Source organism: Pectinophora gossypiella, chromosome 5, assembly GCF_024362695.1.
Source record: "Pectinophora gossypiella chromosome 5, ilPecGoss1.1, whole genome shotgun sequence".
NCBI classification, from domain to species: Eukaryota; Metazoa; Arthropoda; class Insecta; order Lepidoptera; family Gelechiidae; genus Pectinophora; species Pectinophora gossypiella.
The window spans coordinates 13431512-14005590 of NC_065408.1; the positions used below are offsets into that span (position 1 = coordinate 13431512).

Genomic DNA, 574079 nt, shown 5'->3' on the forward strand with positions numbered 1-574079 from the left:
TTAGTGTCAGGGTCACGACTGATAAGTACTCAAAACTAGTGATGGTAAAAGATCGCGAGCATACCCGTACGGTCACGAGCATTAATATGTATACACTTTGGTACCATGTCACATTAACTTTTTTGACAAATTGAGCTGTAAGTCTCACTAAATGTCAAATATGTTAGTGCGACAGAGTCCTAAAGTGGGTACATTATATTGCTCATGCGCAATATAGGTACAGTCATGACTGTACCTATATCTGAGGCATGTTCCCTAAGATGTAGTCGGGGTTGGAATGTCAGACAGCAGTCTATTTTGTAAAAAATGTTGACAGGAAATCTCGAAAAATCGGCATACAGGTACATTACGTGATTTTTCGGGCACGATGCGTCGGGTGGTGTACAGGGACGATGTCGCCATATTATATTTATGACGCTACCGTAGAACAACACGGCCCTCCGTTGGACGCCAAGAGCAACACGGACCCCCGTTGGACGTTGGAAATGTTCCCATTGTAAATAAATATATATACTTACATTAACTCACGCCTATTTCCATTTGCATCGATCCTGACTATTCCTGACACACTTCTCTTGCTTCCTCCACATTTATCAATCGATTCATACACGCACGCCGCCAGCGTAAATCGACTCTACCTTTTCTAAGGACATCTACTATTTGTAAACCTCTTTAACAGAGAGGATACTACTGGCCGCTTTATTTTTCATATTGATCTTTCTTGTACTCTGATCCTATCTGCCTAAAGCCTAAGTAACAAAACTTCTTTTTACATAACTTTTTCGCCTTTTTACTGTAGGAGCCCGAAGGACGTAATATGCGTTCCCGACGACCCGATTACTCTAGCCATAGAGGCCAATCAGCTCGCGACATCAAACACTTCAGGACCCCGATACCGACCCCGCCGGCGCGCGGCGCTTGTGTTTTGTTTTCAAAGTTTCTTTCAAAGGATCACATTTCACATAAGAGATTTGGGAGGATGGTATACCCACCATCCTCCCAAAACATTAAATGAATCCATGAATGTGGGTTACCACCCACATTCCCGAGAAATGCATTTTCGAAAGCGGGTGACCTAACCTTTACTGGGCTGGTTTTCCCTTCGCGGGTTAGAGGGCTAGACAGGCAGTCTGTAAAAAACCGGACCTGTCAAATCTTCAGTAAGCGGACCCTGTGAAAAACGGGATAATGCTAGGAAGATGATGACGAGGATGGTAGGTAGGGTACTCTTAGAAATATAAATATTTTTAATTAGTTTCAAGCTGAAGTGGCAGTGGGCAGGACACATAGCGAGGAGAACCGATGGCCGATGGGGCGGAAAGGTTCTAGAATGGCGACCACGTGTCGGACGACGCTCAGTGGGTAGGCCCGCTACAAGGTGGACCGACGATCTGGTGAAGGTCGCGGGAAGCCGCTGGATGCGGGCAGCGCAGGACCGATCGTCGTGGAGATCCTTGGGGGAGGCCTATGCCCAGCAGTGGGCGTCGTACGGCTGATGATGATTATAATTAAAGCACATAATAACGGGTTCTTACAATGATGATGATTAGTTCCACCACAGTAAGTTGTAGGCTTCTAGTACGGTTTTTATATAATATGTAGGTATTCGAATTGCATCGGGTTACCTCTGGACTCAAGTAATACATTGGGTACCAAATAAAACGAAAATAACAGTTTGTACTTGTATTTATTTTTGTTCTTTGACGTGTAAGACTATTCTATCACAAATGCTTTCATTTATTCTTACTTAAACATTTATATAAATACTTAAACTAAACTATACATTAACAGTGGTACGACCAGTGGTGTGATATGTACCAAAATGCATAATATCATAATTTATTTATTAATAATCTCTGCTGCTTATCATTTATTCATATTATGCAATGCTGACTATGCTGTATATTGATTTAATTACATATTTGTATTTTTATAGATAATTTAAAAGTTTTAACTTGAATGACTTTTGGGCGTGGTCATTTTGAACCTATATACGTACAGGGTGTTAGTGTCATCGTAACGAATACTGAGGGGGATGTTGAAGACCATGGTTCTGAATTGACATCAAGTGGAATATCCTGTCGGAAAATTCATGAAAATTGTATACACTCGTATATAAATTCTGTATACATTTTTTGATGTGTTTAATTGTACATTTATCGCAAATGACACCCAGTAAAAAATTTAAGGCAAGCTTAAGAGTGCTCAGTTGGGTGCGAACCTCAGCGTCTGTCGTCTCAGAAGATTACCTTTATTTGAAAGAATTAATCGACCCTAGTGGGCTAGCGATAAGCGCTGAATAATATCGTCGACCACGTCGGTGGGTCGGTGTTGCGAGTCCTGAAGTGTTTGTCGAGCTGATTGGTCGCCTCTATGGCTAGAGTAATCGGCTCATGGGGATCTTATGTTACGTATTTCGGGCGTCGATACTTCAGTACCGTCTTTAAGTAAGTACCTATTTATTACGCGCACTGCTAAGGACTGAAATTCTCTGACGTCTTCTGTATTTCCGAATGCATATAACCCGGGTGATTTCAAGACTAAAGTTACAAGCATCTTCTGGGCGAGCTCGTTCCATCTTAGGCCTCGTCAATGCCTTCGGGCAAGTCTGGGGCCAAGAGCAAACCCATCAAAGGTAAAAAAAAATGTATTTAGAAGCAACTGCCAAGGTTGACAAGACTGGTGCGGAGCAGAATCGAATTTGGATCTATATATAAAATATATCTAAGTTTCATAAGGATATGAAAAATACTTCCATGAAATATGACAACAGTCATTCTACTTGTCCAGCAACAAATATGAAGGCACTTACTTTAATAAATTCTACTTACAAATTGCACCAAGTGAACTTACATAGACTCCATTTGCCTAAAGGCAGCTAACATTGAAAATATGTCTCTAAAAATATATTATTTCTCATAATCATTAAAATATACGAGTTAGTTCAACATAATACTTCATCAAAATATACAGTTTTACTTTTATCTTAACTCTTAAGGCACAAACATTCAGACTTTGAAAAATATTCAACTGGGTTCGAAAATTGTACATTTTAACCATAGATATAGAGTATTTTTCGCGCTTACGCGTTCTAAAAATACATCCTCACTTAAATTATTACGTTAATATAACACCAAATTTTTGTGTTTATTTTATTTCTATAGTCTGGTCTAGCCAAAATGATCTTGTCTATCATACCGGATCAAATATTCGTCATTCCATTCTTTCGTTTAGTTTAAGTAATGTTTCAGTAAATAGTAAAACAATTCAATTTATTTTTAATAATGAGCCAGAACTCTTGTGATCTTTGATCCTCATTCTCGTAATATCGGCCTCGGATAACTAACTTAGTTGGCTATCGACCATTACAGACGGCGATATAGCTTATCACCACTACAACCCGGACTCTTCATATAAAGCACCTCGTTTTGTACAGACACTACTCATTGACGATATCGTACACGCGCATCTGTGTGTGATGTCTGACGCCCATACGATTGAAGACTAAAGTAACACCGAGAGGGGATGAGGTAAACCTAGCTCAGCCGCTGGTGGGGAGCGGAGAGTTGCCGTTCTATACGTAGTATTATTCCTTATTCCATGCCACCACGTTGGTCTAATAAGGTCGGTAACGCGGGTACATAGTTCATCATACAGCTGTACCTCTAACTACCTCGTGATCGTAATCGTACACTAAATTAAGTTTTCTTCCTCAAGGAATTTATCACGCATTATCAAGTGAGCTGTTCTTCTTCAGAGTTTTGGTTCTCCCACAGAAGTAATCCTCGATTTCTTGCAAGGTCCTACCTTTTGTCTCAGGCAGGAAAAAGTAGAAGAAGGCGATACCTGGAAGGTTAGAAAATATTTCATCAACTAGAAAAAAAAACAGCCTTACAACAGAGATTAACTGGATTAGGCACACCTGCCCTGTGAATGAGACCTCATAGCGGCCACATAAAACTCATACATTTAATGGAAGGCCGTAAAAGATATTTTGAAAAGATTTAATTAGATATATTTCAATGACCGTTAACTAATCGGAAAAAGCTGTATTTTGAGACACCCACTGTCCTGCGCCACCTAAATATTTTGCTAGGGCCGCCACTGATTGAGGGCCTTTTAAGCTACAACCTTCACTTATTTTCACTACCCTAACAGATTCATGACTATTGAGGCATTGCGTGAGGCATATAACATAATTATTGCAACATGGTAGAACGATTGCTCGGAGATTGTTTAGGTACTTGCTGGGTACTAATTTTTAGAGGTAAAGAAGGAGGCAATGAAGCGATTGCTATATAATAGACAATGCCAGAACTTATAACTAACAAAAGAAACTCACCACATATAGACATAGAGCCGTAAAGAGCGAAGACACCGTAGTCGTTGAGAGCGTGCTTCAAGAAGGGGAAGGTCTTGACTACGGAGAACACGGAGAGGTGAGCAGCCATGGTTGTTAGACCACCGATCACTCCTCGTACCTGTAACAGATAACATGTGGCTATAAAAAAAATCTAAACGCCTTGTACTTTCTGAATAGCAATGTCGCAGAAAGTAGTTTTGTAAATAAAAAAGACTAAGGCGTACCATAAATATGATGTTTATAAATGCATAAAAATAAGTACCTACAGACAATTAACGATCACGCAAGTATGCGTAAAACTTATGCCAAAAAAAGTATTGAATGTTTTATAGCAGATGAGTGCACTACTACCACAAAAATTAACAAACAATCTCTGTTAAGTTGGCAACTAACCTGCGTAGGATACACTTCACCAATCATGACCCAGGGTATAATAAGATACCCGAGGGTACAGCAGATCATGAAGATGAAGATACTGGCCACTGGGATCCAGGAGTACATGGGCGGCTGGTTGTTGGCCTTCCAGTAGCTCACGAAATACATATAGATGGCCAGAGAGATCATAGTCGAACCGCAGCCGATGGCTGGAAACATGGAGAAAATATCGTTAACTATTGCCTGTGTCAGCTACTAGAAAAGCGTGTTGATAGGCGTTTCTGTTCAGTTACTGCAATTATAAACCTCACCAGATCAGGCAAGATGATATAAAAACAGATTCAGCTATTAGCCAAAAACTACATGAGAATGACTGACACGTAATAAATACCAATATACGCATGAAAGTGAAATACCATTTACTTCTTCTATCGTGCGGGTTGTGAGGTGCATTACCAACCCCATCAACTCTGGTGTCAGGTCATTCATGTAACGACTACTTACTGATATCACTATGTAGTAACCGGGACCAACGGCTTGACGTGCTTTCCGAAGCACAGATCATCTTACTTTCGGACAATCAGGTGGTCAACCAGTAATGTCCTAACCAAACTTACAAAGTTATTATCAATAACGTGATCACAAAGTTATTTTTGTGATATTTCCCCACCGGAATTCAAACCCGGGACCTCCGGATCGTGAGTCTAACGCTCAACCACTGGACCACGGAGGCCGTGTTGATTAATACTGATTAATAACGAAATCTCAGAAACTTTAACATCTACAAACTTGTGGCAGATAGGTTCATTATTGGGTGTAGACATCCGCTAAGAATGGAATTTATGAAACTCCACTCCTTAGGGGATAAAACGTCGCGAGCGGCCGCTAGTAGTCTATAATTTACCAGAAACAAAAGTAAGGGGTCTCCTTCCGAATCTCCTGCACATGATGCAGCCAACGACAGTGAAGATGACGCGAAGAATGCCCATAGATATGGTCAGCCAATACTTGTCCAAAGTCGCCCCGGATGCCTACAAATATAAGAGAACTGTGTCAAAAATGTTAACACGTAGATACGATGAGAGTTATTTGTAGAATATATGGAGCACGGCCCAAAAGGGCTGACGCTAGTTATTTTTACGCCATGTACTGTCGTAATATCCGTGATAACGCTGTTCAGAGCACGAGTGACTTTCATTATATTGGCACGGATTTGATTTGAATCAAAGATTTCACGAGAAAAGAATTGTTATCACGTGGTTTTCAGGAGTTTATCTTGTTTACAAGAGTTGTCAATTTCAACCAATCAAATTCAAAGGAATTTTGAAAGTGATTGAAATTGAAGTTGGCTGATCGCTACGCTGGTCGCCCGCGAATCAGTTTGTAATCATAGATTTTCGGACTTTTTTTAAGTTATAGCTCGTATATTCCGTGTTATGTATAAGCTATATTTTTGTGAAGTTTCAACATAGTATGTTATTTTTTTAGTATGTTTTCATTGTTTGAGTCAACAAAAACAAACATCGTTTGTATTTGTTATATTCTTTTCTATTGCATGCGGTGCTCATCTTTAATTAGTTACGCAATTAGTTTTTAAGTCTTTTGAAATGTAATTTATACATGAATTATTGTAGTAACTGTTGGTGTGCCAAATAAAATAAAAAAATAAAATAATGGCATTGGGCGAGGTTTGAGTGTATACAGGTTGTTAGTGACATCGTAACGAATACTGAGGGGGATGACTCAGACTATGATTCTGACTTAATATCAAGTGGAATTTTCCGTCGCAAAATTCATGATTTTTTTGTATTTTTTATTATTATTTTATTTTGTATTATTTTCAATTGTATACTTTTGCGATGGAAAAATCCATTTGATATTAACTCAGGATATTGAGCTGAATGATCCCCGTCATTATTCATTACGATGTCACTTACACGCCGTACAAATACGTACAGGTAGCTATTACAAGTACGTAACGAGTATTGAAGGGGATGAATCGGACCATGATTCTGAGTTGATGACAGGAAATGCCACTTTCCTGTCGAAAAATTCATGAAAATTTAAGTGTTTTCTTTAATTATTTTCAGTTCCATACTTTCCGACAGAAAATTTCGCTTCATACTCATTATTTCAGTTTTCGTTACATTGTCACTAACACCCTGTATACTATACATCTGCCTGGATATAAACGTGATGCTGTTATGTCGATTTGGCAGCTGTGAATTTTAAAATATTTTCCTTCCAAATACATTTTAAGTAGTTATCTAGGTATTCTACAGTTTCTTACCCCAAACACTTCAACCGCGTAGAAGGTGATGGTGTTGACTCCACACCACTGGTAGATGAAGAAGTAGATCGCGAGGATACAGAACGGCTTCATAGCAGATGGTGCGAGAACCGCCTTTATAATTTCTTTAGGTCCTTTTAGTCTGGAAAAGTTCAGAATATTTTATAAAAAGAAGTCTCTAACTAACAATCGTTTAAGAATGTTTTCTTGCTTCTGATGTACTCAAAAAAAGTAAAAACTCAGAAACTCAGGCCTCAGACCTCAAAGTTCTGACATAGTCCTTGGAGCATGGTCCTACATTGTAGTGTTGTGGGATTACATATTTTTTTGTCAGTAGATTACTTGACTACTTATTTAAATGAGATAGTTTTCAGGAAACGTATTAGTACTTAAAAGAAAATGTTCGGGATGGAATGTGCCCAATTATGTAAAGAAAGAAAGAAAGAAAGAAAGAAAATTTTTATTTCCATATTGGACGCCACATTTACAAACTTACATTACAGAAATAAAAAAAAAAATAGAAAAAAAAACAAAGACAAAAAGACAAATAATACAGACATTAAATACACAATGGAGGCGCCCAAAATAAAAAAAGGATCTCCCTCAGCATAATGCCGTGACACGTGCTTAGCGCGGGCCGCGGCGCTGGTATTATGGGAGACCTATCGAATGTCGTTGTCATTATCAATGAACGTGGTCAAAAGTTATTGAAAATAAGTCAAAAAGTGAAAATTAGATTAATTTATAGAGCATTTTAGTTTAGCTTCATTTTCTAGATTAGCATAGTTTAACATTTAACAATTTATCTTTGCTCAAGTCAAATGCCCTATTTTCACTTTAATTAGGTTAAATTTTGGTTCAAAAATCTTTCCAGTAAGCAAATTTATTTCGTATGCTCACGTAGTGTTTCCCTCTAATACGTAATATAAAAAATCCGTTGAATTCGCTCAATACTTACGGCTCTACGTGATTCTTCTCCTTAAACGCGATCATCCTTGCTATCTCCCCATCAACATCACATGTCGACCCTCTCAGCTTGAGGAGGGATTTCTCTGCCCTCTCCCTCTTGTCCTGAGTCAGGAGGTAGTTCGGGGACTCTGGTATGAGCAGCATTCCTAACAGCGACGCTATAGGGACGATGGCCGATATCCCAGCTAGAATGTTCCATGATGTCGCACTGCCGATTACGTACTGAAACGAATGGAAACGATTTTTTTATGTTAAATAAATGATATTACTTTATATGTAATAGTGTCTTGGCCTCCCCTACTTCGGACGACGCTAAGGCACTTTATAAGTTATTTAAGGTGGCAGAGAAACGTAGGTTAAACCTATAATATTGTAAGAACTATGAGGGTGGCATATTCTGTATAGAAAAAAACCCTATATAAAATAAAATAAAAAAAAATGATATTACTTAAGTATTGATTGAAGTCGATGAGGTGTCGATGAGGGTACTTTGGTCATCTTGCCTCTGACCTAATGGGATATAATCATGACCATCATAAGAGAATGGACCATAATGAGTTGTCAGTTGTAACGAATATTCTTTTAGTCTAGTGCGTACATACCTACCTGACTAGGTAGGTATAATTTTACATAGCTACGCTGAATTATTTTCACTATAAAATAAAATTGGGTTCATTCACGATTTCACTGCTATTATGTTGAAAGTGATAGGCTATTTACAGGTAACCCTCGTGATAAATAGGGTTCCAATACCTACTTACTTGAAACTTAAAAAGGCATAATGTATTTTGAATAAAACAAAAGTTTTAGTAACTTATACTTATTGCAACTGGCAGATTAAAATATGTTCTATAACAGAAAAGATATTAAAGTAGGTACACCGAAGATTTTTCTACATCATGTACCTACTTAACTGGTCGAGTTAAAAATAACATCAGCACGAAACAGACAGAATCCACACGTATAAATAGTTCCTGGACATTCTTATTAACAGTTACGTAAGATATCGTAATCGTAACACGTGTATGAAAAACATCGCGCAGTACTGAAAGATGGCAAACGGAACAGCTGTTTGTCCAAATATATCTAATGTATATTTACACTAGGATGTTAAATGTGGTTACATGAACTAACACCAGTCACTATATGAACATTACGGAGGGCATACACGTACATTTAACGACCTTCGTGGTCCAGTGGTTGAGCGTTGGACTCACGATCCGGAGGTCCCGGGTTCGAATCACAGTGGGGACGTAACACACAAATAAGGTACTTTGTGATCAATCCGTTAGTCCCAGGCTGCTAGCACAATCACCTCCACCAACCCGCAGTGGAGCAGCGTGGTGGAGTATGCTCCATACCCTCTTCGGTTGATTTGTGGGAGGCTTGTGCCCAGCAGTGGGACGTATATAGGCTGTTTATATATATATATATACACCTACATTAGTAACACTGTATTCAATGACTCTCCTTCCACTTTCGTTTTCTTGAGAGTTGCACGGCCTCCGTGGTTGAGAGGCTGTTAACAATAGGGTAGTATCCAAATAGTAAAATCAGTTACGTTTAATAAACGTCAAAACACGAAGTTACTATGGAATTTGTATGAAAAAAGCAACCTGTGACGTCATAGAAAAACGTGTCAAAATATCGCACTTATTATTACATTTTTCTTTATTAAAATTCATAAATATGTTAAATAGAATAAAGAAAATGTTTCTTGTCACCTTTAGGTCTGCCTTTATTTAGTAATCAGAATTTCATAAATTATATTAAATGAAACGAGTAGTAGACGAGTGTTAGTTTTATTATGTGTCCTCTAACATGATGGACTAATGTTATGGGCGATAGGCTGATCCCTTATCACCATAAGGTTCATCATATCCAGCTTACGACACCGTATCAACAGTGGCTGCAAGTTGTCTTTGATTACTTGTGGCTCTGCCCACCCCATTAGGGATTACGGGCGTGAGTTTATGTATGTATGTGTATTAAATGAAATAGCCGTTCATTACAAAATCTAGGTACTTATTTCTAAACAATATTAAATATTTATCGCAAACATTTTTGCATCAGTCACACGCCCCGGTTGTGATAGCGATAATCGAGCGTTGTTGAACCAAGTAAAATTAGATCTGTCACAGGACCAAACAACGCGACATTGTTAGATAATGGCATACGTCAAACATGCAAATGTTGCGTGATGTTAACATAAGTTTTGATGGAAGTCAGGTGATACATGTTACTGCTTACTGTATACAGGGTATTAGTGACATCGTAAAAACTTTGAGGGAAGATTCAGGCCATGATTCTGAGTTGATATCAAGTGGAATTTTCCGAAAGGAAATCATGGTCTGCATCATCCCCCTCAGTATTCGTTACGGTGTCACTAACACCGTTATCTACTTGTATGGCTATCGTATGTACCTCTACGGGGTGTAAGTGACGTCGTAAATACAGATGGGGACGATTCAGCTGATTTGTTATATTAATTAATTAAATTTTTAAATTAAATTAAATTAATTAATTAATTAATTTCAATTAATTAGGTTAAATTTAATTAATTAATTAAATTTATATAATTATTAGTTTAGTTTAATATAGTCAATCACAGACGATGAATACCTTTCTTATTATGCCAGTTGACAAGTATTTTGAGAACAATAATATGATTATTCTGTGTTAATGTCAAGTGGAATTTTCCATCGCCAAAGAATAGAATTGAAAATAATTTTAAAAAACTAAAAAAGACATGAATTTTGCAACGCAAAAATAATAATAAAAATAATAATATTTTCTTAATATTAACTCAGAATCATGGTCTGAATCATCGAATATTCGTTACGATGTCACTAACAGCCTGTAAGTATATTAAAAGTAGGTACAAGGATAAGATTCTAAATCTGAAATTATACATATAAGTAATCTCAGGATTATGTAGAATGCATTGATGTATAATATGTTATTACTAGCTTTTGCCCGCGGCTTCGCTCTCGTTTTAACCTCGTAAGCCCTGGGGTCCTCTGAGAAGGACCAAATAATTGTAGTCATAAAAGCCGAAGGTTTTGAAATAGTTTGTTCTAATAATCAACGAAGGTACTTTTAAAAGTACCAAAACTTTGCCTGTCAATTTAATTCAAACCTTTGCGCCGATTGAGAAAAAAAGTATTTTGTCTATGAACTAGTTCATTCAATTTCGTGAATAGGTGGCTTTAATAAAAAAGAAATATGTATCACTTGTCGTAATTTGTCATTTTATTGGTAAAGATGGTGCGCACACGGCGACGAGGTAAAAAAAAAATCAAGTCAATAATCGAATTTCGTAGTTTTTCATACACATTATTTTCAGAAATCGCAGGTAATATAATAATCAACAACATGGCATAGTTATTTTATCAATTTCGTATCGATATCGTTAGCAATATGAAAGCAAACTTTTTTAGTCCTTTGCAAGGGACTTTAGGTGTCATGTCCGGATATTTTTCAAATACTTTTTTAAATTGTTATATGTGATTAAATCATACCGGTATAGACTGACTTACTTACGTGATCTTATTATTAAAAAAAACTACCGTCTTCATTTTATTTCCTTTTTCCTTCTAATGATGATCTAGACTGACACCATGAATTAATTTCTTTCCTAATAATAAAAACCTAATGTACTTCCAGAGGGACTAATCACAAACTACATCATAAAAACTAAAACTCGTTACTTATTTTATATTTAAATATGTAAGTATATACACATATTTATGACGTACAAATAGGTATGTATGTTAATGAAAAAATACATAACCCTTTATAATAATAATATTTTTCAGATTTTACTAAAAGTAGTGACTTAAACCGGGAGTCCTTCAGGAAGAACTAAAAAAAAAACGTATTTTTTTCAAAAATGTCTTCTGTTCATCCTTACATAGGTCTCCACTTAATTTGAACCCGATCGGATAACTCTAACACTTTAAAATTTGTACTTGAAGTGCTCGGCCTTTACGACTACAAAAATTTGGTCCTTTTCAAGGTACCACCGTCGTTTATTACTTCGAAATCGTAAATTCGTACGGTTCCCCTCTCCTAATATACCAATTTTTTGCTTCCTACCTTGAAAACTGCGAAAAGTTCCATATAATTTCACCCCCTCTTGGAAAGGGCTGGAGGAAGATTTCCAACACAAAAAATGATGCACGATTGTTTTGTTAGTCACAAATAGACCGCATACCAATTTTTATCTTTCTACATTGAAAATTGCGGAATTCTCTATTTAAAGTTCCACCCCCCATGTTAAGGAAGTGGGGGGTTGGAAAGAGACAGAAAGTAGCCATGTCACTATCCATCTGTTCACCTATTTCGTCGCTCCGTTTTGCCATGAAAGACGGACAGACAAATAGACAGGCACACACATACACTTTCCCACTTATAATCTTAGTATGGGGTATTTGTAGAATAGCTTCCAGACATTCTAGAAATAAATTCCTATAACAAACAACATATTGAGCGACTAAATTCCTTTTTAATAGCGTTATATCATTTCAGATCAAAAACAAAAGATATATGTATCCAGTGTGACAACTACAAAAGAATGACTATATTTTATTTATTGCTCGCAGAAGCTCGTCCTACCTAATGAAGCAAAATCTCACTCTATGCAATAAAGTAGTTTCGAACTAGTCAAATCAGTTACTTTTTACTGAACGTCAAAACACGATATTACTATGGAATTTGTATAAAAAACAACCTGACGTGAAGTCATAAAAAATCGTGACAAAACGTCGTACTTATTATTACATTTTTCTTTCTTAAAATTCATAAATAAGGTACTTAAATGGAAAAAAGAACACGTTTTTGTCACCTATCCTCTTTATTTAGTAGGTAAGTAATAAAAAAATCATAATTTGTCTTTGACCTAGGAAACTACCCAATTCATACGACTTTCGTTTAATGACTTCGCACATACCTTTATATGCGCAAATGTCAAATTGCCATATTGCTTTTTTAAATGAATTGTTTCGATGTGGCATTTTTAACCCTTTGTGATCAGGGGATTATAATGTACGATGAATGAAAATACTCGTCAGGACAAGATGGAAAAACTGTAATAAAAAGTACAACATAAACGGAAAGAAATAAATAAATCTACAAAGAGTTAGACAGGATCGTGCAGAATGACATAAGTACTTACAAAGTATTCTTTTATTTATTTTTGAGCGATGTCAGAGCCCTTTGGCGGCTCAATAACCCTGACACCATGGTTGCTGAGGTTGGTAATCCACCTCACAACCCACACGATAAAAAAGAGGAATATATTTTCTTATTATAAAAGTTATTCTACCATACGTATACGATAAATGGTCCATATTAGGACTCAGCGCTATTATCTCAATGGATTTTATACTTCAGAACGAATTGTTTGTGTGAGTTTTACGACTATACTCTGCTATGGAAGTCAGTGGCCGCTAATTAATATAATTGCTGCTTATATTGGTGTTGTCTTTGCCATATCTTTCTTCCAACACGTTGAAGAAGTTCATGCATTGTATTTTAGTTAGTTAGTTGTTGAAATTTATTTATTTATTACATCTTAGTAATAAATATGCAATTTAGCAACATGCAAAACTGGAACGTGGAATACCAGCCTCATCAACCCTGGTGTCAGGGTTATGATTGAGCCGCCAAAGGCCCCTGACATGGCTCATATAACGATTACTCACTTACATCAGTATAAATATAGTACCCGGGACCAACGGCTTAACGTGCCTTCCGAAGCACGGATCATCTTACTTTCGGACAATCAGGTGATCAGCCTGTAATGTCCTAACCAAACTAGGGATCACAAAGTGATTTTTGTGATATGTCCCCACCGGGATTCGAACCCGGGGCCTCCGGATCGTGAGTCCAACGCTCGACCACTGGACCACAGAGGCCGTAACTTACCCCAGCAATGAGAAAATAGGTACAGTCATGAGAAATATAATGTACCCACTTTAGGACTCTGTCGCACTAACATATTAGACATTTAGTGAGACTTACAGTTCAATTTATCAAACATGGTAATGTGACATGGTACCAAAGTGTATAAGTACATATTAATGCTCGTGACCGTACTTAATTATCACGTTAAAAGTGAACAACGCCATCTATCGTGCGTTTGGGGAACGTCGATTGGAAAGTCCCCCATCGGTGCGGGACGGAGAGTTGCCGTTCTACACCTACGTAATAATATTCTTTATTCTATGAAAATGACCCTGGTAGAAACTCACCTGTATCAAAACACCAGTGGAGACCCCCACAGACGCCAGGGCTCCCAACATGCCTCGGAGATGTGGCTGTGACACTTCGCAGGTGTATACTCTGGCTGGTGCTCCTACCATGCCGGATCCTAGGCCTATGAGCAGCCGACCTGTAAAGATAAAATAACTTTCATTAGTTTCCTGTCTTGAAAAACCCAGACTGTTTTTTTAAGGATGCAAGAAATGACTGACAAACGCAATCACGACACGATTGGCGCAACGGCTCACATTTACGAACACATCGATGCATCATCATTGGGATCATCTTCTAGGTTGTCCCGGTTTCACAGGGTCCGCTCACCTAACCTGAAGATTTGATAAGTCTTGAGGCCACATTCTATAATAATGCCACGTTGTTGACATTGCCACTAACGTACATCATCTCCCTAGCACTATCTCCTTTTTCACAGAGTCCATTACCTAACCTGAAGATTTGAAAGGTCCGGTTTTTACAGAAGCGACTACCTGTCTGACCTTCCAACCCGCGAAGGGAAAACCAGCCCAATACAGGTTAGGTCACATACCTCCGAAAATGCATTTCTCGGGAATGAGGGTTTCCTCACGATGTTTTCCTTCACCGCTGAGGACGTGATAATCATTTATTTATTGCCATTCAAACAGAGCCACAAACCATGGAACATTACATGGAAGTTCCAAGATGGACAGAGCCAACATTTCGCTAACCCGTCATCCATAATAAATAATTCCCCATATCGCAGAAGACCAAAGCTCGGCTTTAAATACATGGGATGATATGCAGCTGAAAGCCATTGTAGCTCTGTACTTACCGATATATATCATAGGCACATTCTGCGCGAAGGCAACGAGCAACCAGCCGAGGATGAGAGGAATTTCTGTGATGATAAGGGTCGGCCGCCTACCAATGTTGTCCATCAGGTAGCCGCTTAAAACGCAGCCGATTGGCGTCCCGGCTGCGCTTAAACTAGCTGGAATGATGAATTATGTTATTAAGAGACGTACAACTTATATAATCAGAGTGGCATTCTAGTCCAAAGATCGTTGACATTCCAATATTTTTTATTTGGTTCCTTTGGTTTATTTGGTGACGTGACTGATCGTAGATTTGCCGCATTATGGCTTTAACTACTTAGCCGGACCAGTGGAGAGCGCTGAGGGCTCTCACTCGGTAAGTACTTTAAGACAACATGCCTGAAGGTGTCTGGTTTGGCACAAACCGCGACTCAGGGCGTCGTCGTCTGAGAGGATTGTATTTGAAAAAAATAATCGATCCTGGTGGCTGAAAGAGGGAAAATGACGGACAAGTGGGTTTACTACTTACAAAAAAAAAAAATAGTTGGAAAAATGTAACCATACCTATCCAACTCGCCTCGTCTTCAGTGATGTGTATGGAGGAGTCTTCTTTCTTCATCTGTGGCAGGGCGGTGGCTGAGAACCCGAAGGCCATGCCAGTGTTGATGGTGCCCAGGTTAGCCACGAAAGACGCCAGGATCTGCTTGAGAGCCTTCCCCCGGTCGGCCTTACTGGATTTAACCGGCTTCTCTGGTAGAGGCGTCTTTGAGATGAGAGGTAAGCCTTTCCCATTCTTGATGATTGGGGTTGAGTCCGCTCTGGAAAAAAGTACGAGGAAGTTAGTATTTGGAGATTCATTCTAATCTAGCATAGGTTCAAACCGTGAACCGTGACACTACGGTTTGAGTCACGCGTTTTCCGAACAAGATTATCACGGATTTTATAAGTCAATGTGGGGAAGACCGGCATACTGTTCTAAAATTTGAGTTTGATTGAGTTTATTGAAGAAGATATTATTTGTAGACCAAGTCAAATGATCGGGTATGATAGATAATTTACTTGGCTATGTTTATAAGTCTAAATATAAGAGAAAACGCCGTAATCTTTTGATATACAATCGTTTTTTTAAAACATGTCAAAGTAGACGGTCTTTCAATGCAGTGTGAGGCAAGTCCGTCCACAAAAGGAAAAACGCATTATTAGTAAGAAATCGTAGGCCTGGAGGTATAAAAATACTTTCAGGCGGTGAACCAACAATGTCATTCTGATACGTACTTTACCGATTTATGAATAAGGCTTTCATTACATAGATAAATGATTATTTTTATGAAACAAGGCAAGACCGGCATATCTTTGGTGACAGTGGTTGTAAACATTTCTTCATATTGTTTCCCCGACTGCGGTGAAACAAAAGGAGGGTTATGCGCTATGTGTCTATGTATGTGTGTATACACGTTTGTTCCCTCCTAACCCCTAAAACACTTATCAGAGTTAAACAAATGAGGTGTCACTAAATTAAGCGTCTTGATTGTCTGGTGGTAGACTATGTGACGTACACATATTACTTAATATTAGTCATAAGTCAATAAGATTTATAATATGAACACACACAAACACAAAATATTAACAGAATGGGACACAAAATACTATCTCACTAGTCTTGCATAAAATACGCTCTGCTGTAATAGTTGTCAATATCTGGATTGAGGCAAGATCGGCATATGACGGACTTCCCTCTCTTAATGTAGACGGTCTTTCCAACTATTATATTTTCTAATTTAAAATTTCACACTGGTATAAATTCTAACTAAAACCTATATTCCTGCAATATATTTAACGAATACATTAATGGATCAATAAATAACCTAAGTGATCAGAAAAACTTCTGAGAATTCTCCGATTTGCCACTTTTTTTGATCAAAAATCCGCCACTGGCCACTGCATTCTAGAGCGCGAAATGGTAAAAAAAATTGCAGGACCGATATTGTCCAAACTAATCATACTAGCCCCATCTACGGTTTTTAGTTCGGACTGGCTCTTTAGGGACTATTTTATCGACAAAGACGTAAGGCGCTAGTTATTCAAATTTAGAAGTTATTGGCAATAGACGGTATTTTAGCCCAGACGGTCTTCACCACATTGACTTACAGATTTTTTTATTATTATTGTTTACAGTTAAAAGACCCTATAAGTAGTAGGTATTCACTCCCAGTTCATGCCTATAGAGCAACAACGATTTAGTAATCTGTGCTATTTGAGATAATGTTATTACGATTACGCTATTTATACATAAACATTACATAATAATGATTGCCGTCGTTAAGAAATATAATAATATGTAATATAATCACCAATGTCTATATATGATTAATACTTTTCATGCTTTTGAAAAACCTACTTACTTTGTATTCTATATACAGGGTGTTAGTGACATCGTAAATACTGAGGGGGATGATTCGGACCATGATTCTGAGTTAATATCAAGTGGAATTTTCCGTCGCAAATGTATGGAACTGAAAATAATTAAAAAAGACACAAAAATATTCATGAATTTTTAGACTGTAAATTCCAGTAGATATCAACTCAGAATCATGGTCTGAATCATCGCCCTGAGCGCTGAAGGCTCTAACCCGGTACAACGTTTAAGACAACAGGCCTGAGGGTGCCCAGTTGGGCGCGAACCTCGGCTCAGGGCGTCGTCTTAGAGGAAATTTATTTGAAAGAATTAATCGACCCTAGTGGGTCGATAGCGATAAGCGCTGAATGAGGGAAATCGTCGACCACGCCGGCGGGGTCGGGATCGGGGTGAAGATACAAGAATTGTGCGTTATTTGTACAATTAATAACAAAAGTCACAAGCTAAAATTCGAAAGAACACTTTCGACCTAACTTTACCTTAATATTTTAAAACGTAATTAATTAAGAGGGAGTTCATTACGCGCATATTACGATTACTTCCTGTACTATCGGAGAGATAAGAACAATTTTATGAATGGCTAACTGAAATACAAAGGTTGTATTGTATTAACTATCTCCTTAGGTTATCAATAAGTAGATAAACAAGATCTTGAAGACCTCGGTATAATATACAGTTAATTCTTTAAATTACGCAAGCGCAGCCAAATACCTATACTAAATTGTATAACAATATTTTTTATCTTTAAAAAAAAACTACTGCTCTATGCCGAGGCTTTTCTTGCAGCTTCTTTTCCCCAGTTATACATGTTGTGAGAAGCTGCAGTAGTTTTAGGCGGATAAGACGTTCGTTTAAAAAAACGCGTAAAAAGGACGATTGAAAGTGTAACTATGCTACCTACTGAATAAAGATATTTTAGAAATTGAATTAATTTAATTAGGTACCATAATAAATTAATTGCTCCATACCCTCTCCGGTTGATTATGGGAGACCTTTTCCTAACTGTGGGACGTATACAGGATGATAGTGACATCGTAACGGAAACTTGTTGATTTCAAGTGGAATTTTCTGTCGCAAAAGCATGGAACTGAAAATAATTTAAACGAAAACACAAGATATTCATGAATTTTCCGACAGGAAATTCCACTGATATCGACTCAGAATCATGGTCTGAATCATCCCCCTCAGTATTCGTTACGATACCACTAACATCTTGTACATACCTAAGTAATTGATTAATGTTGTGATCCAAACATGTATTCTTTGAACTTCTTTCCTCGAATAAGGAATAAATATACTTAACAGTCTATTTTTAAGAAAAAAACTTAAAAGACAAATACTTACAACTTATTATGTTATCTTGTGTTTATATTGAGAAAATGACAACACAAACATTTGATAACCTTTGATAACCTATACCTACCTTAAAGACAATTATCAGAAGCATTAAATACGTCAAATTAACGGAATAATCTAGAAGTATACCTTCCTAACTTTCATGTGTGCTGTTTTGCGATGCCAAATTCCACTTCATATTAACTCAGAATAATGAGCTGAATCATCTCCTTCCTTAGTATTCGTTACGATGTCACTAACAGATGTGCAGGTAGCCATACAAGTACGTATGGGTGTTAGTGACCATAATTCTGAGTTGATATCAAGTGGAAGTCTTTTTTAATTATTGCAGTTCCATATCTTTGCGACGGAAAAGTCCCACTTGATATCAACTCAGAATCATCAATAAAAAAAATATATTTATTTATAGCATTAGAAATACAATTTGTCACTTATAAATCAATAAAAATATCTCAAAAATAATAACAAAAAAATAAATAATAATAATAAAAAATAATCAAAAATAATATCTGGTGGTCTGAATCATTCCCTCAGTTTTCGTTACGATGTCACTTACATATGCTCGATATAGTAAACACAGCGATTATGTATCTCCTTATCAACACGTGTTCTTATAAGCTGTTTAATTTTCATTTATAATAGTGTATATTTTTACAGTTCGGTAAAGACGAGTACTATACGTACCTACTTAAATACTTATCTATAGAAAATACAATAGTATGTATTATGTGCCTGTATTATATCCCTCATTTTAACGCGGTAAGAACCCAGTTTTATGAGTTTTATGATAATAACCGCGAACACTATGATTAGTACCTACTATGATATTTTTGCTTTAAATTTATGGTTAGGTACATAAAAGGTTAGTTTCCAATTAGGTAGTCAAATCAGTTACTTCAGTTAATTTCCTGTCGGAATATTCATGAAAATTTTTGTGTTTTTTTAAATTATTTTCTGTTCCGTACATTTGCGACGGAAAATTCCACTTGATATCAACTCAGAATCATGGTCTGAATCATCCCTCAAAGTTTTCGTTACGATGTCACTAACACCCTGTATAGTTAGTTGTTATTGCCACTTAAAGCAAACCTACAATATAAGTTTCATACGTAAAAATATACACTACAGTTGTTTCAAGGGCGTTCCAAGAGTCATATTTTTGGAAGAGTAATAAAAGTGCCATAAACCTACCAAATGCAGGAGTGCCGATATTAGTATTGTCATGTCATTCATTGACCACCTACTGTGCAATGGTTATCTCACAGTCATGACGTACAAAGCAATATTTAAGATATGTATGACTGTCGATAGTAAACTATTTTTTACTTTTAAAAGTTCTTACTAAAATAAAAGAGTACCTATAATAAATGTTGTATAAAAGTGATAACTACCTACTCGTTTAAACGGTGATAAGTAATAATTAATAATACTAAGATATCGCCACGGTTACTTGGTAAGTAGAGCTATAGTAACATAATAGTATACATCAATGAAGCAAAGTATTCAGAGCAGAGGCATTTGATAAAATTTGATTTTTATAATAGTATCTAGGACTTACGTACCGTCATGCGCTGAAAGGGATCTTCCGAATTATTAGTTTTATTATGCAATTATTATTAAAGAACTAATAACGTCGATTTTTGTTCAGTAAATTTGAAAAGAAATTCCATTTTTAAAATTTAAAACTCTGACAGCTCGTTCGGTACGGATGAGTTCGTCTGCATTCGGTTTTCAAATCTCATATTTTATACACTTATAAATACATTTTAAATAGCATAACATTTAAGCTTCCCTTGCCAGACTTCAGATAACTCAGAGCGACGCTTGTGAGTGTGGTACAGGTGTAGGTGACACTAATCACCTATTTCTTTCGTATCCTCAAAGACCTCCTAAAGGAAAATGGTCTTTGCGTTTCTCCATTCCTTAAAAGTTTCTCTTCCTACTTCCTTCCCTATTCTGTTGCACAGTATGATTCCAGATATATCCCGTTTTTCATAGGGTCCGCTAACCTAACCTGAAGATTGGACAGGTCCGGACAAATCCAGATCAGATAAGATCTGTATTTAGATCTTTATAACCTTAATTTATAAATCTCTACATCACTAAGAAAAAAAAAAATTAGCTCCCGAGTATATGCCGTCTATACTGTTTCAATGTAGGTAAGTATATGAATATTTTAAAGTAAATAGCACTTAATTATCGAAGAAGAATGATAGGACCATCATAAACCACGTGTTTATTTATCGTAATTATCTACATATACCAGGTAATGCATTTGCAAAATGAACGTAGCATAGAGACTAATAAGGTATTCAATTTACTTACTTACTTAAATTAGCGAATACAGTTTGCATTGCAAATACGTACAAATTCGTCCCTTCACCAGTTTATTAGACTGCTTTATCATAAATATAGTTAACATACTTACCACTATATCGTGGCTGTCTTTGCAAACTGACGTATCTGTAATTTTTTGCTAAAATATTTTTTGTCTATACATTGTTTTAGGTTTACGCGGTTATTATCATAATAAAACATATAATAACGGGTTCTTACCGCGTTTAAATCAGGGATATGATACTCAAATCTCATATCCCTGATTTAAACGCGCTAAGAACCCGTTATTATGTGTTTTATTTTGTATCTTATTGACAGTAGCAAAAGGTGCCGAATCAGATTCGCCAAAACATTCAGATACGTCAGTTAGCGACATCAGCGTCGATATTAGCCAATAACAGCGGATAAAATACAAATGTTGGGAGGCTTATTATGCATAAATACTTAACCTTTAAGTATGGACGTGGTGTCTCACAGGCTAATCGATGTTTTTCGTTTTCTTAGTTTCACCTAGTTACCTCGACTCCCCGCGATTGAGCGGTTCAGTAGCTTCCGTTTTAGTCGTAAAAATATCAACGAGATAGGAGTTTTCGTCATCACGTAAGTAATGACCATCAAAATATTGACCGGAGCTGATAGGCTACACGTCCACTGTATTTTTTTTAAATTTGTTAGAGGTGCACCTCAACCTCTAGTACCTACATTTCATAATAGTTTCACAAATTTAATTTCTTATGGCCAAGCATTTTATTGACTGAATTGTTTGATAGTAGTAGGTAGATGATTGCTGTCTCTAAATTAAAATGTTATCGACCGGCAATTTAAAAGTTCAATCGACAACCTATAAATTCATATATGAAGAGACCAATAAATCAATGATTGACAACCTACTATTTACATATGAAAATTCTAGATTGACTATCAGACAAAAAAGTGTTTAAGAATAATATGAAAACTAGGACTTAACCTCATTGAACACAGCAATAGTTATGGGTTCGTGTACGGAATTGTCTACTTACTTTGCACCCTAGTCAAAATGAGTTTACTTTATACGAAACGTCAAAACGCACTTTTTCTTATAGCTCCTCTGCTGAACTGGGATTAAAGAAAAACATAGAATGTGTTCTGCTGCCTCTCCTCCCGGGCATGTCGTAAAACCCGACAAAGGGAAAGCGTCCTACCAAAAATGATGAATCTATATGAGCGATAGGCTGATCCCCTATCACCATACGGTTCATCATTATCCATCTTAGGACTATGTATCAGAAGTGGCTACAAATATTCTTCTGATTATTTGTGGCTCTGCCCACCCTTTCGGGGAACATGGGCGTGAGGTTATTTGAATTTGTATGGCAGTATTTCCTAGTCGTCATCATCAAAAAAAGCGGTCAACTATAGAACTTATAGTGACTTAATTCGAAATTAGAATTCTAAAATAAACCCAAATAAGTCATGTCGTTCTGTCAAATCAAAATAAGAACAAAATCACGTGGCACGCATGTTAGGGAAAAAAACAAACTTATCGATTTCGGCAAAATTTATTGAATCGATCGATAATTTCATCACGTAGCGCTTGTTAGCCCTGCCCTGCTGAAAACTTAAGGCTCTGCCAACCTCGGCAGGAAAAAGCGTGATTTGTGCAAGTGCAAGTAAAAATATTTCCCAATGCTTAATTTACCTGCAGAATTTCAATACAGCCTTAGTAAGTTCGAAGGTATTTAAGAATCGCTAAGGTTTTGACCTTCAATAAATTTCTAGGTTTATGTTAATTAATTCTGACACTTGAATATCAAGTGCTTACTTAGTATTCGTTTGAAGCCTTCCTGATACACTGATTTGATTGCGTAATATGTTTTGTCAAGTTCAGATCGACATCACGCGCAATCTTTACGAATCAGAAAACTTTTCATTTCAACCTAATTGAGTAGTTTCCTAGTTTAAAGATAAATTATGAAATTCTGATTACTAAATTAAGACAGATCGGGGGCTAAAAAGGCCACATCAAAGCATTTCATCTAAGAAAGCAATATTGCTATTTGAGACAAATGTGTCTGCATTTGGAATGAAGAAGAAATAAAAATATTTTAAAATTGGAATAGAATTTTCAATTAAACTAAAGAGTACTTCTCATAATAATCATAAACAGCAACCAAAAGTATGTATGGATCATCAAAGGACGGAAGCGACCGAAATTCCACCGTTGCGTTGCTCCCAATTGCTCCAATTTTACCTAACTAGACAATCGAAATTGACGATCAGTGAACTTAGACCACACTGCTACAGATCTACACACATACCATACACAAAGTCACGGTTCTAATCCCTAATGGGGTAGACAGAGCCGTAAATAATCAAAATACATATTGATTATGAAGCTCTAAGATGGATATGTTGAACCGTAATTATGTTTCATACGCTGAAAGCTCTCATCTGGTACTAAAAAGAAAACACCACCAAGGGAAAACATAAGAAAAAGACAAAATCCTTAAAGGAAACTTAAAAATCCAAGGCAAAATTGCAAACGATTATAAAGAGACAGTATTTTTACATGATTTATTGTAGATTTGCCGCAATATTTAACAGTGACAGCGATAAAAATGTATGGGATTGACATAAAGTACATTCCTGTCGTTTGTCATAAATGGGTAGTTTCTTAGGTCAAAGATAAATTATGAAATTCTGATTACTAAATATATTACTAAGTAAAGACAGATTAAAAGGTGACAAAAAACGTTTGCTTTTTAACTTAATTTATGAATTTGAATAAAGAAAATGTAAAAATAAGTGCGTCATTTTATCACGTTTTTCTATGACGTCTCAGGTTGCTTTGACGTTTAGTAAAAAGTAACTAATTTGACTACCTAGTTACAAACTAGCCTATTGTTTGCAACTTGCCTAAGGCTCCTGAGCCGCATGCTACAATCACATAAAAAACCTACTTAAAATCAAATCGGGAAAGATAGATTAAGAGCACTTACATAGCACCATACTTCGAGGCCGGAGAACCAGAGACCAGGGAAGTGGAAGGCAGACACTCCATCTTTCCATCCCCACCTGATGCACAGTTTTGCAGTAGACAAGAGATTTCTTATCGCCCTTGTTAATGTTTACCAAACTGGACAATATAAATACATATTAACCCAGCATTCACCACGACACATGAGATTAAATGCCATAAAGCTACATGATATCACAACGTCGTGACGAGTTGATACGGATGAATATAATGGGATGAATTTTTAGTCCACCGTGAAGATATTAATCACATTTAACAGAAATCTTTAGTAAAAACTCCATAGTACATAAACTCACGCCTATTCCCAACACACGCCGGTTCAGAGTAGATCGTACTGAATCTTTTCTAAGGACATCTCTAATTTGGTCAATGTACTTCCTTCTAGGTCTTCCTCTGCCAGCCCTACCACTAACCTTCGCTGTATATACTGCTTTCGTAATCCTATTATCCTTCATCCGTTCTACGTGTCCAAACCAACTTAACATTCCCTTCTCAATCTTAGTCACTATATCGTCTTTTACACCACATCTCTTTTTTTTCACACTGTAAAAACCTCTAGTTACTAAGAAAGATCGAGTTTTTCAAAATTCAAAGTAATATGTATTTAAAGCTTCTTCCCGTTTTTTATCACTATAGGACACGGAAAATTACAAAATTAAGTTAAAAAGTAAACTACAATAAAAAAACATTAATAATGTTGGGTAGTTCTTCGAACACTGGAAGTTCATTGCCGTGAAAGTAAAAATATCACAGATCACAATCACAGAATCTTTTGGTTACTAGAATACTAAGTAGGTAGTATAAACATTCCGTAATTATAACTATTCCTAACAAAATGACAAACATACTATCTACTTAAACTAGGTATTTGACGAATCCATAACTATCCCTATGACAAATCCATAACATGAAAACAAACATATTCGTGAAGGCACTGACACTGAAGACACAGACATAAGACTTTATTACTAATCCCATTAAGTGATTCTTACACTGCCCATGGTGCAGCGTAGCGCGTGGATGCATTTTCTCTGTTTTAGACTGTGCGTGTTTTCTATACAAACGGAGATACTTACAAGCAACAGAAGAACACGCGTCCACGCGCTACGCTGCATCATGTGAGGCAGTGTGAGCATCGCCTTACACTTGAAATCCACTGGCAACACACTATAAATACACTACTAGACAACAAAATTATAATCACAATATGACAGAACTAATGTAAATGCCACTGACTTCAATAATATATTCCTAGTCTGAGGATCACGTGCTAAGCTAAAAACCTGACTGTATTATGACAAACATTATCATAGCAACGAAACTAGTATTTGCTTATTCAAAAAATCAAACCGGAATTATGATAAACTTATAAGTCTAAAATAACATTAGATATTAATATAATTCTGATCTTTAAAAAGACTCATGTTACTCAACAAATTAAAACTAAACCTTTTTGGTAGAAATATAAAATACTACTGGGTCGCTATAGAAGTTGTATTTATAACTTCTATCCAAGTTATATCTCTTTCACTCTTTAAAAATTAGAAAGGGATAAGAAATTAGAACCAATCCTCTGATATTCAAAGTAAACATTGATAAGGTCCATTGGCACACGAATGACATCGCAACGCATAGTAAGAGGAAGTCCCTACATATACGTACTTACTACTGATAAAGATAATTGATACTGTGTCCAGGTTAGACAAGTAGTTCGCTAGCAAGTAATGTCAAAAAGACCTTATTTCCAAGACAATAACCACATTATTACAATACGAAGACTAAAATTATACCTACTAGGAGTCAAATAATAATCCGCGCCACGAAAGAAGTCGACGGATTTTAATGAAACTAATCGACAAGTCATAATAATTCTATGCAGAATCTACGACAGTAGCACCGCATCCGCGGGACTTTATTATAAAGTTTTGGGCCGGGTTTCCACTAACGCGGAGATGGGCGGAGAAGAGCGGAGATGTGCGGATTTGACCAATCACAGCGTTCGAGACAGCGAAAAACAAAGACGCTCTGTCACTCTCTCCCTCACGGTGATTGGTCGATTCCTTCACATCTCCGCGTCAATGTAAACGCAATCTTAAACCTAGTACGTCTTTTAGTTTCCGTTACGTCAAAAATACACTTCTCATCAAAAAAATCGAAACACCTTGCAAGTTTACGTTTTGTCAGGATTATCAGAAAAATGTGTACATTTAGGAATAAATGTTAAATGTCGTTTAATAGTGAGTAATATGAGCTTATCAAATCTTAATGTTGATGTTCTAAATTTAAATGAATTTTTCATAGGTTTCGTATTTTGTTAAATGAGTCATTTTTATTCCGTATGGAGTATAAAGGAAATGGATAAAACAACACACGTAAATGAAAAAAAAAGCTAAAAAACGTTTATTTAATAACTTGTATTCCCTCCCCGAGCTCTAATTACTGCTTCCATACGGTTCTTCATCGATTGGATGAGAGTCACGATCACATGCTGTGGTATATTGTCCCATTCCTCTTGGATTGCATCTTGCAGCTGGCTAAGTGTTTCTGGGGCAGGATCTCTTGCTCGAATTCGTCTCTTTAATTCATCCCTCAGATGTTCAATGGGATTCATGTCCGGGCTTCTCGCTGGCCATTCCATAATAGAGATATCGACTTCGTTAAGATAATCTCGTACGACGCCCGCGGTGTGAGCCCTAGCATTGTCGTGCATGAATATGAAGCCGTTGCCAATAAAATGTGCATAGGGCATCACATGAGGCTCGAGACACTCTTCGACGTACCGATGACAGTTTAGTGCAGGCAGACGTGGCCCAGACACGAAAGCAAGCTCTGTCTTACCGTCGGCGCTGATTCCTCCCCAAACCGTCCACGAACCGCCACCATAGCTGACCTTTTCTTCAATGCAGCATTGTGCATAGCGTTCTCCGTCTCTTCTGTAGACCTTGTTCCTTCCGTCGTTACCATACAGCATAATTTTACACTCATCAGAAAAGAGAACTTTGCTCCACTGTAGGTATGACCAATTTAGGTGCTCACGTGCAAAGTTAAGGCGCGCTCTTCGATGGTCTGCAGTTAATTTCGGCCCATTTGCTGGCTTATGCGGTACCAGTCCACGATCCTTCAACCTTCTTCTAATTGTAGAGTCACTTACAGCCACCCTTCGTACAACACGAAGCCGCTGCTGCAGTTGAAAAGCGTTAAGGCGTCGATTTCTTAAAGAAGTTGTTACAATAAATCGATCATCTCGCTCAGAAGTGACCCGATTCCTGCCAGATCCTGAACGGCGCGTGAACAAACCAGTCTCCCGATAACGTTTATAGACTCTATGAACAGATGACAGGCTTAGATGCAGTCTTGCAGCCACAACACGCTGACTAAGGCCAGAATCCAGCAATGCCACAACTTGGGCGGCTTCTGTGGGCGAAGTATCCATACGTTTTAGAAAAAAAACCTTTTTTCAGACGTCCCAAAGTCACAGTATTGAAATAAAAAACAAAAAGTTTAAGGATAGGCGCCAATTTTTAGTTTTTAAACGCTAAATGTACTCCAACCCTAAACACACATTTGTCTCAAAACAGTGATTCATTTCGTTTATAAGATAAACAAATGAAATTCTAATTTTTAATTTAGAATTTTCGCTTATTACTGTAATGGCCAAACTGCCAGCTATACATTTATGTATTTTTTTTCATCATATGAATTCTTTTTTGTGTTAAATTCGGACAGAAACAATGAAAACGGAAGTGTTTCGATTTTTTTGATGAGAAGTGTATATCTTTTAATATTATTTTTTTTAATCTTCGTTTTGTAACAACAACCATGTTGAAATTCATCTAATAACTAAAGTAAACTCACTGTTCAAGGTACCTACTATATATTTAATTTCGATTTGATACGTTGGTTAGTAGCGTGTATGTACGTCTTCTGTATTGTAATTGAGAGAAACCAGAGCAAAGTCTGATTTGTTTTCTTATGTCATCTCATAGGCTTGACTAGTTCATGGTCAACTGGTTTTATCTGGCCTTGTAGTGAATACTATCCAAGCAAATCTATAACATGTAAAATAAAAAAAGAGAAAAGGTTTATACAAATAGTCTACGTATAAAAATGTTTTTTTTATTTTTGACCCCCATTCCTACAGACACCTCCTAATTTTATTTTAAGTTATAAGTACCCGTCATTTTCTTATTCGCCGAAATGAAAAGTGACAGATGATTGACAACTGTTAATTTTAAAATAAATGAATAACCCGGGTGAATAAAATAGGGATCTCGCTCAAATGCAATCCGTTTGACGTGTGCTTAAGTGTTAACTTAATTCTGTCGGGTTATTGGCCTATATGACATTTTGGAAGGGATTTTTAAACTTCTAAAATTGACGTGTGTTCCTTAAATTTTATGCCTGTCGATTACCCATCCTTTTCCTTTTCGGCGGATAAGAAAATGACAGGTATGACTTAAAATAAACTTAGATGGTGTGTATTGGAATCAGCACCATTGTTTTGCCAAAGGATAAGTACTAACACACTCACGAATTCGGCTGTAAGTAGTCATAAATATTCTATTCAATTAGAATCTATAAGCACATCATTGCAATAGGTCACATGATTTTTATTTATAGTGCTCAAGTGATTAAAAACTCAAAACTGCAATAAACAATCTACACACATAGACTTAGACCCGATTTTAATTTTGTATATTTTTATTGTATTTTCGTAACTAATCTCGACAGATTCGTTGCAAACCCAAAACCTACAAAAGGAAAGAAATAAAAACCTTAAAAATAAACGTGAATTTTATTTTCACAATTCTGAAAAAAAAAAATTTAAAACAAAAAGAACACTTATTCAAATAACGATTTAATTTAAAATAATTGTAATGAGTATAATAATTATAGTTACTGTCCTCTACACAGCGTGTCTGTCCGACAAAATTGCGACGAACAAAAGATTTGCAAAGTTTTTCATTTCATTGTTTTATTATCACGAACCGTGAAAATCATCCGATATCGTTATTTCAATGTAATAAAGTCTAAATTGGATAAAATGTGGCAATTTTATAACATAGATTTTTCACAGTAAGTACCTAGTAGCGTATCCTGTGACTTTAAACAATATTGAGCACAAACAAAAAGCTTCTAATTTCAATGTCAACCTCTTTTTGCCTTTGAAACTTGAGTGAAGAAACGTTAAATCTGATTATTAATAACTGTGGTGTTAAAAAGTCCGCAATTCATCTACAAAAACAAAAAATGCTATTTGTCATTTAATTGCATCGTCCACTTTCTTTTATATGCGCAGATGTCAAATTGCAAACAAAACAAAACAACATCAAAGCTTACACACATACTCGTACATGAATTAAAAAAGAAATAATGATAAAAAAACGTACCGTAACGTAAAAGTATTAAAAACAAACGGTTTTAATTACTTAATTAAATCACTTAAATGTTTTTTAAGTTATTTTTATCTCATCGTGCTTGTCGTTTATGACATTGGTTCTGACTGGAGTAATATATTATCTCCTTATCACTGATAATGGTATTCTTTACAATCGTAATGTCATATAGATAGCTTATCGATTTATAGTAAGTATTACAATAGTTTACAATATCATGTTCATACTAAGACTGCGTGGGGCCGAATGACTAATGAGAATGACACTCGTGTCCAAATGCATTAGAACTAATTTGGGGCCTTCTATGCTGGTTCGGGAGCGAATATAAACATACAACATACGCATACAACACATTGAGTGTTCTTTGTAACATATTGAACCGGGTGGAAAACGTGCTTGGGTGTAATAAAAAGGGTCATAATTTATACTTAAAAACAAAGATAAAAGATGCATAATTATGTCTGTTATCTATGAAATTAGAAGGTTAAACAAAGACAAGTCTGCACTGTGCCATCTGTACAGGGTGTTAGTGACATCGTAACGAAAACATTGAGGAATAATAATTCAGACCATGATTCTGAGTTGAGTATGGAACAGAAAGTAATTAAAAAAAACACTAAAATTTTCATGAATTTTCCGACAGGAAAATCCCCTTGATATTAACTCAGAATCATGGTCTGAGTCATCCCGTCTCTATGCGTTACGATGTTACTTACACTCCGTACAAGTACGTATGGGTGTTAGTGACACCGTAACAAACCGTACACCGTACTGAGGGAGATGATTCAGCTCATTATTCTGAGTTAATATCAAGAGGGATTTTCCATAGCAAAAGTGTAAAATTGAAAATAATTAAAAAAATTGCGATTGAAAATTCCACTTGATATTAACTCAGAATCATAGTCTGAATCATCTCCCTGAGTATTCGTTACGATGTCGCTAACACTCTGTATTCGTTTTGGGGGACGTTGTCTGGAAAGTCCCTCATTGGAAATTATCTTAAGAACTATCTGATACATGTTCATCTATAGTGACATTTATTTACCTTTTTATTTATTGCTGCCCTACCTCTAATGTCACAGTGACCGATAAGGCAGAATTATGATAACATTATTGTCTATTTCCCGCCGCTATCTGTTTATATAAATACTCATGTGCTTAACGGAACTTGCAAATATATTCGGATTTATGAAATAAAGATACGATATGTACGGTCACGAGCATTAAGTATACATAATACACTTTGGTACCATGTCACATTAACTTTTTTGACAAATTGAACTGTAAGTCTCACTAAATGTCAAATATGTTAGTGCGACAGAGTCCTAAAGTGGGTACATTATATTGCTCAGGACTGTACGATAAGGTGCAAAATTCCAATCAGTTTCTTGCAAAGTAATAAATTAACTGGTTGCACTTAAGACCTCCTTGGTTACATGTCGTTTCTGTAATAGACCAAAAACACCTACAAAAACATTATGATTATGACAACCTAATGGTTCATAATTTCAAAACTGTTTACAAATAATTTCGCTGGGCTCAGTGACTGCACTATTGCTGTTTGATTGTACCTTTCATACAATCAGACCGACAACTTCAGTATAATTAGTGATTATATTTCTATAAAGATAATATTTAACAATAGCTTCAACATGCGGTAAGAATTAGATCTGTCAAAGTACGTAAGCCAATGTCGTTACGTTCACTACCAAAGTGATGTATCAGTCGAGATTAGGCTGATCGATTCTTTTCTATCTAACAATAGGTAATTCAAAATTGCAAGAAAATGTCAAAGTTGTTGTGATATCCAACAGTAACAAGTCATGGGACAAGTCCGGTCTTTTACAGAAGCGACTGTCTATCTGACCACAACCAGCCCAATATAGATTAGACCTATGTGTCCACATACCTCCGAAAATGCATTTCTCGGGAATGTGGGTTTCCTCACGATGTTTTCCTTCACCGCTGAGCACGTGGTAATCATTTATGATTCAAACATGAATTCGGAAACAAATTCAAAGTGAGAGGCAAGCGTTCAACCAACTCGGCTACCACGCCCACGGCTCTTCCAACAACCAACCAACAAGTCAAAATCAATAATAACATAACAAATGCTCACCCCACCACCTCATCTCCTTATTATTATTTTTTTACATTTTTCCTCACCTTATGGTTGTCTGGAAGAAATCGCTTTAAGCGATAAGGCCGCCATCTGCCATGTACTTAGTTAAGATACTTTTTGTAATTATTTCTTTTTATTTTGGTGCAATAAAGTGTAATTGTATTGTATTGTCATCTCCCCTCTCTGTCTACCCCTTCGGGGATGCAGGCGTGATGCCATGTTGTTGTTATGTGTTCATAATCATAAGCTCACGACTGGGTTAGTCAGAGTTACATTCATCGCAAAATAAACTGAGTTGACGTACATCCATCGTAACATGAACTAAGTACAGTCATGAGCAATATAATGTACCCACTTTAGGACTCTGTCGCACTAACATATTTGACATTTAGTGAGACTTACAGTTCAATTTGTCAAAAAAGTTAATGTGACATGGTACCAAACTGTACACATATTAATGCTCGTGACCGAACCAACTGAGCTTTCTATTAGACCAACAGACCAACAACAAAATATTGTGATAAAGTGTGAAGTGCTCTTGACTAAAGCTCATGACGTGATTGCATGGATTATCACAAAGGCCTTTGAAATAATCACAATCAATACGCAACGGCTTAATTTTACTTATTAGACACTCAATTCTCTCACGCCTAACCTTTACCAGGGTGGACAGTTAAGTTCGTTAAAATAACTTGTAGTCGCACTTTCTTTTGACATGACTTATTGTATTTCACTTAGCTGAACAAATGGAGAGAGCTGAACTGTCACTCGAGTACAGTTACAGTTATAAATATCAAAATTCTAAGGCGCATAATTATTATTTTTATGACATGTAACTGTCCCGTACATACGTAACTACAGCGGGTTTTAAATAAGTAATCCAGTTTAGCAATGATTTGAGCATCTATCTGCATAAAAGCCTATTTTATTTCAGTCTTAGATATATTTATTCCCGTACATTTGGCAAAACAAGCAAACCTATTTACGGATGCAAATTCACACGAAATGTTTTGAGGGATATTGCACTAAAGTCCTCGGCGAATCAGTCCAATATACGTTTATAAGCCCATTAGTATATCTGTGCCAACAACTCTTAATATAAGTAGGCTAAAGTATGTATATTTTACAGCTGCAATTATTTACGGTAGGCGTGTTGTTTTGTTCATCAAACGGTTCATGCGGTGTAACTTTTGCGTTGCGAATAGTTGCGATGTTGCACCGTGTGTTGCCACCCTTATTACAAACCTATATTTTTGCTCTACAGTACAACTAGTGCAACATTAAAACACCTTTTAAAAAGGTTTACAATGTTTTTATTTTTTAATACCTACCTATTTAAAACTTTTTTTAACTATTTTTTAAAAGATGTTGCACCTAATAATTGATAAAATATTTATAAAAACTTAGTAATAGTACCAGGAGTTAAACAATGGGGAAGAATCACCATGCCTACTAATACAATACGTACGTATGTAATTACTTGATATTCCCTTTAAAAAATTGATTTTTGATTTGATTGATTGAATTTGATTTGATTGTACTCTATGCAGGCAAGCATTGCAGGAAGTCTTTGGTTAGAGTGGAAAGAGCGAAAATGACTTTATCTGCCTACCCCAACGGGAAATGTGCTTAATCTTATGTATGTCGATGTTTTATAGGGAGTACGTAAAAAGTACATACATACATAAACTCACGCCTATTTCCCACCGGGGTAAGCAGAGACTATAGAATTCCATTTACGTAAAAAGTCACTTTTATAATTACCAAAGGTCGAATGTGTAAAATGATGCGGAGTAAAATTAAAATGTATATTATTATATTTATTTGATCTACCAGCAGTCCATCTCGTGATTTTCACGTGAGACGCTCATGTCGTGGAAAATTGCTGAAAAGCTTCCAAAAGTCCACCGGTTGTTGGCAACCACTGAACATTTTAACAGTGACTCGTGTTTCCCAGTGTTTTCTCACCGGTAGTAATCTACTTTTAAATAATATTAATATTATTGCAAAATCCGAAATAAGTAGGTATATTACCAAGAGTCATTTCAAACTTTTTGAAAAATAATGGTAATCAAAAATATAGTTTTAATTTCCTCTTTGTTTTAACTGCACTAAGTACAGTACACAATTAATTAAATACTTAAAAAAGGCCCCTACGACACAAACAATAGAAATTTTATTTATAAAATGACCTAATGATAAATTAACAGAGGTGGTTGACCTGAGTTCGTACCTACTAAAGTGCACGTATGATGGAAACCAGCCAAGTCGCCTTCACCTTGCATGGAGGTTGGATATTGGCAACCCTGTAATATGTATTCGAAGTCCATTTAGGTGTCACTGTCACTGAATAAAAATATCGTGCGGAAAGTCTGAAGGTTGCAGGAGCTCTAAGGGAAAGTATTTTGAGGTTTTATCAACCTTGTGACTTTTTATGCCGAATATTTTGTATTCGTCTTACATTTGTGTCTGATTTACATAAATAAATATATGCAATTGCCTTGTTTCGACCAATTTTATGTACCTATAGGGATTACTATGAAGTTACTTACTTAGTCGAAAATTTAGTCTTGAGAAAGGACTTTTAATGTGGCTTCAATCTTTTTTCGACAGCGTTAGAAATTATAGACACAAGGTACATAAATATTATAGTACGCTTAAACATGCTTACGCAGTTTACTTACACGAAATATCGGAAATATATTTAGCTTTTGTTTCCAGCATAACCCGCGTTTAGCCGGTTTATTTTTGTTGAACAAGTGTTTTTGTCACGGCCAGAGCCGTTTGTCAAATATTATTTATGCAAATCTTATGAACAAATACAAAAAGAACGAAACTTTTCCACAAAAGATTCGTAATGAAACATTCTTCACAACAAAGAAAACACAATAATTTTAAGAAGCAAATATTAGTGCATATTAGTTGATGTTCTGAGTTTGAGTTGTAAGTAGTAGGTATCTACTTATAATAATGGTTTAAAAAAATGATTAATTTAGGTTTTAAAAGACGTCAAAATCGCCTCATCGAGGCAACTGGTGAGGGCAGGCAGTTTCTCGCCCAACGCATAAGATAGGGTAAGCAATGTACCCGCTATAGAATAAGGAATCATACTACGTTAGTATTATATGATCTGTGATACTACTTATAGAACGGCAACTCTCCGCTCTCCACAAGGCTGAGCTAGGTTTACCTCACCCCGTCGATCTCACTTTAGTCTTCAATCGTATGGGCGCTCGACGTTACACACACACAGATGCGCGTGTACGATAACGTTAATGTGTAGTGTCTATGTAAAACGAGGAGTTTTGTATGAAAAAATGTCTTTCGTTAGTTTTAGATCTGTCTTTATTTAGTAATTAGAAATTCACAATTTATCTCAAACCTAGTACACGACCCAATTACTAAAATGCTGCACTTAATATGTAACCTACTTAGTATTTACTATCAAACAAGCCATTATGATATTTAGTTCAATGAGTGCGGTATTAAGGAGTTTGTTTAAATATGGCGTTATCAGTGTAGGTAATTAATTTTAGATAAGTAATGAGTTAAATAGACACCTACACAAACTGACGTCTGTGGTAATGTCACAAACCGGAAACTCCATACAAAGATCTGTGCCGCTGTAGCTCGAAGTGCGAGTGAGACCGACCGCGCGCGTTCACCCTCACCCCTAAAAATCTAACCCCCTCTGGGTCCCACTTTAGTCTAAATTGCCGTAGGAGTACGGCAAATTGAAACTAAAGTGAGACCCAGAGGGGGTGAGGTATTTTTTCCTCCTACCCCTGCCACACATGAATGACAGGGACAGCTGTAGGAAAGTGAGAATACTATGGAAGGATAATAAATGGGAATTTGATTGTTTATGGTATGAAAGGAGGATGGTTAATGAATGGGACGTAAGGCAGGTTTAAAAAGTAAGAAAGGCGAGTCGATGGTGCGATGTCGGTCAGGTTAGAGGATTTTATTAAAATATAAGGAGTATTTAAAGATATTTAAAATATCCCGTGTTATTTCTATATCCCATAATTTTGATCTACACGCAGATCTGACTTCTGTTTCAATAATATATTATATAATATTAAATATATAAAAATATATAATATTAGTGAGTAATAAATTATTGTTAGTAACATCCTGGTTTCAAGTTACCCGTAATAAAATTTATTTATTTGGGCCCTATACTGCGAACACATTCATTCCAGTTCTCTAGTACCTCTAGGGGTGAGGTTGGCTCCCGATACGAATTGGTGAGGAGGGGGGGGGGGAATTACTGCTCGGTAAGTAGTATTATTATTGGAGCTCGGTGGCGCAGCTCGGTCTCGGTCTGCTATTGTTGAAGTTAAGCAACTTTCGCAAAGGCCGGTCATAGGATGGGTGACCACAAAAAAAAGTTTTCATCTCGAGCTCCTCCGTGCTTCGGAAGGCACGTTAAGCCGTTGGTCCCGGCGGCATTAGCAGTCGTTAATAACCATCAATCCGCACTGGGCCCGCGTGGTGGTTTAAGGCCCGATCTCCCTATCCATCCATAGGGAAGGCCCATGCCCCAGCAGTGAGGACGTTAATGGGCTGGGGATGATGAAGTAGTATTATTATTATTGTTAATTTTATGCTAATGGTGTGGGCTAAGCAAATAAAAGTTCCTCTATCGTTTGCTAAGATAATCCTTCAAGTTTCTATTCACTCTCAGTCCAGCGCGTTTGGAAGCAGACAGTAATGTTAGCAAATGCGTTAGTTTTACCTGACGACGCCCTGAGCCAAAGTTCGCGGCCAACTGGGCAGCCCCAGGCCTGTTGTCTTAAATCTTAGAGGTACCTGGTGAAAGCCCCAGCGCTTGCTATTTGTCTGGTGAAGTAGTTACGCGGCAAATTTACAATAATTCACGTCAAAAAAAAGTATTTATTTACGTTGCCATATCAAATGCTGTGAATACCCATAGTAACATTTGAAACATTGTGGTAATGAAGTGACCTTTTCACAAGAAGTAGGTATACTTACTAACCTAACCTAACATTTTATGATTTTCAAAGTATATCTGCCTACCTATAAAATATTTGCGAATCGTACCTATCTATGCCTAAAGTACCAAAAACATATAATTTAATATGATTTTAATGAACGTAAACATTAAACTAATGTACCTCTACTAACACAAAACTGTCAAAACTCGAATGAAAATTAATTTTAAATTTGATGTTGGAACATTAACATTAAGAATTGAAAATCTTAAAGTAATCAACATCATCATCTCCCTAGCATTATCCCGTTTTTCACAGGATCCGCTTACCTACCTAACTTGAAGATTTGACAGGTCCGGTTTTTTACAGAAGCGACTGCCTGAGTGACCTTAACCTGACTTTATATATAATATTTTTATGATTTGTTTGATAACAAAGTATAGTTTTATAGGTAAGTAATTCATGTTACAAGAGGAAGAGATCGCAAGGCATGTTTCAGCCACCCATTGACAGTTCACAAGACGATGCCTGTGTCCATCACGTACAGAGTACATTTGCAGCTCAGAACTTTGCACTATTGCAACACCCTATTTCATGGTTCGAAAGTTATCTCTATGAAGGCAGCTCTCTCCCCCTTTGTAACTACCTAATAAGTAAAAAAGGGGGGCTGATGATGATGATGATGAAGTAAAAAAAGAGAAAAGAAAACAAAAATAAATCTGACTCCAACGGGACTTGACCCTGCAGCTCTTGTTAAGCTGAAACGAGCGTGACGATGCATAGATCGAAGAATTTCGCATGGACAGGAGGAGGACCCGGTGGTGTAATGGTTAACTCGTCCCGGCTTGACAAAATCTGCGGGTTCAAGTCTCGTCCGAGACAGGATTTTTTCGATAAAATTTTCTCTTTGTAAGTTCCCGAAGCATGGGTGAGTGCTATAAAATAAAAAAAAAAACTAATAAGTAAGTAGTTACCAAAAAAGTCCTAAAAAAGATTTAAAAATCGGAACTAAGAGAGTGAAAGCTCTCTAATTCTGTGGCTACCCCCGAAAGATGCAATTTGAAGATATTGATATCGTTTAAAAGTTGGCCAAAGTCTCGATATAAGTAGGCAGCAATGCAGAATAAATGTAAATTAAATTAGTTCGATATGTCGAAATACGTTCCGGCTATCGAAGTTGACTGCCGGTAACCTAAATATCTACTTTGTTTACAGAACGTTCAAACTGACAAAAACAGGCTAAACATAGTTTTATTTATAGAAAAAATGTATAATACATATGCGAGCCCTTTTATATGGGACTTCTGGCGAGAAGTGGATATACGTTACAAGTTTGCCTACCCCTTTGGGGATATAGCCGTGAGGCTTGTTATGATATTTAAAACAATACTTATTTGGCTTGGAGGATTAATTGTTAAGTAATTTAGTAATTAGTAGTCAAGTGTCATTATCATTTTAGTCTAAATAATATCTAAACAATGATAAACAAATAATAAATTTGCTAGCCAGTTTTTCTTCTTCGTTGTGTAATTAATTAAAAATATATCAAATAATACTTCGCTTTTTTTTTACTAAAAGTTGACAAAACAAAATCGTCAGAACGGTACTTACTTTTCGTCACTCATTTTGAAAACAACACTAAAATTGCACTAATAAAGTTTAATAAAAAAAGTTTATCTACACAATATCACAGTTGGTAGCCTTATAAATTATTATCACATATTATTTTATTGTTATAGAATTATAATCACTTTAAATTATAAGTAAATATATATTTCGCGAGTACATTATAGTTCGTGTCACGAGCGCGTGTGTTCCCACCGTTCGTCAATTATATACTGAGGCGAGGAAGAGTTTTTTTGCATATATGGATAGAGTACTAACAATCTCTATAAGTAAATGAAACATACTTATCAGGAAAAGTCTTGAATTTATACGTGACTGTAAGCTGAAATGTTGGAAGAGACTTCCCCAATCTATAAACTTCTTATCAACAGTAAATGTTACTGAATACTTTTGGCTCTACTGAAGTACCTATTATGGATTATTAGCGTTGGTTTATCTAAAAATTACTAATTAGATTTATTTAATTTGTTTATGTATTTTTTATTTGTATTTAACGAAGCAAATGGAATTCCATAGTCTCTGCTTACCCCGGTGGGAAATAGGCGTGACTTTATGTACGCATGTTTATGTTATAAATAGTTTAGCAATACAATTTGTTTGTTACGTTACGTGGGTAGGTACCAATCCACGGAGGTCCGTGTTACTCTATGGTAGGTACCTATTTTTTCTTTAGGTTTGAGTCGATGGACATGATCGTATATATTACATATTCATGTGGACACGTTTTGTAAATAGGTATCAGTTACCTACCTATACACGTGCAACACATTGAATATATTATACTAAAGTACCCGAAGTATTTAATTGTCCGAAAAAGTGAGATGTTTTCATCTTTCAGAAGGCACGTTAAACCGTTGGTGTAGTACCTACTAGTGCTGGCAATTGCAACATAAAAACCTTTAAAAAAAAGTTATAAAAATATTAATTCTTCACTTTTTAATTCATTTTTTGTTCATTGATCTATGATCTCTTAATGTCGGACGTGTTTGTAACCTTTGTAACTACTTAAAGTGTATTAAATGCGAAGTAGCAAGACAATCAGCGTTTTTTGGTCAGTCAATCAGCGTTGAAAGTAATCAATCCACACTCAACCACAATCAACCAGCCCAAAAGCCTCCACCATCCCGCAGTGGAGAAGCGTGGTGGAGTATGATCTATACCAGCTCCTTTTTATTGAAGGGAGGCCAGTATCAAACAGTAGGACGAAATAGGCTGTGTAAAGCAACCCATTTTTGTGACGAAACGAGAAACTCAAAAAGTCTACTGACATTGTATAAGTGACTTAAGAATGATGCGTATAAAGCAGGGATCACCAACCCAAAATAAACAATAACAACACTATATCATGAAAGTTCTTGATCTGTACTTTGGCATAAGTAGTTATCGAAAATTATTTCAAGTCGGTAGGTATTCCAATACATTTCAGACACATTTCAGTAGCTGTTTGTACCAAATAAATAGGTACGAAGTTCAATTCAATATTGTCTTGAAAAAAAAATGTTGTTGAGTCAGTAGGTATTCCAATACAATTCAGACATATTTCAGTAGGTAGCTGTTTGTACCAAATAAATAGGTGCGAAGTTCAATTCAATTTTGTCTCGATAAAAATATTTTGAGTCATTAGGCATTCCAACACAGTTCAGTTATATTTCAGTAGGTAGGTAGCTGTTTGTATCAAATAAATAGATGCGAAGTTCAATTCAATTTTTTCTTGAAAAAATTGTTGTTGAATATGTTTTTTCGGGTTACTTAGCAGATGAAAAAGTTTCTTGCTAAACGTGTTAGGTTTTGCTAGCCACATTAGAGCCTATCATAACAACGACCTGGGATAGACATTTAGGAGTCGCCATCGCCGAACACGGCTTGGACGCGATGATGATGAGTATATAAATTGTGTCTACTTTTATTTTTATCTATACAATAATACGACTCCTTGGGGGAGGCCTATGCCCAGCAGTAGGCGTCGTACGGCTGATAATGATGATACAATAATAATGGGTAAGTATTGATGTTTTCTATGTGACTTTGATATTGTGATTTGTTGGAGATTTGTGTATCTATATTATAGTCCACCTTACTCCTGGATAATGTGTTACGATGTGATTATGTTGAGTTGTGAAATATATGTGTCTCTGTGTGTGTGTGTGTGTGTGTAGTGGACTGCGACCAACTTGGTCCATATATATAGTATTCTTAAGAGACACACATCACACTTTCTGGCATAAAAAATAACGTTACATCCGATTAGCGGCTTATAATAGTGATTCGTTGTTAATTCGGGCGAAGTTCATTGTATCCCAAAACCAGATTTTAATATTATGCAGAGCTAATATTATGTTCTTTTGCAAAGCTCCTCTTGAAATTTATACCATATTTTAGTCAAAATAACAGATTTATTCTATTATTCGCTAAGCTCGATGACCCAAACTTCATATTATATAAGTACTTACATAGATGCAGATATTTGATATCTGTGTTGGGAAGTGATTGAGAGGGAACTAAGTGCATATAAACTTTCAACATTTAGGGTGGTATAAATAAACTAATCTCACTTGAGACTGACCTCAAGATCATGATCAAGTCCCTGTTTTTATATAAGAACTGTCACATCGACATGATCTTGAGGACGGTCTCAAAACTGAGATTAATTGATTAAATTCACCCTTAGAAAACAATGAAAATACTCCGCTGTGTCTTGGCTTCTTATTCTGTCGTGTGGGTTATGAGATCGACGATAGACCTCATCAACCCTAGAGTCAGGTTAGTATTGATAGAGTCGACCCCGGATACTATTTACTTAAGTAAGTATGTAATCGTCGCATGGGCCATATCAGAAAGCTCTTTGGCTAAATCAAATTATAATTCAAAAGTTTGTTCCATGTTTAAAATAACATTCTTCATGACTCTTTCAAGGATCAGAGTTTTATTAAATTAATTTTATTTACTTATTTATTTCGATCTCCGATGTCCGGATTCGGAACTCGATGGGGACATTGTCGAAATCACATTGTGAGACTGTCCTCTGTTTGGTAAGGACATTGCAGGCTTGAATCACCCGATTGTCCAAAAAAGTAAAATGATTCCTTGCTTCGGAGGGCACCTTAAGCCGTTGGTTCCAGCTATTAGCCGTAAAACATCTCCACTACATTGCTCCAATGCGGGTTATTGGAGCAATGTGGTGAAGTACGGTCCATACCCCCCTCCGGTTGATTGAAGGGAGGCTTGTGCCCAGCAGCGGTATGGTATTTATTTATAGTTTATTATGCACAGAACATGCATGAATTTCGTGTGCGACAGGGAGGGACAGCCACTGGGTATATATGTTAAGTATTCTTGACTCACACAAAAGGGGTGTGTCGTAGGTAAGTTATTGCGTAGCACAACGTCACCACTCATTAAACAAGGTGATGTAAGCAAACCAATTACCAACGGGAATTGACGCTTCACGACCAATAGTTTACTTAGTTAATACGGGTTTCCCTGAAAGGAACATAAACATGTACAGTTCGTGAAATAGCAACCTTTTTTTTCCACGTGACTTATTGTAGATCATTAACTACTTGGCCGGACAAATGGGGAGCGCTGAAGGCTCTCACCCGGTACAACGTTTAAGACAACAAGCCTGAGGGTGCCCAGTTTTGAAGGTCCAAGAAGGCAAACACTATGACAGAGGGGTCTTCTTTCCTTACATTAACTTACCTTTCGTGCATTCTTCAAATCAATACAAATATACTTTATTATTCTTCTTTTTCTTTATTCTTCTTGTCTCATCGCAACCATCACGTGATTCACTCTATTTATACTTACACTTTTACACCATTACGTGAGGAAATTAGGGCTACGTGTAAAAAAATGTGTAAGCAGAGGCAAAGCCATGTCTTATTAAGTACAACATGCGTCAAATTCATATAATATTCGTGAGTGTTTGTAATATTGGGTTGATGATAGAAGAATTTATCAGAAAACAATGTAATATACGAGTAGGTACTTTAAAAACGATATAATTTGTGCAGATAACGTGGTAAAAAGTATTCGCGTGGGATATTGCGGCAAATTCCAGATTGCGCAGGAAATAATGGAGGATAGTTTATCATTATCATTCATTTCACCAACCTGCAGTGGAGAAGCATGGTGGAGATTTCAATTCATCTAAAAAAGCAATATTGCAATAAAAGTAAGTAAGTGCGAATTGCAAGCAAATGTCAAATAGCATTATTGATTTTCTACATGAATTGCTTCGATGTGACCTGTTTAACCCACTGGGTATTTTTCTTGAGACCTCTGGTTCTATATAACCACCAAGTAAACTAACCAAAGGGTGTCCTCTTCATTTTCTGTTCTTTGAGACGTCTAGGCAGCGGCAAATGCAAAATTTTGGTTTGAGAGCTTGGTTTGAACTTGTGTTTTTTTTTTTATAATGACAGATTTAGTTAAGTACGTGAAATTCCCAAGAAACGCGTTTCCCTAACCTAACCTAACCAGTATGGGCTTGTTTTCCCTTCGCAGGTTGGTCATACAGGCAGTCGCTTCTGTAAAAAACCGGACCTGTCAAATTTCCCGTGAAAATACTGGAAGATGGTTAAGTCAGACTCTAAGGGAGCTCTCCTCTCCTCGAACTGCTTATAGATGAACTAAAAATTCGAAGCAAATGGAATTCCACAGTCTCTGCTTACCCCGGTGGGAAATAGGCGTGAGTTTATGTATGTAAACTTAAACTTGCACGTATAGCTCAACTAGTTGGTACTACACAGTCGTCATCACACTCATTGTATTATCGTAATATACTTACGTAGTAACTATGTGTAGTAATCACGAGTCATGTCATGGGCCTTTGGCGGCTCAATAGCAACCCTGACATTTTAGTTGATGAGGGTGGTATTCCACCTCACAACCCACATGATAAGAAGAAGACTATTAAGCAATGGTTTTTAAAAGATGTGTTTCTCCTTAGCCATAACACCTAGCGAAATGACGTAAATTCAAAAATGTTACACTGACCTTCAACAAGTTTATCCATGATAATTACGTTGAATAAATGATTATGATTTCTGATTTCAATCTGTGCCCTTACAATCAGTCATTTTACCATGATTTGGGATGGGGTTACTTCACCTTTTACCAAAGCCGAATGTACAGATACCACAACAATGAACAATACTATTAAATAGTACCCAATACAAAAATAGCTACCAGTCGTGATATTGCTGAATACAAGCCTGTTGATGCGTACGCGCAAATTAACTTAGCGAATTATCGACTTTACGACAACACTCGACTGTCATAAATTAATTTGAAATTGACAGATCATGATCTAGTGGATCATGTGATAAAAAAAAATGACAATCGAGTGACGACACGGTTTATACTGTTATAATAGGCCTATTCAAATAGGTCAAACATAAATACACTTCTCATCAAAAAAATCGAAACACTTCCGTTTTCATTGTTTCTGTCCGAATTTAACACAAAAAAGAATTCATACGATGAAAAAAAATACATAAATGTATAGCTGGCAGTTTGGCCATTACAGTAATAAGCGAAAATTCTAAATTCAAAATTAGAATTTCATTTGTTTATCTTATAAACGAAATGAATCACTGTTTTGAGACAAATGTGTGTTTAGGGTTGGAGTACATTTAGCGTTTAAAAACTAAAAATTGGCGCCTATCCTTAAACTTTTTGTTTTTTATTTCAATACTGTGACTTTGGGACGTCTGAAAAAAGGTTTTTTTTTCTAAAACGTATGGATACTTCGCCCATAGAAGCCGCCCAAGTTGTGGCATTGCTGGATTCTGGCCTTAGTCAGCGTGTTGTGGCTGCAAGACTGCATCTAAGCCTGTCATCTGTTCATAGAGTCTATAAACGTTATCGGGAGACTGGTTTGTTCACGCGCCGTTCAGGATCTGGCAGGAATCGGGTCACTTCTGAGCGAGATGATCGATTTATTGTAACAACTTCTTTAAGAAATCGACGCCTTAACGCTTTTCAACTGCAGCAGCGGCTTCGTGTTGTACGAAGGGTGGCTGTAAGTGACTCTACAATTAGAAGAAGGTTGAAGGATCGTGGACTGGTACCGCATAAGCCAGCAAATGGGCCGAAATTAACTGCAGACCATCGAAGAGCGCGCCTTAACTTTGCACGTGAGCACCTAAATTGGTCATACCTACAGTGGAGCAAAGTTCTCTTTTCTGATGAGTGTAAAATTATGCTGTATGGTAACGACGGAAGGAACAAGGTCTACAGAAGAGACGGAGAACGCTATGCACAATGCTGCATTGAAGAAAAGGTCAGCTATGGTGGCGGTTCGTGGACGGTTTGGGGAGGAATCAGCGCCGACGGTAAGACAGAGCTTGCTTTCGTGTCTGGGCCACGTCTGCCTGCACTAAACTGTCATCGGTACGTCGAAGAGTGTCTCGAGCCTCATGTGATGCCCTATGCACATTTTATTGGCAACGGCTTCATATTCATGCACGACAAAGCTAGGGCTCACACCGCGGGCGTCGTACGAGATTATCTTAACGAAGTCGATATCTCTATTATGGAATGGCCAGCAAGAAGCCCGGACATGAATCCCATTGAACATCTGTGGGATGAATTAAAGAGACGAATTCGAGCAAGAGATCCTGCCCCAGAAACACTTAGCCAGCTGCAAGATGCAATCCAAGAGGAATGGGACAATATACCACAGCATGTGATCGTGACTCTCATCCGATCGATGAAGAACCGTATGGAAGCAGTAATTAGAGCTCGAGGAGGGAATACAAGTTATTAAATAAACGTTTTTTAGCTTTTTTTTTCATTTACGTGTGTTGTTTTATCCATTTCCTTTATACTCCATACGGAATAAAAATGACTCATTTAACAAAATACGAAACCTATGAAAAATTCATTTAAATTTAGAACATTAACATTAAGATTTGATAAGCTCATATTACTACTCACTATTAAACGACATTTAACATTTATTCCTAAATGTACACATTTTTCTGATAATCCTGACAAAACGTAAACTTGCAAGGTGTTTCGATTTTTTTGATGAGAAGTGTAATTAATGGGGTAGGTACATCCTTAATCAGCCCAGACAAGACCTAGACCCCTATTTTATCAAGGCGGCAGTAAAATAGTAGGTAAGCACTAAGAATTTTCCGAAGGTCCCAATTTTATTGCTTTAGTCAGACCTACTAATGTTACACCTACTTATTAAAATGTCTACAATTATCATTTTCCTGATATAAAATATTATACTTTGAATAGGTAATGTAATTATGGAAAATTTTCTTAATTAAATGACATGAAAAACAGAAATTGTCAGGTATGAACCACAAATATTGAAATCGTTAGATAGGGTTATCGCCAATATTAATAGAGGTGAAATTAAAATTCAAATTAAATGATTAGTTGTTTAATGAAACGTCAAAACTGAAATATAAAGTTATATTTTTCTTTTTTTATTTTAATTTTTATTTTATTTGTATTAATTAATAAGCAATCAAATTTCATACTCACTGTTACTTTAATTCATAAGTCATCATTATCTCCCTAGCATTATCCCTTTTATCACAAGGTCCGCTTACCTAACCTTAAGATTTGACAGGTCCGGTTTTTTACAGAAGCAACTGCCTGTCTGAACTTCCAGCCCGCGAAGGGAAAACTAGCCCAATACAGGTTAGGTCACATACCTCAGATAGTGCGTTTCTCGGGAATGTGGGTTTCCTCACGCTGTTTTCCTTCACCTCTGAGCACGTAATAATCATTTATGATCCAAACATGAATTCGAAAACAAATTCGACAATCATTGGTTTAGGTTTGTGCTGGAATCGAACCTGCGACCTCAAAGTGACAGGCAAACGTTCTGCCAACTGGGCTACCACGGCTTCTTAGTAAATAAGCGACATCTTAACAATTAAATTTGTATTTGTGGGAGACACGGCTTCCGTGCCTCACTTAGCAGGGTCCACGGAATACCAGGGTCGTGCCTCACGCCGCGGCTTATGCTGAGTGAGGCCCTTTTATAAAGGCCATCACCACCGTCGTTGACCAGTCCATACATTCAATTATTTGTATTTCTCGTGTAAGTTGTTTTTATTATGTGTTTTGATTGTAAGTTATGTGTTACTCCGTGTTTTATATTATATATTTGTTATTTGTTTTTTTATTTGTTACTGTGGTGTCCCTTTATAATAAACGTTTCTTTCTTTCTTTCTTTAAATCCTAAGTAATTGTAACTCTAATAAATATTTATGTAATTTACCTAAGTACTTATTTATTTTCAGAACCCGTGGAAAATTTGATAGTATCCGCGTCTTTGCGTGTCACGAGTGTCAACAGAGATGAGTGATGGTGTTTGTCGATCACGGGGCCTTGGTTCGACTCCCGGGGTACTCGTTCAATGTCAATGTCTGGGTTAATACGTCGACAATGACTGAATACGTTTTGTTGTTGTCTTTTGACCAGCACCGTTGTAATTTGCCAGGGACAGGTCCGATTTTGATGATTTTTTCTTTTGTAGTGGTAGATTTTTTATATCACTTATAATCAGAAACATCTTGAGCGGGGCAAATAAATATTTTGATTATTATATAAAAAAATGTACTTTTCGGGTTCTGTACAGAGACGGTTTTCACCATTTCTCCATTAGTAATACCCCTAAACCGTTTTTGTGTCTGTCGGTTTGTCTGTCAGAGGGTCTCAAAGTTCAACATTTAAAAGGCTTTATCTTTTAAACCATAATTATTTAATACATACTTAGTTGAAATTTGCACAGAATATTAGGCACTAAGTTTGACGCTAATATGTATTTATCATATCACTAAAAAGTAAGAAAAAAAGATATAAAAAATCTAACATTTTTTTATATGTTCGAAAGTTTTTATTTGCCCCACTCAGAATGTTTCTGATTTTAAATGATTTAAAAAAAAAACTACCCCTACAAAAGAAAAAACGTCAAAACCAGACCTGTCCCTCCTAAATTAGAAGTTAGTTAGCTCCAACTTTATTGACTCCACTAATATTCAAAGCTCCACAAAACTTACTACTGTCTCAACATAACATAAACGGCCTATACACGTCCCACTGCTGGGCACAGGCCTCCCCTCAATCAACCAGAGGTGGTATGGAGCATACGCCACCACGCTGCTTTACTGCGGGTTGGTGGAACCAATAACCGGGACCAACAGTGCCCTCTGAAGTACGGAATCATCTTACTGTTTCGGACAATTAGATGATTCAAGCCTGCAATGTCCTTACCATACAAGAGACTATCTCACAAAGTGATTTCGTCTACTGACTCAGTTACTAAAAATTTTAAATAGAATTTACTTGCAAAAACTGTCGAATGATACTTTGGACTCGCTGTGTGCAGTTTCCAAAGATCGGAACCACCATGGACCACTGCCAACAGAGAACTGCTAATAGTCTGTATTGGACTATCCACGAGGTCATTGCGCTGTTTCTTGTGTTTACAAAAATACTACGGACAAAGTCCATAATTAAAATTTAATGCTGTTTCATATTTAAGTAAACAAAGGGATACTGTGAAGGTTTGTGTAAGTGTGAAAAAACGGGAATAACCATTACGATGCCATTTTTAGAATGTACCATTTTGTAGAAAAAACACGCGTTAGGCGCTCGGGAAGTGTAGCTGTTATTTATCCGAATTGGTTTATTGTTGCCTGATAGATAGATAATTCATTAAAGATTTAAATCGGTATAATTCTCCAATTATCGCAACTCCGATTCCGATTTCTCGGTCTAAGTACTTTCATTCACGTGAATTCTCGAGGCCAAATTCTCTAGTCTCGAGGCTTGAAAACCTTGAAATATGTACTTAATGTTTAAAAGGGAGATGATTCCCTCTACCAACAGATTTCAAACATATCTCATTTGAAGCGTCCTAAGCAGTTGATATTATTTAGTTTAATGGTGCCTGATGAAATACGCGGGGTTTAGCCGAAAAGTATAATTTTACGTAATAATATAACATAACATAAACAGCCTATATACGTCCCACTGCTGGGCACAAACCTCCTGCTTACATTACTATTATTTTATATCATAGTCTCCATCGGCATCTTAAGTCGTTTAACGTCTGTCGGAAACAGCTGAAATAAGCCATGGTACGTACTCAGTGGTAACGTATTATACGCGCACGCGCTACGTGAATGCGTAGGTATCACAAAAAGGCAATAAAGTAATATATTCGCGATAAAATGACGTAAACTCGATGTTTCCAAGCACAAATACATTTTTTAACATTGTTTTTCTGCATCATTTCCACCTCACAGTTGAAAGTCCATGTTTATTTATACTATCTGTATCTGTTGTGTACACCACGCCAAACGGAGAGAGATCCTTTTATCATGAGTGGTTTGGATGAGGTGAACGTAGATATAGTACGGTAACGGATAGTGGAGAATAAAGGTGAACACGCACGACGCGCTGCAAGAGACGCGCGCGCCGAAATCGTTGCGTTATACAGGGTGTTAGTGACATCGTAACGAATACTTTGAGGAATGATTCATACCATGATTCTGAGTTGATATCAAGTGGAGTTTTCCGTCGCAAAAGTATGGAACGAAAAATAATTAACAAACACTATGACTGGCCTTTGCGAAAGTTGCTTAACTTCAACAATCGCAGACCGAGCGCGTTTACCGCTGCCACCGAGCTCCTCAACTACTAGTCGTAAAACACCTCCACCAACCCGCAGTGTATGAGTGTAGTATGTTTAACACCCCTTCCGGTTGATTAAGAGGAGGCCTGTGCCCAGCAGTGCGACGCTGTTTATGTGTATCTAGTAGTTTCTTTTCTAAGTGAAGGTACATCTTCATGAATTTTCCTACAGGAAAATCTACTTGATATCAACTCAGAATCATGGTCTGAATTACCCCCTTCAGTATTCGTTACGATGTTACTAATACTCTGTATAAATCTTTCTGAGAAATCGAATGCAACGTCGCGCACCTATCCGCGCCGCACACACCATTTTGCAAAATGCAATGACAGTGGACATGGACGCAACGGAAAGACAATCCGAAATCACTTTGTGACTTTGTCACTTTGTTTAGTAAGGGCATTGCCACATCATTGGGCCATGATCACCTGATTGTCCGAAAAAGTAAAATAATTCGGAGGACACGATAAACCGTTGGTCTCGACTCATCATCATCATCATCAGCCCATAACACGTCCCCACTGCTGTGGCACGGGCCTTCCCTATGGATGGATAGGGAGATCGGGCCTTAAACCATCACGCGGGCCCAATGCGGATTGGTGGTTATTAACGACTGCTAATGCAGCCGGGACCAACGGCTTAACGTGCCTTCCGAAGTACGGAGGAGCTCGAGATGAAAACTTTTTTTGTGGTCACCCATCCTATGACTGACCTTTGCGAAAGTTGCTTAACTTCAACAATAGCAGACCGAGCGCGTTTACCGCTGCCACCGAGCTCCTCAACTACTAGTCGTAAAACACCTCCACCAACCCGCAGTGTATGAGTGTAGTATGTTTAACACCCCTTCCGGTTGATTGAGAGGAGGCCTGTGCCCAGCAGTGCGACGCTGTTTATGTGTATCTAGTAGTTTCTTTTCTAAGTGAAGGTACAACCAGCATTTAATCAGTCCGTGTATCACTCTGCCAACTCATGAGAAATGCTCGTGAAATCTGATAACATTCGTTATCTGAATTGTTCTATAATATCATCTCTAATTTAAGAGCCGGTGCCGGGCTCTTGTCGGTGTAGCATTCTCCATTCTTGTCTATCAAAGACCAATTCCTTCACGACGTTCGCCGACGTTTTTTTATAATATACCTACCCTGAAAACGTAGTACGTATACATAGGTCAATGTTTCTTATAGGTACTGTGATAAGCAAACCGTAGAAAAATAAGTGATAACAGTTTGATAGCTTGTAAATTGATGTGTAAATCTAAAAATCTCAGCGCTCTAACCTATATATGTATAACAACCTACTCTACCTGTGTTTCACAAATAAATCAATTTGTATTTGTATATCTACAATTTTGTTACTATTATTTAATCTATAATTTTGTTGACCACACATCAATTTTAGGCAGGAATTTGAGATATTTACAGTTTGCGCCGGGAACTGGTTTTAGCATTATCCTTTAAAAAACCTTCCCAAAATTTAATTTTGGCCAATAAGCTGACAGAATTAAGTTGACAGCACACGTGAAACGGGTTGCATACCAGCGAGTTGCCTAGATAATTCGCCCGGGATAAGAAAATGACGGGTATAACTTAAAATTAGGAGGTGTCTGCAGGAATCGGGGCCAATGTCAAACAGCAATGTTGATGTCGCCGTGGCCAGATCTTAGAATTTCATGAAATGGTCGTATTTCATGAAATAGCCAGAGCATTTTCAGAATAATAATGGGTGGAAGATATTATGTTGTGCCTGAGTGTAATAATAAGGGTCATCATTATACCCAAAAACAAAGATAAAAGATGCATAAGTACGTATTATCCGTGTAGTTAGAAGGTTTTTTAAACGAAGGCAACTCTGTACAGCGCCAGCTATATTTTTTTAGGGGAACTTAGCCTGGAAAATCTCTCATTGCAGTAATGTACTTTTTAACCCCCTGTTATAAAATAATACTTAATAATAATAATACAGGCTAAACTAAGTATTGTAGGTCCTATTCTCAATGTTATTGACATCGGATAGTGACGAAAACTGCGACGGAAAATTCCACTTGATATCAACTCAGAATCATGGTTTGAATCATCCCCCTCAGAATTCGATACGGTGTCACTAACACCCATACGTACTTGTACAGGGTGTAAGAAATTTAAAAAGTCATCAAAAATATCATGAATTTTGCGACAATTCCACTTGATATCAACTCAGAATCATGATCTGAATCATTCCCCTCAGTATTCGTTACGAAGTCACTAACATCCTGTATAGTATTTACTACTTAGTCCCGTCATGACGTGGTCACTCGTTCAAGAAGTGCATTTATTTTCAAGTGCTTATTTAAATACCCTTTATCGCCATTCGTGACGACTGGCTTAGTGCTATCTTTATATTTCCATATTAAAATGACGATAGTTAAAAAGCATGAGATGTAAATGTAATGATTAAATATGTTGTTGTCAAGAAGAGATAGCCGTTACGATAAGATTACAATCTGAATCAAATGAGATCAACTATAGTAACATATTATTATACATTAATGAATGAGATGCTTACTTACTTTTCACGAAACGTCAAAACTATAGATTTCTATGCAATTTGTTTAGAAATGTCGCACGTATGATGTCATCGAAAGACGGTCAAACGCTGTACTTACTCTTTGTTATGTAATTCTTAATTTAAATTCGCAAATCAGTCGAAAAGAAAAATCGATAAATATTTCTAGATAAGCATTTTATAATTATTCATTTATCTTAGACCCCAGTCATATAGCCTGTTGTGTATGTTTCTTCTTCTTCGTCGTTCCCTCACTGCTGAGGATCGCGACCACAGGTTATGGTTTTCCACTCGGTACGGCTATATACTGCGTGGACCGCTCTCTGTATGCTGCCGCCCACCGTCTTCTTCAGGATGTCAGACCACCTCGTTGTGTATTAGGTATGTTTAAGTACATCTAAAAGCTGCTATTTTTAATGAGAAGTCCTAAGATAGGGTTGTTGATGATGACATTCTGTCGGTTTTCAACCCCCGGTGACCCCCACCCCCAGAATAAACAGCTGACTGAATTATATTCTCTCTATTCGCTTCGAGTCCAGCACAACATAACATAAACTAAGACTATATCCCAATTGGACTTATCAGAGGTATATCTATCGCAAGATGAACTAAGTACCCACTCCTCACCGAGCAGGATTTGTTTTCGAATTTATGTTTGGGTCATAAATAATGTTTTACAATAAGATTCCCATTGACATTCAGAATTTGCCTTTCAACTGTTTTAAGACAGTAGTTAAACAAAAACTTTACAAAAAAGGTTATTATAAAGTTAGTGATTATTTAGAAGATATGAATGCATGGGATTAACTGTCTGAGAGCTGATATTAGGCAGTTAAATTACTCAATTGTATACCAATATTTTATGTTTATTTTTATTTTTTTAAAGTACGTCTAGGGTTCTGTGCCGAGGTTTTTCTTGCAGCTTCTTTTCCTCGGCTATACAGGTTGTGAGAAGCTGCAGTAGTTTTAGGCGGATGAGACGTTCGTTATGTAAAAATTGACGATTCAAAGTGTAACTATGTTACCTACTGAATAAAGATATTTTTGAATTTGAATTTGTCACGTGCTCAGCGGTAAAGGAAAACATTGAGGAATCCCACATTCCCGAGGAATACAATTCGGAGGTATGTGACCTAACCTATATTGGGCTCGTTTTCCCGTTGCGGGTTGGAAGGTCAGACAGACAGTCGCTTCTGTAAAAAACCGGACCCCGTGATAAACGGAATAACGCTATGGATGATGGATGATGATAATGATTGGTGCAAGTCCGATATCGGGGTTTGAACCGGCGGCGCTCCCCGTTTAAGAATCAAGCCGGTAAACCACAGGACCACGGTGAATATAAATTAATTAGAATTAATTATAGGTAATTCCAATTAATTCTGCAAACGCCCCTTTTTCAAATACTTAATTAATACATAAATTGTCTTGTGATTGTGATTCCATATGTAATAATAACAATTACATACATCATATCGGCCAATTTACGTGCTAAAATGGCAGTCATGTGATCAGCTTAAATGAGTCATTGTTATCATTACTGTTGCTCGTCGTTTGCACAGCTGTTGGCTGGTGATATCCTGAATCTGCTGTCATAGTTCTCGTTTGGGCACGTGACTACCTAGAGCAGTGGTGTGCCTATCACGGGAATGTTCCCATTGTAAAAACTGTTTAATAGTAAAGACACTGGTGCTGATTCTAGTACATACATAACATAAATAGCCCATATACGTCCCACTGCTGGGCACAGGCCTCCTCTCAATCAACCGGAGAAGGTATGGAGCATACTCCACCACGCTGCTCCACTGCGGGTTGGTGGAGGTGTTGTTACGGCTAATAGCCGGGACCAACGGCTTAACGTGCCCTCCGAAGCACGGAATCAACTTACTTTTTCGGACAATCAGGTGATTCAAGCCTGAAAAGTCCTTACCAAACAAAGGACAGTCTCACAAAGTGATTTCGACAATGTCCCCATCGGGAATCGAACCCGGACCTCCAGATCGTGAGCCTAACGTTCTTACCACTAGACCACGGAGGCTGTTAATTCTAGTACACACCATCTAATTTTATTTTAAGTTATACCTGTCATTTTCTTATCCGCTGAAAAGGAAAGGGACGTATAATCGACAGACACAGAATGGAGCACACGTCAATTTTAAGCAGAAATCTAAAACAACCGTCTAAAAATTGAACATTGACCAATAACCCGACAGAGTTAAGTAGACAGCACGTCAAACGGATTGCATACTAGCGAGATTCCTATTTAATTCGCCCGGGTTATTCATTCGTTTTAAAATTAAATTGTTGACAATCATCCGTCCCTTTCCTTTTCGGCGAATAAGAAAATGACAGATATAACTTAAAATAAAATTTGATGGTGTTTACAGGAATTAGCACCACCGGCTGCTTTTCTTTTTACAGTTTGTTGTACACAGAACAGGATATAAAACAATTAGACAAGACAGACAAACGGTTCTGCTTATTTCTAGTAGGAATCTCTTCCAGTAGACCGAGTAAGAGATAAACTTAAAAACTAAGAGAGAGCAGACAGGCGTTAGGTACTGTTCTTTCTTGTACTCTGGTCTTAGATAAAGTAAATTGAATTCATCTTTTTTGGGATTATGTATACGTTTTTACAATAAAATACCAGATAATATTTTAAATTTGTCAGAAAATAAATTTAAAGCTCATGTGAAGCTTACTTTATGTAAAAAAGCTTATTATAAGATTAATGCCTACCTAAATGATAAAAATGTCCGGTATTGAATGTGTTCCTCTAGTTATTAAATAACTTGTAATGTATGTCCTCATTGGTTTTTAAAAGATGTGTTGCTGTTGCAGTTTCTTGTCATTTCTTCTCCTCAGCCATAACACCTTGCGAAATGACGTAAATTAAAAAAATGTTACATTGACCTTCAACAAGTTTATCCATGATAATTACGGTGAATACAATGATTCTGATTCTGAACAGCCTAAAGGTTAATAATAAAGCTCTTTTTACATAAGTTTTGCGGCTCTTTAGTGTCGGGATCGCCAGACCCAGAGTGGTTCCACAAGATGAAAAATAATACCTACTACCTTATTATAGAACCGGACATTCTGCCGACAACAAGGGCGGGCATTAGTGGCATGACCATGCCTACTAATTATCAGAAAACCACTTAATAAACTACTTACTTTCACGGGATCCCGGGCTTAAATAATACTCTACACCAATGCACTCTTTTTTCTCCAACTTTCAGTACAGAGCCCTGTACCGCGGTTCGCGCGCACCTTCAGGGACATTTTTTAACCGGGTGAGAGCCTTCAGCGCCCTGACCAGTCAAGCAGTGACTGCTGGAGCAAATCACAAACCGACGTAAGCCTGGTTCGCCAATACGGTTCATTCATCACTTTTTACCAAATATGGCAGCATGTTGTTTACCGATAACGGACTTAAATTGCTTTGTAACATTGTCTCTATTTTTTATCTTTTATTAGCTTGGAATTTTTACTACTCGTATGTTCGCAATGCGGTAATAAAGGTAAGGATTTAAAAAATGTACAAGTCACATGAAAGAATGTTTTCCTTAACTTTTACAAAATCATGTGCTAATTATGTAAATAGAAGTATTTACTTTTTGATCACGTTTAAAAACTACGTCAGCTACAATCATCTAGTAAAAACTTGAAGGTATTTTTTATTAGTGTATGTATATTATGCTTGTACACGCTGTCTGCCTTCTCCTCGTTAATCTTTCACTGGAAGGCCCACTGGAACAAATTGGGTCGTGTACTAGGTTCAAGATATATTATTAAGGTACTCGCACCGATTAAGGGCCGGCTCCTAATAAGGACCATGAGCAAAAACTCACATTTCTCATTTTCAAAACTGCGTCAAATTTCCCTCGCAACATCCTAAACCACCGAAGGCCAAAATGCAGTAGCGGTATTTTGGTTGAGCACCGCCAATTTGACAATAGCTTCGGGTTTGTGTCAAGCAGCTGATTGAAAGACCGTTTTAGAAAATTGACGCGCCTTCTTTTGTTTATTTTGGTGAAAATACCTGCGTTTTGTAGATAGGTTTATGTTCTAAAACAGTTCTGCCAGGGAATTACTTTGTTTTAGTAACAATTTTTGCTACAAAATGTAATTTTCTGCCCAAAAGTCGAAATTCTAATAAGGACCACTGTTTGGGTTCGTATTAAGATCCGGACCTTATTAGGAAACCTACGCTTATTAAATAAAGACATCTAAACTAACCAAAAACATTTTCTTTTTTCTATTTAACTTATTTACGCATTTTAATCAAGAAATACGTAACAATAAGTCCGACATTTTGTCACGTTTTTCTATGACGTCACAGTGTACATTTTCAGACAAATTGAAATTCAAAAAATTTTGACGTTTATTAAAAAGTAACTGATTTGTCTAGTTGGAAACAAGCCGATTTCTGTTAGAAATAAATTGTGCCTTTTGTCCCTCTTCATTTTGTCATAATTGTATTTCTGTGTCATCCTGTGTATACATAAACAGCCTATGCTGGCACAGGCCTCCCTTCAATCAACCAGAGGGGATATGGAGCATACTCCACCACGCTGCTCCACTGCGGGTTGGTGAAGGTGTTTTTACGGCTAATAGCCGCGACCAACAGCTTCACGTGCCCTCCGAAGCATGGAATCATCTTACTTTTTCCGACAATCAGGTGTTTCAAGCCTGAAAAGTCCTTACCAAACAAAGGACAGTCTCACAAAGTGATTTCGACCATGTCCCCATCAGGAATCGAACCCGGACCTCCAGATCACTAGACCACGGAGGCTGTTATCCTGTACAATAAATTAAAATAAATAAGAAAAAAATGTCTTTTTTAAGATGCTTTATCACTACGACTACCTATCCCAGCAGTTTTATAACCCTACCCCTACTTATGTAGGTAATGTAGGTTACGAATAGAAAATAAAAACATTATATTTAAGTACTCATTTATTATTTATTGCTTATTTCAATTTTTTGTAGATAGGTATGCAGATTATATAATTAGATTTCAAGTAGAGCTTAAAACTAGATAATTATAAAAGTACAAATAATGTATTTTCATTTGGAGGAAAGCGAAAACCAATCCTTTGATATTTTTATTTGGTTCTTATACAAACACTTTATTTCATAGACGTTCCTCTCAGATATTTATTTACTACCAATTTTCTAGTGAATGAAGGAGGATGAATACCAGTACATACTTGACGCAATTGGATACTTGACAATTTTCCGATAAATATTTTAAAAATTACAAACGCTTTTTTATACATCTTAGTACTTATATTTTATTTTCTAATACATTTTTGTTCGATAATTTCAAATTCCGCGCGAAAACGGTTGTTCACGTGACATTTTGCCCAGTGACGTCACATTTCAATAAACAAACTGTCAAACAGTATAACTTGAAACCTGACAGATAGTTTTTGTTTATTTGGTGATATGTGACGTCACACGAAGCTCAATGACGGCTGTCCGTGTTTAGTCTTGTAATACATAGATAAAAATCGCATTCTTTATTGTAAAAATAAAATATTGAGATCTTTTTTTAATGATCCTAATAAAAAAAACTATTGGTTACATACATACATAAACTCACGCCCGTAATCCCTAATAGGGTAGGCAGAGCCACAAGTAATCAAAGACAACTTGCAGCCACTGTTGATACGATGTCGTAAGCTGGATATGATATACCTTATGGTGATAAGGGATCAGCCTATCGCCCATAACATTAGTCTATCATGTTAGAGGACACGACCCTCTGCCGGTTTTTACGACATGCCCGGGAAGACAAGCAGCTGAACGTGTTCTATGTTTTTTTTTTTTGGCTCCCAGAACAGCATAGAAGCAACTGACTATTGGTTAATTATCGTTAAATGATAAACTACCATATCCGACATATTTCATGTTTTATTGTTACAACTGTCAAGTAGACAATTCGGTTTGGTTTAACTTTAACAGATACCTATTTGGATTTATAGACTGGTTTCCCCGAAGTATACACAGAATACATTAAAAAAAATACATGATAGTGTGTGTGAATAAGTGAGGAATAGCTAGAAATTAAATCTATTTAAAAAAGTGAGATTGCTAGAAACTAATTATGTGTTTTGAGAATGACAGGCCGATCAATATTGGTGACGATAAGTTCTACTGTGGCTTATTATTTATTCATATTATTTAATAATAATACAGAAAATGCTATACCTTATCATTGTATTCAGTATTGGAATGTTTTTGAATATTTTTTTGTTTTTATAGCACTCGGCCGTGCTTAGGGACACTCACAAAGAGAAAATTAGAGTCAGGAGAAGGACCCGGTGGTGTAATGGTTAACACGCTCGTCCCAGCTTGACAAGAACTGCGGGTACAAGTTGATCCTAATAAAAAAAAAGTCCCGTCCGAGTCAATTCTTTTTCGATAAGTTTCTCTTTGGAATGTTTTTATCTTAATATTAACTTACAGATTAAAAATACATGAGTAACTTTGAATAGTACGTGGTTATTTTTCATAGATAACATTGTAATTATTTAATACGAGTAAACATATTTTGTGGCATTGCTCTTATAATTTACGTGATTAGTAGTTCATTTAACTAAGTATTATTATTTATTTTATTGTCTTTCGTATCACTGTTATTTCACTAAGCACTTCCAATGTCAACTGTCAATGTCACCTAACGTTTTCCATTGTGACAAAATATTTCATTGTCCTTTTATCACAATCGTTACTAAATACACATTTTAACTTTACCATCAATATATTGCACCATATTTCTTCACATTCTTCGCGACACAAAGTAAAATTAAGTATTTGCACCGCGCCGCCATTTTCTTTTCCCGCCATCTCATCGATAGAGTTTGCTGATTATGCTTTGCGATTGTATTCTTTGAATTTCGAACAATTTCGCGTCAAACGATATTCAAAAACATCCACTAATCCTATGTTAAGCTTTTCGAAGTTATCATCATCATAATGGAAAAGTAGTTATAATCTTTATTTCCAATTTAGTATCGTTGAACTCCTTTCTGGACGAATATTTGAAGCTCTCGTGCGTCGTATTACCTTCGCCCTCAGAATTAGAAAAAACACGACATAACATCACGCCAGTATTTCCGAAGGAGGTATAATATAGTATACTCACCACTCCTCGCCAGCTGTGCTATGCAGAATTAAAGAATCACAAGTTATTACGATGTCACGTAAATTGTCTCGTGTCCATCAATCTGCTTGCGGTGTGTACGGCTCTAGCACCAAGCCATGATTACTCCATGTGGTCATTAATCAAACTACCGGCATAGAATAAGGAATAGTACTACGTATAGAACGGCAACTCTCCGCTCCCCACCAGCGCTTGAGCTAGGTTTACCTCAATCCCCCTCCTTCGAACATAGTTTAGACTTGAATCGTATGGTATCGTGTGTTATTTGTATATGAAGTCTCCGGGGTGTGCTACCAGTAAAAGATAAACCTAAAATTATTAAGGACAATATTACAAGACCTCTTCTTTTTTGACGTGACGTGATGTACATTTTCCTCCCGACCCAAGGTTGTGAATCCTGCCAAGTATAAGACCTCCGTAATCAGCAGGTGCGAACCACGTGCATTGCAAGCAAAATGCAACCTTCTTTGCTCTTCAACGGGTTCACCCGTTAGACTATGGAGAGTTGCAGCACACGTTTTCATCCTGTTTATTAACTTAGCGGGGTAATTATGTCTGCAATCACAGAGTTCTTATATAGAGGTATTAAAGTTTTCCACATCATTCATCGCTAGATTGGTATTGCGCATCCACAACTATCGCTTGTGTTGTGGTACTACTCATTAAGCGGCGGGTAAATCGATGTAGCGATCCATAGCCATTTCGTTTTGTTTTGGTTTTCCCCGAAGGGCAAGGCAAAGGGAACTATACCCATACAGCCATGTCTTATGTATTATTTTCTTGATGATGATTAATGAAGTTATGAAAGGTGATGACGATGAATGATGATACCTAAGCCCCTACCCTCGGAGCAGACTCCTACTCCGAACTCCAAAATCCGCATAATCTTTTGAGTTGTGAAGCGGCTTCTTGGCACGAAGCGAAAATAGATAGGTAGGTACGCTTTGTTTGTTGAATATTCCGATATAAGAACACTTTCGCGAATGTCTTTAAGCGATCATTAACCACAAAACATCACTGAATCACCACCAATGAAGAAAGCAACCGTGTCGTTCACGTTCCCGCCAAAAAGCCCGATCCATAGCCAGAAATGTCTTGGTGCGGCTTCACACGCCGACGTGAGTTAACAGGCGACATGCGGACTCATTTAATTTTATGTTGAAGGCATATCTCACTTGTTTCTATGATCTGTGTCAGTCATACTGTGAGGGTGTATTCTATGTCGGAGCTCCTTGGTAGGGCGCCTCGGAAGGAGTTTGGTCATTGTATCCCTCGTCCTGCTCGATGTCTTCTGAAACTGTTGTTCCTGGCAGCAGGATGTAGCGAGCGTGTCTGTGGAAAATAATGGAGATTAGTGTTTCATACTGTAAATTAAACATAACCATAACATAACGTTAGACAAGTTATGCGCATCCATCTTTTATGTGGGGGTGGGGGGGCTATCTCTGTAGAGAATTAGATAAAATTGCAGTGGCCGCCCATGACCCAACCTGTCATCCAGGGGTCACGACTCCCATGAAACAAATATACCATAAACATATATACCTATATTTTTTATTCTTCTGGGTTTCTTGTTGAGTTGCCTTAGAAGAAGAAAAGAGAGTGTTGCAAAGAGAAGTGTGTCAGGATCGAAGCAAATGGAATTACATAGTATCTGCTTACTCCAGTGGGAAATAGGTGTGAGTTTATGTATGTATGTATGTTACGAGTACCCTAGCACAGCACGTAAATTCCATTCTAGGTAGGCACTGCAACGTCTGTACCACGTTCTTAATATAACATGTGTTCGTATATGTGCATAATTATATCTGAATAAAGGCCCCGATTCCTGCAGACACCGCCTAATTTTATTTTAAGTTATATCCGTCATTTTCATATCCGTCGAAAAGGAAAGGGACGGATGATTCACAGCTCTTAATTTTAGGAAGAATGAGTAAATGAATGAATAACCCGGGCGAATCAAAAGGTACGTCGCTGGTATGCAATCCGTTTGACGTGCTGTCTACTTAACTGTGTCGGGTTATTGACGGATGTAAAATTTTTAGACGGTTGGTTTAGATTTGTGCTTAAAATTGACGTGTGTTCCATAAATTTTATGCTTGCCGATTACCCGTCCCTTTCCTTTTCGGCGGATAAGAAAATGACAGATATAACTTAAAATAAAATTAGATGGTATTTACAGGAACTAGCACCAATATATATGTAAAAAAAATTGTACGAAATCATTTTTTTTGCTTTTTTACGTACGTGCGGGCTTGCGTGCGGGTGTCTGTGTACGTCTAAAGTATACTAAGTAGCCCAGCTTAGACCGTAGTAGTAATAGACAACAATACTACGTCTTTACGTTAATAACAAACAAGTGAAAACAAACGTAATTATCATTTATTTAAGAGCCACACTCATCTTAGTGTAGCATTCTTCATGCTACTTTTTTAGGGAAAGAGTTTATTTATTTCACAGCCACATTCTTCTCGGTGTAGCATTCTCCATGCTACTTTTTTAGAGAAAAAGTTTATTTATTTAAGAGCCACACTCTTCTTGGTGTAGCATTCTGCATGCTACTTTTTTAGGGAAAAAGTTTATTTATTTAAGAGCCACACTCTTGTTGGTGTAGCATTCTCCATGCTACTTTTTTAGGGAAAATGTTTATTTATTTAAGAGCCTAGCTCGTCTCGGTGTAGCATTCTCCATGCTACTTTTTTAGAGAAAAATAGGGCAGTGATTTCTCTCTTGCCTTCCGTCCCGCAGAGAGAGGGAGTACAATACTTACTCGTGTTTACTATGGAATTGAAACCATGATAAAAGAGAATGTTACTCTTTGTATATGCTCTTGAATGAATGGTGCACTGTAGCGGCTTCCAATGAGGGACTTTCCAGGCTACGTTCATCAAAACCAATATAAATGGCGTTGTGCAGCTTTAAAGTGATAATTACTTATTGTCTCCTACATTATTATTCCAAAATACAATGTAATGGCAGTAACATATACATATATAAAAAAAATTGCCGCTTGATATTTGGATCACATGTATAGAATTATGTCGCTACCTATATTGCTTCTGTTTATTTTAATCAGAATAATAATGTGTGGAAGATGTAATTTTGTAAATATCAAAATGTGCCAAGATCTGTGGTGCACTGTCATATATTTTTTTCGTGAAAAATTGGGTTCCGACGAAGAGGATCCTTTTGGATCCTTTTTCATGTCGGAACCCAATATTTCACGAAAAAAATATATGAAATTTCGCCACCAAACTTGAAATTTTGATATTCACCCAATTATGCCTGGGTGTAATAAAAAAGGGTCATCATTCATACACAAAAACAAAGATAAAAGATGCATAAGTATTTATACTTGTTATCCATGAAATTAGAAGATTAAACGAAGGAAAAATTGTACAGCCTCATCTATATTGTTTTTTGAGGAACTTAACCTGGAAAGTCCTTCATTGATAATCGCGCGTTGCGTTGATGGCCTTCGGTGGCCGATTATGACCATGCGAGGTCCGTTGATGGGTATGTGCCCCGATAGTGGTGATGAGACGTAGGCGTCCTGAGTGATCCACTATGGCTCTAATAGGCTGCATGGCTTCACGTTGCGGTATAATTCAGATTAGATTCACGCCCTATTCTACTTCCCTCAGTAGAAACGGACTCCCCTAATATATTTATCCACTGGTGGAGTTGTGCTGGAGCCAGTTATGTAGGGATCTATGTCGCATAGGCTATTACCTCAAACAACAGTTTGTCGACATATTTTTTATAGCTCTACAATACTACACATACTGGTTTATACCGGTATTTATTGTAGCAGACATCGTTAGTGTTTGCTGAAAGTAACTGCTAGTAATACTTAGTAATAAATATAAGCTCACGACCATATACCAATTGGGGTAGTCAGAGGTACATCGGTACATCCATCGCAAGATGAACTAAGTACCCACACTTTTCTGTTAGAAGCTGCAGGTGGGGAGCGGAGAGTTGCCGTTCTATATGTTGTATTATTCCTTATCCTATGCTTGTGGCTCTGCGCAACCCGACAGGGATTTAAGGCGTGAGTTGTGTTTCTTTATATAAACGTTATTAAAATTCATATCCCCGTGTTAATTTTGTAAAACTAAGATAAATGGGAATTAAAGAAAACACAGCAAAACCAGAATTCATTTATTATAAACAAAAATAAATCTTTACAATAAAATTACTGCTTATAGGATATAGTTTGTTCATCACAGTCCCAGAAGGAATGATGTACAGGTGTTATAGTCGGTATTATGACAATGACAAACAAACCACAACCCTAAGAAAAATAAACAATATTAAAAATAAACAATAAACTAAAATGTTCTTTTCGTAATAAATTGCATTTAGTACTTAACATAATATTTACGTTTATTTTTTCGATAACTTAAAAAAAATGATTGTTTATTAAAATTATATTAGAAAAAAAGGACGGGACAAGGATTTGTATAAAATTATTTTTCAAAATTGGGTGGAAATCAAAACTTCAGTGATTTTATACACATTTTAATATAAAATGTGTGGAATCATCACAGATCAATTAAATAAGGCACAAACAGCCCAAATGCAAAAATATTACTTATTATAAATAAGTATTCATTATTAATAAATAAACTTAAAATTTTGCCTTTTTGAATTTTAACATAATTTTAGTAAGTATTTATCGATTTGTACTACTATTTACGAATTTATTCAAAATGTTTATTTAATAAATAATAAATATTTTTGCACCGGGCCCAAAAATACACAGACTTGCTAAAATAGTCTTGAATCAGAAATAACAACTAACATTATAAAATATACCTAAATTTTGAATTTAGTTTAACAGAAAATAACATTAAATAATATTTTCGTTCAAAACATAACATATTTCTAAAGTTGTTTTTGAGATGGTAAATAATGGAAATATAAAATTTTGCATAGAAGATGGATTTTTCATATTTTATTCAAATATTTGGGTCCCTTGTTAATTTAATACTTAAATGAGAATCATGAAAGTAACGAACAATATTTTTTCTATTATTTTTTACTTCCAGCTTTAGTTATTGTTTTTTTTTTTACCGTAAAGTGGACACGGTATTATTCATAATATAACACCCGTATTAGATAAATTTTCACCAGATATTTGGATGGAATTATTCGACGCAAAACACATTTATATTACATTGCTACAGGGTATATGTAACGTACTTTTTACTAAAATATTACATATACATATTCGATTTAGGCCTGTGTGTTATGTAGGTACATTAAAGTCCCGTCATGTCTACATAATTTGACTTTTAGTGAGAGTTTGCATTCGATTTTTGAAAAAAGTTAATGCGACATCATAGCACTCAAGTATATTGTTACTGTATATTATAATCATAATTCAGAATGTAACTCTTCGTGGCACAGTTTTAAAGACCACGTCAACATTTTCTCGAGAAAGATCCGAATGGTTAATTCTGTAAACATAAACAATAAATGAACTATTTTTTTTTTCCAGTCGACTTACCAGGAACCAACCATTATAATAGTCAGTGTGTAATTCTATAGAAGCTAAATGCTGATGTTAGATATAAGATTAACTATTTGACGGTGTTACTTATGATCCTAAGGCCTATTGCAGACTAGGCTAGCTGCGGCAGCCAAAGCGAGGCTAGACGAAAGTATTTGACTACCTACGGTCATCACGCACTAAGCATAGATGTAAAATTCCTTGTCAAAAATCCAGGAAATAGTCTAAATGACAACCCGGTCAAATTAAATGATTTTCAAAGCATCAAAACGCGAAGAGTATGGGTTTTTTAAACGATGACGTCATCAATAAAAACGGTTAACTTCCAACTTATTGTTACGTTCTTAATTCAATCTGTGACGTCATCAATAAAAATGGTCAGCTTCCAACATATTGTTACGTTCTTAATTCAAACTCGAAAATAAGTTTTTTGATCTATGGTCTTTCTTCTATAAGCTGTTTTTGGCCGAGTCATTTACCCCATGCTATGTTATGCTTGGTTTTGCTAGCCTAGTGGGCGAGGCCTTGTAATTTTCTACTCTGCCCGTCTCTCCTTGCAGCCATCACGCCTTGCCATTCAGGTCATACTTATTCTTTTCGTCCGCGTGCCTAAAACATTAAACATAATTAGAACATGCATACTCGTATAAAATAAAATATGACGCTAACTAATTTATTTGCAATATCAAGAATAAATGAAGATGTTTAAATAATATACTAAGGGTGTACGGTCTTTAGTACCATGTCACATGATGTTTTTTGACAAAATTGCACTGTAATTCTTACTAAATGTCAAATAAGTCAGTGCGACAGAGTCCTAAAGTGGGTACAATCATTGCTCATGACTGTACAGAAAGTTACTAAAATCAATGTAAAATAATAGTTATAATACATATATAAATTATTTACAGGGTCTACAATTACATAAATTCATAAACTACCATAACCCACTGTACAAAATAAAAAGGAATCGTTTGAAAAGCGAGTGTAAAATCCAAATCTATTCAACGATAATTTTACTATATTTCAAAAATATTTGCAAAAAGGCACCATTGAAGCAATTCATCCAAAAAAGCAATATTGCTATTTGACGTATGCGCATATAAAAGTAAGTGCGCAATGCACACAAACGTCAAATAGCAAATTGTAATTAATTTGATCTGTTGCCTTTTAACACGACTTTACACTCGCAAAATAATCGAGAAAAAAAACGTAAAAGTAGGTAAGTCAAATGAAAAAGGAAACTCACACCAACCTGTCCAATAAAACTAGTTAAATATCTTTCTTTTGGCAAAGGCCTTGTACGTACCAGTGTTCGACGACTAAATAGTAATCCCGTCCTTCGACACTACGCGTGTTGCCCAACATACTTAGCTCCTCGTCGCTACTGTCAACCTCTATCTGTTTCCCTCGTCTGAAAACAACACAAGTTGGTTCCCTTCATCGTGTACAGAAAACATCCCCCATGGTTCCGTTGCGTGCGTGCGATCCAAAGCAAAGCCTCGACGAATGATGATTGGTCCCGTTTCAAGAAATATTATTTGTAATTTCTTTTGGTTCAGTGAAGTCTTAAATTGTAGGTCATTTCTACACAATAGAGACAATTGGTTACTTGACAGTTTTCGGTTATATCTCTTAAAATATGTTATGATCTCGAAAAAGCTTTACATAATAGAAAAAAAACTTATTTTTCTTCATTCATTTCAAATTTCGCGCTTAAACGGGTGGTCGCGTGAAATTTTGCCCAGTGACGTTACATTTCAAGAAACATAAAACTGTCAAACAGTATAACTTCAAACCTGTAGGCTCTGCACGTTAACCGCGTCGAGCGCGGCGCGAATTATATCGACGCCTTCGACCATTAGCCGATTGACGTCCATCTACGTAGATAGCATTCGTATCATTTATTGGTCGCGCGCTGCGCGGTTGTCATGCAGACCCGGCTTTATTTATTTATTTTATTTTGTGACATGTGACGTCACACGAAACTCATTAACGGCCGCCCGTGTTCTTATTTTGTAAAAATATTTAAAAATGATCTTAATTAAAAAGAAAAACTATTGGATAATTATCATTAAACGATAAACCACCATATCCGACATATTTCGTATTTTATTGTTACAGCTGTCAAGTAGCCAATTCTGGCGTAACCAAATTATAGTTTGACTGCTCTTTCACTAGCTCCATCCTTCACTTACAAGAAGTGCAAGAAAGGGATAGAGCTAGTTTTAGCCCGATCAAATTGAGTTGGTGGTTGCCTGAATCGGCATCATTATAAGATGATATTTATTGAATATATTCCTGTAGTATTAAATGTAGAAATATTACTTAGTTTTTGTTAAGTGCATTTAAGATTTCACTTAAGTAAACAAAAATACAAATAATATTCTTATTGTATGTCTTATGCTGTGTAAGTCTGGAATTGTAGTGTCTTGTGTATCTTTTCATTTGAATATCGTGTTCGTCTGTCATCCATTCCACGATGAATCTTTCCTCAATGACATGCAGAGTGGTAGAGTGCCCATAAGTGCCTTCGCTTAATGAAAAGAGGTATTTCTATACCCGTAATAGAGCCTCTTATACTGTTTAATGTATGAATGATGGACGTAACAGCTGCTAATATCTTCATATTTAATGTATTCGAATTTATGTCACTCTTTGTCTTCCAAAAGTTCGGAATGGTAACTTGAACTTTGACTTCACTGATGTTCGTTCGTCATAACTTGAATCGCCAGTGTAAAATCTTTGATCGGATTGTAATCAAAGTATGACTGCACCTATGTCCTTTACGAAATTGTTGACGTATTTATTTGGTCGATGGGCTGGTGACTCTCTGGTAACTTGTACAGAAATGTACGTCTATGGCTCGCATGCGTTCCGGGTTCAGCTTAACCACTTGTCAAAGTGACACGGCGATACGAAATTGTCAAAAGTTTGAGGTTTGGTGGCGTTCCAGTCGACATTTTATTACTAGAATCGGGGCCTCGATAACCTGCCACCCACCATCTGCTTCATCAAACCTTTACAATGAATGTTCGGAATGGCTGCAGCTTCTCTCTTTGGTGACTTGTAGCTCTGCCCGCCCCGTTAGGGATTACAGGCGTGACTTTATGTATGTACTTCATGTCCGTGTAAATTTGACCCAACATGTCTTTCATGATTCGCTCATCCTTTGTGCATTTCATGTTATTGTGCAATTCATACCCAAGTCGTGATGATCTCAAAATTCCCAAAATCGATGACGATTCCAGCTTGCTCGATGAAGTGATTCAAGACAGAATAGTAGAAGGTTAGTAGAGTGGAGTAGAAAATGTTAGAGTGAAAAATGTTAGAGTAGAATAGAGTAGTGTTAGTGTAGGCCTACGGTAGGTCTATGTTAATGCGCCCTCCGCTCCCAAATGGGACTTAGAACTTTGTAGTAAGTATTACCACCTAAATCCCATGTTTTATAAGCTTGCACAAATTGTAGGAGTTGTCATGTATTTTGAAGATTACGTAAATGTAATGTGCTTGATGATTTTTACAAAAATAACTTGTATTGGAGAGATAAGTTAACGAGTTTTAATTAAAAAGTAATCAACATGATAAGTTATTAAAGTGAACACATAAAGCAGAAAAAGATAAATAATAAAAAAGTAATGTCAAAAAAGAACTCTCCGGCGGGGAATCGAACCCCGGTCTCCCGCGTGACAGGCGGGGATACTGACCACTATACTACCGAAGACTTGAATGGTAGGGCGAAATTGTAGGTCACTAGACAGGTTGTTGAAACAATTTTAAATAATAAAGCTATTCTATTTTCGAACAAACTTAAAGTAATTCACAACCCAGTCAAATGAGATGCTTTTTACGAAACGTCAAAACGTAAGTTTTCTTTGGAGTTTTTATGGAAATACTGGTCAGTATTTCATCGTGTGACATCATCAATAAAAGCGGTCAAACGTCGTACTCATTGTTACTTAATTAATAAATAAAATTCGAAAAAAAGTCGAAAAGAAAAATGTGATTGATTTTTGATTATCTAAGACTGGCTTCTATTTCTGGGTTAGCTTTTTATAATTTACCATTGACCCAATCAAATACCCTATTTAAAATTCAGTCATTAAAGAGTGGCGAGTTCCTTGACACTAAACTATTTAAAAAAAAAGTAAAGTTCGAAAATGGAAAGGTATGTAAAAAAAAGTATACGGGACCCGGAATTTTCAAAAACAGAACACAGACAAACGCCACAGATGAAAAATCTCCTCAACATGACAACTCCTTTCGCCCATCTCATCGAAACATACCTGTAGAAGACGTAGTGCTGTAGGATGAAGAAGATATCAAATATCAGACTGAAGAGACCAAGGCCAAACTTGGTGGCGTCTCCGAAGAAGGAGATCCAGTCGTTGTAGTTGTACGCGTTCAGCATCATCTGCAGGATGGACAGGAAACCGCCCACGAAGTCGAGGAAGATGTTACCGATGCTCCAACCAACGGTTGATTTCCGCTTGTAATTCATGTATGCCTGAAATATTTAGGAGGTTTAAGTAATATTATTTTTTTTATTTATTATTATTTATTTAGAGTTAAATCCATCATCCCCTTTTCATCTTCGGGTTAATAGAAGTGCGCTGGGATCCCACCCCTATGTCGTTAATATCCCACCAGCTCGCACGAAGTCGTTTCGCTTCCTCGTTTATAATACGAACGGCTAAGGTCTGGGATTCTCTGCTGGCGAATCTGTTCCCCGTTAAGTACAATCTGGGATTCGGCTTCAAGGCAAAAGTGAATAGGCACTTTCTAAGTAAGCATGTCCCACCTTCGACCACATCATCACTAGCCATCAGATGAGATTATGGTCAAACGCTTAGAGCCAGAGGAGTATAGTATCTACTCCTCGGCAGCTGTGGTAATTTCCATGTAAAAGGGGGTGACCCTATTGCTGACCGGACATAAATCCTGGACACTACGTGATATTCATTATCTATGATTTAAGTCACGCGTTCTTGGGGCTATCACGGACTTTTTTTGGAAGATTTATTAATAAGAACGATCTACGGGTCATCGACCTTTCATTCTTGACAATATCATGATAGATGGGATCTTGGGATCAAAACATCGGCTACAGATGAACCTATTCTAGATTTCACTCTTACTAATTGTGATTCTCTACACACAAAATCCTTAAAATAACAATGAACCGAAGCGATCGTATATCTGCCTCGCTCGCACTCACCTGCGGGACATATTTGATGAGCGTGATGCACAGCTTGATGTAGCTGCAGTAGTAGAGGAAGTCCAGCCACTCGATCTTGCTGGCGCCGCCCAGACTGGCCGTTACTATGACAACGAGGGTGAATACCCCTATGATACCACGCCCAGTGTTCGACACGCGTTGTTCGTCGCGCTGGAAAGGTGGATTAGAAAAAAAATTATACGTTTTCTTTATAATACCGTACAATGATTTATTGCACAGAAGGGACATACAACACAGAAAAAAAAAAACAAACGTACAAAAAGCCAAAATAATGATAAGTATTCGCTTCTATTCGTTGTGTACTCGCTAAATAACGACTTCAATAGCTATAGATAGTTACTGAAGCTCTTGAGAACTATGTAAACCAACCATTTATAAAATACTCTACGGTACGATACACGACGGCCAATAGTCTACTCGACAACCCAGTCAAATGAGGTACTTTTCCCGAAACGTCGAAACGAAAGTTTCCTTTGGAGTTCGTATGGAAATAGTGTCCTGTGACGTCATCAATAAAAGCGGTCAAACGTCGGACTCATTGTTACTTAATTCATAAAAAGAATTCGGAAATAAGTCAAAAAGAAAAGTGAGATTGATTTTTGATCATCTTACACTGGCTTCTATTTTTTGATTAGCATTTTATAATTTATCTTTGACACAGTCAAGTACCCTATAGCACAGAACCTCGCTTCTTCCTGCCTATTCATTCATACGGCTAATGTGAATAAACATGTAATACCTACACAAAAAATTATGAATTTTCCAGCAGGAAATTCCACTTGATATCAACTCAGAATCATGGTCTCAATCATTCCCCTCAGTATTCGTTACGGTGTCACTAACACCCATACCAATTTGTATGGCTACCTGTACGTACTTGTACGGGGTGTAAGTGACATCGTAATGAATACTGGGAGGGATGATTCAGGTCATTATTTTGACAGTTTAGAATTAAAAATAATAAAGAAAAACAAAATAAAAACATGAATTTTGCGACGGAAAATTCCACTTGATATTAACTCAGAATCGTAGTCTGAATCATCCCCCTTAATATTCGTTACGATGTCACTAACACCCTGTAATAACGCTACCATGTTAACTTACGCGTTATTATTACTAATTCGGATCTCTTCAGGCTATTGCGCATTTGTCTTCGCATAACAATCATAACTGAAACCCCTTACCTCAAACACGAAGCACTGTATGATGGTGATGATGGTGGCGAAAGCAGCATGGAGTGAGAAGAACACGTCGTTCAGCTGTACCGGGTTGACACTGCGTGGGTGGCGGTGGAAGTATTCCGCCTGAAATAGTACCAATTGTTCCATCAGGAATGCAATAAATAGAAAGAAACTACCTACCGCTAGCCACGTGCTAATAATAGGGAATGCAATCCCGACTCAAGATCGCAAATTCGAGACCCCGCGAAATTTTCGGGATCTCGTCCTGTTCCTAAAAAATGTAAAGTAAGGATGGCTGAAAATGACAAAAATTGCTTGTTTGTGATAGTGAGGTTAATTAAAACAAAAATTATCTTTAGAAAAAAATCAAAAGCCTTTATTCTTTAATCATCCACATCAGCCGTACGACGCCCACTCAATATTGCCAACTAAATAATTAAGTTTTCTTTGGAAGTCAGTCTAATCAAAACAAAACTATAATATATTATAACTCAAGGAGATTCGCCTAATCCCGTCAATCTCGAATGGGATCTCGTCATGTTATGCTTCGGGATTGATCGGATATTTTGTAGTAGTTTTTTGACATCTCTTGTTATTGATTTGCTTTAGATGGCATTAATTTCTTGGCTGGAAATCCACACGACTCTTGCGCGGTATTATTATGTAGAACTTCCACGCCCTATTTTAGGAATTGGGGGTTAGAAAGAGACAAAAAGTAGCCTATGTCACTATCCCTTCAACTATCTCCGTAAAAAAATCACGTCAATTTGTCGCCATGTTCCGCCGTGAAAGACAGGCAAACAAACACACACACAGACGTACACTTTCCCATTTATAATATTAGTATCGATAACCATACCTGAATTTCCTTAGAGAAGTAAAGCCCGCAGTTGAACAGCGCGTACATGGTGAATCCAAAGAGGTTTAGAGCCAGGAAATCGAAGTTAAGGCCGACTACGCTGCGCCTCTTGAAGTTTATGTATATTTGCGGGTAGAAGGAGACGGACCACGCCGCGAAGTAGATCCACCCCATGATGTAGGAGATTACGTTGATTGCGTGGGAGTGCATTACTGTTATCCGGACGAACACAGTGTCCATGCTGGAATTTAAAAAGTGTAGCTGTATCAAATTCAAGGAAACATAGTTACATTGTTTTAAGTTTACGCGGTTATTATCATAACTAAAACACATAATAACGGGTTCTTTCCGCCTTTAAAATAGGAATATGAGACTCCCGATATTTCGCCACTGTTGCAAGTGCCATGATCACGGGATGAATGATGATTCGTCATGTCTCAATGTCCGTCCGTCTGTCCGTCCGTATGTCACAGTCACTTTTTTTCCGAAACTATACTATAGTGTTGAAACTTTGTAAGTAAAGTGAGGCCAACCAGACGAGATAAAAAACGTAAACAAGCGGACTGTTACTGAGTTACATTGCGATAGCCAGGGATAACAGGGCAACTAATACAGGGCAACCCCTGTATTGCCCATACTTAGAACTGAAACTATTTTTTTTTTCTCTTCTAAACTAATCAAGCTGTTTCTAACGGGGTACAAACACCAGGTAGATAATGTCAATATACTCACTTGACAAACCCAGCAGGCGTCACATTGAAAGTCACCTCCGAGTGTCCAGGGCTTTTGCCATACGCGCAGATGTCGTGAGTGAGCTCTACCGTCGTATTGGGGTTCTCAGAGCCCGGGATCTCTATGGTGGGTGGCACGAACTGCACTATGTCCGGGTGCTGGATGTGGCTGGTCACTTGGATCGTTGTGTTGTATTCGCCACTGGAAAGAGACAAAAAAAATACAGAAACATACCCACACAGCATGCATTCTGATCGCGTCGGTCTCCCGGGAAACAGGAATGCAAAACGCTAAAGTACCTACTTCATGTTTAATAGGACCCTAACTTATGTTTGACTCGTCACTTTGAGTCCTCTCGATTAAACCTAAGTCCGAAAGTACCTGGGGTTGAGAACCTCCTATTTTAATAAACCTCCCCCTTTTCGAACTCCGTTAATATTCAGTTTCCTTTGTGTTTCCAGTCCAAACACCACCCTGAATTAGAGCAGCGTCGTGAAGTATGCTCCATACTCCCTCCGGTTGAGGAACAAGTTACCTCGTAGTTAGAGCTATCCTTTTTCATGTCGGAACCCAGTTTTTCACGAAAACATAATATGAAAGTTCGCCACCAAACTTGGCACATTTTGATATTCACCCAAGTCATTCAGTACAATGACTCTGATAATATAGCCCAGTATTCAAAAGATACATATTTGCGGTCGATAATCTTTAAGAAGAATAATAGTTCAATTCATACCGAATGGGTTATGTATGAAGACTTTATTCTGTATGAAGATACTACTTCATGATACGTTAATTACGTTAGTGTGGTCAACAAGTTTCATTGAACAAATAGCAACGCATAATTAATACAGGGAAATAATTAAATACCGCATGGAGCCGTAGTAGCTCAGTTGGTAGAACGCTTGCCTCTCACTTTGAGGTCGCAGGTTCAAATCCAGCACAGGCCTAAACCAATGATTGTCGAATTTGATTTCGAGTTCATGTTTGGGTCATAAATGATTATCACGTGCTCAGCGGTAAAGGAAAACATCGTGAGGAAAGCCACTTTCCCGAGAAATGCATTTTCGGAGGTATTTATTTATTCATTTATTACATTTGCAACATAACAGAAATCCATATCGTTACAAACAAGTTTTCACATAATATATAAAACACATAAAATAAAACATACATAAACGCACGCCTATTTCCCAGCGGGGTCAGCAGACTGTGGAATCCCATTTACTTTCATCCTGACACGTTTCTCATGCTTCCTCCACATTCGTCAATCGTTTCATACACGCACGCCGGTTCAGAGTAGATGGTAAAACCTTTTCAAAAGACATCCTCAAATTGGTCAATGTACGTCCTTCTAGATCTTCCTCTGCCAGCCCTATCAAAAACCTTCGCCTTATATACCCCTTTCGTGAAATAATAAACAGTTATTAATAAGCCAAAACATTATATACATACTTCTTAACCTAAAGATAGTCAACCAGTCCATGTACGGTCAGGAGCGAAATTTGAAGTTCGAATTAAAAATGCTGCAAACCAATTTTTAAGCGATCATAAAACCAAAGAGGTTATCAATTTAAACCACAAAAAAAAAAGAGTAAAAGAGAAAAGAGGTATTTAAAAGAGTAAGAATATATTTTACATTAGTTACCTACAATATACATGTAAAAGAAGTGGATTTTAATCAGTAACATTAAGAAAACCTTGAATACTATTGACGCGTGAAAAGAGGCCTTACTTCTGACATAATAACAATGACACTTTTGTAATAAAGATATTATTATTTTCCTTGACGACAGCCTCCGTGGTCAAGTGGTCTTGCGACGGTAGGTACCTCTGATAATCCCAATTGGGAGATAGTCATAAGTTTGTGTTAGTCATGGTATGTTACGATTATGTTTCCGCTTGCGTTTCATATACTGCTTAGGTACCTCTTTTTTGGCATTTTGATTTAATTTAAAAAAAGGTTTTCATTGGTGCTAATTCCTGTAAATACCATCTAATTTTATTTTAAGTTATATCTGTCATTTTCTTATCCGCCGAAAAGGAAAGGGACGGGTAATCGACAAGCATAAAATTTATGGAACACACGTCAATTTTAAGCACAAATCTAAACCAACCGTCTAAAAATTTTACATCCATCAATAACCCGACACAGTTAAGTAAACATCACGTCAAACGGATTACATACCAGCGACGTACCTTTTGATTCGCCCGGGTTATTCATTCATTTACTCATTCTTCCTAAAATTAAGAGCTGTGAATCATCCGTCCCTTTCCTTTTCGACGGATATGAAAATGACGGATATAACTTAAAATAAAATTAGGCGGTGTCTGCAGGAATCGGGGCCATTATTACTTATTCAGCATAAATCAGCCAATGGTGCTAATTCCTGCAGACGCCATCTAATTTTATTTTAAGTTATACCTGTCATTTTCTTATCCGCCGAAAAGGAAAGGGACGGATGATTGACAGCTCTTAATAATAATTTTAGGAAGAATGAGTAAATGAATGAATAACCCGGGTCAATCAAAAAGGTATCTCGCTGGTATGCAAACCGTTTGACGTGTGCTGTCAACATAATTCGGTCGGGTTATTGGCCAATGTATTAGATTTTAGACGGTTGTTTTAGATTTGAGCTTAAAATTGAATTGTTCGATACATTTTATGCTTGTCGATTACCCGTCCCTTTCCATTTCGGCGGATAAGAAAATGACAGGTATAACTTAAAGTAAAATTAGGAGGTGTCTGCAGGAATCGGGGCTAATGCTCATTTAAAATTAGACTTTTTAGGCCGAATAATTATGTATTAATTACATGAAAAAATTTAATATTTGAACTTACTTATAAATGATACTTACATTTGTACGAGTTTGAAGAGATGTGTCTCATCCACGAGTAGATTTAGATCCCTGATGTCTACATAAAGCTTGTCTAACTGGGAATGTGCACTCGGTAGACCTGAAAACATTAAAATATATTTATTTTATTACAGAGTAATAAGGGACTTTCCAGGCTTCGTTCGCCAATAACAGCATAGATGGCGTTGTACAGCTTTAACGTGATAATTACCTATTTTCTCATTACACGGGTACATAATTATTCCAAAATACATTGTAATGGCAGAAGCATATATAAAAATAATTGTAGCTTGATATTTGGATCACATTATCTATAGAATTATGTTGCTACCTATATTGCTTCTCTTTATTTTGATCAGAATTGGTGGTGGAAGATGAAATTGTGTCTGGGTGTAATAAAAAGAGTCATTATTTATGTCTAAAAACAAAGATAAAAGATGCATATGTCTGTTATCTATGTTAAGGTTAAACGAAGAAAAATCTGTACAGCGCCATCTATAATGTTTTTTAAGTAACGTAGCCTGCTGGAAAGTCCGTCATAAAAAATAAAAAATAAAAATTAGTTTATTTATATAAATCAGTTACAATTTGCGAACAGGGGGGATAAAAAAGCCACATTGAAACAATTCATCTAAAAAACAATATGGCAATTTGACATTTGCGCATATAAAAGTAAATGCTCAATGTCAACAAATGTGAAATAGGATTATCGCTTTCTTAGATGAATTGCTTCGATGTGGCCTTTTTAACTTGGCAGCTCTTCCCGGTAAGTCATCAGATACTTGTATTGGAAATGACCTGCGACTTCTCTTAAAGCTACAATTTCCACAGATAATTTAAATACTACGCGTAACCCTAAAAATAATATAATTACCTAAGATCCTACTTATGGTAAAAGTAAATAAGATCTAAGTTGGACCACTCTATATGTAAATAATACGTGCCTAATTGCTTATTACCTACGGTATAAGTGTTATAACCCTTAAAAGTATTCATCATCATCATTAATTTAAGAGCCACACTCTAGTCGGTGTAGCATTCTCCATGCTACTTTTTTAGGGAAAAATAGGGCACTGGTTTCCCTCTTGCCTTCCGCCCCGCAGTACTCTGTCTGACGCGAGTGGGATGGCGTTCAGAGTAGTCTATTTCAAAGCCGTTCTAAGACTCCAGTCCTGCACCTCTGAATAGTACTGACAGTTACTGCTGCCCCCTGTCAGTTTCCAGGTTACAGTCCCTGTGACTTGTCCCTTCCTGCCTTGCCGTACCGATGGCACTTATAACTATTACGTCTGTATCATTTCGTGATTTACGAAAATAGAGTTATAAAATTAATATAATTAATACCTTTTTAATATAGTGTACGTAAAGATGTAGACAATTTATTATGGTTATATAAGTTTATATAAGTTTTTTGAAGGCTGCATAAACTGAAAACGTTTTATTTTGATGTTTAGTTTTTCGCATACCAAAATTATTATTATCAATAAAGACCTTATGAAAACAACGTAAAAGTTGTTTGTATTTCTTTTAGGTTTATGTACATACGTACAACACGTTCAATACTTACCAACCTTAATGGGATATTAATAAAACAGTGTATTCAGTTTTAATGAGTCATGTAATTAGGGTAATAAGAATTTAATTGGTATGCAATAATAACTAAATATATTTTTGTGAAATTGTGCGTAAGTAACATTGTATTCTACCTAAGATCCTACTTATGGTAAAAGTAAATAAGATCTAAGTTGGACCACTCTATATGTAAATAATACCACCAACCCGCATCATCAATTTAAGAGCCACGCTCTTGTCGGTGCAGCATTTTCCTTTCCAGTCTATCAAAGGCCAATTCCTTCCACGAGCAGCGTGGTGGAGTATGCTCCATACCCCCTCCGGTTGATTGAGGGGAGGCCTGTGCCCAGCAGTGGGACGTATATAGGCTGTTTATATAACATTGTATTGTCACGGGTTCGAATCGCGGCTCGGACTTTAAACGACTATATTCGACGATATACAGTTATATAAGAAACAGTCAGTCAGTCAGTTATCCCGTCAAGGAATTGGCCTTTGATAGACTGGAAAGGAAAATGCTGCACCGACAAGAGCGTGGCTCTTAAATTGATGATGATGATACAGTTATATATCACGTGGTTTTCAGGACATGTACCCGGTTATTGGCAATAGGCTCGCCCTCTATAACATAAGACTTTAAGACTAAACCTTACTGACGAGCAGTGGGTATATACCTACTGTACAGCTCTACCCTTTCGGGGATACAGGCGTGATACTATAGTATATTAGAAATGTAAATGTGCTTGGTCATGAGATGGAATTAAAAAGCACCCAAAGACTTGTTAAGCCAAACAAATATCAAACTTGATTTTTTGCAACTACCAACCTACTCGTATACTCACACACGCATACACACATTCACCACACCACACGCACATAAACCACATACACTTTTACACTTTACCCTCTTTTTTTTACTTTGATACCGTAATGTTACCAATGTCTAATCTTTTTCTGTCGTGTAGGTTGTGAGTAGGATTACCAACCTCATCAACCCTGGTGTCAGGGTTACTATTGAGCCGCCAAAGGCCTCTGACATGACTCATGACTAACTAATTAGTCTATAAGTACATAGATTGTTTGGGAGACAGGGTTTCAAGGCATAATTGAAAAACTTATTTCAATAAACGTTATTATTATTATTATTTTGTGACGTAATTTCTCCTGTACATAGTAATAAAAATTGTAATTGCCTTAATCACACTCTTTGTAAGACGTGTTTGATGCGATAACAATATAATAAAACCGATGGATTGGCCACGATTGCCTGCAAAAGCACTAACAGTGGCCAAAGCAAGAAATCGATTTAAACAGCCACACTAAAATCAAAACACTGATGAAATATTTTTATAGGTAGATATCAGGAATTACGTAGGTTAAACTCACGTATTAGACGTATACAGGGCGTTAGTGACATCGTAACGAATACTGAGGGGGATGATTCAGATCATGATTCTGAGTTAATATCAAGTGGACTTTTGAAATTGTGGAACTTTCCATCGCAAAGTTCATGATTTTTTTTATTTTCAGTTCTGTATTTTTGCGATGTGAAATTCTTCTTGATATTAACTCAGGATCCTGTATCAGAATAGTACAGAATAATTTGAAATTTTCCACGCAAGTTAACAAATCCCTTCTCCTCCTTTTCTCTTCTTTTCCTTATTCTTTTTCCTTTTTTTAGGTACTTACTTAATTCCTTAATGTTTAATACAGACATTATCTATAATATTGTACGTCCGACATGGACATGCTGTTGAGACAAATTTTATAATGTTTGACACCTGCATGTATGTACCTACACAGCTTCACAATAAATGTTTCTTATTCTTAAGTTTCTTATTCTTACCAAGATGGCAAGGCAAACTAAGAATATGACATGCCATGCAACATGAAGGAGATAAATGCATGCATGCATCCTTGCCGTCTTCGATAACGGCGACTGTTACTGCATTTCATTAAGTAGTTTTAGCTAACTCTAACATGACTAATATGACCTATATATAGTCATGTTAGAGTTATATGTTAGCTCTATTTGTATAGAGTTACCTACAGCAACGTTTTACCGTCGCCGCGTCGTATGACTAAATTAAGTCATTATTTAAAGTCATCGGTGTAATGTGAATAAATAATCATTTGTTATGATTATAACTAAATATAAATTGAAGCATACTTGTATTTACGCTATAGACACAAAGGAGACAGGTAATTTACCCTACCTACTGATTGCATATAGGGTAGGTTATGTATATTTTAATCATGTTTTACTCGTAACAATAGAGTTGTAGTAACGTTATATATATTATAATGGTGCTGATTCCTGTAGACACCTACAAATTTACACTGCTTCCTAAGATGCAGGTAAACCTAGTTTAGGAGGCAGAGTATATCTTTTGTAATGTCAAAACGGCTAGTAAGTATGTAAGAAATTCTGTAACTTGTAATTTTTGGTCAAATAAACATTTTATTATTATTATTAATTTCACTTACATTATAAACTCACGCCTATTTCCCACCGGGGTAAGCAGCTAAGGAATTCCATTTGCTTCGATCCTGACACACTTCTCTTGTTTCCTCGACATTCATCAATCGTTTCATACACGCACGCCTATTCAGAGTAGATCGTGCTGAACCTAAACTAATACTAATTAACTAATTTAACTTCTCTCTTTATTTAAGAGCTGCGCTCTTGTCAGTGGAGCAATCGCAATTCCTCCCTTCTTCCCGCCAAATCCTTCACGTCCTGATACGACACGACCTGCACCTTCTCTTTTATTTGTTTCATAAATGTTCTCCTAGGTCTACCCCTTTCCCTCTTCCCTTCAATTTTTCCTTCTATGATGTTTGTTATAAATGAATTTAACTTAATAAAGTAATTTTAAGTCCGTCTCTTTTCTTTTTGGGTGGATATCGTCGCTGATATTGTAAACTGATATATCTGCAAGTTTTGGCGAAACTGATTTGCACCTTTTGCAATTGTCTATAAAACACAAATCACTTTAGCAAAAAAATACAGATACGTCAGTTAGCAAAGTCAGCCACGAAGTAGGTATATGTAAATCCGTGTTGCAGATCTTTAGGCCACGATATGATAGTTGAGGAAAAAGCTATAGTATCGCTAGTGTCGATAATATCGATCGATATGATGTTATATAGTGATATCGTATAGATAGTTTTAAAACGATCGAACACCAATACTGTCGATAATACTGTATTGCTGTGGTAGTATTTAACAAAATGAGCTATCGACTTTGATAATCTTTAAGGTCAACTATATAGTTTGAATATCGGTAACAATATTATGTAGATATATCATTATCAATCACGATATCTCAGAAACTACAACTACTAGGAGTCTCCAATTTATCATGGGGGTTCCTTTAAAGATGTAGATGCTTACCAAAACGAGATTTTGCGAAATTCATCCCCCAAGTGGTTAAGAAAGGGGTTGAAAGTTTGTATGAAACTTTGTCGCAGGCGGACATTTAGTATATAAACATAAATCTTACCTAATAACAAGACGGTAGCGATGATATACATAAAACTGCTGCTTATTCTATGACTAGATGCGCCCGCGCACGGGAAGAATACTGCTCCACGCGCCATCTTGCGAATTTTACTATCTGTGGACAAAGAAAAATCAAATCAAAACGATGGAAAAAATATAATATCTATTTATTAGTTAACTTATTCATTAATACCTCTGTAAAGTATAGGAATCTAAAACAATAAATACACAATTATACTCGCTCCTTGTTCGAGAGGTTTTTAACAGTGTAGTCTACGTCTTATGCTCCAGCATCGTCACAATTTTCAAAGCTCATATCCAAAGCTAAAAAAAAAAAAGTTAGTTTCCCGCTTCCTGAACGCAGCTGTCAACTAATGGCATTACGGTTTTTGTGCACCGGCGCGTCACTTCGCCTCCGTAAATAAACTAATTGAAAACCAATATTTAATACAAAAACATGATTGATATAGTGCGAAAAATCTGTTACTTACATAATCAAGTACTTTTTTCTCTAAAAAAGCTAGAAACAGTACCAAAGAAAAAATGTGGACGACGACGAGCGTAAGTTCTTTTTGATAAAACAAAATGTGGATTAAACTGGTAAGTCTTAACATTATCCATCAACTAAAACAAGAGAAGATATAATTATGATCAATTCAATTTAATTCCTTTTATTGTCGAAAACAAATTACTTTTTTTGAGGTTATAATTTTATAATCCTAACATTCGAAGAAGTAACTTAAGTTGGTACTTATTACTAATAAAAGTAACTAGTTTTATTAACAGAAATAATAATAATATTAAAATTGTATCGTGTTCGTGTTATAACAGTGATTTAAAAGTTATACTTTATTCCGATGTTGATGTTGTTTAAATTCGCCTTATATAAGGCAGGCAAAGATCTGAGGACTATACAGTCTGGACTTTAGTAATTTAATATTCGAAAATCACGATCAAAATAGGCCTAAGCCTTGTCTTCAGTCCCTGATTGCCGCGTTTTTATTTTCATCTGTCAAAAAAAAAAAAATTTTTTTTGTTTCTTTTTGTAATTCGTGTTCTTGGCTTATGTTGCGGTTCATAACTTACTATCAGCGAATGAAATGAGAAGTTTTATTATAAAACAAAGAGAACCAGTGAAATATAACCGCAGAATGGCATAGAAAAGTAAATAATTAACTCGGAAATAATTTGACAAGTTCAGATAATTAGATGACAGAAGCACTTCATGTTTACCCTGTTCATCAAGAAGTACCCATGACACAGTAGTACTCGATATCACAGAGGTCATCTACACCATTGGTAGACAAGATACATAACTTATTCAAGATAACACTTAAAACATTTAGAGAATTATAATAGGTTTACTACAGGATAACCATACTTAAAAATGACATTATATATGTATATTATAACAGTACATAATCCCTTCTCACAGTCTCTGTTAAGTGGTGTTAATAATGTTATCTTCTCCGAATGATACTTACAATATAAGATGATGATAATATACCCTAACAATAAAAACAGAAAGAGTGTTAAGAGAGTACAGGCAAAAGATAGCCTTATTATAGTAAGCAATTTCTTCCAAATTACTCTAATCTTATTATAATTCAAGCTTCCAACGTATGGGTGATGATTATTGGTACCAACCTAACCAACAAGAGAACACCACTTGGAGAGTCACCTAGTTAAGCACTAGTAGTGAACTGTCTGACTAGAGAATAGACAGACTATTTGTTTCCTTTTAGAGCTATCACAATAGAGGATAGACAATGGACTTGATGTATCAACCCTATTAACATAAAAATCAACCACTAAGACTGTTGCAAAGCGCAAATATACCTATGCCTTATTTTAATACCTAGAGCTATCATTTAGCGGATGGACAGTGGACTTGATGGTACCAACTTAATGTAGATAAGAGCTATCACTAGGAAGTTTGCCATTGCTAAGCGCTAATATACCTATTTTACATTTCCATACCTAGAGCTATCACTTAGAGGAAAGACAATGGACTTAAAGGCACAATGCACATAAGAGCTACCATTAGGAAGGTTGCCATTGATAAGCGCTAATATACCTATTTGTCATTTCCATACCTAGAGCTATCACTTAGAGGATAGACAATATACTTGAAGGTATCAATGTAATGAACATAAGAGCTATCACTAGGAAGTTTGCCATTGCTAAGCGCTAATATACCTATTTTACATTTCCATACCTAGAGCTATCACTTAGAGGATAGACAATGGACTTAAAGGCACAATGCACATAAGAGCTACCATTAGGAAGGTCGCCACTGACAAGCGCTAACATACCTATTTCTCATTTCCATACTTAGAGCTATCACTTAGAGGATAGACAATGGACTTGATGGTATCAACCTAATTAACAAAAGATCTACCACCAGGAAGGTCGCCATTGCCAAGCGCTAATATACCTATTTATCATTTCCATACCTAGAGCTATCACTTAGAGGATAGACAATGGACTTGAAGGTATCAACACAATGAATGTAAGAGCTACCACTAAGAAAGTCGCCATTGACAAGCGCTAATATACCTATTTCTCATTTCCATACTTAGAGCTATCACTTAGAGGATAGACAATGGACTTGATGGTATGAACCCTATTAACATAAGAGCTACCACGATTATGGTCGGCATTGGCAAGCGCTATATACCTATTTCTCATTTCCATACTTAGAGCTATCACTTAGAGGATAGACAATGGACTTTATGGTATGAACCCTATTAATATAAGAGCTACCACGATTATGGTCGGCATTATCAAGCGCTATATACCTATTTCTCATTTCCATACCTAGAGCTATCACTTAGAGGATAGACAATGGACTTGATGGTATCAACTCAAATAACATAAAGCTACCACTACAAGTATCGCCTTTTGCTAAACGCTAGTAGATAGCTAGAACATAGACCAACTATTTTTTATACTTTTATTTCCATGTTTGGTTTGTCACTTGAGGAATCGAAGATAAACCATTGAATTGTCGGGGCTTACCTACCCATGTTGAAACTCAAGATTAGACTAATGCTGAGAAACAATAGACTATTATGTCAAATTGATTATTATAAAATAATGAGAGTACAAATTCTGAAGAAATAACCGACAATTCAAAACCTAAAAGCCTCTGTTCTATTAATCAACCTCATCATCACAGGCCTTTACATCTTTATCAGATGATTCAACTGTGCTAGAAATCAAAGTATTAATAGTATGTAATGTCAGAGATTACTTTCAAAAGAGATAACTGTACACAAGACATGGTTAGAGAATACTGCTATTAAATTCTTTCAACCAACATCATAAAATTCAAATAGCACATAAATAATAATGAATAACATTGCCCGAAGAGTGAGTAAACGAGATAGCAACAGGATCTGTGGAACAGAGACAACAGTATCAGCAGGCAGCCCCACAGCCAACAGCATGAACAGAAAGCCCACAAGGAACAGTATCAGCAGGCCGCCCCACAGCCAGCAATAAAAGCAGTGATGCAACCAGTCATGATCAGCAGTGCCATAACCAGCAGTACCAGCAGCCCTACAGCCAGCAGTAGTAGCAGAGCTACAACCAGATGTATTAGCAGTCTCACAGCCATTAGTATCAACAGTGGCCCAGGCAGCAAGGCCGTTTAAGAATAGTACCTCATGAGGAGGAAGAATTCCCTATAAAGTTAGGTTAGGTTAGGAAAGTTTATATTAGGAAAATTTGCACAAGCAAATATACCTACCTTTATGATATTAACTTTTTCAAAATTCTGGTAAAATTAATTCCGAATGTCTATCACTAAAAGTTAGCATTATCATTAAGACATGGGTTTCAAATCCTGTCTTTGTTAATCAGGAATAACAATACTAATCTCAGTATAAATTGAGGTACCTACCTGATAATATTATAACTTCAATGAAAATTTCCTTCAAGTATTACATTCGAAATTGTAAAATATTGATACCTAGTTCGGTTAGATAGAATAGTTGCCCTTTTTATTATTAACTCATAGGTGAAAAGGAAGGAAAAATAGTTCATTATTAACATATAACTTACATCACCATTAGCGTTTTCTCTAAATTATGTTGTTGTAGATTTATTATGTTGTTGCTGATCAGCCCAAAACACAGCTTACAATTAATATAAAAATTACAACAATAATGTCCCTCCACTTAATCAATCGGAACCAAACTGCAGTGGAGAAGTAACAATAATATTTTCATGATAAATATATGTTTATCCTATTTTTCCAGTAGGTAAATAATAGGACGTTAGTATTACTGTCCTAAAAACAAATTCAATAATTATTACACTAAAGAGATAGCTGCGTAAACAATGTTACGTGTGTTAATGTGTTGTGTGTACGTTGTTCTATCATCTGATTGGTGGGTGAAAGGTTGTATAGAGGAATAGGAAAAATCCACAACAAGTTTTATTTATTATTACCACATAAAAAATTATACTAAATGTTATTACCAAGCCCATATGGTCGATATTAGGTAATACACAATAACGTGGGCTCAGGTAATCTATTTTAATAAAAACAAAATCTTAATTATTCCGAAGATAATTATCACACAAGTACATAATGTAAATGCACTTCCCCTCTTTATACTTTCAGCCTCATTTAACAATATCTTATAATAAAGAGGAAAGTTTAGTTCAGTGGTTCTGAATATTTTAATGAAAAAGGTCATTTGAATAAATGTATCGAAATTCTTACTTGCACTTATATTTGTATTTTCTCTAATCAATTTGACATGTTGTCTTGGGATTCATTTAACTACTCAATGTCGACAACAATTGCCAACTTAGCACAGGATGTTACAATCAATCTTGTGTCTGGGTGCCCTCGTCATTACCCGTTCTTCTTTATGTATTTCTTCTTCTTTTATGTATGTAAACAAATAATGTGTAACTTTGATAACTATTGTAGCCCTTGGTGTGCCAATGAAAAATGAGTGTTATACTATATGATGAAGTCTCACAGTCCTTTCGACTATAACTATCGTTGTTGTTCAAGAGCTTCGGAAATGTGCTCTATGGTGAGGTCCCTGTGAGGCTCTTATAGCCAATCTTGATGTTGAGCTCCATCAGAAATTTGTTCTTGTGTAGTTCTTTTGTTGTGAAATTGATAGTAATGTGAAATAGGTATTTAATGTACTTGCTCAACTTCAACTTTATTATTTAGAACTATGTATCTATTCTAGTACAGTATAGTATAACCATATATAACATACATAATATCGATTCCATTCTTGAGAACTGGTGAAACTTGTTTAGCGAACAGTTATTATTCTTATTGTTTTTTACATGATAATATCAAAACGTTTGGTGGAACGCCGCGCTGAGTTTATCAGGAGACGGCTGTGCCTCTGACTGCCTTTATTGGGATTAAAGTCATGGGCAGCTTAATTAGCTTTTGTGATAACAATGTATGTACTTTATTCATTAATGAATAATCATATTATTGGTACTCGTTTCAATTTAAATGTTTCATTCCCAACTAAACTTTGAACATCTACACTGTTAAAAACCTCTCGAACAAGGAGCGAGTATAATTATGAGATTAAACGAACTTACCTGTAAGTGAAGTTCTATCTCAATTATACGAAGCTCCTTGTTCGAGAGGACTCCCTCCCTTCAATTTTAATATCCCGCCCTAAAGCTTCCACAGGTGATGGAGTTGTCCATGAAACATGCTTTAAACATAATGCCATTAGTTGACAGCTGCGTTCAGGAAGCGGGAAACTAACTTTTTTTTTTTAGCTTTGGATATGAGCTTTGAAAATTGTGACGATGCTGGAGCATAAGACGTAGACTACACTGTTAAAAACCTCTCGAACAAGGAGCTTCGTATAATTGAGATAGAACTTCACTTACAGGTAAGTTCGTTTAATCTCATAATTTTACCGTTTAAAGTTCATAAACAACTATTCCTGACCCTTCACGTTCCTGACTATTGGAAACAATTTGACAAACATTGTTGTTACAGTACGTACCACATAACTAAAATATTACAACTATTACATAACAACAAAAAAATAACAAGTAAAAAAGGGTAGTAACTAAAACTAGTAGATGCAATTTAGTATTAGTAAAAACCTCTTTGGTAAATCGAATATTTAAAAAAACGGACAGGGGCTTAAAAAGGCCACATCAAAGCAATTCATCTAAAAAGCAATATTGCTATTAGAAATTTGTGTGTATTGCGCACTTTCTTTTATAAACGCAAATGTCAAATTGCAATATTGCTTTTCTAGATGAATTGCAACAATGTGGCTATTTTAGACCTCTATATAGTCAGATTAAACTCACTGTAGACAAAACCACAAGACATCAATAAACCACTCGTCTATTTAATTCGACTGCTTTCTCGCATCTCAAACGAGCAGAGACTATGAAGTCAAGTCCAAAAATATTATAAGTACTGTCTTATATGTATTGTGCATGTGTACAACAAAATCTTAATGCGGAAAAGTTAATAACAATGGCTTGTGATAGATACCTACTGGTAATATGATTGAATGACAATGTACAGTAAACGAGTTATCCATTGACGCATTAAATGACAACTATGTAAAATATTTAACATTATTACGTCGATAAATTGCCTGTAACTACACATTGTATAAACTGCAGCATTGTTTTATACTGAAACATAATAATATTGTTTATAACTCTATTCATATTGTATTACCATATTGTTATGACACTTACATAAAGTAATTAAAAAATATATGATTACTCAATTATTTTACTTTATTGAATGATGGAGAAAGTCACGTAGAAGAAAGATGTTGGAAGGGCCAAGTCAGCGCGGAACTCGCGCCATACAAGTATGAGCAAATAGTTCATTTGCACTCCACTCGTCCGCAAACTACACGACACACGGAGCTCCGCGATAATATATTAAAAGGTTGTGCATTATAACCTGCAGGGCAAAAAATCAATTATCGACTATCATGCAAGAAGATCCCTTCTTACCACAGGAAAGAAAAAAACCTTAGTATGATCGGCTAATTATAAAAAAAAAACTTGTATGCAGTATTATACGAAAAGTAATGATAAAATTGCAACCTATCATAAAATAGGTATACATTACCGGTAAAGTGGCTATGGAATTTGAGACTCAGTAAAGCTAGCGTAGTTATCTGTTTGCAGGAGTAGTAGTAAATACAAGACAGTGGGGTTTAACCGGCGAGCGGTTCTCATACAAAAGGCGCGTCAGGGCTTTTCCATCCCCCTTCTTCTATTCCGTGAAGAAAATAATTATATTTTATTTTTCTTTGTTATGTAAAAATAATTTAGTAACACTTACAATAATTGATAGTAATCAAAACACCAATAACAATACGCTTGTAAAAAGCATGTAGAAAGAATTACATAACCTTAGCAATATGGCTGCCTTTGCTAACACCAAACTGATTATATTTGTTTGTTTGTAATTCTCCATCACCCCGCTGCTCCACTGCGGTTTGGTGGAGAATTACATATTACGTACCTATTAATAATACGCTAGTTTCCAACTAGTCAAATCAGTTACTTTTTACTAAACGTCAAAACACGAAAATACTATGGAATTTGTAAAACCACATTGTGACGTCATAGAAAACGTGTTGAAATGTCGGAGTTATTATTACGTTTTCCTGATTAAAATTCATAAATAAGTTAAATAGAAAAAAGAAAACGTTGTTCTCTGTTTTAGATCTGTCTTTATTTAAAATCAGAATTTCATAATTTATCTTGACCCTAGTGCACGACCGAATTACGTTAGAAAACCTACGTACACATGAATGAATTCAGTTCGAAACTAAAAAGAGTCAGTTTTTTTATCTAGTCAAGATAACTAAAAGGTCATAATAAAAAACAAACAACAAGATTATGAATAAATGCACCGCTTTTATCGCATTTAAGGAAAACAGCAAATAATTTATTAGTACCAGATACATTGTACTCACGGCACAAAAAAATAAACCTTTAACAACGTACACTTCTCATCAAAAAAATCGAAACACTTCCGTTTTCATTGTTTCTGTCCGAATTTAACACAAAAAAGAATTCATACGATGAAAAAAAATACATAAATGTATAGCTGGCAGTTTGGCCATTACAGTAATAAGCGAAAATTCTAAATTCAAAATTAGAATTTCATTTGTTTATCTTATAAACGAAATGAATCACTGTTTTGAGACAAATGTGTGTTTAGGGTTGGAGTACATTTAGCGTTTAAAAACTAAAAATTGGCGCCTATCCTTAAACTTTTTGTTTTTTATTTCAATACTGTGACTTTGGGACGTCTGAAAAAAGGTTTTTTTTCTAAAACGTATGGATACTTCGCCCACAGAAGCCGCCCAAGTTGTGGCATTGCTGGATTCTGGCCTTAGTCAGCGTGTTGTGGCTGCAAGACTGCATCTAAGCCTGTCATCTGTTCATAGAGTCTATAAACGTTATCGGGAGACTGGTTTGTTTACGCGCCGTTCAGGATCTGGCAGGAATCGGGTCACTTCTGAGCGAGATGATCGATTTATTGTAACAACTTCTTTAAGAAATCGACGCCTTAACGCTTTTCAACTGCAGCAGCGGCTTCGTGTTGTACGAAGGGTGGCTGTAAGTGACTCTACAATTAGAAGAAGGTTGAAGGATCGTGGACTGGTACCGCATAAGCCAGCAAATGGGCCGAAATTAACTGCAGACCATCGAAGAGCGCGCCTTAACTTTGCACGTGAGCACCTAAATTGGTCATACCTACAGTGGAGCAAAGTTCTCTTTTCTGATGAGTGTAAAATTATGCTGTATGGTAACGACGGAAGGAACAAGGTCTACAGAAGAGACGGAGAACGCTATGCACAATGCTGCATTGAAGAAAAGGTCAGCTATGGTGGCGGTTCGTGGACGGTTTGGGGAGGAATCAGCGCCGACGGTAAGACAGAGCTTGCTTTCGTGTCTGGGCCACGTCTGCCTGCACTAAACTGTCATCGGTACGTCGAAGAGTGTCTCGAGCCTCATGTGATGCCCTATGCACATTTTATTGGCAACGGCTTCATATTCATGCACGACAATGCTAGGGCTCACACCGCGGGCGTCGTACGAGATTATCTTAACGAAGTCGATATCTCTATTATGGAATGGCCAGCAAGAAGCCCGGACATGAATCCCATTGAACATCTGTGGGATGAATTAAAGAGACGAATTCGAGCAAGAGATCCTGCCCCAGAAACACTTAGCCAGCTGCAAGATGCAATCCAAGAGGAATGGGACAATATAACACAGCATGTGATCGTGACTCTCATCCGATCGATGAAGAACCGTATGGAAGCAGTAATTAGAGCTCGGGGAGGGAATACAAGTTATTAAATAAACGTTTTTTAGCTTTTTTTTTTCATTTACGTGTGTTGTTTTATCCATTTCCTTTATACTCCATACGGAATAAAAATGACTCATTTAACAAAATACGAAACCTATGAAAAATTCATTTAAATTTAGAACATTAACATTAAGATTTGATAAGCTCATATTACTCACTATTAAACGACATTTAACATTTATTCCTAAATGTACACATTTTTCTGATAATCCTGACAAAACGTAAACTTGCAAGGTGTTTCGATTTTTTTGATGAGAAGTGTATTTGTACCAACTCTACGACAGACGACAACCATAACAAGGGGGAAAATCTTACTTTCCTGTCTTTGGTTTTTTCCTCATCAAACGGAGAGTTGTACGAACGTGGACTTAAGGAGTACCACGGTTATCCACGGCTATTTAGTGGAGATGTCAGGGTTCGTATTAAAGACATTTGTCAGAAATTTCATTCTAACCGAAAGCCTTTAACCACGTAAGTTTTTTTTCCCCTTAGATAATAAGCACTTTTTGTGGTGTTTAGGTATCATTTTAGGAAGGTATGCCAGCGAAGCCTTAGTTGGCTAGATCCTGCGGCAGCCTCCTTCTTAGTCTTAGTTGTGTGTGCTCATCCATGTGCGGCCTAGCCAAAATATTAGGATGGGCTGTTTTTGTAGGAGCAGTAAGTAAGTAAAAGTAAAAAACCTAGAAGATCAGGCGTAGTCGTGGCGCAGGGTGGTGGAGTATACCCCCTCTAGTTGACTGCGGGGGGGCCTGTGCCCAGCAGTGGGACATTATATAGGTTATTTATGATTTGTCATTTACTGAACGTAGCAAAACAAAGTTGATTTTCTTAGACTGTTTCCAACGAATCAACTCCGCAACCGGCGGCGCCTCAATAAAGATAATAAGAATTCATGTATTTCAGGCAACCAAGCCCATAGATTTACATAACTTTCGAATAATATATCATTTAAGAACTGCACATGATATTATTTCATATTTATTATGTTGGCACTTTTCGTGCCGCTTCAATGGCGCACGATGTTACAGACACGAATATAAAAAATAACAAGTGACTAAATGATAATAATGAGATATTATTATGAATAGGACAATACCTGGTCGTGGCGTGACACCTGCGTAAATGAACCAACAGATGTTTAACAGAAATTCGATACGTAATATTTTCAATTCGAGTTATATCATGCGAAATTTATGGACTCGTAAAAAATAACAACTGTTGTACCTAACCACATTTATGGCGTTTCTAGTTTCTACTATCGATAAAATTGGAGTGGAATTCTAGAAAACTTTTAACAATTACAGATTAGTATGTAACCTTGGCTTTGGTTATCGTTCTGGGCGCGATTAAGGACAAAAGATGCAATCGTGCCTTACAGGCGATTTGATAGCCACACTACCATACTAACATATATTTTTTATAGATATGAAGAAAGTTACCTTCTGATACAGGTGTTTCTAACTTAACAGAGCGTCACAATTACAACTACTGGATATTGCAACAATGTACTAAGATTATAAACATAAACCGCGTATCCATCTTAGATTTTTTATCAAAAGTAGCTGCAAATTGTCTTCCGATCACTTGTGGTATTGCCCATTAGGTACGGACTCAAGTGTATGTATTACCTACTTATGTATGTGAATTTAAATACTGGGTATTCCACTCATCACACATCACTAATTTAAGAGCCACGCTCTTGTCGGTGTAGCATTCTTGTCTAAAATACTCTTCATGCTACTTTTCTTAGCGAAAAATAAGAGTCTTTCGCCCCGCAGTACTCTGTCAGACGCGAGTGGGATGGCGCCCAGAGTAGTCTGTTTCAAAGCCGTATTAAACTTTCTGTCCTCCGCCTCTGAATAGTACTGCTGCCCTCTGTCAGGTTCCAGGTTACAGTCCCTGTGACTTGCCCCTTCCGTTCTGCATTGCCGTACCGATGGCTCCCATCTCCGCCTCTGCAACCGTTGAGGTCTTCACCCGTATCCCTGGGCAAGGGTTCTACGTTATACCCCATGGGCCTGGATCCCTATCCGAACACGGTTATCATCTCACTCTGGTCTACTGAAGTAAAAGTCGCTCTCCTCCGCTGCAAGGACGCGCCGAACAGGATTTGTGCCAGGGTTGGGTTTTCCACTAAAGAGGACAAATATCTTAAGCCGAATATTTGTATATGTTCCATTAGAAAAAAAAATAAAAAAATAATAATAAAAAAGTTTATTTAGGTAAAATCTACGACACACATATACATTGGTGCCGATTCCGGCAGGCAAACTTAAATTTAAATTAGCTAAGATTACGGTTTAAATGTCAAAAACTGGATTTGTATTCTGGCGGCACATTTTAGTTGACGCCTAATCTTAAATTTAGGAATGACGTTTCTAAATTACTCAATTTAGGTTTAGGCGACAAAAAGCTATTCTAGCAAACATTTCATTTGACGTTAAACTCTTATTCTAAATTAATTTTATACGGTTTTTTAAACTTGCCGGATAAAATTAAACATCTTAAAATTAAGTACATGAATCAGTTTTTCGGCACTTTTTGGGCGCTTTTTGTGAATTCCGGCCACTGATTTCACCTGCAGATCATTAGGAAGACCTTGCCGCTCTCAAAATAGCTTAAATAGCGATAAAGAATCTTCTAAATATACGAACAGAAGGATGAACGAGAAATATTTGTTTTACGTCGTTTACCGCCCAAGACCAGTAAAAGAAAGAAGACGGCGAGGAGGCCCCATCGAAACAAAAGACTCTTAGCTGGTATGATGATGTCACTGGCATGATTATCATCTTCAAAGTTAATCCAAACATTTATCTAAGAGGACAATCTAATTGTGTCAATCTTAAACACTACTTTCAACTGGACCGTGTGGTGGATGCTTGAAACAATGCAGTTCCAGTGATATTAACGATTAACGTGTAACATCAACACATACCTAGCTCTGTGTGAGTCAAAACTGTAATGACTCCTACCAGGCGCGCAGTGCAGGCTGCACTGCCTGCTTCTTCTTATCCTTTTGACCTGAAGGACTTAAAATTACTACAAAAGTAATGTACCTATCTATGGAATGGAACTACTGAAGTACACTGAAGGAAGGCCTCCACAGCACGGTAATTGTTATCAGGTATAAATAACATGGCAGCAACCAAACAGTTTATTGCCCAAGTCAAATTACTAACACACTTGATCCCGCTCTGGGTAGATACCTTACTTGTTGGTTTATTCCTTTAGATTATTTCAAAATACTTTATGATGTGAACCAAACAAAATCACCAGTTAGCAGTAACAAAAGGTGGGCTAAAAAACTTCTTTTACAAGCTCTTTTCTGCTTTATCTCAGTTTCCACGAATATCATGGCATGCTAAATGTACTGGGAATGCGACGGAACCCACATTTTTTGTTTACATCCTTCTGATCATTATATTTGTTTCTGTCCAACCCGTTAGGAAATGTAAGCATGAATTGATGTATGTATGTATTCTAAATAATCCTTTTTTATTTCAGGTGATAAATCTTTGACTTTGACATTTGCAAGTAGTCCTAATAGCCACTGCATCCTGAATTGTAATTATGAGCCACCAATAACAAAAAAGACGTCTGTGACATGGATCCCTAATGTTCTCTCAGGTATGTAAGTACATTAAATATGAATGCAAATCTGTCTACCTATGAGTTATATATATAACAGCCTCCTTGGTCTAATGGTACTCTAACCATAGCTCACAATCTGGAGATCCGGGTCTGACACCCGATGGGGACATAGTCAAAATCACTTTGAGGCTGTCAAGGTCCTTTGTATGGATAGGAAATTGCAGGCTTGAATCATCCAATTGTCTAAAGAAGTCAGATGATTCTGTGCTTCAGAAGGCACGTCAAGCAGTTATTCCCAGGCTATTTAGCCCAAACACCGTCACTAATCTGCAGTCGAGCAGCATATAGTATGCTTCATACCCCCTCCAGTTGATTTAAGAGATGCCTATGCCCAGCAGTGGGACATAATAAATAGGCTATTTATGTTTGTTTCTTATTAGAATAATTATCTAAGCATTATACTTGTTTTAGATGGTGACGAATAAAGAAAGAACCCAGGAGTATAAAAAAATACTTACATACATACCTACCATTGTGGTGCTGTATATAAATACATAGTCACACCACCATACCAGGATGGACTGAGCCGAGCACTACCAAGAAGACCAACTGCAGCCTCTTGTGATGGACATAATGACCAGAGTGGTGACAGATAAGCAACCCATCACAAATATAAATATTTCTTTTTTCTGTGCAAGTTTTGATGTTATAAATAAAATACAATCAAAAAGTATTTGTAACAAGTATGTTTTATTACTAGTTTAGTAGGGAACAGAATTAAAATAAATAAACAAATTTATTTTGTCTTTCTTCTACATCTGTGACGTTTATTTGGGAACATTCACCAGTTTTTTCAGTTAAGGCCCTTGTTATTCTCCCATTGTTATGTAATCTGCTCGTTGTCACTCACAACTCCCAAATCTGAAGAGAAAACAAATATTATTAATGCTGTATACACTTCCATCTCTCTAAACTTTCAAGAAAATCAAGACAACATGCAGTCAGTTTTTTAAGATAGATAACCAGTCCGTTACCTACATACATACATAAACAGCCTATATACATCCCACTGCTGGGCACAGGCCTCCCCTCAATTAACCAGAGGGGGTATGGAGCATACTCCACCATGCTGCTCCAAAAAAAAACCCTAAAAAACACCTCCACCAACCCGCATTGGAGTCCGTTACCTAGCCCATTATAATACGGAAGAAGATCCCTTCCTTAGTTACTATTCTTCTTCTATCGTGTGGGTTCTGAGGTGAATTACCAACCTCATCAACCCTGGTGTCTGGGTTATTATTGAGCCGCCAAGGGCCCCTGACATGACTCATGTAACAACTACATACACTAGTAAGTAGTAACCCAGACCAACAGCTTAACATGCCTTCTGAAGCACTGATCATCTTACGTTTGGACAATCAGGTGTTCAGCCTGTAATGTCAAAACAAGGAATACAAAGTGATATCTGTGATTTTTCTCCACCGGGATTCGAACCCGGGACCTCTGGATTGTGAGCACAGCGTTCAACTACTGGACCATGGAGGCCGTTATGTGTTTAGTTACTATGACTGGCATGATAAATGGTTTCATACACAAGAGGCAAATTCACAAAGAGAGAGTCTTGACTCCGTTACTAATTACTTAAGTACCTACATAGTCATTTCATTACATAAGTAAGCTACGTCAAGGGCCTTTAGTCCGGGATATCCGAATAGTCACAGCAGCAGGTTGATGAGGTAGGTTATTGGTCTTACAAACCACATTAGAGAAAAAAACAGGATTAGCCGTTCCTCATATCTGGCCGTCCTAGGCTTGAGGCTAATCAGCCTTAAAGGAAATCCACTTACAACGAGCAACACTCACTTAAATATATTTTTAACTAGGAATATGCTTACATGTTGCCATTGCTCCAAGATGCACAAAAATTCTTCCATACTAATGTTTTATAAACATTACGAGTTCATCCTCTTATTGATTTTCTTTATAATTATGTCATCCCACTTAAGGTTTCTGTCAAGTATTGCCTGAAAATTAGTAAAAAATCTGATTAATACAAGTAACTCAGATTAATATGATGTTTACAAGTTCTTCTATGACATATTTTTTCGATCACTCACCTCTTCATCACTTAATTTGTAGTGCAACTGCTCAGGAGGAAATCTAATACAATCACTCCTGTCTTCAAAACTTCGTGCTCACCTCATGCTGGACTTTCTCTACTTGATAATTTAAGCCTATTTACGTGTACGAATGAGTCTCCCCAATATGCCGGAATCGTGCCCTAAGCTTCTTCGGACATATTATGCGGTCTCCGAAGCACAGTCTGGAGAAGCAGATCATCGTTGGGCAAATGGATGGCAAACGTGCGCGAGGAAGGGCGCCTACGAGGTGGTCTGACATCGTGAAGAAGACGGTGGGCGGCAGCATTCAGAGGGCGGTGCACGCAGCATATAGCCGTACCAAGTGGAAAACCATAACCTGTGGTTGCGATTCTCAGCAGTGAGGGAACGACGAAGAAGATAGGAGTCTTGTTGGTTGAGGACTTTTAATATGCATTCACAGCGAGTTCCGTCGTTCTGATATAACACAACTTCCACTTTTACTAGTTCCGCCTTGGTCTTCCTCTTCATCGACGTCCTTTTATTTAGTCATTTTTGTGTTTTATTAAGTATTTTTGATTTGAAAACCTAACGATACCTAATCTCAACACTTTTTTTTTTAAGTATGATCTTGACGCTTTGTTTTTTATGGTTTAGAATAATGCCAGATGTTTTAAAATTCATAGAAAAATGTTTTATTGCATTTATTTATTGTATTTGCTCCTAAAACACACATAAATTATGATTTTGTATTCCTTCGTACGAAATTATAAGAAAAACATGTATTTTTTTTGTTCGAATGACGATTTCATTCACTCACCTTCATTCATTCTTCTTTACCAATTCTTTACGAAAAAAACGGCACCAGCTGGTTGACCATAGACCTCGTAGCCGTTCTATTAAATTTAAGCGTGTCAAAAATCCTGTTAAAATATTTTAAATTTAGACGACCGGAAAGCCAGAATTGCACTTTTTGCTAAACTAAAATAAAATTAGGTTTTCTAAGATAAATTTAGATTTAAGTTGGTGTTTGCAGGAATCGGCACCATTTACAACATTAAAATATACACACATAACATTAATATGATATTATTAGGTATATTTATAAATACCTACACGAAGTAAAGGTCTTTCCAAGGCCTTCAACTTGGCCCAACAACTGAGATCTTTCATAAGTCACGTCTAAAAAAGGTCGTTTACCTTCTAACGCTTGACACTGAGGGATCGGGGCCGGTTTTAGGTAAAAAATATCATAATTGGTTGCTGGCAATACAAGTTTAAAAATAATATATTATTTAGAATATTTTTATATGGCAATATCAAACAAAATTGAATGGCCGACGCCTCCCGCGAAAGTGCAATTGTATAAAATATAAAAATAAATAGTGACAAGGAACAAACTGGTGTTTACACTTGGAAGTAAGAACCCACGACCTCTCACCATACCTTATCTACAATACCTTACTTCACAGAAGATCCAAACAATAATTGGGTAATTTCCTAGGTCAAATATAAATTATGAAATTCTGATTACTTAATAAAGACAGATCTTCTTCTTATCGTGTGGGTTGTGAGGTGGAATACTAGCCTCATCAACCCTGGTGTCAGGGTTACTATTGAGCCGCCAAAGGCCCCTGACATGGCTCATATAACGACTACTTACTTACATCAGTAAGTAATAACCGGGACCAACGGCTTAAAGCACGGATCATCTTACTTTTGGACAATCAGGTGATCAGCCTGTAATGTCCTAACCAAACTAGGGATCACAAAGTGATTTTTGCGATGTCCCCACCGGGATTCGAACCCGGGACCTCCGGATCGTGAGCCCAACGCTCAACCACTGGACCACGGAGGCCGTTCCGTAACGTAATGGGAAATAGGCGTGATATTTGTATGTATGTGACTCTACCATTTCGAACGAAAATGGAACTATTGGAGCAAGTCATACATTATTAGTCCAATAGTCCATGATAAGTTGACAAATTATATCGTTTAACTAAACAGGTTCAGGAGCCTCGTTTGCACGGTATATTCGCACGGTCAGTGAAATATAGGACAAAAACTGGTCAGTCTAGCGTACTGGATTGGAATGCGCGTTGGCAAGTACGACGCTGTCAGTTGTCATTAATACGGTGATCAAATTAATTATGCAAGTGAAGTTAACATTATGTTATGTAGATGACTGGTTACTTGAAGAGAGTACTGTGGGTAGCCCTATAGGTATGCTCAATCCTCTGAAAAACCACCATTGCTAGCCGTCTGATGACGTAAATGTTACCACTGTGTTACCCTTAAATTAGTATCCAAGGACGTTAGGTGAATTACTTACTAATGTATTTAATTACTATTACTTGTCACATATATAAAAAAGCATTAAAATTGGAAGTAATTTTTTTACTGAACGTTCAATATTATATTAATTTATTTTCTACAAAATGGCAACGCAGGGTGGGATGTTGTCAGCTGGGCTAACCTCGAAATGTTAGCTGTCACTTTTTAGCATAGGTACCTGGTTTTGTTATACCATGACAATATCGTCGGACTGTAGTAGTATCGATACTATCGAAGCTCACAAAAATAACACTATTGATTGTGTTGGACTATCGACAGTTTGAGATTATAGTATTGCATAATATCATAGTTTTATTTGAAGTGAGCTCATAGTATCGTCACTATTGATGTTCTTCTATCGTGTGGGTTATGAGGAGGACTACCAACGTCATCAACCCTGGTCTCATGGTTATTACAGAGCCGCCAAAGGCCCCTGACCTGGCTTATGTAACGATTACTTACTTACATCAAGTAGTAACCGGGACCAACGACTTAACGTGCGTTTCGATGCACGACTTATCTTACTTTGGCATAATCAGGTGATCAGCCTGTAATCACAGAGTATTTTTTGTGGTTTGTCCCCACCGGGATTCGAACTAGGGATCTCCGGATAATGAGCCCAACGCTCAACCACTGGACAATGACAGCTATCAAAAATATCGATAGACTATCGATCAGGCATCGCTAGTATGCTCTCCGCCTTACCCAATAAGGTCATTTGCTCCTTAAGTACATGACGAAATTTCCTATTGAATATTCTCAAAGTATTCGGCTTCACCTTTGACAACAATATATTATACTTATTTTATTCAATAATACAGTGACTTTTACATTAGTAGGTTATAGTAAATAGTAGTTCCAAAATAATGGGCTATTTAAATACGTCCCACTGCTGAGCACAGGCCTCACCTGAATCAACCGGAGGGGGTATGGACCATACTCCACCACGCTACTCCACTGCAGGTTAGTGGAGGTATTTGGGCTAGTAGCCCGAGACCAACGATTTTTCGGACGATCAGGTGATTCAAGCCTGCAATGTCCTTACCAAACAAAGGACAGTCTCACAAAATGATACACATAAAGTGGCACGCACGCGCAACAGTGTAAGGACCTACCCAAATCAAATCAATTTATTTGCGAGAACACATAAAAATAAAAAAAGGTGGTAAAATAATTTACATAACAGTGCATGCAAGCGTACAAATATTAAAAAAAATCATCATCATCAATTTAAGAGCCACGCTCTTGTCGGTGCAGCATTTCCATGCTACTTTTTTAGGGGAAAATAGGGCAGTGGTTTCCCTCTTGCCTTCCGCCCCGCAGTACTCTGTCTGACGCAAGTGGGATGGCGCCCAGAGTAGGCTATTACAAAGCCATACTAGGACTGCTGTCCTCCGCATCTGAATAGTACTGACAGTTACTGCTGCCCTCTGTCAGGTAATAAAAAAATAAATTTAAAAAATATATCAGAAGTATAAACAAAGTTTAGCAGGCGTTTGAGCACCAGAGTCTGATCATCACTTATTATCTTGATTAATCATCATAATTACCTGAGAGCGAATAAAAAACATAGAACACGTTCAGGTGCTTCTCTTCCCCGAGCATGTCGTAAAATCCGACAGAGGGATTGTGTCCTTTCCAACATGATGGACGACTGTAATGGGCAATAGGCCGATTCCTTGTCACCATAAGACTCACCGTATTCATTTTAACAATTCGTAGCAACAGTCGCTGCAAGTTGTCTTTGATTACTTGTGGCTCTGTCCACCCCATTAGAAGTTACGGGCGTGAGGTTATGAATAACACTGGTTTACCATCTGCTACTAAGTCCATTTTTATTCTAGATACTTATTGTAAAGTAATATGAACCTAACTTTATCCGAACAAAGCGTTAATTTGAGTATTCAGATAGGTATAAAGAAAATCTCAGTATGTATAATTCTTATGGCTTATAAAATATAAGGAAAGGATTTAATAACACTCATTTAAATGACATACCGAGATATCATTATTATCCTTATCTTTATACAACTACTTTAAGTACTCTTTTCCAAAGACTGTTGAATTCATGATTGTTTAAAACAAATAATGTATTTTAAGTGACTAAAACAAGACACAAACTACAAACCCCTTTTTACCCGTGGTAAAGTCAATTATATTAATGAACCAAAGCAAAAAGTCGTTTTAAATACAGTGAAGACTTCATTAACAAGATTGTAACCGAGAATCAAAACCAACCTGCTTATAATGAATAGATTTTGTACTACTAGTTACTAGCACTTCCGTGTATCTGTTTAAATTACAATCAATGCATGAACGTATTTGTACGACACAGAAAAAAATGAAAACAGTAGGCAGCTTATCAGGCTATCGGCGGCGTATTGTTTTACATTCGGTCCACACACGCGGAACCGCTTGCCTTGGTAAATTTGATTGGATAGCATGTATAAGTTGAAATAACGGGTAAAACACAACTGTTTTAGTTACCCATTCGCAAAGCAGGTAGATAAGATTCTTTATTTGCCATAAATGCAGTGTGATAGATGTTACAAAAAAATATAGTTTACCGTGCATTTAAATTACGTAAATCATGCAAAATTTATAAAATTTAAAATATAAAAGTGTCAATACAAAGGTCCTATTATGAAATTAATTGTTGTACAGATTTAAATAAATGTCATTAAATTAATTCATATAAACCAAATTCAAATTAATAAAAGTCAATAAAAATTATAGAAAACTAATAAAATAAAAATAGAAGTATAACAAATATAATAACAAAAAGTAAAGAAGGCCTTGGAATTAAAATTTTAAATTTAGAAGGTCTCAAGGTTCCATTTATTTTCTTTTAATCCTTTGATGTACAGTCATGAGCAATATAATGTACCCACTTTAGGATACTGTCGCACTGACATATTTGACATTTAGTGAGACTTACAGTTCAATTTGTCAAAAAAGTTAATATGACATGGTATCAAAGTGTATACATATTAATGCTCGTGACCGTACTATGTAGCCGTGGTAGCTACGTGACTCTACGCGTGACGCTCACTGTAAGGTCGCCGGTTCGAAACCAGCACGGCACCTATGATTTCCGAATTCATGTTTGGATCATAAAGAATTATCACGTGCTCAGCGGTGAAGGGAAACATTGTGAGGAAACCCTATCTGGATCTAACCTGTATTGGGCTGGTTTTCCTTCGCGGGTTGGAAAGTCAGACAGGCAGTCGCTTCTAAAAAAACCATAACTTATCTTTGACCTAGGAAACTACCCAATTGTATGATAATTGCAATTGAATTTTAATGTAGAACTTATTAAGTATGTTTTCTAATTTGTGCCTACATTAATATTTAATTTCTTGCCTCCTGACAATTGTGAAGTGTGAGATCTTGTTAAATTTTATTTAAAACCTTTAAATACGTCAAGTTGATGGAAATATTTTGATTTGATTTAATTTGTTTTGATTAAATATACAGCAATAAATTATATACAGACATATATAAATTAAGTGCCTAGTGCTAAGAGAGTCGTATAACGGTATTAGATGAACTGATATGCCTTTAACGGACTCCGTGGTCCAGTAGTTGAGTGTACAGCTCACGATCCAGAGGTCCCGGGTTTGAATCCCAGTGGAGACATATCACAAAAATCACTTTGTGACGCCTACTTTGGTTAGGATATTGCAAATCACCTGTTTTTGCGAAAGTAAGATCACCAGTGCTTAAGATGGCACGTTAAGCTGTCGGTCTCGGCTGCTATTTACATAACTTTTTTTTGACGTGACTTATTGTACATTTGCCCCAGATGGCATTAACTACTTGGCCGGCCAAGTAGGGAGCGAGGGCTCTCACCCGATATTTACTTAAGTATGTAGTCGTTGTATGAGGCATGTCAGTGGCCTTTGGCTCTTCAATAGTAACCTTGACACCAGGGATGATGAGGTTGGTAATTGACCTCACCTACTCGAAAGACTACTCGAAAAAAACTGTGATGTACCAACTGAAATTACTAGCCGGCATAGTGCAATGTTCCTGCGTAAAAGCATTAATTTCCATTGTAACGAATGCATGCGAACATCTATTATACATAGATTACGCACGTGCTATTGATTATATTACACGCAAACTTTTTCAATGTCACATAATGACCGTAGGTAACAGAGTTTCGATTTGCAAAGCAGATTTAGAGTGGATTGGTTCGTGTACGAACCGCAAAACAAATGCACAGAAACGTTTCCCTTATATATGTATAGATAGGTAGTGGTGCTCATTCCTGAATGGTTAAAATACTATTTGACAGTTGTTATCATTGCGCACTTACTTTTATATGCGCAAATGTCAAATTTCAATATTGCTTTCTTAAATGAATTGCTTCGTTGTGGCCATTTAATTTAAACCACACACACACCATTTAATTTAAAGTTATACTGTCATTGTCTTATCAACTGAATTAGAAAGGGACAGGGGGAAGGGAAGGGGGAAGAGAAGGGAAGGGGAAGGGACAAAATTGACGAGTATTGCATAAAATTTATGCAATACTCGTCAATTATTATATATTACGCAGAAATTTTAAAACAACCCTTTCAAAATTGATATTGGCCAATAACCCGACAGAATTAAGTTGACAGCACACGACAAACGGGTTGCATGTGAGCGAGATGCCTATTTTATTCGGCCGAGCAATTCATTCATTTTAAAATTTAACAGTTGTCAATCATCCGTCCCTTTCCTATTCGGCGGATAAGAAAATGACAGGTATAGCTTAAAATAAAATAAGGATGTGTGTGCAGGTATCGGGGCCAATGGCCAAATGTGATTTATTTATTTGTACACAATAAAACAGAGAAAGAACACAGAAAAGAGACAGTACAGTCATGAGCAATATAATGTACCCACTTTAGGACTCTGTCGCACTAACATATTTGACATTTAGTGAGACTTACAGTTCAATTTGTCAAAAAAGTTAATGGGACATGGTACCACAGTGTATAACATATTAATACATATTGCTCGTGGCCGTACAGGTAAGCTGTGATTATGTTTGAACTTTCAATTAGGTTGTATTTGGCGAGGCTGATATTCATATACCTAACTTCACTTTTCACTTATAAAAGATTTTTCGAAGAAAATTATACTTGAGAATATTTTTATCGAAGGTATTTTGAATTTACCTATAATTGGCTTAGTTTTCCTTTCAGAATGTAAGGTCAGACGCCAATCGTTTTTTTTATGCTACGGCATAAAAAGGTTATCCAACTTCAGATTAGGTAGGCGAACCCCGGCATAAACGAAGGTTGAATGACAATTTTTCTTCAATCCTTATTTAATTTCCATATTCAAAACTCACCAAGAGAAAATTTTAATCAAAAAAAATCTGACTCGGACGGTACGTGAACCCGCAGTTTTTGTCAAGGCGGGACGAGCGTGTTAACCATTACACCACCGGGTCCTCTTCCTGTTCATGCAAAATTCTTTCCATCTATGACATCGTCATAAAGCTGACGCCTAAAGAAATATAAGTACTCAATATTCTAGATAGATGGCACCAGTGGGACCTCCGGATCGAGAGCCTAGTGCCATAGAATAAGGAATAATACTACGTATAGAATGGCAACTCCCCACCAGCGGATGAGCTAGGTTTTCCTCACCCCCCGGTCTTACTTTAGTTTTCAATCGCATGGGCGTCAGACGGCACACACACAGACGCGCGTGAACGATAACGTCAATGTGTAGTGTCTGTGTAAAACGAGGTGTTTTGTATGAAGCGTCCGGGGTGTGACATGGTATAGGGTTTATCTTATAGTACGTAACGTAGTGGAAGTTGTTAGTAAATTCGGAATCCGAAAGAAAGTTGCTGTTTCTTGTTTGTCAACTTTTACTACGTCACAACTACGTAATTTTCCTTTCTTTTGACATTTGCGTGATGAATTAATAATGAAAGATTACAATGTAATCACAGAATTACACGTAATAGCCGATATGATTTTATATCGCCAGTTCACATGATACTTTATCGTAATCCTCATATGTGACATTCACTTTAATGATTAATTGTTTTAGTGAAACGTTTGTAAATAAGGAAGGCAAAGTCGGCCGTAGATAATAAGTAAAACAATTTTGTAAACGACGCAACTAATAAGGAACCGCAACGCGAAGGAAAAACGACGAAAACTAATACGGATACATGCCTTATTAGTTTTCGTATAATGTTAAAGTAAAATATGGATTTTATAAAGGGACCTTGTGAAAAATGGGATAATGCTAGGTAGAAGATAATGGATTCATTAAAGGGAAAACAAAACATCATATTCTTAACCGCAAAGCTAAGTGAACATCTCATTAAAAACGTCAATAAACCTATGTAAACAAAATATCAAGCAAGGTGTTAATGAACTTGATTTTGTCAAGTGGCATTATGTAACCGATGCCAATAACCCGTCAGTGGAACGTTCGAGAAGACAGCTGTCGCGAAAGCCCAGCTTTCCTTCATGACCGAGTCACTCACTTCTAGTACTTAACACGTTAAACGAAGTACTACTTAGAACATGCGAAAACCGGTTACGGTGCTGTCTTTTTTATTATTTTCGTGAATAAATCTCACGACTTCGAATGATGTTCACGTGACCTTGACGTGACGGCTAGCACAGGGTTAAAAGGCCACATTGAAGCAATTATTCACTTAAAAAAGTAATATTTACTTTTATATGCGCAAATGTCAAATTGGACTATTGCTTTTCAGATGAATTGTTTTGATGTAACCATTTTAAACACCGTAATAATGGAAGAACATTTTCTTATGCCTTGCCTGATGTAAGATTTTCGGTCAATATCGACGGTAATCAGCATTGTAACACTTGTGTTGAATTTTTTTTTATTTCTTTTCTTCTTATGCCATTTCTTGTAGGTACATCTCCCAACTTTAGTGCTACGTGAGGTCCGCGACAAGTCCAAATATACGCAACCCTAATGCCGACACCAGAGACGACACTTATATCGTTTTCGACAGCCTTTAAAAAAGAAAAGATTTCTTTCTAATTTGCTGCATACATAACATAAACAGCCTATATACGTCCCACTGCTGGGCACAGGCCACCATAAAGAGTAAGAAGCATTCTGGCTGCTCCACTGCAGGATGGAGGTGCTTTTACGGCTAATAGCCGGGACCAACGCTTAACGCGCCCCGAAGCACGGATTTGTTGCTTGTAGAACCCTTTATTCGACGGGGATTTACTAAACATTATCAAGTTTTGTACGACAGTATGTTGCTAGCTAGTATACGAGTTTGCCGTGATCCATGGCGTCAAGGTAATCGCGTCGTGCATTGGAATCAAAAACAAGCTTATCTAATTTAATCTAGCGTGCAAGATCCCACTGCTGAGCAAGGGCCTCCCCTTCCTCTTTCCATCTATCTCTTTCTTGTTTTGCTTCTCCAATAAAACTCTTATATCTTAATTCAATTGGTAACATGAAGCGTCGATTTTATAAGTATATCTAAATATATTTTTGTCGAACGTCTCATCTGGCTAAAACTACTACAGTCTAAACCTGTAAGGCCGAAGCAGCTGCATGAAAAACCGCGGCATAGGGCCCTAGACGTACTTAAAAAATATTGAAATACAATTTCAATAATTAGTAATTTATACTGTCTACTTCTGTCTTCTGTTGTGTCTTCTGTCTTCTGTGTTCTGTGTTCTTCTGTCTTCTGTTGTGTCTGCGGGCAGCGCAGGACCGATCGTCGTGGAGATCCTTGGGGGAGGCCTATGCCCAGCAGTGGGCGTCATACGGCTGATGATGATGATGACTGTCTACTTTGCTAGAAAAGGTTTAAGAAGGACCCGCGTTCACAACATGGGTAATCTATACGTATACAGCAGAATTACTAGGTATATAATGCTATAATTATCTTACAGCCCATTGTAATAATAATTTCAAAGCCATTATCTATTGTTGTCATTATAAACCCTGGCCGTTATTGTCTGTGGAAAATGGAAATTAGGGCAAACTCAAATTAATTATGGCATTTACAAGCAATTGAGAATCATTATCTAGACACCTATTGTGCAGTGATAGTAGTAAGATACTTAATTTAGGGATACTTTTTCAGTTTAATACCCATACTATAAAAAAGAAAACAAAAATAATTGGCCTTTGATAGACAAGAATGGAGAATGCTACACCGACAAGAGCGTGGCTCTTAAATTAATGATGAACCCATAACATAACGTGATCAAATCCAGGATATTTTAAAGGACTTTTGTACAATTAGATTTAGGCTAGTTTATCTTTGCTGTAAGTCCATTGCATACCGTTGTCACCTATAATTTGGGTAACAATTACTATGTCATTTCATGAAGATCTTTACTGTAAGAGACTTGTTGTTAACTCTTTTGGTGACCTTTAATATATAAATAAATAAAGGAAAGTCAGGTCAAGAGTACTGTAAACCGTTGAGCATGCAAGAAGACCAATGAGAGTGGAAGTCGTGTGTCAGAATCGTAGTAAGTGGAATTCCGTCGTCACTGCCTACCCCAACGGGAAATAGGTGTGTAATTACGTATGTATGTATGTAATAGAGTATTGTAGTGGATTATGGTGTTCTTTATAAGCTAAAAAACAAACAAAACAAACGTGTTCAATCATCATCGCACATGGATATTTGCAACACCATTTGCTACAGCAACGAATATCCAACGAAATAAATAAAGGGCTTCGACCAATAAGCGCAGCGAATATTATCTACGTGGATAAACGTCGTACGCCTATTGGTCGAACCCTCGGTAGAATTCGCGTCGCGCGCGGCGCTGTTCCCGTGCAAAGCCTGCTGGGATGCGATAGCGCTACCCTATAGAAAACTACCACATAATATGTAGAAATGATTTGGAAATGTATTATCTCTTATAAAACAACCGTTATTATTTATTTATAACATGATAATTAGTTTTTTATCGCCATAATATACAGAAGAAAGTTGTTGACTTAGTGTCGTGTCTAGTGTAATTTACTGCATAATTTATTAGAAAACAATTCGCTTTTATCATCAAAACAGCCATGTAACTAACGTGTGATTGGAAGTTAGTATAGAAAGAGTAAAAGCTTAAAAAAGCCATTTACTTTAACATTTTAAAAAACATATTTAACATTTAAAAAAAACAACAGAGTAGTCAGTGCAGTTATGGACCTTCGGATATCGACCTTATTCAATCAGGTGGCTTATTTTGTTAGTAAACACCTCAATGTCAATAACAAGAACCGAATTGATAAGAATAACTATGCCGATTACGAAAGCTGTAAATAAAGAAAAATATTTTACTTGTTTATCTCAAAAAATATACGGAAAATTACTTATAGACTAGATTCAATTGGAATAAATACCACCTTACCAATAAAAAGTAAATAATCGGGAAACTTACGTACTAATACTTCAAGGAAATGTCAAAAACGGGGTTTCCGATTAGATATTTAATAATTAGTAGATAATGCACAACTTCTTATAATGGACCAATAATAATTATATCTTGATGATTGATGTGTTACTGGAAAATCTCCGTGGTGACGCTATACTGTTTATCGATGCGCATTGTAATAATTCATATTCGTCAACTTTTTCGTTTAAAATTCGACTTTTCAATGTCGTCGTAGTTCGTAGAAAGGGTGTATTACTTGCTATATTAGACGCGCTTTAAACCGTCATAAGTTAAGTACTTAGTTGCGATGGATGAATCAGAATCATCAGAATCATTTATTCAACGTAATCGCCATGTTATTATGTTTCTGACTAACCCAAATGGGTATAATGGCTGTTTGCGAAGCTTGGTGCCTAATGTCTTTCTAGAAGCGCATGTGCATGACAATTTCTTTTTCTTTTTATATCATCGACTATTTTAAATATAAAGAACATCTAATTTTGGATCTTTTAAAAATAACACTGATTTTAATAACAATATGTCACTGAAATATATTTCAATCGTATCGACATAAGTATCGATAGCATCGACCAATATCGGCACGAGCACATATAAATACATATCTTAAATAACAGGGTGACCTTGGGGGTTAAAAAGGTCACATCTTAGAAACTACAATTGCTAGGAACCTCAAATTTTGCATGGATGCTCTTTTTAGGCCGTAGATTCTAAGATAGCGCACTAAGGCAGGATTTTGCGAAATTCAACTCTTTAGGGAGTATCAAAGATAATTTTAATAGTAGGTTTTCACACGAACGAAGTCGCGGCTAACAGCTAGTTCTCAATAAAGTTACCTTACCAATGAAAAATAAACAAGCGAAGCGATGTACGTATGTGTGCATTTGACAGCCAAGCAAAATTAAATCCCATTACCAAATAAATCGATTGAACTTTGCGTGGCTGTCGAATACTGTACCTATACATACGAGTAAATACACTCGAGATTACAATTTAACAAAAACATACAGAAAAAACAGCGCGACGAGAAATGAACTTACAAAATTGAAACAAAAAAGAATCAACATACCTATACAAAAAATAAAATATATCAAAATACATACAATCGAAAATAAAACCTTTTTGAAATCGAAAAAAAATAATATAACAAGTTTGAATTTTAAAGTTATGACCACAACAATATGAAACACAATTCTTTCTTTTTTTTTAATTATGGTGTGTTTACTCTTGACTTCGTTCTTCCACGAGGAGAAGAAGAGATCGAAGGTGGAACGACACAATTCAATACAGTAATTCATAATAATCTGTTGCGTCTGTGTGTTATGTCTGTGTCTTGTTTATCTGTTATTCGAGCCATCCCAACAGGAGATCAAGGGATTAGAAGAAAAAGAAACCATAATAATCATTTACTACGTATATTTAGACATAATATAAGCTCACGACAATATTCCCATTTGGGATAGTCAGAGGTGAACGGTTTGCCCACGCTTCGGCACGGTTTTTTAGACCAACGTGCAGGGGTGGTAAACTCCATATAAAGTTATGATGTTTCACAAAGTCCATTACGAAATTCTAAGACAATATTCCCGAAAGTGGGAACATTCCCAGCAGTAAAAATACTTTTTTAACAGAGTTAGAACAACGATAGGTGATGAGCCGTTTCGCCTCCCAATTGTGCTTAAGATCATCATCATCATCTCTCTACCGTTATCCCGTTTCTCACGGGGTCCGCTTTCCTAACCTAAAGAATTGACAAGTCCGGTTTTTTACAGAAGCGAATTTCCAACCCGAAAGGAAAACCAGCCCAATACAGGTTAGGTTATTGTGCTTAAGATAAATTATTAAATAACTCATTGGTGGAAGTTTTGAGAAGCAATCCGGTAACACAGGACTACAGACTGAGACTTACCGGATGAGAGCCTCCAGCGCTCCCCATTTGTCCGGCCAAGTAGTTAATGCCATCTGCGGCAAATCTACAATAAGTCACGTCAAAAAAAAGGACAACAGACTTTTATATAACTGAGTACGTATATTTAGGTAGTACTTATGACGTCACTTGGTTTATAAATTGGCAATTGGCATACATTTACCTTTGTAAAATGGTGGCCAGTCCACCATTATTATGCATCATAATCGTCATCGGAAAACCGTTACAACTTGGGATGCAATTTTTTTAAGAAAGCTAAGGGACTGTCGATGACTAAAGCGTATTCAAACGAATAAATTGCATTTTTATTTTATTTGAAATTATAAATACAAACTCATGCACAGGAGTGCAACATCGTGGGTGCGTCGGATACGAGTTCGTCTATATTCGTATCTAATAAATAGTTCTATATTAATAGATAAATATATTAAATAAAAAACGAGATGGACAACAAAAATCGACTAAGTTTTTACAGTAACTCTACCAAAAAGTTATCGATATCACGGGACATAATCTGTAATTCTCTTCTTTCTTATTTATTTATTTGCACACAATAAAACAGACACAAGGAACATACAAAGAAAACAGATAGTACAGGTAAGCTTATCTCTAAACAAACTTTCTTTCACTCTTCTTCTGTCTTCTTTTTCTCTTTCTCTCTTGTTCTTCTTCCTTTTTCAATAGGTAATATAACTTCTAGGACTTTTTCGGATGTGTGCAGCTTTAGGGGTATTTACTTTACCTAACTATTGGAACTACAAAAAACTAATTATTAATTAGGTACAAAAAGCTAATCAAAACAAACAGGTGCATTCTTTATAAACGTAGTCATTTAAAAACGGAATGTATTTCTAAATTCAAGTATTTAACACTACGTAACCAAGATAAAATGTCACGTTAAGGCTAGCACGTGTCATACTGTGTACAATGCTATCTATAAATGAACAGAAATAAGTGATCCGTTTGCATAATGCAGTATTCCTTACATAACATACGAGGGGAGGTCAAAAAGTTCGCGGAATGAGGGGGAAGGGGGTCGAAATTAAACACGAAACTATTTTTCCTTTTCAATATATTCTCCCTTAACCTTAACACATTTTCCGGATTTATCAAATAATTTGTTTATTCCATCATAAAAAAAAGATTTCTCTTTGCTGTCAAAATAGGCCGAAATTGCAGACTTGACTTCTTCATCATCGCCAAATTTTCGTCCACGCAGTTCCTTTTTCATTTTTGGGAACAAATTATAATCGCTGGGGGCCAAGTCTGGACTGTAAGGCGGGTGGTTTAATTTTTCGAACCCGCATCGGTGAATGGCAGCCGTCGCAACATGGCACGTGTGGACGGGTGCGTTGTCGTGCAAAAGGAGCACCCCTCTTGACAGCTTTCCTCTTCTTTTTTCCTTGATAGCCTCTTTCAATCTATCCAGTAAAGAAGCGTAGTAATGTCCCGTTATAGTCACACCACGATCTTTATAATCAATCAGCAAAATACCTTCTGTATCCCAAAAAATAGTGGCCATGATCTTTCCGGCCGATTGTGACACCTTAAACTTCTTTGGAGGAGGTGTGCCTTTTTTATGCCACTGCATCGACTCTTGCTTCGACTCAGGTTCATAGTGGTGAACCCAGGTTTCATCTCCAGTAACAATCCGGGCCATATCTTCTTCCTTATTCTCTCCACAGAGCTCTAAAAACTGGCGAGAACACTCGACACGCTCGCTTTTTTGAAGTGGCGTGAGCATTCTTGGAACCCATCTTGCGCTGACCTTAGTCATCCCAAGATGTTGATGTAGGATATTTAAAATACTTGTTTCGGATACACCGACCATTGCTGCAAGCTGCTTCTTCTTCAAGCGGGTATCTTCTAATACAAGTTTCTCTACTTTTTCGATGATTTCCGGTGTGGTGGCCTCAATGGGCCGTCCGGAGCGGGGGTCATCTTCAATCGACTCTCTTCCTTGCTTGAAAAGACTATGCCACTTGTAAACCATGGTTTTACCAGGGGCAGAGTCCGCGTAAACTGCTAACAGCTCTTGAAAAATCGTCTGAGCGGATTTTCCTTGCTTGGTGAGGAACTTAATGACGGCGCGGTGTTCAATTTTCTCCATATTCGCTAAGTTCTTCCCGATTCACTTGTTTGCTGGTCGATAGTTCAAACGTTAATGACCCGATTTGCTTCAAACTTGGTACATATACTGTTAATGAGGTGTGCAACTAGCGGCTACCTGTACGAGCAAACCAACCCCCTCCAACCCCTCCATTCCGCGAACTTTTTGACCTCCCCTCGTATATAGGAACAGATTTTTTGATACTGAAATTAGGCACGAGTACTTAGAGATAAATCCAACCAAACCAAACCAAAGTTACCGACAGAGCTGAGAGGTTTACCAAACTGAAGTTTGAACGTACTTTTTTTGACGCAACTTATTGTAGATTTGTCGCAAATGGCATTAACTGCTTGGCTGGACAAACGGGGAGCGTGAGGGACTGTAACATAAAGGAACTTCTAAAACTATATTGGCAAAATCAATACTGAAAACCTTGTCTGTGTAAACCCAATATAACATAATATACAGGGTGGCCCAGAAGTTCAGGATCAAAATAAAAAATTAGATAGAGGGGCTCATTAGCTACCAGAAATACCCCCATGTATGTTCAGCAATTATTTACGGTTTAGGAGATATGCCCCATTTTGTACCTTTTTCTAGATTTTCTACCTTACTTCAGAAATAATCATTTTGTCGCTATCCCTTTCATAATAATTATTTTATTTTACTTCACAACTATGCCTAAGGCTGTGTACCGCTCAATCAAAGATAAATCAAAGTCAAATCAAGTATAAAAAAAAAGTTATCGGAAGTCAAAGTGAGAATTTGACCAAAATTGTTACAGTTGTTAATACTTCGCCGAAGAATAATAAACACATTGAGATTGTCATGGACCATGAAAGTATTTCTAAAAACTGCTCCATTTAATAGGCTTTTAGAAACATCCAAAAAAAGTACCCTTAATACGGGCAAAACACTAAGTAATTAGCCCTCAAAGGTTGCAAGACAGACAGATTTGAAGGAAAATTTGACATTCTCATACAATGTAGCTGCTTCTTTCTAACGTTGTTAAAGGTGCTCAAAGACACAATCCAATTAAAAAGTCAATTAAAAGTAAATAAAAATCACGCTTATAATCGCTAACAGGGTAGACATAGCAAAAATCCGAAGACAAAACTTGCAGTCACTTTTGGTATTCGTATTTTAATGAAGGTACATAGATTTCAAGGAAAAAGTTATCCCCAAACACTGTTGGTGATTCATACTATTAGATACTAAAATAAAATGTGTCTTTGAGCACCTTTAACAACGTTAGAAAGTAGCAGCTACATTGTATGAGAATGTCAAATTTTCCTTCAAATCTGTCTGTCTTGCAACCTTTGAGGGCTAATTACTTAGTTTTTTGCCCATATTAAGGGTACTTTTTTTGGATGTTTCTAAAAGCCTATTAAATGGAGCAGTTTTTAGAAATACTTTTAGGGTCCATGACAATCTCATGTGTTTATTATTCTTCGGCGAAGTATTAACAACTGTAACAATTTTGGTCGAATTCTCACTTTGACTTCCGATAACTTTTTTTTTATACTTAATTTGACTTTGATTTATCTTTGATTGAGCGGTACATAGCCTTAGGCATAGTTGTGAAGTAAAATAAAATAATTATTAAGAAAGGGATAGCGACAAAATGATTATTTCTGAAGTAAGGTAGAAAATCTAGAAAAAGGTACAAAATGGGTCATATCTCCTAAACCGTAAATAATTGCTGAACATACATGGGGGTGTTTCTGGTAGCTAATGAGCCCCTCTATCTAATTTTTCATTTTGATCCTGAACTTCTGGGCCACCCTGTATATCTATCAAAACACATACAACCGAAAATAAAACCTCCGTTTTGAAATCGGCAAAGAATAAATAAACGCGTTTGAATCTTAAAGTTATGACCACGACAATATGACACACAATTTCATACACTAATTAATAATAATCATTAACATAACATAAGTTCTCGACTATATTCCCAAATGGGGTAGCCAGAGGTACATCCATCCAATGAACTGAGTGCCCACGCTTCGGCGCGCTTTTTTAGACCAACGTGATGGGTGTAAACTCAATATAAAGTTATGATATTTCACAAAGTCCATTACGACTACAGCATCAGTGATGTGTTGGCAAAATTGGGAGACATACCCGTCAGTGAAAAGGCGTAAAGGTTATGTAAAAAGAGTTTTGTTGCCTAGCCATTAGGTAGATAAAACCAGAGTAGGTACAAGATAGAACAATTTGAAAAACAAAAGCAGCTAGTATCCTAACTATTAAAGGGTTTTTACAACAGGAAGATTTGGTATATCCCGGGAACGGTAGGTACATCACTGTACAGTACCCACGATGATCGTGTGTATCCATCATGATAAGTTACACTGGAAGAATAAGAAGAAGTGAATAGAGTGTGTAGTGATACTAGTGATAGTGAAGTGATAGAGGAAGAAGTTACACTTAGGCAGAAATTTACATAAAACAGAAGATATTTTATTACAGAGTACATCTAAAAATATCTTATAAAATACCTACATATTTTATATCAAGTGCCTAGGGAACTTTAGGAACCTTTGAAATATATACGTTAAAAAGTCGAGGAGTTCGGTGGCGCAGCGGTTAACGCGCTCGATCTGCGATTGTTGAAGTTAAGCAACTGTGGCAAAGGCCGGTCATAGGATGGGTGACCACAAAAAAAAAATGTTTTCATCTCGAGCTCCTCCGTGCTTCGGAAGGCACGTTAAGCCGTTGGTCCCGGCTGCATTAGCAGTCGTTAATAACCATCAATCCGCACTGGGCCCGCGTGGTGGTTTAAGGCCCGATCTCCCTATCCATCCATAGGGAAGGCCCGTGCCCCAGCAGTGGTGACGTTACTGGGCTGGTGATGATGATACGTTAAATATTTAAGTACATACCTATGTAATGTTGCACGCCCGATTGGGTTAAATTGTACCTAAGAACTGTTTATTTTTATATTTTTATAATGTAACTATGACATCTTTTTTTGGACTGTACAATTGCAATAAAACACTTTTGATTTTGATTTTAAAAAGAAAATATGACGCCTGAGTTTAACAACATTATAAACTTAATCATAAGCACCATAACTTCCATATTCCTAATGAGGGACTTTTCAGGCTACATTCCTCAAGACCAATACCTATAGATGGCACTGTATAGATTTTCCTTCGTTTGACAGTCTAACTTCATGGATAACAGACATTATGCATCATTTATCTTTGTTTTTGGATATATGCTAAACCTCTTTATTACAATTTACGTGCTTCTAGAAATTCCTGTGCCAGCCCTACCAACAACCTTCGCTTTGTATACTGCTTCCAAACAAACAAACGCAATACTTTTCCAATAAAAACAACTGACAACTTTTAATAAGTATGATCAAAAGACTTTATATATACATTCAATTAACCTGAATATTATGCCGGGTATAATATAATAAGCTTCCGCATTTTCCACATGTGTCATCCTTTTCGGTACGCAAACCACGTTCAGCTATTTGATTTGACGTCATTGGACTTTTTTCCTCGTCTGTACCCGTCAAACAGGACAGCTTTCGAGATTTCCACGTAAACCGGCGAAGTCAAGCGATTCAGAGTAGCCCTTAATATGTAGACACTACTTTTTATCATTACTGTCTCCCTTATACGACTCTGTGCTTTGAACTTAATTGATCCGAGTTTTTTATTTTTATTTTTAGAGAGTTTTAAAAAGGGAGCAGTGGTAGCCAAAGTTCAAATCCAGCACAGACCTAAACCTATGATTTTCAAAATCGTATTACGTGTAGTATAATGTACTAGAGATATATATACGTCTGCCCTCCCCCACGTGGATACAGGCGTGATGCTAGTTATCTTATTATTAACAGTACAAATAGGCTAATTAGGAAAGATATATCACAGGGAATAGTTCTGATATTTGTCTCTGTTGAAAATCCCTCCGATCTTGCGTTCAGGTTCAGACTATTTTGAACATATCTATCATGGATGAATCAACAAAATCGTAGAAATTGTTTACCTACCGAAATATTGCCTACTAGGACAATGGAATTTACCAAGTAGGTTTTAGAGAATAAAATTGAACTTTAAAGAATTCACCACGTCAAGCCTGATTTGTGAAACAGGAATTTACTAAGCAGTAAGCAGTACAAGTACCCAAGGTGTATGTTTTCAAATAAAGCCCGCAACGGCATACACATATTCAGCCATACAACCACCTTCATGTAAACATACTCATGCATTTTGCTGTTTTCAAAACTAATTTTCGTAAATATTGAACTCTAGGCACCAGTAACAAGACTCACGACGCATGGAAACCGGATTTTCTCAGGGATATTTTGAATGGAAATTGTTGCAAACTCAAATTCTGCATTTCGACTTAGTCTCCGATACAATAGAGTTATGTTAATGAACTAATTAACTGGTAAATACAACCTGAACGCTGTTTCTCGATACATAAAATTTATTCCGAAACGGATTAGCATTAAAACGAGAAGTAAAATACCTACCTATTCCAATATTTATAAAACTTGTAACTATATATTTTATTTTCCAACTAAAGTACTTATTCTTAAGTTTTTCCTTTGAATCGAAAAAAAAAAAAAACAATTTGTCAAATAATCAGAAACATACGTAACTTTGTCACATCCAACTTTACGCTTAAGTTTACTTATTTATATTTATTTTAAACTCTAAAACATGCGTTCCAAATATAAAATAACCCAAACATTCCTGCAGATATATCGCAAAAAAAAACCAGTTGTTCAACAAAACATTATAGTTTGTAAAAATAAGACAGAAATAAAAGTCAACATTTGCAAGGTCCAAACAGGTTGGAGTTTTGCGACCAGAAAATTCCTTTACTTTTGTGAAAGTGGACGAAACACTGTGAAAGAGTTAATCAAACAATACTTTCTTCTGTATACTGCTGGTAATAAACACGTTATGTGAGGCTTGTAGAGCGCAGAGCTCTACGTAGTATGTAGCCTAATGGCTTAGAATAAAGAACATAATACTAGGTATAGAACGGTAACTCTCCGCACCAAGTCGGCGCCGACCTCACCCCCTCTGGGTTTTACTTTAGTCTTATCTTCATCATCAATTTAAGAGCCACGCTCTTGTCGGTGCAGCATTTTCCATTCCATTCTATCAAAGGCCAATTTCTTGACTTCCCTATAAGACACGACGTTAACCTTTTCTTTCAATCTGTTCCATGTAAGCTCTTCTTGGTCTTCCCCTTCCTAGCCTTCCTTCTATGATGTTTTTAATAAATTCGTCGTGTCTTATTGGGTATCCAATCATCTTGCCTCTTCTGTCCTCAATAATTCTAAGTATTTGTCTCTTTTCCCTTACTCTTACTAGCACTTCCTCATTTGTAACCCTTTCTGTCCAACTTATTCTTTCCATCCTCCTCCAACACCACATTTCAAAGGCCTCGAGTCTCTCTCTGTCCTTCTGTGTCAGTGTCTAAGTTTCACATCCATAGAGGGCTATACTCCATACTTTGTTTTGACACATCTTTTTTTGATTGCTTCGGCAATCTTAGCCTTGAATATGCACCCCTTGTTATGGAAAGCTTGTTTTGCCATTGCTATAATTATAGTCTTATCTTAAACGGCCGTATCCGCTAAGGAGTAACAGGGCGAGGGCGCGGACTGTATCTCGCTCACACTTATGCGTTAGGTAGCACGCGGTAAGAATGAGATTTTTGTGTGGAGTGTTCGGAGTGTACCAAAGGTACTTGTTAACTGTCTCTGTCTATTTTTTTCCATAATGTCTCCATGTAAAGAAGCGAGCTAACTAAATCAACAATTGGGTATTCTTACAGCATACCTCTGAACTGAACCACTTTCTCCCATATTGGTGCAAACGAAGGAACGTCGACGACCGCGTTTTTACAATTAGCAGGTTTTTTAAAAACTGAGCTACGACGCCGAATTTTCACTCTAGTGTTGCAATAGAGAGCAGTTTAAAAAACTGGGTCACTGAGCTGAAATAGTATTGAATATTACGAGTTTTTACAGTTCCACGATATGTACACGCCTTAAAAACTTGATAAAAATCTCAGATGATAAAATAAATAAACAAACGACAATCAAAGACAGACAGAGTCATTCAATGAGTTAGTCGTAAAGACTATCTGCTATGCGGCAAAAGCAGAGCGATACATCTCTCTCCTTTCTGTCGTTAGGTAAATACTTTTTAGTCCCTTCTATCAGAGATTTACATAATACTGTAGAGTAAAGAATAATACTACGTATAGAACGGCAACTCTCCGCTCCCCACCAGCGTAAATCAACAACAGCAACAGCTGTCTTTAATATGTCCAGCGTCCCAGCGGAATGACCCTAAAAGTCACAAAATCCGTTGCTAACTTAGGTATTTACGATTGTTTACAAAATCACAATTGCACATGAGTTTCAAAACAATATATTTTAGACATGGATTTATGGTTTCCTAATACAATTTTACAAAATATTCATGACCTAGCCAATATAATCTGGATTGTGCAATAGTGCATTAAAATATAAAGTATGTAATAAAGTACTGACTGACCTTGGTACAAACACTAAACAGCAACCTCGACAAATAGACTAAAATTAGAGGAAGTATTTACTGGACGTAACACATGTAACGATCTATTGTTAAATAAATTATGATAAATAGTTAGTTCTATTTTCACGGATGGGATATTTTGTCTAACTGTTGCCCGCGATTGCGTGCGCGATGAATCTCTTCTATCCCCTTTTGGGGTTGAATTACACAAGCACACACAAGACACAAAATCCCAGAGCAACTGCTAGTTGTTCTCACAGTTTTTCTACATCTTGACTGTGGCTATCCCCGATAGAAAGCCATAAACTAAATCAGTAAAAAAATTGACAACACATGACCATCGATTTAAACACAGACAACTGGAAACCAGTTTTCCAATGAATCGAAAATACATTTTTGTGTAAGTGGACTAACAATTTTGATCGAACGAAAATTACCGGTTTTTAGAATGTATAAGTTTGCCTTGAGATACTTAAGATGTCATTTCTGACAAGTAATTTATGATCCTGTATTCGCTAGGAATACATTATTGCACACCTAGTGCTTCGGCAAATTACACAGCTACACTTACACCTGATAACTACCAAATATCCTATGTATCATAGATCACACTTAATAGGCATGTTATCTTAAATTTTGTTCAGGGTGTTTTGGTCAGGGTGGACCATTTGTCCAGCAAACTAATTAATACCATTTATGGGAAATTCACAATGAGACACGTAATAAACAAGCTATAAGTATAACGTTTAATTTTCTTTTTATCATTCATAAAGTCTGAAAAGCAATGAACAACAGTATATGACGCGATTGTTCAACTGGGAAACCATCTACGGCCGCGGGTGTTTTTGCGACGCATATACGGCTCACCAGTTGAGATAATGGCTCACAGTTCGTAATAGTAGTCGGTAGCAGATTGGCCGACAAAATCTATCAAACGTGTCATAACAAATAAAAGTATGGCATTGTAGAAACAAACATAGCGATATCGTTACCTTGTAGCGAAAACCAGGTAAGCGCCTTTTTGAAAATTTACATCCGGATGCGATTTTTGTTAACAAAACCTCGCAATAACACGTCATTACTTTTTAACCAGTTTGTAACTAACTATAGTCAACACTGTTCTTAAGACCATACTTAGTAGTATGGTCTTGAGACTGAAATAAATGTTTGAAACAAAAGACCATTTTATTACCTATAGGTATACTACGCCAGAAAAGTGCTTGTCTACCACCAAAATTACATAGTGCTCTAAAATTTTCTTCGATCTTTTAAGGCTCATTAATCTAGGGTCCAAAGGGTCTAGGGTGTGAAGAGCACCCCACACACCCCATTGTACTACATGGAATGCAATAAATAATTGAGAATTGAGCTTACATGGAACAGATTAAATAAAAGGTTAACTCTCATAGGGAAGTCAAGGAATTGGCCTTTGATAGACTGGAATGGAAAATGCTACACGGACAAGAGCGTGGCTCTTAAATTGATGATGATAAATCTAGGGTCCCTAGCCCAGGGATACGGGTGAAGAACTCAACGAGTGCAGAGGCGGAGGTGGAAGTCATCGTTACGGCAATGCAGGCCGGAAGGGTCAAGTCACAGGGACTGTGACCTGGAACCTGATAGAGGGCAGCAATAACTGTCAGTACTATTCAGAGGCGCAGGACAGGAGACCTAGTACGGCTTTGAAACAGTTACTCTGGGCGCCATCCCACTCGCGTCAGACAGACTACTGCGGGGCGGAATGCAAGAGGGAAACCACTGCCCTATTTTTCCCTAAAAAAGTAGCACGAAAAAAGCTACACCGACAACAGCATCGCTCTTAAATTAATGATGATGAATCTAGGGTTCATTGGAAAAATAAAAGCCATCTATAGAGCTTGATAGGATTTTATTTATTCAATCAAATTTGATAAATATACTGGACTCAAACATGAACATAAAAACATATTTATCTACAACTGACGTTTTGTGATCATATTGATATAACGTATGAATCGTCATTCATACGACATACGATAACAATAATAAAGAAACAATGTACCGACTAATTCCTGCACACGCAATAAAAATACAATATTAAGGAAACAATTTAAAAGAAATCCTAACTACGCGATTACTAATTGTTGTATTGTCGTAAAAAATAATAAAATAAATAGTGATGAAATTGAATTTAAACAAAGAAAGATAAGTCTTGTTTTTTTTTCATAAACTAGCTAATGTCAGCGACTACACTCACTTTCGAAAAAGGAAAAGACTACGAAAAATATTTATGATACTTGTGATAGAGTTGGACTTCCTCTTCCAACTCTATCACAAGTATCATAAAGGTAATACGGAAATTTTACAACATTGAGTGATCACCTCATTACAATCTAAGAGAGCAGGTTCACTTCCTGCTTTGAACCTATACCTATGCATTTTTTTTTTCGATTCATGTATCACGGAAAACATTGCTGCATCGTGACACCCATTTGCTGTCCAAAATATTTTTGGACGCATATTGCCTAACCGTAATTGGCCTAGTTTTCCCATCGAGTTGGAAAGTTATACGTACATGTCGCGTTCAGACCCAGGCTGTTTTAAAGAAAGGCGAGCATGAAGTCTTTGATGAGAGTGGAAGAAGCGAAAGTGGTGTGTCAGGATCGTAGTAGGCGGAATTCCATGGTCTCTGCCTACCCAACGGGAAATAGGTGTGATCTTACGTATGTATCTAGATTCACTTTCACGGTGGGTAGGTTATTGCCCTGCCTGACCATACAGGTATATTTCATGCAAAGTCCGACTCGGGCAAATCGAATAGTTAGATATTTCTTCTATGTTGTTTACAATACAATACAATACAAATACACTTTATTGCACCAAAATAAAAAGAAATAATTACAAAAAGTCTCAACTAAGTACATGGCAAATGGCGGCCTTATCGCTTAAAGCGATTTCTTCCAGACAACCATTTGTTGTTTATTATTCCGGCCATGTCACAGAGTCCAATTGACAATTGACAGCCTTTAAAAAAGAAAAGATTTCTTTCTTTGCCGTAATTTGCCGCATACATAACATAAACAGCCTATATCCGTCCCACTGCTGGGCACAGGCCTCCCTTCAGTCAACCGGGACGCCCCCTTTTACATGGGACTTGAACATAGCTGGCGAAGAGTGGGTGTATATACCTACAGCATTTTAGTGACATGGTACCGAATACTGAGGGGAATGATTCACACTACGATTCTGAGTTAATATCGAGAGGAATTTTACTTCAAAAAATTCAATTGTTTTCAATTCTATACTTTTGCGACGGAAAATTCCACTTGATACTAACTCAGAATAATGAGCTGAATCATCCCCCTCAATACTCACCCCTTACAAGTATGTACAAGTAACCAGATAAGTACATATGGGTGCTAATGACATCGTAACGGATACTGAGTGGGATGATAACGATCATGATTTTGGGTTGATAACAAGTGGAATTTCCTCTCCGAAAATACATGAAAATTTGAAAATGAAAATTCCACTTGATATCAACTTAGAATCATGGTCTGAATCATCCCTCAGATTTCGTTACGATGTCACTAACTGAAAAAAAATTGAAACCTAAACCTACTCAAATGTCGATTTCACCATCCAGGTAGAATTTATACCAATAGTTACATAGCATACTTTAACATTATCGGGTAACAGAGTGACATTACATACTGAAAGTAATTGATATCTCGCGGTTTCTCCATACAAGTATTTGTAAGTACTATTAAGTTAGTATCTATAGGTATACCTAATTTGATTTCAGTTTTGTAACTGTCACAGACTATGTCGTACTATTTGTATCAATGTGTTACGGTAATGTCAATGATGTTACAATATTTGTTGCGTGTTACAAACACATTTTAGTTACGGAAATATGGTTGCTGTAATAATAATAATATAAACACTTTATTGCACAGAAGGAACATAATGTTAATACGAGTACAACACAAACAATATAATGTACAGTCATGAGCAATATCATGTACCCACTTTAGAACCCTGTCGCACTATCATATTTGACATTTAATAAGACTTCGGTTTAATTTGTCAAAAAAGTTAATGTGACATGGTTTCAAAGTGTATACATATTAGTACTCGTGACCGTACTATTCAAAAGAAAGTTACAAGTTCTTCTTATCGTGCGGGTTGTGAGGTGGAATACTAACCTCATCATCATCAACCCTGGTGTCAGGGTTATTACTGAGCCGCCAAAGACCCCCGACTCATGGCTGGCTTATGTAACGACTACATACTTACATCGGTAAGTAGTAACCGGGACCAACGGCTTAACGTGCCTTCCGAAGCACGGATCACATTACTTTCGAACCATCAGGTGATCAGCCTGTAATGTCCTGACCAAACTAGGGATCACAAAGTGATTTTTGTGATATGTCCCCACCGGGATTCGAACCCGGAGCCTCGGGATCGTGAGCTCAACGCTCAACCACTGGGCCACGGAGGCCGTTACAAGTTTTGTTACAAGTAAATACCTAAGTATGAGCCTGTGCAAAAGAAAGAAGAAGAGTATGGAGTTCCTTACACCCGTTGCTCCTACTATTATACTCGCATACACTAAACTCGCATACTCACACATTCATATTCCTACTTAACACACTCACCCTTCGCTCTAATACTTAGATGTAAGTTTAATTTTAAGTTTCCCTTGGCAAACTATGCGCCAACATCACATGTACCCATTTTTTTTACGGTTTCCCAAGATACAGGCTCCGCCTAGTTTGGGAACCTCTGTTCATTTGGATATATTTTTAATATAAGAACCCATCCTACTTTATGTGCCTGATTGTATTGTCATTTTCATTTTTCATTGCACGGTGCTGCTTAATATCTGAAGGCAACATCATCAGAACATACGTCATTAACTCATCACGCTATTACTTAAATAACAATAAGTGATGTGATATCACGTGTACTACGTGTAGTTATTTTAATGAACTACTTTTACGCACAGACTCGATAATTATGACATGCGCATTTTTATCTCATAAACATTAAAAAAAGATGATAAACTAAACAGGATTTATTAAATCAGATTTTACTATCAATGTCTGTATTAAAGAATGAGTGTGACTAATGTCTGCATTTTGTCCATTTAGTATTTACTAAATGTAACATTCCTAAGTCCATCTCAGAATAAGAAATTAAAAGTGGTCGCGAAAAAAATTATGATTGCTTGTGATGGGACCTATCGGTACGGCAATGCAGGACGGAAGGGCCAAGTCACAGGGACTGTAACGTGGAACCTGACAGAGGGCAGCAGTAACTGTCAGTACCATTCAGAGGCGGAGGACAGGAGTCCTAGTACGGCTTTGAAATAGACTACTCTAGGCGGCATCGTACTCGCGTCAGAGTAATAAGGGGTGGAAGGCAAGAGGGAAAACACTGACCTATTTTACCCTAAAAAAATATCATGGAGAATGCTACACCGACAAGAGCGTGGCTCTTAAATTAGTAATGCTGTGACTCTCCCCTTTAGGTATTACGGGAGTGATTTTTTCGTAAATATCTTATCAATAATCATCTGTTTCTAATTTCAAAATCAACTGAGTAGGTAGGTACAATTAATTTAATTTAATTTATCCATTAAAATTAAAATTGAATATTTATGAAATTAGAATTTTCTTTAAATTATATAAAAATGTTTCACTAAAGCAGTTGCATAAATTACTAATTGAAATTTAAATTAATATAAAACTATTTACATATTACTTTCATACCTTTCAACGTGCTCTTGATGTTGGCATCAAATCAAATTAAATGTTGTGTCAGTATCGTTGAACGATTAGATTAGGTTTGTACATTTACAATCACAATGTTCTTTCGTTTATTTATTTTGATAAATATAAATCTAGTCAAGTAGTATTTATAATATCTCAGGAATTAACACAATTACTAAGATACATTAATTTATTACTACTTAATGAATGCCTTAAAATAATAGGTACTTAAATTAGGTAAGTACCTACATTTATTCTAGAATATATCCATATGTAATTATACTATATATATTATCATATATATATATACGATTACGCGAAACTAAAAATAAACATACATAATTAAAATCACGAGCCGGTAGAGGTCCAAAAAGCTAGTCATAACCGTAATCATAAATATTAATAAATTTTCTATGGACTGAATAATACAATTTTAGCGCAAAAACATGATTTACAAGTAAAAAAAAGAAAAAAAAATACTTACGTCAGAATAAGAAAAGAGAAGAGTAAATGCTCAGAATCCCACACAAGTGCACTACACAGTTCTTCGTTTACAAATCGAATCTATATTATTCTCTTTTTAAATAGATTTTTTTTAAATCGTTATTTGTATTTTCGCGACGCGTGCGATCGTCCCGGCGTGTCGTCGCGGAATGATAACAAGTGAATGAGACCCGCACATTAGTTTCAAGTGCTCAGGTGTCTACACCATAATGTGATAAAACAGGGCCGCTTTGTGGACCCGTCTCTTTGAGGCCCCGCTTCAGATGGGTCCACATACAGAGTGTCAGTGACCGAACACTGAGGGGGATAATTTAGCACATTATCCTGAGTGAATATCAAGTTTACCGTCGCAAAATTCATCTTCTACTATCGTGTGGGTTGTGAGGTGGATTAGCAACCCCATCAACCCTGTTGTCAGGGTTAGTATTGAGCCGCCAAAGACCCCTAACATGGCTCATATAACGACTACTAACTTACATCAGTAAGTAGTAACCGGGACCAACGGCTTAACGTGCGTTCCAAAAATTCCTGACTATTGTATTTTTAAATTTTCAGTTCTAAACTTTTGCGACGGAAAATTCTACCCGATATTAACTCAAGATCATGTGCTGAATCATTCCCTTCAGTATTCGGTACGGTGTTACTAACACCCTGAGTATTGCTCCACTTATCCCCGTATCGTATTGGGAGCGTATAAAGACCTAGTATCATGAACGTGTCCACACTGGCGATCACAATACGCGTCGATGGTACAGGATTGGACCCTATTTTACATACAAAGATGCAATAGCCATAATCCTTATTGGGGTATCTAAGGTTACAAGTGGTCACAAGACAAACTATACTAACTAATATAGGCTCGCATTTGACCACAATCTCATCTGATGGTAAGTGACGATGTAGTCTAAGGTGGACCACGCTTACCTAGCTAATGCCTATTCACTCTAACCTTGAATGCTCTCAGATTTTAACGAGTTGGAAAAGCAAACGACAGAGAGTTCCGGTCCTTTGCTGTTCGCATCAAAAAGAAAGAGGCAAAACGTTTAGTGCGGATTGGTCTCATTCACAACATAAGGATGAAATGCCTGCCGACGTCTAGTTGTATGTAGATGGAATGGAGCGGGTGGAATTAACTCGTGAAGTTCCTGCGCACACTCACCGAAAAACCTATCTATAAATGGTGTACTCACATGCCCGCAATGTGCGAGGATCTTTTCCAATAAGATTGGCTATGTGAGAACACATGAACGTCGGAGTTGAAGCAGTCGCCGTAGCCGAAACCGGATGGATCACATCATCATCATCATCAAAACCTACCGTCATCCCACCAAGAAAATATTAAAATAGTTTTTATTTGCAAGTCACATCACACCTGATGCAAAGATTACCACGTCTATTATATCTATTGGGAACTACTTCAGATATTTTGTCCTATGATAAATGCGATGAATTTCATAGCGACAACAAGATACGATGCCATCGCATAGCTTATGTTTCACAGTCGAAGTAATCGCTTAGTCGATATCGATAAAAATAAAATTTAGAATAATAACAAAAAGTACTTTCTAAATATATACCTAATAAAGGAGAAATTGGCTCAATCGCGCACAGTTTAAACTGCTACTAAAGTATTTTTGTGCACAAGACATATTTTCTTAATGTAGGCAAACATTAATTAGGGGTTTTTGGAAAGGGCCAGGTGAAAAGATGGTATGCGACAGTTATTCTAACTTGATGAACAGGTGACAGCCCTAAATCAAGTGGCGGAATGTAGGCTGAAACTATTTATAGGTAAAGTATACCTTTATCAAACCATCAGTTATGTGACACCAGTAATTCCAAATAATTTAACTCAGAGGAAAATAGGGATGCAAATTCTGGTCGACAACTCTAAAAATAGTACCGTCCTTCAGTTACGACGAATGAAAGATAGAGATAAAGCCAGTTTTAGAATTGGGATACTAATTTAAAATCAAGTTGGTGTCTGCAGGAACCACCACGACCATTTACCTACACCAATCCGCCACCATCACCACCATTCTACACCACCGCCACTACCACACCATCACCATTACCACCACACCATCACCACCACACCATCACCACACACCATCACCACCAACACCACCATTCTGCACCATTTTATACCAATTCATGACACGCAGCATTCCTATCTTCTTATCGTGTGGGTTGTGAGGTATTCAACAATCCTGGTGTCAGGGTTATTATTAACCGTCAAAGGCCCCTGACATGACTCGTGTAACGACTAGAAATACTTGCATCAGTTAGTAGTAACCGGGACCAACGGCTTAACGTGCCTTCCGAAGCACGGATCATCTTACTTTCGGACAATCAGGCGATCAGCCTGAAATGTCCTAACCAAACTAGGGATCACAGAGTGATTTTTGTGACATGCCCCCACTGGGATACGAACCCGGGGCCTCCGGATCATGAGCCCAACGCTCAACCACAGGACCTCGGAGGCCGTTAGCATTCCTATAACTATAATCAATGACGTCATCGGTTTCAGTTATTCAGTTAGAGAACTGCCGATGTATGAATGACAAGGCAGTTCTTATATTGCCTACAATGGTGCAACAATTATATGCATTTTCTAGTACCTCGCCTAGATTAAATGAGGAAAAAATTGCCATAGAAAATTACATGTGACAAGCATTTCAAATATGTAAAGGTTTGTTTTTAAATAAAATTTATTTATTTATTTAATAAAATAGGTTCGCGTTTGACCACAATCTCACCTGATGGTAAGTGACGATATGGTCCAGTGTGGATCACGCTTACCTATCAAATGCCTATTCATTCTAGCCTTGAATACTCCCAGATTATAACGACTTGGAAAAACAGACGACGGCAGACGGTTCCAGTCCTTTACTTACTTTACAGTTCCGATAGTTTTTGTGTAAATGTTTTATGTACCTTTTGAACAGATAATAACGAAATATTGAGGTGATCTTAGTCTAGATAGCAATATGACATAATATATATAACATAGGAGCTCGGTGGCGCAGCGGTAAACGCGCTCGGTCTGCGATTGTTGAAGTTAAGCAATTTTAAGGCCGATCATAGGATGGGTGACCACAAAAAAAAAAGAAAAAAATTTTCATCTCGAGCTCCTCCGTGCTTCGGAAGGCACGTTAAGCCGTTGGTCCCGGCTGCATTAGCAGTCGTTAATAACCATCAATCCGCACTGGGCCCGCGTGATGGTTTAAGGCCTGACCTCCCTATCCATCCATAGGGAAGGCCCGTGCCCCAGCAGTGGCGACGTTAATGGGCTGATGATGATGATATAACATACATAAACTCACGACTATATCCCAATTGGGGTAGTTAGAGGAAGAAATACATCCATCGAAAGATGAACTAAGTAGACCAACGTGATAGATGATGAGCCGTATTGCAGCTGTGACTGTGTTAGCAATATGACTAACCACATTCAATACTATATCGCAAAACGACTAGATATCATTTTACAAGGTACAATTCTTTATTGCACAGAAGGAACATATAACACAGGAATACCTACAAATTAAACAAACGAACAAAAGGCGACCTTATACCATTTCACACAAAATTCCACTTGATATTAACTCAGAATACCTAATAAGCTGAACCATCCCTCTCAGTATTCGTTACGATGTCACTTACACCCCGTTCGAGTACATACGGGTAGCCATACAAGTAGGTATGGGTGTTAGTGACACCGTAACGAATACTGAGGGGGATGATTCAGACTATGATTCTGAGTTGATATCAAGTGGACTTTCCTGTCGGAAAATTCATAAATTTTAGTGTTTTTTTTTAATTTATCAAAGTTCAAAGTGCTTCATTTGTAAGAATATAGGTAAGTACAAAATGATCTTATAGCTAGGATGTCTGCCATATTCAGTTCCATAGTTTTGCGACGGTAAATTCCACTTAATATTAACTCAGAATCATGGTCTGAATTATCCCTTAAAGATTTCGTTACGATATCGCTAGCACCCATTATATCTAGAATACGTAGAACTCAGAAGATAAGTTACATAATTAAATGGTTATAAATGGAAACCTAAGCCCAAGTCTAACTGAATCATCGATCCGTTATAAATGAACCGTATTGTGACGACACCAGCGCATAAGCAAAAACGAGTAGAAACATCTTAAGCCGTGTTCACATTTATATGCGGAAGTAGACATTAGGCGGAAGACACACCGACGAAGATGAGTGATAAGAGGACATTATAGAAAGAAAAATACTCTGTAGGTATAGACTTCAGTTTTTTTTTATTGTGTCACTGTGAAATCATGAACTAAATGCCAAGCATTAGAATTAATAGGCTTTTTCTCTTAGAGAGTACATTTTTTCGCACTGCTTCTATCTTTGCTTGTACATCAGTCGTCACAAATCAATTTCGCATCAAAATATTACAATTATTTTGTTATTATTTACAATACCCTGGAAAACTGTTTAAACAATTTGTCTGCAGGAATAAGTCTCTAATAGAAAGTCACGTTTTTTTTAAGTTACGATAACAAAGATCCTATAATGTACCTATAAGGAAAAAAAAAGCCACGCTCTCGTTGGTGTAGGATTCTCCATTCTTGTCTATCAAAAGCCAATTCCTTAACTTCCTTATAAGACACGACGTTCGCCTTCTCTTTAATCTGTTCCATGTAAGCTCTTCTTGGTCTTCCCCTTCGTCTCACTTGATATTATATCTTTATATTTTTGTTGGTTTAACTTCATGTGCACAATAAAGAACTTGAAAACTCGCTGTGTTCCGCCCAGTGTGTCTCTTCATTAAGTTGCATCACACACAGAGTATAATTACTTGGTTAACAAGCATTGTTCTTATAGTAACTGTTTAATAATGTACCTGCTTCCGTCACTAGTGATATTTACATACATACATAGGGTTAGGAGGGGGTTAAGGGGGGGGGGGTTAAGGGGGGGGTTAAGAGGGGGGGTTTAGGGGGGGTAGGGTTGTGGTGGGGTTCTTTTTATTTTGTTGTAATAAAGTATATTTCTATTTGTGGTATTAATAAAGTAATCTCAGCTTCGAGACTACCCTAACGATCATGTCAATATGACAGTTCTTATACAGGCTGTTAGTTGATATATGTACGTAGTCGTTACATGAGCCAAGTCACGGGCCTTTGGCGGCTCAATAATAACCCTGATCGTAGTTTTTGAAGAATATCCAGTAGGTAATCCACGTTACAACCCACACGGTAGAAGAGACGCCCGGGGTCAATTGGGGTAGAATTTTGAGGAATTTAATAAGTGTTTTTGATAGTACTACATTATTTCGTCAATACCACCATTCGGGGTTCACACACAAGCGAGAGTAAAAAGTTTTTAATAATATGTTTTTTAAATGAATAAAGTATTTTTGGTGTGTTTCTATTGGGTAGCTAGGCTGATTAACCGAAATATAAAATATAGAAAATATCAAAAACCACTTATTAAAGGCCTCAAAATTGTACCTAACCAACCCAACCAAAGAAAGTGAAAAATAACTCTGGAATAATTTGTATTTGCGTAAGCATAAAATTATTGGCTCACCCCACAAAGCCCCAAATTTCGTAATATTACACAATATTTCATAGAAGGAATTTGCTAATGTTACTTATGGACGCTAATGAATGAAAGAATAGACCAGGTTATCGCACGGACCTCCGCTAAAAGAACATCGCTCCTACGGTCAAGGTCGTACTGATATAAATATGACGAGTCATGATAGCTTGGTATACCTAAGTCCAGTGTTACACTAAAAATATATTGTAAGATAATATACAAATATGTAGATTGCTAATAAGTGCCTGATAGCGTATCCAGAAATGTATCTACGCTAGTGGAAATGGAAAAAATAATTCCATAGTGGCCCCGATTCCTGCAGACACATCCTAATTTTATTTTAAGTTATACCTGTCATTTTCTTACGGATGATTGACAACTGTAAATTTTAAAATGAATGAATAACCCGGGCGAATAAAATTGGCGTCTCGCTAGTGTGCAACCCGTTGGACGTGTGCTGTCAACTCAATTCTGGGTTTTAAAAATTCCTGTCTAAAATTGACGTGTGTTCCATAAATTTTATGTCTGATCAGAAAATGACGTATATAGCTTAAAATAAAATTAGATGGTGTGTACAGGAATCAGCACCAATATCTGCTTAGGTGGTCGGAAATAGGCGTCAGTTTATGCTAAGCTTCAAAAGTCCAGACAGTCTTGCAAACTACTAGTAAATGACTGGTTGCACTTGAGACCTTCTTGTAACGTGTCGTTTCATTATTAACCACACACACACACACACACATCCAAAAATATTTTGATACTTATAAATGACGATTATGGCTAACGCTAACCAGGGATTGATTAAGGTTTGCTTATGACAATCTCATACATAAAAAAAGCTTTTTTTTTTCTTTTTGAAGCCGTGGTAGCGCAATTAGTTGAACGCTCGCCTCTCAGTTTGAGGTTGCAAGTTCGAATCCAGCACAGGCCTAAACCAACGATCGTCGAATTTGTTTTCGAATTCATGTTTGGATCATAAATGATTACCACGTGCTCAGCAGTGAAGGAAAAATCGTGAGGAAACCCACATTCCCGAGAAATGCATCTTTCGGAGGTATGTGACCTAAACTGTATTGGGCTGGTTTTCCCTTTGCGGGTTGGAAGGTCAGACAGTCGCTCCTGTAAAAAACCGGACCTGTCAAATCTTCAGGTTAGGTAAGCGGACCCTCCTATGAAAAACTGGATAATGCTAGAAGGAGATGATGATGATCTTCTTATCTTTTCTTAATTATATCATTTATGATATCATTCTTCTAAGCCCTCAGATGTAAAGGTATATATAAACATATTAAACAATTTGGCACTTTGAAATAGATTACCAGCTAATTCTGAAGCAATTAATTCAACAGTTATATTTAAACTGCCCATTGTTCTGACGCCTTACTCGTGTAATCAATTGGGTATTTGATTGGGCCAAAGATAGATTATAAAATGCTAAGTAAAAGCAGAAAGTAGTAGTAGTGTGTGTGTGTGGTGGTATTTGTTAAATGTTATGTTATAGGTCATGTCAGGGCCCGGCGGATCAATAATAACCCTGACACCAGGTTTGATGACGTTGGTAATTCACCTGACATCTAGTGATGCACCGGATCCTACTTTTGCCGGTACCCGGCCACCGGGTACAGTCATGAGCAATATTATGTACCCACTTTAGGACTCTGTCGCACTAACATATTTGACATTTAGTGAGACTTACAGTTCAATTTTTCAAAAAAGTTAATGTGACATGGTACCAAATTGTATACATATTAATGCTCGTGACCGTACCATCCGGAGCCATCTCTACCACAACCCACACGATAGAAGAAGAAACGCTAACGTTTAAATATAAGGTAGTCTAAGATGACCAAAAATCAATCCTATTTTCTCTTCGAATTATATTTACGAATTAAATAATTCTTCATTAAATTGATGACGTCACAGCACAGCATTTTCATACAAACTAGTGATGTTCCGAATATCCGTATCCGTATCCGCGGATATCCGAGATAAAAGAAAAATCCGTATCCGTGTCCGTTACTTTCACGCGGATCTTTTACGGATCTTTTTCAGGTGATTAAGTAGAATTATTAAATAAAAAACTATAAAATTCCATTCGGATTGTTTTTATTTCTTAAAATCAAATATTTGGCACCTTTATATTGCAAACATTTAGATAGATAGATCTTTATAATGAAAGCAAGATAAAATATCACTGTTATAACAATGAAATAACTAAAACTTTAATCTTTTTTTTTAAGAAAATAAAGGTCCGTATCCGTATCAGCGGATCTTTACACTAAATATCCGTATTCGGATCCGTATCCGCGGATATACATTTTTAACGATCGAGCACATCACTAAATACAAACTGCAAAGAGAAATTTCATTTTGACGTTTCGTAAAAGTATCTCATTTGACTAGGTTGTCAAGTAGCCTATTGAGTGTCGTGTGCCACCATCATTTGAGTAGCACATGTGATGTTGATAGTAAGACAATTGATAAAAGCAATAATAATAATATGGGTCAAATGATAACATTAGTGAAATCCAATAATAAGCAAACTATTATCTGTAAATGCGTTATCTGTTACGTGATGACTGTGACGAACATGTAACCAGAATTATATGGCCTTTTGAACTACATGAACTTCTATGATGAACTGGGAGTGCGCTGGCATGTCGTAAAAACTGAGCGATTGCGGGCATTAGAACTATAATGATGAGGCTAATCAACCGTCACCATTTTTTGATGCTGGCGGCTTTGAAGGCCTTGTTTCGTTCACTATATCACTGCGACGAGGAACATCTATTGTAATCGCCACCTCATGCTACATTTCTATCTTTAAACCCCACGCTATATATCTAGTGAAATCAGAAATCAGAATGATTTATTCAACGTAATTACCATGGATAAACTTGTCGAAGGTCAATGTGACATAAAAATATAATCTTCTGGGTTTCGATACATCTGTGTGCAAATTTTAATCCAAGTCGGTCCAACGGTTTAGACACAGAAAATCGAAACAAAAGTGACTTTCGCATCCAGCCGGGTCTGCATGACAACCGCGCCGCGCGCGACGCGAAATATATTGAAAGCTTCGACCAATAGCCGTTTGACGTCCATCTACGTAGATAGCATTCGTATCGTTTATTGGTCCAAGCGCTCGATATAATTCGCGCCGTGCGGGTTGTCATGCAGACCCGGCTGTAGACTTAAATATATCGACCCGCAGCAATTTAAACCACCTTAGGTATTAGAGTCGAAGCATTCTTTACTTAATTCATTTCGATTAAGAGCCAAGAGTCCAGAGCCAGCATCCATTAGGCAATGAACTTCTTACACTTATTGCATTCGATATGCGATGCTAGGACTAGCATACATACATACAGATAGCTAACTAGAGAGATGACGAATTTGATTCCTTTTCTGTTAGTCTCTCACCTATTAGACTTTCTAGACAGTATTTACTAATGAGAATGAAGCCTTTCCACTGCCCTCACACGTGAAAAAATGCATAGCCATTTAGCCATTTTAAACCCGATAATTTTCACTGCCTACTTCCTACTGAACATAAACGTCTCCTGACTTGCTTATTCAACTTTTTTTATGGTACCCTTCTGCGTTTTGCCCCATCGAGGCTACAAGCATTATTGTAACGACTAATAGAAGCATGAACTTACCTATTCTAATCACCCATTGCAGGCTTCAAAATGCGTTGTTCTAGAATGTTCTGTTCTCCACTCCATATCGCCACTCTGTAACAAGCAAAATGTTTAATTAATGAACTACAGATCAAACCTTTGATTAAACATTGTCAGGTGATGGTAATTTTCAGGCGGAGTTTAAATCCACTCTATATTCGCAGACTAGATAATGAAGCGGAACTGCAAATATGATTTACGTATGTGTGACTCAATGTGGAGGCATATTATAGCTTTCTTTCTGTATGGGAATGAAGATTTACCAACTGGTATGTCAGCTCTACGTTAAACAAGCCAATGAGGGACTTTCCACAAAAATCACCTGATTGTCCAAAAAAGTAAGATGATCCGTACTTTGGAAGGCACGTTAAGCTGTGGGTCCTGGTTACTACTTACTAATGTAAGTAAGTAGTCGTTACATGAGCAATGTCAGGGGCCTTTGGCGGCTCAATAATAACCCCAGGGTTGATGAGGTTGGTAATTCACCTCACAACCCACACGATAGAAGAAGAAGGGACTTTCCAGGCTACGTTAACACTATACTATGTTAAAACTATATAGATAGACGACACGTCCGATAGAGCGAAGTGGAAGAGAAATACGAAGAAGGCAGACCCCACCATCAGATGGGAATAATTAAATGCCAAAGAGAGAGAGAGGGTAGCCTAGAAAGTCCCTCATTGAACAAAAAACTAGGCCAAATTCAGTAACGAAAACACAATGACCCGTGATTTTTCAGAGCTTATTTCCTGATGACTAATCGAACATCGTGTAAACACAGCACGAGACTGCATCCAGAACAAAAACAATGCTATCTAGCCCAGTCACTGACCAGAGTCAAGCAGGAAGTAATTTGCGGATCAAGCTGTTATCCTATTACCGATGGATTAGAGAGTTCGGGCCGTGGCAATTGGACAATTGTACGCCATTAGCATTCGACACCGATGCGCGGGTCAGACGGCTGACACGTGACCCCAGGGTACGGGAGCCACGTGCTGGAGCGCTGACTGGGTGGACCCGGCCTCTAGGATGCGGAATGCTCCAAAATCTAGACTAGACGCGTTAAGTAGGGGGTCTAAAAGGCCACATCAAAGCAATTGCTACAATCTGGCCTTTTTAAGCCCCAGGTCGCACTTTCGACACGTCTGTGTACGAATTCGATCCATGCGTACACGTAGAATACGCCAGGACCCCCTCCCTTCCTTCCCCTTTCTTCTCTTCCTTTCAAGTACTAGAGCGAACAGTGAGTGCGAGTTGCTTCCCTTAGACTTAGACCAGTTCGTCTGTACAGACGCACGAATCGAATTTGTATAAAACCGCATTCATAGTGCCACCATTCTCAGTCTAAAGCGTTATACATGTCGTACTAATAAATAATAAAAATAATATAAAAATAAAAAATAAAAAATGTTTATTTACTTTAAAAGTAGATTTTTACAATACAAGGGCTCGGGGTCTCCTTTTAAGCAAGAAGTTGCTTGTAGTAGGAGGCTCCGCTCTTCCATAACTATTTTATACATATGTAAACTAATAATTATATGTACGTGTGTATGTGAGGGTGTGAGTATGTGTAGTGTATGTGCGCTTATGCAGTGTATATGTACGTTATACAATTATGTTATTCTATATATTCGTTAACAAGATACATTCTACTTCTGCGTAGGTTTTTTGATTTAACCAAGCTGTAACAGATTTTTTACAGTTATAATGTGACATAGGATATATATTTAGTTTTTTATTTAGTAAATTATATATATAAGATGACTGTTTATTGTATTGCCTCATTGCAAATGAAGTTTTAACTCTTACTATCGGAGCAACATCATGTTTTCTTCTCTTATTATTAAATAAATTTGGATCAAAAGGGAGTGCAAGATGTTTTTTAAGAATAAGATGTAGAATGTACAGTTTTCTTATCGTAAGAATAACTAAGGACACACAGAGGCAATATGAGGAATGATCCGGGGTTGGATTTTTTGGTACCTTACACACACAAACTTAAATGTACTTAACATTTAAGTTTGTGTGCACCATACACGCAATACTAGGACAACACAGGTCGGTTCCATATATTAACTCCACTCTCCGTCTCAAAACGCTCCATCTATCGCCTCTATGTGACTTACAGCGTTATTTGAAAGTATTTGAGGTAAAGAACATTTTGTTGGTAAAAATTAAATAAGCCAGCCCTACGCTTCTGCAAATTGAACTCAATTTGTAGATACCTACGCTCAACGCTCCTGTCATAGTAATTTATTGTGAACGAAATCTAGTACCTAATTTAACGACCTGTAACTTTAGAATGATAGACTATACTGGTTTATATCGTAGAGTTCAAGATGTACGGTCACGAGTACTAATATACACTTTGAAACCATGTCACATTAACTTTTTTGACAAATTAAACCGTAAGTCTCATTAAATGTCGAACATGATAGTGCGACAGGATTCTAAAGTGGGTACATGATGCTCATGACTGCTACCTACTATTATTATCATCTCCGCATTGTCGCTTTATAGGGAAGACCACGTAAGCGCGTTTCTGAAAATCATAGGCGATAGGTTTATAGGTTATACGCGAGACCTATGACTTTTTGACCAAGACATAGAATAAGGATTAATACTACGTATAGAACGGCAACTCTCCGCTCCCCACCAGCGCAGCGGCTGAGCTAGGTTTATCTCAGCCCCTCGGTCATAGTTTAGACTTGGATGGTATCAGACGTCACACAACAGATGCGCGTGTACGATAATGTCAATGGGTAGTGTCTGTGTAAAACGAGGTTGTCTGTATGAAGTGTCCGGGGTGGGACCAAGATCTCCTTAGTTCTTCAACATATTTGCACTTTTCTCGTAGATAAATGCGATTACGGGGTAAAGTATCTAAACCTGACAAACTCTTTGAAGTCGAGACTTTGCTAGCCACCAGATAGATAGATTTTTCGAAAACTATTTAAATTCACGTCGAGTTTTAAAAACATCAGTTAATCGTTTGGAAGCGGATAGAGAAAGAAGATCATTAGTAGACACGTTTCATCACTAGATGTAATTTTGTAACAACAACTTGAACGCGACATAAGCTCACGACTATATCCCGATTGGGTTAGTCAGAAGCAGAATACATCCATCGCAAGATGAACTAAATACCTAGACCTCACCGAGGTTTCTGTTAGGTAGACCAACGTGACAGGCGGTCACAGATTTATCTATCAGTTAATTATTGTTTTTATAAACTTTCCAGTAACAAATAGGTACATTAATATACCTAGATATGCAAAGAGCACTTATTATTTCTCATACGTGTTATGTAGCTAATCTAAGACCTTACAAACAGTTTAATCAAGGTTCATATTACACTATTCAATAACAAATAGAGCTGAAAACACGTTTAACCTAAGCAGGCAAAATATTTACTTCACAAGTTTACTGACTTCACTGATAAAGTTCAATAGTACCTATAAGTAAACCTATAAATAACATGATATTGGCCACAATTCCTGCAGACACATCCTAATTCTATTTTAAGTTATACCCGGGATTCTCTTATTCGCCGATAAGGAAAGGGGCGGTAGATTGACAACTGTTAATTTTAAAATGAAAGATTAACCCGGTTCCTCAAAAACAATATAGATAAAGCTGTACAGATTTTTCTTCGCTTAACCTTCTAATTTCATGGATAACAGGCATATGCATCCTTTATCCTTGTTTTTGGGTATAAATGATAACCCTATTTATTACACCCAGGCAGAATTACATCTTCCACTTTATTATTCTGATCAAAATAAAGAAAAGCAGTATAGGTAACAAAGTAATTCTATACATAATGTGATCCGAATACTAAGCAACAATTATTTTTATAATTGCTTCTGCGATTATATTGTATTTTGGAACAATTATATACCCGAGTAATGAGAAAATAGATAATTATCACGTTAAAGCTGTACAACGGCATTTTTATTGTTTTTGTTGAACGTAGTCTGGAAAGTCCCTCGTCATCTTATAAATCCCGGTTGTTCGAAAGTAAGACGATCTGTGCTTCGGAAGGCACGTTAAGCCATTGGTCCCTGTTACTACTTACTGACCCGTACGTAAGTACGTAGTCGTTACAAGAGTCATGTCAGGGGCCTTTGGCGGCTCAATAGTAACCCTGTCACCACGCTTGATGAGGTTGGTAATCCACCTCACAACCCACACGATAGAAGATCTTATAAAACAAACAAGTAGATTACTTACCTACCGAAAATGATTTAAAATTGTCTTTGCGGTGAATTTTTACCCCAATAAAATATATTTATATATCCTAAGTATATATAGGATATATTGGTACGTTATGAATTAGCAATGATTCTCGTTTGTTTAAAAATTGTCGCGGTTGTTGAACTTCAAAACAGTTCATTAAACCCGTAGGGGAACATCCTCGACGTTCAGATATATATCTGCTGTAATGACTAGTTCCCAGTGATTAGATATCTAGATATTCTAGATATTCTAGATAGGTCTAGATAGGGTCCTGGTCAGTGACCCAAAGGGGGTCATTTACATGCACAGAAATTGCTTTAGCAGTGTAAAGTATGGCTGTTTAAGCAGTGTCATCCCATCTGTCATTTTCACGCATTGTAGTCAGCTGGTCTTTAGTAATATGATGGTGCTAATTCCTGGAAACACCATCTAATTTTATTTTAAGTTATATCTGTCATTTTCTTATCCGCCGAAAAAGAAACGACAAGCATAAAAATTTATGGAACACACGTAAATTTTAAGCACCAATCTAAAACAACCCTATAAAAATTTACATTGGCTAATAACCCGACAGAATTAAGTTGACAGCACACGTCAAACAGTTTGCATACCAGCGAGATATCTTTTTGATTTGCCCGGGTTATTCATTAATTTACTCATTGTTCCTAAAATTAAGAGCTGTCAATCATCCATCCCTTTCCTTTTCGGCGGATAAGAAAATGACAGGTATAACTTAAAGTAAAATTAGGAGGTGTCTGCCGAAATCGGGGCCGATAAATACTTAAATTGATAATTAATATACGCCCTAATGTATGTCTTATGTTATAGTTATAACTGTTTAATTGCTATATTATTATTGACTATTTATCAGAGATTGTTAAAGATTCTCAAGTATAACTTATAGAACATTAGTATTATAAACCTAATAATCATTTGGTATTTATTATACCCTTAATAGTTGATAGTTTTGAACATGTATTAAACTAATGTTCTTATTTTTTTTTTAAGAAAACGAGATGTAAAGTATAGCTGTATAAGCAGTGTCATCCCATCTGTCATTTGCAAGCATTGTAGTCAGCTGTAGGCTCTACACCATTTATTTCAGGCTACAAAGGCTCATACAATAAACTAAAAATACCTACACATAGAAAATAATAACATAAACATAGCATACCAAATACTTCATTGCACACTAAGAAAATACAAAAATACGAAAGACTATCAATATTTAAAAAAGTTGCCTAACTTAAAAATCGAATCGGAGAAGGTTGATGTGTAATAATAAAATTTTATCTATCTGTGTAGAAAGAAAGTATTGTGACACATTACCATAAGTAACCAGTTCATTAACATATTTTAACAGAAAGGCGCAGTATTCTAACCTAAAATGAGAACAATGGATGGGTCACATGGTAATTTGACAAAATTAATTTGCAATTTTATTTCCTATAACAATACTATTTCAACCCAAGTCAATTGATTTAAATAAGTTCAACACGTCATTGCAATGTGTACCGTTTTATAGTTTATAGTTACTTCACATATACTTGAAATTGGTTCAGTTGTCGCAATAATTAATTATTTATCCAATTTGTATTACATTGTAATTGTTGTATGTAGCTATTGAAAAGAATAAAGTAGGTAATACATAGATATGAAATAGCCTACAATAATATAGAATCTATTTGTTTAATTATAGTTCTTCTCTCATTTGGGTTGTGAGGTGGATTACTTACGTCATCGACCCTGGTGTCACAAAGTATTTTTAGTAATATTTCCCCACCGGGATCCGAACCCGAGACCTCCAGATCGTGAGCCTAATGCTCAACCACTGGACCAGGGATGCCGTATAATTTATAATTGGTTTATTAACTCGACGATTATAGACGTCGATATCGCTCATCACCTATCTCATAGGTCTAACCTAACAGAAAGCTTGGTGAGGTGTGGGTAGGTATTTAGTTCATCTTGCGATAGATTATACCTCTTGACTACTGCAATTGGGATATAGTTGTGAGCTTATGGATTGTGATGTTAATACATAACTAAACCTAATAATTGAGTAAATAGTAAATCATTGTAGCTCTATAGGTATACCCTGAAAACAGAAACGGCACAATTTATTTCTGTATAGCGATAAGATGGTCAGTACTTCTTGTTTTCCAATAATACACTTTTCTAGTATTCAACAGAAGTTAATAGTCACAGTTAATAGTCAGACTTCTTCGTCTACAAAGGGGTTCAATCTCACTTTCTCGCCATTGAAAGCTGCCTGGATTCTTCATCAGACCATGTACCACAAATCGCAACCTTGAGTTTTACCTTGATACATCGAACAATTCCTGCTTACTTATACAATAAGCACACAGACTGGGGTGCGTTCTACCAACACCTAAATGAAAACCTAGATCTCAGACTAAGTATGAAAACGAATGAAGACATCGATAGTGCTGCCGAGTACATAACAAAGAACATTCAGGAAGCTGCATGGCTGTGTACTCCAATACCCCGAGTAACATCAAAGGCACCGTTCAACCAATACATACCAAATGTCGTCAGGGAGAAAATCTTGGAAAAACGGCGCTTACGGAGAGTTTGGCATTGCAGTCGACACCCAGCTGATAAAAAGGACTTTAATAGAGCTGCGGCAGAGCTTAAAAAACTTTTGATTGATACCGAGAATGAAACGCTGGAAGTACATTTGCAAAACCTAACACCCGCTGCTCCCACCAAAAACGAATATTCGCTATGGAAAACCGTAAAATGTCGTGAAAAACCTCAATCAGCTCAGCATCCACTCAGAAATGTAAATGGCACGTGGGCAAAAACAGACCAAGAAAGGGCGGAAGCGTTTGGATTGTTTTTAAGTGGTGTTTTTACGACCAACGAAGATCTTGGTGATAGAGATACGGATCGAGAGGTGACATCATTTCTAAAAAGCGATCTCCAGCTTAGTACGATGCTGTACGCCTGCAGAGCTCCGTCGGACAATACATGACCTTGAACTCAAAAAAGCCCCCGGGTTTGACCTAATAACAGCGGAAGTGCTAAGAAACTTACCAAGAAAGGCGCTGGTCTTGATCGTTTCTCTGTTTAACGCCATATTAAGGTCTGCGTATTATCCAAGTATTTGGAAAGTCTCGCAGATAACAATGATTCCAAAACCTGGAAAGCCGCCACATCTGACGTCCTCATATCGACCCATAAGTCTTCTTCCGGTTCTGTCGAAGGTGTTTGAGAGAATCTTGGCAACACGACTGAATGAATGTCTCATGGAAGGGTCGCTCATTCCAGAACATCAATTCGGGTTTCGGAGGCATCACTCAACTATTGAGCAGGTGCATAGAGTGTGTGAGCACGTTAGAAAATCCCTCGAACACAAGAAATACTGTTCAGGAGTGTTCGACGTGCAACAGGCCTTTGACAAGGTCTGGCACGATGGCCTAAAGTACAAGCTCAAAAAAACGCTACCACATAATATGTACCTTCTCTTAGAATCCTACCTAGAGAGCCGCATTTTCTATGTTAAAATCAACGACGCAGTTTCAGACTTCTATGACATCAAGGCTGGAGTCCCCCAGGGATCAGTGCTCGGACCATTGTTATACCTCGTATTCACGGCTGACGTACCTGAGTCAGACAGTGTGATGACGGCTACATTCGCGGATGATACTGCTATCCTGTCATCGGACATTAATGCTGCGATTGCTTCAAGTAATCTGCAGATACATCTAGACAAGGTCCACACCTGGATGAAAGCCTGGCGTATCAAGGCTAGCGCAACAAAGTCCAACCACATAACTTTTACCTTGAGGAAAGAAGACTGCCCACCCGTGAAACTTGGCCAAGAGACCATGCCACACAATACAACAGTAAAATATCTCGGCTTTCATCTAGACCGGAAGCAAACTTGGAAAACACATATCCAAAAGAAACGTGATGAATGTAACCACCGATTTAGGACATTGAAGTGGCTCCTGGGCAGAAGATCACGGCTCTCCGTCGAAAATAAAATACTGGTGTACAAAGCGGTACTGAAACCAGTATGGACTTACGGCATTCAGTTGTGGGGTGCTGCAAAAACATCAAATATGGAAATACTACAACGCTTCCAAAACGGAGTGCTCAAATCAATAGCGCAAGCACCTTGGTTCACTCGCATGGACGAACTACACGAGTACCTTGGAATGAGGACAGTTAAGCAAGAAATTGCCACAACTACAAGGCTATACAGAGATCGAATTACTCATCACCAAAACAAACTGGCCCGGAGTTTAAGTGACAACCACTATATGAGACGCCTCAAAAGGACGCACATATGGGATAACATACAGTAGCACCTTAATGAAGGCAGCCTTCTAATGAGGGGGCCTGTCCTGCATGTTAATAAAACCAAACCATCAAAACTGCTTATGGTCAGTCGACCGATCGCATGTTTGGGCACAAAAATGAAAAAAAAAAAAAAAATAGTCACAGTTCACAAGAAAATAAACAATATATTCGTTATAGTATACGATATAAAAGGGGCGTCGACGAAATATAATTGCACACATACACTTGTGAGTACACACACAAATACGACTAGATATTTCATAAAAGATAAAAAGATTAAAGAATTAAACAACAATCTATACACATTGTTTCTTTTTAAGCAGAAATAGAAAACACTAACTTTTTTACCCATACTGTCTTAAAGCAGTTTCTATACTATTATTTCGCTTACCATCTTCCAACTTAGTTCCAGTTTACACCATTGTTGTTAAAATCATAACTGATTCAAACCTATCACAATAATCTTGGTATCTACACAGCATTTTCAATTATTTAACCGAATCAACATCAAAAATTCACTACACATTTCTGACAGTTCACAGCTGATCGATTTGACATTGATTTGACATAATCTATACTTTATTTTTTTTACTACATACGACTAAAGAAATTAAACCTATACAGCCAAGTGAGTAACGTAAGTATAAATATAAAAAACTATTGTACTGAAATGGATATCTCATTTATGAAGATGAAAATAATTACCACCACACGTATAAGTTAAATTAATCAACATTTATTCTCAAAATATCAAAAACTTCCACACACTATACTTAAAAATATTATGACCTAGGCCTTTTGATGGCTTTCTTTTCCTTGTTAGCTCTGTAAGCTGCTGCCATTTTCTGCATGTTCTCCTTGTGTATCTTGTCATGATCTACAATTCTCTTTGGATAACCTTCGCCAACAATACACCCAGCACTTACTTGCACTGATTTTGGGGCCTTCCATGGTTCATAAATAAAAGCAGTAGGATATTTTTTAAGTTCAGGTACATACTTTCTGATAAACAATCCTTCTTTATCAGTCTTCTTTCCAAATGCAACAGGACTGTACACTCTAAAATATTTATAGAAGAAGGCTGAAGCAGAGAGCCACATCCAATTACCAGCATTCAAGGACCAATCATAATCAAGGAGGTAATCTTCAAAAACTTTAGCACCCTCTTCCCAAGATATCCACAAGTCTCCTCTGGTTAAGAAGCAGGCTACCATGTGACGAGCTAGGTGATGGATCCAGCCTTCTTGCTTTAGTTGTCTCATGATTGCATCTACAAAGGGATATCCAGTCCTGCCTTCAGCCCATGCTTTCAAATGCTCGTCATTTTTGCCCCAAGGTATTTGGGTGCAGACTGGGTTCCCCACCATTTTATCAAAGTTCTTTGCCCCAGCTCCAGCTGTGTAATAAAATTCCCTCCACATGAGCTGCCCCATTAGGGAAACTGGTGGCTGTGAGTGCTTTGAGCCACTTTCTGCTTCTTTCAATTTGTGATAGAAAAGTTTGACTGATAGACAACCATGGCTTATGTATGGGCTTAATACTGTAGTACTGGGTTCTATACTGTTTGGAGATGTATTGGGCTTTTCAAATTGGCACACCCATTGTTTCTTTGCCATATACATGTGAAGTCTCTTTAAAGCTTCAGTTTCTCCCCCTGGATATTTGCAAGGTTCAAGAGCAGATTCATCTAAAAATTCATCAAGTTTAGGTACTTCATAGCCTTTTAAATCTTTTTCTGGAGCTTTACAATGGTCAGATAACTTTTTAGTAATCTCAATACACTCCTTCACCTGGATATCAGTTACAAGGGACAAAAACTTCTGGTATGTCAATGGGATGGCTCCATTATTTTTCTTTAAAACACTGTGTACATCAAAGACCGTATGCTGAACCCTTTTAACAATGAAAATATCTTTCTCTTCAGCAACTTTTTCAATGATTACATCTTGATTCACATATTCAGGGTCAATATCTACTTGTGTTGTTAAGAATTTGACTTGCCATTTATCAAATAGTTTCGGCAATTCCTCTGTTGCTTTCCCTCGGATGACATACAGACATGAGTTAAGTTTTCTGAGATTCTCATCCAAATTTTGAAGACTCTGTAGCAAAAACTTTAGTCTGTTAACTCCAACTTTAGTTTTGATAATATCAGGATCTATTACGTAGACGGCACGTAGTAAGTGTTTCCTGTTCTCAGCCTGAAAAAATATATAATAATATAGTCAGCTTTGTAGCAATATTTAAAATTCTAGATCCAAATTGTAACATAAGTACCTCGTTTATTGCGTTACGAAGGGCAAGGTTATCGTGTATTCTTAAATCTAAACGAAACCAATGAATAACTGATGGTACTTTTGTCATTTTCACAAAACTATTCGTTTTATTTACAGCAAATTCACTTATTGACTCAAAAAACGAAATAAACTAAGGAATAAACAACAACAAACAAACAAACGACGCAACAACACAGTTATTTAATTGGGCTATGTTTATTTTTTATTTTTATTTTAGTTTTAATTAAATTATAAACTACCTATTGACCATTTAATAATGATAAATATCTTCATCAAATAATTAAAAACATTTTAGGGCATAGTACCCCAAAAAATTCTAATGAAAGTATTTTTAAATAAAAAATATTCTATGATATTGTATGATATATATAGTATCAATGGTCTTTGTATAGTATCTATACATTTTTCCAACAATAATACGACCATGCCGTTTTTTGATATTGACATTTTAATGTACGTTCAGAAAGAAATAGCAACGAATTATGACTAAAATTATAAATCTGTAAATAAATATTATTTATACATACACACAATAAGTTAATTATAATTTTAATGAAGTTACATTAAATATAGGAAATAGGCAAATAGGTAAGCGATAAACTTGTCCACTCGTATCTTTTAATAATTTATGCATATATATTTTTAAGGTTTTTATTCTCATTTTCTGAACGTCTGTGTGCAACTGTTGACTGTTGTCATAGCAACGATTATTTTCTTTGCCAGAATTAATGTAATCGTACTTAGTTTCTCAACCGCTATTCGTCGATAAATGTTTTTAAGTTAAAAATAGCCAATAGCAAAGCAATAAAAATTGACATATTTCTACATAGAACGTTTGAAGCATTTCTATGAAAATATAGTCGAAACGTCACCAAAAAAATTAGAAATTGCTTTGAAAATTCTTTTGAATGGAAATCAGCTTCGAAAAATCATGTTAATTTATTTTCAATATTGTTACGTGGATATGGGTAGTTTGTAGTCCGTATATTCTGAGTAGTTCAATAGGTATGTGACCGTACAATGCCGAAAATCATCGAGCTTACATTTGAACTAAATATTGACCGCGTAAGTTTAGTGATAAGTTTATTTCCTTAAGAAAAGTATATTTTATTTATTTGTAGATTGGTTATCCACACAGACCACTATACCGATGGTCAGATGACTTTGTGAGGTACGTCGGAAAGCAGGCGGAAGGGATGGCGTGAAAGAAAGGAGGCCTATACCCAGCATTGGGTGGATATAGGATGAGTACCTAGAAATAAAATAAAATAGGTACTACAAATATACCTCCATCAGACATCAGAAGTCAACTTGGTATTGAAGGCCTAAAAATATATCATGAAACAATTTATTACCGACTTCTTTTTAAAAAATTTACATTATTAATATTTGTTTTGTATATATAATTTTTTTTTTCCCTCTTCTCCTATTCTTTCCGATAAGCTTCCTGTACTGTCTGTTTTCTATACTGTTTGTCTATGCCTTGGGCTTATGCCTGTATGGTAACTTATAATTATTAGATAAATATTTATTTTCCAGGTTTCATGTCCAGGGGTGTGGTTATGTCAGGACGGCCGTGTCTCACTGACGGTGTTTGCTCTGGGCACCAGCTACCAAACCTGTCTACTGCCCCCCATCTTCCCACTCAACTACAAAGATGTCTTCTACTTCCGCAAACGTTTCCAGGAGTCATGTACCCTTAGCAATATCTGTTGTTTGTTGAGTGAGTTTTTCATTTATTTATTTTGCAAGTGACATGGTATTACAGTTTATAATATAAGTACGTACTTGTATGTGACACTTGGTAAGGGCACCGCAATAAAAGAAAATGTAAGTTTCATCTAATGCAAAACAATATTTATATAAAGTAATATTAAAAAAGTAATTCAAAATCAACAATGAACGAAAATAAAATTAAACAAATTATTTACAATTGACCAACCTTAGTTGAGAAGCTCGTGAAAATCATACCAGTAGGGTTAACATGCACAAAATGATAAAATTTTGTCACAGTTATTTTATCGGTTCTGACAATATAGTTATGTCATTTTGTCGATTGGTGCTAATATGTGAACTGAAATAAGTCATGTCGTTCTGTCAAAATAGGAACAAAATCACTTGCCACGCATGTTAGGGAAAAAATCATGACTGAAAATTTATCAAGTTCATCGATAATTTTATCACATTGCACATGTTAGCCCTGCTGGAGATATTTCACATAATCTTGGTGACATTTCCCATTTTGCAGAGGAAGAAACAATCTACTGTGAGCTGGTGCAGTGGTGCGAGGACTGCTGTTCAGATGACTGCACAGTATTGGCTCAATACCTGGGTGCTCTCAACGATGTGTTGTTCCCTCCTAATGTGTGCTCAAGTGATGGTGTAGATCTTCTCATGAGGCGCTCTAAGGATTTCCCTGTGAGTTTATTTGACACTTAACACACCCACCATTGATATAAAAGTAACGTAGATTGAACATGAATGCTCAAACGGTGGTGCGAAAACTTATAAATTGTGATGACATTCCGTAGTACGCCAGTAGGGCGACGAACTGGCAACTTGTGGATTTGTATAACCCGACAGCGTTACGAATCACCAAGCGCTATAGATGCTACGACGACAACCGCAGCTACGTAGTTTTTGTCGATTTTATTGAATATCATTGTCTGAATCGTCCCCCAAAGTTTTCGTTACGATGTCTCTAACTCCCGGTATATACCGATGCGTATGAATGTATAGCTTAGTTTTCATCTTATTTTTATATGACGCGTTTTATCTCCGATACTTACATATCAATGCTACCCACCCTCAGTGAGAGGGCGAGGGTGCATCATAATCAAACTTTTTTTTTTTTTGAGTTATATCTGCAATCAGTAAGCGTCCGTTTGTGTTACTATGAGCAGATGAGCTGAAGCGGAACTTGACTTTATGACAGACATATCCACTGACACATCCTCAGCAATTAGCAGGGGACCTGCTTCAATAATGAGGTGATTCAGAAACTTTAATCCATTTCTGTCTCCATGATAGGCCGTCTTTTAAGGCGACAGATTGTGGATAATCAAACTTATCTAAGTTAGTTTACCGCCATCGCCGCGTTTCGGTGCGAACCGTATAGGTCTTTAGACGTATTCGCATCTGCTTAAGCTATTATTTCCCCTTGCTATATGAATCTCCACCATACTCCGCAGGGTATCCTGTCCCCGAAGATCGAGATATCGACGAAGGTGCGTATCGACGAGGTGTGGAACCAGCCGTGCGAGCTGCCGCCTCGCCCTCCCAAGATCAAGGCGTGCAGCTGCCCGCGCGCGGCCGACAGCGACCTCGCGAGGCAGAAGCAAGTCTGCCACACGCCTATGTATCACAGGTGGGGATATTAAGCTGGATGGATCTAATGTGCACGAATTAAGAGATTCTTCCTCTCCCATGTGAGTTGTATGATCAATATCCGGCCACATGAACCCTGGTGTCAGACATACATACTCTGGCGTGAGTTTATGTATGTAAATTTTCAAATTAATCGTTTTTTTTATTGCGTGTGAGCGTACGTGCGTGCGTGTGTGCGTGCGTGCGTGTGTGTGTGTATTCAATCACTTATATTATGTTTTCCACTACCCAGGGTCCGCTGCACGACGCGGCCGCGGTCGCACTCGGGAGACTCGAGGTCTTGCTGCAGCCTCGTCACCAGGGAGCCAGACTTCAACTGCGTGCCCAAGTAAGTGCTTATAACCAAAATTACAATAAACAGCACTGCATTGGCGAATCCTGGCCGGCGAAATTTAATTGACTGACTGACCTCTATTTCACAATTTGTCTCATGTTAAATTAAATAAAGCATAATAGGTGTGTTAGACGAATGTAAGTGAAAAACCGACATCCTGGAAAGATTTCATAATTATATAATTAATGCAATTGCATTTATGACATATTTATGATAAGAAGAATCGTATCTACATTATATAACTGCCTGGCAAATGTTCATATTTGACCTCTTCGATAACGTTTGATTAACAATTCTCTTTGATTTATATAGCAAAAAGTTCATTGATTGTTGTCTTTCAAGCTTAGCCACCTCGATCATCTATAAATAATTTCACAATTAATTATGAGAAGCTCTTTTTCGAAATTACCTGTTTACTATAAGTACTATAAACGACTAAATGGAGTGGGTAAAATGTGACAAATTAACAGAGAATGTTCGACCCAAAAAATGCGTGTTAAAGCGTAAATCAACTACGGTAGTTGTGACGAAAAACTCACGTAGGAAATCATCAAAGCGTGTTTCTCCTCGTAGCGTGTGCTCGAGGTCGCGGACCTCTCTCCTGTCGGCCAAACACCGGCAGCGATGCAGACAGTATCACCAGTACCACGTGTTCAATGTGGATACTCCGTCGGCCAACAGCGCGTGGAACGCCGCGGCCAACTGTAACAACTGGTCTGATCAAAGCGAATACGAGTACGAACTGAGGTGACTGAAGTCACAACATAGATTTGTAGTTCGAGGAATAGTTGACATGTAGTTTTGTAGTCGGGTTTTTATTTCTCTTATTTGCGCAGACACACAGTCCGCGCTCTGCCCCTCACCACACCCCCGACACTTCATACAAACAACCTCGTTTTACACAGACACTACACATTGACATTATGATACACGCGCATCTGTGTGTGTGACGTCTGACACCATACGATTCAAGTCTAAACAGTGTTCGAGCATACCCCGGACACTTCATACAAACAACCTTGTTTTACACAGACACTACACCTTTACGTTATTGTACAGTCATGATCAATATCATGTACCCACCTTAGAACCCTGTCGCACTATCATATTTGACATTTAATGAGACTTACGGCGTAATAATTATGTCAAAAACCGGTTAATGTGACATGGTTTCAAAGTGTATACATATTAATATTCGTGACCGTACACGCGCATCTGTGTGTGTGACGTCTGACGCCATACGATTCAAGTCTAAACTAAGTTCGAGGAGGGGTGAAATAAACCTAGCTCAGACGCTGGTGGGGAGCGGAGAGATGCCGTTCTATGCGTAGTATTATTTCTTATTCTATGCCCTCACTTAGCAGCTTACAGCCATTTAAGACTAAAGTAAGCCCAGAGTGGTTAGGTCGGCGCCCGATACACATTGGTGCGGGGCGGAGAATTACCATTCTATGCGTTGTATTTTTATTTACTCTATGCACTGGGGTTAATATTGACTACGCGCTTTGTTGACTGTAGGCTACAGTATATGCTATTGTAGTTTTGTGTAGTTTTCTTAGCTATTGTTTTGCGACTTACATATAGATTACAATTAAGTACTAGGATTGGAGGTAGTTATGTTAATAGAAATACTTATTGTAGTTGGGAGTCGGTAAAGAGACCGGTAAACGCGCTCGGTCTGCGATTGTTGAAGTTAAGCAACTTTCGCAGAGGCCGGTCATAGGATGGGTGACAACAAAAAAAAGTTTTCATCTCGAGTTCCTCCGTGCTTCGGATGGCACGTTAAGCCGTTGGTCCCGGCTGCAGTAGCAGTCGTTAATAACCACCAATCCGCACTGGGCCCGCGTGGTGGTTTAAAGCCCGATGTACCTATCCATCCATAGGGAAGGCCCGTGCCCCAGCAGTGGGACGTTAATGGTCTGGTGATGATGATGAGTTGGGAGTCGATTAAAAATCAGTCGGCTCTACTCGTAGTATCTTTGTAGAATTGTTAAGTTAGCTTAGTAGGTAATGGCGCTGATTCCAGTACACACCGTCTTTTGTTTTAAGATATACCTGTCGTTTTGTTATTTTATTATTCTGATCAAAATATAGAGATATGTACCAACATAATTCTATACGTATCTGATCCAAATACCCTGCCATTACATTATATTTTGAATAATTATATACCCCAACATACATACATACATACATAAAACTCACGCCCCGCAGCCCCTAATGGGGCGGGCAGAGCCACAAGGATGTATCCCAAGCAATGAGAAAATAGATAATTATCACGATAAATCAGACCAGCGGCATCTATATTTTTTAGAGAACGTAGACCGGAAAGTCCCTCGTTAGGCACAAGAGTATACAACCTACAACGCAACGTATCTCAAATCTTATATAACGTCCGTTGTTTTATAACGAGAAGATAAGATATATGAAACAAAGAACTGTTTTATCATTATCCATTAAAACAATAAGTGTTATCGGTTAGTTGTCAGTTCATGCAAAAAATTACCTAATATCAAAATCAGTAAGTACTCGTAATTCGTGTATATGCACAAAACAAATACTTATCCAAGTATTCAATGTTTTGACATCAGATAAGGTGATATCGGATAAATAGGTAGGCGGTGAGCCGTATCGCCGTCTATAATGTTCGAGCCAACTGATTGAGTGAAAATCGCACTTAAGCTAAATTAATAACTCATTGATGCACCGGGGTTCGAACCGGCACTCCCCGTCTGAGAAGCAAGCCGATGAACCACAGGACCACAGTAATTTCCTCACTGCAATGGAGCCACGATACCTACACGACACGTGCTTCGTAAATAGAATCGTAATCATATAATTGGCAAATTGACCTTGGCGCACAATCCGCATTTGTCATACTCGCCACGCACGACATGTCACACTGTAGAATTTCAACTCACACACTAAAATAAATAAGAGCATTAAATGTGGGATCGTTGGGCGAGAATTAAACACGATAGCCTTTAACACTTTTTATTAACTTCTTTTTTTAACAAGCACGCAGACATCACACTTTTTTAAATTAAAATATTATTAACGTAGATAAAAAAAAAACACCCTTCCACCTCGACTCTCACCCAACGTCTCCTTCTTTTTTCAAAATCCCTCATCTCAATCCGTTCACACCGTTCATTTCACTCCGTTCATTTGAAGTCACTCATCCATCTTTTCTTTATTCGTCTTCGTTCAGAAATCAACATTCAGCCTCTTACTTATCCCACATAAATAAAAAATATGTTATCAAAGAGGGACTTCCAAAGCTTCGTTCCCCAAAAACAATATAGATGGCGCTATTCAGATTTAACGTGATATTGGTGCTAATTCTTGTAAACACCATCTAATTTTATTTTAAGTTATATCTGTCATTTTCTTATCCGTATAAAAGGAAAGGGACGGGTAATCAACAAGCATAACATTTATGAAACACGTCAATTTTAAGCACAAATCTAAAACAACCGTCTAAAAATTTGCATTGGCCAATAACCCGACAGAATTATTTTGACAGCACACGTCAAACGGTTTGCATACCAGCGAGATACCTTTTGATTCGTCCGGGTTATTCATTCATTTACTCATTCGTCCTAAAATTAAGAGCTGTCAATCATCCGTCCCTTTCCTTTTCGGCGGATAAGAAAATGACAGGTATAACTTAAAGTAAAATTAGGAGGTGCTGCAGGAATCGGGGCCATTATTTTGTGTGTTTTATTTTCTCATTATTATTACTCAGGCGGTTAGGTACTTAAACGTCCTGAACGAGTTTTAAAGTACTTAAACTGCGCGTCACGCATATCAAATGAAGACATGATAACTAGCGGGCTGGACGCTATTAATCATATCGTTGACTTTGCCCTTGACATTTATAATGCTGACAATAATCTTGTCAAATTATACAACTAACGATATGCTGCACACTGTCAATTGCAGGGTTTATATTCAACTTTCAAACATCGATTCGGACTAAAGATAGTCCTTTGTCCGGTAGATCAGAATCCACTCATTGAAGAAAAAAAAAGAACGAAACATACGCAAAATAATATTAATTTACATTAAACAAGAGTTTCTTATCCACTTAATTTATAAACAGTAGTATTTATTTTAATATATTCATTTACGCTATAGTACTTAACACAACTATCTACAATAAAAACAATCAAATATTGGAGATCCAATAAATTAGTAAATTTTTCAGATATTTTATTTTAATTCGTAATTAATATATTTTATATTCCGGTCATAAGATGGGTGACCACATAAAAAAAAAGGTTTCATCTCGAGCTCCTCCGTGCTTCGGAGGGCACGTTAAGCCGTTGGTACCGGCTGCATTAGCAGTCGTTAATAACCATCAATTCGCACTGGGCCCGCGTGATGGTTTAAGGCTCGATCTCCCTATCCATCCATAGGGAAGGCCCGTGCCCCAGCAGTGGGGACGTTAATGGGCTGATGATGATGATATTTTATATTCAAATTAACCTAAGAAGTAAGTAAACGCCTACAGATAAAGCGGAAAGCATTCCTTGTAACACTAAAACGTCGTTAAAAAATATCTTACTGGATATTACACATTTAAAGACTTCCATTACATACAGTCTTATTTCTCTCTCGGAATATGAGAGGTAGGCCTCCGCTGATGCTCTGTACTATGCTGGATTTCGGGTCTATCTTAGGGTGTCTGAGAGTCTCTGGAGCTGGTTCCACGGAGTACTTAGACAGAACTGCTGCTAATCCAGCCAAGGACTGCATGTGGCCTAGACGCTCACCTGCGAAAAAAGACGACAAAACAATATCAATTACGTTACACTTTTTTCTAGGTCTTCTAACGACACTAGTTTATACATCCACGAATACTTCCATCACTATTCAGCATGGTCATATACCAACCAACGCAGCTCAAAATATTTGATTATGAATTCTAAACGAAGTTGTAAACACACTATTTCATTTTAAAGATGCTTATTAGATGCCGAATGAATAACTGCACAAAAAATAATACTGGTTTGTACGAATTGCAACTCATTTGTTTAAATTACATATAAAAGGAATACCATGAATTTTAGACTCACCAATACAGGCACGTGGTCCTTCTCCAAAAGGCAAATAGACGGACTTGCTAAGCTCTTTGTCGAACTCATCGGGATGGAATCTCTGTGGTCGAAACTCCTCCGGATTTGCGAAATATTGTGGATCATTGTGAAGAGCTTGCAACGGGATAAATATTCCTACTCCAGGATCTATAGTCACGTCCAACTCTGGAATAGTATATGTCCTAGCACACTCGCGGATCAAGTAACCGAGAGATGGAAACATTCTCATGCCTTCTTTGAAGGCCCAGTCCAAATATGTCATATCCTTTATTGCGTTGTAGCAAAGTTTGTTGTCATATTTAGCCAGGACTCGGTCAATTTCATCCTGTACTTTCTTTTGGACCTCTTGGTGATATGCCAACTGATGCAATGTGAAGCTGGTAGCCGATGAAGACGTCTCGAATCCCGCGGCGAAGAACACAAACATTTGAGCTGCAAACAGTTCATCATCCAATTCTATATTTATTATTTCAGGCGTCCCGTCTGCCTTTCTTTTCTCAATGGACTCGCCCACCATCGCTCCTTTCTTTCGGCACTCAAGCAGTAAATCTATGAAATCGTTCCGGCCTGACGGCTCGTAGTTCCTCTGCTTGAGGATTTGTTTTACCAAAGTAATCATATTCTTTTCGACTAAAATTGTGTACTTCAAATGCTTGCATAACTCGGGGAAGATTTCCTTTATCACTCCGATGATGAATACGGGGAGGTTTACTCGGAAAATATCTTTACCCAGCTTTCGAAACTCGGAGTCCTCTTCATTTAGGGAATTAGCATCAAGGCCAAATCCAACAGAGCCAATGAAATCAGTGGTGTACCTCGCCATGACATCCCGAGCATCGAGGGTTGTCGGTTTCTCAGCTGTGGCAGATGCCAGCATACCTTTGAGTCGTTCAGCACGGTCGCAGATCAGAGGGAACATAGCCTTCAATTTGCCAGTTGTGAAAGCAGGCGTCATACGCTGCCTTAACAACTTCCATATATCGCCATCAGCGAAGAACAAATTCCTCATTAGAGGTTCGATCACTTCCTTATGCGGGTACAGTCCTCGGGGATAGAAATGGTAAAAGTCCGTTGTGAGTATCCTCCTGATGATATCCCGATCTCTAATGACGAGTTCTGGCCGTCTGTTGCGGAAGAAACCTACCACTTTCTCGTTGGGGTACTTGAAGTACATTTCAGTTGCTATTTCAGATATACTTTTCTGCATCGCGTAGTTGGGTAGGTTGTTTCCGACGAGAGGAAGCGGCTTGTCATGTTTGATGCCTCGTTTCTGCCAGTAGTCGAATGTCCAAGTACTGTATAAGTAGAATGTAACTAGCGCGATCACGAAAAGCGCTAAAAAGATAATTTTCTTTGCGCGAGCGCTTTTTGCTTCAGCTGTATTGCTACTGATTTAGAAAGTGTACTTACACGACAATACTACATCTTTTACAATAGTTTCTGATTTATTTATACAGTATCCTTATCATGTTTGCCCACAAATATAGCGTTTTATCGTGTGATAATTAACGTCGATTGTGATTGCAAGTGAGTTCGTAGTTATACATAATAACGTGTTATCTATTCTCGCATGGCATCTGGTCAAAGGTATAAATTTATTGAGATTTAACCTCATCTTGACTGTCAAGTCATCAGTGAAGGCATCGTAAACAATCGTTCGTATGTCTCTAGTCAAAGAGGTTCAAAATGTGCAGAATTTTCATTTAAATGTCAAAAGTAGCGTACTTCTTCTTCTTCTTATCGTGTGGGTTTTGAGGTGAAATACCAGCCTCATCAACCCTGGCGTCAGGGTTATGATTGAGCCGCCTAAGGCCCCTGACATGGCTCAAGTAAGGATTACTCACATCAGTAAATAGTAACCGGGACCAACGGCTTAACGTGCCTTCCGAAGCACGGATCATCTTACTTTCGGACAATCAGGTGATCAGCCTGTAAAGTCCTAACCAAACTAGGGATCACAAAATGATTTTTATGATATATCCCCACCGGGATTCGAACCCGGGGCCTCCGGATCGTGAGTCCAACGCTCAACTACTGGACCACAGAGACCGTAGCGTACTTACTTTTAGTAGATACCTACAAACGCCTTGGACTTGACTGTCTTCAGCTACACGAAAGCTCTGCTGCACGATTTGTTGTAGATTTAACAGAACAACGGACTGTTGAATGTTGTGTTTCGGTATTGGTGTTCGTCGTCGTCTTCAACTTTGAGGTCGCAGGTTCTAATCCAGCGCAGGCCTAAACCAATGATAGAATTTGTTTTCGAATTCATATTGCTGCACGTGAGGAAACCCGCATTCCCGTATATGAACTAACCTCTATTTCCCTTGCGGGTTGGAAAGTCAGACAAGTAGTCGCTCCTGTAAAAAATCGGACCTGTCAAATTTTCATCACTTACCTAAGTGAACCCTGTAAGAAACAGGCTAATGCTAGGGGGATGATGATGTTCGTCGTCGTCTCTTCTTCTAATCGTGTGGGTTGTGAGGTGGATTACCATATTCAAAAACTCTTGTGTCAGGGTTATTATTGAGCCGCCAAAGGCCCCTGACATGACTCATGTAACGACTACATACTTACATAAGTAAGTAGTAATCGGGACCAACGGCTTAACGTGCCTTCCGAAGCACGGACCATTTTACTTTCGCACAATCAAGTGATCAGCCTGTAATGTCCAAACCAAACTAGATATCACAAAGTGATTTTTGTGATATGTCCCCACCGGGATTCGAACCCGGGACCTCGGGATCGTGAGCCTAACGCTCAACCACTGGACCAAGGAGGCCGTTGATGAGGCCGATGAAAGATAAATTATAAAATGCTAAGTAAAAGCAGAAAGTAGTAGTAGTAGTAGTGTGTGTGTGGTGGTATTTGTTAAATGTTATGTTATGAGTCATGTCAGGGGCCTTTGGCGGCTCAATAATAACCCTAACACCAGGTTTGATGACGTTGGTAATTCACCTGTTGTTTTATTTCCCAAAAACTATACTTTTGGAATTATCAAGACGTAGGCGTTCATCAAGGGAGTATTAGCGTATACTTTGCTCATTCAAATTATATTACTATAGACAATTACATATGTTACATAATGAATTACAGATTACGGACGATCAATTTTGGACTTTGCTACTATGAAAATAGCATTTTGACTGGCCCAAAGTTTATGCAAATCATGTAATCGCGTTGATAATCTGTTTTAAAGTCTAAATACAAATACAAAGCGTTGATAACGTGGGTAATTAAGATAATAAAAACACACACTGCAAATGTTTTAAAGAACGTCTAGGGCCCTGTGCCGAGGTTTGTCTTGCAGCTTGCTTGGTTTTTTTCCCGGCTATACAGGTTGTGAGAAGCTGCAGTAGTTTTAGGCGGATGAGACGTTCGTTATGTTAAAAATGACGATTCAAAGTGTAACTATGTTACCTACTGAATAAAGATATTTTTGAATTTGAATTTGTTGTGTAGGTGCATACATTGGCTTGTGTAATAATCTAATTCCTGATGTAACTTTTATTTTATGTTCTATTATATACTAGCGACCCGCCCCGGCTTCGCTCGGGTGCAATGCTGAGGAAAAAATAAAATAATTTAAGACATCACATTAAAAACCTCAAAAATGACAGTATTTCTCCACTATTTAATGGATGTTATTGTTATTATACATATAAACATTCCTCTTGAATCACTCTATTAAAAAAACCCGTATCAAAATCCGTTGCGTAGTTTTAAAGATTTAAGCGTATATAGGGATATAGGGACAGAAAAAGCGACCTTGTTTTATACTATATAGTGAAGTTTTTTTATAAATAAATAAATATTAGTAGATATTCCAGGTCTGGATTGTTCAGTGCTGATCCAGCGAGGTAATAAGATACATAGCCGCCCTGAACCAGTTTAAAAGCCGGTTTATAAATTGTACTTGGATGACAACTACGCGTTACGCATATCTAATGTAGACTTGATAACTTGTAGGCAGAAGGTGATCCAGGTTTTCTGTCGTGGGGGGGAGTCACCAGGTCGGTGACAACCTATCTCCGTAGAGAATTAGATATAATTGCAATGGCCACCCATAAACTAACCACCCGTCAAACGGAGACACGGCCTCCCTTGCTTGTGTGTAGTAACTATTACCTAATCTGTGCAGCTTGTATAAGCGCATATTGTGCTATGCGATTTATACAAAAAAAAAGGATACGTATTCATGTGAGACAGAAAAAAAAGAAAACTATATATTGTGCACACACACTACGGTTTGACGAATGGTGCGTGCAACATTGTACGTACCTGGACAAATCTATAGAGAAATGATATATAAAAAAAGCCTTCTATATCAATGTTAAACTGAAAAACATCTGTGACCTACATATCACAGGAAAACCAGTAAAACATAAAAAAAATCTGTGCAGCTATCCTAGCTGGAATCCTTTAATAATATCGTTGACTTTTCCCTTGACATTTATAGTGCTAGCTAAAATCTTGTCACATTATATGATTGAAGATATGACCGTAAATTGCATGATGTTACTCTATAGGGAAAGAGCAATTGAAAGCCTGGAGTCCGAATCAATACTGATTTATTAATGAATAACCAAGAGTATATATGGAACAATAAGATACACAATAACATATAAGTAGTAGGTACACTATATCAACGGGGAAAGGGAGAAAATAAAATGAATTAAATTAATAATTCATTTTATTTTAAAAATTAACGAGAATGGTATAATTTAGTTCTGTTTTTATGAACAATATCCTCTTTCCCGTTCTTTAAAATAATAACATTTGGATCCTTATCTTCTAATACAGGATAAGGACCTAAATAGATACTTTCTCTCTTATCACTAGATGGGTTTCTTATCAATATTAAATTACCTTTATCATAATATACAGGGTAAATAGTTTTATCATATTTTTGTTTACGAATCACTTTACTTTTCAATAAATTGTCCCTTGCGTCTTTCTGTGACATCTGCAAGCGATACTTAAATTCTAAAGGGTAATTATCGATGTTATACAGTGGATCAACTTCTTCTTTAGTGAAATTACTTGGAACGTTACATGTTTTTCCGAAAACCAATTCATGAGGGGTATACTTTGTTTCAGTATGAACTGTATTATTGTAGGAAAAACACCAGTACGGCAACCAGCTGCTCCACGACGTTTGATGGTTGTTAGTAACTATTCTTAAATACGCACCCAGAGCCTTATGTGAGTTCTCGAGCGCACCGATGCTCTCATGATGGTAGGCGGTGGAGGATATCTGAGTAATGTTCAAAAGCTTACATACCTCAGACATGGTGCTGCTTATAAACTCACTTCCGCGATCTGTCGCTATCTCCTTCGGTATCCCGTATCTAAGAATAAAATTATCAACAAAACATCTTGCCACCGATACTGTGTCCTTCGTTTGCAATGGATAGGCTTCTGTAAATTTTGTCAACTCGCACTGTAATGTTAAAATGTAATTGTAATTACTATAATCTTTAGCTATTGGGCCTACAATGTCCAAGTATGTTTTCTCAAACGACGAAGTGGCTGTTGAAGTAATTACCATTGGTTGTTTAGTTTTTACCATATGCTTTTGCGTTTGACACTTGTCACAGCTTTTGACAAAATTTTCGACATCCTTATGCATGGATGGCCAAAAGTAATATCTTTTTATATTGTTCAACATTCGTCTAATACCCGCGTGGCCACTCGTGGGTAATAGATGAAAGTCGTTCAAAATTACTCGAATATCGTCTACACTTTCAACCTTTTGCACTCCTCTAACAATACATAACCGGGGCCCCTTCCAGTTAGGAGTGTTCCTAATTTCTTGAGTTAACTCTTCTATAAATTTATAATTATTTTTATCTTTACTAATGTAGACTTCTGCGATACCAATTTGGGTACAAATGTAACTCAACTCCCTCACTAGCTCGGCTCGCGTGACTAATGCTCGAGACGTTGGGTTCACATAAAGTACTGACCTACTAGGCACGTATGACAATGATTTTGTTTCTATCTGCATTTTCCCACTTTTTCTTAATTTTTCTAATTCCACTTTTGATTCTACAGTTAACTCCACACAGTTATTTGGTTTTTTAAGCATATCGACGATTTTTGGGTGATCAGTCCAATCATCGGTCAATTGCTTATCATCCAAAAAACTGGTGTCCCTTCGCTCTCTCTCTTTCTTCCTCAGACTTCGAGTCATCACACATGCTATATGTCTATTCATATCTTTCAAATCCTCTGACGTCAATACGATGCGAGATAATGCGTCTGCAGCCACATTACTCGCCCCTTTCACATATTCTATACTGTAATCGTATTCTTCTAAACTCAAACGAAATTTCATTAGTCGGCTGGACGGATTTGCCATATTAAACAAATAAACTAGTGGCCGATGATCCGTCTTTATTCTGAATTTCCGACCATATAAATATGGCCTGAAATACTTTATTGACCATACGATAGCCAGAAGCTCTTTTTCGATGGTGGGGTAATTTAATTCTGCCTTATTTAGAGCTCGGCTTGCGTATGCGATAGGCATGTCATCACTGTTACACAACATGGAACCGATCGCTACCCCAGAGGCGTCAGTGTGTAAAATAAAAGTATTATCAGAGTCCAAATTAGGGTATTGCAATATTGGTGGTTTAACTAACATCTCTTTCAGTTTTTCAAAAGCTCGCTCACATTCTTCCGTCCATTCGAATAAAGTTCCTTTACGCAATAATTTGTTTAATGGTATACAAATTTCCGCAAATTTAGGCATAAATTTTCTATAATAGTTCGCAAACGCTACAAAGCGACGAACTTCATCCGAATTTGTAGGTTTAGGATAATTTGTCAAGGCTTTTATCTTGTTCGGGTCCGGCAAAACTCCTTTTTCAGATATTACGTGTCCCAAATACAGCAGCTCTTTTTTTAGAAACTGACATTTGGCCGGGTTTAATTTTAAATTGACTTTTCGCAATCTATTTAAAATATCAATTAAGTTTTTGTTATGTTGATCTAAATTTCGACCGAAGCAAATCAAATCATCAAGATAAACAAAACACTTCTCATAATTCAATCCAGATAAGGCAACGGTCATGATTCTACTAAACGCATTTGGACTAATTTTTAAACCCATTGGTAATCTTTTTAATTGGTATTGTTTGTTGGTAGTAAAAGCTGTGTATTTTCTGCTTTCGGGATCTAATTGAACTTGATAATAGCCTTGATTCATATCTAAATGCGTAAAATACATCGAACCAGATAATGAATCCAAAATTTCCGTAATATTGGGTAAAGGAAATTTATCATCTTTTATTCGTTCATTCGCCTTCCTATAATCAATCACCACGCGCCATTTCTTTGTTTCCTCATCATCCGACTTTTTAGGCACTAGCAGAAGTGGACTATTCCATTCACTCTCCGCTTCTTCTATTATATCGTCTTCCAGCATCTTTTTTATCTGTCTGTCTATTTCAGCTTTTTGCGAGTGTGGTAACCTATATGGTTTGGAATAAACAGGAGTTGCATTTTCTTTCAGATGTATTTTTTGTACACCTACATTAGTAAAGCCTAACTTATCGCCCGGAATATAAAATACATCTGGAAATTTTGCGCAAATTTTCTCAATTTCGCTTCTTTCATAATCCTGCAAATGACCTAGTTCCAGTAACGAAAACAACTTTTTCACTCTTTCCGCATTCACGGTATCTTTTTCAAAAGTACACAACTCATACTTACCCAAACATTCCAAATCAATATTAAAATAACTTAATTTCACTTCTTCTTCCCGTGTGTTTAGAATTTTAATAGGTATCAATCCATCTCGCACTGATACTACCATTCCAGCTAGAAACACACCCTCACATAACTCTCTGCTTTCCATCACACAATCTCCCTCTTCTAAAGTTTTTACGTAATATATCTTTTCGCATCTTGGCGGTACTGACAAATAATTATTATAACCAACTCGACCCATTCGCAAAGGTATTACTATTGGCTGTCCATGATTCAAAGTTAGTGTATTTAATTCAAAATCTAATAAGCATTTATATTTGCTCAAAAAATCCTGACCTATAATACCGTTTCCGTTACAACTCAAATTTTTGAACACATAAAATTTGTGCCAAAATTCTCTGCCATTGTAATTTAGTTTTAAATAAACGTAGCCTTCCGATGTCAAGTTGCCACCTATTCCTTTTATGTCTATACGCTCTTCGTAATACGATTGACTCATTTGTTGCAATGTTTCATACTTAACAACTGAGAGCGTTGCACCCGTGTCAATTAGCCAATTAAATGTAACATTAGATATGCTGAACTGAACTGAGTTGATGTTGTTGCAATAACATAATTGGTCATGCTCGAAAAAACTGATTCAGGTTTCTATCTTCGACGTCTACTGTGAATGATTCACGTTGCTCATCTATGACGTTGACCTGATTTGACCTGCGATTCATATAAGGCTGTCCTCTGCCACGAGCACGGCTTCCACGAAACGAATTCCCTCGGGACGAATTATAATTATTACATAAACTGCCTATATACGTCCCACTGCTGGGCACAGGCCTCCCCTCAATCAACCGGAGGGGGTATGGAGCATACTCCACCACGCTGCTCCAATGCGGGTTGATTATAATTATTATGATGTTGAAAATTACCTGGTTTATGTTGGTAACCACGTCCACGTTGGTAAATCCCACGGCTGGGTCGCGCGCCGCGGCCTCGTCCTTGTGACCTACCTCTCCGGTAGTGCATCACGGCTGGCGGCGGAGAAGACATCTCCTCGTCCTGCGCCGTGCTGATGGCATCCTTCAAGGACGTGAAGTTGCGGGCCGCTATAATGGTGCTTAACCTTTGATCGCGTAGCCCGTCTGAAAACCTTTTTATAGCATTCCTCTCATTAATTGGTTTTAGGACTTTGTAGTTCTCCGAGTTGCCATCTGCCTGAGAAATCGTTAAATCGGCGAATAATCGCTCTACCTCCGCTCCGAAATCGGTAATTGAGCGATTATTCTGCCTGACACTTTGAAGACGTGTTTGCAAAGCTATATCGGACTTTTTAGTCAAAAGATGTCTCCGCATGTCACACAGTAACGATTCTACAGATGTGTAACTTCCATTTAATCTCAACTTAGCACCATAAGATAACCTTGTTTTTAATACAAAATTGATTAAATGGGCTTTATCCTCGTTCTTTAACATAGTATCATATAATTCAATGGCATCTAATAATTGTAATGTGACGAGTTCGTCATCATTCATTACTGGCAGCAAGTTTGCCGCAGTTTTTAAATCAAATGACGCCATATTTGCAGTTCCCTCACTTCCTGACTCGTTATCCGAAGTATCACTAGTGCTAGGTTTCACACACAAATTCCTTATTTCATTATATAACGCATTTATCTTATCTATAAGAGCCTGACCCTTAGATATATCTTCGTTACTTAATTTACCTTCAGTTATAAAACTAGAGAATATTTCCACTGATTTACTTAATTTTTCTATAATTAAATTTGCTTCATTTAACTTAGCCTCAGCTTTTCCTTTAATGTATCTACGTTTTCCTTCTTTTATTAAATATTCTCTAATTCCTTTTAACTCCTTATATATTGTACGCAATTCTAGCGCCATTAATAACTAAGATGCATATTAATAATAACGGTATGATATATAGATAGTTATCTTCTTACTTATTTTGATATAAACTATATATAGGCATTAACTTTGTTTATTTTCTCCTAGCACTGGTTATACTTTTAAGCTGTAATTTTATCATGATCTTAATATACCTCTAATATCCGCTCATCGTTTTAACGCATCGATGTCCCCGCGCAACGTGTCCAACTCTGCTCAATGGATACGGCACTTCACTTTTATAATTTACGCGCACTTGTCCTTTATTATTTTTAAATACCACACTTATATTTCGCACATTTATAGTTCCGCATAATGTCTCTCCTTGTGGACATCGACACCTCCTGGACTCCAACTGGACTCTCCCCTGCTGTTGTAACATCCAACTCCGCTTACACGTTTTCTGCCTCGATGTTCCTCCGCCTGAAAGTGATTGCTTGCGCTCTCTGCTCTATACGCTTATTCAGACAAGCGTTGAGGTACCGGATGAAGACGAGTAGAAGTGCTATTCCAATGATTGTTACGAAGATCATGACAGAGATGTTGATTTGGCCGAGATGTCCCAAGACTAAAGTGCTGTTGACCTCCATCTTGTTCTCGTAGCCCACCTGGGTCGCGAACGTGTTGCTCCTGCCATCAGAATTGCTCTGCACCGGTTTTGACTGTTCTTTTCCCATTATGATGTTATATCCTTGATCCACAGCAGGTAAAAGTTCTAAAATATTATTGCGCTATATTTCAATAAACGATTCTATCCGTCGCGAGTTCGCGTAACATGACACTCCCCGCAACGGCGAGGCAGGGTCGCCATATAGGGAAAGAGCAATTGAAAGCCTGGAGTCCGAATCAATACTGATTTATTAATGAATAACCAAGAGTATATATGGAACAATAAGATACACAATAACATATAAGTAGTAGGTACACTATAACTCAACTTTAAAAATTAATTCTTTAGTCCTCTGTCTTGTAGGTAACAATCCAGTCATAGAAAAGGAAACAGTGAAACACACGTAATATAAAATGTACCTATTTACATTTAAAACAAAGTATCTTAGCCATTTATTTTTTAGGGTTTTGAACCTCAATAGGTAAAACGGAACCCTTATAGTGATCCTATAAGGGTTCCGTTTTACCTATTGAGGTTCACAACTTTTTTATCCTTCCGTCTGTCCGACAAGACGTTTTTTTTAATTCATTTATTAGTAGTCGCATTTACGCGAACTGGACAAAATTATGTAATAATCAATAAAAAAAACAGAGATCCAATACATTAATAAAAAAAAGGAAATATCAACTTAAGAAATATGTAACGCTTACAGACAAATAAACCGTTGGCATTAAAACTAGAGATCCGTAAGTAAATTCTAACTAGATATTTTAGCGGTATATTTTCCCTTTCGGCTTCTTCCGAAACTATAGGTTTCAAAGATTTCCATTCTTATTCCTCGCTCGGAATATGAGAGGCAGTCCGCCGCTGATGCTCTGTACTATGCTGGACTTTGGATCCACTTTGGGATGTCTAATCGTCTTTGGAGCAGGTTCCACCGAGAATTTCGATAAAATAGCTGCTAGACCAGCTAAGGACTGCATGTGGCCTAGACGCTCACCTGTAAACAAGGAAAATATAATTCATATTCATATATTTCTAGGTTGAATCAGAAATTCGAATCATTTATTCAACGTAATTATCATGGATAAACTTGTTCAAGGTCAATTTAACATTTTTGAATCTACGTCATTTCGCAAGGTGTTATGGCTGAGGAGAAGAAATGACAAGAAACTGCAACAGCAACACATCTTTTAAATCAATATAGGTATATCATCAGCCGTAAGACGCCCTCGCTCGCCTATAGGTATATATTACAAGTTATTTAACAATAAGAGGATCACATTTAATACGAGGCATTTGTCGGAATCTGTCCTACAAATGCTATTACACGTTAACTCACTTACTAAGTACAAAGGAATTGAAAAATGATGTCTCACGGGATTGGAATTGAAAAAAGAAAAGCGAATCTAAAAACAAAAAGTGTTTTTACAAAATATGATATATGTAGCCAAACGCGATTCCATTGCAATAATTATAATAAATAAACAAAAACAATGTGCTGTATAGATTTGCGTCTTATTTTCGAAAAATGAAAACATATTTATAAAATACCATAAAAACAGAGCCGCTTAACCATCGTCTTGTGATTGCGAGACTATTAATAATAGTTGACCTTGACCCTATGAAGCAGATTTACCTACACGAATCCATTAATCTCCTAAAAAATTGTGTGCCTAAAGAAATTGTTTGTGTAATAAATACAAAATATTTGTTTACAACACGCAGTTAATTCATGTAGATGTACTTTCAAAAAGCATTCAATACCTACCAATGCATGCTCGTGGTCCTTCACCAAAAGGCAAATAGACGGACTTGCTAAGCTCCTTGTCGAACTCATCGGGATGGAATCTCTCTGGTCGGAACTCCTCCGGGTTTGCGAAGTATTGTGGATCGTTATGAAGAGCTTGCAATGGAATAAATATTCCTACTCCAGGGTCTATAGTCACATCCAACTCCGGAATAGTATACGTCCTAGCACACTCGCGGATCAAGAAACCAAGCGATGGAAACATTCTCATGCCTTCTTTGAAGGCCCAGTCCAAATATGTCATATCCTTTATTGCGTCGTAGCAAAGTTTGTTGTCATATTTAGCCAGGACTCGGTCAATGTCATCCTGCACTTTCTTTTGGACCTCTGGGTGATATGCCAACTGATGCAATGTGAAGCTGGTAGCCGACGATGATGTTTCGAAGCCCGCAGCGAAGAACACATACATTTGAGCTGCAAACAGTTCATCGTCCAATTCTACTTTCACTATTTCAGGCGTCCCGTCTGCCTTTCTTTTCTCAATGGACTCGCCTTCCATCGCACCCTTCTTTCGGCACTCGAGCAACAAATCTATGAAATCGTTCCGGCCTGATGGCTCGTAGTTCCTCTGCTTCAAGATTTGTTTTACCAGAGTGATCATGTTCTTTTCGACTAAAATTGTGTACCTCAATCGCTTGCATAACTCGGGGAAGATTTCCTTTAATACTGCAATAATGAACACTGGAAGAGTTATTCGGAAAATATCTTTACCCAGTTTTCGAAACTCGGAATCTTCTTCATTTAGGGAATTAGCATCAAGGCCAAATCCAACAGAGCCAATGAAATCAGTGGTGTACCTCGCCATAACATCCCGAGCATCGAGGGTTGTCGGTTTCTCAGCTGTGGCAGATGCCAGCATACCTTTTAGTCGTTCAGCACGGTCGCAGATCAGAGGGAACATAGCCTTCAATTTGCCAGTTGTAAAAGCAGGCGTCATACGCTGCCGTAACAACTTCCATATATCGCCATCAGCGAAGAACAAATTCCTCATTAGAGGTTCGATCACTTCCTTATGTGGGTACAGTCCTCGGGGATAGAAGTGGTAAAAGTCCGTCGTGAGTATCCTCTTGATGATATCTCGGTCTCTGATGATGAGTTCCGGTCGCCTGGTGCGAAAGAACCCTACCACTTTTTCGTTAGGGTACTTGAAGTACATTTCTGTTGCAAGTTCTGTGACACTCTTCTGCATAATGTAATTGCGTAAGTTATTTCCGGCGAGAAGGATTGGCTTGTCATGTTTGATGCCTCTTTTCTGCCAGTAATCGAATGTCCAGGTAAAATAAAGGTAGAATGTAACTAGCGCGATCACGGAAAGCGCTATAAATATCATGTTGTTGTCGCGCGCGCGCTCGGCTGTACACTTGAAACGATACTGAATGATAAACGGCGAGTTAAAGTTGTTATGCTGACCAGTTTATAAAGGATCCGCCACAATTATCTCTTGGTATTTATTTATAGAGATAACAGACTCGATATGATACTGTATCGTCCATAGATTCTGTCCATTGTTTACAAATGTATGTGACGTTAAATTTTGTCTTTGCTTATGTACCTACAAATTCATGTCCTGCAAAAAACTGTATATTATTTTATTGATACTAAAATACAAATGTGGATTATTTCGATTTAGATATATTTTTTTCTGATATGATAGTATTCTTAGTTAAATTTTCCTATATTACACCATGGTGTCGTCAGATACGGTCGGATACGGCAGAGTTCCGCCACGCAATTTATAAACGACATTATTATTATTAGCCTATATGATCCCACTGCTGAGCAAAGGCCTCCCCCATATCTTTCCAAGTATCCCGGTTCTGTGCGAGCTCTATCCAGTCTTTTCGATAACCGTCGAGATCATCGCGCCATCGTTTCCGGGGTCTACCATGTCTACGGTGTCCGTTCTGTGGTACCCAGTGTGTGATTCGATGATCTTTGCCCATCGTTCCGGATGCATGCGGCACACGTGTCCAGCCCAGTCCCACTTTAGCCTGGCGGTCTTCCTGCCAACATCAGCTATACCGACATGTAAAATTTTAAAAACATCATACTCGTACTTGTATAGACTTAGCATTGTAAAAAAAAATAATTGCAAAATAAGGATAAGAAATGCAAAAATGCGAAGGTTGTCGACTTCCTTACCCTTCATTTGCCAATCTGCAATATAAACTATACGCCATTTTGGTTACGAATTATAAGTACCTAGGTCAAACACCCGGTTTGCAAATAAACTTGTATTACTTTTTAAATTGTCATTGAGATATTGGGATCTAGTTCAAGTTCAAGGTAGCGATATTGTCTTGTCATTCGAATTCAAAATTCAAATTCCTGCATACCTTACGCGTTTTCTTGTAGGACTGACTCACCCATGTTGGAACATTTTATGCAATCCTTGGTGAGACAGTCCTAAATACTGCAGTGTGTGTGTTTTTTTGGGACTAACATAAGTACTTTTAAGTGATTGTAACTAAAAAGTGAGCCTTAGTTGCCGAAATAAATACATATCTAACTTCGCTTTTGTCCAGGTAATTCTGGGTTCCGATTGCATAAATAAATAAAAAAATTGATCTTCTATTAGATGTCCGTCTAAATCACAAAATAATTCAAATTTTCTCTTTAGATATGAACTTTTTGACTAATTTTGTTAACATACGTATATACTCACGTCTATTTCCAACCGGAGTGAGCACAGAGTATGTTTTTTTTATTCATTTGAATCAACCCCCAAACATACTTTATTGCTTCCTCCACATCAATCAATCAATCGTTTGATATAACGACACACATACCGATTCAGAGTAAAGGACATCCTCAATTTGGTCAAAGCACGTCCTTCTAATTTCGTAAAATTCTTGTGATACGCAAGAAAGAATTAATATTAATATTCAATTTAATTTTCATGCCACTCACTGCACCTTCACACCCTACAGGTCAAGAGAAGTAGATGAACCTGCAGAAGACCCAACCCAGAAGCCAATCCTGGAGAGCCGGTACATCGACCAGTCTCCCTGCTACCACGAGAATCTTCGACCAAGAAGGAGGCGCAACAGAGTCCGCATATCTCCTTGCGTCTGCGAAATCTGCAAGAGGTACCACGAACTATTTCATTCGCGACAGTCTTTTGTATGATATTTATAAAAAATAGACGTATCGTATAAACTAACAAGATATCCTTACATTCGAAATATTCTAAATAATACATTGTATTAAGTTTACGCGGTTATTATCATAATTAAAACACATAATAACGGGTTCTTACCGCGTTTAAATGGGGATATGAGACTCCCGATATTTCGACACTGTTGCAAGTGCCATGATCACGGGATCAAAAAACATCAGAAAACATAAAAATTTCAACAGGGAAGATGGGTTCAAATTATCGACCATGTGGAACCAGTAGTAGGTGTTGTAAAAAGCTTGAAACGGCCTAATGTGGTGAAAAAACGTGACGACACAGTGAGTGCGGTTTGTCGTAGTGAGTTTGGTGCGAGTTCAGATGGTTCCGAACATTCCGATATCAAAAACATAAACAAGCGGCAAAGAAAGAGGGTAGACAGATATGTCTGCCCGTAGAAAATTATGGATCTACCTACTCCACTCCAATCTCATCAGTCATCCTGTGATCATGGCACTTGCAACAGTGTCGTAATATCGGGAGTCTCATATCCCCATTTAAACGCGGTAAGAACCCGTTATTATGTGTTTTAATTATTCTAAATAATTTCGGAAAAAACTGTAATTCGGAATTCGCACAAGTTTTTCTTTGCACACCATTAAGCAGATAGATAGGTGAAAAAAAAAAACCAAGGTGTTGGTAAATACACAGACGAAAAATAAAGGAAGATTAATTAAATTTAAGCCTCCGTACCTGGATATTTATTGCAATATGATATTTGTTTATTCAAATTAATATTATTGACGTTAAGGCAAGGATTTATATTTTAACTATATTTTCTGTGGGTAATCTATTCTATCTATGCAGCATGCCCCAAATTACAATTATAAAGGATTTTTACAGAATTTTAAGTCTTAATAAGAATAAAAAATATAAATAGCGCTTTGACAATATTAAAACCCAGCTAAAGAAAGTTAAGTATCAAATATGTAATGTATTTTGCACAAATTATATAATTATACAGAATAAATGTACAGATATATTTTTGATTATTTTTAAAAGCAATGAAGTATTAACTTATTTTAGGTTTCTAAGCAGACGATGCAATTATTGTGTTCATTTTTAAAAGACTTTTTTATGTAAATCGTTGTTGTTATTTAATTATCGTATAATTATGTTGAATAACTGATCAAATAAAACTAACATAATCAAGAATTACCCTTTTATTTCGTAATCCAAACTAAGGTAACTTAACAATTATAATATATTTTACTTTAAATAATTAAGTGATATGGCTCCGCTTTTATAATTCTCCTACAATTGATTATTAATTTATTATTAATAGAACATAATAGAAAAATATTATTTTAAGAATTATAATTATAATAATAAAATTGAACAAAATTTCGTCCTAATTTACTCAATAGACAATCAAATTTTAACCCAAATTATGAGCATTATACAAAGGCAGTGTTAAAAAATACTTCTAATAATAATATGATAAAATGTTTACTTAAATATGTACACAATATTAGTAGATAATGAAAAGTGCTTTAGTTACTTCTCTACGTCGATAAGCAGAGAAAAGAAAGCTAGTGGATACATACGAAGAATTCGATATACATCACATTTAATACAAAAATGTGATGAAGAATGAAATCAAGCTTTATCTGAATTTATTTAAACTTAATATTAATAAACTTTGACTAAGTATTATTAGACACCACTCGCACATATTCTCTAACTATACTAAACTTAAAATAACACTAAAACTTCGTAAATTCATAATGCAATCATAGATTAATTGTTGTATGGACGGAAGACATTACATAGTCAGCCTTTTATATTATTAAAATTACTTCAATTATTATGACCATAATTACTTTTGTACATTGATTCACATACAAAATTCTTAATAATATCTATTTTTATTACTAGGACTAAATTATTATTGAGATTTGCTCAAAATATATCAAATTGATGACCTTGACAGCTAGACAGTTTAATTTTATCGCTCAGATAAGTAAAACCAGAAATAACTGGTTTTTATATTTGACTTATGTATTATACAGTGATACCGTGTTCAAATTATATTGTTACCAAAATATTATTCATTTCTTGTAACACTTTCGCAAGGATGTTATTATACTTAGGTGTAGTATTGTAATGAAATCAAGATACATGTTCAAGGATTTTTCTGCTAGTTCAAAGCCAGTTGAAACTAAGAACTATCAAAAACTAAGAACTATGAAATACGTGTTTTCACACAAAACAGTGTAGGTATTCCATAAACTAACGAGTTTTGGGACAATTATTATAAGCACTGTGTCCCAAACATACGAACGGTACTATTCTCGTATTTATTCTTGATATATGCATGATGTTATTAGCGAGAAATGTTAATGCCTATTTTTTCACTGCCCTCTTCTTTTCCTGGCATTGATAAATAATACATTGTTAATCGATCGCATTTTGAGTTATTACATTGATTCTTTGACTATCGTTTCATTCCTTTTTTTTAACACATTTGATGTTAGAAGAATTTGTTTACAACAACGGGGGCTATTGTCAAACTTCAACATCTATCGTAATCACAACCCTAGCGATTGCTATTTGCGAAAAAATCGACAGGAATTTACAATTACTTACAGCGAATCACACTCGCCGTTCGCGGAGTTAGAAAATAAGACCCCAATATTAGAACGCATTTGTTTAAAATCACCAGTAATTGACCATTTCAAGGAGTGTTAATGGTAACCTTATGTCCCTTCATTAAGGATCGTTCCTTTCTTTTCACATACTTGCTACAGTCGGCAACGAAGGCTAGGATAGCGACTAGAGCGAATACAGCGTAGAACACAGCCAGAGCTATAAGGAAGGTTTCCTCAGTCCACTCCCAGAGGTGCTCTGCTCGAAGGTACTCGAAGTTTGAGAGGACTTGGGTTCCGTTCGGTGGCGGACACTGCGATTGTACTATTATGTCTGGATATGGACGCTGTAAAAGGAAAATGCTACTTAGTTAATGTTCACAAAATGCAGGTTGTTAGTGACATCGTGAACTTTTGAGGGATGATTCAGGCCATAATTCTGAATTGATATCAAGTGGAATTGTCCGTCGCTAAGTATGGAATTGAAAATAATTTTAAATAAACACAAAAATTTTCAAGACTTTTCCGACAGGAAATTCCACTTGATAACAACATAGAATACCCCCTCCGTATTCGTTACAGTGTCACTAACACCCTTACGTACTTGTACATGGTGTAAGTAAAATCGTAACGAATACTGAGAGGGATGATTCAGCTCCTTCACAAATGTATAGAATTGATAATAAAAAAAACTAAAAAATAATCATGAATTTTGCGACGAAAAATTCCAGTATTATGGTCTGAATCATCCCCCTTAGTATCCGTTACGATGTCACTAACAGCCTGTATACATAATTAGGGAGTTTAAATTTTTACTATATTATTATTTATTTTTTTCCTATATTATTATAACAAATAAATACATTCCAACAACTAACTTGTTTAGTAGGACATCTCATGTCCTTGCTAATGCTCGTTCTTAGCGCCGTTTCACTGAGCTCCTTCTGCAAGACTTCAGGCATCACCCATCTGCTGGGTGACACAAACTCCAACCATCTGACGTAATTTGGCAAGTCTTGTTGGTGGAGCATCACGCCGTTGACTAACGTGCTGAGCAGAATGCAGAAGCCTGATAGGACGGCAGCGGTGCGCTCCATTGGTACTAGGAAGATGGCCGCCCGACATAACATTTGTACGCAGATTAGGTAGAGAAGCATGTAGCCTGCAATAAAATTGTTAGGTTTTGTTAATTTGATGTTTTTACGTGCTTTAACACACGCCTTGTAACCATATTAGGGTAGGTGGATCATTGAAGGACAACTCGCAACCAAAGTTGCGTCATATTGGCGCAAGGCCACGATCATTATTTAAAAATGATGTCTAAAACTTGTTTACAAGAATCTTGGTTATTTTAAATTATTTTTTTTATTTATTCAAAGTAATAATAAACATTTTACAATCAAAAACGGTGTCTCATAAACCTATCGACAGGTTTTTCTGTACACCGCAACTCATCGTCTGTTTTTGCATTTTGTAGGTAGATACAATAAAGATGTACTAAATGGATAGATGAGTACACACGGTAGTGAAGAAGTAGGTAGTTCGCTCGTTACCGCTTGCTAAACAAGTTGAACTTCACACGATTATACTCGCGTATTGAGGGACTGACAGTAGGTATCTGCCTTGGGTTTCAACTGTTTCTACAGAGTGTTCATTAAAAGAGGTAAATTAAAGTAATTACCTCAAGCAATAAGACCACGAGTTGCCATTTAAGGTTAGGTATATTTTCTTGTTTTATTATCGATAAAGGTGTTAGTGATAGTAACGAATACTGAAGGGGATGATTTAGACCACGATTTTCAGTTGATATCAAGTGGAATTTCCTCTCGGAAAATTCTTGAAACTGTTTGAGTTTTTAAATTATTTTCAGTTCCATGCTTTTGTGACGCCTTCAAACCCCTTTTTGATCACGTTCGAAATTTACGTTACGATGTCACTAACACCCTGTATGTGACTTAAACATAGCAGGCAAGGTGTAGGTGTTTATACTATATATCTCTGTCTACCCTTTCGGAGATGCAGGTGTGATGTTATGTTATGTTATATTTTTTGTTTCCTTCTGATGGTACAATCTATTTTGAGCGTGGACCATCTTTTGTAAACAAGTTACTGAGTTCGTGGAAGTTAGCAGCAGCAGCTAAGGTGCAAAGTACAGTTGCAATTTGCGATTTTGCTCGTCATAATGACAGCCTTTAGAGTTGTTATTTATTTTGCCTACTTCCACAGTCTAATGTCGTACGGCATCTTGCTGTGGGGTCATGCTGCAGATGTGAACAGCATTTTTGTTCTGCAAAAGCGGGCCATTCGGGCGATTTACAAATTGGGACCCAAGATGTCACTTAGAAATAAATTTAAAGAAATTAATATTTTAACTTTGGCATCACAATATATCTTTGAAAACTTAATATATGTAAAAAAACATATAGGATTATTTGCAAAAAATAGCGATCGGCACATTGTTAATACCCGGAATAAAAATAAACTTGCTTTACAAGTCAGTCGATTACATAAGATTACTAAATCTTTTAAGGGGCAATGTATACGTTTTTACAATAAGATTCCCATTGACATTCAGAATTTGCCTTTCAACTGCTTTAAGACAGTAGTTAAACAAAAACTTTACAAAAAAGGTTATTATAAAGTTAGTGATTATTTAGAAGATATGAATGCATGGGATTAACTGTCTGAGAACTGATATTAGGCAGCTAAATTACTCAATTGTATATCAATATTTTATGTTTATTTTTATTTTTTTTAAAAGAACGTCTAGGGCCCTGTGCCGAGGTTTTTCTTGCAGCTTCTTTTCCCCGGCTATACAGGTTGTGAGAAGCTGCAGTAGTTTTAGGCGGATGAGACGTTCGTTATGTAAAAATTGACGATTCAAAGTGTAACTATGTTACCTACTGAATAAAGATATTTTTGAATTTGAATTTGAATTTGTTGCTGTGTCATTATCATGACATTCATTCAAGTGATTAATCGTTTTATCCGCGTCCTTTAAGCGGACTTTGTTGAAGATCTATTATTGTATAAACAACACCAATGTGTTACTAATTCAATAATTAGTAAGCCTTGTGCAATATTCGTGTTACACACTAAATAAGTGAACAATTATGCGTAAAAAGAGATACATATTTTTACAATACAAAGAGGGACAAACAGACAGCTATGAGTCATCAGAAGAGAAACTGCACTTCGTGACTATCGACACTCTAAGATGGATATGAATACACATTTGGTGACATAGTCACTCCGGAGTCCGGGCACTATGACCGGATCTACCTATGGGCTGATTGGGCTGCAGCCCAGGGCCCCGGGATTACAAGGGGCCCCCAGATCCCGCTAAAAAGACCATAATTTGAAAAAAAATGTCTGTTAAAATATTTTTTGCTATTAGTTGAGTATTAAGATAGGCCCCCAAGTAGTTTCAGCCCAGGGCCCCACAAATTCACGATCCGGCCATGCCGAGCACTCTATACACCTTATTCTTACCATGGTATAAGAAGACCAGGTATGCTCAATCATAATGACATCCCGCCATTGCTAGACCATTGATGACGTAAGCGTTACCATTCAATTGGTATCTCCAACATTTCAAGGAGGAAATATTTATTATTGAAAATTAAAGAATTACTGACTAATGTATTTAATTACTATTATTTGTCACATATACTTATAAAAAATATTACAATTCTAAATTAATCTTTTACTAAAAGTAAAAAAAAATCCTTGCACATTAAATTAAAAACATTAGACGTGGGTAATTTTTTTTTACGAAATGGCAATGCAGGGTCGGATGACGTCAGCTGGGCTAACCTTGAAATGCTAGCTGTCACTTTTGAGCATACCAGGGGCCTGTTTTATAAAACTTACAATTGTAAATTACAACGACAATTTGATGTTCATTACGTAACTAATATGAAACTGTAAAATATTCGTGATCACACACTCCGCAATGTACATCAAATTGTCATTGTAATTTATAATTGTAAGTTTTATTAAACAGGCCCCTGATCTTCTTATACCATGATTCTTACTGTATGCCGTCTTACTGCGAGCAAGACAAACACTGCGCGCGCTCACTTTAATCCTTAGCTGTTTACAGCCATTTAGACTAAAGTAAGACCCAGAGGGGGTGAGGTACTATTATGTCAGCGCTCGATACGAATTGGCGCGGGGCGGAGAGAACAAACTTACATACACAGTATTATTCGAAATTCTATGGTGACAAATCATCAATCAACTATCAGTTGGAATACAGTCTACAAAGAAAAGGATCGCAATTTAGAAAAGGAAATTACAAACTCACCAAGATAAAGGTAGAATCCATCGAAAGAGCCGGGGGATTGCGCGTATAACCCGGTCATCGCGTAACTGGGTACTAAGTACGCCAACCAGGTGAGAGCAGCTGACCACAGCTCCAGGAATTGCTGGAAATTACAACCAAACTGTAATTTGATCTGCTTTTATCGTGTGGGTTGTGAGGTGGATTACCAACCCCATTAACAATGGTGTCAGGGTTACTATTGAGCCGCCAAAGGCCTCTAACATGGCTCATGTAACGAGTACTAACTCACATTAGTAAGTAGTAAACAGGACCAACGGCTTAACGTGCCTTCCGAAGCACGGATCATCTTTCTTTCGGACAATCAGGTGATCAGCCTGTAATGTCCTATAACCAAACTAGGGATCACAAAGTGATTTTCGTGATGTGTCCCCACCGGGATTCGGACCCGGGACCTTCGGAGTAATTTAGTGTTAGGATAGAATCTTTAAACATATTTGGCACACACAAGCATAAGTGTGCAGGAAAGAAGTGTTCTTCAGTGACGTTCTACGTACTATGTCCCCTGCTCATCTATTCGATTTAAATTCCAAAGAAATTATATGCAATCAATACAATGAAGAAGATGCTTACCTAGATTTGTATTAAAGTTAAGAGTTTCCTAAATCTAACGACTCTAAGCAAACAAACATAGTGAATAGGTCACACCTTAACGTTGGTGAAAACGAACTCTTTCATTAAGAGGCAAAATGATTAGCCATTTAGTTAAGACATGACGAATTGTCAAATCATTATGGAAGGTAAGGTACTTAGAAGGAAAGAGAGGGGGGGGAGGAAGATTAAGAAAAATGTACATAAAATAAAACAAGTTAAAGAGGAGTTACGCCAACTAGAGCGTGGCTCTTTTCCCAATAGTGATGTTCAGCTATATAGCCAAGAAGAAGCAGAAGGCAAGAGGAAAACCACTGCCTTATTTTTAAAAAAGTAACATGGCGAGGAACGCTACACCGACAAGAGCGTGGCTCTTAAATAAGTGGTTAGTGATGAGAATATAGTCGTGGTCGTATGTCATGGTAAGCAAACTCTTTGGATAGATTGGCATGCGACCACAGCTATCTCCCAAATATCACTACTCGGAAGAATTTCAGAGAAATATGTTATACTTTTTATAGTGCGATTGTTCCTCAGTCGGGTTTTAGTTGATGAAAATGGACATTATATCCTCGATGAAGTACTCACATCAAATATAATGAAGACGATCCTGGAGTAGAGGCCCACAGCGATATCTCTCTCGACATGATGCCTCATGGAGCTGGCTTCTCTCGCTGTCAACCACAGTAGAATGGGCCATAATGTCACACACATCACCGTGTAGTGGAAACCTATCCTGTCGTTCTGCGTTAGCTGCAAGACAACGAGAAAAGGTCAACTTTGGTAGCGCTAAAAAGAGAGATAAGCTGTTATTAAGTTGGTGGGGTACTTCGTCATTGATTGACTTTACAGAAGCGTCTGAGCTAAATTGTACCCCAGTTTAGTTTAGGGTCTTTAGGAAACAACTCGCAGGCTCTCACGATTTTGGCGTTCTAAATTCCTAACTTTGGCAAATCATACGTTTCCAAGAAACAATTTAAAATTGTATCAGAGTCTACCTTCGCATCAGTCATAGGCAGGTCCCAAAAGATGGTCCCGGTAATAAGCGACATGATGGCAGCGATCAGCACGCGAGTGATCACGTTGGACAGTGTCGTCATCTGTGTGAACACCAAGCTTTTCCTGTGAACAATCACGGACAAACATTATGATCGGTTTCAATAAGACTGTCGCCAGGTTTTCTGTTCATAAGAAATTTGTGGACGCTCAGTGGACAGGTGAAACGGGCTCACAATCTGGAGACCCTGGAGTCCGCTTCCTGATAGGTTTGATGTCAGTTTTGAATCTCACGAGATTTAGAACTTGCCTCCCAGGTTGTTACATAGACGATGTGGCAGATCTTCTATACAACTCTCAAAAGTCTAAGCTCGAAGACATTTTTATCAGTTGTAGCCGAATCCTTTAAGATATTTAGCTTTATGGAGCTATCAACATAACTGACAATAGCTTTCAACTACAATACTCACTCCACAAGCGCAAATATTTGGACAAAAGCGTTAGGCCTGGTGACGGGGGCTGGCAAAGGTACGGGTGGTGGGGGCTCCGGTGGAGACTGCGCCCCTGCAAATACGCCTGCCAGTGCCTCGATACGACCTGATGATTCCAACATCGCCGCCGCAGACAGATCGTCCAAAGTTACCAAGTCCACTGGAATTGAGGATATAATTTGATTAGGTTTTCTTAAGCGATTTTTACAGCATTGTTGTTGAGGTCGACCTCAAATAGCGTATTCTACGTTCTTACTACTTCATTAAAAAAATAGGGAGAATTTACACAGTAACTGAGTGTTTCTAGGTGTTCTTGCCATTGGTTTGGATCGCGCCAATAAGTAGACCCCCGGAAGAAAATCGGCAATCCTTCCGGATGAGTTCATATTGGCGTCCTTTCGTTGGATGTTCATTGGTATTTGTAAGTTATTTTACGGTTACTGTTGGGATGTACAGTCATGACCAATATCACGTACCCACTTTAGAACCCTGTCGCACTATCATATTTGACACTTAATTAAACTTACGGTTTAATTTCTAAAAAAAGTACACGTATTGGTAACCGTGACCGTACTTTATGTAACGTTAACTTACAATAATAATCGGAAGGATTCTTGAAAGCGGGACAGGGGTAGTCTATAGAGGCGAAATATGGCAACATGTCTCTTCTGTACCCGCTGAACATGGTCCGTCCAGCCGATATTAGCACCACCTGAAACAGTATTAGAATTAACATCTCAGTAAAGAGAAAAGAACGACAAATTTTGGACTCGGACGGATTTTGAACCTTTGACTCTTGTGAAGCCAGGGCGATTGTGCTATTGCCGGCTCCTCATACTATTTAAAAGAGTTGATTAATCGCATTCGAATTGGCCGTTACGAGTGACATTATTATACTAAACAAACGAGGTTAAAGGAAACAATTTCATGATAAAAGATACAGTTTTAAAGAATACCCTAATAATATCTAACAGCAACAATTACCTTGGTAAGCATCGCGAAGATCTCATAAGTGGGCGGATGCAGCGACATTATGACGACTCGTCCAGTGCTGGCCCAGTTCCTCAGATACTCCACCAAGAAGAATGTGTCAAAGATATCCATCTCCTTCGTGGGCTGGTCGAGGATCAACACCGCCATGTCGAGGAGCAGCTGACACGCCACGTTGAGTCTCCGGATCTCGGAACGCGTTAGACGGCCCACATTTGTGTCCCGTACTTGTTCTAGACCTAACTCTTCTATTAGAAGGTTTATCTGGAAAATGGTGACAGTTTCAATTGGAGTATCCAGTGAGGTGGTTTAGAATTGGTTACTTCAGGGTGGCTTTTTCGTCATAGTTTACCAATGAATTGTAAAAGTGACTGCAAGTTGGCGTATTGACGACTTGAAGCTTTGACTACCCTGTTCGAGATTGCGGTCGTAACTTTACAAAACCTTAATGGGTAAGTACTTGACTTTTCAGTCAAAATCGCATTTTTATCTTGTAAAAATAAAATACTTATTTAAAAATGATCTTAATATAAAAAACTATCGTTAATAAACTACTTTATAAACTATTTTATTGTTACAACTGTCAAGTGGCCAAATTAATGATAGCGTAAAAAAAATAATAAAGAGCCTATCAGATCAACGATCAAGTAAATCTGCCTATGCTCTATATGAACTAGGTAAAATAGTTTCTAGAGACACGACTTTAACAGCATATCATGGCCTAGCTATGTCGCAGTTAAGATACGGAATTATATTCTGGGGAAATTGTTGTGAAAAAGAAACCATATGTAAAGCTCAAAAACGTTGTATACGTTCAATGTGTGGACTTAAAAGGACAGACAGCTGTGTACCAAATTTTAAGTCCATGAAAATATTGACTCTGCCCTCTCTTTATATTTACGAGATGTCAATCTTTGTTAAGACCAACACGACTCTATTTGTTAAGGTATCAGAAAAGCATAATATAAACTTACGGAATAAAGAACGATTTTGTTTACGTAGCGCCAGAACATCTTTTATGTATAACAGTGTAATCTGTATGGCACCGAAAATTTATAATCATTTACCTAACAGCATAAAAATATGTGATAGTGTACCGGAATTTAAAAAGTTGTTATATAATTTTTTGGTAGAAAAATGCTATTATAAAATTAATGATTACCTCTCCGACTGTACCACAATTTAAATTGAATATATAATATACCTGCTGTATTGGTCTAACTGAAAATGTAATTGTTTTGATTGTATAATTATAGTTTTAAGTCTAAATATTTGTACGCCAACATGGCAAGATGTGGAGATACTTTATTAACTGTACCTACTCTTACCAACTTAATGTACCCATATCTACAAATAAATGTCTGATTCTGATTCTGATTCTGATCAACGGTACACTTACCCTGTCTCTATCATTCATTTTGACCTGACTATGGTTGTGTCGCGGGCGCCTGAGTGACGCGTGGAAGCGCAGCGTGTGTTCGACTGTCATGGAGGGGCACAATGACGTGTCTTTGCGCACGTACGCCGCAACTTTTCGGAGGGTAGACGACGCTACTGGTTGACCATTTAGCACTATATCCCCGGTCAATTTCTGAAATTAATTTACAGAAAGTTTAATTGCCGATTTTTTTTAAATCAGCTGTAAAGAGACGAACAAAAAAAAATCTCGTTGTAAGTTTTATCATTTTGATTTGGTACCCTAAATAATGAATTTGTACCTCCAATTGTACCGGAATTCTCCTGACACACCACTTTCGGTTCTTCCACTCTCATCAAAGACTTCATGCATGCTGGTTTAGACTACTCTTGAGCTGACCTTTCTTTAAAATATCCTGGATCTGATCGCGGTATGTACTAGGCCTTGCTCTTCCAACCCTACCCATAAAGCAACACGGACCTTTGCTCTTTGACCCAAACAAAAGTGTTATAATATTAAAATATTGCAAACTGACCTTCCTGACTCCAGCAAGGACATCCAACAGGCCGGTAGCCTCATGCTGTGAGGTGGCCAACACAGCCAGGATCTCGCCAGATTTCACTTCGAAGCTAAGCCCGGATACCAGCAACGTCGACTTGTTCTCTGGCGATGTGATCTCTAAGCTGTTCACCTGTAGAGTTTGAGAAGTTATGACGCACACGTGACACTTCATACAAAAAATCTCGTTTTACACAAACACTACGCATTGACGTTATCGTACACGCGCATCTGTGTGTGACGTCTGACGCCCATATGATTGAAGACTAAAGGAAGACCGAGGGGGGTGAGGTAAACCTAGCTCAGCCGCTCGTGGGGAGCGGAGAGTTGCCATTCTATACGTAGTACTTTTTTTGATGAGTCATTTTGTCTCATCTGTTTTGGGAAGAAAAGGGATGCAAGAAAGGAGACTCTCTTGAAGTGACGTAAGTAATCAAACATAAAATCGACAATCGATAAAATTTTCAATGGAAAAATCATGCGATCACGAATGCCAATCTGTCCAAAGAGTTTGCTTACCGCGGCATACGACCACGGCTATCTCCTAAACATTCACTATTCGGAAGAATTTTGGAGGAATATAGGTAGGTACCTATTTTCTCGTTTCATACTTTTTAGAGCGTGATTTTCTCGCAATCGAGTAATCAGAATGTTCATAATTCACAGTTTCATTTTAGAAAACAACCATTAAGAATGAAATCAGTTATGTGTCAGTAAACTTAACGCTTGATTACTATTCTAATTTATTTTGTTGCCGCTATGTAACGAGATGTCAAGCGAAACTTACTTAATAGTTTGGCCGGCCCTTTTGCAACCTTAACCCCGTTATTTGATTCTTTTGAACGGCCTCCGTGGTCTAGTGGTTTGAGCGTTGGATTCACGATCCGGAGGTCCCGGGTTCAAATCCCGGTTGGGACACATCACGAAAATCACTTTGTGATCCCTAGTTTGGTTATAGGACATTACAGGCTGATCACCTGATTGTCCCGGTTAATACTTACTGATATAAGTTAGTAGTCGTTACATGAGCCATGTCAGGGGCTTTTGGCAGCTCAATAGTAACCCTGACTCCAGGGTTGATGGGGTTGGTAATCCACCTCACAACACACGTGATAGAAGAAGTTTTTTTTTTTATTTTTATAGTAAACATTCAACTTACTGTATAATATGTTATAACAGTTATGAGGAATATCACATTTAGTGAGGCTTACAGTTCAATTTCTCAATAAAGTTAATGGGACATGGTACCGAAATGTACACTTATTTATAGTGCTCGTGACCGGGACCGTACGTGAGTTGATTTACTCATTGTCAAGAATGTCAAGGTCCTAGTGGTTTGGACAAAAATCCTTTGGTAAAAACATATTACAATATTTATATTTTCATATTAATCGTCGTCAAATTCACTTATAAGACTTCCCATTGTGGATTTGCCAATTACGTATAGACCTGTGTGCGCATGCGTCTGACGTAACGTAGGAAGGCTTTCTTCTTCAAGGTTGTTACCCTGAAGACCCTGACACCAATGTTAACGATGTCGGCTATTTTCTCCCAACCATGTGAGTTGTATGTGTGTTCCGAAGAAGATAATTACATAAACATAAATAGCCTAATACGTTCCACTATTGGCCACAGGTTTCCCCTCATTCAACCGGAGGGTTGGTGGATGAGGGCTGGGTTACTAGCCAACAGCCTAACGGGTCCGAAGCACGGAATTATCTTACTTTTTCAGACAATCAGGTGATTCAGGCTGTAATGTCGTGACCAAACAAGGACAATTTCAAAAAGTGATTTACGTCAAAGTCTTTATCGGGCATCGAACCCAGGCTTCCAGATCGTGAGCCCAATGCTCTAACCACTAGACCATGGAGACTGTTGAAGAAGATAGTTAAAAAACAAGAACTCACGTAGTAATTAGGATAAATGTAAGCGGAATGCGTGTAGCCATCGAGATGGTCTCCAGGCCGCAGGGTGGAGTGTTTCCTGGACTGAGCCAGCGACATGTGGCTGCCAGCCTTGGACATGCGCCCTCCCAGGTGCGATGGTACCAGGTAGCTGGAAAAGAAGGTGCAAAATATAGTCCCACTGAATTTCGAACTAAGTATGAAGACCATTTTGAAACTGTTATTGAGCTTGAAAAGCATATACCTATATTAAATGGAATTAAACTGACAGCAGACTGAGCTGACGGTAGACTCTTCTTTCTCAAGTAAACATAAACAAACATATCCTCAATCAACCCGATCTTGCTCCACAAACAGCAACAATTGCTCCACGATCAGCACAGACATTGTTCAAAAATCGGCCATTTTGAAGTATTTTTACAGATATGATTTTTCCATAAAATCAAAAAAGTTTCTACTCTCCTGAATTGAATTCTGAATTACGTAGGTACCTTTGATGATCGTTATCCGGTATGAAATCAGCGACACTGTTTCTCCTGTTGGCGTAGGACGGTCGTTGTTGGGGTCTGGCATCGATTCCCAGCAGGTTGGCTTCACTGACGGACTTGTGGCGCGAGTTGGTCCAGTGGGGCTCGCCTCTGATGCCGGCCTGTTGCATTGCTACGAGAGGGACGCCTGTACTGTGCTGGAATAGAAGCACAACGATCGGGTTGAGGATTGAATGATTGCTTATGGCGGCTGTTGGATACGAAACTTGTGCCTGCTTGGTCTTAAGACAATACTTATATATGACTGTGGTTAAGTGAGAGTGACATGCCTACGAAAATAATATCGGCCATATTTTAGTAAACTAAGACAGAAACAATTCGTGGATCCAAGATTTCCTGTAGGTAAGAATAAGAGGCAGATTAAGCTATGGATCTTAAAGGTACGGTAAAACATTTCGACTGATCTGTACAAAAATTAACAACATTAGGGCAGAAGATCTAATTTCTGTAATATGAAATATATCTACATGCCAGCAAAAATCTTTATTAGACGTCTTATTACCTGATAAGTCTGGTGTGCGTTCTGCATCCTGAAGTCAGGATCTGATCGGTATTTCCGACTGTACTTGTAGTTGGTGGACGTCTCGTTGTCAGAGCTGTCGTAGCCTGAAGACGTTTCGCGGATGCCTCGACTTTGTCTGTGTATCCTGCGGAAGACATACATCTTTAGAGTTTTAGGGTCAGAAATGTGATACATGTTGGGAATAACATAGAAGGTGATTATGTTAGACTCACGTGGCTGTCACAAAGTCATCAAAAGAATGTCTATATCCACATGCGTTATCATTACACATTTACGATCTTCCCCCATTTCGATGGCACACGTTGGATCAGTCCAGCATATTGCCACCAGCACAGCATTTTCGGCAGTATTTTAAGCGGGATAAGTTTGCCAGTAACAATTAATTCTTCGCGTTCTAATTCTTAGTTTCCTTCTTTGTCTAATCATACATCTTGATCAAAGGCTTGAAGGAATAAATTACCTGGGAGCTGGTTTCATGCCACTTCCGATGGATGTCTTCGGTTTGGGCGTTCCGGAGCGCTGAGACCCGTTGTGGTTCGGTGGAAATACGCGAGGTAGGCCGAACTTCAAGTAGGTATACATGTTCGACCCCAAGGCTGATCTGGAAGATAGGTTTTAATTGTAAAGGTTTTTATTTGTATAAAATGATTTTTTATATACATATATTTTTATGCAAACAGACGGATCGCCTGATGAACCAGAGGGGTCACAACAATAAAGCCGTGTAAGTCCAATGGGGCAACGTGTACTCGTGCGCTTTGTATAAATATGTAGAAGGAATGGCGAACGAATTTGTCATCGTATTGATGTGTAGCATAAATTGGTATCATAGGTTTTGGGTGACATGATCCTCAGGATACATCATAAGAAAATAGCAAAATAAATTGAGCTTTCTTTTGCTTTTTCTGCGCTTCCTAAGAGAATGACAGACATGATAACTTACTTCGGTCCATATCTGGGATGGGACAGGATGGACTGCACAGTGGTGTCTCTCAGCTGGAAATTGCCGTACGGCAGTGGACTCTTGTCAGTGCTGCCAAGTGCACTGTCCGTGAAATCTGAGTTCAGGTTTTGTCTGGAAAATAAAATGGGGAATATAGAACTTTACCCCTGGAAGCACAGACCAGAGACTCGGTAACGGGCTAAGTCTCGTATAGTTAGTAGAGTAAAACAAAGGTAGGTACAAGACTCGACATACCATGAATTGAATTCTAAAACTACAGACAAGTCTATTACCTACAATACACCTAATCTAAAGCTTTGTCTAACACAGACACTGCATACAAGTTAACATGCATCCTACACAAAGTACCTACATCTGTTTCAGACAATTCATGACTATCATTGTTGCAGGGTCATGCACTTTGTTTCATGGCTGTGCAAGCCAATTCTGGGGCGGCAAATTCTGCAGGAGAAGCCTTTGGCAGTTGCAGTGTTCATTCTACTCGTCAGAGACTGGAACCAGGTGTTGTCGAGAGCTTGACACCCATCGAGCACACACTCAATAATTCAAATCAAACCAATTACTATCAGCATTATCAAATGACACGTCACTCTCAAGCATGTTTTCTTCACACCCACTATATAACTACACCCAACCTTATTAACAATCATACAATACATATGTATATACTTCATATAAGTAGGTACATCGCCCATACCCAAAATATACATATACCTTTCAATCTTCCATGAGTTTCAAGGCTTCAATTGCGTTGGTGTTCCCAACAATAGGTAAACAATGTTACTATTGTTTAGAATAAATGCACTAAATATTCGTAATTCTGTTAAATAAAACAGTTCGTGTATCCGACACACTTTGTCAATGGTTACAGACTAACTGAGATGACATCAGAGGCTACTGAATGTTTACTCTACATTTTCGCATGTTGTTCTCGTGCATGTAGTTAGTAAGTTACTTTTAGGTATGTGTAAGTATTGTTCTAAATAAAGTAATGATTTGCTACGATTTAGATGAATTGCTACGATGTGGCCTTTTTAACCCCTCCGAGGGTCTTTATGGGGTCATATGTAGTTTGGTAGAGAAACACCTAGACCGATGACAGAAAGAGAATAGTTATGACGTCGTCAAACAAATCCCTAGCCTAAAATCGGACATCGCGGCTTGAGAAAAATCCCTTACGGACTTGGCTAGTCTCGGTTGGTCTGTGCTTTTGTTTTTTTAAGGGGAAATGCCTGTCGCATCTTCCCGCCGCGGGATCAGCGAGAGGGTTACGTCGGGCTCACACCAACTAGAACCCCCCGGTGCCCGTATCACCAAATTTTTAAATTATGCCAAAGCTACGGGCTTTCGCATTCTTCCGCGGAGAGCCAGTCGCCATAAAGAGACTCGCCGTTTGGGCGTCGCTGTCAACGCCATAAGTCGTCTATGCCGGTAAGCGTAGCAATACCAACCTGTATATGGACCAGGCGTGCAGGTCCTCGGAGTGCATGCCGCGTGGGTCGTGCATCATGGGGTTGGAGGGCACGGAGTAGCGCCGCTCACCGCCCAGGCCCAGCGCCGACTGAGACATTGCGGCTCTACCGGGGAAACCTGTAGGAAAACACGCGTTAACGCTATACAATACATAACATACATAAACGGCCTAAATACGTCCCACTGCTGGGCACAGGTCTCCCTTCAATGAACCCGAGGGGGCATTGTACATGCTCCACCACGCTGCTCTCAATACAATACACAATAATTTAATCTACTACTGTCCTGTATTGGGCTGGTTTTCTGTAAAAAACTGGTCGCTTCTGTAAAAAAACCAAACCTGTCAAATCTTCCACTTAGGTAAGCGGAACCTCTGAAAAACGATATAACGCTAGCTGGAAGATGATGATGATGACTATCCTGTGGGTACCTCACAACCCACAGGATAGTCATCATTACCAACTTTAGCAACCCTCGTGTCAAGGTTTTTAGACCCGCCAAAGGCCCCGTGGCTCGGAAGGCACTTTAAGACCAACGACCTAAAGTGCCTTCCGAGGCTCAGATCATCTTAATCATGTTATGTTAATTAGATTATTGATTTAAATCTACAACGATGGATGACGTAGGTCTAAAGAACTAATACGTAGGTATACCAGCCTGTGTCATCCAAGAATATCCTGTGAATCCGCCGTCTTCTTTAGTCTGCACATGATTCTTCAGTTTTCTCTACGCATCGTTATCTGAAACAAGCAAAATAACAATTTGAACCTTTTTGACCTATCATTGGCCCCGATTCCTGCAGACACCTCCTAATTTTATTTTAAGTTATACCCGTCATTTTCTTATCCGCCGAAAAGGAAAGGGACGGATGATTATCGACAACTTAATTTTAAAACGAATGTATTCATTCGTTATTCGCCCGGGCTATATATAATCCGTTTGACGTGCTGTCTACTTAACTCTGTCGGGTTATTGGCCGATGTAAAATTTTTAGACGGTTTTTTAGATTTCTGCTTAAAATTGACGTGTATTCCATAAATGTTATGCCTGTTGATTACCCGTTCCTTTCTTTTTCAACGGATAAGAAAATGACAGGTACAACTTAAAATTAGGTGGCATCTGCAGGAATTAGCACCATTACCTACTATACTGCAATAGAGTATTAGATAATACACAACCTGGAAGATATACAATCTACATGACTATAAGTGCAATTAAATCGATTAGTTTCTGTGACTAAGCTCAAGGTACCCAGAAGGTAGGAACTGTTGGTTGTGGACATTGCAAGTGCGGTATATTTTAAGGTTATGTTGTTCCCAGTTTACACATATTATAAATTCTACTGCGGTAAGATGATCCGTGCTTCGGAAAGCACGTTAAGCCGATGGTAGTCATTACATGAGCTATGTCGGGGGCCTTTGGCGGTTCAATAGTAACCCTGACACCAAGGTTGATGGAGTTGGTAATCCACCTCACAACCCACACGATAGAAGAAGAATTCCCGCTTCCCGCCCGGATTGAGGATCATCATCATCATCAATTTAAGAGCCACGCTCTTATCGGTGCAGCATTTTCCATGCTACTTTTCTAGGGAAAAATAGGGCAGTGGTTTCATTCTTGCGTTCCACCCCGCAGTACTCTGTCTGACGCAAGTGGGATGGCGCCCAGATTAGTCTAGTACAAAGCCATACTAGGACAAGCGATACTAGGATTGAGGATAAAATAAAAAAATTAATAAAGACTTCCGATTTCCAAAAGCCGGCATCCCAGATCGCCCAACGACATTGGCTATGTCCTGACTTGGCCTGGCATAAAGGCCGGCTGTTGCGTCACCGGACGCAGCCGCGACCATGTCCGCTGTCCATCTCATTCATTGGTGACTGGTGATATTACGCAAAACTAATGTGATGACAGACTATACCAGATTATTTGATAATTCAATTTCGTATTGTAGCTGAATCAGGTGAGATTGTGCTAGATTTACACCCGCGACTCCGCGACGTTCAATTAAATGTCGAATATGATAGTGCGACAGGGTTCTGAAGTGGGTCCATGATATTGCTCATGACTGTACATCCCAACAGTAACCGCAAAATAACTTACAAATACCAATCTTCTATCGTGTGGGTTGTGAGGTGAATTACCAACCTCATCAACCCTGGTGTCAGGGTTATTATTGAGCCGCCCAAGGCCCCTGACATGACTCATGTAACCATTACTCACATAAGTAAGTAGTAACCGGGACCAACAGCTTAGAGTGCCTTCGGAAGCACGGATCATCTTACTTTCGGATAATCAGGTGATCAGCCTGTAATGTCCTAACCAAACTAGGGATCACAAGGTGATTTTTGTGATATTGCCCCACCGGGATTCGAACCCGGAACCTTCAGATCGTGAGCCACTGTGGACCACAGAGGCCGTTTCGGTTACCGCACGCAACACATAATTTCCATCCCCTCTTCATCTGCTTAGGGGGTGATTTTCGGGATAAAAGCTATTCTATGTTCTGCCCTAAGCCTCAAACAATCTCCATGTCAAATTTCATCTAATTCAGTTCAGCGGTTTATGCATGAAAAGGATATTAGTGTGGTTGTATGCTATAATAATCGTGCGTTGAACGATAAAGCCTTGAACTAGACCTGGGTTCATAAAAGACACACTCGTGGGATTAAAATCTATTGTTCTCAAAGACTTCCAGTGTGTCAGCATAGAAAAGTTCAATTTTCACACGGTAATTAGTAAATAGACTCGTTCTATAGCAACACCATTTGTGCTTTAACGGATTTGTAGGAAATGAACGACTGTATTGGATGAGGTTTATTATCTGAATTAATTTGTGTTTTTTACACCGTAATGAATCTATGAGTTTTTTTAAAAAAGCTTGATAAAGAATGTAATGTTATAAAGTTGTAAGAACATTTAATTTGTTGATAAACATCGTATTAATTTTCAATGGAACTTTTTGTAAGAATTTTTCTTTATGAGGAAAGTGTTTGTCTATCAACTCTATTAACTATTATATTACTATATTTAATATACTTTATTGCACTTAACAATTAGTTAAATCACAAACAAAAAATGGACGTTTACAAGGGTGGACTTATCTCTAAGAGAGATCTTTTCCAGCCAACCCAGAGGTAGTATTAGAGTAACTGCGGAAGAATAAAAAGAGTATGTGAAAGGGTATGTGTTTGTTTTATTTTTTTTATCTACAATTTAAGATTAAATTACAATTATTTATATGTACAGAAATCAATAAAATCAAGATTTTAGTTCTATGCCATAGAATAAACTAGTACCTACCTATGTTACAATTATTAAAACTGTATTATATTTTTCAGCAGGGCTTACAAGCACACGTCATAAAATTATCGATCGGTTAGATAAGTTTTGTCGAAATCGATATGATTATTTTCTTCACCGTGGCACGCCACGTGATTTTGTTCGTATTTTGACAGAACGACATTACTTATTTGGGTTCAAATATCAGCACCAATCGACAAAACGACATAATTATATCGTCAGAATCGATAAAATGACCGAGACAAAATTTTATCTCGTTGCGCATGTCAGCCCTACTGGAGGGTTAAACAGGCCACATTGTTGCAATTCATCAAAAAAGCAATAATACAATTTAACATTTGCGCATATGAAAGAAAGTGCGCAAAGCAAACGAATGTCAAATAGCAATATTGCTTTCTTAGATGAATTGCAACTATGTGGCCTTTAAGACCCGCAGGTCATATCACTCTAATTTTATCTCTCTCTTTAGTCCCTATTTGGATAACGTAATAAATAACAAAATAAAAATTGTTTATTTTCAGACAACTTAAGTCCATAGAGTGTTAGTAACAATGCCCTTAAAACTATGTTAGTAATTATTATTAAACTAGGTAGGTAAAAAAAAATTGCCGCCTTGACGGGGACCTGTGGACGGTGGTCGGGGGACCGCCGTCCACAATATAGGTCCCGTGCTGTAGGGCTCCCCAAGTGTTCCGGGCAGCCCTCGGCGGAGGGGGAGGCGCTTGACGTGCTCCCATGGGCGCTGGGCCCCAAAGGGCATCCGCCGGCGGGGACGCGGTTGTGTGCAATTGCGTTCCCGTATCCCCGCCACACGGCGGCAAGGAGGAACACCGTTGGGTTTTAGTGGGTATACCGGGTGGCGACACCCGGGGAGTCCCACATAACCACGTCGCCCCCCCCCGGGCGGCGTGGTATGCGTAATGCATTTCCCGACGTTAAAAAAAAAGGTAAAAAAAATTGACTAAAAAAGTAATTGAATAACATTTTCTCTAAACACCATAGATTCGCATTGCATCTGTCCAGTTTTTTTACGAAGCGTTTTGAGGTCAAGTATTTAAAAAAGTTTCTAACTTGTAACCCTGACTTAATTTCTACATGTCGGATTAAACAATACACATAGCTGTCTACTAGATATAGAACGAGATCTTACCAATGTAGCTTTTGTAATAGGTAGGTTATAGGTATGCCTTAGAACCGGTACGCAGCAATTATCGAAACCTCTTTGCGTTAGTTTATTGTCTTGAAGCCACTGGTAGGCCGTCACCCACATCGATAACTCGATAATTATTCAACAGCACTACTGGTTGCAAATACTATTGCACCATAAAACAACCAGGTATTAAAGTTTGTAACTCAAAGTTCCTATCAACAAGATGAATATGGCAGTTGCCAGATCTTCTATCGTGTGGGTTGTGAGGTGGATTACCAACCCCATCAACCCTGGGGTATTACTAAGCCGCCGAAGGCCGCTGACATGACTCATGTAACGACTACGTACTTACATCAGTAAGTAGTAACCGGGACCAACGGCTTAACATGCCTTCCGAAGCACGGATCATCTTACTTTTGGACAATCAGATGGTCAGCCTGTAATGTCCTAACCAAACTAGGGATCATAAAGTGATTTTTGTGATTTGTCCCCACCGGTATTCGAACCCGGGATCTCCGGATCGAGAGCACAATGCTCAACCACTGGACCACGGAGGCCGTGGGTTGGAGATGGTTTGATAAGATGGATATTGTTTCTCAATAAAATGACACAAAACTGCTAACATACGGGTGCCCCAGATTATTAATGATACAAAATATTGCTCATAAAAGTTTGGCGCATAACTTTAGAACCCTGTCGCATTTACATTTTGCCATTTAGTAAGACTTACGTACTTACAGTTCAATTTGAAAAAACTTAATGTGATATGGTGCTAAAGTTAACGTAACGGTAGTACGTATCCGTATTTAAAAAAAAACAGCTGTTTCTTTCTCATCTTTCAGTATAGGGATTTAACCTAATAAGACACAGATAATATAATTATGAAATGGTGTGGTGAGCTGAAAGACATATTTTACTTATATTTTCTTTTCTTTTATATTTTACGACTAAGTATGTGTTTGATGAATGTGGAGGAAGCAAGAGAAGTGTGTCAGGATCGAAGCAAATGGAATTCTATAGTCTCTGCTTACCCCGGTGGGAAATAGGCGTGAGTTTATGTATGTGTGTTTACAAAATTGAATCCTCATAGAACATAGCACGCTACAACGTATATCAAACTGACTGAACCACTTCTCCATACACGTGTCTACATAGACGGTGATGAAGCCACATTAAGGCTTCATAGGTGGGCCGCAACAGCTTTTGTATGCTAATTATGCCTAATTTGGTATTGCCTACGAAGGTCTGTAGTGCCGACGAGGAAGTTTGCTGAATGTCACACCATCATAAAGGTTACAAAATACATAAGCACGTTATTAAGATACTTACATACATAAACTCACGCCTATTTCCCACCGGGGTAAGCAGAGACTATAACTTATGGGATGAAAAAGATCATTGTCTGTAAAAGATCTTTAAAATTGGATAATTTACCGGCAGCATTAATTGGTTAGGACATTACAGGCTGATCACCTGATTGTCCGAAAGTAAGACGATCGTACTTACTAATGTCAGTACGTAGTCGTTACATGAGTCATGTCAGAGACCTTTGGCGGCTCAATAGTAACCCTGACACCAGGGTTGATGAGGTTGGTAATCCACCTCACAACCCACACATTTCTGTATTTTTAAGCATAACAGATTAGAAATTTTCAATGACTACTAAGTAAGTGCATTTCATACAATATACACTTCTCATCAAAAAAATCGAAACACTTCCGTTTTCATTGTTTCTGTCCGAATTTAACACAAAAAAGAATTCATACGATGAAAAATATACATAAATGTATAGCTGGCAGTTTGGCCATTACAGTAATAAGCGAAAATTCTAAATTCAAAATTAGAATTTCATTTGTTTATCTTATAAACGAAATGAATCACTGTTTTGAGACAAATGTGTGTTTAGGGTTGGAGTACATTTAGCGTTTAAAAACTAAAAATTGGCGCCTATCCTTAAACTTTTTGTTTTTTATTTCAATACTGTGACTTTGGGACGTCTGAAAAAAGGTTTTTTTTCTAAAACGTATGGATACTTCGCCCACAGAAGCCGCCCAAGTTGTGGCATTGCTGGATTCTGGCCTTAGTCAGCGTGTTGTGGCTGCAAGACTGCATCTAAGCCTGTCATCTGTTCATAGAGTCTATAAACGTTATCGGGAGACTGGTTTGTTCACGCGCCGTTCAGGATCTGGCAGGAATCGGGTCACTTCTGAGCGAGATGATCGATTTATTGTACCAACTTCTTTAAGAAATCGACGCCTTAACGCTTTTCAACTGCAGCAGCGGCTTCGTGTTGTACGAAGGGTGGCTGTAAGTGACTCTACAATTAGAAGAAGGTTGAAGGATCGTGGACTGGTACCGCATAAGCCAGCAAATGGGCCGAAATTAACTGAAGACCATCGAAGAGCGCGCCTTAACTTTGCACGTGAGCACCTAAATTGGTCATACCTACAGTGGAGCAAAGTTCTCTTTTCTGATGAGTGTAAAATTATGCTGTATGGTAACGACGGAAGGAACAAGGTCTACAGAAGAGACGGAGAACACTATGCACAATGCTGCATTGAAGAAAAGGTCAGCTATGGTGGCGGTTCGTGGACGGTTTGGGGAGGAATCAGCGCCGACGGTAAGACAGAGCTTGCTTTCGTGTCTGGGCCACGTCTGCCTGCACTAAACTGTCATCGGTACGTCGAAGAGTGTCTCGAGCCTCATGTGATGCCCTATGCACATTTTATTGGCAACGGCTTCATATTCATGCACGACAATGCTAGGGCTCACACCGCGGGCGTCGTACGAGATTATCTTAACGAAGTCGATATCTCTATTATGGAATGGCCAGCAAGAAGCCCGGACATGAATCCCATTGAACATACAATACAATATAAACATCTGTGGGATGAATTAAAGAGACGAATTCGAGCAAGAGATCCTGCCCCAGAAACACTTAGCCAGCTGCAAGATGCAATCCAAGAGGAATGGGACAATATACCACGGCATGTGATCGTGACTCTCATCCGATCGATGAAGAACCGTATGGAAGCAGTAATTAGAGCTCGGGGAGGGAATACAAGTTATTAAATAAACGTTTTTTAGCTTTTTTTTTTCATTTACGTGTGTTGTTTTATCCATTTCCTTTATACTCCATACGGAATAAAAATGACTCATTTAACAAAATACGAAACCTATGAAAAATTCATTTAAATTTAGAACATTAACATTAAGATTTGATAAGCTCATATTACTCGCTATTAAACGACATTTAACATTTATTCCTAAATGTACTCATTTTTCTGATAATCCTGACAAAACGTAAACTTGCAAGGTGTTTCGATTTTTTTGATGAGAAGTGTATATCAAAATGACGTCGTAAAAATCATGTTAACCGCATTTTTGTTATAGGTACTCTATCGATTTAACTTTCACCAAAACAAAATTACTGTCTGTGACTGAGCCAATAATATGTAAACTATTAATCATTCGGGCAATAAAAGTTTTATTTATTAGTTACGTTTTCATTGTCACTTATCGATTTCTTTTTGTAAGGAATCAGTAATTCGATTGCTAAGTATTGTTAATACAAGAAAGATTTAAATTTTATACACTACATAAACTCACGTCTATTGGGCAATAAGGAAGCAAAAAGAAACAAAAATGTAGGAAAAGCAGAAAATTATCAAAAACAACAAAAGACCGAAAATTTATCATCACTAATTTAGCATCCTTCATGCTACTTTTTAGGGAAAAATACAGCAGTGGTTTCCCTCTTGCCGTCTGCCCAAACAAAATCCAAAATTTTATACTACTTTTAAAATTAATTTCCTATCGAAACTCGCGTACTGTGATTATTCCATCTCTCCTGAAAATATGTTGTACGTTTTCATCAAGCATAGTGCTGATATAAGCTATACTTATAACTATAGTCGTTTTCTTCCAAGCCAAATGACAAAGCATGCTCTAACCAATTCGTGACACCATAATGTTTATCTAGTGAGGTGCTAAGTTCATGGAATTTAGAGGACAACTCGCAGTTGCATAACCAAGGTGTGCCGTAGACATTACAAGTATGTTATGTATGACAATATGTGTTTAGAACCTACATTATTATGTTTGTGACGAATTTTATGTTGAACAGGGGGGTTAACTAAGCCACATTGAAACCATGGTATAAGAAAACCAGGTATGCTCAAAAGTGACAGCTAACATTTCAAGGTTAGCCCAGCATAATAAATTACCCACGACCAATGTTTTTATATTTACTTCGCAAGGAAATTTTTAACTTTTAGTAAAAGAGTTAGTTTTAATGATTTTTATATATGTGACAAGTAATAATAATTTAATACATTAGTCAGTAATTTACTTAATTCTCAATAATAAAATTTACGTCCTTGGAATGTTGGAGATACCAATTTCATAGTATCACAGGGCTAGCAATAGTGGCTTGTCTAGATTTAAAAAACGAGATTTATAAAAAATAGAATAAGGCCGGGTTTACACTGTTAGGACACCGACCATGAATCCCTTCCAAAAACTCCTTTGGTTCGCGCCAAAAACTCCCGCCACCCCAAGCCAGGAAAAAAGAAAAATAAAGTGGACTCGACTACCGCCGTCGCGCGTTTCTATACAAGAAATTTCTAAAATAACATAAAAGTGTATTAATTCAAGTTGTGCTGTTTAAAATTAATCTGAAAGTGCACTAGCAGTCTCCAGAGCACCCCGGGGTCAGAAGAAACCAAATTCAACAATCCTGTAAGTACCTTTCCTTTGGTCGGTGTTTTTGTATGGGCAAGTCTACTTTTCAGATTCAAAAATATCACTAATCTCAGTTATCCAACATTTATGGTCCTTCGAGCCGGATTCAGTATATCAAAATAGGTATTAACAGACTATTTCATATATAATTTATGTTATTTTATTCAAAATATTAAAGTTACAACATCACATTTCATTGTGCAAGTATTTGTTCAATAGTTCTATTTGTCACAGTGTAATATCATATTTAATATATTTTTTATACGTAGTCAAATACTTAGAATCTATTTCTACAGTGTAAATTACTTTTTGTTCGGTTTTACATAAACAGGCAGTTGTAGGGACGCGTTGTTCTCGAAGTTTCTAGTACATTTTTCTTCAGTTCAAAATGGCGAAAGAAACACCTACAACTCCATTTTTGACCGATCTTGATATCAAAATAAATACGTTAATAAATAGAAAAGAACGTTATTTTAGGCGTGTTCAACAGATGTACGATTTATCTAAAATTGTCGAAAGTGATTCCACGTTAGTTAACAAATTGTTGGTGCGGGTCAGTGAACTCGAATCTTCTCGCGAATCATTCGAACGAATTGTTGATGATATTTCTGCGCTGGAACTAAAGCGTAACCCGGCGTATATAATTAACGACCAGGAAATAAAGGCTTTCGATGACTTGTATTACGAAGTTAAACGTATTTTTCATCAATACGAAACTGTTTCGAATACGTCAAAAAGTGGCGGTGAATTCAAATATGAGCGAAGCGGCGGCTCTCAGCCTCGCTTACCTAAAATTGAACTTGTTCATTTTGACGGAAGGTTAGAGAATTGGATTACATTTCGCGATACATTTATGAGTTTGATTCATACAAATAATTCGATAGGTAATGTCGAGAAGTTCCATTATTTACTTTCCGTAGTAACCGGGCCAGCACTTCAAATAGTGAAAAGTTTGCCAGTATCGAGTGACAATTATAATATTGTCTGGTCATCCCTGTCGGACAGGTATGAGAATAAGCGTGCTATAGCTACCCGCTATTTGGATAAATTGTTTGCGTTCAAACCGTTGCCGAACGAATCTGTTAGCGGATTGAATTCCTTTTTAGAGACATTTCAAGAATGCGTTCAAGCGTTAGAATTATTAAAAATCGATGATTTAGCGGGATTTATTCTTTGTTATATCGGTTTACGTAACCTGGACCCGGTTTCTAGACGAGAATTTGAACAAAAAATCGGTATAAAGGAAATACCTATTTTTAAAACATTAAGCGAATTTGTATCGAATCAGGCGCGTATGTTGGAAATGTCTAATCCTCCTGTTTCAAAGCCCGTTTCAAATAAACCCATTCTAAATGCGGTTCAAAACAAAACTAATAATAATAGTAAACCTATTACAAAAAATGTCAATTCAAAAACCTGTTTGGCGAGCAATGCGGGCCCTGATAATTCTAAGAAGGCATGTTTGTATTGCAATAAGCCATTTCATTCGATTTATAAATGTTACGAATACATTGCGCTGTCTCCTAAGCAGCGAATTGAAAAAATAAAAGATTTGCGTTTATGCGAAAATTGTTTGCGTCAAGGTCACACATCTAATGAGTGCCCATCGAAGATAACATGTACGGTGTGCAAAAACAAACATCATCACACGTTGCATTTAGATTCCAATGTAACTTTGATAAGCACGGGCTCTGATGACAGTTGTGATAACGACTTTAATAACGATCAACAGAATCGGGTCTCCTTGGCATCGTCATGCTCGTCTGGGTCGACAGTTATGCTGGGTACTGCGGTTGTACACGTTACGGATGTTTCAGGCAAATATCAACCCGTGCGCGTAGTGATCGACAGTGGTTCTCAAACCAGTTTTATCACAAATGATTGTGCACAGCGATTAGGGCTTCCACGTCAGAAGTGTAACACTCAATTGTCGGGCCTAGGCGGAACAGTAGTTCGCGATCACGGTATGGTGTCCTGCACTTTAAAGCCGACCATGTCTAATGACCCTGTTTTTAATATAAAAGCTGTGATCATTCCGAAAATATCTGGCGATATGCCATCTGTCACTTTGTCACAGGATTTAATCAACGAATATAAACATTTGGTGTTGGCTGACCCTACTTTCTATCGCTCGAGTCGCATTGACATGTTGCTTGCCAGTGACGTGTTTCCATTCATTTATGATGGTGGCAAGTATCATCCGTCACGTCAAGGGATACCGCTCGCGTTAAGTAGCATTTTCGGGTATGTCATTACAGGCCAGCTGTCAGTGAATACCGGTGCTGACGGTGTGTCGACTTGTATGTTCACTAGTAGCACAGTTAAGGTGGACGATTTAATTAAATCTTTCTGGGAAACCGAAAGTTTATCCTGTGACGTACCTAAAAATCCAGATGACGTCATCGCTGAACAGATGTTTGTCAGTGACCATAAGCGTGATAATACCGGTCGATACATTGTGAGCTACCCATTCAAACCTGACGCGAAACTGGGCGATTCTAAACAAATTGCATTAAAACGATATCAAAATTTGGAACGCAAATTATCTCGTTTACCCGATCTAAGGGGCGAATATAAAACGTTCATGGACGACTACGCGTCGCTCGGTCATATGATCTGTGTCGGTGACGTATCGGAAGTGGAATCGGCGTACGTCATTCCTCACCACTGCGTTCATAAGCCTGATAGTAGTACGACAAAACTTCGCGTAGTTTTCGATGCTTCGTGTCAAACTACAAATAATCAATCTTTAAATTCCGTTTTATATACGGGGCCCAAACTGCAAGCTGATCTTGTGGAATTATTAATACGTTTCCGTTTACGTAACGTTTGTTTATGCGGTGACATATCAAAAATGTATCGTAATATATTAATTGACAAATCACAACGTCAATTTCAACACATATTGTGGCGAGATTCGCCCAACGAGCCTATAAAGATGTACGAGTTGTGCACAGTCACTTACGGGGTAGTCAGCAGCCCGTTTTTAGCCATTCGCACGTTACAGCAGTTAGCCGCGGATGAAGGCGATCGTTTCCCTGATGCCGCCCGTGCTCTGCGTGAAGGTTTTTACGTTGATGACTTGCTTTGGTCAGTGGATAGTGTAGACGACGCGCTGACACTTCAACATCAGTTGGTAGAATTGCTAAAGCTTGGCGGTTTCGAATTGCGCAAGTGGTCGAGTAATAGTGCTCAAGTTTTAAATAAATTGCCTAGTGATCAACTCGAACCACCTGTTCAGTTCGATGACGGCAAAACTATGGCTATCAAGATTCTCGGCCTGCACTGGCTACCTGAAGAAGACGCTTTCTCCTTCCGTACCACACAGATGGAAAGTAACGTGACGAAGCGCTCCGTGTTGTCGGAAATAGCTAAGTTATTTGACCCTTTGGGGTTCGTTGCGCCTTGTACTTTTCTCGCTAAAACTTTTATGCAAAAGTTATGGTGCGCCAATTTAGGTTGGGATGACGCGTTGCCTAATGCGCTTCTCAATGAATGGCGTTTGTTTTCATTTCAAATACCTTTATTATCGAAACTAAAACATGACCGACATGTTTTTGTGAAAAATCACATTACAGCTCAAATTGTGGGTTTTTGTGACGCGTCGACGAATGGTTTCGCTGCCGTCGTGTATATTCGCAGTCAGGACGGGCATGGCAATGTCAAGGTTAGCCTACTGTTATCAAAATCTAAGGTTGCGCCCTTAAAAACAGTATCGATTCCGCGTCTTGAATTAATGGCCGCTCATTTGTTATCGAAAACCCTACAATATGTCGTATCGATATTAGCCAAGGAAGTACTGATCAGCGAAGTACTGGCTTTCACCGACAGCTCAGTGGCGTTGACGTGGATCAATACACCTGCATTCAAATTAAAAACTTTTGTTGCGAATCGTGTGGCTAAGATTACTGAATGTTCAGCCGGTGTTCAATGGTATCACGTCAACGGCACTGACAATCCTGCCGATGTATGTTCGCGCGGCGCCACGCCGGCCCAGTTGCTGCACATCGCTGATCAGTGGTTCCGCGGCCCACAGTGGTTGTACGATCCACAACATATGTGGCCAGTGAGGTCTCTAACTGAGTTCAAAGGAGAACCCCTGGAACTAAAACCTGTAAAGGAAAGTACGTCATTACTCACTGAAGGTGTCTCTCTAAAAAATAACTTTGATAATATAATAAATAAATATTCGAATTTTAACAAACTGCATCGCATAGTCGCCTGGTGTTTCAGATTCTTACACAATTCCAGGGTTTCTCGGCCTGATAGAATCAGGGGCGCATTGCTCACCGCAGAGTTAAATAAAGCTCACGATAAACTTATTCAAATAGTTCAATCCGAACATTTTGGTGATGACATTGAGTCATTAAAACGAGGTAATCGATGCTCTCAAAGCCTACGTAAACTCGACCCGTTCATTGATAGCCGTGGTCTTCTCATGGTGGGGGGTAGGCTTTCACACGCAAACTTACCATTTACTCAACGTCACCCTTTAATTTTACCGAAAAAATGTCATTTTACGAACATTTTAATTGATTATTATCATAAAGTTTATTTACATGTCGGACCTAGGACTTTACAAAACATATTAGTTCAAAAATATTGGATTATAGCCGCTCGCTGTGTTATACGGTCTCGCCTTTCCAAATGCGTTACATGTTTCAGAAATAGGCCCACTGTAAATCAACCTAAAATGGGCTCTTTGCCTAAGTGCCGCTTACAGGACGTTTACCCGTTTCACACGGTCGGTGTCGATATTGGAGGTCCATTTTATACAAAAGAAACAAATAGACGCAATGCCAGAATCTCAAAGTCTTACTTATGTCTATTTGTTTGTTATTCGACTCGTGCGGTTCACCTTGAGGTCCTTTCGGCGTTGACTACTGAATGCTTCCTAGCTTCATTCGATCGGTTTACGGCTAGGCGTGGTCTTCCACACACCATGTATTCGGATAACGGTAAAAACTTTGTCGCGGCCGGTAAACACTTAAACGAAGTCGTTCAATTTTATAATGCAAGTCAACGGCAGCTTATTGACGGTTTTACAGTCAGAAAAGTGACATGGAAATATAACCCCCCGACAGGTAGTCATTTTGGGGGCATTTTTGAAGCCGGAATAAAATCGGCAAAGTACCACTTGAAGCGCGTAGTAGGTACTCGTGCCTTATCTTTCGAAGAGTTGGGTACTCTTTTTGCTAACATAGAAGCGATTTTAAATTCGCGCCCTTTGTGTAGTTTGTCTAATGACCCGAGTGAATTCGACGTCCTTACGCCAGGACACTTTTTAGTCGGTCGTCAATTGGTATCGGCTCCCAATTACGATCTTTCAGATATACCGTTGAATCGTTTAACACGATGGCAATGCATTACGCAGGCCGCTCTGCACTTCTGGCGCCGGTGGAAGTCGGAATACTTGCACACATTGCAACAAAGGCAGAAGTGGTTTGTTGATACACCTAACTTAAACGTAAACGATTTGGTCTTAATTCATAACGATAACGTACCGTGTCAACAATGGAGTTTGGGTCGTGTAGAACAGATTCACCCTGGACGTGATGGTAGAGTTCGCGTTGTTACATTACGTACACAAAATTCACGGTTACAACGGCCTGTTTCCAAATTGAGTCCTCTCCCAAAAGAGCAGGACCAATAACTTTGTTATTTATTTCTATCATAATAATATCATTCATACACTTAATTATTTATTATACAGTCCATTAGCTTATCTTATTATAAAAATATATAACTTAGTTTTCTTTGTCAACAATAAAGTACATTATAAGTAGTATATTTAATAATTCTACTCTTGTGATGTTATTACCTATTTTGAAATCACTGTTGATTTCGGTGGGGGGTAAATGTTAGGACACCGACCATGAATCCCTTCCAAAAACTCCTTTGGTTCGCGCCAAAAACTCCCGCCACCCCAAGCCAGGAAAAAAGAAAAATAAAGTGGACTCGACTACCGCCGTCGCGCGTTTCTATACAAGAAATTTCTAAAATAACATAAAAGTGTATTAATTCAAGTTGTGCTGTTTAAAATTAATCTGAAAGTGCACTAGCAGTCTCCAGAGCACCCCGGGGTCAGAAGAAACCAAATTCAACAATCCTGTAAGTACCTTTCCTTTGGTCGGTGTTTTTGTATGGGCAAGTCTACTTTTCAGATTCAAAAATATCACTAATCTCAGTTATCCAACATACACTGACGCGGATATGGACGGAGATGTGCGGATTTGACCAATCACAGCGTTCGAGAGAGCAAAAAACGAAGACGCTTTGTCACTCTCTCCCTCGCGGTGATTGGTCGATTACTGCACATCTCCACACAGCTCCGCGTCAATGGAAACGCAGCCTACGACATATTTATTATAAAGGACGCCACACAGGAGACGACAATAACATCATTTTTTTTACAAAATTACAATGAAAAATACAAAAAGAGATGTTCGTTGATCATACATAAGATGGTGGTGAACATACTGAATAAATGGACCTCATTTAGCACAAGCCGCGGCGTGGTCCACGACTGGTAAACTGTAGACCCCTGCTGAAGGAATCTAATCACCATGCCCATGAAAATTCAGATTAAGTATTTACAGCCAACTCTTGCGCATTTATGGATGGCACTAAAGAGAAGTGAGTAACGACAAAGATTGCAGAAGCTATTGGAATTCTTATGAACTCATGCATTTTCCATTAGCGATAAGCCGATAACGATGAAGACTTGGTACCAACAGGCATAATTAATGGATTAGCACGCAACACAGGATTCACGGCTAATCATACCTAGTCTCAAGACTTAAGTAAGTTGACTAAAGTGAAAGAGCTCCTGTGGTCTAGTGGTTAGAGCGTTGAACTCACAACTGGAGGTACGGGTTCGATTCCCAATGGGGACAATGTCGAAATCACTTTGTTAGACTGTTCTTTATTTGGTAAGGACATTGCAGGCTTGACTCACCTGCTTCTAATGGTACGTTAAGCTATTGGTCCCGGGCTACTAGCCCAAACAGCAGCCCGCAGTGGAGCAGCGTGGTGGGGTATGCTCCATACCCCCTCCGGTTGAGGGGAAGCCTATGCCCAGCAGTGGGACGTATATAGGCTGTTTATGCGTAAGACTAAAGTGAGACCCAGCGAGGGGGTGAGGTAAATCTAACTCCACTTTGGTGCAGTGCGGAGTGTCCGTTATATACGTAGTATTATTCCTTATTCTATGCTAATAGCAAGATTAAGATGATGGTAATGTCCGTGTTAGCAGTCAGCACGCATAAACTGCACGCAAGTCGGGATCGAGGCGAATCAGGCGCAGGCTTCGGCGGGACTATTTATACCTTCGACGGGTTAGGGCTATCACTTCCTGCTTAATTTTGGCAGGTGTTTTTAAAAGTAATAATCGTATGCTTATACTTGTCACTGTCACAATTGGGTAGTTTCCTAGGTCAAAGATAAATTATGAAATTCTGATTACTAAATAAAGACATATCTAAAACTAACAAAAAAACATTTTGTTTTTTTTCTATTTAACTTAAGTATTTATGAATTTTCATGAAGGATAACGCAATAATAAGTCCGAATCTTTATCACGTTTTTCTATGACGTCACAGTGTGCTTTTTCATACAAATTCCCTACGAATCAAATTCCATAGTAATTTGGTGTTTTGACGTTTAGTATAAAGAAACTGATTTGACTAGTTGGAAATTGGCATATGCCATTCACGATCCTGGTACGATAAGCTGCAAAAGTCAAATCTGTTTCTTGCAAAAAGTTGCACTTAATACCTCCTGGTTACATGTCGTTTCTGTAGCTGACCAAAAACACCTACAAAAACATAAATTTTATAATTATGACAACTAATGTTTCATAATTTCACCACTGTTTACAAATAATTCGCTGGGCTCAATGCAGTGAACTTTTGCTTTTTGATTGTACATTATTATTTAGTTTTATTAATACATACATTTTTTTTCTTTATTTTTAAGGAGGTTTATTTTTAACCCTCATAATGAGGCACCAATAAAATTAAGTAAGAAAATCTTGAACAAGTTTAACACTTTTCGGCTCTTAACGCCAAAATGCACTAAATTAAATAGAACTTTAGCATCTGCCGATTCTGGAGACGCCAAAATACTATTTACAATACCGACATTGTAATTCCTAGACATACACCTTCTTCGTAACGATTCATTCCACCGTGTATTAACGTTGTATTTTATTGTGACATACAACGAAAGGGCCCGTGTCAGTGAATTTCTTGATCACAAAATGTGATAATTAATTTTATATAAAACTCTATGGCTCTTTTCTTTATTACAATACAAATACACTTTATTGCACCAAAATAAAAAAGAAACAATTACAAAAAGTATCTTAACTAAGTACATGGCAAATGGCGGCCTTATCGCTTAAAGCGATTTCTTCCAGACAACCATAAGGTGAGGAAAAATGTAAAAAATGAATGTGTTATTTATTAATGTGTTTGTGTGTTCTTTATTAATGTGTTATTTAAATTGTATAATAATTTGTATTATGTATTTATATTGTTTTGTGTTATGATGTAAATGTTGATTGTAATTGTATGTTGCACGACCTCTCTGTATACCAATATTGTTTTGGTTAAATGTGTGAAACTTTAAATTAGTCATATAATTATAACAACCAATGCACCACATTTACTGCAAATATATGATTTGATTTGATTTGATATAGACCGCCTGGTTTACGTTACACTCGCATTTTACACTCCTATTTATCTCACCGAGAAGAATTTAGTTCCTGATGATTCAGCCCTGCCCAAGCCCTAGAGGCGTGCGGGGTCGTCGACCCGGCCAATGTCCGACCCTTCTATTGTATTGTAGGACTTCTCGGAACGCATTCAGCGCGCATCTAAACGTCAGTCGCGAGACAATACTTTCCTCTTGCTTTTTCCTTTAAATGGCAATAAGGAGTTCCAATAAGTTTTATTTTTCAAAAGCAGAATGTTTGTTTAAGTACTTTAATCACGCCTGTATCCCCAAAAGGTTAGGCAGAGATGTATAGTATATGCATGCACTCACCGAACTTTCTGTTGTATAAAGTATGGACATCATGAAGAGTAGTAGGTGAATAACATTTTCTAAATCACTGCGCAGAGCAAAAAAAGGTCTTTTTAATTCACAAAAAAGTCAATCTTAGGTTTTATGATTTTCCGTACTGAAAGAGCAAAATATCATGAGTAAAGATGATGAATAACATTTTCCGAATCACTGCGTGAAGGAGATTGTCTTTTTAGTTCACAAAAATACAATAAAAATGTAGAAGTATAAAATTTCTTCGGCACTTCTAAAACTTATCTGTATCTACATACGACACGACACATCACTTCCCTGAGCCACAATTAATAGAGCATTAAGTTAATTAATTCGAGAACTAAAACATCTCACTTCTCTCGATTTATTTACCTTTTAAATAATTGATATTTTTCTGCAAATATACATAACATACATAATCAATTGTCTATCTAACGTATAATACCACAAAATTCCTTCAATTACGATCTACGGAACAAGATTACACAACTGAGAGGAGTGGAATTATTCGGAATAACACGAGATTACGGAGCTTGCGTGTGCGCAGCGGACAGTGCAGCTCTGAAAGTGGCCGTGTTAGACAGCTCGTTAATATTGAACAGTTCCGCATATTTGAAACAACTACGTACATCTTAGAAATGAGATTGAAGGAAAAGTGTTTAAACACATTACACAGGCTTGAAAACTATGGATATTTAGTACTTATCTAAAGTAACGCGTAGGTAATACCGCAAACCTCATAGAATAAAAGAAAAAAGTTGGAAGGGCGAAGTGAGCGCGAAACGCACGCCATGCAAGTATGAGCAAATAGCTCATACTACAACTTACCACTCCACTCGTCCGCAAACTTAACGACTCACGGAGCTCCGCGATAGTACATTAAAACATCGTTTTATGCATTATAACCTGGACGACAAAAAAACAAATATCGACTATCTTGCAAGGGAATCCCTCCTTGTCACAGGAAAGCTAAAAAAACCTTAGTATTATCGGCTATTTAACAAAAAAATGCTTTTGTATGCAGTATCTTACGAAAAGTAATGATAAAATTGCAGCCTATCACATAAAATATACATTGCCGGTAAAGTGGCTGTGGAGTTTGAAAAGCAGTAAAGCTATCGTAGTTGTCTGTTTGCAGGAGTAGTAAGTAGTAAGTAAAAGAGTGGGGTTGAACCGGCGTAACAGCGGTTCCCACACAAAATGCGCGTTAGGGCCTTTCCATCACTTACTTCTTTTTTATGACGTGTCTACAATAGATTTGCCGCAGATGGCATCTACTTGGCCGGACAAATGGGGAGCGGTGAGGACTCTTACCCGGTACAAAATTTAAGACAACAGGCCTGAAGGTACCAAATTGGGCGCGAACCTCAGCTCAAGGCGTCGTCTGAGAAGAAGAATATTTGAAAGAATTAATCGACCCTGGCGGATCGATAGCGATAAGCGCTGAATAAGGGACATGGTCGACCACGCGGGTCCGTATCGTGCCACTTTCTTCTATTCCGTGGCAAATCTAAGCATAATGCGTGATTTTTCATATCACTTGACGCCTTATCACGGACCGTGGAGCGTGGCTCGCACGTAACACCAATAGGCAAAGGTTGTGGGAACCGTCACGGTTATTTCATCGGATCGCCTTAGAAATGCTCCGTTATCGTTTGCTGAGATTGCTTGATACGCAAATCCAACTAGCTACCGGTAGCTTTGTTTTTATTGACTTTTTTATGGTTTGAAAAAGAAGGAAAATCTTATTAACAACTTAACCTATTGAAAGGTCGTTTGATGAGTAGCGTCAAAATGTCTAGACCAATTGCTTATTGTTGAAATTGCATATTGTTATACATACTACCTATCTACTACTATACTTAAACCTAAACTAGAAAATCAAGTATCTTTCTCATTCAAATGATATACACGTTAAACTCTGGTTAAAGGTTAAACACCGCCATTTTGGCGATAATGTTTGATGATCCTTCTTCACTGTTAGTAAGTACTATACAGGGGGGTTAAGTGGTCACGTCAAAGCAATTCATCTAAGAAAGCAATGTTGCAATTTCACATTTGCGCATATAAAAGTTAGTGCGCAATGCAAACAAATGTCAAATAGCAATATTGCCTTCTTAGATGAATTGCTTCGATATGGCCATTTTATCCCCCCAGAAGTTTCATTTTGACGTTTATTGTTTTATTTTCGCGTGGAAAACCTACAATTCATTTTAATCGAATTTTTATGTCTCCTGTGGATTCAGAACGCGACGTTTTGAAGCCAGAAGTCTATGTAATATATACATATGTAATACTAGAATAAAGTCCAACATCTAGTATCCATACCTGCAAGATAGCACATCTATAAAATTATCTTGAAACGCGGTCATAATAATGTGACAATCATTTTCAAGGAAAAACTAATCCGTTCATTCTAACCAACAACATTACATCATGAGTAAAGTGCAAATGCGAATATGATGCGTGTTAGCAAACTAAAAGAATACAGCAACTAGTCTGACAGTTTTCGCTTCTCTCGACAATCATCGTCTTCACTCGTTTTTTCTTCGTAGTCCCAGACGGAACACCCGCCAAAACGTTTTTCTCTTAAAAAGTGATGTGACGTTCCTTTTTTGAAATTGCCAACATGCGTATGTTAGATAGGAACAATAATAAAACAAACTTTATGTTCTAAAAAAGTTCTACCAAGAAATTAGTTTTAGTAACAAGTTTTTTTAAATTGTAATTTTGTAATTTTCTGCCCAAAAGTCTAAAATGTAATTTTCTGCCCAAAAGTCTAAATTCTAATTAGGACCGGGTTCGGGTTTTGGGTTCGTCTTAAGATTCGGCCCTTATTAAGAAATATACGCTTATAGCGCAAATCAGCGCAATTTACCAACAGTGAGAGATTTTACATACTTTACAAAATTTAACTAATTCTTATGTTTTTAAAATATCTATGTGGTAGTTTTGTATATACGTAACACTAGAATAAAGTCCAACATCTAGTATCCATACCTGATAGATAGCACATCTATAAAATTATCTTGAAACACGCGGTCATATAATGTGACCATCATTTTCAAGGAAAAGCTAATCCGTTCATTCTAACCAACAACATTACTTTACATCATGAGTAGTACTATTACTTATTCTATGTCATGAGTAAAGCGCAAATGCGAATATGATGCGTATGTTAGATAGGAACAACATACAATTCTATTGAAAACAACATAGCATGTCATTTGAGGCGAGTTTAAGGCTAGTAAGTGCTTCCTACGCCAAATTGTGGGGAAGTGGACACTTATCTTCCTTAATATTCTATTGTCACGGGTATGTAGGAAATGGAATGGGTGGTTAGGGGTATTAACCTCGAAGATGGTGGAATTACTCGCAATGATATGGTGGTTTTGTTGTTTTATGATTTTAGATAATACTGGAGTTGGTACATAGGTACTATAGTGTAATCACATCTTTCTAGTTAAGTAGGTAAGTAGTTATCATCACTAATTTAAAAGCCACGCTTGTCGGTGTAGCATTCTCCATGCTATTATTTTAGGGAAAAATTGAGCAGTGGTTTCCCTCTTGCCTTCTGCCCTAAGGTAAGTAGTAAGCAACTGTAAATGAAATAGACTCCAATGTAATGTTAACCTGATTGTCTGAAAGTAAGATGATAAGTGCTTCGGAAGACACGTTAAGCCGTTGGTTCCGGTTACTATTTACTGATGTAAGTAATCGTTACATGAGTCATGTCAGGGGCCTTTGGTGGATCAATAATAAAGTTGACACCAGGGTTGATGAGATTGGTTATACACCTCACAACCCACACGATAGAAGAAGAATGTAATGTTGACGGCTTTTAGCTCTGTACGGTATGTACTTATTCTCACTATGCGTTAGTGTGTGTTGTTTGCACGCAGTGTGCTTACACTACACTAAACAATTTTCAAAGCACTATCTATTTTAACAAAACAAACACGCTATGGCAATTAAAAACTAATGGAATACACAGATACCAGTGCAGTCAATCATACAAACAGCCAATTTGCAACACATCAGCCTTCGAGCATTACGACATTGACACGAGATGACTGATGATTATGTTTCTAACATACACCCACTCGTTCGTTTTTGTCAAGTTCGTTCGCTTATCTGTGAATGTGTATCTTATATGGTTGGTTTTATGACAGTAATTGGTGTTTACATAAGACCGTTTAGTCAGTAGAGGCAATACCTCGTGCTCACCCCGGACTATTCATTCAAAACACCTCGTTTTACACAGACACCACGTATTGACGTTATCGTACACGCGCATCTGTGTGTGTGACGTCTGACGCCCATACGATTGAAGACTGAATATTCATTCTATGCCCCGGGTTCTGCAAATGTCCATAGGCGGCGGTGATTCGTGGCCAGTAACTGACCACTTACCATCAGGTGGCCCTCCTGCCTATTTGCCATTCAAGTCAGATAAAAAATAGTAAGAGAAACTGATAACCTTTAACTCTTGGATTTAGCCATAGCAGCGCATGATCACATTTTTTCCTTCTCCTGTAAAGTTAGATATGTGTAAGATAGGAGTATTGGCTTCTTCCCCGTAGAACGATAACTATCAGTCCCGGACCAATTCGTATCGCCGACGATAACTATCAGTCCCGGACCAATTCGTATCGCCGACCTCATGGCTCTGGGTCTTACTTGAGTCTTAAAGGGCCATAAACCGCTAAGGAGTGAAGGGGAGAGCGCGCAGAGTGTGTCTCGGTCGCACTTACGCGTCAGGCGGCACACGGTAAGAGTGAGATAGTTTTATAGAGTGTCCAAGGTGTGCTCATACTTCTACCGGAATATAAGATTTACATAACTTGTATTCTTTTAGTATAGCGCTATCTGCAGCGCTCATCAGATCTTCCTACGTGCAGGTGTTCGGGCACGCAGGACACGATGTAAGATGTTCCATTGTTTGAGGAACAGTGCCGCATTTGCACTTTAAGTCCAAGCCATCCGAGAAACCCCACCTGAACAAATTGTCCTTACTTCGGCCCACCTGAGTCCGAAGTCTATTTAGAGACTTCCAGTCTCTCGGACGGCTATATAACTTGTATTGTAAATGTACGAAGAAAACCTATTTTGCTCCCTATACTCAAACACAAATATTAACTTAGTACTCAAAGCGTAGTAAAATATCTAATAATAAAACACTTTCTCATTAGCACAATAATTACTTAAACACGTAGTAAATCCCAATGGGCGTGCGTAGAAGTTTTACTATCGATTGTTTTAGAATTTACAATTATCAGCATGTTTCTAATATGGTATTACTAAGACGCACGAGTCTGTTTTCACTTTCTAACTACTATTGTACACCACATTAATATTAATAAGATGGATTACAGTTCTACCACTCTGGCTATACATGCGTTACTTAGTCTGTGGTCCAAGTATGTAAGAAATGGAAAACGCATATTTGATTTTTAACTTGTTTATATTAGACTCACTCGAGGAGAGGAGCTCGGTGGCGCAGCGGTTAACGCACTCGGTCTGCGATGGTTGAAGTAAAGCAACTTTCGTAAAGGCCGGTCATAGGATGGGTGACCACAAAAAAAAAGTTTTCATCTCGAGCTCCTCCGTGCTTCGGAAGGCACGTTAAGCCGTTGGTCCCGGCTGCATTAGCAGTCGTTAATAACCATGAATCCGCACTGGGCCCGCGTGATGGTTTAAGGCCCGATCTCCCTATCCATCCATGGGGAAGGCCCGTGCCCCAGCAGTGGGGACGTTAATGGGCTGATGATGACTCTTTCGCTCGGTTGGTTGACCGAGAGTTGAAAACTCTCGGCATGTCATGGGAGCGAGCTAGAGAGGCTGCAAAAGACCGCGAGGAGTGGAAATCTGTTATTCGACCCCTACATCCCAACGGATTAGAAGAAGAAGACTCATGTACAAATATCTGTTTATTTTTGACATAATTTATTGTAGTTGCCGTGTATAGCATTCACTAATTGTTCGGAGAAATGGGCAGATGATGCCTTAGAGAATTCTGGAAGCATAGCATTTGGCGTTTCAATCGCTCTGCTGAAAAGAGATAGCAAATACTCTCTTGTTCACGTTGCGTTGAGATTTTACGTTGATCGGAAATAACAGTTCTTGGTAGGTTTCTTGAGTTCCTAATGATATCATTTACAATTCGGGGATTTTCAAAGCAAGAGTAATTAGACACTATTTGCAGGCAGGGCCCGCAGAATACCAGGGTCGGGCTCACGCCGCGACTTATGCTGAGCGAGGTCCTTTTATTCTGGATGCCACCGCAGATGATCGGGCCGTGTCAGTGCGTTGCATTTAGGATGCTTACTTTTATTATTGTTTTTATGATTTTGGTTTGTTTTTCTTTTTGTTTTAGATTTTATTTTATTCTGTGTACTTATTGATTTCCGTGTGGTTTCTATCCTGTGTTGAATGTAATGTACCTGTCTGTCTGTGTTTGTGGTGTCCGGAAGTAATAAATGTTTCTTTCTTTCTATTTGAGTTTGCGTGCTCCACCTTATACCACATCGCTGCTTAAGACCAGGCTGGATCGTGTTCAAACGCACTCAAATCTTTTAATGAGGGATTTTCCAAGGTACGTTCCTCAAAATCAATATAGATGGCGCTGTACAGTATTTTCTTCGTTTACGTTTAATTCTATCCATAATCTGATCCAAATATCAAGCACATGGTACCAAAGTGTATACATATTAATGCTAGTGACCGTACTTACCTGTATGAACAGCTACCTATCTAAATTTACATAAAACTTCACGCAAACTACCATTCTCCTTCCCACATCAGCATCAAGAAACCATTGCCTTTGAATTGCAATCAAGCGATATGACTCCCATCATCTCATGACTTAGAGACCATAACGGTAAGTAAGCGTTAGTTGCGTCACTGGTAAATATTATTCACGTGTTTGGAATGCCTACAGCTGCGCAACCGGATGACAGGATATAGCCGTGTCATACATAATAGGTATAACGGTCCAGTCCGTGGCTAGAAGTAAACGTTGGTTAAATTCAAATTCAAATTCAAAAATATCTTTATTCAGTAGGTAACATAGTTGCACTTTGAATCGTAAATTTTTACATAACGAACGTCTCATCCGCCTAAAACTACTGCAGCTTCCCACAACCTGTATAGCCGGGGAAAAGAAGCTGCAAGAAAAACCTCGGCACAGGGTCCTAGACGTTCTTTAAAAAAATAAATATACATAAAATATTGTTATACAATTCAGTAATTTAACTGCCTAATATCAGTTCTCAGACAGTTAATCCCATGCATTCATATCTTCTAAATAATCACTTACTTATAATAACCTTTTTTGTAAAGTTTCTGTTTAACTACTGTCTTAAAACAGTTGAAAGGCAAATTTTGAAAGTCAATGGGAATCTTATTGTAAAAACGTAAACATTGCCCTATAAAAGACTTAGTGATCTTATGTAATCGACTGACTTGTAAAGCAAGGTTATTTTTATTCCGGGTATTAACAATGTGCCTATAGCTATTTTATGCAAATAATCCTATATGTTATACGTATATAATCTCACGATACAGCCTTGTCCAGGTCCTCACCCCGGCTCGGGTTCTGTTTAAGGTTCCGTACCCAAAGGTTAAAAACGCGACTCCAACAAAATAATAACTACAAATAATTACAAAATAAATAAGTCGTTTTAAACTTTCGCGGCTACTGTCTGGACTCATTTGTGTATGTATTTGGAAGAGCATACCAAAATGTTTTCCTTAGTTAAACAACTACTTATTATGGTTTATTTTAGTATGGCTCTAGCCTAACCCTAGACGACAAAAGGCGTGGCTTAACCGTAGCTAATGACACAGATGTGGTCAGACACACATTCCACATAATATAATTATTATATATAATATAATATATGGTCACCGCTTGTTTAGTTTTTTTTTTCTTATTAAGTAGTATATCAATAGTAAGGCGGTAAATATGTAATTCGTTGTCTGCGGGAGTGTGCTTACCTAATCCGAAATTACTGATAGGCTAAGCATCTATTTACCTGTTTATATATTCTCTACACGTCTATACAGTTACTAGGCCATATCTGTCTCTGTGTTTTATACTTACTTAAGAACTTTCTACGTTTTCCTTTTTGCCCGTGATCATGCATTGAATGTTCGTTTAAAATACATTTCTTACTGTTTAGATATATTTGGAAGTATGATATTTTGCAAGTAAGAATAAAGAATGTGTGAACATAGCCGAGGTAATACGATAGGCAATCAAAAATTGCAAATACGGACGTGTTACGGAGACGGTCGAATTACGTTATATTGGCAAACTGTGTTAATATTGGCGAATTTTACGATGACTCAAGAATCAGTATAAAAATTAAGTAATATAATAAATAAATAATACTATATAAGTGAGAGCCGTGGCAGCCTAGCCCAATTGGTAGAATGCTTGCCTCTCATTTTGAGGTCGCAGGTTCGAATCCAACACAGGCCTAAACCAATGATTGTCGAATTTGTTTTCGAATTCATGTTTGGATCATAAATGATTATCACGTGCTCAGCGGTGTGAAGGAAAACATCGTGAGGAAACGCAGATTCCCGAGAAATGCATCTTTCGGGAGTATGTGACCTTATCTGTATTGGGCTGCAGTCGCAGTCGCTTCTGTAAAAAACCGGACCTGTCTTCAGGTCAGAGAAATCTTCAGGTTAGGTAAGTGGACCCTGTGAAAACGGGATAATGCTAGGGAAATGATGACGATGAATATTTGACTAGGTCAATGAAATCTTGAAATAGAAGCCAATCTAAGATGATCAAAAATCAATCTCATTTTACTTTTCGACTTATTTTTGAATTTTAATTAAGTATGAATTAAGTAATAAGTTGCTAGTTGCAAATACAAGTCGACTTTCGCGTTCGCGGGTGATTGAAAATAATAATTATTTATTTTTAAATTACTACCTACGATAAGAAGCCACCTACAGCTACATTCAGAACATAAATACGACCTGTTAGTCCTTTCATTCATTCCCATCACAAGTGTCATCCGACTACCTTTAGGGAAGCCCCTGTAACTTGTTTGTAATAGATTTACTTACAGAAATAAAACTGATGATGATGAATCTTAATTCGTTCACAATATCTTCACCTTATAGCTAAACCGCAAAGTGCCTTTTTGAAAAATCACATTAGGATCGGATATTTGTTAATAAGTCCGCAACAGACACGGTAGTTTCAAACGAGGTAAAAAAACGTGATCTTAATTTTTACTCTCATTGAAATTAATTGAAAGTCAAAAGTTTTGTTGAAGAAGATCACGTTAGAATGTGATTTTTTTTTGTTATTTTGTGAATAATATAATATATGTTTTAAATATATATATATATATAATATGTCAACCCATTCCCATATAATATGTCGAATTGAGAACCTCCTCCTTTTTCAAAGTAGGTAAAAAGGCGCTTACGTGCGGTTTTCACTATAAAGACATGATATCGAAAATTCTATTTGTCATAATATCTACCTGTACTTAATGGAAATACTTTATATGCAGTATTCGTATGCCCTTAGCAGGTACAAGACTGTCGATCGTCCGTGCGAGTGGGTCAGCCAGTTTTTGTGGAAAACGGCACGCGGCTGCGCGGGCGCACAACGTGACAACATCGGGGACTTTCGGTTTATTGCGTCTGATTTGAGATGCTAACGTTAAGTTGAAAGGAGGAATTGAATGTAGAGGAAAGTTTTACTTAAGTTGTACTATAGGCAGGTAGGTAGGTATTGTAGCGTGTGTGGTAGCGTAAATCCGATGTGTGAGTACTCCAGCTCGTGTGAGTTGTGAGGTGAATTAGCAATCTCATAAACCCTGGTGTCAGGGTTTTTGAGCCCCTAAAGGCTCATGTAACGACTACTTATTTAAGTACATCAGTAAGTAGTAACCAAGACCAAAGGCTTTACCTACATGCCTTCCGAAGCACGGATCATCTTACTTTTTGGAAAATCAGGTGATCAGCCTGCAATGTCCTAACCAAACTAGGGATCACAAAGTGATTTTTGAACCCGGGACCTCCGGATCGTGAGCCTAACGCTCAACCACTGGACTACGGAGGCCCTTATATACATATATTCAAATAATACAACATAAATCAAACAGCCAATAACCTATATACCTATCATAGAACCTATATTCCTTCAAAGCAGCCTAGGCATTCCGCAAAAATGCACAAAATGTCATAGATACGACGAAAAGACTTCGGCTACGCCCATGTCCAATGTTTTGAGTTGTTTTGTAACAGCACACACAAGAATGTCACATTTTGCAAGCCATAGCTAATCTTAACACGGATCTTTTAACTTACATCAGAAACACGATTCATCCAAAAACCTGAAACAAAAAGACGAAATTAGTCAACTCGGGGTCATGGAGAAAGCAAACGCATTCGTCATAATCTCAGCTGTTAGACTGTTACGATCGTGGCATTGCCATGCATATCATGAGATCGCGACCAATTTACTGTACAAGTGTACAATTCAGAAAAATATAGTAAATCTTTAAAAATAAGTCTACAAGAATCAAACTTCTCGAATAAAGGATGGAACAACCGCAAGATAAAAACGACTTCCACGCTTTGTCGCAAACCATGAGACATCGGATAGGTTAAACAGGTGAAAATTCAAAACGTGACTCGTTGCGTGACGAAATGTATACGAGAAAGCTTTTTCTTAACATTTTATATGTTGATGAGGTAAGTAATGAAGAATTATCGTGAAGAAATCTGCACGTGTCACCGGTATAATGTTTTGCTGCGGCTTGTAAGAGTTTTCTGAGATTGTGGTCATTTTAGTTGGGAAAACGTCGTCTAAGTACGGTCACGAGCATTAATATGTATACACTTTGGTACCGTGTCACATTAACTTTTTTGACAAATTGAACTGTAAGTCTCACTAAATGTCAAATATGTTAGTGCGACAGAGTCCTAAAGTAGGTACATTACATTGCTCATGACTGTACGTCATGATGATCAAGTCAAGTAATGTGGGGGGAAGGTAAAAACGCCACATTCAAGCATTTCATCTAAAAAAGCAATATTGCTATTTGACATAATATGTTGACATTGCGCACTTACTTTTATACGCGTAAATGTCTAATAGCAATATTGCTTTTTAGATGAACTGCTTCGATGCGGCGTTTTAACACGTCTGTGTAGGTAGACACCTTCTGAGACAATAAAAAATTGGGTACGTAAGAAAATTATTTATTCTCATATCCGCAACTGGATCCTTTCAGATTTTATATATCTCATACCTAAATACTCCACACCGCGCTAGGAAGACGAAACTACAAAACAAATTCGGATTACTAAAAAAAATAAAGTATATTTGTAAGTCTATTAAAAAAAGAACTATCATCGAACCTACTGTCCCTTAGACTCGTCATAAAACCAAACCAACTACTTTTCATTGTACTTACTTTAAATAATTGCGTAGTAAAAATCCGTACGAACTGGCGAGTGCAGTGAAAGGCAAATTATATAAAGCTGTACCTTGGTAAGGGCTCCTTTTCCGAGTCACGATGAAAACATTCGCGGCAGTTCATGGTCTTAACGAGATAGACTAAGTCAGTAACGCTGCGCTGGTTAAATTGACCATAGACCGGACTGTACAGTCGGCTGCGAATAAGCTAGCTTCCAATAAGTCAAATCAGTTACTTTTAACAAAACATCAAAACACGATTTTTTTGACGTGACTTATTATTTATGCCGCAAAAGGCATTAACTACTTGGCCGGACAAATAGGGAGCGCTGAAGGCTCTCACCCAGTACAACGTTTGTCAAAACACGAATTACTATGGAATTGTATAAAAAAGCACACTATGACGTCATAGAAAAACGTGATAAAATTTAATGTCGGACGTATTGTTACGTTTTTCTTGATTAAAATACTTACATAAATAGGAAAAAATCATGTTTTCGTCAGTTTTAGATCTGTCTTTATTTAGTACTTAATCAGAATTTCATAATTTATCTTTGACCTAGGTAACTATCCAATTTATTTGATTTTACTGGCTTGCGCAGTCACTGGACGACAATGATAGTCATAAATCGTCTGAAACAGACTTATTGAGCATAAGCTCACGACTATATCCCAAATGGGATGGTCAGAAGTACATTCATCGTAACATGAACTAAGTACCCACACCTCACCGAGCTTTCTGTTAAACCAACGTGATAGGTGGTGAGTCGTATCGCCGTCTATAATGGTCGAGCCGACTGTGTTAGAGAAAACTGCACTTAAGATAAATTAATAACTCATTGTTGCAAGTCCGTTACCGGGGTTCGAACCGACACTCCTCTCGTTTGAGAATCAAGCCCATCTTGACTTACTGAGACCTTATGATCATTGGCAAAAACAAGACTTTTAAATAAGTTAGTTTTTAATTATATTTTTTATATAAGTACTTATTTTAAGGTTCGGGTCATTATCATCAGCCCATTAAGGTCCCCACTGCTGGGGCACGGGCCTTCCCTATGGATGGATCTCCCGATCGGGCCTTAAACCATCACGCGGGCCCAGTGCGGATTGATGGTTATTAACGACTGCTAATGCAACCGGGACCAACGGCTTAACGTGCCTTCCGAAGCACGGAGGAGTTCGAGATGAAAACTTTTTTTTGTCACCCATCCTATGACCGGCCTTTGCGAAAGTTGCTTAACTTCAAAGTTGCCACCGAGCTCCTCGGTTTCGTTCGGCTATTTAAAGTTATTTATTTGTAGTCACAGTCCAGAAAACGACCTAATAGTTAGGTTTAGGAGTTCCCGATCTATAGTCTGTAGAGTTATCATTGTGCACGGTTAAAAATACAAGACAAACGTCGTTTTTTAAAAATTACCACTTTAGGTATTTGTTTCTACTGTAAGTACTTTTCTGTGAAAGTTCAGAATAAACAGTAAAATAAATAAACAACTGTGTCTACAGGTAACTGTACCGTTCCTAGTGATTTGTGATTTGTAATGGCGTGTTACTCGGTTCGGTATCTGACCCGGTTGTGATAGATTATAAGCTCAGATACAATCGCAAATCAGGCCCATATTATTTGAACCATTATATAGAGTTGGTGGAAGTTGCTAGCGGCTGTTCCACTCTCTGGACAGACTAATTCGCCACGACCTTCCTCAAGAAAATGATTTGTATAACGACATGGTTTCTGTCTAAACGATAGAACGTTGAAAGAGCACTTGACACTCACCGCCAACCAACGATTTTCGAATTTATTTTCGTATTCATGTTTGGATCCATAAATGATTATCACGCTCAGCGGTGAAGGAAAACGTCGTGGCCTAACCTATATTACACTTGTTTTCCGTTCGGGTTGGGGTCGATTAACACTTTCAAATATATTTCCTCTCAAGCGAGCCGAGGTTTGCGCCCAACTGGGCACCCTCAGGCCTTTTGTCTTAAACGTTGTACCGGGCGAGAGCCTTCAGCGCTCCCCATTTGTCCGGTCAAGTAGTTAATGCCACCTGCGCCAAATCTACAATAAGTCACGTTAAAAAAAAACGTTCGGGTTGGACGGTCAAACAGGGAGTTGCTTCTGTAAATCATCCAGACCTGAGAAATCTTCAGGGTAGTTAAACGGACCCCGTGAAAACGAGATAACGCTCGGGAGATTGAGCCTATCTGTGTACGGTTATGAGCACTAATATATACGTATATACACTTTGCTTCCATATCACATTAACTTTTTTGACAAATTGAACTGTAAGTGTCTTTGCGTGTCAAATATGTTAGTGCGATAGGATTCCTAAATGGACGCAAGACTGTATCGCAAACTTTTCCACCAAAAGGTTCACCTATAACTAACAGTATACTTACAAATAATAACGGGTTCTTACCGCGTTTAAATCAAGGAATTATGAGACTCCCGATATTTCGACACTGTTGCAAGTGCCATGATCACGGGATGACGCGCGCGATTTAAACGCGGTAAGAACCCGTTATTATGTGTTTTAATTATGATAAAAACAGCGTAAACTTAAAACAAAATATATTATATACCAATCGTAAAGATATATTACTGGATATAACAACAGAAGATAGAATAACAACGATGACCACATCCATTGCACAGATCCATTGACATCGTCCATCACGCAATTAGGAAACTATTCTACTGTCCAAGAGATCTACACACTCATTTGTAAACCCACTGTTTCGTCATACTGATGATATCAACGCAGTCACATGCTGTGTTGGTATGCGCAATTCACAGTTATAAGTCTTATTGATTCTCTATTCGAACTTGGACATTGATCATAATGAAATTGAATGTAAGTATAGAAAATCAACATTTCATGTGTGGCTAAGGAAGAATTGAGTATAAGTATGTTGAATATGAAGACCTGAACGGTTGTAGAGGCGGACATGGGAGCCATTGGTAATGCAGGACAGAAGGGGCAAACCACAGGAACTGTAACCTGAAACCTGACAAAAGGCAGCAGTAACTGTCAGTACCTACTATTCAGAGGCGGAGGACAGAAATCCTAGTGCGGCTTTGAATGTACTACTCCGGGCGCCATCCCACTCGCGTCAGACAGAGTACTGCGGGGCGGAAGGCAAGAGGGAAACCACTGTCCTATTTTCCCTAAAAAAGTAGCATGGAGAATGCTACACCGAAAAGGGTGGCTCTCAAATTAGTGATGATGATGAATATGAGTTCGGTATCTTCGACCCTAACGATAGGTCTCCCATAAAACCAGCAGCCTGGAATTATATGTATGTAGGTACTTTGTCCCGTACTTTACCAATATTTTTGTTTTACTTTATAGTCCTAATAGACACTCGCAAATACCCTAACATAAAAATAAGTACTACATAATTTTCTTACTATTCCCATCGTTAGATAATACATATATATCTAATTGTGAATTTTAAAACTTTACCTTCATATTTTACGGTAAATTGATTTTATGGTTAGCGACAAACTTGGGCTGTGCCGCCATTTTGGTTTTTCTACGAAAAGGCATTGTTTGTTTTGTAAGAAGTCAAACAAAACAGTAGCGGCTATAAATGGTAGCGATAGATTACTCAGAAACTAACTTGAAATGTGCGCTTAGTTTGTATTTTAAATGTACAAATAAATATTATTAACGTAAGGTCAATGTGGGGAAGTCTTATGGCAATAACTTATCGTATATTAAAAAGATTGATTGATTATTGCGCTTTCTTAGCTAGTTAACTGTAAGTATCTTAAACATAATAACATTAAGCGAACACCACTCCCACAGACAAACCGAGGAATTGGTTTTGTGGGGTTTTTATTGTAAGTACCAATATTTTCTGTATTTCTTGTGAAAAATAAACATTTTACTTACTTACTTACTTATAACCAAGTAAATTATCTATCCTATCCGATCGCATGACTTGCTCTACATATGATGTCGTTTTCAATAAATCGCCGATACGGGCTTGGAGCGAGCTGGATTTGAGGAGATACCTCACCCCTTCGGTGAGGCCATTATTAAGCCATAAACAAGTAAAATTGCAAGTTGGAATTTTATACTTTTGATTAGCAAGTGATCAGTCGAGAATCGGCCGGTCGGTTTTGTTTTATTTATGTACTAGTACCAGAGTTAAAGTTCAGTCACTGAGCCCAGCGAATTATTTGTAAACAGTGGTGAAATCTGATTGTCATAATTATAAAATTTATGTTTTTGTACTTATGTGTTTTTGGTCTATTACAGAAACGACATGTAACCAGGAGGTCTTAAGTGCAACCAGTTAATTTATTACTTTGCAAGAACTGATTGGACTTTTGGACCTTATCGTACCTACCTACATAAATATACTTAAACTCCTGTTGGTGGAAAGTACATTCACAAGGCATCAAGTCATGATTAAGCAATATTATTTCAACGACATTCTTTAAATATGTTCACATATCAGATCTGTGTTGATTATCTAGTATCTTGATAATCCACACACCCAACTGCAAGCCCTATCAAGGCAAACTAGGTTTGGGTAATAGCTTAATCACAAACAACCTTTTACTTACTGACATTATAGGAATTCTATAATAACTAGAATTAGGTAGGTACTTAAGTCTGTGCTAAGGTGTTGGAAATTTTATCCTACAAAATATTAATATTATTTTTTATTTATTGGTGTTTATTGGCGCTTTTTAATTAAGTATCATTAACTCCTAAGTACAGTTTTGTGACATACTTACCGACATTTAAAAAATACAACTATGTAAGTTAAGTACCTATCATGTACAATTTCATGTGTACGTCATCAACTCCCTAGCGTTATCCCGTTTTTCAGTGTCCGTTTACCTAACCTGAAGATCTAACAAGTCCGGTTTTTTACAGAAGCGACTGCCTGTCTGATCTTTCAACCCGCGAAGGGAAAACCAGGCCAATTCAGGTTAGATCGCGTACCTCCAAAACGCATTTTACGGGAATGTGGGATTCTTTACGTTTTTCTTCACCGCTGAGCACGGGATAATCATTTTATGTTCCAAAGATGAATTCCAAATTCTTGTAGGTAAGTACCTAAAAGGTACTAGGTAGGTAGGTAGTAGTATCTGTTATTCGAGCTCTACATCCCAACAGGGGATAAAGGGATTAGAAGAAGAAGAAGAGAGTACCTAAAAACTTTAAATGAAAACTTCATGAAAACGATTTCTCGTGAATAGCAAATAATAGCTAAATACGTATACTACAGCTACTTATGGCTAATATACCTACTCATATTGAGACTATAGGTACCTATTTTAAGAATTGCCTTCAACTCGGTGAGTACGTAATACACATGTTTCATGTTTAAATATAAAATCATCGTCTGTGGGTAAGTAAAGAAGGTATACAATAATAATTAAAAGCAAGTATTTGATATCTGGGTCAAGAGTACGGAGATTCTGCAATGCGCAGTGCGCATGCAACTGAGGTATGATTGCTTATTTTGATATACAATGCCTATTTGAATAATACTTTTATAAAATGTTTAATTTTTTAGTTTGACTAATTAGTAACATACATAAACTCACGTATATTTCCCACCGGGGTAAGCAGAGACTATAGAATTTCATTTGCTTCGATCCTGACACACTTCTCTTGCTTCCTCCACATTCATCAATCCGGTGGGAAATAGGCGTGAGTTTATGTATGTATGTACTAATTAGTACCTATATTATACTATTATTAGGTAATCACTAATCATTGTATATCAGAATCAAAAACGGACTAAATGGGAAATTGATATAAATAACAAATCGCATCCCAAATGCCACATTATTATGATAATAAGACAATATATTTAATTTCATTATTTGTAAGTATGCTCCATACCCCCTCCGGTTGTTGAGGGGAGTCCTGTGCCCAGCTCCAGCAGTGGGACATGTTTATGTTTTTATGTTATGTAAGTGTAGATACTTTGTAGTGTTTGGTTGCATAATTATTCTGATTTTCTTCAAAAACATGTTAAACTTAATACTTATTATGAACTATTTCTTAAACAGGAAGTAACAAACGTTCAGCATCTACTAAATAAGTATCCCTTTTTTATTGCCTAACTTTAAAAAAATATTAATAATATATGAGAACGACAATTCAGTTAATTTTAAAATACACAATCTCATGTTTCTATTTAACAATAATGAAATACGACACAAATCAGAGACGATATATATGCGGATATTAACTTCTTATATGCAAATTATACCGTTTTAATTAGTAGTGTGGTTAAGAAATGGAAATTAATCACAGTAATTATTACTTGTAAGTGCACGTTTCTATTTGTAGGTTTGTAATTCACTTCTTTGAATATTTTTTATCGATAATGTTAGTGTTTAAACATAAGCATTGTGATTAATACCGAGTAAGTTCAGTAATAGATGATTATAAAGCGTATCTACTGATTTGACGGAGTGAAATAGAGAAATACGTATAGAGCAAAAATCTGAAATAAAATAGAGTTTGGTTATGGTTTATTTACTCAATGCCTCAAAAGAAGATTGTAAGTATAAAGATCAAAGAAAAAAAGAAAAAAATAAACGTTTATTATAAAGGGACACCACAGTAACAAATATAAAACTATAAATATATAACTTGCAGTCAAAACATAACAAAAACAACTTACACGAGAAATACAAATAATTGAGTGTATGGACTGCCCCCTCAACGATGGTGGTGGATCACGCCTATTACTCATTGGAGTATGTATTTACCACGGCATTTCAGTTACTACGTAGTCCTGATACACACACCACTTTCGCTTCTCCTCAAAGACTTATTTTTTATTTTCATTTTATTTATTACGGACAACTTACAAGCTACACTCGGCACATGCAAAGTTACAAACAATAAAAAAAATATTAAGAGCTAGCTCAATTACAAGTCACAGTTTGCACAATCAAATGAACAAAAAAATAAAAAAAAACTATATCAGAAAAATATTATTTATTAATTAATTAAGTTCCAGATACCAGTTACCAGGCAATCAGAAAGCAGACGAATCTAATATTCGCGACGATGGATCGACTAGCTTCTATATCTATATATCTCATAAATAAATAACTAAGAGCTACCAGGAGCTCAGAAGGAATAAAGAATCCACTCCAAGCTTCAAGGGTTACTAACGGTCAAGGTATCTATATCACTACTATCATTTCGGTACTTCTTCCAGCATGTTAATTAGATAGATGGGAAAATTGCACGTCTTAATAAGACGCAAGTATTGTTATGTTAATTATAGACGTTTTAGTTTCATTGTGAGACCGCTTATATGTAATAATCTGGGTGTTTTGTAAGTCAGAACGTACATTTATCATTGTAATAGTATAATAAAATGGTTTGCTTCAGTTAAATAGCTAGTGAGGTAAATTAAGAAGTTAGGTAAAGAATTTACTTAGTGTGGTAATAGTGGACTTAGGCTAGGTCACACCCCAGACACTTCGTAATAACGACCACGTTTTATACAGGCACTACACATTGACATTATCGTACACGCGCATCTGCGTGTGTGACGTCTGACACCATTCGGTTCAAGACTAGACTATGTTTTGTTTAAACCTAGGTCAGACACTGGAGGGAGCGAAAGTTACCGCTCTATATGTAGCATTATTCTTTATTCTTTGGCTTGGCGCAAAAGCACAACAAATTGTATCATAGCTTCTGTTGTCAGTTTGTACGTCTTTGTGTCTCTCTGTGTTGTGTTCTGTCTATCTGTCTGTTCAGAGAGGCTCTACAGGCGTGAGTTGTGATTTTGAGGACCTATTCATTGATAATAGAGCCAGTATCACAGTGTTGACATACAAACCTTGACCGTGAGTAACCTCACAGACACAACATAGACAGCAGTGGCATCAAATGGCAATGCCACAGAATGATAAAATCTTTCACACGAAGCAGACAGACGACTAATGACGCTGCTACCGCTAAATTAGATTACTCTATGTGCGATGCTTAGGGTTGGTGAAAAACCGATATACTTTCGAACATTTCGAATAAAAAACGAGATTAATTAAATTTGAATTTGGAACATAGCGATGACATGTCAAATAATTATGGTAAAAAAATAAACAAACTGCAAAATCTGTGCCCAAAAAGTGTGTGTGACCAGTGTTTAACGTGTATATCTTTTGAATGAGATAGGTGCTAGATTTTTAAGTTTAGGTATCAAATAGTAGTGGATGTGTAGTATATCTTACAATAAGCAATTTCCGCCATTTTGACGCTAATCACAAAAAATGTGAAATAATATTTTGTTGAATACAATGTTGGAATCTATTCTGAATTCAACGCAACCTGCAACCTTCGTTACCTGGAAAACCTGCAAATGCACCGTGGTTACTTTACTTATCACGAGTGTAACATGCAGTTCCACCTCTCGACAGTCTTTCTATTTGCGCCGACTTCAAAATATAGATTAAAAAAATATATATTCCCGATTTAAAATACTTTAACACCAAGAGTTGCATCTAAGTTTGTCTATTTTCTTTCCTTTTTACAAAATGGCAACCCTACGAATGGTATTGCTACTGAACGTGTGAGGAAGTTAATATAGAAGTTATTTATTGATTGAACTTTATTGCGTGGAACGAGACGATTAGATGCAATGATTACTATTGCACTATTTCTAGGTTCTACGTCTATGTAGAGCGGATCGATTAGACATGCTCGATTGTAAAATATTATTATTATACATCACTATTTTGTATTAGGTATACTTACATAACATACATAATCAGCCTATTAGATACATCCCACTACTGGCAGGACAATACAATCGAATCGATTCAAAATCGATTGTATTGGATACAGACCTCCTTCAACTGGATAGGGTATTTCGGGTTGTTGGAGGTGTTTTACGGCTAACAGCCGGGAACAACGGCATAAAAGAAATTGTAAATAAAACACCTATTAAATAAGTATAATTCAAGTCTTTCTTTGATTTGTAATATTTTGCTATTCTAACAGACATTCTGTTTCCTTGTGTTGGTGTTTATCTTTGTCGGTTTTTAAGACATGGTTGAGAAGACAAGCACCTAAGCACAGAAGCAGCGTACATTAAACAATTCAGTACCTTACCTAAATTACCTAAAGGAATAAATATTTGCGGAATGCATTAGCGATACATTTCAGAACATTGTTTTAATTAGAGCTGAGAATTGGATAAATGTGTACCGTTGTAGTGTGGTAATGAACCATTCTAATGTCAACAACAAGGGGACAAGACAATGTAATTATTGGGATTCGATTGTATTGGAGTAGAAACAATGTGTTCATTATTCGCATTTTGTGCCTATCTCTATTTATTTACCCTGTTGTTATAAGGTCGGGACAAAAAATTTAAAAATGTGAGATTCCGCATTCCAAATTCCAAATATTAAGGGTTTTTATTTTCGTTTTTTCATACGTAATTATTTGGACGAAAGGAATATATTATTTTCAAATTATGTCGTTGACAGCGAGTCCCCGACTGTCGATGCCCGCTACGGCTGTTGGCAACCCCAACATAAAATTATTATTTTTATTGGAATGACAACATTTGTCGCGTCACTTCCGTTTTTCTTGTGCTCTATTGAACTACTGTTTGTAAACGTGAAACGAATTTAAATTAAATTCAGTGATTTTTACGGCATTCTGGACTACTGATAATCCTCAGGTAACCAGAAGTACCAGTGGCTTAAAGTCGCATTTCTCTCCTATCCACAGCGATTGTAGAACAAACGAGACCTATTCTCAAAACACTATTACCTCATTTCGCTACGCTAGTTTTGCAAACACAAAATATTACTTACCGTTTTATCAGCATTTCCAACGTTTGACTCACGATTCGGCAACTACTCTGCATACTTCTAACTTCCAATGGAACAAATAAAAAACGTAATCAACACTTTATTGACTTTGCATCCGGTAACGAAGCAAAAACAGTGGCGTAATTTGCTTGGTCGCAAAAAGTGACACTGATGTCTCCGCCGACGTAACCTGACCCCTAATTTTCCCATTTAAGTAATGCAATTATTAATGGTCCAGGTGTCTTTGTACGCTGGTGGTATTGTAAAATTCTCCGGTGTAAGAAGACCTCTGGTTTCAAGGCTAAGACGAGAGTATTAGAAAGGGCTGGTAGGTCCTAGTAAAGTGGTCGATTGTAGTCATCGTGGGAAATTGCATAAATCGAATGGAATAGCGTGTTAATTTAACGCATTGCGGCGAAGTCAAGACTCAGCGAGAACTGTTATTAGAGGGTTATTATCGAAGAAATTGCATTGAAAAATCTCCGTATTGTAAATTATGCAGATGGTGTACGTACGTTACGAATAATATTTATTTATTTACGGTTTATGAAATATGTTGTATGTGTGTGCTAATCCGCAGAAAGTTATTAGAAAATAGCCCGTTGCTGTACGTTTACAAACTTTTTAAATATGCGAGTCATTATTTAGAGCAGTGAGTTCGTATTTTTGTGAAATAAGGGAAATAAGTAAGTATTGTTATTAATAATTGAGTGTTCTTTTTAATCTTGTTTATCCCCTTGGGGAAAGGCAAAGCCATGCAGCCATCGTCTTAATGCTATTTTTTGTCTTGTCCAAATATTTATAAGGCCGAAGCCACGTATTGAGTGAATTATCAATGTTCTTTATTTCAAGTCCTTTATAAAAGCGTCTTATCCGAAATATTCAAGGCCGAAACCACGTCTTCTTCATGTTAATATCTTTGTTATGTTCAATCCATGGATTCCGTTATTCCGTGCTATTAATCCATAGACTGAACATACAGGACAGGGGTTGAACAAATAACACAGATGAAACATGTTTATAGGTTCAATCAATGTCTTCAATTCGTCGTCGTCACGACAAAAACGTCGTATCCAAAAATGTCTTATTATCAAGGAAATTATTTTACAAATCCCCTATAAGTCCATTTCAGATATTATAAAAGCATACAAGTCCCTGTATGTTGCAATATTTGCCAAAACGTCTTGAATGCCGCACGGGATGCTTTCCGATGTTCCATATATACGCATTTCGAACCGAAATCACTCTACGAATCTCAAACGCAGACAGTCTTTATTCGAAAGCAAACATTACAATAACTTTTTTAATCAGTTATAGCTATCGGAAATTATTTCTAATAAACACGTCAATTACATTTACTTCGTGCCCTACGCCATCGCTCTAGTTTGAATCATAAAAAACCCAAAACCGTCACGTTGGTAATATGGAGAGGTTAAGTTTTCCGTTACTTACGGTAACGTTATAACTGCGGCTTATTATTCGTTGTAACGTTGTCTGTCCACGAGGTTCTTTAGCCCAGTTTCTGAGACAGTTAGAATTAGTATTATATTCGGCGTTTTAATTGCTAAACTAGGATTCCATGTCAGGAAAAAAGACTAATGAGAAAGAACTAACTGAGTGGTCTATTTTGTAGTTCGGGTTTTTAATTACTTGGACTTACTTTGTGGTCAAGGTATGTAGCCATAAGCAAAGAATAAACAATAATAAGAAGAATGCACAGGTTCATTGATATCACGTGGTTTCCACGATCTGTGCCCGGCCAATGACAAAGGTTCGCCCCCTATAACATTGGGTCTTAAACATAGTTGAGGAGTGGATGTAAATAGCTCTTCGGGAATACAAGCGTGATGGTTTATGGTTCCTGGCGATTTACAAAACTTCTTTAAATTGCCTAGAGTCTGGATGTTATGCTCTATAACCCTTTACATGGGTACACTCGAAGGAAGGCTGGGGTTCAGCAACGAGACGTTATACTAATATAAGTTTTATTTGCTTTTCTACTTCGTTTTATCCTAATTATACGATATCTACTTTTCTGTAAGTACGTGGTAGAGGTCATGGTCAACTAAATTAGGGAAGTACTCACTTAAAATAAGGTCAAGTGCGGTTAGCCACTTACCACATACGCGTATTAAACTATTAAATTGAAGGTGCAAAAGCTACTTACGTACGGAAACCCGAAATATTTCAAAGAATCGTTATTTTTTCACAGAAAACTACTGCAGTTTCTCACAACCTATACCTATATAAATGAAGCTGCAAAGCCTCGGCACATGGCCCTAGACGTTCTTAAAAATACCATAAAATATTGTAATACACTTTAACAAAAAATACGATAGTATTTAAATATTAAATTATACATCCACGTGTAGTTTTGCATATGAAAGTAATTGTAGTTAGTAGGTAGGAATGGATTATTTTTCCTTTTCTAAACATTTTTAGGTTAGGTTACCACCGTGGGTTGTCGTTGCCACATGTCTCTAAAGACGATAAAATTATAAATTCCTAATTACACGGTATTAAACAATTCCCAGCAATCACATTCATCCGTGTATAATTTTCTCTTGACTTCACTTAACTTGACTCTTACTATAATTAGTCACAGTAAAAGCAATTCAAGCTTATCATAACAGAGCAGTTGACATTCAAAAGGAGTTATAAAATAGTTGGAGCATTGATAATTTGCCCGCCATATGGAGTCGAGTGTACTAGGTACCTAGTGCGGTAGAAATACAAACCGTTCCCGTAATAGAGTAACTGTTCCGGCGATCGGTACCGGTTGTAACGTTCGGTAACAGCTATTACCGATAAACTGCAATTTATTCGTCACTGAATACTAGGTGTTTTATGGTAAACGATAGATAGCTGTCTTGTTTCATGCTAAACATGGGTGGGAAAACAATTTACACATACACATAAACAGCATATATACGTCCCACTACTAGGCACAGATCTCCCCTCAGTAAACCGGAGGGGGTATGGGGCATACTCCACCACGCTGCTCTAATGCGGGTTGAAAACAATTTATTTAAGTAATTAGAATTTCTATGTACAGCCCATTATTATGTTAAATCTTTACAAGATAAATTATATTCAACTAATAATCTGCTTCGGGTCATCATTCTGTTTAAAATGTATTCGAAAGTTCAACAACATTATGTTTATTCAGTTTCTCTCAATTAGATTCGTTGAACTACGTATAAAAACATAACACCTATAATATAATAATAACTATAAGTACTTAGGTAACATAATCAGTGCAATACTCATTACGTTTCTCACGTCACTGGTTTTATAACTAAATAATGATGAGTAAATTGTTCTGTTTCCCGCCATTTACATAAAAAGTCTTATAATTCATTTGCTAGGCTTAATGGCTAAAAGCCCAGCAAAGGTGAATAGCCTTTAATACCTATTAGTTATTAAAAAATAATGCGCGATATTTAAACTTGTTTTAAGGTTAAGTCTTTTTATTTTTAGATAATAATATTATTCAGAAAACATCGCCACGTTCGAAAGTCGAAAGGAGGACGCAACGCGCTTCATCTGGTGAGGCACAGGCTCGGTTGCAGACAGCCACACAGGTGAGAGCAAAATAACCTTGATACGACAGAAGAAAGCGGCCGGAACGACAGGCGCCTTATTAAACAGAATACTAATAGGTAAAGGAGTAACCAAGCACCCTACAACTGTCTACTGCTCAAGAAAGACAATTTTGAGTAAATATAGAGACCCAACGATTAAAAATCAAACTTATTTGTAAAAGTATTTTCTGCTCTCTGGTTCCAATTCCAAATTAGGAAAAAGTAATTGTCAATTATTAATTTAAAAACTGTTTTTAGCATTTAAAATTAGAAAAAAAGTTCTTTTCCGTACTAACTTTACAATTAAAGGTCACTGACTGACTCATTAAAACAATATTAAATATTTAATTTTAATATTTATCGTTTTCTTTTGATAATAATGTATACAGCCGTGACTCATGGAGTAATTACAGCAGCGCTTATGTAATAAAACTACGTATTTACATTGTTGAGTTTATTTTGGATTACTCACGCGAGATCCTTGACATTTTCTTTAATAGTAACTATACTTCCTACATATTTTTCATTAAATTGTCATCTAATTCGACCTTTTGATATAAAAAATGCACGTGTTGACTACAAAAGTAGGTAATACGATATAAAATATTTGTAATAAATATAATGTATAGTTCGTTATTGCGTTCCGTTTCAAATACTCTGTTGTAGGTAACACCCGCATTGTAATAATATTACGTAAGTAAACAAATGAAATGTAGAGCTGCAAGCCAGTATCATTAACACTTAATTTAATTGATTCAATTATAGTCGCTCATAAAAGTACCCGGAAACACTTACTGGACGCAGCGGGTTTAAATTTGACTCTACATTTTGCCTATAAAGAGCGTATCGCTTTTGGGTTTAAGAGTGACAATACAAGTCAGAATTTTTAATCCATTCTATTTTTAGAGTTTTTGGCCTTATTCCAAAGCCATATCTTCATTTTGGTGCTGATTTCAGCAGACAGAGTTATAAACTTACATCTTGCGAAAGGTCTTTTTAATATAGATATTAAAAGGTAGAAAACACTTCAATTTTTTAATGAATCTTCAAGGCAGCGGGGGATATTTGGTAATATTTCACGTCACTCTCATCCAATTCCCTGTTCAGGGAAGCTGATTCTGCTATCGAAATTCGTTCATGTGTTCGAATAAATATTGGTATTAAACGTCTTTCAGAAGCAGAATTAACCTCTAGAAAACCAGACGTAACCATGGTACAGTCATGAGCACTAGAACCCTGTCGCACTAATAATATTTGACATTTAGTGAGATTTAATATACCAATATGTCCAAAAAGTAAATGTGACCCGGTACTAAAGGGTATATGGCATTATTAATGCTTATGTCATGACCGTACATAAAGGAAGGAACGGCCGCATCAAACCAAATGCAGGTTCAGTCCGTTCTATTATGCGTGGCGTGTGAGTTTGTAATGTATGAAATAGTATGTTAAACGTCACAATGCACGCACTATAATCACTGGATTTACTGTGACGTATCACGTAAAGTACGGTCTCAAGCATTAATATTTATTACTACCATATCACATTACGTTTTTGGCAAATTGAACACTAAGTCTTACCAAATGTCAAATATGTTAGTGCGATATGGTTCTAAAGTACACATGTTATTGCTCTTGCATGACTGTGCTAACACACGGTGAGTATCAATATGCACGCGGACCTCTCCTAGCGTTTTAGATAAAAATTAACAGTCATACATAATGTAAGGTTCAGTTCTATAGTAGATAATATTCGCCGTTCCGTGTGAACAGACTCTTAATCCTCAATGAAGCGAGACCACACAACATAATGCACACAAAGTAAGTAGATAATTTTGATTTTGCTCTCGATTCCACGACCACTGAATCGTTTACACGCAACATCGAGTTTCGTTTTGTTTTTGCATTTCTCGCTGACGTTTTGCGTTTTGTTTTTGCCTCGTTCGCAGCACTAATGGACATTTTTTTAACGCCGGAGTCTATTTGAATGGGAGCAACAATTATCGTAGCGGTTAAGCTAATTTGACTCGTTTACTTTCTCTGCATCAAAACGCATTGCGTGATACTATTCTGTCAGTTAATTTAGAGTAAGCGATACTATGAATATGTCAATAAAAAGAAAAAACATACTGTTGAGGTGGAAAATTACGAATACAAGCGAATTAATGTCACTTGTCACTTGTTTTATCTAATAAATGGATTTAGAAGTGAAATTCTTTCTAGGAATGCTATAAATTGTTTGTCACGGAGTTGATTATGTCGCAGTCAGTTAAATATTATTTTATAACATTTTCGTAGTATTCATTTCGGACTTTTTCGTGCTTCATAAAGTCAAGTACTAAGTAATATGATTGTCGCGTACGGTGCATCGGTACTATAATACGATGTAGCTACTTAGTTTTTCTTCTTAACGTTAGAAGACTGACGCTCAGTAGTGAAAAATATGCCCTATTTTAACCTTATGTATGATAATTAATTTATGTAATACTTACAAAATATTTTTGAACATATTCTCATATAAATCGAGCACGCATGGTCTAATATAACTCATTGTCAATGGCTACAGGTGGCCATCAATCGCTTATTTGTATTCGCGGCACATAACTAATGCACAATGTCAACATTTATTATTATTTACCGAGGTCGTTTCTGTCACAGAAATCGAGAGTGCGTCAAAATTATATTTTACAAAACAATGTTACGATTTGGAGATTTTTCAACAAATAATTCTTCGTAAGAACTTTTTGAATTATAAAAAATAATACAGGCCACATTAAATTTCTGAAAAAAAACAATACCTTCTTGCACGATTATGAATAAAACTGTTTTTTTATTATTATTTACGTATATGGCGTTTGTTTTATACTTACTGCTCTTTCTACAATTTCGGCCAGTTCATTAATAGGTAAATATTTTATGAGGACACTTTTTCACACTAGCACTTTGTACATTACTTAAATAAAAAAATGTATTTTTTAAATACAATAAACAATAATAGTTAACTAAAAACGCTTTTTCGTAATTTAATCTAAAACACGTACGATACTATTAAATCTTTTAAAAGATAAGAAAACTTTTCTTATCTGTCGGATATTTCCTCACCGAATTATCTGTAAACTAGATCAAGATATGTAACGGTTTATGTGCATTCCTATAACGGATATTGCTTTAGGCCTTGCTTTTGATGGACCGATACACAAAGTCCATTTTACTTCGTGAGTTTGCAGTTTATTCGCACCTGTTACTTACAATAAATTTATTGTGTAACAGGTACTTTATAATAGGCTAGTGTCCAACTAGTCAAATCAGTTACTTTTTACTAAACGTCAAACCACGCAATTAATGTGGGATTTATATGAAAAAGCACGTCGTAGAACAACTTGACAAAGTGTCGTACTTATTATTATATTTTTCTTTATTAAAATTCATAAATAAGTTAAAAAGAATGGAAAACGTTTTTTTTCTATTTATTAATCAGAATTGCATAATTTATCCTTGACTTAGGAAACTACCCAATTATAATAATTAGGTGTCTACTAAATAAACTTTTTGAAAAAATACAAGTACTTATTTAAAAAACCGGCGTTTCAAAATGTATTTTTTTTGACGTGACTTATTGTAGATTTGCCGCAGATGGCATTAACTACTTGGCCGGACAAATGGGGAGCGCTGAAGGCTCTCACCCGATACAACGTTTAAGACAACAGGCCTGAGGGTGCCCAGTTGGGCGCGAACCTCGGCTCAGGGCGTTCAAAATGTGGCTTATTTTAAGTTATATGTAGATTTCATGGAAATAGATCCCGTCCAAGTTTGACTTTTTCGATTAAATTTTCTCTACGTGACATTCGTTAGACACGGGCAACGCCTATAAAAACAAAAAACGGAGAAATAGATTTACTAGCTGATTGTCCGGAACAGTAGATGATTTCATGCTTCGGAACGCACGGCTAGCTTGTTGGTCCCGGGCTAGTACCAAACACCTTTACGAACCCGCAGTGCAGCAGAGGGGTGGAGTATTACCCCTATGCCCCTTCCGAATGATCAAGGGAAGGCTTGTGCCCAGCAGTTGGACGTATAGACTAATTAAGTTGTTTCTTTTTTACTGTAACTGTTGACAATAAATGTTTTTTTTTTCTTATTTTAATTTGTTACACAATCAAACAGAAAATCCCAAAATACATATTTTTTTTCTAAACACAGTTCGGGATCTATAAATAGTTAGCAAAGTTATAGCTGACATTCCCATATCTGATTATGTTAATTAATTTGACATCTTATTTACCAGATAACCGCGTTAACTGCTTGAAGCAATAGATCTCGCTTCAGTCGAATACCGTTCAGTAACCACAGTTATTTTAACTGCGAATTAAGTCTGGGAGGAAAAGCTGCTTGATATACTTTGTGTTTGTTTTATCAATAAAATCAGAATAGAATTGTAGTGTTAATGAAAATTTATTATACTTGTTGGTGGAAGATACTTTATAAAGAAATAATCTGCGAAGGTGCTTAGACGGAGAAAGCACACAAATAAAATGTAAACATGTTAAGTAGGTTTAAAAGTTAATAAATCCTTGTCTATCCTAACACGGGTGGCTGTTATAAACAAGGATTATTAACATTTATGGCAGATGGGCTCGATAAGCTACCAAAACACAAATTTAGACAAAGTACTTATAATTTTTAATACAAATACCTATTTTTATATCTACGCGAAAAACAGGCAGATTATTTTATTGAGATTTCTTAAATCATGTATATATTTATATCTTCTTAAGCAGTGTTACATAGAACAGAATCGATCGGCCTAATCTCGATTGATACGAGTACATCACTATGCTATAATGAACGTCACAACATGGCTAACAACGTGGCTTCTTTACTTTGACAGATAACATGTACCGCGCACTGAAACAATGTAAAAGTTAATCCTGGCTGTATGGGCTATGTTCCCTTTGCGGTGTCCTACGGGCAAAATAACCAGAAAAAGTAAAAATAAGTATTACAAATTACAGTCAGATGATTCGTATTCGAACGAAGTAACGTTAGTTAAGTCTCGGAAACCGTCGGCGTAGACAGAATACATGATGACGCTGCGATACGATATGAAGTCTATTGTATACTTATTTTATTTTCTATGTGGGTAACCTTCAAACCCAAATAGTGGTACATGAATCGGACATAAAAGCGAAAGCCCGTCCTAATTCTGTTTAGAATCGCTAATCTGTGCGGATCTGCCCGATAGCTGATAACACGTAAAACAATGGCGGCGTTCCGATCCGATGCACTCTTGCGCAGCCATCGCTAGGAAACTATCCTGTATTGCGGCTATAAAATATAATTCACAACATGTTATTATAACATTTTTGTAATGTTAATAGCTGGTAACGGATAAATCTAGACGATTAGACTGCATTGGGGCTAATTAGTGTACAATAATGTAGTATGCATAAATTACTTTACATACGGTAATTAAAAGCAGCAAAAAATATTTAAAAATAGACAACGTCAATGACTTTTGATCAAAGGACTTTGTGACTTATATAAATATAAGGCGATTTTTACACGGGTTTTGTAGGAATGCACCGCGCGGCGACGCATTCGTCTGTTAGGCATCAGCGGTGTACGGCCCGGACTGTAAATGGATGTGTCTCCCGTCATGGCGTGGTGGTGGCGATGGTGTAAAACTTAAACACTTCTTTGGTGAACACTGTCAGTGTTACTACAAAACACAAACTAAAAATAAACTAGGTTTAAAATAGTATTTCGCGCCACCAAAGAAGTCGGCGGATTTTAATCTCTGCGACAGTAGCGCCGCGGCCTTCGGGACTTCTTTCGTAGACGGATTATATTTTAAACATAGTTTATATTTTAGTCTTTGTTTTGTAGTAACACTGTATTTGTTTAATAAATTATTACAGTACAATTTACAAATATTACAACAATTATGCGTGCCTCGTCAAACGCCGGCAGGGCAGTATTGCCATTAAAAAAATATGTGTTACCACTTATTTATTAACTAGCTTTTGCCCGCGACTTCGTCCGCGTGGCGTGTTATAAAAGAGAGATCTTTGTGTGTGTGGAAGTGCATATCAAATTTCAAGCGTCTAACTTAAGCGGTTTAGATTTTTCATACAAAAGGATTTTCCCGCTAATTCCCGTTCCCGTGGAAATTCCGGGAATTCCTTCCTTAGTGCACCTCTACGGTACCTATGCTACGTCCCTTCCAAATTTCAAGTGCCTACGTTTAGCCGTTTAGGCTGTGCGTTGATATGTCAGTCAGTCAGTTTCGCCTTTTATATATTTAGATAAGAATCTAATATCTTAATGTGTCCAACAAACGTATTGCTTACAACTTTGGCTGTATGGGCTATGTCCCTTTGCCTGGCCTACGGACAAAATAGCCAAATGAAAAAAATATACAAATCAATGCAATGTTGTCGACCGCTTCACCGCCAACCGCGTTAGTGTGCGGTGTCGTGTGAGAATCGCTTAAAGCGTTTATTACATGCCAATCTATCCTGCTCGATGCGTAAGGGCACGAGCTCAGCGATCTGGAACATTGACGCCATTATCGTGGATCGTGGTTACCATTGTTACGCCCACCAATTTGCTATATTACACTACAGGATCCCGACGGCCCGAAAGTTGACGCACCGGGAAGGATGGATTGACAATTGTAATAACCGCTTAAAGATGTTCATAACAATCATACATAACATAAACAGCCTATATACGTCCCACTGCTTAATCAACCGGAAGGAGTATGGAGCATACTCCAACACGCTGCTGGCGGTGTTTTTTAAGGTTAATAGCCGAGAGCAACGGCTTAACTTTCCGTCCGAAGCCCGGAATCATCTTACTTTTTCCGACAATCACGTGAAGCCTCAAATGTCATTACCAAACAAAGGACAGTCTCGCAAAGTGATTTCGACAATGTCCCCATCGGGAATCGAACCAGGATCTCCAGATCGTGAGCCTAACGCTTTAATCACTAGACCACGGAGGCTGTAAAAGTCAAAGGTGTTTTCTAATCAATGTCACTGAACCCATAACAGACATTATAAACTTACGTTCGCAATGTCTCTCATAGTTTATAAAACATAAGTCCAACAATGTTATATGCAAGTACAGTCGGACTACAGTTTATAAATGATATCGAATTACTTAACCAACTTTATAGTCCATTGTTTAAAGGTTGTGAGACGTATGAATGAAGATAGAATGCTCCTATTAGTACATCTGGGGTAAAATGGCCATATCGAAGCAATTCATCTAAGAAAGCAATATTGCTATTTGACGTTTCTTTGCATTGCGCATTTACTTTTATATGCGCAAATGTCAAATTGCAATATTGCTTTCTTAGATGAATTGCTTCGATGTGGCTATTTTAACCACCCCGGACTTTAAATGGTGAGGCTTGCCGTTAGCAGCCGCACGCGTAACTGTAGTCTAATTAGGGTCATTGCTTTAATGTCTTTTGAAAAAGAAATTTCGCCAAAAATGCTTTTGATAACACAAAGTGAATGTGAGTTTAAGATAACACTATTTGGTGGTAAAAAGTCTGCGAACACGTAGGTAAGTATCGTATTTTTTTAGCGCCCGTGTTTAACTCATCTTCTGTGGACTATATGGTGTTAGGTCGAGGGTTCTTCTTCTAATTGTAATCACCAGTTTGTTCCTGGTCACAATTGTTACTCAGGTTACAATTTCGCGGGAGGCTTTGGCCATTCAATTTGGTGTATTATTGCTACATAAAAATATATTTTTTTGAACTTTTGTTGCCAGCAACACTCTAATCGACGTCATTCACGGATCAGAACGTTGCCAGAATTAAGTATTTCAGAAGATCATCATCTCCCTAGCATTATTCCGTATTTCACAGGGTCCGCTTACCTAACCTGAAGATTTGACAGGTCCGGTTATCACAGAAGCGACTGCGTGTCTGACCTTCCAACCCGCGAAGGGAAATCCAGCCCAAAACACGTTAAGTTATCTCGAGAATGTGGGTTTCCTCGCGATGTTTTCCTTCACCGCTGAGCACGTGATAAACATTTATGATCCAAACATGAATTCGAAAACAAATTCGACAATCATTGGTTTAGGCCTATGCTGGATTCGAACCTGCAACCTAAAGTGAGAGACACGCGTTCTACCAACTGGGCTACCACGGGTCGAAAGTATTTCAGAAGATATTATAGGTATTTTCGATACGCTTTTTTCTTTTAAGCAGATCTAAGTAAGATGCTGTAAATTCTTGGTAGTTAAACTCAAAGGTTGAAAGGTTCTTGATTAACCAAAGCAAATTGGAGATAGAATCGTCACAAGTCTGATCAACCTTTCTAATAAGTACAGTCAAATTCAAGTCAAAGTCTATAAGGAATATACTCGATACAAGAAATAAAAAAGAAGATGTTTACATCGTAAGTAGTCGATACATGAGCCATGTCAGGGGCGACCTTTGGCGACTCAATAGTAATCCTGACACCATTGTTGATGAGGTTGGTACTCCGCCTCACAACCCACACGATAGAAGAGGTAAGTACTCTAAGTACCGTCAAAATGGTAGATATAATATATTATGAATTTGATTACAGAAAGATGAGTGATTATCTAGAAGATAATTCATATCTTCTAGATAATCACAATTCGCATGGGATTAGCTGTCTGGGAACTGATATTAGGCAGCCAAATTACTAAATTGTATTTTAAAAAAAACAACGTCTCTTTGTCAACGGCCCTTTGCCGAGGTTTTTCTTACAGCTCCTTTTCCCCGGCCATACAGGTTTTGAGAAGCTGCAGTAGTTTTAAGCGGATGGAGATGTTCGTTATTCAAAAAATGACGATTCAAAAGCTGTAGTAGTCTTCAGTGGATGAGACGTTCGTAATGTAAAAAAATGACGATTCAAAGTGTAACTATGTTACCTACCCAATAACGATATTTTTGGTTTTGAATTTGAAATCAATGTTCGAAATTAAAAACCCAATAACGAAAGGCCAAACGCCACATTGATATGTAAATATGAACTTGTTGGCTCAACATTCCGGATACTAACATTAATATGCAGCTTTCGACTGCTTTATCATTGGCCAATCGACCATGAAACTTGTTCCGTTTTACAATTAGTCAATTCTAATATTTCGGATGTTTTTTGAATCTATAGGGCGGTCAAACTTTTTAAAATCTAATCTATAAATAGTTACTTAGTAAGTAGTTGCCGAACTGTAAGTGTATAAGTTACCTATTTATTTGTCTAGTCTATAGCTTCATACCTATATTCGTACTTATTAGGTTCTCAGACGACGCCATTTACAATCAAATTGTTGTAAAAACTCTTTTATTAATAAGGATACTGGCTGTTTTTTGATATGACGTTTATCTACTTACTTGTTTTTTTTTTTAATTGTTCCATTTTTCACTCTTATACTATCTCCCTAAAGGCTAGGTAATAAAGCTCTCTTTATCATAAAGTTTGCGTTTACTGCGGGCTTTTGCTTTCTCGCTAGCTTGTGAGGGACTTTCCAGCTTACGTTCTTTAAAATCCCATAGATGGCGTTGATCAGTTTAGAGTTGTATTGTTATAAACCATAGTCTTTTTTTGTTATTGTACCCGTCCGATAGGCAAAGGGAACACGGTCCATGCAGCAAGTAAACGATATAGTTTGTATCAGCCAGATCTTTAAGAGCGGTAAACAGAGTTCAAAACTTCAAAGTCCATTAAAAACAAACACTTTATGACCAAAGAGATTGTTGTTTTTGGTTTTCCCCAAAGGGCAAGACAAAGGTAACTATGCCCATACAGCCAAGTCTTATGTTTTTTTTTCTCTTAATGATGATTAATGTAATGATGAATGATGAAACCTAACCCCCACCCTCGGAGCAGACTCCTACTCCGAACCGCAAACGAATTACGTACTGGTAGCATTCTAAACTCAACAACGCCATCTACGTGATTTTGAAAGAACTTCTGGAAAGTCCCTCATTTAAAATATCAACCTGTAGTCTGTCCCTTCAAATCCATCGCGTATGGAATACCCTTTTCATTATTGTACACCCAATGAACATTCCTGGGCCAATGACCATTGGAACCCACAATTTTACGCTCAAAATATTACAAAATTACTACTCGGGCCAAATTGAACAAATTGCTTTTGAATAAAATACATGGAATCATCTGAGATGGAATAACGGTGAATGACATCATAGATACGTCATCGCTCGTGGCTTGCCTGCCGGAATATAATAAAATTTAAAAAATAATGTGTGGTTTCTATTCTAGTAATTAGATGAACTATGGCATTACTCAGAATGAGCGGTTAGATGATGTAAAGTCTGAAATATTTTATGCGAATAATAACAATATTAATAATCTTCTTATCGTGTGGGTTGTGAGGTGGAATACCAACCTCATCAACCCTAGTGTCAGGGTTATTACTGAGCCGCCAAAGGCCGCTGACATGTCTCATGTAACGACTACGTACTTACATCAGTAAATAGTAACCGGGACCAACGGCTTAACGTGCCTTCCGAAGCACGGATCATCTTACTTCTGGACAATCAGGACCCCTGAAAGGACCGGATGTACCCCTGACTATAATCGTGAATATAGTCGTGAGCTGAATAAATATGTTAAGTTATAATGACGTAAATTGTGCTAAAATAAAATGGCTGTTTAGAACATTACTTCCCCCATTTTATGTTCTTAGCTTGTAAGTATAACACTACAAAATAAAAAATTGGCAACTATGAACTTGTGCCACTTATGCATCCGGCCTTTATCACCTAATGAAAAATGGCTGTACGCTTCACACCGACCTCGGCGCGAAAATAATAAATTCTGTTTGGAACAATGTATTGCGCAAGTGTACTGCGCATCATTGGACACTGTATTGCCTACACTGTCGCCTTGTTGCCTTCACGGTTATTCGCAATTTGTTCCGAAGGGAGGTCACAGTGTAATGAGAAATATCGATTCCTAAGGTTTATCTAAAGCCTGTCTGCCAATTTCTTTACAAAAATTTTCGAAAAATCTCGAATATTATTTATATACATGAGACTTGAGAATTATTTATGTCATTTGGGTATTAGGATATACTGGTAACGACTTTGTTTAGAAATAATTCACAAACAATAAACGCACTATAAGTACTTAAGTAGTATCAAAATGAAATCGCCTTCCGCGTCACGACTCATCGTTTAATAAGAAACTACAACTTAAAAACTGGATTCCGTGATAGTGAATTTAGTAATAAAGTACTTACTACAAAATGTTGACCTCCAAATGCTTATAAAAGTTCGAATTAATATTATTGGATTAAATATAAATAATATTGGATTTTAAAACCTATATGGAAGGGACCAGACGTGGTATTACTTAATAAGAATTCAAGGAAACGCTTCGTAGCCATGCAACCTTGCAAAAACGACAATGGAGCAATTACTCGCGAGTCGATGATCCCATAGAGCACTGTACATTGCCGTGTCATGGGAATATGTAGAAGAAAGTCTGCCCGCACTCACATGACTTACCTACTTTCCGGAAGTCTTTGCTTAACCGTCTATTTGTACGCTATAATATACCTGTATACTTAATATGGTGACTATTATCATAGAATAAGGAATAATATCTGTTACTGACCGTAGCGTATAGGATTATTTTTAGGGCTCCGAATCTTAAAAAGAAAAACGGAACCCACATATAAGAACACTGTTGTCCGTCGGTCTGTCTGTTCGTCTAGTCCACTTTTTTATAGAAGGTAAGTGTTTTAAGTTTTAAGTCATAGCTACTTAGCTGTCATTTTCTTATCCATTAAAAAAGAAAGAGACAGGTAATCGATAAGCTTAACTTTATGGAACACGTAAATTTTACTTACACGAACGTTTGCGTATAACCCTACAGAATTAGGTTGACAGCACGCATCAAACGGATTCCGTAAGTTATTATAAGTTTTTTTAGTAAAAAAGTAAGTTCCTCAGTCTTCCTAATCAGGCCAATGACTTCAACCCATGGTTGCATGTCATGGAATTAGTCAGCGTGACAGTAATCTGCGGGACACGACGGTAAGTCACGACATTCCATGTTGTATGACACCAATACATCACTTGTTACTTCACCTCCCTTCATTAGGAGTGACTAAATGGAAGAAGAAAAAGAATGGTGTCTTTAATATGTGTAACCTGTGGTAAACTACAAAGTAAAGAAAAAAATCTTAATTCAATTCAAATTCCTTTATTCCGTAAATAATATACATTGTGTTGGAAGTCTTACAAAATAAATTACAATTTAGGAATCACAACTGTAGGGATATAAATGTCAACTTAAAAATATCATAGTAATGCGAGATTATTACAGAAATCAGAAATCATTTATTCGCTTAAGGGGTAAAAGAGATTTTATGTGAACGAAGTTGCAAGCAAAAGTTGGTATTTAATAAATCTTTATCTATAACACATAACATAAGCTCAAAACTATATCCCAATAGGGTAGTCAGACGTCCATTCATTGCAAGATGAACTAAGTACCCACACCTCACAGAGCTTTCTGTCCGTTTCTGTCCTTCTTTTCATTATTTATTGACAAAAAAGGTTTGGTGAGTCATTGCCTACTCCAGCTGTAGGTAACAATGGCCGTTTCAACACAAAAAAAACTAAGCAATACTTAAATATTTTTAACAAAATAACACACGTAGGCTGTATGCGTTTTTCAATACATAAATCACATAAATTATGCATTAGCCGTAAGTTGCGTAGACGCATGGCAAATTGCAAACCGCAGGCTATGCCGCGAGTTTTACTTTAAGTCATGACGTCATAATGACGTAACGACGTGCTTAAGTCATGGTAATTTTGTAACGAATAAAAGAAAAGCTAAGATCCTGAGAATGTAGCAGCGGACCGTAATAATTGATGTATAATATAATATGATTTATCGTATGGGTTGTGAGGTGAATTATCAACCTCATCAACTCTCGAGGGTTAAGAAGCAATTTATCTAAAAAAGCAATATTGCAATTTTACATTTGCGCATATAAAAGTAAGTGTGCAATCCAAACAAATATCAAATGGCACGCTTTTTTAGATGAATTGCTTTGATTTGATCTTTCAACCCTCTGGTCTTCGCAGTACGTCACAATGTTATCGACATACTTAATCATGTCGCGGACTGCATTAAAAAACTAATCGCGTTAAATATAACCGGCTAACTATGAAATTATACTAAGTAAGTACCTGCTTATTTGAATCCTAATGTTAAGTAAATAGTAAAGAGGATTATATAATAGCGTTGTGACTAGACGATTGGAAGTAGGCAAAAGCACCATGATCCTCACCATAGTATAAAAATATTAACTTGTTAAGACGCTTCGAGTAATATATGTCTAAAATCTGTTTAAAAAGAATTTGTCAATCTGGAAGTTTTAATTCATTAATCGTCCTTTGATAAGTACCTTTGTTTGTGCAAGGTACCTGCGAATGGGTATTTTTTATCTACTTTTTTATCAACTAAAGTAATCGTTGTCTTGTCATGTGCGATAGCCGGAAGTCTAAAAGACAATGCCAAAACGTAGAGTTCATCGCACTGCGATTAACGCGGTACAGTTATTACGACCGAACCCAATTCTAAAGTGTGAAATATTCTTACAACTTCGCCGTATTATGTATATTTTTAGATATTTTTTTTTATTTGCCTCCGTGGTCTAGTGGTTCGAGCGTCAGACTTACGATCTGAAGGTCCGGGTTCGATTCCCGATGGGGAAATTGACGATATCACTTTGTGAGATTGTCCTTTTCAGGCTTTTCAGGTTTGAATGATTATCTGAAAAAAGTAAGATGATTCCGTGCTTCGGAGGGCACGTTAAGCCGTTGGTCCGGTACTATTATCCGTAAAAACACCTGCACCAACCCGCAGTGGAGTAGCGTGGTGTAGTATGCTCAATACCTTCTCCCGTTGATTGAGGGGAGGCCTGTGCCCAGCAGTGGGGCGTATATAGGCTGTTTATGTTATGTTGCCTCTAACGGAATTTATTCTTTAGCTGGGGCAATGGGAAAAGCGCCTTCTATTATATTGTTTTTGAGGAACATAGCCAGAAAAGTCTCTCATTAAAACTCAGTCAGCTTGGATAAAAGGTCATTTAAAGGTTAGGAAAATCCTACATACTCTGCGGAAACATCAGGTGGGTTAAAAAGGCCACATTGAAGCAATGCTATTTAATATTTGTTTGCATTGCGCATTTACTTTTATGCATAATAATATAAAAGTGCGATTGATTGCTCTGATGTGGCCTTTTAAACCCCCCTAATGTTTTCGCAGAGTATGTAGGATTTTCCTAATAAAAATTTCAGCCATTGGGCAGTGGTGAGGAAACCTAGATCTCCCGTGGGTTTTGTATCACCTGTAGGCGATGGGTTGAAGAGGAACTCGCCAAAGCACTTCACCATCCACAAGACAGAAAAATAGGAATAGGTAGCTTAAACATTTCTTTTGAACCTAAGTACAAGACGTATTTTCTACGAAACAATTCGCAGTTTTTACTACACAATGCACATATTACGTAACCTGCGTTTATTGCGTCTTTTATGGTCGGCATGGCTTTTTTACTATAAATAACACACACAAAGTCTGTTTCTTATTCAGGTATTTCACTGGTTCAAAGATAAATTATAAAATGCCAATTTAGAAATAGAAGAGAAACCAGTGCAAGATGTTCAAAAATCAGTGTACTTAATTTTTCTTTTTAAAATTGTTTTCGAATTTTAAAAACGAATTAAGTATGTAACAACGATGATTGGCTAAATGCGAAGGCGAAGCCATTCAAGAAAAAAAAACAACGACTACAACTTCGACAGCTTTTGTTGATGACGTCACGTTACAGTATTGCCAACACAAAATATTCATTTTGACTAGTTGTCAAATAGGCTATTCAACTAATAAAGTAATATTGCAATTTGATATTTGATGATTTGACATAAATTGCTTCATGGGCCTTTTTAGACCCCCGAAGGTATTCTATGATTTTTTGACTCCCAGTCTAACAAAAAGTTGTAATTTGTATAGGTATAAACTAACAGACTGGCAAATAAACAGGGAGATATGTATGTATGCATAAAAAAGAATGAAAACTACACTATAATCGCATGATTTCTATAGAAAAAAACAGTTACCAAGCGTAATCGAGTAAGCTTTTTAATTTATCGCCACGTAAGTCTGACGGATTGGTCACTGAACAGACATAGGCTCAACCAAGTGGAACGTTCAGCGAATCCATAGCTAAGTAGAGCTGTGTTCAATGGCGAAACATTAATTAGAAAATTGTTAAACAGGCCAGTAGGAATGTGTACTTTGATGAGGTTGTGTGATGCTCAAAGCAACTTCATCGCTCTCCGTTCGTCGATGAACCGTCCACGACGAACTCTTCTCTATGTTTTTAGACGACCTCCGTGGTCCAGTGGTTGAGCATTGGGCTCACAATCCGGAGGTCCTGGGTTCGATTCCCGGTGGGGACATATCGCAAAAACTACTTTGTGGTCCCTACTTTGGTTAGGACATTACAGGCTCATCACCTGATTGTTCGAAAGTAAGATGATCCGTGCTTCGGAAGGCACGTTAAGCCGTTGGTCCCGGTTACTATTTACTGATGTAAGTAAGCAAGTAGTCGTTACATGAGCCATGTCAAGGGCCTTTGGCGGCTCAATAGTAACCCTGACACCAGGGTTGATAAGGTTGATGTGAAGTACCAACCCACACGATAGAAGAAGATATTTTTTTTTTAATTAAACTATACGAAACAAAGGCCTAAGTAATAGGCCTTTTAGAGAAGATGCTGCTTAAACCGCCGCCGAGTGAATGAATGAATATTCCTGGCGAATCTAATAGGTATCTCGTTGACATGCAATTCGTTCGAAATGCGCTCTCAACTTAATACTGTCGGGTTATTGGTCAATGTATATTTTGAGAGGGTTGTTTAAACTTTTGCCTAAGATTTATATAATAAACTAGCGACCCGCCTTGGTTTCGCTCGTGTGCAATGCTGAGGAAAAAATGAAATTATTTATGACATCACATTAAAAACCTCAAAAATAACAGTATTTCTCCACTATTTAATGGATGTTATTATACATATAAACCTTCCTCTTGAATCACTCTATCTATTAAAAAACCGCATCAAAATTCGTTGTGTAGTTTAAAGATTTAAGCGTACATAGGGATATAGGGACAGAAAAAGCGACTTTGTTTTATACTTTGTAGTGATACGGAATCGGCATCATACTTAGCCTAAAATAAATTTAGGATGTACGTATTGTACGTACCTGATGTAGTCAATGTCTTTAAATAAGTGTAGTGTGGCTCATGTTTACCCAATGTAGTCATCCTGTTGTTTAAGACTGTGTAACTGTCCTCAATTGCACTATGATAATCTGCAGTAAATATTACATTTAAGCTAATAATCTTGACAAACATTACCATATACCTATCGTGAAATATAAGCAACACGTCATGTGCCTAATGGGGGACTTTCCAGTTCCCAAAAACAATAATAGATGGCGTTGTACAGATTTAACGTGATATCTAATTATCTATTTTGTCATTAATAAAGTTATAATAATAATAATAAAGTTATTTATTTAGGTAAAAACCCATCAACCACGTTAAATAAAATAAAATAAAATAAAAAAATACAATACAAATAATAAAAATAAAACGTCATTATAGAATTGGTCATTGCTCGGGTACATAATTATTTAAAAATATTATATAAAAATAATAGTCGATTGATATTTAGATCAGATAATTATTTTCTACTACTCAGTCCGTGTGTATTTTGACTTTTTAGAAATTTGTTTTTTATTTATTAGATAAATATTAAGTATAAAAAGATAATACTATTTTAAATATGACCTGTGCCCATACTCTAAGAAAGAGAGAATATATACGGTATTAAACGAACTAAGGTGAGTTTTATGATACTATCAAGTTAGAAATGACACAATCCCTATGTCGGTTTTTACGACATGCTCGGCTAGACAAACAATTGAACGCGTTCTATATTTTTTATTCGCTGGGAGCACAGAATAAAAGCAACGGCAAATGTGATTTTAGTTTTAGGTATTTTATTGTATACAATACGTTTAGTTTATTCTTCACGCTCCGAAGGTGAAGCAGCTAGATTAAAAGGTTCTTTTTTTAAATAAATTCTCGGGCAAACAGACCGTAAGTTTTGGCCCAAAAGTGTCGGAATTATAAATTGTAAAGAGCATTCTTCCAAGGTCACTCACTCTTTATACTTTCTTAATTATTTCTATGGAATGGTCCTTTTCCTAGTTAGAAATCCTCTAACAACGACGCTCACCACACGAGTAGGTATTTTGAAAGAAAGATATGTTTTTTCAAGGTGTCTACAAGAAAAGCAATGTTCTTTATAGAATTAAATATTATCAGCAGTATTTGAATATTCTCCTTACCTACCTCGTAATTATCATCACCTCCCTAGCGAGGTATCCCATTTTTCACACTAACCTAACCTGAAGACACTTTGTATTTAAGTGTATGCTGTTGAATTATTCCGGCCTGGTGTTTTCGTATCAGTAAGTAAGTAAGTACTACAGAATTCATAATTATAGTACCTATCTACGTATTACTGTAAACTTGGGGTTTTTTTCTCCAAACTTAGAATAGGTTAAGACTCAAACTCACAGGAGGCCGTGGAACTTATAAGAGAGGATGATCCGCTCTCGGTTCCGATCCGCCGGAGAAGTACTGGGCGAAGTCGGGCGTATTCTCACCTACTTCAATCCTAGGACAGGCCATCGTATGGAGAATCGGGAGTTTCGTCGTTCGAACAAGAGCCTCCCTGAAAGAAGCGGCGATTGTGTTCCTCGCAAACCACTTAAGGACTGAAATGTGATCAGGCACTTATAATATCAGGGCAGAGTCCAGAAACGGACGACCACCGACAGGCACTCGGAGGATTTCTTACGCGTTCCCGTGTCCCGCCAATAAGTTAGTTTCCAACTAGTCAAATCAATTACTTTTTACTAAACGCCAAAACACGAAATTACTATGGAATTTGTATGAAAAAGCACTCTGTGACGTCATAGAAAAAGTGATAAAATAACGAACTGTAGCGTGTGACCTCCATGTATATAATGAGCTCCCTCTAAGGAGTAACCGCGGCAACCCGCCTAGGCGTTTCTCGCCATAAATTTGTAAATGCGATAGATGGCGCACGTCGGGCGAGCGGGGGTTGGCTCACTAGGTACGCGTATTGTTATTACAAGTTACGCCTCCCTCGCGCCCCGCATGCGCCCTTCTACGTCCCGCCAGTGGGCTCGGGACCTTTGACCATATAGGATGTGTTAATGTGTACTGTGCGTTTTAAGTCGAACTGTGTGTTACATTGTAGTTTTTTCTGTGCCGTTAATTAATATTAAAAGTAGTTCAAGAAGGAACAAGGCCTTTTACTGCTCACGCCCGCTACAGAACGATTTTCTTGATTAAAATTCATAAATAAGTTAGATAGAAAAAAGAAAACGTTTTTCGTTAGTTTTAGATCTGTCTTTATTTAATAATCAGAATTTCATAATTTATCTTGAAACCTAGTACACGACCCAATTGGTGCAGGCAGGAACACCGTTGGGTTTCACTGGGTATACCGGGTGTTACCGCGCGGGGAGGCACATAACCACATCGTCTCCCCGGGAGGCATGGTATGCGTAACGCATTACCCAAATTTAAAAAAAAGTTAATATTCAAACTAAGAAAAATGCCTTTTTGATAATGAGGTAAAATAAGTCAAAACAGTTTCTTCCAAACAATCAAATGGCTCGAACAAATTGGCCTTTCTGGATACTTTAATACCTATCAGCGGGTTTCGTGTCGTAACTCGTAACATAATTCATGTCCATGATGGTCGTTATTAGGTATTATAATTTAGCGTGTTTTAGTAACATTGATAAATGTTTCGTTTATGCCTTCATGCACATTCCGCTGAACATCCGACTTGTGTATGGTTTATCTACCGCCTGCTATCTACCTAGAAGGAAGTTTGTAATGCTTTGTATACAAAACATTTATGTTCTTCAAGTTAGAATGCCCAGTGTTTTTAGAAATTGCCGTGGTGTTCTTTACTGAGAGTAGTAAATTCAGATTGCGCTTTCCATTGGAAGAAATAATAGTATATTTACAAATAAAATAAAAGTATATTATCCTGGAGCATAATTTTCTTTCAATTTATTTCCATTTTATTTTTAGCCTGAGTCTTCATTATTTTATTTTTATCTACTTACTTATATCTAACGTAATTTATGACGAAAATAAACATCTAATTTTGTTCTTCAGTTAAGTGGCTATGTAAATTACCGGCTGGCTATCTGACCTAAAGTTTTTTGTAGCGTTTTTCAAGTAGAGCCTTTAACGAGTTAAAACAAAGTGAGTGAACTGGTGAGTCATGCAAACCCGGTCGCACTCCAAACGGCGCCTGTCCGCCAACGAAAAGAAACCACTCGATCGCAAAATGTTATAAGCACCACGGGGTATTTTATTTTAAGTAGCACTTTGCAAGCACTAGTATTTTATTTTAAGTATTTTAAAGCCTAACTTGTTGATAGGACATTCCTGTCTACTTTGTAGACTTTACTTTGACTACATATACGAGTAGAATTTACCCTATGTAAGTATCCATATGTATGAGTATATTAGGGCAGAAGGCCTTTGGAGTCACGTCAGGGGCCTTTGGTGGGTCAATCATAACCCGAACACCAGGGTTGATGAGGCTGGTATTCCAGCTTACAACCCACACGATAAGAAGAAGGGCAGAAGGCAACAGGGAAACCACTGACTTATTTTCCCTAAAAACCATGGAGAGGAATGCTACACCGACAAGAGCGTGGCTCTTAAATTAGTGATGATGATGGGTATGTATATACATACATACATAAACTCACGCCTATTTCCCACCGGGGTAAGCAGAGACTATGGAATTCCATTTGCTTCGATTCTGACACACTTCTCTTGCTTCCACCACATTCATCAATCGCTTCATACACGCAAGCCGGTTCAGAGTAGATCGTATTAAACCTTTTATGGGTATGTATCTCCGTTAATTAGTTTTCTTCATCAGCTGTTTTAGTTTCGTACACAAGTATTAAGTTTATTCGTTTCAGACTTTCTGGTCAAGGAAGGACAGAAAGCATCCTGTATTCAAATATGTTGATCGTCGACCTTTCCGTTAACGGACAGAAGGTGAGTGAGGCATAGCATATGATTATAATATGAGTAGGTAGGTAGGTATATGTGAGAAACCTGCATAGTGACTCATTGTGAGGAATGCAGGGAAGATGAGGAAAATCTGCGTATTATTATACATCTATAATGAAAGATTCTAGATGCATCTTATTGTACCTACAAACACGGAATCAGACGGAAAAAATATCTTACATACATAAACTGTAAATGTCATGTTTTGTAAATTTGTGTGCAATAAAGTGTTTTATTATTATTATTATAAACTCACGCCCATAATCCCTAACAGGGTGGGGAGAGCCACAAGTAATCACGCCGCGGCATAAGCTGAGTGAGGACCTTTTATACGGGACACCATCCACTACACATGGGTAAGCCGACATGACGTCACATTTTAATTTAGGCATAAGTTTCTATGTTCGTTCTCCATGTTCTATATAAGCTGCGTTGTCGGGACTCTTTGAGGGAGCTGTTTAAAGAAATAAATATACTGACGGTCGCAAGTCAATATATATATGAAAACATTGGTGCTAATTCCTGTAAATACCATCTAATTTTATTTTAAGTTATATCTGTCATTTTCTTATCCGCCGAAAAGGAAAGGGACGGGTAATCGACAAGCATAAAATTTATGGAACACACGTCAATTTTAAGCACAAATCTAAACCAACCGTCTAAAAATTTTACATCAGTCAATAACCTGACACGTTCATTTACTCATTCTTCCTAAAATTAAGAGCTGTGAATCATCCGTCCCTTTCCTTTTCGACGGATATGAAAATGACGGATATAACTTAAAATAAAATTAGGCGGTGTCTGCAGGAATCGGGGCCATTATGTATGTACGTAAAAACTTATCTCTCCTTCCGAGAAACTGTGAAAGGCATACTTACAATACAAGAAATAAACATAAAATTGCTATTCAAAATTCTAGATTAAGTAAATTAAATTCATCTTTTTTGGGGTTATGTATACGTTTTTACAATAAAATACCAGATAATATTTTAAATTTGTCAGAAAATAAATTTAAAGCTCACGTGAAGCTTACTTTATGTAAAAAAGCTTATTATAAGATTAATGATTACCTAAATGATAAAAATGTCTGGTATTGAATGTGTTCCTCTAGTTATTAAATAACTTGTAATGTATATCCTCATTGGTTTTTAAAAGATGTGTTGCTGTTGCAGTTTCTTGTCATTTCTTCTCCTCAGCCATAACACCTTGCGAAATGACGTAAATTCAAAAATGTTACATTGACCTTCAACAAGTTTATCCATGATAATTACGTTGAATAAATGATTCTGATTTCTGATTTCTGAAAATATTTCACGTGTGCGTATTTATCTTTTGATGCGATGTCATTGTAATGTATCTATGTAATCCGTGTCTGTGGTGTCCAAAATAATAAATGTTTCTTTCTTTCTAATCAAAGACAACTTGCAACCACTTTTGATACGATGTCGTAAGCTGGATATGATGAACCTTATGGTGATAAGGGATCAGCCTATCGCACATAACATTTAGTCCATCATGTTAGAGGACACAATCCCTGTCGGAGTATGCGACATGCTCGGGAGACAAGCAGCTGAACGTGTTCTATGTTTTTTATTTGCAAAATTATATTAAATCAGTGGATTTGAATCATTAAGTAGCTGTGGCTGAATCCATTTGAATCTATTGAATTGTTTTATTCTATCCTAATATAATTCTATCGTTTTCTTTCCTTAAATAATATTTACTATGCAATTGGCGCATAACGAATTTTAATTCGGAGAAATACAATTTTGCACGCTTATGCCTTTTAACCTAATACGGCACGCTGATTTTAACTTTTTTAAACATTTTTCCTGTGAATCATTACAGCGCATAATTTTCAATACATAGATAGTTAACAATGTATTTTTTCATTTAGTAAACTGGGCCTCAAAAGACAAAGCGCCCGTATGTTTTCATCGTAGGTAACCTACCTATAATTTTTATAACTGTTTTATGGATACCCTACCCTCTCATTTTCTTTTATTTTATTTATTGGCTTACTTACAGTCATCTTACACAGTATTTTCTTAGGGTAACATCAACTGTCATCATCATCATCAGCCCATTAACGTCCCCACTGCTGGGGCACGGGCCTTCCCTATGGATGGGTAGGGAGATCGGGCCTTAAACCATCACGCGGGCCCAGTGCGGATTGATAGTTATTAACGACTGCTAATGCAGCCGGGACCAACGGCTTAACGTGCCTTCCGAAGCACGGAGGAGCTCGAGATGAAAACTTTTTTTTTGTGGTCACCCATCCAATGACCGGCCATCAACTGTATATAAAGCTAATTGTAGAGACAAATTACAATTAACACAGCATGCAAAATAATTAATAAGTAGGTATGTAGGTACAAAGTACATAACCGAATATAATATAAAGACACAGATAGGTTTTCTCTTAAACTAAAACTTAAACATTACAAAATATATTTCTAAATCTACGAATACTGTCGACATGTACAGTCATGAGCAATATCATGTACTCATTTTAGAACCCTGTCGCACTAACAAATGAGACTTACGGTTTAATTTGGAGTGCCTTACGCCAGCCAGATTTTGTCGAAAGTCACCGTTTTTTTAAAAGTAGATATTAGAAGTCCAGCTTCTTCAATTGTTGTGCTGATTTTTAAATTTGTATTGCTTATGGTTTTTTAGTTATTTGATAAAAACAGATCTGGCTGGCGTAACGTTACCGCAGCCAGATGTTTTGTTAATTAAAGGGTTTATTGAAATAAATTTTAGGTAGATAATTAGTATTCTGAACGAGGAAAATGTTGCCACAAAATTTTAATTTGTATCGTGTATGGTTTCGGAGATATTCAAACTGTTAAAAAAGTTAATGTGACATGGTTTCAAAGGGTATACATAAAGCTAAAGTGCTAAAGTGTTAATACTCGTAATGAATACTCGTACATTGACTACATCGCTGTGATTATTTTACCCACATTACATTTCATCAGGCTGGGTAGGTGAAACAAGGATTCCCGAAACTTCAAATTTAAGTTTCAGACGTTTCGATGTTTGACGTCAATTGGGATTTTTCAGGATTATAACGTAGATGAGCATACTGTTTGAGCATATAAAGGCTTTTTAACGATAATATTTTCTTTTGCCAAAAAGCATAGAGAAAAACGCATAGAGGACCTCCGCGAGCCAAAAAGCTTTTTATAAATGTCAGTTAGGTAGGGTAACCTATACCCACAACTAAGTTAAACCTAGTATGTTAGTCAATGGTTGATTTAACCGGCATTTAATTTGACCTTTGTTTAACGATGACCGTTCCGGTCAAGCGGTTGCACCTTAAACAATTCGCTGTTTAAGTTTTTTTTTGTTCTGGTTTGACTTACGTAGGCAGGTAGGTATTATTATAGTAACTAGGTACATATTGGTTTCGGCAGACAGCATGCACTACCTACTTGGATGGACAAATGATGAGCGCTGAAAGCTTCCAGTATATTTCAATTACAAATCAAGATATATTCCTGCTAATGTTATTAGATAAGTAGGTACCTATAACATAACATAGCAACACGCTTGAACCCCCCAAGGAGTAGGCATAGGCGAATTGTATGTTTAATATTATTACTTTTCTATAAAATTATGGTAACATATATAAGCAATACTTTTTATATCGCTAAGTAGCCCTGATACTGTATGGTATAGTTTTTAAACAAATGTTACCTAAATCTTTAGGCCAATTGAAACAGGCATACAATCCTATAAAAGTTGCCTAATACAAGCCTCTAACACCTACACAAACAAGTCGTTCCAGTGTCAACTTACTTGATAAAACACCGGCCAACGGGACTCCAATGAACACAGAACCAACACTATAAAACACCTCACACGAAATCGGGAATAAAACGTGCACTTAAAAACACCTAATCATTAATTCCATTGATTGTTTATTTTTAAATTTCGATTATTTTCGTTCGATTCGTTTATTTCGATTTGTAATTGGAATGTTTGTTTCGCGGCACTAGCGGACTTTACTGCGGCCGTGCAACGCTGAACTGATCAGTCAGTGACACTGCGCATGTCACATCTCCCTCTCTAACATCCTACAATCGTATTTGAGAGAGTGAGACAATATAATCGATGGAATGCCCGCGCGTAAAATTAGAGGGAGTTTGCAACTGTCTCGTGTTTAAGCCGGTACAAATAGTGTGTGAGATAAGGATGTAAAATAAAGGTAGCCTTTGGAGGTTCACGGTGAATATGTGTGGCAACGTCGCGTAGAAAATATGTGGAAAAATGAGGCTTTCGGCGATAAGGAGAAGTTTTTTGCGCTACATCGTTGTTACCAAAATATTTTTGTTGAGGTTTTGATTAAGAAAAATATAACAAAAATAAATTTATATTTAATTAAATACATTTTCTCTCTATCTCTCCCTATTCCTCTATTTCTCCCTATCCATCCATAGGGAAGGCCCGTGCCCCAGCAGTGGGGCCGTTAATAATGGGCTGATGATGATGATGGTGAAATTCATTTTCTAGATGCCAAAATTACTTATTAACTGTTTCCCTGTGATGTTTAAATAAATAAATCTATATTTATTGTTGTTCATACAAACTTACATTAAATTATGAATACAAATTTACGTCACTCGTTTATGTCTTTTGTTCCACGATTTTAATTTTTTTTTTGGTTAATTTTTCGATCTTTCAGGTTTAACATGATTAAGAAAAATAATTAAATATACCTACCTAATATACCTTCCTAGGTGCCAAATATATTTGTTTTTAATTTAATGGGATACCTTTAAGATTCCTGAGAATCTGAGGTATATTCATGTCACAATGTCCGGGACTGTAGGTATAGTCCAATTATAGATTTAAGAATACATAAATTATTAGAAGTATATACTTAAAAATAGTATATTGATATAGTGGTTAAAAGTACATCTCCTTAATATTCATCTCATCACTCTTCAAAGCAAAACAAACCATACTACACATACAATACCGCTTAACCAACATCAACAGACCAGTGTTCTCAAACTGAAGAACAGTTATTGCAGTGAAGTTAGACACAAGAGTGTGGCAACGTTGCGAAGGCTGTTGTTTGACTTGAAGTTATCAACAAATCGTTAGTTTGCTGCAAAGTTGGCAAGGGGAGGTTGTGTCGTTTAAAAATGCAAATAATTTAGTTATTATCAAGAATTTCATTGTTTTTTTGGTTATTTTATGAAAATATTGAGCCAAGATGATTGGGAGCGACTATACTCTGGAGTTGTGTAATGTTTTCCATTCTGGACAGGTGAGTGCGTGACAGTTTCACAGTTATTTGTGTTGTAAATAAAGTATTCAGTTGGAGCAACATTTCTCATTGTATATCAAACTATAGATGTATTTTTGTAAATATATTTTATTTTATTGTATTTAAATAATAGTTAAGTTATGAAACAATTACAAATGGAATGTGCTATTTAGCATCATTTCAACATGTTTGGCGTACAAATAATAATAATTAAGAAAAATGTGACTAATTTTATTCGAAAATGATAAAAAAAATGCACAGTATAATACCTATTACATAAATACTGTTACTCTTCCTGTAACTCGTTGATGTCTTTTGTTCGGGAGAACGTTATCTTTAACCTACTGTTATATGTTTTGTTTATATTTATATTAAGTGTTATTTGTATTTCAGGATAATTCTTTAAAAGAGTAAAAAGTTTTTAAATAATGTACCTACATACTGGACACTTTTTTATTAATTCATTTCTTGCTTTGCTTTACACGCACGGAGCAGGGTTTACCTATTTGTAAAGGATTAACGAGAGACTTTCCAAGCTACGTTCTCCAAAAACAATATAAGTAGATGGCGTTGTACATTTTTAACGTGATAATAATAATAATAATAAATGTTTATAATTACCTATTTTCTCTTTCCTTGGGTACATAATTATTCCAAAATACAATATAATGGCATATAAGAAGCATAAATAAAAATAATTGTTGCTTGATATGTATTTGGATCACAATATGTATAGAATTGGGTCGTGTACCAGGTTCAAGATAAATTATGAAATTCTGATTACTAAATAAACACAAATGTGAAACTAACGAAAAGCATTTTCTTTATTTTATTTAACTTAGTTATGAATTTTAATCAAGAAAAACGTAATAATAAGTTCGACATTTTATTACGTTTTTCTATGACGTCACAGTGTGCGTTTTCATACAAATTCCATAGTAATTTCGTGTTTTGACGTTTAGTAAAAAGTAACTGATTTGACTAGTTGGAAACTAGCCTATTGAGGAGCTCGGTGGCGCAGCGGTAAACGCGCTCGGTCTGCGATTGTTGAAGTTAAGCAACTTTCGCAAAGGCCGGTCATAGGATGGGTGACCACAAAAAAAGTTTTCATCTCGAGCTCCTCCGTGATCCGGAAGGCACGTTAAGCCGTTGGTCCCGGCTGAATTAGCAGTCGTTAATAACCACCAATCCGCACTGGGCCCGCGTGGTGGTTTAAGGCCCGATCTTCCTATCCATCCATAGAGAAGGCCCGTGCCCCAGCAGTGGGGACGTTAATGGGCTGGTGATGATGATGTATAGAATTATTTGGCTACCTAGTATAGGTTGCTTCTCTTTATTTTGAACAGAATAATAATGGGTGGTAGAAGTAATTGTACCTGGGCGTAATAAAAAGGGTCATGTTTTGTACCCAAAAACAAAGATAAAAGATGCATTTGTCGGTTATCCATGAAATTAAAAATCTGTACAGCACCACCTATATTGTTTTTGAGGAACGTAGCCTAGAAAGTCGCTTATTATTATCTGTAAGAGAGAATTTGAATAGCCGAACTCGCGGGCTTGGCGTTGGAATGGATATTGTTGGAAACCAAATGTTTATTCTTTTGTTAAAAAAAAAATCTGCAATAAGGGGAGACCTGGGATTCAATAGCTATTTATAAAAGAGCTATTAATTACACTGCGTCTATACACGATTTCGCCATACATTTTTTACCTACACCCGATGCATCGGCCTGGGCAGTGTAATAAGTTAATAAGCCCTTAACGGGCGTAAAATGACATACTTAATACGTAATACCTAATACCAGTATGTACCTACATGTTACCATTTTTTTTTTGTGAAGGTGGAGCCAGGCAGCTTCATCCAGCGCGTGACCGGTGGCGTGAAAACGGGCGTGATCCTCAAGGATGTCTCCTTCACCACGCACAGCGGGGAGGTCACCGCGATTCTCGGATCTAAAGGTACAGTGTACAGTCATGAGCAATATCATAATATACCCACTTTAGAACCCTGTCGCACTAACATATTTGACATTTAATGTGACTTACGGGTCAATTTGTCAAAAAAGTTAATGTGACATGGTATCAAAATGTATACCTACATACTCATGACCGTACAAAGGATCGAAATCAAGGCGGTTAGAAAGGCCACATTGAATCAATTCATCCAGAAAAGCAATATTGCAATTTGACATTTGCGCATATAAAAGTAAGTGCGAATTGTAAACAAGTGACAAACAGCAATATTGCTTTTTTAGATGAATAGATGAAAGCTGGCAAGCTAAAAGCATTTTTTTTTCTTATTTTTGTGTACGATCCATAATACGGCGTTGAGTGTAAGTCCTTAAATAGTGTAATGGTCAATAACATTTTTGTCATGTAAAACCAAGCTATTCGATATTCTTCTTATCGTGTGAATTGTGATGTGGAATACCACCCTGGTGTCAGGGTTATAATTGAGCCGCCAAATGCCGCTGACCTGGCTCATGTAACGATTGCTCACTTACACAGTAAATAGTAACCGGGACCAATGGCTTAACGACAAACGCAAATGCTGCTGGCGGCTTGAAGATAGGTACTTACGTCATTAAATTGTATTCCAATGAATTATTATACTTAATGATATGAAACCCTCCTTAGGTAGCGGCAAGCGAGCCCTCCTCGACGTGATAGCGCGACGTGTGCCCTCCAAAGGTCATATCTTGTTAGAAGGAGTGCCTTTAGAAGAACAGCAGTTCAACAACTCGTGCGCACTGGTGCGACACTCCACCAGGCTGCTGCCTGGACTCAGTGTGCAGCAGACATTGGCACTGTCACTTACTAAGGTGAGACAACACTAAGACATAAACAGCCTTTTTACGTCCCACTGCTGGGCATAGTCTACCTTTCTATCAACCGGAGGGGGTATGCAGCATACTTCACCACGCAATCACCATTGCAAGTTGGTGGAGGTGTTTTTTTACCGCTAATAGCCAGGACCAGCTTAACTCGAAGAACGGAATCCTACCTCATTTGGACAATCAGGTGATTCAAGCCTACAATGTCCTTACCGAATAAAGCTCCAGATCGTGAGCCCAACGATTATGATCAGGAAGAAAAATGCTTCCTTAATGTCCAGGTTGCGGTCCAGTTCCAATGGCATTCTGGAGACGTTGGCCTGTAAATTGGAGCTTCCAATATGGAAGCAGTTTGTGGGGGTTGTTAATCGCTTCCCATTAAAATGTTTTTGTGTTTATCTAAGAATTATATTGTTCTTCGTTAAGTTTTACTAACCATAGTATTTAAGTGTTTTTTGTATTACTAACAATTGGGCCGAGATGCCATTAAAAATAACCACTAGACCACGGAGGTTATTTAATTATATTATCAAACATGCAAATACAACTGAGGGCAAAATTTTTAGTTTCTAAAGTACTTACTACTACTTCCGGATACACAAACACCTATAAGAGGATTTCATTATTTCGTTGTTTCAGCTTTCCGGATACCTGAAGTCCTCAAAGGTCAAGCAAGTGATGGCTGATTTAGCTTTATCGCAGGTTTGTATAACAAATAGGTTACTTGGCAATCTAGTCAAATGAGATACTCCTAAACGTCAAAACGAAAGTTTCCCTTGGAGTTTGTATGGAAATACTGTCCTGAAACGTCATCAATAAAAGCGGTCAAAAGTCGTACTCATTGTTACAAAATTTGAAAATAGGATTGATTTTTGATCATCTTAAACTGCCATGTTTAACTTTCACCCTGTCAAATACTATATTATAATTACAATAGTAACAATAATTAGTTAATAATTTGTAAGTACTTATATATCTATGGAAAATCTGTCTATTTCTTTTTATTTTCATTTTACTTTTTTGCGCTCTACGCTGCAGTTGTATTGATCGTATCCTCTGCCGCTCTTAGCTCTGTAGCTCTTAGCGATTAGGCTCTTTGCCCACCTTAGAATAAGTTTATTCCATAAATGTCTTTTTAAAAATAGTGCTGTCCTTTACTTACGATAAGTGCAAGAAAAAGATGGATCTAGTTTTAAACCTGGAAAACTAACTTAAAATTAAATGTGTGTCTGCTAGAACCGTTTTAAATTTCCTACATTGAATATAGTTTTAAATATACTTACAACGATTGTTTCCGTCAGGTCGCTCACAAATGCGTCACAAACTTGACGAAAAGCGAATATCGAAGACTGATCATAGGCGTGCAGCTGATTCGAGATCCGAGTAAGTCTCACACATCATGAATACATACATACATACATATACATACATAAACTCACGCCTATTTCCCACCAGGGTAAGCAGAGACACAACACACACACACATCAATTCATCATTAATAATTTTCTATTTACCCACCCGAAACCTCCGAAGACCTTTTAAAAACTAAATATTTCGCAAATGTTAGATATAATTTCAATTTCGCATTTAAAAGCTCGACCCAGTATCACGCATAAAGTGGAGTAGGTAACCAAGGCTTATCATACAGCTACTCTTCTTCAGCTACACAACCTGTATAGAGAAGCTGCAGTAGATTTGAACGGATGAAACGTTCTCCAAAAAATATACATATACATAAACTCACGCGGTAACCAGAGACACACTTCTCTTACTTCCTCTACATTTATCAATCGTTTCATACACGCACGCCGGTTTAGAGTAGATCGCACTAAACCTTTTCTAAGGACATCTCCAATTTGTGAGCCCATCGGGAATTGAAACCGGACCTCCAACGAGCCTAACACTCTAACCACTAGACCACGTAGGCTGTTAACTGGCCGGTAACCTAAACAATTTACTTACTTATTGAAAAAAAAAAACATGATGTCAACAAATTCTTTTTTCAGTTATCCTTCTGCTGGATGAACCGACATGGGATCTAGATCCCTTGAACACATACTTGGTCATCTCCATACTGTCCAACGCAGCCAAGAAGTACGGAACAGCCATTATTCTCACGATGGAGAAACCACGATCAGGTAAGATCGGTAATTTAGCAAGTTCTTTCCAAAACTATGTCCCTTAAGCTCGTAAGTTTCGGAGGGGGTTTCGATTTTAAATGGAATTTTGCGGCGGAAAATTCTACTTAATATTAACTCAGAATAATGAGCTGCATCATCCCCCTCAGTATTTGTTACGATGTCACTTACACCCTGTACAAGTACATACAAGTAGATGGGGCGTTAGTAACATCGTAACAAATACTGAGGGGGATGATTCAGACCATGATTCTGAGTTGATATCAAATGGATTTTCCTGTCGGAAAATTCATGAAAATTTTAGTATTTTTTCAAATTATTTTGCGCCCGACAATTTCACTTGATATCAACTCAGAATCATGATCTGAATCATCCCCCTCAGTATTTGTTACGATGTCACTAACGCCCCATCTACTTGTATGTACTTGTACAGGGTGTAAGTGACATCGTAACAAATACTGAGGGGGATGATTCAGCTCATTATTCTGAGTTAATATTAATTTTCCGCCGCAAAATTCTATTTTAAATCCAATCCCCGTTGTTTACCTACATATTGTTTTCTTTTGTCACTAACAACGTGTATAGCCACACTGACTGGAAAACCATAACCTCTGGGGGGTTAAAATGGCCACATCGAAGTAATTCATCTAAGAAACCAATATTGCAATTTGACTTTTGCGCATATAAAAGTAAGTGCGCAATGCAAGCAACTGTCACATAGCAATATATTGCTTTCTTAGATGAGTTGTTTCGATGTGGCCATTTTAACAGCTCCCAATGTGGTCGCGAACTTCAGCATTGAGGGAACAAAGAAGAAGACCACTAACCATAGATTTTACTTTTACAGACGTGTTCCCGTTCCTGGACCGCGTGGTGTACCTATGCCTGGGTGACGTGGTGTACGCCGGCCCCACGAGGAACCTTCTCGACTACTTCGGTAGTATCGGCTTCCCATGCCCACAGCTTGAGAACCCTCTCATGTATTACTGTGAGTAAACATTATTGTGGCGTGATTACTTATATCACTTAATTCATTCTTGAAAGATGTATTCCTCGTAGCGCACCCAGCCGTTGCGCCCCCGTGCATTGCGCACCCAGCCTATTTATTCCTCGTAGCGCACCCAGACATTGCACCCCCGCGCATTGCGCACCCAGCCTATTCCTCGTAGCGCACCCAGACATTGCACCCCCGCGCATTGCGCACCCAGCCTATTCCTCGTAACGCACCCAGACATTGCACCCCCGCGCATTGCGCACCAAGCCTATTCCTCGTAGCGCACCCAGACATTGCACCCCCGCGCATTGCGCACCCAGCCTATTCCTCGTAGCGCACCTAGCAAATTTTAATAACATTTTTAGCAGGTGCGCTACGAGGAACGAATTTTATTTTATATTTTATTACTAGTTAAGCACCTATGACGTAGTAGCCTAGTGCAGTGTATTTTATAGAAAGATATTAAAAAATAATTCGTCAAAAAAAGAGATTAAAAAATTTACAGTGCAGCGCGCTTTTTGTTTATGATTGAACCCCAAGATGCTCTAAGGCCACCATAACACATGCACTTGCCGAAAAAATAAATTAAAAAATCGTGTTTTTTTTTTTGACATGACGCTAATCGTTTTATTTATTTATTTGGTACTTACATCAACTGGTATGGTACTTTTATTCTACATTTAACCCTGAACTTCCTCCTCGCAGTGTGCCTATCAACAGTGGACCGTCGTTCCCGCGAACGTTTCATAGAGTCCAACCACCAGATAGCGGCGCTGGTGGAGAAGTTCAAGCTGGAAGGCCAAGGTCTGATGCAGGGCAACCTGAACGACCACAGCCGCATCATCAACCCGAATAAGATACAGCTCAATTACGGCAAGCCTGGGGGAGTAAGAGTTATATGGTTGCTGTATTTGTAAGTATAATTGATATACAGGGTGTGTGACACCGTAACGAATACTGAGGGGATGATTCAGGCCATGATTCTGAGTTGATATCAAGTGTAATTTTCTGTCACATAATTCATGTTTTTTTGTGATTTTGAGTTGATATCAAGTGGAATTTCCTGTCGGAAAATTCATGAAAATAATTATCTACGGTACTTACTTATTGAAATCAATGATAATACTTTGTTAACCAACGCTTATCTGATTTGTGCCGGGGATAATGGGCTGAAAACCTATGTCGTCATAATTATGCAGTTTATCGTAACTGTAAGTCGTATCCGTCAGGAGTAGCGGGCGTGATTTTATTGCAAGTTTATCTTCAAAACAAACAAACGCCACAAACCTAATGACACTTCATAGCGAAATGTGATTCTAAGAATAGGTACTACGTTGAATTGTTGCCAATTTCGCTTGGAAAACGTTTACTGAACATTCGTGTTGTCCCAAACATTAGTCAATAACATTTTTCTATTTAGGAGAAACTATTAAACTTGCAACTTGATATAACTACTTGATACAACTCGTAAAATATATAAAGTATTTACTCCAAAAAACTCCAAGTACGCGGTCCCAAAAATAGTAAAAAATCGCCAATCATAAAAAGCTATTGTGAGAAAATAATTTCCTGTGACAAAAGTGACGACCACAACCAACCACTTTCCTAGCAATATAACATTTTATTGGGACATAGTTTCGTCGGGACAGTCGTGTGGGTTGTGAGCCCTGTCAGGGACACAGTCATATCGTCAATATAGAACATAGATAAATGGAGCGCAGTGCCAGATTCAGTTATAGTAACCCAAAAACCCGCGCATGGACTGGAGTCACAGTGTTCTCAGCATATTTGGTGCTACTTATGGTGGAAATATACATTGAAATCTTTGAGAACAACACGCATTTACGCGTTTACAACAACCTGCATCAGTTGCTCGAGCAATTGCGACTGATCACGTGAGACTGGTAAAGATTTAAGTCTTCTTGTGATGCATACATACAAACATAAGCTCACGACTATATCCCAATAAGGGTAATCAGAGGTACATCCATCGTAAGATAAACTAAGTAAGTGACACACCTCACCGAGCTTTCTGTTAGACCAACGCGATAGGTGGTGAGCCGTGGTTCTAGTGGTGCTTATGTCTTGATTTGACCTTATAGAGCCTATATCATACCTATCCAGAGAAATAGAGACCTAAATACTCGGAAAATATTGAAAATGGATTTTTTATAGGAAGATTGATTAATATAGGTACAGGATTATGTATTTATTTTCTTATTTTTCTTTTTTTATAATTTTTTTTATTGATTATTACTGTATTGCATCGTCCCGTACTTCAGTGTAAGTATATCAATTCTTTACGCCCTAAGGTAGCCTGGAAGAAATTGTTGCTTAGTTTGTAATTGTCCGTTATATTGTGTTTATGTTTAGTGTTTTGAATTGAAAGGAAGGTTAGAAAAGTTTTCTTTCAAACTAACCACACTCCAGAGTACTTATATGTGTTTTGTTTATCTGAGAGAAAACCCGCATAAAAGGTGGTGTGAAGTCCTGAATTGTCCGCCAACGCGAAGTCGAAAGGATTGGACCAATCAAGGGGAAGCCTTTGCCCTGCAGTGGGATAGAATAAACGATAAAATCTGAGCAACCCATAAGACTCGCGTCAAAGAAACAAAAAAGCACTATAATTCTTCTTAATTTAGTATTTCATTTCAGGAGAATGCTGGCGTCGATTTTCAACGTAAAGAAGCATGGCTTAAAGCAGATGTTTATGCGACTTTTCACCTTGCCAATATACTTCTTCATTCTATGGGTGTTTTACAATGAAGCTAAGGTTAGTTTCGAAATCGGCAAATTGAGAAAAAACTTAAACTAATCACGTGACATTCTCTTAGCTATTCTTTCTAATTATTATATAGTATCTAATCCCTGCGATTACGATATGCTGAAAACGTCATCACCTATTAGATTATTGATTAGGATAGATTCAATCACAAAGATTTTTAAGCAGTCTAACCTAACCCTCAAATCTCTCTTGAAGTAGGTTAAGCTTCGAGCCGGATACATTTTCTGATATACCCTCATTTTTTACAGGATTACCAAAGGGCTTTCATCACAAAAAGCGGGCTCATATTCAATGCTATGGTCGGAACGTATTTCATCAGTATTATGAACACGATTTGCCTTTGTAAGTAGCTAATTAACTACACACAGTAAACTTAACAATAGGGTCGTGTACTAGGTTCAAGATAAATTATGAAATTCTGATTACTAAATAAAGACACATCTAAAACTAACGAAAAACATTTTCTTTTTTCTATTAAACTTATTTATGAATTTTAATCAAGAAAAACGTAATAATAAGTCCGACATTTTGTCACGTTTTTCTATGACGTCACAGAGTGCTTTTTCATACAAATTCCATAGTAATTTCGTGTTTTGATGTTTAGTAAAAAGTAACTGATTTGACTAGTTGGAAACTAGCCTATTATTAGTGTAACTTAACTGTTATACGTGCAAATTTTCTGGAGGTGAGATCTGGATCAAAGTAAGTACCACGTAGATCCATCGAAACAATCATCCCGAATATAATGAGATAGATGTATATACAGGGTGTTAGGGACACTAGCGTATACTGAGGGGGTGATTCAGTTCATGATTCTGAGTTAATATCAAGTAGAATTTTCTTTTGGTTTTTTGAAATTATTTTCATTTCTATGCATTACTCAGAATCATGAGTTGAATCACCCTCGTTTTCGTTACGATGTCACTAACACCCTGTATGTCAGCAAGTTATCTTCTATTGAGTGGTGGTTTATAAGTACCTACAGTTATGGCTTTTTGTCTACACCTATTTTATATGTTTCAGTCGGTCCATACAGAACGCGCTATTACCAAGAGTCACAGGAGGGGCTATACAGTGGCGCAAGTCTACTTCTCTCGTGGAATCTCGTCTCTATTCCGTTCTCCTTTATCACTACTTTCGCCTCTGCTGCCATTATTTATCCGTAAGTTCTTAAGTTCTATATTCAAATTGATTCCTCGGTATCGAACTTGCACCAATGAGTTATTTCTCGGCTTGACCGTTATAGACGGCGATAGATACATTACGCACACTATCGTACCATTGAATGATACCTATCCTAGCATTCTTTTGTCGAACGATAATTACGATGAACATAGCAACTTATTATTCTTTATGTGAGGTTAGTTTGATTGCTTTTGATAATAAAACTTACTGCTGTTTGTAAGACGAACGAACTGAGGAGACTGGTACCGAGACCGTATTGTGATTTAACGGTATCAGTGGTTTACCTAACAATGTAATACTTTAATTATATAAATAAATTTAAAAAAAAAAAGATACGGATATCACGTCGTCCTTATAGAAAGCTTGTTGAGGCGCGGATACACTTAAGTTAGTCCATGTGACGAATGACTTCTTATTACCCCAATTAATATGGCCGTGAGTTACGTATGTATGAATTCCAACTACGATTGTTCTTAAATCTCTTTTCTGTCAACAGGATCCTCTCAGACATATCGGAGACCATGGACTACCTCTACTTCTCGCTAGTCCTGTGGTCCTGCTACATCTACGCGGAGCAGCAGTCTATCGCGATCATGATGTTCGTCAAGAACGGCCTGATCGCAGCCATGGTCAACATCTACTTGACCTGCATCTACGTCATGTTGGCCAGTGGAGTGTTGAGGTGAGATTATGTCTACTTTGCAAAGCCGTTGAATCAGTTCTTTGTTGAGTTCAGTCTTCTTCTATCGTGTGGGTTGTGAGGCGGAGTATCAACCTCATCAACCCTAGTGTCAGGGTAACTATTGAGCCGCCAAAGGCCCCTGACATAGCTCATGTATCGACTACTTACTTACATCAGTAAGTAGTAACCGGGACCAACGGCTTAACGTGCCTTCCGAAGCACGGATCATCTTACTTTCGGACAATCAGGTGATCAGCCTGTAATGTCCTAACCAAACTAGGAACCACAAAGTAATTTTTGTGATATGTCCCCGGGAATCGAACCCAGGACCTCCAGAACGACATTTGATAATAGTTGGAAAACAAAGACTTGGCTTAAATGTCCTGAAATAAAGCCATAAAATTCTAAAAAAAACATTGGCCTTGACACCCATCGTCGATCGGAACGTTTGTTCTTTGTTCCTTTTCTAAGTTTAAAATCTCAGGCTATTTTCAAAAACGAAATATCCTTTTCCAGATCCTACAAGGGCTACGAAGAATGGCTGTACTACATCACATACATCACGCATACGCGGTATGCCTCCATCTTCCTTCACAGAAACATCTTCAAACAGCCAACATTCAACATACTACCCTACAGCGACACTGAGAACTGCACTTCCATCACCAACTTAATACAGACTTCATCAAACTTAAATACAAATTCGAACTCTAACTGTCGATACGCAAGTGGCAAAGCTTTCCTTACCGAGCGATTCACAGCTAAGAGCTTCGCAGGCGATATCTACTTATCGGGAGACTTCAATCTGGACTTCAATTTGGGCGTCTCATTCGCTTTCTCATTAGGAATCATGGTGTTGAATAAGTTTCTTTACTTAATGCCTTTGCCCGGTTATATCACTGATAAGTTTAGAGAGTAATTTGAGTATCTTCAAAAATTTACATAGATATTTTCCAAAATGTAAACAATAAGTACCCTCGAAACTGGTTTTTAAGCGCGCAATTTTGTTAACATTTTAAGATTGTTTTAATGAAATTAATTTTAAGAGAATTTTAATGTAAGAAGATAAGTATAGTGGTAGAATCCGTCCATTTAATTTAATGAATTATTATAATTAGGGAAATACTAACAGTTATATTGTAATTTGTAAGGAAATATAATATGATTTATTATTTGAATTTTATGTTTTATTTGAATGCATACATTAGCCATGACTTACTACATTTTTTAAAGGCTTAGTCTCTAGCAGGGATGATTCTTTCTAAACTATAAATTGAAAAATAAATACTGTATTGGGTTGGAAAATATAGATTTATTTCTAATAAAAACTTACAATAACTTCCCTTAAACAATTTCCACTTCATATGACGACATTAGTATTTGATGAAACTTATGTTGTCAGCTTGTAAAGGGCTGTGCCAAAAAAAAACTATTTAGAATATGAAATCTGGAAGTATAATATTCTAGCAGATCTACTCATTCAATTAAACAACACACATTATGGAAGATGCAACCCACAGTTTTGGTTTTGGAACAGTAGCATTTTATTAATAAAGTTTTTGTTTTAAAAACACGAGTAATTTGTATGTCACAGTTGGATGGTATAATCTGCCTTTATAAATTTTAAGACTGAGAATTGCTTACTTTGTACTGATTTCTACTGAAAATAAAATCCACAATTTTTTTTTTATATACCCCATACTGTGTACCTCTGTGTTGCCATCCCATTATTTTGTATATTTTTCTTATTGGTTCAGCATTATGATCTTTGCATAATTTGCGTTTCTATATTATAATAAATTCTAGCATTCTACTTCCATTATAAATTAACTGCCAAATGTTGTCTAGCGATAACAAAAAATCAAATATCCATACTACAAGGGTTCATGACCGACTTTTATGTATACAGAATTATGCTACAGCTTTTTAAAGTTGCAGCAATTTTTTATTTGCAAGAAGTTTAATAAATAAACGAAAGAAATATTTTATTCTATTAATTTTACTTTGTTTTTAAAATATACAATAAAGTTTATTGTTTTTAGTATCTGATTATTCTATTATTACATACAATACCAATTTGTATTAGTCAATGGCTACGTGAGCTACGTCGGTCATGCACACCTCTCTGTACTTACAGTATATAAACTTCTCACATACAATATCCATTTCACTAATCACGGGATGTCTCAAACATTACCATATTTTGTTTAATGAATCCATCACTTAGCCTCCGTGGTTCATCCATCAACACCAGCAATCCTCACTCAACTAATGGTAAAATCTCCAATTACTTTAGGATAGGCGTATATCACTGCTGAGTCAGATTGGTTTTCATTTTCGTTGTCATTCGAGACAATCGCTGTACTATCCTCTGTGGAAAAAATCACATTTAATATATACAAGATGATATTAGAACTTATTTACATAGAATGAAGTTACATAGACAACAAGTGTTCAGAGACTTACCTCCATAAAAGACAATAGTTTTGTTTAACTTGTTGATTGTAACCTGAAAAAAGAAAAAAAAAGCGATATGACATTAATGTGCAAACTTGTAGCACATGTTTTATAATAAAACAAAATAAACAAAAAAATAACTCACCGGTGATAATACAATTTCTCTATATTTCTTAAGGTATAACTTGAGTGGCTCAACATAATTGTCAAAGCCGAGTGTGTTCAACGCAAAGAGAACATCTTCTCCGTTGATGGTCTTCCGTTTCTCCACCTGACAGCGGTCACTTGCTTCACTTGTTACGAATGAAATAAACTCTGATATGCATTCCTGGACACATTCTCTTGCATCTTTTGCTATCTGAAAATAATAAAATAAAGCATAATAATAAATTATTGAACTGCTAATTGGTTTAATGCGATACTTTTTACAAACATAGATATAGCCTTGTAAGGCTAGGAACTTCAGATACAATATGGGCAAGTATGGACTCTGAATGGTATATGGGCCTTTTAATTAAAGAGAATAGACATTAATGTATTTGATTAGCTTTCAGGAAAAGTGATTCCCATGAACTTTCTCACAGGTATTTAAAAAAATATATTTAAAAATATTACCTTTCCATTTTCAGGAATAGCCCGTTTCATGATTTTGGCAATATTAGCAATAGGTAAGAATCTGTCCTGCTCGCGCAAAGGCGCGTTTTTCCCTCCATTGGAATCAGAGTTGTTTTCTTCTTGTTCTAGAACATGCAACAATTACGATACGAAATTACTTAAAAACTCCTATTACGACGCAGTGAGGAGGTACACAAAGCGATTGAATATTATTAATCTTACCAAGGACATCATCGTTAACAACGTAGGTCTCTTCATCGACGAGGTAACCATTGTCTAACCTCACCAGCTCGTTCCCCAACTCATCATTATCCATGATTTCCAGTGATTTGGTTCACAAAGCCACAAATTACAATTTATGTTGCAGACTAACAAATTGTTATTAGGGTTGATTTTAAGTTGCTTATTTTATAATCCGAAATTCTCCCGGTTGAGGCGAATATAATAAGCTTGAGTAGGTACTAAACGTTTTTAATATTATTTTGAAACGAATTTAGGAAATATCACAAGAAAAAATACTCCCATCCATTCTTCAATACAAAATATTTTTTAATCTGTGGTTAATAATTTACCATTGACAAAATTTGCGAACAGTTTACTCAGAGAGATGGCTAACCAAAGACCTTGTATAGAATAGACGGATAATATTTTAGAGTGACGATCAAACTATCACAGCTCTCTTTCTTCCCTATGGCAACAATCTCTGTGGAAAAAAGAAACAAACATAGACAAACACCGCTGTCTAGAACGTCAGTGTTGACCGTTTTGAGATGTTGTGGTAACCAGCTGGATACCAAACCTGCCGTTAGTTTTTTGGTGTTTTGGGACGTTATTTTAACTTTTTATATAAAAAAATCTGTGAAATAGTTATTCATTATGAACCATGGCTTCCGAAGCTATTGGTTGTGAGAGTAGAATGGGTGTTATAATGGAGAACGATCAAATAATGACTCACCATGGGTAAGTTATCGACCACATAATACATGTTTGTGTGCAAGAAATACATTACCTGGTCTGGTTTTTGTAAAGTTTATTGAGCCCTAAACACGATGCAGACGCATATTTTCAGCAAAGCCGTCACATTTGTACAAATAATTGATTTCACATTTTACGTTAATCAGCTTTGACAGATCATGTACCCAAAGTATTATAAGTAGTGTTGTCCTTTGATGTCGATAACATAATATTATGTTTGAATGTAACATCTACATGTTGCGTTATTCTATTCACGTTTAATTTATTTTTCGACCAGTTTCCGATTTGGATGAAGATTACATAAAGATATTGTATTTTCCAGATTTCCTAAATATCCTAATTTACGAAACAAGAAATTAAGAAACAATTAGATTCAGACCATGAAACGAGATGATTCTCTCTTCTGAAGGACGCCTTCTCCTTATTTAAGCCTGTGCTAATTACATTTCGATGTATCTTGCTTTCTATCGAGCAGGATACCAAACAAAAATATTACATAGAGATGCAGTACCAACAATATTCACTCACATATCTCACATAAGGTGAGTTTAAGTTTAGTTATAAGTTTATAGATAAATTTGCAGCTATTTCGTTTTTGTATTCTACATTAGCATGGAAAAAATATTTCAATACAATACAAATATTCTCTATTGCACAAAATAATTAGTATGAATAACTATTTTGGTAATTACCTGTGATTATTCCTTCTATAAATAATTAGTATGAATAACAATTTTTGTAATTACCTGTGATTATTCCTTCTATGTGCAATGTGTAAACATGCAATGCTTGTGTATTTGTGTGCTCCACGTTAATATGTGCCATTCTTGCAGGTAAAGTTATAACGACCAGAGCCGACACTATACACTTCTAAAGAAAGTGAACAAGAGGAAATATTTTTTTTTATCACCAAAAGTCGGAATTGTTCAGTGCTTCGTAGTCATTGTATTCTAACTATATTGAATAAAAATCTTATAAAGAAGTATTTGCTTATATTCTTTAATCGCATTGAGATAATCCCCGAAATATACTAGAAGGTCGTCTACTTCTTGTATCGAGAGCCGATTCGATTTCCGGTCAAGTCAATGAAAAACGTGTATTTAATTTTTATAAAAGGGTAGGTATGTGATTTATAGCAACCAAAGGGTGGCCGCAATGTCGTATTAAAATGATACTATAGTATATGTGGACTAGATGGACCGTCCTCGACCTCCTCGGCCATAACACCTTGCGAAATGACATAGATTCAAAAATGATAAATTGACCTTTAACAAGTTTGTCCATGATAATTACGTTGAATAAGTGGTTCTGAATCTGTCACCGCAACGTACGGTTCTTCTTAGGTATCTTTCTATCAGGGTACAAATAGGTATCGTTTTAACTAATTTACTTGTGGTTCTACCCACCCAGGTATGGATACTAGGTCGTTATTTCTGTATTTAATTAATCATTCAATTTGTAATGTATATTTTTTTAGATCTTGGACTAACATGAAATATTTAGCCGATAATAATGTCGATAAAGACATGGAACGGCACTAGTGGTTCTGATACAAAAACATATACTATAGGTACGTTTCTATAACAAACCCGCTACGCGAGTACAAAAGACGTTACGACGATAGTATATTTATCTCTTTTTAACTTATGACGGCTCACATGAGTGCGAAAGACAAAACCTATGTTTTTCTTTCGTCTTAAATATGCTCCGTCTATTCTATACAAGGTCTTTGTGGCTAACTTATTTTGAAAAGGAAAATTTTCAATGTGCTGCCATCTGTGGATCTTCATATTAAGCGTATTTATCGTTTTTAACAAAAAATATTTAACTCTTTGAAATGAAATGAAAATTTATTGCAATAAATGTGGTAAATATATCGATGGAAGTAAAGCTTATAGCGCTCAGCACATTTAGTCATGTTGTGACATACAATAATAACTAAGTACTTACATAAAGTACTGAAAAATATTACAAAAACACTTATCTATATAAAAAAAGAAAAAAACCTTTGAAAAAGGAGCTTATTCGTTACAAAACATGTTATCTTTTTGTAAGTTTTCCACATAAACAACAAGATGGTGCTAGAGTCAATGGTAGTGATGGGCAGGGAAAGAAAAAATTGGGTGGGAAAGAAAAAATATCGGGAAAATATGGGAAAATAAAATAAACACCCGAAAAATTCCCGAATTATGGGAAAATATTTTTTATGTAATTATTTTTAATCTTATTATTATTTGTATGTCGTTTCCATGTCTCGGGTCGGGTCTGTCATGGAGTCCCGGACTTTTGGAAGGCGTGCGTGGGGCCGAAGCCAAAACGTAGAGGCCCCTTAAGACAATTTAATCTAAATGTGGTGTGACACCAACCGGCGATTATCCCTGTATGAACAATGGGAGTGCACCCAAAGACAATCCCTGATTTGTGTAGGACCATTGCAGATTATGGGAACAAAAGGAACTGGGTTGGGGGTTAGTGAACCGGGATACTGGGGCTATGGGGGACTATGGCGCCTGCTCGACCAATGTTAATAACAGAGATACATTGGGCAGGCGGTGACTCGTCACTCACTGGTTGGGCCACCTATCTAGCCGACGCGACTGGACGGCAAGACAGCAACATGGTTGTGAGCATCTCAGGGTGTCAAGAGGTGTACACCGCTTTCTGCGAGGCGGTTTACCCGCCTTACCAACTCGCGACTTATGCATCTTTCACTTCCACCCTGCGAGCGTATAGCTCTAACGCCCCACTCTGTCTGGCCAATGAAGGCAAGCCAGAGGTGAGAGTCCTGCGGCCCCCGCTAAGGTCCACTCCGGCCAGCCAGTACTGTCACCATCTTTGTTGCTCTTCTTTGGACTCTCTCTAGTAGTGCAATGTCCTTCCGATAGTAAAGTCTCCATATTTGAAACCCATGTTCTAACAGCGGTCTGACGTAAGTAAGTTTTGTAAAGCCTAAGAAACAATTCCGTATCTATATGATAAAAAGCTTTTCTAATTATGTATAAAAGGGAGTTATCCTTCTTAGTGATTCCAATAATGTGTTCGTCCCACTTTAGATTATGTGTTATCGTTATGCCAAGGTCCTTTTGTTTTTTAACACACTCGAGAGGTTTTGAGTCAATCGTGTAACTCAACGTGGGGTGGTTACTGCCAACATGCAACACAGTGCATTTGTCTACGTTTAATGTGATTAGCCAATCTCGGGTCCAAGCAATTACTCTATCAAGATCGTCTTGGATTATATTATGGCTAATAAGTGGATTCCCCGTTATTTTCGTGTCATCTGCAAAGAGTGATATATCAAACATGATACCATGATTAAGATCTGTAAGGTAGATACTGAATAAAATAGGTCCTAACACCGATCCCTGCGGCACACCGCTGAGGACTTTTCTGGGAACAGAGTATGCTTCTCCGATGCGCACAGAGAATGTGCGATTTGACAGGAAGTCTTCAATCCACTTCACGACATTGCCTCTGATTCCAAAGGGCTCTAATTTAGCAATCAATCGTGTGACAGGAACTCGATCAAAAGCTTTTTCATAGTCCAAGTAAATAATATCTGTAGGTATTCGTGCCTCCCAATTGCTTGCACAAAACCATGTTGCTCCTCGATGATGACATTCTCTCGTGCCAAAAGCATCCTATATATCCTATAATATGTAGATATCTTTGCATGGAATTATTAAAATCGAACATTCCATTCAAAATATATTACAAAGGAGATCATCGGCTTTTGAAAGTGCCGGTCAGGGAAAAAAAATGTGTCAAACCTTTCGAGTAGATTGTTCTGAACATTTTTTACTATGACACCAGACGTGTATGACCATTAATTTGGCTTTAATTGTATTTTAGAAATCTCGATTTTTCATACATTTTGTAAAAAATAATATTATGTCCGTTGGGAAAAAGAGGTATACAGGCGTATTACAAAGGACCGTTAGAACATTTATTAGTATAGCGCCAAATTTCTATGACCATTATTTTGACTTTTATTGGACTTTCAGTTTTGGTTAATACATATGTTAAAATGCCGGCCATCGAAAAAATACGTCGAATCTGTCTAATAGTTGCTTCTCAATATTTTTTAATAACACCAAACATCTATGACCATTATTTTGACTTTTATTGGAATTTACGTTTTAGTTCAAATGTGAAAAATGCCGACCAGCAAAAATATCATGTTGAGAGTATCGAATAGATGCCTGTTAACATTTTTTTCTATAGCGCCGAACTTGTATGACCATTAGTTTGGCTTTTAGTGTATTTTAAAAATCTTGATTTCTTATTTATTTTGTATGAAAATAAAGTGCTTTGGGTAAAAAATGCGGTACGGCGGATTACAAAGGACCTTTAGAACATTTAATAATCTGGCGCAAAACATTTTTGACCGTTATCTTGACTTTTTATTCGTCTCTCTTTCCGTTTTGGTTCAAATGGGAAAATGTCAGCCAGCGAAACAAAATAAGTCAAATCTTTTGGTAAACGACTTGAAACTTATTTTTACTATACTACCAAATGTCGACTTTGGCTTTTATTGGACTTTTTAAAAAAACTTTTTTTTATACATTTTAACAATGACAACAAGCAGAGCTTTCCCAATGACTAGTTATTAGTCAGATAAATACTTTGTGTTTTTGTTTTGTGTGTTGTTAGGTGAACTTCTATATTAATACTATCTGATTTTAGATATGACGTTGGCTGTAGTTTTTGCATTCGACTCAACGTTACGGCCTAAGTTTAGGTTGAATTATGGTATTGATTCACCTTGACCGTAAATGGTTACCACCCACCAAAGATAAGCTTGCCATCTAGTGACGAAACTCGTATTTTGGCATGACGTCTGAAGTATCTGTTAGGGAAAACAGGAGTCGGGTAGTCTTCTTCTATCGTGTGGGTTTTGAGGCGAATTACTAACCTCATCAACCCTGGTGTCAGGGTTACTATTGAGCCGCCAAAGGCCGCCAAAGGCTGTGTAAGTACGTAGTCGTTATAAATGAGTCATGTCAGTCGGGTAGTTGTACTTTGCAAGTATGCCTATCACAATGTCCTGGTGCTACTCGGCCGATAATACCTCTACTACCCCACTATTTATTCCTTGTATACACTTTTCTTTAAAAAAGTAGCTCCTTAAGCGTGTATCACCATCAGGTAAGGTAGTGGTCAAACGCAAACCTATTTTTCAAAAGACGACCACCATATTACGCCTTTAGCAAGATAGTTCCATTATCACTAGATAAAACTTTTTTTTGATTTTTGAAAAATCGAATTAAGTTCAAAATATTGGTCATAGTCGTTTAATGCCATAGTAATAAACATTCTGACGATCCTTTAAATAACGCGCCTGTTATATTTTATTTTTATAAAAAATGAATCAAAAATCAAGTTTTGTTTTTTAAATCCAACAAAAGCCAAACTAATTAATGGTCATACACGTTTTTGTCATAGTGAATAATGTTTACAGGTATCTTCTCGATAGCTTTGACATGTGTTTTTTGCTGACCGGCACTTTTCACACAGAAACTATAACGTAAAGTCCAACAAAAGTCAAAATAATGGTCATAGACGTTTGGTGCCCTAATAATAAATGGTCAAATGGATAAGTTCTAACGGGATGTACAAATATTGTTTCATGGCCGGCACTTCACATTTTCACCAAAAATGTTTGGAAATTCAGTTTTTTTAATTCGAATAAAACCGAAAATATTGACCCTACAGCTTTGGTGCCATAGTAATAAATGCTCAGACGGATAAGTTCTAAGGATAATATCATTATTGTTACTTGGCCGGCACTTTACATTTTCACCAAAAATGTATGAAAAATAGTTTTTAAAATCGAATAAAACCGAAGATATTGACCCTACAGCTTTGGTGCCATAGTAATAAATGCTCATACGGATAAGATCTAACGGAATATAGCAAAAATATTTTTTGGCCGGCACTTTGACTTCTGGGCCGAAATCAGATGATCTCCTTTAAGTTTTTTAAGAGTTCATACGACACTACGACAGAAAATAAATTGGACATAAGTAGGCATACATTATATTTAAATGGTCTTTGTTGGAAATTCTTACTTTTAATACAAATATATGCGATAAAAAATATTTTCCCTGGAAATGGGAATTTTTCGGGTTTTTTCCCTCAGAATTGGGAAAATTTCCAAAACGCGGGAATTTTCCGGGTAAGAACCCAACACTAGTCAATGGTAATAAATATTTGATTGAGCTACCAATTCTCAGGTGCCACCATGTGTGTAGTCTGTGGATCCAAAGATGGTACCATAAACATTTTTTTTTTGTTTTGGTTTTCCCCGAAGGGTAAGGCAAAGGGAACTATGCCCATACAGCCATGTCTGACGTATTTTTTTTCTTGATGATTAATGAAATGATGAAAGGTGATGATGATGAAACCTAAGCCCCCACCCTCGGAGTAGACTCCTACTCCGAACCCCAAACGAATTAACTCAAAAGTCCGCATAAACTTTTGAGCTATGAAGCGGCTTCCCGGCACGAAGCGAAAATAGGCAGATACACTTTGTTTATTGAATACTCCAATATAATAACACTCGCTAATGTCTTTCGACTAACTTAATGCGATCATTAACCACAAAACACCACTTTGTATTAATTATTTAGATTACTCAATGAAGAAAGCAACTGTCCCGTTCCCGTTTCCCGCCGAAAAGCCGGTACCATAAACAAGGATATTTTTTTTGGCCTGATACAAACAAGGAAGCTTGTCAACCAGAAAAGTGTTGTGCTAACTGTATTGAAGTGGCTATCAATCAATGCAAATCGATTCATCTAAAATTATAATGGCAACCACATTCTTTTCTAAGAAAGTTTTCTATGGTGTTTGCATGGAAATACTGTCCTGTGACGTCATCAATAAAAGCGGTCAAACGTCGTACTCGTTGTTACATACTCGTAAAGGGCAGACTATGTGTTATGTAACAATGGTGATCAACTCATCATTTGTACCCAAAAACAAAGATAAAAAATGCATATGTTATCCATGAAATGTCCATGAAGGACAAACGAAAGCAAATCTGTACAGCATCATTTGTATTCTTTTGAGTAACATCGCCTGGATTGTTCCCCATTAATATATATTAATCGATTGCATAATCGTCAGCCAACCATTGTATTGAATTGAATGTATCAATCAATCAATCAAACAACAATAGCACATCCCTAAACCGTACCGTTCACAACGATGTGGAAAAATTACTGTTTTTCAAAATATTTTCCATAATTTTCCATTTGAAAGCGCTGAAGGAGGGGGCCCTCGGAATATGTACATTTAAGTTAAATATCTGAGCGTGTGACTTGCTGTGTTAAGGTTATTTTTGATCGGGGTCACTGACAACAAACAGCCGGACTCCATTTTTTGCCAATAATTCGTGAAAAAGTCATTCGCCATGGGTGTTCCAAAGTTCTTCAGGTACACTAGCGAGAGGTACCCCTGCCTCAACGAGTTGGTGAAGCAGTACCAGGTAAGAACCAAGAAAACCCGACACAAATATTTCAGTGGGTTTGTTCAATAAGCAGGCTAAGGATATGGTTGTCTCTCTCTAACCTTTTGATTTTCTTAGCGTTTCGATAAGGACAAAACATCGTGTTATGTTTACTGTATGATAAGTTATTAATTTATCCACTATTGCTAATCATTATGAAAGTGCCAACTCCTGAAAATTATGGATGTGATAACTGAACTTACCTTTGTTTTGCATTGCATAACAATTTGTATAATAGCCAATCACAATTATATTGTACTATAGTTTCACGAATTGTATAGTTTAATTTTGAGGGTAGGGCAGGTGATAATACTAATAAGAAATAGTTATTCTTTAAAACCACATTAAATAGACAAAAAATAGTTTTATTTAATTCATAAATCATTTACCATCATAAACATCCAACTCTTCCAATAAACACACTTTTTGCTACCTCCAGATCCCTGACTTCGACAACATGTATCTGGACATGAATGGCATCATCCATAACTGCTCGCACCCAGACGACAACAACCCGCACTTCCGCATCACCGAAGAGAAGATCTTCCAAGACATCTTCCATTACCTCAGCATACTGTTCCAAATCATCAAGCCCAAGAAACTGTTCTTCATGGCTATTGACGGAGTAGCGCCCCGCGCTAAGATGAACCAGCAGAGGGGAAGGAGGTTTGTAACCACACCTCATTATTTCACTATTTACAATTTATGGCTGCATTAAGAAACAATGATTCTGTTGCCAATGTCAAAGTACTGAAGAAAAAACTGAGTACAAGAAATTTAGTGTCAGAAGATAGATAGATTTAAACTGTTCGTTAGAAAGTCCAGTGATATAGTACAGAAGTTCCGTAGAAATAAAGACATCACATTTGTTAATTACCTTGACAGGCCTGTAGGTTCAAAACACACATAGAATAAACCCAATCTTTACAAGTTTCATTAAAAAAAAAATAGTACTAAATTATACATACTTTTAAACACCTCATTTAATATAGATAGGCTAGAATGACAGCTGTTAGAACTATATATTTTCCTGATATGTCTCTTTTGCACTAAGCATAATACTGCTGTGTACTATATCAGTATCCAGCTGGCATTCCAATCCAGTTATATTTTATGAGGTATATAATGATATTTTTTAAGCTGGGGAGCAGGCCTTGTTACAAGCATCACTGTGACCTAGGAAAAGGACCCAGTGTGAATGTCACCTTATGCTACAGTTGACTTCTATTCTAAGCCCCGGCCCGGTAGTGTAGTATTTGCTTAGGGTTGAGAAGTTTGAGCACCTCTGGAGTCTTTAGGTATCCTCCAAACATGACCATAATGATAGATAGATAAAATACAGTATTGAGAACATGGGAAACAAGATACAGAAATAAGGACAACAGATACACAAAGGCAAAACAAACGGCCTTATTGCTCATGTAGCAATTGCAATGCTTGCTCATCAGGGGCTCACACTCCCCTAGTATACAGGCTGTTAGTGACATCGTAACGGAAACTTTGAGGAATGATTCAGACCATGATTCTGAGTTAATATCAAACGGATTTTTCCGTCGCAATAGTATAGAACAGAAACAAATTTAAAAAAACACAAAAATTTCATAAATTTTCCGACAGGAAATTCTACTAGATATCAACTCAGAACCATGGTCTGAATCATCCCCTCAGTATTCGTTACGATGTCACTAACACCCTGTATTACACTTCTCATCAAAAAAATCGAAACACTTCCGTTTTCATTGTTTCTGTCCGAATTTAACACAAAAAAGAATTCATACGATGAAAAAAAATACATAAATGTATAGCTGGCAGTTTGGCCATTACAGTAATAAGCGAAAATTCTAAATTCAAAATTAGAATTTCATTTGTTTATCTTATAAACGAAATGAATCACTGTTTTGAGACAAATGTGTATTTAGGGTTGGAGTACATTTAGCGTTTAAAAACTAAAAATTGGCGCCTATCCTTAAACTTTTTGTTTTTTATTTCAATACTGTGACTTTGGGACGTCTGAAAAAAGGTTTTTTTTCTAAAACGTATGGATACTCGCCCACAGAAGCCGCCCAAGTTGTGGCATTGCTGGATTCTGGCCTTAGTCAGCGTGTTGTGGCTGCAAGACTGCATCTAAGCCTGTCATCTGTTCATAGAGTCTATAAACGTTATCGGGAGACTGGTTTGTTCACGCGCCGTTCAGGAACTGGCAGGAATCGGGTCACTTCTGAGCGAGATGATCGATTTATTGTAACAACTTCTTTAAGAAATCGACGCCTTAACGCTTTTCAACTGTAGCAGCGGCTTCGTGTTGTACGAAGGGTGGCTGTAAGTGACTCTACAATTAGAAGAAGGTTGAAGGATCGTGGACTGGTACCGCATAAGCCAGCAAATGGGCCGAAATTAACTGCAGACCATCGAAGAGCGCGCCTTAACTTTGCACGTGAGCACCTAAATTGGTCATACCTACAGTGGAGCAAAGTTCTCTTTTCTAAAAAAATGAGTGTAAAATTATGCTGTATGGTAACGACGGAAGGAACAAGGTCTACAGAAGAGACGGAGAACGCTATGCACAATGCTGCATTGAAGAAAAGGTAAGCTATGGTGGCGGTTCGTGGACGGTTTGGGGAGGAATCAGCGCCGACGGTAAGACAGAGCTTGCTTTCGTGTCTGGGCCACGTCTGCCTGCACTAAACTGTCATCGGTACGTCGAAGAGTGTCTCGAGCCTCATGTGATGCCCTATGCACATTTTATTGGCAACGGCTTCATATTCATGCACGACAATGCTAGGGCTCACACCGCGGGCGTCGTACGAGATTATCTTAACGAAGTCGATATCTCTATTATGGAATGGCCAGCAAGAAGCCCGGACATGAATCCCATTGAACATCTGTGGGATGAATTAAAGAGACAAATTCGAGCAAGAGATCCTGCCCCAGAAACACTTAGCCAGCTGCAAGATGCAATCCAAGAGGAATGGGACAATATACCACAGCATGTGATCGTGACTCTCATCCGATCGATGAAGAACCGTATGGAAGCAGTAATTAGAGCTCGGGGAGGGAATACAAGTTATTAAATAAACGTTTTTTAGCTTTTTTTTTCATTTACGTGTGTTGTTTTATCCATTTCCTTTATACTCCATACGGAATAAAAATGACTCATTTAACAAAATACGAAACCTATGAAAAATTCATTTAAATTTAGAACATTAACATTAAGATTTGATAAGCTCATATTACTCACTATTAAACGACATTTAACATTTATTCCTAAATGTACACATTTTTCTGATAATCCTGACAAAACGTAAACTTGCAAGGTGTTTCGATTTTTTTGATGAGAAGTGTATATAATAGGCTAGTTTCCAACTAGTCAAATCAGTTACTTTTTACTAAACGTCAAAACACGAAATTACTATGGAATTTGTATGAAAAAGCACTCTGTGACGTCATAGAAAAACGTGACAAAATGTCGGACTTATTATTACGTTTTTCTTGATTAAAATTCATAAATAAGTTTAATAGAAAAAAGAAAATGTTTTTCGTTAGTTTTAGATGTGTCTTTATTTAGTAATCAGAATTTCATAATTTATCTTGAACCTAGTACACGACCCTATTACTTTTATTATAATTGATAAAGATGACAGACTACTATTATAATTTTTTATTTGATCTAAGTTGTGGCTGTCTGTAACAAAGGTCTTATAAAGATATCACATTTCAAATAAAATAGGTATTAACATTACAAAGCGGAATGTAATATTATTTACATTCTTAATATTCTTAGGTATAATGTTTTGAGGGAAATTACCTAACAATAAAAAGTGCTGCTGCTGTAATGTTTCTGCTATCAACAATTTCACCTTACCTAGCATTGCATGCACCTGAGAATAAAGACATAGGTACCTATTAATGTTAATAAAAAAAAAATCTAAGAATAGTAATCTCTTTTTTATTCACAAACACTGGTGTTATAGAGAGTGTTATAGAAATCATTCATATCTTGTGTTCCACAGATTCAGGTCTGCCAGGGAAGCAGAAAAGTTAGAAGAAGATGCCAGGGCTAAAGGTAATATGAATGTTTAAACACCACCATTTTTGAAGCTGGGAGCTATGCAGCTTGGCTATGCCACCTGGGAACCGGTGTAGGGGCACTCATTCACTATGTGAGATTGGGTTTGATCTGGGTGACTGCATTCACAGTATGGCGTCTCCTTTAAGCCCCATTAATGTAAGTGATGGTTAGACTTCCCGTGGTTAGTTCTACACCGGTTCAGTCGGATCAGGATTTTTCGCTTGATGTCAAAGCTAGGAATATGTTAAAAGAATGATTTCGTTTACCAGGCGAGACCCTCCCGACGGAGAAGCGCTTCGACAGCAACTGTATCACCCCAGGAACGGTCTTCATGGCGCGCCTGCACGAGCAGCTGCGATACTTCGTCAAGCAGAAGATGTCCACCGACCCGCTGTGGTCCAAGGTCAAGGTCATACTGTCTGGACACGAGGTAATTGATTTACTATATTTTGTCGGTATTTAGGAGTTTGAAGCTTATTTTTTTCACAGGGTTGCATACAGATATAATGCTATTTATTTGTGTGGTGTCTCAAACTGCACTAGTGAATTATTAATTTATACTAAGTTGCAATTTTTACTAACACTACGAGTATTATATTGGGACTTGAGCATAGCTGGCGAAAAGTGGGTGTAATTGTACTACATATTGGTGCCTAACCCTTCGGAAACGGGCGTGATGTTAAACCATTGTTTCATCAGAGCCCATATTTCCATGTCAGTATCGAAGCAAATGGAATTCCATAGCCTCTGCTTATCCTTCTTCTTATACAGGCATGATGCTATATTATGTTGGTATTGCATCCAGACTCCCGGCGAAGGTGAACACAAGATCATGGACTACATCAGGTGGTCGCGCTCGCAGCCGGGCTACGACCCCAACACGCGGCACTGCCTCTACGGGCTGGACGCCGACCTCATCATGCTTGGCATGTGCACCCACGAGCCACACTTCGCACTACTCAGGGAGGAGGTAACGGAAATCCTATCCTGTGATTGGCTGAAACTTCAACCAATTGACAGGAGTTTTTGAACATATTATTTGAACCAATCGTAGGAACCTTAAGTGTAGGTGGCATAATATGTAGAGTATAGAAAAAAATATTAATTTGGCCACGGAAAATATTAACTCAATAACAAGTGGCCTACAAGTGGCAAGATATTAATAAATAAGGCCGCCGATTCTACTGCTCTTGTCACATTTGTAATTGTTTTTAGTGTTGTGTTTATATGTATGATAAAGCGTTTTTGTATTGTATTGTAACTGAGATTCATGAGCTGAATGAATCATCCCCCTCAGTATTCGTTACGATGTCACTAACACCGAGCATGCCGCGTAACAGTACGAGATATCTTAAGAAGATATTAGACAGAAAAGTAACTTGTATTCTCTTTTATAAAAAAAAATCGCGACCGGTTTTGATATTGTTTTGTGTTTATTGGCACTGTGATCAGGCAGAATCTCTTCTGCCAATAGGCTTTGTCCTTGCCATAAATCAGATCGACTTAAAAGCAGAGTGTGAAAAGGTTAAGATTTCGCTGCCGATAACATATTGGGCTGTTCTGCGCGTCATCCCACTCGCGTCAGAGTACTGCGGGGCGGAAGGCAAGAGGGAAATCACTGCCCTATTTTTCCCTAAAAAGTAGCATGGAGAATGCTACACCGATAAGAGCGTGACTCTTAAATTATTGAAAACGATGAACATATCGGTTCGAAATTACGATACCGATTCCCGATTGGTCCGTAAAATCGGTATTTTTTGAAGCCCAGTTCTTAAATCGACCCATTGGCAGAAGAGATCGCGTCTAACATTTTCAAGTCGTGTTTAAAAGAGAGATGCCTTATTAGTTTTTCTTGACGTGACTTAGCAGCACCAAGGACTCTTTGAGGGTTGTCACCTAAAAGTACAGTACAAACAGCTCATTTTTCAATGAACTACTATCTCATCCAAACTTTATTTGCAGGTGAAATTCGGCAAAACTACCCAGCGCGCGACCAGTCCAGAAGAAACAAATTTCTACCTTCTCCACTTGTCTCTACTCCGAGAATACCTCGAACAGGAGTTCATATCTATCAAGGATAATCTCCCTTTTAAATACGACATAGAGAAAGTTGTGGACGACTGGGTTCTTATGGGGTTCCTTGTGGGCAATGACTTCATACCCAATCTGCCGAACATGCATATCAATAACGACGCTCTACCGCTGCTCTATAAGACGTATATGACTGTGCTGCCGACTTTGGATGGTAAGTGGTTTTTTTCTATCTCTATGTACGTACTTTAATTAAAGCCGTGGTAGCCCAGTTGGTAGAACGCTTGCCTCTCACTTTGAGGACGAAGGTATGAATCCAGCACAGGCACCAATGATTGACGAATTTGTTTTCGAATACATGTTTGGATCATAAATGATTATGACGTGGTCAGCAGTGAAGGAAAACAAACCCACATTCCTGAGAAGTGCATTTTCGGAGGTATGTGACCTAACCTGTATTGAGCTGGTTTTCCCTTCACGGGTTGGAAGGTCAGACAGGCAGTCGCTTCTGTAAAAAACCGGACTTGTCAAATCTTTAGGTTAGGTCAGCGGACACCTTGCCCATTTCAATATATTCCCTCTGATCTGCTTTTTATCATCACTTGATTGATCATAGGGTACATAAACGAAGCCGGGGACTTGAACCTGGGCCGTTTCGAGGTGTTCATGCAGGAGCTGGCCAAGATCGACAAGGAGAAGTTCCAAGACACGTACGCTGACCTGAAGTACTTTGAGGGCAAGACCGGGCGGAGGCCCAACGCCAACGAGAGGAGAGAGGTATGGTAGACGAAAATATGACCATCAGAGACTATTGTCTATAATTTAATTTTGTTTTGTTATGCAAGTATAAAATGGGAGTTGAAAAAGTACTGTTGAGAAAAGTAAAGTCTTCAGCAAAAATTTTGCAACGTTTCTTATACAGAGACAGTGACATCGTAACGAATACTGAGGGGGATGATTCAGACCATGATTCTGAGTTAATATCAAATCAAGTGGAGTTTTCCGTCGTGGAATCATCCCCCAAAGTTTTTGTTACGATGTCACTAACACCCTGTATAACCTCTGGCGGCCGAGATGGCCAGGCACCATAGTTAAACAATAGGGTTTAGATTTTAAAAAGACATTCGGTCTTACGACTTTTTGATATTTGGATCAGATCAGACACGTATAGAATTATGTTGCTACCTATATTGCTGCACTTTATCGAAACAAATGCATTTTATTTTTTAGTTATTTTCAATCGCGGTTCGGCGCGGATTGCAATCCTGCGTGATCGCTACCGCCGTGAATTTCGTGGATCTTCAAAACCTTTTATTATTCGTGTATTCCCCAATGTGATCGGCTAATCGTCTACAACCATCTTGTATATTTCCAGTACAAACCCAACAATGACGAGACGTTCAACATCAACATCGACGACATCAAGGCCAACAAGCCTGACGACGAGCTGCAAGCTCTCATCAACGCAACGCACGATATGGTATGATTATCGGATATAAAAAGCTTTTATGCTGAGCTCGTCATCTCCCTAGCATTATCCGGGTCCACTTACCTAACCTGAAGATTTGCCAGGTCCGGTCTTTTTACAGAAGCAACTATGTCTGACCTTCTAACCCGCGAAGGGAAAACCAGCCCAATACAGGTTAAGTCACATACCTCCGAAAATGTATTTCTCGGGAATATGGGTTTCCTCCCAAAGTTTTCACCGTTGATAACGTGATAATCATTTATGATCCTGTGTAAATCATGGTTTAGGCCTGTGCTGGATTCGAACCTGCGACCTCAAAGTAAGAGGCAAGCGTTCTACCAACAAGGCAACCATGGTGTAAGCTTTAATGCTGGACTGGGAGCGAATAAAAAACATAGAACACGTTCAGCTGCTTGTCTTCCCGGGCATGTCGTAAAATCCGACAGAGGGATTGTGTCATTTGTAACGTAACTTGGTTCACCGATCCAAGCGCGATGAATTGAAAGCCCGCGACAGACAATTATACACATTGAAATAGTGTGTCTCTGTCAGTGTGTGACTCACATGCCCGCAATGTGCGAGGATCTTTCCCAACAAGATTGGCTTTATAATTTGTGTCTTTTGTAGTAAAATAAAATTATGACATTATAAACTCAATACTTTCTTTCTTTATTTTAGTTTTTGGATGATGGATTGGAGGACAACGACGATTATGAGGAGACTAGTGACGGTAAGTATGATATATTTCGCACTTTACAAAAAGTGTTGAAAAACCTCTTACTCACCACTACTAATTTAAGAGCTTGTCGGTTTAGCATTCTCCATTCTTATCTATCAAAGGCCAATTCTTTCACTTCCTTATAAGACACGACGTTCGCCTTCTCTTTAATCTGTTCCATGTAAGCTCTTCTTGGTCTTCCCCTTCCTGTCTTTCCTTGTAGCTTCCCTTCTATGATGTTTTTAATAAATTCATCGTGTCTTATTAAGTGTCCATTCATCAACTCCAAACCTCTACTTTATGTAAAAAATATTATCGTTTTTCAAACGAAATACACTTTAGTTTTTTAAACGGAGAACGCCGGTTCGATCCCTGATACCGGATATGCATCAATAAGTTTTAATCCATCTTAAGTTAATTTTCACTAACACAGTTGGCTCGACCATTATAGACGGTGATACGGCTCACATCACATTGGTCTAACAGAGAGCTCGGCGAGGCGTGGGTACTTAGTTCGTAATTAAAACACATTATAACGGGTTCTTACCGCGAAATAGGGACATGAGACTCCCGATATTTCGACACTGTTGCAAGTGCCATGATCACGGGATGACTGATGAGATTGGAGTGGAGTAGGTAGATCCACAACCGGTACTTAGTTCATATTGCGATGGGTGTACCTCTGACTAGCCCATTTTAGATATAATCGTAAGCTTATATGTTATGCTTTTTTTTGCAGAGGAAGCCAACTTCGAAATGGAGTTTATAATGCACAAGAAAGATTATTATATGAACAAGTTGGATTACTCCAAAGTTACTGAGTAAGTTATCATTAGTTGTGACATTCATGTTTATTAAGTACAGTGCTTTGGGGCTGAACCTCATATGTCAGAACCTTTTCGCACTTCCTATGATTCTATCCTTTTCTGTTACTCAGTAACGTCATTTGCTAGAGCGAGAGAGAACGACCGCACGCGGTAGAATCGACGGGGCGATAGCCTGCGTAAGTGTTCATTCGTTCTGCGATATATATATATATATATATATATATATATATATATATATATATATATATATATATATATATATATATATATATATTTCTGTAGCCTAATCAATGTCCCACTGCTGGGCAAAGGCCTCCCCCTTCTCTTTCCAACCCTCCCTGTCTTGGGCATCGTTCCGCCAGGTGTGCCGGAAGGCGTCCAGCTCGTCCCTCCACCGTCGTCATGGTCTACCTCGACGTCGACGACCCTGTGGGGACCAATCAGTTGTAATTTTGGCCCACTTTTCCGGATGCATACGGCAGACATGTCCCGCCCATTCCCACTTCAGTTTAGCGGATTTTTCTCCGGCATCTGCCACTTGAGTTCTGGAGCGCAGTGTCGTGTTTCTAACGCGATCGATCAGTTTAACACCTAATATACTGCGCTCCATAGCTCGCTGGCAAACCTTGAGTTGACTAAACCTTGACTTTTGATGTTTGGTCAGGGACCATGTTTGCGCACCATAGGTGAGGATAGGCAGTATGCACATGTCAATGAGTTTCCGCTTGAAACATATCGGGAGGTCACCTTTCATTAGCTCCTTCATGGACCAGAAACTCTTCCAGGCATTTTGAATGCGTCTTTCCACTTATTTGTCTTGCCTGTTTTCGAAGGACATTATTCATGTGATGATTCTTTGTGTGATTGTATGCTATCGCCTCGTGGATTCAGCTGCGTGCGGTCACTCTCTCCCGCTCTAGCAAATGACGTTACTGAGTAACAGAAAAGGGTAGAATCATAGGAAGTGCGAACAGGTTCTGACATATGTGGTCCAACCCCAAAGCTGTGTGTAAACTAAACTTTTGTAGTATCCTCTATATAGTATTGATTGCAGCTGCTTTATCTGTTTGAAATCATAAAATAGTAGTTCGTTTCATCACCAGCCCATTAACGTCCCCCAGCGCTGGGTTGAATTCCACAACAATTTCCTGTTTTAAATTATACATTAATCCTACATATAGAACGACCTCTGTGGTCCAGTGGTTGAGCGTTGGGCTCACGATCCGGAGGTCCTGGGTTCGATTCCCAGTGGGAATATACAACAAAACACAAAAATTACTTTGTGGTCCCTAGTTTGGTTAGGACATTACAGGCTGATCACTTGATTGTCCGAAAGTGAGATGATCCGTGCTTCGGAAGGTGATCCAATCAGGCATCCAAAAGTGCTAACTTACTACTGAATAAAGTTCTTTCAGCGAAGTGCTGGCGGACCAGGCGGAGTGCTATGTGCGTGCTATACAGTGGAACCTGCACTACTATTACAAGGGTTGTCCTTCCTGGTGCTGGTACTACCCGCACCACTACGCGCCATACATATCAGACATTAAAGGCTTCAAGGATCTCAAGATCGAGTTCGAGCTGGGAGAGCCTTTCAAGCCTTTTGAACAGGTACGAACAGCGGCGTTAAAAAAGCCACATCGAAGCAATTCATCTAAAAACACACTTGATATTTGCGCATATAAAAGTAAGTGCGCAATGCAAACAAACGTCAAATAGCTTTTTAGATGAATTGCTTTGATGTGGCCTTTTAACCCCCCTGTTCAAATATTCGATTTTCTTTTACTTGGAGTAATCCAGCTTGTTGCTTTTTGATATTTGTTAACGGCCTCCGTGGTCCAGTAGTTTGAGCGTTAGGCTCACGATCCGAAGGTCCCGGGTTCAAATCCCGGTGGGGACAAAAATCACTTTGCGATCCCTAGTTTGGTAAGGACATTACAGGCTGGTCACCTGATTTTTCAAAAAGTAATATGATCCGTGCTTCGGAAGGCACGTTAAGCCGTTGGTCCCGGTTACTACTTACTGATGTAAGTAAGTACTCGTTACATGAGCCATGTCAGGAGCCTTTGGCGGCTCAATGGTAACCCTGAAACCAGGGTTGATGGGCTTGGTAATCCACCTCACAACCCACACGATAGAAGAAGAAGAAGATATTTGTTTGCATTGCGCACTTACTTTTATATGCGCAAATATCAAATTGCAATATTCCTTGTGTGTGGCCCTCCACTCCTGTTAACCTCCCAGAGTTGATGTGTCCATGTGTTATTGTTGCAGCTGTTGGCGGTGCTCCCTGCCGCCAGCAAGCACCTGCTGCCGGCGCCGTTCCACGACCTGATGACGGACGAGGAGTCCCCCATAGTCCACTACTACCCCGTCAACTTCGAGACCGACCTGAACGGCAAGCGGAACGACTGGGAAGCGGTCGTGCTCATACCCTTCATTGATGAGGTTCGTAAACACAGTTAAAACACAAATATACGATTCCGACGACCCGGTTGCTCTAGCCATAGTGGCCAATCAGCTCGCGACACCAAATACTTCAGGACCCCGATACCCTGTCGACGATTTCCCTCAATCAGCGCTTATCGCTATCGACCCACTAGGGTCGATTAATTCTTTCAAATATTTTTCCCCTCAGACGACGCCCTGACCCGAGGTTCACGAACAACTGGGCACCCTCAGACCTGTTGTCTTAAACATTGTACCGGGTGAGAGCCTTCAGCTCTCCATTTGTCCGGCCAAGTATGCCATCTGCGGCAAATCTACAATAAGTCACGTCAAAAAAAAATGATTTGACTAGTTGGAGACTAGCCTAATGCCCATTTAAAACCGGCATCTTTTCCCCACAGACGAACCTACTATCGGCGATGGGGCCGTGCTACCAAAGACTAACAGAAGAAGAGCACAAGCGCAACTCGCACGGACCTATGCTTGTTTACAACTGGACTGCCAACCCCCAAGGTATGTGACACACATATATCGTCTTACCGGTAAAAAAAATACGGTGAAAGTGTGTTTAAGTTGCGACAGCCACGCAAGTATTTTTTTTTATTTTTAAGTTAAGTTTCTACCGATGTTGTCAAAAAATTAAAAAGTAAAATGTACAAATTTAAATTCAGAAAACGAGCGGGAATGGATTTTCATACACTTTTCATACATTATTTAAATGAAAGTAATGCCGTACTTTCTGCCACGTTTTCAAAAAAAGGAAGAAGCCACTTTCCTATTGGCTGTAGTATAAATAAGACTAAAAATAAGCTACATGAGACAGGCCCGAGTCACCGAAGCCGCGGGCATCTATGTAAGTGCGTGCAATCGCACCCAGCGGTTATTATCCGTATCCGAAATTTCATATACCTAACATGCCTGATGATATATAATGATATATATATACAATGATATGTAATTCTGTTCTTGTCCTCCAACCAGGTCCAGTAGTAGCGCCAGCCTACTTCCCCACCATCAAAGAGGGCCACGCCACCGAGCAGCAGATCTGGCGCCGCGAGTTGGACGTGCCCGAGGACCAGCTCAAGCGAGGCATGCTGCCCAACGCGCGCAGAGACATGTTGTTCCCAGGCTTCCCTACTATGAGACACCTGCCTTATACTGTAAGACATCCATACATACATACATACCTACATACATTACATACACACAGTCACACCAGCTCCAGCTGTTGTATGAAACAATAACCCCGACAAATTAAACATTTCGCTGGTGTGCAACCCGTTTGACATGTGCTGCAAGCTTAATTCAATCGGCTTATGACGTCTTGTTTAAGATTTTTGCCTAATTTACGTGTGTACCACGTCCCGTCTTTACCTTTGTTCGTTACGTGCTTCGGAAGGCGCGTTAAGCCGTTGGTCCCGGTTAATACTTACTGATGTAAGCAAGTAGTCGTTACATGAGCCATGTCAGGGACCTTTGGCGGTTCAATAATAACCCTGACACCAGGGTTGATGAGGTTGGGAATTCATCTCACAACCCACACGATAGAAGAAGAAGCATTTCATAATTAATCCTTGACCCTGTCAAATACCCTATTGTTTCAGACAACTCTAAAGAAAGCCAAGGTGCGTGTGTTCGACCGTCAGTCGCTGAACGAGAACATGATAGTGCGGCTGGTGTATGAGCCCAGTCCCGAGCCGGCGCTGGAGGCGGTGGCCGCCGAGCTGCTCGGCCGCGTTATCTGGGTGGGCTGGCCTCATCTCACCAGGGCCAAGTACGTATCTATCCATCTACTCAGCGTACGTCATCTGTTCCGGTCCTGTACAAGTCTCATCCAGCGGTTTCCGGCATACCTCACAATGTCATCCAATCATGGCGCTGATGGTCTGCCTCGATATCGTATGTCATCTTATAGAACGGACTCTCCGCCCTGTCAATGGGAATCGGCTTCAGACGCCGAACTTATATTTCTTAGCCGGTACCGATGAAGTGTCAGAAGCACGAATCGGAGATCGTCATCTTGGCTACTTACGCAGTACGACAGACTCAAATCGATGTTCGATTTGCTCCAATCTGAATCGGCTTCGTCTCCTCCCATCCCTCCCTTCTGTAAAAAACCGGACCTGTCAAATCTTCAGGTTCTTCTTCTTCTATCGTGTGGGTTATGAGGTGAATTACCAACCTCATCAACCCTGGTGTCAGGGTTACTATTGAACGGCCAAAGGCCCCTGACATGGCTCATGTAACGACTACTTACTTACATCAGTAAGTAGTAACCGGGACCAACGGCTTAACGTGCCTTCCGAAGCACGGATCATCTTACTTTCGGACAATCTGGTGATCAGCCAGTGATGTCCTAACCAAACTAGGGACCACAAAGTAATTTTTGTGATGTGTCTCCACCGGGAATCGAACCCAGGACCCCCGGATCGTGAGCCCAACGCTCAACCACTGGACCACGGAGGTCGTTAGGTAAGCGGACCCTGTGAAAAACGGGTTAATGCTAGGGGGCTGAACGCATTGGTGCAAGTCCGGCACTTGAGCTGGCCTGTGAGACAGGACTTCAGTGGAAATAACAAATACTTACTGTTCATTACCAAAAATAATTGTTCCAGAGTGATATCAGTGTCAAACGAAAAGATGCGGCTGCACCACGTGGATGCCCAGAACAACAACGTGGGGGGCGGCAGCTACACCAGCGAGCCCAACAGTGGGAACCTGCACAAGCAGTGGCTGTCCGAGCGAGCCACCGTCATTGAACAGTGAGTGGTTTGTTCATTGTCATGTAAAGCAAAGGAGAGGGAGGTTTTCTGGCCTCGTCTTTCCCTCGGCGTTACAGATTCCGATGTGGTAGTAGTTTTACAGCTAGTTACATAATATGTCATTTAGTTTTTGACGTTCAAAAAGCGCTAACTTTGTAAGCCAATTTTGAAAAATATTTTTGAATTTGTAAGTAGCCTCAGCAGTGGGGACGTTAATGGGCTGATGATGATGACGAAGTAGCCTCAGTGATGATAATTAAAAACGAGTCGGTGAACTATAATAAAGAGTGGAAAGGAGTGGAATTCTCTGCCGTCTTCTGTATTTCCGAATGCATATAACCCGGGTGCTTTCAAGGCCAGAGTGAACAGGCATCTTCTGGGCGAGCTCGCTCCATTTTAGGCCTCGTCAATGCCTTCGGGCAAGTCTGGGGCCAAGAGCAAACCCATCAAAGGTAAAAAAAATAAGGAAAGAGAGGAAGGGGTAAACCTAGGAGAACATTTATGAAACAAATAAAAGAAAAGGTGCAGGTCGTGTCGGAGGTGGAGGATTTAAATTCACTCTGAACGCAGATGAATACGTCAGTTCTATCCCCTATGTGGTTAAGATAGCTCGGTTAGGTGTGTGTACTTAATTCATCTTGCGATGGATGTACTGACTACCCCAATTGGGATACAGTCGTGACATTATGTTATCATCATCAGGAGTCGTCTGCGCCTGAGTGTATTATAGTGAACAAGTAGTTGCGCTGGTACAAGTCCACTCTCTCGTCCTCAACCTCCCAGTGCCGATGGACCGGCATTATGCTACACGAGGGTGTTAACCATTACTCCACCTGGTCCTCTTGTCCATGCGAAATTCTTTCGATCATATTTAAGCCGACCGGCGTGCGTGTATGAAGCGATTGATGAATGTGGAGGAAGCAAGAGAAGTGTGTCAGGATCGAAGCAAATGGAATTCTATAGTCTCTGCTTACCCCGATGGGAAATAGGCGTGAGTTTATGTATGTATGTATCATTAACCGGCGCCATCTATTTAAAATATTGAGTACTAATGTTACATAGACAGACTTACTTTTTCTCTTTGTGAGTTTCCCTAAACACGGGTAAGTGCTATAAAAAACAAAAAAGTAGATATTTTTCTTTCTTTGGTGAGGGTGTAAGGTCGTTGACTGGCCAGACCAACCCCAGTGTCAGGGTTGTCACTGAACCTAACGCTAATGTGTTTCTTGCAGCAATCATAATCGTCTTGGAATTGAAGTCGGTACTGTGAAAATAATAGTCCACGCAGTCAATCTGAAAGGTGAGTCTTCTTCCATAGTGTGGGTTGCGAGCCAACCTCATCATCCTTGGTGCCAGGGTTATTATTAAGCCGCCAAAAGCCCTTGACATGGCTCATGTAACAACTACTTACATTAGTAAATAGTACAGAGGTGGATTATTTGAACATGACGCATGTGCATATAGACTTTAATTCATTAATTTTGGATTAATTTAAAAATGATTTTTGTAAATATAACTTACTGTAAATATTCAATATTCTTTATTTGCATACTATGATGGTATACAAGTTTGTAAAAAATCAATATATTGAATATTGAACATTAGAGAAGAACTAAATATCTGCATGTTCAATCCAAAAACTACCTTCAATTTCAGGCTACAAATACACAATCCAGGACAATACACAAATGGTTCAGGACCCAGAATGGTGCAGTGTTCCTTGCGGCTACGCGCTGCAAGCTGTTGTGAAGGATGTGTCCGCGCATATAGTCCAAGAAGCAGGTATATTCGTTATATTTTCAACAGAATTTGACTCGTATATACTATGTAATATTGCTGGAATTGCACAATATTCGACACATACACGTTATACATGTTAGTTAGTATATGTGTGGGCTTCTACTTCTAAACACCACCGCCTGTATGTTTGTCCACGCATTTCTCCGAAACTACAAATTTTATTGCAATAATTCTTTTTTTTTATGGGACTAAGTATCGTCGAACTTAGGGAGGAGTGCAATTTTCGTCAAAATCTGTTTAGAATTGTTCAAGTTGTGGTCAGAAAACAGTTAAAAAATATAGACCTATTCTGGGTGTTAGTGGCATCGTAACGAAAACTTTGAGGGATGATTCAGGCCATGATTCCGAGTTGTAATCAAGTGGAATTTTCCGTCCCTTAGTATTCGTTACGCAACACACCCTGTATTTCTTTGTTTTCCTGTGTATGCAATTCACGAGTTAATTCCACCTACTCCATTCTATCTACGAACACAGAAAGGACGTTCACAGTATTGTATAACCTTGATTTTTAAAGATAATACAGATTATTTTTCTCAGGTAAATATTCGACGCCTCTGGAGGCGTACCCGCCCGGAGACCACGTGTTTTTACTCACTCAGGGGCAGTACTACGGCTGCCTCGCTACTGTGAGTATTCAATTTGTTAAAGGCCTGCACTGACGACGTGGCGGAGTGGCGTTTTACCCGCCATACGCGTGAGCAGTATAGAATTCCCTTTGTTCTATCGTTTGCTGCGAAATTGTCCATTGCGCCCCACAACGTTGTCTGCTCAGGCCCTAATATTTTTTATACTACATCTGTCCGAAAACTACCATCTTCTTTTTCAGATATACGACATTACTATCATAAAAATGTGCGGGTTGAAATTCAAATCACAGTCTCGTTGGTAATCGATCATATTCTCAAAGTTCGTCTTTCAAATCCGCTCGCAATAAATCCTTGTTCGAGTTTCTGGGGTCTTATTTTTGAATCGCTGGCTTTCAATTCGCGTGCGAAAATATAATAGATGTTACTAAACCAAATCAATATCATCAAAAGGTCACAGGTACATGCATTTGCAGCATCATACCGAAAACTTCAGACCATGATTCAGAGTTGATATCAAGTGGAATTTCCTGTCGAAAAATTCATGCCATCATCAACTCCCTAGCGATATCCGGGTTTTTTCATGGGGTCCGCTTACCTATCCTGAAGATTTGACAGGTCCGGTTTTACACAAGCGACTGCCTGTCTGACCTACCAGCCCGCGAAGAGAAAAGCAGCCCAATATAGGTTAGGTCACATACCTCCGAAATGCATTTCTCGGGAATGTGGGTTTTCTCACGATGTTTTCTTTTACCGCTGAGCACGTGATAATCATTTATGATCGAAACATGAATTAGAAAACAATTTCGAAAATCATTGGTTTAGGTTTATGCTGGGATTCAAACTGTGAGGCAAGCGTTCTACCAACTGGTAACCACGGATGTTAAAAATCGATCGAAAAATTTATTACTTTTTTTTTATTATATACCCTCTTGGGTATACAGGCTGTTAGTGAGCCTGTATACCCAAGAGGGTATACAGGCTGTTATTTATAAGAATAAATAACCGTTCAAGATGTGAATGTTGTACTCACGTGTCGGGTGAGTGCAGGTGGTGGACTCGGAGTCGATCCGAAGCGGGCGCATCAAGGTGTGCGTGCGCGAGACTGCGGAACCCGTGCCCACGAGGCACGCCGCTGCCTGCCCCTACAGAAGCGCCAACCACGCCGCCGCCGCTTGCGGTAACTATCATTTTACCTTTTTAAAGATTATACATTTTTTCAGAAATCAAGAAATGAGAATCATTTATTCAACGTAATTATCTTGGATAAACTTGTTGAAGGTCAATGTAACTTTTTTGAATTTACGTCATTTGCTGAGGAGTAGAAATAACAAGAAACTGCAACAGCAACACATCTTTAAAATCAATTACACTCGGGCACAACAAATCTTCCACCCATTATTATTCTGATCAAAATAAAGAGAAGAAATATAGGTAGCAACATAATTCTATACGTATCTGATCCAAATATCAAGCAACAATTATTTTTATAATGCCTCTGCCATTACACTATTTTTTATATAATTATGTACCCTGGGGAATGAGAAAACAGGTAATGATCACGTTATATCTGAACAGCGCCATCCATATTGTTTTTGGGGAACGTAGCCTTTAAAACTCCCTCATCGAAACTTAGTAGAACCTGTGCCGCGATTCGAACCCCTTCTTCTTATCGTGTGGGGTGTGAGGTGGAATCCCAAACTCATCAACCTGGTGTCAGGGTTATTACCAAGCCGCCAAAAGCCCCTGACATGGCTCATATTACGACTACATACTTACATCAGTAAATAGTAACAGGGACCAACAGCTTAACGTGCCTTCCGAAGCACGGGTCATCTTACTTTCGGACAATTAGGTGATCAGCCTGTAATGTCCTGACCAAACTAGAGATCACAAAGTGATTTTTGTGATATTTCCCCACCGGGATTCGAACCCGGGGCCTCCGGATCGTGAGTCCAACGCTCAACCACTGGATCACGGAGGTACGTCACACGTTCGAGGAACAGGGTTATAATGGATGATATTTCTGCGCTTATAAAAAATCTTGTTTACCTGACAGAGGGCAGCAGTAACTGTCAGTACTATTCAGAAGCGGAGGACAGGAGTCCTAGTATGGCTTTGTAATAGACTACTCTGGGCGCCATCCCACTTGCGTCAGACAGAGTACTGCGGAGCGGAAGGCAAGAGGGAAACCACTGCCCTATTTTTCCCTAAAAAAGTAGCATGGAAAATGCTGCACCGACAAGAGCGTGGCTCTTAAATTGATGATGATGAAAAAAATGTGTTTAACAGGAATATCAGCTCAAATGTTGTCAAGAATCACGGGCACTGTGTTCGTGGTGTGCGGCGAGAGGAACGACCTGCCTACTGAGGGCCAGCAGAAACTCAACGTGGGGCTCAACTTGAAGTTTAATAAGAAGGTAACATACTACTTCTTGTAATATTTATGAGAAGTTAATCTCAACAGACTAGCTGTTGTTTTTTTTTTTGATGAATGTTGTGTTCACTTGTAATTGGCTTACACGTTAGTACTGTTTTACTTTGTTTAATTGTTTTAACTAAATGTTATAATGTGCATAGCTGTAAATGATACATTAAATAAATATATAAATTCATATCCTCATATCACACCACTCCATACAAAGGGGGGTGAAAGATAAATTATGAAATTCTGATTACTAAATAAAGACAGATCTAAAGGTGACAAAAAACGTTTTCCTTTTTCCATTTAACGTATTTATGAATTTTAATAAAGAGAAATGTAATAATAAGTGTGACAGTTTCATGTTTTTCTACGACGTCACAGGTTGCTTTTTCATACAAATTCCATACTTAGTAATTTTGTGTTTTGACGTTTAGTAAAAAGTAACAGGGGGTTTAAAATGGCCACATCGAAGCAATTCATCTTTGTTTGCATTGCGCACTTACTTTTATATGCGCAAATGTCAAATTGCAACTTTGCTTTCTTAGATGAATTGCTTCGATGTGGCCATTTAACCCCTGATTTGGGTAGTTAGAAACTAACCCAATTGGTACGTTTATCCGCGTCTAAAATTTCCAAATCACCCTAAATTCTCGACCTTACTTCCTAGAACCAAGAAGTGTCTGGTTACACGCGTCGCTGTAAGGTGAGCAACTCGTGGTTGTACTCGGAGCGCTGCATCAACGTGGTGCGGGAGTACGCGGGCAAGTTCCCGGAGCTGTTCGACAAGCTGGTGCGGCAAGCGGGGAACGACGTGTTCTTTGAGGGGGACCTCTGGCCGGGGGAGATCGGGTGAGTGCTTTATGTAGAAGAACTTCATCATCATCAGCCCATTAACGTCCCCACTGCTGGGGCACGGGCCTTCCCTATGGATGGATATAGATCGAGCCTTAAACCATCACGCGGGCCCAGTGCGGATTGATGGTTATTAACGACTGCTAATGCAGCCGGAACCAACGGCTTAACGTGCCTTCCGAAGCACGGAGGAGCTCGAGATGAAAACTTTTTTTTGTCACCCATCCTATGACCGGCCCTTGCGGAATATGCTTAACGTCAACAATCGCAGACCGAGCGCGTTTACCGCTGCGCCACCGAGCTCCTCACCCGACCGAAGTAGAAGAACTTATTATGAGATTAACCTTTGATCTGTGTTTAATAAGGATCCTGACTACCCCTCTCGTATGTTTGTGATAAGGATCCTGACCCATAGGACTGGTACCTATTTTTACGTAATTATCCACTCTAATTCTATCGCAAAAAGTTTAATAATTACCTAAATGATACTAGTACTGTCACCTGAAAGAAGCTAAACGAACTATGACTGCGGTATACCGCAACTGGTGTTCGTTTTACAATAAAATACCAGATAATATTTTAAATTTGGCAGAAAATAAATTTAAAGCTCACGTGAAACTTACTTTATGTAAAAAAGCTTAAAAAATTAATGATTACCTAAATGATAAAAAATGCCTGGTAGTAAACGTGTTCCTGTAGTTATTAAATAACTTGTAATACCTACATCGATTAAAAAGATATGTTGCTGTTGCAATTTGTCATTTCTTCTCCTCAGCCATAACACCTTGCGAAATGGAATTTTCCGTCGCAAAAGTATGAAACTGAAAAAAAAAAACACGAATTTTTTATGAATTTTCCGACAGAAAATTCCACTTGCTAACTCAGAATCATGGTGTGAGTCATTTGATTCAGCGCTTTTCGCTATCGGCCTACTAGAGTCGATTAATTAGTTGAAATATAATCCCTTTACACGACGCCCTGACCCAAAGTTTGCGGCCATCTGGGGTCTTAAATTAGCCCTCTGCGAACCCCATTTGTTCGGCTATGTTACTGCCATATCTACAATAAGTGAGTATACCTCTGACTACCCCAATTGAGATATAGTCGTAAGCTATTGTTATTTTGTTATGTTATGTAAAAAAATGAGACCAAAAAATATTATCATGTCAACAGCAAAAACAAGCCTCAAGATGTGATAGCCTGGTTAAAGACACAGCCTCACTACTCGGCGCCGCGCCGTGAGTGTGGCTCGGACGCGCTGGAGCCCGAGGAGATGAAGGCGTTAGCAACCTCGCTTGATAAGCAGCTGCAGAGCCTCAAAGACCACGAGAAGAAGGTCACGTTGCATGTCAAGTGGAGCTTGCTGTATAAGGTCAGTATACACAGGGTGTTAGTGACACCATAACGAAAACTATCTGTGTGTATAATAGGTAAAAGACTACCTAAATGATGAAGTGATTTAGTGGACATCTTGCAAAATCGCGGTAGTTGCGTGTACCAAGGACCTTAATTCTATTTAGAAGAGAATTGAATGAGTTGTTAACTAAAAGATGTTATACTAAGTGAGTATTTGAAAGATAAATTGTAATGCAACTGATGTTCCAAATAGTTCCAATTTGTCATTTAAAAATTGATTAATTTTATTCTGCAATTAATGCTCATAACTGTTTCCATATACCTATTGTCGTATTTTTCATGATGCATGTATTTAAATAGACAATATACTAGGTACTTAAAATTTTGTGCGCCGCAAGGCAAACATGAACATATAATGTGAACATTGTCATCTGTATTTATATTACTCATGTTTAAGCAAATATATTATCTTTTATCTTTACCTTATTATAATTCTAGTCGTGTCGCGTCGAGCTTTCGTAGCGTGCTACGCCTGCAGAACGAAAGGTCACTGACAGGTGGTCAGTGTCATTCAAAGTGTTAACTGGGCCTTTTCTTCCAGCCGGAACTCCACGAGGGCAACATCTCTCCGGACCCAAAAGCAGACTTCAAGATCTACGACCGAGTAGTGTGCGTCGCTAAGCACATGACTGTGCCTCTAGGAGCCAAGGGCACCATCACCGCGGTGTACCAGCCAGCTGACTCCAACACTGTCAGGCTGTCTGACAAGTTGAACGTGGAGCCCAGTTACCAAGTTATGTTTGATGAACCTTTCGAAGGAGGCATGCTCGAGGATCTCTTTGAGGAAACTAGGTTTTATAGGTGAGTGATAATTGTGAGACTAAGAATAATGTTATTATATTAGCCACAGAATACTGGTACTATCACCTTAAAGAAGCTAAACGAACTATCTCAGCAGTATACCAGCAATTGGTGTTGGTTTTTACCATATTAACCGAGTTTATGTTGAATAATATACAGGATATTAGTGACAACGTAACGAAAATGAAATGATTCTGAGTATATTAAGTGATAGTAATCTTGAATTTTCCGACATGAAAATCCACTTGATATCCACTCGGAATCATGGTCTGAACGACCCTCTCAGTACTCGTTACGATGTGACTAACACCCTGTATGTGCCGTGGCTATACACCTCTGCCTACCCTTTCGGGGATACAGGCGTGCTATGTGCCCGCTAAGCCAGCCATGTCCCCGCAGGATGCAGCCAAGCACCATGGTGAACATCTCGTACGGGCGCAAGCTGCGCGCGGCGGTGGCGCCGGCGCCGGACCCGACGCACGTGTTCGGCGTGGCCAGCCCGCCCGCGCTGCTGCGGCGCCATGATGGACACCACTCCGCCTTCGCCAGCTACAGGTGACACCGTTATACCCGACTTCATAAGGCGCCCCATACACCTACAATAATATTGTACAATCCTTTAATTGTGCAATAATATTGAATAACCCCTTTGATTCCAAACGTTCAATAAATTCTCTCAATAAAATTGACAAACCAGTTTGAACAATATTTTCGTGCGAGCAACATGTCTGACTACGAAGTTTTGGCAGCAGCCGCGCTGGTAATTTTGTTGAATAGAAAAAAAAACGTATATGGGTTAAAGAATGGTTGAAAAGAAGGCCAGTTTACACTCATGAAAGGCTTTAAACGACTTAGCCTTAAATGAGAAGAAGAGAAATATAAAAAAATAATACCGTGACTGACCGATCGCGATCGCTCCGAAAACTAAAATGAAAAATATTGCGCAATGTTAAGCCTACACAGTGCAAGAAAATAATATTGCCCAATAAAAATTAAGCTCGCTCAATCTTTTGTTCAATCATTGTGCAATGTTTCAATACTATCCCTAAACGTTCAATAATATTGTGCATGCAGATATATTGTGCAATATTATAACACATCACTAATTTAAGAGCCACGCTCTTGTCGGTGTAGCATTCTCCATGCTACTTTTTTAGGGAAAAATGGGGCATGGTTTCCCTCTTGCTTTCCTCCCCCAACACAAATAAGCACACTTAATAGTCTATATACGTCCCACTGGTGGGCAACAGGCCTCCCCACAATCAACCGGAGCGGGTATGGAGCATACTCCACCACGCTGCTCCACTGCGGATTGGTGGATGCGTTTCAGCTAATAACCCGGGACCAACGGTTTAAAGTACCTTCCGAAGCACGGAATCATCTTTCTCTTTCAAACAACCAGGCGATTCAGCCTGCAGTATCCTAGCCAAATAAAATACATGTTGTGCCAACCACACCTAGAGTGGGATAAGGGCGTCAGGATGATGATTGAGGTGAATACATTACACATATATGTAGGGTGGTGGAAGTAAAATTGAAACAACTCCAATACTTTTTGGTTTCTTATATTTTCACTCACTTTTCAATTTTTCTCTAACACAACCACGCTTTCCAAAATCTCTCTCCGTCGCCATCTTCCTTCCCCCTTCCTCTCTCCCCTCTCACTCCCCCTCAGGACACGTTCATAAACTTCACCTCACACACATCACGTTCATAATAAACTTTCATTCCCACATATATTATATTTGGATTTACCCTTATATTCGGATCGATGTAAGGATCCGTTGGTAAAATACCACTTATTAGTATCCTCTCTTCCATCAACCACAACCACTACTACTCTGAACCGGCGTGCGTGTATGAAGCGATTGATGAATGTGGAGGAAGCAAGAGAAATGTGTCAGGATCGAAGCAAATGGAATTCTATAGTCTCTGCTTACCCCGGTGGGAAATAGGCGTGAGTTTATGTATGTATGTCTCTTCCATCAACTAATGAACATATTTTATTACGAGAAACCTTTTGAAATAATGAGGGAAAAGTTTTGAACTAAGTCAAATAACAAAAGTTTGCAGTCAAGACATCTTTCTACAAGCTTAACACAACAACTGATGTGCCTTTCCCGGGAAAATTCCCGGCAGTAAAAAGACGGAAAACTTATATAAATAGAGCTTTATTAACTTACCTTTAGGCAGACAAGACCAGAGTTGACATTCAGAATTTGCCTTTCAACTGTTTTAAGACAGTAGTTAAACAAAAACTTTACAAAAAAGGTTATTATAAAGTTAGTTATTATTTAGAAGATATGAATGCATGGGATTAACTGTCTGAGAACTTAATTACTCAATTGTATACCAATATTTTATGTTTATTTTTATTTTTTTAAAGAACGTCTAGGGCCCTGTGCCGAGGTTTTTCTTGCAGCTTCTTTTCCCCGGCTATACAGGTTGTGAGAAGCTGCAGTAGTTTTAGGCGGATGAGACGTTCGTTATGTAAAATTGACGATTCAAAGTGTAACTATGTTACCTATTGAATAAAGATATTTTTGAATTTGAATTTGAGTATAAAAAAGAACAATTTGAAAAAGAAAAGCAGCCAGTGCTCTTAGTATTAAAGAGTTTTTACAACGGGAATATTCCAAGTTTGGGAATATTCCCGGGAACGCCACATCGCTCACACGTGTCATAGCATCGCAGGCTTTTTGGCGGGAAACGGGAACGGGACAGTTGCTTTCTTCATTGAATAATCTAAATAATTAATACGAAGTGGTGTTTTGTGGTTAATGATCGCATTAAGTTAGTCGGAAGACATTCGCGAGTGTTATATAGTAGATTATATCGGAGTATTCAATAAACAAAGTGTATCTGCCTATTTTCGCTTCGTGCCAAGAAGCCGCTTCATAACTCGAAAGTTTATGCGGACTTTTGAGTTAATTCGTTTGGGGTTCGGAGTAGGAGTCTACTCCGAGGGTGGGGGCTTAGGTTTCATCATCATCATCTTTCATCATTTCATCAATCATCAAGAAAAAAAATACGTAAGACATGGCTGTATGGGCATAGTTCCCTTTGCCTTACCCTTCGGGGAAAACCAAAACAAAAAAAAATCATAACATCGCAGCAAAGGTCACATCAAACACAAACAAAACAAATCGAGTCGCCGGGTAACCATGGCAACGGGCAATCCTTGTTTGCATTCAGCTCTAGGGTTTATTCTTGGAATAGCCTAGCCTAGGTCGTCTAGGTAATCGATACTCGAGCGCATGCGTTCACCTGTGGAGCTATTGTTTTGATACTCGTGTGAAAGTGTTATTGCGCTTCGGTATTTATTGTTGTTAACGTTTAACGCTGTTATTACAATACGGTTTAATTTTTTTTAAACTTTAACAGGTTGTTTTGTGCCATACATTGCGTTCGTGTGTTACTTGTGTCGGTAAAACGTGTACTTATTTAGTTTGAAAAACAAAAAAGTTGAATTTTGTTAATTACACTTAACAAATACAATTATTTTTTTCATTTACGCGTCTTTTGAAAATATGCCAGTTATTTTATTTGACAAATTAGTCAGAATTTTTTTATACGAAAAATATTATCCACTGTTTGTTCTCGTATATATTACGATGTAAACTCTTTATTACTGTCTTTTCCTAAACATTTTCGCGCTAATGAGGAACTTCCGGTCTGCCGGTCGCCCGTGTTACTACATGTGAGAAACAAAAGTTTTCCGAATATACACTTCTCATCAAAAAAGAAGAAACACTTCCGAGTTTCGGTTCATCAGAACACGAGTTTGACTAAATTTTAAATTTTAATTTGGAACACGTTAATGTTGAGAATTAAAAACTTATAAAACTGCTGTAAAATGACATTTTGTTTTTTATTCTTAATACTCGTATTTTAAGTTCCACTTTTCGGCCAATGGTGTAGTAACCAGAGCCGCAATAAATTAAAAAAAAATACTCGTATTTAAAACTAAAATTTTCGAGATGTTTCTATTTTTTTGATTTGTTTTAGTAATGTGAAATGTTGTGAAAGAGAACTTCGACAGTTTACTACCGTAAACGTCTTGCACACAGTTCTTCAAGTTAAAGAAATCTTTATTCTCAAAAGAAATTTACATTTCACTTCATGAGTACTTATAAACTAACTTAATGTAAACCAAATATAAACGGTGAGCGTGCATGAGTTGTAATAGGCTACTTGATACTCAGTGAAACGATAAAAACACCTTGCGTAGTTCTTCCTATAGACTATCCCTAAACATTTTTTCGGTAATGCTGAAGTAAAATGTAGACTAAAGTTACCCCGGCTACTCCATACAAAAATATCGTGTGCCGCCTTACCAAGTTAGAGTGAGACAGACAATCCGCGTGCGATCTCCCTTACTCCTTAACGGCTTACGTTATTTACCCTTTCCTCAGCCCGTCGGGAGAGGTCAAGACGCCTGTTGACAACCCGCACAACACACCCAGTGTTCCGGCCAACATCAGCCCCACTCAGGTAATGCATATACTCATCATTATTAATTTAAGAGCCACGCCCTTCTTGGTGTAGCTCCATGCAACTTTTTTAGAGAAAAATAGGGCAGTCGTATCCCTCTTGCCTTGCGCCCCGCAGTACTCTGTCTGACGCGAGTGGGATGGCGCCCAGAGTAGTCTATTTCAAAGCCGTACCAGGACTCCTGTTCTTAGTTCCTACCTATTAGTACTCGTGACCGTACATATTATACACCCATGATCTACCCGTGATACAGGTGTGATTTTTATGTTTCTAACTCAATTCATTGCTGTACAGAATGCACAACAGCAAGACAACGCGACCCACCTCCTGCGCAGCCTGTTGAAGATCAGCGAGAACGAGACGGACAGTGCCAAGCGGAATAAGGTAACTTTTTTTTACTGTTTATTGTTGATTGCTGCTGGGTACCACATGACGGACACCGTAGACGTAGACCCCGGAAACGATGGCGCGATGATCTCGACGGTTATCGAAAAGACTGGATAGAGCTCGCACAGAACCGGGATACTTGGAAAGATATGGGGGAGGCCTTTGCTCAGCAGTGGGATCATATAGGCTAATAATAATAATAATAATTGTTGATTTGCCGCAGGTGGCATTAACTACTTGGCCGGACAAATTGAGAGGTTACAAAAAATACAAAATTTAAAATTGCAGGCCTGAGGGTGAGGGTGGGTGCCCAGTTGGATAAGGTCACTGACACTGATTACTTAATTCACAATAGACTATTTGGCAACTTAGTCAAATGAAACATTTTTTACGAAACATCAAAACGAAAATTTTCTATGAAATTTGTATGGAAATACTGGCCTATGACGTCATCAGTAAAAGTGGACAAAAGTCGTAGTTATTGTTACTTAATTGATAATAAAATTTCGAATCTCTCTGTCTTAAAAAAAAGAGAAATGTAACTTGAAAAAAAAACAGGGTGTTAGTTACATCGTAACAAAAGCTTTGAGGGGTGATTGAGGCCATGATTCTGAGTTGATATCACGTGGAATAGTTGATAGTAGTGGTTGGTTGTTCAATCAAATAACATTCAAAATGTATGTTCAGAATTCAGTGGAGCAACAAAACTGGCGGATCAAGAACGAAACGAACAACACGCCCGCCCCGCCACCGCCACAAAGGTAATAGATTATTACATTTTACTTTTAATATGTGGAACTAAAGTGTATTATTTTGAGAAATAATTCAGCAATTTCAGTTTATGCATGAATTTCCAATCTTAAATAATATGTACAGTCATGAGCAATATAATGTTCCCACTTTAGGACTCTGTCGCACTAACATATTTGACATTTAGTGAGACTTACAGTTCAATTTGTCAAAAATGTTAATGTGACATGGTACCAAAGTGCATACATATTAATGCTCGTGACCGTACATACACATACATACATAAACTCACGCCTATTTCCCACCGGGGTAAGCAGAGACTATAGAATTGCATTTGCTTCGATCCTGACACACTTCTCTTGCTTACTCCACATTCATCAATCGCTACATAATATGATATAATATGTCAGAAGGAAAAAAGACAGATCGAAAAAATAATATCGTATAAAAAAGTAAAAATATTGTAAATAAAAAGATTTTATACAAAAAGGTTGTAAAAAGATTTGATATCAAAAGTAACCTGCAAATACTAATGTATTGTATTTGCACTGTCTAATGACAGAAACTAACCAGCGTTGTGGAACACTAAAAGGCGCAAAACTTTTGTAAAAAGTGCTTTATTACCTAATCTTTAGGTAGATAAGACATTTGCACGTCTTGAAAGAACAATTTTAAAAAGAAAAGCAGCAGTGACATTATCATCAAAAAGTTTTTACAACTAGTCAAATCAGTTACTTTTTAGTAATTTTTTTATCTACTTGGCTGGAATTAAGTACTTAGTCAAAACACGAAGTTATTATAGAATTTGTATGAAAAAGCACACTATTACATCATAGAAAAATGGGAAAAAATGTCTGACTTATTATTACGTTTTTCTTGATTAACATTCATATATAAGTTGAATAGAAAATATAAACTGTTTTTCGCAAGTTTTAGATCTGTCTTTATTTAGTAATTAGAATTTCACATCTATCTTAGCTGCAATGTTTCGTAATATAATTGGTAGGTCAAAGATAAATTATGAAATTCTGATTACTAACTAAATAAAGACTGACGAAAACGTTTTCTTTTTTCTATGTAAAGTATTTATGAATTTTAATCAAGAAAAACTTAATAATAAGTCCGACATTTTATCACGTTTTTTATGACGGCACAGTGTGCTTCTTCATACCAATTCCGTAGCAATTTCGTGTTTTGACGTTTAGTAAAAAGTAACTGATTTGACTAGTTGGAACCTTTTTTATTATTCCATCATTTGAATCGTGACATATACACGCCGCCATTCCGAATCGAATAAGTAATTTAATTTATTACGTTTTTAAATATAGAATGTTAAAAAATATTAAATTGTACTTGAATGTTCGACTGTTTGTGTTTTGTTTATGAAATTGTTATACCACTTGTTACATGCAGCCAAAATGAAGTACATCCATTTTGGAGTTTATTTGCTGGGTAAGATGGACATCCGTATTGTTTAATTATATTTCTATAAACTGTATACAGGGTGTTAGTGACATCGTAATGATAACTTTCAGGATGAATGATTTACGCCATGATTCTGAGTTTATTTATTCATATTATGGACAAATTACAAGCTACACTCTGCACATGCAAAGTGTAAAAGTAACGATTGCAACCAACTAACTAACTGTACCCAGCTCGTAATAAACTATTGGAATTCGGCGAAGGAAAACATCGCGATGAAACTCACATGCTGGAGAAACTTATGTCTGATATATCTTCGTTATATTTTCACAGGGTCCAGCAACCGAACTGGCGTAAAGAGAACGCGTCTTCGTTCCCCAACCCGAGACCACAGCAGCCTTATCCCAACGAGTGGACCAACGCTAACTTTAAGGTACTTTTCAGTTGCGATAATAAACGTCAAAACGGTAACGAGATAGGCAACACTTATCGTTTCGCGATTTTCTAACTTTTGCTTCGATTTTATGTAATCTACGCTAACATAGACGCGAACTAACTACTTTTTCTTCTAATCCTTTTGGAATGTACGGCTCGAATAACAGATTTCCACTCCTCGCGATCTATTGCTGCCTCTGTAGCTTGCTCCCATGACACGCCGACAGTAGTTTTTAACTCTCGGTCAACCGAGCGTCGCCAGGTCTCTTTAGGCCGTCCCCTTTTTCGTTTTCTACGCACACACCTGACAGAGGGCAGCAGTAACTGTCAGTACTATTCAGAGGCGGAGGACAGGAGTCCTAGTACGGCTTTGTAATAGACTACTCTGGGCGCCATCCCACTTGCGTCAGACAGAGTACTGCGGGGCGGAAGGCAAGAGGGAAACCGCCGCCCTATTTTTCCCAAAAAAGTAGTATGGAAATTACTGCACCGACAAGAGCGTGGCTCTTAAATTGATGATGATGACGCGCACACCAGGAAACAAGCAACGCGAACAAACTACACATTCAATAAATAAAATGTGACGTTGATTTCAGGGCCAACCACCGCACCCGCCATTCCCAACCTTCGGCCAACCAGTGCCCAACCAGATCCCATACCCGCAGTTCCAAAACCCCCACTTCCAACAACGCAACCACCCCTCTTATCCCGGGAACCAACCTCCTTACCACAACCGGCTGCCGCACCCCGGCAGCCAGCCGCCGCACCCCCCGGGCCAGCCCGCTCACTCCGGGTTCCCGAAACACCTACCCAGTGTCAGCGGCAATGTGACCCTAGCACCTAGTTGGAATAAGGACCACAGTCAGTTCCAACACGACGTTGATAAAGTGAGTATTGAAAGTGGGTGTTGGGACCCTCGCTCAGCAACAATAGATGGCGTAAGTGGAACAGTGATCGATATCATTATTTTTGTCATAGATAAACTAAACAAAATGAGCTCTACACCTTTTTGCCACTACTTGAAGGTCTCGAGACCCTACAAACAATAAAAAATAGAAATGTTTTATTGCGACCATGTGTTCGTACAAATTGTGGTGTTATAAAAATACAGAAGTAAGTATTATAGTATCAACATGGACCCGGTAAGGGCACTGCAACTGGTAGAGAGGACAACATACTTAATTATTAGTCAGCGATACAACTTGTATTTATCATACTTACTATATTTTAACAATATTATTGCACTTATATTTTAAGTATTGTTTTATATGTTTATTATGATTTAATTTATAAAATATTATTAAAAATTATTCATTTTAGTTTATCATTTATATATTCATTGACTGTGTAATAGCTTTTAGTGATAAGTAGTAGCTTTAGTTGTTTTATAAAAGAAAATATTATAAATCCTTCCTATTTTCTTCAAGTTTACTCTGAGTCTGAAGTTACGTCCTCTTTTTGTAACAAATAAACCTTTACAAAACTTTTTTTATATGTAGTTTCTAATAATAAGTAATAAAAATAACATTTAAGTAGGAAGTTGACAATAATTTCAGACCCAGAGTAAACCTGAAGAAAATTGAAAGGATTTATAATATTTTTTATTGTTTGTAGGTTCTCTAGACCTTCAAGTAGTGGCAAAAAGGTGTAGAGCTCATTTTGTTTAGTTTATCTATGACAAAAATAATAATTTCCATCACCGAATGTCATGGCTACACTTACGCCATCTAATGTCGCCGAGCTAGGTTTCCAACACCCTTAAAAACATTTATTTTATACGGTTGTAAATGAAGATTATTTGTTGGCACGTTTTGACATATTGGTGTGTAAAAGTTTGCCATCTCTGGTCTAGTGGTTACAGCGTTTGGCTCATGATCTGGAGTTCCCGGATTCGATTCCCAGTGGGGAGGGACCGGTCTTCTTTCGTGCAATGCCGGTTTTAACTCTACCAGCGCCCTAGACGAGACTTCTACGGCGCCCTCCAACTGCAATTCAAACCCATACGAAAAAAGGAAAAGAATATTATAATGAGATAACCATTTATTAAAATACAAAATTATTTATTATAAAAACCCGCCCCTTTTATCTGGCGGCGCCCTGGTCGATCGCCCAACCGCGCCCTACCCTAACACGGCTACTGCTTTCGTGTGGGTTGTGAAGTCGAAGGCTCTGGTGTCAGTGATCTTGTACTATACGAGATAGTCATGTTGATGACGAATGTTTGTTTTAGGACGGGAAGCGCACGAACAATCCACAAACAGCGGGCAGCAAGCAGGACAAGATAAACAATCCCTTCGTGCCGCTGCAGGTGCAGACCAGCCAACGGTGAGTCTATACAGGGTCTTTGTGACACCGTACCGAATGCTGAGACGATGATTCAGTACGGAAATGAAAATAATTTAAAAATACAGAAAATTCCACTGGATATTAACTCAGAATCTCGGACCTCTCAGTTTACAGCACGGTGTAAACTAACACCTTAGTAAAGCCAAAAATTCGGGGAAACTTAGATGTATCATAGAAACCAGTCTAACATACCTACTTCTCTATTTCGAAAATCGAATCATTACCGAATTATTGTTCAACAAAACAAGAGCGTAATTCAATTTTAAATTCGAATTTGGAACATAAATAATAAGAATGAATAATTTTATAATTCCTGCTGTAAAATTACATTTATTTATTTATTTCTAATACTTGTATTTAGTTTTTCAAACAATCGATTTCATTTTTCCAAGTTTGAATCCAAGGGGTGTTTCGATTTTTTTTTTGATGAGTTGACTTTTTTACTTATTTACGAATTTCAATTATGCATGAATTGGCTACTTGACAACTTAGTCAAATGAGATACTTTTTACGAAATGTCAAATCGAAAATTTTCTTTGAAGTTCGTATGGAAATACTGTCCTGTGACGTCATCAATAAAAGCGGTCAACGTCGCACTCATTGTTACTTAATTCATAAATAAAATTCGAAAATAAGTCGAAAAATAAAATGATATTGATTTATGATCATCTTAGAATGGCTTCTATTTGTAGGTTAGCATTTTATAGTTTATCTTTGACCCAGTCAATTACCATATTACGTAACAAAAAAGAACTTGATTTTCCGATTTTTACTACCTTAATTTCCTGAACTCGCTTCTTACGTTGCGCCTGCGACTATTATTTATTTTATGTCCAATATAACGGCACTCAACACAGCCACCACCAGTGGTCTAGTGGTTAGAGCGTCAGACTCACAATCTGGAGGTCCGGGTTCGATTCCCGATGGGGACATTGTCCTTTGTAAGGACTTTTCAGGCTTGAATCACATGATTGTCTGAAAAAATAAGATGATTCCGTGCTTCGGAGGGCACGTTAAGCTGTTGGTCCCGGCTATATTAGCCGTAAAACACCTCCACCAACCCGCAGCGGCGCAGCGTGGTGGAGCATGCTCCATACCTCCTCCGGCCATACCCCCTCCGGTTGATTGAGGGGAGGCCTATGCCCAGCATTGGGACGTATATAGACTGTTTATGTTATGTATGTATATCGGCACTCATTGCGATTTTACATCATTTATTTGTGCAGAATAATGTGTTTGATATGGAAATTTTACACGGAACTCGGTTGCACAACCTTACCGGCGCCTGGTATCACGTTTCTCTCGAGTATGTTGTTACAGTTGCGTCATCACTCATAACCACTCTACTGAATTGTTGGTAAACACTCCAGTTGCTGACACTACCCTACCTACAGATCGTGTAGATCGCGTGATTGATTTGACCTTGTTTTCATATGGGATTTCACTGGGACCAAGACAAAAACTAAATAAAGATAGATCTAAAACTGACAGAAATCATTTTCTTTTTCACTTTTTTATGAATTTTAATCAAGTAAAACGTCCAACATTCTATCACGTTTTCTATGACGTCACAGTGTGCTTTTTCAAATAAATCATGTAAATTCCATAGTAATTTCGTGTTTTGACGTTTAGTAAAAAGTAATTGATTTGACTAGTTGGAAACGAGCCTAGTATACCTAAATGTCAGATCACAATATTGATTCTTAGATATAAGTTTTATCAAGACTATAAATTCTTAAATATCTCGCACTGAAGTTAGAGAGGTCCGTTTTCTCTGCACTTGAAGCGTCTAAATAAATTCGTGGGTTATTTTACCACATGAATCGTAAAATTACTTTTCAATGAGTTGTTGCTTTTTGCCTGTATCCGTGAGAAAGGCACCTTCGTTTTTTCGCGTCCTACTTTTTCTTTATTCGCTTACATACCATCATAGCTCAGCTGTAAACTCTCATCAGAATTTCCCAATTAACTTCTCTCTTTCTCTCTCTCTCTATTTGAGAGCTGCGCTCTTGTCGGTGGAGTAATAGCCATTCCTCTCTTCTTCCCGCCAATACCTTCACCTCCCGATACGACACGACCTGCACCTTCTCTTTTATGAAACAAACAACATTTAACATAGCATTAGCATTTTTTTTTTTTAACATTTATGAAACAAATTAGCTTCCAAGTTGCACATTTATTTGCAGACGAGTACAAAACACGAGCGGACAATCAGGCCGGAGAAACATGCAGGGCATGCAGCCACCACAGTCTGTGGTGCCGCAGCCACAACCATTCAACCAGCCGGTGAGTAACCTATATCCCAATTGGGGTAGACAGAGTACAGTCATGAGCAATATAATGTACCCACTTAAGGACTCTGTCGCACTAACATATTTGACATTTAGTGAGACTTACAGTTCAATTTGTCAAAAAAGTTAATGTGACGTGGTACCAAAGTGTATACATATTAATACTCGTGTCCGTACATCCATCGCAAAATGAAATCAGAAATCAGGATCATTTATTCAACGTAATTATCATGGATAAACTTGTTGAAGGTCAATGTAACATTTTTGAATTTACGTCATTTCGCAAGGTGTTATGGCTGAGGAGAAGAAATGACAAGAAACTGCAACAGCAACACATCTTTTAAATCAATGAGGGTACATTACAACTTATTTAATAACTAGAGGAACATATTCAATACCAGACATTTTTATCATTTAGGTAGTCATTAATCTTATAAGCTTTTTTACACAAAGTAAGCTTCACATGAGCTTTAAATAACTAGAATAAATAACTTACATCACCGAGCTTTCTGTTAGACCAAGGTGATAGGTGAGCAGTATTGCCGTCTATAATGGTCGAGCCAACTGTGTTAGTGGAAACAGGGCGGTTAAAATGGCCACATCGAAGCAATTCATCTAAGAAAGCAATATTGCTATTTGACAGTTGCTTGCATTGCGCATTTACTTTTATATGCGCAAATGTCAAATTGCAATATTGCTTTTTTAGATGAATTGCTTCGATGTGGCCATTTTAACCGCCCTACTCGTAACTGATTGGTGCAAGTCTGATACCGGGAGTCAAACCGGCGCTCCTCGAGAAGCAAGCCGGTGACCCACAGGACCACAAGCGATTAACCATAAACACATACAGTAAGAGGAGCTCGGTGGCGCAGCGGTAAACGCGCTCGGTCTGCGATTGTTGAAGTTAAGCAACTTTCGCAAAGGCCGGTCATAGGATGGGTGACCAAAACTTCTCGAGCTCCTCCGTGCTTCGGAAGGCACGTTAAGCCGTTGGTCCCGGCTGCATTAGCAGTCGTTAATAACCATCAATCCGCACTGGGCCCGCTTGATGGTTTAAGGCCCGATCTCCCTATCCATCCATAGGGAAGGCCCGTGCCCCAGCAGTGGGGACGTTAATAGGCTGATGATGATGACATACAGTGTTACTACAAAACAAAGACTAAAAGATAAACTATGTTTAAAATATAATCCGTATACGAAAGAAATCCCGAACGCGGTTCTACTGTCGCAGGCCCTGCATAGAATTATTATGACTTGTCAAGTTAGTTTCATTAAAATACCCGAAATACTATTTCAAATCTAGTTTATTTTTAGTTTGTGTTTTGTAGTAACACTGATACACGATAGCAACAGAAACTGTTTATAATTACAAAAAAACATAATGTACCCACAGATGCCTCAACAACAGAACTCGTCGCGTCCGCAGCGGAAACGGAAGCCGAGGATAGCCGCCAACCTGCCCTTCCAGACGGACTAACCTCCTCCAGCACTTACAACCAAGTAGACCGCAGCCGTTCAGAAATCAGGCAAACACTTCAAATTTCTATATGCTTTGGTGTTTGAAAGAAACAAACTGACGTAGGGTGGTATTAATAAACTAATCTCAGGTTAGAGACTGCCCTCAAGATCATGTCAATGTGACAGTTCCCATAAAAAAACAGAAACTTGAGCATGATCTTAAGGTCAGTCTCAGCTGAGATTAGTTCATTAATACTACATAGATCGCAAAAAAAAATATTGTGCGCCGCAAGGCAAACATGAAGAACCTGTATTTATATTACTCATGTTTAAGCAAATAAATTATCTTTATCTTTTAATACCAACCGTAGATATAAATAAAAAAGTGATTGTTCAAGATCTCGATAGGGAGGTTTTTTTATCATACAAAGTTTTACTGCCTTGGAAAATCACCAAACAAAGCATGATACATAGTGATACTTGATGATATTGCGACTGTATCTTACATACATACATAAGATCGCGCCTACTTCCCGTCGGGGTAGGCAGAGTCCACGGAATTCCATTTACTAACATCCTAACACCACTTTCACTTTTGAGGGCGGTAACTTAGATAAAGTCATCCGGCATCGAAGATTCGAGTAGCGCTGTATATGAGAGACCTTCAGTTTAATCAGACCTCTTCCTTCATCAACTAGAGGGGGGTATGGAGCAAACTCCACTAGACTGTTCCATTGCAGGTTTATGATGGAAGGAGCCGAAATTCAAAACTATAAGCAATCATTTCTGAAGTACGTAAAGTATTAACAAAACTCTAGACCGCCCGCCACTTCGGTTACCAAGTAGCCTATAGTACTCAGGACTAACGTAGCTTTCTATAGGTGAAAAGTTTTCACAATAGATTTGGTAGGTATGCGAACAGGAATACAAGTTAAACGACGGACAGTTCGATTCGCACTGGTTTATTGTCAAACTGACAGGCGGTGGACGCAGCCACACAACTTATTATTGTACAAGTACCGACCTACATACATAACACTCCTACCCCTAATCGAACAATATTCTAAAAGTACTTCCTAAAGTCTAGCAACGAGGGACGCTTTCGGAGGATCCTTCTAGGCACTTCTTCGGGTTCGCTCTCTGAGTCGCTTTGCGACTTTGCCTCGAGGAATTCGTCTTCAACCGGTATGTGTACCGGTTGAGTCACATCAGGTTCTGCTGCTCCCTTGCTGGCCTCCCTCTCTGGGTTGTCTTCATCAGTCATCGTCTCTGGTGTTTCTGACGATGACGTCAATGGTGAAGTCGGCGGTGGTAGCGCCTGTGGCGGTAATGGTGACCGCGACGACGGTAACGGCAGAGCTGGCAGCGATGGCGACGATAGCGGCGGCAGTGACGACGGTGTATACGGAGGTGGCGGCTGTGACAGTGACGGCGACGGAGGTGGCGGTGGCGTAGTACATCCTGGTAGGATTTTTACGTTGCCGTCTGGTATTTCCCGGCCTAGGTCTTTTCCTGTCCCTTTATATTGAACTATTTGATTAACATGTTTTTTAATTAACAAGGTAGTTTCCAAATCTTTTACTAAATAAATCACTTTACCTATTCTTCTTTCAACAATTCCCTTACCCCATTTATAAACACTCTTAGAAGTATATTTTTTATATAATACAATATCTCCTTTCTTGAAACATAAATTCCTTCGTGGTTTATTCATTTGCGTACACTGTTTAGTAGGAATCACATTTTTATTGGAGTCCGGTATCGAAGGCGATGACAACTTTGGGTTAATTAAATCCAACCGTGTTTTGAGTTTTCGACCAAATACAAGCTGAGAAGGTGAGTTACCAGTGATAGAATGTATTGAGTTGCGGTAGTCCATCAAGTATTTAAGTAATTTAATTTTACTTTCCCTCACGCTATTACTTCCTAATAGACTCGACTTTATACCCTTTTTTACAATTTTTACGAAGGATTCCGCTTGCCCGTTGCTGGCGGGGTGATACGCAGGTGACGTCACGTGTGATGTACCATTTAACGAACAAAAATGCCTAAACTCTTTGGAACAAAAAGCCGTGCCATTGTCACTAACGATGGTATTGGGTAACCCAAATCGGGAAAAACAGTCACACATTTTCTCGATTACAGCTGATGTTGTAGTATTTGTAACCATGTCGTATACCTCCACCCACTTGGTACTTGCGTCGACTATAACTAAATAGGTGCGACCATTAATTGGACCTAAAAAATCAATGTGCAATCTTTGGAACGGTTGTGGAGGACGGGCCCACGGTGAAATAGGAGCGCGTGCTGGTGAAGGACGCAGCTGTATGCACACATTGCACGTACCTATCATGTTTTCTATTGCGTCATCGATCCCAGGAAACCAGAATCGCGCGCGCGCCTCCGCTTTTGTTTTGACTACACCTAAATGTGACGCATGCAGGTCCGACAAAACTTTATTTCGTAATGTCTCCGGTATGACAACTTTATGGCCTCTCATAATACAGCCATTTTCATAGGATAACTGTGTCTTACACAATGAATAAGGCTTCAACTGTACATTAAAAATCCTATCTGGCCACCCGTTCATAACACATTTTTTTACCTGACTTAATATAACATCTTTGTTTGTTTCATTGCGAATATCACTTACCGTCACCGGCATACTCCCCTCCACAACAAAACAAACGTACGCCGCGCGGTCACATACAGTATCATCATCTTGATGCGCCCGCGCCGCCCGCGCCCCCGCCGCTGTCCCAGTCATGGCGGGGGGTGTGGCGCTCGATGACCCAGGCTCCGGCAGGCTGGCGCGCGATAAGAAATCTGCACTATTGTCCGCGCTGCGTATGTATTCGATTACATAATTATAGCCTCCCAAAAATATTGCGTATCGTTGTAAACGATTTGCGGATACTTCTGGGATACCTTTGTATGGACCAAATATGGATATTAATGGCTTGTGGTCAGTACGTAGAGTAAACGGGATCGATCGGCCATATAAATATTGATGAAATCTGCGCACACCGAATATTATTGCAGTTGCTTCCTTTTGTATCTGCGAATAATGTTTTTCTGCGGTATTTAGGGTTCGCGACGCGAATGAGATTGGCCTTTCGATACCGTCGTCATCCACCTGTGACAAAATCGCTCCTAACCCCGTTGGAGAAGCATCTACAGTTAAGATTAACTTCGCATCCTGGTTATAATGAGTCAATACCTGTTCGGAAGCTAGAAGTTTTTTAATTGTTTTAAATGCGTCCATGTGTACTTGGTCCCACGTCCATTTAGTTCTTTTTTTCAATAAATCGTAAAGTGGACTCAAGATAGAAGATGCGTTTGCCACAAAGTTTCTATAATAGTTGACAAGCCCTAGAAAAGACTGCAGTTGATTTACACTTTGTGGCTCCGGTGCTTTTAAAATAGCTTGGACCTTCTCTGGTGATTTTTTTAACCCCTTACTATTAATAATGTAACCCAGATAGTGTACTTCATTTTTAAAAAAATCGCACTTCTCCTTTTGCAATGTTAGTCCTGCACTTTCTAACCTCTGAAGTACGGCATGCAACCTTTCCATATGTTCATCTTTATTTTTCCCTGTGATTAGAATGTCATCCAAAAGACACGTGACTCCTTCCATGCCAGCCAGCACGCACTCCATTGCGCGCTGGAATATCGCCGGAGCACTTGCTAATCCAAATACTAAACGTGTGTACTTAAAAAGCCCTTTATGTGTATTAATGCAGGTTATTGACTGTGATTCGTCATCTAATAAGAACTGGTTATATGCCATAGACAGATCTAATTTCGTAAATTGCTGTCCGCCATACAATTTTGAAAACAGCTCTTTGATTGTAGGAAGCGGGTATTGTTCTATTATTAGCTGCTTATTAATTGACACCGAATAATCTGCACACAATCGTACCGAACCGTTACGTTTTAGTACTGGTACCACTGGTGATGCGTACTCTGCGTGTTCGACCGGCTTCAAAACTCCTATCTCGACTAATCTGTCGATCTCGGCACCTACTTTATCGCGCAGCGAGAATGCTATAGGACGCGCTTTAAAAAAAACTGGTCTTACCCCTTCTTTAAGTGGTAGATTTATCTTATATTTATTAAAGGCCCCTAACTTGTCTGAAAACAATTTTGGGTACCGTTTTTGCAACTCTTCGATCGGAACGTCACTTTGTACACAATAATTTACCGGTAACAGTTGTAAATTAAATAAGGAGATAAAATCCCTACCCAATAACGGAGGCCCACCGTTTTCCACTACATACGCATCAAGAAAATGTTCTTTGTCCGCGTATGCTACCTGTAAACGAACAAATCCGCTGCATTCTATTTTATTTCCTGTATAGGTACTCAATCGTTTGCTCGTTTTAGACAATGGCACGTCCTTGAAATATTGTAGGTACATTTGTTTCGATATCACAGTAACGGCCGACCCGCTATCTACTTCAAACTTAAAACTTGTTCCATTAATCTTTATACTTTCTATCAATGGTTCTCCCCTTTGTGAGCGAATATTAAATAACTTACCATCATCGTAGTCGTCATCGCTTCCGGCACCGGTGCCCAAATTAACGTAGTTCACTTTATTCCGACACATTCTACGCAAGTGACCCTTTACATTGCACTTTTTGCACACATAATTTGCGTAACGACACTCCGAACTTTTATGATTGTTATATCCGCACACCGAACACTTTACTTTTTCCTTATTTACCGCGATATTTCCCTGTCGACCGGGCGCAATCTTGAACAGCTGTTCATCGGGAGACACGGCGGCGTCGGCGGGCCCGCGGGCCGTGGCCCCGGCACCGGTATGTGCCGTTCGGTGATTTTCCGCTAACTCCACCGCTTTAGCCAAGGTCACATCAGCCATATCCTGTGCATATAACTTTTGCTTTTCTATTCCTGGTACCATGCCCAAGATGAATCTATCTCGGAGCGCTTCTTCCACATTGGCGAATCGACAGTGAGCCGTTACGCCGCGCAGTCTACCCGCCCACTGTTTGTGAGATTCGTCGGCTCGTTGCGTGGCCGCATAGAAATTATGACGCTCGCTGAATCCTACCCGCTTTGTAGTGAAATGATTATCTAGAAGATTCAAAATATCTTGATATGGTACACTCTCAAGCTCCTTTGGCAGCGCTAAGTCAGAAGCGAGCTTGTATGTGTTTTCTGTGAGTGCGCTCAACAAAATAGCACGTCGTTTTTCTCCTGTACTGTCACTGGTTTCGTTAATGTCGTTAGCTATGAACCATTGTGTAATTCGCCCCTTGTACGTTTTCCAAGTATGCACATTATGGTCATAACTAGTTAATATACCGAAATTGGCACTTAAACTTCGAGACATTTTTACTAAAATGTTAATGGGTACAAAAACGACACGTCGCCACTGGTAGGTATGCGAACAGGAATACAAGTTAAACGACGGACAGTTCGATTCGCACTGGTTTATTGTCAAACTGACAGGCGGTGGACGCAGCCACACAACTTATTATTGTACAAGTACCGACCTACATACATAACAAGATTCAGAAGTTACCCCCAAAAAAACAATCATACAAACTTTCACTTTTTATTATACATAATTTTTCTTTCTTCATCACAGACACCATACTTGTTTATTTACTTAATATAAAACTGCAATAAAATACGCAATATTTATTTTCATTATGTGTATTTTTTTAAATAAAGAAGTACAAAGTGATCGGTACAAACATTGTAAAGTAGATACCTACTTACGAAAAAATAAAACGTACATAAAAAAAAATCGATATTTAAATTTCGTACGTTAATTACTTTAATTTGCCTGATTTCTGAAAAGCGTCTCTTTAGTCTAACAGACACCTTTTCCATACAAAAATAATTTAACAAAAAGAAATCGTAATTGTCTGTCGTTCTAAGAAATGTAAATACATTTTGTAAATAAAATATAAAGTAATACGAATCTATATTTTGACGAGAGTGTGTGATTAATTTTTACAAATCTGTGTGAAACTTCCTCAGAATGACGTTTATTTTTTTATATTTTTTTGTGGACTGAAGCAACTACATAATAATACCTTTTAAATCTGATAGTTTATAGATGACTGTGCATCGAATTCGTTTAGCCTGTAGCTATATCACATTTTCGGTGCGGTATGTACGTACGTACGTACTTTACTCTTTTTGTGGGAAAAACGGCCACAAATGTCATATCAATACTGGCTTTAGTTTTTACACGATTTGGATGTCACAGCTCATCCACCATACCTATTACCAGCTCGAATTTGTGTATAGCCGCAAAAGTTTTTTTATACTTACATATCCAAATGCATAATTGTTTATTTTGGATAGAATCTTAATTGCATTAAATGAATTAAACAAATCAGTTGCAAAATACTCGCGAAATTACTATTCATTTGTGTTTTGGTCGTTAGATAAAATTGTGGTTTATGTCATTGGATTAAGGTGTCATTTTCATGACGATGTTATCCCCCACGCAAATAGTAAATTTATTGAGTTACTTCGTATTTTCAAATCAAAAGCAATTTTTATCTATTGTTTGTAAACAGCCATTTTGAGAGCGTACAAAATGAAGCAATAATGTGCAGTTCGCGCCATGAAATATTCTGCTGTTGATTGCCGTGCTGATTCTGGTACACACCATCTAATTTTATTTTAAGTTATACCTGTCATTTTCTTATCCGCTGAAAAGGGAAGGGACGGGTAATCGACAGACTTTTAATGGAACACATGTCAATTTTAGGCAGAAATTTAAATAACCCTAATTAAAACACATAATAACGTGTGCGTCAAGCTAGCGGCCTCAAAAAAAAAATGGGCACGAAAAAATAATTTGACCATACCAAAAAATAGTACTCTTATTGAAAAAAATAGTACCTGTTGTAAAAAAATTAGTACCATCACGGTTCTGGATTTATAGCCATGTTTTATTGCACTTGCTAGCTTGACGGTGAGCGAAATTTGGCGAGAGTTAACGACAAGGTCTTTCGCTTTGATTTAAACGCCAAAAAATAGTACCGAAATAGTACTCACCCCCTGCAAAATACCGAAAGTAGTACTTCAACGGTTCCAAAGTTATAAAGGCAGTTCTTTGATCCCGCTAGCTTGACGTTTTGAAAATACCTATTATCTGGGGAACGCTTGCATACTTCAGTATGTAACTAATGTCAATAAACTCGTATGAAATAGTACTCCCTACCATCATAATTTTGATCCGATTCTCTTTGTAGAAATGTTAAAAAATCATCATAACCCAAGAGGCAAGAGGGAAACCACTGCCCTATTTTTCCCTAAAAAGTAGCATGGAGAGTATTCGGAAAATGCTACACCGACAAGAGCGTGGCTCTTAAATTGATGATGATGAGTACTATTTCGATACTATTTTTTGGCGTTTAAATCAAAGCGAAAGACCTTGTCGTTAACTCTCGCCAAATTTCGCTCACCGTCAAGCTAGCAAGTGCAATAAAACATGGCTATAAATCCAGAACCGTGATGGTACTAATTTTTTTACAACAGGTACTATTTTTTTCAATAAGAGTACTATTTTTTGGTATGGTCAAATTATTTTTTCGTGCCCATTTTTTTTTTGAGGCCGCTAGCTTGACGCACACATAATAACGGGTTCTTACCGCGTTTGAAATAGGGAATATGAGACTCCCGAATATATATATTCCCTATTTCAAACGCGGTTAGAACCCGTTATTATGTGTTTTAATTATGATAATAACCGCGTAAACTTTAAACAATGTTTAAATAAACCTTCCAAAAACCTGACAGAATTAAGTTGACAGCACACGTACCGATTGCATACGAGCGAGATGCCTATTTTATGTGCCCGGGTTATTCTCTCATTTTAAAATTAACATTTGTCAATTATCCGTCCCTTTCCCTTTATTCGAATGAGAAAATGACGGGTATAACTTAAAATAAAATTAGGACAATGGCCCCGATTCCTGCAGACCTCCTAAGAACCTTTACTTTAAGTTATACCTGTAATTTTCTTATCCACCGAAAAGAAAAGGGACGGATGATTGAAATGAATAATCCGGGCGAATCAAAAAGGTATCTCGCTCGCATGCAATCCGTTTGATGTGTGCTGTCAACTTAATTCTGCCGGTTTATTAGCCAATGTTAAATTTTATAGGGTTGTTTTAGATTTGTGCTTAAATTGATGTGTGTTCCATAAATTTTATGCTTGTCGATTACCTGTCCCTTTCCTTTTGACATATATAACTTGTGTCTACAGGAATTGGCATCAATATCTCAAAATTGCATAGAATTCTTATGACTTGTCAATTAATTCCATTAAAATCCGCGTAACGTGTTTCGTGGCGCGTACTTTAAAAATGTTATAACCCACGGAGGCCTTATTACTAAATAGCCTTCTCTTACAAGCAACCTTCAGATGAATAATATAAATTATAAATGTAATTATTAAATAAATTAAGTAGTGTTGCGTGAACTAAGCATAAGATGTACTGTACAATTTCTACTGAACGTTTAGAAGTACAAATCTACTTACGTACTTTAGTTACTGTGCATAAAATATATATTTGAATGTTTAAATGTGAATCATAGGTTAATTATGTCTAGACGACACGGTTGCCAATTGTTGTTTACTTACAATATTCCATTTGTAAAAAAAAAAAAACACGGAAGAAATAGAAATCTACCTAACTCTTGTCGACAAACCAGAAATGACAAATAAATTGAACTGAAACAACTTTAACTTTGTTTTATATTTCTATCATTATTATTACACCAAAGTTATACTGCATGTCTTCTTCTATTGAGAAGACAAAGGCTCTTGACATGGCTCATGTCATGACTGCTAACTTCTTAATTCAAATCTGTAAGTAGTAACCGGGACCGACGGCTTAACGTGCCTTCCGAAGCATGGAATGTCTTACTTTTAGTCAATTAGGTGATCAGCCTGTAATGTTCTAATCAAACTAGGGATCGCTATACGTCTCCACCGGGATTTGAACCCGGCACCTCAAGACTGTCAGCTCGACGCTCCAACCGCTGGACCACGGAGACCGTTACTATATTGCGTAGAAAAAACAGTGATCGTATATTCCAGCTTTTCCAGCGCTTATTTATTAAAAGTTCGCTGCTGGTTGAATATTATGGATAGCGCTTTGTATTGAAAAAAAAATCAGATTTGTTATAAAAAATCCTATTAACTTTGAAACCATCGTAACGTTTTCATCCTGGGATTTTTACAAAATAAATGGTTTGAAAATTCCGCTTCCATACTTAAACAGCTTCTAGGTAAGGTAAAGTCTTTTTTACAACACACTTACACTACCTCCACAACTCAATTTTGCATCCAAGTGATTTCGAATCAGCGAACTGTATTCCCGATTTGAAGACGCCTGCGAGAACCTGCTGCTCAATCACACCCCAAACACTCCATATAAAATCTAATTCATTCATCATCAGCCCATTAACGTCCCCACTGCTGGGGCACGGGCCTTCCCTATGGATGGATAGGGAGACCGGGCCTTAAACTACCACGCGGGCACAGTGCGGATTGGTGGTTATTAACGACTGCTAATGCAGCCGGGACCAACGGCTTAACGTGCCTTCCAAAGCACGGAGGAGCTCGAGATGAAAACTTTTTTTTTGTGGTCACCCATCCTATGACCGGTCTTTGCGAAAGTTGCTTAACTTCAACAATCGCAGACCGAGCGCGTTTACCGCTGCGCCACCGAGCTCCTCAATAAGAGCTAATTCATTACCTACATACATAATTGCTCTTTAGTTTACGGCCATTTAAGACCAAAGTAAGACCTAGGCGTCCGTTATGAATTGCGGGGCCCTAACATGCGTGTCACGTGATTTTGTTCGTATATTGACAGAACGTCATGACTTATTTGGGTTCACAATCGATAAAACAACAATTATATGGTCAGAATCGATAAAATGACCGTGATAATTTTATGACGCCCTACTGAACGCTCTCGGCTTCTCGCATCTTTGTAGATATTTCGCGCGGTTTTTGCGAACTTCCACAGATTATACATAATGACAGTTTTATTTTTTACACATGGCCAATTGCTCCAATTGAATTAATCGATTGTAATCGATGTAAATTAAGTTCTGTCTCTTTAGATAATGGTATAATGGGGGCCATCTACTAGCGCACAATTGAAGTGTTGATTATCTAACACTTGACAGTGCTATTAAAGGGACGTGTTTGACGAAATAGTCATTGTTTGTGCCTGGACGCCGGTGAGGTAGGTCTTACATTCCCAACGCTCTTGTTTCGATCATAAATCTCGTATTTACTAGTTATATTTTTTTAAAACTCAGATATGACTTCATACTCCTTACTCTTTTAGATGTAAGTAATTAGGTAGTCAGTAAAGTCTTTTTTTATACATAACACAATCATAATTATATTAAGTATGTGCATTTATCTAATAATAACGTTTGTTCACCTTTACATGACATTGATCTACTATTATAGAGAAGATTGTTTATTTACAATTTGATTAAGTATTTTTTTTATTATCTGCTATAAACATATTTTGAAAAACCCTAAACTAAGCTCGTGGTACGCTAGTAGGTACCTACCTAGTAAGTATTGTATAGAGCAAGCTCCTAAAAAAGTTATAGGTACCTACTTATACCTACACACATCTATTCTTTTATGCTCGACTCTCCTAGTATTACTATGTTACATCATTGAGCCGTGGAAGTTACTAATAATAATAATCTTTATTGCACAAAACTTACAACAACACAATGACAATATATAGTTAAACAATAAAAACAAGTGCAATTACAAAAATACAGATTATAACATTGGTTAATTAAACAGGGGTCCTCAAACTAGGCTAAGCCTGTGTCTTGGGGAACCAATTAAATAGGAAATTACAATTTATCCTTAAATTAGGCATCCTTTTTAATAAGACTTATTATTATTAATACAGTGGGTAAGTATAAGAAAAATATTTAGAAAAAGATGTACTTAAAGGAGAAACATAAAAATAAGTATTCTATTTTAAAAGCTCTTCTGTTGATTCGTAATCTAAGGAAAGTAAAGATTTTATTAATAACTTTTTTGTTTCTATGGTGGTACAATGTTTAAAGCAACATAGAGTTAATGCTGCATTATATGTGTGTGCTATCATAAAATCACCAAACCTCCTTGCGAAAGAGGTATTGACAGTAGGCAGTGGAATACTAAAAACTCGTTTGTCTAACATTTTATCGTATTCCTCGGAGTTGATGATAAGTTTATGAGTGGTGGTACATACTTTAAGGATGAATAACTGGCGTATAGAGAGTACATTCGCTTCTTTATAAAGCTCGCGTGTGGGATATCTAAAAGGTTTTTTTAACATGACTTTCAATACAGATCTTTGTGCTCTTTCAGCGTCTAAGAGAATAGATTTTCCTGCACTACCCCATACTGAGATGCAATAACTTGCAACTGATTGACATATAGCCGAGTAAACAATTTTTAATAAAGCTGTGTCCGCTATTTCTCTCAGTTTTTTAACTACGCCTATAGTCTTTCTAATTCTCTTAGCTAGACATTGTATGTGTGCTTTGAAGTTTAGGTTGTCATCTATTAGTACACCGAGATATTTAATTACGTTAGTACGTTGGATACAGTCGCAGTGGCAGGGGGAAGGATCACAAGTGTGTATTTTAATATCTTTTAATTCGATAGGTTCGGATGCGGCTGTTTTATGAAAGCAAATGAATTTAGTTTTTTTTATTATTTAATGTTAGCAGATTATTTTGCAGCCAATTATTAATAATACACAATCCATTTTCCGCAGATTGGTGTGTCTCCTTCCAGGTTTTTCCGTCAAAGATTATAACTGTGTCATCTGCGTAACATATTATATCGGCATTTTTAAGTTTAGCATTGTGAATGTCATTCATGTACATTATAAATAGTGTAGGACCCAAGATGCTCCCCTGGGGAACACCAAAGTGAACAGGGAGGGGGTCACTGCTGTAAGATCCGACTGTGACTAATTGTTTCCGGTTCGAGAGATAACTGTTAAACCAATTAAGAGCAAGACCTCTGATTCCAGAACGCTCTATTTTACTTAAAAGAATTTTGGGAGAAACGGTGTCAAATGCTTTAGCTAGGTCTAAGAAAACTCCAATACAGTTGCGACCTTTATCAAGTTTGTTAGAGATTTGACTGGTTAATAGCTTGACCGCGTCTTCCGTCGATTTGCCATGCCGAAAGCCGAATTGTCTGGGAGATAATAAGTTATGTGTCTCTATAAATTTTATCAAGCGCTTATTTACAAGTTTTTCGAGTAACTTAGAAAATATACTAAGTAGAGATATCGGTCTATAATTTCCCGGTGATATTTTAGGTCCTTCTTTGTAAATAGGTGTAATCGACGCTACTTTCCATAGTTCAGGGAAACAACCCGAGCTTAAACTTAGATTAAATATATATGTTAGAGGTAGGAGTATTTTATGTTGGATGTGTTTAATAAGGCTAGTGTTGACATTGTCAAGACCTGGAGCACTATCTAGCTTTAACTGATTTACTAAGCTTTGAACTTCTAGCTGATCGGTGGGCTCCAAAAAAAAGTTACTATAAAAAAACAGTTACTATACTTACCTACTAAAGTACAGTCATGAGCAATATAATGCACCCACTTTAGGACTCTGTCGCACAAACATATTTGACATTTAGTGAGACTTACAGTGCAATTTGTCAGAAATAATCACGTGACAGGGTACCAAAATATATGCATATTGATGCTCGTAACCGTACAACTTACTTATATTATGAACTGACCACGACTTTTGTAGGTAGATGTATTCTTACACATTGACGATCTTTTTTGATTCCTTTACGCAAACTATATTAAAGACATGTCGGCACGCACGAACATTCTCCTGCTGGTGACCGCCGCGCTGGTGGCGGTGGTGGCTGCTGGTGGGCTGGACTGGTACGAGACGGCCCTCGTCTACCAAATCTACCCGCGCTCCTTCAAGGACAGCGATGGCGACGGTATCGGAGACATCAATGGTAAGTACCGTACGAACTGTGCATAGTAACTAACACCATTGATATATACCCCTAATGATGTAGTACGCACCTAATCGCACTTTCCTACGCTTCCATCCTTTTCTGCTACTGAGAACCGTAATTTGCTAGAGCGAGAGAGAGCGACCTCACGCGGCAGAATCCACGAGGCGATAACGCTACGTGCTAAAATATCAACCCTCAACCCAACATAACATCATAGAAGGGAAGCTAGAAAGAAAGTAAGGGGAAGACCAAGAATTGCTTACATGGAACAGATTAAAGAGAAGGTGATCGTCGTGTCTTAAAGGAAGTGAAGGAATGGGCCTTTGATAGACAAGAATGGAGAATGCACACCTACAAGAGCGTGGCTCCTAAATTCGTGATGATGATACACAAACCTAAGTGTCACGTGACGATGCCTCAAAGACAAAAGACAAATAATAAATAATTATTTCAAAAATAGAATAAGTCTCGTATGGTAGGTGCACTAAATGCTACGCAGCTTATTGTCCAATGTCAATTACGCAGGGTCTATGCTCACTATTTGGCCCCATTTATAAGCGGCAATTTATTCATTGACAAAGAATAAAGAAGTACGTTCGTAGAACGGACATGACGCCCCGCCCAACACGTATCGATGTCGAGCTAGATTTACCTCACCCCTTTGGGTCTCACTTTAGTCTAAATAGCCATAAGTCGAAAAAACTAAGGGAGCGCGCGCGAACTGTCTGTCTCTTTTTTATGGAGTAACGAGATTTTTGCTAAGAATTTTGGCTAAGGACAATTAGGTCGTGTACCAGGTTCAGAATAAATTATGAAATTCCGATTACTAAATAAAGACATATCTAAAACTAACGAAAAACATTTTCTTTTTTCTATTTAACTTATTTATGAATTGTATTCAAGCAAAACGTAATAATAAGTCCGACATTTTATCACGTTTTTTCTATGACGTCACAGTGTGTTTTTTCATGCAAGTTCTATAGTACCTAATTTCGTGTTTTGACGTTTAGTAAAAAGTAACTGATTTGACTACTTGGAAATTAGCCTATTTATTAGGGTCATTAATCAATTTGTGCATGACAGGTATAACATCAAAGCTCCCGTATCTGGCGGACCTGGGAGTGGAGGCGATATGGCTGTCGCCCATCTTCCTGTCCCCGATGTACGACTTCGGCTACGACATATCTGACTACCGCCAAATCGCGCCCGAGTACGGAACCATGGATGATTTCGAGAACCTTCTCGCCGAATCCAAGAAACTGGGTGAGTTGTTTCCTATATAAACAAAATTAACAACACCAAAATGCTGTTTGCCTTCGTAAATGCAAACAAATAGAAGAGATGTTTTGAACAAAATTAACACCGAGTATCAGAGCAATTTGTCTTCTAAACATTGTAGCTCTGCCCACCCATTATGTAACTATTTACGATAAGATGCAAAAGTCCAATCAGTTTCTTGCAAAGTAATAAATTAACTGGTTGCACTTACATGTCATTTCTGTAAATAGACCAAAAACACCTACAAAAACATAAATTTTATAATTATGACAACTAATGGTTCATAATTTCACCACTGTTTACAAATAATTCCCTGGGCTCAATGACTGCACTTTTGCTCTTTGATTCTACATACATACTTATATAGCATAAACATAAATAGCCTATAATTACCCCACCGAACGAAGACCGAAATCTATGTAAGTAAGTAAGTATGAAAAAAACGCTTTTGACTAATTAGGTATGTCCCTTAATTTTCCATCATTGGGTGGTCTAAATAAGTACAACTGCTGGCCAGAGGGCTTCCCTCATCTGAAGGGGTATGGAGCGTACTCCACCAGTCAGCTCCACTACATAAACAGAAAATGGGTTTTATTACCACACGCATGAAGGTCTCTTAAACAGTTAAAGACTACAATAGTTCTTTAAACTATCTACGTAGGTACTTATTCGATAAACACAGCGTTTATTTCAAACACTTGAAGATGTTTTCATTACCAAGACATTTAAATTGTTGCGAAATGTTTTCCGGGCATTATTACGTGTTAAGTACAGCACTTATACCACAATCATATCGTTGGGAAGTACCAATAACATCCGCAGGGTTTTTACATAAGACTTAGGCCGGGTTTCCACTGGAGATGGGCGGAGAAGAGCGGAGATGTGCGGATTTGACCAATCACAGCGTTCGAGAGAGCGAAAAAAGAAGACGCTCTGTCACTCACTCCCTCACGGTGATTGGTCGATTCCGGCACATCTCCGCACAGCTCCGCGTCAATGGAAACGCAGCCTTAGGGACAAGTCCCATATAATACTTGCTGATAAACTGTCGTACTTAGGCTATCGTCTAGTGCCTGAAGGAGGTCTTAGATTCGAATGCCGATGAGGACATACTACAAAAATCACTTTGTGATCCCTAAGTTAGGACGCTACAAGGTCCGAAAGTATGATTATCCGCGTTATGAGGTGGATTGCCAACCTCATCAACCCTGGTGTCAGGGTTACTATTGAGCCGCCAAAGGCCCCTGACATGGCTCTGGTAACGACTACCTACTTCCATCAGTAAGTAGTAACCTGGACCAACGGCTTAACGTGCATTCCGAAGCACGGATCATGTTACTTTCGGACAATCAGGTAATCAAACTAAGGATTACAAAATGATTTTTGTAATATGTCTCCACCGGGATTCGAATCCGGGACTTCCGGATCATGAGCCCAACGCTTGATGAGGTTGGTAATCCACCTCACAACACACGATAGGAGAAGAGAATATTGTTGTAATGTTTTTTTTTCTAATCAGGTGTGAGAGTAATATTGGACTATGTGCCCAACCACACGAGCAATGAGAGCGACTGGTTCGTCAAATCTGTCCGCAAAGAACCTGGCTTCGAGAATTACTACGTGTGGGCTGATGGGGTTAAAGTCAACGGCACGCTGCAACCGCCTAACAATTGGGTAAGTTACATTTACATACATAAATAAAATCGCGCCTATTTCCCATTGGGGTAGGCAGAGACCATGGAATTCCACTTACTACGATCCTGACACACCACTTTCGTTTCTTCCACTCTCATCAAAGACTTCATACATGCTCGACGTTACATTTACATGTATTTAGGTATATTGCCAAAATCTCTTGATCTTCAGGTCCCGGATTCGATTTCCTGTGGGGACATATCACAAAAATCACTTTGTTTTCCCTAATTTGGATACAGAACGTAACCTACGGTTACGACATAGCAGACTGATCATCCGATTGTTGGAAACTAAGACGATCCATGCTTCGGAGGGCACGTTAAGCAGTCGGTTCCTATTAGTACTACTTACTCAGTAAGTCGTTACTTGAGCCATGCCAGAGGTCTTTGGCGGCTTAATAGGCTGATGAGGTCGATCATTGACCTCACAACCTTCCCTTACTTAGAATTTAATTAATTAAACCCTCCCACTTCTCATCATCCTCCTGCCCTTATCCCACTCTAGGTGTGGTCGGCACAACATGTATTCCCCTTCCATTCATTTCTGTCAATCGTCATCTCAGTAAGTCTCACCTTTCACACATCATCATCAATTTAAGAGCCACGCTGTTGTCGGTGTAACTTTTAAATTATAGGCACTTTTAGTCGCTTACTTTTCTATTTTCTTGTAGTTTTTAATCAGAGCTGTTGACATCATGTAGCCATAATGAAATTAGGTAATCATTTTTGTCATTAATTATATTCACATAGTGACGCTTTTGTGACTTTATTAACTTTATTTGATTGTTTTTATTGTTTTTTTTTTTACTGTTCTCGTACATCATATTTTATTACCAGTGACATCCTATTTTAAATTGACTATATTTGGCTACTGATATATTGTTATTATTTTTTTGTATAATTTTCGACACAATGTAAAAATTGTTCAGAAGTAAATAAACTTGAAACTTGTAGCATTTTCCATTCCAGTCTATCAAAGGCCAATAGACACGACGTTAACCTTTTCTTTAACACACACATCATTTTTTACACAATCCATCCACACTTTCTTAGGTCGTCCCATACGTCTATATCCATTCACATTAACCATCCCATTTCTACAGATCTCGATCTTCCGCAAGAGTGCGTGGGAGTACAACGCGACGCGCGGCCAGTACTACCTGCATCAGTTCGTGATCGGCCAACCCGACCTCAACTACCGCGAGCCTAAGGTCCAGCAGGAGATGAAGGTAGGCATAGCGTTATTCCGTTTTCACAGGATCCACTTACCTAACCTGAAGATTTGACAGATGATTCCACCCAATACATTCTCTCTCTCTCTCTATTTAAGAGCTGCGCTCTTGTCGGTGGAGTAATCGCCATTCCTCTGTTCTTCCCGCCAAAACTTTCACCTCCCGATACGACACGACCTGCACCTTCTCTTTAATTTGTTTCATAAATGTTATCCTAGGTCTACCCCTTCCTCTCTTCCCTTCAATTTTTCCTTCTGTAATGTTTGTTATAAATGAATCGTGTCGTATCAGGTGGCCAATCATATTTCCTCTCCGGTTCTCTATAGTCTTCAATATGGTTCTCTTTTCTTCAATGCATTGCACCCAATACATTGTTTTACTTTAATTCATCATCTTCTTAGCATTGTCCCGTTTTTCACAGGGTCAGCTTACCTAACCTAAAGGTTTGACAGGTCCGATTTTTTACAGAAGCGACCTATTTGACCATTCAACCCGCGAAGGGAAAACCAGCTCAATACAGGTTAGGTTACATACCTTCGAAACGCATTTTTTGGGAATGTGGGTTTCGTGTTTTCATTCACCTCCAATAAACTTATAAAGTCAGATTCAGTTGGTTGTTGGTGGAGCTCGAGACGGGATTTGAACCTGTGACATGATTTAAGACACACGTTCTCCGAACAGGATTTATAGACAATTGACACCACATTTTTTTTTACCTTTGATGGGTTTGCTCTTGGCCCCGGACTTGCCCGAAGGCATTGACGAGGCCTAAGATGCAGCTTGATTTCTTGCAGCTTCTTTTCCCCGGCTATACAGGTTGTGAGAAGCTGCAGTAGTTTTAGGCGGATGAGACGTTCGTTATGTAAAAATTGACGATTCAAAGTGTAACTATGTTACCTACTGAATAAAGATATTTTTGAATTTGAATTTGAATTTGATGCAGCTCTCCCAGAAGATGCCTGTTCACTCTGGCCTTGGTCTTGGTTTCCAGGATTTGTGCCCGGTTGATAGCTATGGACTCTCCCTCTTTTATATGGGACTTAGATATAGCTGGCGAGGAGTGGATGTACTATACACCTCAACCAACCCCTTCGATACATGCGTGACGCTGTTTAAAAGACATAAATAGCCTATATACGTCCCACTGCTGGGCACAGGCCTCCCCTCAATCAAACGGAGGGGTATTGAGCATACTCTACCACGCTGCTCCACTGCGGGTTGGTGATGCTGCTATGTTAGAATAAATTACTGTTGATTTTAGGACGTGATTCGCTTCTGGCTGGACAAGGGTGTGTCTGGCTTCCGCGTGGACGCAATCAACATGATGTACGAGGTGGATCCAAAGGACTACGGCGGTCGCTTCCCTGACGAACCACTTTCAGGTAAACAACCTTCTTTCCTTAACCCTATGCGTTTTTTTATTGACCAGCATACGCGGGTTGATTTACGCTATCTACGTAGACATACCTTCTCATCTATCGTGTGGGTTGTGAGGTGAATTACCAACCTCATCTACCCTGGTGTCGAGGTTATAATTGAGCACCCAAAGGCCCCTGACATTGCTTACGTGACGATTACGCACATCTGTAACCGGGACCAACGACTTAACGTGCCTTCCGAAGCACGGCTCATCTTACTTTCGGACGCTCAGGTGATCGGCCTGTAATATCCTAACCAAACTAGGGATCACAAAGTGAGTTTTGTGATATGTCCCCACCGGGATTTGAACCCCGGGACCTCCGCAATGACAATACAATTTTATACTCTTCCTTGCAGGAGACCCTAACTACGGCCCAGAAGACTACGAATATCTCGATCACATATACACCAAGGACCTATCTGAGACTTATGACGTAGTATTCGACTGGAGAGACGTGTTTAACGAGTACATATCTAAACAGGGCGAGTACAAAATCATGATGACCGAAGCGTATGCTGACATAGAACTGATGATCAAATATTACGGCGATGGCAAGAGAAACGGATCCATTCCGTTCAACTTCGCCTTCCTTGGGGAAATTAACAACCAGTCCAACGCACGAGACATCAAGCTGGTCATAGATAAATGGATGACTTATAAACCTGCTAACCAGCCTGCTAACTGGGTGGTGAGTATAATAACATATTTAATATTTGCTGTGAAAACTTCGATATCGCGTTTCACGACCGCTTGAAGACTGCATTATTGAATGTGGCGCCATCTGTTGTATGTGAGCGGAACTAGGTGGCCAACTAGTTGGGTCCGCTACAATAAATAATAGGAGCTAGGTGGCGCAGCGGTAAACGCGCTCGGTCTGCGATTGTTGAAGTTAAGCAACTTTCGCAAAGGCCGGTCATAGGATGGGTGACCACAAAAAAATAAGTTTTCATCTCGAGTTCCTCCGTGCTTCGGAAGGCAGGTTAAGCCGTTGGTCCCGGCTGCATTAGCAGTCGTTAATAACCATCAATCCGCACTGGGCCCGCGTGATAGTTTAAGGCCCGATCTCCCTATCCATCCATAGGTAAGGCCCGTGCCCCAGCAGTGGGGACATTAATGGGCTGATGATAAATAATATAAATATAAAATAACATATTTATTATTTTTAACGGCCTCCTTGGTCCAGTGGTTGAGCGCTGGTCTCACGAACCGGAAGTCCCGGGTTCGAATCCTGGTGGGGACATATCACAAAAATCACTCTGTGATACCTATTTCGGTTAGAACATTACAGGCTGATCACCTGATTGTCTGAAAGTAAGATGATCCGTGCGTCGGAAGGCACGTTAAGCCGTTGGTCCCGGTTGCTACTTACTGATGTAAGTTAGTAAGACATGAGCCATGTCAAGGACCTTTGGTGGCTCAATAGTAACCCTGACACCAGGGTTGATGGGGTCGGTAAATTACCTCACAACCCACACGATAGAAGAAGAGTATAAATAATGATATACGCGCGGGTTGTCTTTGGGTGCACTCCCGTACTGCGTACAGTCATGAGCTATTGTATAATGTACCCACATTAGGACTCTCTCGCACTAACATATTTGACATTTAGTGAGACTTACAGTTATTTCAATTTGTCAAAAAAGTTAATGTGACATGGTACCAAAGTGTATACTTACATATTAATGCTCGTGACCGTACAAGGATAATATTATAATGTTACCTACCTTATCAAACAATCGATGTGTATTTCAGAACGGTAATCACGACCAGAGCCGCATGGCGTCGAGACAGGGCACCGACCGCGTCGATGCCATGAACATGCTGGCTCTACTGTTGCCGGGAGTCACCATCACATACCAGGTAACTTTGCGCTTAAATAGCCACAACTTAAAGAGTTTCTTGTCCTGCTTCTTCTCAGCGCGCACATACACACACATATCACAGAGCACAGAAATAGAAATATAATCTCTGATTATTCTACATTCAAAATAATTCGATACAAATGGAGATCGATTTTCACTTAGAAATAAACCTAATGCAATGCGGGTAGTTGTAAAACATGCGCGTTGCACATAGACTAGACACTTAGAGTAACGTCACAAACGTCGTGTTACCGTGTTCACGTTTCCGTTGCGATCATCATCAGCCGTACGACGCCCACTGCTGGGCATAGGCCTCCCCCAAGGATCTCCACGACGATCGGTCCTGCGCTGCCCGCATCCAGCGGCTTCCCGCGACCTTCACCAGATCGTCGGTCCACCTTGTAGCGGGCCTACCCACTGAGCGTCGCGTTCCGTTGCGATATCATAAAAAAATATAAAAATCGTGTACATACTGTGCTATTAAATCATAATAATAAACTTACCGAGTTCATAATCACTATTAATTGTGGACACAGTGTTCAGTGCAGTGTAATATCAGAAAAATCACAATAAATAATCACTGTATAAAAAAAATATTTATTTATTCACGGTTTTTTCTTTTCACGATTTATTCATAATCGAAAACGTAACACATAAAGTACCGACAAAATAAATACAAACATAATCAAACATACGGCATCTGTTGGAAAAGTACCGAACTAACATAGTTAGTCACCGCTAGACGATCGATATGGTTGGGTAAAAATCGAAGTGCGGTGCGTGCGGGAAGTTTATGGCTACTGTGGATGGCGTTCATTGATGACCCCCATGACGAATGCTTCTAACCTACCAAAGGAAAACCAGCCAACTTACTAAACGCCTATAAAATGTTCACAGGGTGAAGAACTCGGGCAGACCGACGGTTACGTCAGCTGGGAGGAGACAAAAGACCCCCAGGCTTGCAACACCGAAGACCCCATCAACTATTGGAAGAAGTCTCGCGACCCCAACAGAACCCCCTACCAGTGGGACACCAGCAGGAACGCTGGGTTCTCCAACACCACTGGGAAGACCTGGCTACCTGTCGCTGACAACTATCTAACCCTGAACTTGGCGGTGCAACAACAAGCTGCCAACAGCCACTATAAGGTAAGGTCATCATATCTTTCGGACATTTATTAATTTATCTGAAGTGCAGTTTTCAGTAACAGAGTTAGCTCGACCATTATTTATTTACATACATTAGTTATTTATTTAGGTATAAACCCATCGATCACATTACAATGAAATAAAATACAATAAAAATAAAACTTCATTATAAAATTGGTTATGTACCATCATCTACCGTTCTCGAGCCGGTACTCGCTCGACCAGTGTTTTTTTATAAACGGCGATATGGCTCACCACCTATATGGTGTGGGTACTAAGGGTACTTAGTTCACCTTGCGATGGATGTACCTCTGACTAACCCAATTGGGATATAGTCGTGAGCTTGTTTTAATAATAGATAGGTATACTTAAGATTATGCATTCACTTGAATGTATTTTATGTGGAGGAAGCAAGAGATGTGAGGATCGAAGCAAATGGATCCATAATCTCTGCTTACCCCGGTGGGAAATAGGTCAGTTTATGTTATGTGTATGAGGAGCTCGGTGGCGCAGCGGTAAACGCGCTCGGTTTGCGATTGTTGAAGTAAAGCAACTTTCGCAGAGGCCGGTCATAGGATGGGTGACCACAAAAAAAAAAGTTTTCATCTCGAGCTCCTCCGTGCTTCGGAAGGCACGTTAAGCCGTTGGTCCCGGCTGCATTAGCAGTCGTTAATAACCACCAATCCGCACTGGGCCCGCGTGGTGGTTTAAGGCCCGATCTCCCTATCCATCCATAGGGAAGGCCCGTGCCCCAGCAGTGGGGACGTTAATGGGCTGGTGATGATGATGATGTATGTGTATGTTGAATGTGTTTTCCAGTTCTACAAGGACGTAGTACGCATAAAGAAGTCCCCGGCTGTGCGCAATGGAGACCTGGATACCAGAGCCCTGTCCACCTCCGTACTTGCAGTTACTAGGTATGTCATAAAATATACAGGGTGTTAGTGACATCGTAACGAATACTGATGGGGATGATGCAGACCATTATTCTGAGTTAATATCAAGTAGGGAAATTCTACTTCGTCTTCTCTTCGTAGCAAAATTCATTGTTTTTTTATTGTGCTTTTTTAAATTATTTCAATTCTTTGCGATGGAAAAATCCACTTCATATTAACTCAGAATAATGAGCTGAATTATCCCCCTCAGTATTTGTTACGATGTCACTTACACTTAAGAGTGAAAAATGAAACAATTAAAAAAAATAAGTAAGTAGATAAACATCATTTCAAAAAACATCCAGTGTCCTTATTAAGAGGTTTTACAACATTAATTAGACCAAAATTATGACTTTTCAGACCACATTTGGATGGCGAATAATGATTTCTTTTTTCTTTTAGATTGCTGCCTGGAGCTCCCGGTATAGTGGGTATTGTGAATCTGTCTGACGAAGACCAGAACGTGGATCTGTCATCTCTACGTCTGCTGTCTTCTCAACTGCAAGTTATTGCATCCGGTGTTGATTGCAAGCTTCAGAAAGGGTATGAATTCAACTCTTTAGTGATTTATTAAATTTAATTCACAAATAGTCAAATCATTTACAATTACAAAACAATTTACAAAAAATGCAATTTTTGTCTGTATGATTTCAGGGACGCTGTCAACAAATCCAATGTGCTGGTCTCCGCACACTGTGCCATCGTCCTCCAAACCATAAACAACTGCTGTTGATCAAACACTTCTAATCGGAAAACTTTCAAATTAGGAATTATCTTTCTTTCCTTCTTATTTTTCCTAATTATTCTCAAGATGTAGGTACACTAATGTTGTTAAAAATAAAGTGATTGTATATTAATTAAATTGTTTTTATTTACAAATTAATTACATGACATAAACTGTCTAATATAATATTTATAATACACCCTTGGTTGAGAGGGAGTAAAAAGGCCACATGTTTGTTTCAGTCGAATTAGTTTCTACTGTAATGGCTGAATGTAAAACTGTAACAATAAAATAAATAAATATTGCAAGACATTTGCGCATATAAAAGTAAGCACGCAATGTCGACAAATATCAAAACGCAATATTCCTTTTTTTAGATGTATCGCTTCAATGTGGCCTTTAAAACCCCCCAGGTCTCTCCTCAGGGAAAAAACTCTTCTCCTAGAAGGGAAAAAGAGTACACTCAATATTCTTTATTGGCATATACGATGATTGTGTACAAGTAGGTGCAGGTAAGTTGCAGTACTCCATCTTGCTTGATGTACATTACTCCTTATTTCAAAAGTCCATAGCGCCTTCTAGAAAGCATAAGCTGTCTACCCTGTTGATTGCAAGGTCCAGTTCTTTCTTGTTGATAGTCTTCTTATTCTTAGGCAGATACGAGTAGGTTTCATTTGCCAATGTCTCTAAAAACATCTCCTGAAACAATATTAAATACATTCATATTATTTTTAATTTTCTTCAAATTAATTTTGTGGTTGGGCTCATGATCCGGGACATATCACAAAAATCACTTTGTGATCCCTAGTTTGGTTAGGACATTACAGGCTGATCACCTGATTGTCCGAAAGTAAGATGCCGTTGGTTCCGGTTACTATTTACTGATGTAACTATGTAGTTGTTACATGAGTCGTGTCAGCTCAATAATAACCCTGTCACCAGGGTTGATGAGGCTGGTATTCCACCTCACAATCCACATGATAAGAAGAAGAATTTCACTACAATTACTGTTGAAAGTTGCCAATGAATCTCAGAGAACAAACCACCTGCTATTCTAGCCCATATTTTCTACTTTAGTGTATGTATAAGTGTCTCCCAAGCTGCCAAATAAAAATAAGTTGTGTTGTTAAATATCTAGAACCCATTGTAGACAGACTGGCATAAAAACACACAACAAAAGAAGTCATAGAGAATTATTATTCATGATGCAAGTATAGGACATGTAGAAATAACCCTAAAACTATGAATTCCTCTTTAAATTATTATTAATTAACATAAACAAAAAAATAAATAGTCTATATAGGCCTCCTCACTAGAGGGGGTATGGAGCATAAGTATGGAGTTGTTATTATTATATAAAAAATACAAAGTATTGTTATGATATCATAAATAAGTCACTGCACATTTTCATATACACATTTCTTACAAGCAATCACCTTTGTTGCAGCGAAACAATAAATAATATTCTTTAAAGTTCACGGTTACTTCCAAACAATTCCTGCTACAACTACAAACATTCCAAACAAGGTATTGTTATATTGTTGATCAACATAACCTCATCGCTTTCAAGAATAACCATTTACGAATGAAGGAAATACTCACAGTAGCTTTAGTAACCAAGAAGACGGCATCCTGTTGCACTATATTCACGTCAGGGTCCATTTTCATTATATTTTTTATCCGTCCCATTGCTAGTTTGGGAGCATGACTGTTTTTAACAACTTCACTTTTCTGAACTTTATTTTGGTTTTGCGTAATCCTATCCACAAGAAGCTGGTCTTCAGTGCTTATTGTAATCAATTCAGGACCCAAATCTACATCTGCGTGGAGTTCTGAATGAGTATCTGTCTCGTATACCATTATTTCGCTGTTCGGGTTGTCCGTGTCGGCATAAGGTTCCGTATCCTCAACAATATCGGAGATATCGATATTAGTGTAGTTTTCTTCTTCAGTCATGTTTGATCTAGATACGTTTTTCAATTATTTACAAGGAAAAGCAAAACAATTTCACAGTGAAGTGAATTCACGAGCTCGCGCGCGATTTCGTTCAGGAACACCTGCCAAGATGTCAAAGTGACAGATAAGTTTGACAGATAAGTTGCTTGTTAGTCTGGAACGGCAAATGCTTTATGATAGCCAGCCTTGTTTGACATCAAGTATTTTTTTGGGCTGAAAAGTATTTGTTTTGTTTTTTCCAAAATGCCAGTTAGACAACACCAAGAAAAACTAAATTCGTTTTCTCTCGCAATATAGCCAAGGCAGAGTCTAAACATACGTACACGCCCTTATCCATAAATTAGCGCCCATAATACTAATTATTATAAGTAATTAGTAATGTAATTAGTTATTATTAGTAATTATTGTAATTATTCGCGCAGAGCCATAAAGAAATCAGAAGACGACTTGCAGTTACTTTTGATACGAAGTCCTAGGTGATGTTGCATGATCAGTGACGTGCCGTACCCGAGAATGTTCCCACTTTGAAAACTTATGTAAAAAGAGCTTTATTACTTAACTTTTCGGCACATAAGACCAGAGTTCAAGAAACAACAATTTGTTAAGGAAAAGCAGCCAGTGGCCTTACTATTAAAGAGTTTTTAAAGCGAAAACATTCCCACTTTGGAAACATTCCGGGGAACGGCACATAATATGCATGATTATCATGAACCTTGTAGTGGTGAAACCGTAGAATCAAAGTTCAATAACGCTAACCCGCAATGAAGAAGCATGGTAAAGTATGCTCCATACTCTTTATTGATGATTTTTGTATTGGTGCCAGGTACTATAAATGAAAAACGTATTTTAATTGTTATAAAATATTTAATTATCAGTTCGTGTTGAGTATCAAACAACAATTATTACGAATTCTCATCTCATTATATACAGTAACGAAGTAACTAAATATATAACTAATATTACAATTACTTACTTAAAATAACTGTACACATACATTCGGGACATTCGCGAAATACAGAAGGTTTTAAATATAACAGCAACAGTTGTGAAATAATACTATAAAGTAGGTAGGTAATTAAATTACATAATTATAAAACTACGAGGTCGTAGAAGTTTTTTTCTGTTATGTACCTACCTATCTCATAAAACATATCCATGCATAATTTAGTTTACAAGATGGTACCTACCTAATACAAAAAAAAATTATAATAAATGAACTGTCAAAATCTATAATGGAAAAAATAAATATGCCCGGTTAAAAAAGTTTAAAAAGTAGGGAACAATTTCATGTGATATTCTAGGCAATGAGGCACATTCCAGGTTACGTTCCCCAAAAACAATATAGATGGCGCTGTACAGATTTTCCTTCCTTTACCTTCTAATTTCATGGATAACAGACATAATATGCATCTTTTATCTTTGTTTTTCGGTATAAATGTCGGACTTTTTTACTACATCCAGACACGAAATCTGGTTTTGCGTAATCCTATCCACAAGAAGCTGGTCTTCAGTGCTTATTGTAATCAATTCAGGACCCAAATCTACATCTGCGTGGAGTTCTGAATGAGTATCTGATCAGACCATCGCCCATAACAATTCGTGTAATCTTACATTTTCCACTAGTTATTATTCTGATCAAAATAATCAGAAACAATATAGTTCTAATACATAATGTGATCTAAATATCAAGCAATAATTATTTTTTTCTACTCCTCTACTTTAATCTGGCATTTTATTTATTTTATTATTTAAATAACCAAAAAGTCTAATATAAGTACATACATAATTAAACTCTTTGAAAAAGTGTACGCTCTATGGCCTATAAAAGCATTGTTTACAAAGTGTAACTGTACTATAATGTCGCCAAAAAAGCATTGTTGTTGTTTTTTTTTTTTTGACCTGGAAACTGGCAACTTTACTTTGTTTGGTGCCATAGATATACTATAAAAAAAAAGTATACATTTGCCGCCATTTTCCCGCGCGTTGGAAAATAAATTGGAAAATTTTTGTGTTTCGTTTAAAATTACGTCGTCGTAGAAAAAGTATTGTATGCAACGTTGTATAACTAGGTCAAAAAATGCTCGTGGCGTCTCTTATTGCGATGTTCGCCAAGGCTCACATCGCAACTCACGCCACTCGCATTTTTTGACCCTTCTTATACAACTGTTGCATAAAATACTATTATACTTGCTTCTGCCATTACGTTGTATTTTTGAATAATTATGTACCCGAGTAATGAGAAAATAGGTAATTATCACGTTAAATCTAGGCAGCGCCATATAGGTAAACTATTTTTCCCTCCCTCATTGCATTTCAAAGTCGATTAAATCGTCTACTTAGGAAGCCATTTAATTTTCATACATATTAAGTATAATTGTTACAACACGAAATAACATCAGATGTGATTTTTTAAACATTTATAGGTACCAATTTCATCGGCCAAATTCGTGGTTTGTTTTGACATACCTATTATGAAAGTACATTATATTCAATTCATAACACATTCAACTTTTAAAAATATTATCTAAAGATATTAGGGTAAGATAGTCTATTAATTTCTTCGTTGGCATATAAGGCACTTCACTTTTGGTCAAAATAATTAAGACGAGATATTACTTATAATTTGATTGAATCGCGTTCTTATTTATGACTCTCGACACGTCCCTTCCCGGGTAAACTAATTAATATAATAATACATTTTGTTCTTTTTGTAAGAATTTGAAATTTGTTGATATATTTTATACAATATCAATTGCCTACTCTGGGCAGAGCTGCAAGCAAACAAAGCAACTTGCAGCTTCTGTTGATACGAAGTCCTAAGATGAATATGATGAACCTTACGGTGAGAAGGGATCAGACCATCACCCATTACAATTGTCCATCGTGATATATATTTTATATAATATTTAGGTAAGTACCTACCTAGATAGGAAGATAACATTGGTGCTAATGACTGCAGACGCCATCTAATTTTGACAGCACGTCAAACGGATTGCATACCAGTTGCCTATTTTATTCGCACGGGTTATTCATTCATTTTATTATCCGTCCCTTTTCTAAAATTAGGAGGTGTCTGCAGGAATTGGGGCCATTGTCTTTAAATATCATGATTGTCGTAGGCTACAGTAGACTAATAGATAGATGTCCTCCTGTACATGAGTTTAAAGAACATTACTTACATCTTTAATTTATTCCAATATTTACACCGGTACAGTGGGGTATGTAAAGTTACCTAAACGCTGCGCATGTTTATCGGGGTTTTGACCAATAACCGTTCGGCATTTATCTACCGACACAGCAATCGCTACGCCTATTGGTCGAAGCCCAGGATATATCGCGCTGCCTACGATAACGCGAACTCTGCAGACCCCGCAGGATAACTCATGAAATTCATAGTCCGTTTTCCTTAATATCTAGCTAATACACAGAAGTTTTTTCCAGAAAGGTTTTTTACTCTTTATGACGGGAAGGCCGGCTAGGATGGCCGCGTCGAAGGCGTCTTTCAGCTGTTTCCTGGTCTTGGATGAGGTCTCTACGTAGACCGCGTTGATTTTGGCTGCCAAAGCCTTCGCTTCGTTCTCTGTTACTGGGTGCTCGCCGCGATTCTGGAAAAGAGAAACAGGCAGGTTTTAAACTCCAACTTAGGTAATTAATAAAAAAATACAAAAGAACACACCTAATACACTTCTTCTTCTATCGTGTGGGTTGTGAGATGGAGTACCAACCTTAGGGTTACTATTGAGCTGCCAAAGGTCCCTGACATGGCTCACGTAACGACAGAAAAAGAATACACCCGATAGAAGAAGAATAATAACCCTGACACCAGGATTGATGAGGTTGGTAATTAACCTCACAACCCACACGATAGAAGAAGAAGAATACACTAAGTAACAATGTATTGGTATGTAACGGCCTCTGTGGTCCAATGGTTGAGCGTTTGGCTCACGATCCGGAGGTCCCGGCTTCGAATCCCGGTGGGGACAAATCACAAATCATTAAAAATTAGGACATTACAGGCTAATCACCTGATTGTCCGAAAGTAAGATGATAATAACTTACTGATGTAAGTTAGTTGTCACTGATACCAGGGTTGATGGGGTTGGTATCCACCTCACAAACCACACGATAGAAAACAATGTATTATGCAGCACCCGCATCGCATGACATGGCATTGCATTGTAGACATTTGCGGGAGCCACAGTAAAATGTTACAGTTATGAATAAATATGAACATAAATATTTTATTGTTTAATAGCAACACCTTGTGGTCCGTCCTAGTTGATAACTTGTAACTTTATATTTTACAACATTATATTCACTTTAATAGTACTACTTAGTGGTATCACTTGATTCTCCGAATCAGTAACATGATTCTGTTCTTCGTATGGCACGTTAAGCCGTTTCTCCCGATTACAGCTTACTGATGTAAGTAAGTAGTCGTTACATGAGCCATGTCAGGGGCCTTGGGCGGCTCAATAATAATCCTGATACCAGTGTTGACCAGGTTGGTTATTCAGCAGCAGCAGTTGGTTGGGTCAGCAGTGATGACCTTCTACTCTCGTGTGGGTTGTGAAGTGGATTACCAACCTCATGGACCCCGGTGTCAGGGTTACTTTTGAGCCGCCAAAGGCCTCTGACATGACTCATGTAACGACTACTTACTTACGTCAGCAAGTAGTAACCGGGACCAACGGCTTAACGTGCCTTCCAAAGCACGGTTCATATTACTTTCGGACAAATCAGGTGATCCGCCTGTAATGTTCTAACCAAACTAGGGATCACAAAGTAATTTTTGTGATATTTCCCCACCGGGGTTCGAACCCGAGACCTCCGGATCGTGAGCCGTGGATTCCGGACCACGGATGACCTTATAGCTCTCCAGAACGACTTTGGCAGGGTGTATGAATGGAGTATTGTATATATCCACTTCACAACTCACACCGTAGAAGAAGACCTATAGGATACGAACTTACTCTTAAAGTCTGCAAGACTCTGGGATCCGTCGCCAAGTCGCTCTGCGTGCCGACGAGCACGAGAGGGGCGTTGACCCCGGCGACGGCGCGCGTCCAGCGCTCGGCGACGGAGCGGAAGGTTTCTGGGCGCACCACGGAGAAACAGAGCATGAGAACGTCCGTGCCCGGGTAGCAGAGAGCCCGCAGCTCTGACATCGAGTCCTGGAATAGAAGAAACGTGCGACCGTTTTATTTACAGATAGACACAAGGTCCATAGAATGTAAAAAATAGAATTATCAAAATCGGTTCATGTACGACGAAGTTATGCCCGAACAAACATGAAAAAAAAATATACGGTCGAATTGAGAACCTCCTCCTTTTTTGAAGTCGGTAAAAATCATTGTCATTCTCTGTTAAGACGCCATACTCTTTTCCATTTTTAAAATTTTAAATGGTTCTGTTTTTGTAATGTAGTGTGTTGTAGTGTTATTCATATTCTGTGGCTCCTGAGTTGTTTAATATTTGTGTGTACTATTTATATAAGTAGGTATGTACTATATAGGTATGTAGGTTAGGTATCTTGTATGTATGTTATACATATACGTATATTTATTTGCATTTCTGAGTTTGTACCACCTTCCTACTGGTCAATCTTTGGACTGCAGGATAGGATTCATCAAGATATGAAACAGTGAACTTAGTCTACTCTAATTGGAATTACAGGCTGGTATGTTAATTACCCTTGCACTCAGACAGATAGACATTGGGCGCAGCGACCGTTTAGGCCCAACATGAGCATAATGGCGGCATAACGGTTAGTGATGATGGATGGTTTTGTTTGTAGTAGTAGTATAGTAGTCCTGTTCGTAGAGCGCTTGTCTCTCACTGTCGGGTCACAGGTTCAATTTTTGAATTTATTTAGGTCATATTTGGATCATAATAACTACCACGCGCTCAACGTTGGAGGAAAACATTTTGAGGAGACCCATATTCCCGAGTGAGGGAGAGAGGTAAGTGACTTAACCTGTGGGCTGGTTTTCCCTTCGCGGGTTAGAAGGTGACCTGTCAAATCTTCAGGTTAGGTAAGCGGACCCTGTAAATCGGGATAACGCTAGGGAGATGAACAAGCTACAAAAGGAGAAACTGCTCATGATCACGAATAGGTGTTGCAGATATCAATCAATAAAGGAGTTGTTCACTCAGGCTACTATAATTACTAGGTAAGGTACCTGTACATCAGTAACCGTAGCATGCAGTCCGCCTATCGCACGTAACTCGACAATATGAACCGATTTCGTGATAAAATGAACCTTTTTTTTTGTCTTATTGTAGATTTGCCGCAGATGGCATTAACTACTTGGCCGGACAAATGGGGAGCGCTGAAGGCTCTCACCCGGTACGACGTTTAAGACAACAGGCCTGAGGGTGCCCAGTTGGGCGCGAACTTCAACTCAGGGCGTCGTCTGAGAGGAAAAATATTTGAAAGAATTAATCGACCCTAGTGGGTCGATAGCGATAAGCGCTGAATGAGGGAAATCGTCGACCACGCCGGCGGGGTCGGTATCGGGGTCCTGAAGTGATTGTTGTCGCGAGCTGATTGGCTGCCTCTATGGCTAGAGTAATCGGGTCGTCGGGATCGTAGATTAGATAAAATTAACTAGTTTCATTGGTATAGAGCGCTTTCACATAGAGGTCTTTTGTCGCGCGCCTGTGTCACTTCTAACTCGTGCCGCGGGAGCGCGAATCGTACCCATAGATATTTAAGCAGTGCAGCTGCAGCGCGCCAGAAGCGCGACTGCAGCGCTTCTTCGTTGCCACTTCGCCGCGCTACATACAGCCGCTGTAATGTGAAGGGATTCGCTGTGCAGCGCTTCAGTCGTGCGACAAAAACGCCTGTGTGAAAGCGCTCTTAAACATCACACTGCGTGTTATTTGCGGACCATGTTACAGTGAGATACTGAAGCCAAAATTTCAGTACCTACTGTAGTCTTATTTCCAATTATTTGTGGCTCAGTTAGTCTACGACTAAGCGATAATAAAAAGCGATAATAGGAATGGCATTTCCTAGGTATTTGTGTTATTTGTTGACAGATATTTGAAGCAATGGAACTGTTTCCAAGTCTGCATCGAGCCTTAAAGTTACGCACGATGTTTGACTTAAAAATTATCTAAAACAACGACTGACTGACAGAGTGCTTCGCTCTGAGTCTATAGGTGAAAGCGACCACAGACCTGAAGCCACTGATTGTCCAATACCAGCCGATTGTTTCGTAATTCGAGAACCTTCCTTCGATCTAATCGCTTCGATTGGTCTGCGGTCTATACTAGAATCGAGCGACAACGACAAGAATAATTTGAAACAGCATCCTATGAAAACGATACCATTTCAGTTATTTATTTATTTCTGAATCAGGTGACCTGAGGCTTATAGGCTGTACATGTTATGTTTGTGGGCAGTAACACGCCGAGTTACCAGCCATCAGCCTCAGGATCAGGACCGCCGGTCACCTTTAAATTTTATTTTATTTCTAAACTACGACTTATAAATGTGGAGGACGAGTATGTCAGAATCGAAGTAAATGGAATTCCATAGTCTCTGCTTACCCCGGTGGGAAATAGGCGTGAATTTATGTATGATATTTCTAAAATACTCTGGAAGCAAATGTCTGGTGATAGGTTGATAGGCACTAGGCGGCAATAGGCTAGTTTCCAAGTAGTCAAATCTATGTATACTATGGAATTTGTATGAAAAACCGGATCGGACAGCTCTATCGGACCAATTGGATTTAAAAATCTATAAGTACTTAAATAAAACATTACAATGAGCATATTTACTTTCTGAATATTACGATATAATCAATATACGTAATGTTTTGAACTATTATCCAATTCAATAACGAACGGGTGTGGCGAAATGAATTTCTTAGACGTCTCTATTGTTGGTCAGGCCAACAAATCATAATCTGACAGCACTTTCATCGACGGCCGCTATGCATAGTAATGTGCTTTCGAAAGGGCGTCTGTCCGGCCGTCAGTCTGCATAACCCCAGTTTGGTAGGCTAGCCAGTTATTATGCATTGCCTCAGCGATTGGACTGGTTAAAGTCTGTGTTTACCGCAGATCATAGAAAGAAGTGAGATATGCCCTTAGCACTAAATTACACTAATCCGCAGTCTTCTAACGTGTGGGTTGTGAGGTGGATTACCAACCCCATCAACCCTGGTTATTACTGAGCCGCGATAGGCCTCTGTCATTCATGACTCATGTAACGACTACGTACTTACATCAGTAAGTAGTAACCGGGACCAACGGCTTAACGTGCCTTCCGAATCACGGATCATCTTACTTTTGGTCAATCAGGTGATCAGCCTGTAATGTCCTAACCAAACAAGGGATCACAAAGTGATTTTTGTGATTTGTCCCCACCGGGATTCGAACCCGGGACCTCCGGGTCGTAAGCAGAAACGCTCAACCACTGGACCACAGAGGAGCACTATCCCGTTTTTCACAGGGCCTGCTTACCTAACCTGAAGATTTGACAGATCCGGTGTTTTATAGAAGCGACTGCCTGTCTAACCTTCCAACCCGCGAAGGGAAAACCAGCCCAATACAAGTTAGGTCTCATAGCTCCGAAAATGCATTTCTCGGGAATATGAGTTTCTTCGCGATGTTTTCCATCACCGCTGAGCACGTGATAAACATTTATATGTATGAGGAAACCCACATGAATTCCAAAACAAATTCGACAGTCATTGGTTTAGGCCTGTGTTGGATTCGAACCTGCGAATTCAAACTGACAGGCTATCGTTTAAAAAACAAAATACTTAAACACATAACTAAAACGTTTCATGCGAATCTGGCGCGTTAATTTATTTATTTCAAATTGGGAAACAAACAGCTTAAATAACAATTTGTAAAATACATTTTTAAGTATTAAAAAAATATTATATTATCATGGTGTGGACATCCAAATCACGATACATTACGTACTTATTTAGTTTTTTTATCAATTCTAACATTATTATATACTCGTAATATACATGGGTACTTGAACTACTTACTTACTTTATTTTTACAAAATACGGCGCTCACTTGTAAGTAAAGAAAACAACAATATTCGAGCGCATAACTAACAAACTTTCGGGTCGAGAAAAGGAGATTTTTTGTTAGAAAATTGAACTTTATTCCCACTAAAAGTACAGAGGTATGTTCTACAATGACAGCACTCGTTAATAAAGCGCCAGGTAGCCAGGTACACGCTGTGAAACTGTGGGAAACGTCGCAAGATACCACCATTGTGTATGTAGCCATAAAAAGTCCAATGGCTGTCTACATAAATGCACGTGCTGCATTTTTTTTTATAAAACTGTTTGATTCGAAATTCAAAAGATTAGGAAGCAGATGTTTTAGATTCGAAATCAAAAATTGCGTTCCACGGGACTAACTCACACGTTTTTATCAAATAATATTGATTTTTGATCAAATTATACTACATGGCTTTTATTTCTAGATTAGCATTGTATAATTTATCATTAACCCAGTCAAATACATAATATTATTATAATTTAGCGTAAGCTCACGACTATGTCCCGATTGGGGTAGTCAGAGATAACTAAGAAACTACCTCACCGAGCTTTCTGTTAGAGCAACGTCTATAATGGTCGAATCAACCGTGTTAGTGAAAACAGCATTTAAGATAAATTAAAAACTCAATAATTAAAACACATAATAACGGGTTCTTAACGCGTTTAAAGTAGGGATATGAGACTCCCGATATTTCGACACTGTTGCAAGTGCCATGATGACTGATGAGATTGGAGTGGAGTAGATAGATCCATAATTGTCTACGGTAAGAGCCCGTTATTATGTGTTTTAATTATGATAATAACTGCGTAAACTTAAAACAATGTATAAATTAAAATGTCATTCAAGGAAGTCCGGTACCGGGGTTCGAACTAGCGCTCGGCGTTTGAGAAGCAAGCTGGGGCCTGTTTAATAAAACTTACAATTGTAAATTACAACGACAATTTGATGTACATTGCGTAGCTAATATGAAACTGCAAAATATTCGTGATCACACACTCCGCAATGTACATCAAATTGTCATAGTAATTTACAATTGTAAGTTTTATTAAACAGGCCCCTGGTGTACCACAGGACCATAGTAACATCCAAGACCTAGTCAAATAACCTATTATTATATGAATTCGGTAGTTTCCTAAGTCAAAGATAAATTATGAAATTCTGATTACTAAATAAAAACAGATCTAAAACTAACAAAAAACATTTTCTTTTTTCTATTTAACTTATTTATGAATTTTAATTAAGAAAATGTAATAATAAGTCCGACATTTCATCACGTTTTTCTATGACGTCACTATGTGATATTTCATACAAATTCCATAGTAATTTCGTGTTTTGGCGTTTAGTAAAAAGTAACTGATTTGACTAATTGGAAACTACCTTATTACTTCACATACATACATACATACATAAACTCACGCCCGTAATCCCTAATGGGGTGGGCAGAGCCACAAGTAATCAAAGACAACTTGCAGCCACTGTTGATACGATGTCGTAAGCTGGATATGATGAACCTTATGGTGATAAGGGACTATTACTACTAGGGATTATTACTTCAATCTGGCTTTTTTAGAAAGAAAGAAAATTAAGACATTGCAGATGCCTTTTTAGCCAATATCTCAAGTTGTTTGAGCAGAAATTATAGTTAGACTAGCTTTTGCCCGCGACTTCGTCCGCGTGGAAGGATTTTCCAACTAATTCCCGTTCCCGTGGGAATTTCGGGAATTCTTTTCTTAGTGCACCTCTACGGTACCTAAGCTACGTCCCTTCCTTTCAAGTGCCTACGTTTAGCCGTTTAGGCTGTGCGTTGATATGTCAGTCAGTCAGTTTCTCCGTTTATATATTTAGATTTGACTAGTTGGAAACTAGCCTGTTATCAGTCCAGCTCACCTGTCCAGCAGTATCACAGATCTCCACGCAGACGGGCCGGTCGTCCACGTCCACCACAACTGGAACAAACAAACACCACACATTATGATAAATACTTCTTCTTCTTATCGTCTGGGTTGTGAGGTGGAATACCAACCAGGTACAAAGTTTCACATAGAGGCTGTAATAAGACTAAGGTATGATGCGAGTTGGTATATACGGTGGTAGATTTAGGGTGGTATTAATAAACTAATCTCATCTGATGTGGTTCATAAAGATCCTAACCCTTCGAGAGGAGACTGCTCTCAAGATCATGTCAATGTGACAGTTCCCATATAAAAACAGAGACTTGAGCATGATCTTGAGGGCAGTCTCAGCTGAGATTCGTATTAATACCACCCTTAGACAATGCTTGCAGGACTTAGGACGGACCCCAAGTCCAGCTGGTGATAAAGTTATCGCTAAGTTTTTTCGTTGAAAGAATGCCGCCTCTTCTATCGTGTGGATTATGAGGTGAATTACCAACCTCATCAACCCCGGTGTCAGGGTTATTATTGAGCCGCCAAAGGCCCCTGACATGGCTCATGTAACGTCTACATACTTACATCAGTAATTAGTAACCGGGACCAACGGCTTAACATGCCTTCCGAAGCATAGATCATCTTACTTCTGTACAATCAGGTGATCAGCCTGCAACGTCCTAACCAAACTAGGGATCACAAAGTGATTTGTCCCCACGGGGATTCGAACCCGGAACCTCCAGATCATGAGCAGAACGCTCAACCACTGGACCACGGAGGCCGTTACCGCCAACTATTATACCTATATTGTTTGGTGAACGTAGCCGGGAAATCTATTTGGCCGGCTCTACTTGTGGGCTATATAAGTAGGTACTTATTCAAAATGAATAGAAAACACGATTCGTTTAACAAGTGTCGATTCGTGTTTAAGTTAAACAAATGTCAGGGTATAAGTTCAAGTTATATAATAAATAACCTACATTGTTACAATAATTGAAATATTATGTCGTTTGTTAGGCAACTGTGTAATAAATAAATTGTACTAAGTACGTTTACAATTTATATTCTCTGAATGGACTGGGGCACAATAGTTGCTAAATTATGTATTGTGTAAAAATTATGCAAGAATCTTGTTGAGTGTGAACATAACGAGACAACACGAACTTAAACATTTTTATTGTTATAATGATTACTTCATTTTGTTTCGTTTGAATATCATAAATGTTCTCCTAGGTCTACCCCTTCCTCTCTTCCCTTCAATTTTTCCTTCCATGATGTTTGTTATAAATGAATCGTGTCGTATCAGGTGGCCAATCATATTTAAAAGAACAAGGTGCAGGTCGTGTCGTATCAGGAGGTGAAGGATTTGGCGGGATGAAGAGAGGAATGGCGATTACTCCACCGACAAGAACGCAGCTCTCAAATAAAGAGAGAGAGAGAGAGAGAATATCACAAATAGAAAACAAAAACAGCCTATATACCCCACTGCTGGACACAGGCCTGCCCTCAATCAACCGAAAGAGGGCATGGAATGGTATACTCCTCCACACTGCTCCACAGCAGGTCAGTAGCTGTTTGAATATCATTCAAACTTTTCTGAAATGTTTTCTAATTTGCACTGCAAATGTAACGTTCAAGTTTAACGTTTAAATATTTATAAACCTCCGCTTAAGATGAATATATATCTATGTAAACGAGTTCCTTGTATAACCTTTTGAATGTCTGTTTTCATTGCTTTTAGTGTTGAACCTAAAAACAAATGTATGTTCATACATAAATGTATCAGCCGAGTGATAATTGAATGAATTATTAATGTGTGCATCGAATTGAGATTTTGTTAGTGATTTAACAATTAACAGTGATTGAACAGTTACGTGCTACCGTTGTTAGGTATTTTATAGTACACAATAATTGAGCATCCAACACGTCGTCGCGACCCGTTTCCCTCGGTCCGGATACGCGTCGTAAAACACCTAGAAGCACAGGCTCATGTGAACATCCTGGCTTTTGTATTTAAAAACCTGTTGTGGCCAGTACTCAGTTCGCGCTAAATGCCCTATTATTTCGTTCGGAAAATCCGCAGCACTTGTCAATTAAGATACTTTTTCGAAACGTCAAAACGGAAGTTTTCTATTGAAATACCGTCCTGTGACGTCACCAATACAAACGGTCAAACGTCGTACTCGTTGTAACTTAATTCATAAATACAATTCGAAAATAAGACGAAAAGTAAAATAAGATTGCTTTTTTGATCATCTTAGACTGGCTTCTATTTCTAGATTAGCATTTTATAATTTATCTTGGATTCAGTCAAATACCCTTATGTTTATTTACAGTATTCTTACTTTTTAAGACTGTGTTCTACTTTCAAATTCTATTTTTAAAAGTCATGGAAGCACATTTAGTTCGTGGTCATCTCTCCAATATCGCGACTAATCAAAACCGATATATAGTCATCGGGTTAATAAAAAATAAACAGCTGAGCAGAATTGACCGGTAAAACGACAAAAACCGTGCAGAAATCGAGAGTTAAGTTTTTGCTGGGCCGCGCACCGCGGCGCAAAAAGACAATGATGCCAATTTAACATGGCACACACTTTTTACTTGGCCTGAATCTGTGTTTGTGAGTAGAGCCGAAATGGCTGTAAAATTATATCATACATACATACATAAATAGCCTATATACGTCCCACTGCTGGGCACAGGCCTCCCCTCAATCAACCGGAGGGGGTATGGAGCATACTCCACCACGCTGCTCCAATGCGGGTTGGTGGAGGTGTTTTTACGGCTAGTAGCCGGGACCAACGGCTTAACGTGCCCTCCGAAGCACGGAATCATCTTAGTTTTTCGGACAATCAGGTGATTCAAGCCTGAAAAGTCCTTACCAAACAAAGGACAGTCTCACAAAGTGATTTCGACAATGTCCCCATCGGGAATCGAACCCGGACCTCCAAATTATATCATAATTTATAAAAAAGAAACACTCGTTCTTTTCGCTTTATTTAGCCAACATTAATTAGTTTTTCAAACTTGAAATAAACAGAGGTAGACTGTTTATTTAAAAGACCTCGCGATATTGAGTTACAAAGCCAGCTAAAAATAACAAAAAGATCCCTTTGAAAAACGTCGTAATAAGATACTTTTAACAACTCTATCAAAAACGCGTACTTTATGGTGACCATCCCGAGCCAGTGGTGAGTCACCATTCGTCAGACAGGCCGTGGTCACCGTCACACGAGTCACCGTTCGCCGTCACGACCGTCGTGCTGATGTAACTTATTTAATCTGTCTTTTTAATCTAATGTCATTATTTTAGGTTCAGGGTGGTCTCGATTTAGTACGCCGCCATTTCTCTCGGAGAAAACTCACGAAACGCAAGTCGTGTTACATTTCGTAGACGTGTTACGATTTATGACTTACAAGAAGTTGTTATTATGTATTTTGCTTCGAATCCCGGTGGGGACATATCACAAAAATCACTTTGTGATCCCTAGGTTGGTTAGGATATTACAGGCCGATCACCTGATTGTCCGAAAGTAAGATGATTCGTGCTTCGGAAGGCACGTTAAGCCGTTGGTCCCGGTTACTACTTACTGATGTAAGTAAGTAGTCGTTACATGACCCATGTCAGGGACCTTTGGCGGCTCAATAGTAACCCTGACACCAGGGTTGATGAGGCTGGTATTCCACCTCACAATCCACACGAAGAAGAAGAATAAAAACGAAAATAGAGGTTTTATTTTTGTTCAGTCAGCAACAGTGGGAAAATGGGACTCCGTGGTCCAGTGATAGAGCATTGGGCTCATGATCCAGAAGAACCAGGTTTAAATCCCCTGACACCAGGGTAGATGGGGCTGGTAATCCACCTCACAACCTATAGGTACGATAAGAGGAGATCAACTAATGAAGGTTGTTTCCAGTATATTATCTCCATTCATATTATCGTTTACGAGATAACCGTTGTACTCGTTTAAAAACACGGTATTCCTCCGATGTTGTGGGTAAACTAAACAGATTACGTAGGTACGTAAGTTTATTTGGCTTCGCAAAGCCTCCAAGATAGTATACAAGTAAAAACGCTCAGTTACGTCTTTAAAAGATTAACTGAGTTGTTGACGTAATATAACAGTCTTTAACTAGAAAGTTGAACGGAAAATGATTGAGTTAAAACCACAAATTCAATGACAAAAATATGCTTTTTTAGACCTGATTTTCTCTGTTATAAATAAAAACATCACATAAGCTCACGACTATATCTCAATGGGGTAGTCAGAGGTATATCTATTCCAAGATGAACTAAGTACCCACCCTTTACCGGGCTTTCTGTTAGACCTGGTGAGCCGTATCGCCGTCTATAATGGTCGAGCCTCTATGGAACATTGGATGGAACAGCCTCTGTGGTCCAGTGGTTGAGCGTTGGAGTCACGATCCGGAGGTCCCGGGTTCGAATCACCTGAATGTCCGAAAGTAAGATGATTCGTGCTTCGGAAGGCACGTTAAGCCGTTGGTCCCGGTTACTATTTACTGATGTAAGTGAGTAATCGTTACGTGAGCCATGTCAGGGGCCTTTGGCGGCTTAATGGTAACCCTGACACCAGGGTTGATGAGGCTGGTATTCCACCTCACAACCCACACGATAAGGAGAAGATGGTTGAGCCAACTGCACTTAAGATAAATTAGTAACTCATTGGTGCAAGTCTGGTACCAGGGTTCGAACTGGCGCTCCCCGTTTGAGGAGCAAGTCTGTGAACCACAGGATTACGGTGACTATATCTATCTTTTTCTAAATATATAAAAGGAGAAACTGACTGACTGACATATCAACGCACAGCCTAAACGGCTAAACGGCACTTGAAATTTGGAAGGGACGTAGCGTAGGTACCGTAGAGGTGCACTAAGAAAAGAATTCCCGGAATTCCCATAGGAACGGGAATTAGCGGAAAAATCCTTTTGTATGAAAAATCTGAACCGCTTAAGTTAGACGCTTGAAATTTGGCATGCAGGTACCATAGTAAACTTAAAGTTTAGTTGCAACAGGATATTGCAAAATTCCCACGGAAAAGGGAGTTAGCAGGAAAAAACATTTGTATGAAAAAATCTAAACTGCATAAGTTAGATGCTTGAAATTTGACATGCACTCCCACATACACAAAGATCTCTCTTTTATAACACGCCACGCGGACGAAGTCGCGGGCAAAAGCTAGTTATAAATAATCATTCAAATTCAGTATATTATATGAAAGTACAGAATAACCTTTACAAAACTACTCCCTTATTTTACGCAGTTTTGTAAAAAAAAAACAAAAGTTCTTCGGGAGAAAATTGCAGCAACTAGTACCGTCAATGTTGGATGGAAGCGAATGACCGCATGCAGCCGAGTTGCAAACTTAACATTGCAGGTGCAAAGAAATCCCCTCGGTCCAGATTATCTTTATCTAAAAGTTTTAGAGATGCAAAGATAACTTTGTCAACAGCAATACTGCAGGACTTCGACCACCACAAACTAAACATTTGCTGCTGAGGAAAAAGAATTTGCTTGTTTTTTGTAAGTATCTCACAGTTTTTGGAGTGTAATGATAAGTTTGTCAAGATTGCAACATTGCTTTGTGGTTGCGGCGTGCTTGTACAGGGTCATTTTGAGTCATTTTGAAATGTAATTTAGCTATTCAATGTCGCATTTCTGTGAAGCTTACTTTATTTTTTATAGATCTAAAAAATGTTCTTAACTTTTACTTTTATTTTGCATTTTTTTTTCTAAGTATTCACTAAAACCATGCGAACCGTGGTAAGACACCTATCTATGTAAGTAATAGGTATATATTTTTTTAAATATGGATTTCCTGCTGAAGTTAGTTAGGGAGCTTAGCTTTATTGAATAGGCTAGTTTCCAACTAGTCAAATCAGTTACTTTTTACTAAACGTCAAAACACAAAATTTCTGTGGAATTTATAATAATAAAAAAGCAACCTGTGACGTCATAGAAAATCGTGACAAAATGTCGCACTGATTATTACATTTTTCTTTATTAAAATTCATGAATAAAAGTAAGTTAAATTTAAATTAGAAACAAGAAAACTTTTTTGTCACCTTTAGTCTTTATTTAGTAATTAACCAGAATTTCATAATTTATCTTAGACATAGGAAACTATCCCTAGTCGGCTCCACTATATAGTATTAAAACAGAAGGACCTGTCAGTACAATTAGTGATTATATTTCTATAAGATACGGTAATAATTAGATCTGTCAAAATACGTAAACTAGTGTTGTGACGTTCATTAGCACAGTGATGTAGCAGTCGATATTAGGTCGATCGATTTTTTTCTATCTAACAATAGGTAATAAGAGTAGGTGTGTGTCAATATTATCGTAGGTAGCAACAATAGCTGTAGGCCTAATTCACCCCATCAGTGCCCTTTACTGACACATTTCCCTGCTGTCCTCCCGTCGAGACGGCGCCAGACACATACCAGAGAGAATAAAACCAATAACCTTTAAATAGGAACTGTAATTTCTGCCCAAATAACTTGAGATATTGTCTAAAAAGGCCTCTACGGTATCTTAATTAACATCTTTCTTTCTAAAAAAGCCAGATTGTTGCAATAGGTTCGTTTCCAACTAGCCAAATCATTTACTTTTTTCTAAGCGTCAAAACAAGAAATTACTATGGAATATATATAAAAACCAGTATCATATAGCCATATAAATAGCAACCAGTGACGTCATAGAAAACGTGACAAAATGTCGCACTTATTACATTTTTCTTTATTCTAATTATAATAAATAAAATAAATAAAAATAATCTTTATTTTCCCTTCACAAAGGTAACACAAATTATGTAAACTTAACTAAAGTAATGATACACACTACAGTGCCTTTGTGAGAGACTGGTGTCGATACTAGGTGTGACCCTGTGTGACAGATCACCAGGCTCCCAACCTCTTACGGAACTCCTAATTTATAACCTTAGAACTATAGAAAAGTGAAGCCAAAACAAAACATAAAATATAAAAATTGAGTGGTACACAAAGAAGTATGTAAAGTAAATGTAAAGATTCTGTGTGCGTTTCAGTGCGATGTGTCTACACTCAGCGGGATCCCCTGTCTGGGAGACATAAGAGTGATGCAGAGAATTAGATCTGAATTTGTTCTACTGAATTATCCTGAAAACAGAATTTGTTCCGTTAAAAAAACGGAAATACAAAGTTTTCTAACCGACCTCCAGCCAGCGGGATATTTCCCAAAGTTAAGTCTGATGAAGTATAAATTGGTATTAACTTTTAGATCTGTATTTATTCTGTTCAACAAAACAAAAAAACTACTTCTGACGTCCTTACTTCAGCTACAATCAAGCTGCAATGAAACCTCCAGTCAGCGGACTTTTTCTCTCAATGACATTCTTTTGTAACTTTTACACTAAGATAATAAAAATTAACCTATTTACGACTATAATTGCACTTAAATTACCTATTCGTACATCTAGTGCTTAAATTAAGAAGTATAGAATTTGAAAGATATTATGTGGGTAGAATATAAAAAAAAAAACTATGTATCAGGTACAAATTGATGCTGTGAGAGAAAAAGTCCGCTGACTGGAGGTTTCATTGCAGCTTGATTGTAGCCGAAGTAAGGACGTCAGAAGTATTTTTTTTGTTTTGTTGAACAGAATAAATACAGATCTAAAAGTTAATATCAATTTTTAGTTCATCAGACTTAACTTTGGAAAATATCCCGCTGACTGGAGGTTTCATTGCAGCTTGATTGTAGCTGAAGTAAGGACGTCAGAAGTAGTTTTTTTGTTTTGTTGAACAGAATAAATACAGATCTAAAAGTTAATACCAATTTATACTTCATCAAACTTAACTTTGGGAAATATCCCGCTGGCTGGAGGTCGGTTAGAAAACTTTGTATTTCCGTTTTTTTAACGGAACAAATTCTGTTTTCAGGATGTGTGTGTGTGAATGTGAGCGCGCGTCTGTGTGCGCATATGTGTGTGTGTGCGTGTGTCTGTCTGCAAATTCATCATAACCATTTAAATAAGTCAAATGGAAAAAAGAAAACGTTTTTTGTCACCCTTTAGATCTGTTTTTATTTAGTAAGTAACCAGAATTTCATAATTTATAGAATTTCAATAGCTGTAGGCCTAGGAAACTACCTAATTCATTTAATAAAGAGCATTATGATGCAACTTGACATTTGCGCATATAAAATTAAGTTGTGCGCAATATATTGCTTTTGAAATGAATTGCTTGAATGTGTGGAAGAAAAAAATAAGATGAAAAAACTCAAATTAAAATTAAGTTACTTAAAAATGCTAATTTCAGAACATAGCAGAAATAAATTCCGTTATAATTTTAATATTATTTTCTTCAGCCACAGCATAACGGTTACAACGTTATCACAAAGGAGATAATTTAACGCCTTCTGCAGCTGATTTTAAATTACTGCGGACATTATAATCGAGATTATCGATTACTCGAATCGATTCGAATGTTATCACGTTCAGCCATCTAGCTCGAAAATCTGGGTCAGACAGGATGGCGAGATAAAAGAAATTCCAAGAAATAAGTGGCTAAATTAGTGAATTTCGAAAAGTTATGGATATTATGCCCTAAATGAGTCATGTCGTCTTTTATCAAAAGGATAAGGATGGCGTGCCTCCTGGCTGGAATGTAACAAAGAATATCTTTCAAAAAAATCCTTAATATCAAAGATTGATTGATCTGCAATAATGATCACGTGATTCCGTCCCGTCTTTGTCTTTAGTCAAACTATTTGTTTTCTTTTATTAATCATTCATGTTTAGATTATAGTAAATTGTTATTTCCATGATTTGTGTCCGTTTAATAGGCCCCTTCGGATTTAAACACAGCTGGCGAGGAGTGTGACGCTATGTATTTTATGTTTTATTTCTTTTATTATACAGTTTCTGTTGTCGCCGAACGAAGTAAATACTCCTTTGGCCAAAACTATAATGGACCAGTCCTTTAAAAAGAAACATAAAAGCGGACATTTTTAAGAAGAAAACAAGGAAAGAAGTCAGTTGACGATCGGGAGCGAAAGAGATTGGTCATGGTTGAATTACAGATATTTAATTATATTAGTCGTACTTATTGAGTAAATACTGGTACTTGGTAGATAAATGATCGAAACAAATGTAATTAATAATGTATAATGAATGTTGGATGTCAATGTGAATGTGTATGAACTAATACGGTTTTTCTATAATATTTCTTCTATATAAATGAGGTAACATCATGCTTAGATACGCGTACAAAGATAAACACAGGTTTTAAAAGCGAATAACGTTTCAATAGAGTCCATTGTTTTATTTCGTACAATAGCTATATTACGTCTGTCGCACAACTTTTGACATTCTAGATAATGATTGTTCTTAGCAGTGCATTGTATAGTGTACTACGGATAATAAAAGCTTTTATGAACTAAATAAAAACAATTTCCTTATTAAAATATTAAGAAATAAGTACAACATAAAAAACCTATTTACCCAAAACGAAATGGACTGTGAAAAGGTACAATTTAAAAGCAATAAACTGAGCCGAGTTAATGTCATAATAACCTAGCAACATGAGAAATGAATTCGAGTGGGAATGCCATTAAAAGATCAAGGTTTGAGCAAATATCAGGGTGGGTCGTAACACTATGATAGTACGACCTACGGGCAGCTTTCAGAGGTCAAACGGACCTGAAAGAATTTTCTAGATTTGCGGAACTAAAGGTTAGTTACTGTTTCGTGTTGAGAATAAGAAATATTATGACTAGTGTAGTGTATTGATATTGTTATCCTTGTCTCGGGCGCATAATTCATCTGAATACAGAGCAAGAGAAACAGTCAGTCAATGCAGGACGGTCTGCGTGTACAGTCATGACGTCATGAGCAATATAATGTACCCACTTTAGGACTCTGTCGCACTAACATAATATTTGACGTTTAGTGAGACTTACAGTTCAATTTGGCAAAAAAGTTAATGTGACATGGTACCAAAGTGTATAAGTACATATTAATGCTCGTGACCGTACAGAGTGGTGGTGTGTTGGCGAGCCAAATCATGGCAGTATACAAAAGGTGTACACTACAACTAGATTTTATAGAGTCAAATTTACACGCTAGAACATGACTCTTGTTTTATGTTTAATTCGAAAAGAAGTAAGTTGTGTTATCATTCTATTACTATAATAATGGTCTCTATTAAAGTATTAACATTAATACAATGTTTTTTTTTAATTAATCACCTGCCCAGGGGCCTTAGCCAAGTTGTCCTGCCAAGTAGTTCAACCATAAGTCACTTTATAAAATAATAAGTTGATTGTTGCTACTACCACACACACAATGACATAAGAGTCTAAGAGCCAAGTTAGGTTAAACGTAACCTACAGAAAATATAACTCAGAATCATGCTCTGAATCACCCTGTATAATCCACGTTCAGGAACTACTAACCCACATACACATTTATATCGCATCGTTGCATTTCCTACATACATTTTTACCCCGAGGATGTTTAATAAACACGTCCCACGAAGAACTTGGCTCGTGTTTACACGGCGTGCGTTGTGTGTGACAGATATTTGTTTACGCCGCGCGTAATTATTGGTTCCGTGTTTATATGTGTTTTAAAATGTTCCTATATCTTTGGTATTTTTACATGAGTAGGTAGGTATCACCAGGATATTGGAATAAACATTTCATTGACGGAGGGAAACCTATGATTGCCTTGCCTACCCGTTTCCCAAGCTTTAGATTAGAGAAACTGGGTTTTTTTCGCCGAAATTGCAATAGATAGGCAACGGAGTAAAATCTATTAAATTTTATTTTACGCATGGGTAAAACTTAATATTAAGTAAGTAATGGCCCCGATTCCTGCAGACACCGCCTAATTTTATTTTAAGTTATATCCGTCATTTTCATATTCGTCGAAAAGAAAAGGGACGGATGATTCACAGCTCTTAATTTTAGGAAGAATGAGTAAATGAATGAATAACCCGGGCGAATCAAAAGGTACGTCGCTGGTATACAATCCGTTTGACGTGCTGTCTACTTAACTGTGTCGGGTTATTGACGGATGTAAAATTTTTAGACGGTTGGTTTAGATTTGTGCTCAAAATTGACGTGTGTTCCATAAATTTTATGCTTGTCGATTACCCGTCCCATTCCTTTTCGGCGGATAAGAAAATGACAGATATAACTTAAAATAAAATTAGATGGTATTTACAGGAATTAGCACCAATGTCAGAAAATTACATTAAATACATTTCAAGATAGGTAAGGTACCAGCCTTTTTTCACGTGGTGGTATGTACGAATTAAAGAGAAGACGGATGGACCATCTTATAAGGAAGTAGAAAATTGGCCCTTGATAGACAAGAATGGAGAATACTATAGCGATATAAGAGCGTGACTCGACTCTGGTTAAGAAGATCCCTCCTTATCACAGGAAAGCTAAAATTATTAGCATGATCAGTTATTTATAAGAAATATTTATACTTTTGTATGCAGTATTTTACGAATAGTAGTAATTAAATTAATGATGATGGTAAGTACCTATTCACTATTTGATTGTAAGTATGTCTCTCGGTAAACGCGCTCGGTCTGCGATTGTTGAAGTTAAGCAACTTTCGCAAAGGCCGGTCATAGGATGGGTGACCACAATAAAAAGTTTTCATCTCGAGCTCCTCCGTGCTTCGGAAGGCACGTTAAGCCGTTGGTCCCGGCTGCATTAGCAGTCGTTAATAACCACCAATCCGCACTGGGCCCGCGTGGTGGTTTAAGGTCCGATCTCCCTATCCATCCATAGGGGAGGCCCGTGCCCCAGCAGTGGGGACGTTAATGGGCTGGTGATGATGATGATGATGTCTCTCGGGATGTTGGTCTTTAGTTCAAAGGTAAACCATATCCTGGACATACAACGCTATACAGCCACTTAAAAAACGAATGCAAAAACAAATCAAATCAAAATCATTTATTCAACGTAATTATCATGGATAAACTTGTTGAAGGTCAATGTAACATTTTTGAATTTACGTCATTTCGCAAGGTATTATGGCTAAGGAGAAGAAATGACAAGAAACTGCAACAGCAATACATCTTTTAAATCAATGAGGGTACATTGCAAGTTATTTAATAATTAACATATTGTTTATTAAACACATGGCTATAATAGGAAATCGCAGCCCACATGAATGATCTATTTCCAGATCCATCAAATGAGAATCTTGTCACGCAACATAGACTATCCTAGATCATGAATCAACTTATGGCGCCATGCTATAATCCACTGTAATTTTCCTTCTATATTTAGCCATCTTGAAAATGTATAAGAACCTATAATTTCTTTGACAATCGCATTAGATTTATTACTGTCGTGTGAAATAAAGGTTTGCCCTCTTTTCCTTGTACCTACTTCTTTCCTGATAATGATACATAAACAGTCTATATACTTCCCACTGCTGGGCACAGGCCTCCCATCAATCAACCGGAGGGAGTATGGAGCAAATTCCACCACGCTGCTCCAATGCGGGTTGGTGGAGGTGTTGTTACGTCCAATAGCCGGGACCAACGGCTTAACGTGCCCTCCGAAGCACGGAATCATCTTACTTTTTCAAACGATCAGGTGTCTCAAGCCTGAAAAGTCCTTACCAAACAAAGGACAGTCTCACAAAGTGATTTCGACAATGTCCCCATCGGGAATCGAACCCGGACCTCCAGATCGTGAGCCTAATGCTCTAACCACTAGACCACGGAGGCTGATAATGAAATCACTGGGTAATTCCTGCAGTAAAAAGACGCAAGAGTGATGTGAAGAGAGCTTTATTAGTTACCTAGCGTTTAGAAAGTTAGAATCAGAGTATAAGAAAGAACAATAGGCCACTTGATGCTACTTATGTATTGTAGTAAAATCACAAAATGGGTAACTTTAATTAAAACACATAATAACGGGTTCTTACCGCGTTTAAAGCAGGGATATGAAACTCCCGATATTTAAACGCGGTAAGAACCCGTTATTATGTGTTTTTTATTATGATAATAACCGCGTAAACTTAAAACAATGTAAGTATGGGTAACTTTTGTGACTTTTTACTACAACTGAATAACCTAGCTACCTATAATTATTGACCATTGTATTACGTATTACAATACCTACCTACCTAAACTTGCACACTCCTCACTCTAAGTATGTCTACATTGTACATAGAGTTGCAGAGCTACAAAAGTTAAGCGAATTACCGACGTAAATTGGTACGAGCTGTCGTTTAATTATCACAAGTCAAGAGACAGGCCACTGACAGACCCCGGGTCAGAGCAATGCATTAGAGACATTTTTTATCTGTGGGCGCGAATAGGTTTATTCACTCCAGTCACAACTTGCATATTTTAATTGTCGCGTACCGTTCGATTCATTGGCCTATTGTGTCTATTTTTATTGTGAACGATAAAAAATGTATGAAACGTTTCATTGTTGTGAGAAAAATGCGAACTTTGACTATAAAGATATGTACCTACCTACTGTTAGATAGAAAAGAATCGATCGATCTAATATCGACTGATACGACCCCCTAGGGTCGATTAATTCTTTCAAATATTCTTGCTCTCAGACGACACCCGCGTGAGAACCCTCAACGCTCCCCATTTGTCCGGCCAAGTAGTTAATGCCATAAATCTCTTTGGGGATGATCTGATAAACTGACAACATAATAGTTGGTCATATCCATCTTGGGATGAATAAGGTGCCTTAGCCAGGTTGCAAACAAAAACAAATATGTAATCGAATAAAAATGTATGACATTTACGTAAGGTAACATGTCAATCCATACGTTTTTCGTGAGAGATTGGTTGCGGCTAAGGTTCGGTTAGGGAGAAATTGAGGAGCAACAGGTTAGCATGGTAAGGGCATGTATTGAGGAGGGATGAAAGGCATATAACGAGGAAAGTTGTGAGTATGAATGTAGATGGGTAGGGGACGACCCAGGAAAGTGTGGATGGATTGTGTGAAGAAGGATTATGTCAAAGGTGTGAGTACTGATGACGACTGGCAGAAATGAATGGAAGGAGAATACATGTTGTGCCGACCACACCTAGAGTGGGATAAGGGCAGGAGAATGATGCAATAAGGCCGCCTGTTGTACTACCAATTTAATTATAATACTTATGTATTTTTAATGTGATTTAAGTGCAATATAGTTTATCATGAGGAGCTTGGTGGCGCAGCGGTAAACGCGCTCGGTCTGCGATTGTTAAAGTTAAGCGACTTTCGCAAAGGCCGGTCATAGGATGGGTGACCACAGAAAAAAAGTTTACATCTCGAGCTGCTCCTCCATGCTTCGGAAGGCACGTTAAGCCGTTGGTCCCGGCTGCATTAGCAGTCGTTAATAACCACCAATCCGCACTGGGCCCGCGTGGTGGTTTAAGGCCCGATCTCCCTATCCATCCATAGGGAAGGCCCGTGCCCCAGCAGTGGGGACGTTAATGGGCTGGTGATGATGATAGAGTTTTTGTATTGTTTGTATTGTAATGATGATTGGTTTCGGCTAAGGCCACACGAGTGGTAGTTGGCTGTCTTATACATCTCCATTGGCCAGTCATGGCTCTACCTACTCTCTTAGGGATAAATTGAATAGGCACTTAAAGAGAAATGTGATTAGTTCAACAAATATTAGCTTATCAATGCCATACCCGATAATGATTTTTAAATTATCGATAAAGATATCATTGATTGATAGAGTCGACAAGTTTCGGTATGTTCTGGAAAACCTGTTATTAGGTAAGTGCAATGTAATGTAACCCCATTGCTGGGCACAGGCCTCCCCTCAATCAACCGGAAGCATGGAGCATACTCCACCACGCTCCTTCTGTATGCGTTGATGCAGGTCATGGAGGTGTTAGGTGTAGTAGCCCGGGACCAACGGCTTACCGTGCCTTCCGAAGCACGCAATCATCTTGCTCGAATAATCAGGTGATTCAGCTTGCAATGTCCTAGCCAAAAAAAGGACAGGCTCACAAAGTGATTTCGACTTTGTCCCCATCGGGAATCGCACCTGGATCTTCAGATCGTGAGCCTAACGCTCTAGCCGCTATACCGTGGATGCTGTTCAATTGAACTGAGGTTGAAAATAACCACCTATTTCCGTTTTTATTTCTACTTCATAATAAAACACGACGATAAAATTAAACACAAAATAATGTAGTATAAATGAACAAAAAAAGAATTATTCTTCTTCTATCGTGTGGATTGTGAGGTGAATTACCAACTCCATCAACCCTGGTGTCAGGGTTATTACTGAGCCGCCATAGGCCCCTGACATGACTCATGTAACGACTACGTACTTACATCAGTAAGTAGTAACCGGGACCAACGGCTTAACGTGCCTTCCGAAGCACGGACCTTTTTACAACCTAATCTAACCTAACCAAACTAGGGATCACAAAGTGATTTTTGTGATTTTTCCCCACCGGGATTCGAACCCGGGACCTCCGGATCGTGAGCACAACACTCAACCACTGGACCACGGAGGCCGTTAAAAGAATTATTCAAATCGGTTTATAAACAACGAAGTTATCCGCAAACAAATATAATAAAAAAAATATACGAATTGAGATCCTCCTCCTTTTTTGAAGTCGGTAAAAAATTGTAAATAAAACTTTCTTGCCAAAACGGGCCATACAGTGACCATATCGAAGCGTTCTGTATTCTGGTGCTAATAATTCTAGTAAATGCCACCTACGAGCACATCCTTATATGGGGTTAGGCAGACTAGCACGGGTAAGACAGGATGAGAATGAGTCAGGGGTTAAAAAAGTTATACGTTTTAGCTTTAAAAATAAAAAGGCTTTAATAGAGTGATAGCCCGTTTTGGAGAACGCGACTAACATCATATTGTCACTGGTTCGAATCTCGGGTCGGGTTGTAGACCACTGAATTCGACTTTAGGACTTCATGATATATTTTTAATCTTCTTATCGTGTCGATGGCAAACTAAATAGTATCGGCCCAAAACTTGGCAACAAGTATGGAAAGAAAGAAAGAAAGAAAGAAACATTTATTACTTCCTATTAGTATGGCGCTATCTGCAGCGCTCATCAGATCCTCCTGCGTGCAGTATTTTTAATAAACTGCCTAAATAAATGCGTGAAAGTGATGACATGAATATTTTTAAAAATAAACTTAAAGACCAAATGTTACTATACTCTAAATGAATAATTTTTTAAATGATATTTTATGAATTAAATTAAATCTGGCCCTTTGGTGGTTTGGCACCACCCGCTGGTGGCGCAACCGTCTTCTTTTTCTTCTATCGTATAGGTTGTAAGTTGGATTACCAACCCCATCAACCCTGGTGTCAGGGTTATTACTGAGCCGCCATAGGCCCCTGACATGACTCATGTAGGACCAACCACGGAAAGTCGAACCATCACCTACATAAATGGGGCTTAAAGAAGACGCCATACTGTGAATGTGGTCATCCGGATCAAACCCTATCTCACATAGTGAACGAGTGCCCTCTACACCGGTACCCAGGTGGCATAGCCGAGATGCATTGTGTGATGGATGCGGCAGAGACTTGGTTGAGGGAGCTTAAGCTAGATATATTATTCACGCAGGATATTTTATTTTATATTTACTTATTTTTTTATGACTCATGTAACGAATACATACTTACATCAGTAAGTTATAACCGGGACCAACGGCTTAACGTGCCTGCTGAAGCTCGGATCATCTTACTTTTGGACAATCAGGTGATCAGCCGTGAGCAACCGTGGAGTCCTAGTGAGATATGGTCCTTAGTATAATAATGCATACATACATCCTAACGTATCCGGGCTTATAAGGCTGTGTACCAAATACGGTCAGTCTGGGTGCGCAGACGCGGATTGTGATAAATCTTCACTTATTCATCGCCGCTGTTTTTTGCAAACAAACGTGGACTGTTTAGTTTTTGTTCTAATTCTGCACGTGGCAATTTTATCATTTAGTTTAATACAAAAAGGGTAGTTGGTATTCTTTATAAGGATCGCGTTCTAGCGCCGTTGAAGTTTTCTTCAATATTAGTATTATCTACTTACATGCCTATTTAGATGTGTATTTTCTGTGTAAGTTAATGTCTTTTGATTGTTGTAAATTATGTTGTGTGTTATGTTTTGTATAATAAATAAATAAATTAATAATAGCCGGGTTCCATCCCTATTTGGTGGAGTTTAATTTAATTTATTTAATTAATACTGCCACATGGTTTACATTTATACATTAATACTAATTAACTCTTATTATTTTTATTCTTATTATGGAGGATGCTGTTGTAAATAAAAGCAAATTGGCAGTTCCTATGTATGTCTAATGTGTGTGTAGGATAGGTACTAACATACTATAAGTTTACATTGTTACTAACAAATATGGATTTAGATCTGAAATAAAAATAATTCATTCATTCATTATATATATAAATCTGATGTAAATCGCAGTTACGGCGTACATAACTTACACAATATAATTGTCTTAATTTCTAACAAAAGAAAAACAAAAAAGAAAACATTTAGCAAATAATCATTATATGGACCACCCACCCATACAACAGCCATATCCCTGACATCAGGATATGCCAATAAATACGATAATTATCTATAAACATGGAGTTCAACTGGTAAGACTAGGGGAGATATCCAACTTATTCGCACAAAGCCCTTCGCATCGTCCTTCACTATGCGCACTGCTAGGGAGAGGAATTCTCTGCCGTCTTCTGTATTTCCGAATGCATATAACCCGGGTGCTTTCAAAGCCAGAGTGAACAGGCACCTTCTGAGCGAGCTCGCTCCATCTAAGGTCTTCAGGCAAGTCTGGGGCTAAGAGCAAACCCATCAAAGGTTAAAAAAATATATATTATATTCATGCTGTTTGTGGCGTCCTACAAAACTAAACATTTCTTCCTATCCATATTACTTATTTACGACATAACAATTCACGTATAGTTAAATATAGAAACGTAATTATGGCCAGTCAGACATACCTAGTTATAATATCATTTTAATCGACACTTGTCCCTTAAATGGCAATTGTCGATATGTCAAGATTACTTCCAGTTAATGCGGAAACGATTGGCGCCAAAGACAAGATGTCAATGTAAATAGCATTATAGAGTAATCAGCGGGCCTAGAACCGTAAGCACGCGACTCTTTCTCGCCGCGACAGAGATCGTCTGTCTCTTTCTGTGCAGTACTGTGAGAGAGTGACGGGTGACGTGTGTCGAGGCGAGAAGAGTCGCGCGCTTACGGTGCTAAGCCCGCAAACAAGTACATAATATAATATGTGATAAAAGACATCAAGAATTATGCGTATTAAGGCGTAGATGTGGGGAAGATGTAAAAAGTACTGTCGGAGAGAAAAAATATATCTGAAATTGTACCTACTTATTTGTAAATTGTACAAAATCGATTCCGATTTGAAACAATGCGATAAAGGCCCTATCTCAACATCTAGTAGTTATCTTCTTCTATCGTGTGGGTTGTGAGGTAAATTACCAACCCCATCAACCTAGGTGTCAGGGTTATTATTGAGCCGCCAAAGGCCCCTGACATGGCTCATGTAACGACTAGTACTTACATCAGTGAGTAGTAACCGGGACCAACGGCTTAACGTCCCTTCCGAAGCACGGATCATCTTACTTTTTAGACAATCAGGTGACCACTGACCAGCCTGTAATGTCCTAACCAAACTAGGGATCGCAAGGTGATTTTTGTGATATGTCCCCACCGGGATTCGAACCCGGGACCTCCGGATCTTGAGCCCAACGCTCAACTGGACCACGGAGGCTGTTAGGTTGCCGCTGCCGGCACGCCATGGTAACGTTTGTATGAGACTAACGTATTGGTATTAGAATATAACCACCTAATCAATGATGATTCACCACCTATAGAAAATGCCGCGTTTTTATTGAACCTGATACACTATCGTTCATGTGGGTGTCGCTTTATTTCCATTTCGTGACGGAACTTGATGATTAAACAATCGTAAAAACCGCTGTTCTAAAGCCGAAATAAAAGATCCGCCAATCATTAGAACTTTTAAATAAACTTGTTTTTTTATGACGCATGTTTTATGAAGCTACTCGTCGACACTTTGTGTTAATTCTCTTGTTGTCGTATATTTCAGATAGTAATCAATTAACTTGTATTGTCGATACATTGACCTCTGTCTGAGTAGAAGTTAACTAAGCCGATTTAATATTATATTTATCTATTTTTGTCATCGTGATTTCTGTAACGACCTCCGTGCTCCGGCGGTTGAGCGTTTGGCTCCCGATCCGGAGGTCCTGGGTTCGATTCCTGATGGAGACATATCACAAAAATTACTTTGTGGTCTCTAGTTTGGTTAGGATATACAGGCTGGTCACCTGATTGTCCGAAAGTAAGATGATCCGTGCTCTAGAAGGCACGTTAAGCCGTTGGTCCCGGTTACTACTTACCGATAAGTATGTAGTCGTTACATGAGCCATGTCAGAGGCCTTTGGCGGCTCAATAGTAACCCTGACACCAGGGTTGATGAGGGTACTCCACCTCACAACCCACACGATAGAAGACCGTGATTTGTTTCATTATTGTTACCTATTAATATTTATAATATAAAAGTATTGGTGTTCTTATATTTTGGTATACGGAAACTTAGATCACGTATTTAAAGGATGTAGAAACTGTTAACCTTGATGGAATTACAGGGTTCAAGTCAAAATGTGTAAAAAAGGTAAATATTATACTTAGGGTCCAACCCAACACGTGTAAAATAAGGTAAAGTCTAGTGGGTTACGATCATCTAGGAACCAAGGAGCAATATGTACTTAATGTTTTCTTCAAAGTAATAAATTGACAGATATAATTCAATAAATCAATTCATTCAGGTTATAATGTCAAATGTTAATTAAGTAATTCTAATATAATCGATCAGTAGAGAAACCGTTGTTACAGTTATTTTAGCAGATAGTTGCTAAATGCGATGTTATCAGAAGACAACCTTGTCATATAATTCTACATAGATAAGATTATTTTGTTTATTTATCGAATGCTTACGAATACAGTCATGACATGTTCCGCATAATACTCCTTTACCTTTATATATTAACTTAGTTTATTTATGTATATAGACAGGTCACAATTTTATTATAATACTACAATTTGTCACATAATCAGTAACATACGTAACTTCGTCACGTCCAACTACGCGTTTAAGTGTTCTGATTCTGACCTGGTCCAAACGAACCCATTACACTAGCGGCATTGCCCCGTTGCACAGCCACTGACAGGCGTTGTACCAGGTAAGACGCAGGCCTAGGGTCACCCCCTCTGACTTCGAGTCTCCGGCCGATCTCCCTGACACCGATATATTAACTTAAAAAGAGATGATCAACATTTTCCTGATGTCTCTTTCGCACTTGGCTGTAATAATACCATTATATTTTTGTACTTTATCGGAGTACTAATAGAAATAACGTAAAACCCTTGCCCAGGGACACGGGTGAAGACCTCAACGGTTGCAGAGGCGAAGATGGGAGCCATCGGTACGGCAATGCCGAACGGAAGGGGCTAGTCACAGGGACTGTAACCTGGAACCTGACAGAGGGCAGCAGCAACTGTCAGTACTATTCAGAGGCGGAGGACAGCAGTCCTAGCTAACTAGCTAATAACTATGGCCATAACTATGGTGGCTTTGTAAGAGACTACTCTAGGCGCCATCCCACTTGCGTCAGACAGAGTACTGCGGGGCGGAAGGCAAGAGGGAAACCACTGCCCTATTTTTCCCTGAAAAAGTAGCATAGAAAATGTTGCACCGACAAGAGCGTGGCTCTTGAATTGATGATGATGAATAGAAACTTTAAAAACCGTTAGCGTAGTTTCACTTTTATTAATCATGTTTGCTTCACCCTACAGCTTATGAATATGATATGTACAATCATGAGCGGAGTCTAAACAGGATATGATTTAATGGGACGTCAGCTTACGGTAGGTCAGGTTACTGATATTTTAATTTCCACCTGCCACCAGCAAGGTCTGCGTTTGATTCGAGGCCAGGACCATCAGAGCTGTCAAGAAGTAGCAAGAATGTCGGATCACGGCACAACGAACAAGGTGCAGTTGTCATCCAACTGACATTTGAATGATTGAAATATTCTATAGCAACTTTGACAGGCTGTTGAAGATTGGATTGATAGAATAATTGAATAATTATAAAGGTCACTCGCAGGTGCTTTTGTTATGTCATTATGGCATTTGTCCTTGTGATTTAATTAGGATTAGGTACCTACCCACCAACCCGCAGTGGAGCAGCGTGATGGAGTATGTTCCATACCCTCTCCGGTTGATTGAGAGGAGGCCTGTGCCCAGCAGTGGGACGTATATAGGCTACTTATGTAGGTACCTACCCTACATATTGCCAATTTATTAAAAGGAGCATCATTTCGCGTTTTTCACAGGACCGTTCGCTTACCTAACCTAAAGATTTGACAGGTCCGGTTTTTTACAGAAGCGACTGCCTATCTAAGTCAACCTGATAGCATAGAATAAGGAACGTATAGTACGGTAACTCCCCGCTCCCCACCAGCGTCTGCGGGCTTAGCACCGTAAGCGCGCGACTCTCTCGCCTCGACATACGTCACTCGTCACTCTCTCACAGTACAGCACAGAAAGAGATAGATCATCTCTGTCGCGGCGAGAAAGAGTCGCGTGCTTACGGTGCTAAGCCCGCTGAGCTAGGTTTACCTCACCCCCCTCGAACATAGTTTAGACTTGAATCGTATGGTGTCAGACGTCACACACACAGATGCGCGTGTGCGATAATGTTCATGTGTAGTGTCTGTGTAAAACGAAGTTGCCTGTATGAAGTGTCCGGGGCGTGCTGATAGGTAGCTTACACACATATACATTTATACATACACACACATGCCTATATGCATGTTTATTTTTGTAATAAATATTTTTTGTATTTTTTATAGTTGTTAATAAAATCGATTACGAAATCGTAAGTGATTACTCAGTCTCACTTCCTTGTAGGAAGCTTTTAAAACTTTCATCTGTGACTGTCATTGATATATTATTCCATTAATCGAACATAAATCACAGAATGCAAATGCCCTCAAGCCGTTTTTAATCTTTCTAATTGACTTATGTAAACAAAGCAAAAATGGTAAATATTAAATGGTTTTTAAAAAGCAAGTGAAAAAGAGAATGGCTTCGATAAGGATATTTCTGAGGACAAGGCCGGTCATAGGATGGGTGACCAAAAAAAAAAGTTTTAATTTCAAGCTCCTTCGTGCTTCGGAAGGCACGTTAAGCCGTTGGTCCCGGCTGCATTAGCAGTCGTTAATAACCACCAATCCGCACTGGGCCCGCGTGGTGATTTAAGGCCCGTTCTCCCTATCCATCCATATCGAAGGCCCGTGCCCCAGCAGTGGGGACGTTCAGGGGCTGGTGATGATGATGATGATATACAGCACAAAATGCAATTTATTTACAAAAACAATGTTGACAGTACCTACTTATACGAGTATACTTAATTCGTAACATTTTTAAAACAATTTAAGGTGATTAAGTACTTTTAGAGTTTAAAAAGAATACTTACAATGTAAGTTACATGACTTTATACTTACTTTCTGAAAACACGAAAAAACATTGCGCCTAATTATTTCCGGTCCATTAAAAATGCTTCCTATTACAATAATTTCATCTTTCAAATAACATACTTACTTACTTTCTTGCATAATTTTTGCAAGTTTACAACATGTGATTACAAGTTTTTAGACTCATTAACTCGAAACATGTGTTATTGAATAAACTTCAAATGAAGATTTACGAAACAACCTTTTTGTTGGCAAACAGGTTTTCGAACGTCGTTGTAAATACCTAAAAGCTGTAATTTTGTAATTTCTAAAGTAAAAGAGAAATTTTGACAGTTGAACTTTAAAAGAAAACCTTTTTTGTCGCCAACTTGGTCATTAGCTGGTGTGATAGTATTTTATAACATAGTAGCTTCAAGGTTCAAGATAAATTATGAAATTCTGGTTACTTAATAAAGAAAGATTTAAGACAAACGAAAACCATTTACTTTAAGTTTTAATCACGAAAAACGTAATAATAAGTCCGATATTTTATAACGTTTTTCAATGACGTCATAGTGTGCTTTTTTCAATACAATATCTATAGTAATTTCGTGTCTTGACGTTTAATAAAAAATAACAAATTATTTTCAAAGTAAGAATTCGCGCATGCGCGTGGGATGAATATATTTAAGTGTCAGCGTGCCATGCCTTCTGGGAACCACATTTTAAATAGGTACTTACCTAATTTAGGGAATTAGACCTCGAATTTTATGCTCATTTATAAGATAAAATATTCTCCTCACAAATGAAGTTAAACATGCCACATTGAAGCAATTAAAAAAGTAAGTGGGTATTATCAATAAATGTCAAATTGAGGAATTTTCATTTTTCATATATTATATTATGAAAGTACACTAGTGGCCTTTTTAACCCCACAAGGTCAATAACTAGGTATGTTTACATCCGTTTCCGCTGCAAGTTCCATTTCGAAACACGCAGAAAACCAAACGAAAGATGTACCCAATGCCAATGTTTTATCACCATGCTAACGACCTCCGCGGTCCAGTGGTTATCACAAAAATTACTTTGTGGTCCCTAGTTTGGTTAGGACATTCTGATCACCTGATTGTCCGAAAGTAAAATGATGTGTGCTTCGGAAGGCACATTAAGCCGTTGGTCCCGGTTACTACTTACTGATGTAAGTAGTCGTTACATGAGCCATGTCAGGGGCCTCAATGGTAACCCTGACACCAGGGTTGATGAGGTCGGTACTCCACCTCACAACCCACATGACAGACGAAGAAGATCATTATGCTCATTTGTTATAGATTTTAAGTAAGTAAATATCCAAAACCATAATAGTTGAATTCGTATCGACTTAATATCTGTGTTCGGCATTTTCCCCGGAGATTCGACTTAAGTAACAACCATGGTAGCAACCCAACGGGAGTTTCGTCTACAGACTTCGCTATTGCGTCTATAGTGTAAACTGTCTTCATAACAAACCGCTATTAATATGCATCCCCAGTGCCTAGTTGCCTTAAGCAGCGAATCGATCGATATAAGTGCAAACATTCGTGAACAGAATCGATTAACTTTTAGACGAATGCGTAATTAATCTGACCATTGTTTTAAGGAAGACTTGTTCGAAACTAATTTAAAGTAGGTCCATATTTTGGTCAAGTGTTAAGTATGTACCTACTCATTCACTTCATTTATCACTTACTTATTGTAAATTTATGTACCTATGTTGCAAGGATTAAGTACTTTTTCGGGAGTATTTCAGAGAAATATTTTCTTGTTTCATACTTTTTTGAGCGTAATTTTTCCGTAGTAGCGTTTTAGTTTTTAAACTTATATGTATTTTTATTCTCTATTAAAATAGGTACGACGGTTAGGAGACGAGTTAGGTATACCTACCTAACTCGTCAAAGGCGTTTATAGTCGACGGAATTACTGAAGGATTTTTTCTTTAGTCATATAGGGATATTATAATAAGTTGGTAACTCTACCTGGTGTATCCTAAAACTATCATGAAGTAATATGATTACTTTTCTTCTTTTATCGTGTGGGTTTTGAGGTGGATTACTAACCTCAACAACACTGGTGTCAGGGTTATTATTGAGCCGCCAAAGGCCCTGACATGGCTCATGTAACGATTACTCACTTACATCAGCAAGTAGTAACCGGGAGCAGCGGCTTAACGTGCCTTCCGAAGCATGGATCATCTTTCTTTCGGAGAATTGGGTGATCAGCCTGTAATGTTCTAACCAAACTAGGGATCACACAGTCATTTTTGTGATATGTCCTCAACGGAATTCGAACCCGTGACCTCCGGATCGTGAGCCCAACGCTCAACCACTGGACCACAGAGGCCGTTAGTAGTAATATGATGAAACAAAATCGTGTAACATACATATATGTTTATGACATCTTAAAACCCGTATCACATTCGTAAAACATCCATGTCATCCATTAAATTGGCAATAGAATTCGACATTGCCGTATCATCAGATCAGATGATCGCATTATCGTCGAGTAGCCATCGCGAATCGAGAGGTCTTCCGATTAGCGTCTGCGATAAGCAATGCGATAGATAAAAACATACGTGATCGTTTTGAAAGCGGCTGTCGATAACAACATGTTTGCAAATGCAATTTTGACGAATTTGTCAGTCATGTATTCCGCGAACAGCTCATAAGTCATTCCATCTTTTTTTTGATGTGACTTATTCTAGATTTGCCGCAGACGGCATTAACTACTTGGCCGGACAAATGGGGAACGCTGAAGGCTCTCACTCGGTACAACGTTTAAGACAACAGGGGGGTTAAAATGGCCACATCGAAGAAATTCATCTAAGATAGCAATATTGCAATTTGACATTTGCGCATGTAAAAGTAAGTGCGCAATGCAAGCAAATGTCAAATAACAATATTTTTTTTCTTCGCTTCGATGTGACCTTTTTAACCCCCCAGGCCTGAGGGTGCCCAGACATTCCATCAACATTACCTACTATAGAAACATGGCCAAATATAGAAAAGTAAACAATAGTTTGGATCATAACGAACCTTCGAATTTAAACAAAGAACCGAATGACTCACTTTTGGCGGGAAATAACAAAGACGATAAATAATAAGGTGATGGGGTCATCAGAGCAACTATTTATTCACATTGCTTTAAAATATAATTCATCAATTCGATATTATCGTTCTACACATCATCCATTAAACACTCAGTTCAAAGGCGTGAAGATTTGTTTGTATAAAAAAAGTAATGAATAAGTAAATACTATTAATAATTCGTGCTTGCATTGAATTGTGGACGTTTGGCGCCATGTGGAAGTAGCCACTTTACACAGAACTGTGACAAAGGAATGTAACATTCAGCCTAAGAAAGCAGATTGTAAAAAAGAATAGTGCTTTTTGCACAATAAAGTAGGTATCTACAAGAAACGTAATCGGTAAGTTATCTCTACAATTATTAAATATACTTGTATATAATTTTAAAAGTAATTCATAATTATTTGAAAAAATAAAGAGACATGACCTAGTTCATAATACATTTGCCGATGTAAAGTCTCATGACTTATTTTTACAGCACGTTGCTTAGGGTAAGTAATGAGTAATGAAACCGACTTAGCTCTACCAACGGGACAGATTCATTTCGCGGGACACTGATTTTTAGAGGACCTTTTATTGTTTGTTTTAGTGCGGCAGTAGTTGTTGACTTTACGATGTAATCACAAACTACTTACAACTCGAGTGATTTTACAACTTGGCTTTTGCATTCAACGATTGATGTTTAGATAGCCGAGCAGGGTAGAGCTATCAGTCTTGTTAAATTGGTATGTAGTTGGAAATGATATACTTTATTGGCCCCGATTCCTGCAGACACCTCCTAATTTTATTTTAAGTTATACTTGTCATTTTCTTATTCGCCGGAAAATCTGTTATGAAGAGTTGGAGAGTTAACATTGTTTATGGAAATATAACATTATTCAAGAGAATTGCTGAATTGTTTCATTACGACGAGCACCTCCCCACCTGAGAGCAGTAGTTTTTTTTTATTTGCCCATTCGGGTAGGCAAAGGGAACTTAGCCCATACAGCCTATGAGAGCAGTAGTATTATCACATTTGTGTCACTTTTCATATTCAAGTCGCGAGCAACTCATTGCATGATTTTCTTTTTTTTTTATATAAGTATTTGCCCATTCGAGCAGGCAAAGGGAACTTAACCCATACAGCCTAGTCTTTGGTCATCTTAATCTTTTTTTCTCGCTGCATGAACCTTAACTCGTCTGTCAAATTTGATAACTCGCTCTTTGACATTTACTCGCTCTACTCGCGCCGTTGTTAGCGTGCTAGGCCTGCAGGTTTCCAGACATTTGAATTTTAAAAGGACATTCGGCCTTACGACTTCAAAAGTGACATAACATAACATGCTATCTACCTTCTATTTACCTACCTAAGTATTTAATAAATAACGGCCTCTGTGGTCTGGTCCAGTTGTTGCGCATTGGACTCACGATCCGGAGAAAAAATCACTTTGTGATCCCTAGTTTGGTTAAGACATTACAGGCTGATCAGCTGATTGTCCGAAAGTAAGATGATCCGTGCTTCGGAAGCCACGTTAAGCCGTTGGTCCCGGTTACAATTTACTGATGTAAGTGAGTAATAGTTACATGAGCCATGTCAGGGGCCTTTGGCGGCTCAATCATACATAACCCTGACACCAGGGTTGATGAGGCTGGTCCTCACAACCCACACGATAAGGAGAATAAAGAAGTATTTTATTATGTATAATTGCACAAAATTCTTACCTACATCACGAAACTAATTTAAATAAAGCAGCCTCATTTCGTAAGGGCCGTAAGGGCTTATCAAATTGGAATGCGCGTCACGACCTAAGTTCACAGGAGTACAAAATTCAAAACGCTACGCTGGTATTGGAAGCAATAAGTGATGGACCGTCGACAGTGCATAATAAAGCAATCAAGAAAGTGGCGCAATCGGCCCATTCGACTGCGTCCGCGCAACTACTCAGTGCTATCGGAGATATGCAAGATACTTTGGTTGGCTGTGTGTACATATAATACGTAGGTACCATTTTGTTTTTTTTATAACGTAAAATGTATAAATTAAAAAAAAATGTACCTATTGTCAGCATCAAGTAAAAACCTAAAATTCAAATATGAATGTAGGTACTAAGTTTTTCTACACATATATACCTACACGTTTTTGAGAAGTGAAACTGTACTTATAAATTATTCATTTTATTCGTGCATTTTCAAATATAGTACCTATAGTTTCCATATTCAAATTTTGCTAAGAACCAAATGAGCACACTGGATTTAATGCAAGTATGGGAGAGTTGCAGGAAGGAATGCACAGCGCATGCGTCGGGTCCATAATGAAAATGAGTGTTGTACCCGTCCCGTCACGTCACTAATACCGTTACTCCACAAGTACACAACATTAAATAACAGTCAATTCGATGTAAACTAAACTTTCACACGTTGCAGTAACGGCTTTGCAACTGCACTAATACCGCAGCTAATACTTATACTATGGCTAAGGTAGGTACTTATCTGGGTGTGTGAAACATCATAAACGGTACACCACGCTTCGTACTGTTTTATTGATCGATTGAGATTCTCATCAATAAGTTTTCATTAAAGATATTATGTACGCCAGTAGGTAGATGGCAGAGCACCGAACATTTGAAATATGTATTGGTTTTTCATACAACAGTTACGTTTTATGAATACTCGAATGGAATAAAACATCTCAATTATATTTTGTGGAGTCTATCGACAATTTTATATGACGGTTGTATAAGATTTAAAGAATACATATTCGAGATGAAACTTGTAAGTAATTTTGGAAGTAAGAACCCGCGGTACATATCATTCACTTTTAGAAAATGGGGGTTAAAAAGGCAAACCAATCCATCTAAAAAAGGAATATTGCTATTTGACATTTGCTTGCATTGCGCACTTAATTTTGTATGCGCAAATGTCAAATTGCAATATTGCTTTATAGATGAATTGCTTCGATGTCGTCTTTTTAACCCTCCTGCGGGCTTAGCACCGTAAGCGTGCGACTCTTTCTTGCCTCGACATAGGTCACCCGTCACTCTCTCACAGTACTACACAGAAAGAGACAGATGATCTTGTTCTATAATAACTTGTTGCAGACTACCCATCAGCTGTATATAACACTGACATGAGCCAACAATTATTCCTTTTTTAAGTCCAACAAGCAGCACGACACCTCGTCACTAAGGAATGCAATCCCGATCTCGCGAGATCTTGTCTAAATTTTCGGGATCAATCCCGAAGCACAATATGACGAGATCCCATTCGGGATTGACGGGATTGGCCGAATCTCCTTGAGTTATACTTTTTGTTTTGTTTATCTTGAATTTCAAAGAAAACTTAATTATGTAGTTAGTAATATTGAAGAATATTTTTTTTTTTCAATAAATATTTTGTTTTAATTGACCTCATTATCACAAACAAGAGTTTTCATCGTTTATATTAACTTTACATTTTTTTACTAGACGAGGTCCCGAAAATTTCGAGATCTCGCGAGATTGATATTTCCAATCCCGCAGGATCTCGAATTTGCAATCTCGAGTCGGGATTGCATTCTCTACCCGTCACATACTACCGCGCTCGCGCCAGTAACTGGCATTATTAGATGAGTATGCCTGTCCAAGTGGCGTCATTTATTGCCACTGGCCACTGGTCCGTTTCCTTTATTTGTAGTGACAGTTAGAACTGGTCGGTTACACCTGGTAGAGTCGAATGCATAATTACTAGCATTTACATTGGGTATTGGATTGTTTAGAAATGCATCTTGATGGAATACTATACACACACAATACTACACTGTTTGACAGTTCCTTTGTTGAAATGTGACGTCACTTGGCAAAATGTCACGTGACCAACCGTTTTCGCGCGAAATTTGAAATAAGTAAAGAAAAATATTTTTTGGGGAAAATACAACATTTTACGAGGTATTGTTGTGTCCTCTAACATGATGGACTAATGTTATGGGCGATAGGCTGATCCCTTATCACCATAAGGTTCATCATATCCATCTTTGGACTTCGTAACAACAGTGGCTGCAAGTTGTCTTTGATTACTTGTGGCTCTGCCCACCCCATTAGGGATTACGGGCGTGAGTTTATGTATGTATGTATGTACGAGGTATAAAATAATGTAATATATTTTTTTAAATGCTTATCCGAAAATTGACAAGTAGCCAATTCCGTAGTCACTGCGCCAACGGGAAATAGGTATGATCGTATATATGTGTATGTCTGTGTGTTAGCTACCTATTCGACTTAGAAATACAGACACTTTTCCAAAGAGAAAGCCATGTCGAAGATTGATTAGAATCCCATTTTAAGTCATTACCTACAAACCTGAACGAGATTCCATATTCAGCATTGAGTACTTGCAGTCTAATAAAAAAGGAATCGAAAAGAAATGATCTTTATTAGCTCTAAAATAGAAGATAAGGACAGTCCACGGTTTTCGAGTATACGAGCATTGAGTTCATTGTTTATTAATTCCAACAGTCGAAGTCAAGTAACTCGGTTCGCCACCTGTTGATATGTTTTATTCATAACATTCATATACAGATAATATGAGACTGCTAAATCGTTAACACAGTCAGTGACGGTGGTTTAAGGACCGTATTTTTACTCGGACACTATAGCAGCGCCACAGTTGCGTCGTATAAAGGGTACCTTATCTGGTTGAGCAACCCCGGTGTCCTAGTGAGATAGGGCCCTAAGAATAGTCGCGTGGCGAGTAACATAATGTATATGTGTAGAATGAAAATATGTAAAACTAACTGTAATACGCCAGAGATTTTGTCCGCAAAATTTCATGATTCTAGCCTTAAAAATGAACCCCTTGGGGGCTGAATTTCGCAAAATCTCATTTTAGTGAGCATCTACGTCCTAAAAGGAACCTCTATGCAAAATTTGAGACTCCTAGCACATGTAGTTCCTGAGATTTCGTGAATAATAGGCTACTTGACAACCTAGTCAAATGAGATACTTTTTACGAAACGTCAAAACGAAAGTTTTCTTTGAAGTATGGAAATATTGTCCTGTGACGTCATCAATAAAAGCGGTCAAACGTCGTACTCATTGTTACTTGATTCATAAAACAAAATCGAAAATAAGTTGAAAAGTAAAATTGAATTGATATTTGACTGGCATTAATTTTAGATTCTTAGACTGGCTTCTATTTCTGGACTAGCATTTCATAATTCATCTTTGACCCAGTCAAGTACCCTCTCTCTTGGGTCGGTCCCTCATATTTGAGGATCGTGGTCAGCATCAGGGTTGCACCTGGAGCGTATGATCTGCCTCCACCGGTTCCTGTCCAGCGCTTCCCTTACTACTGTGTAGAACTTGGACGACGAAGAGTCTTTCACTTGATCAGTCCATCTATTTGGTGAACGACCACGCGATCTTTTGCCTTCAGTGTTCCCAACCACAATCAGTTTCTCTAAACTGTCATCACCTCTGCGCATCGTGTACCCTCAGCGAGTGGTATTTTTATCTGTATACATAGATAGACAGAAGATAAATGTGCAAGTATGATATGCTAGTGTGTTTCTAAAACAATAAACTCTAATATACCTGCAACCCGCAAATGTTTTTGTCTTCGACAGTACAAGTCTAACGGGATATTCTTGATGCGCAGGAGTCGTTGTCAACGTTACGATGCGACAGGTGTGTTGTAATCGTTTTCATTCACATAAACAACATACAAAGTGGTGAAACTTGTGTCCAGGTATTAAGTATTACACTTACATTAGTTACTAAGTAGTAAATATTTTCACTATAAGTACTTATGTGGCTATTACTTATTTATAAGTGTATTTATAAGTCTTTTTATTTAAATCAATTCAATGATGTTATTATTATGTAGGTTATGTACTCGGAAGTGTATCTATCTTTGTATTTAATTTATAGAATGACAATGAGGGACTTTCCAGACTATTCATACATCATATACATACATAAACAGCCCATATACGTCCCACTGCTGGACACAAGCCTCTCCTCAATCAACCGGAGGGGGTATGGAGCATACTCCACCACGCTGCTCCACAAAAAAAAACTTAAGTCTCCGTGGTCTAGTGGTTAGAGTGTTATAGTCCGGCAATCTCGTGCGCGACCCTCCTGCGGGGCGACAGACGGTGGCGGGGACGGGGTAGCGCGTCATCCTTTTGACATTCTAGAACACGGCTGCACACGTAGAGAAGTATGCCAGGATAAATCTTGCAATAAGTTGTACTTACTTGTGACGTAATATAATATGTAGGAGTGAATAAAAAGATAGAACTATTTTATTTTATTTTTATTATTATGCTTGAGGACTAATTATTAGGAAAACTAAAATATTAATAGATTGTTTTATTATAAATCAATTTCCATATCGCTTTCATTTTCACTCCCCGTTTGATATTCTTCGTCACTTCTCTTTGATTTCTCCGTGTTTTGCTCATTAATTATTTATGTACAACCTCCTTAAGTTGTCTTGAGATAGCCTTACTCATCCTCAGATATTAATCTCGTGTGCGTCGCCCTCAAAGTAGTACAGATTATCAAGCACGTGTTGCCGCTTCGGCTGCGCGGCCGAGACTGCCGTACTTGACGCGCAGATGCACGCGTTTCCCTTCCCCGCTACACCACCTGCTACCCGCTGACATCTTAGCTACCCCGTCCCCGCCACCGTCTGTCGCCCCGCAGGAGGGTCGCGCACGAGATTGCCGGACTATAGTCTCACGATTAGGAAGGAGGTCGGGGTTCAATTCGCTTTGTAAGACTTTGCAGGCTTGAATAGCCTGCTTGTCCGTAAAAGTAAGATGACTCCGTGCTTCGGAGGACCGTATAAACACCTCCACCAAGGATGAGTAGTAGGAGGGATAAAATCGTAAGTACATACCTACAACAACTTTGTAAGTATATTTGTAAATGTGATGAATACAGTCTTATTTTAAACCTGCTATTCTTAAACATTTAATACGAAAACAATCTTAGCAATAAGGTGATATCTGTTCTGTGAACTCCATTAATTATTGAATAGAATTCATTATAGTGTACTCAGAAGTGATGGTCAGTGAGTCATACGCACTAGAGTGAGTTGGTGTGGAACGGCCTGCATGAATCTACCTATTTTTGTCCACCTGCCAATCAGTGATGTGCCTTTTTTTTGACGTGACTTATTGTAGATTTGCCACAGATGGCATTAACTACTTGGCCGGACAAGTGATGTGCCGTCCCCAGGAATGTTCCCAAAAAAGGAATATTCCCGTTGTAAAATCTCTTTAATAGCAACACTGGCTGCTTTTCTTTTTCAAATAGTTCTTTCTTGAAGTCTGGTATTATCAAATCAAATCAAATATACTTTATTGCCGGAGCTTTAAAGAGTTTATTTGAGTTTATTGGAGGACCTCGGTGGCGCAGCGGTAAACGCGCTCGGTCTGCGATTGTTGAAGTAAAGCAACTTTCGCAAAGGCCGGTCATAGGATGGGTGACCACAAAAAAAAAAGTTTTCATCTCGAGCTCCTCCGTGCTTCGGAAGGCACGTTAAGCCGTTGGTCCCGGCTGCATTAGCAGTCGTTAATAACCATCAATCCGCACTGCGCCCGCGTGATGGTTTAAGGCCCGATCTCCCTATCCATCCATAGGGAAGCCCCGTGCCCCAGCAGTGGGGACGTTAATGGGCTGATGATGATGATACTTTATTGCACACAACATACAAAACAAATGGATGATAGATACAGTACAATCTGGCGGCCTTATTGCTAAGCAGCAATTTCTTCCAGGCAACCAGTGGAAAGGAAACATTATTACAATTTGGTGCGGGACAGTGCAACATCTTGCATCTTGTATTATCTGCCTAAAGGTTATGTAATAAAGCTCTTTTCACATAAATGCGCCTTTCTCTACCCGGAACATTCCTATCGTCTGCTTGTAAAAAAAATAGTTTCAAGTTTGTGATGCGATATTTTACGATTTAAACTTAGAACTTGGGAAGACTAGGTTCGTTGTTTTGCTCCAAGAAGAACTTCATTATAAAAACTTTACCATTTTTTTTATTAGTTTCTATTCAAAACCTTATTGCGCTAACCTGACAAGAGGCTACTTGACAACCTAGTCAAACTAGTCAAATGAGATGCATTTTAACGTCAAAACGAAAATTTTCTTTGGAGTTTGTATGGAAATACTCATAAGCGGTAATATAAGCGGTCAAACGTCGTACTCATTGGTCACTTAATTCAGAAATACAATTCGAAAATAAGTCGGAAAGTAAAATGAGATTGTTTTTGGATTATCTTATCTAGATTAGCATGGCTTCTATATCTAAATTAGCATTTTACAATTTATCTTTGACCCAATCAAATGCCCTATAATATTAAAAAGTCGGGCCTTAAAACTACAAATGTAGATTATTTAATAAACTCACCTAACCTAACCAATAATACCTTATTAACAAAGTATTTCAACTTACCTAAGTAATCTTATGTAAAGCATCTTTCTAAGTCAACAACACCTCTCTAAAGTTGACATGTATACCTAAGTAGGTACAATCAAAGAGCAATAGTGAAGTCAGTGAGCCCAGCGAACTATTTGTAAGCAGTGGTGAAATTATGTATTAGTTGTCATAACTAATGTTTTTGTAGGTGTAAAAGTCTAAGGTCTTAAGTGCAACCAGTTAATTTATCACTTTGCAAGAAACTGAATGGACTTTTGCACGTTATTGTACTTTACCGGAGACCATACCGGATGATACAAGATAATAAATAAACCTCGACATATGTGGTTATAAACACCTCTATTTCCTCGCTCATACCAACTTAATACCCGAGCGACAATCGCAGAATGTTGAATGGTTCTTGGAAGTTCACTCGGTTGGTACTAGGGTTACCTACTTGCCAGGTACGAGTTTGACGTCGAAAAGCGGGACGAAGTTGCCCCATAAGCGGGACATGGGCTTCGAGACAAAGACTGCATAGGTTTACGTTGGTAAACAATGAAGGCGAATCTGATTTGCACCTTTTGCTTTTGTCAATAAAACAAAAAAATATTTTAGCAAAATATTGCAGATACGTCAGTTTGCAATATCAGCCACGAATTAACATTTTTACATGCTGAATCATTTGTTCGTCTGATAATTGACATGCAAAACATACATAAACTCACGCCTATTTCCTACTGGGGTAAACAGAGACTATGGAAATCCATTTGCTTCGATCCTGACATACTTCTCTTGCTTCCTCCAGATTCATCAATACTTTCATACACGCACGCCGGTTTAGAGTAGATCGTACTGAATTTTTTTTTAAGGACATCTCTAATTTGGCCAATGTACTTCCTTCTAGGACTTTCTCTGCCAGCTCTACCACCAACTTTCGCTTTATATACTGCTTTCGTATATTATCCTTCATCCGCTCTACGTGTCCAAACCAACTTAACTTTTCCTTCTCAATCTTAGTCACTATATCGTCTTTTACACCACATCTTTCTCTTATCACTCTGTTTCTCTCAACCACTCAATTTAACACCGCAGATACTATGCAACGAACGCATTTCTACGGCATTAATCCTACTTTGATGCTTCTTCTGCCAACTCCCAACATTCACAACCGTACTTCAGCGTAGGGCCAAGTGCAAGTGGTAAGTAAGTAGAAGCGCAAAAAATAAAAATAATGTGGGTTAAATCATATCCGGTATCCTTGCCAGTGTTGCACAAGACAGATTTTAGAACCTTTCTGCTCTCGTGTGGGTTGTGACACCAATTATCGACCTCATCAACCCTGGTGTCATCCCACTATTGAGCCATAACAACTACATCTTAATGTGCCCTTAGAAGCACGGATCTTACTTTCGGACAATCGGGTGAACAGCCTGCAATTCCTTTGAAAACTGGGGAGTCCCGTGCCTCGCCTTTATTCCCGTCCGCCACCACCAATTCTACCACCAGTGGGGGCAGATAGAACTTTTTAGTACCGTCTACGGAACCGGGACTATCCGAGACATCGGGCAGCTCTACTCAGGACTGTCCAGTGGTTTGGTTACTAATTGAAGTTGTGCTAGGCACTGGCCGGCTGTTCCGTTCCTGATTTAGCACGCAGCCCGTTACTAGTGTTGCCTGATAATCGACTGTATATCGATTAAAAATCGATTATTTTCTAAGCCTTAATAATCTCAATATCGATATGCCTATCGATAGTATTGATATTGAAAATTCTACAATTATATCGATTGTAATCTAACCATTGTTAGATATAATCGATTATATTGATACTAAAGATTGTGTAATATTTGTTATCATCATCATCATCATCATCATCATCATCATCAGCCGTATGACGCCCACTGCTGGGCATAGGCCTCCCCCATTTGTTATACTATCGATTAAATCGATTATATTATTAATAGTAGTATTTTTAATATATCGGCATATCGATAGGGGTCATATATATCCAGCTTAACCAAGTCAAGTCCGTCACACAATGCAGCCCGGCTACCACGCACCACACAGGTCCACGCAGGATATTTTATTTTTGTCTGCCATACGCAATAATCGATAGGGGTCCATAATCGATTATTCGACATCACTACCTGGTGCAGCCCAGTACAGGTGGGTCGTATTGCAATAATGGTAATTTTGGCATTCACTACCAACTAGTGCTAGTTTAGGTAGATTTAGAATAGGAGATATTTCGTCTTCGATTAGCACGACGGTAATACCTAAATGACAAAAAGCAACTATTACCTAGACCTTCCAACGGCAAATTCCTTAACAAGTTACGCCAAAACTTTAGTAGATAAGGTACCTAACAAAATCTATATCATTATTAGATACTTATACTCAGTGCCAGGACTAAGTCTGTACTTAATTTGAATTGATCATAATAAAAGCAGATAGAGTATAGGCTATTTATGTCTATATTTTTACTTTGGCCAGTACATTTTCGATCAACATAGTCCATTAAAAGCAGCGTCATCATCATCAGCCATACGACGCCTACTGCTGGGCATAGGCCTCCCCCACGGATCTTTACGACGTCGTACGGCTGATAATCATAAAGCGGACCCTGTGAAAAACGGGATAATGCTAGGGGGATTATGATCAATTCGAAAAGCAGCGTAATCCCACTAATCTACCGTGAAAACGATTCAAGAATGCGTAATATAAAATCTAATTTTCTCCTCGTTTTATAAGAGTAATTACTAATAGAGTGCCTGGTCACACAGGCCTCATTAGATAATGTGTTGAACTCGGACCTCAGTTGAGCAATCCATCGAGGATACAACCAAGTAGACGCCTAATATTTTAATTTTCACATAGACATGACAGAATCAATTCTGTCAACTTGCTGAAGTAAGATATGAGGTGTAGGTACTTAGTTCATCTTGCGGTGGATGTACCTCTGACTACCCCAATTGGGATATAGTCGTCAACTTATGTATTATGTTAATTAATTCTATCAACTTGCTGAAGTAAGGTATGAGGTGTAGGTTCTTAGTTCATCTTGCGATGGATGCACCTCTGACTACCCCAATTGGTATATAGTCGTGAGTTTATTATGTTGATATTAATTCTGCCAACTTGCTAAGTAAGGGGAGTGATGGAAGTGAGGTCATGGTAAGTTGTCGGACCGACTCTGACATTATCTTGTAGCTGATATATTTGTCCGTTGTGTTGACAGAAACCATTCGTCTGTTTTAGGAGTCTAAAGGTTGTATGGTCGATGAGCAATTCACTAGTTAATGGGGGCATTCTCCCGTGCCAATCTGTCAATGCGTCTCGGGCCAGATGACCTGCTTTCTTGACTGATTTGAACTGTGGTAGTGAAATATGGGATGCCTAAGATCAAATATTATATAAGTATAGATATGATATGGGTGGATGGAGAGTATAAGCTGGACTGAAACGGTGTCAAATGAAAATGTGCTGGGAAGAGTAGAAGAAAAAATAACCATAATGAAGACTATAGAGAATCGGAGAGGAAATATGCCACCTGATACGACACGATTCGTTTATAAAAAACATAATAGAAGGAAAAATTTAAGGAAAGAGAGAAGGGATAGACCTAGGAGAACATTTATAAAACAAATAAAAGAGAAGGTGCAGGAGGTGAAGGATTTGGCGGGAAGAATAGAGGAATGGCGATTACTCCACCGACAAGAGCGCAGCTCTTAAATAAAGACAGTGAAGATCACTAGGCTGGATACTTTGGTCATTTGACCATGAGGGTTTCTGAGGTGTCTGGTATAATTTATTGTTTTTTTTTTATTCTGGAGACCGAGCCTTGTTATCAGAAATGGGTCGGATTTTCTTTTATTTATTTCGTGTTGCACCGGTTCGTTCCCTGGTAGTGGTTGTCTGGAAGAAATTGCTCTAGAGCAATAAAGCCGCCCAAGCTCATCTCCCTAGCATTATCTCATTTTTCACAAGGTCTGCTTACCTAACCTGAAGATTTGACAGGCCCGATTTTTTACAGAAGCGACTGCCTCTCTGACCAAAGCCCATGGCTGCCCAAGTTGTCTGATTGTTAAAATTACTTTCTGTGCAATAAAGTGTATTTGATTTGATATGAAGGATGGGGTCTGAAAGATTTCACATGACTACGTAAGCTCACGATTATATCCCATTTGGGATAGCCAAAGGTAGGTACATCCATCGCAAGATGAACTACCTACCTACACCTCACCGAGATACCAACGCAACGTGATAGGTGGTGAACCGTATCGTCATCTACAACGATCAATCCAAATGTGTTAGTGAAAACTGCACTGAAATTAGTATCTCATTGGTGTAATTCCGGTATCGGGAGTCAAACCGGCGCTCTCCGTTTTGAGAAGCAAGCCGATGAACTAAAGTGACTAAAAATTAAAGAAAATACTGAAAAATTTATCAATTAACTTGCCTGTAAGTGGAGTTCTACCTTAATTGTGCGAAGATCCTTGTTCGAGACGGTTAACAGTGTAGTCTATGTCTTATGCTCCAGCATCGTCACACGACTACACTGTTAACCGTCTCGAACAAGGATCTTCGCATGATTAAGGTAGAACTCCACTTACAGGCAAGTTCATTTAATCTCTTAATTATATTCTCTAATCGGAGGAAAACAACAGTAAAGCACCGAGATATTATCAAATTATTTCATCCGAGACATTGATAGCATTATACCAAGAGTCAGAGGCACTCGCCCCGGGTATAGGAAAGTTGTCTTGTTGCGCAGACGCACCAATAACGTGGAAGTCACGAGTCGATCACAGCACGTGTTAATACGAAACTGGTTTGGGGAGCGAGTGCAACCGACGAACGTATTTACCTCTGTACCAAACACTTTGTAAAACATTTGAAAGCGGTAGTGTATCGACTTTAGTTGTATCGAATGTACCTATTTCTGGTCTGGTGACTTCGAAATTCGGAATCGATTGCGCCGGTGTTTTTTAAAACATACACTAAAATTAGTATCCGCACTTAAAGGTCGCTGTGTCACTTTAGTAGTAAGATTCTTGCCAAATATTAAACTTGTAGTTTATTTCAATGAATGCCTTTTCTCAACTTCGTTTTTCTTGTTTCCATTTAAAGACGTTTCTCCGTATCTCGTATTGATATTAATCTTAACGACTTCCACTTCCATATTTTTTTGTAAATTGCCTATTAAGGTAAAACTGTACAGCCTTCTCTTCCATCTATAATGAGTAAAAACTAAAAACCAGAACAAATTGGTAAAATAAAAATATTCAATTACATATTCAACGATTAGCTGTTCTACCTATTAAGAATAGAATTCAATAACATTTGTTAGGTGTGAGCAAATTCTGTACGTTGAATCAGTTCCTATTTCCGCCATGTTCAGAACTACCCATCCTAACAAACAATGATATACCTACCTATTATTAAAACAGGTATAGGCACACAACCGGATATGTCTTATTTGGCGTCAAGTACGACTTTTCGAGGAAAACGACCTTTGATTACATAAAGGTAAAGTTGTAGATAGAGATCTATTTACTTAATACTATTACCGAGGGCACTGACATAAATGTCTTGCAGACGTCATAACGTGTTGGCTATTGCTAGTATGAATGTATGAATGAATATACGTGAGATTAGACTAGACGAAAGAGAAACCTACGAATAGTAGTGGGCAGTATTACGGGTCACTGCCCACTCAACAAGCACCTATTTAACTTAGGGATAACGGACAGCCCACTTTGCAGAGGCTGTCTGGACGCAGAAGAAACTGCCCCCCATGTAATCCTGGAATGCACGGGAGTGTCAGCACAACGGGCAAAAATCCTCAAAGGAATGGGGTCGCTCCGCGAAGCCTGTGAAAACCCCAGGAGGCTTCTGAGCTTCTGGAAGGAGTTAGGTTGGCTTACGTAGTCAACAATTACACGCATAATGGGCCATCTTAGAGTCTAAATGCGGAAAACAGAGCCCACTAACTAAAAGAGAAACCTACACAACACACTTATAATAATTAAAAAGAAACGCAGCGTTCTTTATTGTGAGGAATAAACTGCTTATTTTATCAGGTTGATGTGTCAGAAAGGTCCTTCCCTGAGTCCCCTGTTCCCTGAGTGAGCCTAATAGGGCTTTGTCTTACTAGGACACCACGATTGCTCCACCAGCGGGAAATTATTCGGAATTTGGTTGCCGGCAACAAATAAGTTGCGCAACCAGGTGGCATATCCTTTACACCATAACTTCCTAGTGAGATAAGGTCCTTAAAGATGGTTTTCCTCTTACCAGTAGCTGTCTGGTCTATTTGTGGAGACAACGCAGCTTAAGATTATAGTCTATAGTCACTATAGTCCTGTGGTACTTCTTACTTCTCAATCGGGGAGCGCCGATTCGATCCCCCCCTACCGAACTTGCACCAATGAGTTATTAATTTATCTTAAGTGCAGTTTTCACTAACACAGTTGGCTCGACCATTATGAACGGCGAACCACCTATTACGTTTGTCTAACAACTCGGTGAGATGTGAGTACTTAGTTCATCTTGTGAGGGATGTACGTACGGTCACGAGCATTAATATATACATTAACTTTTTGACAAATTGAACTGTAAGTTTCACTAAATGTCAAATATGTTAGTGAGACAGAGTCCTAAAGTCCTGAACTTTTGTTATGTTGTTATGCTTAAGATATTCTTTCTCTACTATTTTAGCAAGATTGCCAAGTCAGCAGACACCAAAGAATATATCCTTCACTTAAAATGCAGCACATGTACGCTGTAGTCGTAAAAACGTAGAAGCGAAGTGACAAGTGCCTACTAGACACTTTATCAACTCAGATCAGGGAAGAAATATTGCGTGGCTTTTATTTATGCATGAACACACAGTGGTTTTTCTTCGCAACATGAAGAAAAAATGGTAATTACTTTTTATTGGCGGTAGATCGTACATTGTGGTAAAGTAAGAAAACTGCAAAATGTTTGTAGGAAGTAACTTGAACCTTACAAACCAGTTAAGACGATTAAAATGTGTTAATTAAATTAGGTCGAAACAAGAGTTTGATAATATAAGTAATATAACACCTAGCTATACATATACTGGGTGTTAGTGACATCGTAACAAATACTGAGGGGGTTGATTCAGACCATGATTCTGAGTTAAAATCAAGTGGAATTTTCCGTCGCAAAATTCATTTTTTTTTTTTAGTTTTTTTAAATTATTTTCAATTCTATACTTTTGCGATGGAAAATTCCACTTGATATTAACTCAGAATAATCAGATGAATCATACCTCTCAGTATTCGTTACGATGACACTTACACCCCGTACAAGTACATACGGTAGCCATATAAGTAGGTATGGGTGTTAGTGACACCGTAACGAATACTGAGGGGGATGGTTCAGACCATGATTCTGAGTTGATATCAAGTAGAATTTCGTGTCAAAAAATTCATGAAAATTTTTCTTTTCTTTTTAATTATTTTCCAATCCATACTTTTGCGACGGAAATTTCTACTTGATATCAACTCAGAATCATGGCCTGAACCACCCCTCAAAGTTTTCGTTACGATGTCACTAACACCCTGTATAATATTATTATGATCCACGCAGGATAAATTGTTGCCATACGCGATAATAACAAAACAATATCATAATATATATTATAATTATCGTTTGAAACTGATGTATGAGGCCTACCTACGACCGGGTGAAAGCCTTCAGCGCTCCCCATTTGTCCGGCCAAGTAGTTAATGTCATCTGCGGCAAATCTACAATAAGTCACGTAAAAAAAAAAAACAACCAATGATGGTGAGGATTTATTTATATTTACGTGTTAAATAAAAGCTGCCTCTTCCGTTGATTACTATTCATTGTAATTATTTCTCCTCTGTTCCTTTTTGTATTCGGAAACGCGATGATCACCAACCGTGGTGCCTGTTCGCTTGCATACTAGGGATGCACGTTTTTTTACTTTGAATCGATTTTTTGGATCGTAAACCTCTGATCCGATCCTTGGATCGGATCGTATCCTTTTGAATCGATCTTGTGAAAATTGCTTTAAAAATCGTAATCTAAATTTGCAAAGATTTCATAAAATAAAACACATTGAAAAAATAAATACTTAACCATAATTACTTATTTTAATCTACCCTCATCATGTTTCATTGTTTATCAAAGTCAACTTACCTTGCTTTGTAACAGAAACATTGCGTGCGACGGAGTGTTTTAATTTTAAATATACTTAGTGTCGGTATTCGTTTGTATGTAATTGATCTTTCTTATGATAACAAGTTGATTGTCTGCGAATGCGATTTGAAGGATGCGATTCATCTTACTTATGAATCGAATCGAATTAAGATCGCATTGAAGTGAATCGATTCAAAAAATCGCTAGATCGTATTCACTTGAATCGATCTTCACAAAAATCGAATCGTAATGTGCATCCCTATTGCATACCATTAGCTCTCTATTGTACATACCTGCATGAGCTATTTTGCATGTGCCGATAATTATAAATTTATCGCCCAGTTTCTTCCTACCGGTTGAAATATTACCATATGACATTGTAGCACTTCCTAATGATGGACTTTCGGTCATTCCCTGTTCAGATTTAACGTGTTAATTACATATTTGCAATGGGAGAGGCATATAACGGGTGTACCTAAGTGACATCGTAACGAAAACTTTAATGTGATGATTCAGACCCTAATTTTGAGTTGATATCAAGTGGAATTTCCTGTGGCAAAATTCATGAAAATTTTAGATTTCTTTTTCGGTTCCATATTGTGTTTTAAGCTGCATAGAACCAAATATCACATAATGTGTTATCTATATTGCTTCTCTTTATTTTGATCACTATAATAATGGGTGGAAGATGTGTTGTGCCTGGGTGTAAAAACAACGGTCATCATTTAAACCAAAAAAAAGATAAAAATTATAAATAGGTTTTTAGTCGTAGACAATTATAAATTTTTCAATTTTAAATAGGTTTTTTCTTTTCTTTTTTTTTATATAGATAAGTATTTTTGTAATATTTTTCAGTACTTTATGTGAGTAGTTATTATTTTATGTCACAACATGACTAAATGTGCTGAGCGCTATAAGGTTCACTTCCATCGATATACTTACCATATTTTTATGACAATAAATTTTCATTTCATTTAAATAGGTATACAAATTAGAAGGTTAATCGAAGGCAACATTGAACAGCGCCATCTACATTTTTATAGAGAACGTAGCCTGGAAAGACGCTCATTAAGTAATTTTAGATATTTGCCCATCAAGTAGTATGTTCGTTTTGGAATGCTAGAACAATGTTTGATGTCATTGAATGATCAGATGATGAATAGGCCTTCGTTTGCACTACGTGACTATTTGATTGACCTTATTTGCTAGATTAAATAAATACAGATAATGGTGCCGATTCCAGTACACACCATCTAATTTTATTTTAAGTTATACCTGTCACTTTCTAATCAACTGAAGGAAAGGGACGGGCAATCGACAGGCTTAAAAATGGATCACACGTCAATTTTAAGGAGAAAAAAACCCTTCCTATAATTTTATATTTTATAAGCGGAATGCTTATTTTATTTTATTCGCCCGGCTTATTCATTCATTCGGTCATTTATTTTAAAAATAACAGCTCGCACATACAGTAGAGCGCTTTAACGATTTTTGTTTTGCCATATCTACGTTAATTACTAAGTTAACTCACTTTCAGATTTTTTGACATTTATGACTTTTATGAACTAGATGTGCGAGTTGTGAATCATCTGTCCTTTTTCTTTTCGGCGGATAAGAAAACGACAGGTATAACTTAAAATAAAATTAGGAGGTGTCCGCAGGTATCGGGGTCAGTATACTAATAGTATAATTTAAATTACTATTGTTCGGTCGTAAAAAGCTGTTTAGTTGTAATACTAATTGGTTCGCTTACCGAAAATACATTGGTATGTAAGGAGGTAGGTAACAAAATTAATTGCATTTAACACTTTTGCAATTCACGTTGGTCTAATAAAAAGTGTTCATCTTGCAGTGGATGTACTTTTGACTACCATAATATATTTTGTTTATTATATACTATATTATATTTTGCATTGGACTAGGTTAAAGATAAATTATAAAATGCTAGAAGTGGATCAAAAAACGATGTACTTAATTTGTTTTTTGACTTATTTTTGAATACCTATGTAGAGATTTGAGTATATAATAAACATCGTAATTTGCGCTGCAAACTCAAGGCAAGGTATAGAAATAAAGAAAATAATTACTTAATGTACTTAGGTACTCAAATGACGAGACATCTCGATAAACATACTTACATTACTATCTGATGCAGCCACGTATCATACGGAAATCAACGAGTTCAAAAGCTTCAAAGTTGCTTCATGAATAATAGATGGCAGCTTACGATTTAAATAGTGTAATAACACTTACATCATATTAACGGTGAATCGCACCGCATAGCGCATGCGCCGTTGTGCAACCAAATTTTAATGCTGGATCATTTCAGGCTGTAGAGCCAATCGTGAGAATATTGATTCTTTATTATTGCGTCATAAGAAATATTTTGAATAACAAACACAGTGGGAATATCATGGGACGTCTCGTCAAGGGGATATAAATTCAATGATCAGTGTCATACGGTAGGAAGCCGTGGTAGCCCAGTTGGTAGAACGCTTGCCTCTCACTTTGAGGTCTCAGGATCGAATACAGCGCAGGCCTAAATCTATGACTGTCGAATGCTTTCGAATTTATGTTTGGATCATGACTATGACGTGCTCAGCGGTAGTGAGGAAACCCACATTCCCGAAAAATGCATTTTCGGAGGTATGTTACCTAATCTGTATTGGGCTGATTTTTCCTTCGCGGGTTAGAAGATTAGACAGACAGTTCTGTAAAAACCGGACCTGTCAAATCTTCAGGTTAGGTAAGCGGACCCTGTGAAAAACGGGATAACGCTAGAAATTCGTTAATTCGTTGTATTTTAGAAGTTGAATACGAAACTGTTAATATTTACTATCAAAATAACAGTTTAAACACGTGCATCTGATTATGTGCCAACATACTCGATAATACTAACTTGCAAAATTGCAACGTATGTCTAGTTAGGTAGGTACATTATGAATTTACCTTTGAACAGTTTTAAGACAGTAATTAAACAGAAATTTTGGAAAAACGGTTATCATCACTTATACTGTTAGTAATTATTTAGAAGATATATGAAATTATGAATCCGTGGGATCAACTGTCTGGGAACTGATATTAGGAAGCCAAACTAATAAATAAATTTTACAACAATTTTTTTTTTTTAAAGAACGTCTAGGGCCCTGTGCCGAGGATTTTCTTGCAGCTTCTTTTCCTCGGCTATACAGATTGTGAGAAGCTGCAGTAGCTTTAGGCGGATGAGATGTTTGCTATGTAAAAAAATAAGTACTTAGTTATGATATTTTTGAATTTGAATATAGAGAGTCTTAGGTAAGTCATCAGGTGTAGCATTCTCCATTCTTGTCTATCAAAGATCAAGGATTATTTTGTTTGGATTAGCTAAGTACCTAATACAAAATTAATTAATTAAATAAAACATTTAGAAACAATCAGGCGGCACTGTCTGTCTGTACCTACTACTCGTTATAAGAATAATGTTTTGATGACAAAGTGCGCAAGAGTAGGTGTGTGTCTTAAAATAAAGTGCCCGAAGCTGTGACTCATTTAAGTCCAACATCGCCTCACGTCACTTTAATGATACATTTATTGTTATTGTATGTAATAATGAGTAACATCAGTATCTGTTATGGGTAGTTATTGCAGTATCTTACTTTGATACACATACACACATAAACTTACATCTATTTCCCAAGTAAGCAGAGAGCCAGAGACTATGGAATCTAACTTTGGTACCGTAAAAATAAAGTCATCATCCGTTGTGCTACAAAAGTAGGTATACCCTATTATCGTTAAAGATCTTGAATTCTATTTTTGAATGTTTCGCGTAATTTAAACAATTCCACCGTGTTTCGTCAGATTTCAACTGATTGTTCTGTACAAAATGGGTAATGGCGCTCAAACTCATTTGTCGTTTTCTTTTTTTACCAAATTACCAGCTCTCATTAAAGAATGGGAAACACGGACACGATTGTATACCTACACATACACTTCTGTCTAGACAGTACCTATTTAGTCAAAATTAAATTGTTCAACAGCGCGGCAAAACTTTCTCCTATTGGAAAGAAATATTCAGTAACTACTTACCTACCTGAAGATATGTGAAAGTAGAACTCTTCCGATTTATTCGCACGTCGGCGCGTTGTGCAAATCATTATCTGATCTGAGTAAATGGAATTAATTTGTACCTATGAACGAATTTGATTGATCATGTTGTTAAAATGTATGTGTCTGATCAAATCGTCAAGTTCAAATAGAATGTAATGACTACGTTTAAGATTAGCCGGTATTTTTTTGCGAATGAATGAATAGACTACTTAACAACCTAGCCAAATGAGATAAGTACTTTTTACGAAAATTTTCTTTGGAGTTTGTACGTTTGTTTGTATAAAAACGGTCAAACGTCGCACTCACTGGTTACTTAATTCATAAAAAAAATAGAAAATAAGTTGAATAGTAACATGAAATTGAATTTTCATCATCTTATACTGGCTTCTATTTCTGGATTAGCATACCAGTCAAATAGGTACCCTAATCGATTAGTTTCATGATCGTGGTTTTCAAATGTTTCTCGTGCCTATTTCGGCATCTAATCTTGTCGAACTTGTGTATAGATTTGAATCAAGTTTGGCGCCTATAGTTGCCTTGGCAACGCGTTTTTTTTTAAACGGCGTTGCAAGTTGGCGGTTTGCTTTGCTTGCTATAGTTACATCACAGCCGCATTCCAAACAGCATTATTCCATTATTCACAGTTTCTAAACGCAAAATATTCTTGCGATTGCATATTAAACCTACTTAATTAAATTACTTTAGTAACAGTGTCGACAACATCATGGATAAATTCATCATAGATAGATTAGCCGCGAAAAAAATGTAAGTTTTTATTCGACATAGTGACACAACTTTCGTCTACAATCTTTACATTAGCACAATCTTCGATTCTTTCAAATAACATCGAAATTATTTTTAGAGTGGGTTTTTTGTTTACCTGTGCAGAGCTTTGGAAGCACATTTAATGTGAACAGTAAAATGCAAACATGTAACAAATGTAACTATGAGGGAATCCTCCGACATAAGTTGAGAAAGATTCTCGTAAAATTAATAGCTAATTACAATAACTCGAGGATTATTTTGTAACAACAGTTTGTTCTGGCAGTTTAACTTACCATTGCGAAGGCATTTGTAAACGTCATTGCGGTAGATGGTAATTATTATTCTGTACAAACATTAAATTTTAACGTATTCTGCGGGCTGAGCACCGTAAGCGCACGCACGACTCTTTCTCGTCGTATCAGAAGATAGTTTATGTAACGTGGTAAGTACAATGTTTTATTCTTGTATTCTTATAACATCTCATTACATTACAATAAATTACAATAGTTACTGCCATCTGCGGCATAAAAAAAACAAATATTAAGTTATTTTATTTTATTGACCAGTGGCCAACCACCACGCTGCTCTTCCGCGGGTTACTTCAAGACTTCTGAGCTAGCACAGTCAAATGTTTATTCTTAATATAAACACCCAGGTCGGGTTGCCTCCTTGACTAATTAAAATATCCGATCTGTTTTAAGTATATGCCCTACGAACAGAAAACTTTGGACTTCAGATTTTTTAAGCATTTCTCTCTTCTCTCGTGTGGATTCCGACTGTGATATCAATGACCGAACTCATCAACCCTGGTATCAGGGTTACTGTTCTGCCGCCAAAGACCCCTGACACTGCTCATCTATCGACTACATAGTTACTAAAGTAAATATGTAATAGCCGGACCATTCTCAATGTCTATGTAGAACAGAATAGATTTGATAACTACTATTGTTAGGTAAATTTATCTCTAAAAGTATGGGACATGTCTGCCGTATGCATCGGGAAGAGTGTGCCAAAATTATTCCTGATTGGACCCTACAAGGTCGTCGAAGTCGAGGCAGGCCACGACGACGGGACAACAGAGACGAGCTAGACGCTTTCCAGAAAGCATGGCAGAATCATTCCCAAGACAGAGATGGTTGGAAAGAGAAGGCCTTTTGCCCAGAAGTGTGAAAAAAATTAGGCTACAAAGAAAAAAAGAAAAAATAGTAGTAAAATTAGGCTACAGAAAAAAAGTAAAACGATTCAAACAACAGAAAACAGAACGGCCACATGCGACCTACAGTCAATATTTACCGAATCAACACTGAATCTGTTGCTCATAAATCAGTTTGCTATCTATTCGTAGATAGTAATCAGGATTAGGAAGAGTAATCGTAGTTATCTCTATTTCAATAATATCATAAGCTGGCGGATTTATGCGCGAAGACATATACTACCAGGGGGGTTAAAAAGACCACATCAAAGCGATTCATCTAAAAAGCTATATTGTTATTTGACATTTCTTGACATTGCGCACTTACTTTTATATGCGCAAATGTAAATTGCAATATTGCTTTTTAGGTGAATTGTTTTAATGTGCCTTTAACCCCCAGCACTTCTACAGATCAAATACTATAAGAACTCCGTCAGCACTTCCATTGTGTCAAAATAATAAGTAGAGGCTTTTAAAACCCAACGTAATATCTCTAAGAAGCTTTCTGAGTACACAATATTATAAGTACTGTGAAGACAAATCCTCGTGTAAGCGTCGGCAATTAACATTCCAAATCTAATACAGTACTTTGGACTCTTACCTTTTCGTAGAATCAAATGCACCGACATAATGGACGCTGACTGGGCCTCATAAAAAATCGAAGGTAGATCCCGATCCCGAAGGCACCCGGCGCCTTTTTCTAAAACGTAATCGCTCGGAGCCTCCATCTTGGTTTTACTTTTTTTAATTTTCGAGGAACAGGCACAAAGAGTTGAGCCAGCTGCCTATACAGCTGTTTATGCGTTCGATATAACGAAGCGTAAATAAGTTTTTTAATGTCACCTGGATCAGGCCGGCCGGTGAATAATTTAATTATTATTCCAGCAGGTTTACCGGGATACTCGATTAATATCATCGCATATGGTGAAAAATATAGCAATAACAAACGATCAAGTCAAGATCAAGATCAAGAGAATTAAGTTAAAAAGTATCAATGGTATTTTAAAAGAATATTACCAACTTATTTTGTTATCGAATTAAGATTTAAATTGGGGTAAATTAATCTACTTAAGTTTGAATTAGAATCCAAAATATAAATTAACGAGTGTTAGTTATACCTAAATAAACAAATAAGTCAATCTACGTACTTAGAAGTAGGCATGAGTCAAATATAATACTTATTTCTAAACCAATGAGTAATCAATTATTATCAGTGCTGGAATTCATATAAGACGGCAAAGTTGTAAAGATACGACTATTTTCCTATTATAACCTTCACAGAAATAAACATTTCTGTAGAATTGTAAAAGTACCTAATTGTTTAATTACTTATACAATTCTACATTCCTAGATTTTGTAATATAACACTTGTTATTGCGACAGTGTAGATAAACACTTTAAGCAAAACATCTAATTACGTAGAAAACTGTAAGAATTTGAATACATACACAGCCTATATACGTCCCACTGCTGGGCACAGGCCTCCCCTTTTAATCAAGCGGAGGGGGTATGGAGCATACTCCACCACGCTGCTCCACTGCGGGTTGGTAAGAATTTGAATAAGTAAATAGAATTGATCTAGGCGACTAGATATTTTAATAACTAGTAAATGATTATCACAATTTCAGACATAATTATAAGTCTCTACACTCATTACAAAGTAGCTCTATTGGGCATAAATGCTATGAACCGGCAGGCAGCAGTAATATGTATGGGGCATACTCCAACCAAGCACACCCCGGACACTTCATACAAAACACCTCGTTTTCAGACACTACACGTTGACGTTATCGTACACGCGCATCTGTGTGTGTGACGTGTGACGCCCATACGATTAAAGACTAAAGTAAGACCGAGGGGGTGAAGTAAACCTAGCTCAGCCGCTGGTGGCGTGCGGAGAGTTGCCGTTCTATACGTAGTATTACTACTTATTCTATGCTCCTAGCTACTACACTACGCGAGATAAAGTGCCTTCCGAAGCACGGAATCATCTTTATTTTTCGGACAATCAGGCGATTCAAGCCTGCAATGTCCTTACCAAACAAAGGAGAGTCTCACAAAGTGATTTTGACAATGTCTCCATCGGAAATAGAACCAGGATCTCCAGATCGTAAGCCCAACGCTCTAACCACTAGAGCACGGACACCGTTGTGTTCTGTGTTATATATATATGTATGTAGATATGTTTTTTAAATATTTAAGTGGATTTTGTCTTCATAAGCTCTTATACCTACATACATACATACATAAACTCACGCCCGTAATCCCTAATGGGGTGGGCAGAGCCACAAGTAATCAAAGACAACTTGCAGCCACTGTTGATACGAAGTCCTAAGCTGGATATGATGAACCTTATGGTGATAAGGGATCAGCCTATCGCCCATAACATTAGTCCATCATGTTAGAGGACACAATCCCTCTGTCGGTTTTTACGACATGCCCGGGAAGACAAGCAGCTGAACGTGTTCTATGTTTTTTATACCTACCTACCTCTTATACCTACTGCTATTTAAAGACATTAAAAATACGTAACTGGGATACTGGATTAATAGTCCGGGCTTATAGGATCCAAGTGTTAATCGCGACCCGATTGCTACACAGTGGCACGAGATTTAGGACGCGTTGCAACAGCGAATAATGTATTAACGAATTTTATGTCTACGAGAGTTTATTGTATGCGTTGTGCAACCCAGCAGGTCTGAAAATATCGTAAAATGAGGAGTAAAGGCAGAGGTATTTCGGTTTGCGTTATCACTACATATTATAAAACAAAGTCGCTTTTTCTGCTATATCTCTATGTACGTTTAAATCTTCAAAACTACGCAAAGGATTTTGATGCGGTTTTTTTTAATAGATAGAGTGATTCAAGAGGAAGGTTTATATGTATAATAACATCGATTAAATAATGGAGAACTGTACTGTTATTTTTGAGGCTTTTAATGTGATGTCGTAAATAATTTCATTTTTTCCTCAGCATTGCACCCGAGCGAAGCCGGGGAGGGTCGCTAGTCATCGATATTTTAAAGTGCTCCAGTTGTGCTCTTGCGCAGTTTGCCTTGTTCCTAGCGTGCTGCTTGTGGCACGACTGCATTAGCAGGTTTTTTATCTGCATATGGGTAGATATTATTGATTCTAGTTTATCATTATTTGTCTATTGCATCTTGAGGCGAAAATTATGAAGAGGGGCGGAGGGATAAGGGCGTGATTTTAAAATATATTTTTTGTGTTTTGATAAGCGATGGTTTATTATTACTATCGTAGTAATTGGGGTTAAGAGAAGAGATAGATTTAAAATAGACGAAATAAAAAACAAAACAAAATGTAAAGTTCATTAACAGTTTAGCAGCCTGCAGTGGAGCAGCGTGGTGGAGTATGCTCCTTACCCCCTCCGGTTGATTGAGGGCCTGTGCCCAGCAGTGAGACGTGTATAGGCTGTTTATGGTCATGTAACAGTTTGTAGAAAACTGAAATGGAGATGGACAGGCCACATAATGAAGAGAAAGAGAAATGGACCAAATTAATAAACCCGGGAGCAAAGCATCACTGTTTATGACCCATAGGAAGTTAACACTTTCTACCACAGGTAATAAAATTATGTTCGAAACTTTTAAATTACCCAAGTTCTTTGTTTGTACTAAATTATTTGCATACGAATGCCCAACGAGGGAAAGTACGGCTGACTTATGCTTTCACATCACAGATGTTTCTAGGAAATCATGAAGTTATTGCCTAGGTTGCTGCAGTCTCACAAAGATGTATGGCTTTATGTGTCTATTGTTTAGAGGCCGGAAGAAAATACACAATTTATGAGCGAGCGTGGAAGGTCTCTATAGGACGTTAATTTAATATGTTGCAGCTGTTTTTTTTTTTGACGTGACTTATTGTAGATTTGCCGCAGATGGCATTAACTACTTGTCCGGACAAATGGGGAGCGCTGAAGGCTCTCACCCGGTACAACGTTTAAGACAACAGGCCTGAGGGTGCCCAGTTAGGCGCGAACCTCGGCTCAGGGCGTCGTCTGAGAGGAAAAATATTTGAAAGAATTAATCGACCCTAGTGGGTCGATAGCGATAAGAGCTGAATGAGGGAAATCGTCGACCACGCCGGCGGGGTCGGTATCGGGGCCCTGAAGTGTTTGGTGTCGCGAGCTGATTGGCTGCCTCTATGGCTAGAGTAATCGGGTCGTCGGGATCGTATATTACGTCGCAGCGGTTTTATTACCTGTTTATTACCACTTTGCAATCCGTGATAACCCTGTTCGGAGAACGCATGGCTTACATGATGGTGTCACTGGTTTGATTCTCGGTTCGGCATTCTAAAGCACGGAAGTCCACTTTATGATTTTGAAATCATGTTTGGATTGATAATTGATATCACGTGGTTTCCAGGAAAGAAAGAAAGAAAAATATTTATTTCCCCACACAAAAACATTGTAAGTACATGACAATTTACTAGTTTAAACTGACAGATTTTGTGAAAGGGCTGATGCCTAAACTAAGTTAAAAACTTGTAATATAGGTCATCAGGCCTTACCCCGGAATAAAACAGCAACATTGAACCTTATTCTATGTGCAGGCTTGCAGACAAATAGGTACTAAGGTAAGGTAAGGTAGGTAGGTAGGTAATAGGACTCGTTTAATGGCGATAGGCTCGCCCTCTATTAGGTACATGGAACTATGGGTTGTTGTGGTTGGTAATCCACCTCACAACCCACACGACAGAAGAAGGTGCATGGAACTTAACATAGCTTAGGAGGAGTGTAGGTACATACTATACATACAGGAGTGTAGGTATACTACACACCTCACCTTTTATTTTTTTAAAAGATGGTTTTGCTCTTGACCCCATTCTTCCACGAGGTAAAGAAGGGGTCGACGGTGGAGCGAGCTTACCCAGAAGATGCCTATTCACCCGTGACTTAAAGAACCCCGGTTACAAGATGCAGGAAACACCGACGACTTTCGTCGTTATTCGATAAAAAAGATCGCATCAAGTTCAAGATTATTTCTACGTACAGTTCCAAGATCACCGATAACATCTCTCATACAGCTGATGTCATCTGCAGTACCACACAATGATATTCAATGAGTCTACCTACTTATATAATTTAACTATAAACCGTAGCAAATCGAAGAGAATACTATCACGTTGTGCTTGTGAAAACAATTATTGCAGATGGATGAGTATGATAACAATAAACAAATGGCAGACAATCGAGGTTTCTAGAAAGCAAGAGTACAAAGGCGTTAGAAACATTGGTCAAGTCATCGAACGATTACCCGGCTTCCTTAGCACCGTTAAAAGGATTGTGTCTTGTAGGTTTCACGGTGTTTAGCCCGCAATCATTGCTTTATTTTGCTGAAGACTGTTTTCTAAAATGGCAGTTCAGTAGATAGGCTACCCAATAATACTTACTTACTTCTTTAGACTTACATGTAAGTATCAGTAAGTGTCCTACGTTAACTCACGCCTCTTTCCCGTCGGGGTAAACTATGGAATTCGATTTGAGAGAGACGATCCTGACACACTTCTCTTGCTTCCTCCACAGTCGAAACATATCATCGATCGTTTGTATAAACGATTATACGCACGCCGGTTTATAGTAGATCGTACTAAAAATACATCTAAGGACACACTTTAAACACGACTAGATGATAAATTTCAGTTTCTCATAAACAAAAACTTCAGTCCAAGTCAGACAGATACATAATATGATTAAAGAAATAACTTTTAAAAATATTTTGTTGTTTTTTTATCATCGTACATTCTTACTCCTGATTAATGAAGGTCCGTACAGAATTGGAGTTGTTTGTATTCACATTCTAAGCCTGTACCATTAATTGTAGTCAAGGATAGAGGTCCCATATTAAATAGGTGCTTTGACCTCTACGCGGAGGTATGCTGAGAAGACTCCGTATTAAGTTTTTGGATAGTTAATATTCTATCTCAAGCATATTCCGTTCACGCGTGACGGGTATCATAATTGGAAGGAAATGCTTGATTAACAGCATTGTCTGCTGCGAGATGTCAATTTATAGGTTGGTAAACTAGACGAAATACGTACTTACTTGAAGTTAGAGTAATGAAATTCAGTGTCGTATGGAAAATTTAATAAGACCTGAAAAATTTAATACAGTATTTACCTGAGTGTATCATGTTATGATAACGATATCAAAGATATCTAGATTGTGACTCGACTTGGCGCGTTACTATCTAGTTCCTCATGACGAACTCAAGTACTAGAATAGTTATGGAGTGGTTCATACGGGTAAGTTATTGGAAATAAAGATAGAATACAAGGTAAAGATATGGCAGGTACTTGCAACAGCAGTACATAGGCACACACCTTCCATAACAGGAAACTATCCTAAAATATTTCGCAAGAAACGTTTACTTTCTTATCTACTACTCCTGTTCCTTTGTTACAAAAATGGAATCCCGAAATGAATGTTTTTTCTTTAAATTCCTACTCGATGATGACTATAGGTAGGTGGTAGGTAGGTATATTTCCGTACATCCAGTACGGAATTTAATAACAGCTTGATTGAACCATTATTACCTATGTATTTTATCAGACATAGTTAGGTAGGCAGATGTTACGTAGAACGAAGTCGGTTTCTAATATTTTTATTGTGAAATGTTAGGTAGGTAGCATCAAAACTTAGTACATATTGATAATGCCCATGTCAAATAGATAAACATTTTTCAGCGAACAGTAATTAACTTGTCTAGCATTATAATTACCTACAACGATTAAACTTTTCAACAAAGTTACATAAAGCTAAATTCTCCATGGTTAGGTATGAAGTGAAATGAGAAAGCGTAACAAGAATCTCAAGAACGAGAGCTGAAGTTATTGTTGAATGTTTTAAAACAAGTTTCTTTGTTGATAAGGCCAGAAAAATGTCGCGGACGTGTCGTTGACACGCTTGTAAAAAGTTGACGTGATTAAAGGACATTTCTCTGCAATAAAGTTGCGATTGGCATTTAATGTGCACTTTATGATGCAGCAGTTATGATTAGGTAGGTATGTAGACGGATGTTACGCGGAACAAAGTCGGTTTCTAATACTTTTATTCTGTAATGTCTGGATTTTCGTTTTATTTTAAATCTATTGTTTATCACCCCTGGCGCCGCGTCAGGTAATTGGAAGATACATTTTGTGCAACCCAACAATTTTATCGTTCACCAAACGATCATTTCGTGGAGTAATCACGCTAATTATCTCGCCAAATCAGGGTCGTTTGCGATAACTCCGTGTTAATCGCGTACGTCTTGCTTTGTGTCTTCGTGAGTTCGTCTTCCTATTATGAGTTAACTATATTTAAAGCAATTTTTTCTCGTTCTTTTGTCTTGACAAGTTAACTTAAACGTTTATAAGAGACTTACCGTTAAATGTGTCGTATGCCGTGGGTTGATACTCTTCCCGGAATGTGTCCTGCGCATACGCAGCTATGAGAGAACTCTTTCCCACTGCCCCATCCCCCACCAACACACACTTTATCTTCTCTTTCTTCCCACCTTTCACCTTCCTCTTGTCTTTAATCTGAAACATTCGATTCAAAGTCCTCCGGACTTTCTTGTCTCGGGTCGTCCACTCGTTCACTTTATCACAGCAGTTGGTGTCCTCGGACACATCGTCTCGCATCGCGTTCGCATTGCGGCTCTCGTCTGCCACCTCTGAATAGTCGTAGTCGTCATCATCCCTGCGCGGCAGGGGGAACTGACTAGGGCTGTGTACCCCAAACACGAAGGGCCCGTCTCGCTCGGGGAAACGGTTAGAAAACCCGTTTGCCGGCGTCGGCGGGGGCTTCGCATACTGCAATACAGGCGCACGGTACTGGCTTGACAGGTACTCAGCTGACGCGTGAGGGTCGAACCTGAACACCAACTCCGCCTCTCTTCTGTCGAAGTTGAGGTCTGGTGTCGTCACTTTATCTTGAAAGTAGCCAATTTTCTCTCGGGCTCGTGCCTCCTGCAAGCGTCGTTCGATGTCGACATTCGAGGGTTTCCAGTAGTCTGGTCGGTAGCAGTCTGGAGGTAAGTTCCTAGGCGCGGGCAGCGGCCGGTGCGGGCCCGTATCGCGGGGTGGAGCGCGCGGCGGCACCACTACAGGCTTCTGAGGTTCAGCGAGCAGCGGCCGCCGCGCCGACAGGTTCGCGTTCCTGTTGAACATGATCCCTTCCAAGCTAGGAGACATTTGCACTGTCACGAGACTATACTCAGGAGAGTTTTATTGATAAGTGCGTACGCGCACATAACTCGTTACTTAGGTCGACCGCGTGAAAGTGTCGTGTGATCGTTGTTTCGCAGCGCGAGCGCGACGTGCCTTCACTGCGGGTAGCGGAACGCGACTGCGGGACGGTCCGCGGCTGCGGCTGGCGGCGCCCCCCCGCCGGAGAAATGACCTGTTGCTTTACCTGTTCAGGTACAAACGACCGTTTCGCGACCGCAGCTGCTGGCACAAAGCGCGTCATGTGGCGGCAGCCCTCTGCAAGGAGACCCATTCACCGAAACATACGATGAATGAACCGCGACGTGCTTTGTTTACCTATTAACGATGACCATAAGTAAAGCTATTGTAGTTCGATTTGGCAATCTATAAAATCTTTGTTTGGCCGACTACAACAATCCAACCATACCTACATTGAATTAAGCTATTATACATAAATTAATTATAATTATCTACCAAACTACAAGCATGTCACTACTTTACGAACTTCAACAGAAACTACAGAAAGATGACTAAAATTAAGTTTCTCTTAAGTATTTAAAATAACCGCCAAATGTTATGTTGTCAGAGTCAGTACCAATCACCCAAAAAAAGTGTAAAAGTATTGTTAGTAAATCGGATACACAACCGTACGATATGATACAAACTAGAAATTTTGAAACGAAGAAGACGTGTATCCAACTCACACGGCAATGCATAAAATATTTTATAACGTGAGTTTATAACAGAAGATGGGTGATAATGATTTTATTTCAATGATAATAATTAATACGGTTCATAAATAATTATAAAATCAAAAACAAGGCTGTCGTAATATTAATAATATTAATTCCTTTGCGTATTGTCTTTGAAAAGTTTATAACTGACAGTTCATTGCTGCTTGCGCTCTTTTGACATGCAAAGGAAATGTACTGAAGACTAGGCAGCATGGTCTTATGATCTTAGCCTGACCCACAAATGGGCAAAAGAAAAAAAAAAAAAAAAAGCTCTTTTGACATCTGTCACGAAAATGTGGCGAAGTGTTATTCTAAAAAATATTTATTATTGACGATAACATTTAATATTAAGCTGTTATTTGCTGTAATAATTAGTTACTTTGCCACTCTGTGAAAATGGCCAAGTTTAAATTGAGTAAGTAATTACATTGTTTCTATTTACCATTGTGTCATTTAATCTTTTTGTATTTTTCATGTTTCTGTTACGTATTTACTGCAAAATTTATTTACAATACTCAATTTTATAGTAACTGCATTTAAGCTTATACTTAGCAAAACATACCAAGACAATAACAACAAATAAAACATGAGATACAAATATTTTAGGTTAGGTTATGTACAATGTGGTTTATTTCTCTTTTGTAATCCAACGAATAACAGAATAAATTTAGAAGTAGTTTTGTAAACATTCGCGTAACTTTTTTTCAAAACTTTTTCAGAGAAACCTTCCAAAAGGCAGCCAGCACGGCTCAGGTACAAAATACAGAAGAAAGTCAGTGAGCACAATCGCAAACAGAAGAAGGAGGCCAAAAAGAACCCTAAGTCCAAGAAAACCAAGCCTATTCAGATCCCCAATGTGTGTCCGTTTAAAGAAGAAATTCTTAAAGAAGTAGAGGCAGTAAAGAAACACAAAGAAGAAGAAAGACAGAAGAGGAAGGAGCTGGCCAAGTTGGAGAAACAGAAGAAAATGGAAGAGAAGAAGAACAGTAATGTTAACATGAACTCATTGGTTAGTATTGCACAATGTTTTTAAAAGATAAAGGTACCTCTCTTTATTTTATTTAGTGCACTCCCAGTATACAATACAAATATAATTTATTACAAGAGAACATGGAGACAGTTACAATAAAACTTATCTATAGGTGGCAATTGGTGGCCAACCAATCTCATTCAGTAAATAACAACTAAAATATTATTTTTTACTTTAGAAAGGAAATGCATGATTGTAATATATTTGAATACTTATTTTTTTAAACATAATTAATAATAATAATTATTTATTATTATAAAGAAATAAAATAAAAACAAACAAATAATTTAAATTAAATACTCTATTTCAGGTAGCAAATGCAGAAGCGAGGGGCAAAGTGCACACTGCGTTCAAAGGTGCAGAGGGAGAGACTGATGAGGTGCAGTTTGGCAAGGACAGAACACAAGAGAACTCCCTCAAGACTTACTACAGGGAGTTTAAGAAGGTCATCTCCGAAGCTGAGGTCATTCTGGAGGTTGTTGATGCTAGGGATCCTTTAGGTAAGTTCAGTGTCATGTTTTTTTTTCTACTTTTTTATGCAAATAAACCAAATCCGTTGTCTTAAAAGACGGCCTATCATAGAAACGGAAATGGATTAAAGTTTTTGAATAACCTCATTATTGAAGCAGGTCCCCTGTAAATTGCTGAGGATATGTCAGTGGATATATCTCTCATAAAGTCAAGTTCCCCTTCATCTCATCTGCTCATAGTAACACAAATGGATGTTTACTGATTGCAGATATAACTCAAAGAAAAAAAAAATTATGAGGCTTTGAACACCCTGAGCAGTCATGCCAGCAGGTGATTTCGCAGTTTCATTTTATAATCAAGTTATTTGTGTCAGACTTAAGGTTGAGACTAGTTTGTTGTTGTTCAGTTTGATATTTTTAATTTAATTAAAGACTTCATAAAAAAGGTGTTTTTAAAGCTATTTTCTTCAGCTTGTAATACTGTGTGTTTTTAGTGGTTAACCTAAACAAGGCTTGATAATGATAAACTTGTTGTTTTGAACAAAACAATATATATTTTTTTAATTTACATTCAAATTACGACAACAACAACGACGACGACGTGGACAACTTTGAAGCACTATACTTGCTCAATCATAACACCAATCTAAGAGGTCATGCGCTCAAACTCTGTAAAAGAATTTCAAACAACAACCCCCATAAGCATTTCCTGACTAACAGAGTAGTAACAGCGTGGAACGGGCTGCCGCTGGACGTGGTCTCCACTTCTAGCATCAACACCTTCAAAAACAAATTGGGCAATTACCATAAAACAGAGAAAGGAAAACACAACTGAATAGTTGAATACAGGCACTTATCAGTGAAAACTGCCTGCCTGAGTTAATAATAATAATTATTATTATTTATTTATATTTAAAAAAATATTTTCCTCTGACTTATATCTGCAATCAGTAAAGGTCCATTTGTGTTATTAAGAACAGATGAGCTGAAAGGGAACTTGACTTATTAAAAAGTGTCATTCCAAGGCACATTCCAACAATGTTTAATATGGTAAAGGTCATCGGTGTTCTGACAGACATTGCACAGAGGTGAAGGTTTAATACCCATCATTTGATAAAACTTATTTGTTGGGATGTACCTGGAACACAGCTGAGATTAATAGAGAATGGCAGACTCAAACCAAGGAGTCCATAACGGAAAATTAACTGTAAAAATTAAAAAAAAAATTACAACAATTGTCTACTGTTTCAGGTACGCGTTGCACACAAGTAGAGGAAGCAGTGCGCGAGGCAGGCAAACGGCTCGTCCTCGTGGTCAACAAGGCGGACCTGGTCCCTCGCCAGAACCTGACCACCTGGCTCAAGTACCTCCGGAGACATGCCCCAGCGGTGCCCTTCAAAGCCTCTACTCAGGACCAACAACACAACCTCGGACGGAAGAAGATGAAGCACATTGTTAAAGAGAAGGAGATGAAAGGTAACCACTGTAATAGCATCAGAGATACAAAATAAATAAATAGACATTAATGACCTTGGAGGAGCTCGGTGGCGCAGCGGTAAACGCGCTCGGTCTGCGATTGTTGAAGTTAAGCAACTTTGACCACAAAAAAAAGTTTTCGCCTCGAGCTCCTCCGTGCTTCGGAAGGCACGTTAAGCCTTTGGTCCCGGTTGCATTAGCAGTCGTTAATAACCATCAATCCGTTCTGGGCCCGCGTGATGGTTTAAGGCCCGATCTCCCTATCCATCCATAGGGAAGGCCCGTGCCCCAGCAGTGGGGACGTTAATGGGCTGATGATAATGAATGGCCTTGATTCCTGCAAACACACCCTAATTTTATTTTAAGTTATACCCGCCATTTTCTTATCCGCCGAAAAGGAAAGGGACAAATGATTGACAACTGTTAATTTCAAAATGAATGACTAACCCGGGCGAATAAAATAGGCACCTCGCTCATATGTCATTTGTTTCAGGTCATGTTCAGTTATGCTAACAGTACTATTTTTCTACCCCAGGGTCAGCGTGTGTGGGCGCAGAGCTTCTGATGAGCCTACTGGGCAACTACTGCCGCAATAAAGGCATGAAGACATCCATCACAGTGGGCGTGGTCGGCCTGCCCAACGTTGGGAAGAGCTCCGTGATCAACAGTCTCAACCGCTCCAAGGCTTGCAATGTTGGCAGCACTCCTGGGGTTACTAAGTAAGTGTCTATTGGGGCTGATTCCTGTACACACCATTTAATTTAATTTTAAGTTATACCTGTCATTTTCTTATTCACTGAAAAAGAAAGGGACGGGAAATCGACAGGCATAAAATTTATAGAATACACGTCAATTTTAGGCAGAAATTTAAAATACCCTTTCTTATCTTGACCAACAACCCAACAGAATTATGTTGACAGCACACGTCAAATGGGTTGCATATGAGCGAGAGTTATTCATTTATTTTAAATTCAACAGTTGTGAATCATCCATCCCTTTCCTTTTCAGAGGATAAGTAAATGACAGGTATAACAAAATAGGAAGTGTCTGCAGGAATCTAGGCCATTATTATTTTATTTGACATAAGCAGATACTACTGTATGTCTTAAGTATGTAAGCTGAGACTATGGAATTCCATTTGCTTCGATCCTGACACACTTTTAATTGTGTTTGGATTTTAAAAGGACATTCGGTCTTTAGATAAAATTATCTAATGTTCTTAACATTATTCTCCTCCGCAGACAAATGCAAACGATCCAACTGGACTCGAAGATCAAGATCCTGGACAGCCCGGGCATCGTGTTCCACTCGGGCTCCGCGGGCGACAGCGACAGCGTGGTGGCGCTGAAGAACGCGGCGCGCGTGGCCGCGCTGCGGGACCCCGCCACGCCCGCCGCCGCCATCCTGCAGCGGGCGCGGACGGACACGCTGGCTGACCTCTACGCCATACCGCACTTCACCACCCCACAGGTTATATACAGGGTGTTAGTGACATCGTAACGAATACTGAGGGTGATGATTGAGACCATGATTCTGAGTTGATATCAAGTGGAATTTTCCGTCGCAAAATTCATGGGTTTTTTTAGTTTTTTTTAATTATTTTCAATTCTATACTTTTGCAATGAAAAATTCCACTTGATATTAACTCAGAATAATCACCTGAATCATCCCTCTCAGTATTCGTTACGATGTCACTTACACCCCGCACAAGTACATACAAGTAGGTATGGGTGTTAGTGACATCGTAACGAAAACTGAGGTGGATGATTGAGACCATGATTCTGAGTGGATATGAAGTGGAAAATTCTGTCGGAAAATTCATGAATTTTTTTTAATTATTTTTGTTCCATGCTTTTGCGACGGAAAATTCCATTTGATATCATCTCAAAATCATGTCTCAATCATCCCTCAAAGTTTTCGTTACGACGTCACTAACACCCTGTATTATTCTTCTCTTTCTTCAGGTGAATTGTCAACCTCATCGACCCTGGTGTCAAGGTTATATTATTATCATGGTATAAGAATACCAGGTACGCTCAATCCTATGACAAGCCGCCATTGCTAGCTCTTTAAGTGTTGCCATTAAATCGGTATCTCCAACATTCCAAGGATGTTAAGTAAATTACTGACTAATGTTTTTAATTACTATTACTTGTCACATATATAAAAATCATTTAAACTATGTGAATCTTTTACTAAAAGTTCAAAATTTCCTTGAAAAGTAAATTAAAAACATTGGTCGTGGGTAATTTATTTTTTACGAAATGGCAACACAGGATGAGATGACGTCAGTTGGGGTAACCCTGAAATGTTAGCTGTCACTTTTGAGCATACCAGGGGCATGTTTAATAAAACTTACAATTGTAAATTACAACGACAATTTGATGTTCATTGCGTAGCTAATATGAAACTGCAAAATATTCGTGATCACACACTCCGCAATGTAAATCAAATTGTCATTGTAATTTACAATTGTAAGTTTTATTAAACAGGCCCCTGGTTTTCTTATACCATGATTATTATTACATGAAACAGAAAGGGCTCAAGCTGATGCAGCCTGAATGACCAATGCGACTTTGAGAGATCTATTGTGACCAAAAGACCTCTAGACCTTGGGTGTTAAAAAGGCCACATCGAAGAAATTCATCTAATAAAACAATATTGGTATTTGACATTCGCATTTTTTTTTGACTTGAATTATTGTAGATTTGCCGCAGATGGCATTAACTACTTGGCCGGAAACATTCGCATTGCGTACTTACCTTTATATGCGCAAATGTCAAATTGCAATATTGCTTTTTTAGATGAATTACTTCTTCTATCGTGTGGGTTGTGAGGTGGAGTACCAACCTCATCTAGCCTGGTGTCAGGGTTACTATTGACGCGCCAAAGGCCCCTGACATGGCTCATAACAGAGCACGTAGTTATAAAGAAAACACATTTGTTTCAGGAGTTCTTCGCACACCTAGCGTCTCGCATGGGCCGGTTCAAGAAGGGCGGTATACCGGACCAGGAGGCGGCGGCCAGGATATTGCTCAATGACTGGAACACTGGCAAGGTATATAATATACAGGGTGTTAGTCACGCCATAACGAATACTGAGGGGGATGACTCGGCTCATGATTCTGAATTTAACATCATCATCTCCCTAGCATTATCCTGTTTTTCACAGAGTCCGTTTACCTAACCTGAAGATTTGACAGACTAGGCAGTCGACCTTTCAACCCGCGAAAGGAAAACCAATCCAATATAGGTTAGGTCACATATCTCCGAAAATGCATTTCTCCTCACGATGTTTTCCTACACCAGTGAGCACGTGATAATCATTTATGATCCAAACATGAATTCGAAAACAAATTCGACAATCATTGGTTTTGGGCTGTGCTGGATTCGAACCTGCAACCTCAAAGTGAGAGGCAAGCGTTCTACCAACTGGGCTACCACGGCTGAATTATTTTTATTCTGGATTACTATCAACTGGAATGTTTCATATAAAAAAGATCTCCCTCAGCATGATGCTGTGGTGGCGCCGGTCTTGTAGGAGTTCTTCAGTGAGGTACGAACTATTTCTGAATCCATCTTCTTCCAGATCCGTTACTTCACGGAGCCGCCAGAGACGCCGGAGTCGGAGGTCCACGTGGAGGCGAAGATCGTGAGCGGCGCGGCGCGCGAGTTCGACATCAACAACTTCGAGGCCATGGAGACAGAGGCCTTCAACCAGCTCGACCAGCACAGCAGCGCCGTCGAGGGGATTAAGGTAAACACACACAGATTGCGAATTGGACTTCTAAAGAGTAGCACCTATTGAGAATTGGGAAGTTTCCAGCTAGTCAAATCAGATACTTTTTTCTAAACGTCAAAACACGAAATAACTATAGAAATTGTATGAAAAAGCAACCTGTGACGTCATAGAAAAACATGACAAAATGTCGGAGCTCCATCTACATTATTTTTAACAACGTAGCCCTCATTGGATGATTGGACATTTTGCTAATTGGAAAGGTAAATGGCAATAGGTTCGCCCCCTTTCACATGGGACTTAAACATAACTGGCGAGGTGTGTATATACTAAACACCTTTGCCTATCCCTTCCAGGAAACAGGCGTAACACTATGTTGTTATGTTTATAAGAATAAAATAAAAAAATGTACTGTACTCATAGATAGATAAATAATTTATTTGGTCTAAAATACATACCACATACAAAATGTTTATTCATGTGTTATATCTGATTATTAAAATTAAATTCTGTGCAATAAAGTGTATTTAATTTGATTTGAATGTTTCTGTCAACAGATAACCAGCACAGGTCCAGTGAAAGCAGCATTAGAAGATGAAATGCAAGTGGACGAGGACGAGTCACCTTTACTCCCTAAAACCCTCAACATTCGTTCTAAACTGGGCAAAGGCGGGAAAACTAAGGAACGCACCAAACAAGACCCAGAGATGCTTCTAGAAGGAAACACTAAGCAGAATAAATTAAGGAAAATGCAGTTTAAAAAAGATAAAAAGAAACAGGCTAAAAATGAAAAGCAATCGGTCGAGTTAGCTGGCGTACTAGAAAATGTTACTCTAACGACGTATAAGAAAAAAGATGATTACGATTTCAAAGAAGATTTATCGTTGTAGTTTTTGTACGTAGGTAGCCATATTTTTGTTGTCAGTTTGTCTAAGTGTTAGCAAAGGAACTGAGAAAATCGAACTTGTCTATTGTGTGGTTTTGTTAACAAAAATGACATTCGAGTGTGATTTTCACTTTAAGGCGACGATATGCAAACAAACAAGACAGTAAATACTAAATTGCTTAGGCTATTTTAACAACTATTGGGTCTACATAAGCCTATGTAGTCAGAATTACGCCTTATTTACCTGAATTTCCATTATATCCGCGTAATTATGTATCGAAGTTGTAAAATAAAGAAAATTGAACTGAATGTGTCGTTTCATTTTGAACTGTGGACGCCCTTTGTTTCAGTTTTGGTTATAAATAACATTTGGCACGGTTCATTTATCTTCAGTACTAAAAAAAATGTCAGTACGAATAGTAGGTACCTACTTAGTACACAATATACCCTACCTATCTGTATTTTTTAAATGAACATAGGCAAGCATATGACCATTATCTCACCTGAAGGACGAAGACGGGACATACCTAGAAAATGCCTATTCACTTATTGGGGGGGGGGGGGGTGTGTCATGACAACCCCCTCCCCTCTCACTTGGTAACCTCCCAAACATAAAAGCTGGATTCGCTTCTGTATTCATTCATCCTTTGAAGATGTCCAGATTGTATAAATACATTAGGGTCGTTCTTCTTTTTTATCGACAATAAAAAGACATTTTCTCGATTTATCGGATTTAACATCTTTAAAATTATAACGGCAATAATTATTTTAAAACATCATATAAATATGTGTCTGTAGAGGACTATTTAGTGGTTCTCTTTATCTTGGTAACATACTTTTCTTTGCAGGCGTATTCCAAAAAATATTGTGACAGAGTGGCCCTTTTCATCGGAGACAGCATTTCAATTTACCACTCTGTTACAGAATTTTGTGAAAAACGATCAAGCTACGTTCACTATGTGAGATATGGTTTGATCCGGGTGACCACATTCACAGTATGGTGACTCCTTGACGAGTGAACGAGTGCCCTCTGCACCGGTTCCCAGGTGGTATAGCCGAGCTGCATTGTGTGACGGATGCAGCAGAGACTTGGTTAAGGGAGCTTAAGCTGGATATTTGATCCAAGCAGGATATTTGTCTGCCATACGCAATAATAATAAGCTACGTTAATAACTAATTGAGGAACCGATTAGTATTTTGCTTGTATTTTGAGTATAATAAGATAACTATATTTTTGGACAATCAAAACATGAAATAAAATTCTAAAACATAACTTATCAGAAGCAGAACGAAGGACAGATCATTGTCGATAAAAAAGAAGAACGACCCATTAATAAATTTATCAGGAAACAAATTCGCGGGCAGAGAATCCTTTAACCGTTCGCATAAGAAATGAGGAAGCGAAACCCTTCGTACGAGTTGGTGGGATACAGACACCTGTCTGCAAAGAGTACCTAATACTACGTCCATAACCTGTCTGGTAGGTTTTACAAAAACTCCCGTTTTATGAAATAAGTAGGTAACTGTCTACTAACTTTCTTTCGCGACTGATCCAGGCAGGTGGACCTTCGAACCTATTACCTCGTTCCTAAGTAGGTACGGGAAAAGTTTATAGGTGGGTAACAGCGGTATGATATCGATCGACATTAACACTTTAGCTGCTAGACCCATGTGACATATGAACATTTGGAACTTGAGGCGCAATACGCACACGCGTAGCTATCGCGAAAGCTGTACCAAGGAATGAGGAGCTCGGTGGCGCAGCAGTAAACGCGCTCGGTCTGCGATTGTTGAAGTTAAGCAACTTTCGAAAAGGCCGGTCATAGGATGGGTGACCACAAAAAAAAGTTTTCATCTCGAGCTACTCCGTGCTTCGGAAGGCACGTTAAGCCGTTGGTCCCGGCTGCATTAGTAGTCGTTAATAACCACCAATCCGCACTGGGCCCGCGTGGTGGTTTAAGGCCCGATCTCCCTATCCATCCATAGGGAAGGCCCGTGCCCCAGCAGTGGCGACGTTAATGGGCTGGTGGTGTTACCAACGAATGTGCTACCAACACGCCCACTGAGTCTTGCTGCCCACACGAATGTGCGCACCGGTAACGCGTAGTTCGTTCATACAAAGTATCAACGGACCGGCCGACGCGCCACGCCGATCCTAACATTCTCGATACAATAGGTACCGCGCGGCCGTCTCGCTTACGGGGTGTTCACACTGCACTTACCTTTATTTTTTTTATTTATTATATTTTTTGACGTGACTTATTGTAGATTTGAAAGAAAGAAAGAAACATTTATTACTTCCGGACACCACAGACAGACAGGTACATTACATTCAACACAGGACAGAAACCACACGGAAATCAATAAGTACACAGAAAAAAAAATCCAAAACAAAAAGAGAAACAAACCAAAATCATAAAAACAACAATATTAAGATTTGCCGCAGATGGCATTAACTACTTGGCCGGACAAATGGGGAGCGCTGAAGGCTCTCACCCGGTACAAAGACAACAGGCCTCGGCTCAGGGCGTCGTCTGAGAGGAAAAATATTTGAAAGAATTAATCGACCCTAGTGGGTCGATAGCGATAAGCGCTGATTAGGGAAATCGTCGACCTCGCCGGCGGGGTCGGTATCGGGGTCCTGAAGTGTTGGTGTCGCGAGCCGATTGGATGCCTCTATGGCAAACTACAGTACTTCAAACACAGCAATGTACCTACGTTCATTGCATTATTTTTACAACGCGTATTAGGCTGCTTTCACAACAGCGTTTTTTAGCACGCGGCGTTAACGTCGCGATATCGTCGCGCCCGCCTCGGAGCGCGGTGGGTGGTATTGCTCCGCAGGCGAGAAAAATCGCTATTGTGAAAGAAACCTTATCATAGGTCACATTTATTGCTGTTTAATGTTCTCCCAACTTTCTCCTAAACACACAATCGACTTAAGCATAATCTAATTGTTCATTGTCTTACTCATCAAACTGTATTATACCTAAGTCAGCCGTATCCGTCCGGTAGGTAGGTATTCAATAATGACGTAAACGTTTATTGAATTAATTTAGTAAAAAAATAGCAAATCATAATAATATCAATATTATCGTTTGTAGGTACCTACCTACCTATGGAATTATTTTAATAATAACTAATAACACAGTAAGCGATTACCTACCTAGGTAGGTTCTTTGGATATCTTATTAAAATTTGCTAAGCTTTATATAGGTACCTAACCTTTGTTTTATAGGTACCTGTAGGTACAATCTAAAATTACAAATCGCTATTGAATTGCAACAGTAGTAACAGCCTCCGTGGTCTAGTGGTTAGAGCGTCAGGCTCACGGTCTGGAGGTCCGGGTTCGATTCCCGATGGGGACATGATCGAAATCACTTTGTGAGACGTCCTTTGTTTCGTAAGGACTTTTCAGGATGGAACCACCTGATTGTCTGAAAAAGTAAGATGATTCCGTGCTTCAGACGGCACGTTAAGCTGTTGGTCCCGGCTATTAGCCGTAATCCGTAAAAACACCTTCACCAACCCGCAGTGGAGCAGCGTTGTGAAGTATGCTCCATATACCCTCCGGTTGATTGAGGGGAGGCCTGTGCCCAGCAGGGGGACGTATATAGACAGTTTATGTATTGAATTGCAGATAATTACTTCTGTCGTTACCTACTAAGGCAGTAGGTACGTATGTTGTAGGTATAAGTAGGTACCACCTACTCAATAAGCAAGAATTAATTTACTGCTAAATTAAGAACAAAAAACTGTTTCTAATGAACTCAGAAAAATAATTTAAAAATTTTGGAATGCCACAAATGTACCTATTGTTGTACTTATAACTCATAACTAAATAAAATACGTGATACGCCGTACACACTCCACGTAATAACGGCACATTTCGTCCCATTCTAGCAATATACTTTCCCTATCTGCTTCTCTGTCTTGTGTGATGTGCAGTGGTGATTGGTGAAAAAATTCAATTCATAAATTGAGTTTTTGGTATTTCTGAATGAAAATATATGTTTTCAAGAACGTATTATGCAGATTACTCGATATAAATAATTGATTCATTTTAAATAACAGTAAACCGATCATAATGTAAAGAATAATCAAAGATAAACCGAAATAAGTAAGTTCTTAAATCAGTAATTTAAAATTTCGCGCTACATGATTCATTAATTCGTGTAGTGTGTTCAAACCCTATTGGTTACCTGTCACCAATCGTAGCATTCCATCTGTCTGTCGTAATTTTACGTCATACGCTAAACCTCTTTGTTTTTTTTCTCTTTTGCTCTTGAGACACTAAAGCGTTTATAATTATGTTGCTATCTCTTTTCTGCCCTTCCGAATAGAATCGATATTCTATATGAGTCTCTTTCTTTTGTACTCAATCTGTATACAGTGCGGATGCGATAGAAATAAAACCGTTTTATAATAGTGGGTTCGCTAATTCTCGAATTTATTCGTGTCCAGTCCTTTGGCGGCGCGGGTGGTGATTTCAGAAAATCAAAAAATGAAGTCCTTAGCATTAGCTTTTGTCAGTTTACTGGCAGTTTATTCAATAAATTGTGAAGTGTACTTTGAGGAAAAGTTCCCCGATGGTAAGTTTTAGTCTGTAGAAACTACAATTTGTCTACACTCTTGGTGACTCGCCGGCTTGCCGCGTGTGCTATCGATTGCCGAATATGCATTTGTTACCGGTGCATTTTATAGTTTATATGGGGTTACACATGGATGTATCTGGTTGTAGATTCGTGGGAATCCGAATGGGTATACAGCGAGCACCCTGGCAAGGAGTTCGGCAAGTTCAAGCTGACTGCTGGAAAGTTCTACCATGACACGGAAGAAGATAAAGGTACGTACCTGATATACTTATTAGAAAGTGAAATTAAAAATGTATTGATAAAAATCCTATAAGATATTTCACAATTTCATAGTAGCTTCCCTTCTCTGAGTGAACTTTGACATTCTACTTGTGACTAATTTCTAATATCCCGGTAATTTGCAGGTCTGCAGACTTCTGAGGACGCACGGTTCTATGCTTTGTCCAAGAAGTTCAAGCCTTTCAGCAACGAAGGCAAGAACATGGTGGTGCAATTCTCGGTCAAGCACGAGCAGGATATTGACTGTGGAGGCGGCTACTTGAAGGTGTTCAACTGCAAACTGGACCAGAAGGACATGCACGGAGAGTCTCCCTACGAAATCATGTTTGGCCCTGACATCTGCGGTCCTGGTACCAAGAAGGTAAGAAATCTATTATTACTCTTTAAATTTGTGTGTTTTCAGCATTTAATTTACAGGAAGAAAGGTTTGAAAGACGATTTTGTTATAATTTTTATGATAATAAATAGATAAAACATACCTAAATATTCGCTTTCATGTTAACAAGATTGAAATTATTCCTGTACGGTCAGTCACAAGTAGGTACTAATACCTATGTATACTTTGATACCATGTCACATTAAGTTTTTTGACAAATTAAACTAAGTCTCATTAAATGTCAAATATGATAGTGCGACAGGGTTCTAAAGTGGGTACATGATATTACGACTGTACACTACAATATACATTAAAAGTGTATTTGTAGTGGGACCGTAAAATCGCGTGTTTCCATGACATTGGTTTTAGATCATTATCAAATTGAAATTGGATGGTAATTCACAAGGTACCTATTAATCACATTGGTCATTATAGGTACTCTTTACAACTGAAAAAAAAATAACTTGTACCTACCTAAATTGTAATGGCATAGGTACCTACTTAATAATTTACAAAAGGAACTTGAGCAAGAGAAACTTTCTCTGGGCTATGTAAACAGTTTGGAATCAAACTGCAGACCTTTTGCTCACAAGGGCACTGCTAACTGCTCATTTCTCTAGCAACACTAAATCAGTAATGTAGATAAATAGCACTCATCATCATCAGCCCATTAACGTCCCCACTGCTGGGGCACGGGCCTTCCCTATGGATGGATAGAGAGATCGGGCCTTAAACCATCACAGTGCGAATTGATGGTTATTAACAACTGCTAATGCAGCCGGGACCAACGGCTTAACGTGCCTTCCGAAGCACGGAGAAGCTCGAAATGAAAACTTTTTTTTGTGGTCACCCATCCTGTAACTGGCCTTTGCGAAAGTTGCTTAACTTCAACAATCGCAGATCGAGTTTACCGCTGCGCCACCGAGCTCCTCTATTTGAATAGCACTCATCTGTAGAAAAAGACATAACTTTACCATAAAGTTGTTTTATGTTTGACAAACTAGTCACCCAATCAAATACCTAGGTAACTCATAAAATGTCACTATGGACTGATAATGTTATCATGTTTGAATTTTCAAGTTTCAGCCGACTAAACTGCACACGGTTGGTAACATTTTGAAATGACTGTAACTACTTCAGGTAGTTAGTAATTTTCAAATACTTGAATACCTATCACTGTATTGTAATGATACTTTTTCGCAGATAAGAAACATGTCTGGCTTGGTTCTTTAAATGAATTTTCTTGGCTGATTATTAGTTTCTGTACTAAAAGACATTTTTCTTTGTTTATTTAACTTTAATAATGATTAGAACTTAGGTTTGTCTTCATGTCTGATGTGTTGGTAGATAGGTACGGTACATATCTCAACTCTTATAACCATAACATTTTAGTAACAAAATAATAATTTGATAAGTTTGTGTCCAATAGTGCCACATAATAAATGTAACATTGTAGATAGTTCACTGCCTTTCTGTATCTATCTACTCTAATATTCTAGTGATGCAGGAGTTTTCTATGTTAGGCTGTAGGTACCACATAGGCTGCATCATCAGTTACCGCCTGGGGGGTTAAAAAAGCCATATTGAAGAAATTCATCTTAAAAGAAATATTGCTATTTGACATTTGCACATTTAAAAATAGCAATATTGCTTTTTTAAATGAATTGTTTCAATGTGGCCTTTTCTAGGCCAGTTTCTAGCAGTCTGCTAGGCCAAAAGCGACATTTTACTCAAAAGCTATAATATTATAAAAAAAAATAGGTTCAATTAATAAAGTACCTATTAGTAGCCATAAATTCTTTACCTGTGACTTGTTTGCTTGATCAATGGCAGTTGAACAAATATTGGTTGACAATTGGGAAAACAATGGAGTTCTTGGAACTACTGCTGTGATGATGGAATGTCTTTGAAATGATCTTGGCTATTGCATTTCTGAGATTCAAACGTAACTGCCAATATAACTACGTAAGAAGACAGACATATTCTTGAATACTGGTTTAGAAATAGGTCGACTTGAGGTCAAGAAATTACAAATGAATTAATCGACTTTTATTTTTTTAAATTCCTGTGGAGTGGAGTAGTGACCATTTTGTTCTTACAACAATTAGACTTGTTCTTGTATAATCACTGTTTTTAATTTTTAATGTTCTTTTTCATTATATGGCAACATTTTTTATTTTATTCATAAATAACTATGTTATTAGCGTCCCGCCTATATCACCGAACGGGTAGGCCGATGTGTACAATATATGTAGGTATCTCTTATTAATTTAATTGCAGATACCTAAGTTTTTTTTAGTTCAAGACATACTGTTAACGAAAAACAATAGACACAATAGCGTATTGAAATTATTCGTATAGGTACGTAGGTAAAATAGTAAATAACAATTGGTGAAGCGTATCATAGGAAGTTGCATAATGCCTGTTGCAATCGATTTCACGGCGTTTCTGCCTAAATCTAGTGTAATTATACTAATTATTATTATCGCTGCACTCCTCTCGATCGCGTTAAGAACCTAGTTACACTAATTGGGTAGTTTCCTAGGTCAAAGATTAATTATGAAATTTTGATTACTAAATAACGACAGATTGAAAACTGACGATATTCTTTTATCATTTAACTTATTTATGAATTTTAAGTCCGAAATAATATCAAGTTTTTCTATGACGTCACTGTGCTTTTTCATACAAATTCCATGGTAATTTCGTATTTGATGATTAGTAAAAGTAACTGATTTGACTTGTTGGATTTGACCTATTATAATGTGTTCCTGTAAATGATTATGAAAGAGGTAGGTAATTAAGCTATGCTATAATAGGGTATCTGTTATAGGTATTCCTCAGTTTTACGTTATATTTTTGTTATAATCAACTAATTAATTACCCTACATTACTCATCGAAATTTTCTCTCTTGTATTATTATTTACTTCCAAAAATATAGTAGGTATCTAGGTACCTACCTTTGTTTCCCATCTCCCTTAGTGACCTGTTAACAGCTTAGCAGCCTTTGACTGAAAATATGAGTGGTACTTCTATTTATAGTTGCAGATTTTCCTGTAGAAATCTATTAAGTTCTAAAATTCAAATATACCCTAGGTTGTTATATAAAATTATCAATTTTCTATTAGTAAATTAATAACTTTATTTTCTTAAAATTCTGACCACCTAGCACAGATTTTATCTCTTAACTAGTGTAGATATAGATGTCTACTAGTAGATTGTTACTGTTTTATATTTCAGTCAAACTTTAAAAACTTGGGAATGGAAAAGTAGAAAAAAAGTCTTTATCAGTTCTTCAAACTGTTGAGATAAGAGATAAATAAAATACTGGCGTTTCAAATCTCCTTTTCCAAAACTGCTGATAGCAATCCTTTGCTTCATTCAAAGCGTATACTCCTTTTAATGTTTAGTATAATTTAACGGGTTTAGCAAGCACTCTCCAGAAACGCCTTAAACTTTTATCCAGAATCCACTCACTTCAATTACTTAGATACATAAGAGTCGAGGTCAATGTAAGCTCCCTTTTGAAAAATCACATTCTTATGTGATTTTCTTCAACAAAACCTCAATAGCTTTCCGTTAACTTCTATCGTGTGGGTTGTGAGGTGGATTACCAACCCCATCAACCCTGGTGTCAGGGTTACTATTGAGCCGCCAACGGCCCCTGAAATGGTTCATATAACGACTAACTTTCAATAAGTAGTAACCGGGACCAACGGCTCCATCCATTAACTTAATTCCGGGTAAAAGACACCACACGTTCGCCTGGATTGACACTAGCTTGTCTATGCGAGGGTTTCATAACTTAAAACAATGTATGCGAGGGTTTGTTCATAAAAATCAACATTATAAATCCACGGTGTGGTTTTGTCGCTTATCCACACTACACTACGTTTTTCCTCTTCAATCTCAATCAATCTGTCTCCGCCCCAGGTACATGTCATCTTCAGCTACAAGGGCAAGAACCACCTGATCAAGAAGGACATCCGCTGCAAGGACGACGTGTACACCCACGTCTACACGCTCATCGTGAAGCCAGACAACACGTACGAAGTGCTCATCGACAATGAGCAGATCGAGACTGGTGGCCTTGAAGACGACTGGGACTTCCTGCCGCCTAAGAAGATCAAGGTAAGTTATAGCTTGTTGTTGTCGTTAAATATACTAGACCGCTTCGAAGTCAAAGAGCTTCCAAAAAGGCGCTGTATATTATCCAGCCGATAGATCTGGAGGATTTTTGAATTTAGGGACTTGGTCACAGTAGATCTTGCAAGGAAGCAGTGGCCATTCAGGCTGCATCACCTCGAGCCCTTTCTTCCTCAGATAATGGACAAAATTGAAAAGTCTTTCACTCGAACGCACTCTACACCATCCTTAGAAAGTAATCGCGTCGTTTAGTTTCGATCTATGTGCCAATTTTTATCCAATTTAGTCTAGCGGTTTAGGCGTGGAAAGGTAGTGTTTGTATTGTAGTTATCGTATGGATTTCAGGAATGTATGCGACAGCCGCTGGTGGCGGCGGCATAAGGGCTAGACACTGATCGCCATGTCCAAGGTTCGATTCCCGGACGAATAGATTTCTGAACGAACTTTTGTAACGTATTTGTGATTTATAGCAAGGAAAGCGAAAGATTCCGGACTTTATCGATAGCTTAGTTGAGCCACGGTTCACTTCCCGACAAATTCGTGTGATGGCAATTTATAAAATGTCATGCTACATTATTATATTATATGACTTATTGGTTACATACATATAATAAAAGGATATATATCATTTCAAGTTAGATAATATCATGAAACCCGTTAATACTACATGACGCGGTAAAAAGTTCTACGTCACAATTGGCATCGTATGACCGGAATCCGGACCTTTCACTTGTAGCACCCGCCGTTTCAGTATATAACCGGTACCACAGGTTTGCGAAGTGAATGCTGTTATGTCACTACTTTTACTCCTTTAATGAGTTATCTGTGACTTAATTTCAGGCATACCAAATGTAGGACAGTCACTGTGTAGTCAGACATATTATGACTTTGCTAATATGATATACCGAACTTTACGATACCAGGGGGGTTAAAGGCCACATCGAAGCAATTCATCTAAAAAAGCAATATTGAAAGACATTGGCAGTGCAAACAAAGTTTTGGGTTTGTCTTCGCGGGTTGGAAGGTCAGACAGGCAGTCGCTTTTGTATAAAAAACCGGACCCTGCTAAAACGGGATAACGCTAGAGACATAATGAATGATACCTCATTTTACGAATAGAATCGTAATGTTAAAAAAAAATAAAAATGTTCATTAGTTAAATTTGTTATAAATGACTTTTGACTTTGAATTTTATAAAGAAACATCTCAAACGACACTAGCATTTATAATACATTTTCTTGGCACAACGTTCAACCATATCAAAGTGCAGCACTCACAATAAAACTGAACTTACCATCTTTTAGCATTCCCAAGCATCTTAATACCAATATAGCATAATTGGTTGATGCCTTGTCAGTAATACATACATTATAATCACGCGTGTATCTCTATCGCGGCGAGCAGAGCTACAAGATATCAAAAAGAACCTCTCGATATTCGTTCGAAGACAGATATACTTGTCAGCACTTAAATTCAATACCAAAATGCTTCACCCACCAGGACCCTGAAGCCAAGAAGCCTGAGGACTGGGACGACCGCCCCACCATTCCGGACCCCAACGACTCCAAGCCCGAGGACTGGGACAAACCAGAGCACATCCCCGACCCGGACGCCACCAAGCCTGAGGACTGGGATGATGAGATGGACGGCGAGTGGGAACCACCCATGATCGACAACCCTGAGTACAAGGGCGTCTGGGCGCCTAAACAGGTTGGTGATAATATCCTACTCGCATGTTCTAAGGAAGTCGTATTTGTTTATATTAGGTACTTACTATATTTACTTACTGTTTATAACTAAATTAATAACTATTATAATACTAAGAATAAGTATTTATGTATACGTTTTTGTGATAATATTTGTTTATATACGCCTAAATTATATTTAAGTAATTTGGTAATATTTAATCTATTACGAATATTAACGCATATTTATGGAACACGACGCCCGTGCCTCACCCAGCAGGGTCCACATAATATCAGCGTCGTGGTTCACGCCGCGACTTGTGCTGAGTGAGGCCCTTTTATCTCAGGACGTTCACCACCACCTTCATCCTCTATGCTCTATGCTTTTTGTAATTGTTTTGTGATTTTTTTATCATGTGATGTTATTATCTTGTTTTTGTGTGTGACGTCCTTTTATAATAAACAATTTCTGTACTATTCTGTAACTTTTAAAGCTCACGCGGTTTATACATAAATTGGTTTTCAGTTACAATTAATACTTAGTCAGAAATCTGGGAGTAATGGTGTCATTGAACCGTAGGTAGACCCGATAATGAGTCGTATAAATGATAGAAAAGCCTTTGATAACTTTCAACAACTCAAACCAAGCAGCTGACGGGAAGAAAACATGACAATAGCAAAACAAAATACATATCTGAATCACAAAAAGGATATAGGTCGATTCGTCGGTACTTCAGGTAAAGCGTGTATCCTCCTAGCTACCTACATCAAGGAAAAATAAAAGTTTTTTTTTATTAGGTATTTTATAACACGTATCGACCCGTGTTAATAAAACAGTAGGTATAGGTTTTTGTTTCTTGGAGATTTTACATACATAAACTCACGCCTATTTCCCACCGGGGTAAGACTGAGATTACAGTTGCATTACATTTCTCTTGCTTCCTCCACATTCATCAATCGTTTCATACACGCACGCCGGTTCAGAGTAGATCTTACTGTGATCTCCTTGGAGATTTTATTTTCATGATTATCATAGTTATCACATGAGTCGTAACTAGTTAGGTCGATGACCGAACCGAACTAACCGGCTTGGTGGAGTTATTGAACCGCCTAGACCTCTGACGTGGTACAACAGCAAATTATTGGAATGTGGAACTAAAAAAAACTTGACTTCTCTTCTTATCGTGTGGGTTGTGAGGTGGAATACCAACCTCATCAACCCTGGTGTTAGGGTTATTACTGAGCCGCTAAAGGCCCCTGATATGTAACGACTACATACTTACATCAGTAAGTAGTAACCGGGACCAACGCCTTAACGTGACTTCCGAAGCACGGATCAACTTACTTTCGGACAATCAGGTGATCAGCCTGTAATGTCCTAACCAAACTAGGGATCACAAAGTGATTTTTGTGATATGTCCCCTCCGGGATTCGAACCTGGTTCGTGAGCTCAACGCTCAACCACTGGGCCACAGAGGCCGAAAACTTGACTTTATTATGTTTTAGATTTCAAATAAAACTACTCTTTATTACCACTTTGTACTAATCTCACACACACTCCTTTCCTATTGCAATGTTTTATTATGAAAGTTACATAAGATAGCGTCACGCCTGTATCCGCGAAGGGGTAGGCAGAGGTGTATAGTAAGTACACCCGACTCCTCGCTTGTAATGTTTAAGTCTCACGTAACAGGAGGCGAGCCTATTGCCATTTACCGGACTCAAATATCTACGATCCAAACGTGAATTCAAATTTACTAATTACATTTATAGGGAATGAGATATATAACAAACAATACATTCGGAAGATAAAGATAACAATATCTTTTGTAATATAATAACGGTGTGACAGGAAAGTATAACAGCGCAACAATGACGGGATACCTGCGCGGGCGCCGACACTTTGAGTCACGGATAAAATTAATTTGCTTTGTTTTGAAAACATTGGACACAAGACTTGCCGTACATAATTATTCATGCATTCACATGCTATAGTCATTCTGATTCTTTATTATACTTTTTAGGTACTGATTTTGTGATTTTCGAAAGAATGTACATTACAACCTGTTTAGCGTTTTGGTACATAAATTTAACTCGTGCCCCGATTCAATATTAAAAAAAATAGAATAGAAATTGTTTATTATAAAAGGACGCTGTTGGCAACCCCGTTGCCTAGGTATTGTTGATTATATGGCGCATAGCAACGGGGGTGTAAGTTAGGTTTTTTTACATGATTATAATTTTGAGATCTTTTATTCTTTATTATACGTTAATACTGAGTTGGTCATCTTTGATTTCGCTCGCTAATAGACGCCGCACACAAGACAATGACAATGATTATAAGGATCATAAGGTAGTGCTGGAGGTCTTGAAATAAAGGGTATTCTGTATTTTGTTTCAATATTGCTATATCCCCCTATATTAACAAATCGTTCATCCCCCACAGATCGACAACCCTGCGTACAAGGGCCAGTGGGTGCACCCTGAGATCGACAACCCTGAGTACACCGCCGACGCCAACCTATACAAGCGTGATGAGATCTGCGCCGTTGGCCTGGACTTGTGGCAGGTAAGAGTTATAGAATTAGCAACAATACTATGGTATAGAATACATATTTATTTATTTATTCTATTAACATCATCATCATCAGCCCATTAACGTCCCCACTGCTGGGGCACGGGCCTTCCCTATGGATGGATAGGGAGGGAGATCGGGCCTTAAGCCACCACGCGGGCCCAGTGCGGATTGATGGTTATTAACGACTGCTAATGCAGCCGTGGGTCCCGGCGGCTGGATTCTATTAACATAATATTCCCCTTTTGCCCGTGGTACCACCAACATGTCCACCTGGTGGGTCCACGGGTATACCTTTTACCCGTTGTCCTACCGTTCTAAACATTGATCGTTAGTGCATCATCATCATCAATTTAAGAGCCACGCTCTTGTCGGTGTAGCATTTTCCATTCCAGTCTATCAAAGGCCAATTCCTTGACTCCGAGAAGTCCCGGTCTTTCCTTTTCCGTTTCCGTCGAAAAGGAAAGAGACGGATGATTCACAGCTCTTAATTTTAGGAAGAATGAGTAAATGAATGAATAACCCGGGCGAATCAAAAAGGTACGTCGCTGGTATGCAATTCGTTTGACGTGCTGTCTACTTAACTGTGTCGGGTTATTGACTGATGTAAAATTTTTAGACGCTTGGTTTAGATTTGTGTTTAAAATTGACGTGTGATCCATAAATTTTATGCTTGTCGATTACCCGTCCCTTTCCTTTTCGGCGGATAAGAAAATGACAGATATAACTTAAAATAAAATTAGATGGTATTTACAGGAATTAGCACCATTATAGTTATAAATGATCAATTTTATTGAACAACAATACGATATACTTATAAACAATTTACACAATACTGTGCTATTTACTGTATAGAAAGGACACTCCCCAATATTATAGCTAAGCTATACTAAAGTGCCATGTAATCATGTAATAAGAGGGCGAGCCTATTAAAGCCGTCACAAATTCTGGAAAGCTCACGACCATATTCCAATTGGGGTAGTCAGAGGTACATCCCAAGAGGAACTAAGTATCCACACGTCACCCAGCTTTCTGAATCAAACCAAGCCGAAACCAAGTGATATACTGAGATATGATTTTTTGATGATTCTTTTTTCCTGATGTAACTTTTATTTTATTATATAAGCTGTTGGTGTACCTTTTTTATAAATAAATAAATGATCCAAACATGAATTGAAACATTCAGTGGTTTAGAGCTGGAACTGGTGAATATGTAATAATTCATTTTATTCATATTATTGGACAATCTCACTGCAGCCCTTTTTCCAAAGGCTTCCCTCCATTGTCCAGGCATCTAACATGGGCGCAGTGGTACAATTTTAGACGAAAACGTCATAAAATTAAACTTTATCTCTTCCAGGTGAAATCGGGCACGATCTTCGACAACGTCCTCTTCACCGACGACGTGGAATTAGCCAAGGAACGCGCTGAGGCCATCAAGAAGCGTCTAGAGGGAGAGAAGAAGATGAAGCACGATCAGGACGAGTTGGAGCGGGAGAAGGACAAGGAGAAGGCTGACGATGAGGAGGATGATGAAGATCTGGATGACGAGGCGGGAGACCTGCCGCCACCGGTACGTTGACATGATTTTGCGTCTTATATTTAAGGTTGTAAGGTTGTCTGGTGTCAGGGTTGTTATGGAGCCGTCAAACACCCCTGACGTGGCTGATGTAACGACTACGTGCTTACTTCAGTGAGTAGTCGGGATCATGGGCTTAATGTGCCTAATAATATAACAATGTTGTTGGAGTAGTATTGCATGGTGGAGTATGCTCCATACCCCCTCCGTTTGAGGGGAGGCCTGTGCCCAGAGGGGAGAGATAGTACATGTCGTATGTTATGTAGAGAGAAGAGGTATCTTCTTCTTATCGTGTGGGTTGTGAGATGAATTACCATCTATTTTCGTTATATGACCCCACTGGGATTCGAACCCGGGGTCTCCGGATTTTGGGTCCCAACGTTCAAACCACTGGACCACGGAGGCCGCTGTGTATACCTCTTTTAAGAAATGTCTACCTCTTAAAACTAACATGATTAGAGTGATCTCTCTTGTCTCATTCGTACTAAGCTATATACCGTTAGTGCGAAAGAGACAAATATATCTGTACCAACCCCTCGGAAGAACAGTCATGAGCAATATAATGTACCCACTTTAGGACTCTGTCGCACTAACATATTTGACATTTAGTGAGACTTACAGTTCAATTTGTCAAAAAAGTTAATGTGACATGGTACCAAAGTGTATACATATTAATGCTCGTGACCGTACGTCATCAGCACGTAGTGGCTTAATTGACTACGCAAAGATGCAATCATGCACTTATTTTAAGTTCTATACTTTTCCTTCACACTATTTTCCTTATCTTGATGAAGTAATTCGTAATTAAGCAATTATTCGTTTTAATTGCAGCCATCCGTTGATAAGGACGTACGTATAATTTCATCGATGTTGAATATTTGTGATATTTGTACAGTTTGGCAAATAAGAATGATTGTGTAGCATTTTTCCCGACTGATAAAAGATTCCATTACTTGAGTTGAATTATGAAGCCATTTGTTAAAAAAAAGACATTAATTTATCTTAAGTACAGTTTTTACTAACACAGTTCTGTACCGTCGGTGAAAAGTAATACAACTCGAGTTGTATCACTTTTGAGTTATTAGCACACACTTCATGTTCAAAAAATTCTCTTTCTTTCTGTCTAATTCTCGTAACTGTAGCTATTATAAATACGGAGATAATTTTTGTGTCTAGTGATATAAGTACTGTTTGTGAAGGATTCATGCTGTTATAACACGTGTAACATAATTCATCTTAACTTGCATTAAAGTGAAATGAAGATTTTCACTAAATATTTTGGTGTAAGTAAATGCAACTCAACATATATTAAAATACACGCAATCCTTGAATTCTCACAGTCCGTGTTTAATGATATAATTTTAGTTGTAACATCAAACACCAAATTTATTTTTTCGTGAAAAGTAATATAAATTAATATATATCAAAATATTTCAGAAAATACGATCTTAGATATCAATAACGTGTCGTGTATAATGATACATACAAGTTCGATTCCATGCGCCACCAGTGTGTATCCTAGGGTGACCTCCGCATAAACCTGTCTATGGGAAGACATTTTGTCTAGAACCACAGCAAACCATATCTGATCCGCATTGCGAATGGGTATAGGTTAAGTTAGTACTTCAGACCAAACCGTGTTTTTTCTCTTTCTGCTATAACCACCTTGTAGTACTTAATTACAGTACCTCAATAAGTTGTGGGTCCTGATCATGGCGTCGTTATCACCATGGCAGGGTTAGTCAAGAGGTATTTGAGATTTGTCATAACTGTCGTTAGTCTCCTTCCCTTAGCTCGAAGCATAGCTGTTTTACATAGTTTTCTTGATTACATGCAGGTTAAGCGGTGGCAGATTGAACGCTGCCTTCATTGCTAAGGAGGTTGTAGACGTGAAATAATGGCTCCAAATATTATCGAGCTCCAATTAATATGCAAGCCATTCAATACACGCTGGTTAGATCTTTTATGCAAGCGCCGGTAGTGGTATTTTTGAACCTACACAGCCGTAGATGACAGCTCGGCATCGGCAGCATCGGGATTTGCCACATCTTCTCAAGAGAAGATTGCCAGTTTCTCAAACACGTTGAATGGTGTAAATTTGTCGAGCTTCTTCATTTTTATAAAGGGAATAACTGCTCTGAACTCTTGAGCACCACAAGTAATATTTGTTTTCTGTATTTTGATTACATAAGAGAGAATTACGCACAGGACTGTGAAAAATGGAAAGAGGAAGGGGAGGCCTTTGCCCAGCAGTGGGATCTTGTAGGATAGATTAGATTAGAATAAATAATTGGCAACACTACGGGCACAACCCCTTAATTAAACCAGGTCACAAAGTTTGTAAAAATCCCAGGAGGTATTTGAGCTTCTGAAAGGAGTTAGTTGGCTTACATAGTCAATAAAAGCACGCATAATGGACCACTTGTGTTTATGCGGAAAACTGAGCCCATTAAAATAACATTACATATGGGACATTCGAGTATTCATTGAGTCAAGTCAGGGGCCTATGGCGGCTCAGTTATAACCCTGACACCAGGGTTGATGGGGTTGGTAATTCACCTCACAATCCACACGATAGAAGAAGAAGAAGATGGGACATTTGCCCATACATGTTGTGCCGACCCCACCTAGAGTGAGATAAGGGCAGGAGGATGATGATGATATAGTGGGAAGTTTGCCCACTTCACAATAGTGGTCCATACGCGAGGATACGCGGAAAGTCCCCCACGTGTGCTTACGTGTAGAGTTTTGCGGAAACGAGCTCATTTAGCTTAACCATAACAGACCATGGTCCATGGTGGTCATGGTCATGGTCTGAGGATAGCCCTGTGTAACCTATAGGTTTGGAGGTGAACCAATGATCTTCATTTTCACTACCTATTCTCATCATCAACATTGATTCGACTCCGTTTATCGTTCTGTCAATGTTGCGGGCTACCATTAGACCGGGAATTTTGATAATTCGAAATATCGAATTTTACTTTACTTTAGGGGATTTTGATTGTGGAATGAGTTGTGATCTTTTAAATAGTTTCAGCAAGAAAGAAGTAACACTTACCGGTTTGTGTGATTTTGGTTTAAAAGTACGTAGGTACATCACCTTTATCTCCAGGCCATACTGCCAGGCTAGCCCGAAACATTCCTAATGACTAGTCTTAATATGATTCCTCTTACCTTCATTTGTTAGAGGTGGAAATATTATCATAATTGAATTTGTAAGATTTTGACTGCAAAAATGAACCAAAAGAGGTTTTGATTAGGGGCGTAGTGTAGTGGACAAAATGTGTTTGTAGTGGGCAGCAGTGGTGGTTTTGACCGGTTATTTATGAGTTTTGAGAGTAAAATCATAACAAAAATATCTTATTATCGTCACCTTACACTATATATACGTGTACCATCTTTATATGTATTTATTATTAGAAATTCGCAAAAACATGTATCATTATACACAATAAAACCGAAAAAATAAGTCATGTTAAACCACTTGACACAAATTCGTTATAGTTTATCGTTTGTGTCAATTGATATAAGTTACGTTTCTTTACTTTTTAAAGAAAATAAATAGAATTTTGCCTTTCTACAACATTATGAAATAAACTTTCTTCCAAGACATTTTGTTTTTTGTAGAATAAGACTGTAAAATTAATAATTGAAATATGATATATCAACGATGACTTTTTTATAGTTATGTGTGTAAAAAGGTATAAGTAGACTTGTATCAATTTACACAATATAAAAGTTGGTGTCAACTGATACATGTAATTTATTTTGATCCTCTACCATTTCTGTTTAGGTTCTAAATATAACTAAATATTAGAAAAGAAACCTTCCATCATCACCTATCGACACATCTAACTTCTGTTCCATTATTCCTTATAAGTCGCGAGCTAGAATATTTTTAACTTTAAACTCGATTTTCTCAAAACTTGAATTTTGGACTTGTATTACTTTTCACCGACGGTACAGAGTTATCTTGACAATTACAACGGCGATACGGCTCACCACCTATCACATTAATATAAAAGAAAGCTCGGTGAGGTGTGGGTAACGCACTACATCATACTTGAATATAGTAACCGGGACCAACTGCTTGACGTAAAGCTTTAGCACTTATTCTTTTTTGCCAGGTTGTACATTCTAAGCGTATTATAGTAAAAAGATAACCTCGCTAATAATATATTTGTTATTGTCCACAGGAGGATCACGACGAGTTGTAAAGTGTTGTGTGAAGTGTGTGGACAATGTGTACCGCCGGGTACAGTGAGTGAGCGGGGTCTTATTTATGCAGCACTGTGTGGTCACCCGTATTATCTGCGGCGTCTGGGGGCGTGGGCGGTGACGTCACAGCGTGTTAACATGCGTGTTCTCCAACTATCATTGACACTCCAAGTCGGCTGTGCCTAGTTACTTGTAACGGAGACTGTCAAAGTTTATAATTGTATCTCAAGAACACGTCGAGAGCCAATTTAATCAATGCACGCAATAACGTCACCGCGAACACGAAATATTTACGTCTGATTTTAGTATGTACATAAAGTCAAGTTCCATGAGTGATGTATGTATGTATTGTATCTGTTAAATTAATATATTAGGCGGCACCGTGTGTCGCGGACTTTATTGTACATTATCGGCCGGTGTAGTCTAGCCTAAATTTTTGTAAGGACCGCCGGTACTGTACAATGAATGTGGAGCGATTTATTTCCCATTTATGTTGTGAAATGAGTCTGATTAAAATGATTATAAATTGAGTTTTGCATTTTAATTCCTTCTATAGAAACCTTATACTGCCACACAATAAATGCGTCTAGCACAATACACAACAATTAGCTACATTCTCTAACACAAATTAGCTTATACATACAGGGTGTTAGTGACATCGTAACGAAAACTTTGAGGGGTGGTGCAGGCCATGATTCTGAGTTGATATCAAGTAGAAATTTCCGTCGCAAAAGTATGGATTGGAAAATAATTAAAAAGAAAAGAAAAATTTTCATGAATTTTTTGACACGACATTCCACTTGATATCAACTCAGAATCATGGTCTGAACCATCCCCCTCAGTATTCGTTACGGTGTCACTAACACCCATACCTACTTATATGGCTACCGTATGTACTTGTACGGGGTGTGTCATCGTAACGAATACTGAGTCGCAAAAGTATAGAATTGAAAATATTTAAAAAAAACTAAAAAAAAAATGAATTTTGCGACGGAAAATTCCACTTGATTTTAACTCAGAATCATGGTCTGAATCAACCCCCTCAGTATTCGTTACGATGTCACTAACACCCAGTATACAAACTCATTATATTCACATAGGTCTTACAGATGAGCTATTTAGTTACGTTTAGTTCTACGCTTTTATTTAAAAATACAAATAGAAAGTGTGGTTATACTATTGGCTTTAGGACTTATACGCGACTAGTATCTACTTGTATCTACCTAGTGAATGTCTTCATGAAGATTCAGCTCAAATTGGACTCAGCTTATTGAGATAATGATGATGTCCAGACGTATTCGTCGACGGCGACACCCTTAGCTAGTGTTAGCCTGGGCTCTTGCATGGGCGCGGGCGTGACTAGCAAAACCAAATTTGGTTTTGCAAGTCCTGTTGCAAGAAACAATAGAGTCCCATACATAACATAAACAGCCTACATACGTCCCACTGCTGAGCACAGCCTCCCCTCAATCAACCGGAGTGGGTATGGAGCATACACCACGCTGCTCCACTGCGGGTTAGTGGAGGTGTTTGGGCTAGTAGCCCGTGACCAACGGCTTAGCGTGCCTCCCGAAGCACGGAATCACCTTTAGAGAGTCCCACTTGAGTTATAAGTGTACTAAAAATTCCACTTTCAGAATCATGAGCATAATTTATACTTAAGTACAATATAAAAACTATTGCACAAACACGAGAAAAATCACCTGTATACTTTGGTACATCGACCGGCGAGACTCCTATTTGTAAGAATATTTATCGAAAAGAAATATATTTTTAACAACAATTCTGTTTTCATAAAACATTTCAATATCTATTTAAGAACATTTGTTACGCCACTTACGTGTAACATTTCATTTTGTATTTTCTTGACTAAGTGGACAGGTCAATAACAAACAAGTCGCGATGTTCGAAGAAAACAATTTTAATCTACATTTGGTTAAAAGCGTATCCGAGAGATACTATATAATTGTTCAAAACATCAAACCATCCTTAATCTTTGTTGTGCCTAAGTGCTGTTTACGTCGTTAAGAGCAAAAATGTTGAACACTTCGAAAATAATTATTGTACTGGGCGTTGCTATTCTGGTGAGTTAACAAAATCTTTAACGGCCTCTGTAGTCCAGTGGTTGAGAGGTGAGCTCACATTCCGGAGGCCCCGGGTTCGAAGCCCGGTGCGGATATATCACAAAAATCACTTTCTGATCCCTAGTTTGGTTAGGACATTACAGGCTGATCACCTGATTGTCTGAAAGTAAGATGATCTGTGCTTCGGAAGGCACGTTAAGTCGGGGGTCCCGGTTACTACTTACTGATGTATGTGAGTAATCGTTACATGAGCCATGTCAGGGGCCTTTAGTGGCTCAATAATAACCCTGACACCAGGGTTGATGAGGTTGGTAATTCACCTCACAGCGCAAACGATTGAAGAACAAAATCTTTGATTTGAAATATATGATGTATTTTTTATTATTTCTGACGTAGCCACACCCCGGACACCCATTCTTACCGCCTAACGCGTAAGTGCGAGCGAGATAGACGATTTCCCTTACTCCTTACCGGCTTACGGCCATTTAAGACTAAAGTAAGACCCAGAGGGGGTGAGGTCGGCGCCCGATACGATCGGGTGCGGGACGGAGTTACCGTTCTATACGTAGTATTATTCCTTATTCTATGACAATGCATAAAGAAAATAAGTAAACTCGTTGATGTCTTTTACATGGCTTAGTATGATCTTTATTAATTTGTTTTTTTAAAGGTACTGGCGTTAGTAGCAGATAATGAAGGTAAAAATAACATTAAGTAAAAATGTTATAACAGTAAGTACAAATGACTTATTATGAGTTAAGTACTTACATAAATTTGCGTCGGTAATCCTCAATAGGGCAAGCAGAGCCATAAATGATCAGAAGACATCTTGCAGCCACTTTTTTTAAACGAATTCCCTGTGAAAAATAATATGATAGGTGGTGAATGGTCGACAGCCAACTACCTACTCATATACGTCACCTTATAGTGAAAATCAAATACCTACTTAAGCGTCCTTTTAAAAAATCATATTCGGTTAATAAACTTCACAATATACACACTAGTTTGATTGAAATTAATTGAAAGAAATCAAGGTGAAGTTGAAGAAAATCATATCAGAATGTGACGCCGAAAGGCTTACATTGTTTTCACTAAGTATAAAGATTTGGAGGTTACAAATTGCATTAAGTATCTCAAGATAAGTTAATAAGTGATTAGTGTTCATTTTACTTAAAATATTAATTAATGTTATTATATTTAAGTTTATGTGACTTAAGTTAATATTTCGTAATTACAGTAAATGCATCACCAGCACCAGCGCCTGAACCCAAACCCTGCGGCGGCGGAGACCAGCATAAGGAAAAACCACACAAGAAGCACGACCACAAACACCACGGGAAAGATAGCAAGAAAGAAAAGATTAAGAAACTACTCGATAGTCAGTATTAAAAGCTATTCAATCACGTATAAATATTAATTTTGTAATAAGAAAGATCCATTTGTCTAAGTCAAAACCTATAATGAAAATTGTGAAGTCATAAATGCAGTTACCGGCTCTTTGAGGCTGCAGTCTCCGGAAAATTGTACATTAAATTCCAGACCCTATTTCGCGAGCTTTCTTTACCGAATGTTTGCAACAGTAAAGTAGAGCAACTTCAGTTATAGTGACGTCAGCGGGGGTGCTCCCTGAGAGGGGTGAAAATATTCAAATTCTGAATTCTGCACCCGGAGACTGGGCCCTTAATTTCTTGTAGGTATGCACATAAGCAAGAGAAGTGTGTCAGGATCGAAGCAAATGGAATTCTATAGTCTCTGCTTACCCCGGTGGGAAATAGGCGTGAGTTTATGTATGTATGTATGTATGCACATAACATAAATAGCCTATATACGTCCCGCTGCTGGGCACAGGCCTCCCCTCAATCAACCGGAGGGGGTATGGAGCATACACCACGCTGCTCTACTGCGGGTTAGTAGAGGTGTTTGGGCTAGTAGCCCGTGACCAACGGCTTAACGTGCCTTCCGAAGCACGGAATCGTATTAGAGAGTCCCACTTGAGTTATAATAAGTGTAGTGGTAGGAGGGCTCCAATGCGGGTTGGTGGAGGTGTTTTTACGGCTAATAGCCGAGACCAACGGCTTAACGTGCCCGGTAGCACTGTTACGTGCATACTTAATAATAAAATATAACCAACTGGGCACCTCAGGCCTGTTTCTTAAAATTTATACCGGGTGAGAGCCCTTAGCGCTCCCCATTGACCGGCTAAATAGTTAATGCCATTTACTTACAGCAAATTTACAGTAAGTAAGTAAATCACAAGAAAAAACATCATCAAACCATACAGTCACATTCAACATCTGCATTTCTTTTAATAACAATCTTTCTTGTTTCAGAGAAGAAGAAGTTGCTTGGTAAGTAATAAAACTGAGGACGGCTGCCGCTGATGTGGATTACCACGAGTTGTCTCTTCTGTGTCAGTATTGTTAGTCTATGTTGTGTTTTATACAGGGTGTTAGTGACATCATCGTAACGAAAATTTTGAGGGAGGTTTAGAATGGCTGCTGTTAATGACTATGTTTTTCTTAATTATAACTACATTTTTTTGATTTTACCGAGGTAGGGATATAACAGAGTATCTAAACTGGGTAAAGAATTTTTGAATGTGTACTGTTATTGATAATAATATACTTAGCGTGTTTTGGCTCGTCGTGTTGTAGTTGGCCCGTCGTGGGTACTATCTATTGATATTGGACGTCCGCCACATGACTGTTACGACCAATATTTTGTATTTTATTATTATTTTTCTGTTTCTTTTACGTTTTTGTTAATAATTGTGATTTTGTGTACTTAATATTTTTTTTCCCCTACTGTGTTTGTATTGTTACTGTGGCGTCCTCTAATAATAAATACTTTCTTTCTTTCTTTTTTTTATATTACTTATATAAACTAATTAAAACGAAACATTACGTCAGGTGACCAAAAATTACCCACGATGAAGTTTAAAACACAGTTCTTTTATAGTTGTAGGCGAGTTTTCAACAGTTTAAAACGATTTGTTTGGGGTTTAAGCAACATTTTGTTTAAAACCTGTTGTTTTACATCTATAGTCACGTCAAAAACAAATATTAATTTTTATTATGTATATTTTCAGGTAAATCATAATGTGTTTGCCGTAGTAACAGACGATGCCAGATTTAACGACACTATGTTTATATTACGTACTTAATATACAAATTGACGCATTTGTTGTTTTTATTGTATTTGGTCTAATAGAAAACTTGGTGAAGCGTGTAGGTACTTTGTTCATCTTGCGATGGATGTACCTACCTACTACCACTTCTACTACCCCAATGAGAGACTTTCCATGCTACGTTCCTCAAAAATAATATAAGTAGACTAGCTTTTGCCCGCGACTTCGTCCGCGTGGAAAGATTTTCCCCCTAATTCCCGTTCCCGTGGGAATTTCGGGAATTCCTTTCTTAGTGTACCTGTACGGTATCTAAGCTACGTCCCATCTAAATTTCAAGTGCCTACGTTTAGCTGTTTAGGCTGTGCATTGATATGTCAGCCAGTCAGTTTCTCCTTTTATATATTTAGATGGCGCTGTAGGTACAGTCTTTTCTTCGTTTAACCTTCTAATTTTAAGGATAACAGACTTAGCTATGCATCTTTTATCTTTGTTTTTGGGTACAAATGATGACCCTAGCTCAGCGCCCGAAGCGGGGAGTTACCGTTCTTTATTCCGTTTCTTTGAGAGAGTGCCAGGTCTTGATTTGCCTTGGCTTACCTGGAAGTCTCTAAATAGACTTCGGACTCAGGTGGGTCGAAGTAAGGACAATTTGTTCAGGTGGGGTTTCTCGGATGGCTCGGACTTAAAGTGCAAGTGCGGCACTGTTCCCCAAACGATGGAACATCTTGCATCGTGTCCTGCGTGCCCGAACCTGCACGCAGGAGGATCTGATGAGCGCTGCGGATAGCGCCATACTTGTTGCCAAGTTTTGGGCCGATACTATTTAGTTTGCCATTGACACGATAAGAAGAGACCGTTCTATATGCAGACATTTATTCTTTATTCTGTCCGTAGCATGGTTTCCCTACATAAACCATCTGTTTCAACAATAGTCCTACTTATGCTGTATTTTTATAAATAAATGTAAGTAAATATCATTAAGTACATATTTAAATTTCGTACAAACAACACTATAATATATAATATATATGTACTTACTTACGAGTATATAATACTAACTAAATGTATTTGTTAGTCTATTCAAAACAAACTCGTCATCAATATCAAATAAGTTACCATATATTATGCGAACAAAGCACTCTTTCAACTAAAATTAAGCGTTAAATTAGCGTGAACTACATTTTCTATAAAACTCATGCGGATTTTTCATTTTGTCGTATCTGTCACTCGTTGAATATCTAATAAGAAACATGTTGAGTACTTCCAAATTGGTTATTGTACTAGGCATTACTGTTATGGTGAGTTTGATAAAGTCTATTATCCATACTTATCGTTCATCATAAGGGGGGTTAAAATGGCCACATCGAAGCATAGTATCTAAAAAAGCAATATTACAGACTCGTGAGTATGACGTTGTAGTGCGGGTTTGAATCCCGGGCCGTGTCAGCGACCTCACTGCTTCTATCCAGAGCCAAGTTATTGGGGTCCAAATGGAGATACCGCTTGTAAATGATACATTTACGGTTGGAGAGAATTGGTGAAAGAATTTCGGTATGGCTAGGTTACATTATTGGTTGGGGATTATAGTATTGTTTTGTGAAGTACCTAGCAAGGAATTACATACATACATACATAAACTCACGTCTATTTCCCACCGGGGTAAGCAGAGACTATGGAATTCCATTTGCTTCGACCCTAACACTTCTTTTGCTTCCTCAACATTCATCAATCGTCTCATACACGCATACCGGTTCAGAGATCTTTTATTTTAATAACTACTGTTAGGGTTCGTAATGTTTATTTTATTATTTAATTATTATTAGATTATATAACTTAATAACAGAAGGAATAAAGTCGTGAATCTGTGTCACAACTTTATTATTTTTAATTTGGAACTGGCATATTATTTCATTTGTTTTTATTTTGATTTCTTCTTTTTCGAACGGGAACGTTTTCCCGCCTTTTTAAAAGGCGGTGACGTGGAATTTTGTTCGGTTGCGGTAATCTGTTATGAAGAATTGGAGAGTTAACATTGTTTATAAAAATATAATATTATTCAAGAGAATTGCTGAATTGTTTAATTACGACGAGCACCTCCCCACCTGAGAGCAGTAGTATTATCACACTACTTACATACCTGGAGGGTTAAAAAGACCACATCGAAGCAATTCATGCTTAAATATTTTGACATGGCCCCGATTCCTGCAGACACCTCCTAATTTTACTTAAGTTATACCTGTCGTTTTCTTATCCGCCGAAAAGGATAGGGACGGATGATTGACAGCTCTTAATTTTAGGAAGAATGAGTAAATGAATGAATAACACGGACGAATCAAAATGGTATCTTGCTGGTATGCAAACCGTTTGACGTGTGCTGTCAACATAATTCTGGCGCGTTATTAGCCAATGTAAAATTTTTAGACGGTTGTTTTAGATTTGTTTTTAAAATTGACGTGTGTTCCATAAATTTTATGCTTGTCGATTACCCGTCCCTTTCTTTTTCGGCGGATAAGAAAATGGCAGATATAACTTAAAATTTAGATGGTGTTTACAGGAATTAGCACTATTGCGCATCTACTTTTATTTACGCAAATGTCAAATAGCGATGTGGCATTTTTAACCACCCAGGTGTGTAGTTATTAAAATACAAGATATGTGTTCAAGCTTTCACAATAAATTAAATTGAACCCGTTGATGTCTTACATGAGCACAAACTGGACAGTCCGTACAAAAATTTCCTTCGTACCGTGTGCCGTCTAACACGTAAGACTGCGTTTTCATTTACGCGGAGCGGTGCGGAGATTAGCAGGAATCGACCAATCACAGTGAGGTAAAGAGTGACAGAGCGTCTTCGTTTTTCACTCTCTCGAACGCTGTGATTGGTCGATTCCTGCACATCTCCGCTCCTCTCCGCCCAGCTCCGCGTCAATGGAAACGCAGACTTAGTACCTTACTCCTTAGCGGTATGTAAGACCCAGAGGTGAGGTCAGCACCCGATACGAATTGGTGCGGGACGGAGAGTTTTCGTTCATACTTAGGTAGTATTATTCTTTAGTCTATCCGGTATTCGTAATTTAAAAATTTACAGGGTGTTAGTGACATCGTAACGAATACTGAGGGGAATTATTCAGACCATGATATTTTTTTGTTTTTTTTTTTAAATATTTTCAATTCTATTCTCAAATTCCACTTGATATTAACTCAGAATAATGAGCTGAATCATCCCCCTCGGGGAACAAATACAGGCTGTAGCCTGTACAAGTACATACTTACAAGTAGCCACACCAGTAGACAGGGTGTTAGTGACATCGTAACTAATACTGAGGGGGATGATTCAGACCATGATTCTGAGCTGACAACAAGTGGATTTTCCTGTCGGAAAATTCATGGAAATTTTAGTGTTTTTTTTAAATCATTTTCCGTTGCATACTTTTGCGACAGAAAATTTCACTTGATATCAATTCAGAATCATGGCCTGAATCATCCCTCAGTTTTCGTTACGTTGTCACTAACACCCTGTATAGGCATGAGTAAATTTCTATTATTTTTAATTTTACAGGTATTGGCGTTAGTGGCAGATAATGAAGGTATTAGGTTTATTTTAATTAATTTGAATGTTTTATTATGTAAATTATGGATCATTGTAATCTGAAATAAAGCATTTATTTTTTATTTTTTTATTGACATTGTTCTTATATCAATAATTAGTGTTCCTCCACCAATCTATAAGTACTAAGTACCTAGAGTAGAGTGATAGAGTGAGTGAGTTTATGTATGTATGTAAGTTTAATTATGCATAATAAATTTCGAACCTTTTCCAGTAAATGCACTGCCCGCTCCTGTACCGAAGCCCTGCGGACAGTGGCATAAAGAAAAACCAAAGGAAAAACCAGATAAGGACGAAAAAAAAGATAAACCTAAGGACGACAAAAAAGATAAACTTAAGGACGCCAAAAAAGATAAGAAAGAGAAGAAAAAAGAATTGCTTAAACGTTAGTACTTAACACGTGTTCATTTTTTGTTCATTTTTTTTTAAATAATTTTGACTAAAATGACAGCTGCCACAACAAATATTGGTGCTAATTCCTGTACACGCCATCTCATTTTATTTTTTTAGTTCATCATCATCATCATCAGCCCATTAACGTCCCCACTGCTGGGGCACGGGCCTTCCCTATGGATGGATAGGGAGATCGGGCCTTAAACCATCACGCGGGCCCAGTGCGGATTGATGGTTATTAACGACTGCTAATGCAGCCGGGACCAACGGCTTAGCGTGCCTTCCGAAGCACGGAGGAGCTCGAGATGAAAACTTTTTTTTGCGGTCACCCATCCTATGACCGGCCTTTGCGAAAGTTGCTTTACTTCAACAATCGCAGACCGAGCGCGTTTACCGCTGCGCCATCGAGCTCCTTTTTTAGTTACACCTGTCATTTTCTAATCCGCCGAAAAGGAAAGGGACGGATAATTGACAACTGTTAATTTTAAAAAGAATGAAGGAATGAATGAGAAACCTGGGCGAATCAAAAATCTGTCGGCTTAATTCTGTCGGGTTATTGGCCGATGTAAAATTTTCAAAATACAAAATTAAAAGAAAAATATATTTGCTCATAAAAAATGGTATAATAAAGGTTTTACAATAAATGTGAGAATCTCATGTTTTGCCGCAATTTGGCATGCAAAAATTATATATTTTTAGAGGGTTGTTTTATATTTCGGCTTAAAATTGATTGTGTGTTGTGTTTCATAAATTTTATGCCTGTCGATTTCCCGTCCCTTTCTTTTTCAGTGAATAAGAAAATTACAGGTATTAACTTAAAATAAAATTAGATGGTATGAAATAGGAATTAGCACAATTAAGTTATGAAATAGTCATACTTATTTGCATTCGAAAGAATTATTTAACATATTTTATTATAAATCATTTTTCAATGTACCTATTTCATGTTTACTATACAAATAATAATTCCTTGTTTCAGTTCTGAAAGATTTCTTCGGTAAGTAGTAAACTTCTTATCCATATTTTTATGGTCAAAGATAAACAAGGAAGAAGTTCGTTCAGTTTGTCCGTTTTGAGTTTTGGGGAGTCTGCCTCTGTGGTCTAGTGGTTAGAGAGAGTCTCGCAATCTGGAGGTCCCGGGTTCGATTCCCGTTAGGGACATATCACCACAAACTCTTTGTGATCTAATTTGGTTGGGACATTCCAGAATCATCAACCTGATTGTCCGAGAGTAAGATGATCCGTAATTTCGAATCGAAGGGCATGTTAAGCCGGTCATGGCTACTATTTAAGTCATTATGTAGTCATTACATGAGCCATTTCAGGGGCGTTTGGTGGCTCAATAGTAAATCTGACCCCAGGGGACCTCTGAATCGTATTTACGAGCCCAACGTTCAACCACAGACACGAGTCTTCTTCTAACCAACCCACATGGGGTTGTGAGGTGGATAACCAACCTCATCAAATCAACCCTGGTGTCAGGGTTATTATTGAGCCGCCAAAGGCCCCTGACATGGCTCATGTAACGACTACATACTTGGTCAAAATAAAGAGAAGCTATATAGGTAATAATTAATATAATTCTGTACACATCTGGGGGGTTAAAATGGCCACATCGAAGCAATTCATCTAGCAAAGCAATATTGCAATTTGACATTTGCGAATAAGTATAAAATATGTGCGCAATGCAAACAAATATCAAATAGCAAATATGTCTTTGATTAATTGCTTAGATGTGGTCACGTTGAACTCCCCCTGTAAGTAGTCACGTTGAACGGCTTAACATGCGGGGGTTTTAAAGGCCACATCAAAGCAATTCACCTAAAAAAGCATTATACATAATTTGTTTGCATTGCGCACTTACTTTTATATGCGCAAATGTCAAATTGCAATATTGCTTTTGTAAATGAATTGCTTCGATGTGACTTTTTTGACCAACCTGATGACTCGAGATATTGTTTGACGATGAGTATTTTTACAGATATGTAATGACAACTCCCTACTGAAGAATCACACTGGTGGAGCTGCGACATGAAGATATTATATTTTGGTACATTTTGTATGTAATAAACTGTATTATTGTATAGTTAATGAGGGATTTTCCATTCGACGTTTCCCAAAAACACGATAGATGGCGTTGTTAAGTTTTTTTTCGTTTAATCTTCTAATTTCATGGATAACAGACATAATTATGCATATTTTATCTTTGTTTTTGGGTATAAATGATGACCCTTTATATTACACCAAGGTACAATTACAAGTTCCACCCATTATACAGGGTGTTAGTAACATCGTAACGAATACTCAGGGGGATGATTCAGACCATGATTCTGAGTTAATATCAAGTGGAATTTTTCGTCGCAAAATTCATGGTTTTTTTTTATTATTTTTTTAAATTATTTTCAATTCTATACTTTTGCGAAGGAAAATTCTACTTGATATTAACTCAGAATAATCAGCTGAATCATCCCCCTCAGTATTCGTTACGATGTCACTTACACCCCACACAAGTACATACGGTAGCCATACAAGTAGGTATGGGTGTTAGTGACACCGTAACGAATACTGAGGGGGATGGTTCAGACCATGATTCTGAGTTGATATCAAGTGGAATTTTCAGTCTGAATATTCCTGAAAATTTTTGTGTTTTTTTTAATTATTTTCAATTCCATACTTTTGCGACGGAAAATTCCACTTGATATCATCTCAGAATCATGGCCTCAATCACCCCTCAAAGTTTTTGTTACGATGTCACTAACACCCTGTATATGTATTCTGATCAAAATCAAAATAAGGAGAAGCGATATAGGTATCAACATCATTCTATACATACATAAATATAAACTGCCTATATACGTCCCACTGCTGGGCACAGGCCTCCCCTCAATCAACCGGAAGGGGTACGGAGCATACTTCACCACGCTGCTCCACTGCGGGTTGGTGGAGGTGTTTTTACGGCTAATAGCCGGGATCAACGGCTTAACGTGCCCTCCGAAGCACGGCATCATCTTACTTTTTCGGACGATCAGGTGATTCAAGCCTGAAAAGTTACTAAACAAAGGACAGTCTCACAGAGTGATTTCGACAATGTCCCCATCGAGAATCGAACCCGGACTTCCAGATCGTGAGCCTAACGCTCTAACCACTAGACCACGGAGGCTGTTAATTCTATAATGTAATGTGATCCAAACATCAAGCAACAATTAGTTTTATATATGCTTCTGCCATTACATTACATTTTTGAATAATTATGTACCCCAGCAATGATAAAATAGGTAATTACCTAACACGTTAAAATTGAACAACGCCATCTATCGTGTGTTTGGGGACCGTTGGAAAGTCCCTCAATGCTAAATAGAGCGTATGAGTAGTCAGAATGCCTTGTACAAACGCTAACTAACAGAAATAAAGCTTATTACAAAAACAAACACTTCAGGATAATGATACCGACCCGCCAGCGTGGTCGACGATTTCCCTCATTCAGCGCTTATCGCTATCGGTTCACTAGGGTCGATTATTTTTTTAAATATAATGCAAGACGACGTCCCGAGCCGCAGTTCGCGCCTAACTGCGCACCCTCAGGCCTGTTGTGTTATTTTTTGTACCGAGTATAAGCCTTGAGCGCTCCCTATTTGTCCGGCCAAGTAGTTAACGCCAGAGGCAAACCTAAGTACAATGAGTCATGGCAAAATAAAAAATAACGAAAATAAAGCTTACGGTATATCATGGTAATCCCATGAATTTTCATTCTGTTCGTTAGCGTTAAGGAAAGCGAAAAACATTTAGGCTATGCTTCTGAACATTCGTCTTCTGTCCTACTAAATGCACCCAACAATTTCCGTCAACAAATTATAACAGAAATAAAAGTCGACATTCCACTTTGTTTTGTCTGCCCCCACGTTTGTTGTGATTTATTACAATCTCTTATCACCACGACTTACGATTCAAAATGATCTGACTAACAGAGGCACGACATCTTTCTTGGGTATGTAGCTATTTAAGGCGTTTAAGCGATTTACTAATGTGATGTGATTCACCCGGTTTCGGTTACGGCGACAGCTTCAACTCCGACGTTCATATATTCTGTAGTCGACCCATCTTTCTCAAATTGAAATTATTCTTCAATCTACTTACTTTAGTAGGTAGTTTCAACAGAATTATCAACAATGATTCAACAGTTACTTAAGTATTTTTTAATAAAGAGGTTTCTCAGGACTTTTTTCTAAACTAATTCATAATGTAAGATATTTAAGGTATTTCTCTTAAGATATCTTACATTCTAAATTGCATATCTAAAGCTTGAAACATGCGCTATTTTCTTACATTTACCTCTCTCTGTAGAAGCTGAGTGATGGCGGCGGAGGGTGTGAGCATTAAACCAGCAGGATTTCACAGATAAACACTGTATTGTCTCTAAAACAGAATTCTTCTTCTTTGCAAGTCGATGGCGATCGATATAAAATTTTTGCTGACCAGAAACTGGCCACGCTCTTACGGCGTTGTCAGTGGCTTCGTGAAGTACTTTAATAGTGCAGGTGTTAGGGCATTTAGGACAGCATAAAAGGTGAGCCATAGTTTGTGGTGATACTCCACACTCGCACTCATCGCAACCATCAACCAGGAATCCCCACCTGCAGAGATTATCCTTGCAGCGGCCAACCTGCGTCCGGAGCCTGTTTAAGGACTTCCAAACAAACAGAAACAAAAACACAATTGGACAATAAACAGAATTGTTATCACGTTTCAAATATATCATTATATATTCTCTCATTAGAGAATGTAAGACAGACAGACATGGTTGCAGAGATGACAGGAATTAAAAAAAAACCTCACACAGCATGACGTTATGATAAAAGGTTGCAATATTTAACACTCTCCCATTCGCTGTGTGTTCTCTTCTCCGCTCCGCTTGTGGGAATGTATCGGGTAGCTTGTCAAATCGCTCCCCGCTATCCGCCCGCAATGGCGCCCTTGACTTTCCCTCCCCTAATGCGTCCGGTAACGAGAAGTGTCAACAATGCACAACCCCCACCCCTGGCTAACATAACCGGGAATATCCGGTGTGGCTGACAGACGCGGGGTTTCATCGACATAGAAAAAATATAGAAGATAGAGGCTGCGTAATTTGACGCTGGGTTCTGAAGGCAAATATTTTTGTATAACTACCTATATAGGTTTAGGCAACAGCCTCCGTGGTCTAGTGGTTAGAGCGTTAGGCTCACGATCTGGAGGTCCGGGTTCGGCGACATTGTCGAAATCACTTTGTGAGACCGTCCTTTGTTTGGTAAGGACTTTTCAGGCTTGAATCACCTGATTGTCCGAAAAAGTAAGATGATTCCGTGCTTCGGAGGGCACGTTAAGCCGTTGGTCCCGGCTATTAGACGTAAAAACACCTCCACCAACCCGCAGTGGAGCAGCGTGGTGGAGTATGCTCCATACCCCCCTCCGGTTGATTGAGGGGAGGCCTGTGCCCAACAGTGGGACGTATATAGGCTGTTTATGTTACCTAGGTTTATCGATATACCGCGCCGTCGGGCTTAATTCTTAAGACTTCTGTTCTTTGCGAGTCGATAATTCTTAAGAAGTAAGTAAATATTATAATTATTTACGTGGGTGGAAGGCAAGAGGCAAACCACTGCCCTATTTTCCCTAAAAAAGTAGCATGGAGAATGCTACACCGACAAGAATGTGGCTCTTAAATTGATGTGACTTGCAACCGGAGATCTTGTGTCATAGGAATGATGAAATTATCATGATTCATGATAATTTTACTGCTTTTTTAAATTATTTTCAGTTTCATACTTTTACGACAGAAAACTCCACTTGATATCAACTCAGAATCAGGGTCTGAATCATCCCTCACAGTTTTCGTTACGATGTCCATGTATACCTACTGGTCACATTTTTATTATGCAAGGAATGTCTATTAAATAAAAAAAAAATAATTACTTATCAAGTATTTTCAGTCTCCGAAGTCTATAGTCAAATTGGTTTAAAATATAGTACCTACACTACATACATACATACATAAACTTACGCCTATTGTCCACCGGAGTTTGGTTTCCATACGCTTAGCTCCTGACACACTTATCTTACTTCCTACGTACAATAAAAATGAATAATAAATAGGTAGACACGTAGCTATAGGTGCCAAGTCAAAAGCTCTGTCTGATTAGTAGGTGAAACCTTAAAAATTCACAGAACCCTAATTAGATGGAAGTTAAGAAGCAATGAAATTGATATGTGGGGTGTTAAGGATGTTCTAAAAATAAACGAAGGAATTGTTTTTAAATGGGGTGGCGAGAGCGATCCGTCTATTTCAAAATTGGTCCAAAAATAGAGTCCATTTTATCATCGAAAAATAAAGAAAACAAAATGGATGAACGTTTATTTTTTGTAAATATTTTGAACTGGTTTGTAGAATTATTGGGTTTAAATTTGAAATGTAATTACTTTGTCAATGTAATAATTTAAAATATTATTATATTGCTGTATTGTATTCATTTTATAATTATTATTATTTATTTATTTAATGAATTATTCTACTAGTAGAATGTAACCTAGATTATACACGACATAAAATACGAACTATTACGAATAAATGAATATTAATATACTTAACTGAAAGCTCGGTGAGACGTGGGTACTTAGTTTATCTTGCGATGTATGTACCTCTCTACCCCAATTGCGATATAGTCGTGAGCTTATGTTATGTTAAGTATCATCATCATCATCAGCCCATTAACGTCCCCACTGCTGGGGCACGGGCCTTCCCTATGGATGGATAGGGAGATCGGGCCTTAAACCATCACGCGGGCCCAGTGCGGATTGATGGTTATTAGCGACTGCTAATGCAGCCGGGACCAACGGCTTAACGTGCCTTCCGAAGCACGGAGGAGCTCGAGATGAAAACATTTTTTTTTTGTGGTCACCCATCCAATGACCGGCCTTTGCGAATGTTGCTTAGATTTGCCGCAGATGGCATTAACTACTTGGCCGGACAAATGGGGAGCGCTGAAGGCTCTCACCCGGTACAAAGTTTAAGACAACAGGCCTGAGGGTGCCCAGTTGGGCGCGAACCTCGGCTCAGGGCGTCGTCTGAGAGGAAAAATATTTGAAAGAATTAATCGACCCTAGTGGGTCGATAGCGATAAGCGCTGAATGAGGGAAATCGTCGACCACGCCGGCGGGGTCGGTATCGGGGTCCTGAAGACAACATACTGAAGTGATTCCCATAAAGTTTAATTTGTAGCAAGTGAGCTGTTTATTCTTCGAGACGGTTTAACAGCCGTCGTAATTCTTCTTTTAATACTACTTACTTCCTGGCTACAGTAGTGGATTAAGATTACACTTTTGATACATATAGGGTGGACAGAGTACCAATATTTAAGAAAATCTAAAAAAAAGGAAGCAACACTTTTTTACGACATTTTTAATTTCCGGCACACCACGGACACTTCATACAAACGACCTCGTTTTACACAGACACACATTGACATTATCGTACTCGCGCATCTGTGTGTGTGACATCTGACGTCATACGATTCAAGTCTAAACTGTGTTCGAGGGGGGTGAGGTAAACCTAGCTCAGACGCTGGCGGGGGGCGGAGAGTAGCCGTTCTATACGTAGATTCCTTATTCTATACTATACTACCTATATACACCTCTGGCTACCCCTTTAAGAATACAGGCGTGATGATATGTTAAGTTATGTCAATGCCATGATTGTTCAACATCCAGATATTGACATATTTTACACTTCATTAAACTCGTTAATGCAATATTCCATTAAAATTTGTTATTTAAGCTCAACGTAAGATTGTATTATTTTTAACAATAGTTACCCATGTTAATGATTTGTTAGTTTAAGTTTACTGTACGCATTGGATTTCTCCGCTAGTGCAGTAGTAAAACTGTATTTTCTAAATAAGTAAATGTCAAACCCTCATTTCGTTGCTTCTTCAGATATCAGATAATAAACATCAGCCACAAGAATCCCAGATGACCATAATATCTTGTGTAACACCATTGAACAAGGAATAATACTACGCCAATGACACGCGCCTTCGTCCCCAACCCTAAACGCCTCTATGGGAGATAACCAGAAGGAATGGGAAGCATTACAGAATTTTTATCACCAAGGGGGCAAGAGGCTTTGGATCGATGCTAACACGATTAGGGAACCTCAACATCGGACCTTCATTACCGAGCAAGGACCATCGCTTCTCTTTATACATTTCAGGGGATTTTCCAAACAAAAAAAAAGATTTTGCTTTTATGCTCAACTGGGAGTGAATAGAAAACAAAACAAGGTTAGTGATTATTTTGAAGATATGAATGCATGGGATTAACTGTCTGAGAACTGATATTGGCCCCGATTCCTGGAGACACCGCCTAATTTTATTTTAAGTTATATCCGTCATTTTCATATCCGTCGAAAAGGAAAGGGACGGATGATTCACAGCTCTTAATTTTAGGAAGAATGAGTAAATGAATGTGTCGGGTTATTGACTGATGTAAAATTTTTAGACGGTTGGTTTAGATTTGTGCTTAAAATTGACGTGTGTTCCATAAATTTTATGCTTGTCGATTACCCGTCCCTTTCCTTTTCGGCGGATAAGAAAATGACAGATATAACTTAAAATAAAATTAGATGGTATTTACAGGAATTAGCACCATTAGGCAGCTAAATTAATCAATTGTATACCTAACAATATTTTACGTTTTTATTTTTTTTAAAGAACGTCTAAAGTCCTGTGCCGAGGTTTTTCTTGCAGCTTCTTTTCCCCGGCTTTACAGGTTGTGAGAAGCTGCAGTAGTTTTAGGCGGATGAGACGTTCGTTATGTAAAAAAATACGATTCAAAGTGTAACTATGTTACCTACTGAATACAGATATTTTTGAATTTGAATTTGTTCCGCTGCGTGTCTTCCCGGGCGTGTCGTAAAATCCGACACAGAGGCATCTTTTCTAACACGATGGATAATTGTTACGAGCGACAGGCAGATCCCTTGTCACCATAAGGTCCATCATATCGATCTTAGGACTCCATATCAAGTGGCTTGGGACTCTGCCCACCCCGTTACTACGGACGTGAAGTTATGTATGTATATGTTCCATAATATATCTAAGTATATCGAATCCACCTTGCGAAATGACGTAGATTAAAAAAATAATAATTGACAAGTTTATCCATGATTTACGAGTACGTTGAATAAATCTTCTTCTTACCGTGTGGGTTGTGAGGTGGAATACCAGCCTCATCAACCCTGGTGTCAGGGTTATGATTGTGCCGCCAAAGGCCCTTGACATGGCTCATGTAACGATTACTCACATCAGTAAATAGTAACCGGGACCAACGGCTTTACGTGCCTTCCGAAGCACGGATCATCTTAGTTTCGGACAATCAGGTGATCAGCCTGTAATGTCCTAACCAAACTAGGGATCACAAAGTGATTTTTGTGATATGTCCCCACCGGGATTCGTACGCGGGGCTTCCCGATCGTGAGTCCAACGCTCAACCACTGGACCGCAGACGCCGTTGTTGAATAAATGATTTTGATTATATCTATATTTTGTTTTTACGAAATTTTTCATTTTATCCTAAAAGTTTGGGTAAAAAATATGGAACCACAGGGATATTAGGGCGAAATGGGATATTCAAATTGTGATAGAGCACGCTGGGGTCATAAGCTGTATTGGAATTTATCGTAAAAAAGGACGGCTTGGTAAAAAAGTGGTTTAATATTATCCGTAAAATTGTCAAAGGAATGTTCATTTTAAGCGTATAATTTCATAGTGGAAACCACGTAAGTAAACGCCTCTTTGAAATAATACATTCGGATGTAAATTGTTAATAATCTATACATAGATGTGTTGTGTATTGACTATGTATGTGTAGTACACAAACCCGAAACAATGAACTCGCGGGCGGTCTCACAATTCTACATTACACTCAAACAAATTAATATATTCGAAACAAAAGTAGTGTGTCGAAAGAATTAGATGCGCTCTGAGAGGAAGGTCGTTTGGACTATCAATAGATGATGTAATTGTTGGTGATCGACTTGGCTAGTAGAGTTGCGAGCCAGGTGGTACTGTAACGAGGTGACTTCAATCTGGTCTTCTATGGATTGTGAAGTCAATAACCGACCTCATCAACCCTGGTGTCAGGGTTACTATTAAGCCGCCATAGGCTCCTGACATGGCTCATGTAACGACTACAAAATCACTTAGGTAAATAGTAGCCGGGATTATCTTCCTTTCAGACAATTGGGTGATCAGCCAGCAATGTCCTAACCAAACTGGGGACCACAAAGTGATTTCTGTGATATGTCCCCATGGGATTTTGAACCCGGACCTCCGAGTCGCAAGTCTAATGCTCAACTACTTCAATCATAATTACACATATATTTATACTTCGCTGCAAAGATTTTCTTACACGGCGCCTACTTGTCATACCGGGCATATACAAGCAGTGAATGACAAACATGTCAATGAAAACATTTCTTAAGTATAAAAACAGGGACTTGAGCATGGTTTTGAGCGCGGTCTCGAAGCTAAGGTGAGTTTATTAATACTAATACCACCCTACGTATGATTAGCCTTTTAAACTTCTTGGGGCGGAAGACAAAAGGGAAACAACTGCTCTATTTTTCCCTAACAAAGTAGCATGAAGAATGCTACACCGACAAGAGCGTGGCTCTTTAATTAGTAATGTGAAAATTCTTGACACAAACAGGGTGAAAACATTCTATAAAAAATATTCAACTCGGTGTAAAAGCTGGTTCCTAAAGAAATAGTACGTAAATGTCCTTAACACCATTCGACACTGTCTTCTGTGTTGGGAATAAAGAACAGCAATATTGCAATTTGCCATTCAAACAAATTATGTCAATAGCAATATTGCTTTCTTAGATGAATTGCTTCGATATTGCCTTTTTAACACCCCAGTAGTGAAGGTAATAATGAAAAAAGAGGTGCTTTTGGTTACTTAAATAATACTTACTTAGGTATTTACTTAATATTATAATTAGGTACACACTTCCCCTAGCAAAATAAAAAATTGGGGATCTTTTTATTAAGCAAGTAACTATAGTCAATTTAATTGAAAGACCCCTAACACAATAATAAATTGAATTTGATTCGTTTAAGGCCCCTTTATAAATTATCGTGCTGGCAATTACACAGTAAAATCATCAATTATTATAATCCCAGATTGATAACTCTCCAGGGCTACTTTCCCCCAAAAATATATAGATGGCGATGTACAGATTTAACGTGATATTTACCTATTTTCTCTGCTAAAATATAATGTAATGGCCTCTACAAACTTACTTAAAAATAATTGTTGCTTGGTAGGTATTTGGATCAGATATGGTATATAATTATGATGCTACCTACCTACGTAGATTCTCTTTATTTTGATCAGAATAGTAATGGTTGAAGATTTGTTGTGCCTGGGTGTAATAGGTAATTTGTTGTTTCAATTCGCCTTATATAAGACAGGCAAAGATCTGAGGACCATACAGCCTTGACTTTAGTAATTTAATTAGTTGACAGCAAATAGGCGGAATATGTGTCGTTGCATAACGCTTATCATTACATGCAGACAAACAAGATGCTTCTGAACTAGTAACACCTCATTTGTTCAATTCTGATTAGTAGTTTACAACTTAGAAGGGACATGTACGATTACGAGCATTAATATGTATACACTTTGGTACTATGTCACATTAACTTTTATGACAAATTGAACTGTAAATGTCAAATATGTTAGTGCGACGGAGTCCTAAAGTGGGTACATTACGTATATTGCTCAAGACTGTACAATGCATTCATAGATAGCGGTCAAACACATAACACTACTTTTTGCTCCGCCGTAGTCGGGTAAAAACAAGGGCTGTTTCTCTATTTGATATTTTACGAGCATCTACAAATACAGAGAGAACGTTAAATTTAATTTAGCAGCGGAACGCATAAATTACATTTTGACGATTTCCTATTACAATGAAACGGAGAATGAATTTAAATTATGGGTGGGGAACAAGCTTAAGCTTTAAGTACATCGCTTTTTTTATTGAAATATTGGATATTCTTTATTGGAATTTTAAGGGCCCTTGTCTTGAGTTGGGAGAGTACAAGCTAAGCAAAAAATAATCAAATTACATCATTAATTATTTAGTCATAAGAGTCATAAAGATATGTTAAAATTCCCACATTGCATGCATAGATTACCTACTTAAAAACACAAATACAAGTACGAACTATTTTTATTTATTTACACAAATAGATAGGTAGGTACAGTCCATATTTTAGTACCCATCACGCTTATAACATCGCGCCTGTTTTCCTAAAGAGGTAGGCAGAGTATAAGTATTTACCTACTCTTCGCCAGCTATGTTTAAAGTCCCATGTAGAGGCGAACCTATTTTCAGGCACAAATCCTGGGAACCACGGCAGGTAAAAATCGCATTTTAGTACTCAGGTATGGACATGCGCTGTTAGGTCACTAACCCATATAGTAAGTACTATATTCTGTGCCCATAGCCTCAATACGTCCGTCACATTCGAAGTTCTTGAACTTTTTTTAATAATGGAATAGTGTTTGACTGGGTCAAAGATAAATATAAAATGCTAATCTAGAAATTGACGCCAGTCTAAGACGATCAAAAATCAATCTCATTTTACTTTTTTACATATTTTAGAATTTTATTTATGAATTATGTAACAATGAGTACGACGTTTGACCACTTTTATTGATGACGTCACAGGACAGTATTTCCATACAAACTTCAAAGAAAACTTTCGTTTTGACGTTTCGAAAAAAGTATCTCATTTGACTAAGTTGTCAAGATAAATTATTTGTAAATATTAATAAAGATAACTGTAATAATATGTGCGACATTTTGTCACGTTTTTCTATGACGTCACAGGTTGCTTTTTCATACAAATTCCATAGTAATTTCGTGTTTTGACGTTAAGTAAAAAGTAACTGATGTGACTAGTTGGAAACTACCCTATTATAGGCAATCTTGGTATGATACAGCGAAACAGTGTGTCAATTAAATTAAATGCCTAATTCTATTCACAAGCCTTCCATGACAAATTGTCAATAGACAATCAATTATTTTTGTACATTTTGTGGTTAAAAAAATAATTGCATAATCAAGACGTGACAAGCAAAAGTACAATCTACTTATAAGGTATTTTAAGTAAGTAACATATTATTAAGGTTTAGTACGCTGTACTCTTAACCGGCTTGCGTGTACGAAACGATTGATGAATGTGGAGGAAACAAGAGAAGTGTGTCAGGATCAAAGCAAATGGAATTCCATAGTCTCTGCTTACCCCGGTGGGAAGTTTACATATTATACATCAATGCTTTACAAGGGCACGTAAAAATGTAAAAAAACATCTTTCTGTTGACTGAATACTCCAAAGCTCATCGGCTGACTGACCCTGGAAAAGATCTCAAGACCTTGGTCGTGGTAGATATTGGGCTCAAGACCAAACGAAAACTGATGTTGGAGCCGAAGAGAAGAAGATATTTGAAACTTCACAAGTTAATTCCACAACATCAAGACGTCGGCAGACGTTTATTTCATCCTTATGTTGTGGATATAAGTACCACCAATCCGCACTAAACGTTTTGCCTCTTCCTTTTTGATGCGAACAGCAAAGGACTGGAACTGTCTGCCGCCATCTGTTTTTCCAACTCGTTATAATCGGAGAGCCTTCAAAGCTAGTGTGAATAAGCATTTGCTAGGTAAGCGTGATCCCTACACCACATCATCAGTTATATACCATCAGGTGAGATTGTGGTCAAACGCGAGCGTATATTATTAATAAAGATGTAAAGATGTTTTTTTTTTAAGTATTTTCTTGATGATGAACTGGTAATAACAAAAACAGTCAATAGGAATACGCCGCACTGCTGGGGCAGAGGTCTCCTGTCAAATAACCAGAGGAGATATGGAACATACGTACTCTACCATGCTGTTCCACAAATCCACACAAACACCAAGGGGGTGAGGTAAATCAAGCTCTCTCCAAGCTCGTTTTAGTGCGGGGCGGAGAATGTCCTTCCTATAACATACGTAAGTTACAGTTAATTGTTTATTCTATGGCTCTGTGTGCCGCATTATACCGCCAGACAGCCGACCAGAGGTTCTACCGAGTGCATTTTCCGGAAAAGCTGTGCATTGATTGCAAGACGTTGTAGTGTGGGTTTGAATCCCGGGCCGTGTCGGCGACCTCACTGCTTGTATCCAGAGCCTAGTTATTGGGGTCCAAATGGAGTTATCGCTTGTAGATGATACATTTACGGTTGGAGAGAATTGGTGGAAGAATTTCGGTATGGTTAGGTTACATTGGTTAGGGATTATGGTATTGTTTAGTGAAGCACCTAGCAAGGGATTATGATGATGATTACGATACATTTTCATCGGCTTTGAAAGTTGGCTCACCTTATAATTATTGGAAATTACTGAGTCTTAATTGTATATTGAAGTACGTAAATATTTTTAGGAGAGACGCACTTTTGTATCACGTTTTTATACTCAACTATAGAATAAGACTCAACTATGTTTGAAAACCGAACGAGCTTGGAAATACTAATTTATTATAGCGATCGAGCCAGCAATGGACGCCGAAACTAAGTAAATCTCAAGAGAGGGCCGCACCTCAGTACCGAGGCGCGCGCCCCGCTGCCCTCACTCGGAGGGCCGGCCACCAGTCCTCTTGCCTCCGCCGCCTCGACTATACGTCCCCGCGCCGCGCACCAGTGCCGAAAAACAGTTGCATTTCTTAACAAAAAACAAAAAAGTCGTGCAGTGTTTTTGTTCATATCTCTCTTGGATTTTTATTTTCCGTAAGTAACCATCTTTATTTCCTAAATATAAGTGAAAGCTCCAAGCTCAAAGGCTTAGCACGCTCTATTTGAAAGGTGAATGAAACCAGGCGGTTAGCTAGTGTTATACATTGTTATAAATGATAGTAAGTAGAGAAACGACTGAGAGTAACAGATAAACCTTTTTTAATGTCACGTTATTTTGTTATTTGGAAATTCTTATACAGCTTCGTGAGTTGTATATCTGATCTTTCATAGTCGGACCTTGAGAGCGTTTCTCGGTAATAAAACTGTATCAATAGATTACTTAAGTATTTATTATAAGCGACTGTCCACATGACAGGTTATAGGTGTTCTGCAGTAGTTTTCATACCTAAGTATTGTCTATTTCGCGGAATTTCAGTACTATTCGTAACTTTGCGCGCCATTGCTCCCAGAAGGCTCAAATGTAGGCATTGTCTAGCAAATAAATAAATACGTTTAATAATTTATTTATTTTTTCCGTTTTATTTTTTTATTTCTTCCGACTACAAGCAGATTAGGTGTTGGTAGGGCAAAAATTAAATAAAAAAATCATTTATTTTAGACATAATAGTCAATATTATTATTTTCAATTATAAAGTAACTTGTGACTTTAATCATGTTTATTGTAAAGAGATATAAATACCTAAGGTATAATTTAACGCAATATTCAATAGAAAGATCATTTAAGTAATAGATAGATTTCCTACTTATAATTCACAATAGCCTCGAGGATACGACCTTTTATTTATTTATAGGTTTTTATTATCATCACATCACTTATCGTGGTTATATTTGTTTCACTGTTTTTCTAAAATGTAGGTGTTAGTGACATCGTCACGGAAAACTTTGAGGGATGATCCAGACCATGATTCCGAGTCGATATCAAGTAGAATTTCCTATCGGAAAATCATGTAAATTTTAGTAAGTAAGTATTTTTTTAAATTATTTTCAGTTCTAGACTTTTGCGACGGAAAATTGCACTTGATATTAACTCTTAAAAATAATAGAATAAAAGGGTAGGATTATTTCAAGCATACACACACACACAAACACACACACACACACACACACACACACACACAATCACCTATATTTTTTTCACGCATTTGTTACCTATAGTATGTAAGTTACATTTGGTTGTTTGTTTTACTTATTTGTAGTACCTACAATGTGTTTTCTCGGGAAGAGCGGTGTCTCCTGATACAGGCGCTACGCTTAAAAGGAGGCTCCAATCACCTATAATAGTGTATTGGTTTTCTACAAATAAAGTATTTTGTATTTTGTATTTTTGTATTTGTATTCTAACACCCTGTATATTGTTTTTGAGAAACGTAGCCTGGAAAGTCCCTCATTCCAACAGGGTCGCAGCATCTGTAGAAACGTATAACCGTATCTACGTAGCTAGCAATTGCTGCGTTTATTGGTGGAAGCCCACGACATAATTCGCGCCGCGCCCGACGTGGTTGCTTTGCCTACACTGCAACTATGCTTAGGTATTACATTTATAATTTTTTCGATGATTCCTACATACATAACATAACATAAACAGCCTATATACGTCCCACTGCTAGGCACAGGCCTCCCCTCAATCAACCGAAGGGGGTATGGAGCATACCCCACCACGCTGCTCCAATGCGGGTTGGTGGAGGTGTTTTTACGGCTAATAGCCGGGACCAACGGCTTAACGAGCCCTCAGAAGCACGGAATCATCTTACTTTTTCGGACAATCAGGCTTATTATTTATTCGTAGCAATCAGGTGATTCAAGCTTGAAAAGTCCTTATCAAACAAAGGACAGTCTCACAAAGTCTCAAGTAACAGCCTCGCGTGGTCTAGTGGTTAGAGCGGAGCTCACGGTCTGGAGGTCCGGGTTCGATTCCTGATGGGGACATTGTCGGAAATGATTCCTACATGAATTAAATAATGCTTACTGCACACAGAGTCGGAAAAGCGGATAAGTTGGAAGGGGCGTGAGATTTTGAATGAAAATGCAAACAAAATCCTCGCTTGTCTCGCGTTCTTCCGTCTAAACTTGATATAAGTCTAAGTGCAGTAAAAAGGCTCTTTATGTAAAAAGTGCTTTAAGTATTTCCTACTCTTTAGGCAGATAGGATCAAAGTACAAGAAAAAACATTTAATAAAACCAGCCAGTATCCATACTAAGAGTTTTAAAAACGGCACTTCACCAAGCGCATTGATTTGCGTTGCACTAGCAGATCCACCGTGTAATTTTATTGCGTCTTTGTTTGCCAATTAGTTCGTTGACTTGACACGCTCGACACCAGCTAATGACGAAGCTGACGTGACTCGCATCCTGATCAGCTGATACGGCGCAAAATGTACCTACCATGGTGTTTATTTTTTTAATATTCATCAAGCTTCCTGTATCGTGTGGGTTGGATTACGTTGTGAGGTGGATTACCAATAGTAACCCTAGTGTCAGGGTTACTATTGAGCCGCCAAAGGCCCCTGACATGGTTCATGTAACGACTACTAACTTACATCAATCAGTAAGTAGTAACCGGGACCAACGGCGCAATAGGTACTTGCATCGTTTTGAAATCGAAATAGAGATTGATGTACAATTTTTTTTCTTATTTTAGTTCTTATGATCCTTCCTTGCTTCCAACGAGATCAACTGCTTTTTTTGTTTTTTTTAGGGGCATTTAACGTAGTTTGCTATGCCATCCCATCGATCAAGATTGATATGGCCTAGTATAGCAGTTGTATCTAAGTTATTTAATGTCAAAATCGGAAAGGGAATAGCCTCCATGGATTCACCATGCTCTGTCTTCCAGTTTTCGACATACCTAGATTTTTTTAGAATTCAAAGCAGCCTATTTGTATGAGAAGTTAGTGTCATTTTTACTTGAATCTCATACGAATTGTTCACTGTTAGAATATTAAATATGCAGGAAGGAACATAGTAAGGCACACGTGTACTTGTGAACCGTTTACGGAAATTACTTAGATTACCTACTTACATTAAATGTGACACCGGATATTGTAAACTTGAGCCGTATTTTCGCACAAATTATTACAAAATCCTACTGTTTTTCTTATTAAAATTCGATATGGGTATAGATAGATAGATAAAATACTTTATTAAGCACAATGGACACAAAATACAGAGATAAGGACAATACAGAAAAGCACAACAGGCGACCTTATTGCTCATGCAGCAATTTCTTCCAGGCAACATTTGTATTATTTCTCATATTTTAAAGTAATTTAACTTACGTACCTATGGGTATCTAAGAGTTATTTTTTTCTATTGAACTTAATTAACTTCTATCGTGTGGGTTGTGAGGTGAATTACCAACAAATTTAATGTCAAATAGCAATATTGCTTTCTTAGATGAATTCCTTCGATGTGGCCATTTTAACCCCCCAGATGTGTACAGAATTATGTTAATTACTTATAGTGCTTCTCTTTATTTTGACCAGATTACTGCTGGTTGGAAAATGTGTTGTGCCTGGGATAATAAGAAGGGACCATTTACCCAGAAACAGAGATGAAAGATGCATTATGTCTGTTATACTTAGTACATGAAATTAGAAGGTTACCTAAACGAAGGCAATTTCGTGTATTTTTACTTGTAAACGTGCCATAGAAATTCCCTCATTACCAAGTTTTCAATATGGCATCTTCGGATACAAACAGAGCCGCTTTTTCGTAAAGCAATCCAGTTTTACATGTGAATTAACGAGACGTCTGCTTTGATTGATGTTTTGAACTCAATTACAGCGTCTGACGTTGTACCCAAATTTGTGTAGGAAGAGGAAGGAAAATATAATATGCATTCATGACTTCAAACTTCGAGGTTTCGGGCAAATAATAAAAATAAGAATTTGCTTAAAGATAGTTGTTGTAGACACTTGTAAAAGAGTGAATATCAAAATTTCAAGTTTGTTGGCGAACTTTCGTTACTCGTCTTCTTCTTTGCGAGTCGATGGCGATCGATACTAAATTTTTGCTGACCAATAATTGGCCACGCTTACGGAATTGTCAGTGGCTTCGTAAAGGTCTTTAATAGTGCAGGTGTTAGGGCACTTAGGACAGCACGAAAGGTGAGCCATAGTTTGTGGTGATACTCCACACTCGCAATCATCGCAACCATCAACCAGATATCCCCACCTGCAGAGATTATCCTTGCAGCGGCCAACCTGTGTCCGGAGCCTATTACTTAATTTATTATTTTTTCGTGAAAAATTGGGTTCAAAAGGATCCTTTTTCGTGTTGGAACCCAGGATCCTTTTGGATCCTTTTTGATGTCTGAGCCCAATTTTTCACGAAAAAATAATATGAAAGTTCGCCACCAAACTTGGCACATTTTGATATTCACCCAAAACATTCTAAAGTTTGATATGGATGTAAGTACCTATAAATAGTGTTGTCTATCAGAAACTAAGTTAGTAGTTACTTTATAATAAACATCAAAACACGAAATTACCATAGAATTTGTATGAAAAAGCACATTGTGACGTCATAATAAACGTGATAAAAAGTCGGGCTTATTTTTTTTCTTGATTAAAATTAAGAAAAGAAACGTTTAAGTAAACAACGAGTTAATAGAAAAAAGAAAGTGTTTTTCATTACGTTTACATTAGTTTTAATGATTTATCTTTGACCTAGGAGACTACCCGAACTTTTTTTATATACTACTTAATAAATGGCACTCATTTAGTATCTATTTACTTGGTCGGAGTCATTGTAAACATGATCCTTGTAAATATTAGGTACTTATGTGTTCATACCATGTATAGAACGACAACTCTCCGCTCCCCACCAGCGGCTGAGCTAGGTTTACCCCACCCCCCTCGGTCTTAGTTTGGTCTTCAATCGTATGGCATCAGACGTCACACACACAGATGCGCGTGTACAATAAAGTCAATGTGTAGTGTCTGTGTAAAATGAGCTGTTTTGTATGAAGTGTCCGGGGTATGGTGTTAGTGACTCGATATAAAAAAAGAGGTTTTATCTTTTGTCCAGCAGATATTCCGCTTATCTTACTTAAAAAAACAAACTTTAGTGTTGCCGACTTCAAGCAAAATATATTTTGTTTATCAGATTTCCCGCTAAATATTTCCTTAAATATTACAATTATTGCTTGCTAAGACAACTTGGTTGAGCATATCAGGGGTGTGATGTAAATGTTCTCGCTTCAGACCGGCAACCGGTTCTGCCGACAATGTTTAAACAACTGCGCTTGGGTTTATCATTGCTCACCGCGCAGAAGCCTGGCTGCGTTTATAGGGACAGAGTTTTGAGTAAGCATGTATAATTTCTAAATAAGTAGATAAGTGTCTATTTCCCCTAAAAGAACTGTCAACTTGTCATTCATCGCGTCGATTGTCTTAGGTATTATCATAGAATAAGGAATAATAAGTATGACGTATAGAACGGCAACTCTCCGCTCCCCACCAGCGTCTGAGCTAGGTTTACCTCACCCCCCTAGTTTAGTCTTCAATCGTATGGCGTCAGACGTCACCCACACAGGTGAGCGCATACAATGTGGCGTGACTCATTGGACAAAAAACGCTCACCCGGTACAAAATTTAAGACAACAGGCCTGAGGATGCCCAGTTGGGCGCGAACCTTAGCTCAGGGCGTCGTCTGAGAGAATAATATTTGGAAGAATTAGTCAAATCTAACGGGTCGATAGCGATAAGCGCTGAATGAAGGAAATCGTCGATCACGCCGGCGGGGTCGGTACCAGGGTTCTGGAGTTAAATGTGTGTTACTTGTGTGTGTATAATAGAACGACATTGTATTTACTAAAGCACCTAATACAAAAACGTAACTTACGTTCATCCTTTTACTTTAATTCCTTGGTTCTCGGCAGTTCTCGCCTTATAATCTCATGGGAGATGAGTCGTAAAGTTATTCCATAAGCCGCTCAAATGAATCCCGTCTGCTACTCATATTGTTGGCTTAACTTCTGAGCGTCCCGTATAACGCAACGTTCACTATACGAGGTATGCGCTCTCAACCGTTACTTGCTCGTAATATATTAAAGTGAACCTGCCCCCGTAGCATGCGGCACGAATATCGCGCACGCCGCGATATATAAATCAACGCCACACCCCGGACACTATAAAAAATCTCATTACTACCGTGTCCCGCCTAACGCGTAAGTGCGAGCGAGACACAGTCAGCGGGCTGTCCTTCTTACTTATTAGCGGTTTACGACCGTTTAAGACGCAGGGGGTGAGACGGCGTCGTATACAAATTGGTGCGGGGCGGAGAAATACCGTTCTATAAGTAGGTATGTAGTATTCTTTATTCTATGCCAAACGCTTCTGGTTACGCGATAAATAAAGCAATTCTATTGGTTAATATTCGGAACACGATATACGTAAGTACAGCTACACAGACTGTAAGCATGGAGACGATTAACTAGGTGCCGCCTAGATTGAGCATCTAAGTTTTGAGTCCGTTTGCATCACAGACTGAAAGTACATTTTGTACCATTGCTCCATATAACTACGATAGCTTTATGTAGGTTTTCAAAGCATCCCACGCAGAATGGCTAATCCTTTCACCACTAGCATAGAACAAGGCACACGACGTATAGAACGGCAACTCTCCGCTCCCCATCAGCGGCTGAGCTAGGTTTACCTCACCCCCCTTGGTCTTACTTTTTAATCTTCAATCGTATGGGCGTCAGTCACTCAGATTCGCGTGTAGTGTCTGTGTAAAACGAGGTGTTTTGTATAAAGTGTCCGGGGTTTCGTAAGCTAGAGGTCTAGAAAAATAGTGATACATTATGTTACAATATGTCTTAATGAGATAACAGTTCATAATGACTTGTCTTCCTAGAAGAATTGATTAGGTAACTAACTATATACACAATTCTATTCATTATGTTCTCTGTATCAACACAAAGTGATTGATTGCCATCTTAACGATGTAATCTTTGCCAATCACTTTAACTAATTAGGTATTTGAGTATATTTTTCTATATTGTAATATAATAATGTTTCGATTCTTTATGTAAGATGCGATAGGAATAGGCTAGTCTTCAAGAAAAAGAAAAAAATAGGCTAGTCGACGGTCATCGTTGTGATCAATGAGAATATAATCACTTAGATGTTTGCCCAAACTTGTTACCAGCGGGCTTAGCACCGTAAGCGTGCGACTGTTTCTCGCCTCGACATACTTCACCCGTCACTCTCTCACAGAACTGCACAGAAAGAGACAGATGATCTCTGTCGCGGCGAGAAAGAGTCGCGTGTTTACGGTGCTAAGCCCACAGGCATACGAGCATAAAGCAACGTGGAGGTCCGTGTTGCTCTATGTGTACGAGAGAAGGAACAGGTAAGTATAACTGAATAGAAGAAAGACGTTGGAACGGCCCAAAGAGCGCGAAACGCGCGCCATACAAGTATGAGCAAATAGTTCACACTTCAACTTGGCACTCCACTCGTCAGCAAGTTTTACGACGCACGAATCTCCGCAATAGTATATTAAAAAGGTCATCTTGTGCATTATAACCTGCAGGGGAAATAATAAAATATCATGTAAGTAGATCCCCCCTTGTCACAGGACAGCTTAAAAGAGCTTAGTATGATCGGCTATTTATCAAAACTATACTTTTGTATGCAGTACCTTACGAAAAGTAATGATAAAATTGCATCAAACCACATAATAACGGGTTCTTACCGCGTTTATAATAGGGATATGAGACTCCCGATATTTCGACACTATGTTATGTGTTGTTTATGTGTTTTGATTATGATAATTTGGATAAAATTGCAGCCTCCCACATAATATAAGTAGGTACATTGCCGGTAAAGTGTCTTCAGTAAATTTGCAGGAGTACCTAGTAGTAAAAGAGAATGGGGTTGAACAGCGGTACCCATACAAAATGCGCGTTAGGGCCTTTCCAACGTGTATCTTCTATTCTGTATAAGTACTTACCTACCTATCTACCTATTAAATTATGATGATCACTTAAAGCATTGCTATTTTAGACCTAAGTTATTTATTTGCTTTTCTCAGAGTCGTATAGTATAATATATTATTATAGTATGTATACACACACACTTCTCACCAGGGGGGTTAAAATGGCTACATCGAAGCAATTCATCTAAGAAAGCAATATTGGAATTTGAGATTTGCGCATATAAAAGTAAGTGCGCAATGCAAACAAATGTCAAATAGCAATATTGCTTTCTTAGATGAATTGCTTCGATGTGGCCATTTTAACCCCCCAGCTATGTTTAAAGACCCTTGTCGGGGGCGAGCCTAAAGAAATTACACTCAAAAAAAGCAATTGGTACTTATGTGCGACTTGTTAAGTACCTAGGTACTTATGTTAAACAAAATTGGAACGTGTTACATTACTGGGAACCTGCAGTCAAACGGATCAACGGGCCGCCCTCCTTTCTCTTACCTGAAGTACAGTTTTTAACTGGATCCACATCTTTGCTGGAGCAGCATACTCCTGCACTACCTAATTTCGGCCAATCAATGTCCATATTGCCGTAAAAAAAGTGCAATACGTACCTTCAAAAGTAATTAATGCCAAAACACGTTTTGTAACGGGAGGACAGTGTCATTGGAATAAGGTTATTTTCTCAGGTTATTTTAGTGGTTAACGGCCTCTGTGGTCCAGTGGTTGAGCGTTGGACTCACGATTCTTAGTTAGGAATTCGACTCTTCTTCTTCTTGTATCGTGTGGGTTGTGAGGTGAATTACCAACCTCATCAACCCTGATGTCAGGGTTATTATTGAGCAGCCAAAGGCCCCTGACATGGCTCATGTAACGACTGCATACTTGCAGTAAGTAGTAACCGGGACCAACGGCTTAACTCAACTTGATTTCGACTCTACTAAAATATTATGTTATAAAACTTTACTTACTTATATCTCGGTATAATATAAAATCGAAAGTTCACTGACTGACTCACTCATCACGACATCTCATAAACTACAAATATACATTATTGCAATAAAATAAAAGGAAATATTTACAAAAGAGTTTTAACTACGTACAAATTACAAGTCTTTATTTTACACGTGAGTTTCTTTTAGGACGTAGGTAGTAAGGCGGAATTTTAAGAAGTTCAACCCCTGAAGGGGTAAAAAGAGGCGGCAAAGTTTGTATGAAACTTATTCTATAGTTTTAAAATAGGGTTTCACGCGAACGAAGTAGTTTCAATAGGTATATTAGTGTTGTACGTGGTAAATTATTGCAATCATAGTGAAATGTAAGTATTTCACTCAGAACAATAACTAAAGCATAGAAGGAAGGCTAAAATAGCAACAGAACTCTATAATTCTGCTCTACTTTATCTTACGGAACCGGCGTAATGTTAGACAAAGACGCATATACAAAAATTGTTTCGTAATTTCGTAGGTTGTCACAAGTTTTTCATTGCCTAGTGTTGGGTTTCACTTTACTAATATGTCGATAAAATTAAATTTACTTACAATTAATGTCGATAAATTTTTTTTACAAGATTTCTTTTTGTAGGATGCAATTATCTTCTTCTTGATGAAAGGAGACTCTGTCTCTGATAGGTAAGTATCTAACCATTTTTGGATTATATTGTCTGGTTTATATTAGTTTGGAGCTGCAGCTCACATTCAGGAAGGAAAGAAAATAGCCAACTGTTATCGTTTCATCGGTAAGTATTTTGTAATATTCGAATTTATTTATGATGTCATCCGCCGTGCACTGGTGTCGATCGATGTGCCGTGCAAATTGGAACCGCCGGGTCTAAGCCGCACAGACGGTAAGAGGCCCGATGGGCTCACGCCATAGACATAGAAAAGAGTATGGACTGGAAATACCTACAGAAAAAACGTGCCACTCTGTAAACATAAAATGGCGGTCTTTACTAGGGCTACAAGCTGTTTCAATACTAGGATTACCATACTCGTACCTACTAGATATAGCATTATACTTAAAAAAAAATACGGCATACAAGTATTCATAAGAGAACAGAAAGGGAAAGTAAAAGGTAGGTAGGTGGTGTACTGTATCTTTCGTGTAAAACTTGTAAGTATTGTATGTTGTGTGCAATAAAGTATATTTGTATTTGTAAAGGAAGGTTTAGTCAAGATTTATCTAAGTCGCTTACACAAATCTATAACATTCATTACATTCTTTATTGGGCGCAGTTCGTATCAACCTGGAGTGTTGGAGTAGGAGTAAATAAGAACAGGAGGTAAAATGAAATATAAATTAGATCGTAAATCTGTTCATTAGCAAGTATTTATTTTACACGTTATTAATTATGTACATTATATTTACAATAAATACAAATTTATTAATTTCTAAACAGTGTCAATTTGTTTAGAAACTGTCTTTGTGACACCCTGTCACATTGATTTTTTTTTTCATTAAGTTGTTTGATCTTGAGGCGTGACTTGTTCAGCTTTTCTTTTAAATTTTTCATCTCGTCTTCTTGAACTGACTGAAATAAAGTTTAATAATAATGTTAAAATAGTGTATGTACAAAATAATCTATAAAAATAAAAGTAAAATATATCTGATTTAAGTGCATTGTGCAGCTGGTTGAATTATACACTCTATATATGTATATCATGTTAAAAATATAAAAAGAAAATTATTTGATATACCTTTTCATGTAAATCCAGTCGACACTTTTGGATTTAATATCTGAAATCAAAGATAATAATCATTTACTTATATAAAACGTGTACAACTCATAATTGTTTAGACATAAAACAACTACAGACTTAGTATATACTAAGTTTATTAAGTACATAATAATATGTAGTTGAATGATAGATAATATAAACGTGTTGTGATAACATGATACAAATATCTTATCTATCTAGCCAGCAGTGAGATGATGCAGGCTAGGCTAAAATTTAAATATAAATTTAAACACCATTTCATCTGTCTGATCTATAATGTTCAATGTAGGAATAGCATCGTCTCGAAGACGCCTCCACTTTGAATTAGGAACACACATAAATGAATCCGCAGTAAAATGTTTCGAGCAAATACGGCTGTACTTATTTGGAATCCAATTTCGTCTATTAATGCGAATTATCCATTCTTTCTCTTTGTTATCGTCTACAGGAAATCTAAAAATTAAAAGTATCGATAATTTTAGTACATCACTATGGACAATCAACATAACCTCAAATCAATTCCGTATTCATCGATGAAACGTATAATATAATGGATATCTCAAATATTTTATGCTACAAATCTATTCAGCAAAACATATTACTTTCCTAAAATTGTTCAGCAGTTCACATTTCACTAGAAAATTACAAAAAACTTACCGATGAAACGACAGAAGTTGTTGGCTATTTTCTTTTCTTCCTGAATGTGAGCTGCAGCCCCATACCACACAAGACATAATGTCACAGAGTCGAGACACTCCATTATTTGATATAAATAAAAGTTTCTTTCCATTTATTTGGAAAAATATTGTTAAATTATCACTTAAAACAATCTGAACACAAGACACTCGTAAACAAAGTTCACGCGACCGTGTCAAATAGTTCGGTAAATATAAGTAAAATCTTCTTATGTATGTTACTATGTATTTGGCCGAATTAAAATGAGTCCAATAGGTCCAAATGACATTTCATGTTGTGACAACCTCGGAAAAAATGAAGCAAAGAGCGAATCATTTGTCCTTTTCTCACTCATAGTTTGTGTCGTAAGCTAGAAGAGAGCCGGTTTATAGTTTCTGAATTCTTATTTTAGCCTTCCTTCTATGCTTTAGTTATTGTTCTGAGGTATTTCAAAACGTCAGGGAAGCAGTGTCACTGTATATCTATATCTACTATTGCGAAATGTATCGATATTATGTAGGTATAGGTGAGTCTATATTGTTGCTCGCGTCTCGAGTTGAACCGGTTTGTGCAGTTAAGGAGATGCTTCTTATGAAAGTTTCATGATTTTTGTTTTAATAGGCTCTTCAACAATTTAGAAATACAATAGGGGTGAATCCACATGTCTTGGTAATACACCCCCGTGTCCTCATTCGGTCGGATTTTTCGTTCCAGGCAATAGTAGTAAATAAATGCTTCAAGTAAGTATAATTATCGCCATTGCTTTCTATTTATTTTTTTCTTTGTGAGTTTCCCTAAGCAAGGGTACAAGTGCTATAAAAACAAAATACCTACTTATTAGAAAAGTTACGGATAAATAGAATATCGATTCGAATTAAGAACGCTATTTTGTGTTTAAAATGTTTATAATAAAATTTGGAATCTAGAAACTAAACTCTTTCACAATATTTTTTTCAGAATTCTTTACTAAACCGATATACTTGTCAATATCCGTGCGTATTATGTAGGTAGCTTTATTAAAAGCGAGTGTTGTTTCTTATAAGTTTTATTTTATAATTTTACACCGTGAAATTGTGGTATGATGGTTACAGCCCTACAGCAACACACGTAGGTACGGTACGCTAACATTGACACAATAAATGATAAAATCAAGTAACATTACGTATACTGGTATACTATGCGGATTATGATGAAATTATGCACAAATTGCGTCTGTTACTTGAGACATTAATCATTCTGCTAAAGGCCAAACTATCCACAGGTGTCCCATTAATAAACTATGGAACATTGGAATACGGCTTATTTCTCCACAAATAGCTACTTTGTTATTAATTATAATTTTATTTTATTTAAAAGCGCCATCAAAATAATAATGCTTAGCAGTGGATCATTCCAAAAATAATAAGTTAGTATAAACAAAAACAAATGAAAAATGAACCCACATTTTGACCACTGTCAAATTTGAAAATCGAACACAGAAATTCCATTTATCAAAATAAACACGCGATGACGTTCCCTCCAAATTCAAGCATCCCCTTAACGCGTAGGTTTGCGTTACGTTCACAGTGTAGCTTTGCTGACTGGTTAACTTTAACGCGACAAGTTGCGTTTGCGATTGTGACTCGACATGAGTCATCGGTCAGACGGTAGATATAAGTAGATGTAGAAATGCAGATAGCACTGCGCATGCGTCACCTGTGAATCAGGACTCGACTGGGATCCTGTTGCTTTTTTAATCTGTGCTATTTGAAGCAAATGCAATCGCTATGCGTCAATTGAAGTACTTGATTGACGGATCCCGACTTTGGTTTTGTATCGTTTGAGATAACAATAAAACAGGATGGGGACTGTCCTATTTATAAACTTAGTCGTCTGACTACATACAATTCCTAATTTCTCTGATAAACCGCCATGTACCAGGCACTTCAGTATCTTCCTTTACTTATTTTCAGGCGATATTTGGATCAGATATGGTATATAAGTATAGAATTATGTTGCTACTTATATTGATTCTCTTTATTTTGATCAGAATAATAATGGGTGGAAGATGTATTGTGCCTGGGTATATGTATACTTAATACAAGGGTCATCATTTACCAATAATAATGTATATTGTATGTGTATTAAAATTTACAATGCCTTACCATTTACTATAAAGGAGTTACCATTGCCAATATTTAAAAGTAAATTAAAAAAAAAATCTTATTCACCATACCTTTTATTCAGTGAAAGGATATTTAAATTTAAAGTCACACCCGTTTATTTGAATTGTAGCGTGGACAGCGACTCCCATAACGGCGACTGCTTGACATCACATCTGTCATTTACATGTACAGTTCAAAACACAATTTTAATCACGCTACATACAATATTTTTTTCCACTGAAATAATTGCATTTTTGGTTCATTTTTGTTTCATAATATTTTTGGAAACCTTCCAGCCTGTTTTATAAATGTAGTAATCTTATGGGATTAAATATGTGATACAAAGCTACTAGGTATATATACTTACATCTTATCTCGATATTTTTTTCGGATGGCTGGTTACTGGCGCCTACTTTCAATTATCAATACAATCTAATCTAATCTAGCCTACAAGATCCGACTGCTGCGCAAAGGCCTCCTCTTCCTCTTCCCATCATTGCAACCCTGAGCGCACTCCGGCCAGTCCCTCCGGTAAGCGTCCATGTGGTCGCGCTATCATAAGACACAACGCGTGACGATCCGTGCGTACCGCTCAGCGTGCATGCGACAAACATGTCCGGCCCAACCTCATTTAAGTCTGTCATCAATACAATACAAAGTCCTTATTGGATACTGAAGAAACACATTATTTAAACAATTTCAGAGTAATAGTTGTTACAAAAGCGGCCTTATTGCGTAGGTAGAACTTTATACTGTTAGGTATAGGATATAATTAAGTTTATCAATGAATATATAAATGATAGTTTTAGTAGCAGCAATGATGGATGATGATGTGATAACTTTTAAGAACCGATGTGGAGAAGTTTAAACTAATAAAACACGTTGTCACCAATAGACTCTTATTTATACATAAGTATAACGTTTATGTTTTTAATAATTCTTTGTACAATGTTTATGCCTATAGAACAGGCGCACACACATAAGCTTCGACGTCCTTTCGTGTTCTTCTCGTACACTGTGTGGCGTATTCTCATTATCTCTCTAGTACTCGAAGAACCTATGAACTCTGCAGCGGGTTCGCTGGGAGAGCATCACCTCGTCAATTACTTATAAACGTAAAAATAGATGAATCCCACCTGATGAACTCTTCAAACAGCCGTAGGTTTACCGTACTTGTTAGCCCTTTCCAACCGAAGAAACGAAATCTTTCGTAGGCCTATAAAATGTTAGTGACAGCTTTTTATGCCATGCAAAGACCCCGGGAAAAATGCAAAAAAAAATCCCAGCTTAGCTGGTCTTCAGCAATCAGACCCTCACGATTGTGAGCCGTAGGAATAATTTGTAAGTCGCACGATCGTGAGTCTATGCGACTTGCATAATATTTTATCCTATTAGTAGAAATAAAACACATTTGGTATGAGAAAATTGTTTTATAGTAAATAGTAAATGAGTCTTAGACCACTTCTTATTAAGAAAAATGTAACACAATACAGGTCTTCGTGTAACATTTTTGAATTTACGTAATTTCGCAAGGTGTTATGGCTGAGGAGAAGAAATGACAAAAAACTGCAACAGCAACACATCTTTTAAAAACCAATGAGGGTATATATACATTACAAGTTATTTAATAACTAGAAGAACACATTCAATACCAGACATTTTTATCATTTAGCTGGTCATTAATATTATAATAAGCTTTTTTAACATAAAGTAAGCTTCACATGAGCTTAAAATTTATTTTCTGACAAATTTAAAATATTATCTGGTATTTTATTGTAAAAACGTGTACATAACCCCAAAATAGATGAATTTAATTTACTTAATCTAGAATTTTGAATAGCAGTTTTATTTTTGCTTCTTGTATTGCGTTGCGGAGTGTTAAAAATCATCGGCGTAATGACGCCGCTAACTAAATCAAGTTTGATACCAGCTCTCCAATGCCATGCTAATCTAGGGTAGGGAATGCTGCCCACGATTATATGAATCGACAATAGCTTTGCTATCTCAGCGACAGTAGTTTTTAGTTCACGCCCATTAGAACGTAAATAATAGATAAGTATTTGTACAGCTACTAATCTCCTCCAGAAAGTCCTCATTGAAATATTCGTAAAAATAATCAATGGATCGCTTTACTGGTTCTATTGGCAGAGTCGGATAGTCATGGGATTTATCCTGGAACTGAGCTTCCTTACACAATCTTTTTCGCAACGTAGACCTACCCCGTTGAACTGTAGGTATAATAAATGCAGATCTTCCTCTTTCTCCTCTTAGTGCACGTGTGGACCTTCCTCCTCTTGTTGTTGATGCAGGCCTTCTTCCTCGTAATACGGATGCTGACACGTTTGCTCGTGCACTTGCAATAGATGGGCACAGACTAATTAGGCTCGTACGGCTCGGTGCGAAGGCTGACTCTTTTTGACGAAAATTTCTTGTTGGTCTAGCTGATGACCCTGGTAGAATTGGAGAACTCAGCTTCGATAGATACTGTTGAAATATTTTCCGGTTTAGGCGATCGTTCTACTACCACTTACTCTTCAGGGTCCTCGTCTGTTAGATCTAACTTATCCATTTCCCTAAAGAGATGGTTTTGTACTAAATCGAGGTCATCATCATCATCTAAATCTTCGTTCTCCGAAAGGTTTTCGTTTTCTAATACTGCCGCTATCAGTTTGTCAGTTATATGACCCCCTTAAAAATAAAAAAATGTATTTTGTAAGCCTTATAACCATAAAAAGGTCATACACATAGAAGTAACCAAATGTGCACCTAACAACCGAAGCCACATGATCGTGCGAGTGCATTTTTAAACTCGATTTGTCTTATATTATACCACAAAATGTACGTAAACAAGCATATTTCTATATACAGGCATGATTAATAAGTGCATTTAATGTAAAAACAACACAAAATTGTATATAATTTCACAAAAAATATGGTACTTACGTGAGCGGGTCTGACGGTCAAAAAACGCAGCCATCCCTGACGCAGCCTCTGGGCGACTGACAGGCACAAACTCGCATGCAGGGGCCTGCACTATTTTTTCCCGCGTTTTTAGTTAGCGCAACGATCGTGAGACGTCGGTTGCGTTCGGAAAATCAAAGTATTTTTTTGTACAGATTTTTTTAAAGTTTAAACTCACAATCGTTTCATATCGGGTGGAAAGGGTTAGGCGCTTGCTGCTATAGGTCTACTCTCAGGCATTGCCTAAATTCTTATCCCGGACTAAGACTTTTCACCCCACCACCTCAGCATACAAGTAAGTTCGCACTAAGTTGAATCATGAGCAATCTTGGTAGCTTTTAACAGATCAATAGCAACTTGTGTTACCAGGGAAGAGTGACACTCTTTATGATACATAACGATGATAAGCAGCAATGATTCGATTATTCGAGTATTTTTATGTAAAAATAAATGAAAGTGGATACCTAGGTATTTACATATATTTTCATAGCAAAGGTAAGTATAGCCGAATTACCTTGTTGACAAACCTTTCCTTCTGATCAATTCTGAAATTGGTAATCGGTATTCGTTGTCTTCCAACTTTCGAAAATTTTTGAAAAACTGTTTTATGTATAGGTAACTTTCACATCAGAGAGTAACGTTCAATGAATTTCGTCCAACCTTAGCATATAGGTAACTCGACCAGTCCAGTATCGACCATTCTTTTTCTTGATTATTTGGCAAAATTTATCAACGAATAATTCCAAACACTGATAACCACACAATAGGAGTACTTTGTTTCATCCTTGTTTCACAATTTTTTGACACTTTTATTGAATTTTTCAATGAAATGGAAATTTATTCTATAAAAATAACAATAGACATGACAAATGCTTGACATGACTTGGACATGACAGGAACATTATTTATTATTTGTAATTTTATTACTTATAATATACTAAACAGTCAAAACATACATACCAAAAACTGTAAATTAGATTGAAAGAAGATTACATGCTATGATAATTTATTAAAATTGTTCAATTTTATTTGATCCTAACTAATAAATATAACAGAATAAATTCGAAAGTGAGTTTGATTGTGTGTTACGTTACAGCACAGCAATAACTAATAAATAGTACTACTTATAGATGAAACACTCTCCACGCGTTTGGAGCCAGGGACAAATATTTTAGGTACTTATTAGGTATTTATTACTTATCTAAATCAAAATTCATTTTATATTATTCAGGCAACGGGTTTAATGATTATAATCACGGTACCTATTTAAACATAATAGTTATGTTTGGTATTCTTGTAACACCTGTTTTTAGATTTCCGACAAGGCTGAATCGCATGCGAGTGTGTGCCTCCGCGCTTGGAAAAAGTTGTGTCAAATTAACATTATCGAATGACGATGGCAACTTAAAAAAGATTAAGATGACTAAAGACTAGGCTGTATGGGTTAAGTTCCCTTTGCATGCCTTATTTTTTAAAGTGGTGTATAGGCCACGTCAATGATATTGAAATGATGATATTGATATTAATGATCTTCTGGTGAGTTTTTTTGTGGTTATTATCTCTGAACTTTGGCTAAAAATAAGTTCCACATGTCCATGACAATGGCTTGACCTCACTATCTTTCTTTCAGTGTAAAACCCTCAGAATAATAACTGTAAAACCACCTAAAAACAATAGCTTAGTACATTGACTATCGATTATGCTGTTATACCGTCACACGTAATGTGGTTTACCTATGTTTCCGCGTCTTAACGGGGTAGACAGACCTGTAATATGTCGTTTTGTTGCAGGATTCAAAGTCTAACTTGGATGTCTATCTTCAAGGGCTACCTGGGGATTTACCCCATTAAGATAATGTTGTGCTTACACTCGGAGTAATTGTCTTCTACATCTACATCATGCTTTTCGTCTAGGACCTGCTATCCAGCGGTTTGCTTCGTGATTTTGCCTAAGACCTGCCGTCCAGGCACTTAATATATCACTTTTTGGGTGAAACTTTAGCGTTTAAGTGGTTTGACTAAGCTTTTCTTGATTGTAATAACAGGATTACTCCTAAATTTGTGTTATCATGAAATAACCTAGACGTGCTAAACTCTTTGCTATATAAGAAGAAGTAAAGTTAATATACATTTTTTAAAAGTGAAATTTTTAATTCCATCACCTTTGCTTTGCTTGCAATAGGAGAGTATCCTGTTCAAGGCGCCCAATCCTACTCTCTATTTTTTTGCACTCTATTAAGATCCCTTTTATTCTCTGAGTTCGGCAACTAACACCCATGCCCTGGGACCAACCCTTTCTCAATGCCCTGCCGACGGCGTCCTAGAGGTAGGGTGGGCTCATCCCCACACAGAGGCTACGCAGGAAGTTTCATCCTTCAAAATATCCATTACAAGATTTTTAAAGCAGAATTTAACTTAACGAGGCCTATGTTTGCGCCAGCCTGTATTTACATGATAAATGTACTTAATTTTTTTTTTCAATATTCTACCCCTTCGAGGATACAGACGTGATGCTATGTTATGTCCTTTATTCCCAGTAGTTCTAACTGATCAGTTCTACCGTAGAACTATTGTATTATTTCACAATATAAAGAAGGTATTGGTCTTTTTAAAACAATGTTTATAAAAATATATTATTATATCAAAATGGAGTTTCATTAGTTGCAGCCATTTTCTCCACATACCTATAATTATTTTGTTTCTTAAAAGGTAAGTAACTAGGAAAATAATAAGAGGAAAATTAATTGTAAGTATTTGTCTATTTAAACCAAATCATAAATAAAAAGAATAGGTCTAACACTACTACTTATATAAAAACACCGAACTGAAAAGTATAAGAAAACAGCAAAACAGTTTTTACCATAACTGTACAATAACGTCAAAACTCGCTCGACGTAAAGGGAAAATAAGGCCACTCGCCGTAAAGAGAGTCGCTGTTGCGCGGGTCGCCGTTCGGAAAGTCGCTGTCAACGCACCAATAAATTAAGGTTAATTGTTTTTGTGTAATATTTGAAATATCTATTGTTATTTATTTTTGAGATATTTATTAAAGATTGCATGTTCCTTTAATTTTTAATAAAAAAAATATTTAATATTAATATTCGCACGCTGTATGGTTGAGTGATGGACTTTTATTGATATAATGTATTATATTTAAAATCTTTTGTACCACTCTAGAGCGAATAAATTTCATTTCATTTCATTTAAAAACAAAGATAAAAGATTATTTTATCTTAATCTTTTATCTTATAACGAACGCAAATCTGTGAAGGCTGATCTGTGAAGGAGTCCTAGTACGGCGTTGAAATAGACTACTCTGGGCGCCATCCCACTCGCAACATACAGAATCCTGCTGGGCTACCGCCCAGACCTGCTTGCCTGCCGGCAAGAGGGAACCCACTGCCCTATTTTCCCTAGTAAGTAGCATGGAGAATGCTACACCGACAAGAGCGTGGCTCTTCAATTAGTGATGATGAGCCTGGAAGGAAAATCCCTCATTGGGGTACATGCACCGAAAGATAAACTAAATGCCCACACCTCACCGAGCTTTCTGTTTAGAACCCAATCGCACTAACATATTTTTTTTATTTTTTTTTTTATTGTTAAATTGGTAAGTACAATTTTATTTCTTACAATATTAACCCGCCAAACTGTTACGTTTGATTTGACATTTAGAGTTATTAGACTTACAGTTATTATGCTGTTACCTACATTATAAATGTCACAAACAGTCCTACCCAGAAATACAGCCCAATTTCACATACATAGCAACAGTGGCGGCCCTAGGGCGGAGCGAGGGGTGCCACCGCACCGGGCGCGGAAATTTGGGGCGCCAAACGCAACCAAGACTGGTCCACCCTGGCCGCAAACTAACTTCATCGGGTTAGATTGCGGCCACATGAAACTCATACTGAGTGGCCGTAAACAACATTTAAAAAGATTTTAGGGTTGCCACTATTTATAATAATAATAATAATTTTATTTAATTCACGAAATGTGCTTCTATGCTGTTCTGGGAGCAAATAAAAAACATAGAATACGTTCAGCTGCTTGTCTTCCCGAGCATGTCGTAAAAACCGACAGAGGGATTGCGTCCTCTAACATGATGGACTAATGTTATGGGCGATAGGCTGATCCCTTATCACTATAAGGTTCATCATATCCATCTTAGGACTTCGTATCAACAGTGGCTGCAAGTTGTCTTTGATTACTTGTGGCTCTGCCCACCCCATTTGGGATTACGGGCGTGAGTTTATGTATGTATGTATGTTAATTCACGAAACGTGTCTCATATGTGTTAGTAAACTTATTCTAGATGTTAGTAGCCTTATCTAATATTGGATGCTATGACATGCAAGTCACAGCATCTACGCAGACACGGGCAGTCGAGTCGCGCACCTATCATCGAGAGGGCGGGGTTGCCGCTGCCCCGCACCCTTCGCACTAGAGACGTGCATCGCTTCCTCCTAGTCGTATAAAAGCAGTAGGTACTATTTGGTCTCATCATCATCAATTTAAGAGTCACGCTCTTGTCGGTGCAGCATTTTCCTTGGTCATGGTACTTGGTCTTGTATTTGGCCTCGCACCACCTAAATATTTTGCTAGGGCTGCCACTGCATAGCAATAACATAACTCAAATTTTGAGAGGTTGAATACAGGGGTGGACGCGTCCCACTTAGTCGTTATAAAACAAACGGCTGGGAATATTTCCCCACACATTTATACGGGCTTGATGGCACGATGTCACGCTCACACTTGACCTATTTCCCGTGTCATTAGCTGCCCACTAAAGGGCTATAGAGATAAGGACTGTGGATGAGTACCTACTGTTTATATTATGGAATAGCTGTTTTTATTAAAGGATTGTTTTATGGTTATACAAGAGTAATTTGAGCTATTAGCAATCTAATATTAAAAGTATTGAATATTGAATAGTATCAAAAGTATCTACAAGTTGTCTCCCGAATATTTGTAGTTCTGCCCACCCCAGTCGGGTTTGCGGGCGTGAGTTAAGACCTTATTGAGTATTGTCATAAGTAATCACATTTAGATGATTAGTAATTTCTTTCTGTTACCCTTTCTCTAACTAGAACACCATGGAGAATTAACAATATGTTTGCAGTTGTATAATTCATATAAAAGTGCGCAATGCCTAGAATACAATAAGTACCCACCATGACTTTTTGGCGGGAACGGGAACGGGACAGTCGCTTTCTTCATTGAATAATCTAAATAATTATATATGAAGTAGTGTTTTTAGTCGGAAAACATTCTTTATTCAATAAACAAAGCGTACCAATCTACTTTCGCTTCGTGCCAACAAGCCGCTTCATAACTCGAAAGTTTATGCGGACTTCTGACTTAATTCGTTTGAGTAAGTTGATGGTAGAGCTGGCAGAGGATGACCTAGAAGGACTTACATTGACCAAATTGGAGATGTCCTTAGAAAAGGTTTAGTACGATCTACGGCGTGCGTGTATGAAGCGATTGATGAATGTGGAGGAAGCAAGAGAAGTGTGTCAGGATCGAAGCAAATGGAATTCCATAGTCTCCGCTTACCCCGGTGGGAAATAGGCGTGAGTTTATGTATGTACGTCGTTTGGGGTACGGAGTAAGAGTCTGCTCCGACCGTGGAGGCTTAGGTTTCATCATTCATCGTCATCACCTTTCATCATTTCATTGATCTTCATCAAGTAAAAAAATACATAAGACATGGCTGTATGGGCATAGTTCCCTTTGCCTCGCCCTTCGGGAAAAACAAAAACAAAAAAATAATAATAAAGCAATACATACCATATCCGACATATTTCATATTTTATTATTACAACTGTCAACCTTTTTATCCCCCTGTTCTCTATTTGAAAGTATCAACTCTAAAGTGACAAGATACTCTCCCGCTTTAAACTCTACTTAATAATAATACACTGTAATTTTATCACTTGACATAAAATAAATTACAACTAGAAAATATTTACGATATCGTTTTATACCTACACTATAAATTTTCTTTAGAAAGCAAACGATGCGACCTGTAGAGTTTATAATTTACTGTGGAGAGTGACATAAAATATAAAAATACTTAGTTAAGTACTTCGTTATATTCAATTTATCTACTTACTCTCATTAATTTCTCTAGCCATAGAGGCAGCCAATCAGCTCGCGACACCAAACACTTCAGGACCCCGATACCGACCCCGCCGGCGTGGTCGACGATTTCCCTCATTCAGCGCTTATCGCTATCGACCCACTAGAGTCGATTAATCCTTTCAAATATTCTTCCTCTCAGACGACGCCCTGAGCCGAGGTTCGCGCCCAACTGGGCACCCTCAGGCATGTTGTCTTAAACGTTGTACCGGGTGAGAGCCTTCAGCGCTCCCCATTTGTCCGGCCAAGTAGTTAATGCCATCTGCGGCAAATCTACAATAAGTCACGTCAAAAAAAAAAAAAAGGATCACATTATTTATAGATTAATGTTATATTCAATAACTAATATTATAGACAATAACTTTGGGTCGGCAGAGTTACAAGTACTTACTCAAAGACAATAAGCAGCCACTGTTGATGTGAAGTCCTAAGATAGATTATAGTTAGATAAGATAGATTTATAACAAACAAAATAATAGATATATGGGTAAGGTGTGCCTCCGCCATATACAGGATGTTAGTGACATCGTAACGAAAACTTTGTGGATTTTTCCATTGCAAAAGTATAGAATTTAAAATAATTTATAAACACACACAAAAAATCATGAAGTTTGCGACTGAATTTTCTATTTGATATTAACTCAGAATCATGGACTGAATCATCCCCCTCAATATTCGTTACGATGTCACTAACACCCTGTACTTACTTATTATTATTTATTTAAGTATTAAAAATAAGTACAGTACTTAATAAATTTTTTTACAATTGACGGTGCAACAAAAACCAACTTTGGTTTGTCCGTACACCGACATAAAATTAGCGATTGTTTACGGGTTAGGAGGGATTTTGAACGTATTTTCAAATCTAATCAAGTCAAAACCTTTATTGCGTTCCATAGAGATGGTACAGTGACATTATAGAAGACCTCATCAATAACCCTACTACGGCACAGCAAAGCAAAAATCTTCTAACATTACTTTTTTTTTCATAGTATAAAGAATATTGAAACCACTGCCCTATTTTTCCCTAAAAAAGTAGCATGGAAAATGCTGCACCGACAAGAGCGTGGCTCTTAAATTAATGATGATGAAAGAATATTGAATATTAAAATCATTAAAAAAAAAAAAAAAAAAAAAATCATTTATTTGCAGACAAAAAAGTCCATAGATGGTTAGTACAAAAGAAAATCTTACACACTATGTTAGATATATGATAATAGGAGGTAAGAATAATATTGAAAAAAATAAAATAAAATGTGAGTACACCCCAGTTAGACACCGGGAAAACGAGAAGCCACTCACCGGCAGCTCACCGGCCCGCACAATAAATATGTAGGTCCGTGAAGCGCCTGAAAACGGCCGCGTCCATCCTGTCCGCGATCATCTTCAGGATCACGTTGCATCATCATTATTTTCGTTGATCATTATTTTGTCGGTATTTTTTTCTTGCTAATTTTACTTTTAAATAACTATTCCTTAGGAAGCGGGTCACTAGTTAAAAAAACAGACAAAATTATGTTCCATTACGCAAGCGCTATGTGGTTTTTAATTACCAATTCCAAACACAATAAAACCAAATTGATGATACGTCAATTCTATAATTCGTACGGTCTATTTGTAACAACTCATTGATTTAATAGAGATGTAGCTGCTGACGACTATTTTTGTCGATTAATCCACTATTCAGCTTATGAAATAATGTGACTAGTCGGCTGATAAAAACAATATTTATTGTTTAAGGTGTACCTACTCAGTTTTATTGCCAACCTACTTGGTTTATAAGTAGATTTTATTGGTTTAAAGCACAAATCGGAAAGGTCGATTGTCGGTGGTCGATTTTTCAAAAACAAAGTGATAAATTAAAATTAAATATCTGACGAACCTAATACCACCCAGGATCGCATTAAAAGTAGCTGCATGTTTTCTTCTGATTGTTCTCTGTTGACTTTTTGGCTTTCAGATGACTGTCATGAGTTTTTAGGCATGTCTGGCAAACGGTAGGCATAATGCACACCCTATTACTGCCGTAATAGGTATGTATTATGTACGAAGACGAAAACTAGTACTCGACTAATGGATGGACACCTCTAGTTATTTATTACATGTAATCTGAATAAGGTGTTTGCCATAGAAAAGAAATAGTGATTACTTCATACGAGAACGGGCTTGCAATAAAATCATTGGACAAAAAAATATGACTAACAAAACAACTTAATCTACGTAGCTTTAAAATAGGTACAATCATGAGCAATATAATGTACCCACTATGTCGCACTAACATATTTGACATTTAGTGAGACTTACAGTTCAATTTGTCAAAAAATGCTCGTGACCGTGCTTAGTTGCAAATCGATTTATTATTACAAGCGTTGGGTAAATCATTTCGGAACTGATTCTAAATAGCTACGTAGGCATAAACGAACATAAATAGGTACTCAAATGTATTATGTTGTTTTATTTAATATAGCACTGTTGAGTCGCTGAGTATTCTAGTTCGCGAGCGGAGTAATCACGGGAATTTCCGGGATAACAAGTTAATTCCCTTCACGTCACACTTATGTAGGTTTTGTAGTCTACCCAATATTCACATACGTATAGGGGATGTTTACGTCTTGGAAACTAATATTTTTATATTGAGTTGGTGTTCAATACCTATTTGAACACAACATACATACATACATAAACTCACGCCTTTTTCCCACCGGGGTAAGCAGAGACTATATAATTCCATTTGCTTCGATCCTGACACACTTCTCTTGCTTCCTCCACATTCATCAATCGCTTCATACACGCACGCCGGTTCAGAGTAGATCGTATTAAACCTTTTCTAAGGACATCTCCAATTTGGTCATTTGGTTTGGTCTATTTGAACACAAATATAATATAAATGTATTTATAAATAAGTATAACGTGTATCCGAATGTCTCGGGGACTAACTTCACGATGGCGCCAATTGTAATGTAGTTGGTAATATAAGTAATAAATAACTAGATCCAATAACAACAGAGTTTTTTCTTCTGTAACGCACAGTTGGGACAGTTACAAAATTTGCGAATTTAGTTTCGCAGTTGTTGGTCTTTACTACGGTCTACGTCACTGCTGCTAACTTATTGATCGCTTCAAACCAATTAACAAGCAGGCTGCTAGGTCCTCATAAATATGAGAAAATGGGATAAACTACGAAATTTATAATACTGAATCTAAAGTTGCGGCTTCGTCTGGTTAATGACAGGGGTCCTACCCTACTCAGGCCTTTTATAGAATGACTCCTGACTTATGCTGTTCATTAGTTAACACGTTCACTGTGTATGAACCACATATGCGACAATAAATTTGATACTCATACTATAGCGAGTAAAATAAACGCGCCACCTATTGGTGTTAATCGCGCGCCAAATAAGCGCACTGTCCGCCCGCCCGCTCGCTACCGCTCGCCATAGTTTTTGTTCTTAATTTGTTTTTAGTCACTGATATTACAATACTTATTTTATATTATCCTTTATTTTATAGTTTAACTTCTGGAGTAAATAACTAACAGTGCAAAGTGTTTTTATTTGAAGGACGGCTATAAAACGTTTATGTCCAAACGTGGGGCACATCTTTTCTTGCTGTAGTGTGTCTATGTAAGTACTTAAATTTCAATGTGTTTATCAAAAAATAGCATTGCCTATAATAACATGATATTCTGGGATGACATGCAGTCACGGCCAGACCCAAATTTTGTCACTCACTGCACCGTGACAAAACACGGGTTTAAAACCAAAACCACTTCCCCATACAATGAAAGGTCGCACTAATACACTTTGGCCTCCAAATATACATCCGACATAAACTCAGATTCAGAAATTGGCGATTCTATTGAAATTGGTTTTGTTCTTTGAAAATTGCTCGTAACTTTATGATTAATGTTTTCATTATGTTCGGAAACAATCAAGTTTCAAAATGAGTGTTAAAATTGAGTTTTGTTTTGTTATTACTTTGTAGGATCGATAGAAATATTTGGGGTTTAAGTTCGGTATTTTGCATTACTGACAAACTTTTTAAAAATATATTATGAAAACATTTGTTTTTGTAAAGTTTCGTTTCACAAAAAAGATTGTAGTAGGGATAAATTACCCTGTTCTAGTTTATATTTGAATACGTTTGTAGTTTGAGATGTAAGGGATGTTTTAGAAAAGACCCTAAATAAGATTATATTAATTCATCACACCATCAGAAAAAGTTAGCTAAATAAAGAATAGACAATAATTATTTACTTCTTGTAAGGTCTTATAAACATTATGGGTGTGCTTTTTGTGTAAGATATACATAGATTTATTTGATAATTATGACTTTGTAATGGCTCTAAAATTACCAAAAACCCGTAATAACCGTGGAAACGTACGCACATCAGGTTATCGAAGTGGGCCGCTGGTAACCTGAGCCTTCGTAACTGCCGTCTCTCCGGTTACTGCACGCGTCGAGTTGCACGCAAGATCTCGTTAACATCTATGTAAGTAAGTAGTTTTCTTTATTTTGTTATATTTTAAAATTGTTTCAAACTGGTTAAAATAATGTACTTTGCTGTAAGTAAAAATGTAAATTAAAAAAAATATATAAAAACGTTTATTTAGGTAAAATCTACGACACACATATTTAAAATATACACACATTAAATTAATATTAATGTTAGGCAAAGATGGTTTTGTCTTTCTAGGGGGGGCACCCTCGGGCCTGTTGTCTTAACGTTGTACCGGGTGAGAGCCTTCTGCACTCCCCATTTGTCCGGCCAAGTAGTTAATGCCGTCTGCGGCAAACCCATAATAAATCACGTCAAAAAGAAAATACTTTCTATGGTTCGATCTTTGCAAATACATTACCTGCTACTGACCTGTACTTACTAAGTACGATTTTCCGGTGTCAGCTTTCAGTTCTGACGCTTAAAAAAAACATAAATTACATTTTGTTACAACCAGCAGCAATTTCACTTAGGGTGGTATTAATAAACTAATCTCAGCTTCGAGACTGTCCTCAAGATCATGTCAATGTGACAGTTCTTATATAAAAACATGAAATTGAGGGCAGTCTCAATTGAGATTAGATTATTAATACCACCCTTAAAGAGATTTATTCTCTATAAAACTAACCTAACCTACAAAAACCTTTCATTTTACAAATGCAAAACTTTATTCGGTGCATCACCGATTATTTTTGTCTCAACCAAGTCTCAGACTTTACACAGCAACTGCGCCATCTTTTGAATTTTTTATTTGCGTTCGCTTCGTTCAGAAATGCATTATTAAAGTTCACTCGCGCGCAACCGCCTTGCGCCAGCCGGTTCCAATTTTGAAACAATTTTTTGTTAGATTTTACGAGAGAAAGACTTCCGACTCCATATTGGTTTTTTGTACATCATTATCGCTCATTAGCAATCTTGTAATATTTCCATCAATTAAAATTACGAGAATTACTACTTTTAATTGAAGAGTTTCTCACCGTAACATCCATCTGCAAATCAAAATCGTTTTTTGACGAATCGACTTGACGCGCGCGTCATTTTGTAATATCTACGTATTTTCTATCTATTTTATTGCATGTTTCTTTAGAGATACTTATTTATTTCTATCGTGTTGGTTGATCGATACCTATATTAGATTTGTTAGTACTAGTAGAAGTTGGTTGACGGATATCATATTAAGGAACGGGTTGATAACCTTACTACAATTCCTTAAACGTGTCCTAAACTTTAAATATAAGATAAGTAGGTGCATTATGAGTATAACGCCTTTCATTTGTCCAAATAAGGACTTCCTATAGCCACCTAATGATAAACCCACTATGATCATTGATAACTTCCATATCAGTTTATTCAGCCACTAAATATTGAATCTCTATACCATATATAGAATATCTATGTACTTATATCTATGTATCAAGCTTGTTATATTAGGTTCGGCAGACAATCTCTGCTTGTATCAATCTTCATACAATATTACATACATACATACATAAACTCACGCCTATTTCCCACCGGGGTAAGCAGAGACTATAGAATTCCATTTGCTTCGATCCTGACACACTTCTCTTGCTTCCTCCACATTCATCAATCGCTTCATACACGCACGCCGGTTCAGAGTAGATCGTATTGAACCTTTTCTAAGGACATCTCCAATTTGGTCATCATAAGTCCTTCTCGGTCTTCCTCTGCCAGCCCTACCATCAACTTTCGCTTTATATACCGCTTTTGCAATCCTATTATCCTTCATCCGCTCTACGTGTCCAAACCAACCTAACATTCCCTTCTCAATCCTAGTCACTATATCGTCTTTTACACCACATCTCTGTCTTATCACACTGTTTCTCACTCTATCACTCAATATTGTTATACAATATTGTATCTGGTTAATCGCATATTTAAAGCGGACTTACATTTTTTAACAGTCATAATTCGATATACTGTATAGTCAGAGTGAATATGCATTTTACAAGCACCTCAGCTTACTATTCATCTACGACCGATTTTCACTTTCCATCATAGGCGAGTGAGACGGTGGCTTGAGCCGAGTCACAAGCAAATAGTACTCTCACCTACTCGTGATACGAACTCCTAAGATGAATATAGACCACGGCCTCTGTGGTCCAGTGGTTGAACGTTGTGCTCACGATCCAGAGGTCCCAGATTCGAATCCCGGTGGGGACAAATCACTTCGTGATCCCTAGTTTGGTTAGGAGATTAAAGGCTGATCACCTGATTGTCCATAAGACGATCCATGCTTTGGAAAGCACGTTAAGCCGTTGGTCCTGGTTACTACTTACTGATGTAAGTACGTAGTCGTTACATGAGTCATGTCAGGGGCCTATGGCGGCTCAATAGCAACATTAATAACCCTGACACCAGGGTTGATGGGGTTGGTACTTAATTCACCTTACAACCCACACGATAGAAGAAGAGAAATGGCGTTTACGACAGACTCCAAAGTTCTCGTGTTTTCATTTTTACACCAAAACACTGACAGAACAAAGAAATAACATAGAAAAGAAACATCAGTATAAAATCCCAGGCCAACCAACACGTGAATACGATTATACTAAACTTGCAACCAGTTTACCTTGATCACTGGAGGTGGTAGAGTTCAGTCGATGCCTTGCAATGTGACGATATTAGACAAAATTCAATCTACAATCGATATTTTAAGAGGCTGATATGAAATGCTGCAGAGTGGTAATAAAATTGATAATGGTTTACTTATATGTTAACGACAAGGTCTAAATCTAACACAAATAATTAAACGTGTCTCGTTGAGGAGAAAAACATATTGAATATACTTAATGCAAGTACACATAACAACATAGCAAGAATTAGGTACGCCTAAAGGGGTAAACGGAGGTATTCGCCAGCTATGTTTAAATCCCATGTAATAGGTTTCTAAATTGTTTTAGGTTCACGCGGTTATTATCATAATTAAAACACATAATAACGGGTTCTTACCGCGTTTAAATCAGGGATATGAGACTCCCGATATTTGGACACTGTTGCAAGTGCCATGATTACGGGATGACACATCATCATCATGGCATTTGCAACAGTGTCGAAATATCGGGAGTCTCATATCCCTGATTTAAACGCGACAAGAACCCGTTATTATGTGTTTTAATTAGAATCTAAATGTTTGTTTATAACTTTTAGTTTTCGATAAGTGATTATAATGTAAAGTAAATACCTACGCCTATCCCAGGGATTACGTGCGCATTTGTATTAATTTATGAACGAATTAACAAAATTAATCCTATGTACGAGTATATTGCTTACCAAGTATGACTAATGCTAATTAATTATTTTTAAATGTATGCTCCTGTTGACCTCAAAAGCTCGTAAATTTTATAGCAATAATGGCTTTTTAAAGAAAATTTTATCACCAAACAATAAAAGTGTTGCGAAACGGTCTGCCAAATCGTAGTGTGCTGTTCGCGTCTTTTGTAATGTCAGACCAAAAGTTACACTTTTGTTTCGCACTTTGTAAATAAAACTCAGTCTTATAGCAGTAAGGTAGAATATCGAATATTCGTAGAGTACAATAAGCGCAGTTAGTCATTGTCGTATGTAAATAGTCAATTATTCGCACTATAGCCAAATTGCGACACGTCACGCTGTTTGTTTGTCTGTCTGACAAGTAGAGTAACCGATTTCAAACGTGAGCAACACAGCCAAGTGGAGCAGAAACGTACGTGGAAACATTATAACTTACACCTTGAAAAAAATATATAAGTAATAATTTGGAAAATTCCGTTTAGATAAGTAAGTACTTTGATTGCAGTTAACGTATCTTTGACAACCTCTGCAGAAAATTGGATTCTAGTTGTCTACAAGAAAATTAAGAAAGCGGCGTCCGAGTCGTTAACCTGAAAGCTAAAACTAGAAGCGTCCGCTTAGTAAGTAAAAAACAAACCGATAGTGCCCAATTATTTACCCATTCTCTTACCATCCACTTTCTAACTATCCCGGTTTAACCTGTTAAGCTCTCGGAAACAATGTGAATTACTTATGTAAGCCATTACGTGTCGGGGATCAGGTGCCCTAAACCTTCCGGCAAGATACGACCACTAGATATAACTTTTAAAATGCTGGGCCGAACGACGACCCTTGGGGTACTCGACAGAACAACAGCCGTAATATAAAGAAAAAACTTTTCTATCGGGGTTTGTTTGGGATTCTAGCTCGTAAATAACAAGAAATAAGTATGAAAAGGCATTGAGTAGACAGTTAAATGTTACGTGAAGAGAGGAAAAGTAGGGCGAAGTGGTCACGAGCTTGCGTCGGAACGATTTATTTCGTTCTCATCGTGACGGATGGAAGGGCGAAGGTAGAAGTTCAAGCCGCGGTAATTGTTACAATTACCTACGTTGAATTGCTGGTATCAAGTGAAGTGGTCCGCTCTACTGTGCAATTTTTATAATAAACTTCGTTTTTAGTTTAAAATCGTTACTCTTCTCTATGCTTTAAATCTATTCAGTGAATTGCAGTTTTGTAATGAAGGCTGTTTCCTCAGTTTTATTATTTCAGACAAATTCGAAATTAAAACATTTAGGTCCTTTATTAACATCTCGACTGTTTACCAAGGACGCTTAAACAACATTAAGGCAGCTCTTATCTTAACACGTTTTTGTTGCTTTAAAAGTATTTATTTACAAAACATATAATTTGCTATGACTTTATAAAGGTTTTACGATAATGGATACATTATACGAAATCATGAGAGTATTGACCTTATACCAAACATTGTACAAACGACCTATGTTTGGAAACTTGGAAGGTTTTTGTGTCAATTATGGTCCAAAGACACATTTAGAGTTCCCATTGTACGCTTCTGACCTCGCATTGACCACTTTCATTGGTCTAGTTTAGATTTCTAAACTGAAAGTTCATCGTAACCTAGCTTAGCCAGTCTGAATTATTAATAAACACATCACCATCAACTGTAATTGAATTAACGATTAATATTCATAGTAAATTACAAGGCGTGTTCGCGACGGATATCTCTGTCGGTGTTCCGCTATCTTATCATATAGCCTGCTAATAATTTGAGGTATTGGAAAATATGTGAATCATTGAGTACAGAAACATGTGCCTACTACAATTTTAATCATAAAATGCTCAAGAATTTATTTGATGTGTTGTATAGGAACCATAAAATATATTTTTTCATGCTTTCCTTTTAAGCGACCAATTTCTTAAAACACTCGATCTAATTTTCCACATAAATGCCTCGTTAAAGAGTCACGGCTAATATCAGTGATCAGCCATACTTGACAGCTAATGATTATAATGCACCAATTTTGTCTTTACCTTAATTTCATTCAATTCCATGCAATTTGGACCACTTTCGCTTCCAAGGGTTGAGAAATAAGTGTTAAGTTATACGTTTCAATATCAAAACTGTAACAGCCTGTACTTTATTTGAATTTAAGAACTTAAAACTACGTAGTTAGAACGAACAAGTTTTCATAGTGTTAATATTTGGTCTGCATTTTAAGTTTTAGTTTACATCCTGTAAAAGTTATTTCAAATACTTATAAAGTCTTCTGAAGAGAACTTAAAATACGCAGATATGGTCAGTAAAAAAGAAAAGAAATTGGAAATTACTCAAAAAGAAGGTATAAAAAAACTATTACTTACAACTTAAAATAATCTATACTTATACCTAGGAATTCAAAGCAAGTAAAAAGGGCAATCAAAGTAAGTGATCAGTAATATTTTGTAAGTACCTGATTTGATCACAAGCAAAGATATTAAAAGCGATTCAACTATAGATTTCTAAATGGAATGGTTTGTCGCAATTCAGCATCGTTACACTTTAAAATCGTAACCAACTTTCGTAGAATAGACATTTAATTGGACTAAGTAAACTAGGTTATTTTACATCTTCATTCAACCTTCACGACGACACGGTAAAGCGTGGCACAGTTGGTGGTTCACCTGCCTATTCTACAAAGGTTACATGGTTCGAATCTCAGCTGAACAAACATTTACTTAAACTGAGATATTCAATATAAGTCTGGGTGTGCATTGTCCTATTTTGTGCTTTTGAATTCGGGGCACAGGCGAATCTAAGGGCTCTATTTTACTAGGACACCATGTCGGCGAAACCACAACATTACTGCCAACAAAATGCAGTTGTACTTCCAAACAAGACACTAGGTGTCAACTGTATACATTTTGGAGCTTTAACGACCTCCGTGGTCCAGTGGTTGAGCGCTGGGCTCACGATTTTGAGGTCCCGGGTTCGATTCCCGGTGGGGACATATAACAAAAATCACTTTGTGATCCCTAGTTTTTTAGGACATTACAAGCTGATCACCTGATTGTCCGATAGTATGATGATCCGTGCTTCAGAAGGCACGTTAAGCCGTTGGTCCCGGTTACTAAGTACTTACTGATATAAGAAGTAAGTAGTCGTTACATGAGCCATGTCAGGGGCCTTTGGCGGCTCAATAGTAACCCTGACACCAGGGTTGATGAGTTTGGTTCTCCACCTCACAACCCACAAGATAGAAGAAGAAGATGGCCATAATGGTAACTTATTGTTCTATTGCTATTGTGACTTCATCCTTAAGTTAAGATCCTGCTTATTAAATATTACAAATAGGCAATCAATTTAGAAATATTCCGTTCGTAAATTGATCCGAGTGGGAATGGACTCCAGAAAACATAAAATAAAATTAACTAATTTTCCTTTTAGAACGTGCGTCCGTTCTACCGCAGCATCGATAGAATCGACGTTAGAAACTCGAGAACATAATGAGTGCTATAGTTAACAGCTGTGATCAAATTGGCAATACAATCTAGATCTGTAGTGCTCTAGAAGGATCGTATAACAAAGCGTTTGTCGGAATGGATCTTCCGGCCGTATCGGCTACAGTCGCCCATTGTGCTGCGACCTTGCTGCCTTTCACCGACTCGGTTCAGGAGGCAAGCCTAAAATGCACTTCGAATTGCTTATATGATTTATTAAAACTGTATCTTTTAAAGTGGTTTAGATTTTAGATGCTTGCACACTGCGGAATAAACAGGATCAAGAGGAAAAAGAACTATGTACTTTCAGAAGAAGAATCATAAAGATATTTTAGGAAACAAAATGAGAGGAGTTCCATTTTGAACTCCCACACACTTTAGAATATCACAATGATAAGTTATGAAACAGCGTAAGAACAAAAAAGGATTTTGTTAAGGCATCCTTTGTTGTATCATACTACACAGACTCTCTTTATTTAAGAGCTGCGCTCTTGTCGGTGGAGTAATCGCCATTCCTCTCTTCTTCCCGCCAAAACCTTCACCTCCTGATACGACACGACCTGCACCTTCTCTTTTATTTGTTTCATAAATGTTCTCCTAGGTCTACCTCCCTCCCTCCCTAGGTCCCTTCCTCTCTTCCCTTAAATTTTTCCTTCTATGATGTTTGTTATAAATGAATCGTGTCGTATCAGGTGGCCAATCATATTTCCTCTCCGGTTCTCTATAGTCTTCAATATGGTTCTCTTTACTTCAATACTACACAGTAAGCGCATGAAAATTGTGAAAGACTATGTTGAAAAGACACATTTGTCTGGCGCCGGCCTTAATTTCAATATTGAAAAAACAATAAAAGTAACTAAGTATGGCGCCACAGACAGTCTGTGCGTGCAATGCAAACCCTTTTTAAAACCTTCACACGTGTAAAACTAGTAATAACCATATCTCAATGGCATTGGTAGGATTGCGAAGTATTCGCTTCCTGGTACTTATCTCATATTTATTTATTTTAATTAAAAATATTTAATTTGTTATTTTCTATGATGATAAAAATACGATTTCAATATGGCTGAAGTAAGTCTTAACACAGATGCACGATTCTAATCTACGCAGTTCATAAATAAACTATCCAATGGCTGGTTATGTCATACTTGTGGTCATATAATAATTATACAATTGATATATTATATTATTGTAATATTTTTTGTCCAGCATGTCGTAAGCCCACGCAGTACTGAAGAATTGCCATAATTAATGAGGTACATGGCCAAACGAGAAATAAAAAACGTAATATAAAGTTTGTTTGTACGTTGAATGTGGAGGACAATTGAATGCCAGCTCGAAATACAAGATGATCTACGGCTAACATCTATAGCAACTTAGATGCTATGCTGATTATACCTATTATTGTAAATTATTATTTTGAAAGTAACATAACATAAACTGCCTATACATATACGTCCCACTGCTGGGCACAGGCCTCCCCTCAATCAACCGGAGGGGGTATGGAGCATACTCCACCACGCTGCTCCACTGCGGGTTGGTGGAGGTGTTTTTACGGCTAATAGCCGGGACCAACGGCTTAACGTGCCCTCCGAAGCACGGAATCATCTTACTTTTTCGGACAATCAGGTGATTCAAGCCTGAAAAGTCCCTACCAAACAAACGACAGTCTCACAAAGTGATTTCGACAATGTCCCCATCGGGAATCGAACCCGGACCTCCAGATCGTGAGGCTAACGCTCTAACCACTAGACCACGGAGGCTGTTAATTTGAAAGTATTGCGTTGTATTTAAAAACTCCCGGCATGTCATGAGAGCAAGCTGCAGAGACTTCAAAAGATCGCGAGGAATGGGAATCTGTTATTCAAACCCTACATCCTAGCAACGGATAATATGATTTAGGAAGAAGATTGCGTTGTGAATGCTGTTGTGTTTCTTTTTCTTCTCTCGTGTGGGTTGTGAGATCAATGACCAATCTCATCAGCATTGGCGTCAGTGTTTCTATTGCCTTTGATAGATCATCATAACATTGATCATCAAACAACAATGAACAAGGATTGCGTTTGCAGAAAGCGTAGCGTATTCTATAAGTATAAACATTAAAGAAATAATACAATTCCAAATACCCTTTACTCATGGTAGCCATTTAGGTAAAAGACAAAATACGAAACATCACGGACCGTAACCAAGATGGTGGTAATGAAAACGGGCCAAATTTTCCAATGAGTAAACAAAATAATAAAACAAATCATTGGTGTTGCTATATTAAATAACTGCACTGCACCTTGCTTAGAAATCCAAGATTCATTATTAAAATGAGTTTGAAAAGTAGAGCCGAGTAAAGGTAAACTGTTAACAATGATTCAGTTTCATTTTGATTCAGTCTTGCACATAGCAATTGGTCTGCTGCTTCTAATAATAGACAGAGTTTGCCATTTACCATTTCCAGTGAAAAGGCTTACTTACATTTCAACACTAATTATCATTCAGTGCTTTTTTGTACATCGATGTTAATGAAACAAAACAAATATAATTAAAATAAAACTAAAACAAAGAGATGTTAATTGTATCAATAGCTATTTGTAGAAGCACGTATATTAGGTGCCAACAGCCATAGAACACACCAAGTGAGATAGAGCTGAAAAACCTATAATATTGTATCAAATATTCTTTCAAACGTTTAACAGAAGCAGTAAGTTATGTTACTTCTGCCCAATGTACAAAAAATACCCAACCAAAAAGATTCGACATTAAAAAAGTAACAGTAACAATTATTTTTTTAGTTTCCCCCGTTGGTTTCCCCCGAAGGGCAAGGCAAAGGGAACTATGCCCATACAGCCAAGTCTTATGTATTTTTTTTCTCGATAGTAACAATGATAAAAATGTATGGGATTGACATAAAGTGACATGTCAACCCATATATTTGCATCACTGTCTCAATTATTCTTACCCCTATGGCAAAATAAATTTATAGATTAGGTAGGTAACTATATTTTGAAAATTCTCGTGCAATAATCCAGGGACGGTCACTAACTTCAGCCTGTCTCTTCTAAGGTCATGCCAGGGAGACGCTAATAACACTAATGCAATTACCAGAAGATATTACATCGCTGTCTGGTGTTCATCTTCGTGTAGAAGGCCAAGTGTCTGCAACGAACCAACGAATCCATCGAACTTGATTCACGTACCGATTGCGGTTTCTCATTGTTATTTTATTTTGGTTTTAGTTTTACCGCGTTGATTTCGCCTGAAACGTGAACGAAATATTTGGTTTCTTTTTTATCGAGTATATTTGGAAGTTGTTCTGAATGTTTCGTTGTATAAAGACGTGTTAAAAGCGAAAAATATTTTTAAACGTCAAAAACTATTTTGAAATCATTAGGTAAGTACTAAAGTAACTAATGTACTACCTACTCACTTGCTTCCGAAAATTGCAATTTTTGATTGGAAAAAATATGAAATCAGTATCGCAGCAAACACTTCGCAATTCTACCAATCCCTTTGAGATATAAGTCCCTTCTAAAAGCGAAAAATGTTTTAGATAAGGATAAGTTTTCTTTAGAACGACTTTGGAACGTTGAACGGTGATTTTCTTCAATACTTAGTTTATCAAAATAGGCATCTACGATAAAACTTAAAAAGAAATCATATTCTCTATCTTTCTAATACTAATTTAATTTGCCTAGGTATTTAAAAAAAGAGTTTATGTAGTCGATGCTATAAATTAAAAATAAAGTTGGTGTACAACAAAAACCTATGTAAAACACAAGACCACGGAGATTGTGTGAATTAGCCAGAAACTGGCCGAAATGAAACTCGTTTCGGCGCAAGTCGGCGCAAGCGCAGCTGCTTGCTAATAAAAATAAGACAAAATACAAGTTTCACGATCAACGACCACGCTGATACAGTTTCGATGGTCTTTTAAAGATGTACTGATTTATACACCGCCTTTATTCTTGCGACTTCATCGATTTTTATGAGATTCGTTTTTTAATATTTAAATTCGCCGGAAATTGATACAAAAAGTCCTTTTATTAATTTCTATCTTATAGAAATTATTTGTGCGAAATTAACCGATTTCCAATAATAAATTTTACTTTCTTATACTTTCATTTCGTATTCATAAAATATACCTGGTGTAACTTACTAAGGTTTATTTCTCGAAAAAAGTTTCTTGTTTTATCAAATAAATATTAGCTCAAAAATCCAACAAAAAAGAGTACGAATTACAATTCGATAACAAAAAAAGATTGGTACGTGTCGTACGTACTTGCCTAACCGATTTTTCATAGTTGACAAGCAAGATGATTCATTACCGTATAAAATTATCAACAGTTGGTATATGCTTTATCTGGTGTTAAAAACTAACTTGCTTTTTAAGGTTTTCCAAAGATCGTGATTCAGACATTCGGAGAACTTTTAACAAAGAAAATAAGGAAGTGACAGAGAGAACAAAAAGAACAAGATAATGTATTATTAACACTTCTGGCAACACTGAACGTGTGTTAAATTCATTACAATAAGCATTGCGTAATGCATTACAATATTAAACACACCAGTTTACGGTTTATCTTCACTTTTATGAAACGTAGAAAACTACTTAAATAAGTAAGAAGGTATTATAGTGTTAGATAGACCAGAATCAATCGGCCTATTCTCGACTGACACATAACACCACAACACTGGCTTCTGTATTTTGACAGATAGTAACTCGCTCGTACTGCGCATTGAAGCTATTTTAAAAACACTAATAAGTAAACATTAATTACGTTCTGTTTAATAATAAACACAAAAAATAATAATAGATAATATTTCTATATTTGTCTCAAGGGCTTATACAGACATTAATAGAAATAAGGCTATTCCAAGCTATTTTATAAGACCAAAATACCTAAGTACTTACTTTTAATAATTCCTAATCAATAATCTAAATCAAAACAAAGACTCGAACAGAAGATCAAGATCGCATCGCCAGAGCGATGTCCCTGACTTATACGCCTACATGAGTTGTTAATAATGTCCAAAGCTATTAGTCTCGTTTTTTGAGCTTGTTTTTAAAGTTTAACCTCCTTGCTATTGTCTCCTTGTAATGCTATTATTAAAAATAGGAAATAGACTTGGTGGAATCAAGTACTTAGATAATATACATACCTACGTCCTGCTATTTCTTCCCCTATACTTTATTTCTTACTAGCGAACCGCCCCGGCTTCGCTCGGGTGTAATGCTGAGGAAAAAATGAAATTATTTACGACATCACATTAAAAACCTCAAATATAACAGTATTTCTCCACTATTTAATGGATGTTATTATACATATAAACCTTCCTCTTGAATCACTCTATCTATTAAAAAACCGCATCAAAATCCGTTGCGTAGTTTTAAAGTTTTAAGCGTACATAGGGTTATAGGGACAGAAAAAGCGACTTTCTTTTGTACTATATAGTGATTATCAGCCTCTCACTAACCTTATTTCCTTCTCTGTCTTCACGAACTAAGAAATGTACGATCTAATTTATTTCAAAATATATTAATGCACTCGTTCTTTTGCCACATATTAAAAACGCAGTGGAGCAGCGTAGTGGAGTACTTATACTCCTTATCCACTTTGGTTGATCGAAGGTAGGTCTGTACCTAGCAGTGGGACGCATGTAGGCTTTTAATATTATGTGTGTTATGTATATTAAAAACAAACTGGCAACAATAAATTTAAAATGGCAACAATACTTACTAAGTAATCTTGCAAAACATCTTGGCGCCTTAATCATTTAAATCGTTCTAAAATCCTATGTAAGCACTTTTAAACTAATGACCTCATTATAAATTTTAAAACGTAAATTATAATTTACAATTCATATTAATTACCGCCAATTAGCATATTTAATAAGCCGTACCTATTCAAATAGTTTAAGCACTTATTTGTTGGTAAATATTGTTGGTACCTAACCTAAGTAGGTACTTGCAATATAATGCAAAACTCATCATCATCAGCCCATTAACGTCCCTACTGCTGGGGCACGGGCCTTCCCTATGGATGGATAAGGAGATCGGGCCTTAAACCACCACGCGGGCCCAGTGCGGATTGGTGGTTATTAACGACTGCTAATGCAGCCGGGACCAAAGGCTTAACGTGCCTTCCGAAGCACGGAGGAGCTCGAGATGAAAACTTGTTTTTTTTTTGTGGTCACCCATCCTATGACCAGCCTTTGCGAAAGTTGCTTAACTTCAACAATCGCAGACTGAGCGCGTTTACCGCTGCGCCACCGAGCTCCTCAATGCAAAACTATTGCGTATTAAATGCTATAAAACTCCGTAAAGAACAATGGGAGTTTATTTCACACATTAGCTGTAAAAACGAAATAATATTCTATAAAAACAAAAGTGATATTACCATCTTTATCTTATCTAACTACCCCGACAGGAATGCGACGCGAGATAAAACGTTACTTTTACCCGTTATTATTAAAATAGACTTCGGGATAACGTTATCAATAAGTATGTCTGTTACCAAACAATTACACGTGTGTGTCGGTCGACGATTTCCCTTATTCAGCGCTTATCGCTATCGAACCACTATGGTCGATTACTTCTTTCAAATATTTTTCCTCTCAGACGACGCCCTGAGCCGAGGTTCGCGCCCAACTGGGCCCCCTAAGACTGTTGTCTTAAACGTTGTAATTAAAGTAGTTAATGCCATCTGCGGCAAATCTACAATAAGTCACATAAAAAAAGTTAAGATTTGAAAACAAAACAATTTTATTTGCAAAACTGTATAAACAACGTAATCACCAGACAGGAAGATAGAAAGCTCACACAAGTACCCATTATGTTGTGGAAGTAACCTTGTGCGCACAAGGCTTCGAGAGCACTCAGACGCATGCGCAATGACTCGTTGCATCGCCGGACACAGACAATACAGTAACCTTAGTATGTAGCAAGGATGTCTGAAAGAAAAGACGTTCTTTCAAAGTCATTTAGCAAACTGACACTGGCGGAAAAAATACTTTATAAAGTGTTCCTTAAATATTTCTAATGTGTACATTATACTTAACTGTGGATTAGAATAGAAAAGAAATAGTTACTTATTATAAAAGGACGCTACACACAAGAACAAAATAATAACATTTACGTTTAATAGAACTTCAAATCAAATCAAATCAAATCAAAATCTTTATTTGTGAATACAGGTATACAAAAGGTGTTACATAAAGTTATTACAATCTCTGTATTCAGCCTGTTAGTAGGCATAAATTTATTTTATTCTTATTCTTATTCTTATTCATACAAATAGTGGCTTATTATTTAAGTACTTACTATTAAATTCAACAATTTATACAATAGGATTTTAAGCAGAGATGTCAATTTAAAGCTAAAGATACAAGTATATTATATAAGACTATTATCCGTTAGGTATTCAAGGATGTTATAATAGGCTTTATTTGTCAATAGTGCATGTAACACGTTCTTAAAATTTTCTAGATCTAAACATGTCATACGTTCAGGCAATTTATTGAAGATCTTAGGAGCTAGACCTAAGATACTTTTGTGCAGTAGAGCTGTGCTATGTGGTACTGTACACAGTCTATTTTTATAGCGCAGGTTTCTATTATGTACCTCTATCATTTCAAATTTTCACAATTATTTAAACAATTACGTACTAATAAGCAAAACGGATGTTCTTCGAAATGATCATAAGGTGGTCCTGAAATAAAAGGGCCTCACTCAGCTCAAGTCGCGGTGTGAACCACGACCCTGGTATTATGAGGACCCAAAATAAATAGGAATAAATAGGCTTGGTTACGAATCTTCTCTGTGTAATGTTCTTACGTACTATCTATGAGAAGGGTCAACGCCGTGAGAAAAATGGAGTCCTAATAATATCTTCTCATATATGAAATGTTCCTTAAATCCGATATAAGTACAAACTTCCTTAACACGTTCAACACCACGCAAAAAGTTGCTTGTTTCATTCAAGCCATGGAGGACGGACACCCGCGTGCCACGTTATCAATTTTGTTTTTTTTTCTCGCAAGTTAACTATAGTTTTTAATTATCAGTGCAAATAAACATATGTCTCGACTACGACTATAATAACATTGTCAAAAAATTCGGAAATCATGATTGCCTGTGGGCCGCGTGGACTAATATTCTTGAATCAGTCGTAAATCGGTTAAACATCTCCCAAGCCCCACGTTTATACTCCGGAGTCTTTTTACCTACCTGATCTTATTGACAAATCCGATTATTTACGAAATCTATTTTTTTTTAGAATTTTACATTTCTTCATAAATAAAGTTTCAGCAACCCAAATGGCGTCACCCAAAAGGTCACTTAATAAAACCTAAACCTATACCCGGAAACTCTAGTTATATAAAGGTGTAACCGTTTGCAACCGGCGTGAACCAGCGGCGGGGAACCGGTTGTCATAAGGTCATAATCTGCGATACCGCCTAACGTTTGAATACGTTTATTTACTTGCACCACTAAAAATAGACTCTAGTCTAGTCTAGAAAAGGTCTGTTAACGAGGGAATTTCCAGGCTACGATCTTCAAAAAAAAAATAAATGGCGCACCTTCTATAGTGTGGGTTGTGAGGTGAATTACCAACCTCATCAACCCTGGTGTCAGGGTTATTATTGAGCCGCCAAAGGCCCCTGACATGGCTCATGTAACGACTACTTACTTACATCAGTAAGTGGTAACCGGGACCAACGGCTTAACGTGCCTTCCGAAGCACGGATCATCTTACTTTCGGACAATCAGGTGATCAGCGTGTAATGTCCTAACCAAACTAGGGATCACAAAGTGATTTTTGTGATATGTCCCCACCGGGATTCGTTCCCGGGACCTCCGGGGATGGCGCTGTACATATTTTTCTTCGTTTAACCTTCTAACTTCATGGTTAATAGATATAGGCATCTTTTGTCTTTGTTTTTGGGTATAAATGACGTTTTATTTCACCCAGGGCACTTCCGCCCATTATTATTCTGTTCAAAATAAAGAGAAGCAGTATCAGGTAGCAACGAAATTCTATACTTACATAATGTGATGCAAATATCAGGCACCAAATTGTATCTGTATTTATGATTCTGCTATTACATTGAATTTTGGAATGATTATGTACTTACCCCAAGTCATCATCACCAGCCCATTAACGTGCCCACTACTGGGGCACGGGCCTTCCCTATGGATGGATAGGGAAATCGTGCCCAAGTAAACCCCAAGTAATGAGAAATAATTATTCGTATATAAAAACTAGCCAAGTCGCTACAATATTTTCTTAAGTTATAAGAAGAAATTATATTATTTTACGTTGTTATAAATAAATTTCAGAACTAACCATTGAACTTGGCACCCATTTAGATCTCACTTATTTTGTCGTTGAAGTCAACAACCCAGGCATAGGTATATCATAAAATTGAACTTGGTCATTTCACATTTATGTTTTTGTTGAGATTGTACTTACATGCATAATGAGCTAAGTAGCGGTACTTTTCAAGAACAGCACGTATTAAAATTTTAGGTATTATGAATTTAAATATGCAAATAGTTTCACAGATTTCTTGTCAACAGACCATTTCTTAACGGTGTGTTGATTGCTTTAAGTTTTGAACAAATCGGAAAACCGTGGCACTAAACAGGTAAACAGTGACTTCTAAAACTCGTTAGAAATTGATACGGTCTATTTCAGATTAATTACACTTTAAGTCTTTGATTAACTTTTTAATTTCGGAATATTTACATTTTATTTTTGATACATATTACAATGAAATAAGTGAGGAAATAAATATAATAATAGTTACTTTTTTAGTCAAAGTTATATAATATAATAAATACCATGTTATCATGGGAAGAAAAACCGTAAAAACCATTTTTAAATGACAGACCTCTAAAAAGGCCAAACATACGAATAGTTACAATTACATAACTATAATTGCACCTATAATTACAACATGGTATTCAAATTGCTATGGTAACCATAACTGGCGTGTATTATTTAATATGTACCATAAGCGACTATTCTGCAAACTTACAAATTGTATAATTTTGCGAGTTATTCTATTATTCTGCTCCCACGCAGGTCAAATTAGAGGAATTAAGAAAACAAAACGTTACATCAGATAAACAAAGCCTTATTTTATACACAAACAAAAATCGTGAAGGCATTTATAAGTACAAAATTCAAAAATATCTTTATTCAGTAGGACATACCTAACAGTTACACTTTGACTCGTCATTTTTACATAACGAACGTCTCATCCGTAAAACATGAATACTTAGTTTGTTCACTTGCTTCCCAAGTGTAGAAAGCTCTACAACTTTTAGCCTCCATAACCTTTAAAGAGCAAATCTGGGGGTTAAAAACTATAGTAACGCATACATCAATGGTAAAAAAGGTTACATTGAAGCAATTCATTTAAAAAAGCAATATTGCTATTTGACATTGGGCACTTAGCACCTACTTTTATATGCAATTCTGAAATTACAATGTTGGCTTTTAGACGAAATGCTTCAATGAGGTTATATTAGACGCCTGGGCTTTGCTAATTGGTTCTGAGAATTAAGTTTGTATCAAATTACAACCAAATGCCAAACAAAAAAGAGCAGAATTCCTTAACACCAGTAGCCTCAACACCTAAACTCCTCCTTACCTACCTTACAAATAAAAACTAAACCAGGTATGGACGTGGGTTTAAGTATTTGCCAGCCAAGCAAAGTTCAGTCGAATTGTATGATAATTGGATTCGATTTTTTTTTGGCTGCCAAGTGTTTATTTATATTTATTTCTTTATAGATAGATACCTACTTAAATAACGTAAATAGTGAAATCTAGAAAGTGAATTACAATACAAATTAACATCCATCAACAAGGCGATTGGTTCTAGTCAGGTTCTAGCATTACTTAAACAAATGACTGTCGAGCTAATATTGAAACCGCAAAGACATTTCGTTCGAAAGCAAAACATGCAAAACCACCGTCGACGCTTTGAAGCAACGAATCAAGTTTTTCTTAGAACTTTAAAATGGGTCACTCGGCTAAAGTACTCTGAGAATAAGAAGTTTTAACTACGTGAAACTAAGTAGGCAGGTCTTGAGTTGTTCGGTTGTCTGCCTGCTCTAAGTTATGCAGAGGGATTTAATTACTTTTCCATTTCCACTCTTCTTGAGTTTTCCTCTACGTAACTGTGCTTTACCTACTGTTTTTCTTTCTCTTTTTATTCTCCTCTCCTGCAAATTGGGTGATCAACGACCAATCTCATCAACGGTGGTGTCAGGATTGCTATTGAGCCGCTAAAGGCCCCTGACATTGGTCATAATAACGACTACATACCTATTGAAGTAAATACGTGGTAAGTAGCCGGTACTGACGATTTCGGACAATTGATTGAACAGTGAAGCGCTCAACCACAGAACCACGGGGGTTGTTGTGTTTCTTGAATGAACAGAATCTACTATTTACTTTACGAATAGTTTCTAAAGTTACATCGTTAGGTTCACATAAGTATGTAATATTATACTACTAATATACAATATTAAATTGACACTCAAGTGTAAGTACATGCGTCATTTGAAGATTCACAACCATTCGAAATTATTTAATTAGTCTATGCACAGTGTTTTATAAACCCTAATTTGTTTCATCTTTTTTTTTCTTCAAATTACTATACATCGATATTTTGATTACAAACACTAGAGTAAAACTCCGAAAACAATATGGCTTCTAGTTTTTCAGGAAAAAGAAATAAAGTTAGCCTAAAATCCGGGTCTAAATTTCGAAAAGAAATTATTGTAGCTCAAGAACTAAAATAGTTATTTTAGTTTTGATTGTACCAATTGAAAGTAAATAATATTACTCTACATTTCTACCTATCATTACGCCTGCCTAAACACACCTCTCAACTTTTTCTAACGACATCTTCAAATAAAATAAATTCGATAAAAAATAGCACAGTAAGTACGTGACAGTAATAAAATGGGCCTAAATTGTGATGATCAGTTAAATTTGTTTTTGTACGAGAAATCAAATTACTTTTTGCGGGTTGCAAGTTTTTAGTGACATTTATCGATTCTTATACGCTCCGCAGGAGTTCTACCTTTGCTAATATACTTACCTACTAACCGACTTAGATATTATAAACATCTACAATGCTGAAAGCAGATCAAAATTCTTCCGCATCGTACGCGCTGTCAGAATTTTCACTTTTATCTGGAATTGTATTGACTATCACAGAACAGAGAAGGCAATTTTTTTAAATTCCCGATGCTGTCCAATTACATTACGCGCAGAATTCTTTTGATGACGTCATCAGAATATTTCAAATTAGTAAAACAAAAAAATCGACCTTAGCGTTCTGCGATAGTGACAAACCACATAAAATGACGGCCTCCGTGGTCCAGTGGTTGAGCGTTGTGCTCACGATCCGGAGGTCCTGGGTTCAAATCCGGGGATAAATCACAAAAATCACTTTGTGATCCCTAGTTTGGTTAGGACATTACAGAGGCTGAGCACCTGATTGTCCAATAAGTAAGATGATTCGTCCTTCGGAAGGCACATTAAGCCGTTGGCCCCGGTTATTACTTACTGATGTAAGTACGTAGTCGTTACATGAGTCATGTTAGGGGCCTATGATGGCTCACTAATAACGCTGTCACCAGGGTTGATGAAGTTGGTAATCCACCTCACAATCCACACAATAGACGATATAAAACGGAAAATTCTAAATGTACGTACCCATGTCGTGGAAAAAATTTGCTCTGCTTTCAGCTTTATGGGGAAATCAAGTCTAGAAAATGTGATATAGTTAGTTCGCTAATAGCTTATGACGAATTTTGGACAATAAAAATCTCGTAGAATTTTAAATAAGCTTTTGAGGTTTTCTTGCATACATATATTAGTGATGCAAGTTTTGTAATAAATTGCTCAAGTCAGTCGAAGGTTGGAGTCAAAAGACTAGTCCATCTTTTGGATTACCCCTTATTATACTAACCGTATAGTATTAAAGAACGGAAGTGTATATTTGCATAAGTACTTCCTAAAAGGTTATGCACGTAATACTAAGTAAGAGTCGTGGTCGTGGCATGCTATAGCTTTTGTAAGAAAATTCAAAACTGTGACGCTTGATCACGATTACAAGAAAACCCTTTTTGCGTTATCCTTAAATTAGTTTTTGGAGGAAATAAAAACATTCAAGTCACATAGGTCTTGATTGGAGGAAAATGTTTTGTTTTTGAAAATAAGTAGGTAGGTTTTATATTATCGTATAGGTATTTAACCTTTACCTTATTTTACACTAAAATAAAAAAGTTTGTTTGCACGGTTTTGTTACCACGAGATCTAATAAGTGCCGAGGTAGGTAGGTGTTAAGATATTGATGCTGATTCACTGTACACACCATCTAATTTTATTTTAATTTACGGTTTTTACTGTTTTGTCTGAGGACCTCGGTGGCGCAGCGGTAAACGCGCTCGGTCTGCGTTTGTTGAAGTTAAGCAACTTTCGCAAAGGCCGGTCATAGTATGGGTGACCACATAAAACAAAAGTTTTCATCTCGAGCTCCTCCGTGCTTCGGAAGGCACGTTAAGCCGTTGGTTGGTCCCGGCTGCATTAGCAGTCGTTAATAACCATCAATCCGCACTGGGCCCACTATCCATCCATAGGGAAGGCCCGTGCCCCAGCAGTGGGGACGTTAATGGGCTGATGATGATGACTATTTTGTCAATTTGTTTGTTTGTAATATGTCTACTTAATGTATTTTTTAACTAAAGTAAGTATATCTATTGTTACAGGTACAACAGTGAAGTAAGGAGTAGGACGTCGTTTTACAAGCTCCTTTCGTCATTGAAAATTGGTAAGTAGTATTAAAAAAAACGACCTGAGCGTTACAAAGGCCACATCGAAGCAATTCATCTTAAAAAAACGTATATTATTAAAGTAAGTGCGCAATGCAAACAAAAGTCAAATAGCAATGTTGGGGATACCTGGTTGATGGTCGCGATGATTGCGAGTGTGGAGTATCACCACAAACTATGGCTCACCTTTTGTGCTGTCCTAAGTGCCCTAACACCTGCACTATTAAAGACCTGTGCGAAGCCACTGACAATGCCGTAAGCGTGGCCAATTATTGGTCAGCAAAAATTTAGTTTCGATCGCCATCGACTCGCAAAGAAGAAGAATATTGATTTTTAACATGAATTGCTGTAATGTGGCCTTTTTAAACCCCCCCCCCAGTTCAGTACAATTAGTGATATTTCAATAAGATAACATGTTACAGTCGTCTCAATGCGCGGTAAGAATTAGATCTGTCAAAGTACGTAAGCTAGTGTTGTGATGTTCATTAGCATAGTCGATATTAGGTCGATCGATTCTATTGTATCTAACAGTCAACATCCCCCTAGCATTATCCCGTTTTTCACAGGGTCCGCTTACCTAACCTGAAGATTTGACAGGTCCGGTTTTTACAGAAGCTACTGCCTGTCTGACCTTCCAACCTGTGAAGGGAAAACCAGACCAATACAAGTTAGGTCACATACCTCCGAAAATGCATTTATCGGGAATGTGGGTTTTCTCACGATGTTTTCCTATCTAACAGTAGAAATATACATTTTAATAGCTAGTGGAATAGGTACACACAATAGTAGTTTAATAGTTCAAATGAGGTGACGCTAATAACACGAAAAATATCCAAAAATATAAAATAAAAACAAGAATATATGTATATTATGCGGGTGTGTAAAGTTGGAAGAGGAAGGCCTTGGTGTACCGCGATCAAATCCAGGATGTTTTAAAGAAACATGCAGAGTCCTAACCCGGCGAGCATGCATGAAGAATTTGATGAGAATGGAAGAAGCGAAAGTGGTGTGTCAGAAATAGTAAAATTCCGTGATGTAGCCTTATATAAACTTAGTAATCGCCAACAAAATAAAATTCTATATCTAACAGCGGAACTGCTAAACCAGAGCAAAAAATTCAAGCATCAATTACTTTTGGTAATCTTTTAAAGATGACGAACTTTTCATGTATGACTTCCGAAGTCGAGACTTAAACCCGTGTTCTAAGATGTTCACTCCAACTGTTGGCGTCAGATCTGGCAACCCCCGTGGCAAAGTTAGGTTTTTTACATTATTATAATTTTGTGATCTTTTACTCTTTATTATACGTTAATACTGAGTTGGTCATCTTTGGTTCCTCTCGCTAATCGTACCAACCTTCCTCGACTTCAAGCCTTTCTCGAACTCAGCTCGAAATCTGCATTCTTAGGGTGGTATAAACGAATCTCAGCTGAGACTGCCCTCAAGATCATGCTCAAGTCTCTGTTTTTATATGAGAACTGCCATATTGACATGATCTTGAGGGCAGTCTCGAAGATGAGATTAGTTTATTAATTATTTAGATTATTCGATGAAGAAAGCAACTGTCCCGTTCCCGTTCCCGCCAAAAAGTTCTTTAAAATACCAAAATTGACAGCTGAGGCAGAGTCGAGTAGAGAAAGAGTCGAGTGGACATTTGAGAATAAGGATGTTAAACATAGATAGGTGCATATACTTAGAGCTGGTAAGACTACAGCTGCGTAGGTGTCTAAGTATATCGAGCTTAGCATATCTAACTGTTTAATGGTGTTAATGTGACAAAAACCAACGTGTATCTTGTGAAGGTAGTTATTCAACTATTCAATGAGTTAGATACAATGTAAATGAATCTTGATACGCGAAAAAAGGTGAACCCATTTTAGCATTTTAAATATGATGGGAACGTAGAATGTTCTGATTTATGTATTCATATTTGCTGATTGACATAACGTCGGCTTGTCATTAGGTACTTAGGTACTTACTGTAAACTTGATGTAGGTAAGTTGTGTTCCTATGGCATTTTTTAATCGTGACTTGTAGATTAGTTTTCCACGCGCGACGATTTCGGTTAACGCACGCGGCATGTTTATAATTGTAACCCTAAATAACATAAAAAAACTATTTACTTAATAGTAAGGACACTGGCTGCTTTTCTTTTTCAAATTGTTCTTTCTTGTACTCTGGTCTCATCTGCCTAGAGGTTAGGTTATAAGTAAAGGTCTTTTTACATAAGCTTTACGCCTTTTTACTGCTGGGAATGTTCCCACTTTGGGAACGTTACATCACGGGGTGAGAGCCTTCAGCGGTCCCCATTTGTACCTACGTCGCAAAAAATATTTAAAAAATATATATTTAGGTTATAAAATATTTAAATATTTAGGTTACTTATTTTATAATAACAACCTGCTCTAACCGTAACACTTGCTTGCTACATGAAAGTTCCCGAAACCCGAGCCAGTACGGCGCAACTTTTGGTTTCTACTTACATCACTACTGTCACTCGACGACCAACTTAACCTTACACTTGAATTTGTTATTCTGAACTTTACCGCCTTCCATAAAGATGCAGAAGCAAACTATAAGTTTACTTTAGTGGATCGTGAGTCCATTGAAAATAGATAAAGGAGACAAGTTGCGAACATTGAGTGTCAGTTGGGAAATCTCTGACTATCCGATCGGCTTTCGTTGGCGACAAAATGTAGCAACGAGGGTCACGAAATATGATGACTGAAAAAGTGAAATGTTTTGGCAATCATCAGTTCATTGCTCGGGTTTCTCCATCGGGAAATCAAGTTTGACTTTTGATACTTATTAATTCTTACGACTGTTTTAGGAAAGTAATTAACGACACGGGTTAAAAAAAGCAATATTGCAATTTGACATTTGCGCATATAAAAATAAGTGCGCAATGCACACATAGTGTAAGTACTTACATAGTAATTTGATATTGTAGTTTGGTTGTTGTAGCATTTACTTGGCACCGACTTCAGAATTATAAAATTAGGTAATTAACTGATTGAAAATACGTACTTATTACTTTGTGCGAAGTAAATTTATTTATTGCTTTTTAGTTTTGCGTTTGAAGTCGGTTTTTTTTGTTAAAAAATTTATTTTTTAGATAAATTTCTTCGGTGTGGCTTGTTTTTAACCCTCAGTTCAAGTCTTGGCAAAGAACACTCATGTGTTATACAGTCATAATAAGCTATGACAAGTCATGCAAATGAACATATCTATGTTCATTTGCTTTGTTAAGTATCTACTTAACTAAGATTGTACAATTAATATTAGTTAAACTCTGTTGGTTAGTTAACACTAAAACATTATCACAATCATTCGTTAATCAATCAAGACCGTTCTAAATAGCTTTTAGATATCTAAACCACATTACATTACTACCTAACACAGCATCACGCTTATATCCCCAAGGGGGTAGGCAGAGGTGTACAGTCATGAGCAATATAATGTACCCACTTTAGGACTCTGTCGCACTAACATATTTGACATTTTGTGAGACTTACAGTTCAATTTGTCAAAAAAGTTAATGTGACATGGTACCAAAGTGTATACATATTAATGCTCGTGACCGTACAGTATACCTAGCCTCTAAGCAGCTATTTATATATTTAAGTCCCACCATACCACATTTTATTAAGCAACAAATGATTTAAGTATTCTATTTGATGATTTTATTCTATTAAATTCTGAAAACTAAGAAATCCAAGAAAAGCAATGTTTTTCAATTTACTTATCATAGATAACTCTTCATGACATCTATAATGATTTATTCTCACATATTGATTACTTGATAGGTTAATGTATACTCCTCCCCCACATTTGCCATAACAGAGAATGCTAATGCTTCTTATGCTAGATGGTGCAAAAAACCTAATTGACATGCAGGCGCTGGCGCAGGCGGGGTTACACTAGGCTGAATAATTTGCTCGATTTATAATCTGTGCCATAGTATAATGCGGCAGTATCCGTTTGATACTAAAGCAAATCTTTTTTTTTTGACATGACTTATTGTAGATTTGCCGCAGATGGCATTAACTACTTGGCCGGACAAATGGGGAGCGCTGAAGGCTCTCACCCGGTACAACGTTTAAGACAATAGGCCTTAGGGTGCCCAGTTGGGCGCGAACCTCGGCTCAGGGCGTCGTCAGAGAGGAAAAATATTTGAAAGAATTAATCGACCCTAGAGGGTCGATTAGTGATAAGCGCTGAATGAGGGAAATCGTCGACCACGGCGGGGTCGGTATCGGGGCCCTATCTTTTCTGCAAAACGATATACTACTTATTTAAATATCTTTAGCGAAGTTCTTAGTTCAAATTTAAAGTCTGCTATCTTTCGAATCGGTTGCATAATGTTGTGATAAGATGCTAGTGTATGTCCAAAATAGTACCACTTAAATATGCGTATCACTAACTGAACACCGTGGTCATTATGCCACCATAAAGGCATATTAACAATACATCACACCAACGCGAACCAGCACAAAAGATTATGGTTACACAGTTATTCAATTATAAGCAAACAAAACGGTTTAACGGTTGTTCACGTGTTAAAAATATTTTTATCACGCGAAGACGCGAGTGTGATGCGAGCCTAATAATCTTTAATGTCAGTGAAAATTGCCCGTTCAGAGCCCACCTTTTTGCCAACTTTCACTGGGAGATTGGTCTTTTTTCCCCCATTTCACCTCACTTGAATGGATAATGCTCCAATAGTTATCTCCACGACCGATCTAGACAGCTACTATTTAGCTATTTTCTAGTAATAGATCTACTTAAACTCTTGCTGAAGACATCATAGACATCTCATTGTTGTAGACTCACGAACACCCACAGTCTTTTGTCTTTTTTATTTGCAAAACGCATTTCGAAAGTAGTCGTCGATTGTTATTAATTTTCAATTATATAATTCGTCTTTTGTTCTGGGTCGCAGTCACGAATAATCCGTCGCAGTAACAGTAAGTAGTTGAGATGTTATCACCCACGAACTTGTCCAAATATTTATCAGCTTTATTTTTATCTTCTTTTCTTTCTGAGATGATGTCATCAAGAGTCATCTCCAACAGAAGTGAGCTTAGCGTCTTGTGCTTTTTATAAGGGTGCTAATTCCGGTAAATACCATCTAATTTTATTTTAAGTTATATCTGTCATTGTCTTATCCGCCGAAAAGGAAAGGGACGGGTAATCGACAAGCATAAAATTTATGGAACACACGTCAATTTTAAGCACAAATCTAAAACAACCGTCTAAAAATTTTACATTGGCCAATAACCCGACAGAATTAAGTTGACAGCACACGTCAAACGGTTTGCATACCAGCGAGATACCTTTTTGATTCGCCCAGGTTATTCATTAATTTACTCATTCTTCCTAAAATTAAGAGCTGTCAATCATCCGTCCCTTTCCTTTTCGGTGGATAAGAAAATGACAGGTATAACTTAAAGTGAAATTAGAAGGTGTCTGCAGGAATCGGGGCCATTAACTTCGATCTTCAATTACGAAAAATAAAAACTTTTGTCCATTTTAGGCCTAATTCTTCCTGGAATGAATGTAGAGTGATGATTATGTCAGCCAGTGCATAAAACAGGGACAATGACAAATCCTATTCGTTAAAATGTTTCCCTACGGATTGAAGAGGTAGGGAACCCTTAATATGGCGTGTAGTGTCGAGTCATAGAGGAAGTGAGAGGAGAATCATGACGCAGGGTTCGCGTTTCCGCATCACTTTGAATGGCGTCTTTACCTGTCGGTCGATCGTAAATTTGCCAATCATGTTGTTAGACAACTACTGTTTTTGTTCGCGTCTCACTTGTTGAGTTTTTTTTTTTTTGACGTGATTTATTGTAGATTTGCCGCAGATGGCATTACTACTTGGCCGGACAAATGGGGAGCGCTGAAGGCTCTCGGTACAACGTTTAAGACAACAGGCCTGAGGGTGCCCAGTTGGGCGCGAACCTCGGCTCAGGGCGTCGTCTGAGAGGAAAAATATTTGAAAGAATTAATCGACCCTAGTGGGTCGATAGCGATAAGCGCTGAATGAGGGAAATCGTCGACCACGCCGGCGGGGTCGGTATCGGGGTCCTGAAGTGTTTGGTGTCGCGAGCTGATTGGCTGCCTCTATGGCTAGGGTAATCGGGTCGTCAGGATCGTATATTACGTCCTTCGGACGCCGATACTTTTCAGTACCGTCCCTAAGCGGGATGTATTCGGAAGCCGCAACTACCAGGGGATTTGGGTGGTGCGGAGCAGAATCGAAAAAACGTTTGGAAGCTAATTTGAGCTCACTTGTTGAGTGATTGTCTGAAGATGTTATGAAAGGATTGCATTGGTAAAATACATTTTAGGTAAGTATATGTGGTCCAGTAGTTGAGCGTGGGGCTCACGATCAGGATAATCGAATCCCGATGGCAACATATCACAAAAATCACATTGCGAGCCCTGGCTTTTAGGTCACTGCAGGCTGAGCACCAGATTGTCCGAAAGATGGTCCCGGTTACTACTTACTGATGTAAGTACGTAGTCGTTATATGTGGGCGTGTCAAGGGACGATAGAAGATCAAATTGAAATTATCTACTAGTGGCGGAGCCAACTAGTTAACGTGCCTACCGGATCATCTTACTTTTTGATAATTATGCTATTTCCATAAAGGTACTAAACCTCATAAATAAATGTATGTTTGTTTCTTTCTATTTTCTATATCTGCGTTGCATAATTCGATCAAGATTGCAAAGCTCTGTGCTCCAACTGCACTATGTAATATTATGCAACTAAAGTTATCTACCATCAATAAACCACATAGGTAGTGATAGTAAACTTATACAGAAACTCTTATGGATGTATAATCTTATTTCATAAGTATATTTCAATGTTTGAACTAAGTATTTTAAAATTATCGTCTTCCGTGATGGAGCACGAGATGATTTGCTTTAGCCCGTCTTGAGGAGACTTTCGTAAAATATTTTCTAGTTATTGCTTTGCAGCTAAGTTGTGACTGGGTTTCCACGTGTTTGTCAAGTACTTTTAGTTGAATCTTGAATATAATATATATAGAGATAGGTAGGCAATTTTTTGACCATTTTTTACGATCCTAAAAACAGCGCAAATCTTATAGCAAGTGAAAATTTACGACTGAGATATCATAAGTTAAAACTGTTACAAATATTCCAAGCATTTCCGACATTTTTTGCTACAAAAAGATCTAATCTAGCTGTTATGTTATCAAAATAAAAACGAGATAAGCAACAAGCAAAGAGTTAGTAGCGCTTTTTTGCCATAAATTCCTGTAGCATTTACCATATCTTTTTTGAAATTGTTTGACTTTCGATAGGGTAAAAAAGACAAGGGCTCGAAGTTTTAGGAAACGCGTGTATTGTTCACCATTATAGAAAAAAATATTATTGCAGTATTGCCATACTAAAATAATTATTTAAAAACTAAAATGTTGGGGTTGCCAACAGAAATATCTAATGAAAACATGGTAACCTTTATCTTGGTATAGTGTGTGCCAACAAATCGTATGATAATGATATAAAAAGTGTGCAAAGTTCACAAAGAATCGTAACATTATAAGCCTAACATCCGTGTCCGTGACGGTCCATTTAAACAACGTATTTTCTGCAAACTTTCTTTGTTCCCAACAAGATAAGGGAAATTGTAGTTATATACCACACCCCGGACACCTCATACAAACAACTACACATTGACATTATCGTACACGCGCATCTGTGTGTGATGTCGAACGCCATACGATTCAAGTCTAAACTGTGTTCGAGGGAGGGTGAGGTAAGCCTAGCTCAGAGGCTGGTGGGGAGCGGAGAGTTGCCGTTCAATACGTAGTATTATTCCTTATTCTATGGTTTATACTTTGCAATCAGATCTTGCTCTTGATGACCACAATTTCAAATTCTACTTACGGATTACGCGCGAAATCAGAAATAAGAAAATCGATTTCTTAACATCGATTCGTCCTTACTTGCAGATTACATATGACTCATGTTCGTGATCGATCGGTCGGAAAGAGAAATACATTAACTGGACAAAAACAAGGAAGTGATGCTTCTAACAATATTCAAGGACAGTGGGTGCAAACGATGTAATTTTAGAGAGAAAAAATAGATTAACGAAACTAATGAGCTTAAAATAGAATAGAATAAAAAAGTTCGTAACGTTCTCTGGCTAGTACCTATTGAAAGGTTAATAAGTACTTATACAGAAATGTTTTTTTTTTAATATTTAATTAAGTTATAAAGAAAATTGATTAGGTTATTTATTTATTTATTATTGTTAAAGCCTTAATAAGATATTCAATTAATGAAGGACACATTATTATCAAGGACATCTATTATCCCGATCAAACACGATCTTCAACGTTTTGTTAGATTAGTAACATTTAAAAAACCCGTTGAAAAACCACATCGAAGCAATTCATATAAACAAAGCAAACATTGCATTGCGCACTTACTTTCATATGCGCAAATGTTTTATGCCTTTTTAACCCCCAGTACAGACATTTATTCATTATAATTATTTTTCTATATACTTAATTAAATTCTTGTTTATAAAATATGACCCTCGATTGTAACAACTTACAGTCTATTTTACTTTTGTTTTCTTTTCACGTTTGATGGTAATATTTTGACCTAAAATTGTAAAATTACTTATGACTATTTCGTGGCATTTTTATTTTATATTCTTTATTTTTTTATTATTTTAAGTTTATTTATTTTTTGATTGCTTGTTAAACTTATTTTTTACCATTCTATTTCAGTATTTCGAACACAATTCTTGTGATGCGAATAAATACTTATACTCAAGTCAATGAAGTTGCTTGTAGTTCAAACGGAAAACCAAGGATATTTCCTCTAGTAACTATGATAATGTTATTATATTACCGTGTACTTTACAATAACGATCTTGTTTACTGAAAATAAGAAAACGAGTGTTGCTGTAATTGCCTATTCCATTCAAACCTGTACAATAAAAGCGAGACGGAAAGCCTTAATACATGTATTTTATAAAACCGCAGACTTAAAAACTACTATTAACATTTATTAAAACGAAGCTAGAAATGAACATGCATTTTACACCTATTTCCTCAGTTTAACTGTTCCCGTACATTTACAAGTGAAATATCAACTTTTTATGAGTGAACGTGGAAAATTATGTTGGGAACGGAGCATTTAGTAGGAAAGGCAATAAAAGTACTGCCTAATCTTCGTTTTGATGGCGACGAGCGAGCGGTGGAGTTCCCACGCGACGTATCTTGAGGATCGGATGAGGTATACGGCGAGATGTCGCCATGATAACACGCTTCCTAAAATTACGCTTATGATTACGTGTGACGATTATATCCGTGGAAATGTACGCATTTAAAATATGACATTCGTGCTGATGCGGTCTTTGTATTAGTTCCATTTCTATTCTATATTTAGTCCTCATTCCTTATTTGAAAATATTTAGACGCGTGATTGGAATAGGATTTGCGATCTTCTTCTTGTATCGTGTGGGTTGTGAGGTGGATTACCAAACCTCATCAATCCTGATGTCAGGGTTACTACTGAGCCGCCAAAGGACATGACATGACTTATGTAACGACTACGTACTTATATCAGTAAGTAGTAACCGGGACCAACGGCTTAACGTCTTTAATAAATTATTATTATTATTAACGTGCCTTCCGAAGCACGGATCGTCTTACTTTCGGACAATCAGGTGATCAAATATATCTTTATTCAGTTGGTAAAATAGTTACACTTTGAATCGTCAATTGTTACATAACGAACGTCTCATCCGCCTAAAACTACTGCAGCTTCTCACAACCTGTATAGCCGGGGAAAAGAAGCTGCAAGAAATACATGATTTTTGTGATATTTCCCCACCGGGATTCGAACCCGGGACCTTCGGATCGTGAACCCAACGCTCAACCACTGGACCGCAGAGGCCGTTAAATTTGCGATCTTTAAAGGTTTGTTTCCATCCATTCGCAGGAATCAACCACTGAATCCTTCAAGTATGTTGACTTTATACTTACTAACTTTTTTTACGTTGGTCCCAGGTACTATTTACTGATGTAAGTGAGTAATCGTTACATGAGCCATGCCAGGAGTCTTTGGTGGCTCAATAGTAACCCTGACACCAGGGTTGATGAGGTTGGTACTCCACCTCACAACCCACACGATAAGAACATAAACATAACAGTAGGTATTAACTGTTAGCAATCATAAAACCTTTCAATTTATTACCTACCATACGAGCAGGCTTCATCTCTGATAAAAGTCAAAGAAAAACAGATTTTTTGCTCGAGTGCGCTTAACGTTGCTTATTATAACGTCAAAGACATAATTTACATACAATAGATATAGTAATAATGTGAACTCATACATCTTAGCACCCACGGTTTAAGCCACCACGTAATTAGTTTCGATCTATGTCACAACTAATAATAATTAACCTTAGAAGTAGATAGGTATACTCACACTGTTTGACAACCGTTTTTTGCAGACGAAGAAACGTTTAAAACGATTATTTATTAGCATTGTTCTGGCCAATTTATGTTTAGGTATCTATATCTATTGTCTATTTAAACAGATGTCTATTTCTAGCTTTGTATTAACTCCTCATTTACATTTAACAGCAGTACCTAAGATGAGTTCAAAAGCAAATACATTTACCTAGTCATTCTTCTTTTGTCGGTTACAAATGAATCTAAAAGTGATAAAGACTTAAGTTCAAAGTCATTGTAATTATAATGATCAGACATTTTGAAATATGTAAAATGAATGATATAGGTTGGTCGCCCCAGGAAGGATTAATGTGGGCTTATCTATTCTAATTGTTTATTATTTGCAGGCTGATCTAATAATCTAAGGCTGGTAGTGGGACGAGTCTAGGCTGTTCGTATAATCTGATTCAATAATAATCACTAGATACTGCATAAAAACTTCTCTACACATACGAAACATGGTACGAATCGTTAACATCTGTGGATTACGTTCATTTCCAACATGTCATTTGCTAAATTTAGCTGTAGTAGGTATTCTATTCGTGTTTTTTTGTCTGTGTCGTCGACCCAAACTTAATTATCTTCGCAAACCTGATTCGTCCTTACTTTGGAGTTAGACAGAAAGATCGTGGTTCACAATCAGCACCTTGACACAACACGTAGAGCAATAAACACATAAGGGGCAAGTATCATTGGTACATAATGGCTACAAAATCTGCAATTAAAATGACGCGCGAACGTTAATACTGTTATCAGATTCATATTCGTTTGTGAAACAAAACTCAAGGCTCTGCGATCTTGGCGTCCACGCTTAGAATAAAACACTAATTAGTTTGCTTAAAATAGGATTTGTCTCGTTGTCTGTATAATTGGCCCTGAACTTTGGGATAAAATAACCTTATCCATGCTTCTTTGACGACTGAATTCTAATCAATTCCTATTGTGCGCCTTATCAATTCTTACGGAGACAAAATGTTGACAACTTCAACTAGCCGTATCTTTATTTTAATCCCAAGACGTTAAGTATACAGAAAGTTAAAGTTTGATGTGTGGGTTATCAGTGACATAAATTATCCTTACTTTGTAAGTTTATAACTAGGAATAGAGAAATTCCACGTCCAGCACTTTCCATTAGATAGTTATTTTAGCGAGATTTCTTCAAAGATACGTGTCTGTATACGAGAAAATATCGCCCTAGTGTTTTACCAGGCACACCTTTATATAACCAGCAGATATATTACTCGATGGTGTCGATGCAGTCTCGTTTACATGACGCTCGTACATCTCAAATGACAGTACTTTCTCTCTGAGACCAGCTGGCGCAAAGGTCGTCGTATCATCCAAGCACAGACCCTGCAGCGAAAACTATTTCAAATAATTTCCTGTCATTTCAAGAAAATTGCCACAGACATAAAATTGAAGTCCTTCAATCAGCGCCATCTCTGTTTATTTCTCACAAACCAACAATTGATAGTTTTATGCATAAACTAATCATACGCATTACGGCTGTATAGATAAACTCAATTTTCACAGAAATCTTGCAATTTCTATTCATTCAAAGCTCAGCTTTGCTAACTTTCTAGTCAAGATGATCTTGAAAATCGTGGCAATGTCACTGTCGATTGAAAAATCGAGAGCTACACTTATGTTCCCAACGAGTATGCCAATAGTTACCTCTGTGCTCCTTCGATACGTATTACTGACATCTTAACTTCATTGATTCAGTATAGAGATCAATAGATACTAGAAAGCTGACAGTGACATATTTATTTTTTCCCCTAATTCAATTATTGTTTTTCTAGAACAAGCTCGTAAGTTATATCGTCAGCCATTGTGATCTTGGATCACACGTCTGCGCTTGCGACTCTCGACCGAACCTTGAGTGAACTGTTTGCGCAACAATAATTGAATGAACAGCAGTTATGAAGTAACGCGTATTATAAAACCCAGCCCGACTGTGGGAATCATTGCCGTTGTAATAAGTTGCTTAGAATTGAGATAGAGCTAAACAAAGACTTACTGGATTAAGCCTAACTTTCTCATTAAAGTAATAAGCTAACGAGCGTAGAATACTTAACTCTAGCCATAGAGGCAGCCAATCAGCTCGCGACACCAAACACTTCAGGACCCCGATACCGAACCCGCCGGCGTGGTCGACGATTTCCCTCATTCAGCGCTTATCGCTATCGACCCACTAGGGTCGATTAATTCTTTCAAATATTTTTCCTCTCAGACGACGCCCTGAGCCGAGGTTCGCGCCCAACTGGGCACCCTCAGGCCTGTTGTCTTAAACGTTGTATCGGATGAGAGCCTTCAGCGTTCCCCATTTGTCCGGCCAAGTAGTTAATGCCATCTGCGGCAAATCTACAATAAGTCACGTGGAAAAAAAAAGAGCGTAGAATACTGCCGTTTATACACCTGAGAAGTAATTCGAATAGACGAGAGTAATTTGCAGTCATTTAACTAAGATTTGTATGTATTTAATCATAAGCTAACCATTGCCGCAAAGAGCAGTTTGTGGCAGACATTCTGTTCTGTGCAAAATTCACTAGCTCCATAACATACCTGATGGATATGTTACGAATGTTTTTTACTGAATCGAATTAAAATTTCTACCTTAAGTCAGGTATGTTCAATAATACATAAAAAAGACGATAACAGAAATAAATCAACGAAATCGCTAAGAAAAGTTATTACAACTGTTATCAATCATGACATAACTAACTCAAGAATACTGTTGAAGTGACGCACCAATGACACAGTTTATAGCTTTGTTATGTTACAGCATACTTCACTCCGCATTCCATTGCCATTAAGGGAATAAAAATGAAAATAAAGAGCGAATGTATGCGTGTGCGCAACTTCCTGCGCTGCGCGGACGCCGCCGTTTTGTCACCGATCCACAATGACAACTACGCTAGGTAGCCATTACTTCACAGAAATTAATATTCTTTATGGTATAATTATGAAACATTAAAAGATACCTTTAACTTTGTGATAAAAGGGAGTTCAGCGTTCCATGCTAGGTAGTGTAAAGATGTGTAAAATTAAAATAAATGACTACCCACAGCACTTGATTTAGCAGCTAGAGTAGCGAGTAATGCACAGGTATTAAAAAAAACTAACCTATCAAATTAAATATTGATATTCAGTAATTATTGAAACTGGGTAAATGAAAATGTGTTCCTATTTTCCCGCGCACGTGGTGACACTCGCGCATGCGTGGAGCAATCAGGGCGCGACGCGACGCCACCGCCACCTCTACCGCAGCCATCTAATTAGAACGTTATTACGATTAACAGCGATTACTATGCGAATAACTTTTCATTACTTGCCGAGATAACAACAAAATTGCAGCCCCGTATACGTCGCGCATCATCAATTTTAATCGCGTTTCTTATCGCTGTACCATACTCGTACGTAGGTATTGATGCGAAAGAGAAATTTATGGAGCCAGTGAATATTGCACAGATGCGAGTAATTACTCCCGCTCAGAAAAGCAAGCACTTACCTGGTGAGGTACCTAATCTTTATAACTATCTAACTCACTTGTCACTAAAGTAGGACACCTATGATGCAACGATAGGATCGAATTTATCTCAGTGCAGTATCATGTACAGCTTGTCCTTGCTGACAAGTCTTACTGGTTCGAAACCAAAGGCTTATCTCTGAACGAGACGGATTGCTTACATTTTAATCCATAAGATATGAAACCAGTGCAGTCGCCGGCTGTGCGGTATTGGGGTTAGTAAACACGGATTTTATAGCCGAGAAACCGAAGGAACCCTCCTTTAATGCAGTGTCTCCCCTTGTTTGGGTTTCAGCAATATGAGTCAGCGTGTTTGTGACAGCCGCAGGCGATTAAAACCACCGAAGAGTCTCGGCCCACAAAATTATATCCATTTCAAAAACAGCAGCAACCCCGGAGTAATATACCTACTTAAGTTTAAAATTACATAACTAAATATCACTGTTAACAAAACATTTATTGTAGAAATTAATATTAAGGATGGTATTAATAAACTAATCTCAGCTTCGAGACTGCACTCAAGATCATGTGAATGTGACAGTTCTTATATAAAAACAGGGACTTGAGCATGATCTTGAGGGCAGTCTCAGCTGAGAATAGTTTATTAATACCACCCTTAGTTACGTATAGATGTGTAGCCTATAGCCTAAACAGAGGCTTTCTAAAGTTGACAATGAATACTGACACAACAAACATGCTTTCTTGAATGAACAGACCCTCGTCATCAACTGTCCTTTTGAATATAAACTTTTGTCTGGAACAACAAACCGAACCTATTCTCTTCCAGGCACTTGTGTAAATACTAATACAACATTAATTGTATATCATTGTATTCTGTATAAACCCACAAGGCTGGTGTAATCGTAGCGTGCAAATTGTTGCAACATCTTTAAATTAATATTGTTCGTTACGGTTAGTGCAGGGTGGGACGCCATTTTGAGAACACTTCTTCGCCAATATTATTTTCATTTACATTATTATGCGTTTAGCAAATTAATGTGGTACTTAAAATGCTTCCAGATAAACATTATTCAATAATGAAAAAATAATAGTATAGGCCTGTGTCATGATCATTCTTCTCAAAATGAGACACAATCTGAATCTAGATTCATCTAGAAGTCCAAACACGAATACTTTTCAGGATGTTGTACCTGCTTACGTTTGGCTATATTTAATAAAATTTCAATATTAAGATTACAATAGGTTATTAGGAAATATGAGAGCAATCGTCATGCGTGCGCGCCGTTTGCGTCAGCATTCAGTTTACACAATATCACTGCAGGCGGAATAATTAGGCTCTAATAAATGCTCTCTCGGCCATTAATTGTATTAGCAAATCAAATTGTCCGTCCTTTGTGAACTTTAACATTGCAGCTTCATAATTATAAGCTATCGTGGAACTGTAACACGAGCCCGCAATGATCGTGGTAGGCGAAAAAGGTAATTGGTATAGTAGATTACTGGTTTCCCGATGTTTTGTCAACGTACGTACGTTTGAAATTGTTTGAAATATAAGTTCATAAAAATGGAATGTCCTTATCAAACAAAGGACAGTCTCACAAAGTGTTTTCGACAATGTCTCCATTGGAAATGGAACCCGGACCAACAGAAATGGTTGAAATATGATAACTGTAAAATCAGAATTAGTCAATCAGGTAGTGAGTACCTAAGTTAACTAGAGTAAAATCTCCAGTTAATAATAAAACCTAAAGTAGATATAGGTACAAAGTGCACCATTTTTGGAGGCAAAATAAGTTCAATTTAAGTACTTATGAACAGTACCAACAATACTCACAGGGGATACAAATCAAATCAATCTTTTAACTTTTTTCCGGATTCTTTTTAAATAGACACAAAATGTTTATTTACTCGTATACCATTCTGTAATCAAAACATCTACTCACAAATTCTTCCACAGATTTAGCTCCTAATCCCAAAACAAATTGGAACAACCGTAAACAAGTGTAATTAAAAGCTACAGACTCGTTAGTTCGCTCTTCCGACTGTTTATCTGAACAGTCTGATTCGCATACTGAACGTGTATTTGTTTACTTTGACCAACTTTGCTGTTGTAACTTGTAAGGCAGTAGCATCTATTACTTATTACGACTTTTTGCTTCGCCGTTTTCGGGTAGAAAGAGAAGTGTGAAGAATAGACTTCACTCTACGTGTGTGATCTCATTAGAGCGACAAGGCAAGCTTTTGAAATGATTTTTATTCGAATCTCTTTAAATGACTAATATTATGTCCAACAAACTGCAAAAACAAGGGCCTTATCTTATTTAACCGTTAATTTGCACCACAAAGTAATTAAAATAAATTCAAACTTTGTAAATCTCTGTTCCTATCTTTCGATTACACCGAAATATACCTTGTATATGATAAGGCGCAATGTAACGGTAATTCATTCGTTTTTCTTATAACGGACTTAACCAGTGTCGTAAATATCAAATGATAAACGATGATGATAAATCTGTAGTGCTGTCAACCAATGACCGTGTCACGTCCTCACCGGAACCAAAGCTTCTGACTATCAGTCCCTAAACATACAAATGTCAGCGCAAGTAACTACTCTAATAGTACACAACGCCCTATGTCCAAACAATTGTTGCCCTACTTACCTACGGGCCCACATAACACCCGTAACAAGCGTGTCAGTAACCCAGCGGCCGATGGTTGACGATAAACCTGCCAACCCATTGCGACTAATTGCTGCAACAAAGCGGTGAAAAACCAGTACCAACCACGTGTAGTGTAGATTTGTGATACTATTGTAGGTTACTTAATAAAATCGAGTGAAACTAAATTTTCTGTAGAAAAAACATGGCTGAATTGGTTTATGTTCGGGAAATAAAGAGTATACTATACATATCGTCACTGAAAAGGCAAAAATACGTAAGCGCCAAAATGGAATTTCAAGAAAAAGCCGTTTAAAGTAGCTTTCTCGTTTTTTTATCATAACTTTTTAGCAATTTATTCAATTTACATGACGTCAACGTAAGATTACACGGTTTTTCATTTTCCAAATCTAGCAATACATATTATAAAACGGACTGCTATTTTAAGATATTTTGGCTCTTATGTAATTTTGCCTTTCCAGTGACGATATAGAGAAGATAACTTCAAAGTAAATCTGAATCACTAAATCTACTTCTAAGCTAAACTGAATCGTCTCCATTTAGATCTATCCATACCCACACTCTCTCTCATTGTAATACCAAATCTAACTGGCCTTGCCATCTTAGATCTTGGTCACAAAGCAGGTGCATCAGTCAGTAAAATGAATAGATAGACAAATAAACGGATCAGCTTAACAATTTTAAACGACTTCAAAAAAAGGATGTTTTCAGTTTGACCCGAATGTATGTAATATTGCTATAAGTACTTATGATAGGAATACAGTATTCAATTACGGCGACTCTTCGTTGCTAAATCTTTTACATATTTTTACCGTTACTAACAGTTTCCTATACGGTTTCGCTAAGGAAATTGCCAGTGCAGATGTTGCTTATTCAGATGGAAGTATGGAAGTGAAGTTATTTGAAAAAGCTTATTTCCGTGATTATCATGATTGTGGACATGTCATGTTATGCTGCTGGCAATAACGTGAGTGGAATCGATTGAATCGGCTATCGTGTGGTCACGCGCCGTACAACTCTATTTATGTTTTTTTATTAGATGCAAACTCTGAAACTTCATAAATTATAATAAGTTACATACAAATGAATATCAAGTACCTATTTAATTGGAAGCTTTCGTTGCTCGTCTGTAGACATGGGTATGTTTAACATGGACGGTCACGAGCATTAATATGTATACACTTTGGTACCATGTCACATTAACTTTTTTGACAAAATTAACTGTAAGTCTCACTAAATGTCAAATATGTTAGTGCGACAGGGTTCTAAAGTGGGTACATGTTATTGCTCATGACTGGACATAGTATAACTTTAAAACAAACTAAAACATGGGATGACTACCAATGGCATTTTCTATGCGGGCTTAAAAAATATTAAATTATAATGATTAGACCTACGAGGTTTTACAACACAGGTAAGTATACTCTATATTACAATATAAAAACACGATGTTATCAAAACAACTTTTGAAGCTGGTTTTTAACATCTGTGTCTTGTCTTGATGATGTCACTGACTTTATTATACCTACCTACCAAGCTTGTCTTACCAACTGGTTCTTTTAAGCATTAACAGAACAATTACCATGTGGTAATATTTATTGATATCTTCTGATTTCACAGTAGAATACAAAACAATACTTTAGAGGAACCAAACAGTCAAAACGTTGCGTTGTCTAAATACCAAATCGAATCTCAGACGGAATCGTAACCGTCTAGTGACGTCATCCAAGATGGCCGCTTCCGATCATGTGGAGTTAGGTAAAGTGCAGTGACCCCGGTCAATGTTAATGTCAGCTGTTAGACGGTCGCTGTACACGCTAGAGAAATGCACTTACTGGTTTTATGAGATGGGGTGTGCTTTATTTATGTTAGTCTTAAGATACTTACTTCTAATGGTCCGTTGAGTGAGTAACGCCAGGATTTGCTAACACAGAAACTTTCCCGCCTAAACTTCCTTACGATTGATAGACCAAAATAACCTAGGGTACTGCCTACCTAAATACCATTCAATTTAGGTGAATACAAATTTAGAAGCCATAAACATACTAAAAACATATTTGGCGTTGCACCCGACAACAAAATCAGATCTCTTACAATCGAAATTCACGAAAGAATAGGTGTGGAAAGTATGGAAAGTGTAACGTCGTGTATTCGGACAATCTGTGGTAGTAATTCGACTATTAGAGGAGAATCCGAACGAAACGGCGCTAAACGCACTAAACACTCGGACGCATTGTTCCGCGGTGAACGGAGCAAGTGCAGTCGAGCGCACTTTATTATATTCCGAACACAATGCCGTAGGATGCTGCTGTACAGTTGCCAACGAAATGCGAGAATTGATAAAAGCAGTCGTATTTGTTGCATGTTGTAGTATCCTACTGTCATATTTGTTTGACAAGAATTAATTAGAGTGCAAAAGCCTCTCGGAAAAAGATGAACTTTCAAATATTTCCATTTGTTATGCCATACAGAGTATACCCAGCAAAGCTTTACAAAAAATAAATTATGGATTTTAATTTATTTTTAAACATGCACATCTATTGTAAGCGTACAAGATAGATATCATATAAGTTAACTTTCTACATGATTGATTCCACATAAAACCAGCCCTTTAACATTCACAGCAATACACTAACGTAATATGAAGTTAAATAAACCTATTGTGTGAATAAATTGTATCGAAAGGGTCTATTGTACTCCATTTATTAAACAAACTATTCCAAATCCAATTACTGCCGTTTGAAGGGGAAACTCAATGGCTGCGAGGATCGAGTGAGACCGAATAAAGCGAATGAAAATTCAATTAAACGTATTCCACTATTGGCTTTCTAAAAGTGAATTCTTCTTAGAGGAAAAACATGTTTCTACCTACATACGAGTATTTTCCACTCGTGAGTTTGTATGCAACCTAAAACTAAGAAGGGAAGTCGTTACTGCAGTCACTGACAGTGTACCACAATTACGGTACAGAGGCTCTGTTCTTTATCGCCACCATTGTATGTCAGTATGTGCTAACTGCAGCTCTCTAATGGAGTCTAGTCTGCGAGCGCAGCATACTTGCGTGACGCGGGAAGACGCTGATTTATTGTAGCTGAAAACGGGATGGAAATGATTTGTTTCCATTGTTTCGACGACACTCACACGACTTTCGGACGGACAAAAATGCACTTCGCGTGTTATTAGCGCGCCTCTTTGGAAAACAATTGCCAATAACAATGTACAAACAATCGCACGTAGAAATTAATGAAAGACGTCGGATTTATCGATTGCATTGGAATTTGTACTATGATATCTAGTCGCTACATTTTGCTATTTCTCTGTTCCAGGTAACAAGATGAGGTGTCTGTGATCTAAAACAACGGGCGTGAGGGGCGCCTGCACATCGAGAATGACGTCAGAGCGAGCCATACCGCACCTGCGGGACATCTTTGGCCTTAACCAGCAGTATGACGCCAAGAGCTACGATGACGTGGACGATAAAACCAAAAAGACGGCCAAGAAGAAGAAGGATGACTACCGCTCATATACCAACGGAGACGTAAAGACTTTAGAACGACACCTCAGCATGAAGAAGACTATACGGAAAAAGATCATGCGCGACCTTCAGCAAGCGTTCGTTGAAGACCCTAACGAGTTTAAGGTCGAGAACACGAGCCCTGAGAAGCTGAAGGCGGAACTAAGCGCCGAAGCTGTAAAAATCGAGAAGAACGTGCGGAAGAACGACCCCACGTTCTTGGACATGTTGCGAGGGGAGACGCGGGGCGAGGAGGCGCGCGAGGAGCAGCCGCAGCAGGAGAAGACCAGCTTCTGGCGGCGGCTCACCATGAAGAATAAAAATAAGAGATAAAGTCAATTCTAAGCCGTGCGAGCACGTCACTCCGTTTCCATCAACATATTGTTCTGTAGAATGAAATTTTATTAGTTGCTTCTACACTCAACTGCCTCCGATACGGTAATCAAGGTTCTGTAGTTTAAAGGGGCCATGTTTGTCCACCAACCCGCAGTGGAGCAGCGTGGTGGAGTATGCTCCATACCCTCTCCGGTTGATTGAGAGGAGGCCTGTGCCCAGCAGTGGGACGTATATAGGCTATTTATGTTATGTTATGTTATGTTTGTACAATTTTCTCTTCGATATTAATGCATTTTGGTACATTTACATTACTTAAACATAGGTTAACGTTAAACTGAGGTAACTAATTAAATTTCACTCTACACTACTATTAATAAGAAAATTTAAATTTTATAAAATGTCCCCATAAATGTGTATTTATATTTAAAGTGGCTTAGCTAAATTACTCTTGTATATTGCTGTTGTCCTGCAATAAGTTTTTGATTTAATTTAGTCAAATTACGATACCAGACCAGACTTCAGCAGTTCAAAGAAAGTAATAAAATTATAGCCGATGATCTCGATGTGTATACAATGAGGGACTTTCTAATCGGCGTTACCCAAAAACGCGATAGATGGCGTTGTTAAGTTTTTCTGCGTTTAAACTTCAAATTTCATGGATAACAGACATATGCATCTTCTATCTTTGTTTTTGACCTTTTTATTACACAAAGGTACACTTAAAACTTCCACCCATTATTATTCTGAACAAAATAAAGAGAAGCAATATAGGTAGCAACATCATTCTATACATAATCCACATGATCCAAATATGGAGCAACAATTAGTTTTATACATGCTTCTGCCAATACATTACATTTTTTAATAATTATGTACCCCAGCAATGACAAAAAAAGGTAATTATCACGTTAAAAGTGATCAGCGCCATCTATTGTGTGTTTGGGGAACGTCGATTGGAAAGTCCCTTATTCTTTGAGAATGTCACTTCTCAAGTTGAAATAGATACTTATCGACAATTTATTTTTATTTTGTGTCTATTTAGTTGTATTGTATAATGTTGTCAATGTCTATACCTAATACAGTATCCACGCTGTAGCTTAATGTTCTATATTTGCATAATAATTATTATTTGTTACAAAATGTCGTAACTGCATAATATTTGCTCGCTTGAGAAATTTTATCATACTAATAAATTCTGCGCTCGAGGTGAAGACTTGAAATTATAAAATATCTAGTTTAAGGTGTTAATTCGGCTGGTGAGAACGGAGTGTCATGCGTAAATGTTCCTCGGCCATTGTTACTTATAAATAAAATAATTATCTCGTTCTACATGTGATGTAATATTAAGTCGACGCTAGTATAAGAGTAGGTACCTAAATATGTAGGTTTTAAGGATTTCGTAAGCATTGTGTAAGGTAGGTTCGTGGCAATTCCTTGTTGTGACAATTTATTATTATATTGCAATATAAATAATTTTACACATATCTTTGTCTATTTTATTTTTCGCACCTACTCTACCCTACTTATGACCACTTGGCTCACACATTTGGCTGCAGTACAGTCATGAGCAATATAATATACCCACTTTAGGACTCTGTCGCACTAACATATTAATTGACATTTAGTGAGACTTACAGTTCAATTTGTCAAAAAAGTTAATGTGACATGGTACCAGTGTATACATATTAATGCTCGTGACCGTACAGTCATCTACTTTGAAATAAATAAGTAGATATTTCAGAAAATTGTACGTAAATATCTGGTAAGGTATCTTTTGACTAAAGGAAAACCCATTTCCGATATAGATAGATAGTTAAGAGATTACCTACATATACGAGTAGATCGAATAATAAAAACAAACGTTATTAAATATAAAAAACAATAAAGTTTAAAGTAAGAATTTTATGAGTCCTCCGAATAATAAAATATGACGAACAACCTCCGTGGTCTAGTAGTTGTATCACGATTCGGAGGTCCCGGGTTCGATTCCCGGTGGGGACATATCACAAAAATCACTTTGTGGTCCCTAGTTTGGTTAGGACATTTCTGGCTGATCACCAGATTGTCCGAAAGTAAGATGATCCGTGCTTCGGAAGGCACGTTAAGCCGTTAGTCCCGGTTACTACTTACTGATGTAAGTAAGTAATCGTTATGTGAGCCATGTCAGGGGCCTTTGGCGGCTCAATAGTAACCCTGACACCAGGGTTGATGAGGTTGGTACTCCTCACAACCCACATGATAGAAGAAGAATAAAATATGCGTACCGTAGCACCATCTAGTGTAGTAAACAGCATGTTAAATATTCAAACATCATTTCAGACACAGCGCCATCTCTGGATACGGTATTGAACTATTTACCTTAGTACTAAACGTAGTAATTTAGACAGTCTCCGTCGCCGATAGCGATTTGTTAGCCGTCGCCGCATCGCCGTCGTTGGCTGGTTGCCTGCTGAGTTCGGCAGTGAGAGTTTATACAAGGATTGCTAGCTATGATATTATGTTAATGACCAATATGATATTTTTTTGACCAGCTACGACGCGATACCCAATTTTCCAAAAGTACCCACGTAATGACTATAAAATTCTCTATACAATATGACACCATGGCTACTATAGGTTGAATTGATTTGCCGTTTGTGCTTTATCAACGTAGCTATAATACCAGTGTACTGTCACTAAGTTAGAATAAAATGAAACTGATATTACTTAAAAACAGCATAATATGCCGTTTATACGTATCTGCACCGCTATTCCAGTGATAATGATAATACATGACTACACACAACGCCGAAATACCGCAAAATTTGTAAAAGCGCGTGTTACCAACTTTTGGGAACACTATCTATTTGTTAGTTTTCAGAATCTAAGTTTTAACTTTGTACATACTTACATCGTTTGAAAAAAGTGAACTAAGCCACGCCTGATATATTTATAAGAGCTACTGTTGTTATATTATGTGCAGGCGTTTATGTGTTCACTCCGACTGTGTTCTTAATCTTTTTGTGGAAGAAAAAGTGACATGAACCGATATTTTCGGACGAAAAAGGGTTAAACTAGACTAGGAAACGATCTCGGCATGGCGGATGTTTTTCAGTATTTATTTATCTTATCTAGCCTAAAGTGTCCCACTGCTGGGCAAAGGCCTCCCTCCATTAATTCAATTAGTTTCGTGTGCCATAGTGTTGTCTCAGAAGATTCGCTATCTGTAAGGGAAAAAATAAGGCAGTAGTTTCCCTCTTGCCTTCCGCCTACTAAGGTAGAAAGAAGAAGAGTAGGAGGAAGAGTTTTTGTATTGTGTTGTATTGTAGGTAGGTAGGTACCTACATGCAGTTTCAAAACACCAAACGAGTAGGTATTTCTTTATTTTATCTAGAATATCTATAATCGAAACTTTTATAGTCCGGTCTTAAAAACAGAGTACCTACCACTTACCTAGTTTTTTTAAAGACTAAACTAAAAATAGGTACCAACCTACCTATATTATTTTTATGTAGTTTTGTCAGGGCCTATTCTTCTTCTATCGTGTCGGTTGTGAGGTGGAGTACCAACCTCATCTACCCTGGTATCAGGGTTACTATTGAGCCGCCAAAGGCCCCTAACGTGGCTCATGTAACGACTACTTACATACATCAGTAAATAGTAACCGGGACCAACGGCTTAACGTGCCTTCCGAAGCACGGATCATCTTACTTACGGACAATCAGGTGATCAGCCTGTAATGTCCTAACCAAACTGGGGACCACAAAGTAATTTTTGTGATATGTCCCCACCGGGAATCAAACCCAGGACCTCCGGATCGTGAGCCCAACGCTCAACCACTAGACCACGGAGGCCGTCAGGGTCTATATTTTCAGAGTATGCAGGTCATTGTTGGTATTGACCAAGCACATAAGAGATTTCATATGTTTCCTATACTACGCTACCCCGGCCCCAGAGGCTAATAAAAATAATCTCGAAATATGGTTATTTCAATTGATCTCATCATAAATGTAGCAAGAACCTAGAAGTTACGGAGTCTAGTCTCGAAGCTAGATTCTAGATTTTTCGTCCGTTGTCGCGAATAACGAATCCGTGACCGGGTGATTGTATATGTCACCGTAAAATTGTAAATAACGTTAGATTATAATCTATCGGTTTGAATCTCGCGAGATTGTGAACTGTCGAATAATTATGAATCGTATCATATTGCTTACAATTTAACGTATTATTTTTCGGTAGATTATAATTTATCGAAGTGAAACCGTCAAATTGTGATACGAAACGCACCTCGCGTGCTATACCATAGAGTTACAAAACTATTAGAGTGAGCATAATGTTAATTTGGGATTCTCTTAAAATGCATAAATGTTTTTGTCATAATTTTAATTATCATAATCCTTTTTGCATAACGTTTTTTAGCATAATAGTTTTACTTTCCCATAATAACATCTAGGAATACTGGTTTGTTAGGTATAACTTATTTTTGGGATTAATAAATAGATATCCATAATTCTTTTTTAGAATAATAGTGTTTTGTCATAATTTTTACAAGGCATAACAGTAGGTTAGGGTGCGGCGGGGGTGGCCCTTGGGCCACCCCTATGCCGCCAACATGTTTATCTTACACACGAAAAGTATACTGAATGATACGTTTCAGATTTTTTAATTTTGATACATTTTTTCTTACCATGTGATGTCAGAATTATTGATTACTTACTAAATAATTAATAAATACGTACTTGATTTCACAATCTTGAAGAGCATTTATTTTATTTGACTGACACCTGTGTTTTATTCCTAACTCTATGGACACAGAACGGTCTACTGTAAGGCCGACCAATCAGGGACAGCCGTCGGACAGTTGACAATTTGACAATTGTAAGATTGTGATTTAACAGTTTTACTTCGATAGATTATAATCTGACGAATAATAATACGTTAAATTGTAAGCAGTATATTACGTTTCACAATTTTTCGACAGTTCACAATCTCGCGAGATAGATTATAATCTAACGTTATTTACAATTTTACGGTGACATATATAAACAAACATAACATCTGCGCATCGTCGTTTTTGTTGTAGGCACTAAATCGGCCATTTCTTGTAACGTCCAAACATACAAAATATCGATAATTTCAGAGAGATCCACCGTGACGATGGAAATTAAATTAATATTTTGATTCTAAGAAATGACAACTCAGGTACCTCTAATACCTCTATCTATATTTTGAAGAATAGGTCCCATGTTGGATTAAAAAGGCCACATCGAAGTTATTCATCTAAAAAAACAATATTTCTTTTTGACATTTGTTGGCATTGCGCTCTTATTTTTGAATTGCTTCAATGTGGCCTATTTAGCCTCCCCGGACTACTGATACATATGACACGTGTACGGTACTAGGTGCACTGAACTTGAATATTTATTGGATTGTAGCACTGTTGTGGGTCCACTAATGCACTACTTCAATGACACGCACTGGTTACTGTTAATTATTAATTAATTTATTATAAAATTGAGGAGCACAATGTCGTTGTTCTAATAGTTCGTAGCAGAGAGAGAGAACAAAATTATTTACCTAAGAAGTAGATACTTGAATTGAATTTGAATATATACACCATTAACACATGTTTATGGAATACGATGTTCGTGCGTCACCCAACAGAGTCCACATAATATCAGCGTCGTGGTTCACGCCGCGACTTGTGCTGAGTGAGGCCCTTTTATCTCAGGACGTCCACCACCACCTTATGGTCATTTCGACAAACATCCGTCTTGCTTTTTTGTAATTGTTTTAGTGGAAATTTGATATGATGATGTTGTCTTTTCTTTTGTGTGTGGCGTCCTTTTATAATAAACTTTTTCTATTCTAAAGGAGAATGGGCGAATCTGGTCCAAGAACCTCCACTGATGAGACTTATATGTAATAAAAGCTTATGCTTTCTCTATGAATCTGGCAAAGTTCTATCAGATTCTGTCCCGGGGTTCTTTTTTTACGGCCATGTTTGTCCTGGCTAAAAATGTGATAAAATACAGTGGGAGCTAAAATCGGCTCAAGATTTGTTGCTGGATAACTAAGTCTAGATAAATAATTATGTATCATATTGTATATCATTTTAAAGAGGATCTTTTCCAGAATCCGAAACATAAAAAAAAAACAAAAAAAGTCTTTATGTAAGCGAATTATAGTCAATTTGCATCTGCAGCGCCATTGTTTCTCGGTAGCTAAGTTTAAGTTTCATGCCTTTTACCCCTTCCAAAAGTATCTTACCGATTTTTTTATATTGCTTCCGGAATTTGATCTGAGTGATAATAACAAGAAAAATAAATAGACTCCTCTCCGATAGAGACCGCCTAAGCTATTGCCTATTGCAAGAAATCGTCATCATTAGCAAGTCATTACGGTATTGCATATTATAAGCTTATCAGCAACTTGGAACTTGGTCCAAGAACCTCCACTGGTGAGACTTGCATGTAATGATAGCTTATACTTGTCCTATGATTCTGGCAAAGTTCTATCAAACTCTGTCCTAGGGTTTTTTTACGGCCATGTTTGTCCTGAGTGTACAGTAGTGGACTGCAAAATCACCTCAGGATTTGTTATCGAAAAACTATTTAACTAAGTCTATATACATAATTATATATCATAATGTATATCAATTTTAAAGGGGAAGGTTATCAGAATCAGAAACACAAATAAAAAAAAATGCATTAAGTATGTAAACGACTTTTAGCCAACTCACGTCCGTAGCACCATTTTTCTCAGCAGCTACGTACGAGTTTCGCGCCTTCCAACCTTTCCAAAGAAGCCCAATCATTTTTTCCTTCTTCTGATATTGCATTCTTAACCTGACAAGTGACAACAACAAGAAATAAAATAGATACCATTCCGATAGAGGCCGCGTAAGCTATGGACCTATTGCAAGATAACGTACTCAAAGGCTAGTCATTATAATCCAACAGACGTAACATGATTAGAATGCGGGAGGACGCAAATGTAGTACGTTTTCTTTCACCACAATCTTGTTTTATTAATCCAGGCTTATATCTTGTCTTATAAACAATGCCGAATGGTACAACAAACGTATCGTAAACGTAAGGTTGCCTGGTAGTAATTGCTACCTTAGCAATAAAGCCGCCTTTTGCACCAGTTATTGCCTGAACTTGTTTAATAAATGTGTTTCTTTTGTATACAATAGAGTCATTGTATTGCATCTTGATTAGAATGACTTATTTCTTGTTTCTCTCGTACTAAGCTGTATACTGTTAGTGTTAAAGAGACACATATTTCGTCTCTTTCGCATAAGGCGATGTACTACATTTCCGTCCCGCCGCATTCTAATCATGTTACGTCTGTTGGATTATAATGACTAGCCTTTGAGTACGTTATCTTGCAATAGGTCCATAGCTTACGCGGCCTCTATCGGAATGGTATCTATTTTATTTCTTATTTTTTTTATTTTTTTTTCTTTGTTGTCACTTGTTAGGTTAAGAATGCAATATCAGAAGAAGGAAAAAATGATTGGGCTCCTTTGGAAAGGTTGGAAGGCGCGAAATTCGCACGTAGCTGCTGAGAAAAATGGTGCTACGGACGTGAGTTGGCTAAAAGTCGTTTACATAATGTATTTATTTTATTTGTGTTTCTGATTCTGATAACCTTCCCCTTTAAAATTGATATACATTATACATACACATTATATACATTATGATATATAATTATGTATATAGACTTAGTTAAATAGTTTTTCGACAACAAATCCTGAGGTGATTTTGCAGTCCACTACTGTACACTCAGGACAAACATGGCCGTAAAAAAACCCTAGGACAGAGTTTGATAGAACTTTGCCAGAATCATAGGACAAGTATAAGCTATCATTACATGCAAGTCTCACCAGTGGAGGTTCTTGGACCAAGTTCCAAGTTGCTGATAAGCTTATATGCAATACCGTAATGACTGGCTAATGATGACGATTTCTTGCAATAGGCAATAGCTTAGCCGGTCTCTATCGGAGAGGTGTTTATTTATTTTTCTTGTTATTATCACTCAGATCAAATTCCGGAAGCAATATAAAAAAATCGGTAAGATACTTTTGGAAGGGGTAAAAGGCATGAAACTTGAACTTAGCTACCGAGAAACAATGGCGCTGCAGATATAAATTGACTATAATTCGCTTACAAAAAGTTTTTTTTTTGTTTTTTTTTTATGTTTCGGATTTTGGAAAAGATCCTCTTTAAAATGATATACAATATGATACATAATTATTTATGTAGACTTAGTTATCCAGCAACAAATCTTGAGTCGATTTTAGCTCCCACTGTATTTTATCACATTTTTAGCCAGGACAAACATGGCCGTAAAAAAAGAACCCCGGGACAGAATCTGATAGAACTTTGCCAGAATCATAGGGAAAGCATAAGCTTTCATTACATATAAGTCTCATCAGTGGAGGTTCTTGGACCAAGTTTCATACAAAAGTGCCCATTGTCATTTATTGAATTGTTGACATTTGCCATGTATTTATACATACTGATTTAAATGAGCGACTTTCCAGGCTACGTTCCTAAAAAACCATATAGATAGCGTTGTACAGATTTAACATGATTATGAACTATTTTTTTTATTGCTCGGGTAGGTACATAATTATTCAAAAATATGATGTAATTGCAGAGGCATGTATAAAAAAATGTTGTTGCTAGATATTTAGATCAGATTTATATAATATGGTATAGAATTATGTCGCTTCCTTTATTGTTTCTCTTTATTTTGATCAGAATAAAAATGGGTGGAAGATGTGTTGTGCCTGAGTTTAATAAAAAGGGTCACTATTTGTACCCAAAAACAGAGATAAAATATGCATACGTCTGCTATCCTTGAAATTAGAAGCTTAAACGAAGGCAACTCTGTACAACAGCGCCATCTATTTTTTTTTTTTGGGAAATGTAGCCTGGAAGGTCCCTCATTGACTAAATAAATCAATTAGGGACTTTCCAGGCTACAGGATATCTTTCCAGGATATCTTCCGTTACTTCAGAACGTAACAAAACCGTAAAATATAATCTCTGATCGTAAAATTCAGTTTTTCAATAAAATATTGTATTTCTGACTGTAGGTATGACACTTTACCAGGTAAGTATGTTCACCTAATTAGGTACTTAATAAGTAGTTATATCATTTTTTAATGGTAAATCAATAAAGATGCTGGAAAGCTACAGTACAAAATTACAAACGCTGCTGTCTCATGTAAAACTGTTCATCATATTTCGATGATCATAAACTAATTATTAAATATCGTATACTGATCCTCGATCCACCTAAACAACATAAAATAACATGAAGATAAATCCGTAGATTACACGATTCACACATAACATGGACGTTTCGCGATATGTCTGATAATACGTTTTGCCTACAGCAAATATACAGATATAACCCAACAGAATTCTAGAGTATTCCAGGGTTAAACAAGGACAGACACAAATAAGAGAAGGACAGAAATATGTATGAAGAAAACTCTAGAACCCTCTAAATTAGGGCGACCTACCATTCGGGGATGCCAGCACAAGAGTGAATTTTACCCCACTTTTGACGGACTCTTATTTAAAATAATTCGACGAAATTACTGCCGGAGTTTAATTAATTAATTAAATTCACGACTATTTCTCACCGGGGTCAGCAGAGATATAATTCCACGGAACGACGAAATTAGGAATATTATAATAATAAAAATAAATTGAAATTTTTCAAAAATCATATCGTAATTATTAAATACTTAATAATTACGATATGATTTTTGGCGTTATTTAATGTAACTTATATTAATTTGATAAAGTTATAATAATTTATTTCGTTTTTCCAAGCCTATAAAATATCAATAAAATAAAATATTATCTAAATAGTCTCGCATTGAGTATTACATTTTCATAGATATTCTGAAATAATATTTAAAAAATAAACTGTATCTACCTCGCTTAAAATGATCATGTAATCGATAGTATACAATTACATGCTTTAAAATATATCTCTTCTATTCTTATAGATATAAGATAAATTGTTCTTAATCGTATAAACAATATTCTATAGTGAAAAAATAACAGAAGAAAAAATATAGCACACAATTATGAGTAACACAAGTTTTCTTCTAAGCAAAGCAACTACTTCAAGCAACCGGTATGGTTTGTATATTTAATTAGCTCGGTAATCAGCAAATAATTCTGCACATTTTCATCGTTAAGTTTACCTTAAAAACGGGGACATTTTTTACGTTGGTCACCCTATTTACACTGCGTCACAAGATAACAATACAGACTTTCCAGAAACATCTACCCTAGATTAATTCTGATTGGTCGCTCGCGGGCATTCGAGAATTTTCTGCCTCGCGATTGGCTGGCTGACGGGAGGTATATAAACGGCCGAGAGCGCGGCAATGGCAATAGTATTTGAAACACAAGCGAAGCGAAGAGAAGAAGTGAACTGGTGGAAACACCGAACAAGACAAAACAAACCAGCGAATTAAGAAGCGTTATTGTACATCGTTCAGAAAAAGGAAGACTAATTCTACAGAAAAAATGCCAGCTATTGGAATTGATCTTGGAACAACGTACTCATGTGTTGGAGTTTGGCAACACGGCAACGTAGAGATCATAGCCAACGACCAGGGAAACAGAACTACTCCATCCTACGTGGCTTTCACAGACACCGAGCGTCTGATCGGAGATGCTGCTAAGAACCAGGTGGCTCTCAACCCCAACAACACCGTATTCGATGCCAAACGACTCATCGGCCGTAAATTCGATGACCCGAAGATCCAGGATGACATGAAACACTGGCCCTTCAAAGTCATCAATGACTGTGGCAAACCTAAAATCCAGGTGGAGTTCAAGGGAGAGACAAAGAGATTCGCACCGGAGGAGATTAGCAGCATGGTCTTGACAAAAATGAAGGAAACCGCAGAGGCGTACTTAGGATCAACAGTGCGCGATGCTGTAATCACAGTTCCAGCATACTTCAACGACTCGCAACGGCAGGCTACTAAAGATGCGGGCGCCATCGCCGGGTTAAACGTATTAAGGATCATCAATGAGCCAACAGCTGCCGCCCTCGCTTATGGCCTCGATAAAAATTTAAAAGGTGAGCGAAATGTACTCATATTTGACTTGGGCGGCGGAACTTTCGATGTCTCCATCTTAACCATCGATGAGGGCTCACTGTTTGAGGTGAAAGCGACCGCTGGTGACACACATCTGGGAGGTGAGGACTTCGACAACAGACTTGTAAACCATCTTGCAGAAGAATTCAAGCGGAAGTATAAGAAAGACCTACGTAGCAATCCTCGAGCCTTACGTCGCCTACGTACAGCCGCCGAACGAGCGAAACGAACTTTGTCATCAAGCACGGAAGCTACCATCGAGATTGATGCTCTGTACGAAGGCATCGACTTCTACACCCGAGTGTCACGGGCGCGATTCGAAGAACTGAACTCGGACCTGTTCCGCGGTACTTTGGAGCCCGTCGAGAAGGCGCTCAAAGATGCAAAATTGGACAAGAGCTCGATCCATGACGTAGTGCTTGTTGGCGGCTCCACTCGCATCCCGAAGATTCAAAATATGTTACAGAGCTTCTTCTGTGGCAAAAAGCTCAACCTGTCCATAAACCCCGACGAGGCAGTAGCATACGGTGCCGCAGTGCAAGCAGCTATACTGAGCGGCGAACAACATAGTAAGATCCAGGATGTGCTACTAGTCGACGTTGCACCATTATCACTCGGTATCGAGACTGCTGGAGGCGTTATGACTAAAATCATCGAGCGTAACGCAAAGATACCTTGCAAGCAGTCGCAAACATTCACTACCTATTCTGACAATCAACCTGCTGTGACGATTCAAGTATACGAAGGCGAGCGTGCTATGACAAAGGACAACAACTTACTGGGCCGTTTCGACTTGACTGGCATCCCACCTGCACCTAGAGGAGTGCCGAAGGTCGACGTAACATTCGATCTGGACGCGAACGGCATACTTAACGTGTCCGCTAAGGAGAATAGCACGGGCCGCAGCAAGAACATAGTCATCAAGAACGACAAAGGTCGCCTATCGCAGGCCGAGATCGACCGCATGGTCTCAGAGGCAGAAAAGTACAAGGAGGAGGACGACCGCCAGCGCGAGAGAGTCTCGGCTCGCAACCAACTTGAGACGTACATCTTCAATGTTAAACAAGCACTGGACGACGCAGGCGACAAACTAAGCGAAAGTGATAAGGACACAGCACGCCAGGAATGCGATGAAGCGCTAAGATGGCTAGACAACAACACCCTAGCCGAGAAAGAGGAGTATGAACATAAGCTGAAAGATGTGCAGCGAGTGTGCATGCCAATGATGAGCAAGATGCACGGCGGAGGAGCGGGAGCCGGACAGAACATGGGCGGCTACCAACAACAAGCCTACAACAACAACTCCGGCCCCACGGTGGAGGAAGTAGACTAATTTTAACAAATTCTTCATCATTCCAAAATAGGATCGGTCTTAGTTCCTAAACCCGCCGAGAAACAATGTGAATAGATAATACGTAATGTAAATACAAATTGTAAATAGTATTTTAGTTTAAAGTGTTAATTTATTTTAAGTTAAGTAGGATCTTTTAATTCCAAATCCAACAGATGATCATTGTTGTTCCAATAAATTTAATTTCAACATAAATTTAACTTCTTTTTCTTACCCTCCCATGTATTATTTCTTTTCACCTAAAGAGTATGCGATTGATAGGTAGGTTAGGTACATTAATAAAATTAAGCCAAATTAAAGCAGTCATATAACCATTAGATAATTATCATTGAAATAAGGTGTGCATCTGTTTAAGAAAACTTATTAGATAAATTTAATTAAATTTTAGTCAAATATTTGTTGTTCATATGAGAAGTAGTGTATAATCGTATGTGCCTTACCTACCTGCTTGCTTAGTACCTATCTGTTAAAGTACCAAGTGTATAGGTATTTACTATAATAATAAATTATTTATTTATGGAATGGATCCAAATAATGAAGTTCGTAAGTAATTTAGTATAAATAAACTTAACCATTAACATAACATTATATCTTATGCCATGACTTAGGTATATCATCATTCATTCATTCCTCTCCTTGATGGGGTGTTCTTATACCATGGGTGCAGATGTATTCTGTTTAGAAACAACACAGACTTTTTTCACAATGTTATGTGCCCTTCAACAAATATAATTGAATAGAAATCAACTTTTATGCTAAAATATTAGACCAAAATACAGTTACTAACCTATTTTGAATAATATTCACCTAGGTTTAACTTAAGTTATAAAACCATTATTTATAAAGAATAGTAGGTATTTCTAGGTACTTATAGTTTGAATTAAAAAAGTCCATTTTATTTGTGGGCAATAGCAGGCAAAGCATTATTAGTTTTTATGAAACTTGTTTAACAAGCAATTTTCATAGCGGTGGTAGGTTGCCTAGCTAGCCTGTGAGAATATTGAACCTTATTTAACTATAAGATTTTTAGCAAACATGTTTAAGTACTTGAATATAATTAATTACTTACCATCGTCTGAAAATGATGAGAGATCACTCATTAATAATTAAAAGATGATTTATAATATTATTATGTATGAATTAATAAATATCAGGCAAGTAGGTGCTTTGTTTTGATATTTTTATATTATAAATAAAAAGAAAAACCGCACACTTATCACTTTAATTATTACTTACTCAAAAACGCTTCGCACTGTTTTATTAATTATACTAAATACGAAAACTACGGCAGCGGTGAAGGAGAAACATTCGCGCCATAAACAAAATGACGTAATGACATTGTAGATCGAATGAATTGGTATTGCGTCAACTGTCAAGTGAACATCATATCGCAGCTTACTCTTTCCTATATGCCTTTAATTTATTGTGAGAGAGCGAATGCGAGCATACATATAATTATTTTCATATCATTCATTCTTTGAGACAGGTACACATATCGTTCATTCCCGTCATTCGCAATTTTTGCTTCGTGAGGTTTGTACGTGTGGTGAAATGATTCACTGACATTTCGCATATCACGTACTAATAGTGTGATCTATTGTTTTCCTTTTTGTTATTTAAATGCTCTCATAATTTGTAATAATGGCGCCGAGTTTAAGCAAGTTGACGGAAAGGACAGACGTGAAAATTGCCTTAGCTGCATCAGCAGCACTAAGTGCTTGGATCATAAGGAATTCGTTAAAGTCAAGGTGAGATGTTATTTTCCATTCGTGTGATGATTTGGTCATCCGTACATAACGACAATGTTTATCTAGATGATAAGTAAAACGCTAAATACTATGAATGAGTGAATAAATGCAATTGGAATGGTAATTACATGGCTTGGGAAAGGTACGATAATTGCGTGAAATGAGTAAGAACTGCTCCAGTATAGAACAACAAATAATAGAATACTACTTGCAAAGAAATAAGTGATGTATGGCTCATAGTCCTAAGTGTGTTATCTTCCTAACAACGTAAAAAATCGTTTTTGTATAAATATACTTTACCATTTAACCTCTTCAAATCATTTAAAAAAAATACAATCCAAGTAATAAAAACAAGTTACTTAGGTAGGCACATACTGTTTATACTCATCTTCAATATTGTTGTTAGTTTTATATAGGTATCTTTATAGTAGGTACTTATTAAAACTCCTACACTTATTATACAATACATCCTGCCTAGTTTGTGATTTTGAAAACTTTTATATTTTAGCTGCCTTATCATGTAATAATAAATATGTATGTATATTAAAAAATGAAGTATTTCATAATAATGAGCTTGATTTTTTTAAAAGCTTTTTCTTATAAAAATGTAAATAAGACATCTATTATTAAAATATCATCTTAATTGCAGAACCAAAAATGTTGTTAGACGAAGCAAACCACTGCCAGAAGAACAAATCCAATACATGATAAAGGAGAAAAACAAAAAGGGACCGAAAGCAAATGTGGACGCAAAGTTCATAGCAGAATTGAAGTTGTTATGGAAGATCATGTTCCCTGGTCTGTGGAGTAAGGAGAGTGCCTTGATGGGTCTCATCGCCCTGTCTTTGATCTCCCGGTCCATGTGTGATTTGTGGCTTATACAGCACAGCACTCTCATTGAAGGGTAAGTCTTCAACTCATATTTAAAATCCATGCTCATATTCAAATCAAATATTCTTTATTGCACACACATGAAGGAAAGGCAGGAAGTGGAAGGCCAAGAAGTGCGTACATGGAACAAATTAAAGAGAAGGCAAATGTCGTGTCTGAGGTATAAGTGCAGTAAAAAACATTTTTTTTTTGTTTTGGTTATCCCCGAAGGGTAAGACAAAGGGAACTATGCCCATACAGCCATATCTTACGTATTTTTTGTCTTATGATTAATGAAATGATGAAGGGTGATGATGATGAAACCTAAGCCCCCACCCTCGGAGTAGACTCCTACTCCGAACCCCAAAAGAATTAACTCAATAGTCCGCATAAACTTTCGAGTTATGAAGGGAGATACTCTTTCAATGAAGAAAACAACTGTCCCGTTCCCGCCAAAAAGCCGCTTTATTACCTAAGCTTTAGGCAGATAGTCAGAGTGAAAAATGGAACAATTTAAAAAAATACAGGCAGGTAAGCATCATACCAAAAAACAGCCAGTATCCTTATTATTAAAGAGTTTTTACAACAATAAGGAGGTCAAAGAATTTGAGTTTGATAGACATGAATAGAGAATGCTACACCGACAAGAGTGGCACTCTCACATTAATGTTGATAATGATGCACACACATACACAAAACATTTTAAAACATAGGCACACAAGAAAGATAACAGCACAATTGGTGGCCTTATTGATCTATAGCAATTTCTTCATGATGGACTAATGTTATGGGCGATAGGCTGATCCCTTATCACCATAAGGTTCATCATATCCATCTTTGGACTTCGTATCAACAGTGGCTGCAAGTTGTCTTTGATTACTTGTGGCTCTGCCCACCCCATTAGGGATTACGGGCGTGAGTTTATGTATGTATGTATGTAATTTCTTCCAGGCGACCAGAGTTAGGAAGTATTGATTGTTCAACAAATGTAGGTACAAGTCACTTTGTACCATTTTATCAAACCTTGCCTTTAAGATCCCGCTACTGGGCAAATGCCTATAAATAGGTAAGTAATAAAAAAAAACATTAAAACAGGCCCAGTTTAAACAACTTTAAACTTTACTCCTGCACAAAACTTACCAATAAGTTTTTTTAACAATAACAATAGATAATTTGAATATATTAAAACATGTTACTGGCAATATCTTCAATTTTAAATAGTTTCTGAAAGTAAATGAATCTCATAATATGGCATTGTAGGCAAATATCTTTAAAGTTTAATTACCTATAAATAGGTACGTAGATTTCTAGATATTACACGCGACTACACCTGTGTAGTTTAGTCCTTTCTTCCCTAAGATAAGAGCTTGCGAATTTTCAAACAAAATGCCTACATAACACAGAGTGTCAAATTTCTAATAGTGTATGAAATTTCGAAAATTACGAAATCAAGTTTCGTATGCTTATTTGTAAAGTATAATAGGTATATAATATACCTTCCAAAGAGAAAATTTAATCGAAAAAAATCCGATTCGGACGGGACATAAACCCGCAGCTCATGTCAAGCCGGGACGAGCGTGTTAACCATTACACCTCCTCCTGTAAATGCGAAATTCTTTCGATCTATGTATCGTCATTAAGCCGACGCTCGATGAAGTCCGAGTAAAATTTCTTTTCGATTTAATTTTCTCTTTGTGAGTTTATCTAAACACGGATGAGTTCTATAAAAACAACCTACCTCTTATCGATTGGATTCCAAATTCTAGCTATTCCATCAATTGTTCATCTCCAAGAGTAAGTAATAAGTCCTCTCAGGTCATCACACGGTGTGGCATTCTCCATTCTCGTCTATCAATGGTCAATTCTTTGGCTTCTTTTTATAGACACGACGTTCGCCTTCTCTTTAATTTGTTCCATACAAGCTCTTCTTGGTCTTCCCCTTCGTCTCTTCATGTAATAAATAAGACATTTAAAAAAGTTATTTTTAAAGTAGGTACCTATAAAATGGTCTTTGACTTTCAAATCTTTTAGAATGTTGACACTCTAAGGTTGACAGTTGACACCGTCTCGGCTGTCGCATTCAATTCATTACACAGGTTAAATATATGTATAAAACAAAGTAAACAATGGGGTTGCATAAGTTTAAATCAACATTTCTAATTATTACTTTAAAAAGTAGTATTGCAAGCTTCAAAAATGACGCATTCGAGAACCTAAACCGTTGATTTTGTGGCCAATTTGCCTAGTTTTTACACCATTACAAACTATACTATTATTATATAGTGGCATCATACCGAATACTGAGCAGGATGATTCTACTCATGATTCTGAGTTAATATCAAGTGGAATTTTGTACTGAATCATCCCCCTCAGTATTCATTACGGTGTCACTAACACTTAACTGTACCTATATCATTCATTGATTTTAAACTTAAACTCTAAAATATATTTATTCAGTTGATAACATAGTTACACTTTCAATCGTCAGTATTTATGATATAATTATTTATTTACTTAGAGTATATATATATTATATTTGTTGTCGAACGTTTCATCCGTTTAAAACAGGGTCCACATAATATCAGCGGCGTGGTTCACGCCGCGACTTGTGCTGAGTGAGGCCCTTTTATCTCATGACGTCCACCACCACCTTATGATCATTTCGACGAACATCCGTCTTGCTTTTTTGTAATTGTTTTGTGGAAATTTGATATGATGTTATTGCCTTGTTTTTGTGTGTGGCACCCTTTTATGATAAACTATTTTTATTCTATTCTAAAACTACTGCAGCTTCTCTTCACGTACAGCCAAGGAAAAGTAGCTGCATGAAAAACCTCGTCATTCGCCTAGGATGCTATGGTCCAAGCTATTCGGACTTAATTATATGTTAGGTTTAAAAGGTAAACTTTAGTGTTGACAGTCACTTATTTATCCATTACCGCCTTTCGTGTCCTTAATGGATAATAATGGGTGTAATTTCCTGCATCAAAACATTTCCACATTTGGAATTTCCTGTTAATAAGTTATCGATTTCGTACCTATGTTGTTTTCTGAGTTGCATTTTAATTACTTATAATATGGATTATGGCCCATAACCGTTCCAAACGATGTCTAGTTTAGGGATTTAACTATAGTTGTATGCATCCTGGTTATGTATGTTTAAGTTATGTAAACACCTATGTGTCCAGTCTTCTATCGTGTGTGTTGTGAGGTGGATTACCAACCTCATCAACCCTGGTGTCAGGGTTACTATTGAGCCGCCAAAGACCCCTGACGTGGCTCATGTAACGACTACATACTTACATCAGTAAGTAGTAACCGGGACCAATGGCTTAACGTGCCTTCCGAAGCACGGATTATCTTACTGTCGCACAATCGGGTGATCCGCCTGTAATGTCCTGACCAAACTAGGGATCACAAAGTCATTTTTGTGATATCTCCCCACCGGGATTTGAACCCGGGGCCACACACTAACACATATATGATAGGCATATAAAGAATCAGATAAAATAAATATACAGATTATATTCGATCTTTACGCGGTTACCAAGGCTTGAGGAAGCAAGCACAGAAAAGCTGAAAATGCTGAATCATTATCATGCCTACATGTTGACTTTACTCAACAATATAATGAATTAATCTGTTTGTTCCAGGTCCATAATTACAATGAATCTTAGTGAATTTAAGAGGCTACTATTAAAATTCTTCATGGCCATGCCAATGGTGAGTAGTGCATTCTAGTACCGATAAGAATTATTTTTCAGTACAGTATTATACGTCCGAGGAGCTCAGTGGCGCAGCGGTAAACGCGCTCGGGCTGCGATTGTTGAAGTTAAGCGACTTTCGCAAAGGCCGGTCATAGGATGGGTGACCACAAAAAATAAAAAATATCATCTCGAGCTCCTCCGTGCTTCGGAAGGCACGTTAAGCCGTTGGTCCCGGCTGCATTAGTAGTCGTTAATAACCACCAATCCGCACTGGGCCCGCGTGGTGGTTTAAGGCCCGATCTCCCTATCCATCCATAGGGAAGGCCCGTGCCCCAGCAGTGGGGACGCTTCGATGTGGCCTTTTTACATTTCCCCGATCTAGTTGTGGGGGTAATATCGGTGTGGGAAAGTAATATTGCTATTTGACATTTGTTTGCATTGCGCACATTTATGATTGACATGACCGGATCTACCTATGGGCTGATTGGGCTGCAGCCCAGGGCCCCGGGATTACAAGGGGCCCCCAGATCCCGCTAAAAAGTAGACCATAATTTGAAAAAAAAAAAAATGTCTGTTAAAATATTTTTTGCTATTAGTTGAGTATTAAGATAGGCCCCCAAGTAGTTTCAGCCCAGGGCCCCACAAATTCACGATCCGGTCATGATGATTGATGAGGTTGGTCATCCACCTCACAACCCACACGATAAGTAAGAAGAGCCACTATTGTGCAGAAGCGTCCTCTCAAACAACCGGAGGGGGTATGGAGTATACCACGGTCCTCCAGTGAGGTTTCACGGAGATGCCAGAGCCAACGCGTAACTCTTAACCAGCCGGCTTTCCTAAGCACGGAATCATTTTATTTTATCGGACAATCAGGCGATTCTGCCTGCAATATCCTTACAAAACAGTCTTTTAATGTGGATGTATAATCATCATCACCAGCCCATTAACGTCCCCACTGCTGGGGCACGGGCCTTCCCTATGGATGGATAGGGAGATCGGGCCTTAAACCACCACGCGGGCCCAGTGCGGATTGGTGGTTATTAACGACTACTAATGCAGCCGGGACCAACGGCTTAACGTGCCTTCCGAAGCACGGAGGAGCTCGAGATGATATTTTTTATTTTTTGTGGTCACCCATCCTATGACCGGCCTTTGCGAAAGTCGCTTAACTTCAACAATCGCAGCCCGAGCGCGTTTACCGCTGCGCCACTGAGCTCCTCGGTTGTATAACCGAGCCGGCTGGTTAAGAGTTACGCGTTGGCTCTGGCATCTCCGTGAAACCTCACTGGAGGACCGTGGTATACTCCATACCCCCTCCGGTTGTTTGAGAGGACGCTTCTGCACAATAGTGGCTCTTCTTACTTATCGTGTGGGTTGTGAGGTGGATGACCAACCTCATCAATCATCATGACCGGATCGTGAATTTGTGGGGCCCTGGGCTGAAACTACTTGGGGGCCTATCTTAATACTCAACTAATAGCAAAAAATATTTTAACAGACATTTTTTTTTTTTCAAATTATGGTCTACTTTTTAGCGGGATCTGGGGGCCCCTTGTAATCCCGGGGCCCTGGGCTGCAGCCCAATCAGCCCATAGGTAGATCCGGTCATGTCAATCATAAATGTGCGCAATGCAAACAAATGTCAAATAGCAATATTACTTTCCCACACCGATATTACCCCCACAACTAGATCGGGGAAATGTAAAAAGGCCACATCGAAGCAATTCATCTAAAAAAAACATCATATGCGCATACAAAAGTAAGTGCGCAATGTCGACAAATGTGAAATGGATAGAAAGCTGAAGCGCACGCATAATCATTATTTGTCCAAATCGTAATTTGCAGAATAGAGCTTCTTGCCTCTCACTTTGAGGTCGCAGGTTCGAACCCATCACAAGCTTAAACCAGTGATCGTCAAATTCGTTTTCGAATTCATGTTTGCATCATAAATATTTTTTCTTTCTTTCTTTCAAATGATTATCACGTGCTCAGCGGTGAAGGAAAAACATCGTTAGGAAACCCACATTCCCGACAAATGCATTTTCGGAGGTATGTGACCTAACCTGTATTGGGCTGGTTTTCCCTTCGCGGGTTGGATGGTCAGACAGTCGCTTCTGTAAAAAAACGGATCTGTCAAATCTTCAGGTTAGGTAAGCGGACCCTGTGAAAAACGGGATAATGATGATGATGCAATTTGCATAAGAGTACTCTAAATTGAGGAGCTCGGTGGCGCAGCGGTTTACGCGCTCGGTCTGCGATTGTTGAAGTTAAGCAACTTTCGCAAAGGCCGGTCATAGGATGGGTGACCACAAAAAAAAAAGTTTTCATCTCGAGCTCCTCCGTGCTTCGGAAGGCACGTTAAGCCGTTGGTCCTGGCTGCATTAGCAGTCGTTAATAACCATCAATCCGCACTGGGCCCGCGTGATGGTTTAAGGCCCGATAATAGTGGGATATATAATGGCCCGTGCCCGGGCCCGTGCCCCAGCAGTGGGGACGTTAATGGCTGATGATGATGATGACTCTAAATTGGAGAGCATGTTTTAAGTCTTTGATGAGAGTGGAAGAAGTGGAAAGTGTGTCAGAATCGTAGTAAGTAGAATTCCGTGGTGTCTGCCTATCTCAACGGCAAATAGGCGTGATCTAAAGTATGTATGTAATTTGCATAAGTTGCCGTAAGACGTGCTTGCTTACTTATGCAATTTAGACTTTGTGCAATGAAAATTATAGCCTTGTTTCCCTTTCAGATATCACTTGTAAATAATGTATTAAAATGGAGCATAGGAGAGACGAAGTTACGGATCCGAACCAACCTGACGTTGCATTTATATCAGCAGTATTTGAAGTAAGTGAACCATTACAAAAGTATTACATAAAACATAAATAAGAATCAGGAATGGCATTCATTCTTCGCTGGTAGCAAGACATCTTCAACATTTATTTCGAGATCATTGTGGTACGGTCACGAGCATTAATATGTATACACTTTGGTACCATGTCACATTAACTTTTTTGACAAATTGAACTGTAAGTCTCACTAAATGTCAAATATGTTAGTGCGACAGAGTCCTTTATATTGCTCATGACTGTACATGTACACAGTTGGCTCGACCGTTATAGACGGCGATACGGCTCACCACCTATCACGGTGATTTCCACGACGCGACGTCGTATCGTGAAACGACGCCGCATCGTTGTACGACGCGACGTCGTATCGTACTTATCGTGTTTATGTGTGGGCGCCCTTAGTACAGTGGTTCCTAACCTGGGGGTAATTACCCCCTCAGGGGTAAAATGGAGATTCTAGGGGGGTAACACGGGATGGCGCAAAATAGTATTATAACTCTTGTTACATTAAAAACAAAAGCCAGAAACCGTCGGAATGTTGAGCATGACATGAGATGCGCGTTGAGTGAAACCGAACCTAATATTGTCAAACTTGCGAATGCAATGCAATTTCAACCTTCACACTAGTGTGAAGAAAATGCACGTAGTCTAGTAAAGTAGACTCTACTAGTTACATAAACGTGCATTTTCTTACTTACATAATAAACATATTATATTCGTTTGAATTTGTGTGGTTTTAATTATTTTAAATTAGAGGTAAACTCAATTTCCAAACTTGTTCACAGGGGTAGTGACATTAAAAAGGTTAGGAACCACTGCCTTAGTAGTTAGTAGTAGATTTAAACTTATTAGTTTCTTCAACTATAGGTGTTATCGGACTTTGGTCTGGTTGGAATAGCGAAGTAAGATGGTCAATGCATCGTTAAGTAGGTCTTTAGATTCACTTACGGCTATTGAAGCCGTCAGCCGATGGAAACGAGGCCCTTGGCATTTCATCATCTCTATAGTTATCCCGTTTTCATTGGTACTTATTTAGTATTTATTGAACAGAAGTTACAGGATTTTTTAGTTAATAATATTTTGTTTGTGTCTGTACAATCGCTTAAGTTTTAAATTACAAATTCATCTAAAACAGCAATATTGCTATTTGACATTTGTTGACATTGGGCACCTTTATATGAATGTCAAATTGCAATTTTGCTTTTTTTAGATGAATTGCTTCGATGTGGCCATTTTAGCCCACCTGGTCAGCTTTTATATTGGTTGTCTCGTTTCACCGTCTCCACCACCTCTAAGTGGAGCAGCGTGGTGGAGTATGGCTGGATGTAGGGTTACATTTATGACTCGTTTCATCTCTTATCCTCAGATGTTGAATCGTAATTAAAATTTATTTTACCTGTGTAAATCCGTTGGAAACTAAAACCGTATTTAGGAACATGTTTGAACTAAATAAATATCTAAAAGATTTTCATTCGTTTACCACAGAATAGAAAGGTTATTGTACCTTTAATTAAACACTATTATTTTCAAACACAACATATCGACAGACGAACAAACTCGTGTGAACGTATATCAAATCGGTCTGTATTCTAATTAGCATTGTATCGCCGCATTTACGCGGTTGAAAACGGGTATCACGGAAACACACCGGACACTCTGTATAAAAATCTCATTCTTACCGTGTGCTGCCTAACGTGTAAGTGCGCGCTCCCCCTTACTCCTTAGCGGCTTACGGAAGCATAGAATAATACTACGTATAGAACTGCAGAGCTCGGTGGCGCAGCGGTAAACGCGCTCGGTCTGCGATTGTTGAAGTTAAGCAACTTTCGCAAAGGCCAGGAAAGGGTGACCACAAAACAAAAAAAAAGAGTTTCATCTCGAGCTCCTCCGTGCTTCGGAAGGCATGTTAAGCCGTTGGTCCCGGCTGCATTAGCAGTCGTTAATAACCACCAATCCGCACTGGGCCCGCGTGGTGGTTTAAGGCCCAATCTCCCTATCCACCCATAGGGAAGGCCCGTGCCCCAGCAGTGGGGACGCTAATGGGTTGGTGATGATGATAGAACTGCAACTCTCCGCTCCCCACCAGCGGCTGAGCTAACCTCACCCCCCTCGGTCTTACTTTAGTCTTCAATTGTATGGTGCAGACGTCACACACACAGATGCGCATGTATGATAAGTCTGCGTAAGGCGAGGTTTTTTGTTTGAAGTGTCCGGGGTGTGAATAAAAAGGAGAGGGTCTGAGGTCGGCACCCGATACGAATTGGTGCGGGCGGAAACCTACTATATGTAGTACTTGAAATGAAAATGAAAAAGCATTTATTATTTTAGTTTCCAACTAGTCAAATCAGTTACTTTTACTAAACATCAAAACACGAAATTACTATGGAATTTGTATGAAAAAGCACACAATGACGTCATAGAAAAACGTGATAAAATGTCAGACTTATTATTACGTATTTCTTGTTTAAAATTCTTAAATAAGTTAAATAGAAAAAAGAAAATATTTTTCTTTAGTCTTAGATCTGTCTTCATTTAGTAATTAGAATTTCATAATTTATCTTGAACCTATTACACGACCCATTTGCTTATTACATTGTAAGACATGAAATAAGCCATCCCAGTAAGTAAAATAATTCACTTGTGTTGGGAAAGACTCGCAACTTCCTCCTAGCCCACTTTATAAAACGAAAAGGTAATAAAATAACTTACTACTTAAAAGTAAAACTTCTAAAATGCGTGTGTTTGTGTGTAGATTGTGTGTGAGTGTGTGTGTGTGTGTTTGGATGAGTTTATGTGTATGTGTGTGTGTGTGTGTGTGAGAGAGAGAGAGAGAGAATGTGTGTGTACATGCCCTACGGAGACACAAGGTTAGTACTTCATCATCATCTGTCGGAAATCGTCCACTGTTGGACATAGGCTTCCCTGAAAGCTCGCCACAATGACCGATCCTACACCGATTGACCACTCCCACCGTTCACCGATTCGTAGTACCTATTTTTTTTATTCTATGACGGAAACCAGTTCTGTTCGACCGTATATTTTTAGACTGGACCTGTTTTTGTTTAGTAATGTATTTTATGTACCTTACCTATTTGTTGAAAATACCCATTGTCTTTATTTCTAGATTCGAAAAGTTTAAATCCTAATGTAATTGCATAATGTGAATTGCTGATACAATACAATACAAATACACTGTATTGCACCAAAATAAAAAAAGAAATAATTACAAAAAGACTAACTCTGATTATTCTCTCTGATATTGAATATTGGTCTAATAATTACAGCCGGCTCACCCAAATTCCACTCTCGTCAGACATAAGGGCGGAAGACAAGAGGGAAACCACTGCCCTATTTTTCCCTAAAAAAGTAGCATGGAGAACGCTACACCGATAAGAGCGTGGCTCTTAAATTGGCGATGATGAATTACAGCCGAGACTATATCTATGATGCCGGTACCTTCGACGACCTACGTTGATGGAAATTCCATAACTTTCATAATTAATTTTTTTTAACTACCTCCGTGGTCCAGTGGTTGATCGTTGGGCTCACGACCCGGTGATTCCGGGTTCGAATTCCGGTGGGGACATACCTCAAAAATCACTTTGTGATCCCTAGTTTGGTTAGGATATTACAGGCTAAAAGTATTTTCTTTTACCTTTGATTGGTATGCTCTTGGTCCCAGACTTGCCCGGAAGCATTGACGAGGCCTAAGATGGAGCTAGCTCCCGGGTTATATTATGCATTCGGAAATACAGAAGACGGCAGAGAATTCCACTCCTTAGTAGTACGCGTAATTTAATTTGGACTAGGCTAGGCGTAAAAGTAATATTGGAAAATTATCTATCACACGCTATCTATTCTATCACACGTTATCCGTATCGTACTGGGGACCTCCACAATCGCAGGTCAACAGTCTGTTTATGTAATTCTTTCGTAATCACTCACGAATGATCATAATGACATACACCGCTGAGTAAAACTATCGACCGCGGGTTGATAAGTTTTATCCAAGTCAACTGCTATAGAAGCTGGCTCAGAGAAATTATAGACGGGAGTTGCCAAGCGTAACAGGTTTAGTATTGTCAGGCGTAAAATACAAAGGCCGGAGTTGGCGCTATACAGGGTGTTAGTTACATCGTAACGAATACTAAGGCGGATGATTCAGACCATGATTCTGAGTTATTATCAAGTGGAATTTCCCGTCGATTCAAACCACGATTCTGAGTCGACATCAATTTTCTTCGATATTTTGACATTTCCTGTCGGAAAATTCATGAAATTTTCAGTTTCATACTTTGCGACGGAAAATTCCACTTGATATCAACTCAGAATCATGGTCTGGATCATCCTTCAAAGTTTTCGTTACGATGTCACTAACACCCTGTGTAGTCGACAGCTAGCCCAAAGACAACTCCTATCTATAACTTATCGAAGCGAATATATCGAAGGTTTTGACCAATAGACGTAGCGAATACTATTTACGTGGCTAAACCTCGTACGGGTATTGGTTGAAGTCCTCTATTATAATTGGATTCCCAGATGTGGAAGGTGCTGTGTGAGAACTGGGAGATCACACATTTCAGGCTGTATCTTTTTAATTATTTCGTTACAAATTCAAATTCAAAAATATCTTTATTCAGTAGGTAACATAGTTATACTTTGAATCGTCAATTTTTACATAACGAGCGTCTCATCCGCCTAAAACTACTGCAGCTTCTCACAACCTGTATAGCCGGTGAAAAGAAGCTGCAAGAAAAACCTCGGCACAGGGCCCTAGACGTTCTTTAAAAAAATAAAAATAAACATAAAATATTGGTATACAATTGAGTAATTTAGCTGCCTAATATCAGTTCTCAGACAGTTAATCCCATGCATTCATATCTTCTAAATAATCACTAGCTTTATAATAAATTTCAGGACACAGTTCTACATTTGTTTTACAACTCCTACTAAAACCTATAATATTCCATTCACTAATTTGCGAGGTGATCTCTCAGTGCACACGCACATTGGTGCCATATCGTCGCTGGCGTCGCTAACTGACGTATCTGAAATTTTGGCGAATCTGCAAATTTTGCTATTATCAATAAGACACAAATTGATTTAGAAAAAAAAAGTAGATACGTCAGTTTACAAAGTCAGCCACGATATGTATATCAATGGATGGAACCCGTGCCGCGAGCGCTGGTATCTAAATGTGTGAGTTTGTTCGTATTGTGATTAGGTATATTTAACGAAGATAAATCATTCCTACGTATTAAACATTTACATACATACATAAACTCCCGCGTATTTCCCACCGGGGTAAGCAGAGTCTCTCTCTCTCTCTCTCTCTCTCTCTCTATTTAAGAGCTGAGCTCTTGTCGGTGGAGTAATCGCCATTCCTCTCTTCTTCCCGCCAAAACCTTCACCTCCCGATACGACACGACCTGCACCTTCTCTTTTATTTGTTTCATAAATGTTATCCTAGGTGTACCCCTTCCTCTCTTCCCTTCAATTAAGCAGAAGCAGAGATTATGTATGGAATATTATTTGCTTCGATCCTGACACACTTCTCTTGCTTCCTTGTCATTCATCAATCGTTTCATATACGCGCGCCGGTTCAAAGTAGATCGTATTTGAACCTTTTCCTTATTTTTTTTAAAGATTTCGTTACTATAATTTTCTTCTTTCTTCCAACAATATCCAAACACAAGAACAATTCTTGATTACCTTGAGTATGCATGACTTGTGTGAATAGACAAAATTCGCCCCGAGAATCGAACTTTGGAATCCATACATTATACCTATCGACACGAGTTCGAAGAGGTGATATGATAGATAACCAATAACAGTATACATACAATAGATTTTTTTTTAGTTTAACAATTGTTTTAATAATTACAGTGTAATTTATTCAATGTTACAATAGATTATTTATCATAGTGGTAATCGAAATTTTATTTACGATCCATGTTTTTTCTCGCTTGCATCTTTGTAAATATTTCGCTTTGTCCGGCCAAGTAGTTAATGTCATCTGCGGCAAATCTACAACAAGTCACGTCAAAAAAAAAAATTTCGCACGTGATTACACGTTAGCCATACGTATATATATCTTCCTAGCATTATCCCGTTTTTCACAGGGTCCGCTTACCTAACATGAAGATTTCACAGGTTCGGTTTTTTACAGAAGCGACTGCCTGTCTGACCTTCCAATCCGCGATGCGAGAGATGATGTCACTTTCAACTATCTCCATTTAAAAAAACACGTCAATTTGCTGCCGTTTTGCCGTGAAAGACGGACAAAGAAACAGACAGACACACACATAATAATATACTTTTATATTATTGGATGGATTTATCTGAATACCTACTCGCTTCGATCGCGTGATTTTCTGTCCCTACTTAGTTCCGTAAACATTACCTTTGCAGGAAGTCATTCCGCTTAGAAAACCTGTTTAACAGCTGCTGAGTTTCTTTAGAACAAATTTTACTTTCTCAAACATAAGTTAGGCGTTGGGCTCACGATCCTGAGGTCCTGGGTTCGATTCCCGGTGGGGACATATCACAAAAATCACTTTGTGGTCCTTAGTTTGGTTAGGACATTACAGGCTGATCACCTGATTGTCCAAAAGTAAGATGACCCGTCCTTCGGGAGGCACGTTAAGCCGTTGGTCCCGGTTGCTACTTACTGATGTAAGTAAGTAGTCATTACATGAGCTATGTCAGGTGCCTTTGGCGGCTCAATAGTAGCCCTGACACTAGGGTTGATGAGGTTGGTACTCCACCTCACATCCCACACTAAGAGAGAGAGAGAGAGAGACCTCGGCTGTGCCCGCTATTTGGTCACATTGTTACTTACCAATCATACCATCAAAGAGGTGAACAAACGCGAATTTATCGCTAATGTAATGAGCGACTTTCCACACTACGTTCCTGAAAAACAATATAGATGGCGTTGTACAGAGCTTTAACGTGATAATTACCTATCTTCTCATAACTCGGGTACATAATTATATATATACGTCTGATATAAATGGGTATATGTATGTATGTATTTATATTTATATATTTCTATTTTATTTTTATTTATTTATTTTACTTTTATTTGTTTTTTTTTTATTTATAGTATTTATTATTTTATACTAGATGTTGCACTGTCCCGCACCAAATTGTAATAATGTTTCCTATCCACTGGTTGCCTGGAAGAAATTGCTGCTTAGCAATAAGGCCGCCAGATTGTATTGTATCTATCTTCATCTGTGTGAATTTGTTTTGTATGTTGTGTGCAATAAAGTATATTTGATTTGATTTGATAATTATTCCAAAATACAATGTAATGGCAGAAGCATACATAAAAATAATTGTTGCTAGATATTTGGATCACTTTATGTATAGAATGAGGAGCTCGGTGGCGCAGCGGTCAACGCGCTCGGTCTGCCATTGTTGAAGTTAAGCAACTTTCGCAAAGGCCGGTCATAGGATGGGTGACCACAAAAAAAAGTTTTCATTTCGAACTCCTCCGTGCTTCGGAAGGCACGTTAAGCCGTTGGTCCCGGCTGCATTAGCAGTCGTTAATAACCATCAATCCGCACTGGGCCCGCGTTGTGGTTTAAGGCGCGATCTCCCTATCCATCCATAGGGAAGGCCCGTGCCCCAGCAGTGGGGACGTTAATGGGCTGATGATGAATGTATAGAATTATGTTGCTACCTATATCGCTTCATGAGTAATAATGGGTGGAAGATGTAATTATGCCTGGGTGTAATAAAAAGACTCATCATTTATACCCAAAAATACAGGTAAACGATGCATACGTATATCCATGAAATTAGAAGGTTCATCATCATCGTCAGCCGTAAGAGGCCCATTGCTGGGCATAGGCCTCCCCCAAGGATCTTTACGACGATCGGTCCTGCGCTGCCCGCATCCAGCGGCTTCCCACGACCTTCGCCAGATCGTCGGTCCACCGTGTAGCGGGCCTACCCACTGAGCGTCGTCCAACACATGGTCGCCAAATTGAAATTAGAAGGTTAAACGAATAAAAATCTGTACAGCGCCATCTATATTGTGTTTGGTGAACGTAGCATGTAAAGTCCCTTATTATACATACATACATACATAAACTCACGCCTATTTCCCACCGGGGTAAGCAGAGACTATAGAATTCCATTTGCTTCGATCCTGACACACTTCTCTTGCTTCCTCCACATTCATCAATCGCTTCATACACGCACGCCGGTTCAGAGTAGATCGTATTGAACCTTTTCTAAGGACATCTCCAATTTGATCATCGTAAGTCCTTCTCGGTCTTCCTCTGCCAGCCCTACCATCAACTTTCGCTTTATATACCGCTTTTGCAATTCTATTATCCTTCATCCGCTCAACGTGTCCAAACCAACCTAACATTCCCTTCTCAATCCTAGTCACTATATCGTCTTTTACACCACATCTCTGTCTTATCACACTGTTTCTCTCTGTCCCACATTATCATTTTACGAATTAAGTTTTAGATAAGTATATAAACATTTTATCAATTATCAATTTTAAGAAATTGTCAAAGTAAGAAATCTATCAAACAGATATGAAATTCGTTCAATAGATAATCGACTTGACAATCAACAGATTACATTATGTAACGTTTCTGATAGATTAGCAATTAAATTCGATAGGATGGGTTGTAAATATATATATTTTTTTAATTTTAGCTTTGACAACTCGTGACTGTAGGTATACCTTTAACCCCCTTGGGGCTTACATTTATTATATATAATAATTATCTTATAATCTTTCAACCGGTTTATTGCCCTATTGTTGATATCTAAAGGCATTCCGCGACATTGAATGCGTAATGCTATTGATGAATACCTTGATAATATTATCGTAGATATTCATTTACTTCATTTCAGTTGCACAATTTCGATTACAGACCATTCAATAACTATAAGTACTTGGCGAGAATCAGGCTAAGTATCTAAATAAAATAAATTGCAGTTTTGTTATGCTATATATATGTATGACTTGAATCGAGAAATAAATACTCACACGAATAGTAAGAATTTATTAGGGTTTCAGGTAGGTTTTCTCCACCAATCCGCTGTGGAACAGCGTGGTGGAGTATGCTCCATACGCCTAAAAGGTCTATGTCGTTTTGTACTGTAAAACCAAGCTAATAAAGTCTTGAATCATAAATAAGATAGAATTTGATAGAATTCGGTTGATTGAGGGGAGGCCTTGCCCAGCAGTGGGACATATATAGGCTATTGATGTTATGATTCAGGTATAGAGTCATGATAGCTTAGTTGGAAGAACGCTTAATTCTTACTGTAAGGTCGCAGGTTTCAATCCCAGTAAGGGCCTAAACACGGCCTATACTAATTTTCGAATTTGTTTTGAAAACGGGATAATGCTAGGGAGATGATGAATCACATAGTCAATGCATAAAAATACTTTTAAATTTTAATATATGTAAGCGTTTGACCACAATCTCACCTGTCATTAAGTGAGGATGAGTTCAAGAATGGGACATGCTTACCTACATACATACATAAATAGCCTATATACGTCCCACTGCTGGGCACAGGCCTCCTCTCAATCAACTGGAGAGGGTATGGAGCATACTCTACCACGCTGCTCCACTGCGGGTTGGTGGAGGTGTTTTTACGGCTAAATAGCCGGGACCAACGGCTTAACGTGCCCTCCGAAGCACGGAATCAACTTACTTTTTCGGACAATCAGGTGATTCAAGCCTGAAAAGTCCTTACTAAACAAAGGACAGTCTCACAAAGTGATTTCGACAATGTCCCCATCGGGAATCGAACCCGGACCTCCAGATCGTGAGCCTAACGCTCTTACCACTAGACCACGGAGGCTGTTGTTGCATGCTTACCTAGTAAGTGCTTATTCACTCTTGCGATCCCTAGTTTGATTAGGACATTACAAGCTGATCACCTGATTGTCCAAAAGTAAGATGATCCGTGCTTCGGAAGGCACGTTAAGCCGTTGGTCCCGGTTACTACTTACTGATCTAAGTATGTAATCGTTACATGAGTCATGTCAGGGGCCTTTGGCGGCTCAGTAACAACCCTGACACCAGGTTTGATGAGGTTAGTATTTCACCTCACAACCCACACGATAAGAAGACTCTTGCTTTGAAGAAGCCTAGATTGTTTTTTGGTAAACAGACTCGCGGTCAGACAATTCTAGACCTTCCATCGACTACAATTGGAATTTCGCCACTTAACACGCACAAAATCTGTGACATATCAATTTACCATCCTAGGAAATAATTGCCGTCACAAATCACTGAGTATGCGGACGATGCATTGCAAACTACTGTACGAAAGGTTACTCGGTCAAAGTTGTTATAAGACATATTGGCCCCGATTCCTGCAGACATCTCTTAATTTTACTTTAAGTTATACCTGTCATTTTCTTATCCGCCGAAAAGGAAAGGGACGGATGATTGACAGCTCTTAATTTTAGGAAGAATGAGTAAATAAATGAATAACCCGGGCGAATTTTTAGACGGTTGTTTTAGATTTGTGCTTAAAATTGACGTGTGTTCCATAAATTGTATGCTTGTCGATTACCCGTCCCTTTCCTTTTCGGCGGATAAGAAAATGACAGATATAACCTAAAATAAAATTAGATGGTATTTACAGGAATTAGCACCATTGTAAAGTTTACCAATCACCAACTATAAACGTCGAGTATAACGACAATTACGCAATGATATGGTGATGGTGTTTTGAACTTAGCTTATTCTGTATTTAGTAAGAATAGTAAATACTTGAGGAGCTCGGTGGCGCAGCGGTTAACGCGCTCGGTCTGCGATTGTTGAAGTAAAGCAACTTTCGCAAAGGCCGGTCATTGGATGGGTGACCACAAACAAAAAAGTTTTCATCTCGAGCTCCTCCGTGCTTCGGAAGGCACGTTAAGCCGTTGGTCCCGGCTGCATTAGCAGTCGTTAATAACCATCAATCCGCACTGGGCCCGCGTGATGGTATAAGGCCCGATCTCCCTATCCATCCATAGGGAAGGCCCGTGCCCCAGCAGTGGGGACGTTGATGGGCTGATGATGATGATGATGAGTAAATACTTGGGTATGATTAGCGGAATCATTTCAGGCGTGAATAGAAATACCTCAATAAATGTTTATCAATTTTCCGTCAAGAATTAAAGAATTAAAAAGAAAGAATTAAATATATTTTTTTGATTTATTTATTTTAATTAAAGAAAGAATTTTTTAACATTACCATTCGTAAAGCAATAGGGTAGTTGACTAGTTAGTCAAATCAGTTACTTTTTACTAAACGTCAAAACACGAAAATTTACTTATGTTCCCACACTTCACCGAGATTTCTGTTAGACAAATTTTCACTACACAATACTTGATTTTCCCAGTATTCTCCAAACCATCATAACACCCACTTGTCACGTTCCAGAGGTTTCACCTACTACCAAGTGACGAACCTGGACAACCGGATATCGAACGCGGATCAGCTGCTGACTACCGACATCGATAAGTTCTGCGAAACTGTCATAGACCTCTACAGCAATATTAGCAAGCCGCTACTCGATATTGGCATTTATTTGTACCGGCTCACTGTCAACTTGGGACCTTCGGTGAGTACTTATGGAATGACCATGTTAAGCTTCTTCCAATCCTATTATCCCCTGCTGGGATGCAGGGCTCGAATAACAGATTTCTCTGCAACTTGCTCCCATGACATGCCGAGAGTTTTTAATTCTCGGTCAACCAAGCGTTACCAGCTCTCTTTGGGCCGCCCCCATTTGCGTTTTCCATGCCCACACCAGAACTCGTGGGGTGGGTTCCACATGTCTTCTAAGGACATGACCAATCCACCGCCATTTCCATGTGGATATCAGCTGCAGCAGTATTTCGCCCAGTCAATCTCCACAATTCTGTGTTTGTAATAGTTTTAGGCCAGAAGATCTTTAATATTTGCCGTAAACATTTATAAACACATGGAGTTTGCCGGTCAGGTCTTTTCGGACAAACCATGACCATGTTACGTACTAAGTTAAAAAAAATACAACACTTCTTCGTCTTCTATCGTGTGGGTTGTGAGATGGATTACCAACCCCATCAACCCTGGTGTCAGGGTTATATTGAGCCGCCAAAGGCCAATATATTATATAAAAATAAAACAATTCATCGTCATAAACAGCCTATATATGCCCACTGCTGGGCACAGGCCTCCCCTCAATCAACCGGATGGTGTATGGAGAATACTCGACCACGCTGCACCACTGCGGGTTGATGGAGGTGTTTTTACGGCTAATAACCGGGACCAACAGCTTAACGTGCCCTCCGAAACACGGAATCACCTTACTTTTTGGACAATCAGGTGATTCAAGCCTGCAAATTGCTTACCAAAGAAATTTATGTTTACCTAATTTGTATTTTCCAGACACCTGGAATAATGATGGCGTATCTACTGTTATCTGGAATGTTCCTAACTTATTTAAGAAGACCAACAGGTTAGTATGCATCACTTATTTGTAGTAGTTTGTTGTATTGGGAAGAAACATGTCGTCTTCATCATGGTATAAGAAAAACAGTTATGCTTGAGCATAACTGTTTTTCAATGCAATGGCGGCTTGTCATAGGATTGATCCTATGACAAGCCGCCATTGCTAACCCATTGATGACGTAAGAGTTACCACTGTGTTACCATTAAATTTCGCTTTAGAGCGTGATCCCAACGCTCAACTACTAGACCATGGGGGCTGTAAATTTATTATTTAATTGTATATTATTATTATTGCGTATGGCAGACAAAAATAAAATATCCTGCATGGATCGTATATCCAGCAGAAAGCTGCCCTAACCAAGTCTCTGCCGCTTCCGTCACACAATGCAGCCCGGCTATACCACCTGGCAACCGGTGCAGAGGGCACTCGTTCACTATGTGAGATATGGTTTGATCCGGGTGACCACATTCACAGTATGGCGACTCCTTTATGCTCCATTTATGTAGGTGATGGTTTTGACTTTCCATGGTTGGTCCTACAGCGGTTCAGTCGGGTCCAGATTTTTCGCTTAGAGTCAAATCCAGGGACCCTCCGCGAGGGATTTAATTGTATATTTATTTAAAATTAATGTATTTTTTTCTTCCTTTTTTTAGCGCGTCTGACCGTCCAAGAACAAAAGTTGGAGGGAGAATTCAGATACGTCAACTCTAGGCTAATTACAAACTCGGAAGAAATCGCCTTCTACCAAGTAAGTATTTCAATTCAAATTCAAATATATAAATCAAGAATATTCCGTAGACTTATAGCGGACACCACGTCAGCGTCTTTTAAAAAAAAAACACTTGTATGTCATTTTTGTTAACAAAGCTAGTTTCAATCCAGGTATAAATATGTGATTTCAATTTTTACTCGGAATGAAGTTAATGAGGGACCTGAAAAACAATATAGATCGCGCTGCACAGATTTTCCTTCGTTTAACCTTCTAATTTCATGGATAACAGACGAATGCATCTTTGTTTTTGGATATAAATGACCCTTTTTGATTACACCCAAGCACAATTCAACGAAAAGAGAAGCAACGAAATTCTATACATAATATGATCCAAATATCAAGCAACAATTATTTTATGCCTTATCTCATCAACAGTTTACCTGAGAACCAAAAATGAGCCTAAAATGTTTAAAAATAAAATAAAAAAAATATTTATTGAATTTAATTTAGCAGGTACCTATTTCTTATTTTTTGTAATTTAACCATGTCTTAGTGGGACTCTGATCCTGCAGTCAAATTGCTTATGCAATTGTTCAGGACCTTGCATTTATACCAGTGTTACTTAAGGCTTAATAATAATAAATAAATAATAATTACATTGTATTTTGGATTAATTATGTACCCGATTCATGAGAAAAAAAATATGTGGCCCCTGATCCCAGCTGTATCCTTGCAGGGTAACCACAGGGAGCAGTTGACGCTACTCGCCAGCTTCTACAAGCTGACGCGACACCTGCGCAACTTCCTCAACTTCCGCGTCGGCATGGGCTTCATCGACAACATCGTCGCCAAATGTAAGATTCCTTCCACAAGCCCAGAAGTTAACAAAAGTATTAGTATTAGCAGCTATAAAGGTTGTAAGCAGCTGCAGTAGTTTTAAGAGGATGAGACGTTCGTTATTTAAAAAATGACGATTCAAAGTTTTGAATTTGAATTGAAGTAGTAACAAGCCCTAAAGTTGCGAGAAACTATGAAAGGCATATTTACAATACAAGATATAAAAATAAAATTGCTATTCAAAATTCTAGATTAAGTAAATTAAATTCATCTTTTTGCGGTTATGTATACGTTTTTACAATAAAATACCAGATAATATTTTAAATTTATCAGAAAATAAATTTAAAACTCATGTGAAGCTTACTTTATGTAAAAAACTACCTAAATGATAAAAATGTCTGGTATTGAATGTGTTGCTGTTACAGTTTATTGTAATTTCTTCTCGTCAGCCCATAACACCTTGCGAAATGACGTAAATTCAAAAATGTTACATTGACCTTCAACAAGTTAATCCATGATAATTACGTTGAATAAATGATTCTGATTTCTGTTGCTGGGCCCGCATAATGCTAGTGTAGTGATCCACGCCGCGGATGAGACGTTCGTTATTTAAAAAATGGCGATTCAAAGTTTTGAATTTGAATTGAAGTAGTAACTAGGCCCGCATTATACCAGTGTAGTGATCCAAGCCACGGCTCATGCTGAGTGCGGTTCATTTATTGAAGAAGTCCACCACTGCCATGACTTTTAGACCAACGTTCTATTTTCGATTCGTTCTGTTCCTTTTATGTTTCTGATATTATGTAATTTTGTGTAACTCGTTGATTTGTTAATTTGTTACTGTCAACATAGCTGGCGATGAGTGCCTCGCCATGTTTAAGTAGGTATACATCCTCTGTATATACTATACCAGTGACCCGCCCCGGCTTCGCTCGGGTGTAATGCTGAGGAAAAAATTATATTATTTACGACATCACATTAAAAACCTCAAAAATAACAGTATTTCTCCACTATTTAATGGATGTTATTATACATATAAACCTTCCTCTTGAATCACTCTATCTATTAAAAAAAAACCGCATCAAAATCAGTTGCGTAGTTTTAAAGATTTAATCGTACATAGGGACAGAAAAAGCGACTTTATTGTATAATATGTAGTGATACCTCTGCCTACCCCTTTAGGGATACAAGCGTGATGCTATGTTATGTTATTAGATTTATTTTTAACAATATTTATTGTTCATCTTCATCAGATATCGCTATTACGGTTGGTTTCTACGCCGTGTCAAGGCCGTTCTTCGCGGCGAACCACAATCTGCTTACGACGGGCTCTGAGAACGACAGGTTTAAGGTAATTATTTGCTTTTAATAAAAATAAATCTTCCACAACCAGCCTTTTAAAGTACCAACTATCCATCTACACGAATTTCATACATCGGGACCTTGTGTAGACTGGAAATCAAACAAGTAATCTGTAAGTAATTAGTAGTTGTGTCCCTCACATAACTCACGTACAGACAGACACACATGGACGCACGCACGCACACGCACATAAAACTCTCACACACACATACGCAAGTACATACACGCACGCAAGGGCGTATGTAATGTTGACCTAATGTTAAATGCTGAACTTCTGCAAACTGTAACTACCATTTTTAAAGCGTTCGTTTCACATACACACACACACATCTCAGCTGTTACGTAAATTGTTTTTTCTACTCCTCTACTTTAATCTGGCATTTAAATAACCAAAAAGTCTAATATAAGTACATACATAATTAAACTCTTTGAAAAAGTGTACGCTCTATGGCCTATAAAAGCATTGTTTACAAAGTGTAACTGTACTATAATGTCGGCAAAAAAGCATTGTTGTTGTTTTTTTTTTTTTTTTGACCTGGAAACTGGCACCTTTACTTTGTTTGGTGCCATAGATATACTATAAAAAAAAAGTATACATTTGCCGCCATTTTCCCGCGCGTTGGAAAATAAATTGGAAAATTTTTGTGTTTCGTTTCAAAACACTAAAAAGTATAAAATAAAAAGGAAAAATGACGTCGTCGTAGAAAAAGTATTGTATGCAACGTTGTATAACTAGGTCAAAAAATGCTCGTGGCGTCTCTTATTGCGATGTTCGCCAAGGCTCACATCGCAACTCACGCCACTCGCATTTTTTGACCCTTCTTATACAACTGTTGCATAAAATACTATTACCACCTTTTTGATTTCCACGAGTTCTCGTAAATAAATTGTTTTGATTTGTCTTCTATCGTGCGGGTTGTGAGGTGGAGTACCAACCTCATCAACCCTGGTGCCAGGGTTACTATTGAGCCGCCAAAGGCCCTGACATGGCTCATGTAACGACTACTTAGTTAGGCTGCGTTTCCACGCGGAGCTGTGCGGAGATGATCGGAGATGTGCAGGAATCGACCAATCACCGTGAGGGAAAGAGTGACAGAGCGTCTTCGTTTTTCGTTCTCTCGAACGCTGTGATTGGTCAATTCCGCACATCTCCGCTCTTCTCCGCCCATCTCTGCGTCAGTGGAAACCCGGCCTTACATCAATAAGTAGTAACCGGGACCAACGGCTTAACGTGCCTTCCAAAGCACGGATCATCTTACTCTGATCAGCCAGTCAAGTCCTAACCAAATTCAAATTCAAATTCAAAAATATCTTTATTCAGTAGGTAACATAGTTACACTTTGAATCGTCAATTTTACATAACGAACGTCTCATCCGCCTAAAACTACTGCAGCTTCTCACAACCTGTATAGCCGGGGAAAAGAAGCTGCAAGAAAAACCTCGGCACAGGGCCCTAGACGTTCTTTAAAAAAATAAAAACAAACTAGGGACCACAAAGTAATTTTTGGTTTGTAACCCCCCAGCACTACTACACGTACGGGCGGATGCTGGTGAAGATGGCGGAGGGCATCGGGCGGCTCGTGCTGTCGGGCCGCGAGCTCAGCAAGCTGGCCGGGCTCACGGCCAGGGTCACGCTGCTGCGGGCCGTGCTGGCCGACGTGCAGGGCGGACAGTACACGCGGACCATGGTCAACCTCAAGAACGACCAAGGTAACCGAACACACCCTAAGAGAAAGTTAAATCGAAAAAAAAATGAGGGGGATAATTCAGACCATAATTCTGAGTTCAAGTGGAATTTCCTGTCGGAAAATTCATAAAAGATTTAGTGTGTTTTTAAATTATTTTCAGTTCCATACTTTTGCGACGGAAAATTCGACTTGATATCAACTCTAAGTCATCCCCAAAGTTTTCGTTACGATGATGTCACTAACATTCTGTATAAAATATTTGAACTTAATTCCCCAGGAGAGAACGGCGCACCGATACTGATGGCGCCGGGCGCGGGCCGCATCATCTACCAGGATAAGATCATCAGGTTCGACAAGGTGCCGCTGGTCACCCCCAACGGAGACATACTCATACCAGACCTCACCTTCGAAGTCAAGTTAGTATCTAACACAACATAACAGCAACAAGCCTGTCCACGCAGTGTAGACAGATGTGTATTTTTTTACAATACAATACAAATACACTTTATTACACCAAAATAAAAAATAATAATTACAAAAAGCATCTTAACTAAGTACATGGCAAATGGCGGCCTTATCGCTTAAAGCGATTTCTTCCAGACAACCATAATAATACATAAGGTGAGGAGAATGTAAAAATTTAAAGATTGCGGGTACAAACTATAAGTACATCTTACCAATAAATACATACATACAAATATATATACCTACTTACTTTTTAATTTTAAATAGGCTCGCCTTTGAGCACAATTTTACCTGATGGTAAGTGACGATATGGTCGAGGGAGGCTGACCACCACATTGTCCGAAAGTAAGATGATCCGTGTTTCGGAAGGCACGTTAAGCCGTTGGTCCCGGTTACTACTTACTGATGTAAGTAAGTAGTCGTTTCATGAGCCATTGCAGGGGCCTTTGGTGGCTCAATAGTAACCCTGACAGCAGGGTTGATGAGGTTGGTTCTCCACTTACATAAAGTAAGCTTCACATTAGCTTTAAACTATTATCTGGCATTTTGTTTGTACAAGAACCCTTTAACTGCTGAAGTCAAAATTGCGCTTTTTAAAGCATACTGTCAGACTTTCTACACGAGCAGTCTGTGGGCCAACTTCACACAGAAAGCTTACAACTCTCTGCGCGTCCAATATAATAATGCCTTTAGGGCTCTGTTCCGACTTCCCCGGTACTGTAGTGCGTCTGGCATGTTTGCTGACGCTAGCGTGGACGATTTTTATGCAATTATGCGTAAAACGGTTGCGTCATTATTATATCGAGTGCGGGGGAGCGGGAATAGTGTCCTAAGGATGCTTGGGGTCAGATGGGACTCTGCTCTGCTCGGTAGGTTCATCGAACTACATGTCACTAAAGGTCGGTGAGGCTACCGAGTGGTGCCGGTCCCACTAACCTAAATGTTTGTTTATTTTGTATATTTCTTGCCTACCTAGTATAATAATAATTGCTAACATAGTTTTAAGTATTGTTACTAACACTCTATGGACTTAAGTTGTCTGAACATACATAAACTCACGCCTATTTCCCACCGGGGTAAGCAGAGACTATAGAATTCCATTTGCTTCGATCCTGACACACTTCTCTTGCCTCCTCCACACTCATCAATCGCTTCATACACGCACGCCGGTTCAGAGTAGATCGTATTGAACCTTTTCTAAGGACATCTCCAATTTGGTCATCGTAAGTCCTTCTCGGTCTTCCTCTGCCAGCCCTACCATCAACTTTCGCTTTATATACCGCTTTTGCAATTCTATTATCCTTCATCCGCTCAACGTGTCCAAACCAACCTAACATTCCCTTCTCAATCCTAGTCACTATATCGTCTTTTACACCACATCTCTGTCTTATCATACTGTTTCTCACTCTATCACTCAACTTCACACCGCAGATGCTACGCAAAGACCTACGAAGTTGTCTGAAAATAATCATTTTTTTTTTAAACTGATCGTGCAATGTCCCCATAGAGCCGGTATAAACGTGCTGGTGTGCGGCCCCAACGGTTGTGGCAAGTCGTCTATGTTCCGCATCCTGGGCGAGCTGTGGCCCATCTTCGGCGGCACGCTCACCAAGCCGCCCAAGGGGAAGCTCTTCTACGTGCCGCAGCGGCCCTACATGACGCTCGGCACGCTCAGAGACCAGGTAACATAACATAAAATTGCTGAATTGTTAAAATGGCTGTTTAGCAATAAGGCCGCCTATTGTGCTGTTTTATTCGTATGTTTATGTCCTGTGTATATGTCGTTGTGCAATAAAGTATTATTGATTGATTGATAAGCTCACGGCTATTACTTGCATGTGTATTTTCACCTATCACTCTTAAAAGTATCAAAAGTGGCTTGAAATTGTCTTCTGTTTACTTGCAGCTCTGCCCAGCCCGTTAGGGATTACAAGCGCAATTTTAATAACAACGGCAAAAAATAGGCGGCCTAATTATCGGTCGATTAAAAAAAATGTCCCCCTAACATGCCTGCGTTCGTTTTTATTCGTATTTTGACAGAACGATATGACTTATTTGGGTTTGCATATTAGCACCAATCGACAATACGACATAATTATATCGTCAGAATCGCTAAAATGACCTTGACAAAAATTTATCTCGTTGTGCATGTTAGCTAGTGGTGGCTTTTACTGATCCTGACCAACTTCCACAGGTGATCTATCCCCAGACCCGGGAAGAGATGGTCCGTCGCGGCCGCACGGACGCCCAGCTAGACAGATTCTTGGAGAAAGTTCAGCTGGCGTACTTGACGCAGAGGGAAGGCGGCTGGGACGCCGTCGAGGACTGGATGGACGTGCTGTCTGGAGGGGAGAAGCAGAGGATCGCTGTAAGGAAATATTCGTCTTCTATTGTCTTAATGGTGCCTATAACTTACCACATCAACTTATAACACTCAGAGGCATCTTTCTCTTGCCATTTGGGTGCCTGAGATGTGCTATGCAGCTATGCTGCGATGTATAAGCTGCGCTACGAAACTATGTGACCCTTTCCACCAATACTAAGCTATGTAGCTGTGCGAGGAAGATGCGCTGTGAAGATGCGCCTACGCAAAGTAGCTGTGCTACGAGCTAAGCGGGCATACTGTAGGTACTCTGCTCGGAACATAGCTAAAGCACGCATCCATAGCACACATCCATAGCACGCATCCATATAAAAAACATAGAATTGAATAAAATATAATATTTAGAGGAGCTCGTTGGCGCAGCGGTAAACGCGCTCGGTCTGCGATTGTTGAAGTTAAGCAACTTTCGCAAAGGCCGGTCATAGGATGGGTGACCACAAAAAAAACCTTTTCATCTCGAGCTCCTCCGTGCTTCGGAAGGCACGTTAAGCCGTTGGTCCCGGCTGCATTAGCAGTCGTTAATAACCACCAATCCGCACTGGGCCCGCGTGATGGTTTAAGGCCCGATCTCCCTATCTATGATGATGATGATGATGATGAGAATAGAATATGTTTATTTATCAAAAAACTTAAACATGTATACATTAGGGAAACCCTGTATCGCGGAGGTCCTAAATATCATAGTTGAACCCGTTTCCACCGGTGCTATGCTATGTGCACCAATGAATATGATTGGTGGATATCAAACGCATCCGTAGCATCGTAGCACAGCACATCTCTGGTGGAAAGGCTACCCTTTACTTCCGTCTCATGCGAACTAATTTCTTTAAGTTTCACAATTCGATTTTTGACGGCTTCCATGGTCCAGTGACTGTGGCTTACGATCTAGAGGTCGGGTTCCAATCCCGGTGGGAACATATCACTTTGTGAACCCCAGCTTGGTTAGGACATTGCGGGCTGATCACCCGATTGTTCGAAAGTAAAATGATCCGTGCATGGAACGGACCAACGGCTTAACGTGCCTTCCGAAGCACAGATCACCTTACTTTCGGACAATCAGGTGATCAGCCTGTAATGTCCTAACCAAACTAGGGATCACAAAGTAATTTTTGTGATATCTCTCCACCGGGATTCGAACCCGAGGCCTCCGGATCGTGAGTCCAACGCTCAGCTACTGGAGCACAGAGGCCGTTAGAAGACAACGATTATTGTATGTGCAGATGGCGCGTTTGTTCTACCACGAGCCTCAGTTCGCCATCTTGGATGAGTGCACAAGCGCCGTCTCCGTAGACGTTGAAGGACAGATGTACCAATATTGTAGAGAGGTAAGTCAGTTACATATATTATGGAGACGATGGCCCCGTGGGGCCCTAGGGCGAAATTATTTTTGAGTGACATTTCGGCGCGCCTCATTGAGGCAACTGGCGATCCGAGAGCTGGCAGCTATTTTGCGAAGAGGATAGACCTGGCAGTTCAGAGGGGAAATGTTGCCAGCGTTTTGGACGCACTGCCTCAGTGTGGCGCGCTGGAGGAGATATTTTATTTATAATAAGCTGGTATTGTTATTATTAGATCATTTTCTAGAAAACCTCCTCTACTGAAGTGGGAGTAAAGAAAAAACATACAATGTGTTCCGCTGCCTCTCCTCCCGTGCTTGTCGTAAAAGCCGACAAAGGGAAAGCGTCCTACCAAAAATGATGAATCTATATGGGCGATGGGCTGATCCCCTGTCACCAAACGGTTCATCATTATCCATCTTAGGACTATGCAAATAGTCTTCTGATTATTTGTGAGTTTATGTATGTATGTTTTTAGAAAATAAATGCAATTCGTAAGTGAAAAAAAAATTACATAAAAATATCAAACCATCATTGCTGTGTTCCCGAAGGAATAGGCAGAGGTGTACAATATATCACCGATTCCTCGCCGGGTATATTTAAGTCTTATGTAATAAGCGATCCTATTTCCATACAAGAGGCACAAGTTTTACACAGACACTACACATTGACATTATCGTACACGCGCATCTGTGTGTGTGACGTCTGACACCATACGATTCAAGTCTAAACTATGCTCAACGGGTGAGGTATACCTAGCTCAGCCGCTGGTGGGGAGCGGAGAGTTCTGTCTTCTTCTATCGTGTGGGTTTTGATGTGAAACACCAACCTCATCAACCCTGGTGTCAAGGTTATTATTGAGCCGCCAAAGGCCCCTGACATGGCTCATGTAACGACTACTTACTTACATCAGTAAGTAGTAACCGGGACCAACGGCTTAACGCGACTTCCGAAGTACGGATCATCTTACTTTTTTTTTATTATTACTTTTGGACAATCAGGTGATCAGCCAGAATACTGTCCGTACCAAACTAGGGATCACAAAGTGATTTTTGTGATATGTCCCCACCGGGGTTCGAACCCGGGACCTCCGGATCTGCCATTCTATAAGTAGTATTCTTTATTCTATGCTAACACCCCGTATAGTGTATTACACTCGTCGCCATCATATTATACATCTTTGGTACTGATTATTTTTAGAGGAACTGTTTAATAGCAAGTAACACACACGCACACACTCAAAAACACACACACACACACATACACACACACACGCACACACATACACACACACACACACACACACACACACACACACACACACACACACACACACACACACACACATACATACACACACACACACATACACACACACATACACACACACACACACGCACACACATACACACACACACACACACACATACATACACACACACACACACACACACATACATACACACACACACACATACACACACACGCACACACTTTGTTTCAATATAACCTTACTTTTTTTGATTTTTGTAATTGTTACAGTTAGATTATAATATTACTGTTTCCACAAATATGTACGACGGAACCCTGCCTTCCAAGTCACAAGTTTTCCACTTAGTTTGGAAGTCAGTGGACTATGCTTTGTACCATGTTCCAGTTAAAAATAAGCTCAATGTACTAAACATTGTTACTGTAACTGTTGACATTAAACTATTTTTTTTTTCTTAAATTTTATGGAGGATTTTTTCTTACTAGAAAATGTCATCCTCATATTGATACAAAATTAACATAAATAACAATTAATTTGGTAGCCTCCTATCCAATCCCTTTTTAACAATTTTAACTAAATCTCGTGCTTTCTCGCTCAGCGGAGAAGAGAGGAGGCTATTACATATTCCAATCTCGTAAAGGATTTATTTATTTATTGTAAAGTAAATGTGTTTGTCAACAGATGGGTATAGCCCTGTTCACGGTATCACACCGCAAGTCTCTATGGAAGCACCACGACCACTACCTGCAGATGGACGGCCGAGGAGGATACGTCTTCGGAGAGATCGACTCCGAGACGCAAGAATTCGGATCGTGATGTAGTTAGCTGTACATATTACGAGTAGGCCATGACTTGAGCCAGGCGGTACTTTACGGGAATACATTTTAAATAAACTTTGTTAATATACATTGATATATAAGTACCGTTCTTCTATGCTGTTCTGGGAGCAAATAAAAAACATAGAACACGTTCAGCTGCTTCTCTTCCCGGGCATGTCGTAAAAACCGACAGTGGGATTGTGTCCTCTAACATGATGGACTAATGTTATGGGCGATAGGCTGATCCCTTATCACCATAAGGTTCATCATATCCATCTTTGGACTTCGTATCAACAGTGACTGCAAGTTGTCTTTGATTACTTGTGGCTCTGCCCGCCCCATTAGGGATTACGGGCGTGAGTTTATGTATGTATATAAGTACCGTAGATTCAACACGGAACACATAGGAAATGTTTAATGTGTAACATTTTTTGTAATCATTCATTTCTCATTAAAGTTATCCGTATTATGGTATAAGAAGACCTTAGGCTTAGCACCGTAAGCACGCGACTCTCTCTCGCCTCGACATACGTCACCTGTCACTCTCTCACAGTACTGCACAGAAAGAGACAGATGATCTCTGTCGCGGCGAGAAAGAGTCGCGTGCTTACGGTGCTAAGCCCGCAGGTATGCTCAATCCTATAACAAGCCGCCATTGCTGTGTTACCATTAAATTGGTACCTCCAAAATTCCAAGAACGTAAATTTTATTATTGAAAATTAAGTGAATTACTGACTAATGCACTTAATTAATATTATTTGTGACATATATAAAAATCATTAAAACTGTAAATCTTGACTAAAAGTTCAAAATTTCCTTGCAAAGTAAATATAAAAACATTGGTTGTGGGTAATTTATTTATTACGAAATGGCAATACAGGGCGGGATGACGTCAGCTGGGCTAACCTTGAAATGTTAGCTATTAGTTTTGAGCATACCTGGTTTTCTTTCTTATACTGGAGACGTTACTGGAGTGTAAACTTGGAAAATTCTTTCCATTTCTTTTTAGTTATTGAAAAAACACAAGCGCTCATAAAGTGGGACGAAAAGTTAGAGCAGAAATAGAGTTGGATGCTCTGACATTCCTTAGTACGCGATTAGACGACGAACTGGCAACATGTGGATTTGTATAACCCGACCGCGTTACGAATCACCACTCGCTATAGATACTAAGACGACGAGCGTACCTACGTATTTTTTGACGACTTTATTGAATCTATATACTGCTGCGAATGAACGTACAGCTAAGTGAGCATCAAGTTTTCGTCGTATTTTTGTATGACGTGCTTTATCTACGGTACTTATACATCAATGTATTAACATATATACTATATTTAATAGTATATTTCACTTTTACCGCGAAACAACTTGTGCAGTCGATCGCAATAACATAGAAACGCGCCAAAATTAAAAATATAATACGGACAAGGAGTTTGCATAATTCCGAAAATGTAACAGTGCATACATGTTATCGCGGCCGATAATACTACATTTGTATATTACATTATTTAATTTTAGTTATGTATATTGCTGTGGTCAAAAAGGCCAAATATCCTTGAACTCAATCTCCATTTTACCGGATTGAGTAGTGCGCATGTCACAAACATAATTTTACAAATATAACTTTATAAGTGCGCAGACGTCTTGTACTGACCCTATAGGGATTATGAACGCGGTGTACATACGGTTTATGGCATGTATTTGACAAGTGGTCCCTTTTTATTTACAAATAATAAAGTTCTTATCTAACAAATAGCAAACTGATCACCACCTATCGCTTTGGTCTAACAGAAAGCTCGGTGAGGCGCGAGTACTTAGCTCATCACGCGATGGGTGTACTTTCTGACTAGCCAATTTTTTATATAATAGTCGGAAAAACAATCTTATCTATATAATAATAAACTACTTAACTGACATTCACTTTAACGTCGTGAAAACAAAATGAATAAATTCACGGCCCCAATTACTGCAGACACCTCCTAATTTTATTTTAAGTTATACCTGTCATTTTCTTATCCACCGAAAAGGAAAGGGACATAGCGTGCTGCAGTATGCTCCATACCCCCTCCGGCTGGCTGAGGGGAGGCCTGTGCTCAGCATTGGGACGTTTATAGGCAGTTTATGTTATGTAAAGAATAGAACAGATTAAAAAGAATATGAACGTCGTGTCTTATAAGGATGTGAAATAAATGGCCTTTAATAGACAAGAATAGAGAATGCTACACCGACAACAGCGTGGCTCTTAAATTGATGATGATGATGTTATGATAATTATGTACAGCAGTAGCCAAAATGTATCTTATATATTACAATTATGATTCTTCATTGAGACTTTGTTGATCAAATGATGTGATGTTTAAAACTATTTGTCTATGTAGAAAAATTGTGTAATATATGACATATTTCCCTTCGGACCTCGCATACTTAAATATTTATGTAACAACTACCTTACCAATAAAAAATAAGCGGTGATCGTTCGTATAAGTACCTATATGACAGTTTTGCAGCTAAGTAGTTAATGCCATTCGCGAAAATCTACAATAAGATACGACAAAAAAAAATTACATCCAAGCAAAATTGAATCCAATTATCAAACAATTCGATTGAACCTTGTCACTGCTTGACAATTTTTATTGGTAAGGTGGTATCAATCGACTAAAGACAGCTTTTTAAAACTATGTAAAGACTACACAATATAAATTGTTCAACTATTCTTATAAATTATACATAATATAAAATATTAAAACCTCCTCAAATTAGTTCTTAAAACACATTCCTGGTAGAACGCATCTTGTAAATAATATAAAATGTTTGTTTACTTAATGTCTGTAAGAAATGCTGATTTTAATTTATTTATACACTTTTCTCTTATACAAACTTTACATTTAAACTAATTATCGACTAATAAAAAATAATACAAATAATAACAGTCACACAATTTATGAATTTTATTACAAATTACAAAAATGAATGTGATCTTAATATTTGTATATTTCTACATTATATTATATTTAAAATATATTCTAATTCTAAAGATTTATTATTATACAGATTTATTTATATACTACTTATGCAGATCATATTCAAAATATATTAGATAATAATAACAGAAAAAGTGGTTGGACCACTATTTTAATGTATAATTCTTTTAACTTTATGACGTGTTTCCTTCGTAGTGGTATAAGATTTTAAGTGTCTAAAAAGCCAAATAGAACACTAAAAAGGAGTTATGAAAATATGACAATTAATAACATTCAGTAAATTAAATATTTGAGAATAATAATGACAATGTTATTCATTCTATGTATGACCATGTACCTATTAGATTTTTATTAATATAATTCTACTTTATCGATTACTATCTCTCGATATAGGAAAGCGCTAGAAAAAATATTATAAAAAAGGGAGGTACTTTCACCAACAGGCAAGCCTCATACGTCCAGTTGATTTATGCAGTATCTAGGAGGCACTTTTTTTCATGACTATACTATAGGTAGAATTTATTTTTTTATAAAATATTGAACTAATATATGGTTTAGATCACAATTGGCACGACATTAGGCGAGGTTTATTTTTATTTTATTATTTTACAATGCAATGTCAATAATAATTATTATAATAAAGTTACCAATAATGTCTTCAATAAATTCCAAATAAGATACTTACCTACATATTGTCATTTTTAGGTACAATTTCAAGACAACAATACGCATTATTATCATACTATATAACTTAAATAAATATGGAACTAATTGTAATAAAGGCTTAATCATTTGTGTTGGTAAATGTATTTAAGTATGACTTTTGTACAGAGGTTGGTGTAAAACTATGAGAAAAGTTTGTTTACAAATTTTCACTGCATTGTGAAAATTGCGGTAGGTTTTAACACCATCCTGTAATTCCTGTATTGTCGTTAATGTAAAAATCGCTGTGATAGCAGTTAAGTTTTGTTGTTTTTATGAGAAGGAGGGGTGTTGGGAAATAAAGATGGTTGAGGAGTTACTTGTGTTGTGTGTTTTTTCCTAATAAAATAAATACAAAAATAATATATTGTTTTGTCAGACAACAAAGTATGATCTTTCTATACAACGTACTTAGAAAGGACTTCAACCATCGAGTTTGCTATCGATGATCTTTTGTTGTGGCACTGCCTACCCTGATAGTTTAGAAGCGTGGGTTATTTACATCCAGATAATATTTCCCGTTCTAATGAGGGTATGAACATAATTTTAAAGATTCATGGAATTATTTAAATATTTCGTACTCATTCATCTACG

General features: G+C 37.9%; 19 protein-coding genes, 1 long non-coding RNA gene and 1 other non-coding gene across 38 annotated transcripts; 10 read left to right on the plus strand and 11 right to left on the minus strand.

The window, feature by feature from the left end:
* Nucleotides 1-1670: 1670 nt before the first annotated feature.
* LOC126367044 (facilitated trehalose transporter Tret1-like) lies at nt 1671-38474 on the minus strand. 4 transcript variants are annotated; one of them, XM_050010427.1, is made up of 11 exons: nt 29568-29687; nt 24140-24215; nt 15617-15870; nt 15070-15228; nt 14252-14391; nt 7987-8219; nt 7029-7170; nt 5643-5769; nt 4757-4947; nt 4343-4481; nt 1671-3846 (listed from the first exon to the last, which is right to left on the minus strand). In XM_050010427.1, exons 2-11 carry the CDS (start codon nt 24199-24201, stop codon nt 3725-3727), a joined length of 1569 nt encoding a protein of 522 aa, XP_049866384.1. In that variant the 5' UTR covers nt 24202-24215; nt 29568-29687; the 3' UTR covers nt 1671-3724. The 4 variants fall into 4 exon arrangements, with proteins under 4 accessions (XP_049866384.1, XP_049866386.1, XP_049866387.1 ...); XM_050010429.1 differs by lacking the exons at nt 24140-24215; nt 29568-29687 and adding an exon at nt 38265-38474; XM_050010430.1 differs by lacking the exon at nt 24140-24215 and having other exon boundaries at nt 29568-29688.
* A 20160-nt stretch (nt 38475-58634) lies between these two features.
* Nucleotides 58635-142182, minus strand: LOC126367052 (cystinosin homolog). Of its 4 annotated transcripts, XM_050010442.1 has the most exons (11): nt 142022-142182; nt 133039-133113; nt 80133-80246; nt 75055-75154; nt 72196-72396; nt 71464-71704; nt 70608-70727; nt 69403-69573; nt 68471-68691; nt 65494-65598; nt 62817-64793 (listed from the first exon to the last, which is right to left on the minus strand). In XM_050010442.1, the coding sequence occupies exons 3-11, from the start codon at nt 80227-80229 to the stop codon at nt 64748-64750; spliced, it is 1302 nt and encodes a 433-aa protein (XP_049866399.1). In that variant the 5' UTR covers nt 80230-80246; nt 133039-133113; nt 142022-142182; the 3' UTR covers nt 62817-64747. The 4 variants fall into 4 exon arrangements, with proteins under 4 accessions (XP_049866400.1, XP_049866399.1, XP_049866398.1 ...); XM_050010441.1 differs by lacking the exons at nt 133039-133113; nt 142022-142182 and adding an exon at nt 123779-123962; XM_050010443.1 differs by lacking the exons at nt 62817-64793; nt 65494-65598; nt 133039-133113; nt 142022-142182 and adding exons at nt 58635-59998; nt 123779-123962.
* Nucleotides 67837-67908, minus strand: Trnad-guc (transfer RNA aspartic acid (anticodon GUC)). The gene has a single exon. It is a non-coding gene; the product is annotated as a tRNA-Asp (tRNA).
* Nucleotides 142183-142344: 162 nt separating the features above from the next.
* Nucleotides 142345-144126, minus strand: LOC126367046 (cryptochrome-1). The gene is made up of 2 exons (XM_050010431.1): nt 143908-144126; nt 142345-143831 (listed from the first exon to the last, which is right to left on the minus strand). Exons 1-2 carry the CDS (start codon nt 143992-143994, stop codon nt 142413-142415), a joined length of 1506 nt encoding a protein of 501 aa, XP_049866388.1. The 5' UTR covers nt 143995-144126; the 3' UTR covers nt 142345-142412.
* Nucleotides 144127-144598: 472 nt separating this feature from the next.
* Nucleotides 144599-167986, plus strand: LOC126367080 (spermatogenesis associated 6-like protein). The gene is made up of 6 exons (XM_050010481.1): nt 144599-144992; nt 145467-145650; nt 146176-146345; nt 147119-147294; nt 147547-147642; nt 167719-167986. The coding sequence occupies exons 1-6, from the start codon at nt 144948-144950 to the stop codon at nt 167915-167917; spliced, it is 870 nt and encodes a 289-aa protein (XP_049866438.1). The 5' UTR covers nt 144599-144947; the 3' UTR covers nt 167918-167986.
* LOC126367132 (cytochrome P450 6B7-like) lies at nt 148197-166200 on the minus strand. Its single transcript, XM_050010548.1, has 4 exons — nt 164746-166200; nt 152730-153754; nt 152254-152426; nt 148197-148350 (listed from the first exon to the last, which is right to left on the minus strand). The coding sequence occupies exons 1-4, from the start codon at nt 166116-166118 to the stop codon at nt 148285-148287; spliced, it is 2637 nt and encodes an 878-aa protein (XP_049866505.1). The 5' UTR covers nt 166119-166200; the 3' UTR covers nt 148197-148284.
* A 1125-nt stretch (nt 167987-169111) lies between the features above and the next one.
* Nucleotides 169112-252769, minus strand: LOC126367013 (ATP-binding cassette sub-family G member 8). Of its 5 annotated transcripts, none has more exons than XM_050010369.1 (19): nt 252532-252769; nt 213955-213980; nt 186009-186091; nt 185330-185468; nt 183858-183989; nt 183375-183515; nt 182894-183038; nt 182335-182528; nt 181847-181994; nt 179917-180072; nt 179364-179555; nt 177959-178228; nt 177569-177686; nt 176954-177134; nt 176486-176609; nt 176076-176240; nt 174861-174981; nt 171430-171713; nt 169112-170898 (listed from the first exon to the last, which is right to left on the minus strand). In XM_050010369.1, exons 4-19 carry the CDS (start codon nt 185446-185448, stop codon nt 170641-170643), a joined length of 2748 nt encoding a protein of 915 aa, XP_049866326.1. In that variant the 5' UTR covers nt 185449-185468; nt 186009-186091; nt 213955-213980; nt 252532-252769; the 3' UTR covers nt 169112-170640. The 5 variants fall into 5 exon arrangements, with proteins under 5 accessions (XP_049866326.1, XP_049866324.1, XP_049866327.1 ...); XM_050010367.1 differs by having other exon boundaries at nt 186005-186091; XM_050010370.1 differs by lacking the exon at nt 213955-213980.
* A 1085-nt stretch (nt 252770-253854) lies between these two features.
* LOC126367033 (ATP-binding cassette sub-family G member 5) lies at nt 253855-265804 on the plus strand. The gene is made up of 13 exons (XM_050010412.1): nt 253855-254008; nt 255850-255967; nt 256646-256830; nt 257482-257544; nt 258144-258225; nt 258849-258980; nt 259828-259968; nt 260680-260887; nt 262630-262747; nt 263008-263101; nt 263783-263921; nt 264441-264626; nt 265143-265804. Exons 1-13 carry the CDS (start codon nt 253955-253957, stop codon nt 265543-265545), a joined length of 1923 nt encoding a protein of 640 aa, XP_049866369.1. The 5' UTR covers nt 253855-253954; the 3' UTR covers nt 265546-265804.
* Nucleotides 265805-265918: 114 nt separating this feature from the next.
* On the minus strand, nt 265919-268284 carry LOC126367103 (uncharacterized). Its single transcript, XM_050010508.1, has 5 exons — nt 267921-268284; nt 267699-267823; nt 267229-267441; nt 267093-267135; nt 265919-266997 (listed from the first exon to the last, which is right to left on the minus strand). The coding sequence occupies exons 1-5, from the start codon at nt 268012-268014 to the stop codon at nt 266891-266893; spliced, it is 582 nt and encodes a 193-aa protein (XP_049866465.1). The 5' UTR covers nt 268015-268284; the 3' UTR covers nt 265919-266890.
* A 7576-nt stretch (nt 268285-275860) lies between these two features.
* Nucleotides 275861-312868, plus strand: LOC126367007 (5'-3' exoribonuclease 1). 3 transcript variants are annotated; one of them, XM_050010356.1, is made up of 33 exons: nt 275861-276165; nt 276626-276852; nt 280197-280249; nt 280525-280685; nt 281061-281225; nt 282218-282500; nt 282903-283063; nt 283662-283766; nt 284433-284484; nt 285212-285293; nt 286706-286907; nt 287571-287744; nt 288146-288257; nt 288726-288904; nt 289349-289518; nt 290360-290506; nt 291739-291806; nt 292163-292288; nt 292844-292932; nt 293941-294070; nt 295183-295310; nt 295983-296164; nt 297341-297539; nt 298125-298384; nt 298784-298939; nt 302800-302878; nt 303173-303262; nt 303953-304026; nt 305774-305873; nt 306472-306762; nt 308106-308200; nt 310408-310507; nt 311906-312868. In XM_050010356.1, exons 1-33 carry the CDS (start codon nt 276091-276093, stop codon nt 311987-311989), a joined length of 4599 nt encoding a protein of 1532 aa, XP_049866313.1. In that variant the 5' UTR covers nt 275861-276090; the 3' UTR covers nt 311990-312868. The 3 variants fall into 3 exon arrangements, with proteins under 3 accessions (XP_049866313.1, XP_049866314.1, XP_049866315.1); XM_050010357.1 differs by having other exon boundaries at nt 286715-286907; XM_050010358.1 differs by lacking the exon at nt 275861-276165 and adding an exon at nt 276459-276480.
* Nucleotides 312869-312897: 29 nt separating this feature from the next.
* Nucleotides 312898-317335, minus strand: LOC126366974 (uncharacterized protein K02A2.6-like). The gene has a single exon (XM_050010318.1). The coding sequence runs from the start codon at nt 317333-317335 to the stop codon at nt 313034-313036; it is 4302 nt and encodes a 1433-aa protein (XP_049866275.1). The 3' UTR covers nt 312898-313033.
* Nucleotides 317336-321949: 4614 nt separating this feature from the next.
* On the plus strand, nt 321950-335441 carry LOC126367040 (maltase A1-like). 2 transcript variants are annotated; one of them, XM_050010418.1, is made up of 12 exons: nt 321950-322232; nt 324854-325012; nt 326099-326278; nt 327813-327967; nt 329091-329216; nt 330481-330601; nt 330996-331327; nt 332392-332499; nt 333399-333650; nt 334470-334567; nt 334988-335128; nt 335240-335441. In XM_050010418.1, the coding sequence occupies exons 2-12, from the start codon at nt 324856-324858 to the stop codon at nt 335316-335318; spliced, it is 1749 nt and encodes a 582-aa protein (XP_049866375.1). In that variant the 5' UTR covers nt 321950-322232; nt 324854-324855; the 3' UTR covers nt 335319-335441. The 2 variants fall into 2 exon arrangements, with proteins under 2 accessions (XP_049866375.1, XP_049866376.1); XM_050010419.1 differs by lacking the exon at nt 321950-322232 and adding an exon at nt 322540-322564.
* Nucleotides 335442-335582: 141 nt separating this feature from the next.
* On the minus strand, nt 335583-337375 carry LOC126367112 (DNA polymerase epsilon subunit 4). The gene is made up of 2 exons (XM_050010522.1): nt 336912-337375; nt 335583-336008 (listed from the first exon to the last, which is right to left on the minus strand). The coding sequence occupies exons 1-2, from the start codon at nt 337263-337265 to the stop codon at nt 335868-335870; spliced, it is 495 nt and encodes a 164-aa protein (XP_049866479.1). The 5' UTR covers nt 337266-337375; the 3' UTR covers nt 335583-335867.
* A 2069-nt stretch (nt 337376-339444) lies between these two features.
* On the minus strand, nt 339445-404874 carry LOC126367056 (uncharacterized). Its single transcript, XM_050010448.1, has 4 exons — nt 403921-404874; nt 348192-348250; nt 342239-342439; nt 339445-340870 (listed from the first exon to the last, which is right to left on the minus strand). The coding sequence occupies exons 1-4, from the start codon at nt 404729-404731 to the stop codon at nt 340679-340681; spliced, it is 1263 nt and encodes a 420-aa protein (XP_049866405.1). The 5' UTR covers nt 404732-404874; the 3' UTR covers nt 339445-340678.
* LOC126367129 (probable H/ACA ribonucleoprotein complex subunit 4) lies at nt 378250-444019 on the plus strand. Of its 4 annotated transcripts, none has more exons than XM_050010542.1 (6): nt 378250-378259; nt 438993-439044; nt 441306-441333; nt 441568-441738; nt 442726-442743; nt 443728-444019. In XM_050010542.1, exons 2-6 carry the CDS (start codon nt 438997-438999, stop codon nt 443733-443735), a joined length of 273 nt encoding a protein of 90 aa, XP_049866499.1. In that variant the 5' UTR covers nt 378250-378259; nt 438993-438996; the 3' UTR covers nt 443736-444019. The 4 variants fall into 4 exon arrangements, with proteins under 4 accessions (XP_049866499.1, XP_049866501.1, XP_049866498.1 ...); XM_050010544.1 differs by lacking the exon at nt 378250-378259 and adding an exon at nt 392312-392321; XM_050010541.1 differs by lacking the exon at nt 378250-378259 and adding an exon at nt 411102-411112.
* LOC126367041 (guanine nucleotide-binding protein-like 3 homolog) lies at nt 405756-413390 on the plus strand. The gene is made up of 9 exons (XM_050010420.1): nt 405756-405895; nt 406200-406489; nt 406821-407010; nt 408232-408456; nt 408992-409175; nt 409698-409926; nt 411407-411514; nt 412046-412213; nt 412753-413390. The coding sequence occupies exons 1-9, from the start codon at nt 405877-405879 to the stop codon at nt 413083-413085; spliced, it is 1746 nt and encodes a 581-aa protein (XP_049866377.1). The 5' UTR covers nt 405756-405876; the 3' UTR covers nt 413086-413390.
* LOC126367064 (calreticulin) lies at nt 417515-433065 on the plus strand. Its single transcript, XM_050010457.1, has 8 exons — nt 417515-417673; nt 417823-417927; nt 418081-418316; nt 422266-422463; nt 423979-424188; nt 426610-426732; nt 428099-428311; nt 432514-433065. Exons 1-8 carry the CDS (start codon nt 417586-417588, stop codon nt 432532-432534), a joined length of 1194 nt encoding a protein of 397 aa, XP_049866414.1. The 5' UTR covers nt 417515-417585; the 3' UTR covers nt 432535-433065.
* Nucleotides 444020-456474: 12455 nt separating the features above from the next.
* LOC126367114 (uncharacterized) lies at nt 456475-524940 on the plus strand. Of its 2 annotated transcripts, XM_050010525.1 has the most exons (4): nt 456475-456617; nt 504213-504274; nt 509218-509242; nt 524281-524940. In XM_050010525.1, exon 4 carries the CDS (start codon nt 524343-524345, stop codon nt 524799-524801), a length of 459 nt encoding a protein of 152 aa, XP_049866482.1. In that variant the 5' UTR covers nt 456475-456617; nt 504213-504274; nt 509218-509242; nt 524281-524342; the 3' UTR covers nt 524802-524940. The 2 variants fall into 2 exon arrangements, with proteins under 2 accessions (XP_049866482.1, XP_049866481.1); XM_050010524.1 differs by lacking the exon at nt 509218-509242.
* LOC126367142 (uncharacterized) lies at nt 465845-468357 on the minus strand. The gene is made up of 3 exons (XR_007566441.1): nt 467892-468357; nt 467214-467253; nt 465845-467047 (listed from the first exon to the last, which is right to left on the minus strand). It is a non-coding gene; the product is annotated as an uncharacterized LOC126367142 (long non-coding RNA).
* Nucleotides 524941-535205: 10265 nt separating the features above from the next.
* LOC126367034 (heat shock protein 68-like) lies at nt 535206-537564 on the plus strand. The gene has a single exon (XM_050010413.1). The coding sequence runs from the start codon at nt 535349-535351 to the stop codon at nt 537260-537262; it is 1914 nt and encodes a 637-aa protein (XP_049866370.1). The 5' UTR covers nt 535206-535348; the 3' UTR covers nt 537263-537564.
* Nucleotides 537565-538779: 1215 nt separating this feature from the next.
* Nucleotides 538780-573804, plus strand: LOC126367031 (ATP-binding cassette sub-family D member 3). The gene is made up of 15 exons (XM_050010408.1): nt 538780-539028; nt 539678-539932; nt 543552-543621; nt 546353-546450; nt 557877-558057; nt 558867-558936; nt 559584-559678; nt 560379-560496; nt 561733-561830; nt 563365-563551; nt 563807-563945; nt 565502-565676; nt 566189-566362; nt 567598-567702; nt 569666-573804. The coding sequence occupies exons 1-15, from the start codon at nt 538922-538924 to the stop codon at nt 569798-569800; spliced, it is 2007 nt and encodes a 668-aa protein (XP_049866365.1). The 5' UTR covers nt 538780-538921; the 3' UTR covers nt 569801-573804.
* The last annotated feature ends 275 nt before the right edge of the window (nt 573805-574079 follow it).

Bases quoted from the DNA above. Each gene is read 5' to 3' on its own strand.
- LOC126367013 (XM_050010368.1), bottom strand. The intron at 183,039-183,374 runs GTAATTTATTCC...TGTCTTCCGCAG, and splicing joins GGCATGAAACCAGCTCCCAG to GATACACAGACAAAGTCGAG. The intron at 176,610-176,953 runs GTGAGTATTGTA...GATTGTTCACAG, and splicing joins CAAATATTTGCGCTTGTGGA to GAAAAGCTTGGTGTTCACAC.
- LOC126367041 (XM_050010420.1), top strand. The intron at 409,176-409,697 runs GTAAGTGTCTAT...TCTCCTCCGCAG, and splicing joins AGCACTCCTGGGGTTACTAA to ACAAATGCAAACGATCCAAC. The intron at 409,927-411,406 runs GTTATATACAGG...CATTTGTTTCAG, and splicing joins CGCACTTCACCACCCCACAG to GAGTTCTTCGCACACCTAGC.
- LOC126367052 (XM_050010442.1), bottom strand. From the start codon at position 80,229: ATGGCGCGTGGAGCAGTATTCTTCCCGTGCGCGGGCGCATCTAGTCAT. The intron at 69,574-70,607 runs GTAAGGGGTTTC...CCACCTTTCCAG, and splicing joins TACAGTGCTTCGTGTTTGAG to CGCGACGAACAACGCGTGTC. The intron at 64,794-65,493 runs GTACGTACAAGG...TTAATGTTTTAG, and splicing joins TATTTAGTCGTCGAACACTG to GCACGCGGACGAAAAGAATA.
- LOC126367040 (XM_050010418.1), top strand. From the start codon at position 324,856: ATGTCGGCACGCACGAACATTCTCCTGCTGGTGACCGCCGCGCTGGTG. The intron at 332,500-333,398 runs GTAACTTTGCGC...AAATGTTCACAG, and splicing joins GAGTCACCATCACATACCAG to GGTGAAGAACTCGGGCAGAC. The intron at 335,129-335,239 runs GTATGAATTCAA...GTATGATTTCAG, and splicing joins GATTGCAAGCTTCAGAAAGG to GGACGCTGTCAACAAATCCA.
- LOC126367064 (XM_050010457.1), top strand. From the start codon at position 417,586: ATGAAGTCCTTAGCATTAGCTTTTGTCAGTTTACTGGCAGTTTATTCA. The intron at 417,928-418,080 runs GTACGTACCTGA...GGTAATTTGCAG, and splicing joins TGACACGGAAGAAGATAAAG to GTCTGCAGACTTCTGAGGAC. The intron at 426,733-428,098 runs GTAAGAGTTATA...TATCTCTTCCAG, and splicing joins TTGGCCTGGACTTGTGGCAG to GTGAAATCGGGCACGATCTT.
- LOC126367080 (XM_050010481.1), top strand. From the start codon at position 144,948: ATGCCGAAAATCATCGAGCTTACATTTGAACTAAATATTGACCGC. The intron at 146,346-147,118 runs GTGAGTTTATTT...CATACTCCGCAG, and splicing joins GGCGCTCTAAGGATTTCCCT to GGTATCCTGTCCCCGAAGAT. The intron at 147,643-167,718 runs GTAAGTGCTTAT...CACACCCTACAG, and splicing joins GACTTCAACTGCGTGCCCAA to GTCAAGAGAAGTAGATGAAC.
- LOC126367056 (XM_050010448.1), bottom strand. From the start codon at position 404,731: ATGTCTCCTAGCTTGGAAGGGATCATGTTCAACAGGAACGCGAACCTG. The intron at 348,251-403,920 runs GTAAGTCTCTTA...TGTTTGTTCCAG, and splicing joins GGCATACGACACATTTAACG to TTGTGGTGGACGTGGACGAC. The intron at 340,871-342,238 runs GTAAGTTCGTAT...TCTCTTTTCCAG, and splicing joins GAGTCTTGCAGACTTTAAGA to AATCGCGGCGAGCACCCAGT.
- LOC126367034 (XM_050010413.1), top strand. From the start codon at position 535,349: ATGCCAGCTATTGGAATTGATCTTGGAACAACGTACTCATGTGTTGGA.
- LOC126367129 (XM_050010542.1), top strand. From the start codon at position 438,997: ATGTTGAGTACTTCCAAATTGGTTATTGTACTAGGCATTACTGTTATG. The intron at 439,045-441,305 runs GTGAGTTTGATA...TTAATTTTACAG, and splicing joins TACTAGGCATTACTGTTATG to GTATTGGCGTTAGTGGCAGA. The intron at 441,334-441,567 runs GTATTAGGTTTA...AACCTTTTCCAG, and splicing joins GTTAGTGGCAGATAATGAAG to TAAATGCACTGCCCGCTCCT.
- LOC126367007 (XM_050010356.1), top strand. From the start codon at position 276,091: ATGGGTGTTCCAAAGTTCTTCAGGTACACTAGCGAGAGGTACCCCTGC. The intron at 292,289-292,843 runs GTATATTCGTTA...TATTTTTCTCAG, and splicing joins GCATATAGTCCAAGAAGCAG to GTAAATATTCGACGCCTCTG. The intron at 306,763-308,105 runs GTGAGTATTGAA...TGTTTGTTTTAG, and splicing joins TCCAACACGACGTTGATAAA to GACGGGAAGCGCACGAACAA.
- LOC126367112 (XM_050010522.1), bottom strand. From the start codon at position 337,265: ATGACTGAAGAAGAAAACTACACTAATATCGATATCTCCGATATTGTT. The intron at 336,009-336,911 runs GTGAGTATTTCC...ATATTGTTTCAG, and splicing joins TCTTGGTTACTAAAGCTACT to GAGATGTTTTTAGAGACATT.
- LOC126367132 (XM_050010548.1), bottom strand. From the start codon at position 166,118: ATGATATTTATAGCGCTTTCCGTGATCGCGCTAGTTACATTCTACCTT. The intron at 153,755-164,745 runs GTATTGAATGCT...ACCTCTAATGAG, and splicing joins CCACGAGCATGCATTGGTAG to GAATTTGTTCTTCGCTGATG. The intron at 152,427-152,729 runs GTGAGTCTAAAA...CTTTTTTCGCAG, and splicing joins AGGACCACGTGCCTGTATTG to GTGAGCGTCTAGGCCACATG.
- LOC126367044 (XM_050010427.1), bottom strand. From the start codon at position 24,201: ATGGAGTGTCTGCCTTCCACTTCCCTGGTCTCTGGTTCTCCGGCCTCG. The intron at 15,871-24,139 runs GTAAGTGCTCTT...ACTTTTTTCCAG, and splicing joins GCCTCGAAGTATGGTGCTAT to AGCGGACTCAACCCCAATCA. The intron at 3,847-4,342 runs GTGAGTTTCTTT...CTAACCTTCCAG, and splicing joins CGGCTCTATGTCTATATGTG to GTATCGCCTTCTTCTACTTT.
- LOC126367033 (XM_050010412.1), top strand. From the start codon at position 253,955: ATGATTGGGAGCGACTATACTCTGGAGTTGTGTAATGTTTTCCATTCT. The intron at 255,968-256,645 runs GTACAGTGTACA...AACCCTCCTTAG, and splicing joins CGCGATTCTCGGATCTAAAG to GTAGCGGCAAGCGAGCCCTC. The intron at 260,888-262,629 runs GTAAGTATAATT...ATTTCATTTCAG, and splicing joins GTTATATGGTTGCTGTATTT to GAGAATGCTGGCGTCGATTT.
- LOC126367114 (XM_050010525.1), top strand. From the start codon at position 524,343: ATGACGTCAGAGCGAGCCATACCGCACCTGCGGGACATCTTTGGCCTT.
- LOC126366974 (XM_050010318.1), bottom strand. From the start codon at position 317,335: ATGTCTCGAAGTTTAAGTGCCAATTTCGGTATATTAACTAGTTATGAC.
- LOC126367046 (XM_050010431.1), bottom strand. From the start codon at position 143,994: ATGACAAAAGTACCATCAGTTATTCATTGGTTTCGTTTAGATTTAAGA. The intron at 143,832-143,907 runs GTACTTATGTTA...ATATTTTTTCAG, and splicing joins TTCGTAACGCAATAAACGAG to GCTGAGAACAGGAAACACTT.
- LOC126367031 (XM_050010408.1), top strand. From the start codon at position 538,922: ATGGCGCCGAGTTTAAGCAAGTTGACGGAAAGGACAGACGTGAAAATT. The intron at 543,622-546,352 runs GTGAGTAGTGCA...TTTCCCTTTCAG, and splicing joins TCTTCATGGCCATGCCAATG to ATATCACTTGTAAATAATGT. The intron at 563,946-565,501 runs GTTAGTATCTAA...ATGTCCCCATAG, and splicing joins GACCTCACCTTCGAAGTCAA to AGCCGGTATAAACGTGCTGG.
- LOC126367103 (XM_050010508.1), bottom strand. From the start codon at position 268,014: ATGGATAATGATGAGTTGGGGAACGAGCTGGTGAGGTTAGACAATGGT. The intron at 267,442-267,698 runs GTAATATTTTTA...TATTATTTTCAG, and splicing joins CTATTCCTGAAAATGGAAAG to ATAGCAAAAGATGCAAGAGA. The intron at 267,136-267,228 runs GTGAGTTATTTT...TTCTTTTTTCAG, and splicing joins GAGAAATTGTATTATCACCG to GTTACAATCAACAAGTTAAA.